Source organism: Equus przewalskii, chromosome 21, assembly GCF_037783145.1.
Source record: "Equus przewalskii isolate Varuska chromosome 21, EquPr2, whole genome shotgun sequence".
Taxonomy (NCBI): domain Eukaryota; kingdom Metazoa; phylum Chordata; class Mammalia; order Perissodactyla; family Equidae; genus Equus; species Equus przewalskii.
In genome coordinates, this window is record NC_091851.1 from 26,734,379 (window position 1) to 27,258,773 (window position 524,395).

The 524,395-nt window shown below is 49.0% G+C and overlaps 7 protein-coding genes, 5 long non-coding RNA genes and 1 pseudogene across 89 annotated transcripts; 6 read left to right on the forward strand and 7 right to left on the reverse strand.

Moving 5' to 3' along the window:
- The first annotated feature begins 36,087 nt into the window (after positions 1-36,087).
- On the forward strand, positions 36,088-238,713 carry DLGAP4 (DLG associated protein 4). Of its 38 annotated transcripts, XM_070588274.1 has the most exons (15): positions 36,103-36,634; positions 37,822-37,962; positions 95,689-95,916; positions 122,559-122,735; positions 149,510-150,581; positions 153,430-153,671; positions 156,062-156,176; positions 158,762-158,812; positions 162,184-162,424; positions 202,021-202,382; positions 204,981-205,069; positions 205,598-206,010; positions 234,835-234,926; positions 235,871-236,026; positions 236,889-238,713. In XM_070588274.1, exons 5-15 carry the CDS (start codon positions 149,583-149,585, stop codon positions 237,105-237,107), a joined length of 2,979 nt encoding a protein of 992 aa, XP_070444375.1. In that variant the 5' UTR covers positions 36,103-36,634; positions 37,822-37,962; positions 95,689-95,916; positions 122,559-122,735; positions 149,510-149,582; the 3' UTR covers positions 237,108-238,713. The 38 variants fall into 38 exon arrangements, with proteins under 38 accessions (XP_008528456.1, XP_070444375.1, XP_070444373.1 ...); XM_008530234.2 differs by lacking the exon at positions 122,559-122,735 and having other exon boundaries at positions 36,088-36,634; XM_070588272.1 differs by lacking the exon at positions 122,559-122,735 and having other exon boundaries at positions 36,107-36,217.
- LOC139078070 (uncharacterized) lies at positions 161,217-168,028 on the reverse strand. The gene is made up of 3 exons (XR_011530812.1): positions 167,901-168,028; positions 167,122-167,209; positions 161,217-161,349 (listed from the first exon to the last, which is right to left on the reverse strand). It is a non-coding gene; the product is annotated as an uncharacterized lncRNA (long non-coding RNA).
- On the reverse strand, positions 172,712-180,661 carry LOC139078069 (uncharacterized). The gene is made up of 2 exons (XR_011530811.1): positions 179,907-180,661; positions 172,712-173,060 (listed from the first exon to the last, which is right to left on the reverse strand). It is a non-coding gene; the product is annotated as an uncharacterized lncRNA (long non-coding RNA).
- LOC103557621 (uncharacterized) lies at positions 234,585-287,644 on the reverse strand. Of its 4 annotated transcripts, XR_546527.2 has the most exons (6): positions 287,347-287,572; positions 286,942-287,044; positions 285,205-285,312; positions 284,971-285,043; positions 235,485-235,550; positions 234,585-235,054 (listed from the first exon to the last, which is right to left on the reverse strand). It is a non-coding gene; the product is annotated as an uncharacterized lncRNA (long non-coding RNA). The 4 variants fall into 4 exon arrangements; XR_546524.2 differs by lacking the exons at positions 234,585-235,054; positions 235,485-235,550 and adding an exon at positions 259,916-264,717 and having other exon boundaries at positions 287,347-287,644; XR_011530804.1 differs by lacking the exons at positions 234,585-235,054; positions 235,485-235,550 and adding an exon at positions 264,002-264,717 and having other exon boundaries at positions 286,942-287,208; positions 287,347-287,618.
- MYL9 (myosin light chain 9) lies at positions 250,042-257,753 on the forward strand. The gene is made up of 4 exons (XM_070588315.1): positions 250,042-250,474; positions 253,726-253,935; positions 255,977-256,138; positions 257,005-257,753. The coding sequence occupies exons 2-4, from the start codon at positions 253,752-253,754 to the stop codon at positions 257,175-257,177; spliced, it is 519 nt and encodes a 172-aa protein (XP_070444416.1). The 5' UTR covers positions 250,042-250,474; positions 253,726-253,751; the 3' UTR covers positions 257,178-257,753.
- TGIF2 (TGFB induced factor homeobox 2) lies at positions 287,606-304,331 on the forward strand. The gene is made up of 3 exons (XM_070588314.1): positions 287,606-287,880; positions 292,021-292,245; positions 301,600-304,331. Exons 2-3 carry the CDS (start codon positions 292,054-292,056, stop codon positions 302,119-302,121), a joined length of 714 nt encoding a protein of 237 aa, XP_070444415.1. The 5' UTR covers positions 287,606-287,880; positions 292,021-292,053; the 3' UTR covers positions 302,122-304,331.
- LOC139078068 (uncharacterized) lies at positions 290,120-320,868 on the reverse strand. Of its 6 annotated transcripts, XR_011530808.1 has the most exons (6): positions 320,730-320,847; positions 319,567-319,658; positions 316,950-317,204; positions 307,036-307,422; positions 292,898-292,984; positions 290,659-292,445 (listed from the first exon to the last, which is right to left on the reverse strand). It is a non-coding gene; the product is annotated as an uncharacterized lncRNA (long non-coding RNA). The 6 variants fall into 6 exon arrangements; XR_011530806.1 differs by lacking the exons at positions 290,659-292,445; positions 292,898-292,984; positions 307,036-307,422 and adding exons at positions 294,322-296,578; positions 296,685-296,752; XR_011530805.1 differs by lacking the exons at positions 290,659-292,445; positions 292,898-292,984; positions 307,036-307,422 and adding an exon at positions 290,120-290,403.
- RAB5IF (RAB5 interacting factor) lies at positions 320,834-330,667 on the forward strand. Its single transcript, XM_008530251.2, has 4 exons — positions 320,834-321,289; positions 323,113-323,216; positions 328,529-328,658; positions 330,126-330,667. The coding sequence occupies exons 1-4, from the start codon at positions 321,176-321,178 to the stop codon at positions 330,165-330,167; spliced, it is 390 nt and encodes a 129-aa protein (XP_008528473.2). The 5' UTR covers positions 320,834-321,175; the 3' UTR covers positions 330,168-330,667.
- Positions 328,940-352,992, reverse strand: SLA2 (Src like adaptor 2). 3 transcript variants are annotated; one of them, XM_070588312.1, is made up of 8 exons: positions 352,606-352,992; positions 349,267-349,400; positions 344,607-344,706; positions 344,137-344,223; positions 342,006-342,109; positions 333,183-333,332; positions 332,254-332,386; positions 328,940-331,806 (listed from the first exon to the last, which is right to left on the reverse strand). In XM_070588312.1, the coding sequence occupies exons 2-8, from the start codon at positions 349,355-349,357 to the stop codon at positions 331,641-331,643; spliced, it is 831 nt and encodes a 276-aa protein (XP_070444413.1). In that variant the 5' UTR covers positions 349,358-349,400; positions 352,606-352,992; the 3' UTR covers positions 328,940-331,640. The 3 variants fall into 3 exon arrangements, with proteins under 3 accessions (XP_070444413.1, XP_070444412.1, XP_070444411.1); XM_070588311.1 differs by lacking the exons at positions 328,940-331,806; positions 332,254-332,386; positions 333,183-333,332 and adding exons at positions 338,364-339,077; positions 351,979-352,083 and having other exon boundaries at positions 352,606-352,743; XM_070588310.1 differs by lacking the exons at positions 328,940-331,806; positions 332,254-332,386; positions 333,183-333,332 and adding an exon at positions 338,364-339,077 and having other exon boundaries at positions 352,606-352,974.
- A 3,423-nt stretch (positions 352,993-356,415) lies between these two features.
- On the reverse strand, positions 356,416-429,434 carry NDRG3 (NDRG family member 3). Of its 19 annotated transcripts, none has more exons than XM_070588328.1 (18): positions 429,057-429,187; positions 426,606-426,707; positions 411,069-411,170; positions 403,142-403,177; positions 393,351-393,456; positions 392,182-392,302; positions 390,343-390,405; positions 388,951-389,011; positions 387,555-387,641; positions 383,824-383,880; positions 370,220-370,323; positions 369,137-369,202; positions 368,967-369,018; positions 364,034-364,081; positions 360,485-360,520; positions 360,349-360,400; positions 359,095-359,133; positions 356,416-358,001 (listed from the first exon to the last, which is right to left on the reverse strand). In XM_070588328.1, the coding sequence occupies exons 3-18, from the start codon at positions 411,123-411,125 to the stop codon at positions 357,820-357,822; spliced, it is 1,167 nt and encodes a 388-aa protein (XP_070444429.1). In that variant the 5' UTR covers positions 411,126-411,170; positions 426,606-426,707; positions 429,057-429,187; the 3' UTR covers positions 356,416-357,819. The 19 variants fall into 19 exon arrangements, with proteins under 19 accessions (XP_070444429.1, XP_070444441.1, XP_070444428.1 ...); XM_070588340.1 differs by lacking the exon at positions 426,606-426,707 and adding an exon at positions 397,354-397,492 and having other exon boundaries at positions 429,057-429,181; XM_070588327.1 differs by lacking the exon at positions 426,606-426,707 and having other exon boundaries at positions 429,057-429,434.
- Positions 361,446-362,029, forward strand: LOC103557626 (large ribosomal subunit protein eL21-like; annotated as a pseudogene).
- A 2,605-nt stretch (positions 429,435-432,039) lies between the features above and the next one.
- Positions 432,040-518,776, reverse strand: MTCL2 (microtubule crosslinking factor 2). Of its 12 annotated transcripts, none has more exons than XM_070588317.1 (24): positions 517,752-518,768; positions 498,818-499,042; positions 492,584-492,742; positions 480,748-480,810; positions 478,886-480,064; positions 477,002-477,166; positions 474,347-474,472; positions 473,100-473,330; positions 467,171-467,275; positions 466,036-466,203; positions 464,208-464,459; positions 462,825-462,896; positions 461,510-461,580; positions 458,761-460,105; positions 443,366-443,414; positions 442,810-443,136; positions 440,717-440,790; positions 440,055-440,127; positions 438,032-438,119; positions 436,496-436,555; positions 436,021-436,095; positions 434,536-434,683; positions 433,534-433,621; positions 432,040-432,954 (listed from the first exon to the last, which is right to left on the reverse strand). In XM_070588317.1, exons 1-24 carry the CDS (start codon positions 518,424-518,426, stop codon positions 432,866-432,868), a joined length of 5,907 nt encoding a protein of 1,968 aa, XP_070444418.1. In that variant the 5' UTR covers positions 518,427-518,768; the 3' UTR covers positions 432,040-432,865. The 12 variants fall into 12 exon arrangements, 11 of the variants coding, with proteins under 11 accessions (XP_070444418.1, XP_070444419.1, XP_008540099.1 ...); XR_011530813.1 differs by having other exon boundaries at positions 432,194-432,954; positions 442,810-443,152; positions 517,752-518,776; XM_070588318.1 differs by lacking the exon at positions 442,810-443,136 and having other exon boundaries at positions 517,752-518,770.
- On the forward strand, positions 516,810-517,882 carry LOC139078071 (uncharacterized). Of its 2 annotated transcripts, none has more exons than XR_011530814.1 (3): positions 516,810-516,949; positions 517,157-517,246; positions 517,743-517,882. It is a non-coding gene; the product is annotated as an uncharacterized lncRNA (long non-coding RNA). The 2 variants fall into 2 exon arrangements; XR_011530815.1 differs by having other exon boundaries at positions 516,888-517,013.
- Positions 518,777-524,395: the final 5,619 nt, after the last annotated feature.

Consider the following 524,395-nt stretch of genomic DNA (forward strand, 5'->3'; position numbering starts at 1 on the left):
TGTGATTCCGTTCATATCAATTATCCAGAATGGGCAAGTCCGAAGAGACAGATTAGTGGTTGCCGGGGGATGGGGGAGAGGGGGATGGGGAGTGAGTGCTAATAGGCATGGGGCTTCTTTTTGGGGTGATGAAAAGGTTCTGGAATTAGTGGTGATGGTTGCACAACCTTATGAACATACTAAAAACCACTGAAAGTGAAAGTGTATACTTTAAAATCGTGGGTTTGACGGCATTAAATTATATCTCAATAATAATTTTTAGAGGTGCAGATTCCCTAGTCCCACCTGGCAGGGATTCAGAGGCAGTGAATCTGCGCAGGGCCTGGGTTTGTGGCACACAGTTTTGAGTGACACTACCTAGAAGTAACAGCATTTCCATTAGCACCTAGAGTGCCATTGGGACCGATTTTATCTCCCACTGGCATTGTCAGGGCAGCACCTGAAAGTTGGATCGTGTGACCCTGTTCTCCAAGCTCGTTGGTCTCGTGTCTGTACAGACCCCACCAACACCACGCTCACAAACTGGTTAAGGAATAGCAGCTACTATTTACTAAATGCTCTGTTCTGTTGCTTCATTTAATCCTCGCAATATGTGATAAGTGCTATTATCCCCATTTTACTGATCTGAAAAAGCTTCACTCATTTTGACAGGGTTGCACAGCTAGTAAGGATTGAGGACAGGAGTCAAACCCATGCCTGCTGGTGTCCATAGGCCACGCTCAGCCCCTGCGGAGCTGCTGAGATTTACTCCTTCCCTGCCCTGTGTGTCCAGGACAGCCTTCTGCTCTCCCTGCTTCCCCACATCTAGCCTTGGCCCAGCTGTGTGACCTTGGGCAAGCCACTTATGTTCTCTGGGCTTCAGTCTGCTGATGTATAAAATAAGAGATTTGTTTGGATTTGGGGTTTCTGATGTAGATTCTCCAGGCTCCCTCAGGTATTTGAAAGTGTACCCTTGTTTCAAAAGGGAAACTACATTTACACAGGATAACATGGCTAGGCTGATAAAAAAACAATAGGTCACTTGTTTGGGGCTGGAGTAACATCAACTCTTTCTCCTCCTGCTTGTCCCAGCTGGCCGTCCTCTATACGTCTTTGATGAATAAAAAATGTGAAAACAAATTAATTATTACTTAATACTTGCAGTATTTTTGGAAGGCAGAAATCTTCTAAACTGACAACCAGTGGAGTTGCTGATCTCTAAGCTCCCTTCCAGTTCTAACACATCTAAAAGTGAAGCTATTGGCAGGACCTGGCCTGGTTTTAAAATCCCCTCAAATGCAGGCCTCCTGGGGTCTGGATCTTATTTGCAAGGCTGCTTTATCCTATTAACAGAATCAGCAGAGGTAGCGACTTCCCAACCCCTTCCGCTGTCCCCGTGGCACACCCTCACTGCTCTGAGCCCCGTTCTGTCTAATTTCTCAGCACTTGATCAGTGGAGGAGTTCCCTGCTGCTGATTGCCTCTTACCATCGCTAATTATTTTCCCAACGTCATCCCCTTGTAAATATTATTTAATATTCCCAGGGCGCTGTGACATGCCAGTCTCTCCAACTAATAAGACTTTGGTTTGACTGAGATGCTGTCCCCTGCTGAAAAGGGGCCTGGAAATCCAGATTGAATGCCCTGGGCAAGGCCATCACTGCCGCCAGATTTAAAGCAGAACCGGGTGGGACGCTCACCTGAACTACCTGCTGAGCCTGGGCGTGGTGTGGGGCTGTGATTCCCAGAACCCATCGCTCGTTCGCCTGTTTCGTCCCCTGCTGCCTGCAGCAGCTCCTCACCTCAGAGTTCACCATGTCTGGCCCAGGCAGCCTGTGTTTTCATTAGAAATCCTTCTGTCTCCAGAGTAGCCAAGCACTCTGGTGCTGGCTCACTCTCCTCCCAGCCCTGGGCTCCTGCTGTGGACTGGCCTCCCTGCTGGGATGGTGGGATGAGAAACAGAAATCTTGTCAGCTGCTCCCTGCTGGGGATGGGGGCGGGGGGGCACGTTGTCTTTAATGTGGTGTCCAGCTACTCCCCAACCCACCAGGCACTCTGTCCTGTGTCCTGGATTTGGTGCTCACCTGAGTAGACTCCCTAGATTTCTCTGGAAAATAGGGATCCTGAGGGTTGTAGGGCTGTCAGTTAAAATGCTTGGTGGGAGGAAGGTAGGAGAAGTAGGGGGCCCCTCAGTGAAGTGGTCCAGAGTCGGGTGGCCTGTATGAAAGAAGCGCCACAGGTCTCTCTCCCTTGGATCTTTGTCTTGCTTCTTCTCTCCCCAAATTTCTCCACTTTCCATCTGTCCACCTGCAAACATTTTTACTTGGCTTGAGTCTGAACTCTACACTTCCAGGGGGATGCCAACAGATGGAGTTACATCTTGAGGAGAGGGAGCTGTCACGGGAGAAGCAGTTGGAGGAAAATGCAGGACTTTCACCAAGAGTAAGAGCATGAGAGGGCTGTCCTGAAGGAGGTCTCCACATGCTTCAGAGCGCAGAGGTAGGACCCAGGGGAGATGCCCTGGGGAGGCAGAGGTCAGCTCGTTCCTTCTTCATCCAACCACTGCTTTCTGAGAGCCTGCCCCTGTGAGCATGCACTCCAGCTGAGGCAGAAAATAAGCATAATAAGTAGATTATAGAGTATGTTAGTTGTGAGAAATGCTCTGGAAAAAAATAGAGCAGGATAAGGGAAATTGAGTGTCCTGGCAGCATGAAGGGAGATGTTGCAATTTAAATGGGGTGACATTTGAGCAAAGATTGGAAGGAGGTGAGCAAGTGAGCCATGTGGGTATCTGGGGGAAGAGCATTCCAGGCAGAACGAACAGTGAGTGCAACAGCCCTGGGGCAGGAGCATGTCTGGTGTGTTGGAGGAACACCATGGGGTCAGTATGGTGAGAGTGGAGTGATCAAGAGAGAGAATGGTAGGAGAGGAAATCTGGGAGGTTACAAAGAGATCAGATTGTCCAGGGCTTAGGGGCTGTCGTAAGAGCATTGCATTTTATTCAGTGAAACAGGGACCTGGTAGAGGCTTTTAAGCATAAGAGTGATGTGATCTGATTTCTGTTTTAACTGGATCACAAGTTGCTGTGTTGGATGAAGGCTGCACGGGGCAGGTGGAAGCAGGGAGACCAGTAAGGAGGTTACTGCCATAATCCAGGTGAGGGATGAGGGTGATTCAGCTCAGAACAGTAGGTATCAGGTGTGCACTGGGGCTGTAGTCACAATTCAGGTGAGGGATGGACTGGATGCCTTTCAAGGGCCCTTCTAGCCTGATAGCCCCTACATCTCTGAAGTCTCAGAATCTGGACATAATACTGATTCGTTGGGTCCTGCCCCCGCAACAGGAGTCCCCTCTCTACTTGTCCCATCACGGGATCTGTCAGCACTTCCTGTTCCCAAATGTTCATGGTACATTTGGGTAGGTGGGGCAATGATGCAGGATTGCGGAGGGCTGTCACAAGAATTCTGGGTGGTGGGATGGAGGTGGGGACTCGAGACAGCTCAGTTGAAAAGTGGTAAGTGAGTTAGAGCCCCTGATAGGCTGTAGTGGCACTGCCAGTGCCCTTGTGGGTGTTCTTGCTGCCAATGGTGATGAGGAGGGTCCCACTTGATGTTCAGGTGTTGGGTGGCAGAGTATTGAGGGCATGCAAAGCCGCTGTTGGTACTGATTTGTCTTGATCAAGAATCATTCATGTTTTTGTGGCTTTGAGGTGATTAATATGAGCTAGCATGTAGAGGAGGCCTCTCTCCTCACTACTGGGTCCTTTCCTGACCTTGTTCAGGTGGAGCACCAGGTCTTCAAGGAAGCTCTTATAATTCCTCATTGTATAGATGGGGATACCAAGGCTCAGAACGGTGAGGGGCAGGCTAATGAGTCTCAGAGCCCGAATTCAAGCGCCTGTCTGAGTCCAGGACTGCCCTGCCACCCCGCAGCATTCCTTAATAAGGACAGTTACATAATCTGTGATAATTACCAGTGAATCTGAGGCTGCCAGCCTGACAACTGGCAGTGTCAGCCACTTACAAGAGTGGTGGGCAGCCCCACTGGCCTTTTGGTTCATGACAGCTTGCTAATGTTTCTGGCCAGATCTTTGTGTCTGTATCTGGCCTGTGGGCGCACTGGACTGACCCAGCTTGGGTGAGGTGGCACCTGGATTTTGGAGGAGGAGGAGCGGCATCTGGTCCAGAAAGAGGCTGCTTCTGTCCTTTATGGGCCACTGGGGCCCCTGAGGGGCTGCTCAGCCTGGGATGCATCTGATTGGAGGACTCTCCCACCCCATCCTACTAGAGTTGCTGTTGAGTTTGCAAAAGGCTTTGGCTTTAGAGAAAGATGCTGCCAGATGTGGGGCCTGTGAGGGGCCAATTTAATGCCCAGACATCCTCCGGGAAGGCCTTGGCCTCGGCTACCCCTTTCTGTGGATCAATAAGCTGTTTTATTCCAAGTCAGCAGCCCAAAGGTAGAGAAGGGGACGTGGGGTATTCGGGGTTCTCCTCGTCACATTTTGAATGAAGAAGGCTACACCATTGTTCATTTCCCTTTCAGAAATTGTCCATTTATGTCCTCTGCTCATTTTTCTGTTAGATCTCCATGGTTTTCAAAAAAATATGCATTTACCTTATCATAGTATATCCTATTATTAGAAATAGTCCTTCCAATTTGCCTTTTCATTTTATGAGGTTTTGAAATGTCTGCTTTACTTTTTTATGTGTTAAATATGTTGAGCTGGCTTGTTTTGGTTTGATTTTTTCCCTTTGCTTCAATGCTTAAAAGTCCATTCCCATATCAAGAAGAAATTTATATTAACCTATGTTTTGTTCATATAAAAACCTATGTTTTTCCCAGTGTTATTCATTTTTATTTTGTGTTTTGCCACAGTCAAAACCGTGTTTCCTCAGTCCCACGTAATCCGTGCCCACTCCTACCTTTCACGTCTCACATGTGGTCTCGGTTTTCCTCTCCAGGTTTTAAGTTCTAATGCACCACATAACGCCTCTGTCCCTGTCCTTTTCTCAGCCACCAAGGGCTTCTCACGAGCCTTCCTGATCCCCTGACCGCATGGACAGCCAGAACCACACTCATGGCTGGCCCTGGGCTCACGGACTGTGGTGCGGAGCGCTTCTCTTATTGCTTCTCCGGGGCCAGCAGCATTTGTTCGTGCTTCTGTACCACCTTGCTCCAAGCATGGACTAAGTGTCTGAATGCTTTCTCGATGGGAAGATTCCCCCTCCCTCTCTGAGAGAGCTCTCTCCCTGCCGTCTTAGAATGGCCAGTGGTCGCTGTTATTGTGGACGGCACAAGCATTTCTGTTCACTCTCTTCTGATGTCAGGCTTCCTTTGCTTTGAGGAAGACTTTTTCTACTCCATCTCATCCTTGGTAGGAGTACCAATGACAGTACCTCACCCCATCCTTCCACACACAGGGATAGACACAGGACTCCAGCTAGGCCAAGTGGCATCTTCCTTGGCATGCTTCCTCTAGAAGGTGCAGAAGGATACCACCTGCTTTTGGACTTATGGTGCTAGAGGACTTTCATTTGGACCTAATAGGGCTTATCATCTCCATCAAAAAAAATCTCACGTGGGGGCTGGCCCCGTGGCCGAGTGGTTAAGTTCGCGCGCTCCGCTGCAGGCGGCCCAGTGTTTCGTTGGTTCGAATCCTGGGCGCGGACATGGCACTGCTCATCAGACCACGCTGAGGCAGCATCCCACATGCCACAACTAGGTGGACCCACAACGAAGAATATACAACTATGTAATGGCGGGGGGCTTTGGGGAGAAAAAGGAAAAAATAAAAATAAAAAAAAATCTTTAAAAAAAAAAAAATCTCACGTGGGGCCAGCCCAATGGCATAGTGGTTAAGTTCATGCACTCTGCTTCAGCAGCCCAGGTTCATGGGTTTGGATCCCAGGTGCAGACCTATGCATCACTCCTCAAGCCATGCTGTGGCAGCATCCCACATACAAAATAGAGGAAGATTGGCACAGATGTTAGTTCAAGGACAATCTTCCTCAAGCAAAAAGAGGAAGATTGGCAACAGATGTTAGCGCAGGGCCGATCTTCCTCACCGAAAAAAAAAACCTCTTGCACCAGAGGTGAGAATGAGGCCAATACAGAAGGAAGCTTAGCTGAGACATGAGAGTGAGGCAGAGCCAACAACATCACTGGGCACCTGGATCCAGCTCTCCCTACAGCCCCAAATCCCCAGACTTCCTCCTATGCGAGCCAATACAAGGCCTTTCTTTTATCTTTTAGATTTTACTTTATTGTAGTAAGAACATTCAACACGAGATCTATCCTCTTAACAAAACTTTGTGTACAATACAGTAGTGTTGACTATCAGTCAGATCTCTAGAACTTATTCATCTGACTTAACTGAAACTTTGTGTCCGTTGATTTGTAACTCCTCATTTGTCCCTCCCCCATTCCCTGGCAACTACCATTCCGTTCTTTGATTCTATTAATTTGACTGTTTTAGATACCTCATACTATTCACAGTAGTCAAGATGTGGAAATAACCTAAATGTCCGTCAACAGACGAATAGATCAGAAAAATGTGGTGTATACATAAAATGGAATATTATTCAGCTTTAAAAAAGAAGGAAATTCTGCCATATGTGACAACATGCATGAACCATGAGCACATTATGCTGAATGAAATAAACCGGTCACAGAAAGACAAACACAATACCTTTTTCTTTAAGCCCCTTTGCAACAGGTATCTGCTCTTGTGGCCCGAAGGATCCTAATTCACTCCACGTTGTGCGGTTGGCCTTCGTTGCCTGCCCATCTGGAAAACTCCTAAGTGTCAGAGTTCAGAGGAGGCTTAGAGACCACAGGCTCATCCTGCAGTTGGTGAAACCGAGGTCCCAGGAGGGAGGAAGAATGCCAAGGTCACATGGTGAGTTGTTTCCTGCCCAAAGGGAAAAAGAGCTTGAACTCACTGGCCAGCAGCCTGGACCGTGCCATGGGCCCCAGTGATGGCACTGGAGCGCTGAGCGGCTGTTGATCTGCTGTCTTTGGATATCACCCAGACAGGATTGCCACCACCCCAGGAGCCTGTGAAGCTGAGGGAGAGCTCCAGGATGGGCCAGAGCTGGGGTGGGGCAGCATCGAGCGCTGCTGTTGCTGCCGCTCCTGACTGCTCGGCCTCTGTCAGGAGAGGATGGTGGTCAAGATCACAGCCGCCATTTGCTGAGCGCTTGCTATGTGCCAGGCAGCAGGTAAACCACAGCGGTAGCTCTACATACATTCCTCCTCTGAACACTTGCTGCATCCATGCGAAGGAGGTACTGTGGGAATCCCCCCTTTACCAGTGGGGAAGCAGGCCCAGAGAAGTTAGGGAACTTTCCAATGGTTCATGGTCTCACTGCTCTCGGGCCACGTGCTTGGACTACCCCAGCTGGCCTGAGTCCAGAGCCTGAGGTCTGACCCCTGGCACCAGGGGAGGCAGATTCGGTGCCAACGGTAGTCAGGCAGGCCACGTGGCTGAGTGGACAGAGAGCAGGCCTCTGCTCCCCAGCTCCAGCCCAAGGTGGCTGGTTCAAGGCAGACTTGTCAGAGCTTCCAGTTTTTCAAGAGAAGCTGGAAATCTGGATTTTTATGTGAAACTTCTCTATTTTTAAATGTTGGCAACAAATTCAGATTTTTTTAAAACAACACTGTGCAAGCCAACCAAAAGCACATTTGAAGCCAGTGGATCGCATCTTTTCTGCTTTACTACACTCTCGTGTGGCTGGAGGATGATGTTCTAATCCATGGGGGTCTCTGACCGCCCCTTGGCAAGAGAACTGACCCGCCGCCAGCTGGGACTAGAGGCAGGATGTTGTTGGACCCTGAGCCAGCCCTGCCCCCACACTCACTGATTCTTCATGTGCCTCAAAGGCCAGGCACCACAGCGGGGTGCAGCGGGTAGCCACGAGGGAGTGCCGCAAGAGCAGAGCAGACGGAGACTCACTCTCCAACTTGAAGTTGAGGAAATCGAGACCAAGGGAGGCCGTGTAAATGGTCAAATCCCACAGTAACTCAGCGGAGGAGCTGCCGGGACTAGAGCTGAGGTCGTTCTGAGCCACAGCGGTGGTCCTCTTGCCATATTACCTGGCTGATGGCCATTTGGCTAGGAAGAGGAAACACCTGGATTCTGGAATGTGACAGAATCCCAGCCTTGCCCATGATAATGACCATATTAGGGAAGTCGCTGAAACTCTGAGACTCAGTTTCGTCATCTGTAAAATAGGGGTAGTAGCGACCTCTCAGGATAGGAGTGAAGGGCAGATGAAGCATGGAATGTGAAGGTGCCCAGCATCCAGCAGGGCGGCGCCCACCTGCTTTCTCTCTCCTCTCTCCAGGCCGTGGCCAAGAACCGGGGAGGGGGAAAGGCCCCGGTCCTGCTCTGCACTAAGTACGGTCCTCCACCCCTTCACTCAGACTCCTCACTCTTACTGGGTCCTCACTGAGCACAAGCCTGGTCATCTGTCAGGACAGATTAGAGGGGAAGGCGACACTGGCGGGCGGCAGGGCTGTGTAACTGAAGGTGGGCTCTAGATTACAAGTCAGCTGGGCTCGGTGGCCTCTGGGGGCAGCGCCGGGTCACAGCGCACGATGCCCTGGCTGCTCCTCAGAAAGAGGCTCGACATGTTTCCTGCCTCCAGTCGCTCACCCGGGAGAGACGTGACAAATTGATCACGACGCCCCTTCCTTCTCAGTGCCGTGCCCAGGCAGCCTTGGCCCACTGTGGGAAGCCGGCACTGAGTAAAACCTGTCTGTCTTTCCTGATCCGGCTCAAGCGCCCTCGTTTTAGGGTAGTGGGGAGACAGGCCCAGAGAGAGCACAGGCTTTACCTAAGCGTGTCATGCCAGGGCCAGTGCCCTGGAGGGCCTGGAAGGTGGGCTCTGTGGGAATGAGGCTGCTGAGGAGGGCAGGTGTCCCTGCGGCCCCATCTACCTTCCCAGAGTCCAGAGCTGCGTACAGGGCCTGAACACCCGTCCTGTGTTCCCCACCAGGAAGCTGCAGCTCTGCAGGCAGATCGGAGTCTTGACTCTGCTGTAAGCCCTTGGACATGTCCTGGAGCTTCCCCAGGGCTCCGTTTTCTCCTCTGTAGAATAGCAGTGTTGACTCTGTGGAACCACAGCACCTGGTCTCTGAAGCCTAGGGGCTGCCTGCTCCCCACCTCCAGGAGCGGAGGCCTGGGCCGAAGATCCTTGCTGCCCTTCTGCATGCTGAATCTGGAGCCAGGACCTGTGTGCTGGGCGTGCACTGAGTTACAGCGACGTGCCAGAACTGAGTCTGTCCCCGCTCCTGCCTGGTCCTGCAGGAGTCGGTTGAGGCGGGGGTGCTGGGCCTGCTTTGTCTCTGGGTCACTGGCCCTCAGCCCTGGGCCTGGCACAGAGCAGGGGAGTGAGTGAATGGATGAGTGGAGGGGTGAATAATATCCCAACAGCAGCGCTCGTCAAGCCCCCTCTGTGTGCCAAGCTCCCCGCACACATCATTGATCATCCTGGCGACAGTCGTGTGCTTAGAGGGAGCCACACCCTCCCCGGCATCTGTTCACTGCACGCACCCCTCTCTCCAGGCCGTGGCTCCCACATCTCCCCAGAGCCCAGAGCCATCCCTGAGACCCTGACCCAGGCCTGGCAAGACAGCCACCCCAAGCTTCCCTCAGGCATTAGCGGCCTCACCCCGTGTCCTTTGCCTAAGAGGACTGGGGACTCTCGTCTACCCAGCTATGAGATCGACCCCCCTAGCAGAATGACCATACCTGGGCCTCCCAGTGTCTGTTCAGCTCGGCATGTCTTCAAGGCCTCTCAACCCTTCACTGGGCCTCAGAAACAGCCTCTCGGCCTGAGGGCCCCCACAAGGCTATGTACCGACTCGACTCCACCTCAGCAGGAATGATTAAGGGTGAGCCTCATGGGTCCCAGAGGGCAGGGCTGAGACCAGTGGGGTGACACTACGGGAGGCAGCTCTAAAACCTCAGTATGAGGTAGAACTTACAGTCCAAGCTGCCCAGAATGGAATGGGCTCTTTGAAAGTAGTGAGTTCTCCATTCTCAGAGGTGTGCAAATTAAAACCTAGGCAGCTTAATGGGTCTAACACAAACATCCACCAGGAGACTAGCTTCACTAGGTCTCTGTGAAGTTCCCTTCCAGTTCTGAGACCACAAATCTACAAATCTTTTTTCTAGGACTTTCTCTCCAGGCCACCCCCTAAGACAGACGCAGGCATTAGCAGACCCAATGCAGGGCAGAGGGAAAGGGAGTCTAGAGAGGCTAAAGGCAAACTGTTCATGAACGCACAGGACCAGGCACCCTGGAATCCAGCTGCGTTTTTGCAGGGGCTTCACTGGTCTTCCATGGATCAAGGCCAAGGCTGATGCAAGACCCTATTTGGCCCAAGAGCTTCCCACATTGGTGCCAGGTGGTGGGTGTAGGAGCCTGGGAAAGCAATGGGTGTGGGACCTGGGGCTCCAGGTTCACCTTGGCAAAATGCAGGACTATCCAGGGGGGCAGGCAGCTTTTTAGGGGCCCAAGGCCATGGAACTCTGAGGGCCTGTCCACCCAACCCGCTCAGGAGGGCAGGAGGGAGCAGGCCTCGCAACTCTCCCCGCCTGCTTCCCTCTCACGGCTTGAGGGAGCTCGCACTCATCGTCTCTCTCGCACTCTCCAGGACAGACACAGTGGCACGCACATCCAAACCACTCACACATATCAGATGCGCACACAGGACGTGCACAGGCACACCCACGCAGAGACACAGAGACACACTCTGCCGGAGCCACACAGACACCCACGTGCACGTGGGCATGAACACAGGCCCCACCCACTTGTGAAGCTCCTGATTGGCTGCCTGGTGGGGAAGGTGGGCAGGATGGGGTGTGTGCTCTGGATCTCTGTTCTGGAAGCCCTGATAGTATGGAGGCCACTTCCTGCTCTCCCCACGGTTGACCCTGCCCATCGGGGGTCAGCAGGGCTGAGGTCAGCAGGGCTCTCAAGTCAGCTAATCTGGGTCCAGGCTTCAGCTCTGCCACCTTCTAGCTCTGTGACCCTGGCAAGTCATCGCACCTCTCTGAGCCTCAGCTTCCTTGTCTGGAAATGGGCATAAACATAATACCTCTTCAATCTGATAACCTCTGTAGCCTCTAGGCCTGGCACATAGTAAGTGTTGAGTAAACGGAGACTGTTTAGCTGGGGGCAGGGGCTCAGGTGACAACTCAGGCCGTGGCTCATTGTGGCCACTCACTTGTTGCAGCCTGGCACACGGTGAGTGCAACATATTTGTGAGCTGTCACTTTCACGTCTACTTCAGGAGGCTGCCTGGGGTCTGAAACCATGTGGCTCACTTGCGGGGGCCCAAGACTGCGAGTATCAAGTATTGGTGCCTAGCCTGGTGAGGACAGCCCCCAATCCGGGCTCAGCCTTGGGGGGCAGGGGTGGGACATCCCTGATACAGTCTTTGATATTGAGCAGTGAGCAGCCCCTCAGCTAGAACCTGGACCAGCATCTTAGCAATTTCGTACCATTGCATTCTAGAACCGTGGACTGCAAAATCCAGAGGCTCTCGCCAGCAAGGATCTCAAAGCACAAATCTCAGAATCTCGGCGCTGTTAAGGGGCCTTGGAGACATCTGGTCCAGCTACCTCTCTCCTGAGATGGAAACACAGAAACATAGAGCCTCAGAGTAGGAACAGAAAGTTGACTCTACTCCAGTCCAATCTGACAGAAGAGGAAATTGAAGCCCAGAGAAGGTGAGCAACTGGTGCAAGGTTGTACAGCAAGTTAGTTGAAGTGTTGAGACCAGAACACTGGTCCTGGCCTCACAGGCTGAGACTTGGCCTCTCTGTGGAGGCCTGGAGGAGATGGGGGAAGACATTGGAGGAAACATTTGGACCAAAGCAAGGATTTTCCAGAGAACTGTTTTTGAAAAATCAAACCAAGAAGAAAAATGAGAACGGGTACTGGCTTCCCTTTATTTTCTGCCTTGTCTTCCTCTGGGCACTCACTCTCTGCAGCTCTCAGCCGGCCTCCAGCTCTGCTCACAAGCTGCTTCCAGCCGCCCACGGGCTTCCTAAAACGGTCTCTGCAAGCTAATTCCAGAGGGTGAATGGCAGAGAGCAGGCCTTGGGGGCGGGGTGCGTTTCCTCAGCCGAGCGCAGGCGCAGGGCGTCTCCCATGCACAGAGCTGCCTGCCCCCAATCCCAGTGCCCTCTCCAGGTGCTTCAGCCCCATCCTGCCCTGGGGGGGTGTGGGGTCCAGCTCCCACCTCTCACTGCCTCCTCCTCAGAATAGGTTATTTATTTTTCCTTCTTAAAAAATTAACTTTTACAATTATGTAATAATACATATTTATCATGAAACAATCAGGAAAGTGTAAAGAAGAAAATTAAGATCACCTGTAATCAACCCTCTAAATGAAACTGCCATTAACATCTAAATGTATATCCTTCCAGAATTTGGACCAAGCGCATATTATAGAAAGGGGCTGATTCAGTACCTCATGCTCTAAAACCTGTTTTTTTCTTCCAATCATATATTCACAAACATCTGTCCTAGTCTACAACATGATTTTTAGTGGCTGCGTAGACCCTGCATATGACTACAACATACTTTATTCCACCAATCCCTATTGCTGAAAAATTGTAGCTTGCGTCTATTTTTCTCCCATGAGAAACAACGCCTCATTGATCCTTGTGGTTAAATCTTTGTGCTCATCGGAATTATTTCCTTAGGACAACTTCCTAGAATTGGAGTTACTGGTCAAAGCTTTACACTTTTTAAAAAATGATAAATGCACAATTAGAACTCTATTCTCTCTTTCTACGGTAAACATGTAATGGAGAAAAAGTGGAAAATACAGATAAGGAAAAGGCTCCATAAGTTCCCCTAATTCTTACCACCGAGACACGGTTACGAATTTTGCTGTAAAACACCCAGGCTATTTCATGTACACGCGTGTGTGTGTGTGTGTGTGTGTGTATGGGAATATGCACGCTTACACATATAATGAGATTTCACTGTATGTGCCATTTTGTAAAATTTTGACCCTTTGTTCTTGTCAGCAAATGTACATTCACAGCATCACTTTTATCCGCCGAGCAGTATTTCACTGTGTGTGTGTCCCTGGCATACGCACTGTCCCGTGGTCGGGGAACGGATCTCTGAGTTTTCTCGAGTTGTATCGTGAACGTGCTTTGAGAACGTCTTTGCTTCTTGCCCACGTCGGTCCGAAGGCTCCACAGCAGTGGGATTGCTGGGCCGGGGGCTTTCTGTCGTTGATACTGTATCGTTTCTGACTAAGTCTAGACTCCAGGCTGGCACAGAGGCTCAGCCAGGCTCCGTGGTCTCCAGGAAAGGCCCCGCAGTCTGCAGAGCGGGCAGGAAGTGTGTGCTGCAGCTCCCGCTCCCCAGTCTGATCACTTCGAGGGACGCTTTGGCCTTGAGGAAGGTTTTTGCCCAGGAAGGCTCATCTGTGCTTCCAGCTCCTCCCGGGAAGCCAAGTTCAAAACTAGGCTCCCAGAAGCACTGCGCCCACAAGCCAGTTCCTGCTGCCTCTCCCCAGCCCTCTTCTGAATATCCTGGACGTGTCCTGAGCCCTCTCTGTGCCTCCAAATCCCCACTCGCCTGAGACCACAGACAGCTAGAGAACAAATGTGACCTGTTGCCAAAGACTTCATGGGTCTAAGAGAGAAAAGATGCAGCCAAGATACTGCCGGGCAGTGGGTGCTGAGAGACTGTCGGGCAGGTGTGAGCCGCCGGCCTTGCGGGGCATGCTGAGCCCTGGCGCAGGCCTGAGAGGGGCGTGAAGGGGGCTGAGCCCCACGGCAGGCGGAAGGTGAGCCTGGGCAGAGGAGAGAGTGGAGGTGGCCAATGTGGAAGGGAGGTGACACCACGTAACCGAGGTGCTGGGAGCAGGTGGGGTCAGGAGATAGCACTGGGCAATGGGGAAGAACGAGCCCCGAGAGGGAGAGGAGGGCCTGCCCAGAGCATCCTGGGGTGCTGGTGGCCAGGCCGACCTGGGACTGTCTCTCCTTGGCCAGGGCCTCTCCATCATCATGGTGCTGCTCGTCTCTGGGGTCGCATTCTGTTCAGACTTGGGAGGGAAAGAGCTATCTGAGGAAAAGGCCAGCTTAGAGCCAACCAGAAACAGAGGGAGAAAGAGGGGACTGTGGGGTAAGAAGGGAGAGGGAGAGGAGATGAAGGAAGGAGGAAGGAGGAGAAGGGAAGGGAGGGGAGGCAGCTGCTCGAGAGAGGAGGCCGTGCCACCCAGGCCTCTTGACTGACCAGCAGAAGGGTCTAAACCAAGACCTTCCCAGGGGTTGGCTCAGAAGCAATTGCGTCAGACCTTCGAGCTGGGAGAGCCAGTTTTGAGGCAGCTCCAGATCATCCCTGGGGATTACACAGCCTGTTGCAGGCTGCCAAGGGCCCTCACATTCCTGATCTCAAAGGTTGGGCCTCTGAGCAGGCAGAGGTCAGGGGCCACCCAACTCTGACAGCCGGGCAGGTGCACTCCCAGTGAGGAAGCCAAGCGGGGCGGACGCCGGCTGGAGATGAGGACCCTGCGTCAGGCTCAGGCATTTCTGTTTCTTTCAACTCTTGCTCCTATTGAATTCTTTGTTTATTGATGCCCTCTGGAGCAGGATGGAGCCCATCCGCGTGGCGCAATGAGTGAGCGCTGCCCGGAGAGAAAGCTCGTGCTCCGTGCTCAACACTCTGGGCAGGGGCTTCTCTGAGCTTGCGGTGGCGTGGGGAGAGCAGTGCTCTCGCCCGAATGGTCTAATAATAAAATATCAATAGCTAACATTTAAGAGCACTCAACATATGCCTGGCACCATCTTAAGTATTTAAATGTAGAACTTCACTAGTCGCAAGAGGTAGGCGCCATTGTCATCCCCATTTTATAGACGGAAAAAGTGAGGTACGGAGAGGCGAAGTAACTGGCCCAAGATCTCATAGCCAGCAGGTGGCAGAGCTGGATTTAGAGCCCATGCTTGTCACACAGAGCCACACTCTAATCAAGCTTTATATCATCCGAGCTCTGGGAAGCCTTCGAGTCCGTCCTCGGCTTTCCAAAACCTTTTTTTCTCTGGCCTGGACCCTGAAACCCACTTCCTGTCTGGGCCGGAGAGAGGAAGTTTATAAGCCGCCTATCTCCATCCAGTAGGGATACGCTCCCTGAAGGCAGCAACTCGTCTGTCTTGCTCCCCGCTGCACCCCCAGTGCCTAGAATAAGTGCTTGTGACATAGCATCTGCTCAATAAGTCTTAGCTGGTGAATGGACAAGATTTGTCCGGTGGAGAAGGTGCTGTCACTATGGAGTGACGCCATAGCAGGCATGTAGTGCAGTTAAGAGAGACTTCGAGCCGGGCTGCTGGTCCGGTCCCACCTGTGTGATGCTGGAGAAGTCACTCCACACCTCTGAGCTTCACTTTCCCCACCTGTAAAGGAGAGATGTCATAGTGCTTTCCTTCCAGGTGAGGCACTGCACAAATGCCTCGTGGGTATTTAGCTGCTGTTAGTATTAAATTATTACCCTAGGATACCACCAGTATTTGACACTGGGTCTGGCCCTGGGTTCTCTCCCCACACCCCCTCTCTGGATGCTGCCAGGGGCCTGAGGGGGCGCCAGGCTGGTCCAGGCCCTCCCCTTCACCCCATGTCAAGAAAGAGACCCTGTGGACACCTGTCCCCAGCCCCAGCTGCTATTCTTAGTTTCTGAGTCCCTCCCCATATCACTCATCACCAGGCGTTTTCCCTCCTAAACTCGCTCTGCGTTTCCATAGGAACTGGGCGGGTGGAGATGGGGGGAGGGTCCTCCCCCACGGAAGGGAACTTCATTTGGGGCTGTTTGGGAGCGGCTGGCAGCGCCTGGCAGAGCTTCTCCCACTGCTCCCTCCCCCCTCCCCAGACCCTTCCCTGAACAGCATGTTCCTCCGACCGTAATTTTTAATGCATTTATCCTGCCGCCTAATTTATCCCGCATTGTGACCAGATTTAGCCAGGAGCGCTCAGCGCTCGGGGCTGCCTGCATATTCATAAGCTGGTTCATTCATGCCACCTGAGAAGCTGCCAGGTGCCGTGGGCAGCAGCCCGGGGCCACAGATCCCACAGTGGCAAGGGTGACCCAGGGTGGGGGTCAAGGGCCCTGGCTGGAGTCAGGCAAGTGGTGGGGTACAGCCTGTGTGGGGTGTCACTGGGCACAGGCTCTGGAGCCAAACCGGGTTTCAATCCTTCTCTGCCCTTGCTAACGAAGTCCCTTCACTCTCGGTTTACTTATCTGCAAAAGGGATCAGTGACAGCCCTGCACTCAACGACCAAGTGCGAGAACACAGGCAAATGGTCACAGCAGGGTTGCAAGCGAGCAGCACGTATCAGCGTCACTGGCAGAGTCACTGCTGAGCAGGGGTTCGTCTGGGGCTGGCTCACGGGAGGGAAATAAGGCCCAGGGGTGGTGTAGGTCTGTCCTGACAGGTGAAGGATGTGGCCCATGCCTGCCTGCGGATAGGAGCTCCCCCTGAGCATGAGCGTCAGGAGGCCAGTCCCCAGGAAGGCAGGAGAGGCCCAAGGAGGCCATCCCACCTCGGAGGCACAGCCACAGGGATCACCTGGGCGTGTGAGCCCTACCAGGGCCAGCAGGCTTGCAGGAGGCTGGGGCTCTGAAAGGAGGCTGGGCTCTTGACTCCGGTTTCTTCTAGCCAGTGGGAATTTCTGTGTAGTTTCACTCCATTCACCTGTTCATTCAGTCAGTTTACTGATGCCAGTCCCATGCTGGGCACTGGGGACGCATTTGTCCTCAAGGAGATCTCACTCCATGGGGGAGGTGAGCTCAGGGAAAGGAGTGGTCAGGGCCTTCAGATAAGGCCAGATCAACTTCTGTGGAATTTCAGAAGGGGAGGAAGTCATCCCAGCTGGGGCATCAAGGAAGACTTCCTGCAGGAGGTGGCATTTAAGCTGACCCTTGAAAACGTGGCTATTAAGAGATAGGTTGGAATCAGAAAGACATTTGGTGTCTAAGGGACAGCAAGGCAAAGGCATGGCATTGGAAACTCGGTTTGGGAGGAGTTGGCCAGACAGAGGCTGGGAAAACCAGGCAGAGGGGGCCTGACTTACTTCAGCCATCCCCTGAGGGAGCCGGAGGGAGCTGACCTGTGTCCCTCACACACATGCGTGCGCGCACGGGTCACATTCCAGCTCACCGGATCAAGGGGGAGACCTCCCACCCTGGCTCTCCCGATTAATCTACAATGAAATCAGCACAGATGCCATGGAGCCCTGTTGTCATTAGAGAGCTGGTGAGGGCAAACAGTGATTTCTCTGCAAACCAAGAGACCTGCCACGTGGCTGCAGCCAGGCCACGCACAGGCGGCCATCAGGGCGAGGAGCAGGCACAGAAGGCCTGAGCTTCAGCCAGGAATAAGAAAACCAGCAGCACCCACTTGGCCATTTACAGAGTGTTCCCATCACTATCTTGGTTAATCATGACAACGCCACAAGAGGAGTACTATTATTTGCTTCCATTTTACAGAGAGAGAAACTGAGGTGCAGAGAGCAAAGGGATGAGATAGCTTGGCTAAGTACATGGGTTCGGAATCAGAAAATTGGGTTTGGAATTCTCAGCTGTGCCTCTTGCCAGCTGTGTGGCCTCAGGTAGATTGCTTACCCTCTCTGTTCCCCAGTTTCTTCATTTTCTTCATCTGTATATTAAGAACAAAACACTATCCCTCCCAAGTGTTGTTGTAAGGACTGAATGAGGCAATCCAGGCAAAGAATCTCACATGGTGTTTGGCGCTTGGCTAGTGCTCATTGAATGCTACTACTTCTCATCACGATTTGTTGTCGTTGCTTATTGCTTGTCCATCTTTCTCAGTAGAATGTGGGTTCCATGAGGACAGGGACTTTGTCCATTTTATTCATTGCTGTGACCCCATCAATTGGCAGTTGGTGGTGTTCAGTAAATTATTAGTATCTGAGACAGCATTTGGTAATCTACAAAACGGCTAAATAAATATTAAATAACATTTTCTCTATCTTCTGCCTTGTTCTAAAGAGGATTCAAGGAGACAAGTATTATTGTTACTGTTGTTGTTGTTGTCTTTGTTATTATCACTGTCATGTCCCGAGTCTGCTGCTCAGAGCTGGTCCTTCCCGAAATGGGTTCGGGAAAAGTGTAGAAATACGCAGGGAGCCTCAATTCCCAGGTGGCTGCTAAGGGGCAAGGGAGCAGATTGGAGGATATCTGGCCTCTGGAGGGGACATCTGGGGACAGCTATAGAAACCTTTGGGCTACCCAGTGAGCCCCAGCCTGGGGGGCCTGGAAGAGCACCTGCCTCTTGTCTCTGGGGGCTTTGGACCTGGGAGAGAGCAGAGGGGCTGGCGCCTGCAGCCCACGCAAAGCACATGAGAGCTAAGGGAATCCACCTTTGGTGACGCAGAGGGCGTTTGGTGATGATTATCTCTGTCCTGTGGGGCAGTGGTTTCCACCCTCTCTGTTGGGATCTGAGGTTTGTCACACGAATAACTGTTAGAGTCCTAGATTCTCCAAATGATTTACTTTACATGTGGTCAATTTGAGTGTATTCAAAGCCACCCGCGTAATGGTGTCGCCCCCACTCACTTCATTCTCGAGTGGAAGATAAAGGAACAGATTAACTGGAGCTCCCAGAATCTGTAGCCCTACACCCGTTTCTCAAGCCATGTCTGTTAACAGTCACTCACCTGTGACACGAATGCTCGCGTGAATACCGTGCTGTGGCAGGGGCGGCCATGCCCTGCCCGTGTTCCAGAGGGGCCTGCTGGTGGCTTCTCTGACTCTCTGCCCGAAGGTGTTCTCTCCTGTGGGAACACACTCACCCAGAAGTGCCAGGGGCCTCACACCCCAGAAGCCACCCTCAACCATGGGGGCTGGGGGACGGAGGAAGGCTTCCCCACCCCTCAGCGGTAACCACCCACAGTGGTCACTCGAGTGTCAGCACCGTTCTTGGCTTCCCCCCCTTTCATGGCTCATTCCTCTCATCCCAGCTCAACTCTTGCACCCCAATCCTCATCCAGGGTCTGCACTTGGGGGAACCCAGCCTAAGACACCTTGCCAAATTGTGTTTTGTTTCCTACAAGAAACAATTTTGAGAGGTGTCAAAGCCCTGTGGATACCCTTGGGAGTGCATCCATCATGTGGGCTGTGATGACCAAAATGTGGGGGCCGGCAGCCCTAGGTGGGGAAGCAGGTGGTTCCGGTCAATAGAAGCTGATGGTAAATGGAGAGCCAGGCGGCAGAGCTCTGTGTCAGGGCAGCTTCACCCCGAAGCCTTATCAGGAGCCCAATGCAGATCCTGGACTGAGGACTCGCTGCTGAACCAGGGAGACACTCGATTGGTCTTAGTAGTCACCGACTAAGCATCTACTGTATGCTGAGGATACGAAAGGATAAAAAAAGCGAACAAGAATGAGCCTTCTTGCCCTTGGGGAGGTCAGTGTATTGGGGAAGAGAGATGTATCCTCACGTGGGTAGAGGTTAGAGAGGAGCTGAGAAGACTTGAGAGGAGTTGAAGAAATTCATCCATTCATTTAAGACATTTATTGAGCACTGAGGGTATGTAAGGCAATGTGTTAGGCCCTGTGGATGGAAGAGAGATGGGTCACAGTCATGCCACTCATAAATGAGGAAAGGTAACTGACAATTATGGAGCTTCTTCTGTGTGCCAGGCACTGAGTAGGGTGCTTTCCTTAGTTCATGCCATATCTTCTCACAACAAACCCGTGAGGTGGCAGCTATTCTTATCCCCACTACACAGAAGAGGCCTGGAAAGGTGATGTAACTTACAAGACCACATGGCTGGTAAATGGCAGAGCTGGGATTCAACCTAGATCTGTCGGATTCCCAGCCCCGAATACTATTTTTTCCCCTCGAATCAGACCAGGGTCTGTGGTTTTTTTGTCTTAAATACCCACTGAGTGAACCAGTTTTTAAAAGAACAAAACCTGGAAGCAAACCAGGCCAGTCTCAGATGGAGCCAGAACAAGCGTTTGCTGGGGTCAAGCTCCTGCTCCGAGGCCCCGCCTCATCGACAGGGGCCCCAGCCTGGTCTTGACCCCTGTCTTTAGGGAATCCGGGACACCTGGAAGCTGACCTCATTCCACCCTGAAAAGTCAGGGAAGGAGAGGTTGGTAGAGGCCCGCTCAACTGTGCCCGCTGGGTCTCAGAGCGACAGACACAGGATTCAGTGCAGCCCAGGGCTCAGACCCTCCCACTCACCTCCCCAAGCATAGCCGAGGCGGGGTCTGGCTGGTGGGGGGAAGATGTTCCAGTTGCTATTACTGCAAAAGAAACCACCCTGAAACTTAGTGGCACAAACTAACCATTTTATTCTGTTCACAGACTCTGTGGGTCAAGAATTTAGATAGGGCCCATTAGGGACGTGTGCTTCATGATGTCTGGGGCCTCCTCTGGGAAGACTCAATAGCTAAGGGTGATTCAGCAGCTGGTGGCTGGAATCGTCTAGAGTATCTTCACTCACACATCTGGCAGTGGATGCTGACTGTCAGCTGGGACCTCAGTGGGATGTCAGCCAGAACAACTATGTGTGGCCTTTCTGTGCCGTCTCTCACTGGACTAGACTGGGCTTCCTCACAGCATGGCAGCTGGATTCTAAGAGCAAGCATCCCAACAGGGCCAAATGGAAGTTGTATCACCTTTTATGACCTAACCTTGGGAATCACATAGCCTTGCACCACTTCACAATAGTCACAAGCCCACCCAAATTCTGGGGGAGGGAACGTAGACATCACCTCTCACTGGGACAACGTGTGGCGTTGGAGATATTGTTGTGGCCATCTTTGCCACATAATTTGCTACAAACATACTTTGTTACTTGAGGCAGTAGGTGAGTGTTGGCTGTCAAAACTATTAGACCAGTTGGATGAGTAGCTGCCCTGAGTGGAGGAAGAGCTAGCATTGTGGATGCTAGAATGGGGGATAGTCTGAGTGGGCCAGAGAGCAAACAGCTTATATTAATAGGTTGACTTCTGAGGTCCAGTCGACAAGGCTGAAGGTAACAAGGCAGAGATTGAGCTGGCACAGAGAAACAGACATTATTTTATTTGTTTATTTATCACCCTCTCATCCATCCATTTATCCATCCACCCATCCATCCATTTATCACCCACCTACTCTATGCTTAGGGTGGGTAGACAGGAGTGGAAGGAGATGAGTCTGGAGAAGTCATTGCAGGCAGGATCCCAAGATCCTTGAGTACCAGCTAAGGGAGCTTGGACTTTATTCTGCAGGTGGGGTGGGGGGCCCGGAAGAGGATCCAGAGGAGTTTAGGGGTCAGGGTTGTGTTTTGAATAGATCACTCCAACTCCTGCATGAAGAATGGACAGGAGAGGAAGAATCTGGAAGCAGGGAGACCAGTAGGGGAGGTTGAGCCCCACCCAGTTTCCAATGAGTTCCAGAAGGTGTGGCTGCCACAGAAAAGGTCTTGTAATACACAGCCGTGGAGAGAATGAACTGAGTGAATCCCTCTCCCTGGCAGGTGAGGGCCCAGTTATTGAGCGTATTTGCCCCTTTGGGTTTGAGAGCCTTACAGGTGTTCTAAGTCAAAGTGACAAATGACTCCCCCCAGGGGCTTAGGTTCTGGGTTCTATGAAGCCTGCCTATGGCTGGAAAGGGCTCCTCATCAGCCATGTTGTTGGTAAGATCTTCTCTTTGTCTTCGGTGGTCTGCAGTTTGACTAGCAAACATCTAGGCTGGTTTTTTTGTTTGCTCACATTTATCCTGGGTTTATTGTGACTCCTGAACCTGAGGACTCACGTCTTTCATCAGGTCTGGAAAATTCTTCAAATACTCCCTCTCCCTCCTTCTCTCTACTTTCTCTTCCTGGAACTCCAGGTGGATATTTGCTGTGCCTTCGCAAGCTTGTATTTCCTTCTCCCTCTTCTCCCTCTGCTATGTTCTGGATAATTTCCAGGTCACATTTTTTTTCTTCATCTGAAGCTAATCTGCTGTTTAACTTTTCCAAGAGTTTTAAAATTCCAATGACATTTTTCATTTCTAGAAGTTTGACTTGGTTCTCATTCAAATCTGCCGCTTCTTTTTGGAGGGTCTCTTGCTCCTTATTCATGTTTTCAGCTTCCTCTGTCCTTTCTCTAAACACATTAAGTGCAATCATTTTATATTTTTGACCCTATAATACAATTATCTGAAGTCTTTGGGAATCTGATTTTGTTGTTTGCTGTTTCTTCTGTCTTGCTCATGGTGGCATGTTTCTTTCTTTTTTTTTTTTTCTTTTTCTCCCCACATCCCCCCAGTACATAGCTGTGTGTTTTTAGTTGTGGGTCCTTCTAGTTGTGGCATGTGGGACGCTGCCTCAGCGTGGATTGATGAGCAGTGCCATGTCCACGCCCAGGATCTGAAACAGCGAAAGCCTGGGCTGGCGAAGTAGAGCACGCGAACTTAACCACTCGGCCACAGGGCTGGCCCTGGCATGTTTCTTGAATGCCATTAATTTTTTAAATTGTCAATTGGACCCGTGTCTGTTGGAATTCACTGAAGGCTGGGTTGAGGGTGTTTTCTTCTGGGGAGGATTTGATTTTGCTTCCTTTGACCACTTGGGAGTACCACAGAATTTATTATTGTATTTTTTATACTTTCAAAAATTGAGCTATTTCCTACAAAACGTAAAGTCCAGGAAACTTTAGAGGGAACCACTATTCTAACTTCTATCATCAGTGATTAGTTGTAAAACTTTATACAAATGGAATAATGCAGGATTCCTTATCTTGATGTAATATTTATGTGATTCATTCATGTTATTGTATGTGGTGATTATTTGTGTAGTATTCCATTGTATGAGTATACCACAATTTATTTATCCATTCTCCTGTTTATGGACATTTGGTTTCTTTCCAGTTTGGTGCTATTATGAATGAAGCTTTTATAAACATTCTTATATATTACTTTTGGTAAACATAAGCACTTTTTTTTTTTTTTGGTGAGGAAGATTGGCTCTGAGCTAACATCCACTGCCAATCTGCCTCTTTTTGCTTGAGGAAAATTGTCACTGAACTAACAACTGTGCCATTCTTCCTCTGTTTTGTATGTGGGACACCATGCCACAGCATGGCTTGATGAGCAATGCGTAGGTCCATGCCCAGGATCCGAACCCACAAACCCCAGGCCGCCAAAGTGGAGCACGAAAGCTTAACCACTATACCACTGGGCTGGCCCCATAAGCGCTTATCTTTATGGGATGGATACCCAGGAGTGAAATTATTCGGTGACAGAATATATGGTTTGGCTTCAGTTGATACTGCCAAACAGTTTTCCAAAATGGTTGTGCCAATTTGAACTCCCACGAGCCACGTATGAGAGTTCCAAGTGCTCTGTATCCTCACCAGCACTTGGCATTGTGTGTGTTTAATTTTTGCCATTCTGCTGGGGAGGTAGTGGTATGTCATTGTGGATTTAATTTATACTTTCCTGATGATTAATAATGTAGAACACGTTTTACGTTTATTGGCTATTTTGATACCCTATTTGATGCATGTTGAAATCTGTTGCCCCCTCTTTTTTGAACTGAGAATTAATTGGAATTCACTGGGAAAGTAAAATGGTACATATTCCACGGTACATAACACCTCCAGCAGAGTACAGGACAGTGGTGCGCTGGTAAACTGGCTCTCAGAAATTTTAAAAAAGACTGATTTGTAGCATTGTCTGATTTCTGTGGTGTAAATACTCCATCCATGGCCAATTTCAAGCTACCAAGTGAATGGCTCACAAAATTCCTGAATATTTAACAAACAGCTCCCGTGAGCCAGCATGGATCAGCTCCGGGACACCACCGAGCCTGGGGTAGCACCTCTAATGAAACTAATTGATATTTCTGCAGCAAAATATGTAAATATTCACACTAATTGGTTTGAAAAAGCCTCACATCAGTTGAGGTCAGAATTTTGCCTGCAAATGAGTCAACCACCAATTAACTGTAAAAGAAGAACTTTCAGTTTACAGAGCTCTTTGGATTTTCACATTGCCTATAAAAGATTGTAGATCTGTGTCTGCTTCTAGTCCACTGTGTGCGGGTCTGCTGATGCTACTGGGGTGCTCCAGCAAATCCTCTTGAGCTTGTGTGCACAGCAGCAAACAATGATTTTGAGCTGACCTCCAAGGTCCCTTCTAGCTCTGAAAGTCTACAGCTAAACAGTGAAGGAATATTCCACTAATGGTCCACTTCGCTTTATTTCTACTTTAGCATTATTCTGGAATAGTCTTTCAAAACACAACTTCTGGAGCTAGTGAACCCAGAGATCACGTAGTTCTTCCCACAGAAGGTTCTGGAGTCAGGCTGCTTAGATTAGAATCTTGGCTCCACCACTTAATTTCTCTTTGATTTGGGGCAAGTCATGTTAAATTCCTGTGTCTCAGTTTCCTCATCTGATCATGAAAATTGAGGTCACCAAAAATGGAATTCCTGGGGACTGTCTCCAAGCTGCCTGCTGGGGGCTTCCTCATACCTGGGACCCCAGATTGCACGAAATCTCTCGAATCAGTGAGCGTTGGTGCGTGCTGGGAGGACAGTTTCTAGGGGCAACAAGAGGACTTAACATTGCCCAAACTTGGTGCCCGGGGTGTCTCCCCATCTTTTCACCTTGATAGTCTGTGCCTGCAGTGACCATTAGGACAGCCACTTGGTCAATGGTGCTGAGGCTCAAGGCCAAGCCCCTCCTTCAGTAAGTCCTGTGCCTACCTGACAAAAGTTTGAAATCCACCACTGTGTGTTCTCTCAGACCTGGTTTCTTCAGTCTTTTTCTTCCTGTAGAGCCTGTCTGGAGCACCGTGGTTTAGATCCATCTCTCCTCTGAGAGGTGGTGGAAGCTGTGATGGAGCTCATGTTCTATGCGGCCCAGTCCTAGGAGAGTGCCTGTCCAGGGGGTGGGGGTGGTGGCTGAGCCTTTGAGGGTGAGCAGGCCAGTGGCCCCTCTTATCAGGCCCTCATCATTAAACTGCTCTGATGTGTATTTTTTAAATTGAGTTGTCTGTCTTTTTCATATAGATTTGTAGGAGCTCTTTGTATGCTCTGGATATGAGCCCCTAGTTGGGTACATGTATTGAAAACACCCCTTCTCCTAAATGAAGAGTTCAATTTTAATTGTCTAACTTATCATCCTTTTATCATTAGTGTTTCTTATATATTTTAAGAAATCTTTAAGAAATGAAGATATTTATCCATATTTTCTTCTAGAAATTTATTGTTTTAGTTTCCATATATAGATGTATGACCCTCCATCTTGAATTAACTTTTGTGTATGGTGTCAGGTAAGGGGCAAAATTCTTTTTTATTTTTTATATGGATATCCAGTTTTGACAGAGCTGTTTATTTAAAGTAGAGAAATACAAAATAAATGTCCTTTTTTGTAAATTTTTTTTGTTGAAAATACAAATATATGTATCTTTTCCTCCACTGAATTGCAGGGGCACCTCATGAGCCAGGTGATCATACATGTGTGGTCTGTTTTTGGACTCTCTATTCTGTATTCCTAACCTATTTGTCTATCTGTGCACTGATGCCATACTATCTTATTACAGCTTATTTTTTAATTAAAGTTTTTTTATTCACTTTTTATCGAGATATAATTGACATATAACATTATATTAACTTCAGGTGTACAACAGTGATTCGATATTTGTATATATTGCAAAAGATAAGATAATTGTAGATTTCCATACAGTTGTAAGAAATATATATGTAGCGAGACCCTGTTTCCCAGGCTCTTCACTCAGTTTCTCCCAATGGTAACATCTTGCAAAACTATAATACAATATCACTATGAGGCTATTGATATGGATACGATCTACAGATCTTATTCAGAGTCCCCAAGTTTTACTTGTACTCATTTGTGTGTGTGTGTACTTGGTTCTATACAACTTTATCACATGGGTAGGTTCATGTGTCCACCACCATAGTCAAGATACAGAATCACAAGGATCCCCTGTGTTTCCCTTTTTTAGCTGTACCCACCTCCCTCCTACATTCTCTCCCCAGGACACCGCTCATCGCTAACCCCCAGCAATCACTAGTCTGTTCTCCATTTCTGTTATCCTGTCATTTCAAAAATCTTCTATAAATAAAATCCCATTCACCCAAGATGTTACGGCATCAATAGTTTGTTCCTTTTTATTACCGAGTGGTATTCCATGGTATGGATCACCAGTCTGTTTAACTGTTCACCCAGTAAAGGCTATCTGAGTTGTTTCCGGTTTTCGGAGATTATTAATAAAGTTGCTATGAACAATTCACGCACAGCTTTTTATGTGAACATAAGTTTCTATTTCTCTTGGATCAATGCCCAAGAGTGCAATTTCTGGGTGGCATGGTAATAGCATGTTTAGTTTTTTTATATATATAGACTTTATATTTTAGAGCAGTTTTAGATTCACAGCAAAACTGAGTTGAAAGTACAGAGAGTTCTCATACAGCCTCTGCCCCTACATTTGCACAGCCTCCCCCACCATCAAAACCCCCCAGCAGAGTGGTACATCTGTTATAATCTATGAATCTACGCTGACACATCATCATCACCTCAAGTCCACGGTTTGCGTTAGGGTTTACTCCTGGTGTTACACATTCTACAGGTCTAGACAAGTGTATGACATATATCCACCATTATAGCATCATACAGAGTAGTTTCACTGCTGTAAAAATCCTCTGTGCTTCGCTATTCATCCCTCCCTCCCCCTTAACCTCTGGCAACCACTGTGTGTTACTGTCTCCGTAGTTCTGCCTTTTCCAGAATGTCACATAGTTGGAATTATACAGTATGAAGCCCTTTCAGGTTGCCCTCTTTAACTTAGTAATATTCAAGTTTCCTCCATATCTTTTCATGGCTTGATAACTTGTTTCTTTTTTGCGCAGAATAATATTCCAAGGTCCGGATGTACCACAGTTTATTTATCCATTTACCTAATGAAGGAAATTGGGGTTGCTTCCAAGTTTTGGCAATTATGAATAAAGCTGCTATAAACATTAGTGTGCACGTTTTTGTGTGGACCTACATTTTCAACTCATTTAAATAATTACCAAGAAGTGCAATTGCTGGATTCTATGGTAAGAGTACGTTTAGTAAGAAACTGTCTTCCAAAGTGTCTGTACCATTTTGCATCCCCACTAGCAATGTGGGAGTTCCTCTTGCTCCACATCCTCACCAGCATTTGGTGTTTTCAATGTTTTGGATTTTGGGCACTCTAGTAAGTGTGTAGTGGTATCTCATTGTTGTTTTAATTAGCAACTTCTAAATGACATATGATGTTGGACATCTTTTCATATGCTTTCTTCCCATCTGTTTATCTTCTTTGGTGAGGTGTCTGTTCAGGTCTTTTGCCCAATTTTTAGTTAGGTTGTTCATTTTCTTGTTGTTGAATTTTAAGAGTTCTTTCTATATTTTGGATGAAAGTCCTTTATTAGATACGTCTTTTGTAAATATTTTCTCCCAGTCAGTGGCCTGTCTTCTCATTCTCTTGACATTGTCTTTCACAGAACAAAAGTTTTTTATTTTAAAGAAATCTAGCTTATCAATTATTTCTTTCATAGATCATGCCTTTGGTATTATATTTAAAAAGTCCTCAGGCTGGCCCGGTGGTGCAGCGGTTGAGTGCACACAGTCTGCTTCAGCAGCCCAGGGTTCGCTGGTTCAGATCCCGGTTGCGGACATGGCACCACTTGGCAAGCCATGCTGTGGTAGATTCCCACATATAACATAGAGGAAGATGGGCACGGATATTAGCTCAGGGCCAGTCTTCCTCAGCAAAAAGAGGAGGATTGGCAGCAGTTAGCTCAGGGCTAATCTTCCTCAAAAAAAAAAAAAGTCCTCACCATACCCAAGGTCATCTAGGTTTTCTCCTATGTTGTCTTCTAGGAGTTTTATAGTTTTTCATTTTACATTTAGGTCTATGATCCACTTGGAGTTAATTTTTGTGAGGGGTGTAAAGTCTGTGTCTAGATTCATTCTCTTTTTTTTTGTATGTGGACGTCCAGTTGTTCCAGCACCATTTGTTGAAAAGACTGTTTTTGCTCCATTGTATTGCCTTTGCTCCACTGTCAAAGATCAGTTGACTATATTTATGTGAGTCTATTTCTGGACTCTCAGTTCTGTTCCATGAATCTATTTGTCTATTCTTTTGCCAATACCACACTGTCTTGATCACTGTAGCTTTATAGTAAGTCTTGAAGTTGGGTAGTGTCAGTCCTCTGGCTCTGTTCTTCTCCTTCAATATTGAGCTGGCTATTCTGGGTCTTTTGCCTTTCCATGTAAACTTCAGAATTAGTTTGTCAATACCTACAAAATAACTTGCTGGGATTTTTATTTGGATTGCATTAAGCGTATAGATCAGGTTGGGAAGAACTGACATCTTGACAATATTGAGTTTTCCTATCCATGAACATGGAATATCACTCCATTTATTTAGTTCTTTGAGTCCATTCCATCAGAGTTTTATAGTTTCCCTCATAGATCTTGTACATATTTTTTGGTTTGTACGTAAATATTTCATTTTGGGGGATGCTAATGTAAATTATATTGTGTTTTTTAATTTCAAATTCAAATTCAAACTTGTTAATTGCTGATGTATGGGAAAGTGATTGACTTTTGTATATTAACCTTGTATCCTGCAATTTTGCTATAATCTCTTATTAGTTCCAGGAGTTCGTGTTTAGTTTTATAAACAGCTCTCAAACTGTTTTCCAGAGGAGTCATACTATTTACATTTCCATCAGCAATGTATGAGTCCTCCAGTTTCTCTGCATCCTTGCCAGCATTTGGTGTTGTCACTATAGCCATTCTGATAAGTGTCTAGTCATATCTCATTGTGGTTTTAATTTGCATTTCCCTAATGGCAAATGATGTTGACCATCTTTGCATGTGCTTATTTGTGATCTGCATGGCTTCTTTGGTAAAATGTCTATTCATGTCTTCTGTCCATTTTCCAGTGGGATTTTTTTTTTTTTTACTGTTGAGTTTTGAGAGTTCTTTATGTGTTCTAGATACTAGTCCTCCAAACTATAGTTTTCAATGTATCCTGGAATCTAGAAACGTTGGTCTACAGCTTTAGTCTTCTTCTTCAATATAGTCTCTACAATTGACAGGCTTTTGAATTTTTATATAAATTTTAGAATGAGCTTATCAAAACCTTGAGAGGATTTTGACTGGGATTCGGCTCTACAGATCCATGTGGGGAGAACTGACATCTCTCAAATAGTGATTCTTCCAATCCATGAATGTAGTATACCTCTCCATTTGTTAAGGTCTTAATTTCTCTCTGCAAAGCTTTGTAATTTTCAGTGTAGAAATCTTGCACACGTCTTTCCTTAGAGTTATTCCTTGGTATTTGATGGGTTTTGGTGCTATTGTAAATGGTATTGTTTATTTAAATTTTATTTTTAATTGTTTGTTGTTCATATATGTAAATACAATTAATTTTTGAATATTGACTTTGTATACAGATACCTTGCTAAATTCACTTATCAGTTCTAACAGTTTGTAGATTCTTTTGGATTTTCCACATGCACAATATATCATCTGTGAACAATGACATTTTTACTTCTTCTGTTCCAATTTTTTCCCTGCTTTATTACACTGGCTAGCCAGGGATGTTGAATAACAATAGTGATAATGGACAGTCAATCTAAAATGAGAAGCATTCACATTTTCACCAGTAAGTATGATTTTTAGCTGTAGAGTGTTGTAGATGCCCTTTATAAGATTAATCAAGATGCCTCTATTCTCAGTTTGCCAAGAGTTTTTATTGTGAATGGGTGTTGAATTTTATCACATATATTTTCCACATCTTTTTTTTTTTTTTTTTTTGAGGAAGATTAGCCCTGAGCTAACTGCTACCAATCCTCCTCTTTTCGCTGAGGAAGACTGGCCCTCAGCTAACATCCATGCCCACCTTCCTCTACTTTATATGTGGGACACCTACCACAGCATGTCATGCCAAGCGGTGCCATGTCCTCACCCGGGATCCGAACCGGCCAACTGTGGGCCGCTGAAGCAGAACATGCACACTTAACTGCCGCGCCACCGAGCCAGAGCCTTTTCCACATCTTTTTTTGTAAGATTTTATTTTTTTTCCCCAAAGCCCCCCGGTACATAGTTGTATATTCTTCGTTGTGGGTCCTTCTAGTTGTGGCATGTGGGATGGAGCCTCAGCGTGGTTTGACCAGCAGTGCCACGTCCACGCCCAGGATTCGAACCAACAAAACACTGGGCCGCCTGCAGCGGAGTACGGGAACTTAACCACTCGGCCACCGGGCCAGCCCCCCACATCTTTTGAGATGATCATTAAGAAAAATCTGTTAAAGCAATGAATTATACTGATACGTTTTTGAATGTCAAACCAACTTTGCATTCATGGAATAAATCACATTTGATCATGATGTTTAATGCTCTTTATATATCACTAGATTTGTTATGTCAATATTTTGTTTAGTACTTTTGCATCTACATTCACAGATTTATTGGCTTATAATTTTCCTTTCTTGCAATGTTCTTCTCAGAATTTGGTAAGAAGTTTAGTCTGAAATCATAAAGCAAGTCAAGAAATATTCCCTCCTTTTCTATTCTCTAGAAGAATTTGTAGGATCATCGGATTTATGTTTTTTATTCTCTGAATGTTTGGAAGAATTCGCCAGGGAGATCATCTGGGCTTAGAGTTTTCTTTAAGGGAAGGTTTTAAGTTACATGTTCAATTTCTTTAAGAGATATAGGACTATTCAAAACTTATATTTCTTCTTGTGTCTGTTTTGATAAGTAATGTTTGCAAGGAATTTGTCAATTTTAATGAAATTATCCAATTTTTGGCATAAAAGTGTTTAAAATATTCTCTTACTAACTTTGAAATGTCTGTGCCATCTGTAGTGATGTCCCTTCCTCATTCCTGATATTGAATACTTGTGTTCTCTAATTTGTGCTTCTCTCTCTTTCTCATCTTGATCTTTTTTCAAAGAACCAACTTTTGCCTTTGTTAATTTTGGGGTCCACTTCAAACTGAAATTCTCAGCTTGAATTTTTCTGGCACCTCATCAATACTTAAAATTCAGACCTAAAACCCATATGAGGGCCAGTCAATGCCCACATCTTCTCAGGGGAGATTTTTCTTTCATCTCACTCAGACCCTAGGCAAAGACAGACAATTTTCTCTGCTGCCTGCCTCTGTGAGGCAGGATTTTTTTTAAAAAATTCACCCTTTCTTCGGTGGTGTTGCCCTTCCTGAGCCCATAATTTATGCAGGATGATCCCTGACTCATTTGGCTCTCTGCCCTACACGGGCCACAGGCTTTGTGTCACCTGAGCGGCATGGCATCTCACAGTTTCGGTGTGGGTTTATCTCCTTGTTCTCATGTTCCTGCTTTGTTTCTGGCATGAGAGGATTTCTCTGCTTTCTTTAAGACTTATCCATTTCCATATAATTTTTTTAAAATCTAGCATTTTTAGTTGTTCTGTAGTGGGAAGACTTTAGTATCTCTCACCTTAGGGCCTTTGCCTTGGTTGTTCCCTCCATCTGGAATGCTGTCACCCCGATATCTGCAGAGATGTCGTGTCTCCACTCTTTTCCTCAAATATTACCTTCTCAGCGAGTGCTACCTGACCACCCTGTTTAAAATTAATAATCCGCACCAACTCTTACACTCTCTGCTCCTCTTACCCTGATCTACCTTTTTCTTCTTTTTTTCGTAGAACTTATATCCACCTAATAAACTGTATCATTTGCTTTTTAATTATGTTTTCTTGCTTATTGATCAGTTTCCTTTGCTAGATGTAAGCTCTAGGAAGGCCAGATCTTTATCTGTTTTGTTTACTGAAGGCTTCCAAATTTTAGGACAGTGTCTGGCACACAGCAGGTTCTCAGTAAATATTTCTCGAATTAATTGAATGAATAAAGGAATGCTTCCAGAAGCTGGAGTCCTCTTATTGGACAGAGGGAGAAACAGGGGGCTAGAGAGGGAAAGAGATTTGTCCAAGGTCACTTGGAGAGGTAGTGGCAGAGCCAGGACCAGAAGAATTACCCTTGGCCTGTGCCCAACACTCTACAGTTTTGAAGCACACTCATTGTCTCCAGAGCCTTGCCCTAGGCCCCAGGTGTGGGCAGGGAAGGAAAAACAGTCTTCATGTTATAACACTTTTGGCCACTTTCTCCTCGAAGCGTGGTCTTCCTGAGCTGTGTCCCACAGCACTCTCTTGGTTTTCCTTCCGCTTCTCTGCTCCCATCCTTTTAGGCTCTTCTGATCAATTCTTGAAGGTTGCTGATTCTAGAGGTTCTGCCCAGGTGATTTTCTTGTCTCTCTCGATGCCCTCTCTATGAATGACCTTGTCCACTCTGTGCCTGTCTCCAGCCCCAGGCTCTCCCCAATTGCCCATTTTCCTGGAAATCCTTTTACAAGCATCGGGATGGCTGGGAGGCTCCTTGGGTACAGGAGAAAAGCCTTGGTCTTGAAGGCAGAATACCTGGCTCCATCACCCATTCAGGGAACCTTTGGATCAATCATTGCCACTCTCCGAGCCTTGAGTTTTCTCTCTGAGAAAAATGGTGTTGACCACACAGGGTTGTCGAGAGGTTCCAGGGAGTCTGTGGATTGAGAATTCTTTGTAGACTCTGAAACAGGGAGCCCACAGAAGGAGCAGCCCCATGTGTCCCATAGATAGCTCAGATGACTCAAGTCCCCAGGTGGGCCTTCCTCCCCTTTGCCGTTTGCCCAGACCTCCCATCTCAAGGGCAGCCCTACCAGAAACCTGAGCCTCATTTGCCTCTTCCCCTTCCCTCACTTCACATCAGGATCCATCAGCAACAACGCTTGATTCTGCCTCTTTGACTTCTCTCCCAACTATCCTCTTCCTTTCCATTTCTGCAGCTCCAGCCTGGTCCAGGTTCTCAGTAAATATTTCTCTCTCCTGGACAGGTGCAGCAGCCTCCTCATTGGCCTCCCTGCCTCCCGTCTCACACTCTCTCAACATTGGCCACCATTAAACAACGTTGGATCACATCTTGCCTGTGCTCTAAACCCATGATAGCACCCCTTTGCCTCCCAAATGGAGGCTGAGCTGTTTACCTAGCACTCAAGGCTTTTCTTGATCAAACCCCTGCTCTGGCCTCAGCTCTCCCCACACACCTACACTCGGCTGTGTGCTTCTACCTGAATCTCATGTCTCCTTCCTTTTGTTCACGCCAATCCCTCTACGTGGAGCTCCTCCCTTCTTTCCCTGCCTGCTGCGAGGTTGCCACAGCCCCTGTGTTAAAACCCACACTGGCGAGTGGGAGAATGAAAGGCAGGGTGTAACCTAGTGTGCACAGCACACTGGCATTTTGATATGATGGCGATCCCACTTCTGCCAGAAATCTTTGGAGATAGCCTCTCGTCTCCTAAGCTTAGCCATCAGAGGTGAGAGTTGCCTCTAAACCCAAGATTTGGACTCGTGCGGTCAGCCAGATGGGCTGCTTTGATGGGGTCAGCCAGAGGACACGAAGCTTAGAGTTGACTAGGTGTCCACTGGATGAGGCATGTCTATGAGATGCCCTGAGTGGGATTCACTGGACACTGAGGCAGCTGGCATCTGACTGGCTGTCTGCTTGGGCCGGTGGTGTCAGATACCCTGGTGATGTCTGCCTCAGAGCTGGCTTGAGAGGGCTGAGACCAGAAAGGGGATGGGCCCGTCTGTGCACATCCTTTCATTTCTCTCCCTCCACTCGAGGGTCCTTGGACTCCCAGCCACCTCCCCCTCCCACCCCACAGCAGCACTTGGTGCAGGTCTCTGGGGCAATTTCAGCAAGTTGTTTTCTGTGATTTGAGCACAATCTGGGACTTTATCCTGGTTCCACCACTTGCTCCCTGTGTGTCCTTGGGTAAGTGAATTTACTTCTTTGGGCCTAAGTTTTCTCTCTGAAAAATAGGGCACATAAATTCTACCAGCTGGGGTATTGGGAGGATCAGCTGAACTGGCCGCTCTGAAGCCTTTGGTGTATGCACAGGAAGAAATGGGGGAGTGGTTGCTTTTTATCTGTCCTGCCCCTCCCACTCCCCCCACACTCTACTTCAAGGGAGAAGACTTTGTCCTATTCCTACATGAGACACTCCCCCTACCCTGTGCCTGGCCCAGGGCTGACATACAACAGGTGCCAAGTGTTTTCTGAATTGATCAAGTAAGGGAGGGCAGCTTGGGGGGATGGGCAGTGCCCCAAATGCACATCCCCCACATGTCACTCAGGCTTTAGCTTTTGAGTCCTACAGACCAAGGTTCAAATCCTGACTCTGCTCCAACTTTCTCTGAGATCTGGGGCACTCGATCGCAGGTCTCCAAGTCTCAGTTCCTCATCTGCAAAGGGGTTGGGGGGGATCCTCAGGTCAAAGTGGTGTGATGAGGGTTAAGTGTGACACATAGTAGGTACTCAGGAAATGAGACCCAACCTGTCCTCCTCCCTCCCTCTCTTCCTCCCTTCCTTTCTCCCATGTGAGAGATGTCTCCAAGGAAACAGGAGGAACTATTCTAAGAAAAGAGCTGAGGGCTCCAGTAGGAGCAGATGGTGACTCGGGCATCTGGGAGGCAGAGGCAGGCAGCTCTGGCCCTTCAAGGAGGCAATGGAACCCCAGTGCCTCCCCATCCCGGAAAGCACCAGGGCAGGGCCTGGAGGCAAATCCATATTGAGGGACAGAGAAAAAACATTTCTGGCCTCACAGAGCAGGGACAAGCACTGGAGCTATCTGTGCATTTGACCCACTTGACCCTACAAAAGTCCAGTCCTCCAGCCCGTTGGCCTGTGGGCGAGTAGGAGGCCCTACTGCAAGGGGCGGGGCAGAGAGAAGGTAGGATTAGGGGGAGGGGGCTGAGTTCCAGGCTTAGAAGAGTGTGAGCCAAGGTACCAGGGTGCTCCTGAGCCTGGCAGAAGGTCGTTCATCCACTGACTCACTCACTCATTCATTCAGTTCACGTCCATGGAGCCCCCTCCTCCACCAGGCAATGAACATATCTCCTTTCAAGTCCTCCTCAGAACATCCTGTCTTGACACTTTGCCACCATTATACAGATGAGGAAACCAAGGTTCTAAGAGGAAAAATGAGTGGCCCTGGTTCACAGAGAAAGTCAAAGCTTCTTTCCCAGGCTTGTCCTCATTTTCCACAGATTTCCATCACCTTCGGTTCAAAATCCTGAGTCCTCGGAGGACCTCAAGGTCATCATGGTCCAGCTCCTGCTGACCTTTCTGGCCTCACCTGTGAACTCTTGAGGCTTCAGCTCCAACGAGCCATCCATAGTGGCTTGCACGGGCCCATTCTGGCCTCCAGGTCTTTGTGCACGCTGATCTTCATGCTGGCATGTCCTCTTTGTCCTCCCTTGCTCATCAGGCTAAGTCCTGCACAGCTCGTGAATCACCTCTTCCTGGAAGCCTTCCTCTACTCCCCCGAAACCCTGTCAGGGCCTCTGGGGAATGGCGGGTTTTCTTGGGCCTCCCTCAAAGATGGCAAGCCTCTTGAGGCCACAGATGTTCATCCCGTAACTCTGAACCCCTAGTGCCCAGCACAGGGCTTGGCCCAAGTGGGTGTCAGCGAACAATGAGTGAATGAATGAACGAATGAATGAATGAGACAAACCCTGGCGTTTCCACTACTAGCTTCACTCATTTTGTTCTCCAAACATTTCCCAGGCACCTCCTCCATGCCAGGCCTGATGCCAGCCCCAGGGATGACAACAACTCAAGCTTACAATTCACTTCATGGTTTACAAAGAGCTTCCACCAGAGAATTCACAACCACCCTGCAAAGTAGGCGTTCAAGCTTGTGTCCATTTCCCACACATGGACACTGAGGCCCAGTGAGGTTGGGTGACTTTCCCAGTCACAGCCAGTATGTGACAGAGCTAATATTTAAATCTAGGCCTGCTCGCTCCAGAGCCCACGCTCCTTCCATGCTGTGAAAACAAAGCAAAGGAATACATGAACACTCGGAAATTTTGAAAAATGCAGGAAAGGAGAAGGAAGGGGAGAAATCCTACACAGCTCCCTCCTTTGCCCCGGGATATATTTCATTAACAGTGTGGGAACCGCCTACTTGTTTTGGCTGAGTCTCTGGGAACAAGGAAGTGACCTGGCCAACGTCACACAGATGCAAGCAGCACAGTCAGGATGTGGACCCAGACTGTCGGACACCACAATTCAAGGTGAATGAAAGTGGCCCTGAGCCTCAAGGAGCTATTTCCAGTCTTCTGAGGGAGGTGAGAGCAAATGGACGTGGCTTAGTTTGGGTTCTCCTAAAAGCAGTCGCTGAGAGAGGCCTTGAGTGCAGCTAGTTTACCTGGGATGTGATCCTAGGAAGCAGCGGGGAGAGAGGGTGGAGATTGAGACAGGGGAGGAAAGTCCATAAAACGCGCACTAGCGAGCGACCACCGGAACTCCATCCTGCTGGGGACCTTCTGAAGAGCACAGAACACACCTCAGAACTGTCTCCCCGAAGGAAGAAGGTTGCTCCCGAGGGCGTTAACTCCCCTGCACTCCCGAGCTGTCCTGTGCTTGGCGGAGCAAGCTCTTGTCACTTCTGAAAACACCGCCTCGGCCGGAAAAGTGGAGAGCCCCGATGGGCGCCTGCGCGGACAGCGTCTGGGAGCTGTCCAACAGCTGCGGCGGGAACCAAGGTGGGCGCGGGAGCGTTCGCTACGGTGTTTCAGGCATAGAGTGTCTCTGTCATCATAAAGCATTTGGCGAGTCTATAGTTCACAACACCATATTGCATACTTGAAATTTGCCCAGAGAGTAAATCTTAAATGTTCTCACCACAAGAAAAAAAGGTGACTATGTGAGGTGATGGATATGTTAATAAGCTTGATTGTCGTGATCATTTCACAATGTCTGTGCATATCAAAACATCAGGTTGCACATCTTAAATGTATACAATTTTTATTTGTGGATTACACCTTAGTGAAGCTGAAGAATAGATAAATAAATAAGTTCTTGGTAATACCAAGGGGAAAAAATTAAGTATTTGGAGGTAACAAACTGGGCTTGGAGAGTGGGGCGTAGAAGTCAGGGAAAGTTTCCCCAGAGTAGGTGACGTTTGAGTTGAAAGGTGGATATTTAATGGGAGAAGAGGCGTTCCGGGTAGAAGGACCCGCACAGGCTGAGGCGTGAGATGGCTGGTCCCCAGGAGAGACTGCACCTGAGTCCCGCGATTCGACCAGAGGTGACCCAGGAGAGGGCGCAAAGGCCAAATGGTGAAGGGCTTTCAATACCAGGCTAAGGAGTTCAAACTTTCTCCACTGACGCTAGGGAGCCAATACAGGGCTGTAAGCAGGGGAGGGACACACATCCGTGCCACAGACAGACCTCTCTGGGGTTGGTATGGAGGATGGATTAGAAAAGGGGAGACTGGAGCAGGAGCCCTGAGAGGAGGCTGGAGTAGTGGTCCAGTCAGGAGAGGCTGAGGCCGAGCGATGGGAAAGAGGGGTCAGACCCACGGGCTGTTTAGGAGAGAGAAAGTTCAGAAGAGTGGGGTGGGGAGAGGAGAGGGAGGCCAACCCTTCCTGGCTGCTGGCCCTGGGTGGCTCCTCCCTCTCCCTCTCCCCCAGGGGCTGCCCCAGCCTGACCAGATGCCTGATCCACTGGAGAGTGGTGCTGGGCCAGGCATCCCCAGACCCTGTCTTGGCAGATCTGGACATTGTCTGGTTTGGACACAAGCCCAATTTCATTATTAGCTAGATGTGGTCATTCCCCAGACCTAGTCATTACCAGGGCTGGTCACTCCCCAGGGCTGGAGGTTACCTGCTGCCAAGTGGACTCTCTCCACTAGGAAATTTTCTGATTTCAGTCATTCTTCCTCTTCCAGGGCTCTTCCCAAGGCCCAGCTGTGGCCCCACGGTGTGAGCCGGTGGGCTGACAGCAGCTGTTGGGAGAGAATCTGACGCCCAGGGTGCCACAGCCTTTTCCCCACCACATCGGCTCCCTCCTGGCTCCTGGGCTGGGTCAGGTAAACATCCCATAGTCCAACTTCTGCTCCCCTAGAGCCCTGATCACCCCAGGCTGTGCTTGAGTTTGACCACCCTTTCCCAAAGGGACCCTACCTGTCCTCAACTCTCGCTGTCTCTCTCGGTCTCTCCATGTCTCTTTGAGTCTCTGTGAGTTTCTCTCTCTCTCTCTTTTAAAATACTGACTTCAGGGACACACAATTGAGTGAAGAGCATCCTTGCTTCATGACGTGATCTCAGCATTGGTCCATGCATAGCCCTATGTATATGATACAATACAGTCTAAAACACAACATAATATGATATAATGTATGTGCCTGTAAACCACACCCTGAGAACTAGAACAGAACAAAAATCTGACATCCACCTCTGCGCTCCACTCCCTCCCGTCACCGAGGTCTCTGCTCGTGATCACTGATATTCTGAAGTTTGTTTGTCCTTCCCTAAACATGTACGAATGCCTAAACGTTCACACATGTAACACATTTAAATGTATGAACGCCTAAACAACTTCTTATTTGCTTTTACTTATTTGTTACTTTTATTTTCAAAGGGATGCTGTACACAGTTTTGCCTTTTTTAGCTTAATGCCGTATGGGTGAGAACTCATCCGCGTTGCTGTGTGTAGCTGTGATTCTTTGGTTTTGAGGGCTGCACGTGACTATACCGCAATTTATTTATTTGTTCATTCTCCTGTCAACTGATAATTGGACTGTTTTCAGTTTTTCTGCTGTTACAAACAGTGCTGCTGTGGATATTCTTGTGCGTTTCTCCTAATGCTTTGCAAAATGTGGCCCGGGGATCAATGGTCTTGGCATCACCTGGAAATTTGTTGGAAGTGCAGAATCTCAGGGCCTGCCCTGGACTTGCAGAATCAGAATCTGCCTTTTAATAAGATCCCTGGTGGAGCCTCCTTGAGAGGCACTGGCCGAGCCTACATCTGCATGGGATTCTCTTGGGCACACGTATCCAGGAGCGGATTTGCTGGGTCACAGGGGTGTGCCAGTGCACCCCCGCCCCCCCACAGTGGAATGGAAGAGATGCATTCATTACATCTTTACTGACACTTAGTATTGTCAGACTTTCTTGTTTTTGACAGTCACATGGGTGTGGCGTGGCATCTCTTCATAGTTTTGATTTACATTTCCCTGACGACTAAAGAGGTCAGGCACCTCCTCGTGTGTTTACTGGCCGTATATTCCCCTTCAGTGAAACACTCTGTTGGTATTTTTTGCTTATTTTTCTTTGGGGCTCACTCAACACCGCCCCTGCTTTTACATTTGCTGTTCTCTCAGGCTGAAACACCTCCTCCCTTCACTGTCCAGTGTCCTTTCTTCCAGGAAGCCCTCTCTGACTGTTGCCTGGGTTGTGAGCCTCTTCAGCCTCACAGGCAGGAAAACTTGGTGCCACTGTCCCTTATTTCATCTCCTGGAGCCTCTTCCTCATTGAAGAGACTGAAAACCAGTACAGCTTGGCCCCTACAGAGTTTTTTTTTTTTTTTTTAACTTAATTGCCATAATTTAAAATTCAGGAGATTCTGCATTTAAAAAATTCTGACTTGCTGATTTCTCTTGGAAAAAAAAAAGAGAAGATGTCACCCCGCTGGGCCTCCTTTCCTGCATGGCAACAGTCAGCTGGCACAGAGTAGGGGCTGCCCCTGCCAGGATGCGTGTCACAGTCCCCACGACTTCGTGCTTATGCCCTGCTTAATGACCTGCCCAGGCCCTGTGGGCAATTAGGTCTGTGACCATTGCCTAAGCGTGCCAGTTGTTATTTGTCTAAATCTCTCCAATTCTTCCCCTCCTTCCCATAACTCTGTCCCTGTCCCCAGCTCAGGCCTTTGCACGTCTCCCCTGGACTGTCACACCAGCTTCCCTCGACCTTCCTTTCCTAGTCTTGCTCCTTCCAGTTCACTGACCATGTCACAACTCTACTCAAGAACCATCAATGGCTCCCCATTGCCTTCTCAGGCCCCATCAACTTTCTAAAAAAGAAAAGTCTAGTTACATTATGAATATTTCATATTCACAATAGAAGTTTAGAGAACAGCATAACAAACACCTATGTACACACCACCCAGCTTAAGAAATAAACCATTCCAAGTGTATTTGAAGCCCTTGTTAATTCCCTTCCCGCTCTCCCTCAGGGTCACTACTGGCTTGCATTTGCTCCTTATCACTGCCATGCGTGTTTTTACACTTATGTTACATAAGTAGGTGTCCTTAAACACTATATAGAATTGTGTTTCAGGTTTTCAAAACTTAGATACCCAGCATCAAACTGTTTTCCATCTGCAACTTCCTTTTTTTAATCCAACAGCATATATTTTTTATTTTAAAAAATTGTATTGAATTATAAAATTCATACAAAGAGTACACCAATCATAAGTGTACGATTCTGAATTTTCACAAACAGAACCCCAAGTTTGTGTTTGAGATTTATCCTCATGGATGAGTGTCGCTTGCATTCACCTCTTTTGAGTGTGGCATGGAGAGTTTCCCAGTGTCTGAGTTCATCACTATTTATCCAATCCCTGGATGATGGACAGTGAGGCTGTGTCCAGCTTTTCACTATTGCATACGATGCTGCTATGAATATCCTTGGGCAAGTCTCCAGGGACCCCTGTGTGAGGTGTTCTCGAGGGCAAGGCCCGCTCATCTTCCACCTGACCACATATCGCCAGGCTGCTGTCCAGCCCCTGGCTCTCACCGACTCCCAGCTGAGACGGTACATAAGGTCCAGGGCGGCCCATTCTCTGTGGCCCTCCTGACACCCTGCCCAAACATACATCCACCTCTTTGCCTGCCACATATTCTCATTCCTCCTCCCGGAGCTGCAAAGCCACCTCTCCTTCCAGGCCCCGTTGAAGCCGCACCTCCTCCAGGGAGCTCTCTTGGGCAGCATTGGTCCTCATGGTGTCATCTCCTCTGAGATGTCATCTCCTCTCACCAGTTGTCAGGGCCCAGGAAGACAGAGGCCAACTTAGACCAGACACTGGGAATGGCAAAGGAAGGCATGGATGGACTGGCAGGGAGTGTGAGCAGCTGGGGTATGCAGCTGATTGCTCTGGGCCTTGGTGGATGAATAGGAGTTTGTCGGGTAGGGATGCTGGCAAGGCATTGCAGGCACAGGGAAAGGCAGAGAAGCACTGGAATAGAAGTTTCTGGGACCGAGATGTGGGCAGGGTGGGCAGGTGGCAGATGAGGCCGGAAAAAGGGCTGTGAGGAGTCTTGAACGCCACCCTTTAACCCTGTTCTGACTCTCTTTGCACTCAACTGGCATTTTAGGGAGATGAGGGAGCCAGGGAGGGCCAGTGCATTCATTTGACACCTACTGAATGCCAGGCATCAGCAAGGTGCTTACATCCATATCTCTTTGGCTCCTCAACCCAAGCTGGGGATGCTATACTAGTGTTGTGCCCATTTTACAGGTGGAGAAACGGGGGCTCCGAAGGGGCAGTGTCTTGTCTACGATCACAGAGCCCCAGGATGAGTAGGATGGGTACTCAGCCCATGTCCATTGACTCCAGGGACTGTTTTTAACCCTTGTGCTGCCACAGGCAAGAAGGCATCTGGGAGAGGGTTCAGCAGGAAACGGGTCACCAGGAGGGGGCACACGTTCTCAGAGGCAGGAGCCCGAAGTTCGAATCCCAGGGGCCTCCTGACTCGCACAGTGTGACCCGGGCCAGTCTCGCCCTGTGTGGGCCTCAGTTTCCCTCCTCCGCAGGGTCGGCGCTGGTCAACGTAGGTTCCTGCAGACCCGCTCTGTAGCCTCAGGTTCCAGGTTCCCGCGCTACCGCAGCCCGCGCTGTGTGACCTTGTGCCAGTACCTGCTCTCTCTGGGCGGCCGAGCGCGGATCTCTAAGCGCCCTTCCGGCTCGCGACCGAGCGTCGCTGGCCGCTGAGACCCTCCCCCACCCCGCGGGTTGCGGGGGCGTGGGTGGGGGTGGGCGCTGCAAGCGGCGCGCCCCCGACTCCCCCAGCCCCAGGCCGGCTGCCGGATCCGCGCCTGGTTTTGGGCGCAGCCGAGCGGCCCCCTCCCCCGCGCCTCTCCCCGCCCCCCGCCCCCTCCCCGCCGCTCTCGGGGAGCGGGGCCGCGCGGCTCCTCCTCCCGCAGCCGCATCTGGGGCGCCGCGCCGGCCGGAGGAGAGGCATGGGGCGCCCGCGGGCCGGGGCCGGGGCCGGGGCCTAGGCGGGCGGACCTGCGTGCGGACCCGAGCGGCGGCGGCGGCGCAGCGCGGCGGCCGAGCGGGCCGGGGCGGCCGAGGCGCCGGGCGCAGGTGAGGGCGCGGGGGTGGCGCGCGGTGGCCCCGAACCCCTTTCCGAGGCCGGTGCGCCCGGTCCCTCGGCAAGACGCCCCCCCAATCCAGGCCCTCTCCGGGACAGACCTCCGTGAAACGAGAGGAGGCGCTGGCGCAGAAAAGCCCCCTCCCCCTGCCGGTTCTGTCTTCTGAGCCCCTAGTCCGAGGGGGCGGCTCTGGGGCTGGCAAGCCCCCTTCTCTGGGTAGGATCCTCCAGTCGAGGTCTTCCCGGACCCTCAAACTGGGAGACGGCGGCGCTGGGGCCCGGAACCCTCTATCAGGGGCCGGACCCCCATTCCAGCTCTTTTCCCGCGGGCTCCCCCTTGTCAAGGGGCTGCCAAAGCTGGGAAGCCCCTCCTCAGGCCCTCGGTCCGCAGCGGGGCCCGGGGTCAGGCAGACCCTTCCCCTGCCCGCCAGCGTGGGAGCTGAGGAGAGAGAGGGCTCTGCCAGCCGGCCGGGCATTCCTCCTTTCAACCCGCTGCCTCCTCCCGCCTCAGTAGCCCCGGGAGCCTGCCCAGCCGGCTCCCCGGTTCCGAGCTCTTTCCCCGGATCTGGCATCTGGGGAGGGGGCGGGGGCAACCCCAACCCCCCCGGCGCTGCACAGCGCCCCCCTCCCGGTTTGCGCGCCGGGAGGGGCTGGACTGACCCGGGCACCTGGGCTGGGGGGGAGCTCACATGGCTACGGGAGGCCCCCACGTGCGGCGCCCCGCGGTGAAAGGGGTTCGCGTTCTGAGCGGGTGGCAGGTGGACCAGGTGGCTGGAGAGGCCAGCTGGGTCCAGATGTGCTGGGCCTGCTGGGAGGGGACATGTGCTACCTGGACATGTGATGGCCCCTGGCCTCTTTCGATCAAACGTACCGCCTCTGATCCCCTCCGTCCTTCCGTTCCTCTATCCCTTCCTCCCTCTCCCTTCTCCCCTTCTTCCTCCGTGCTGCCTGTGTTGCAGAGGGGCTGCCAAAGACTGTTGATGTTGTGGGGGGGGGGGGGGTGGAATGAAACGGGGGAAGGGGTTATGGGTTGGCGAAGGCCAGTTGTGAGGGCGGGGGTAAGGGGATGGAGGAGATGCCCTCAGGATGGGGAGCCTCAAGCTTGGAGGGCTTGCTAATGGGGGGAAGATTCCTGCACCCCCACCTGCCTGGAAGTGGAAATGACTGAAGGGGAGGGGGCTGCAGTCCAAGGGAGGCTGGACTGGCCTGCCTCTACCCTCATTGCACCTCCCCTCCCAGCCCACTTTCCCCCTGGGGGTCCTGGCTCTCTCTGCCTCTGTGCCTTCACTGGTGGGAGGGGGCTGTGTTTTCTGCCAGGCTGGAGGTGATGGAACAAGGTTGTACAGGACCATCTCAGAGAGTGGCTGTTGGAGGAGCCCAGTTTCTGTCTCGCAGGGGGGACTGTGGGCTGCCTGGTCCCAGGGTGGCCTGAGAGGCCTGAGCCAGACTCCTGTGGGCAGCAGGGCTGGGTGGGGCCGCAGAGCTGGGTGGCCGATTGGTGGCTGGAGCGTTGGGAGCCACTGCCAGGCCCAGGAGCTGGCTGTTGGCGGCCAGTCAGTGACAGATGCTGAGTGTGTTCCAAGCAGCTCCTGGAGACATTGGCTGTGCACGTGGGACATGCGTGTGTGCCTGTGCCTACGCTGTGGCTGGGGTGCACCAGGGCTCCTGGGTTCTCCTGGAGCCGAGAGACAGCCGCTCAACTTCTGCAAGTGTGTCTGTGTATGGTGTCCGTGGCACCTCCCCTTGTTCATCCATGAGAGGCCGGACTAGGCCTGTGCTGGGTGCTGGGGACATGTGATGGCCTGATGTGGTCCCCACCCTAGAGAAGCCCCTGTTTTGTGGAGGGGGACAGTCTGTGCTGGGCACTGGGGATGAAGTGCAGGGCCAGACTGGAGAGAAAGTGTAGGGCAGAGCAGGCCTGATGGCTGAGTTACGTGGGCCCCAGGGCAGCATCTGGCTGGTGCCAGCCTTGAGATGGAGCTGCAGGTTTGAGGGCTGTGCCCTGGGCTCGAGGCTGCCTGGCAGCTGAGTTGGTGTTTTGAAGAGAGGCTGTGCAGGCTTGGGAACTGAGGATGGATTGTGTACTGTGGAGCTTTCAGAAGACTCAGTGACGTATTGGACGTACCAGGGGCACCCACTGGCGTCTCGTTAGGTTCTAGTGCAGTTTGTGGGCCACTGGCTTCATAAATGCTGGTGTTTCTACATGACAGGGGCGGGGGGAGGCTGAGGAATTGCGTTGGGCATTTTGTGTGACAGGGAGCAGGTGGTCTCTACCCTCCCATACGTCTGTAATTGACTGATAGATTTATTCGTTCAAAAAAGCATTAAGAAATAGCATTATCTGACTACAGTGTGTTTAAACACTTCCGTTTAAACATTCTGAAATGTGAATTAATAAAATCTTGAATGCATGTTTTTTTTAAGCACACAGTAGGTACTCAGTGAATGCCCAGTGGTTCCCAGGATGAAGCCCAGCCTCCTCCTCCAACTAGCTACCTCTCTAGCCACGTCTTGTACTCCCGCCCCTCCCTCTTTGGCTCCGGTCCCCCTGGCCTGCTTTCAGTTTCTGGAACAGGCCACATTCCCTCCAGCCTCAGGGTCTTTGCACCTGCCAGTTCCTCTGCCTGAACATTCTGCCTGCCTCTCCCTGCATTTGCCTATTTAACTACTAGTCATTGTCCAAGTCTTGACTTAGGCATCACTTCCAGAAAAAAGCCTTCCTGATGCCCAGGCCAGGTTGTGTCCCTGTCACCACCTTCATAGCTCTGTGGGCCTCGACCTTCACTACCTCAGTCCCCTTCCTTATTAGCAGATGCCTCTGGGTGTGGGAAAGGGTGGGGTCATGCCTGCCCTCTTCATGCCATTCCTCTGGTGCTGAAGACAGGTCTTGGCTTGTTCTGGGCCCTCGGTCCATTCTTTTGGCTGAATTAATGGACAAGCATGGTCTGGGCCACTTTGAGTCAAAGGCTGGGTCGTAGGGCATGGCGGCCCCTTGGCCAGGCCCCATTGCCGACTGTCCCTGTGGGTTCCTGGCCTCCAGCTGGGTCTGCAAACCCAGAGGCATTGGGCTAGGCTTGGTGGGCATTACAGGCCCGTGGCCTCTGAAATCCCAGTGTGTCTGTGGGACCTGAGGCTCTGCAGGAGGGTGAAGGGCAGCTCCGGTTGCCTGTCTGGTTGGGCGTTTATTCCTGCATCAGTTCATTTGCTCACATCATCACCTGTTTACTTGGTCATCCTTCCTCTCATTCACTAGGTCACCAACTTGTTTGCCTCTCCGTTTTCTGGTCCCCCAATCCTTCTTTGGGCCACCAGTGCTTCCTGAGACCCGCTTAGTGCCCAGCCTTGTGCTGGGCGTGGCGACACAGCCAAACCCTCCGGGCCCTGCTCTGTAGACTGTAGTGGTCCTGCCAGGGATGGGGCTGGTCTGTGTGAGTGCTGGGAAGGGGCTGCTAGTTTGGACCTGTGGGAAGAGCTTCCGGGAGGACATGCACTAGATCTGGAGTGGATTTGGGAGGATTAGAGGGGATTGGGTAGATGGAGGAAGGCAGGGAAGGGCTCTGCTGGCTGACAGACCTGCATCGATAAAGGCAGGGAGGCAGCCAAGTACTGGGGGGCTTGGGGATGGTGGGGGCAGGTGTCCTTATAGGAAGAGGTGGCCCTCCTGAGGGGCTACAGGGAGGCTGGTCATGGAGGGTGGGCAGGGTGCCGTCATGGTGGGTGTCCAGTCTGTGCCAGGAGCCCTGTTGCTGCCTTGCTGTGTGCCCTTGGATGAAGTATGTCGCCTCTCTGGGCTCCCTTGATAAAGTGAAAACTTAGACCTGGTGACTTCAAAGGGACCGTCCACCACCCCACAGTCTGGAGTCTGTGATCCTGATCCCCAGGAAGGCAGTCCTCGAGGTCCCTGCCTCTTCTTTGGGCGTGTGGTGGCTGTCACAGGCTGGGGCTTGGTTTACTCTAGTCAGAGGGCAGCGTGTGTTAGCGCTGGGGTCGGGGTCAACAGGGGGCTCAACAGGGGGCTCACGAGGGCAACTTTGTCTAGCAGTCGGTTGAGGGAGCGCAGGGGCTGGCTTGCTGGGGAGGGAGCGCTCGGTTCTGCAGACGCGCTGCACCCTCTTTGGGAAAGGCTGGCCCGGAGGAGAGGCTGGAGGAGAGGCTTCCTGTGTTGGACCAAAGACAAGCCCCCTCCCAACTTGGTCAGACTCTTGTGGGGGCCGTTTACGACCCACATGACTAGACTTCCTTTCGTTGTGACCTACTGTGGGGGGACCTATTCTGCTCCTACCCTCCCCCCACAGAGTCTCCTGGTGGTCGCCCCAGGCCAGGACAGAGGTCTCTAGGGTGTGTGCAACACTCTACATTTGCAGAACACATTTAATCCCCACATATTCCAACCACCCACGGGTAGGAATGAAAAGGGATTGTGTCTCCATTTGACAGATGAGGCAATTGAGGCTCCTAGTAGCTGGATGGCTGCCCAAGGTCACTCAGAGGGTAGGGGTGAACCCACAGCCCAGCAGCCTCCTGCTCCTGGGACCTGAGGGTGCCAGTGCATCGGCCCCTCTTGCTCACTGATGGCACATCATTTCCTGAGCCGAGGAGTGGGGCCCTGGATCCCTCTGTGCTGGGTTTCGCAACGCCGCCTCCTCCCCACCGAGCTGTCTGACGTGGCCTTTTCAAAAACCCAAAATGAATGGAAGCAAATTTTGTTTGGAGAATTTTGCTACACCCTTCACTAGGGCTGGTTGCAAAACCAGGCTTGGGGATCCCTGCTGATGTTGATGGTAATAATAACAACAACAGTGTCATCGGCTAACATCCATTCATTCCACAGAGCATCACTGGCCATCTCCCAGGAGCCAAGCACAGTGCTGGCTTCTCTGTCTGGTGAGCACCAGCTCTAAGCACCTTAAATCCAGCCTCTCCTTCAGTCCCATCACAGGCTATTATTATTATCCCCATTTTACAGATGAGGAAACTGAGGCACAGGGAGCCATAGTAAGTTGTTCAAGGCCCCAGAGCTGGTGAGGTGGTAGTGCCAGGATATGAATCCAAGTCATTAGAGTTTGGAGTCTGGTCTTAGCCCTGTGTTCTGGAGATTCTGAAGTTCTCATTTGTTCAACAGAAGTGATGAGTGGGGATGGAGCCTGGGTGTTAGGCCCTGGGAATCAAATGTGGCCTAGTTCCTGGCCCCCGGAACCTGGATGCACACTGGAGGCGGCGGTCAGCCTGGTCTGAGAGAGCGACTCAGGAGTGCCCTGGGTGTCAGTGGTCACCGGGCAGTGCCTTACCTCCCAGGCCCCTCCCACATGGACCACGTGGACTTTAGTAGGTGGAGAGCTGTGGCCTCTGCCAGCTCCTTCCCTCTTCACTAATGCACGGTTCTGGTAGGTGGCCCATCTCTCAGGCTTCCTGGGGGACTAGGAGGTGACCTGGGTGCTGAGAAGTGACCATGACTGTAGAACAGAGGAAGCACAAAATGCTTGGTTCCTGGGACACTTCGATGAAGGGGCAGGACACCCCCCAGCCCCACCGCATGCAGCAGCTGCCAGGGCCCAGTTGCAGGGTGCAGACGTTCCCAAGAAGGCAGCAGAGCAAACATGGCATTTGTGTTCCTTTCTTGGGGGTGAGAGGCCTGTGCTGGTCGTCCTTCTCCAGGAGTTTGCTTCAAAAACAGCTAAAGCGATATCTGACAGGCGAGGGGGTCATCTCTGGAGAACAGGTGCTGTGGGTGGGTTCCGTCTTTGATAATATAGAAATGGGGCAGGCATCCTGGCGTATCAATGGAGCACAGCACTGCTTATTGAGCGCCTGCTGTGTACCTAGCACTGTGCCCAGAACAGGGCTCAGAACCACACCCGAGGAGGTGCTGTGAGTGTGGCGGGGGGGGGTCTCTGTGCCTCAGGTGCCAGGGCTGGGGGAACCTCTGGGTTCAGATATTTTTCTTTCTGCAGTAACAGATGAGCCTGAGGTGACAGAGGTGGGACCAGGATGCTATGGCTTTGCAGCTGCCAGGAAATGAGGGTTGGGGTAAGAGTGGTGAGCTGGTTTGCTGCTGTGTGTGCCTGACTGAGTCCCAGCACCTCTCTGGGCCTCATGGTCTCTGTCTGTTTGTTGGGGTGCTGGGGTTAGGTCTCTGACGCTCTCCCAGCTCAGCTCTCTGTGACTCCAGGCTCAACTGAGCTGGGCTTCCCTCTGGGCGGTCTCAGGGAGCCCTCGCTGTCCTCAGCCCTGCCCCTCTGCCTGGCTGCCCACCTCTGCCTGTCCCCCAGCCCCTGCCAGAAGGAGGGAGCCTTTCCTTCCGCCCACTATGGGCTGACTGCGTGCGGTGACGCAGCAACCGAGGGCTCTGGAGCGCAGCTTGGAAACGGGGATCCAGGTTTGCTAAAGACAGGGGAAAAAAAGGTTCTTCCCACCACCCCCAGCTGCCTGCCTGCCTCCCTTCCTCCCCCGGCTGCCGCCAAGCCCTGGCACCACCTCAGCTCTGCCAGATCCACTTGGGGGGTGGGAGGCTCAAGGCTGGAGGCTCAGCTGAACAGGGCCCAAGTTTGAGTCTCAGCATGCCAGGGCCTTGCTGTGTGTCCCTGGCATGGTTGCCTGCCTTTTCTGGGCAGTGTGTACTGTGAGGGGGATTCTGAGGCTGACTGAGCAGCTTTGCAGTGACAGCTCTGAGGGGGTCACCTGTGACTCAGGAGGCGCTCCTGGCTAGATTTGAGGACGGGGCTGTACTCCAAAGACACTGGATTAGGGATTGCTCCAGGGTCCTCTGCCACCTGTGTTCTCTGTGTGCCCCACCATGGGGAACGTCCTCCGTGCGTGTGCCCCACCGTAGAGGGGGCAAGGTGCTGTGATCACCCCATCTTACCTCTGAGGAAGCTGAGGCCGTACAGCTGGTGGGTGGTAGAGCGAGGATTTGAACCCAGGTCCATGTTACTCCCGCATCCAGACGAGAAGGCAGGCCCCAGGCAAGAGGCCAGCTGCGTGACTGTGAGCCTCCCCATGTCCTCTCTGGGTCTCAGTTTCCCTGTCTGTGCAATAGGTGTGGGGTGAGGGAGTTGGGGCTGCCCATCTCTGGGCCTCCACCTGGCACTGCTGGAATTTTCTGAGCCTCTCACTCTCCCATCCTTGAAGCCGAGGTGTGACAGCAGGCAAGGAGGTGGCAGCATCTCGTGCCTCTCCTCCAGGGACCTGCCACCTCTGGGGTGTGAGAGATTCCTGGAGGACTGGGCGTGTGCGAGGCCTTCCAGGAACAGTGGGGCGGGGCCGAGGCTGGGTGGCTCTGGGCAGCCTGGGGGTCATGGCTAGCCATGAGGCTTGGCCCTCTGCCTGTCCAGGCTTCTGACCCTCGTGTTTCTGCTTCACCAGGGGCTCTGGGGGAGTGCAGGCATGGACAGGGAGGGCGGGCCGCCCTTGGGCCCTTTCCCACCCCTGTCCTGCGTGTGGGTGGGGGTGTGTGTGTGTTTTATGTGGTGTATGTGGTTTGTGTGTCTATGTGTGTGTATGTGGTTTGTGTGTGTGTTGTGTGTGTATGTGGTTTGTGTATGTGGTATGTGTAGATGTGTGTGTGTGTGGTTTGTGTATGTGGTGTGTGTGGTATGTGTGTGTATGTGTGTGACATTGCCTCCACTCAGGCCAGGCCTTTTGTATATTGTCAGATCTTCTCAACTCTGAAAGAGAGATGTTAGCATCCCTCTGGACTGACTTTCCCTACCTCTTTCTTCTTCCAAGTATGCATTCAACAAACACGTGGTAAGTACCCGCTCTATACACAGAGCAGGTGCTGAGCATGTATCAGTGAAGCGAGCTCCTGGTCCCTGCCCCAGGGAGCCCATAGTCCTTGTGGGGGGGCTAGCAGCCATAACATGACCTCCCAGATGAATGTAGATTACGTCAGTGACGGGTGCTACTCCACAGAGAAGTCCAGGGAGACCTGACCCAAGCCAGGGGGTTGAGTGAGACCTGAGAGCGAGAAGGAGGTAACTGGGTGGAACAGCTGGTGCAAAGGCCCTGTGGCGGGGCAGCATGGGGAGCCTGAGGGTCTAAAGCCTGGAGAGAGCAAAGAGGAGTTTGGTGTGAGGAGGAATCAGGGCCTAGTGGGCCCCAGGGTGGACTGCTGACATATGAGGAAACTAAGGCTTAGAGAGGTGAAGCAGCCTGCTCAAGTGGGGCTGGAAACTTGGCTGGGTGTGGATCGGTTCCCTGAGGGGTTCCTGGAGGGTTTCCCCTGGCTTTTGTCAGCAGAGCCCTGGGCCATCACTGAGTCTGACTCAGGACAGTTTAGCAACTTGCCTGTGGTCCTCCAGCAGGTCAGCGTGGAGCTGGGCCGCCTGTTCCCTGATTCTCAGCCTCCCCCTGCATGGGTGCTTCCCACTGAAAGAAACTGGGGAGCCACAGAAGGTTCTAGTGCAGGACAGACGGACAGGCTCTCCTGGCCGGCCACACCCCAGGTCTTCCCGGCACTGGCACTGAGTATTGGCCGCCTGCCCGCCTGCTGAGGTCGAGGCAGAGCCGACTGACCTCTGCTGACCTGGTGTGTCACCACCCTCTGCTGACGCTGGACAGGGCAGGGGCAAAGGTGGTGGGCAGCCTGGAAGGGGGCGGTGGTGGGCAGGAGGCCCAATGGCCAGCAGCCCTGAGGCTTCCAGGAGCCCTTTCCCAGGCTGGGTCTGATAAATGATGAGGCCGTTCCTGGAGGCTGGCAGGGAGGTGGCCTTATGCCAGGAGTCCTTGGGGTGGGTCTGGGGGGTTCAGCTGCAGAACAGAAGTTGGGCTCCTTCCCCACCCCGTGTCCCCTTCTCAAGCGTCTTTTGGCTCCAGCCTTCATGGCCTGTGGCCAAGATGACTGTCCCAGGTCCCTCCTGGGTCTCCTGCCCACATACCGTCCGTATGCAGGCAAAGTGATTGACCCAGAAACCACACCCAGCCCTCACACCCCATAATGGCCCAGAGCCCTGAGTGGTCACTGCCTCTGTCACCTGCCTCTGGGCACTCCTGCAGTCCCCTCCTGCCCTGTCGCGCTGTCACCTGCAGCTCCGTGGAATAACTTGGGACTCCCGGAGTACACCACGTCTTCTGGCCCCCAGCCTCTGCATTTACTGTTCCCTCTGCCCAGAAAACTCTTCCCCAAAGTCTTCACTTAGTAACTCTTATTTGTTATTTACCACTCAGCTCAGGCCTCGCCCTTCTGGGAGACCTGCCCTTTTGTCCCATGGGGGTCACTCTTACGCAGACTCTAGAGGCCTGTGCACTGTGAGGTCACTTATGGGTCTGAATCCCCTACCAGGTGGAGGTCCCTCCAGGCAGGGACCAGGCTGGTGCCTCTGGGCGCCCCCAGCAGTGCCCAGCCTTGGGCCTGGCATATAGTAGGTATGCAGCTCATGAATGTTGGCTGAGCATTGCTGAGCCGGCTGGCTGGAGGATCACCTGTGCCTCCAGCCTCCTCCCCCACAGAGGAGCCTGGTCCTGGGGCAGGTGCCTCAGACAAGAGCCCAGCCAGTGGGTCCCTTTGCAGCCCCTCGCTCCTCTCCTCCCCTGACCCTGGGAGCGGGAGAGATGGGTGCATGGGCCCAGCTGGGCTGCCGTGGGGGTGCTCAGGAGCTGAGCAAGTGGGCAGTTGGCTAGTTGGTTGCCCTCTTTTAGCTTGTGGACCCACCTGGGCTGTTATTGCCAACCTGGGGAGAAGCCCAACTGTTTGAAAGGAATGCGTTTCTTGTCCTTTAACCCCTGAAATTTGGGATCTGTATCTTACTGCAGCCTAATCCACAGCAGCTAATACAAATATCTACTGTGTGCAGACGTTATTCTCGGCACTGGGGATGATAGACCCTCCAAGGGCCATTGTGAGAATTTAACGACAGGTGATGTGCAAAGGACCTTAGCTGTGTGCTGGCGCATAGTAGGCTCTGTGGGTTAGATGAGTTCTTTCAGATCCGTTCTTGCATCTATAAACAGTCATAGGAAGCAGCCCACAGGGAGGCTGAGGTCGGAAGGGAGGCAGCTCTGGACAGATCGGGGGCCACGCGAGGAAGGAGTCCCCGCCCCCCTGCCCGGGAGCTCAGGAAAGTGCCCCCTCGGGAACCAGCCCTTGGCTGCCCTCTCGCCTCTTCTGCCCCACCTCAAGGCTCACCCTCTGCGTTAGTTATCTGTCGCCGTGTAACAAATTATCTTGAGACTTAGCAGCTTAACACAGTAATGAACATTTACCGTCTCTCGCTCACACGCATGTAGTCTCTCTCCAGGAGCCGCTTTGAGGGAATCCACTTTAGACTCATCATCAGTGGGGTCAGCAGGAGTGATGCCGGCTCTTCCCGGTGGGGTGGGGGCCAGAACTCAACGTCAGCTGTCTCCCCAGGACTCCCAGTGACTCTGGGTAGGAGGGATCGCTGGCCCCTCACAGGTGGGAAAATAAGGCACAGAGAGGGAGAGGGAGACTCAGAAGGTCACCCAGCTGGCAGCTGGTGGAGCCGGGACTTGACCCCACACTGGCCATCCTCAGGGCCCTGGCTCTTAGCCACTGTGCTGTCCTGCCAAGGGTGGGAGTGGGCGAGTGTAGGGGGTGGCTCTGGCTGCGTGGGCCTTGGTGCCTGTTTAAAAATGAGGTGTTAACAGGTTTCTTTCTGGTTTTGTTTTTCATTGAAAGAGCAAAACCGAGTGGAAAGGTGTCAACCGCCTCAGTCCCAAGGACCCTGGGAAGGCTTTTTGGAGCCATAGGCTGGACCTCCCTGGGGTGGCTACCAGCAAGCTTGTCCTCCCACAAGAGGAAAGGAGAGTTGACTTGAGTTTGTGTCCCAGCTCTGCTCACCAGCGTGTGACCTTGAGCAGGTCACAGAAACCTCTCTGAGCCTCACTTTCCCCATCTGTCCCCCATAGGATAACAGTGTCACTGTCTACCTTGGAGGCTTGGTGTGAGGATGAAGTGAGGTCTGTGTATTCAAGTACCCCTAGGGTAGGGCACGGCACGTACATAGTAGGTGCTCAAGAAAAAGCAGCCGTTGACATCGTGCTTTCAGATGACCCCCCCACAGACACACTGAGCCCTCTGGCACTCCCCGCTACACCCAGTCCACATCAGCTGACAAGTCGGCCTCGGCCTTCCAGTGAGACCGGCCCAGGAGAAGGGCCAGGGCGTGAGGACTCCTGTCTGCAGAGCATTTGCACACAGAGGGAGCCGCGCTTAGCTCCATCTTACAGATGGGGAAACGGAGGCCCGGAGATGACTTGCCTGAGGACCTCCATGATAGAGATGAGACTGAGTCACAGGCCTCTTGACTCTGAATCTAGTGCTCTTTCTGCTATCCCACTTTGAAGGATCCTTGAAAGAACCTCAAGAAGCTGAAGAAAATTCTAGGAACCCTCAGGGTACCCAGGAGGCCTGGGAGCCAGGATGCTTGGGTCCTCCACCTCTCGCTGCCCCCAGGCCCCTGTGTGACCCTGTTAGAGTTGCCTCCCTCTCTCTGCCTTTGTTGCAAAGTAGTGGGGAGAGCCTGGACTCCCCCAGGAGGAGCCCCCCAAGGCCCACTCTGTGTCCCCCTCCCCCAGGCCTCACCTCTGGGTCCCCCTCCCCCAGGCCTCACCTCTGGGTCCCCCTCCCCCAGGCCTCACCTCTGGGTCCCCCTCCCCCAGGCCTCACCTCTGGGTCCCCCTCCCCCAGGCCTCACCTCTGTGTCTCCCTCCCCCAGGCCTCACCTCTGTGTCTCCCTCCCCCAGGCCTCACCTCTGTGTCTCCCTCCCCCAGGCCTGCCTCTGTGTCCCCCTCCCCCAGGCCTCACCTCTGGGTCCCCCTCCCCCAGGCCTCACCTCTGGGTCCCCCTCCCCCAGGCCTCACCTCTGGGTCCCCCTCCCCCAGGCCTGCCTCTGTGTCCCCCTCCCCCAGGCCTCACCTCTGTGTCCCCCTCCCCCAGGCCTCACCTCTGGGTCCCCCTCCCCCAGGCCTCACCTCTGGGTCCCCCTCCCCCAGGCCTCACCTCTGTGTCTCCCTCCCCCAGGCCTCACCTCTGTGTCCGCCTCCCCCAGGCCTGCCTCTGTGTCTCCCTCCCCCAGGCCTCACCTCTGGGTCCCCCTCCCCCAGGCCTGCCTCTGGGTCCCTCCCTCCTCTGCTGGCCTGGTTTGTGGGTGGCCCAAATTCAAGGCGGCAGCTTTTCAGTTGGGAGGTCAGGCAGTGGGAACCCTGCTTGGAGGGGCCCACCAGGCAGTAGCCCCCACCTGGGCCCCAGGGTGGACTCCCTCTGCCAGGGCAGGCGGCCGTGGGCCTGTCGGGGAGTACTCCTGGAAAACTTCCCCCCACAGTCCTGCCTCATGCCCCCTACTCCCTCCCTGCGTGTCCTGCTTTGGGGAACAGATATATTTAGAGAAAATGCTCTGTTCTGTACAGATTCCACATGCACTTGCACTCTGGGGGCCGGGGGAGGCAGGGCTGCGAACAGCCACACCTGAAACCTGGAGTCTGGTTTGCCTTGGGGCTCCGTGGGCTACTGTCTGGATAAGGGCACGCTGACCTGACAGGGGGCCCGTCCTCTGCTCACTGTGGACAGGTCTTCCTCTCCACCTCCCGGTCCCCTGTGGCCACATCTCTCTAACCCTTGAGCCTCCAAGTCACAGCCAAACTCAATCATTTGCTCCCCTCCTCCTCCCCTGCCCTCCACTTCCTCTGAGTCTCTCAGTCCTCCTCCACCCCTCTCAGCACTCGGAGCACTTTTTCCCTTGTGTAGTCAGTCGGCAAATATGGACGCATGTCTGCTGTGGGCCAGGACCTTGCTGGATGCTGGGCACTCAGAGATGACCAGTCAGAGCCCTCAAGGTGGCCACATCACAGTCCAGGAAGGAATCACAGGCTACTAAGACAACCTCAAGATACCTGCTGTGATGGCAGGAAGCCCTAGGACAAGGGACATGGAGCTGGGGCCATGATCAGGGAGGATCTTGGAGGAGAGAGTGGCCTGAGCCGGACCTGCAGGTTAAACGGGAGTGAGCCAACAGCTCGAGGCAGAGCAGGCATTCCTGGCAGAGAGAACAGCATGTGCAAAGGCCAGGAGCTGAGTGAGGACCTGGCTGCCCTTGGGAGAGTGCAGAGCAGGAAGGTGGGCAGAGACTGGATCCCACTGAGCCCGGAGCGCCAGGCTGAGGGTCTTGCTCACCCACATCCCCCCGACTCCTGCCCTGGCACTGCAGACAGCAGGGCAGTGGCCAGGTCTGGTGTGAGCATGGCAGTGCAGCCGGTTGGTGGTTCCATGCGCTGCCTCCCAGGCTGGCTCGGCTCGCAGGGCAGACGCGCTGTGCCTGGCCAGGTGGGAATCAGAAATAGCTCACACGTGCTCCGTGCTTGGTAAAGCGGCTCCCCCCGCCTCAGCGCATTTCATCTGCACCCGAGTCAAGGACGGCTCAGTGCTCGTGAGCTGGGTGACCTTCTCCCTCCGTTTATTAATACACCGCCCACTGGGGCTGCAGGCAGAGCTGCGAGAATGTGTGCGGGGGTGGGGGGGTGGGGCAGGGACGGGGGCAGACAGGGGTCTCCCAGGAAAGAGAAATGCTGAGCGCTTGGAAAGTGATCCCTCCCCACCAGAACACTACCCAGCCAGATAAATCCCTTAATACAAAAATGAGTGACTCCACCTTCCTTGGGACCATGGTTAACATTCTGATGTCCACCTTCCAGAGGTCTCTCCAAGTCTGTCTGCCCCGGTGGATGGATTCATGCCTTCATCCATCCCTCCGTTAATTCTTCAAATATTTGTTGTGTGCTCCCTCCTTGCCAGGCCCTATGGGGGCCTGGGGGGCTCTGAGTGAAGCAGGCACTTCCTCGCTCTTAGGGACTCAAAAAGCAAGTAAAAACAGTGATGAGGCTCACAGAGGAGGATCAGGGGAACCATGGGCGCAAAGGAGAGGTCTCAACCCAGGCTGAGGGTCCAGAAGGCTGCCTGGAGGAGGTGACACTTGGGCTGAGACCTAAAGGCTGAGGAGAAGTCGCCCTAGCAAAGAGGAGATGGGGAAAATCATTCCTGGTGGAGGGAACAGCAAATGTGCAAACCCTGTGGTGTGAGGGCGGTGATGTTTTCGGGGAGGAGAAGGGAAGATGGGGAGTGTCGGTGTGAGGAGGGAGGATGAGGTGGAGCATCAGGGGGGCAGGGACTAGACCGTGCGGGGCCTCATGGGCTGTGGGCAGGGTTTGGGGATTTACATAACAGTACAGGTTCTGGTGCCACAAGGCCCAGGTTCAAAGCTAACTATGCCACTTAGCTGGTTGACTTCAAACAAGTTACCTAACCTCTCTGTGGCTCAGGCTTCTCATCTGTAATGTGGGGCCAGTAGTGGTCCCTACCTCATAAGACTGTTATGAGGATGAAATGATGTAGTAAAGTGGTTAGGGCAGCACCTGGCATACAGAAAGTGCTCAGAAATGGTAGCTCATATGATTTGGAAGTCATCTGTAGATACAGTGCGTGTGTGTAGATGGTTTTGCGTAAATATGGTCATATGATTCCTGTTCATCTATAGCTACTTTTCCCCTTGATACTTGCCATCTTTCTGAGTCATGACTATGGAGTATTATATTTAAAATGTTTGTATTGAGGTGTAACATATGTGTTGTAGAGTGCACTAATCTTGTGTGTAGTATAGCTTGATTCTTGTGTATATAAGGATAAATATAGACCATATGTCATATATATATCACACCTGTAACCGCCACTCAGAGCAAGATATAGGGTATTTCCAGCACCCTAGAAGGCTCTGCCGTGCCTTTTCCCAGTTGATCCCCCAGCCCCCACTCCTGCAGGTAACCACTATTCTGACTTGTAAAACCATAGCTTCGTTTTGCCTGTTCTGGACCTTCATGTAAATGGGATCACGCAGGATGTCTCTTTTGTATCTGACTTCTTTTGCTCCTCATTTCCTCTGTGAGATTCCTCCATGTCGTTGTGTGGATTGGTACTTCATTCTTTTACATCGCTGCCTAGTATTCCGCTGAGAGAATATTTCATACTTTACTCATCCTAGTGTTGATAGACGTTTGGGTTATTTTCCGTTTTTGACTGTGTGGATAGTGCTGCTCTGGGCTTTCTTATGCATATCTTTCGGGGAACTTACTAAGTTGTTTCTGTTGTGTGTATAGCCAGGAGTGGAGTCTCTGGGCCGTAGAGGATGGATATGTTCAGCTTTAGTAGATACTGCCAAACATCGTCCAGAGTGCTTCTGCCCCTTTCCATTCCCACCGGCAGAGTCTGAGCCTTCCGGGTGCTCTACCTCCTCCCCAACACCCTGGCTGGAGATTATTTCTCATAGCTGCGGGGAACTCCACTATGCGGTCGACCACCTCAAACCGGCTCCCCAGTGATGGACATTTAGGTTGTTGCCAATATTTGCATGATTTTTTAAAAATCAAAAAAGAGATAAAGCAATACAAGAAACACTTAAAAATAAAATAATGGAAGCAACCAAGATGTCCTTCAATAGACGAATGGATAAATAAATTGTGGTACATCCATTTAATGGAATATTATTAATGGAATATTACTCAGCAATAAAAGGAAATGAGCTATCAAGCCGTGAAAAGATATGGAGGAGATTTAAATACAATTACTAAGTGAAAGAAGCCACTCTGAAAAGATTATATACTGTCTGATTCCAACTATATGATGTTCTGGAAAAGGTAAAACTATAGAGACAGTAAAAAGATCAGTGGTTACCAGGGACTCGGGGGAGGGAGGATGAGTAGGTGGCGCCCAGAGGATTTTAGGGCAGTGAAATTTCTGTGTGATCCTGAAATGGTGGCTCCGTAACCTTATGCACTTGTCAAAACCCATAGAACTGTATCACACAAAGAGTGAACCCTAACGTAAACTATGGATTTGACTTAATAATAATGTATCAATATTGGTTCATCAATTATAACAAATGTACCACACTTCTGCAAGAGGTTAATAATGGGGGAACCATGAGGGGGCAGGAGAAGGGATATATGGGAACTCTCTTTTCTGCTCAGTTTTTCTGTAAACCAAAAATTGCTCTGAAAATAAAGTCTATGAACTTGAAAATAAATTGAAAAAATTAAAATGTAAAAATACTAAGAAGGAAAAAGACAAAAATGGAAATCGCTGGAGGTGTCTGCTGCAATGTTGGAGAGCTTTCCCACTGGTCTTCTCTCTGGGGATGTTTTTCTTTTTCGTAGTGGGGATGACACTCAGGAACACTTTTGTGTTTCAGTCCTATTCCCCCCCTCCCTGCTCATTCTTATGGTGGAAGCACCTCCCCGTATTACTTAAAACTCCTCCTAAACATCGTGTTTAGTGGCTCCCTAAAGCGGAAGGTGATTTAAATTCTAATGATGGAATAGGAGCCATTGTGTTTGAAGAAAAAAAAGGAAATTGATGAAGTGATGGAATCATGGGATCTTAGATTATGAGCATTACATTACAGGAGAAATGATTTAGAGTTATAGCATCTTGGTACCGATGCATCTCAGAATCTCAGTACAGTTATCTTTAAGTGACAGAATGAGGTGTGTTTACATTCTGGAAATGAATGATTATGGATCTTTGGACAGATGAGACAACATTTCAAGACTCAAAGAATTTCTAGAACCTCTAAGTTGAAAGAACCAGTCAAGGTATTCTGGTTTAATCTTTTTTTCTTTTCCAGTATAACTTTGGTTTATTTTCCTTTTTGAAAAAACAGCTTTTATTGAGGTATAATTGAAATACAGTAAATCACACATATTTAAAGTGTTCAAATTGATGTTTTGACAAATGTATGTACCCGTGAAACCATCACCACAATCAAGATAATGAACATATCCATCACTCCCCAAAGTTTCCTCGTGGTCCTTGGTAATACCCCCTTGTTCTTGCTCCTGCTCCGCCCTTCCCACCCTCCCACTGTGCTCTTGCCCCTCCCCATCCCCGGCATTCATTTATATTTGTGTTTGTATTGAATACAAGCTTTATTAGTATTTCCTAGAATTCCGTATAAATGGAGTCATACATACTCATTTTGTTTGGCTCCTTTCATTCAGCATAATCATCTGGAGATTCATCTGTGTTGTAGCATGTAATCAGTAGTTCATTCTTATTTATTGCTGAGGAGTATTTCATTGTATGGATAGGCTGCAATTTATTCATTTACTTCTTGATGGACATTTGGGTTTGTTTCCAGTCTGGGGCTATTACAAATAATGCTTCTATGAATGTTGTGTGTATAAGTATTTGTATGAACATATGCTTTCACTTCTCTGGGGCAAATACCTAGGAGGGGAATGACTGGACAATTTGATAGGTGTATGTTTAACTTTTTAGGAAGCTGCCAGTGTTTTCCAAAGTGGATGTACCATTTTAAATTCCTGTCGGCAGTGTATGAAAGTTCCAGTCCCTCCACATCCTCACCAACACTTGGCATAGTCAGTCTTTCTAATTTTAACCATTCTAATAGGTGTGATATCTCATCGTGGTGTTAATTTGCGATTCCTTAATGACCGGTGATGTTGAGCATCTTTTCATGTGTTTATTTGCCATCTGTATATCTCCTCGGGTGAAGTATCTGTTCACATCTTTTGCCCATTTTAAAATTGGGTCATTTGTACTCTTATTATTGAGTTTTGAGGGCTCTTTTTTGTATTCTGTCTTTGTTGTTAGTGTTGTCAAGTCCATCCCAACTTCTGGTCACTCTGTGTACAGCAGAGTGGAGCCCTGCCTGGTATTTTTGCTCCCTCCTCTCACCTTCCAGCGCTGTATCAGACAATGCTTCACTGCTCTTCATAGGGTTTTCATGGCCAATTTTTTCAGAAGTGGTTGTCCTTCTTCCTAGTCTGTCTTGGTCTGGAAGCTCCGCTGAAACCTGTCCACCATGGGTGACCCTGCTGGTATTTGAAATACCGGTAGTGTAGCTTTCAGCATCATGGCAACACACAGCTGCCACAGCATGACAGCCTACAGATGGGTGGTGTGGTTTCCTGACCTTGTATTCTGGATACAAGTCCTATAAAGTATATATGAAGAAAATATTTTCCTTCAGTCTGTGGATTGTCTTTTCATTTCCTTAAGAGTGTCTTTCAAAACATAGGCATTTTTAATTTTGATGAAGTCCAATTTGTCGGTTTGTTCTTTTATGGATTGTGGTTGGTGTGGTCATATCCAAGAAATCTTGATCTAACCCAAGATCATAAAGGTTTAATCTGTGTTCACGTCTTGAAATTTTATAGTTTTAGGTTTCATGTTCAGAACTATGATCCATTTGAGTTAATTTTTGTATACAATATGGGATATGGATTAAATTTCACTTTTTGCGTATAAATATATGTTCATTCCAGCACCATTTGTTGAAAAACCTCTCCTGGCTCGATTGCTTTGTCTGTTCCTTTGTCAAAAATCAGTGGTTCCTATATGTGTGTGGGTCTATTTCTGGACTCTCTTCTGTTCCATTAATCTATTGGTCTATCTTTATATCAGTATAAAGATATTTTGAGACCCTCCAGCTTTGCTCTTCTTTTTCCAAGTTATTTTGGTTCTTGTAGGTCCTTTGCATTTCCATATGAATTTCAGAATCAGTTTATCAATTTCTAAAAAATGCCTGTTGTGATTTTGATTGAGATTGATTCGAATATATAGATAATTTGAGGAGAATGAACATCTTAACAACATTGAGTCCTTTAACCCATGACAATGTATCTCAATTTACTTAGGTACTTTTTAAAAACTTATCTCAGCAATAATGTAATTTCCCATATCTGGGCGTTTCACATCTTTTGTATTTATTCCTAAGTATTTCACATTTGTGATGCTATTATAAATGATATTTTAAAATTTTAATTTCTGATTGTTTGTAGTTAGTGTATAGAAATAAAATTGATTTTTGTGTATTGCTCTTGTATCCTACACCTTGGTAAACTTACTTATTAGTTATAATAGCTTTTTGTTTGTGTGTGGAGTCTATTAGATTTTCTGTATAGGTGAGCACGTCATCTGCAAATAAAGTAGTTTTATTTCTTTCTTTCCAGCCTGGATGCCTCTTGATTCATTTTCTTGTCTAATTCCCCTGACTGGAGCCTCCAACGTAATGTTGAATAGAAGTGGCACAAGTGGGCATCCTTGTCTTGTTCCTGACCTTAGAGGAAAAGCTTTCAGTCTCCCACACTGGGTGTGATGTTAGCTGTGGGGTCTTTGTGGATGCCATTATCTAGTTGAGGAAGTTTCCTTCTATTCTTAGTTTGCTGAGAATTTTAAAAATTGGAATGGATGTTGGATTTTCTCAAATGCTTTTTCTGTGTCTTTTGAAAGGATCACATGGTTTTTCTCTTTCAGTCTGTTCACGTGGTTAATTACATTGATTGATTTTCAAATGTTAAACTAACCCTGCACTCCTACGGTGAGCCCCATTTGGCCTTTTAATATATTGTCGAATTAGATTTGCTAAAATTTTGTTTAGGACTTTGGCATCTCTGTTCATGTGGGGCCTGTAGTTTTCATCTATTGCTTTGAATTTGTCTGGTTTTGATATCAAGGCCGCATAAAACGAAGTGGGAAGTATTTCCTTCTCTTCTGTCTTGTGCGAAAGTTTGTGTAGAATTAATATTTTCTTCCAAATGTTTGGTAGAATCACCAGTGAAGCCATCTGAGCCGTGAGTTTTCTTTGTGGGAAGATTTTATCTATAAATTCAATTTCTTTAATGAATATAAAACTATTCAGGTTATTTTTATCTTCTTGCATGAGTTTTGGTAATTTGAATCGTCAAGGAATTTGCCAGTTTCATCTAAGCTGTCAATTTTATTGGCATAAAGTTGTTCATAATGCTGTTTTGTTATCCCTTTTTTAAAAAAAAGCTTTATTGAGATATAGTTTACATACCATGCAATTCACCTATTTAAAGTGTGCAAATCAGTGGTTTTTAGCACCATTGTACACAGTCATACAAACATCGCCACGTCAATTTTAGAACATTTTCATCACCTCAAAAGGAACTCCATACTTATTGGCAACCACTCCCTCTTTCCCCCCACCCACTCCCCTACCCTCAGCTGTGGCAACCACTCATCTACTTTCTATCTCCACAGATTTGCTTATTCTGGACGTTTCATATAAATGGAAGCATATATGGCCTCTTGTCACTTTTCACTTAGCATAATGTTTTCAAGGTTCATACAAGTTGTAGCGTGTAACAGCACTTTATTCCTTTTTATTGCCAAATGGTATTCCATTGTATGGACATACCACATTTTGTCTGTTCACTTATCAATTTATGGACATTTGTGTTGTATCCACTTTTTTTTACTATTATAAATAATGCTGCTAAGAACATTGCTGCCTACAGGAAATGCACTTCAAATATAAAACACAAGTGGGTTAAAAGTAAAAGGATGGAAAAATATGGACCATTTTAACACTAATCAAAAGAAAACTTGAGGGCTATATTAACGTCAGAAAAACTATGTTTTGGGGGTAAAGAAAGACAGTTCATAATGATAAAGAGGTCAACTCATCAAGAGGAATCATAATCCTAAATACTTTTGCTTTTAATAACAAAGCTTCAAAATCCATGAAGCAAAAAGTGATAGAAATGCAAGGAGTAATAGATAAATCTCCAATTATAGTTAGAGGTTTCTATACCCCTCTCTTAATAATTGATAGAACAAGTCAGTAGAAAATAAATAAAGACACAGAAGATGTGAATAGCAAATACATTGTATTTCTCTGTCTTTTAGTTGAGGTATTTAGATCGTTTACATTTAATGTGATTATTAATATGGTTAGGTTTAAATCTTTCATCTTGCTATTTGTTTTCTATTTGTCCTGTATGTTTTTTCTTTCCTTTTTCATCTTTTTCTGCCTTCTTTAGGATTAATTAAATGTTTTTATGATTCTATTTCTCCTTGTTGATTATTGGCTATAACTTTTTTGTTATTTTAATGATTGCTATTTGGTTTATAGTATACATCTTTAACTTATCACGGTCTACTTTCAAGTGATATTGTATCATTTCATGTAGAGTATAAAAATATTACATTTTTGTGTTATTATTATTATGCATTTTACTTTTACATATGTTATAAACACAACACTACATTGTTATTATTTTTGTCAAAATAGTCAGTCATCTTTTAAAGAGATTTAAATGATGAAAAAAATAATCCTATATATTTACCCATGTAGTTACCATTTCAAGTGCTCCTCATTCTGTTTTATAGATCCATGTTTCTCTCTGGTATCATTTTCCTTTAGCCTAAAGGGCTTTAACCTTTCTTGTAGTGTGGATCTGCTGGTGATGAATTCTTTTAATTTTTCTATGTCTGAAGAAATATTTTAACCTTCATTTTTGAAAGTTATTTTCGCTGGATATAGAACTCAAAGTTGACAGATTTTTCTTCTTTCATTACTTTAAAGATATTGTTTTCTTCTCACTGGCATTGTTTTTGACAAGAAATCTGCTGTCATTCTCATCTTTGTTCTCAGTATAGAACATCTTTTTTTCTTTTATAGCTGACTACCTTTAAGATTTTCTCTTTGTCAGTGGTTTTGAATAATATGATTATGATTTACCTTGTTGTAGTTTTCTTTATATTTCTTGTCCTTGGATTTATTGAATTTCTTGAATCTGAAAGTTTTTAATTTATAATTTTTCACATAGCAGCATGAGACTCAGGGACAGAGAGGAGGTATCAGGACCAAAAGCTCGGTGGAGGCCACTCCTGACTCAGTTTCCCTATCTGTCAGGTAGGCCGAGGGATACCTGCATTCCAGGACTTTCTGTTTCCAGGGAAGACTTGCGTCTAAAGTCACACTATGCAGTGACAGGGCTCCAAGGTGTCAGGTGGCTGAGTATGACCCTTAACTTGATGATTCAGCTCCTGGGTACCTCCTGTGCTGAGACGTGGGGCAGCAGGCCCTGGCCAGTCAGGCCCCAGATCCATACAGAGGCTAAAAACAGACAGTGAAATTAAAGAAATCACAAACAGTAATGGTATGTCTAGTTTGTGTATCAAATTGGCAAGTTTAAAAAAAATATATAGTTCACCGTGGACAAGAGTATGAGGAAATAGGCCTTCCTAGACTCTGTTGGCAAGGGTGTAGATTGGGACCCCTCTTCTTTAAGGCAAGGTGGTACAGAATTATCATAAAGCTTAGAGTTTTGCATATGCTTGACCTGGCAAGTCCAGCTCCAGGAAGTTATCATAAGAAAACTGTTCAGATTATTAAAGCCAAAAGATGAGAGTTTGAACCTGGCTGTACCAGTGACCATCTGTGTGACCTTGAATAAGTTACTTTACCTCTCTGAACCTCTGTTTGCTTATCTGTACAATAGGAATTTTGATTTATATATTGTTATCTGGTTGTAGTGAGGGTGAAATGAGATAATGTGTGCAAGATCCTCAGCACAGGGCCAAACACAGAGAAATCTTGTGCTTTTGGGGGATGTCTTGATAATGATTATATAGAGAAAATAAAGACTAGAAGGATATGCACCAGAATATCAGAAATGGTCATCTCTGGGAGAGGAATCATTTTATTTTCCAAATGCCTTTTTATTTTGTCCAGTTTTCTACAGTGAATATGTATTGCTTTTCAATAAGAAAAGACCGATGACAATTAAAACACAATGTGTGTCGTTTTTCCAGAGCCTGCCTTTGAAAGCTGTGAGGAGCCCGATGGTCAGGGCCAGAGGTGGGGGCAACAGGGTTTGAGAAGGGCCAGGTGACCAGTCCCCCACCCTCGAGGCCAGAGCCTGGATTGGAATCCGAATGGAGGCCATAAAGGGAGGTGGTGGAGAATATAGATTCTAGGCCCAGACCTACTTACCGTGCGACCTCAGCCAAGCCCCTTCACTGCTCTCTGCCTCAGTTTCTTCATCTGTAAAATGGATGTATAATAGGATCTACATCCTATTATATATAATAGGGTTGTTGAGCCTTCAGTGACATTTTAGTTTTTAGCACAGTGCCCAGTGGACAGTCAATGTTAGCTGTTGTGACTGTTATTATTATTACTATTATTATTATAGTCATCCATCATTGCCTCCCATGCAGGTGGTGAGGAGAGGGGACTGACCAGTCCAAAGCAGGACTCCATCTCCCTCACAAGATGGGGCATGATGTGAGAGAGGCAGCTCAACTCAGCTGGGGGCCCTTGGGCAGACCACTTCATCTCTCTGGGCCTCAGATATCCCCTCTCGCCAGTGGGGGCAGTAATTTCCACCTTGCGAGGAATAAATGGATTCCCCTGTCCAATGCCCACACACCAAAGGCCCTTAGTATTTGTTCCCTTCCTTTTGTGGATGACCCATGGTGTCAGGGAGCGAGGAGAGTGGGAGAGGCCACGTGGCCAGGCTGGGTTGGGATCAGATGCCCCACCACCCAAAGGCTGGTCCCCTGAAGCCCCAGCTGCCCCTCCTCCAGCTCCCTGATGGCTGCTGAGGGACCAGGAACAACATGGGAACATTAATCCGCCTCATTAACTCACTTTGCTCCAGCGTTGTAGCAATTAGACCTGCAGTCTGGGCAGCATTAGGAGCGGGGCAGAGGTCACCCAGGCTGCTGGCCCCCTGCCTGCCCAGCCTCTGCCCGGCACTCGCTTGGTCCCTGGGCAGAGGGGCTGGAGAAGGGAGTTGCTCTGGTAGCAGAGTCCCTTGGCTTCTGCTGGCTTATTCTCTCCCGGTTCTTCGTGGATGTTTCTCGAGCACCTACTGTGTGCCATGGAGACTGTGCCTGCCGTGTTTAGGTGTGGCTGGAAAAGAGTGGGGGCCAAGTAGCAGGAGATGAGGGCATAGAAATAAGGGGGGCACGTAGCTGAGGAAGGACCTGGGCTTCTCCTGGAGTCAAGCCAGAGTTGTCGGAGAACGTGGAGGGAGGAGGTGACGTGATCGGATTTGCATTTCATGAGACTTTTCATCTGGAGAAGGAGCCCTGTGAGGGGGCCGGCTGGTCAGCCCAGTGGAGGCGGTGGAGGCCGAGGCTGGCCTGAGAGGCATGGCGGAGTATGGCTGGCTTGGGCATGAGGTACGGGTCAGCAGCTGGGCAGGGCAGAGGCCTTGTGTCCTTCCCAGCCTTCCAGCCTCATCTTCTTCACTGAGAAATGGGCTGATCTTCAAGGCCCGTCTCCTGACAGCCTGCAACCCTTCCCCTGCTCTGGCCATGCCTCCCCCGCCACCTCCCGTCCACCCACCCAGGCCTCGGCTACAGAGAGGGGCTGAAGCTGACTCGATCATGAACCTCAAGGGCTAAAACTTGCTTTGTATATTAGTTCTGATGAGAGGTTTGCATGTTCCCTAGCTCGTTTCATCCTCACATCACCAAGATAAGGAAACAGAAGTCTTCCCATTTTACTGATGAGGAAACTGAGGCACAAAGAGGTATGTTTCTTGCCCAAGGGCATGGAGCTAGTGGCAGCAGGGCAAGGATTGGAACTGAGGTCCGATGGTTTGCCAAACAGATCTTTCTCCACTACAGTCCCTCCCAGCCCTGAGGTTCTGTGAAATAAGCCCCAGCAAGTAGTGGGCACCTACTGTGTACCAACTCTCGTGGTGGGTGAGTCACTTTGCATCATCTTCTGTCTCTGGCGGCCCCAGGAGGGAGTGTCCCCATTTCACAGGTGAGAAAATGGAGGCTCAGAGGGGGAAGTAATTGCCTGAGTTCAGAGCTGGGCCTCCCGCCCAGCACCTCCTCTCCCACCCCAAGTCCCCTCCAGTCAAGGCCCCCCCAAGGCCGATGACCTCAATTTCCCGAGGTAAGTCAGCTTGTTAGCATCTCAAAGCACCCTCTCTGCCAGCCGCCATGTATATTCATGGAGCTTCAAAGAGGAAGCTCCAGACAGGAGACTCTTTCTTTCCTTCCAAGAGCAAATTCTCACCCTCTCAGATGCAGGAAATGTCGTCTGGCTGGAAAAAGACTTGATTTCTTTTTCTTTTTTTTACTAGTTAGTCAAAGAAAGCGGCTACCTCCAGCTCTGATGACTCGACATGGTTGGCTCAGACGCTGCCCACTCGCAGGAGGAGGTCGGGGAGCTCCAGAGCTGCTGGGCTCTCCACATCCTCCTGGGCTGTCTGGTCTCAGGTTGGAGTCAGAGAGCAGTGGACGGAGTTCAGAGAGGGCGTGGGCGTCAGGGCGGCCACTGACCCTGCTTCAGATGCGCCGCGTAAAGGCAGCTCTTCTCCCTGCCTTTGTGTGTGTTTGAAATTTTTCATAATTAGGAGTTAATAAAGGGGTTTAAATAAAGCACTCTGCAGGCTGGAGTCTTTCGAGGTGAGGCCCTCCTGGGCCTGGCATCCCAGACCTTCACAGTCAGGCTCCTCTAGTGCTGTGGCCACAGGGAATGTCTGCTCTCTGCTCCCCCAGCTCCTCCTCCACCCTTTGCACGTGCTTTCCCCTCATGCCTCCTGGACTCTGTTCCATATTTAAGACTTAGTTCCAGTGTCACCTCCTCTTGGAAGCCTTCCCTGATTCCTCCAGGCAGTCACACCTGCCCCTCTCTCAGAGCCCCTTGTCTATCTTCCCTCACCAAAAGCCCCCCACCAGGACACAAACAATGCTCTGGGCCCTCTGCTCTGTTCTGTCCAAAGGGTGTGGCTGTGATTCCTCGTGGTCCCGTGAGGCAGGATTATCCCACACGTTCATGAGGAAACTGAGGCTCAGAGAAGTGAGGTCACTCGTCCAGGGTGAGCGATGGGGTGAGGATTCAGATGAGCACGTGGCCCTGAGGTTCATCGCTCACATGGCTCCTCGCCTCTTCCCTGCCCATCACATGGCATTTTGTAGCACAGGTCTGCGTGGCTGGGTCTCCCCTGCTGGCCTGGAAGCCACCCAAGGGTGGGTCCAGGCTCTGGATCCTGTGTACCCAGCTGGGGCTGGCACCGAGGAGGCACCAACAGGCGTTTGCCAAATCGGTGAAAACCTAGATCTGAAATCTTGGAGACCATTTTCCCTGGCCCCTGCTTTATGGAGTGAGGGAAAGGCTTGGAGGTCTCGTGGAACCTGCCGTAGAGGCCTTGGGAGCGGGAAACCCAGGGAGGCTGGAAGCCACTGCCACCTTTCCCCAGGGATGACCAGGTATTTGGGGAACAGTGGCTCCTCGGACTGCAGGGAGCTTGTGTTTGCTGGATCGTTCAGTAAGCACTAATTGAGCACTTACTATATGCCAGGCACAGTGCTAGGAGCACAGCCGCGAACAAGCCAGACCCAGTCCCTGCCCTCACAGTGCTCTCATTTGAGGGACAGAGTGGACAGACAAGAAATTGATGAAAATGCTACAACGTGGAGAAGAGTGATGAGAGGGGTCTGGGGGGTGAGTATTGGAGGCTGTTTGGAAGGTATTATTGAGGCTGAGCTCTGCTGGGTGAGAGAAAGCTAACTAGGGAGGTGTGGGCTGCAGGGTCTCCCAGGCAGACTGTGCAAAGGCCCTGAGGTGGAGAAGATCTGGGCTCCCTCAGGGAACAAATGAGAGGGAATTGTCCCCTGAGGGCCAGGGGGAGGGGAGTGTGCCTGACGAGGTGGGGAGCCATTGGCAGGGTCTGAGGAGGGTGGCAGTGGAGGCAGGATTTGGTTTGAAAGCAGTTTGCAGGGGTCTAGATGAACATGGAGACCCCCATGTAGGAGGCTGGTGTGGTTTTCAGGGTAGATGAAAGTGGACTGAATCAGGATGGGCTGGGGACGTGGAGGTGAGGGGCCAATTAGATTTTAGTGGCAAGGCCCACTGGCCTTTGTGCTGGGCTGGAGTGAGGGGAGAGAAGGGAGGTCTGGCTGCGCCCTGGGCGGGGGGACACTGGCTCCCTGAGACGGGGGCAGGGACATGCAGTCAAAGCTTTCCTTGTAAGGATCCCCAAAGTGGCCTGGGGTTGGCTGGGTCCCTGACCCGGGTGGTCCCTTTCCCCGAAGCCTGCCCCCTCTAGCCAGTATCTGGGGCTGATGTGTCTATTGGAGGGGAAAATCGTGCCTCCTGCCTAAGCCCCAAATTGCCCCCTGGGGGTGGCAGAATGCCAGGTGCCCATTTTAATTCTCCGAAAGTCGTACTGTTTTATTTTCCTATTTGGGGTTTTATTATTATTGCTCCTAATGGTTTGAAAAGGCCTTTTAATTAAAGCTGCAGGTTGGAGCTGGCATCTGCACCCCTGGGGAGGGTGGGAGGAGGCCTGCTGAGTACTCACTCTGCCCCTTACAGAGCTGGGGGCTTCTGCTCTGGGGTCTGTGGCCCTTCCACCAGGAGACCAAGGCAGGAGGCGCTGCCATTGAGACCGTGGCAGCAGCCACTGTCAGGCCTCAGCCCTCCTGTGATGCAACCAGATTTTCCCAGAACAGGTCACGTGACATTAGTTTCGTGTTCAAAACCTTCTGTGGCTCCCCAGTACCCTCTCCTGCAGGAGGCTGCAGGCCTGGTGGTGGAGAGCTTGTGGGACACATCTGGGTTTGAGTCTTGGCTTTGCACTGGCTGCAGGGTCTTGGGCGAGTTGCTTGATGGCCCACAGCCTCAGTTCAAGCCTCTGTCCCATCCTGAGCTCTGTAAATGGGGTTTATGTTGCCGTGGCTGTCCAGGTTGTGAGGCTCGGGGGAGGATCACGCAGCAGATGCTCTGTGAACATAAGCTGCCCTTATCACTGACCTTGTCTCTGCCTTCTCCTTCCTGACCCCCTCCTCCTCTTGTCCCAGAACATACCGGAGACTTGACCCACTCTTTACCTTTGCAGATGCTCTGTGGTGCCTCCCTTCACCTTTGCCCCCTGGACGTCCTTCCAGGCCCCAGGTGTGGAGGTGCCTCCCCTGGGAGCCTTCCCCACTTCCTCCCTGGGACCTGGGATCTCAGAGCTGCCTGAGCGCTCCCTCCCAGGGGCCTGTCTCCTGCTTTAGTTGCTAATTTACTCCCAGGGCTTGCAATCTCCTGTGCCTGCAGGACCCAGAAGATCAAGTCAAAGAGGAATGTTGTGGAGGGCGGACTGTGGCCATTTTGTAAGACTCTTGTTCTAAGAGCTGCTCCCATCCTGTAGCCAGGCTCCCCACCTCAACCAGTTCTCTCTGGAAGGTTTGCCAAACCAGCCCACGTTTATTGAACTTCTGTGGTGTGTTGCCCTGAGCTACAGGGCATTTCCTCCACTCACTTCATCCTCATGTTCATAACCACCTATGACATCTTTCTGTGTGCATTTGACTGATGAAGAGACAAAGGCTACAGAGATGAAATTTCTCATCCCCAAGGTCACCCAGTTGACAAGTGTTGACGCTTCATACTGTGCTCACTCCCTTGACTAACGTTGGCAGCTCCATCAGTATCATGTTTCTGCCCCAGGGCCTTTGCATTTGCTGTTCCTTCTGCCTGGAACTTTCTGCCCCAGATACCTGCAGAGCTTCTTGCTCACTTTATTCAGGCCTAAGTTCAAATGTCACCTCTTCAAAGAGCCCCCGTCCCACCTCTTATCCTGCTTTGTTTTGCCTCATGGCAGTGGTCACACCTGACATATTGTACATTTGTTTGTTGAATTTCTGTGTCTCTCACTGGACTTCACAGTCAGCAACTACGTTTGTTTTACTCACCTCTTCTCTGTAGTACCTAGAATGGTGGCTGGCACACAATGCCAATAGTTGTTGTGGCTGAGTGACTCTCCTGGTTTGCAGAATCTCCTGACATGTGGCATGTGGGTGGGACTGAGGGAAGGGGGTATTGGGGTCCAGCTGTCCCAGGGACAGGGTAATCAGAGGACCTTGCTCTGCCCCGAAGGAGGCCCTGCCGTGAGCCTCTCCCAGCTCCTCTGATTTCTTTCCCTCCCTCGTTGTGCCCTGACGTGACTGTGGCCCTGAGTCCACCCAGAGCATCAGTCTCACTTGGCTCCTGCCTGCTGCAGAGACACCCGCTTCCCCTTCCTGGAGCTGCTGGAGCCCAGCAGTCCCCACGTGGGCCCCCCACCAGCACCCAGTTTCTGGCTGTCTCTGCCCTCTCCCTGGTGTTCCCACACCCCCTGCCTCCTCCTAGTGGCTAATCCATTGGAAGCTTTTGGATATGGGGGAGAAAAAGGAAGAGAGCTGGGGAGCTGGGAAGAGAAGGTGGATGAGGCTCACAGAGGCAGCATTTCCCCATTCTGGACAGGGGTAGGGACGACTAAACCCATTTTGCAAATTAGAAACTGAAGCTCAAAAAGCCCGAGGGACAAAGAGCCCAGATTCAGCCCCAGCATTATGCTCATACCCCTGGGAAGTCAGACCTGTTCCAGCCCTCAGGGCAAAGCTAGAACCCACAGAGTGTTTCAGGGGTTACTGCCCACTCACCCAATAATTCATTCCAGTGACATTACTGTGTCCAGTGCCATGGTGTGTGTGGGGTTGGGAGGGCAGTTGCATGGGTGGTGGAGGGGGCTGGGACTGCTGGGGGTGGGCTCCCCGAAGGCAGGCCAGATCCGGGGCTTGGAGGGAGAGCGGGCATCCCCCTGCAGTTGAGGAAGCAGGGAAGGGAAGTCCAAGGACAAGGAAGCCTTAAGCCACACAGCCCTGAACAGATGTCCATGGGGTGGATCAGTAGCCACAGCAGGCTAGAGGGTGGCGTTTGGGCCTAGATGAGAGGTGGGGACATGGGCTCCTCTGGCACTTCTTGGCTATAGGATCCTAAGGGTTGATTGCTGCATCAGTGAAAGCAGTTGTAATGCTGACACCTCCCCTCTGAAGGAGGGACTTCTGCGCCCAGGGTGTTTTGAGCTCAGACTTACCTTCTGCCCTGTGTTGCTGTGAGGCCCCCAGGTCGGGCCAACTTGTCTACCCACTGTGCCTTTTCGGCCTCTCCCCATGGAACAAGGCCCAGGGTAGTTGTTGCCTGACACCTGGGCTAGGGAGTGAGGGGGAGCCGTGACCACAGCTGTAGGGCACCAGAGGCTGCTCACCAACGCAGTCTCCCCTCATCCTCATCACTAGGCCAGCAGGGAATGCGGTTGGCCTGTTCCAGGATGAGGAAGTAGAGGCCCCGAGAGAGATGACTCTGGAGTCTGGCAGGCCGGAGTTCCTGCCCTGGCTTGGTGGCCCGCATGGTGTGGGCCAGCAGCTTATGCCCCTGAGTCTCATGGTCCTCAGTTGTCCAGGCAGCAGGAAGGTCAGAAGAGCAAGGGGGAAGCTTCTTGAACTGTGTGACATGCTGGGCACAAGTGGGAAGCACTGTCTGCTCAGAGCTGTGTGCTGGCAGAGAATCAGCCACGAGTGCGAGGGGAGGCAGGGAGGTGCATCTGGGGTCTGCTGAAACAATAGGAAAAACCACCCATAGTTCATTTAGTAAACATTGAGCACCACCTGGATGCAAGGCCCTGTGCAGACTGTCCTCTGCGTGCAGAGCCAGTCCAGTCATCAAATGACCACAAAAATAAATAAATGCAACCGTGCGATAAAGTAGAGGGTCCCAACCTAGTCAGGGGGGTGGGAGGTCACTTGAGCTAAGCTCTGAAGAATGAGTGACAGCTACCCGGGTGAAGAGGGAGGGCATTCTGAGCAGGGGAACGAACAGTATGGCAAAGGCGCTGAGGCTGGAGGGAACAGGGCAAGTCTGAAGGCCTGGGAAGAGGCTGGGAGGCTGGCCCGTGGTGAGCCAGGGGAGTGAGAGTGGGAGGGATGAGGCTGAGTCGGGGGGCCTGTGGCAGGCAGCAGCAGAGCTGGAGGCTAGAGCAGAGAAGGCAGAGCAACCTGGGGTAGAGTGGTGTCTTATTAGCATATTCATGATCACGACAGCCCTCGTGAATATGCTAATCAATCAAGGGAGGGGTGGATGGGGGTGGTGGGGACATGGTAGAAGGAGGCCTAAGTTCCCAACACCCTCTCCTTCTGGAAATGGAGCCCGAAGTCGCAGTAGGGTGGGGGTCCCCCACGTCCTCAGTGTCAGCTCCTCCCTTCTCCTGGCTGCCTGCCTGACCCTCCCTCTCTTGGGAAGTTCCACCGGTTCCGGAAGTGGGGATGGTACAGAAAGGGGATGTCCCTGGGACACTTACACACAGACTGAGGGCTGTGCCCCTTCTTATGATTCACCTGCACGTGGCTGGCTTCACAGGAGCAGGGGCATCGTGAGCAGGACTCCAGTGACTCACCCTCCCAGGGCACGTGGTGGGGGGCTCAGAGAGGAATCCCCATGCCCAGTGCCCCTGGACACGTGTCCCCAGTTTAGGTCACGGGTCTCTAATGGTCTCAGGGCACTTCAGTCCCTTTAGCCAAAAAAGTGGCCACACCATATCGGTGGTGTTTGTTGTGCCCCCACCCCATCCCGCCCCCTGGCTGTGAAATGTGAGAAGAGCAGGGAGAAGCTGCTTTGCAGACAGGGCCTCCCTCCAGCCTCCCATGGGACCCCAGGTGGTCCTCCAGCTAGGCCTGACCCCTCAGGAGCTGTCAGGAGCTGGATTGGTAGGGAGGGTCAGGACACAAGTGCTCAGATGCAGGTGCTGAGACCCAGCGGGCGGAGGGGGTGGCATAATTAGCTGTCACCAAAGTAGTGAGTCAGGCGCCACTGGTAGCTTTGAGTCAGCCCCAGGGTGTGAAGGGGAAGGGGACATGGCCAAGGTCACATGTGAGCAGTTTGGGCCAGGCCCCCCTGAGTGCCTCCCACTGCTCCCCCAGGCTCTTGGAGCGAACAGCCTGCTCCAGTGGTAGCTCTGAGGAGAGCCTGGAGGCACTTCCATCACTTCCTCCTCTCCTGGCGTAGAGAGGGAAACTGAGGCTCAGAGAGGGCACACACTCCCCCTTGCTCAGTCCTCTCTGCCTCCACAGCTGTCTTTTCAGGCCCTTGAACTCTGTCCCAAGCTGCTTCAGGGTTCTTCTCTACTGGCCCCTCTGCACGGGACACTTCCCCAGTTCTTATCCATCGAGGTTCCCAGCTTGCTGTCCTTTTCAGAGGGGCCTGCTGTGACCCTGCCTTGGCCCCCTGGTTTTCTCTTCCAGGCTTTCGGGACACTTATCTCGATTTATAATTGTTTTACCAATTTCATCTCTCGCTCTTGCTGGGAGGTAAGCTCGGTGAGCTCAGAGTGCACATCCATACTGTTCAGTGAGTGCTCTAACCCAGCGCCTCGCATAGAACAACAGTGAAAGTACCCGGCACTCAGCGAGCACGTCCTGTGTGCCAGGCACAGTGCAGTCACCTTCACAGGCCTTCCATCCGCGGTAACCCGTTGAGAGGCTCCGTTTCTGTCATTCCCATTTTAGAGAAGAGGAAATGGAGGCTCCTGCAGGGAGGAGGCGGGATTTGATCAGGGCAGTCTGCCAGGCGAACGCTCTGTAGGCCACTGGGCTCCCCCCCTTACCCCCTCTACTCTAGCACACACGGTGGGTGCACACAGTAGGTGCTTGGTAAATATTGGTTGGGTGAACAGATGGGAGGCCAGGCTTCTCCCATAGTCACCCAGACATTGAGGGAAGAGCTGGCCTGCCACTCCTGCTTCCGTCTCCCAGAGTTTTCAGATGCTGCTGGGGCATTGTCCTCAGCACCCAGGGGGCACCACAACAGCCTCCCACCTTCCTGCCGGCTGGCAGTACAGGCTTAGCTCCCCGGGGACGCCTCATTCGATTTTCTCCTCCTTTCTTTGAGCAGATTGAAGACTGGGAACAGAGACAGCCTGTTGGACCTGGGGCGTCGGGGATGAGAAGTTTAATTTCCCAGGAGCTGCTGGTGGCTGGAGCAGACCCTGGAGGCCGGGAGAGGGCTGTGAACACAGGCATGGCAGCCAGCTGGGGTCTTCCTGCGGTTAGATGGAGCTGGATGGTGGCTCCACTCCCACACATGCTCTCCCTGGGTTGGGGCCTCCCCAGTGAGAGGGGCAAAGACCAGAAGTTTTAGAGCCAGGGACCTCTACACACTTGCTTTGTGACCTTGGGCAAGTCACTCCCCTGCTCTGTGCCTTAGACTCCTCTTTGATAAAGTAGGGTGCCAAATGGCTCCTGTTTCTTTGTGCACTGTGAGGACATGGAAACTGAGGGGGTGCCTCCAGAGGGAGGAGTGGGAGCATTTGTTGACTGAATGGGGAGGGGGAGAGGCAGAGTAGGTGGGGGCGGCTGGATCGGGACCTGTCACAGCAAGGCGAGTCTGTTAGGGGGCTGAGGTCCTTAGTCTGGCAGGTTCCTCAGCCTTGAAGGCCAGGCCCAGCTCCTGCCAGAGCTGCCTTGCACAGCCTTGGTACCGCCAATGTTGATTAATGGCCACAAAATGCCTGGGCGCCAGCAGCCGCCCCACTCGGTGGAATCAGCTGTGATTTATGGGATTGGGGCCCTCAGGGAGCAACTGTCTGAGCTCGGAGAAGCCTCAGAAAATGGGTCAATGCAGGGCGGGGCCTACAAGGAGGCAACCATGGCCAGAGACTGGCTCCTCTGCCCCGTGGTCCTGGTGGGGAAACTGAGGTCCACAGAGGGCAGGTGACATGCCCAGGGCCACTCAGCAGAGGATTCTTCAGTGTCAGGACTTGTTAGGCTGCCACTTGCAGCCCGAGAGCACACGCCCGGCTGCCTGGCACACACATTTTGTGCCCTGACATTTGCTGGCAGACAGGCTTCTTCCTCTAACTGGCAGCTGCAACCAAAACCCAGAGCCAGTGGAGGTACTAGGAGGTACTTTAGACTTCAGGGTGGCTAGGAAAGCCCTCTCAGAGGAGGTGACATTTGTGCTAAACCCTGAAGGATGAGAGGGAACCAGTCATGTGAATGCTGGGGGAGAGCAAGCCAGGTTGGGGGACCAGCGGAGGTGGGACACAGGCTGGTGCATTCAGGGAAGAGTGAGGAGGGCAGGTGGCTGCTGGGGCTGAGTGCGGGGGAGGAGATGGGGTGGTGATGCCGGTGAAGGGAGCAGGGGCTGATGAGACCCTGAGGGGTCTTGTCGGCCCTAGCCAGGGTTTTGGCCCTTCCCAGTGCATTAGCAGCTCTGCTTTACATTTTCCAAAGACCCCTCCTGCTTCTATGTGAAAGAGAATTAGAGGGGCACATGGAAGAATGGGGAGCCTGGGAAGGTGGCTGCTGCAGACTTTGGGGCAAAGGTGGCCAAGAAGACCCAACCCTGGAGCTGGGATTTGTCTCTGGGATTCTCCTTTAAGCCTCTCACCCCACTGTAGGCAATGACCAAGTCCAATGTCTCAAAACCCGTTCCAGCCAGTGATCCCCTCCATGCCCCACACCAGAGCCCGGGAACCCCGTTCTGAGAGGCAAGACCAGATCAGACCAACTTTACGACTCGCTCATGGTCACCCAGCTTGGAAGGAGCAGAGCTTGGATAGGAAGCCAGGTTTCTGGGTTCCACCACTCTTTAGAGCCTCACTTGCCCATTATTCCATGCCAGAGATCAAGGCTGCATCTCCTCTAGGGGAAAAACTGGGGGTTTGAGGCCGCCCGGAACCCCCCATCGGGTGGATTTGAACTCTATCTGTGTGTGCATGCGTGCGTGCTCACACTCCACTCAGCAGGAAATTTGGGACAGGAGCAGCTTGGGTGCATGTCTGGGCCTCCTCTGCTGGGAAACCAGGCCAGAGCTGGAGGGGCCCCAGTGGCACTGCTAGAGCCCCGCCCCCTCCCTGGCACTAAGATGCCTGCTGGCAAGGGCACTGGAGGGCACTGAGTGGCCGCTGTCCCCTGGCTGCAGCTGACACATATTGTCTCTGGGCCACTTCCACGTTTCTGCCTTTAGCAGAGGACCCTCCAGCAGGACAGAGGGATCACCGTGGGGGGAGCTGCCTGCCTGCAGTTTTGGCTGCCGCGGGTGCAGGGGAGTCCTGTTCACCTTGCAGGGAGGGTGGGGAGCCTGGAGCAGTGAGAAGAGGTCTGCCCTGGCAGGTGTTCCAGGAGACATGTAGTAAGTCAGGTCCCTCTCTGGTCCTGATCTGTAGTTTCCCCATCCGGACAGTGGGAGTAGAGTGGAATAGATTCAGTGATTTCAGAGGTTCACTGGTCTGAATTTCTGCTCTCCACTTCACTGTGTGATCTTGTGCAACTAACTTCATCTCTCTGAACCTCACAATATTTGTCTGTATTCTTATTCCCATTTTAGTACTTATTTTACAGGGAGCAGGTAAAATTCTTAGAAGACCAGGCACCTAGCAGGCACCCAACCAAAGTTAGCCTACCAAAATAATAACAAGCACACAATTTAACAGTGATAATTAGAATTCGTCGGGCCCCTCCACACTCCATGTACTGCATCCGCAAGCACCTTTACTGCTTGCAGACCCACGAGGTCAGTATGGTTATTGTCTTCATTTTACATTGAGGGAACTAAGGCACAGAAAGGAAAAGGATCACACTGCTGGAAAGTGTGGAGCCCGTCTGGCCATGGCTCCCTGCCTGTCCCCAGGTACTAATCTTCCTGAATTCCCAACCCCGCCCCTCTACCCCAGGGCCGGCTCGGCTCGGCTCGGCTCGGCTCGTTGAGGTGTTTGCCAGCGGGGACCCGGTCTTGGGAGCTCAGCTGGGGTTTCAGCACCGCGGACAGCGCTCAGTGGCATTCCCGGGTCGGGGGAGGGAGGGAACTGGGCCTCAGCTGTGCCTGGGGTTCTGGATGGTGGGACCCTTCACCTCATTCTTGCCATGTGGAGATAGCAGGGCTCTGAATGAGCCAGCTAAGCCAAGGGTCCACGCCTTCCCCTGGCTCAGTGAGTCCACGGCTCAGTGAATCCACTGGACTCAGAGGCCCTTCTTCCTGGGAGGGGAGGTGCCATGGCGCCACTTCCAGGTCCCAGCACCACTACACCCCCATCCTAGGCTCTGGTGTCACCATGGCAATGGGTGGCGAATGCGCTCCTGAAGACCTGGCTTGAAGCACCCCAGGCTGACTTGGCCTGGGGAACCCCAGGGGCTGAGTTTGAAGGGTCCTGGGGTCACCAATGGCTCTTCTACCTCCAGCCCACTGTACAGATGGGGAGACCAAGGCCCAAAGAAGGGAAGGCTGTATTCCTGTGATGTGCCAGCTGGAAAATTCCCAGGGATCAGCTCGCCCCAGTGCTCCATTATACGTATAGATGAGAAAGCTGAGGCAAAGGGACCATCCTGAGGGAGATCTGCCGCTGTCTTCTGGAGGAGTCGTTTCTTTCCTCCCTCACGTGGGCCATAATTTGAAAGTCAGTATGTGTTGTTTGTGTGTTTGGTGTCTCTTCCCTGCTGGCACACAAACTGGGACCAGGGCCATTTGTTTGTGGCCATATCCCAGGGCTGGTGCACACTGCAGTGGTTGGAGTGTGGACTCTGGGGCCAGCTGGCCTGGGTTCAAATCCCAGCTCTGCCGGTTACCGGCTGGGCGACCTCAAGCCAGTCACTTCTCTCTGAGCCTCAGCTTCTTCATTTGTGAGATGGGGAGAATCATGGCTCTTGCTTCATAGGGTTGTTTTGAAGATTTACTCAGATGGTATGAGCACTGAGCCTTGCACGTGATGAGTGGCAACCAGTGTCAGCTGTTGTCTTTATTACTGGTTAGTGGGTACTTGATAAATGGTGAATGAATGAGTAGAATCCACCTGCCAGCCCACCATAAGGGTTTTCCTTCGGGACATCAGGGGAGCCACCTCCCAATTCTATTACATTCTTTTCATCCCAGTGGATATTTACTCTTCAGTTGCTTTGTCTAAGGGCCTTAAATTTAGTGTGCATTGGAATCCCTTGGAGAGATTTGACAGTGCAGATTCCTGGCCCCATCAAGACCCCTGGGGTCTGAACCTCCATGGGCAGAGTCCAGGGTGTGCATCATTATGGGCACCCCATGCTTGTCGTAGGAGGCTGTCATGGCTGCCTCGAGGGGTTCAGTGAACTGTCTTGAAGCCATGGGGCTGGCGGGCTGATGAGGCAGCCCTGTTCACCCTCAGCAGGACCTCAGGCCTCACTCCTCGGGCACTGGAAGCCTGAGCAGAGTGCTGGGCCCAGGGGAGGGAAGGGTAAACCCCAGAGAAGAACCATCAGAGAAGGCCTCCTGGAGGCGGCAGTGTTTCAACCAGGCCTTGAAGAGTGGGGAGGATGTTGCCCAGCTGAGATTGGCAGATGGCATCGTGGATGGCGAGCTGCACGCACGAAGTGGTGGAGGCAGGAAAAACAGGTTGTGCCTGGTGTGCGGTGTGGGAATGAGCTAGTCGATGATGTATTCAGAGAAGGAGGTGGGGTTTATCTGGATTGTCAAGGGCCTTGAATGCTACATCTCATACAAACCCCTTTGCTTCCTTCCTCTGTTTTCCTTGCATCACTCAAAGGTCTTAGGATCCATCTGTTCCAGCCCCCAACCCCAATTACCCAGCCCCCAGCCCCAGTTCTTTCCCACCCACCTCTCTTCTCTTAAGACTCATTCATACCCTGACCTTAAAATCTGTTCCCATGAAATGAGTCCATGCCAAAGTCACAGTGGCCAAAAATGGGTTGATTATGGTGGGGATGGGGTCGTGGGGGTGAGGGTGTGTGTCTGTAACAAGAGTTTTCAATACCTTAGCCCAAGGCAGAGACTCCAGGGGTGGAAACTCAGGCCTGACAGAGGCACAGGGAGGAGGCCAGGGTGGCCGCAGCACCTTTCCCTGTGCCATTGTGAGGATAAAAAGTGATGATGATGAGGGGCTGGCCCCGTGGCCGAGTGGTTAAGTTCGCGCGCTCTGCTACAGGCGGCCCAGTGTTTCGTTGGTTCGAATCCTGGGTGCGGACATGGCACTGCTCATCGGGCCACGCTGAGGCGGCGTCCCACATGCCACAACTAGAAGAACCCACAACGAAGAATACACAACTATGTACCGGGGGGCTTTGGGGAGAAAAAGGAAAAAATAAAATCTTTAAAAAAAAAAAAAAAAGTGATGATGATGTAAAGTGTTCAGCGTTCATCCTGGCACACAGTAGGTGTTCGATAAATGTGCCCATGTCATGATTTCCCCAAGTCAATTCTTGAGTAATTTTTAACAGCTTTTCTTTCAATCTTATAAGTATCCTGGTTTGGATGATGAAGTATATGGTTATTGCATCCATAAATAATAGCCATTTCTTGGGAAGCTAAATTCCCCAAGGTAATTCTGGGAAAGCAGCATCCCCAGCATCCCCAGGAGATGAGCTGCCTTCCCCACACCAATGTCTTTCTCTCCGCAACCCCACTTTCCTGCCTGTGGAGGAGCAGCCCCATTGAGCACAGCAGTGCTCACATCAGCCCCTCGTCCCAGTGGGCTCCCAAGCGAGCGTGTGCACCAGCATCTTACAGTTGCCACATTTTCCGCCTCTGGGTCCTGGGTGGCTGCTTGATTTCCCCAGACGTGTCTCTGGAGGAGGTGCCTGGGGACAGGAAAGTGAGGTGCACAGGGAGGCAGGAGGCTGGCCTGTGCCGAGCCTGGTTCGTCCCCCTCGCTCAGCTTGACCTTGGGCCTGGCTGGCCCCATCCCACTCTTGGCAGCAGTTTCTCCTGTGCTGGAAAGACAGTCCCCTCATGGGTGTGGGGGCACAAACGAGGTAGTATGTGTACCTCAGGGGGCTCTGGGAGGTGGGAGCAAGTGCCTGGGTCGTGATGAGGGCAGTCCCCCCGGCAGGGCAACAGGGGTGACCTCCTGCAGTCTCATCCATCCTCCTGGCCCTGGGGACATTCTCTCCCCATGCCCAACCCCTGCCCCATCCTGACCCTCCCGAGACTCAGATTCAGCTTCTGCAGATACCTGGATTTGCAGGTGTTCGATAGAAACATGTGCCTCACTTTCCTGGTCTGTAAAATGGGCCTGATATCACTCACCTGTTATTTCAGTGGGGAGAATCAGATGACACGATGGCTGACAAGGGGCTTGCCCACTCTACCAGCGGGTGGGGAGGGGGTGGTGACGTCAGCACAGGCCTGTGCACACAGTAGGTGATCACTAAATGCTTCCCAGCAGCAGCTGGCAGTGTGTGCTGGGGGCCCTGTCTCCCCTTTGCAGAGGCCAGAGGGGGCCACAGTAACTCATTGCCTGACTCTTCCCTCTTTGGTGTGAGGCCTGTGCTGCCCCCACAGGCTAGTTTTGAATGAGGGGGCACTGCCCCTGCCACCAGGGTGACCCCACCCTGCCTGTCACCTGGCAGCACCATGAGCCCCTAACTCGGGATCCCCGAAGCCCTCAGGGGTCAGATGCCAGGCCAGGGCAGCTAGATTTGGGGAGGGGGTCTGTGGGCCCAACAGATCTAAATTTTAACCCCAACTCTAACGCGCGCTGGCCGTGTGGCCTCAGGCTAGTCGTTTCACCTCTCGGAGCCTCTGGTTCCCCCTCTGTGAAATGGGGATAATAGAAGAGAGTTCACAGAGTCAAGGGGCCCCGATTGCCTGGCACGGAGGAGCATGTAACACCTGCTGCTGGGATTACTCTTATCTTCATGCCGACTCTGCGGGTCACAGGGCTTGGCGTGTTGTAATGCTGCTATGAACGGTGGATGCCCCACGAGACAGTAGGGCAGCTGCTGGGGCTCACTCTTTCATTCTGGCAACAGATATTTACTGAGCACCTACGACGTCCCAGGCACTGGGCTGGGGGCCGCAGACACGTCAGTAGGGAAAAGAGACTGCGTCTTCCTTCCCCGGGCTTACTTTAGGAGTGGGGTCATCTCAGCCAGCTGGTAGGGATGAGGTACTGCAAGGTCAGGTGGCAAAACCGGGCTATAAAGCAGGACAAAGGGATAGAGAGTGAGGGAGGGTTAGACAGGGGGCCCGGGTCCAGGTCCAGGATGGCCTCCCTGAGGAGGCGACGTTTGACAGAGACCACAAGCAGAAGAGGATGGTGGGAGCCGTGTGGCTATCCAGGGAAGAGCACTCCTGGTGGCTGAAACAGCAAGTGCAGAGGGCCTGGAGTGGGAGGGGCTGTGGCAGAGAACAGCTGGGAGGCCTCTGTGGTGGGAACAGAGGGCGTGTCAGGACCGTGGTGGGAGGCGAGGTCAGAGGGCGCCGGGAGGCCAGGCGTGCAGGGCCCTGCAAGCCGAGGCACAGCCTTTGGGCTTCACTCTGAGTGAGATGAGAGCCAGCCACGGTTTGAGCTGAGACTTGGATCTTACAGGACCCTCTGGCTGCTGTGTGGAGACCAGGCCGAGGGGTCCAGCATGGAGCAGGGAGGCATGAGGGGACTGCTGCTCAAGTCCAGGAGAGATGGTGGTGGCCGGGACCAGGCAGCAGAGGTGGAGGTGGCGAGGGCTGATTGGATTCTGGAGATGTTTTGAAGGTAGGGACAAGATTTCCTGATGGTTGGCTATGGGGAGAGAGAGAATGGGAAAGAGGGAAAGAGGAGGGAGGGGAGGAGGGAGAGAGAGGGAGAGACAAGTTGGTGTTAAAAGCCACTGCGACGACGCTGGAAGAGGTCACCTGTGTTGGCAGAAAGGGGACTGAGCCAGTCCCTCATGGTCACTTTAGGGAACGATGTTTGGTGACTGGAAGTGTGTCTGGTGAACTGAAAATAAGGACATGGGTTTTAGTTCTAAACGTTAACATAAAGACATGAAAAAGAAGAAAACCCTTTCTGTCTTAAAGATTATTGGAAGGGGCCACAGAAATGAGCTGGGTAGTGAGAAAGCCCAGGTTCCATGCTCGCCCCCCGTGTCTGCTGTGTAGCTTTGCTCCGGCACCTACCCTCTCTGGGCCTCCAATTCCTTTTGGAAGATCTTGACTCTAGCTCTGATGGGTCATCATTCAGGCATCTCCCATGGAGGTGCTGGGGCAACCGTGAGGCTCCAGGGGCCTGCAGTTGTGGAAGACGGCGAGGAGGTTGGGCAGGGTCGTGGTGAGCTCAGAGCTGGGGGTGGGGAGAAAGCTGGCCCCAGAGCTGCTGGCCTGGAGGGGTTTGCAGACAGGGCAGCCATGGCTGAGAAGGAGGGGGGACTTGTGCAGAGCACCCCCTCCCCCCATGGCAGGTCCTGCTGGGGTGACTGAGAAGGGGCAGCTCCTGCAGGAGGCACAGTGACCTCAGGCTGGGCCATTGTCCCAGCAAAGTGGTTGAGCCAGTGTCTGGGCTGGCTGGGCTGTATTTCCCGGTGTAGCTCCTTCAGGGCCCGGCGTGATAGAGGGGGTCCCTCTGCCTTCTCCCGGACACCATGGCCTTTCTCTGCTGCTGACATTTCCAGGGACATTTTTTGTTTCCACCAGAGAGGGCAGAAGCGTCTCCAGGAAGCACCTGGTCATGGAATTCAGCGTGTGGCAGCCACCAGGGGCCTGAGAGCTCATCGTACAGCTGGGGAGACTGAGGCCTTTTGTGGGAGAGTGACTTGCCCTGGTCACAGGAGCTGGGGCTCAAACGTGAGTCCACCGCTTTGCCATTCAGAACTCTGTCCTCCCCACCCCACCCCTCCTGCCTTCCTCTTTTGTTTCCCCGCCCTTTGTCAAGGGCTAGTGGAGGAAAAGGAGCAAGCTCTTAAGGCAAGCTGACCTGGGTGCCAAATCCACTTCTGCCACTCACTTGCTGTGTGACCTTGGGTGAGCTGCTCAACCTCTCTGAGTCTCAGTCTGTCAGCCGAATGGATGCAATGATGACAACCTGTCAGGGCTATGGGGAGGAGCAAACTAGACACTGTTTGTAGAAGTGGACCAATAGGAGGCCCTTGACGGGTGCCAGTCTCATGCCCTGGGCTGATGGACATCTGGGTTATACAATGGGAGGAGGAGATGCCCAGAGCTTAAGTGATGATAATACTGAGAGCATTCCCACGTGATATTTTGCACAAAGAAATCACACAAAGCACACACGGAATTTCTCAGAGGGTCTGGAGAAAAGGCCAGAATACCAACGCCTGGGAGCCTCTGCCCCATTCACTGCCACCTCCTCCGTGCCCAGCCTGGCCCTGGGTGCTGGGACCTTGAGGTGCAGCCACCACTGTCCTGGTGAGTGGACGCTGGCCCCAGGCAGGGGGGGAGCCAGCCTCCGCAGGTGACATCTCTCCCCAGTGTGAGTGGCGGCTCCCTGGGCTGTGGTGGCCCTGGTGTCGGGCAGGCTGCCGGGGTCCAGGAGTGTGTGGTGGAGCTTGGAGTGGCTGCTCTGCCCCGCACCGCTGTATCCCCATCTTCCCAGCTACGCCTGTCGAGAGTGTAGACCATGCCCACTGCCTCCATCTACTCCTTAACCTATTGCCCTGCTTTTTGTTCCCATGCTGCCCCCAGCTCCCCGGCTCCCTCCTCCCCCTCCCCACTGAGCTTCTCCCACGTGTTGGTTACGCCCCTCGGCTCCATTGGTTCCTCACCCGCCCTCCAGGGTCATCGTTCTCACCAAGGCCACCAGGACACCCTGCGATTCACCTGGTGACCACCTCTCCGTCCTCACCTCCCCCCCCCGGCTCTGGGCAGCGGCACAGGCCCCTGACCACCCCCTGCACGGTCGGGGCGGTGGGCCTCTGACAGCCCGGTGTCTCCCCGGCTGCTCCCTCTCACACCTTTGCCGGCTTCTCATCCTCCACCTGTCTCCTGAGTGTTTCTGTTTCTCAGGACTCTGTCCCTGCCGCCTTCTGTTCTCAGGCCACACCCTCTCCAGGGGACTCATTAACTGCCCCCACTTCAGTGACCTCTGGACACCCACAATCCCCAGACCCCCAGCTCCACCCGGGCCTTTCCCCGGAGCTCCCCTGGACGGCACCCCCATGTCCCGAAGCACCTCCTGCCCAGCATGTCCCCAGTGACCTCCACACGTGCCCTCAGGGCTGCTCCCGCCCCTCTGTCCCTGACTAGGGAGTGGCACCATTGTCCTCTGCGTGAACCCTGGTGGCTATGCCCAGCATTCCCTTTGCCCCTCATCAGCCTTTTAAAAAAACAGCTTTATTGAGGTATGGTTTACCAGACCATAAATTTCACTTATTTTAAGTATTCGTTTTGATGAGTTTTAATAAATTTATACCGTGTGCAGCCATCACGACAATCCACAAGTTTGCTTGTGCACATTTGCAGTCAATCCCCGCTCCCATCCCCAATTCCAGGCAACCACTTATCTGCTTTCTGTCTCTATTGTGTTGCCTTTTCTAGAAAGTTCGTATAAAGGGGAACATATAATATGTAGTTTTTGTATCTGGCTTCTTCCACTCAGCATATTGTTTTTGATGTTCATCTATGTGTTACACTTATCAGTTTTTCCATTCCTTTTTAGTGCTGAGTAGTATTCCATTTTATGAATATAAGACATTTTGTTTATCAGTTCGCTAGTTCATGGGCATTTGGATTTTTGGCTCTTATGAATAATGCTGCTGTGAACATTCACATACAAGTCTTTATGGGGACATATGCTTTTGTTTTTGTTGCATTCCTCCCTTTTTCCCACCAGACCCTGATTTTCACTGGGGAGCCATGTGGTTACAGGGAAACTGACTGTACCTCCCCCACTCAGGGATAAAGCATGTGACCCACACTAAGCCAATCAGTGTGTTCCATCCGCCAGGCACAATGATTGGTTCCTAGATGAGCATGTGACATAAGCCAGTCCAATCACAGTGACTTTTATGACTTGAACTGGAAGAGTAGTCTTTCCTCATGCCCTTGATGGTGTGACTTGTCTGGAACAGCTGCAGCCATTTTGTGTGCATGAGGGAAGCCAGCCTTGGGATGGAGCTGCCCCATGGAGAAGGACTGGGTTGAGAAAACATCAGTGAAACAGAGTTGAAACCCTGATTGAATGGTGCCTGAAGTCCACAAAATTTTGGATTTTTTCAATTATGTGGGGTTAATCAATTCACTTTATTGTTAAAGCCAGCGTGAGATGGCTTTTGTTATCGTTGTTATTGTTGTTTATGGCTGAGGGGTCAGCAAACTATGGCCATAGCCAGCCTGTTTTTGTAAAAAATATTTTCTTGGAACACAGCCAGACCCTTTTATTTATGTATTGTCTGTGGCTGCTTTGGAGCACTGAATGGCCCACAGGCCTAAAATACTTACCATTGGCCCTTTAAGAAAAAGTTTGCCAACCCCTCTTATAGCCAAAAGATTAGTATTCAATGTGTCCCTCAGTCACTCAGGACAGAAACCTGGAAGTCATCCCAGACTCCTCCCTCTGCCTCATCCTCCTCGTCTGATCAGCCTCAAGTCTGACTGACTTTTACAGTCTAAATTTCTCCTGAATCTGCCTGCTGTCCCCCAGCCCCAGTGCCCCTGCCCCGGGTAGACCACTGTCAGCTCTCGCCTGGATCACGCCGCCAGCTCTGGGCTGCCCCACAGAGCTGCTGGGTGATCCTTCTCACCCCCAAACCTGACTAAGCCCTTTGGCTCCCGACTGCTCCCAGGGAAAAGGCCACACTCCCTGGACTGGCATTTCGGGAGCCCCCTGATCGAGCCCCCACCTGTGTTTCCAGCCCTGTCTCCCCTCCTCTCCTTCACTTCTTCCCCAGAGCACACAGACCAGCTCTCCACCCGTGCAGAATTCCTCCAAGTTCCCCAGACGTGGCATGCTTTGTCCCTCCTCCTTCTGCCTCCGACACCTTTCCCAACTTTGTGCTTCTAGGGATCTCCTGTGCATCCTCCAAGGCCTGGCCAGAGGCTCACCTCCTTTTTGATATTTCTCTAATTCCCCCCCGGGGTGGGCGGGGCCTGTATCTGTATACGTGTTTGCCACCCCCACTGACTCATTCACCTCCTTGCCTTCTGCTGGGGGCCGTGCGCAGAGTAGGGGTTCAAGACATGTTTGTGGGGCACAGTGTCCCCTGCCTTCTCGAAAGCCACCGTGAGGAATCGGAGGGGCTCCAGACCAGACAGAGTTTGAAGGAGGGACCCTCTGGGCTCAGAGTTAGCGGGGAGGCTAGAGGACTGCAGCTGCCTGGGTGCCCGGGAGGACGCCTGCAGGAAGTGCAGGGCAACGCCTCCCAAGAAGGAGGGAAGGACTCAGAGGAAGGAAACGTGGGCAGGTGAGAGCAGGCCACTGCGGCCCTGAGAGCACGGAACGGAAACGAAGGGATTATGGGGAAATGTCATTAAATGAAGATCTTCCACGGCCTCCGATGAGAGGAGGCCAGATGGCCAGTGAGGGGGCCGTTGGGTCCCGTCGGAGCTACTGGAAAGTTTAGGAATTTACAAGACTGGCCCTTTGGAGTACTTTAGAAACATCTGATTTCCAAGTACTCGACTGAAAACAATCTGGGCACCAGCCGGCTGGGTCCTGGGTGAACCTTCCCGAGAAGCAGCTGTGGAGGATCAGGGGAGCGCTGGCCTGGGGGTCGGAGCCAGCTCTGCCCTCACCCACCATGGGGGTCTTGGCTTCCACAGTCAAGGGCTTAGAGCTGTGGCCACACTCCGTGCTCGTTCCAGAAATGGGTGCTGATGTGAATCCAGAGCACAGAAAATGAGAAACCAGGCCAAGCCCCAACTCCCTCACAGGCCTACAGTGAGGCACAAATGAGAGGATGGATGTCAACGTGGCTTGCAAACTGTGAAGTGCAGTCACACCATGTCAATGTCCCCTCCTCCATGCACCCCTCCCAGGCTCCCCTGGCTGAGTCAGTCCTCAGGCTTCCCCAGACCCTGTACAAACGTTGTTCTTGCACCCATCCGCTCTGTCACGGACTCTAATGTAGGACATGTCCTCCCACCAGACTGAGCTCCTTGGGTGCGGGGACAAGCGTCAGTCTTCTACATCTGGCTCGGTGCCAGGCCCAGAGCATGAGTTTGTCAACTAGGTTCTTGACTGACCTTGAGTTGTAAAGAAGCGATTAACTTGAGGGTGCTGGGTGGCCTCAGTTTATAGAAGCAGGGACCAGGTGGTACCTGGTAGAAATCTTTCTAACGAAATGACAAAATGTTCGTGAGTTGTGGCCCAAGGAGTGTGAGCATCTGGAAAAGCAGTCTCGGGGTTGAGAATGCCAAAAGCTGTCTGGTCTTGTGCTAACAGGGCAGCCACGAGGCACGTGTGGCTATTTAAATTTAACTAAGTTAAAAATGCACTTCTCTAGTTGCACTCATCATATTTCGCGTGCTCATTAGCCGTGGCTCGTGGCTACTATGGGACAGTGCAGATCAGAGCATGTCCATCACTGCAGCAAGTTCTATTGGACAGAGCTTGAAAATTCATGTCCGTGTATCATCTTGGGCCCTGACAACTTGGCGGGGGCTTCTGAAATTTAGGAGAGAGAGCAGGGCCCTGGAGTCTGACCAGCCAGAGTTCAGATCTCTGCTCAGCCGTTTACTTGCTGTGCAGCCTGAGGCACAGGGATGTCCATCCCCTCCCTGAGGCTCAGTGTCCTTGTCCGCAGAGTAGGCAACCGTGCACCTGTGCAGAGCAGTGAGGGTCAGAGGAGAAGGCTGGGTAAAGGGCTTCTCAGTGTTCTATGCACAAGCTGCTGTTATTAACAGGGCAGTGTCCTAGAGCCGTGAGAGAGTGAACGGGCTGCACGTTTCAGAAAGCTCATGGAGCTGGGAGCTCAGCTGGCTGTGCTCCTCAGAACTAGGGGAAAGGCATGCCGGAGCTCATCCGGGCACTGGGGGCTGCTCTGGGGCAGTGGCGGGTGGGCATGACTGGTTGGGGGCAGATGGCAGGTGAGGGCGAGGCTGGAGCTGGTGGGGCCGGGCCTGGGAGGTCCTGGGCAGGGGCACTGAAGCTCCCTCCAGAGCCCCTAGTGTGGAGGAGGGGGAGGCTTTGCAGCCGGGTTAGCAGGCACTTCCTCTCTGTAAAACTCTGCTGTCCGCTAGCTGACCACAGGGTGTTCATTAATGATAATATGAGCAATAGTAGCTGCTCTGTTTACTATAAACCAGGCACTGTGCTAAGAAACATGATATGTGTATGCATTAGCTCATTTAGTCCTCACACAGCCCTTTGTAATAGAGATATTATTATTCCCATTTTACAGACAGGGAACACTGAGGTTGTCTGTTCAAGGTCACGCAGCCATGAAGTGGTGGAGCTGGGGTCTGACCCCAGCTGGATAGCTCCAGAGTCCATTCTTTGGATCAAGTCCAAACTCCTTACTGGTCCTGGTGACCCCTGTGGAGCCGGCCTTGTCGCCCTTCCACCTTCTCTTCTGTTGCTCCCTACCTGTCTGGTCAAGTTCCTCAGACACCCCAGGTGTCTCCTTCCTATGTCTATGCCCTTATTTATCCCTTGACCTGGATGCCCTTGCCATTACCCTCCACCCGTCACAGGTTCCTCTTCATCCTTCAAGACCCAGTTCTGGCATGAGCATCTTGAGGCCAAGGACTGGGTCTAAGTCATTTTGGTGCCATAATGTCCAGCCCGTGGCTTGGAGCATTGGAGGCCTCGGTAAATTATGGTGATAGATTGGTGGGTGGATGAGTGAGTAGATGGAGGGATGGTGAGTCAAGGGGCAAGTAGATAGTTGGTGGATGATTGGGAAACTATATAGGTAGATGGTGGTGTGGGTCATCTGGATGGGTATATGGATGGATGGGGGGCTTGTGCCCAAATGTCCTGAAGAGGGTGGGGCCTGAACTGAGCACAGGGCAGTGGGCATGAAGAGAAGCCATGGTCTGAGAGACATTTGGGGGCAGAATCAGCAGGCCTTGGGGAGGGCTGAGGGGCTGGGAGGGGTCCAGAGTGATGCCCGTTTCTAGCTTGGGGACGTGGAAGGATCACGGTGTTATGAGGGAAGGACAGGTTTGGGGGGAAAGGTGATGGGGTCCATTTTGGACATGGAGGCCGAGGGACCTATGGAGGGGAAGTCTGGGAGGCAGCTGGGGAGCTGAGCCTCGGTTGGGTTCATGGGCGAGGCCGGGCTGCACCCAGGAACTTGGGAAGCCAGTGTGGACTCGGGACAGAGGGCTGGAGGATGAGCCACCAAAGGAGGCAGAGCTGTCACGTCCCTGAGGCAGAAGAGCCAGGAGGGCCACAGCCCCAGGGGGGAGGGCACTGCCACGTCGGGGACATCTGTAAATCATTGCTGGTTGTGTGTTTGGGGCAGCCAATGCTGCGGGGGTGTAGGCGGGCTGGAAGCGGGCTGTGAAGGATGGCAAGGTTTTGACCAGCCTTGGGAGCGGTTCCTCTGAGCAGGGAAACCACACAGGCAAAGGCAGGGAGTAGGAAATGAGCGAGTAATGTCCGCGTGCTCTGTGGGCCCCGGAGCCTGCAGCAGTCAGCTGGAGAACAGGAGGGGCGACATCTTTTCCCTGTCCCAGCCAGCACCCTGTGGCCACAGCTATCAGCGGCTGGGGCGACTCTGGAAGAATCTGGGAGCTGTGTTACTTTGGACAAGTCACCTCCCCTCTCTGGGCCTCCATTGCCTCATCTGAAAACTGGAGGCAGTGCCACCTGCCTGGCTTGCTGAGAGGAGTAGACAAGATGTGGGGGTATGAAAAGCCCCCAGTGTAGGAGGGAGTTCCAGAAATGCTATTTTCTAAAACGATTTTTCCATTTCAACTCCACAAATATTTATTGAACTAAAAGGTTCTGTGTAAATCCATTTTGTAAATTGAATTTTTTTACAACAAATACCATTTTACCCGGGCCTGGGGTGATGAGGTTGGGGAGGCCTTTCATTCTTGGAGGAGCCTTGACTCGAATTCTTTTGAAAAGCCGCGATTGGTTTGTCTTTTGAGTCAACGAGCATTTTGACTCTTCAGGCTCGCAGAGCTAGGCTCTCATTTGTTCTGTGTGTGTTTTGAAAAGATCCTCCTGGCTGTTACACAAAAGATGGATCCGGGGAGGCCACAGGGCACCCAGGGATGAGGCTGGGGTAGTGGTCTAAATGGGAAATCGAGAAATTGCCTGGACAGGGGGGTGACTCTGGGAATAAAGAGAAGGGGATTTGAGAGGTGTTTAGGAGGTTTACAAAAAATAGGACATGGTCTTGGGTTTTACGCGTGATGGCAAGGGAGAGGAGGAAGGGGCATGGGAGCTTCCTGGCTTCTTGGTTACCAGAGGGTGAGCTGGTTCCGGGTACCAGGTTAGATAACGCTGTCAGAGGCCAGGGTCCCTGGGGAGGGTCACAAACTGTGCCCTGGATGCGTGGAGTGTGAGGCGTCCACAAGGCAGAGCTGCCAGCAAGGATTTGGTGATGGGGACCCAGAGCTCCAAGGGGCGGGCTGGTCTGGAGAGAGAAACGTCCGTGACAGGGAAGGAGGGGAAAGCCAGAGCTTGTGACAAGTAGTCAGTACTCTTTGGCACTGAAAATATTTGTTGAGGAGAGTATTCTCTGAGCACCTCCATGTGCCAGGTGCGGTGCTGGGCACTGGGGATCTGGCAATAAACCGAATGGACAAAACTCTCTGCCTCGTGGGGCCGTGGGAGGGACAGGCAATAATTGGGGTAAGTTACTCATTTACATATGCTGTTGTGACACGTGCCAGGGACAACAGTGCAGCAGGGAGGGAGAGGCACTGGGAGCGCACGGTGCAGTGCAGGGCTGTGATGCTAGCAGCAGACCTGGAGCTTGTGCTCACTGAATTCATTTAAGCCTCACAAAAACCTGCTCAGGAAGGTGCAGTAGTTACTCCCATTTTAGCAATGAGCAACTAAGTCACAGAGAAGTTAAGAAACTTGCCCAAAAAATTGCAAATCAAAACTACACTAAGATATCACCTTACACCCGTTAGAATGACAAAAATATCTAAAACTAATAGCAACAAATGTTGGAGAGGTTGCAGAGAAAAAGGAACCCTCATACACTGCTGGTGGGAATGCAAACTGGTGCAGCCACTATGGAAAACAGTATGGAGATTCCTCAAAAAACTAAAAATAGAACTACCATACGATCCAGCCATCCCACTACTGGGTGTTTATCCAAAGAGCCTGAAGTCAGCAATCCCAAAAGTCCTGTGCACCCCAATGTTTATTGCAGCACTGTTTACAATAGCCAAGATGTGGAAGCAACCTAAGTGCCCATCAACAGACGAATGGATAAAGAAGATGTGGTACATATATACAATGGAATACTACTCAGCTGCAAAACAGAACAAAATCATTCCATTTGCAATAACATGGATGGACCTTGAGAGAATTATGTTAAGTGAAATAAGCCAGCAAGAGAAAGGTAGTCTGTGTATGACTCCACTCATATGAGGAATTTAAAACTATGGACCAAGAACAGTTTAGTGGATACCAGGGGAAAGGTGGGGTGGGGGGTGGGCACAAAGGGTGAAGTGGTGCACCTACACATGACTGACAAACATTAATGTACAATTGAAATTTCACAAGATTGTAACCTATCAATAACTCAATAAAAAAAAAAAAGTGAAAAAAAAAAAAAAAGAAACTTGCCCAAAGTCACTTAGCTGTGTAACTGGCAGAGCCTGGATTTTTAACTTGAGCCCATGCTCTTCAGTTAAGAGTCTGAATTAACCACGATGCTGAACTGCCTCTCATTGCCAAGGTCGGGTCTCAGCAAAGATCTGTAGGAGGTGAGGCTGAAGGAGGTGAGGGGCTAAGGCTCATGGACATCTGGGCAACCAGTGTAACAGGCAGAGGAAGAGCAAGTACAAAGGCCCTGAGGCAGGAGCATGCCTGGTATATTTAGAGAATAGCATGGAGGCCAGTGTAGCTGGGGCAGAGGGAATGAGAGGAGAGTAGAGGGGAGAACTAGAAGTGGTAGAGGGGCCCCTGTACAGAGTGGTACAGAGTGGCATCTGTAGGGCTGCCAGCTTTCACCTGAGGTAAAGTGAGGCCAAGGAGGGTTTAGAGCACAGGAGGGGCAGGGTCTGACTTGTGTTTTGTCCTGATTCCTCTGGCTTCTGTGTCCAGAGCAAGGGCAGAAGCAGGAGACAAGAGAGGACACAAATAATCCAGACAAGAGGTGATGATGGCTCAGTCCAGTGGTGGAGGTAGTGCAGGGGGAGCATCAGCTTCTTGCTCTCTGTGAAGGCGGATCCTGTAGGAGCTGCTGTTGGCTTGGATGTGGAGGGTGAGGGAGAGAGGTCTCAGGGACGACTCCAGGGCTCGGGCCCGAGTGGCTGCAAGGTGGGGTTTCCATCCACTGAGATGGGGCTGCTGTGGGAGGAGCCACTTCATAAGGTACTTTCCACGTCCGTTGTCTCTTTTAACTTCCTGGCTGCTCTTTGAGCTAGGCACTCAGACTTTTGGAGGTTATGTGACTTGCCCAGGATCCTTCTGCCGCAATGCTGGAGCCAGGACCAGTAGCCAAGTTTGCATCAGAGGATTTGGAATTTTGATTCATTCATTCAATCAGCAAACACTTCTGGAGCACCTGCTATGCGCCAGGCACTGTGCTAAGTATTGAAAATAATGACCAGTGACAATGGCCCTGCCCTCATGGAGCTCCCAGTCTGATGGAGGAGGCAGTGTCAACTGATGATCAATGAAATGATTTCCTCACATCAGCCTAAGTGGTAGAGGGAAAAACAAAAGGACTCCTAGGAGCCAGTGACCAGGACCTGACCTAGCTGGGAGGTCAGGGAGGGCTTCCTGGAGGAGATGAATGTGAAGTGCAAAAGCCCCTGGGATACACTGTCTGTGGGAGCATGGGGGGCTTCTTGGGAAAATACTCCCTGGTTTCCCGGCCATCGCGGAAGAACCCTGAGGGGACTGCTGGCTCCCAGAAGATAGCTGCCTATTTGGAAGTGCAGAATCTTTTTTTTCAGTGTGGGACCGTTGTAACAGTTTTATTGAGACAGAATTCACATCCCATACAATTCACTTATTTAAAGTACAATTCAGTAATTTTTGGTATATTCGCAAATTTGTGCATCCATCACTACGGTCCATTTTAGAACGTTTTTATCATCCCAAAAAGAAACCATGAACCCCTTAGCTGTCATCCCGTCCCCATCCCCCTAATTGCAACCACTTATCTACTTTCTGTTCTCCAGAGTTACCTCTTCTGGACATTTCATCTAAGTGAAGTCATACACGCTGTGGTCTTTTGTGACTGGCTTCTTTCACTTAACATGATGTTCTCAGGGTTCATCCAGGTTGGAAATCCCAGAGTCTTAAACACCATCGGAGCTGGCAGGGCCCTGAGAGAGTGTCTTTGTGCTTCTCCCACCTGTTGTAAAGGGGGAACTTGGGGAGGAGATTTGCTCTGCCCCTTGACAAGGAAGTAGGGGGCTCCAAGGCAGGTCCCGGGGCCCCCACGTCAGGGCCCCTGCCCCACCACCCTGCACAAGACACCTCCTTCTGCTGTCACCTCTTTTCCTTCGGCTTTGGGCTCCAGCTGATTTTGGCTCAGAGTGACCATGCGGTCGGGAACGCACCCTCCCAGGCGCTGGGTTTTCACGCACGGGCAGTTTTTACACACCATGGTGCATCTTGAAATCTTCTATGCATTTTTAAAAATTTGTGTCCACTAATTCAGAATATTTTGGAGTTTAGTATTTTCTTTTCTTGCTACTTAAACACATTTTGTCCAGACGGTTGTGCCTGTTTTGCTCAGTTGGTGACCTTCCCGCTGGGGGACATAGGGTGGCATCAGGGCTAAGTGCCGGGTCTCAGAATCCAATGCCCTGCCTCTTCGGGTTCGAGGCCCTGCCTCCTCCCCCGTGTGTGCCCGTGGGTAGTTACTGAGGCTCTCTGAGCCTCAGTTTCTCCCTTTGAAAAACAGCAATTTATCTTAGGGCTGTGGCGAGGGGGAAATGAGGTCACGCCTGTTAGCGGCTTGGCGCAGGGTAGGTGTGGATCCCGGGAGGTCAGAGGTTGTGAGGGCTTTCCAGGGCCCTGGGGTGAACAGGAGAGAAAGGAGATCCTCCCACCTTTGGCTGCCCCCGTCTCCTTATTCCTACTGTGAATTGACACCTGTTCCTCCCCTCCCAGGGCTGAGAGGTGGAAACGCTGAGTTCAGATCCCAGCCCAGTGACTTTGATTCTGGGCCCCCACGTCAGCTTGGTTTCCTCTGTGTCTTAGTTTCTCCACCTGTAGAATGAGAAGGCGGAGGGCGGGGTTTCCACTGAGGCCTCCAAGGCGGCCAAGAGGCTCCTGGGAGGGGGTTTGGGAAGGAGGGGCTTTTTCTTCTCCCAGGAGGGCCTGGTTCCTGCTGATGTAAAGATCCAAGCAGGAGCGGTGGCTCCTGTTGAGGAGAGGTGGGTGGAGAGGGACACCTGGCTTCCTAGCCTCTCACACAGGACGCGTTAGGCGGGAGGTGAGGGGAGTGGTGATGCAGTGGAGGGCATCACCCTGCGTGCCCGGCCAGGCAGAGCCTCTTTGTCAGGCACACCTCTGTGCCGGGCATTCTGCCTGCACCATCTTCTTAACTCACAGGAGCCCTCAGAGAAGGCACTCTTATTCTCATTTGACAAGTGGGGAAACTGAGGCTCAGAATGGGGCAGCTGCCTGCCCAGTGTTGCTTAGTGAGTGACGGGCTGAGCTGGGATTCAAACTAGGACTCGGTGGTTGCAGCCCCTTTCCCGACTGCCCCCGTGCAGGGAAAAGGAGGGAGAAGCAAGACAGGGAGGATCGGAGCCTTTGGAACTCCAGCTTCCCGCTGCTGTGGGGATTCTGTGGGTGGTGGGAAAGGCATTGTAAATATGCATGACATGCAAATACGCCTCTGAAAAACAACGTGGGGCCCGCCTGAGCTGGGATGCCCGAGTGCTTTGGAAGATGTAGTGTTGTACAAACGCTTGGGTTTCTACGACGATTGTCACACGAGGTCCCCCTCCCCAGCATCCCCAGGGCCAGTCCAGGGTCTCAGGGTGGAGGGATTATCCTGGGCGCCTCCTAATTGATGTTCTTCCCCATTCCTGCAGGCACCAGTGCCTCCCCTCTGCCAGGTGCCTGGTAACTCGTGTGTGACCAGAACCGTGTCCCTCTGGGCGCTGGAAGGCCCCTGTCCGACTCTGCTTCCCACCAGCACCCCTGATCGAGTGCCCGGAGGGATGTGTGTGCCAGCCCTCGGTCCAGCGCCCGCTCCTGAGGTGACACCTGCCGGTTCCCGACTGGTTCCTGTTTTCCCTCTGCGCGTGGCTCCCTGGTTGGTAAGTCACTGCGTCCGCAGGCCTGGGCACATGGAATCGGGGCCACTCACCAGCCCACCCATGCTTGGCACAGTTGGGAAATGCCCAGCTTTCCCATCCAGTGGCGCCCACATGCTGGCAAAGGGACCTCAATGAGAGCTTTTATATGTCTGGGCTCAATTTATAGTTTAACTGCTTGTCTTATCCAGTCCTCCCAACAACTCAGGAGGTGGGCACAGTGATTACACCCGTTTTCCAGAGAAAAGTAGCCTCAGAGAGGGAAAACCGCTTGCCTGAGGATGCACAGCAAGCCCAGCTCTGTCCAACTCAAAGGCCAGCTCTTGCCATACCCAAGGGGCTGGGCAGTTGGTGACATGGGCTCAGGAAGGGAAGGGGAGCAGTGAGCTGTGCTGGAAGCCGTGGAACTTCCAGGGCCCCTGGAGGCTGAAATGAGACCATCAGCGTTCCTGAATCTTCAGGAGCCCCATCATTTCTGCCCCTCCAGTCTGTTCCACCCACGCTCCTCCAGTCCCCATCTTAACCCCAATGCGGGAGGAGGTGCAGGGCCCAGCCAGCATCCCTGACTGCCCATCTGAGGATACCGCAACCTGCAGCCACCCACGCCACCCACTCCTGGTTCCATCATCCTTCCCACAACAGTGGTCCCAAAAGCGTCCCCCTATGGGTTCCAGCCACAGTGCCCAACACTCATCACATTCCTGCATCTCCTCCTCCCGCCATCTCCCACAGCTGTGCAGGCATGACTAGTCTAGTTCACAGATGAGGAAACTGAGGCCCAAAAGAGCTCAAGGGGCTTGCCTAGGGTCACTCAGCACTAACGGGACTGTTGGTTTACCTTCTGCCTCCTCATCTGGCCTCGGCTCCCCAAGGCTGAGAAATAGCTGCGTAATTCCCCACTGGACAGCAGGCAGCTGGCACTGTGCCTGGCGTGTAGTGGGTACACAGTTAATGGTTGTGGAGGAAAGGAAAGAGAGAGAGAAGGGAAGGCTCTCTCACCTCCCTCCGCCAGCAGGACCCAAAAGCCCCTGGCCTTTTGGCCAGCTGCTGGTCCCTGCTGACCTCAGAGAGCATGAGGTCAGCTCAGGCCTTCAGCAAGGCAGCCAGCCGCTCTCATCTTGATTCTCTCATCTGCCGACAGCTGCCCAGCCTCCCTAATGGGATGGTTATGAGAAGAGAAAAGACTCGTAAATATGTATAATATGCAAATATCATAGGATAATAAAAAACCCGTGACGTTCGCTGTAGATAATGTATATAAAAGTGCTTCTTCAAGAACAAGGAGCTGCGCGCTCGTGTGGTGCCAGCCTTATTATCAATAACCATGAAAAGGCCCCTATTAATTAGCTGCCCCCCAACCCAGCTCCCTGGTCTGGCCCCGGCCTGTTGTAGCGACTGCAGACAGCTGTTACATTTGGCTGAGGAGCTGTCACAGGAAAAGAAGTGATAAGGACATCTTGTCTGAGAGCGTCTGTGGGGTTTAATCATTCACTGACACTCCTGGTCATGCCCCGTGCCCCACACATCCTCCCCAGGGACTAACTATGTAACAGGAGCAACCTGACTGGCGGCAAGCGTTTCCTGAGCAATTGCTATGTGCCTGGCGTTGCGCTCAGTGCTTCATTTTCTTCATCATCTCAGTTAAACCGCTGACCACCCTGTGGGAGGTTGATGGCGAAACTGAGGCCTGGACCGCATGGACCTGGGGCAGAGGGCTCATCTGTCAGCATTCTAGTTCTTGCTGAAAGTTATTGCCATTCAGCGCCCACCTTGACCCCCAGGCCAGGTGTGGCCAGAGGGGCAGGATTGTGGTCGCTGAGAACACAGTGTAGCTGGCAGCGCCTGGCATGTGTGGCCCAGTGACGGGGAACGGGATTCCTTGGCACGAGCTGGGAGAGCAGCCGTCAGCACTGTGTGGAAAGATGGAGGCCCGGGCGGCAGCGAGGGAGGTGTTACTGCTGCTATTTTGCTAACAAGCTGGTTATTTAAAGAACAGCCGAAGCCAGAGTCGGGGAGTCGGATGGGAAGTCTGCACGCCCGGGGCAGAGGCAGCCGGGGTCCAGGAGCCTGACTGGGGGAGCGGGGCAGAGCAGCCACACGTTCTTTTTTTAAATTTGCTTGTTATTATTAATAATAGTAACAGCACCATAAACGTCTGGAAAAGGATTCCCTTTGTGAAGAAAAGAGAGTGTAAGGATTGGGAGGGGCGGGAGGGGCTTCTGAGGGGTAAGTAATCTATTCGTTGACTCTGGTGGTTGTGACTTAACTTTTTGTCTTGTGATAATTTATTGCAGTAAACATTTTTGTTTTTTCGTTTTTTCCTATGAGTTATATTTCACAGTAAAAAGGCTAAAAAGCAGTTATAACAGTAATAGTTAACATTTATTGAGCACTTACTAAATGCCAGGCTCTTTGCTAAGCATTTTACTGTGTCTCATTGAGTCTGCACAGATTCTGTCGTTCTGCCCATTTTACAGAGGAGGAAGGTGAGGCTCGGAGAGGTAGAGTTACTTGCCATGCAGTCAAAGAGCGCGCAGGTGCGGGAGATGGGATGAGAAACCCGACAGGCTGACGCAGGCCGGCACCACTGCCCCATGTTTCAGGATCGGGGGCCAGGAAGTTCCCCCAAAAGGGCAGAGGTTTCCTCCATTTGTTCCTCAGACACGTGTCAGTGCCTCTTGCGTTTTCAAGGCTTGGGACGCCGGGTGGGTGTCTGTGGCCATGGGCGGCAGATGAGGTGTCTGGGACTCTGACGAGGGGTCTGGGCAGAGCATTTAGCCAACAAGTATTGAATAATAGGAGTGGGACATCCCTAAGGACAGGCAGGAGAGGAGGCCAGGGCACAACAGGAATCATTCATGGTATGAAGAGCCCATCCAGGTGCGACAGGGTCCAACCCAACAAATATGGGGCCCGACTGCCATTTCCTGGGGACCTACTATGTGCTATGCTCCTCCGTTGTCTTCCTTAATCTTCAGAACAACCCCTTGGGATCAGTGGTATTGGCCCCATTTTACAGATGAGGGGACTAAGCCCTTGAGAGTAGAAATGACTGGCCCGAGCCCACACAGCCGGCAAGTGGTAGAGCTGCTCTGCCAATCTCCAGGGCCCTGTATCCTGTGTGTGCAACAAGCGCTGCTCAGTTCTGGGGTCCTGGCGGGGGGGGGCACTGGCACGGAAGCTCCAAGTTCTAAGGCAGATCTCTGGGCCCCTGAACTGGCACTGGGGACATGGCCTGGAGGCTGGCATGGCACAGGGCCTCTCTGGGCCCTGAAGCAGCTACACCTGCTCCATGGGCAGGGCACCAGCCCCAGAGGCCTTCCTGCGTTCCTAGGACATCTATTGAGTGCTGGTCCCTGCTAGTCCATGTCCCTTGCAGAGCACGCAGCCTCGGGGAAGGACGGATATTAGACAATCACCCAAACAAACAAACTGAATAAACAGAGACTCTATCAGTGCAGAGAAGGAAATTAGCACAGCGACATTACAAATATTAACAAGGGAGGGGCCTACGTGGTGTGGAGTGGTCCAAGACGGCCTCTCGAAGGAGGTGGCATTTGAGCTGGGACCTGAAGGATGACAGGGATCCAGCCATGCTGGAGAGAGTTTCTTGTAGCATTGTTGACAGTAGGACCACTGGGAACAACCCACCGTCCATCACCAGGGGACCAGCTACATCCATTCACTGCTGCCATACAGCGGCACCTGCTGCAGCTGTTAGAAATGGGGCCATGGATCTAAATTTCCTGTTGCAGAAAGAACTTCACAGTGTGTTGTAGGGTTGGGAAAAAAAGAGGTGATAAAACAGCATGGGTAACATGAGAGCATTTTGGTACCCATGGTACAAAATGATACCCATGGTAGCATGGGTATCATTTGTGTAAGAATTATGTGAGTTTCTGAAAACTGTTCACAGTGGTTCCGTCCAGGGCCTGGGGGCATGGGAGGTCTTTGTTGTCGACTTTATACTTTTCTGGATTTGGAATCTTCCCTGAGTGTTAGGACTTGGGAGGAGGAACAGGGGGTTTTAGAACTTCCACAGTCCTGCCTGGGGCCGTTCTCCTCTCCTGCTACCCACCCCAATAAAATGGGATAAGGCATGGGTTGGAGAATCAGCAGATCTGGGCCATACCTCAGCTCCACCACTTCTTGGCTGTGTGACTTTGAACAAATCACTTGGCCTCTCTGAGTCTGTTTTCCCTTCTGTGAAAGAGAGACAAGAATAGTGTCAGAAGGTGGTTATGGGGCTTTCGTGAGCTAAAACAAGTACAAGGCTAGAACAATCCCAGTGTTGCATCTCTGGTGGCTGCTGGTGTTTTCACCGTGACTGCCAGAGGTGACACCTGCTGTGTGCTCGTCATGCCCTGCCAGGGCCCTCAGTGCTGACTGGGCCCCCAAGCTCACCTCTGCCCTCGGTTACTGAGAGTCAGACCCAGTTAGGGAATGAGGACTGGAGAGGCGGACAGCTTAGCCAGGACAGCTTAGCCAGGCACGCATGGGCGCTGCCCCCCCCCCCCATCCCCAAGCCCCAGCTCCCTCCCCGCCAGCTCACTCGCATATCTGCCAATGAGTGCTCTCGCCCTGAGAAGCTGTTCCGGGACTCCCTGGCCCTGGATTTGCTTTTTAAATAACCACTCAACCTGCCCGGAAAGACAGATACTACCTATAGACACTCAGAGCATCTTAAATCTCAGGCAGAGAAACTTGTATTTGTGAAGTCAAACTCCTGGAATCGTGGAGTCTTCATCATAAATAATCCAGCAAGAGCAAACATATGCATTTTACAAGTAAGTTCACTGCACCTTTTTTGATGACAGTGATAAATTAGAAACTACCCAGTTATCTAGCAGCGAGAGATGGTTAAATATATTACGGTCCAGCCAGACAATGGCGTTCTCAGTGGCTGTAGAGACAATGCCGGAGATCTATACTTGTTGACATGGAAACATGTCCGTGGTGCGTTGTTGAGGGAAAAATAGGAGGTTACAAAATGGTGTATTGTGTATGATCTCATTTTTGTTAGGAAAATATACATAAATATATGCGTACTCCTGCCCAGAGAGACACCCAGAAGGAGAACCATCAAACTATCCAATGTGGCTTCCTCTGGATGTTGAGATATCGACAAGCTCTATTTTTATTTTTGCTTGTGTCATTCAGGTACTTTTCAGGCACAAGTGACAGGAAACCCAGACCAAACTGATTTAAATAAAAATGGAATTTGCTGACCTCTAACTGTAAAAGTCCAGAAGTAATCTGGCCTGTGGCTCAGCTGGATCCAGGAGCTCAGACAGTCACCAGGACCCGGTTTTTCTGTTTTTCTCACCATTTGTCAACTCTGCTTCCTCTGGTTTGTTCCCATGTTCTTTCTTTTCTTTTTTTTTTTTTCTTTTTAAGATTGGCACCTGAGCTAACATCTGCTGCCAATCTTTTTCTTTCTTCTTTCCCCCCAAAGCCCCCCAGTACATAGTTGTATATTCTAGTTGTAGGTCCTTCTGGACCTTGCTTGTTCCCGTGTTCTTACAGGGCTCTCTTATACAGGAGATAAGATGCCTGTCCAGAGAAACATGCAAGACTTCTTCCCAGATAGCTCAGACACAAGTCCCGAAACTGAGTCTTGGCTTTGGTGGGTCACGTTTGCGGGTATGCCCACACCTCAGTCAATTGCTCTGATTGGCAGCCTGGGCCTATGCACCGGCCCCCAGAACTTCACCAGGGGAGAGTGGGAAACGGTAGTTCCCCCAGATAACGATGTCAGGCTGAGGCCTAAAGTAGGCCAGTGTCCAGACACAGCACAGTCCTCCTCCTGGACTTACCTGAATTTCCCAAGATGATGACTTTCATAATCAAAAAACCATGCAACTGTTGAACGGAGTCCTGAGCCCAGAGCTTACGGCCGGAAGTTCGTTGAGGTAGCCTTAGACTCGAGGTAGCCTTAGACTCTCTTGGAATCAGAACGTCAGAATCGCTGAAGTGCCAGTTCAGCTCAGGAGACATTGGCCTCTCTGTGTCAGAGTGCTAGCTGAGCCTGAGAGGGCGCCGTCCTGGCCCTCAAGGGTCTTGAGGGAGAGATGACTCATCTGGAATGTGAGTGTACAAACAGGCTTCTGTGAACACAAAGCTCAGCGTGAGAGCAAGGAAGCCCTCCTGGAGGCGGTGACACGTGAGCTGAGTAGCTAAGAAGATTACAGGAAGAACATTGTAGGCAGGAGAAACAATGTGTCAAAGGCCCCAAGGCATGTGGTGGGGGAACGACCAGTGGATGAGCAGTGGCAGGCCCAGACCACAGGGGCCTTGAGTTCCAGGATAAGAGCTTACACTTGATCCTGAAGGCAGTGGGGAGCCTTTGAGGGATGTTGTGGGAGGAGGGAAGTGGCAGCAAGCTCCATCTGGCGGGCACTGAGAGCACGACCTTGGTGGAGTCAGGTCAAGGCCCCAGGTAGGGAAGGAGAGAAGAACGCCAGTGGCCCCTCAGGGGGCCTAAGATATCTACTGGTCTAAATTCCTTCCCACCCATGTCAGAATTCCTGTCTTGAGGTGTCCAGCCACTGCTTGCATACCCCCAAGAGATGGGGAGCTCACTCTCTGTTCCCTCCACCTCTTGTTAGAAAGCTCCTTTAAAGGATCAAGGATCAAGCCCACAATCCTGCCACTACCTAAGGCACGCCTGGAACACTTCCCACCCACCTGTCACTGAGGTCGGTCTCCTGAATGACCTACTGGGAGGGCTGGCAGGGGCCTGCATTTTCAGACTGGGGAGTTCCAAGACCAGGGAGCCTTGGGTGTCTCCATCCCCTGCGGGGAACTTGAATGAGAGGGGCGGGCAAAGAGAGTTATATCAGCCTGACAGCAGAGACAGTGTTTAGGCCTTCTGTCTCAATCAGTTCTCCAAATGCCCTTTTCATTTAACAAACAAGAAACTGATGCTCAAAGGGGCCCAGCCACCTATGCAACAACACACAGCAAGTTAGAGGCAGGTCTGGGACGTGGACTCAGTCTCTTCTGCCCCTGCCCCCTCCACGGCCCTCCTGCTCACCTCCTTCCACCCTTCAGGTGAGTCCCGGTCACCTCATAGACTTGGGCTTGGACAGCTTTTTTTCTGGAAGCTCCAGCCATTCCGGATCGTCCCCTGATCTCCTTCTAAACTCAGAGGCGGCCAGAAAAGTCCTCGTTAATCAGATGTTTTGTGACGGTTTATTTTGACAGCAGCATTTTTTGTTTCTGATACATCAGAGCTGCAACACGCACGAGCCGTGTTTTGTGGGTCGTCTCTAATACTTCACTGTGCCCCCAGTTCCCACGTAGTCGTTCATCCTCACACTCCACAGACATTTATTAGTGCCTACCCTGTGCCAGGCGCCGTGCTAGACACCAGGCTATGAACATGCATGACAGCAGCCCCTGCCGGGGGAGTTCACATTGCAGCCAAGGAGAGCGGTGTCTCCATCAAGCATGGCAGGTGATCCTGGCAGATCAGAGGGTGGTGCCGCTCGCTCAGGGGTCTCTGGGGCCAGAGCTGTTGATTCTGTCCCTCTGAGCAGAGTCTTGAAGGATGAACAGGGGTTCTTCAGGAGAAACAGCTGGGAAGGGTGAACCAGGCAGAGAGACTAGGCTCTGCAAAGATCCTGCCTGCCTCCCGCTCAGCTCTGAGGCCACAGCACAAGGGATGGTGGGGAGAGAAGGCTGCAGAGGCCAGCCCAGGCCAGAGCTTGGAAGGCCTCAACTATTGGGCAGGGGAGTTTGCATTTGACCCTTAGGGTCAAAGGGAGCCAAGGGCAGGACAGGTCTGGGTATTAGAAGGGTCCTCGAGTCAGGCTGGTGACAGCTGGGGAGACAGTGGGCAGGACAGGACCATGGGGATGGCTTACAGGGGCGTTTAGCAGGAAGATTTAACAGAACTTGGGGACTTGGTGGCTGCTGCAGAAGGGGAGAAGGAAGGTTAAATTTTCTCCTGGGGGGGGTGGCTTGGGGATCCTGTGGACCAGTGTCGAGGTGACTCCTAGCAAAGGCTGGGTCAGTGTCAGTGAGCAGTGGGGCAGCAGGGACTGCTTCAGCCTTCATGAGACTTAGAGCAACCGCCCGTGAGGACTTCAGGGTCCCCATGTTCCCACTGAGTGACTGGGGCCAGGCTCTTCCCCTCGTGGGGCCTCAGTTTGCCCCTCTGTAAAGTGGGGTGATGACAGTACCTCCCCAGGGATTTGGGGGAAGGTTGGAAGGCAGGGGGCAGGCTCTGCATGGTGCCTGGCATCCAGTAAGTGCTGGTGACTGGGGGCTGCTCTGGCTACCACGGTCAAGGGTGCAGAAGTGGGTAAGGGAACTGGATTGTGTCACCTGCAGAGGAGAAACCAGAGACCTTGGGGGCCGTGCCCCCTGCCTTTCTGTCTCTGTCGGGGAAGGCAGGATGTGGGTCTGGCACTGATGGGAAAAGCTCCAGGGAAGGAGATTCCAGCTCAGGCGAGGAAAACCTTTTGGATACAACAGAGCTCCCTGCAGATGGGCTAACTTGGGTGATAGCGAGCTCCCCATCACTGGGAGGATTCAAGCAGCAGCTGCACCACAACTTGATGGGGAAGTCTGTAGAGTATTTGTGATTTGGCTGAGGATCCGAAAGGTCCTTTCTAGTCCAGAATGTCTTTGATTTCATGTTTTTCCTTCTCTGGGCCTCAGTTTCCTCTTCTGTAATTTGGGGAAAATAGCAGCCCCATCTCAGAGTTGGTTGCAAAGTTTAAGTGACATTGTCCAATAAAGTGCTTAGCCCCAGATTTGACAACATAGCAAGTGCTCCGTGAGTGGCGGCTGTTATTCCCATCATTGATGTCACATTCAGTTCTTGGGTGTGTCACTTCCATCTGAGGACCTCATGTTGCTCATCTGTCAATCACGTGCTCCTGCCTGCCTGCCCTTCAGGACCCACTCTATCCCCTTCTTATGGCCACTCTCTCTGGCTCCAGCTCCCCCGACTCCACCCCTCCGGGAGGTGGTAGGAATTCCAGACCCTTCTGGGCCCCTTTTAGCTCCCGCTTGAGCGAGAGTTGGCAGGTTGGGGCGGCCGGCGCCATCCGCCTCCCATATGCTTCCTGCTATTTAGAGGAAAACTCTCCCCGCGTTCCTCCAACCACACGGGCTGACATTTCCAGACAGACGCTGGAATCGGCTCTTCGGGGGATTGGCAGATAAATTTGGCCCTGGCTGTTGGGAAAATCTTCAGCCTTACTGGGGAAGCGGAGCCCAGGCTCACCGACTTCCGTCCACCCCGCGACTGCCCGGGCGTGGTCCTCCGAGGGGCTAGAGCGCTGTTCTACAGCCTTGCAGATTAGGGTAAGTCTTACTAGCCCAGCCTTCCCGCAGGAGAGCCCCTGGTCAGGAAGTCGTGGCTTCCAGCCTTTCAGTCAGAGGCGGCGGGAGTTTGCAAGAGGAAGCGATGCCTCCTCCCCAACAAGACACCTGGGTGTTACTGGGCTCAACCTGGCAGAAGAGCAGGTTTTGGATTAGAGAGACCTGAGCTCAAGACTACTTATGTTTCTGTGACGTTGAGCAATGGCTCCACCTCTCTGAGCCTCTTTTTCTTCATCTGAAAAATGGGGATAATAATAGGATCTGTCTGATTCAAAGTCCTTAGGATGGTGTCAGGCTTGTGCTAAGTGCTCAGCAAATACTAGCCGCTATCGTCATTGTCATCGTCCTCCTCATCATTATTATTTGGCCTGGAACAAAGCATGGCATATGTAGGGGTTCAGTTAATCTCAGTGTTTTTCTCTTCTTCTTCCAGCTGTAGCGACTTAGGGAAAACTGGGGCATTTCAGAATTAGCTCAGATAGGGGTAACCAGAGGCAGAAATGCAAGAATAAGAACATACAGACGCTGCCACATGCAGGGTGGAGTGTGGGTGGCCAGTCCCCCCAGTGTGCACGCACACACGTACACACACACGCACACGTGCTCTCTGTGTCCCAAAGTTTCCCTCACCCTCGCTGGAGCCTGGAGTGCCCATATGTTGAATCGTGAGGATGTGAGACACAGAACAGCTTGGCTCTGATGGCTGGAAGGAGAGGGAGGCCTGGCTGGAGGCAGAGTTCGGGGAGGCTCTGGGCGTCAACTGCAGTAGGAGGGTTCGGGGAAGCTCGAGTAGTTCTGTTTGGCTGGAGTAGAAAGTGGGTGGTGGGAAGGTGTGGGAAGCGAGTTTGAGCTTCATTCAGCACCTCCTGACTGAGCCTGAGTACCAGGCCTCATGCCAGGCCCTAGGGAAACTGGTGGAAAAGACGGGCATGCTTCCTGCCCTCAAGAAGCTCTGATTCTGGTGTGTGTGTCGGGGGCAGTGAAGATGACAGACCTGCAGACAGTGAATTACCAAGACCCTAGGTTGTGCTCAAGGAGACCCAGGGGCTAAGAGAGGGGGTGGCAGCGGGTGGAGGTGGTGGGTACCTACTCAAGGCACCGTGGTCAGAGAGGGCCTCTCTGTGGCCTGAAGGATGAGTTGGAGCTGATCCTGCAAATGTTGGTCAGGTTAAAGGGGTGGAGGGCAGAGGGAGCAGCAAGAGCAAAGGTTGGGAAGGTGGCAGGAGCCAGATCCTGGAGGCCTTGAATTCCGGGTGCAGTCAGAACTGCTCTTGAGGAAGGTCATTCTAGTGGTGGATGCTGGATGCTCATGGGGAAGAGATGGGTAGCAGAAGACCTGTCTGCAAAGATTGGTTGAGAGCGAGGTATGTACCTGTTGGAGGCAGTCGGTGGGAGAATTCTGGACCAGGTAGAGGTGATGAGCAGAGAGGAGGAAGAGAGCACTTCACTGGGGTCAGGGTCGTAGCAGAATCCTGGGACTGGAGACAGGTGTGTTTTGAAGGGGGGATCTAGATCAGCGCGTAGCTGGGGGTGGAGTTAGGTAAGAGAGGAGACATCAGGGGAGCTTAGACCAGATTCCAGAGTGGTCAGGAGGAGTCTCAGAGGAGAGCCAAGTGCTGGGTTTGGGGAGGGGCTTCCTCAGCCTGGGACTGCGGGTGGGAATGGCAGCACACCGGTGGCAGAGTGAGCGCAAGCTGATGCACTTCCCTGCACTAGACCTAGAGGCCCATTCCAGGTCTGTTTACCTGCTCTGTGACTTCGGGAAAATCACTTGACCTCTCTGAGCCTCACCTGTTCTAACAATACTGAATCAGTTAGAATTGCATTTGGCTGCATGTAACAGAAGAAAGTAGCAGAGATATAAACACCCAGGAGTTTATTCTCCTTATGTAACAAGGATCCCAGAGGCAGGCAGACCAGAGCCAGTGCAGCACTTCCGGCAAGCGATCAAGGGCCCAGGTGTCTGCCACCCTTAGCATGTATCTTTCATTCTCATGGCTACGAAATGGCTGCTCCACTTCCAGATGTTGTGTCTGAATTCCAGGCAGGACAGAGGAAATAAAGACTGCTTGCTTTCTGAATCTACCCTTCTTATCAGGAAAACAATAGACTTCCAATAGAGCCCACTCAGTGGGCTTTTGCCTACATGTCATTTCAGGTGTGGTCACATGGCCACCCTAGCTGCTGGTGAAGTGAGTATTTATAACTGGGTACTTCTGTTAATTAGGCAAAAGGAAAGAATAGCTAGCAGGATAGCTAGCCAGATCCGCTTTAAAGTACCCACCTCACAGGCACTGTTGGGAAGATTCTATGAGATAATTAATGTACAGAAAACACTTAGCCCTGGAATAGAGCGACCTTGCAAGAAATGGGGGCTCCCTGTGTTATACTGCTCCACCCGCATCACTCATTCATTCCTTCAGCACTGCATACAGTCCCAGAGACATGACAGGGACAGTCCCTGCCCTTTGGGCACTCACAGTCAATAGGAAAAATGGACAAGGAAACAGGCAGGTTGACCCCACTCCAATCAGTGTCACAGGAGGAGTGGAGCGTCCACTTATTTGTGTCTGTTTTTTCTTGCTGCTCTGGTCCCACCACCTATAACAGTACCTGGCACATTAAGCACTCAGTGAGTGAAATAGTGTAAGAAATACTCATTAGGGGCCTACTGTGTACAAGGCTCTTTAGATGGGATAGGGAAAGTGGGGGACACATTCCCTCTCCCCAAAGAAGAAGTGGGGAAAGAAAATTGCTACAGGCCAGCCCTGGGGTGGGTGCTGGAGACCTAGCAGTGAACAAGAATGTTATGGCTTCTGCCCTCATGGAGCCCACAGTCTCCGGGCAGGAGCACTGGAGGAGTCTGCAGTCCTGAGATCACATCTGTTCATGTATCCTGGGGTAAGTCTCATCCCCTGCCTGGGTCACAGCATCCTCACCTGTCTAACAGTTGTGAGGGACCCTTTGTGGGATGTCAGTGATGCCCAGGATGATGGTAGGTGCCTTATAAGCCCTGCTCATCTGTGTGTGTAGACGGTACAGAGGCAGGTGTTCTAGATGCCAGCTTGCCATGTTAGGAGAGGAGGCAACTGTTGCAGGGATAGGAAGGGAGTGCTCTGAGCCCCTTGAAATCTCCTGGGGGCCCAGGAATGTGAGGATTCTGGGCTCTACTTTATCCTCAGCCACTCCGGTATCTGGGCCTGGAAGCTTGTCAGCAGCCAACTAGTGGACATGCAGCTTACAGCATTGGATGTGGGCAAGCAGAGATGGGCTGTGTTGGGTCCCCTAGGTGAGAAGTAAGGATGCTTGTAGTTACCAGAGGTCTCCTGGAGGTGGGGAAGCAGCTAGAATTTGAGGGTGGAGATCTGGTTCTGTCACTTGCTTGGCTGTGTGGTCTTTGGCAGATTTCTTGACCCTCTGAGCCTTGATTTCCTTATCAACAAAATGGGTCTAATAATCTTTGCCTTCCCTACCTGTGAAGATCTAGACTCGGCACCTGGAACGTAGTAGGCATGCAACATTGGTAGTGACAATCATTGCCATTGTTGTATTTTCCTTGTTAGGAAGGGGGAGCAGACACTACTGGGACCCTGTTGTGTGTCAGGCTTGGTGCTAGACACACCATCTCATTTTATCACAACTCTGAAGAGGTGGCCTTCTTCCCATTTATCAGAGGACACTGGTATTCTTTTGTGGCTCATATTCCCCTTTTGCTGTCTTAGAAGGACTGAGTTGCTGGCTTTTCTGGGGTCCCTGCTGACCTGAAGCCCTGGGGGTCCTTGAAGAATGGCCCAAGGCTGCTCAAGATGTTTGCTATGAGATCATGCCAGTGGCCTGTGAGGTCACCGATAGAGGTGGTCTGGGCTGGAATGTAGCCCTCCTCAAATGGGCGAAGTGCCAATAAGAGATGGCCTCAGGGATGAGTGATGGAGTGGGACAGGCTGAAGGATCAGAAATGCTTTTCCTCTTTATTCAGTGTCTTGAGACCAGGGCAGCGAGCCCAGCCCTTGAGAGGAGGTGGCAGTGGGCCCGGCCCTTGCTGCTGCTCTTGGCTGCAACGCTCTGCCCAGTGGCCATCACTACTTGTGTCTGAAATGAGGCCAGGGGTAAAAGAGGGGAGCCTTGGGAGGTTCTCCTGGCCTAGCGAGGTGGGTTTTCCCAGTTGAGTGCCTCCAGAAAGCCTCCCTGAGGAGTCCCAACCACTGGGTGAGAAACAGGAAAACAGGTCTTTTTGGAATAAAAGGCTGCAAATGGAAATAGAAATGGAAGTAACCCTTCTGAGCCTTACAAATAGCGGAGCAGGTGACTAGCTGGAAAATGGAGGCTTTCAGTGCCACCCCAGCATGTGGGGTGTGGGTTTTGACCCTGACCTCGCCTCTGGGCTGTCTAGGGTGCACAGGGCACAGTTGCCCATCCCTGGTGTTGATGGCAGGGGCGCTGTCCGTGGTGCTGAAGAGAGGATTTGGCCCCGTACCAGCTCCGGGGATGCTGTCCATGGTTCTGTCTTCAGAGAGTTATGAATCATTTCCAGGACTCTGGTTTGTAGGGGACCCAGCTGGGAGGTCAGAGGCTTTGGGTCTGGCATTGGGCAAGTGAGAGCAATTTCTGAGGTAGGATAGGTAGGATTCAGGCTCGTGTTATTGTCTGCCAGGCGCTGTTTTAAGAACTTTGTATGTATTATGATGTTTATTTCTAAACATCAGCTACAGGGGAGGTACTAATTTGTTTCCCCATTTTAGATGTGAGCAAACAGAAGCTTAGAGAATTTAGTGACCTGAGGACTCTGTCTCTCTCTAGCCTCGGTTTCCTCAGTTGTAATAGGAAAGTTTGTTGGTAGCATTTCACAAACTAATGGTTGGGCTCAGGCTTTCTAAACTGATGCCTGGATGGAGTGACATTAGTCTTACACACAGAATAAGGCATGAGGGGATTATTAAACACGTATGCTCTTAGAGTCTCATGGGGTTTCCTGGAAGGTGTGAGATTTGAGTGAGGTCTGAAAGCGGGTGTGAGGCTCGGGGATTGTATGGAAAAGAAGGGAATGCCCATTTCCTGAGCACCTGCTATCTGCAAGGCCCTGTGCTGGGCACTTGACAAATCTGATCAGCCCACCCCCACAACCACAGTGGGAAGGAGTGACTGGTTCCATTTTACAGATGTAGAAGCAGAGAGGAGAGACTTCCCAAGCTTACATAGCTAGAAAGTGATGGAGTTGAGAAAGGCCTTGAGGACCGGAAACCACAGACTTGAACAGCAAGGCTGGAAAGGATCCAGAGGAGGGATGTGACCTGCTGGGAGCATAGAGTCAGCGGCAGGGCTCAGACTGGATTTGGCTTCCTTTAGCATCTTTCCCCTCCCAGGACTGTGGCACCACCACTGTCCCGTCACCACTGGCCTAGGCTCCAGGGAGATGAGAAATTGGCATTGTGTCACAAACTGGAGTTAGGTGTCAAAGAGACCTGAAATTCAAGTCCTGGATCTGCCATCTGTGAGCTGTGTGACTTCAGATAAATCACTTATCCTCTCTGGGCCTGTTTCCCCATGTCTAGCAGAGGAGAAGGGCACTATAATCACTTCCCTGCAGGATGGTACTGAGGATCAGAAGAGACAGTGGGTGGGAAAGGGCTGACAGGTTAATTGTTGTTAGCAGAAATAAGACCCAAATAAGAGAGGGGAGCCCCCCAAGGTGGCACAGTAAGTATCAGAGGATACTTGCAGAGAAGGGCGTAGAACTGCTGCCTTGAACACCAGTACCACTTCCCAATGAGACTGGCAGCCAGGCTGGGGCAGCACCTGGCAGCCCCGGCTGACAGACATTCCTTCAGGCAGGCAGACTCGGGCCCCAGAGCCAAGTGTCCCTGTGGGGGTCGGTGGCCCGGGCCAGCTCTGGCTGTTCCTCCACCAGCCACCCTAACAGCTCCAAGCTTAATATGCCTCACAGGGCTGCCGTCATGCCCAATTAGGCTGTCCTCGGCCACCCTCTCTCCTGGGCCCTGTTGTGACCATCTGAGGCCCTGGACGTGATCATGGCTGCTGCCCTTGGCAGCTGTTTGGCTTTTGGGAGGAGGCAGCCGCCTGCTCTTATGGTCACCTATGGCCTTGGAGATCTGACTCCCCACCCAGCCCAGGAGGCTTTAGTTCCTGGGCTTAGAGATCTGGCTGCACCCTCCCCCTACACCATCCCCTGGCTCCAAGGCCTGGCAGTAAAGCAAAGTGAAGAAGGAAAGGAGGGAAAGATGGCAGGAATGACAGAGGATGGGGGGAAAGGAATTCAGGGAACTAAGCACCAGCAGCCAACCTCCTCAGCAGAGGCTCGTGTCAGCCATCGCACCCACCCCTCCCACATGCACTTTACGAGACGCAGCCTCCTCATCCCCACTCTCCTGTGAAGCTCTCAACAGCCTGTGCAGTCAGCAGAATGCAGGATCATGCCCATGTCACAGACTCCAAGAGATGATGTGACATGGGGTCTGGGGTGAGGGCTTAGTCTGTGGCCAGGGTCAGGGGTCATTCTGGAGCTGGAATCGTGGTGGAGTACTTTTCACGGCAAGGATGCAGCTTGAGGCCTTGGCCGCGTCTCCAGCACCCATCAGCACAGAGCAAGCACATTTGAGCAAGGAAGGAAGGAAAGAAGGAAAAGAGGGAGGGAGGGAAGAAGGAAAAGAAATGCTGAAAGGCATTCCAAATAGAGGGAAGTTTCACAAATCCAAGCTCAGGGGGATTTGAGTGGTTTTCTTACATAAATTTTATCATAATAAATGAAACCTCTGTATTTTGCTTTTTTCTCTTGTGTTTTTGACATGTATCCAAGTACAAGTGGACCTGTAGTTCACTCGTTTCTTCTGCTGAGCAGTATCTGTTGTGTGTTGATACCACATCTGGTCCACCTCCTGCTGGTGGACGTTTCGGCATCTCCAGTTCTTCAGTGTTAGCAGTGTTGCTGTGAACTTCCTTGTGGACGTGCGTTAGTGTTTCTCTGGAAGCAGGATTTTCTGTTTTAATAAATTGCCCTCCAAGGTAGTGACACCACTTTGCACTCCTGTTAGTGACATGTCTGAGTTCCCGTTTCCTCAGCACCTCGCCATCCGTTGATTTATCACTCTTTAATTTTGCCAGTCTGCTGAGAGAACGCATGTCATTTTCGTCAGTGTCACCCGACTACTAGAGAGGTGGAGCTTCGTTATACATTAATGGTCATCTGAATCTCCTCTTCTGCAAAATGCCTCTTCCTGTGCTTTTCCCAGTTTTTTATGGGCCACTTATCTTTCTCTTATTAATTTCTTAAAAAGGTTTATATATGTGGGTATCAATCCTTGTTATGTTGGTTGTTTTCTCTCAGTGTGTTGCTTGTCTTTTAATTTCGTGTCTTTTTCATTCAGAAGTTTAAAATTTTAGTGTAGTAAAGCATCATTTTCCCCTTTATTTGCTTCTACTTCTTTGCAGCTTATTTAAGAAGGCCTTCTATACCCACGGTCATAAAGATGTGCTGCACTTCCTTCTAGTCATTTTCAAGTTTTGTCTTTTATGTTTCCTATTTAGGTCTTTAATCCATCTAGAATTTTATCTCTGCATGTGTATGAAGTAGGGATCTAATTTTACTTTTATTTGGGTAGCCTGTTGTCCCGGCAGCATTAATGGAGTACTCCATCCTTTTCTCACTGACTTGAAATACCATCTCCGTTTTATGTTTGTGCCCTTGTCTTTATGGATCTATTTCTGGGAACTCTGTTCTGTCTCATTGATCCCTTTGTCTATTTCAATTCTACACTAGTTACTGTATCTCCTTGTTTTTTCAACAAGGACTGATTGGCATTTGAGGTAGGACAGTTCTTTCTTGGGCTCAACTGTCCTGCTCATCATCTGTTCTTTAGTAGCGCTGATCCAGTCCTTGGCGCTCACTGCCGCTAGAACTGCCCCCCGACACCCACACTCCCCAGTCACTGTTACAGCCAGAAATGCCCCGACCATTTCCGAAGATGCCCTAGGAGGGCAACCCCAGTGCTGTTGAGAACCACCACAATCGCTGTGTCACGTGGTTTGATACCTGATGGGACAAGCCCCTCCCCACATTCTTGATTCTTCTTTTTCATGATCTCTTTCCAGTCCATTGCCAGAAACGAAATCCATAGTACGATGCTCTGTCAGGTGCCTCTGGAGCCTGGACTCCCTTCAGCCAAAGCAGCCCACTCCTTCTGGGACTCGGGGTCTCTGATTGTTAGAAATTAGTGTCTCACCCTGAGCTGAAGTTGACCCCTTTGTGATCCACTTTCTCCCCAGATCCTGGAGCCCACAGAACACAAGTCCCTCCTCTTGACCCATCCTTCATTGACTTCGGAGAACAGACATTTCCCTTCCACCTCAACTCTTTTCTCAAGACTCCCAAATCCCATAACTCCAGTTTCCTCCAGTGTTCCTCAAGGACTTGGCTTCAGTGGCATGCTTGAGTTTGAATTGGACACACTGGGTTAGAATTCCTGCTCTCCTACCTATTAGCTGTGTGACTCTGGGAAAACCAGCTAACCTCTCTGTGCCTTATTCGTTAAATGGAGATAATAGGCCCTCTACCTCACAGGGTCAATGAGAGATGTAAATGATTCAGAGCGTCGACAAGTCCTGGGCCTGGCAGGGCTGCTCAAGAAGCGATAGCTGTTCACGTTGTTCCTGTGATTATTACTTCTCCGTGAGTCCTGTAGTGGTCGCTGTCCCATGCTCACCCATCAGGAGAGGTGCCCAGAGCTGAAAGGAGCACCCGGCTGGGCTCTGGCCAAGGCAAAGGCCACCATCACCTCCTCTGTCTGAGAAACTGAGGTGGCAGGATTTAGCAGCTGCTGGACTGGTTGTGGGGATGACAAAGAGGAGTGAAGGCTGAATCCAGGGGTTTGGTCTGGTCAATTAGGAGGGTGGAGCTACCATCAGCTGGGATGGGGAGACTCTGGGGAGAGCAGGTTTTCCGGGCCAGGAGTGCTGGTTTGGACATGTCAGGTTAGAGATGCCTGTGAGATGTCCAAGTGGAGATGTTGAGTTGACAGTTGGATACAAGAGTCTGGAGTTCAGGGGAGGGATCTAGGTTAGAGACGTAAATGTGGGAGTCACCAGACCTTCCCAGATCTTTTTCTCTACAATTGCATAGATGTTTTATTTTGTGTGCTTTTCTCATAAATGGAACCATACTCTAGTTGATCTGCAGCCTGCTTTTTTCATGTATCTTATGGTTTGAAGATTTTTTTTTTCAGGTCAGTATGTAGAGATGGACCTCATTCTTTTTCATGGCTGCATAATATTCCACAGTGTGGCTGGAGAGAAGTCATGTCCTCAGTTTCCCACTGTTGGATTCTGGTTGTTTCTTGCCTTCCCCTCTCACTTCCTGTACCATGAGCAACCTTGCAGAGATGTGCAGGTGGGTAGAGTTGCTCTGGCTGGCCTCAGGGCTGAGGAGTTGCTGGTGGCAGCTCCAGACTTACCCATTTTTAATACTTGGCCTCTACCTGAAGGTTTGTTTAAAAAGTTTCTTTGGAAAGTTTGAAAACAAATAATTATTGAGTTGGTCCTTAAACTGGACCTGAGTTCACAGCTGCAGACGGCCTGAGGACCCCCTCCAACCTGGAGATCCCAGCGTTCTGAGGCTGGGGAGATAAGAAGACAGTGGTTAAGGAGGCTGGTTCAGGAATCAGACAGTTCAGGTTCCAGCTCTTTCTTACCTTACGTCCTGGGGCAAGTTACTTCCTTGATTTATGCCTCTGCTCTTCCACCCACAGTGCAGAGGCAACAAGAATGTCCACTGTCCCTTCTAGGAGTGCTGGGGATCCCAGGAGGTAATGAATGCCAAGGCATGGCTTAACTATGTTAGGGCTGAGCACTCTTTCTCTGTGAACCCTAGTATTTCTCATTTCCGGCTATAAGTCTGAACTGTGAAGATTTCCCAATTCATTCATTTTTTCCTTTTCTTCCTCTTTTCTTTTTTTGTATTCTATTATATAAGTAAGAAAAAGAAATAAGAGATCAGGAGAAGAGAAAATACAGAAATGAGATAATTCTAAATTATATTTTGCTAAAAGTAGGCTATAAATTTGCCTCTGAGCTTCTTAGTAGACAAAGAAAAAAGGGAAATACAAGAAGTAGCATGATTAACAGTGCCCTTGAAAGGAACAGAAGGCAGTTAATTCCTCAGGTGTGTGCAGAGTGACAATGTCTTCAGTGCCATTCATGTGGTAAGTACAGTAACGGTGGGGCCACTACAACTCTAGTCTCCAAAGGATCTGAGGTTGGAGGGCCTGCGATTATGGGACCCTGGAGGCTGGCATACCAAGGGGTGGGTAGTGGAGCCTGAGCTCTTGGTGGGGGAGACAGCCAGGCTCACACTTACCCCTCTGCATGGCACAGGGGGCTTCAGGCTGACATGGGGGCTCAGAAGTATGCAAAGTGGACCAAGCGGCAGTGAATTTCAGCACAGGAACGTTTCATGGAGGAGGTGGTATTTACCCTGGGCCTCGAAGGCCGAGTAAGACTTTGACCACTGGAGATGAAGGTGGAGGTCATGAGATCCCCACCAGGTCCTGCCTGGGGAAAGAACATCAGTTCATGGGCTCTCATAGATAAAGGGAACTTAGAGACTTGAGTTCAACTGCCCTCCCCATGACAGGAAAACTGAGCCCCAGAGAAGGCAGGGATGAACCTGAAGTCACAGAGAGGCAGGGACACAGCAGGCCTCTGACCCAAGCCTCCTGACCAAGGCTAGTTCTCCCCACCCCACCCCCACCCACCAGCACTCCTGCTCTGGGTTCTGAGTCGCCTCCTGCAGGGTTATTAACCACCTACTGCCTGCCACGTGGTGTCCTCTTGTATTAACTCCCACACTGTGACTTACACAGGCCCAGAATAGCAGCCCCATAAGGGGGGCCATGTGTGCCTCTGCTGCGCTCCCCTCTAGTCTGACTGAACTTCTCACGGTCACAGCCCCTTCTCCAAGACAGAGCCGAGTCCTGGATCTGGGCCTCTGTGTCCTTGCAAGAGAACTGGCTTGTCCCTGAGTAAGACTTGGCTATAAGAGGTGAAGTACCTACCTGGGGAGTCCTGGATGCACACTGAGCCCTGTCTTTGATCCCAGTCTAAATCTGGACTCTAGCCCCAGACTGGGCCCTGACCTTGACCCAAGACTGAACCCTCACCCTTTCTCCAGACTGAGCCCTGACCCTCGCCTCAGACTGAGTTCTGACGTTGGCCCAGATGCTTGGCAGCTGGCGACATGAATAGTTGGGGTCAGCTCTTCCCCTCTTAACTGCTAGAAACTCAGTTGAGGACCCCTCAGTAAAGACCAGTGGTTCCTGACTCAGATTGTGCCCTGAGAGTTCCGTCTCAAAGACCTGCCCCCAACATGCTGGCCTTGGCCTCAGTGGCCTGGGGACCAGCATCTGTGGGTGATAGACATCCATTCAGTCCCTTCCGCTCTGACCATGACCTCTGCATCCCAAAATGGGGTGCCAGCACAGCTGAAACCCTCCCTCCCCGTCCTCCTAATTTGCCTCCTATCTAATTCCCCATTCCACGTGATCCATGGTGAGGGCTGAGATATTTATAAAATCTGTGTCCTTCATGATAAAGCCAGCCCCAGGGACCAGGGCCAGAGCAGCTCTCTTCATCCTCTAAAGCTCCAGAAACTTCAAACTGCAGCCACTGCAGAGGGCCCTCATCATGGTCCACCTGAAGTCACCGCTCCTGCATTTCGGGGCTGTCCCCTCTCTTGCATCCTGCCACACCTGGAACACTGTTCCCAGCAGCCGCCAACCCTGGCCGAGCGGAAGGGGCCGGGCACTGGAGGCAGGCAGCAACTCTACCTCCCGCCTGTGAGTCGCTCCCCATCTCTAAGCACCAGTCTCTCTGTCTTGCAAGTGGGAACAGTGGCCCCTGAGTCCATGGTTGGGGAGTGGGGTTCAATGAGGTGCAAAGTGCTCAGCACAGGGCCTGGCAGAGAGGAGCTGCTTAACCCCATCCCCACCACGGCCAGCGCCGTGTGAGCAAGTGGGCAGGACCCACTATGCTTTCCCACAGCTGTCACAGTAACTGAAGGTGCACCATTGGGTCGTCTAGAAATCTCGGGGAAAACACAGATCACCCTGGAAGGGAGGCAGCTTGAGGCTGCCCTTTCAAGGAGTTGCAAAGGCTCTTGGGAACATCCTCACTTCATGAGGTCATGGAGTGATAGATAGGGGGAGTGACTTGGGGTTTGTGCCTCTGAACAGTCCTTTATGCCAATACCACCTTCGCCAATAGGTCAGAGGCCTCAGAGGTCTTCCAGGCCACCCCTCCCCAGGGCAGACCCCCTCCTCCAATTCTGCCAGCATTCCTCTAGCCTCTGCTTGCATTCCAGTTCACCCTCTGCCAGGCAGCTCCTTGCACTGTTGGGATTTTTCTTAGATTTGTGCCAAAATCTTTCTCCCTGTAATTTCTACCCTCTTGTCGAGATGCTTCCACTTGGAACATTTGTTGTGGAGGCTAGCCCTGTCCACTGGGCTCTGAAGACTCACAGGAAGAAAGCTCGACATGCTCCCTGCTGTCAAGGAGTTCACAATCCACTTTTAGTCAGATGGACCTGGGTTCTAATCCTGACTCCACTGTCATTTGCTGTGTGACCTTCGGCAGGTCATTTAACCTCTATGTCCTCATCTGTAAAATGGTGGGCATGCAAATGACATAAGGTGATGCCTATGAGGCTCCCAGGATGGGGCGTGACGTGTGATTGGAACTCGATAAGTGGTTGGCTGCGAGGATTTAGGTTGAGGGCAGCATGGCCTAGGCTACAGTGGACACCTGCCCAAAGATGGGGAAGTGGCCCACGCTTGGGCAGGGGCACAGCTCTGAGAAGGTGGTGCAAAGCCAGGACGTGATCAGCCAGGCAGATAGAGGTGGAAGGCTCTCCCGGCAGTGTGAGCTGCCTGCTGAGTAGAGGTCTGGAGGCCTGACAGGCGCAGGCTGGCCTGGTGACGGAAAAATGGGTGAGTAGTGGCGGTTGAGGCTGGAGAAACCGCTTGAGTCATGGCACAAAGGACCCTTGTTATTGGGCTGTGGAGTTTGGGCTCCAGCCTCTGGTCACTGTGGAGGCAGGGAGAGGTTAGGAGGCGTGGTGAGGTGGTGTAGACTCAAGGCGCTGGACTGGAATAACCCTCCTGACGGGTGATGGTGGCCAGGCCAGGGTCTGAGGCAGCAGGGATGGAAAGAGACAGGCAGATTTGAGAGTTGTCTCAGAGATGGAACCTCCAGACCTGGCCAGTGGGCTGGTGTTGGGTGGGGGGGGTGGGGGGGTGCGGCTGATGGAGCAAGACAAGGGGGTCAAGGGGACCTCAGCATCCAGCTCAGGTGCTGGGGCTGCCACTAAGATGGGACACGGAAGGAGCAGGTCTGCCAGAGGAGATCTGGAATTCACTTCAGATGTGTTGAGTCTCAAATGCCTGGTTGACACGCAAGGGGAGGCGGCCAGGAGGTGATGGATCCTCGGGGTTACTGGGCGTTCATTCACTCATTCATTTATGCATTCTTCTACCTAACGCACACTCATTGAGCACCTCCTACGTTTCAGGCACTGTATCAGGCCCCAGGATATTGCAATGGACAAGATGCAGCCCCAGCTACCGTGAGGTTCTCAACCTAGTGGAAGAGACAGACGATAAGCAAAATAAATGAACAAATGCTCTGAAGATAAACCTGGATGACATGAGAATGCAGGAGGACCACCACTCTAGATGGGGAGGGAGCTCAGGCAGGCCTCTCTGAGGAAGTGATGTGTGGGCCAAGCCCTGGATAAAGGGAAGCAGCAGCCACGTGAGAGTCTGGGCAGAGCACTCCTGGTGGAGGGAACGGTCAGTGCAAAGGCCCTGAGGTGGGAAAGTATCCCATGTCCCAGGGAGAAAAAGGAGGCCAGGCTGAGGGCTGTAAATGGGGGACAGGGATGATCAGGACGGAGTGTGTGGCCTCCGTGAGGAGTTTGGTTTTGGTCTGGAACCCAGGGGTAGGGTTGGAGTGGGACTGGAGAGGCTAGGAGTCTTCTGGACAGAATGGGTGGTGATTAAAATCCTAAGGGGGACAAGGTGCACCAGGGAGAGGGGCTTGAATGGGAACAGTGGCCTGGCCAAGTGCCCGAGGAGGGCTGCACATGCCCCCCTGGGCCTTGGCGTCAGAGAGACCTGAGTGAGAACTCAGATCCCTCACTCACTCGCCGTGTGGTCTGGGCGGGTCCCCTCACTGAGCTCCCTCAGCTGTTCAGTGACAGCATTGATACCTGTCCCCCAGGGTGTGATGGTGACCGAGAAAAGGGCTGCTGACCCATGAAGTGCTGTGCATTTGGGAGGCGCAGTGGTGAGCTGGAAGTCCAGCCCTCTTGGTGAGCTGGGGAGGGGGCTGGCCTGGATTTCTGGACTTGTTTCCCCACCTCCGAGATCTCCAAAGGTGGAGCCCTAGAGAGCACTGTGGGGAGAGCCCTGTGTGGTGTGACTGGTGCCACAGGTCTGGGTGGGCCAGCAGCCATGAGCACTGACTGGGCTAGAGCTTGTTCCAGCCCCAGCCTGGAGATGGGACCCCAGGCCCCTTAAAGGAGCTGATGAGCAAAGTGAGAAACTGAGGCAGAAGCCAGCACGTGAGAGAGAAGGAAAGGGAAGGAGACTCCGTTTATCCAATACCTACTACGTGTCTGCACCTCTTGTGGCACTTTACACATGTTCTCTTGAAATTAGGAGTCTCCGTTGTTCAGATGAGGAATGAGCCTCAGAGAGTGAGGTGACCTGCCCAATGTCACACAGTGAATGAGCATATTCCAAACCTAGCCTGTCTCTCAGCCAGCCCTGAGGCGGCTGGGGAGGGGGCTCAGGGACTCGTCCTCTCGCCAGGCCCCAGTCTCGGCCCCGGACCCTACTGTACACACAGGGAAGGTGGACTTCCATGGCATACCTCCATCCCCATGCCACACTGGCCTTCTCTCTCTTTCCCTGAACCTGTGACTCTTTTGCTGGCCTCGGGACCTTTACACACACTGTCCCCTGCCTGGAACTCTCTCACACACACGCACAAACACACATCTCATCTTGTCAATTTCTACTCATCCTTCAGACCTCAGATCAAACCTCACTTTCTCCAGAAGCCTTGTCTGACTTTCTCTCCTTAAAGGCTCTCCTTGACCCACTTAGCCCGTCTCTGAGCTCTGGTCACTGCTGTCACTTCCATCCATCTGTGAGGGTTTCTCTTTGTGATCTCTCTCCTCTGACAGACTGGCTGGTTGCCCCTAAGGGTGGGGACCATGTTTCTCATGGTTTCTACAGGGCCTAATGCAGAATAGGACCACAGGAACTCTGGTTGGGGGTGCTGCTCTGTCCCTCTGCCTGTGGGGTGTGGGGGCAGAGGGACAGAGGAGCCCTGGCCCTTCTGGTCCTCCTGGGTACCTGTCCCTACTCTGCTCCTGACACTGATTCCATAGCCCCATCTCCTCTGGGGTGTGACATCAGTCATCAAGTGGCTTCTGAGACGAGCTGGGATTGCGTGGTCTCTGTGGTGCGTGTGTGTGCACGTGGCCCTGGATGCACGCACGTGTGCACACGGGCCTCCGTGAGTAACTCCAGTCGTGCTTCCAAATGCTGTCTCCATGGAGAGGCCGCCCCCACCAGTCGCAGCCCCAGGTGGCTTGCCTCTGCCACCCCTTCCGGCTCCCCTCACAGCTTCTCCATGACCCAGATTCGACCTACCTCACCTCCCACATCTGCAAGGCTTTGGCTTCTGAGAGCTCGGGGCTCAGGGGCCTCTCCCCAGACACACCTCTCAGTCAGGATCGGCTCCAGGTTCCAGCAATGCTTGTTGAGGCCACATGGAAAGAGAGTGGGCACTGGCATGTGACTGCCTGGGCAGGAGTCTGGTTGCTCTACCCTGGTTGTGGGGCCTGAGGATAATGACAGCTTGTTCTGGCGATCCAGTCCTTAATGTGGCCCATGGGACCCTACATGATCTGCCCCACCTCTTACAACTCCCCCTTGCTCCCGCTGCTCCAGCCACGCTGGCCCCCTTGCACTAAGCCCCTCACCCAACACACACTCACAGACTGACACACTCTCATGCTCACGTGCTCTGACATACACTCTCACACTCACTCTGACGCATTCCCACACACTCACACTTGCTCACACACACGCACAGCAGCTGCACTCCCACTTTTGCACCTGCTGTTCCCCCACCTGGAAAGTTCTTTCCCCAAGTACCTGCAGGGCTCACCCCTCACTTCTGCCCAATTATTGCTTTTCCAGAAGCCTTTCCTGACTTCCCATCACACCTGTTCTCTTCACCTGCTCTAATTTGCTTCCAAGAAGGTATTTTCCCAACATTGTAAGGTATAATGTATTATATACATTATTTACATGTATACATTATAATACATGTATTATAAACATTATTATATAATTATTATATTATACACATTACGCACGTTTGTCTATTGTCTGTCTCCCCGTAGTGTGGAAGCTCACTGGGGGCAGGAACTTGGTCTTTGCTCGGTACCCTAGAGCCCTGATTGCCTGGTACACAGTAGGTGCTCAGGAAATATCTGTCCAGTGAATGAGTGAGTGAACCTGAAACACATGGGATTGTAGCTCTCATGGTTATCGCCGCCATTTTTCACCCTGGAGTGTGGTCGGAGCTCGGCGAATGGTGGTCGGCTCGCCACTGGGTACTTCCACACATCTTCTCACTCGGGACCCTCACAATCATTTCCGTGAGGTAGGCACAAATATTATTATTCCCACTTTCCAGAGGAGGGTACAAGGCTTTGAGAGGTGCCGGACTCCCTGAGGCTGGCCAGGCTGAAGCGCTTGGAGCCCAGGCCTGCCTGGGCCCAGCCTCCAAGCCCAGCCCTTGCTGCCAGCTCCAAGGTCGCCACCTGCAAATGCAGCAATCTTGGGAACCCGGTTTAAATAGTCTTATGGCAGCGGGCACTCCAGTCCACTGAGGAAGGAAGCAGCTCCATGCAGAGGGGAGAGGCTGGGCCCCCGGGGCTGGAGCCCTGAGTTCCAGTCCCAGGTTGGGACTTCTCTTTGCTGGGTGACCTCAGGCCAGCATCTGCTCCATAGCCCCCTGGGAGTGCGGTGAGTGAGGTCACTCAGCCAACTCAAGACCTCCTCCAGGTCTAACATTTGTGGGTCACACACACACACACGCTCCAGGACCCCATGAGGGATAGGATTGAGGAGGTTTGACCTCCTTCTGGGGTAATTCCAGGGGCCCAGTGAAGACCTTGCACCCCAAATGCAATCTTAATCAGCCTCGGTTTCTTCATCTATAAACAGGGCCCCTCCCAAGCTCAGCCCACTGTCCCAGTCAAAGGATTCAGAGGACGGAGGATGGCCTTTGTGAGCTGTGCCCTTTTGAGGAACGACAACCCACCAGCAGTGACCCCTGTCTTAGAAAGTTGACCTGTGCCCCAGGGAGGAGTTGCCAGAGAGAAAAATCCTGAGGCTCTGGAGGTGAGGGGACTATCCGTCTTTATTACCATATTAGAAGTAACTGAACTGAGGCTTGAATTTGGGACATGATTTCTCTAAACTGGTACGAAGCAGATTATGAAAATATCAGCAGGGAGGAGGGTGTGTTCCCTTGACAGGCACACCTGACCTCACACTTTTCCCTGAGGCTGCCCTGCTCTCCCTCACCTTGGGGCTCGAGGTCAGTGCACATGAGGTTGCCCAAGAGCTTGTTAGAAGATGTAGGTTCTGGGGTTTCACTCTATTTAGACTCAGATGGCCTAAGCGATCTGATATAGTGGTCTGGAAACCCAACTTGAGAAAGACTGACACTGAAAACGGAAGAATGGGAAACCAAAACTGTTGTACCCACAACATGCATTCAACTGATGCTTACTACAACCCACCAGCACTGAGCCCTGTGCCAGCCTGTGCTGGGACCCAAAGATGCCCCCAGTGTGATGGAGGACACAGATGTGGAACTTGACAAGCAATCCCTCCCTTCTACCTTCTTTGGATTTATTCTGGTGGTGTTTTCCTAATTTCTTAATTTAGATACTTGTATTATTTTCAGTCTGCTTTTCTAATATAAACACTTAAGGCTATATATGTCTCTCTAGGTACTGCTTTAGCTGCATCCCACAAATTCTGATATATTGTATTTTCATTATCATTCAGTTCTAAATGTTTTCTTATTTCCCTTTTGGTTTCTTCTTCAATCCATGAGTTATTTAGAAGTAAAATTTTCAAACATATGGGCAATGGCAATTTTAAGTTATCTTTTGTTATTGCTTTGTGGTTTTAAAAAATTGTATGCATGATACTGTTTCTTTGGTGTTTGTTGAGACTTATGGCCAGTTTTTGTAAATGTTTCATACATGTTTGAAAAGAGCATGGATTTTCTAATTATTGGGGTCAGGATTTTCTACATGTTCTTAATGTTCAGTGTCAATTCTGTTGTGTTAGAGAGAACCAAGGGCTGTGGGAGCCAAGAGGAGACTCCCGACCCAGCCTGTCTGTCTCTGGGAAGGCCTCTTGGAGGAGGTACTATTTAAAGAAATAAGTGTTAGCCAGGTAGGCAAGACAGAAAGAGTATTCCACCCACCGGGAACAGCATGGGCACAGGTGTGGAGGTAGAGAGTAACTTGGAAAATGGAGACGCTGATAGAACTTGCTAGGAATCCAGGGAAGGGCAGATGAGTCTTGGTGAGGTGGTAGAGTCAGAGAGTAAGGTTTGTTGGAAGACATATTGATCCTAGGTTGCTGGGATGAGTCCAGTTTCAACTAACATAGTTTGTACAGAAGGGCATGTCAGGTGGTAGGAACTGGGTGAGCAATAACACGAAGTCCAGCTAACATCTATTGAGCTCTTACTACCTGCCTGGCACTGTGCTAAGCCTTCTACATGGATTAACTCATTTAATCCCTTCAATGGCTCCATGAAGTAGATACCATTATCATCTCCTTTTTACAGATGAGAAAACAGAAGCCAGAGAGGTTAAGTAAGTTGCCCCAGGTCACACAGCTCCAAAGTGGTGGAGCCAGGATTTGAAGCGAGCCAGATACAGTCTGACTTTAGCTCTTACACTCTTAGCCACTACACTGCCATCTCCTAGGTATCATAGGAGGTTGTTTGGGGATGACATGTGGCCCACTGTGACTGGGCTTGGATTACCTGAGACAGGACTGGGCTGAAATGCACAGGCTAGATAAGATGAGGGTTTTATACTCAAGAGAACTGGTTTCCATTGCTGACTATTCCCAGCAAGTCACTTCTGCTCAAAAAGCTTTGATTTTCTTATCAATAAAATGGGTCTGATACCCCCTGCCCTGCCTGCCTCAAGGATCAGATAAGATCGTGTGTGCTTTGCAATCTCTGAAGGGCTCTGTACACGTGTGTTATTGTTGGGCCAACTCAAGGAGGGCCAACGTCGGGCCAAGGGAGGGGGTTTGCCTTCTGTCAGCGGTGAGGAGCCACGGGTGGGCTCTGAGCTGGGGAGGGGCGTGGAAACCTGAGCCTGAAACTAAAAGAATCTTGCACATCCTTCATTCAGCTCTGTTAAATTCAAGAAATATTTGTAAGAGTTGAATGAGTTTCAACACCGAGCCAAGTTTCAACTCATGATCCAATTCCAGTGGGCTGCAGAGAGAACCAGCTTGAGGATTCTAGGCCTTGTCCGCTCACTGAGAAAGTGACTTTTCAATTAGCCATGTCTGCCGCGGGCCCAGGAAACAGCAGTGGTGGCAAGCTCTATATCTGCCCCTCAGGCTCTGGTCCAGAGGCTCCCAAGGGGACAGCACTGCCCCGCAGGGACCATTTTTGTTACCGCAGTAATTAGGCAGGCACTGCCAGCATTCAGAGGGCAGAGGACTGGGAATGCTCTGGCCAGCCCCTCACAATCAAGACTTGTCCCAGTGGCATCCCACATGACTTTGAAATGTCCTGCCAGCCATTCCAGCAGGCAAAAAAGATATGTTTCTAATTCCCTTAGCTTGTCGGCTGACTATGTTTCATATACATGCGTGAAGTGTTTTCTGTATATTTAATATACCCGGAATTATCCGGGAATGTCACCATTATGGATACAAGGAAAGGATGTGCTTCGCCTGTATGTTCAGAACTTTACCAAGAGTGGATCAGTGTTTTAGACAAATCACAGCCCCTCTGGCTGTGGTGCTCGTGGTGTTTGAGGAGCTGATTCAACAGCATATCTTTCTCTGTCTGCATTCGTAGCTCCCACTGAAGCTGCATGTAGGTGCCAGCATCTGAGTCCTTCATTATACCTTCCAGTGGAGTTGTGCCCCAGCATTTATGCTTTATAATATGGTACATTGTAAATTACTTTCCTTCCACTTCTCTATTTCAGTTAAGATGTATTTTTTTTAATTATGTGTGTAGGTAGGTAATATTATCTATGAATTTCATTCCAGGATAATAAAGGGGGACATTATCGAATATTTGCTATAAAAATGGGACTTGGAGTCTGATGGGTTTGGATGGGGTTGAGAATTACTGCTGTAGCTTAACCCCTTCCTTTCATGGGGAAACCGACGTCCAGGGAGGGAAGAGGCTTGCCTAAATTCCTGTGGAAAGTGGGAGGCAGGACTTGAAGCTTATACTCTAGGAAGATTTGTCTGACTTTGGAGTGGGGAGACGTGGAGGCAGGAGACCAACGAAGCACCTGGGGCAGGAGAAGGGGGACGAGAGGAGGGGGGGCGGCTGTGGCAATGGGGACGAAAAAGATGGCACAGAGTTCAGAGATGATTTGGAGGCCAGGCAGGCGTGTGTCACAGGGCACTGGAGGATGCTGGAGGTGGTGGGAGGGGGTGTACCTTTAGTTCTTGAGGAATTCCTCCCTTTGCCAGAAGAACTGGCCATCTCTGCTGGGAACCTCAAAGGAAATCAGGCCACCCCACAGAGAAGTGACACAGATCTCCTCCTGCCACCTGCCGCAGAGCAACCAGAGGCCCAAACTGGGCCCAGCCAGTCAGGCAGCCTGAGGCCACACCAGCTCCCACCCAGTCCTGGGTGGCAGAGGCTTCTGCTCCCTGGGAAAATGATGTGTCTGTTCTGAGAAACCGCATATCCTACAATGAATCCAATTAGGTTTCATAGGCACATGAAAACGCGATCCTTCTCAAATGTCCTCTGCAAACCTCCTGCCACAGATAAATATTTTATTCCATTCCAAGCAGTCCTAGGCAGAATATCAAGCAGCCTCCAGCCGTCTCCCTGGCGGGTCCAGACAGTCCTGGCCAGAGAGGGGGTTCTGAGCAGAGAGATGGAGCCCTGAGTCTGTGCCGTGCGCTGCTGCTTTAGCCCTCGCATGACCTCGGGCAGGTCACTTTTCCCTCCTGAGAATTGCGTGGCCTCCCTTGCAGGATCGGTTTGCAACAACCCCGTCCTGCTTCTCTCCTCCCCCCACAGTTCTGAGCAAGGAGCTGGGCACGCCAGAAGCTCGTGTTCATTCGTCTGACAAATAGTCATTGAGTAGCTGCTGTGCCCAGCTCGTGGCTGGTGTAGGGACACAGCCGTGAACAAGACAGGCCAACCCCCGCCCTTGCAGAGCTCCTGACTGAGAGGAAGGGGCAGAAATCAACACGTAAACAAAGACTGCATTCGACAGAGATGAGTTTTGTGAAGGACGCAGTCAGGCTGCTGTGTTGGAGAAAAACAGGGAGCACCTACTGTGGACTGAAGGGTCGGCCCTCCCGGAGGCCAAGAGCTGAATTGGGAAAAGTATTCCTGACAGAGGGCTCAGCAAGTGCAAAGACTCAGATGTGAGAAAGTGCTTGGTGGGTCTGAGGATCAGGAAAACCAATGTGGTGAGAGCTGAGTGAGCGATGGGGAGGGAGGTAGGAGAGAAAGCTGGAGACCACGGCAGGCCCGAGTATGATGTCGAGTTCATGCTACATCTCTGATCAGCAGGTGAATTGTGAAATCGTTCACAACTGCAGATGAGCCGGGCTGGGAAGATACACATCACCCTGGTGGGAAGAGCACTGAGTCAGTGCATTTGGGGTCCAGGTTCCCTGCTGGAGCTCTGCTGATGAGAACACGCTGGCAGAAAGGGACTGCCCCTTACCCAGGATATCTCTCGACATGGGCAGAGTCGTTTGGGGTTCAGATCTCAGCTCCACCACTTACCATCTGCGCAAGTCACTTCACTTCTCTGGGATCAGTTTCCTCCTCTGTAAAATGAGGCATAATCTCACCTCCCCTGCAGGACTGTTAAATGGGCGAATGTATGTCAAGTGTCTGGTGGATCATATGGCCCAATGAATGAAATAGTTGCTGTTATTATGCTGTCTCATCTTCATTACGTTAACTCATTTACTCCTCCTAATGACCCTCTGTTACTGCACGTGTCTTACAGTGGCTCAGAGAGGGGAAGCAACTTACTCAAGGTCACATAGATAGAGGATAGAGGACAGAGGAACTGGGATTCAAACCTAGATCTTCCAGATTCTGTAGGTGGTATTACTTCCTTTTGGCCACTCAGGTCTGTGATAAACTGGACCACGGCTTGAAGAGAAAGCACAGAGTGCTTGGGGACCTGGAGCCTCATCCTCTGAGAAAGGAAGCCAGAAAGTGGGGTGGCTGTGTCCAGGGCGGTGCAGCTGGCAGAGGAGGAGGCCAGAGGGGATGCAATCCCTGCGTGGCCAGCCCAGGGTAGAGGGAGCTTGTGTCTTCTCTAATCCTATAGGGCAAAGCTGGGGCCAAGGAGGAAACCCCTGGGAGACAAATAGTCTGAGCTGCCCAGTGGTAGAGGAGATGGCTTTGTGAGGTAGTCAGCTGCCCATCCCTAGACATATGCAAGCAAAAGTCAACACGTTTCCAGAGGAGATTTGTATTGGTTATCTATTGCTGCATAACAAAGTACCCCAAACTGTAGCAGCCTGAAACGACAATAAACATTTATTATCACATGGTTTCTGTGGGTCAGGAATTTGGGAGCAGCTTAGCTGGGTGGTTCTGGCTCAGGGATTTCTCAAGATGTCAGCCAGGGCTGCAGTCATCTGATGGCTTGACTGGGACTGGAGGATTTGCAGCTCATTACAGGACTGTTGGCAGGAGGCTTCCATTCCTTGCCATGCAGACCACTCCATAGGGCTGCTTGAGTGCTTTAATAACTTGGTGGCTGGCTTCCCCCAGAGCAGGAGATCCAAGAGAGCAAGACGGATATGGCAATGTCTTTTATAACCTAGCTCTGGAAGTCACATATGGTCATTTCCACAATATCCTATTGATTACATAGGTCAACCCTAGTCAGTGTGGGAGGGGACTGACTATCCAAGGATGTCAGTACCAGGAGATGAGACTCACTGGGGACCATCTTGGAAGCTGGCTATCACAAGATTGGACTATGAAACCTTAACTGTACTTTCCAGCATCAGGTGTCCCCTCCAAACCTCAGTTTCCCCATCTGTACAGTGGGGGTTAGATTTGGTGGTTTGCAAGAGTTCCTGCAGGTCTGTGGTAGGGTGAACCCTGGCTCAGTATGTCAGGTCAGCTGCAGAGCCCCCGGTGGTGGAACCCAGGAGCTGGGCACACAAGAGGGGATAGTGGAGGCCTGTGGTCACCCCAATCACCGAGGGACACTGAGGTAGGCTGTAGGATGTTCCCCCAGAGGATGCCATCCCCAGGCCCTAGGCCACCTCTGATGTGATAAAGGGGGCGTCTCAGGGGCAGGTAGGCTGCAACTGGTGTATCCCTCTGCTCCCAAGAAGTCCCACATAAAATTTAGATAACTTATTTAGAAAATACTAAAATGCTCAACATCATTATAAGATCCTTAGGTTGATCTAGAGAGAAATTCTTCCAAGGTTCAAGCATTTTTTAAAACCAAATTATGATTGATTAAAAAAGATAAGGAGTTTTTAAAATTCAGCATGTTTTCTTCACAGAATATGTGGAGGTCCGTTGCTTTAACTGTGTGTATAGGAAAATATTTGTATATTTGGACAGTCACAGCTTCTGTTCCTATTGGTAGAATACTGCAGCTTGTTTGGCTGCAGTTAGATTTGTGTGTACCGCACAACCAGTTCCAAGCACATTTCTGCCCTGTAGATTTCTTAATTTAATAAAAGTACCATTTTTACTATGGCATTATGCTCCATCAAAATTGTATTCCATATTATCGCTATAAAAAAATAAATCACACGCACTATAAAAAAAAAAGAAGAAGGATCCACGTAGGTCAGATCCTATTTCATCCGTCTCCCTTCCCAAAGAGCTTTTCTGAAAGCTTCTCTAGAGAGACAGTGTGTGAGGGGTGGGGTGGAGTGAGGGGAGCAGAGGTGGGCATGCAGACATGGTGGTTCTGTGTGGGATGTTGGTCTCTCCCACGAGACAGCTCTGCTAGTGAGCACTGGCCTAGCTCACAGGAGGTGTTTACAAATATTCGTTGAATGAATGAATGAATGAAGCAGATATGAAAATGAGTAAGCTACCCACCCCGCCTGTGGGGAGCCCCCAGTCTGGTGAGTACCCTGACAGCTCACTCCAGCACACTGGATAGGATGCTCTACTGGCCTGGGAAGGTGTGGGAGCCCCTGGAGGGAGAGACAGCCTTCTGGGCTGCAGGCAAGAGGGGCAGCGGGTGAGCAGGTCAGGGAGCACCTCTGGACGAGGGGGCATGTGAGCCTGGCCCTCTCCAGACTCGGGGAAGGAGAAGGGCATTCGAGGCAGGGGTAACAGCACAGCCTGGAGGGAGCATGAATGGCATGGCGTGGAGATGCTGCTGCAGAAGTGGGCAGGGGCAGAATTGCAAAGGGCCTTGAATGTCGAGGGGAGCAGGGCAGCCAGGGAAAGGTCTTTAGTAAAGGAGGACGTGATTGGAGTCAGGAAGACACGTAGAGTGGTTAAGAGCTTGGACTCTGGACTTACACAGCCTGGGTTCAATCCCGGCTCTGCTGCCAACTGTCTCTGTGACCTTGGGCAAGTTGCTCATCCTGGGTGCCTCAGTTTCCTCATCTGTGAAATGGAGGTGTTGTCAGGGGTTAAAATGAGTTAATATATGTGCTTAAAGCTCTTGGAACAGAGTTGACACGTAGTGAGGCTGTGTAAGTGGTAGTTATTGTAAGCATTGTATACACATGCGAGGGAGGCATGGACCATTTCTGGAAGACCATATGAGAAATTCCCTGGGAGGCCTAGGTGGGAGGGAGACTTGCTATTTTTTAACACATCCTGGGCACGTGCTGTCTTAATAATGATGGTGGACGGGCCAGGGAGGCTGCAGGGGACTGGTTGGACCAGATCTGATGAGGGTCCAGTGTGAAGAGGATGTGGGGCAGGAGGCAAGGGCTGGATTAGGGTGTTGGATGCTGCCACCCTACAATGGCCTGGTGACCTGTTAAATGTGGGAGAGAGGGAGAGGGTGGAGTGGGGGCACCCCAAAGTTGGCACACCCCTAATGGAACATCCAGACCCAAGTGGACACCAGCCCAGGAGCTTCCATGGAGGGGGAACCAAGAAACTTGGTTGGACTCAGGTTGGTCCCTGAGAGAAGAGCCCAAGGTAAGAACAGCTCATGGGGCCCAGGGATGCTCCCTGAAAGGTGCTGAGACAACAATCAAAGCAAATCATTGGTGTCCGTGGGGAGGCTGGGGCTGCTGGCTCAGACTGTGAAGGTCGCTGTTGGGAGCTGGGCCCCCCAAACACAACAGGGAGCTCTGCCCCTCCTCCCACCCATTCAGCCCCTCACCCTGGCGAGGGGGTAGGTGGGGGTGAAGTCTTCACCCTTGAAGTCACATCGGATGAGTCACCCTCACTCTGCAAGGCACAGAATCCCTGCTTTGCTTGGCCTCACAGGTGGGAAGGGGTGACAGGGCACCTGTGAGGGGACCTGGGGGCTGGCCCACGTCAATGACTCTCCTCTTAAAGGGGGAGTGGGGCTCATAGTAGGATGTTTGGATGCCGCAGATGATTCTTGAACCACAGATGGTTCTTGACCTTGAACACAGCTTTTTTAATTACCAGGTACTGTGCCTGACCCCCCTTCCCATCCCTGAGAGAGGAGGGGACACAGCTGAGCCCCCGGCACCTTCACCTGGCAGACCCTGGGATCCCAGACTGTGTGAGCTGTAAGACACCTTGAAGTCCCCCTATTCTAGGCAACCCACATTGTGTAGCTGGGGAAACTGAGGCCCAGAGGCCAGCAGGAGCCAGGCTGAGCTCTCATTGCAGGTAAGGGGCCCAGCCAGGACCAGTCGGCAGGCTTGGCGCTCCAGCTTTCGAGTAGGGGGTGGGGGACAGTGGAAAGCCCGAAGGAATCTGACAGACCTGGGTTCAGATCCTAGCTTTGTTACTTACCAGACAACTCCCCTCACCTGTGAGCCTCAGTTTCCTCATCTTTCAATCAGAATTAATGACACCTCAGTCTGAGAGTTGTGGGGAGGTCAAATGATACCATGTCTTAAAGGGGTGGATGCACAATAGGCCTTCAGTGAGTGATGTTCCCCTTTAAAATGTCGTCCTGAAAGGTTGTTCACTTCTTCCTGCATTGTTTCATTCATTCGTTCACTAGGCTTTTATCAAGCACCTGTTGTATACCAGGCTCTGTGAGGTATGTCAGACTCAGGAGCGTCTTTGTTCTCAAGGAGCTCACAGAGTGTGGGAGAGAGGATTCCAAGTTTGCTGGAGGGGAGACTGAAGCACCACGTGCCCCCGAGGGTCAGAGAAATACAGAGGAGACGGCATTCAGGCTGGGCCCCTGGGATGAGCAGGAGTTCCCTGGGCAACCAAGGCAGGGGGGTTGGGAGGGCCGTTCCAGGCAGAGGAAGCGGCATGTGCAAAGCCATGGACATCTGAAACTAGCGTGTTTGGGGAGCCCCAAAGGGCCCATGTGTGTGGCTTCCAGGTGGGAAGCTGCTAGGGGCAAGGGGCAGGGATCCGGCAAGGACAGCCTAGAGGTCAGGCTGACGGGCTTGGGTTTTATCTCAGTGGGGGTTTTCCTGGAGACCCAGAAACAAGGATTACAGGGAGATCTATTGTGGGGTGATCCCAGGAAAACCGTGTTGGGGAGTGAGGAAGGGAAGAAAGGGGAGTCAGTAAAGGCCTGTTATCTAGGCAGGTACTGCTGTGGACAGCCGGGGCCCCTGGGAGACACCACTCAGAGTCACCAGCACCCAAGGGGTGAGGAGGCTGCATGTTTATCCACCTGCTCCCCAGCCGGCATGGGCTGAGGACTATTCCTGGGAGCATCAGCTCCCTCATATTTGCTGCTCGCCTTATGCGTAGGCTGAGCTTGCTCCCATAGACAGAGCCACAGTGTCTGCGGGAGGCAGCCTTTGGTAGGTAGAGGTCAGTGCCCAGGAGATGTGGGTGGGGTTCCAACAGCATCTGCTACAGTTTCCGTCCTTCTTTTGGGGGAAAAGGGACAAGCAAATGTCATGCCGGGGACCTGAGCCCCTGTATGCTGCTTGCCTGGCCCAGGCTCACCTGTCCGCAGGTGTCCGGTGCTGAGGCTCCGTCCAGGAGCCCAGGTCAGGTCAAGCCTGCTCAGAAGCCCTCGCTGACTCCCAGGAGCCTACAGTTTATTATTTTTTAATAAATTTTTGGAGTAGATAATATATTCACATGCATCAAAGTTCTAAAGACTAAGTGTGATGTCGTATCCTGGATCGGATCCTGAAACAGAGAAAGGACGTTAGTGGAATTGATGAACTCCAAATAAAGTCCGGAGTTGAGTTAATAGTAATGCGCCAAGCTTAGTTTCTTAGTTGGAACAAATGTACCATTGTTATCTAAAACGTTAACCTGAGGGGAAACTGGGTAAAGCTTATACCAGAACTCTGTGCTCTCTTTGCAACCTGGAATAATCTACAGTTATTCTAAAATAAAAAGCTTGTTTTTATTTAATTCTAAAAAAAAGAAATTAGTAAAGAGTCCTCCTCCTACCCTTTCTTCCATCCAGCCTGTTCCTAGTTTTTGGGGTCCCCTTCCACAGAGAAGCCAAGATGAATAATCCTGTCTTCCCCTTTTTAGATGATGGCGACCATTCTGTAGCAGACGCCGTGGGGGCCCGCCTCACCTCACTGTCTGGTTCCCACTGCTTCCTTCTGGAAACTCCTGCAACTCCCAGCTGAGGGCTTGCTTTCAGCCTCAGAGGAGGGCAGTGCTGGCGAGTTTGTGCCCTGGGGGCAGCCCTCAGCCAGTGCAGAAGGAGGTGGAGCATAAACCTCCCAGCGCCCTCGCCCTCGTGGGGAAGCTCTGAGATGCGTGTTCTCCCTGTCGCACAGAGTTCCCCAGCGGGACTGAACATAGTCGCCCACTGCTCAGGAACGCGTCCTTCACTGCCTTTCCTTTCTTCCCACTCTCTCACTTTGCTTCCCAGAATCGCCTCCCAAAGACTCCAGTCCTTGGCTAGGGGTCTGCTTCTGAGAGGTCCCAAACTAAGACAGATACTATAACCCTGTTCTGCCCCTTTGTCGTTTTCACTTAACAGTATATTTTGGAGAGCTTTTCATGTCAGTACTTAGAGTTGCTTTATTCTTCTTTACAGCTGCATAGTATTCCATAGTGTGCTGGATCGTAAATTGCTTATCTAGTCTCCTAGTGGACATTTGGGTTGTTTTCAGGCTTTTGCTAGTAGACACAATGTTTCAAGAAGAACCCTGTGCACCCCGATTTCCCACGTGCTTAAGGCGAGGCTGCTGCATAATTCCTAAAGAGGAATTGTTGGTGCCAATGGCCTTTGGGGCCCTGCTCTATTTTGATGGTGGATAGCCTACAGTTTAAATGTAGAACCCCTGGGGTTCACCAAGGCCCTCCATTATCTGATCCCAGGCAGCTGCCTCTCCCTTCCCCTCAAAGCCTAACCCCCTACACAGACAACTCACTGTTCCCAGCACTGCCTCCGCCTCTCACCTCTGACCATGATTTGTCTATGCATTCCCCTTTTTTAAAATGCTCTTCCCTACACCCTTATCTGTTGAAATCTTACTTGTTCTCAGAGATCTGACTGAAATGCCATCTCCTCCAGGGAGCCTTCCTGGTGCCCCAGTGAGTATTAACCCCTCCTTTCGCTGGGCTGCACACCCTGGCTTTGATGCTTCCTGGAATTTATTTCTGTGTGTTGTCTAATTGCCATTTGTATTTCTGCCTCCTGCACTTGGCCACATGCTCTTCAAGAGCTGGAACTCTCTGAGTCACAGAGCAGGCCCCATAAATGTTGGAGGAATTGAATTAAATGTGCTGGCAATCGCTGCATTCTGACCATTTTGCTCTGCTCTTTGCCAACATGAGCTTCCAGGATGGTCCCTCAGCGGGGGCCGGAATGAAACAGGCCAGGGCAGGTCACCTCCGGGGCCCGCCTGCCCCACAGTCAGAGCTCTGAGGCCACAGACCGGGGCAGTGTGTCCCCTGGACAACCTTCCCTAATAGTTCTCTCCCAGGAAGGTCGTGGTGAGCAGGCGGTGAGAGGTTGTGTCCCCTGACCTGAGCTTGGAGCTCTGTGAGCTGGTGGCAGATGAGACATCATTGCCCAGAAGCTGAGAGGTGGCTCAGGGAGGTGACTGAAGATGGGCTCTGGAGCCAAACTGCCTGGGTTCAAATCCCAGCTCCACCACATCCTGCTGTGTGACCTTGGGCAAGTCACTTCCCTCTGTGCCTCAATTGTCCCTCTGTAAAATGGGACCAACGATAGGAGGCACTTCATAGGGCTGATTTGAGGATTCAGCGAGACAATGGATATAAAGTGCGTGTGTATATGTAGGAAGCCCTTGACAAATAAGCTTCAGAAAGGTCTTAAAAAGTGGCCTTTTGGGGCTCCTGTAACCACCACAGCTTCTCCTTTTCGCTTGTACGGAGGCTCACAAATAGCCTACAAATGAAGTATTCTAATTTTTAAAATTGTGGTAGGAGACACATAAAAGTTACCATTTTGACCAGTTAAAAAGGTACAACTCAGTGGCATTAAGTCCATCCACAATGTCTTGCAGCCATCACCACTATTTCTAGAACTCATTCATCACCTCTAACAAAAATCTTGTACCCAGTGGACAGTCACTCCACACACGCCCCTCCTCCCAGCCCCTGGCAACCACTAATCTGCTTTCTGTCCCATTGATTTATCTATTCTGGACGTTTCATATAAATGGATCGTACGACATGTGGGCTTTTGTGTCTGGCTTCTTTCACGTGGTGCAATGTTTTCAAGGCTCCTCATGCTGTCACATGTATCAGCACTCCATTCTTTGTTATGGCTGAATAATATTCCATTGTCAAGCAAGTGAAGTATCTTATCCATACTTCCTGGGTGAAGAAACCAAGGCTTGGAGAGGCCAGCTGACTTGCATGAGGCCAGGTCACACTGCTGGGAAGAGCTGGAGCCTGTCCAACTCAAGTCAGACGGGATCCAAACCTGTTTTCTCCCTCCCTTCGTGCCGCCTGGTTGACAAATGCTCTTCCATCCAGTTAGTCCCATTTGGCCCCTCACAAGGGCCCCAGTTGGGATAATTATCTCCATTTTCCAAATGGGAAAACCAAGGTGGGGGAGGTGACTTGCCTGCGGCCGCACAGTGAGTCAGCCAGAACTCAGAGTCCCAGCGCCCGTGAGCACAACAAATACTGCTTTGAAATGGCAGCCGAGGGAGTTATTGAGGTCCCTTCAGATCCTGTAGGAATGGAGAGGGGAGAAGAGGAATCCTGCCTCTGCCCTCGTCCCAGCTCTACAGTCGTCCCAGTGTGGCCTGGGGAGCCATCCATGGGGTTGACGGGTACCTTCTCTGCAGCTGTGGCCAGCTGTCCCCTGCCTTCCATTCTAGAGTGGGTTTTTGGCTTTTGTTCATCAGCAAAAAATCATTTCTGTTGACCAGCACCTCCCCCCAGCGTGGCCTGACTGCTGACTGTCCAGCCTGAGCGGCAGGGTGCTGGGGCACAGCAAGCATGGAGTCAGGAGACCTAGCTCCTCGCAGCCTCCACCTGCTGTGTGACCTTGGGCGAGTCCCAGCCCCTGCCTGAGTCTAGTCAACAAAGCGTAGCATGAGAAGGTTAGACAAGATTCACCGAGTTCAGTGCTGACCATTCCTACAACCGTAGGCTCTAGCGAGGTTTCTGTGGGGACTGCAGAGGGCAAGACCGCATTGCTGTCCCCCTCCAGTGCCATGGAAGTATCATGGGCAACAGCCACGATGCAGTGATCAAGTTCAAGGCCACCACCGTCCCAGAGAGCTGTCTGTGCTGATGGAAATGGTCTGCGTTGAGCCACGTGTGTGGGAGCCACTAGCCAAATGTGGCCATTGAGCAGTGGAGATGTGGCTACTGCGACTGAGAAACTGAATTTTAATTTTCGTTTAATTCTTTTAAAATTTAAAAGTCTAGAGCTGGTCTAGACAGTTAGGCTCTGGGGACACGAGGAGAGGTGAGGACCACTCAGAAAGTGCCCATAACCCAGAACACATCCAGCCCATGGTTTGAGACCTCCAGAGAGCACTGGCCTAGGAGTCCAGAGGCCTGGGTTCAAATCCCAGCTGCCACAACATGCTGTGTGATCCAGGCTAAATCCCATTGCCTCTCTGAACTTCCAAGTGGCTAAACAGGGACGGTGCCCAGCCCTGTCTGCCTAGGGTGGTTCCTGTTGATAAGGACAGCAACAGCGAATACTTGTAGAACACTCACCGTGTGCCAGAGCTGTGCCCAGCCATCAGTCTGTATTAACTCCTTTATCTCTCCCAACAACCTTTTGAGGACACTGGACTCAGGGAGGTTCAGTAACCAGCTCAAGGTCACACAGCCCCAGGATTCAAACTTGAGGAGGCTGGTTCCAGAACCCACATTCTCAGCCTCCCTACTGCTGTACTCACCCCTCCCTGGGGCCACCACAGGGAGCAGCTGGAGCAGGGCAGCAAGGCCTGGCGTGTCAAGTGGTGGCCCCAGGTGAGGCCTGGAGGTGGAGGGGAGGGGGACGGTTGTGGTCATCACCCTCTGATCCCCCCCAACTCAGGCTTCTCCTAGGTGAGGGTCGGGGGACCCTGACTGCCCTGAGATTGAGGGGGTCCTGGCTTGGGAATCCGGGGAAGAAGCTCAGATCAGACCTCATTTACACCATCTCAGCCACAGACCCCTCTTCCTTGTCTGTGTCCCCATGTTCCTTCCTGCATGAGGGGAGCATATAATTCATCATCTAAACCATGACACCTGTGAGAATGAAACAGGGCGCTCGCCATCAGGGACTCAGGACAATAGGTGGAGCCCAGGCAAACTAGGACGTCTGTCACCCTCCTCATGCAGGAGCACTCACAAGTGCCACTCTGTGCAGCCTCCTGCTCCCGGTGCAGAGGGACACGCAGGACTGTCTGTGATTCCTTAGGTGGTGGCTCCCATCACGGGGGAACCCAGACGAGGCCTGCCCCCACCTGCAAGGCCAGGGAAGACTTCTTGGAGGAGGGGGTGTCTCTTTTGAGCTTCAAGGATATTAGGCAGGGAAAGAGGCCAGGAACAGCATGTCCTCAGGAAGGTTCTGGGGAACAGAAACACCAGCCCAGCCCATCGGGGACCCAGACATGGAGAAGCAGCAAGAAAGGGAGATGGGGCAGCCTGGCAATCAACTCCCTTCTCTCCCATGGGGCAGCTCCAGCTCTCTCCAGCTCCTGTCCCTCTGAGGCTCTGTCTGTCTGACCATCCGTGCACCTAGCAGCTGCTTATTGTGCACCTCCCTACGTGATGACTCCGTCCTTAGTCCCAGGGATACAGTGGGAAATGAAACAGGCGTGGCCCCCCCACTCTCAGAGCCCACAGAGCATGGAGATGGATATTAATCAAGTACACAAGGAACCAAGCAGGATAACTAGAGACCCTGACAAGTGCTTTGAAGGAAATCAAGAAGGAGGTCAAGAGAGAGAGCAGAATGGGACAGAGGAACCATCTCAGGGGTCAGGGAAGGCCTCTGAGGAGGTGATGTTTGAGCAGAGACTTGAATCAACAGAAGCAGCTGGATATGTGAAGAATTGAAAGGAAAAATGTTCAGGCAGAGGGAACAGGATGTGTAAAGGCCCTGTGGCAGGGAAGAGCTGGAGACGCTGGAGATAATAAATGAGGAGGCCACTGTAGCTGAGTCAGGATGAAGAGGCTGGCGTTCTGCCTGAGGGTGGGGGGAGAACTTTAAGGGGTTTAAGGGAATTGGATGAAGCAGTTCTATTTGGGTTTCTAAAAAAGTGACTCTGGTTCTGCCTCTGTAGTCCCTTTGTTCTGAAGGTCTGGGTCTATTTCTCTCTATCTTTTCCGTGTCTACCACACAAAGATGAGTGCTGAGTGTGGGGCTCCTGTGACGTCTGAAGCCTTGGCTGAGGCTAGGTGGTTTAAATGGGGTCTCAGAGAGGCCGGGTAGGCAGCCCTGTCCCCACAGAGCGCTCAGCCCCAAATCTACGCCCCTCACCCCAGAGGAGCTGCAGCACCCACGTCCCAGGCCCTGTGTTCACTGTCAGGATGGGCAGCACAGGAATTCGGCTTCAAGCAGTGGAGGAGCCCTGAGGTGGGGACAGTGTTGGCCACGTGTCCCGAGCTGCCAGATCCAGGGGTATATGCTCCAGCCATTGCCTGCTATCTTATTGACCAAACAACCAATTGATTGAATGTCATGCTTTTCAAACAGTTGCTATGGACACAGACTTAGGCTGGAAACAGTTTGGACCTTGAATCCACCAGGATGACAGAGCTGTCATAGATGAAAAGGTTCCTGGAACCTCAGCCTGGTGGGCAAGGCCACAGGATGCAGGCTCAGGCATCAGATGGAAGCACCCCAGGCTCCACCCCTCCCGGCTGGAGGACCTAGAGTGGGTGACGTTAGTCATCTGAGCTGCTTTTTCTCCTCTAACATGGGTGTATTAGTTACCCATTTCTGCATAAAAAATTATACCAAAACTTGGCAATGGCCTAAAACAATAAACATATATTGTCTCACAGAGTTTCTGGGAGCAGGGACCCAGGAGCAGCCTCAGTGGGTGGTCCTGGCCCAGGATCTCTCATGAGGTGGCAGTCACATTGTCAGCCAGGGCTGCAGCCAACCGAAGTCCTAACTGGGGCGGGAGGATCTGCTCCCAAGGTGGCTCACTCACGCGGCTGGCAAGTGGGTGCTGGCTGTTGGCAGGAAGCCTCTGTTCCTCCCAACATGGACCTCTCCTTAGGCTGCTTGAGTGTCCTCACAACATGGCGGCTGGCTTCCCCCTGGCCAGTGGTCCAAGAGAGGAAGGCAGAAGCTGCAATGTCTGTTCTGACCTGTCTCAGAGATCATACTGGTCATTTCCACAATATCCTATTAGTTATATAGTCAACCCAGCTCCTGTTTGAGGGGAGGGGGCATACACAAGAGCATGAACAGCAGGAGATGGGTCTCACTGGGGTGCATGTTGGAGGCTGACTGCCACAGAGGACTCATCATCCTCACCAGGAAGGGCCGCACTGAGGCTTCAGCGAGTTCACGTATGGGAAGCACCTGGGATACAGTAAGCACTCAATAAAGGATTGCACTGGTTAGCTTGAGCTAAAAACTCACCACCCTGTGGCTGCCTCACCTTCTTCAGCATTTCCAGGCATCCCCCAAGGCCTTCCACCACTCTTCAACTGAGCAAAAGCTTGATGAACCTCTGGGGCGTCCAAGCCCTGTGCTGGGCGCTAGTGTCACAGCAGTGACAAACACAGACCCTGTCCCTGCTGTTCCAGGCTCCGTCGGACATAAATCCGGATGATACAGCAAAGAGGGCTGCCAGGGGAGGGGCTGCTCTGGACGGTGGTCAGCCTGGCCTATCTGTGGAAGTAGCCTGTGCGCCGAGACCTGAATGAAGGAAGGCGTGGTCATGTGGTCAGAGAGGACAGAGCATTTCAGACACGCGCAGGGCAGAAGCCCCGAGACGGGTGTTAACGATCCGTGTTCAGGGAACAGAATGGAAGCCCAGGGGAGCAGGGGCAGGAAATGAGGTTGGGAAGCAAGAAGAAGGAAGAAGAAGAAGATTGGCTTTTAGTCTAAAGGCCATGGGAGTCTTGTCATCTGGGTGAGAGACGACGGGGCCCTGGTCCCAGGCAGGGCTGTGGAGGTGGTGAGAAGTAGTGGGATCCTGGAATATCTTGAAGGTGGAGTTGTTCTTGAAGGATTTGCTGTTGAATGGGATGTGGGGTGGGGGGGGGGTGAAAGAAAGAGGAGTCAAGGATGATCCCAAGGTTTCTGACCCGAGTGAGCAGGAGGATGACAGTGCTGAATTGGGGCAGACTGTGGGAGGAATAGGTCGGGCTGGGTGGGAGATCAGGCATTTGATTTTGGACCTGTCAGACATCCGGGGCGAGATGTCAGGAGGCAGTTAGAGATATGAGTCTGGTGTTTGAGAGAGAGATTGGACGGAAGATGTCAATTGAGGAGTTGTCAGATGTAAGTGGTGTTTAAAGCCATGAGTCTGGATGAGATCAGCGGGAAAGAGAAGCAAAGAGCACCCAGTTCCTCTAGCGTTGAGAGGTCAGTGGAGGAGAAGCTATCAAGAGATGGAGCAGGTGTGGCCAGAGATGTCGGAGGAGAATGGGAGGAGTACCCAGAGGTGAAGTCGCAGTATAACACAGCCTGCCTCTCTATACCTCATCCCTACCCCAGGCAGCACCAAGGTCCTGGAGGCCACATAGACCCCACCTTCCCTTTCCACACATCATCCCTTCAGAGGCCTACGGCAGTGGCTGTGTCCTCCATGGACTGCTGTGAACATCCCCGGAATGTTTGGCCATTCCACCTACATCATTTCCAGCCTTTCATCACTCAACTCACGCTCCCACACCCCACTTTAGTTGTCTGTCTCTCTCTTAACAAAAGGGCTCAGCTTTGAATAGGACTATCCCTTCTTTTCATTTAGACTCTCTATCTCTGTTAATGTAACCTTAGACAAAGCCAGCCTTTCTGGCAGCACCAAATACAGAAGATATAAGTAGGAAACAGTAAGGGATCTGGGCTGGTTAAAGGGAAGGGCTGTGAAGAAGGGAAATGGGCTTGGTAATGTCTGAAACAGGGTTTGGGGTTAGATCAGTGAGGGTCTTGGAAGGAGTTTGAGACGGGGATCCACAGAAAGTTCTAGATTAGGGAAATGAAGTGATCAGATGAGTTGTGCTTCGAGAAGCGGCATGCTGAGTTCTGTTCCTGGCCTTGTCCCTAATTAGCTCTCCCATGCTCACAGGCCAACTCTGGCTCCAGGATGAGCTGGGACAGGGCAAGGAGTCCCCACTCTGTGCAGATGGTGGCAGCGGCTGCAGACACAGAGGCACCACGGAGCAGGGAGGGCTCCTGGGGAGGCAGCAGCTCTGCTGGTTCCTCCATGTTTCCGTGAGGGCAATGAGGCTTATATTAATGAGAGGTAATTATGGGCACCCGGATGGGCCTAAGTATAGCTCAGAGACAAAGCAGCTCGAGGCAGCCAGCTGCTCCCCCGCGAGGCCAAGGCCTGCCTATTTTAAGACCTCCCCAAGGTGAGGCTCCTGCTACCCCTGGCTGCTGGGTGGTTGAGGGGCTGGCATTTAGTGTCCCAGGAACCATGATAAGAGAGCTCAGAGGGAATCAATGTGACCAGATGCCCAGAGCACCCTGCCTCAAATCTCCTACTACCTAGAGACGAAAACTGGGACCCAGAGAGAGGGACCAGTCCGAGGTCACAGCAAGAAAAGGGCAGAGCCAGGCTTTGAACCTAGGTCCAGCTGTGTGCACTTTCTACCATCCTTTGCAGCATCCCTACACTTAGGAGCCTTGGCCTGTCCCCGAGAATCACGGTGAGGTGAGGAGGGGAGTATAATCGATATTTATAGAGCACCTAAGTGCCAGAGGCTTTCTATATGACATCGCAATTCATCCTCGTCATAATGTTCAAAAGTAAGGATCCTCATCTTTGTGTTATAGAAGAGGAAACTGAGGCTGAAGAGGAGTAATTAAATCGCCAAATGACCTGTGGTAAGGAGGGAAAGAAGTAGAACCCAGTTCTGTCCTGTCTCAGGGTCAGGTTCCCCAGGAAACGGACTTTGAGGTTTGCTTGGGAACATCTGTGACAGGTGAGGGGCGCAGGGCTGGGGAGAGGGAGGAGGTGACCAGAGATGCAGTTACAACAAAGGCCTCAGCTAATCCCATGGGGAGCTCTGAGGCTGGGATGGCCCTTTAGGGTTGTTCTGAATTGGACAAGAGGGCCAGGCCTTAGTGCCCCCACATCAACCAGTTACTGGACGGAGCCTGCCGCTGGGGAGGGAGTGTAACCGTGGATGCGTCATCTCCCTTTGGCTGAGAGCAAGTCCTAGCAGGTGCCCAGCTGTGAACTCTCAGCAGCCAGTGCTCTTGGCAACTGGAGATGTGAGTTCCTCAGTCTTGAAAGGGGGACCTACGTGGCCACCACTGCTTGTCCTACAGCATCCTCTACATGTCCATCTCCAGATCCTTTCTCATTCCTCTGCCCCCAAGATGAGAAGAACCAGCCCTTGCTCACAAGGAGGTTATGGGAACATAGACTTGTGTTCTTTGTGGAACTGACAGGCCAGGGGATTCTGAGGGGAAGGGAGGCCCTCAGTGCAAATGAAGAGGGAAAGAGTGAGTAGCCAGACCAGGAACAGTTGAAAGACATTCCATATTAAAAACCTATAGGCTCAGAATGGGAGAAAATATTTGCAAATCATATATCTGATAAGTGTTTAATATCTGGAATATATAAAGAACTCCTAAAACTCAGCAACAAAAATGACAAATCACTCAATTAAAAAAATGAACAAAGAACCAAAATAGACATTTCTCCAAAGAAGATATACAAATGGCCAATAAGCACATGAAAAGATGCTCAACATCATTAGTCATCAGGGAAATGCAAGTCAAAACCACAATGAGATGCCAGTTCATGACTACTAGGATGGCTGTAATTTTTTAAGAAGGAAAATAAGTGTTGATGAAAACGTGGAGAAATTGGAACCATACATTGCTGGTGGGAATGGAAAATGGTATGGCCCCTGTGGAAAACAGTTTGGTAGTTCTTCAAAAAGTTAAAGAGAATTACCATGACCTAGAAATTTCACTCTTTGGTATATATTCAAAAGAATTGAAAGCAGGGACTCAAACAGATACTTGTACTCAGTGTTCACTGCAGCATTATTCATTATAGCCAAAAGGTGGAAACAGCCCAAATGCCCATCAACAGATGAATGGACAAAATGCGGTATATATGTACAATGGAATATTATTCGGCCATAAAAAAGAATGAAGTTCTGACACAGGCTACAACATGGATGAACCTTGAAAACATTATGCTAAGTGAAATAAACCAGATACAAAAGGACAAATGTTGTACAATTCCACTTATATGAAATATCTAGACGAGGCAAATTCATAGAAACAGAAAGTAGATTCAAAATTACCAGGGGCTGGGGAAAGGAGGAAAATAAGGAGTTATTGCTTAATTTTGTTTGGGTTGATGAAAAAGTTTTGGTGATAATCGTGGTGGTTGCAGAACATTGTGAATGTAAGTAATGCCACTGAACTCTACACTTAAAAATGGTTAGAATGGCAAATTTTATGTTATGTATATTTTACCACAATAAAAATAAAACCCATGGGAATAGGTCAATTCATAAAGACAGAAAGCAGACCGGTGGTTGCCAGGGGCTGGGAGGAGGAAGGAACGGGGAGTGACTGATTGGGTACAGGGTTTTCTGTTGGGGTTAAGAAAATATTTTGGAACCAGCAGGTACACAACACTGTGAATGTACTAAATGTCACTGAATTGTACACTTTAAAATAATTAATATTATGTTACGTTAATTTCACCTCAGTTTTTTTTAAAGGGAGGAAAAATACCTATGGGAAAAGAAAATCTATGAGGTACAGCCAAATAGGTACTCAAGGGGAAATGTATAGCCTTTCCAATGACGTATTTATTAGAATATAAGAAAGTCAGAAATGAGTTAAGCTTCCAACTCAAAAAGGTGGACAAGGTGTTAGAGGAAAGAGAATCTCCTGGACCCTAGAAGGGGGTGAGAGCAGGAGGTTTGAAGTTCTAAAACTGTGCTGTCCAATATGGTATCCACTTGCCACATGTGACTATTTAAAGTTAAGATAATTACAACTAATTAAAATTAAAAATTCAGTCCCTCAGTTGCACTATGTGCATTTCAAGTGCTCTGTAGCCACATGTGGCTAGTGGCTACCACATTGGACAGCAAAGACCCAGGGAACAATGGACAATAAACTAGCAAGCAAGTAACATGTGAGAGTTTCCAAAAGCAATGAGAACGATGAAGAAAATCCAGCAGGGCAATGAGTTTGATTGTCAGGGGGGGAGATGGGGGATGGGAATGAGGCTGGAGAAGCTGGCAGAAACTAGACCACGCTGAGCCTTCTGGACTCCACTCTTTGTTGAGGCACCTCATGTGTTCCACCCTCCTCATCCTCTGCTCCTCGGCTGGCAGTGCAGACCCAACACTGTCTTCTTCCTTCGCAGACCCTCCATTTCAGGAGGGCCAGTGGACAGAGGCCTGGGTTAAGCATCAAGAGACTGGCTTCCAGGCCTGGAGTGGCCTTGCCGTGAGACCTTATGCCATCCCTTCCCCGGGCTGACACTCTTTGTCTCAGAGTTTCTTTGGATACAGCAGGCCATGTGGCTGGAGCCAAGGGTTAGAGGCTTGCAGATTCTAGCTCTCCAGTGGCCTTGAATGCCAGGCTAAGGAGTTGAGTATTTGTCCTAAGAGCCACTGAAGGGGAAGAACACTGTTGCTTTGTCATTTTAGAGGTATCACTCCAGCCACAGTTTGGAATCTGAATTGTAAGGGTCTTAGAGTGGACACAGAGGGACCAGGGAGGAGGCTGATACAGTTGTCCAGGTGTGGGGTGGGAGTGACACAGGTAGAGAACACTGAGAGGGGATGGCACCAGGAAACATAACTGAGGTAGCATCTCTGTGACTCAGTGACTGTCACAGTTGGGGTTCCCCAAAAGCATGCCCAAGACAAAGATTCAAGTGCAAGTATTTCATCTGGGAACAGGCAGTTCACTGTATGGGGGGAGGGGAGGCAGCCAATGAAGGGAGCATTATTATCAAGCAAGTGACTACTGCAGGCAACTGGAGCTCAGCCCCCTCAGGCAGCTCCAGGAGTCAGTGTAGAACCCATTCCTCAGTTGTCCCACCAGCTCCCCAACAGTTACTGGTTGAGAGCTGCAGCCGGATCAGGGGGTCGTTAACTCTCTGGCAGTTCTTGCCAGCCACGTGTGAGCAGAGCAGGCTCCCCCAACCCCCCTGCAGGGAGGCAGATGCTGACAGTTGGAAGTCAGCCTGTTGGATACCACAGTGATGAGGCCACAGGAGATGGGCGGGGCACCCACAACCACTGCTGTAGTGACCTACCACATGTGGGGCCAGCATCAGTCAGGTTGTTGTTGAAAGACACAGAAACTCAACTCAGATTTAAGCAAAAAGTCTCTTGACTCTTGTATCTGAAATGTCGGGCAAGGTCTTGCTGAAAGACTCCAGGCTGACACTCTGCCAAGCACAGCAGCCCTAACAGAAGGAGGATGCCTCTTTCCCTAGAGTTCAGCCATAATCCCAGGGCCAACTCTCATTGGCTAAAGATGATTCTGTTTCCATCTCTCAGCCAATCAGTACTCAGGGATGCAAGGCTCTGATTGGCTAGGCCTGGGTCATGTGTCCACCCCTGGGGTTCTGGGATAGAGCTGGCTCCCCGTAGGCCACAGGAACTGAGACTCAGGCAGAATCATTTTCCAGGCACAGTGGGGTTACAGGAGGGGAAGGACAGGGAAGGTCAAGAGAGGAAAGAATTCAAGGAGATGCCCAGGTGTCTGGCTTGACTCCCCACTGGGTGACATTGAAGCATTTTACTGATATGGGGACACTATGGGCCTGTCTAGAGCCCTGGAATGCACCAGCAATTAAGGTGGGGTAGAAGGACAGACATGCAGGTCCCCAGAAGTCAGAAGAAGAGATGTTTTAACAATGAGGGCCCAATCACAGAAAGGAAGGTAGTTGGGAGCTCACTTGTGGTTATTGAAGTGTCTAGCTGGTCTCTGGAGGTCTCCCTGAGGCTGGTAGCCCCCACTCTCCCTCTTATAATCCCAAAAGCACCTTCAAGACCTGTCTAACTCCTCCTCCCACATTCTAGGCAAGGGGCCTCATCAGTCAAAACCACCAGGACTCAGGGGAAGGAGCATATGCCAGCACTTCACAATTCACCCAACCCTTCCCACATCTTCCTTCACCTGCTCCTCCTGGCCCCATTTGGCAGATGCACAGTCTGAGGCTCAGGGAGGCGGCCATGGACCCAGGCTCACACCTTCCCCTGGGGCACCTCTGGATTCCTGAGCTCAGGAGTGCCTGTGATATGAAATTGAAGCCAGCTTCTCTCTGGGAGGGCTGGAGAAGGTGCCCTGGGCTGGGAGAACTGAGTGTAGCGTGCACTTCTGGGGCAGGGCTCTGCAGCTATCTTCTACTCCCTGTGACCAGCCCTCTCCATCTCCCCCATTTCTAGGGAGTCAGGCCCCTCCTGAGCCAGCAAGCCAGCGAGCCCGCGGGGCTGTTTGCAAACAGCATTTTCAGTTTTCAGTATCATCAGCCTAACTTGAGTGGGCATCAAGAACATATTGCCGCACACTCAGTTCTCCAGCTGGAGAGCTGAGGAGGCTGGCCCCTGAGCCCAGGGATCACTCTGGCCCTAAGGGGATGTGAGGAGGCCAAGAAAGGCCTGGGAGCAGGAGGGATATGGGGGTGGTTTTGCCTGGAATTGCCTTCAAGAAGAGGTTTGCCCAGAGACAGCTGCTGCTGGCTGGAGAGGAGGGGGACCCTTGACTGTCTGGGACGCTGATGGGGTGGCTGAAGTCTGAGTTACCGTTTCACTTTAGCTAGAACTGGCTTTCCCAGCCTCAGTTTCCCCATCTGTAAAATGGAGACAATGGTCCCCCACCTCATGTGACTGTTGTGAGGATATGGTGTAATGCAGATGAAGATGTCAGTCAGCCTACTTCCTCTCCAGGCTGGGGATAAATGCTCTGCCAAGCTGCCCGGTGGAAGCAGAGATCCTTCCATCACTAAAGTGCTCTGGTCTCCAGGAGTGGGGCCCTCAGAGGCAAGGAGAGTCTCTGGCAGAGAAGGGGGAGTTGAGCCAGGTGGGCTCTGCAGAAGTCTCAGGGCTTGGGAAGGCTTAGAGCACTACTCGTCATGAAAATGCCTAGGTCCAAGGAATCGTTCTCAGATTCCGGAGGGTCTCGGGGCCAGCCAGCTTGGGGTGACCGTTGCAAGGCAGCTATGCAGAGGAGTAAGGAGAGTTGTGGGTCCCAGTCCTGCCTCAGCCACTGGACCCACGCTGTGACCTTGGGGAAGTTCCCCTCTGAGGGCCTCAGTTTCCCCGTCTCTAAGATGGGAGTTTCACTTAGGCCAGCTTTATCACGCAGGGTTCGGTGGGGTCTGGGATTTGCCTTAAGAGCTGCTCTGAGGGGTGGGAGGGAGTCTCCGCCACCCAAACCCATGTTAGGTGTGTTAGTTTTACTATCGCCACTGTAACAAATTACCACAAACTTAGTGGCTTAAAACAACACAGATTTATTATCTTGCAGTTCTGGAGGTCAGAGTCTACAGTGGGCGCAGGGCTGCGTTCCTCCTGGAGGCTTTAGCTCCTCGCCTCTTCCAGCTTCTAACGGCTGCCCACATTCCTTGGCTCATGACCCTGCATCACTCTGACCTCTGCTTCCGTTGGCGCATCTCCTTCTCTGACTCTTCCCTCTTATAAGGACCCATGTAATCAGGTTGTACCCCTCCAGATAATCCAGGATTATCTCCCCATCTCAAGACCCTTAATTAAATCTGCAAAATCTCTATTAATATGTAAAGTAACTTAATCACAGGTTCTGAGGATTAGGACATGGGCATCTTTGGAGCCATCATTCTGCGTACTGCATTGGGCTTCAGCTGGAGCCTGTCCACTCTGACCTGCCCCAGCCCCTCTGAGAGCCCTCCCCTCATTGCACTCACTCTCACTTGCTCTGTTTCAGCCACACTGACTCCTCACAGATCCTCATCACGCCAGGCACACAGGCCAGACCAAGCCTTGGGACCCCTCCAAGCAGGGCTGGTGGGGTCCAGGGCTTAGAAACCTTGCTGACCTCTCTTCTGCTCTATGGTACAGATGGGAAGACTGAGGCCTGGAAAGGGAAAAGACTTGCCCAAGTTTGAGACTGGTATTTCCAGGACGGTTCTGGCTGGAAGACCCAACTAGTCTTAACTGTCCAATTTGCAGGGAGAGAAATGGAGGCCCAGTGGTTCCACCTAGATGCCATCCTCCCCTGAGGCCTTGCCCCGTCCACCCAGTCCTGAGGATGTGCTCCTGTTATTGAATTGCCAAGAACTCTGTTCCAGGCTGGCCATCACTGATTCATCCCAGTTGGAAATGATGAGCTAAGGGGCTCGTTGGCATCTCTCATGTCTGCAGTCCCCAGCGCCTAGCCCAGAGGTCACACTCGGTAGACTTCTGTTGAGGACAGAGCAGGTTTTTACAGAGGGTTTATATTTGATGTATGGATTCTTCTGCTAAGATAAAGAGTTGGACAGTACTGCCCTCGGACCTGGGTAGGAGGGGCCCTCCCCGGGCCCTACCCCTCAGAAGGCCTCTCTGTCCTTCTTTTGACCAGGTCCTTCCCCATGAGGAGTGTTCAGGGGCCAAGAGGACACATCACCAGAGCTTACATCCCTGCTTTAGACCACACTCTGGATACTGCGGCCCCTGGAATCCCCTACCCAAATGACCCCAGGCCTGCTTCCTGAGCCAGGGTGGGTCTTCCCTTGGGTGGCCTACACTGCCAGTGGGACCATCCCCAGGCCCAAAGAGTGGCTATTTTGGAGGCATGGGGCATGAGCTTGGACGTGTAGGCTGGAGTGCATGTGTGTGTGCGGCTCCTTATGGTGAGGGACAGAGTCAGAGATGAGAGGAAAGTGGAGGGCAGGCGGCTCCCCCAAAAACATTCCACCAGAGAATTCGGAGGAGACCAGGAAGTCTGAGTCTGCACCTGGCATTGCAGGTTATCATGAAGATAATGCTCATCAAGGTAGGAGAGTAGAACATGCTTTGTTTAACAGTTTGCTAGCCTGAGTTGTAACTTTTATTTATCTGTATAGGATGTGGGCCTCCATTTGTACTCTCATCTTCGGCCTCACAATGTTAAGGGCAGGCCAAGAGTCTTGAGAAATCCTCCCAACCCCGAGACCTATGGGGGTCTGGCTGACCTTCCCGGCATCCTGTCCCCTCCAAATCCAGCTGACCCCTCTCTGTCTTCTCTCCCCAGGATAGTTGCTGCCCGGGAGAAGCGACCCGGGCGCCCCACTAGGGCGACGGCCCCCGCCCCCAGGGCCGGGATCATGAAAGGCCTCGGTGACAGCCGCCCCCGCCACCTCTCCGACAGCCTGGACCCACCACACGAGCCCCTGTTCGCAGGACCTGACCGCAACCCCTACCTGCTATCGCCCACGGAGGCCTTTGCCCGCGAGGCTCGCTTCCCTGGGCAGAACGCTCTGCCGGGGGATGGTCTCTTCCCACTCAACAACCAGCTGCCGCCGCCAAGCAGCACCTTCCCCCGAATCCACTATAACTCCCACTTCGAGGTGCCAGAGGAGAGCCCCTTCCCCAGCCATGCCCAGGCCACCAAGATCAACCGGCTGCCTGCCAACCTCTTGGACCAGTTTGAGAAGCAGCTGCCCATCCACCGCGATGGCTTCAGCACACTCCAGTTCCCCCGCGGTGAGGCCAAGGCCCGCGGCGAGAGTCCTGGGCGCATCCGCCACCTGGTCCATTCAGTCCAGCGGCTCTTCTTCACCAAGGCACCCTCACTGGAGGGCACGGCAGGCAAGGTCGGTGGCAATGGCAGCAAGAAAGGTGGCATGGAGGACGGCAAGGGCCGGAGGGCCAAGAGCAAGGAGCGGGCCAAGGCTGGGGAGCCCAAACGGCGCAGCCGCTCTAACATCTCGGGCTGGTGGAGCTCCGATGACAACTTGGACGGTGAGAGTGGTGCCTTTCGCAGCAGTGGCCCAGCCTCCGGGCTGATGACACTAGGCCGACAGGCGGAGCGCAGCCAGCCGCGGTACTGCATGCACGCCTACAACACCATCAGCGGGCACATGCTCAAAGCCGCCAAAAACAACACCGCCGAGCTGACTACCCCGCCAGCCCCGCCCGCACCCCCGGCCGCCTGCCCCAGCATTGGGGTGGGCACTGACACCAATTATGTCAAGCGGGGCTCCTGGTCCACTCTGACCCTCAGCCACGCCCATGAGGTCTGCCAGAAGACCTCAGCCACCTTGGATAAGAGCCTGCTAAAGTCCAAATCCTGCCACCAGGGTCTAGCCTACCATTACCTGCAGGTGGGTCCCTGCCAGGGTCAGGGGTGGGGTGAGGACTGTGGGGAAGGCCCCGGTTTTGAAGCCCACCTGTACCACAGATTCACTTGGAAGCTCACCTGTGTAATGGGTATCTGGTGGTACCTGCCAATAGGGGTATTTCTTCTACTGGTCATGCTCTCACAGACATTGATTAGTTCCCTTCTGAACCTAGGCCTGAGTCAGAACTAAAACATGTCCCTGCCCTTTAGAAATCTGGAAGCTGTACCATCCCCTCCCCACCCCAGGACCAATTGCATGGCATTCTAACTGCTGGCCTCTGGAGCCCACCACACCAGGGGCTTCTTGAGGACAAGGATCACATCTGATGCAGCTGTGTGTCCCCAAGGTCTGGGACAGGGTCTGGCACAGAGGAAGTGCTCAGGAAATATGAGAGAGGAGGGGCCAGATGAACAGATGGACACTTAAGTGAACAGAGCTAGAAATAAATAAGACATAGCCCCAATTATCAAGATGCTAGGAGAGAAAGACGCATGAACAGACAGTCATGTCAGTGTGAGCAGAGTGGGATGGAGACCAGCAGGGAGGGCTGCGGGAGCCCAGAGGCCCTAACTCAGCTTGAGGGACTAGCTTTCTTCTTTCAGATGCTAACGTTTATTGAGGCACTTATTATGCACCAAGGCCACACTCCTGGAAAGTGGCAGAAAGCTCAGAGACATCTCTGCTGCTACACAGCCCTTGGGGCTCTCAAGGGCAGGGTGAGTGGCTGTGAACTGGGTGTAGTTCCTGGGGGCAGAGCCCAAGCTGTGGGTGGCAGTTACAGGAAACAGATTTCAGTTCATGTCAAGATGGAAGGGGCTGCTTCTGTAGGTAGTGAGCACCTTGTCATGGGGGTTATGCCAGCATAGGCCTGGCCAGCCTTTGGGACCACATTCGATGCATTTTGAAACAGATGAACATCAAAGTCTGACAAAGCCCTAGGTTCTTGTCATTCTATATACAATTCCAAAGAGAGTGAGACTAGGGGTGGGAGGGGGCTTTTTTTTTTCTTCAATAGGAGGAAAATGAAATCTAGGCAGTATTTTATATATTTAAAGCTTTTGTGGCTGTCTATCCAATTGCTTAGTTTAGAAACATCAGAGAGGGTGGTGTATGACCTGGCTCCCTCTCCAAATGGTGTGGTTTGGCCTGATCATGTGAAAATGCTTCAGAAACACCATGAAAGGGTGCCCTGCAGGCCCTGGGGTTTGTGCTGCCTGCCTGGGTCATGGGAGGTAGGTGGGTGGGGTCTGGGGGAGCAACAGGTTTTGAGCAGGGATATACAAGACCACCTTCTCAAGGACAGGGAGAGGTAAGGAGACTAGCAAATTGTTTGAAAGGTAGAATGTGCTGGCCCTCGTGACTGGCTGGGCAGTTAGCTAGGCGGGAGGGTTATGGGAACACTGAGGGGAGCTCCTGGGGTGGGAGTCCCAGACAGACACCCTCCCTTAGCCAGGAATCAGCTTCTGGCAGTGTGGGCACCTGGAAGGATGTGGTGTCTGTACAGATGTAGTGACACCAGGAGTGTGCATCTGTACACATGGTGAAGAATGAGTATGCTATGTACACTGAGACCTGTGTGTACCGGGCATCTGTGGTGAAGTGTGTAGACATGGTGAGGGTGTGCAATCTGTATGTGTTAACGCAAGGACACAGTGAACTGGGGACATGTTGAGATGTGTCTGCAGTGTGGTGGTTGCTGGTATGTACGTGGGGAGGGGTGTGAGTGTGCTCTGCGTTCATGCTGTGTACACGTCGAGGGTCATGCATGCGATAGAGTGTTTGCTGCCGTGCATCCTTGGTGGGATGGGCGTATGGGAAGGTATGCTTACTCTCTGAGATAGGGGACCACGGCAAGGCGGGTTCCCTCTGTGCTCGGGCTGAGGTGCTTGTGAGTTCTGAGATGTGCATACTCATTCATCATGAGGTGAACATCCATTGTGTGTATCAGGTGAATGAGGGGTGTAGAAGACTGTGCAGCTGCCATGGGGCAGCTGGCAGAACCTGGCCTTGGAAGGGCAGGAGAGGTCCCCTTGGTTGGTTTTTGCCACTGTAACCTCTGGGGACCAGGGCTGCCTTCACAGCTGTGACCTCACTTGCCCTTATCACAGCCACTTCCACCGGTGTGGTCCCTGAGGTTCGGATGGGAAAACTGAGCCTTTTTTCCAGGTCACCTTCTCAAGCCTCTGTACCCTGTACTTCAGTTTACCCACCTGTAAGATATGCAGTGTTGACTGGTCCCAAGGACCCTGCCCCGTACTGATGTGTTAGGGTCCATTGACGGTCCTTCTCCCCCACCCCCCAATCCTAGGGCCAGGCTCTTGGTGCCAGGTCTAGGGGCCTCTCTCAGGCCTACGGCTCTCATCTGTGCAGTGGGATCATAAGACATCCTCTGAGATAGCAGGGTGAAGTGAAGGGAGCACAACAGTGTTCAGGAGGGTAGCAACAGTGGAGGCCATTGCGTTCATGTGCCCTGGGCAGTTTTGCTAGGGCACAGCCAGCCTGGCATCCAGGGAGAAATCTGTGGCTGGAGAGGGCAGGGACTTGCTTAAGGCCACACAGTGAAGCAGTGGCAGAGCCGGCTCTGGAACCCAGGTATCCTTCCTAGCCCAGCTCTCCGCCGTACTGCAGGGAGCCTTCAATGGCAGTACCCAGCGCCCAAGACTGAACTCTCCGAGGTGGGGAGCGAGGGGGCTTCAGGGCCTCGAGCTGAGGGTTCTCATCGTCGGCTCACTTCCCAGGTGATGCGCCCGAGGACGGGCTGCCGGCGGCGCGCTGGGCTGTGCGCTGCCCCCCGCGCCATCCTCGCTGAGGCCTGTCTGCCCATCCCCAGGTGCCCGGCGGCGGAGGCGAGTGGAGCACCGCGCTGCTGTCCCCGCGCGAGGCGGACGCCGCGGCCGAGGGCCCCATCCCGTGCCGGCGCATGCGCAGCGGCAGCTACATCAAGGCCATGGGCGACGAGGACAGCGACGAGTCCGGCGGCAGCCCCAAGCCTTCACCCAAAACGGCGGCTCGGCGCCAAAGTTACCTGAGGGCCACGCAGCAGTCGCTGGGAGAGCAGAGCAACCCCCGCAGGTGAACGCGCAGCCCCGCCCCCTAGAGCCCCGCCCCCAGGCCAGCCCCGCCCCTGGGAAAGCCTGTCGGACGTCCGAGTCCTGCCTGGGAGGTCTCTGCTGACAAGTGAGTCCTGCCCCTTGGAAGCCCCGCCAACAAGAAGTCCTGACCACTTGTGAGTTCTGCTCCCTAAGTGGACCACTCCCTTAAAGGGAGTCCCGCCCCATGGGAGCCCCGCCCCTCCGGTGAGCCCCGCCCTCCGTGAGCTTTTCCCTGGGAAAGCCTCTTTCCGCACGCGCAAGCCCCGCCCACAGGCAGGCCTTGCCTCCTAGGTGAGCCCCTCCCGGGTATGAGCCCCTCCCGGGTATGAGCCCCTGGGAACCTCGCAGCCCGCGAGAGTGCGACCCCACAGATGGATCCTGCCTTCTAGCCTCAGAGACAGGTGAACCGGCGCGCGCAATGATCCAGGTTCCCTAGGTGAACCCGGCTTTAGGTTAGCTTCCTCCCTGAGATCCTCGTTCTTAGATTGGCCCCTTCACTTTGAGGAGTTGACTCTAGAGAGCCCCGCCATTTGGTGAGCCACCCCATAATTCCTCCCCCCCCCCCCGTTAAGTCCTGATCACAGATGAGCCCCATCCTTTGGTAAACAGTAAGGAGAGCCTCTCTAGAGAGACTGGCCCGGGGTAAACGCTGCCTGCAGAAGCCACACCCCCAGGTGAGTTCCATGCCCACAGGGGACCTGCCCCAGGGGACCCTCTTCTTCAGGTTCAGAGAATCCTGCCCTTAGTGAGCCCACCACTTGTGCCAGCGCTGCCCAGAGAAGGCCAGAGCCCCCTCTGCCCTTGCCCCTGTAATTGATCCCTGTGGTCAGCTCCAAGACTGGGGAGGGGCGAGGACCCAGAAGTCAAAGGAAACAGACAGTCCCATCCCTGGCTGGAACCCCACCGTTCCCGCCCCGTCCTGTTGCTCTACGACTTGGAAGAGTTAGTGAAAGTATGAACGAATGAAATGCCTGCACACAGAAAGCACCGATTAAACTGTCAGAGAGAGGGGTGAGAAGTCAGCGTGGGGATTAGAACAGAAAGGACTGAGAGGAGAGTTGCAGAAAGTCTAGGGAATGAGGCACCAAACAGGCAAAACTTAGTAGAGGGGATTCCAAGTCCACTGAGGAGAAGAAATAAAGGCAACTCAGAAACAAACAAACGAAGCTTTGGAAGAGTTAAAGGAAAACTTAGTCCTAGGCCTTTAGCTACTCGGGGCATGAGCCATGACTTCAGGCTGGACGTAACCTGGGGGGACTGCGACAGAGGGAAGAGAGCAGGTCTGACAGTAGCCCTGGGGGGCTGCGGGGGCAGTGCCCTTGGAGAAGCCAGACTCGCACTGGCTGGGAAAGAAGGCAGAGTAGTGGCCTCCACCTGGGAATTCAGGCCACTGCTGGCCAGTGCCAGGTCTGTCCCACTCTGAGCCTCAGTTTCCCCATCTTTAAGTGAGGGGGCTGAGTTGGATGATCTCTAAGACCCTTCTGGTCCTGAGATCCTACAATTCTATGAAGGGGGCATTGAGGTGGAAATGTGGGCAGGACCAGGACACAGGGCTTGAATGAGAGGGAGTCAACAATAAGAGTAGTAGTAACAGAATGGGCGCCATCTGTCAGCACTTGCTGCACCGTGGGCTCTGTGCCTGCCCCCCTGCACTTCAGTCTGCGTCACTGAATCCTCATCACACCCCAAGCAGGCAGGCACAGTGTCATCCCCTTTATTGGTGAAGAGACTGAGACTTAAGCAATCGCTGATGACTTGCCCAGGGTAACCCGGTGAGGAAGCTGGGTTCCAGTCCAAGCCTGTCCGTGTCAAGGGCCCGAGCTGTTGACTTCTTGGACCTTATCTTTAGAGCAGTGGTGGGAGGAGACCCAGGGTCAGGTAGATACGAGAAGGATTGAAGAGCCAGGGTGAAGTGGTGACTCTTCTGGGGCCTGGTGGAGGCCACCTGGACATCATGTTGAAACTGATGTCCTTTGGGCAGCCCTAGCCTGAGGTCAGGGCTCTGGGCTTGACCTACCTCCTCTGTCCAGCCCTGGAATTGCCCTAGATCTGCAAGGGAGGGGGCTGTAGAATTGGGCTGGTGTGAGCTGCCTCTGGTTTGAGATAGTCAAAAGCAAGCTTGTGCTGCCACCTGGCGGCAGCAGCGGATGTGACATGAGAGGGCGGCCTGCACCCTCCAGATTCACAAGGGCTTCAAAAGCTGGGAGCTCTCCCCTTGCTCATCACCCCCGACACTACCTGGGCTGGCAGTGACTCCCATTTTTCCCTCTGCCACTGAATGACTTTGGCCAGTCTTTTCCTCTCTGGGCCTCAGTTTCCCAGGCTGAACAATGGATGGTCTGAGCCTTGTCTGCTCCTCCCCACCACCAGGAGTCTGGACCGCCTGGATTCAGTGGACATGCTGCTGCCCTCCAAGTGTCCGAGCTGGGAGGAGGACTACAACCCCGTCAGCGACAGCCTCAACGACTCCAGCTGCATCAGCCAGGTGAGGGGAGAGGCAGCCAAAAGGTCAGTGGGCTTGGGAGAGCCCCGACTCCTACCCAAGAGAAGACAGTCAGACGTCCAGGCCCATCCCCTGTTGAGTGGTCCCCAGATGTCTGCACTGTGCTTCTGTTCAGTCATTGTTCCCAAAGCTGCCTGTGTGTGTATCTCTGCCCCGTTGACTGTCCTGTGGCTGGAGACACAGAGAGGCTGCTCTGCTGCTGTAGATCCAGATGCCCTGAGAAGAGGAGACCTGGGAGACCTGGCTTTGAGTCCCAGTCTTGTCACTGACAATATGAACCCAGGACAAGTCACCCCCTCCCTGAGCCTCAGTTTCCTGATTTACCACAGAAGGGTGACAATTCCTATTTCAAAGGGCTGTGAGGAATCAGGGAGATAATGACCATAATATGCTCAGCTAAGGGTAGCTACCTTTACGGGTATTATCGTCATCTTGCTGTGTGACGTCAGGCAAGTTGCTTGTCCACTCTGGACCTCTCTGTCCCACCTGCTCCATGGAAACTTGGACATCCAGGCCCAGACAACTCTGCCACTAACAGCGATAAGCACACTGTGCTGCACTTTTAATTCTCTCAGCCATCAGGTCCTTGAACCCTCACAGCCACCCCCAGAGGGTGCCTTAGTATCCATATCCCCTTTTCACAGATGAGGAAACTGAGGCTCAGATAGGTGAGGTCACACAGCGAGGAGGAGGCAAAGCTGGGCAGGGACCCCACCCCTGGACCCCAGCCCCTGCTGTGTGCACAGTACTTTAGGATTTGCAAGGGCAGACCAGCAAAAGCTTGAGGGCTTCCCCCTGGTGTGGATGGGGAGACGAGGCCCAGAGAGGGCAGACACCTGCCAGTAGTAGCACAGTGAGGCAGTGGAGACAGGTGCAGTTCAGCCTCCTCTCCAGGTCCCACTGTGCAGCCCTGTGGCCCGCGTTAATGGACTGCTTAGAACTGGAAGGCTCTGGGGTCCCAGCTCCTCACCACTCCATTATTCTTGGCCTGGCCAAGCCCTCTGCAGCCCCTCACCCTCAGCACTGTCATTCCCAGACCCCAAAGAGACTGGCCTTAGATGTGGGGAGGGGTAGAGCGCCCCAGCCATGGGACCCTCTGCCCCTGCCAGCCTTATCCAGGTCTCGCCAAGTCTCACCTGAATGGTTGTCCTGGCCCCTATGCCTGCCGCTTCCAATCTTTTCTCAGCCACCAGAGGGAGCTTGTGAAAGATGGAAGTCAGATCATGCCATGCCCCTGCTCCAGACTCCCCCATGGCTCCCACCTCACCCTTAGTGAAAGCTGGAGTCCTTACTCAGACCTGTGAGGCCCTGCCTCCTTCTCAGATGTGACGTCCGACTTGTTCTGTCGCTCGCCCTGCTCCAGCCACAGTGGCCTCCTTTCTGCTCCTCACACACCTTATTCGTGCCCCAGGCTCACTGCATTTGCTGTTCCCTTTCCCAGGAGCACTCTTCTCTCGACTCTTTGCACAGCTGGCTCTTCTCTGTGTTCAGTCTTGGGTCAAATGTCCCCTCCTCAGAGGAGCCTGCCCTGTCATTGTCTAAAGGAACCTCCCAGGATGCTGTCCCCTTTCTTTGCTTAACTTTCCTGACAGTACTTATCACTATCTGGAATTATTTGTTTGCTTATCTACGTGGCGTCTCTCTCACTCTTAAGACTTGGAGCTCCCTGCAGGCAGGGACCTTACTGTCTTGTTCCCCACAGTGTCCCCAGCATGTGGCACAGGGCATGTAGGTGTTTGCTGAGTGGACAACTTCCCTCCCTCTGTCTCCCACTCTCCCATGTTCTGTCAGCTCTGTCTTCCCGTCTGTTTGTATCCGTCTCCTTCTGTTTTTATCTCCCCTCGTTCACGTTTTTCCCTGACTCTCTATTGTGTCTCATCTCCATGTTTCTCTCTGGGTCTGTCTGTCTCTCTCACACACCCCATCTCTATGCTCTGCCTGCTCCTAGCACATGGGATACTTTTATCCTCTGGGCACACAAAAAGGCACATGGAATCAGCCAGGCTGGGGACCCCAGCAGGTCTCTCCCACTACCCCCTGGCCACCCCCAGCTCTCTCCTCTAACCCCCCAAACCCTCACCCCCACAAGTTTGAATGACCTGAGCTACATCTATGACCCAAAATCAAAGATGTGCCAGCTCTGGCTGTATCTCTGAAACCTCAACTCCTACCAGAAGGAGCCCCCTCCCACCATGCACTGGACTGTGTAGGCCCTGACCAGGGAAGAGAAAGCTCTGGGCTCTGTCCCTCATCTGTAGATCCTGGGGGGCTGCCTGCCCAGGTGAGAGGCAGCAGACAGGGCATCTATGGCCCCAGGGACCAGACCAAGAGGAAGACTTGTAAACAGCAGATTACAAGTCCTCAGCAATGCCCAGTCCCAGAAGGAGTGAACCTCCCATCCCTAGGGGAAGCCAAGTGAGACCTCCTAGCACCTGGGCCCCAGCCAGTCTGGGGAGGAGGTTAGATGAGCCAACCACAACCTCTCTTGCAGCCGAGCCTGAACACCCCTCCCAGGCTCCAGCCCCAGCCTTGGTCTCCCCATAACCCTCCCCCTCTCTTCCCTGCAGATTTTTGGACAGGCCTCCCTGATCCCCCAGTTGTTTGGCCATGAGCAGCAGGTCAGTATGTTTGCCATTCCCTTGTACCCCAACCTCAGAGTCCAGGGCTGGGTCTTAGGCCTGGCATCTGAGCGGTCCTAGCCCCCAGCCCGGGCAGGTACAAGCAGAGCCAGCACCAGGAAAGCCACCTCTGGTGAGGATGGAGCTGTGGCTCACGTTGGTGCCCTTACCGCCCACTCCCTGGTCCTATCACTTCACTTCTCTCTGCCTCCGTTTCCTCTTCTCAAAAATGGGAAAGAATGAGCTAGAATCTATCGATGGGACAAGAAATAACCCCAGGAGAAGGAGAGGTATTCCCTGAGAGTCTTCTGGCTCCCTCGCTCCTCACCTCCCCCAAAGCCTGGGAAAGGTCTGGGGAGACTTTTATGTGGACAGGTCGAGGGCTGGGGGCTGGTGGTATTGACCTCCAGGTCCAAGCCCCCTGATCCCCTGACTTTTCCCCTTTCTTGGGCTCCAACAAGACCTTTAAGGACATTGAGGTGTTGGAATGAGTGCAGAGACTTTTCAATTTTACAAAAGTTGGTATACAAAAGAGGTGGTGCCCGTCCTGGCACTGTTTGGCTGCCTTAAGGGTGTCCCCCTCCCATTCACACCCATCCTGCCGAGGAAGTGGCCCTCTCCTCCCTCCCAGGCCCCAGCACCAAGACAGAAAGTGGGGCAGGAAAGGTGCTCTGAGCTCAACCTCTCATCGTGGCCAGGAGTGGGCCAGGGACTTGTCCAAGGCCACTCATCCTCCAGGGGCAAAACTAGGACTGGCCCCACACTTCCTGATGCCAGCTGTGGATGCCTTATGTGCCTCCACCCATGTCATAGTTGCTCTTGAACACATTATTCCAGAGGGACTTTGGGGAGCCCACAGTGGGCCAGGTGACCTCTTCCTCCCCTAACTTCAGCAGGCTCAAGGTAAGGTGTGATATGTTCATATAGAAAACCTCCAGGGCAATTCTCTGCACACAGTATGTCCTCAATGATACACCTCCCAGCAGCACTGACCAGGTGGCCAACCCTCCCCCCACCCCAAGCTTGGGAGCATCTTAACCAACATTTATAAATCCTTGCACTCACCCCATGGAGCTGCCTGTAATAATAAGTACAGGTTACCAGGTGCTTCCTCTCACAGACACTATTCTAAGCACATGATATGAATTATCACCTTTAATCTTGACAACAGTCCCATGAAATCAGGTCCATAGGGGCTGGCCCGGTGGTTGAGTGGTTAAGTTTGCATGCTCTGCTTAAGTGGCGCAGGGTTTCGCCAGTTCGGATCCTGGGTGCAGACCTAGCACCACATGTCAGGCCATGCTGAGGCGGCGTCCCACATGGCAGAGCCAGAAGGACCTACAGCTAGAATACACAACTACATACTGGGGGGCCTCGGGGAGGAGAAGGGAAAAAAAGGAAGATAGGCAACAGATGTTAACTCGGGTGCCAATCTTTTACCAAAATATCAGGTCTATAATTAGCCCCCATTTTATAGATGGGAAAACTAAGGCGCAGAGCAGTTAAGTGACTTGCCCACGTTCATATTTCGAGGAAATGATTGTCCCGGGATTGAAACTCTGGCAATCTAGTTCCAGACCTGTGCTGTTACTGTGCAGTCCCAACGCAAGACCTCACTGCCCTGGGCAGTCGCAAGGGCCTCCCAATATACTTCAGCTTGCAGCTTGGGAGGACAAACACCCATCTCTTTTATATCCCCTCCAAGTGAAGTTTGGGTATGCAACATGGCCTACATTTTAACTTATTAGCAGTGCCCAGTGGAACTTTCTGCCATGATGGAAACGTTCTGTAACCCACAGTCTCCAATGAGGTAGTGTGAGCAAGTGCAACGTGGCTAGTGTGACTAAGGAACTGAATCTTTTATTTAATTTTAATTAATTTAAACCTAAATAGCCACACGTGTTTAGTTGCTACTGTATTGGACAGTGCAGATCTAGACCTTTCCAAACATACCCTCCAAATCGGGTGACGACCCATCTAATCATTTGACCTGATGCAGTGTCAGACAAGTAACAGGCATTCTATTTCATTTAGAATAGGAAACACTGACCCAGAGGGTAGTGATGGCATGAGGTCACACAGCCGGGTCCAGAGCAAAGCTGGCCCCAAGCCCAGCTCCATCTTTTCCTCCACATGGTGCTCAGTCAGTTTCTGTCCCCTCCCATCTAGCCCAGGCCTTTCCCAGGACGTCCACCCAGTGTCCATCTTTGGCCAGCTGACTCCTCAGCATATACTTTGTGATTCCCAATTACCAACACAGCCTGAGACATGGGTCATATAGAACCTTCTAGAACCCTTGGAGAGTGTATGCATGGTGAGGCCCTTTATGCTCACACCTCCAGCTGCAGATTTGCAGGATCTTGGATGGTCATCTCTGGAGGGACAGTTAGAAGCCATCTTGGGGCCGGCTCCGTGGCCGAGTGGTTAAGTTCGCGCACTCTGCTGTGGTGGCCCAGGGTTCAGATCCTGGGCGCGGACATGGCACCGCTTGTCAGGCCACGTTGAGGCGGCGTCCCACGTCCCACAACTAGAAGGACCTGCAAGTGGGATATACAACTGTGTACAGGGCGGGGTTGGGGAGATAAAGCAGGAAAAAAAAAAAAAGATTAAAAAAAAAAGAAGCCATCTCGATGAGGCTGAACTAGATGTGAGATGGCAAATAGCATACGTGCTGCCATTCTCCATACTGCCGATGGCAGACATTGCTAATCAATCCTCACTGCCACTACCCTCATTCCCGTTTTATCTTCTCTCACCAGACTATTACATAAGCTTCATCTCTGGCCTCTGCCTCCATTCTGGATCCCTCCCCAACATCCATTCACTACACCAGGGCTAGATTAATCTTCCTTAAATATATATTTAGAGTGTTGGTTTTGCCACTTACTCACTGGGTACCCCTGGCAAGTGTCTTCCCCTCAGTTTCTCTGCATGTAAAAATGAAGGAATTGGGCCATAGATGGTAAATATCTAGCACACCTATTGCCACCACCCATTCCAACATTCAGGCCAGACATTACTAATTGATTATACCCTTCTTTCCCACTGAATTCAGATGTGACCTCAAAATCTATCAATCCCTCAGTGTGGATGCACAAGATATAATCTAGTTAGTATCCTAGAAACCATCCTTAATAATCTCTTCTCCGTTGTAGGGATGGGGAAATTGAGGCCCTGAGAGGTTGAGAGGGGCTGTATATTTCTTAAGGGCTCCATCTGCTCATCCTCTACCCTGAGTGAGATGGGAGGGGAAGGTGGGCTGAGTGGAGGCCCCACAGACTCTCCAGCCCTGCAGCTGAGCTGACCACCAAGCTCCCCGTCCCTCCAGGATGGGCAAAGCTGGCCCCTGACACCGGCCTTTGCCTGGACAGGTACGGGAGGCAGATCTGAGTGACCAGTACGAGGCGGCCTGTGAGTCGGCCTGCAGCGAGGCTGAGTCGGCCGCGGCAGAGGCGCTGGACTTGCCCCTGCCCAGCTACTTCCGCTCCCGCAGCCACAGCTACCTGCGTGCCATCCAGGCGGGCTGCTCGCAGGAGGAGGACAGTGTCTCCCTGCAGTCCCTCTCCCCACCGCCCAGCACCGGCAGCCTCAGCAACAGTCGCACACTTCCAAGTGAGTACTGTGATGGGGAGAGGGCTTTATTTTAATTAATTAATTTTATTTATTTATTTATTTAGCGAGGGGACCCCAGAGACAATTCCTGGTGGGCCAGCCGCTGAAAATGCTGCAGAAGAATCCGTGGTGGGTTGGCCAAGACTAAAGAGACGGTTAGGAGCAAAAGCATGAGGTCTTGGGGCTGAACTTCCCACCAACCAGAGAACCGGAGCTCAAATGGGGCTCACAGAGGCAGACGTCACCACTGGTGGTGGGGGTGCGGGGACTGGAGAAGGCTGCAGCTTGCAGATGCTCGGTTGCCCCTGACTGTCCAGGTGCTGGCTCAGAGCAGTCACCCGCTGGTGGGCAGGGCTTTCGGAAGCCCTACCTCCGTGTTTTGATTAGTTCAGGTAAGTGAACCTCTGGGGAGGTGGGATCCTGCAGGGAGAGGATGGGATCTGCATTGAGCCTTCTCAAAAGGATGAGTTTGCAGGTTTCTCTCATATTCACAGTCAGGGACAACCCTCCTGATACTTGTTCTAAACCCTCTGAAGATAACCCATGCATGATCAGAGAATAAAGGGGACCCTGCACAGAGCAAGCCATGAAAATCAAGAAAATCAAGACCAAGGAAAATCATAGGACAATTTCTGGCTTGGTAGAGAGAGCTTTGAGCTTACTCTGGCTGGCTAGTTCTCCTCCATGAATCTCAGTTTCCCCATTGATAAACTGAGGCATAAGCCAGACCCCAGAGGGCTCTTGGGGAGATGAAATAAGAATGAGCATAAGAGTGTGTAAGCAGGACCTTGCACGTGGTAGGAGCTGACAGGTGATGGCTGTTATCACTGGTTCTCACACTTGACTCTGAGCTTCCTGACGATCAAAGGCAATTGGGGTTGGATTGTTGTAGGAAGAGAGACAGCTGTTTCAATTGCTCAATTGGTGTTTGAGGTAAATAAATGAGCCTGAGTCCCATGGATATTCTCTACACAGGAAACCAGCTCATTGATGGAGTGAACCGGTCTTTGCAGGGGGCAGAGCAAGAAACCACTTTGTTTCACTATTGCCTTCCAAACCCTGGTTTGTATCTGAGCAGATCCCCGAGCTTTTCCAGTCACTTTTAGACCCTAAGCAACAGTTTCACTTTCAAGTATTAAGAGTCCAGTCTGGTCTCATTTCAAAACTTTGGTCTCATCCACCTTGAGTCCCCTGCGCCTGCAGCTAGGACATGGCTCGGGCTGGGAAGCCCGCAGTGGGGAATGGGTGTGGTGGTCGGTGTCTTCTCTGTTCCTTGTTCACCAGTGGCTGTTCTGGTCCCTCCAGGTGGGAGGGGGAGGCAGCTAGTGCAGGTGTTGTCTGACATCAGGACTTTGCGGATGACAGATACCACATGCTGGCTCCTTCTTCTAGGTGGTGCTTTTGGAGTTTCTCCTGTCCTGCAGGGCCCTCCTGGTGCCTTCTTTCCTGGCATGGGCAATTCCCCTCCAGGCCACTGCTTCTTATTCCCTCCTCCATCCCATGGTCTCCCTCCTCCTCCCCATTCAGCCTCCTTTTGCTAGGGGACCTGGCCTTGCCAGGCAGGCATCTTGGGCAGAATCCTCTGAAGACAACTCCAGCCCTACCTTTTTCTCGGCTCCCACTTAACCCGTGTGAAAATGAGGCCTTTGCCTTGTGAAACTGTGAAAGTATGGGCTGGTCTGCTACAGCCTTCCGCCTAGACCTGCTGTGACAGGTAGCCCTGCCAGCCCCTCCATTTCAGAGGTGTCCAAGCAGGTGTTGAGGCCCAAGTTCTATGGCCCCCAAATCCAGGGGATCCCTGCCAGGCTCTCGCAGGCAGTCTGCTACAGTCTCATAGGAACCTCAAGTAAAAGATCAGCTTCTCCACATCATCAGGCTCATGAGAAGTTCTCTAAGCATGAGCTAGGCCTGGGGGGACATATAGCACCTCAGCAATTTGCTTCAAATAAACCCTCATTCACCAACCTCCCCCAACCCCAACCACTCATGAATGGGCTGAGAATGGGTCAGCTATTGCTACAATAGTGCTGCCTAACAAACAACCACAAAATTATTGTAACACAACAACTGACGTTTATTTCTTGCTCCCAAGTTTGTGGGTCAGCTGGAACTGCTCTGCTCCACATGTCTCTCATCCTCCTCCTACGACCAAAGAGTCCTGGGTCAGTGGCCTAGCCAGGGCATATTCTTCTCATGGTGATGGCATAAACACAAGAGAGCAAGCCTAACTACCCAAGCACATTTCAAGGCCCCTGCTTGCATAATATCTGCTAAAATCCTGTTGGCTAAAGCAAGTCCTATGATTGAGCTCAAAGACAAAGGATGGAGAAATACCCTCCCACCTTTGTGTAAAAAAACTGTATTTCTATGGCAAGGAGTATGGAGGGAGGAGTGAAGAATCAGGGTCAATAATTCACTCTATTACAGTCCACTCTCTTGGCCACATTTATTCACACCCCTCTCACATAGAAAATACGCCTATACTTAAGACCTCCCAAAGTCTCTTCTAGTCATAACAGCAAGATCTCCTGATCTATATCAGGTCTGGATGTGGCTCCTCTTGGTTGAATGACCTAAAATCTAAAAAAAAAAGTTATCTACCTGCCCTGCCAACTCCCCACACATCCAGCATACATTGGCAAAATATGTACAGGATAACTGCAATTCATACTCCCGTTCAGAAAGAGAGAGAAAGGGAATTCAGAAACTTACTGATCCATGACACTTCTGGAGTCCTTCTGGGCGAATGTTGGGTGAATACTCTGGGAATGTTCCTTGATTAGGCCCGAGCTTTCCTCCCTGGGGTTGACTTGCTAATCCATTGGTTTCCACAGCTCTTGGCTCTGCTCTCTGAAAACCCTTCCTTTTCCATTAGTCTTTTTGGCCACTTCTAAAGAGACCATTGAAGAATATGTCCTTTGGGCAGCTGAACAGCTTTCTTAGCCTGCCTCCTGCCTGAAGAAAGTTAGGGACCCAGATGTCTTTTTATACCTTGAATGGTCTCAGTCCCTTTAGCCTAAGCTGATCATAGTTTTGGCCATGTACCTACCTCAAACACTTTGTGGGTTTTCTATGTATTTGATTCCACTTAACTCCATGTAACGAAAGCCACACCCACAATTATTTTTGAGTCATGCCAGTGTCTCTAGACTCAATTATAACTACTTTGAGTACATCAAGCTTCTGTGGGGCCAACCTCTTAAGCTTTCTGGAAGCCTTTTTGAGTAGCTGAGAGCATCTACTAGATGGTACCTTACTATTTTAGAGTCTTAACTGGCCATGACCTTAGTTTGATCTTTGTCTTTTGTCCAGGCTCTATCTTAATTTGAGAATGATTTACTGGCAGGAGAGGCTAGAGTTGACAGATTAATTTTCCAACTCAGCAAGTTCTAGGCTCTCTATATTCCCTCTAAACACTCTGTGCCCTGCAACACTCCTATATCTTTTATGAGTTGCTCTCTTTCTCGTAAGTCCTTATCAAATGTAGCCCAAAGGCGCCAGCTTTTGCTTTCAACATTTTGCCTGGAAACTATCTCGCTTAAATCCATTTGCTCTCTTCAAGTTACTGTAGATTGACAGTTTTACCAAGCGTTTTGTCTCTATATAATATGGGCCACCTTTTTTCAAGCCTGCTGTAACAGTTCACTTACTGCTCACCAGTTGGTCCCAGAGCCAGTGCTACATATTTTCATTTTTGTTGCTAACACACCCCACTCTTGGTACCAATTTTTGTATCAGTCAACTATTACCACAATAATGCTGTGTAACAAGCAAGCACATAATTTCAGTGGCACACACAATAATATGCATTTGTTCTCATTCATGAGTTTGCAGGTTGGCTGGTTCTGCTCTGCATATCCTCCATCCCCCTCCTGGAACCAAAAGGTGCTCCTGGAATCAGCGCCCTAGCCAGGTGCTCTTCTCATGATGATGGCAAGAGTTTAAGAGGGCAGACTCCACTGTATAAGCACATTTCAAGTCTCTGTGTCACATCTGCTAACATCTGGCTGCTCAAAGCAAAAGTCACATGAGTCCAAAGCCAAGGTCCAGGGAAATACATTCCACCTTTTGTGGGAGAAACTGCAGTTACATAGCAAAGGGCATGAATACAGGGAATGATTGAGAATTGACGCCAAAAATTCAATCAAACCTAGCTCCCCCAGCACATCGCATATGGATGATCCAGCATCGGGCTTTAAATGTAGGGATGTGGGGCTCCAATTATCCTAAGTTTGAAAGCTTTAGCCCAAACGAAGACACTCAAGAAAGTATCATGTAGCAACATCTGACACCTACCCAGACATGTGTGCACATATGCACCTACTTATAGACATACATAAAGTTTTGTTCTCTTATACCTATATATGATATGAAAACACACACACACTGATATTCTTACCTGTACACATATACACCTCATCTCTACATAGACCTGCACATGCATTCACATACATGTGTGTCTCCTTCAAGGCTCGTGCCACCTCCACACCTGTGAGGAAATTGTGCCCTAGCAGATTGGAGCCACCAAAAAAATTCACCCCCCACGTTTCCCAGGGGGAAATATTCAGCCCTCCTTCCAGGGCTCCAGAGTGAGCACTACATACTTGCTCCTCTCTCCTCTACCTCTGATCCCTTCACACTCATCAGGTAAACCCACCTGCCTTGCAGAGAAAACCAAAGCCACCCAATTGTCAAACCTGTGTGTAGAGCTGCAGCTGATGCATGAGAACAGTTCCTTTGTGCTGGGTTTGGAAAAGGCGCTCCCCCAAGACATTTCATTGCCATCTGTTGAAAAATTGTCGTGATGTACAATTTTTATTAGAATAAGGTCCTTTACTGCCATCTGCCAGAAGTTTGTCATAATAAGTATATAATTCAATTATGTCTTTGTTGTGATCAACACCCCCCTAATAGGTAGCATCCTTAATCAATGTAAAACTTGTCCAACCATACATGTCAATCCTGCCCATCATCACCTCCCTCCACGTGGGCACACCCACACTCTGCCACTGTCTCCCCGCAGGGTCACCCCGCTCAAAAGGCTGCCCCCCTCCTCAGCATATGTCTCCAGTGAGTGAGCAGTCCGGGCCCTGTCCTCTGCCTAGGGCTGTTTTGAGCTCCCATGTTGCTGAGGGGCATGAAAGCTCTTTGTCACTCTCACATGGGTACATATGCTCTCGGGCCATCTGTAGGCAGGTAGGTAGATGTGGGGGGCGGTTACTGAGGCAGTGAGAGCCTGGAAGGGGGGGGCTCCTCTGGAGTGGCGGTGGCCAGGGCATGGATCTGCCCACCCACCCACCTACTCAGAGCTGGCCAGCTTCCCAGCTGCCCCCTTTCTCCCTCCCCCCTTTCTGACCCAGATTCCACATTCCAGAAATAGCTCTGGCAGGTGATTGGCAGGCTGGGTCAGCTCCAGCTGGGATGGAAGCAGCAGCTTGGCTGCATATACATGCCCCTCCCCAGCCAAAGGACCTACCTGGGAGGGGACACGGCGGTGCCCACCCTTCAGTCTGCCCCATCCTGCCTCCTCTCTCTCTCTGACTATGAAAAAGACCAGAAAGAACAGAGAAAACCCTCCCTCCCACTCCAGCCGCCTCCTCCTCTGCCCATCTCCCATTGGTGCTCATTCTCTTCTCCCTGCTTCCTTTCTCCATCCCTTTCTTCCAGCTTCCTCTCCCTCTGCCCCTGCCTCTCCACCATCTTAGCCTTCTGTCTTTCTCCCTCAGCCCTGTTTCTCCCCCCACCCTCTCTTCCTTTCTTCCCTCTCAGTTTCTGGCCCTCCTCCCTCCCCAGCCTCCCTTTCTGTGTCTCTCCCACGCCGTCTGAATCACAAGGGAGGCTGTGACATCACCCAGGGGCCTCGGCAAGCGGTGGTGGTGGGCTGCTGAGTGGCACCCCTGCTCCTGCCAACTGCATTCTCTGCACCTGCACGTGTGTACGTGTGTGTACACACACACAGAGGTGCACACACTTGGGGTCACTCCCTGGCAGTGCTTAAGGCTCTAGACTGAGCTGGGATAGGTTCCTGGCCTGGGATGCACCCTTGCTCCTTCAGGGGTCCTGTTCAGGGGTCCTGAGTTCTAGTTTCAGCTCTGCTGTGTCACTCTGGGTACACCCCAGCCCCTCCCTGTGTCTCAAATTTCCTATCAATGTTATGAGGCTTGGGTTTGTGGAACCCCCAAACACCTCCCATCCAAGTCACAGAATGCTCTGCCCTCCCTTCTTTGTCCCCTCTCCCCTCCCCCAGTCCTCTCTAATTCACTCCCCGCTGCATAGACAGAGGAAAGGAGGGTGACAAAATTCCAGTAAGCAGCCAACCCTCCAGTCAGCCTCGTCCCCCAAGCCTAACCTTCCAGTCTCTGGTTATTACACCACAGGGTCCAGTCAGATTGGACACTCCAACCCCAGAGTGTCAGGGCTGAGAGGAACCTCAAAGACCGTCATGCCAGAGATTGCAAATAGAACTCAACTCATATGTCATCTCTGATCCCTGGAGCTCAGGACTGAGATTTAGTTAAGCAGAGAAGTGTGCCACCATCGACGACTGATGTCTGCCGTGGCCAGGATAGTTACACATATCTGACATTCCAATTTAACCCAGTTTAACCTCACACACACATGCACATACACATTTACAGATATTTTACAAAGACACTGCAGCCTAGAGAACGTGACTGTCATGTCAAGGTCACCCAGTTAGTATATCAAGGGGCTTTTCCCACCTAGATCTGCCTGACTCCAAAGCCGTGAGTTCCCCATTATCCCATGTGGGGAGGAGCCATCCAGGGTCCTGGTAAAGAGATGTGATACGGTTATAGGAGATTCGGGGAGAATTATCTAGCAACCAAGGCAGGATGGATTGGAGACTGGTGCAGTGGTCCAGGCAAGGCAAGGGTCGGAGAGTAATGGGAGGACCCAGGAGGCCTCTCAGAGTGAGTGATAAGGAGCCAGAATTCCTTGCTGCTGCACCTCTCCACAGGAGGCACTGGGCGGAAGGCAGGGCTCCTCCCTGGGCTCCACCAAGCCTTGGACCAGGACGTTCCTGGTTAATCAGGTGCCCACCAGGTGCTGAGTGCATAGATTGCCACTCTTCTAAGTCCCGTTTTTCAGCAGATCCATTGAGCCTTCTGGGGGAAAGTAGTGATTGGGCTTAGGGACTGGTGGGCAGGCCGGGAACCCCAGGATTGAGATTCTTGAACAAGACAGATGCATTCCTTACACCCTCAGGGGTAGAAAGGTCAGGCCAAAGGAGGAGAGACTAAGGTGTTTAAAGTGAACCCCAGAGACCCCATGGCATGGTGGTTAAGGACTTAGCCTTCAATCGGGCAGCTCTGTCATTGAATAGATGTTTATTATTCACCTAAAATAGGCCAGGCCACGCTCCAGGAACCAGGGACACATCAGTGAACAAAATGGAAACCCCTGCCTTCATGGAGAGTACTTTACTGGGGGGTGGGGGGAGCCAGCAGACAAAATGATAAGCATAAATAACACAAGTATAGGATTTATTGGAAAGCAGCACCGAGCAAGGGGCATGGGGAGTGCTAGCAGCGGAAGGGAGGGGTACTGCAGCAGGAACAGGGTAGCTAGGGTAGAACTCATTGAGAAGGATGTTTGAGCAACGACTTGAAGAAAGTGAGGGAATGAGTTGTGTAGGGGAAGTACTCCAGACAGGGGCAAGAGTGGTGCAAAGGTCCTGAGGCAAGAGGGTGCCTGGTATGTTGGAGGAACAGGGGCCAGTGTGGCTGGGTCAGAGCAAGACAGGCTCATGCTTAGGGCCTTCCTGAATTTTTCTAAATTAATCAATTTAAAGATAAACACGAAATGAATAGTACAGTTGTAGCATAGTGACTGTGAGTAGGACAAAGTAAGCTATTTTCAAAATGGCTCAATCACCTTCAGTTGCTTTTGTTGCCTTTATGCAAAACTTGTGACAGTGGTACTGGAAACACTGTATCATCTTCTTCAGTGAGATTCTTTTCTCCATTTTACATTTGGAAAACAGATGCACAGAGAAGGGGAGGGACTTGCCTAGGTCACCAGCAAGGCAGGTCTGGGAACAGGAGCTGGGTCTGTGGATGGCAGATCTACTGTAGGTGTGACCCGGAGGGATGAGGCTACCAAAGAAACGACTCAGGACCGGGACTGTGAGGAGAGGGGACTCGCAGGGGGAAGCGGGGGACTGGGAGGGCCATGAGGTGTGAAGAGAGTGATTTATGGATTTAGGCGGCGCCTACTGCGCTTTGCCCTCCAGGGCACCGTGGGTGTGCTGGTTTTATTTTGCCGAGGAGGAAACGAAGGCTCAGGGAGGTTGAATGAGCTTCTGGTCCAAGATCACACAGCCCTCGAGAAGCTGAGCCGGGATTTGAACCCAATTAGAAGGACTCCCGATGAAGACAGCAAAGCGAGGATGAAGCGCAGGGGACAACTAGAATCGTTTAGGACGTAGAGTCGATAGTACTTGAGGACAAATTTGACCATACAGGGGTGAAAAGACCACCGCAGGCGGGTACCTCTGACCCTCAGTTTCCCCGGCTAGGGGTGTTAACTCTCCCGGCCCGCCTCCCGGACGGAGCATGCGTCCCGTTCCAGCTGGAACCGGTTTGGCGGAGCGGCCCGAGGGGCGGAGCCCCCCGTGCTCAGGCGTGCGCGTGCCGACGTGTGCGCGCGCTCCCTCTCACAGTCAGCCGGCCTGGGCGTGGGCTGGACCGCGCGCCCCGCGCGCTTGCGCACGGGCCACGTGCCGAGCGGGCTGTGCGCGCTCCCGCCCGCCCCGGGAGTCCCGGGGGACGCGCGCGCGCGGCTGACGCGGGGGGCGGGGCGGGGCGGGGCCGGCGCGGGGCTTTAACCCGGAGGCCCCGCCCCTCGGGCGTACAAAACCGGAGCCTCGGGCCGGGCCGCGTGAGGGAGGAGGGTGAGTGCCCGCCGCTGGCCGCAGCTGCCGCCAGCCCGTCCGTCACTCCGTCCGTCTGTCCGGTCCACGTCGTCGCCGCCGCCGCCTCCTCAGCCCGGACGCCCGGGGCCCGCCCAGCGTCGCCCGGAGCCGCGGCGGCCCCGCGAGGAAACGGGCGCCGCCCCCGCCCGGCCCTGCCCCCGCCCTCCTCCCCGTCTGTCCGTCCGTCCGTCCGCCCGCCCGCTTGCGCTTCCGTGCCCTGTGCGGCCGCAGGCCCTCGGCCGGTCTCCCCGCCCCGCCCGCTTTGTCTCTCCCCGGCTCGCTGTCTCTTTGTCTCTGCCCTCGCGGTGCCGCGGCCCCTCCCTCGCCCCGTCTCGGGGCCCCCTCGGCGCTCCTCGTCCCTCACAGCAGCCCTGTCTCAGCGCCCCGTTCTTTGGACTGCCCCTCGGAGCGCCCCACGTCTTTGGGGTCTCTCCTTCAGAACACCCTCCGCACTCTCCCGGGGCTCTTCTCGGAGCTCCCGCACATCCCTTGGGGGTCCTCCCTGCCGTCTGTACCCCCCAAATCCCCGGGGTCTTGCCTCCTCTTCGCCCTTATTTCCTCGAGATTTCCCCCTCTTTTGGTGTTCCCCGTGTACGCTGGGACCTCCGAGATCCCTTGGGGTCTCTCCTTAGGACCCCCAAAAGCTCCCCCGCTCCCTGACTTGAGCGCCCCTCCCTGCCTTCCCTCGGTTTGTCCCCTGTCGCTGTCTCTCCTTGTTCTCTCTCAGGCTTCTGCACCCCCCCTTTCTCTGGGTCGGGGTCCCCTGCTTTGCTCTCCTTGCCTCGCTCTGCCCCCACATCTGTCTCGGTGGTCTCGCCACTGGATGTCTCTTGCACGGAAAGCCCCCGTTTGAGCCTGCTCCTTGGCCCAGTGCTCCTGGCCCCCCTGGCTTTGTCTGCCCCGGCCCCCTGTCTCCCCCGCTCTCTGCTCCCCTGTCTCTCCCTCTCCCCTTTTCTGTCTTTGCCGGTCTCTGGGGCTCTGACCCCCGTCCGGCCCTCATGGCTTTGTGTCTGGAGCTCTTGAAGCAATGTGAGTGGTGGGGTGTCCAGGTCGGGCCGGAGTCTGCCCGCAGGCTGGCCGCGGCCGAGGCTCCATGGGGTTGGCGCTGGGGCAGGGCTGGCGCTGGGGCAGGAGGCTCTGGGGCCTCCCAACAAAGGGGGTGAGGAGGGAGGGGCCAGGCCACCTGGCAGAGGTTGGGGGGCGGGCCTTCCTGCTCTGAGGCTTCTGCTTTAGTTGCTTGAGTGTGTGGAGGGTGCCGCGGGCTGGACATCTCTGCCGGCTTGGCCCTGCATGGCCTGGCACTTTGTGATCGCTTGTGGGCAGGCCTGGGCTATTTTGGAGCCGGCAGGATGTGATATCACTTGGGCGTTTATTTAGATCAGGCTGGGGGTGGGGGCTGCGTTCTTGCCAACTTGAGTAATGAAATTTTGCAGGGGGGTGCGGCTCCTAGGCAGCTGGGCCGTCGGGTGTGTGGCCAGAACTTTGCAGGCCACCAGACTGGGCAGGTGAACCAGGGCCTGTGCTGCCTTGGTCTTGCTGAGACTCTCAGTCAGGATGAGGGGAGAGAGAAGTTGTTCTTAACCTGACCATCCTTGCGTATTGAGTTTGGCTGTCTAAGACCTCTGGGGCCTTGTTCTGCCAGCTTCAAGCTCTGTGACCTTGAGTGAGACCCTTGGCCTCTCCAAGCCTCAGTTTCCCCATCTGTAAAAAGAGAATAATTGTGCGGGCGTCACAGGGTTGTCATAAAGATCTAATGAAACATCTGTAGACATGTTTTGTGAATTGTCAGCCTGTCTTTACACGGAGCCCCACAGAGGGAAAGCAGCTTGCCCGGGGTACACAGCCAGTTCATGGCAGAGCTGGGACAGGGATGCCAGCCTGGGAATCCCCAGTCCAGGGTTCCTTACCCCCCACTCCAGTGCCACCTGGCTATTCAGGAATTACACCTGCCCTTCTGACAGGCCTGAGAGCAGGCTATCCCTTATTTATGCCTTGATTCCTGGTTGCCCTTTGTCAGTCTGTAAAGATAGGAGGATGTGTTCAGCTGGATGTCTGTAGTGGGAGACAGTTGGATTTTCCATGTTCCATCCCATTGTTGTTTAAGGGTGGGCCCTGCTTGGCCAGTGGCACTTGGGAATAAAGTCAGTCAGTTTGTAGTTAGGCCCTGGCTGCTTTCCCTGCTTCCCGGTGGAGTTGGGGAACAAAGGCCCCAGCTGACAGAGGCTCCACAGATAGCTGAGGTCTGCTGTCAAGGAGCCTAGGATCTCCTAGAACTTTGGAGCAGATGAGATCAGCTGTTGTAGCCCACTTGTCTTAGAGATGAGGCCCAGAGAAGCCAGGAACTCACAGAGGGTCAAGCCAGGACTCCTGGGTCCTGTTCCATGGCACTGCCTCTGAAGAGGTCACTGTCAGGCTGGGATCATCTGCCCACTGGTTTATAATGACAATTTCTAACATCATTGACCTTTTTGGGTGGCTTGTGCTTGGCACACTATGCAGACTACTTTACACTGGGGAGGGGTGGGGGGCTTGGTCCCTGGCCTGGAAGTGAGGGATCAAGGTTCTGGTCCCCACATCTGACCCACTCTCAGGCCACTTTTGCCTGGGCTTCAGCTTCCTTATCTGTAAAATGAGAATGATAATCCTTGTCCTAAGACTGATTCTGAAATCATGGAGTCCCTAAAGAATTTCTGTGAGGCAGAATGCCAAGGTTCTATTCCTGGCCCTGATGCTAAGATGCTGTGTGACTTCAGACAAGTGTTTTCCTCTCTGCATTTTTCCTTCTGAAAAATGAGGGAGTTGGATGGCATAGTCTCTTAGGTGCTTCCAGCTCTGACATTTAAGGATTCTAACATAACTCAAAGGTCACCTGTTTGTACCTGCATCTCATTTTCCCTGTTAAAAGTGTGCTTGATCACAGGATGAGAAGGAGAATGTGCTGATTGTTGCCAGACGTGTGCTGGTTATGTGCTGTGGGGTTTCATAGGAGAGAGGTCCTGCCAGGGCAGAGGGATCAGAAGGGCTTCCAGGAGAAGGCAGTCCTTGAGTTAGGCCTCTGTACCAAGCATGTTCTGCCTTTTAAACAAACTTTTCCAGAGAGTAGAAATAGTGTGGATTTTAGAGCCACAAACCCCTGGTTTTAATCAGTCTCCATCACCTGCTGCTGGTGTAATCTTGGTCAAGTTACTTTCTTTGGGTTTCAGTTTCCTCATTTGGAACGAAGAGAATCATATTTACACTGCAGGATTGAAGTGATGCTTAAGTGAGATTATATATAAAAAACACCTGGCACAGAGTAGGCACTTAATAAATGTGAACTTTCACCTCCCAGTGATATCTAGACCACTTTTCTTTTTGTGGGAACAAAACAGAGGCCCAGCCTCTCCCCCTACCCTCTGTGACTGGGGTTCAAGTAACAAGGAAAGCACCTTCTGGCTGTTCTAAAAAATAATAGGAGTAATCCTCTAATGTCTCACTTGCTGTGTGAGGCTTTGTGTAATCTGCCCGGCTCCTTCCTGATCATTGTTCCTCACAACAGTCTTGGGAGGAAGTCAGAAGCCAGTGGGGTTCTACCTGTTTCACAGGTGAATGAAGAATAGGGGGCCCAGAGAGGGACAGGGACAGGCACATGCTTAGGGTCCCACAGCTTGGTGGTGTTGGGGCAGGCTTGAGCCCAGGCCTCTTGGCTTTTCTTCCCTGACAACCCACAGCGTTGCTCCAAATTTATTGCTTCTGTCTGGTAGGCTACCCCTCAGGCTGCCTTCTCTGGGTCTGGCATCTGTTCTGCAAGGAGGGGGTTTTGACGTTTCTCCAGCCTCTGAGCTCATCTCAGATTTAAATGAGACTAGCTTGAGTCTGGGTGGGGACTGAGTCACCATCTTCCTTGGTTTTCTCATCCTGAGCAGCAACCAGACACACCCAGAGGGCCACTGCCAGAGATCTGCTGGTTGCAGACACCACACGTGACAGGCTTTCCTCCTGGAAGCGCAGATGGGCTCAGGACTGTCTCTCCCAGGGGGGAGGCTGCAGCGGTGGCTCCATAGGTATATCTTCACTCCCCAGGGGTCGGGAGGGCACACTAAGCAGTAGTGGCCTGGCCTTTTCTGCTCCAAGCCTTTATTTGTGCTCTACCTTCCCCCTCTGGTGCCCTCTCTTCCCTTCAAGGTCCACATCGTCAAATGCCACCACCTCTAGGAAGTCTCTGATTGCTGCCTCTGGAGTCAGACTGTGAATTCAGTTCCAGGTTCATAGTTACTGAAGATGTGTCCTTGGCAGGCCCCTTCACCTCTCTGTACCTCAGTTTTCTCATATGTAAAATTTAGATTCCTCATCACTATGAAGTTGAGGTTATTGAGCTCCATCTCCAGAGATTCTCGTTTGGCAGTTCTGGAGGCAGGAATCAACGTTTTAAAGCAGCCCTCTGGAGGAGTCTGATGCTGACGGCCTGTGGGCTGCGCTCTGGGAGAAGCTGAGCTGAGAGTTTCCTGGCTTTGTATCACAGCTTGGCTCGTCCCTGCTGTGTGACCTTGGATTGATCAACTTTCTGCGCCTCAGTTTTCCTCTCCGTCAAATTGGGATGGAAATATTTACCTCATAGGTTGCTGTGTGGATGAGAACTCATGTAGTAAAGGCCCCTCAAGAAATGAGAACCTTACGCTACACTGCTGTTCCTGGGCGTCAGGGACTGTGCTAAGTGGTTCATGGCATCTTCTCACTGCATTACTGCAACAATCCTATGATAGGTGTCAGTCTTATCCCCATTTTACAGGTGAGGGACTGGCCCTTCATCATCGTCTTTGTTTTGGGCAGGATAGGTTGTTTCCAAAAGCAAGTTACCCTTCTGCTTAGCCCTGGCAGCAGACACTGTCAGACCTGGCCAGCGTGATGGCAGTGCAACTGAACACTTGGGCAGGAATGCCATCCCGTCGTCAACAAGAATTCAGTGAGGTTGATGAGGTTTGAGCGCCTCTCGGGTTCCCGGGTTTCCCAGTCCTGGCTAGGGCTCCTTCCCATCCCTCAGCCTGTGTTAGAATCAGCCAGTTCCCCCGCACCCCCCACTCCTGGGAACCAAGACCGCCTTAAAGACGAGTAAAATCCATATTGTGGAGCTAAAAGATTATTGTTTCTTGTTTCACAGTAAGGAAGCAGGTCCGGGGAAGGGGAGGGACAAGGACATGCCTGGGATCACAGAGCAAGACCATGCCAGGCCAGGCGAGAGCCATAGCCCTGCCTCCCCACGCAGCTCTCCCTCGTTTCTGTACGTTGCTGGCCTGGTGGAGAGCTGGAGTGGCAAGGTCTGGTTTGGCCAGTGAACAGTTTACTCACAGGACAAGAGCAAGAGAAGTGGTCCCAAGTGATCAGAGCTAGACTTGGCGCAGTCTGGAGCTGAATTGGGCTTGGAAAACACTTTCTGACCAGGGGCCTGCCCTCCCAGCCCTGGGCCAGGCTCTGAGAGGATGGGAAAGAACAGACAGACAGGGCCTTTGCCCCTGGGAACTTACGCTGTGATGAGGGAGACAAGGCCTACAATTATAAGAGACTGTGTGACAGTCTGTAATTAAGCGTCTGCTGAGGAAAAGCATTGTCTGAGAAGGAAGAACTGAGTGTGAGCCAGAGAAAACAAGAGCCCTCTTGAGGGGGCTGGATTTGCAGAGACAGAGGGTGGGGCTGACATTCGGGGAATGGTTTGTGCAGAGGCAGAGGTGCAGGGGTAGAAAGTAAGCACGTATTTAGGGAAACAGAGTAGACTAGTTTTGCTGGTGCATCAGGGAAAATCTTGGAGGAGCCAGCAGGTTGTAGTCATGTTGAATATCAGCTGAAAGCAGAGACTTTGGGGAGCCATAGATGGTTTTAGAGCAGGGGTAGCACAACTGGAGGATTTTTTCAAGATGAATCAGGCTGAATGAATGAAAATGAGGACAGGGAGGAAGCTTTGCAAGCATCCAGATGAAAGAAGAGGGCGAGGTTCTGGTGGAGCCTGTGGGAGTGGGAATGGCCAGTTGTCCCTGAGAAGAGCCCGCTGGGGGCCTGATGGGCCAGAGGAAAAGATGTTGGGTGTTGCTGCTTTGGGGCAGGAAGTAACAGTCTGAGCACATTGCTTGTACACCTGCGCCATGCCAGGCTCTGTGCCAGGGCCCCCACAGGCACTCTGATGAAATCCTTACAACAAGCTTGAGGCAGGTGGACTTACCATCCCCGTTTTACAGATAAGGAACATGTGGCTCAGACCCAAGGCTGGCTGACTGTAAACTCTGGCTTTTCCCACAGTTCGGCTCTGCTTCTTGGAAAGGAAACTTGTACTGTTCAGGTCCCAGGAATCTGAGCCTTCTTGCACCTTGAATTGGGGGCATGGAAATGCATCCCCTACAGCCCACAAACCTCTGCTTTCTGAAGATCTGGAAGGCTGGAGCTGGGTGCCAGCTTAGAATTTATTCAGGGTAGGAGAGTCAGAGAAATAAGGGGCCCTTTACATCAGCAATTTTACTCGCCAGGCTGTGAGCAACCTCCAGCATTGGGTCTCATATGTGTCTAGTCCAACAACGGGCACATCCACGACTGGGCCCATTGGGATTCTCAGCCGGCCCCACCAGAAGGGGTGTGCCCTGGCCCAGCCAGAGGAATCAGTCACCCACAAAGGCAGGAAGGGACTTGTCCGGAGGTACTCTTAGCACGGGAGAGCCAGGTGATGAAGCCCACCCAGTTCCCATTTTCCAGGCTGCAGCCAGGGATACCCATTGGGCAGAGGGAAGCGACAGGTGCCTGGGACTTACTGTAGGAGGCAGCAGTGGTTGATCCCAGTGTGCAGCTAGGGAACTGATGGCTTGACCAGCCCTTCTGCTCTGTGTGGCAAATGCTCTCTGAGCCTAGCTGTACGCAGGGTACAATTGTAACTGCACCTGTGTTTTTCATACCAATATCTAGACAAAGGTTTTGATGGATTTTTGTACTCCTTTGGAACAGACACAGCCTGAGAACTATCATTTGGACATTGGAACAGTGGACTAGAATGACCTGTGCTGTCCCTTTCAGCTGTAGTAATTTATTTGATTAATGCTTTACCATTTGCCAGGTGCTTTCTCGTAAATTTGATCATTCTCATGTATATTCATTCTTTTTATTTTGTTTTCACATTGGTTCTGGATCCTTAATATTTGTTTAGCCTATTTTTGATTTGCAAAGCATTTTCATCCACATTATCTCAGTAGATCCTTATACAACCCTAGGAGGTCATTAGTGTTCTTGTCATTCTCATTTTCCAGAAAGTGACTTGACCCAGGTCACTCCGGGATTCACTGGCTGAGCTGCTCATTTATTCAACAAGTATTTATTAAATGCCCGCTGTGTGACAGGTGGTGAGCTAGCCCTGGGGACACAGTGGCAAGCAGAGCAGTCTTAGAGACTTAGTTTCTGACCTCCCAGAGTCCACAGTATCATTGAGGTCTGGCCAGGATCCCCCCCAGCGCTCCTGACCCCCACCCTGGGCTCTTTCCACTGCAGATCCCTGTAGTCTGGCTTAGATCTAGACTAGTGTAGCCTGTGAGCCCTCAGCCTAGAGTATCATAGTAAAGAAAGCCAAGGCAGCAAGTCTCTGCAAACTGAACTTCAAAGTGACACAAGAAGTCTTCAGGAATGACTTAATTATTAACAAGAAGTTGAGGAAGGGCATCTCAACAGAAGGCCGCCGGTTCCTTCTTCCCTGGGGGAAGTCACTCAAGGGCTGCTGCACCTAAGATCCTGGCCTGAATTTTTTGCAACCTCCAAATATTTGATTACAGTCTGCACAGGTGTGGAGCTTTGTGGCTATCTGCTGGGCTGGGGACCCTCCCTGCCTCCTTTAATACTAAGTGAATTGAAATAAAGGCAGATCCTAGGATATCTGGTCTGCAAAGGACTCTGGCCCAACCCACTCACTTCCTGTGAGTGGGAACCAAGCAGAGGAGGGGAAAGGATTTGCCAGGATCACTATCGAGAGACACGTTCCTTCCCCTTCCTCTGTCTTACCAGCCTGACTTAATTTCCCTTGTCCTTCAGGTAGGAACCCTCCCCTCCCAGCTGTACCTGTTTGACATTCAAAGCCCTCTTCAAATCCTTCCTATGTCTCAAGGCCAAGTTTTTCCTGAGTCTTCCTCGATGCTTTCTCCCCACCCAGAGCTCTGTGGGGTCCAGGCCATCTCTGTCTACTCTCAGCTGCTGACCACACGTGCTATAAGGCTAGACAGGCAGTCCTTGAGGAGACTTCAAAATCCAGGTGCCTGGGCCCTTCCCCCAGGGAGTCTGATGCCTGAGGCTTCTCTGGGTTTATTTTGCTGGAGTTATTTTTTGTGTGTAAAAATTATATTTTCATTGAAAAAGTAATACATGTATGTGGTTAAACATTTCAAACTTCGTAGAAAAGTGCCCAGTGAAAAATTAGTCTCTCTCCCACCTAGGCTCCTAGGTGGCCACCGTGAACAGTCTTGCCGTTTCCTTCCAGAAATGCTCTGCATATCTAGGCAGCTGTGTCAATAACATCCCTTTTTGTTACGCAAACGGTGACCTGTTCCCTACCTGCTGTTCTGTGCCTTGTCGTCTTCACACAAGTCTGTTTGTTGTAGGCTCTTCCCTGTGGACACACACAGGTCCACAGCCTGCTTTTCCATGACCATGTGGCAGTCCGTCATCAATGGACCCCTGGTTGTGTGTCCAGTCCTCTACGCAGGGGTGTCCAGGGTGTTCCCAGTCTTGCTGCTGTGGGCAGTACTGCAGCAGGTGCTCTTCCCCGCGTGTCCATGTGCGTGTGTGTGCACAGCTCTGGGAGCCAGTCCTGCAAGTGGAACTGCTATCTTGAAGAATCTGTACAGCTAAAATTTTGTTAGATATTTTCAAATTGCCTTCTTTTGCATTCTGAAAATGTATATATTTTTTTAAAGTATCCTGCCCCCACCCCTGGATTCAAATTCATTTCCTTGTTAAGAACCGACTATTCTAATCCAGCCCGGAGAGGGAAGGAGGCTGGATTAGAAATGGGCTGGAGGGATAGCAAGAATGGAGCCAGGATTGGGGGGGAGGGGACCTGTTATAGGTACCACGGACCTGTATGTGACTTGGTCTCCAGGGAGAGGTATGTCACACATGCACACCCAGGTGAGTGTCTCACACACACATACACACCCACCCACCCATGTCGTGTCCCTCCTGCGCTTCTCTGGCACATGCTGCACCTGCTTGGCAACGGCTGGGCCAGTGAGCTCATTTTGTCCAGTAAATATTTACTGAGCTCCTGAATCCAGTGCTGGATTGGCCACTCTGTCCCTGTCCTCCTCTGATCCTCAGTTTTCCTAGTCTGAAAGGTGGGAAGGCTCATCCCTGCTTTTCTCGGGTCGTCAGGCTAGTGGGAAGATTTGGTAAACCAGCTAGTGGGAAAATACTGTAAAACAGATTACAGTGGGCTTAGCTAGACACTGCTAGGTACCCTAGGGTCAGCAGAGTCTGAAGTTTGGACCGGTCCTGGGTGGGTTGCTATCTGTCATAGCAGATGGCCAGGTCAGCCCTCAGGCTGGGAGTTTTCAGTCAGCTGATGGTGGGTGTCTCCTCTGCTATGGCAAGACAGGGTCAGGCTGGTGCCTGGGGGATTCCTGAATTTCCTCTGCCCTGGGCTGCTGGGACTCCAGGGCCACTCAAGATAAAGGGATTCAGTTGACAGGCAGGGGAGAGACAGGGAGACCAGGAGTCTTCGCACTGCAGCCAGGGTTTTGCCTCCTCCTTCAAGTCAACAGGAAGGCCCTTCCAGCCCCCGCAGGTCATTTCCGCAGCTCCTTTTCGGTCTTTGGTGGTGGCAGGGATGCGGAAGGGGAAGTTCTATCATTTTTCTAGTTTAAAATGATGTTTAAAATCACTTGCCTAGTTCCTCGCTCCCATTTTATCTGTGGAGAAACTGAGGCCTGGAGTTGAAGGCCTCCTTCCAAGTTTCCCAGTGAGTCAGCAGCTTTACGGCATTAGAAGCCATGCGTTCAGTCCTCCCAAGCCTTACCTGTCACTGTCTTTCCCACATTGGCCGTTCTTTAGTTTCACTTTGGGGTTAAAAACCAAAGTGAAAGAAAAAGACAAAGCAGGAAGCAGCTGCTTCAGACCCAGCCCAGGCTGGGGTGGGCCCTGAGGGACCTAGGCCGAGCTGGCCTTACTAGAAGGGGAGCTGGCCTCTTCCCACCGGCTCCTACCGTTCTGGAGGCCTGGCTGGGTGGGGTCCGGGTGGGGCCCCACAGGGAGAGGCGCCACGCTGCAGCCCTGCTGGTCTGTCTGGGAGCCGGGTAGTCAGACGGGTTCCCTGGTGAAGTCAGCCTTCCCCGGGTGTGGCCCCAGGTGAGGAGCTACTGCCTTTTAAACTCCTGTCCTTCCGGGGCAGGGCTGAGCTGGAGCTGGGCCTGTGTTGGCGTGGGAAAGACGTCCTGGCCTCCCGAGTCTAGCTTTCACAGAGCAGTTCCACAGTCCCTGAGGTAAGAGCTAGCGCCCTGTCTTCCCCGTGAAGACGTTTAAACTTTCGGTTGCTATAGGCGCTTACCTCAACCCCCAGTGGTGTCTTAAGGACCCAGATGGCCTGAAAGCCTTTTTGCCCTGGGTCCAGTCCCAGGGACTTGGAGAGGACAGGGGTTGGGGAAGCAGGACCCTTGGCTTCTTGTTCAGTTGGTGGGTGGCCTCAGGCAAGATCCTTTCCGGCTTTGGACCTCAGATTCCCTTTTTGTTTCTCAGGCTGGAAGGAGTTCCTTCTAGCTCTGCTGCTCAGTTGAATCGATTTGGGTCCCTTGGAAGCTACTGAGAGGGTATCATAACACCCAGTTTGGTTGGCCTGTGTATTTCGAAGATTAGCTATTATCTAACTAGCTGGGGTCGTAAGTTCCTGCTTCTCTGTGCTTTGTCTAAGGAAATTTTCAGACTTGACAAAGCAGATATGATATCAGTTTTGTGGCTTCAACAAATATGATTTTTGTGTACCTTTCTTCTCCTCTGCACAATCACAAAGGTCCCCAAGTACAGAGCCCTTGTGGTTCAAATCCACTCCCCGAGGGCACAGGCTGAGCACACAGTGGATGATCTGGAAGTTGTTGTTGAATGACTGCATTGGTGACCACACCTGGCCGCCCTGCTCCTACGGAATGCAGAAAGCTGGCATTTATAATGCCCAACTGTGTACACCTGAGCTGGGCACAGTGGGGAGAAGCCCACACCCCAAAAGTCCTGCATACCTCTGGTTAAGAGTATAGCTCTAGAGTCAGACTGCTGGAGTTCAGATCCTGGCTGCCCTCTAGAGCTGTGAGACCTTGGGCAAGTTGCTTAACCTCTCTGGGCCTCAGTTTCTTCACTTGCAGAATAGAGATGATAATATTACCTGACATTAGTGTCAGCATGGGGACAAGAGAGAGAATGTGTACAAAGCACTGAGCACAGTGTCTGGTACAGAGGAAGCATTTAAGCACTGTTAGCTGCTGCTCTTATTGATACCCAAGGGAAGAGAGAAGACTTACGGTATTTAGTACAATATGTAGACTGTCGATGTCCCATGCCTGGAAAGATGTAGGTGGACGAGGTGGGGTGTTTGCAGGTGTGTCAGTCATTTGATGGCTGTTTGTTGACTGCAGGGCTCTAATGGGGAATATGGAGTGAACCAAGGCAGGCTTTAGAGAGGAGGGGACCTTCAGGACCTCAAAAGCTGGGTGGGCTCCAGGTGGATGGAGATATTGAAGGGAGGATACCTTGGATGGGGGAGGGGAGGATGCCAGGGTGGTGGGGGGTGCCCTGGGTTGAGGAGAGAAGGCAGCGGCCGGCTGTCCAGGGCCAGGAGAGCTGAGATCAGGCTAGAGAGGGCTGCCCAGGGCCATCAGAGTCCAGCGCACTCAGAGCCAGGGTTTTTCTCTGCAGGGTCATCACTCCATGGGGGCACTTTCCTTCTGGGGCCATGATGAGCCCGTTATTGAGTGTGCTGTGAATAGATTTAATAGTTCCAGCCGCTCCTGGAACTCTCTTGCCTTCCCAAGCTTCCCATGCTTCCTGACGTGGCTGTTGCCCTGCACAGAGGTGTAGTAGCAGTCAGGAGGTGTCTGCTTGCGGCCTGCACTGCCGGTGGGGGTCGGAGGAGCGGGGCTTGTCTGACAGCACCTATAAAGGCACGGCTGCCACTGCTACTGCCCCAGCAGTTTCCTCAAAGGGGCATGTGCAGCAGTGCGTGGGGACAATGCAGGGGAAGAGGATTTGGGTTCACCCCAGGCAGCCCCTCCCTCCTCCCACCCCACCTCCGCTTCTCTCTCCAAACAATCAGCCATTCTTGTGCTCAGAGTGCCAGGTGCTGAGCCCAGGGAGGGGAGGGAACAAGACGGACTTGGTCTCTTTCTTCGTGGGGCTGCCCTCTAGCTTGGAGTCCCCATGCAAGCAGGTAACAGAGACAAAAGATACTGTCTAATTGAGATAAGCCCTCACGGAGACAAACAGGTGCTGAGAGGGACCGATTCAGAGAGGATGGGGACGCATTTCAGGGAGGGTGAGGTGGAGGACAGCAAGGAGGTAGTCAGGGGCAGCCTAGGAGCAGTGGGGGTCAAAAGGTGGAAGGTATTGAGGGAAGATACAGGCAGGACGTCACTGGTCTCTGTGAGCCTGGTTAGATCTCAGGCAAGCAGCTTTGCTCACCCTGTAGGAGCCAGAGGTGTCACTGAATTAAGAGGTGTGATAATGAAAGTACTACAAGTGATTTTGTCTTAAAACTAGCATCAGAACTTCTGAATACTTACCTTGTTATTGGCTTTCATATTGATCATAAGTCCTCAAGAAATGGCTTCTTCAGCCCTCCCTATTTATTGCTAACTTCCGTTCTCATACTACTTCACAGTCCACAAAGCCGTGTTGCCTCTGTTGCTGAGGGAGGCAGGTTGCAGTTTTTAGAGGTGATGAAACAGAGAAGTGAAGTGACTTGCCCAAAGTCACACCGCTTAATCAAGATTTGAAGTCCTGGTTCACTGTTCTTTCTATTCTACCACATTCCCTCTGTTTAATAAGGCCAGGGCAGAAGTTTCTATTTCTTTTTAGCAAGGTTGCCATTCCAAAGTGATTACAGTTAAAAAGTTTTGGTGTAGAATGATATAATAGTAATTGTGTTAGGGCAATACGATTAGAACAACTTTTTCTATTTTCTATAGTTACACGAGATAATTATAGTTAATTCTTTTTTTTTAAGTTTTAAATTGTTTTTCTTCACACAGTCTCCCTTCATCCCCTTTCCAAGGTTTTGTGATGCTGAAAAATTGATCACTGTCCTTGTAGGCCTCCAATCTTTTTTATTTTCTATTTGAGTTCTTTCTTTTTCTTTTATTTCTATTTCCTGAATCTTAGGAAAGAGATTGTAGGCAGATTATAGATCAGCCCCTGCTCATATATACATTCAACTCAAATCAGAAATCAAAAACTTCATGCTTAGAGTAGTTTTAAATATTTCATTCTGTGACTCTTGGATTTGGGGTGAAAAAATTCAAAGCAATTTGATAACTGGGGCTCATTTGTAGAGAATTCCCCAGTGGACTCCTCACTAGCCCTTTTTTTTTCATTGTAAAATACACATAAAAATTTACCATTTCAGCTATTTTTAAGTGTACAGTTTAGTGGCATTAGACACACTCACATTATTTTACAACCATCACCTCCATCTATCTCCAGAACTTTCTCATCTTGCGAAACTGCAACTCTTACCCATTAAACAACAACTTCCAGTTCCCCCCTCCCCCAGCCCCTACTTTCTGTCTCTGTGAGTTTGACTGCTCCAGGTACCTCATTCTCCAGCCCATTTTAAGGAGGTATATTTGAAAGGAGCAGTAGATGATGTCTCTGAATAATTAACTGTTTTTATGGTGATGAATTCTCCAAGTTAATGCACTCTGCAACTCTGAGCTTTCCGTGGCTGTGTTCCAGCAGAGTCTTTAAAAGACTCATCATCTCCTGGGAGGGCTTCTTCCACAGAGGCAGCCTTGGTTCCAAAGCCACGGTGGCTGCATGGAGCCTGGCCACATCTCCCCTGTGGAGGTGGGCTAACAGGATGGGGAGGACTGTGAATTTAATCATAATTTAGCATAAGTTCTCAATTAGCTACTTACTGTGGGATTTGGCCCAAGTCCCTCCATCTCTCTCAGCCTCAGCTTCCTCTTCTGAGAAATGGACAATACTTCCTGTCATGTGTGCATCCCAAAATCTCTGAGTCAGATAATGGACTTCCCTTTGAGCCTTGAGAATCCTAGCACAGTGTTCAGATAGGGTTAAATGCAAGGAAAACAGGGCTTCTGATCCCCATTTTACAGAAAAAGCAGCAGAGACTTAGAAGTAAAGTGACTGGCCCAAGGTCATTCAGCACTTAAGTGATAAAACTGGGCTGAAACCCAGCCACCCTCACTCTCTAAGTTGCAGCTATTGGGGTTCCTTGTTGGTCAGTCTTTTGAAGGACAGTAGTCTGTAAAACGGATGGTCGTTTTCCCGTCTTACTGGATTTAAAACATTGTCCAAGAAGCTCTGATGTTGATGGGCCTGCAAGGAAGGACGAGGAGTAAAGGCTTTAGTGGGGAATCAAGGAAGTGATTCTGCATCATGGGAATAGAGTCCTAAAGCATTTCATGGTGACCGTCTTGCCCAGGGACAACAAACACCTTGTGCTTGGCAGTTAGTTCCCGTACTAGGCCCATGGCAGACAGCACCGATCAATCATGACGCTCGCACTCAGCCTAGACACAGCTTGAGGATCCTTCTTAACACAGGCAGGTACTACCCATCAACTAGAAGTAGCACACCCATTGGAACCTATGCCGTCCCCAACCTAGTGCAGTCCCCAGCTTTTACAGAGGGGTGGCAGTCCTGGGAGGGGAAGGGACTGTTTGAGGGGCAAGTGATGTCACAGGTCTGTTTGTGAGAGCAGAAAAGAGTCTGGCAGGACAGCCCAAAGCCTGGGGAGGTGATTAGCATGCTTGCAAAAACATCGAGGCGGAGCAGCTCAGAGGGGTAGAAGTTGTCAAGGTAAAGTCTGCTTGCTGCAGGTGCTCTTTGGGATGCTGGTTTGGGCTTGAGGTCTTTGTGAAAGTGCACTTCAGTCAGGTTCCGCCAGCAGGAGGAGGAGACCAAGCTGTCTTTTATGGCAGCTTCTAAGCTTTGTAGGAATGTATATGTCAGTCATGCTTGTCAGCAAGCTTGTATTTTTATTACTTGTGAGACTGGATGCCCTGAAGGTTGGGTTCTATCGATTAAAACCTGTAGGGTTTGTACTCAGCAGATAGAACGTGACTTGCTGTGTGATGATGAGCAAATCCCTCAACCTCTCTGAGCCTGCATTTCCTCAGCAGCACAAGGGGAGATGGTGAAAACATCTCCTTGTGGGGATCAAATATAAGATGCAGTTGTAAGGACCTCGGACAGTGACTGGGCCACGGCAGTAGCCACCGATTCCTGAGCAGAGGATATACACCGGTAACTATGCCTATTAGCCACTAATATTCAGCCAGTTCTTACAGTTTGCCTTATACTGTGCCATTGCGGGGGCAGGGCTCTGTGGACAGGGTGGGGAGGCTGGTGACCTTTCCTTGGGTAGGTGTTCTGTCAAAGAGACCTTCCCAAATGTCACCATGTTGTGCTTTCAGAGGTGGCTGGGAGAAGAATCGAGTAGGGAAGGATACGGGGGCGTGAGGGGGAAGCTTGTATTCACAACTTGTCCCAGCGCCTCTGTCTGCTGCTTGCCAAGTCTCCTCTTACAGACTCTTCTCTACTTGCTGCATCCTCAACGTCTTCCTGAGGGAGGGCCCTGCAGGCCTATGCCACTTTTGGGGTGAGGTTAGAGATGGGGTTCTACCTCAAAAGTGTCAGCAAGCATTTGCTTAGGCATCTCTTCTTGGGCCGGGGTTGGGGCCACAGGGATGGGAACCACTGGTCCTGCCTCCAGGGCCCCAGGGTCCAAAGGGAGAAGTATGCCACAACTAGAAGGACCCACAACGAAGAATATACAACTATGTACTGGGGGGTTTGGGGGAGAAAAAGGAAAAATAAATAAATAAAATCAAAGGGAGAAGTAGAAAAGTGAACAGGCCTGTTATAATGTGATGGCAAGGGCCCACGGGACATCTGAACACAGGGTAGTGACACAGTGAGGGGAGCCAGAGTAGGGGCCAGGGGACAGTCAGGGAAGGCTTTTTGGAGGGAGTAATGCTGGAACTGAGACCTGAAGGAGGAGGCAGAATTAGGAAAGAGAAAGGATGTTGCAGGCCAGCAGCAGCTGGTGCAAAGGCCTGGAAGCTGAGAGCCTGGCATGAGGAGGGTGGTGGAGAGAAGTTAGAGGGGTACTTGACAAGGCGGGGATGCCCATGGGTCACTACTCTAAAATGTTAGAACAGTGATGCACGCGTGGCATGGGGAGGGTGGATGGTTGTGGGCCCTCAGGCAGGGCACTGGAAGGATATGTCCCAGGCCAGAAATCCCCAGCCTCTGGCCTTCAGAGTCCCTGGAAGGCCTGGGATTGTGGGCTCCTTGCTCAGGAGATATGTGGGCCCCTCAAGCACTTGTAATGACAGTTTCTCACCTGCCAAGCCCTTTCCACCTGTCTTCTCATGAGACTCTCACAGCAGTCCTGGCGCAGCGGACAGGGCAAGCCAGTATTGTTCTCATTCTATACATGGGAGAAAGGCCCAGGGAGCCTAGGTTGTACAGTGAGTGAATGCGGGAACCAGTGCTCACACTCGGACTCCTCACCTGCAGGCTGCTTCTGTAGCTCAGTAGCAAGTATGGGGGGGTGGGGGGGACAAGTGTCAGCTGATCTCATATTCTAAGGATGGGTTTACTATCTCAGACAGGGGTTCTGTGCTGCCAGATTTCCCAGATGAAGACGTCTTAAACCCTGATGGTACTGAGGCCCTGGTGTTAGTCCTCACATTTCCCACGTAGCTAGGCTATATGAACATTCTTCTTTCTTTTTTCTGCTTGTTGATCACAATTCTCTGGAGACAAAAAAAAAAATTTGAACTATGAATGTCATACACACAAAAATGATGTCTGATGTCACATCCAGAACTGGGTGTGAAGTAGGAAGACAAAGAAAGAATAAACATCTCAGGCCTGGAAGGAATCTTAAAGGTCACCTCCATGGGATCTTGAGTCCCTCCCTGGCATCCATTGTGCCTGTGTCTAGCCTAGCTGGCTACCTTCTAGGTAGTTCCGCCCATGAGAAACCACTTCCTTATAATGAGGCAAAATCTGTTTCCCCTTAACAGCCCGCACCTTCCCATCCCCCCTCTTATTGTGGGGTGACGACCTGAACCATGTGTATATGTGACCATCTTCTAGGTATTTGGGGACAGCAGCCATGCCTTTTTGAGTTGCCTCTCTTTTCCAGTCTTTCCAAGCGCTCCCTCATGTTAGACCAGGCACAGCTCATGGGGTACATGTGTCACACCCCGTCTGTGGCAAATCTGCAACAGCCATCACTGATTAGTCAAAGCACTCTTGTTCAGTCCGTCCCAGGCTTTCTCATGCACTACTCCATGTGGCTATGCTCAGTCAGTGGAGGGAGCATTTCATTGCCACTTCATCACTTTATTGTGACTTTCTTGAGGACAAGGACTACTCATCCTGGGTCCCTAGTGCCCCCAGGGCCCAATGCATGGCTTCCCCTCTGTAAATAAGCACATGTTGTAATGGGATGGATTTGAGACTTCTCCACTTGCAAATTGCCCTCTTCTCATCAGGTTCCAGTTTGGCAATGTCCCTTGTCCAGAATTGGCAACAGTACCCACAACATTATCCAGAGTTTGGGGGGGGCTGACCCCCTCCCTGATCCTTCATTTCTCTGTTAGTGCAGCCTCAGACCATGTCTGTGGTCAGCTGGAGCCTTTTCCGACATGTGCTGCTCTCTCGTGTAATTGTCTAACTTGGGATCCCAAACTTGAGATCTTAATATAGGCTCTGAGGACTGGGCCTTCTCCCTTCTTGTGTCTCTGTCCCCAGGCCTGGCACTGAAACAGGCGGCATTGCCTTGCTGACCTGAACTGAACTCACCATTTTCCCCATTCAGTTCTGCACTGTTCATTTCATCCCATCTCTTGGCTGCCCAGGGTTCTTGGCTCCTGATTCTGTCACCTGATATACCACCTGTCACTCCAGGCACAGTGAATGAACCTGTTAACACCGCCTTTCTATTCTGGGATCCGCTTGGTCATTCAGAATGATGAAAGAGGCCAGCAATCGAGCTGCGTGGGGCCTGGTAGTGTCTGGCTTTGCACAGTGGATGCAGGGGCCCATGACAGCTTGTAAAAAGCCAAGCTTTTGTGACCCATCACCAGGGTTTGACGTCAGCCCTCCAGAAGTGAGGGTAGTTTTTTGAGGCGCTTTCTGAGTAGTGCTTTCCAGGCTGGGCTCCTGGGATCTTATGGCTTTCAGAAGGCAGCAACGAGGTCCACATGCTAGAGCCAGCACTTGAAAAGCCAAATCTTAGATTCTCCATCCCCCACTCCCCCACCAGGCCAGAGAAGGGCTGTACACATCAAAGTTTTGCATCGGGCTGGAGCCATAGCAGCCCTGTAACCCTGGCCATCATCAGCACCCCCTACTAGTGGTTATAGCTTTAATGTAGAATGAGAAAATCATGATTCCGTAACTGCAGCTTGGAAGCTGGCATCTCTTTAAAGCTTGGACTCCCAGAGGTGGTGGTAATAAGGTGTCCTGGGCAGGGGCCTCGGCCTCTGAGCAGAGGTGCTGGCTGAGCTGACTCTGCAGGCGGGTCTCAAAGGATAAATAAGACAACATTTGTGGCAGATTCCAGCACAGAATGAGTGAGGGGTGAATGTTGTCTCACAGGTTGCTTCCTGGATACCATTGAAGTAATGGTGGAAATGGTTTTTGAGAAACAGCATGCTGTTTGGGGTCCCCTGGTCAGGTGCTGGGGGAGGTGGGGCTCAGCCACAGGTGGGTGCCTCCCTGAATGCCCAGAGCTGGTGGTCTCCAAGCTGGGGAACCTGATGGCATCTGCCTTTCTTAGTCTAGGGGGAACAGGGAACACACCCACCTTCAGAGCCCTGGGCAAGGGTGCCTGCTCTGCCACCTCATCCTCAGGGAGTGCATTGCCATTCTGATCCTCAGTTTCTCTGTTTTTACCATGAGGAGGTTGAATAAGTCTAGTGGGTTTCAAAATACCATGTGGGGATTCCATATGGGGAAAAAAAGGAAAATGGAGCTGCTCTGAGGGACCTTGAGTGGGGTAGAAGTCAATAAGCCTTCCCCAGGGCCCCCATGGGGCCCCTCAGAACCTGGTTTGAAAATCACTGGAATTACTATCTCCTAAGACCCTGGAATTTGGAGGCTCCACATCCTCATTCCAACCCCAGTGCCCCATCAACTAGCTGTGTGAGCTCAGACAAGTGGTCTCACCTCTCTGAGCTTTACTTTGAGGCTGTAGTGAGACTTAGTCAAGCTGGGGAAGTCCTGGGTGACTGGGAAATCCATGTCAGGAGTTCTAGTGTTTCTGTTTCTGGGCAGGAGGTTGGAGTGTCCAGACCACTGGAAGAGAAGGGCTTGAGGAAGGGCAGTGGGCAGCAGTGGTCGTAGGCAGGACTGGGCACCTTTTTCTTCCATATGCTGGGGTTCTGGTGCAGGGGGCGCTAGGCCTCTGCCCCCATGGCCAACAGAGCCAAAGGCTGCCACCATCTAACCCAATGAAAGGAAATTGTCAAACGCTGCATGAGGACCCCAGGAATAGGGGCTTGTCTATGTCCTGACAGGGCAGATGCCATGGAGCTTGTGAAGTCTCCCGACCAGCAGCTTCCCATTCTCTGAGAACCAGCTGACCTGAACTGTAGGTCCATCTGGAAGGCATCGCTTAACCCCATCCTCCAGCCCCTCTGGCCAAACATGTCAAGACAGAACCCCCTCACACCCTTGACCCCAACTGGGATGTGAACAGTGCTTCCAAGGAGCAGCTGTCTCTGGCGGAGGCAGAGGGTGTTGCTCTGGCAACCGAGCAGGTCCCTCTCCGGCAGCTGCCCCAGGCCCATGAAAGGGAGTAGCGATCTGTACTCCAGATCAGGCTCTCCTGCCACCTGTGCCCTGGTGCCGAGAGCCTGAAACCAGACCTGGCCTGCCAACCAGAGGGGGCTTTCTCTGCTTTCGCTCAGCTGGACCTAAGACACCACCAGAAGTGCCTCCTGGCTGCCTCAGTTTCAAGGTTCCCAAGGATCTCCTCCCTTTGCAGAGGGGAGTCTCTTATAAACAGGCTTCTGTGGTGCAGCGGGAGAGGGGATGGGGCTCCAGAAGGAGCAAGGAGGCCTGAGGGCAACTGCTCCAGCAGTCACAAACTAGTGTGCCACAGGCCTTGTTAGCTGGCAGGCAGGTACCTCCACAGTGTTTTTTTAGAACTCTGAATTTAAAATTTTAGAGGTTTTATTTATTTACTTTTTTAAGTCCAGACTTCTGGCTTCTCTCACCCAGGTCTCCACATGGCAGCTGTGGGACAGAGGGGTTAGATGCCTGGTCTCCTGTAAACATTTGAATTTGTGACCCCCGTTCAAGGTCAACTCGCTTAGTTTACATCTGGGGAAACTAAGGTCCAGAAAGGATCAGGCCCCATGCAAGGTATACAGGCCAGGGTGGCCAGTGTTGAGTTTCGCACCTGGCTTCCTGGCCTCACAGAGCAGAGCTTTTCTGCGCTGCCACTCTTGAAAGTAAAAGCTTGTTTTCTCATCTGTAAAACATCAGTGATAATTGTCTCTCCTCCCAGGCCAGCACTGCTTACTTTCTTCCTCTGCCACCTTTCAGAAATGGTTATTTTTCAAATAATTTCTGATATCCAGTGTTTAGGGTTTCTTGGGCTCATTCCCATGGCCTCATTGCCCATCTTCAGGCAGAGTTGCTCAAGGCTTTACCTCCCACCAAATTGTGTTCCTATAGAGAGTGTGTGTGCGTGTGTGTTGGGGGCTGACCTGAAGGGAGCTCAAAGCCACAGTACTGGGCGTTAGATTCCAGCTCTGAGTCAGGAGTAAATCATTCTGTTTCTCTGAGCCTTACTTTACCCAACTGCCAAATAGGGATTTGTTCACTCATTCAACAAATATTTATGGAACACAGCCGTGTGTTTGCCCTGGTATTGTATGAGATATTCAGGGTCCCCACCCTCAGGAACTTATCTTAGATACTCAGGGTCCCTATCTGGTAGGTGAAAAAGACAAAAGACAAGTGAACCAACAAGTTGATTAATGCTTAAATGAAGTAAACAGGTCCCCAAAGAAAGAATAACAGCTTTAGACATGGTGGTCAGGGAGGCCCTCCTTGAGCACATGACACCCCAGCAGAGACCCAAATGGGAAGCCAAGACGAAATCAGGATGGGAAGAAGTAGGCATGCAAAGGTGGGAGTGGGGATCATTTCAGACAAGGAACAGCGGGTTCAAAGGCCCTGAGGTGGGCACATGCTTGGAATGTTTGAGGAATAGCAAACAGGCTGGTGTGGCTGGAATAGAATAAGCAATGGGAAAGTGAAAGAACTGAGGCTGGAGAAGGAGGGCAGGGGCCCGTTCCTATTGTAGGCCAAGGTGAGCAATATGCATTTTATTCTTCATGGAAGTGCAGGGGGGAGCCTTGGAAAAGCTTTAGAAAGAGGAGGAAATAATCCAATTTGTACTTTTAAAAAATTCCTCAGGCTGCTGTTTGGAGAGTGATTATGGGTGAGTTGGGCCACTGACAAAGTAGGGAGGCCAGCGGGTAGAAAGTGGAAGCTTAAACCAGGCTGGTGGGGATAAAAGGAAGCTGGTCTCTGTAACATTTGCTTTTATGGGGGTGAGGCAAGGCCTTGCAGACAGGGGAGTGGTGGGAAGAGGCGGGTGGGAATTCCCAGGCTTCTGGAGTGTGTAACTGAGTGCATAGGGTCCTCTCTCTAGGAGATCAAGGCCGAAGTGGGGGAGGAGAGGACTCAGACTCATTCTGGACATGCTCAATTCAAGATGGCCTTGGCACTTCATACAGAGCTACCTAGTGCATTGGGCTGTTGAGATAGGAGGTGATACACCCTCCCAGCGACTGTCAGGTCTGAATGCTGTAAAATCCTCTGACTGCAGGCCAGTTTGCAAGGATTTTATGAGGGATGCTGTGGGCAGGAAGAAAATGCCTCTGTTCCCATTGTCCAAGTGGCCTCAGGAAGCCAAGAGTACTGTCTGAAAGGAGGCAGCAGCCCCTACTCAGCCCTCCTTGCCTTGATCCCTATCTTCCCTTCACCAGCTAAGTTACCTAAACTCCACTCTGCCGAGCTGTGCCCTGCTCACATCTGTCTTCCCACGCCTTGGGCTGTCCTGCCCTGTTTCTTTGCTCATAGAGGATCCCTTCGCTTAAAACTTGAAGGGATAGAAGATCCTGCATTTCCTTGCCACTCAGTGACTCTGGTTTACCCTTCCGGATCCAGTCAACCTTAGTGTCTGCCAGAAAGACCCCCAGACTGTCCCCCAGGAGGGGTCATTCTCTCCATCCAGAAACCAGGGTAAGAGGAATTGCAGGGGGCCACCCCACAATTACAAAGCATCTTCATGTCTGTCGTCTCCGTGGCTCTTACTCAGAGCACATTGGGTATCATACCCCATTTTCTGGGTGACACGATTGACGTGCCCAGGGCTGCTGCTTCCACATGACCCTCAGCGAGTTAGTGCAGTGGATGGGGCATAGGCTGGGGGTCTGCCTTCGGACAGCCTGGTTCAAGCCCTGGCCCCGACTCTGCCTAGCTGGGAGGGTGAGCTAGGGTGAGTCGCTTCACCTCTCTGAGCCTCGTCTGTAAAAGGGGACAATGACAGACCTGCCTCACACGTACCCATTTTGAGGATTCAGTTGGCAAAAGTACAGTGCATGCTCATTACTTGCAGTAGTCATGTTCGTAAAGTCTCACAAATGCTGAAATAGCAAATACGGAACCATTGCCCCTATGGGAAATGCAGAGTCCCTGCAGGCCTCGGGCCACAGCATTCCACTAACTAACCTGTTTTATGTGTGTTTCTGTTTAAAGGCGCCTTATTTAATATGTTGTTGATTTATTAACACTGAACTCAACCAACCGCACTGTAACTTGTGCCTGAACAAAGCTTTTCTAATACATGTATTTTCTCTGTAAGGCACATCACGGCCTTCTTGCACTTGGGGACACTAGGCAGCACTTCAGCACTGTGCTTGGAGGCCATTTTAAACAGACAAATCACCAAGAAAAAGCACAAAACTGAAAAGCATAGCACTAAATAGACCCAGAAAAGGACACTTGTGCACAGTGTGAGAGCCGAAACAAGAAGGCAGAGTGCCACCTTGTTCAGCCTCAGCTGGGAACCTGTGTGTCGGTGACTCAAATTTTCAGGCTCTGCACATGTCTGTGAGTGACCATGAAAGCCCCATGAGGATTGATTTGGGGATTATTAATAAATTTTAATGAGTAGGCAAATTCACAGATCACAATCGTGAATATTGAGGATCAAGTGTATATGAAGTGCTTGTTCAGGCCTGGCCCAGTCAGCGCTCAGTCAGGTCGGTTAGCGTTGGAACCATTACCAGCAGGGGTGCATCCTGGCTTCCGGATAAGGCTCTGAGGACAGGCCAGGGCTCCCTGAGCTTTGCAGCTTTGTCTTCCCCAGCATGCTGCCTTTGTGACCTCTTGGCTTTCATGGACTTTGTGGTCCGAGGCAGGTACAGATTCTAGAGGGCCCTAATGCCCCACTGAAGGGTTTGTTTCAGGTGCACTGGGTGGGTTGTGGCATCATTGAAGGGTTTCAAACAAAGCAGCGACATGGTTGGATTCCTTGAACAGCCAGCAGGAGTGGAGGAGGGACAGGAAGGGCAGGACAGGAGGTTGGGGGGCGAGGGAGCAGCGGTATGGGTGATCTAGGGGAGGCTGGCTCTAGGTCAGGGGAGAAGGGGAAGGATGCGAGACGCAGTTAGGAAGCGCTGAATTGCGGGGAGCAGTGGAGGAACCCCAGGAGGATGTTGGGGCAAGAGGTGCTGCCAGTCCCTCTTGCTGGAGTTTGAGATTAAAGTTTGATAACTTTAAGCTGACTCTTAAGGCATGGCAAGGGAGGTGGCTTCCACACTGACACAGTGGGAGAGTGGGGATCACATGGCTGCCAACAGGGAAGTGGCTCTGAGAGGGCAGTCTGCCCCTGATCCTTACCTAGCTGCTTGGAATTTTCTCCTAGCTTCCGAGGAAGAAATAGGGAAGGAGGGAGGAATTTGAGGCTGGGTGGGTGGGAGCCTTGAGTTCTGTTTTTACCATCGCACACAAATGAGTTGCCCGATTTAGCTGCATGGTTTGACAGGTCACTCAGTGAGAGAAGGAATGGGATCTTACAGGCCCTCAGCCCTTCCTCTGACAAGCCCTTTCCTAAGCCTGGCAGAGTCAGCAAAGGGAATTTAGGGGTTTCTGGCTCTGAGGCCGGCTCTGTTTCTTCATGTGGGGCCTTGAGTGGGCCCCACTGCCTCTTCTGTAAAGCCTGCTGCCATGGCTCCCACACTGTCTGTGGCCCCCTGCATCCATCCTCTTCAGGAGTCCAGGCCTCTTCTTCAGCCCCCTGCCAAGCTTGGGCCCCTGGTAGCTAGCAGACATGAGGGCCACACTGGTCCTTAGGACCAAGTCCTTATTGGCCTCCAAGGCACTTGCAGGAGGCTGGCTTCCTGGAGTAGCTGTGTCCTCCGTATCTCTTCAGAGATAGACTCCCAGGCACTCCTCTGAGCATCTGAAGCTCTGTTTGACCATCTTATACACCGTGACATAAAAAACAAAATACGGAAACAAATTCATTCTGACCTGATAAAGTTTGCTGAATAAAATCTTGGAGTAGAAGGCATAAATGAGACAAAGGGAGCTTCTACTTAGAAGAAGCAAGGACTTGTGTCCAGTGGGGTAGGGAGGCTGGGCTGGATGTCTGGGGCTGGGGGCAGGCTGCACGGAGGAGGCATTGCATTGCACAACTGGCTGCTATCTGAACCTTGGCATGAGGGAACAGCATAACCAAGACGGGGGTAGGGAAGCATGCCACCCCTGGGGGCAGTGGTTCAATGTGCACATGCTGCTGTGGCTCAGTGGATGCTTCACTCAGGATATTTGAAAATATACACAAGGACCAGCTGGAGGAGATGGTCACACTGGAAGGATGCTCACCCCCAAGCTTCCCGGGCAAATCTGAAAGTTTTCCAGAGTGAATGGACAAAGAGTTGAATGCACATGCCATGTTGTGTAAACTGTGGCACACAGAACGTCTCCCCAAGGCAGGAAGGGCCGCAGTCACATTCTGGAGGATGCAGGACTGAGCAGGTCCAACATCTTGGGTCTCTGGGGCACTTGCCTCCCTCTAAAGTTTAATCAGCAAATGATGGTTGTGCACCCTCTGGGCTGACCACTGAGTACCGACATACATGGGACACACTCTCAGTTGGGTGCATGGTCACAACTCCGAGTGCTCCAGCTAATCCACAGAGGAAGGCACAGGAGGCAGACCTGCCTGGCCCAGAAAGAGCTAGGGATGGAGGGACTGGCAGGAGGACGAGAAGCACAGAGGACACGAGAAGGGATTCTGGCAGAAACAAGTGCTTGCAAAGGCCTGGGTGCATGAAGTGCATGGACTGTTTGGGAAAGGGTGTATTGGGTTCTCCGGAGCTGGAATGGGCATGCTGAGGGGGTGGGAGGGCAGGAGATGAAGCTGCAGAGATGTGTGGAGGGGTACCAAGCAGAAAGGGCTCCAAATTCAGGAAGGGACTAGAACCTTGGACACTGAAGTATTGGGAGCCTTTGCTATAGCTAAATAATCTTGATTTTTGGCAACTGGGGTTTTTGGAGCAATGATGAGGTTCATTTTCTCATTCAACAAATATTTATAGAGAGCTTTCTATGCTTGAGGTATTAGCCTGGGCTTGGGATATGACCTGCTGTGCCAAGACAGACAGAGTTCCCCCGTGGCCCCAGGCCTATAACCATCAACAAGTAAATCTCTCAACAAGCTGATGACAAATGTGATAGGTGCTCTCATGGAGATCCTGGGTGATATGTGAGTGGAGGCCAGTCAGGGGAGGCCTTTCTGATGAAGTGACATTTGAAGCCTGAGGAGCTGAAAGAAGCTTTCCAGGCAGAAGGAATGGCACGTGTAAAGGCCCTGAGGTGGGAAGCAGTGTGATGGATGTGAGGAACACAGAGTGGCCAGAGTGTGATGTTGGAAGGGGTAGGAGGAGGTGTTGGCCTGTATTTCCTGGCATTTCACACATGTGAAACGAGAGCTGTCCTGTGCAGTCAGGTCCCACTACCCTGCCCTGGGGGGGACAGTCCTCAGAGCTGAGGGATACCTGCCGCCCAGGGAGCCCCTGAGGCCCTGAAATCCTCTCTGTTAGTCACACCCCTCATCTGGCTGTGACCTGTGCCCTGGGAGACATAGAGAATCCAAGATAAGTTCACTTTTCCTCTTATCGCATCTGGCCATCTGGTCTGGCCTCCCGCTAGTCAGTTTCCCTCTAATGAGTGGCTGCCTCAGCCAGGGCTCAGGGCCTCTGAGTGTGCTTCAGCAGGACTTGGCCCAGACGGCCCTGAGAGAGAGGCTGGAGGGTCAGTCCTCTGTCCAGACCCCTAGCTGTGGGCAGCCCCATCGTCTCCTGGGAGGGGGTGCTCTTCCATGCAGATCTCTACACAGATTGACTCCTCCAGGCCAGTGTCAGCCCCACAGGTGGGGACAAGGACCTTGACAGGGGTCACAGCCTCAGCCAGGCTTAGAGCCCAGTTCTAGCTCCTCACACTCACTGTTATCCCCTTGGATATTCCCTCCCGGAACATTCTGAGCAGGTTGGGATTTCACTCTTCTGATCTAGAGCAGGAAACTCCACTGAAGCCCTGCTTCCTTGGGGATATCTAGGTGAAACAAATCAATTCCTGAAATCCCCAATGAGTCTGGTCTCTGCTGGGCACGGGTGGCCATTGGCTTCACTGGGCTGCTCTAAATGTCAAGCTCTTGCGGGAACCTACCCCTGGGCTGGTCAGAGAACTAGCCCAGCCTCCCCACCAGTGTTTGAGGAGTGGTAAAATTTTGGCTCACTCTCCTCAAGGCCTGGTTCCCTCTGTATCAGAGACCAACAGGAGCCATTCCCTGGGCTTGTCTGAACCTTAACCTCTGTGATGTAACCTATGAGATCACTCCCTGTGGCAACACAACGATCTACAGCAGAGCTGGGCTTGCCTCGTTCCATGCTGCCCTGTGGCTTCTGGATCATTACCACCAAAGGAATGGCTCTCAAATGGTAGAATTTCAGGCAGTGGAGAGAAGGGATTCAGAACAGGGATCTTTCCTTCAGTCACTGTGATGGGAGGTTCCACATCTACCCTTGAATGAGAGAACGAATGGTAGAATGCTTTGTTTGTCAAGGGCTGTGTGAATATGGTATGCTGTTACCCAGTTAGAAACTACCCTCCAATCAGATGAGGGTAGTGGAAAGTCTAGAGTCGGGGCAGGGACTTGCATGAGGCATTGCTAGGACCTGGAAGCCAGGCCTCTGCCTTTAGCTTAGGCCTTTCACTCCTTCTCCAGCAGTCCGATCTTGGCTTGGGTGTGCCCCTACGGCCTAGCTCCAGGGTCCAGCAAGATGCTGGGGGCAGGGGTGCACAGTGGTCAGCGAAGGCCCCAGACCCTTGCAACCCCAGCCCAGCAGGAAGGGGCCCAAGGCCTGGGGAGCAGAGTGAGGTGGGCTGTACTGTTGAACAGATGTGGTTGCCACATACTGTTGGCAGTCTGGGTATCTCACCTTGCTGAGCCTCATGTGCCCCATCTGTGAGGTGGGCATAATCATATCCCCACCTCACAGAGTGACTGTGAGGTTTAAATTACAAAGCCACAAAGCTGCTGAGGATAGCTCAGTAAATGACCCAGCTTTTGGCTGTCAGCCTATGCCTTATGGCCAGCTGAATACAGGAGCTCATCTTCCCTGAGCAGGCCTGTCCCTCCTCCCACAGGGCAGTGCATTGGAGGGTCATTTTCCTGTAGACGAAAGCCCTGTCTCCTGCCTGCCCGGCTGCCTTCATTCTCCCTCTGCCCAGGCACTGCCCTTCTCAGATTGAGGAGTCAGAGATTGCGAGTGTGTCTGTCTAAGGGGATCCCTGAATTTCTCTCAAGGCCTGAGCAGGACTGGAAATTTTCAAACAGAGTAGAAATTGAGTGCTCCTAGCTCTGAGCTCCAAGAGCACTCTGTCACCTCCACACTAAAAGGTCACACACAGAACACAGCTCCCAGCTTCTAGCCTGTTTCCTTGTGGTATCTGTTACTGTTGCAGTACTCATTTCACAGTTGTTTCTCTGCTGACGAGGGTTCCTAACTTTCCTGGAATCCAGTTCAGGGCCTGGCTTAATAGATGTCTATTAGATTGAATGGACAGATGGATGGGCTTTTTTTTTTTTTTTTGAGGAAGGTTGGCCCTGAGCTAACATCTGCTGCCAATTGTCCTCTTTTTTTGTGAGGAAGATCGGCCCTGAGCTAACATCTGTGCTCATCTTCATCTATTTTATGTGTGGGACACCTGCCTCAGCATGGCTTCATAAGCGGTGCTAGGTCTGCGCCCAGGATCCGAATTGGCAAACCCTGGGCTGCCGAAGTGGAGCATGTGAACTTAACTGGTACACCACTGGGCCGGCCCCTGGGTGGGCCTTTTAAATTGAATTTTTCATTTTTAGGTCATTGTAATTTATAAGCAGTTGTAAGAAATGATACAGAGGGATCCTATATACCCTTTGCCCAGTTTCCCTCCATGGTAAATCTTGCAAAACTGTAGTATTATATCATAACTAAAATATCAACATAGATATAACCCACCAATCTAATTCAGATTTCACCATTTCCACATGTACTCACTTGTGTGCAAGTCCCATGCAGTTTCATCACACGTGTAGGTTCATGTATCCACCACCACCGTCAAGATGCAGAACTGTTCCATCAGCCAGCACACATGAGGATCCTTCTTGTTGCTCTTTTATAACCACAGCCACACCCATCCCAACCTCCCCCTTAGTCTTAGTCTCCCTCAGCAACCACTAATCTGTTCTCCATCTTTATAATTGTGTCATTTAAAGAACGGTTTATAAATAGAATCATACAGTATGTAATTTGGGGGGATGGGCTTTTTTTCACTTGGCTTAATTTGCTTGAGATTCATCCAGGTTGTTTAGATCAATAGTTCATTTCTTGTTACTGCTGAGTAATATTCCACAGTCTGGATGTACCACAGTTTAATTGTTCACCCACTGAAGGATATCTAGGTTGTTTCCACCTTTTGGCTATTACAAATAAAGCTGCCATGAGCATTCAGTATGAATTTTTTGTGAACGTGTCAACATTCCAAGGGATAAATGCCCCAAGAGTGCAATTGCTAGGTTATATGGTAATAGCATGTTTAGTTTTAAAAGAAACTACCAAACTGTTTTCCAGTGCGGTTGTATCATTTTACATTCCCACCAGCAGTGTATGAGTGATTCAGTTTCGCCACATTCTTGCCAGCATTTGGTGTTGTCACCGGTTTTTTTAGCCATTCTGATAGGTTCGTGTAGTGATATCTCATAGTGGCAGCTGAGTGGATTCTGCTGTGCCTTGCCCACAGCCCCTGTGGCACTAGGCCTCCTTTTGTGGGTTTCCATTGGGCCATCACCATCACCATGGTTGGTAGCCCTTTGAAGGAAGGGCTTAAAGTCGCTTGTTTGGCTCCTGCTCCCAGCCCAGGCCCAGAAAGGGCACTGGAGAAAGGGCATTTGGAGTTAAGATGCTGAGAAAGGCCTTTGAATCTGACCCAGTCCCTTGTTGTCAAACAGACAGCAAGTAGCTACTGCTGTTTGAAAGCATCTTCTGTTTCAAACAAAAAGTTCAGCATTTGAGAAGCCATCTGTGGGCCTTTGGTGTTCTGTGCACCTGCTGTGGGCCAGCCCCAGGCCAGGTTGGGAATGGGATTCACAGATGACCCCAGGTCCCACGCATGGCAGGTCCTGGTTCCCTGAGTCTCCATGGAGAACAGGGAGTCAGACCAGGCATGATGGAGTCTTGGGGGAGGCAGACTAGTATATGGGGTTTTCATGTAACAGGGAGGTGAGGTGGGAATGGCAAGATAGGGGAAGGGTTAGCTGGGCCCTGAAGGATGTGTTGGTCTTTGACCAGACAAGGAGGGGGCATCCAAGCAGAGGGAACAGGGGTATAGGGAAGATTAGAGTAGAAGGGAAAGACCAGGGGGAGCAGTAGGTCTCTTAGTGAGCTTAAGGAAAGCAAGGTTAGCCACTCCTTAGCTGTTTGACTTCCACTCTGCTGTCACTGCCTCCCTTGGCACAGTTAAGGCTCTGTCACAGCCTGTAACATGAACCTCACCGTCTAGCCCATGCTCCAGCTGGATAATACCTTTGTGTGTGACTATGAGGTGGAGGATGTCTTTGGTCAATGTTGGCATCCCCCACTAGACTTGGCTTTGGCCTAGCATGAGGGTGGGCAGGGCCTGTGTCTGTTTTGGTCATTGCTGTGTCTGACCTCCATTCTCCTGCTCCGGAAATCCTCGTTGAGGGAATGGCTGAGGCCAGAGCTAGGACCAGGTCAGGGAGGGCCTCAGACTTGAAAAGGGCTCAGTAGGGTTGGGGACTCATCTTTTCCCCTACCCTCCTCTCACCCATCTGCAGGTTCATCATGCCTAGTGGCGTATAAGAAGACCCCGCCACCGGTCCCACCACGCACCACGTCAAAGCCGTTCATCTCAGTCACAGTCCAGAGCAGTACCGAGTCTGCCCAGGACACCTACCTGGACAGCCAAGACCACAAGAGCGAGGTGACAAGCCAGTCGGGCCTTAGCAACTCGTCGGACAGCCTGGACAGCAGTACCCGACCGCCCAGCGTGACACGGGGAGGAATCACCCCAGCCCCTGAGGCCCCCGAGCCACCCCCAAAACATGCAGCTCTGAAGAGTGAACAAGGGACACTGACCAGCAACGAATCCCACCCTGAGGCCATCCCCAAAAGGAAACTGTCATCTATAGGAATACAAGTAGGGGCCCCTTTCACACTCTGTCCTTGGCCCGTTCCGTGCACCTGCCTGCGTGTAATTACATCTGGTGGAGGCCCACTAGGTCTCCTGGGCAAAGGTGGTTTGTCTGTCTATTTTGGGGGGTTGGCCCCAAGTGGCCAAACCAAATTCCACCCACAGCCACGCCTTCCTCGCGTTCATCTACATGTGCTCCAACGTCTATAGCCATGGGCACGTGTTCCTGCTCCTCAGATGGGTTGTCCCAGTGAATGTAGTTACACTCAGCCAGCCATCTCCTGTCCACTGTTTGCCTGTCCACCATCTGTCTGTCCATTCCACCCTTTGCCCTGCCAGCCAACATGTGGGAGGCGGGACTGGCCTAACAGTTCTCTAATCCAAGGTCAGCGCGGGTGCGGAGACCACAGCCCCGCTTGGCAGCGGGAGCAGCATGGAGCGTAGATGCTGATGGGCCAGGGGCTCAGCACTCAGGGCCCTTGAGCCATGGGTGTTGCTCGAGGGGAACTTTGCCGAGAGCCCTCTCAGGCCTTGGGGACAGGTAGGTGGCTTGAGGCGCCAGGCCCATGTCAAATTGAGAAATGTGATACTGGTCCTGATGCCTCCCTCTATGGGAAAGGATCCAGGCAGGTAGTTCCCCAGGACCAAGTGGCCAAAGCCACCAGACCCTCCTGGAAGCCAGACTCACTGTGCACCCATGGCCATGGCACACAGCAGGGCAGGGTGTTCTAGCTTCCCCTCCACTGCTTCATTGCACCCCTGCATGCACCTGACATCAGAAATCTGTCTTCTGTTAGCTGAGCTGAGGAAACTTGGGTCCTGCCTTGCAGTTTTCAAGAGTTGCTCTAAATCCAGAGTGAGAGGACTCTCCGTGCCCTGGCTGGACCTCCAGACTAAAGTAGAGCACACTCAGGGCAGGGAGGGAGGGCAGCTACAGTGGGCCGGGAGCTTGGGGGAGCCAGAGCCCTACCAAACCCGGGGGGCAGTCAAAGAGGTCATTAGGGCTTGGAGTTGGAAGGAATCTCCATTTCCCCAGCCACCCCTGAGCAACTGGACATGGCCAAGTGGGTGACAAAGCAGTGGAATGCAGAAGGAACACAAGACACAGAGGGGGACTGAATGGACCAGAGAAGGCTCAGTGACCAATTTCTTGCACTTGCCTGAAGTTCTTTCCACCCAAGAGGCAGCTCTAGGGTCAATGTCCCCACAGATAAGAGAGTTGGCCAGGAGACTCTCTTGTCTGTTTTCTAGGCTCCTTCATAAGGGATCCAGCCCCTGCCTGGTACAGCCACTCCAGGAAGGATTCTTAGGAACAAGGAAAGTAGCCTAGTCTCTGACTCTTGGTCTTGACCACCCAGGGTCTTTGTTTAGGCAGCTGTACCCCCTCCTTGGCCAAACCAGATGCTCCTGTCTTTCCAGAAGGCCTGAGAGAGAGTTAGGCTCAACCTTGATTCCTTTCACACAAAAGTTCCCAGGAGGATAAGAACTCTAGCTCTGGGGCCTGTTCTGGGCTTCTTCCCCGGATTCACCCCCACCCCCATTCCGTACCCTCATCGCAGCTCCTTGAGATCTGATGCTGCTGCATTCTCTGAGCTGGTTCTTGCTGAAGGAGAAATGCGGCTGCATGCCCATGGCAAGGAGGAGCCTGGTGCTTAGCCCTCTGCCCCAGAAAGCCTCCATGGCCCCTGCTGCTTCCATGAAGCCAAGAGACTGGAGAATCCCCAATTTCCAAGGATACCTTGACAGCCCTCATCCCAGCCCTTGGTGCTTCAAGCCCTAGGTCAGGTGTGGGTTCTTCCTCATTTATGAGTGATGATGGAAGGGCTGGCTTGGCTGCTCCATGGCACACACCTTTATCCCAGAAGAGAAAGGGAGGCCCAGGGCATCATTGTTGCCATATTTCTTTCCAGTTAACAGGAGTGTAGAGAAAGTGTGCTAGCTTTGCATTTGACCCTGTCCTGGTCCTTCCTACTACTACCCCAGTGCTGAAGGTAACCTCAGCCAAGTGTGATCAAGGCCCAGGGATGGCATCCCATAGTGTTCAGGGACTTCACTGGCTATTGCCTTGATGGCAGTTTTCAAATCCAGAACTGCGGTCCAAGGTTTGCCCCAGTACAGGCGCCTCCAGCCTACCCTTCAGCTGCAGGGTTGGGGGAATGATCTGAGCCTCAAGACAGCCCCCAGCTTCAACTACACCAGATAACGGCTGTGGCCTTGTGTGTGTGTGTGTTTTCTTTCTCTTTCGTCGTCCTTTTTTTTTCTTTTCTCTGATGCGTGTAAAGGAGAGGACTAGAAGGAACGGTTCCCACCTCTCGGAGGACAACGGACCCAAAGCGATCGATGTGATGGCACCCTCCTCAGAGTAGGGAAAGCCAGTCATCTCCACCCCATCCCACCTCCCGCCCGCCTCCGCGCGAATGAGCAGTGCCCGGCTTAACCTGGTCCGACCTCGGGCCCACGTGCAGTGTCTGCATGCCTCGTATTCGTCTGTCCACACGTCCGTTTGCGTCGTTCCACTAATGTGAATTTCAGCAGCAAGTGTGGTGTTTGTTTTTTATTTTTGTCTTTGTCTCTGTGCCGTTGCTGTCGTTGTCCTTCAATAAGGTTGACTGCATTCAGCCAGTGCCAAAAGAGGAGCCCAGTCCCGCTACCAAATTCCAGTCCATCGGGGTTCAGGTAGAGGACGACTGGCGGTAAGTCACACAGAGGTGGTGGCTGCTTCTCCCCTCTCCTCTCCCTCCCTCTGCTCTCCACTCTCCTGCGCCTTCTCCTGCTCCCCCTAACCCACTTCTCCTTGCTGGATTTCTAATAACCAAGCTGGGTTTGGGTGCGGGTGGTGACCCAGGCATGGGAAGCTGGGCAGGCAGGTGGGCGGGCAAATGAGCACTTGCTCTGTGAGATTAATCAGCCCGCGGCGGGCCGAGGCCGGGCTGAGACATGGCCCGGCACCCTGATGTTGGTGGTCTTCCTGGCCCCACTGCAGTAAACAGGCAACCTTATGACCTTGTCCATGTGTGTGTGTGCGTGTGGGCGTGGCCGGGTGGGGCAAGGGCTGAGCAGAGAATGAGACTGGGGCTGTGGGACCCGCTTCAGGCGCATGGTGAGCAGATGATGCATCCGTTTCTCTGTCTCCCGTGTGTCCGGGTCGGGGTGGCCTCTGGTCTCTGGCCCTCTTGGTGACTCTCACCCCTTCTTGTCCCCACCCCACGCCCCTCTCACAGAAGCAGCGCCCCCTCTCACAGCATGTCCTCCAGACGGGACACCGACTCAGATACCCAGGATGCCAATGACTCGAGCTGCAAATCATCCGAGAGGAGCCTCCCAGACTGTACCCCCCACCCCAACTCCATCAGCATTGATGCCGGCCCTCGGCAGGCCCCCAAGATTGCCCAGATCAAGCGCAACCTCTCCTATGGAGACAACAGCGACCCTGCCCTAGAGGCATCCTCGCTGCCCCCACCTGACCCCTGGCTCGAGACCTCCTCCAGCTCCCCAGCAGAGCCAGCACAGCCAGGGGCCTGCCGCCGAGATGGCTACTGGTTCTTGAAGCTACTTCAGGCAGAAACGGAGCGGCTGGAAGGCTGGTGCTGCCAGATGGACAAGGAGACCAAAGAGAACAACCTCTCTGAAGAAGGTGGGTGCTGCAAGGATGGCCCCCTGGGGTGAGGGGAGAAGAGGGGTACATAGTTCTCCAGCTTCCAGCCAGGTAGTCTCGGAGCCTCCGAGTGGGGAGGGTCTCTTAGGTTCTCTTCTTGGGTCAGTTGTGAGTTCACTTCTTATTTTCAATCTTTCTTCCATCCATCCATCTACCTAACCAAACCTTTTCCCAGAAAGGATTTATGGCAACAGCTGCTAGGTGTACAGGCTGTGGGGTCAGCCACACCTGACTGAATCCCACTCAACTCTTCCCTTCCTAGTGAAGTGGCCTTGGTCAAGTTACCCTGAGCTTCAGTTTCCTTATCTGTAATGGGAAGATGATCCTACCTCTAACTGTATAAGTATGTTGTGAGAACTGAATGTAGCAATGTGTGTAAAGGGCCCAATGAAGTGCAGGACCCAGAGAAAGTTGGTACCATAATTATGCCTTCAGCTCTTTATGGAGCACCTACTGTGTGCTAGGCACCAGGGATCTAACTGTGGACCTCCAAAGGGGTGAGGAGCTATGAATGGGTGAGACAGAAGTCATCTACTTTTACACTTATGTTTCTGTCTATACCATGCCTATTTCCAAAAATTCTCCCGAAAAATTAGTTCAGGAAAGAGCTAGAAATATGTAGGGAGCCTGGATTCACAGGTGGTTGATAGGGGAGGGGTGGTTGGGAGGCAGGCCTCCGGGAAGCTCCAGGCCATGGCCCCAGGAGCCATACCCTGCACTGACTTGGTTCAGTCAGAGCTCCAGTCCCCAGTTAGCTCCCCCTTCACATAACATGCAGGAAGGAAGGTCTCCAGCGTATCCAGAAGGGACGGAGCCAGCATCTCACTGACACTTGATGGGTGGGGCCTGAGGAAAGCACCCTTTTATGATTCAGAGAGCCCTTAGGAGTTACTGTTTTTACTGTCCTTTAGGCCAGTTCCCAGCTTCGATGTCACACCCAGTGGTGTGCAGAGAACTGTTGTGAGGTATATACCTAATAACTCTTTACAATAATAGTATTTAAAAAATGAGAATGGAGGCAAGAATCAGAACACTAAAAGACTTCTAACAGAAACCATGCAGCCCATGGCCCTAGCTTGGCCTTCTCCACTGTCAGCTCTCGTTAGCTGTATGTTCTGGTATTTGCTTTCTTATTTCTTTTTTTAAATGTGATTACCTTTTATTTCCTCTCTAAAATTAATCATCATCATGGATTGATTTCCCGCCATACTAGATGAGTATTTAGCTCTGTCCCCTCCACCTCCTGTGCCCCACCCTCCCTATATTACATCACAGTTTTGTATTAAATGACAACCAGTATTTCTGTTTACTACGAGCCTGCAAATATTGTTCACTGCAGAGTCTAAAAGCATGCTGTGATTTCATTTTCTTTTTTATACATTTTGTTTTACTAGAATGAATGGTTGCCTCATTTTTTAAATACACTTTGTTTTCTAAGCTCTTATTTGTAATTTTTTTCATGTGCTCCACCAGATCTCCCAGCCCTCATCAGTAATATCTTCCAGATGCGCAAACATGTCAGGTCATCTCCTGGGTCCACGTTTTTCCTGGTGCTCCCTGTCCCCGCCCTGATCTGACCAGGCTGCTTTCTGGGCCTGCTGCCTAGCTGCTGTCCGGAGATGTCCCTTTTCATCACCTCACTGCCCTCAGCCTCTTGCCCATGATGGGCACCCTACTTTTTGGACCACATGGTCTTCTGCTTTCTTGGTTTTCGTCCCTCATTTTACTGGAGCACATCTCCATTTGGAGATAAATTTCTGGGAACTTTGCACATCTTTATTCAGACCTCATACAGTTTGGCTGAGTGTAAAGCTGAAAATAATAAATACAAATTATATATATATATAAATGTATATGTTTATATATAGTTTATATATGTTATATGTTTATATATAAGTAAATATAAAAGTAAATAAAGTTGAAAATAATTTTCCCTTGGAATCTTAAAGACTGTATTGTGTTTAGCTTCCATTGCTTGTGCTGAAAAGCTCGATGCCATTCCAGTTCTCAGTGCTGTGTACTTTTTTATCTCTGGAAGCTATTGGGACCTTCGCTTTCCCTGTCTTGTGAAATGTCTCAGTGATGTGCCGTGGAATGGGTCTTTGTTCATTTATTGTGCCACCAGTTAAAAGGCCATTTCTAAGTGGAGACTCGGTCTTTTGTTTCTGAAAAATATTCTTGCATTAATTTTAAAAAGTAATTTCCTCACTTTCATTTGTTCTGTTTTCTTTCTCTGAAATTTCTGTCATTCAGATGTTGGACCTGCTGAATTGATCCTCAGTCTCTGATCTTTTCTTTCTCAAATCCATCTTTTTGTTGTCTATCTTTCTGGAAGCCTTTCTTCTTCTTATCTTTTTTTCCAAAGCTATAAAAACTTTATTGAGGTATAATTCACATTCCATAAAATTCACCTTTTTATTTATTTTTTTTTTTTCTTTTTTTTTTTTCTTTTTTTTTTTTTAAAGATTTTTATTATTTCCTTTTTCTCCCCAAAGCCCCCCGGTACATAGTTGTATATTCTTCGTTGTGGGTTCTTCTAGTTATGGCATGTGGGACGCTGCCTCAGCGTGGTCTGATGAGCAGTGCCATGTCCGCGCCCAGGATTCGAACCAACGAAACACTGGGCTGCCTGCAGCGGAGCGCGCGAACTTAACCACTCGGCCACGGGGCCAGCCCCAAATTCACCTTTTTAAAGTGTACGATTCAGTGGCAGTTAGTACACTCACAGTGTTGTGCAACCATCACTGCTATCTAATTTCAGAACATTTTCATCACTCCAGAAAGAAACCCCACAACGATAAGCATTCACGTCTCAGTCCCTCCTCCCCCTTGCTCTTAGCAACTGCAAATTCTCTCTCTGTGGATTTGCCTATTCTGATCATTTACATAAATGGAATCATGCAGTATGTGGTCTTTTGTGACTGCCTTCTTTTGCTTAGCACAGTGTTTTCGAGGTTCATCTGTGTTGTAGCATGTATCAGTACATGACTCCTTACTGCTGAATAATATTCCACTTTATGAATATACTACATTGTATTTATGCATTCATCTATTGATGGACATTTGAGTTGTTTCCACTTTTGGGTTAGTATAAATAATGCTGTTGTGAACATTTGTGTACAAGTTTTTGTGTGGCTGTATGTCCGTTTCTTTTGGGTGCGTACCTAGGAGTGGAATTGCTGGGTCATGTGGTAAACTCTAAGTTTAACTTCTTGAGGAACTGCCAGACCGTTTTCCACAGCGGCTGCACCGCTTAACCTTCTCACCAGCAGTAGTACGTGAGGGTTCTAATTTCTCCACATCCTCACCAACATTGTAATTACTGCTGCTTTTGATTTTAGCCATCCTAGTGGGTGTGAAGTAGTATCTCACTGTGAGGCTTTTTTTTTAAGTTTATTTTTTTATGGAGGTAACATTAAATAAGTTTCAGGTGTACATCATTATATTTCAATTTCTGTGTACACTACGTCATGTTCACCACCCAAAGACTAATTAACATCTGTCACAATACACATGTGCCCTTTAAATCCTTCCGCCCTACCCCCTCCCCCTTCCCCTCTGGTAACCATCCAGTCTCTATGTCTCTGTGTTCTATTGTTGTTGTTTTGTCTTCCACGTATGAGTGAAATCATATTGTATTTGGCTTTCTCAGGCTGACTTATTTCGCTTAGCATAATACCCTCAGGGTCCATCCATGTTGTCACAAACGGCAAGATTTCTTCTTTTTTATGGCTGAGTAGTATTCCATTGTGTATACTTATCACATCTTCTTTATTGACTCATCCATTGATTGGCACTTAGGTTCTTTCCACATCTTGGCTATTGTGAATAACACTTCAATGAACATAGGGGTGCAAATATCTTTTCTAATTAGTTTTCTCATGGTTTTGGATAAATACCCAGAAGTGGAATAGCTGGATCATATGGTAGTTCTATTCTTAATGTTTTGAGGAATCTCCAAACTGTTTTCCATAGCACCTGCACCAGTTTGTGTTCCCACCAGCAGTGTTACAAGGGTTCCCTTTTCTCCAAATGCTCTCCAACACTTGTTATTTCTTGCCCTTTTAATTATAGCCATTCTGACGGGTATGAGGTAATACCTCATTGTAGTTTTGATTTGCATTTCCCTAATAATTAGTGATGTTGAACATCTTTTCTTGTGCTGCTTGGCCATCTGTATCTCTTCTTTGGAAAAATATCTGTTTGGATCCTTGGCCCCTTTTTTTCTTGGATTGTTTGTTGTCTTTGTTTTAGGGGGGTCTTTTTGGTGAAGAAGATTGGCCCTGAGCTAACATCTGTGCCTGTCTTCCTCTATTTTGTATGTGGGTCGCTGCCACCCAAAGCATGGCCGCCCTCAGTGGTGTAGGTCCGTACCCAGGAACCAAACCCGGGCAGTCGAAGCACAGCATGCCAAACTTAACCACTATGCCACGGAGCTGGCCCACATTGTTTGTTTTTTTGTTGTTGAGATGTATGCGGTCTTCATATATTTTGAATATTAACCCCTTATCAGATACGTGATTTGCAAATATCTTATCCCAGTTGTTAGGTTGTCTTTTTGTTTTGTTGATGGCTTCCTTTGCTGTGCAGAGCTTTTTAGTTTGATGTAGTCCCATTTGTTTATTTTTTCTTTTGTTTCCCTTGCCTGGAGAGACATGGTATTCAAAAAGATACTGCTACAACTGATGTCAAACAGCATACTGCCTATGTTTTCTTTTAGGAGTTTTATGGTTTCTGGTCTTACATTCAGGTCTTTAATCCATTTTGAGTTAAGTTTTGTGTATGGTGTAAGATAAGAGTCTACTTTCGTTCTTTTGCATGTGGCTGTCCAATCTCATTTTGGTTTTGGTTTGCATTTCCATGGTGGCTAATAATGTTCTAGCATCTTTGCATGTGCTTATTGGCTATTTATATATTTTTGTTGGAGAAATCTATTGAGATTGGGAGGTCTTCTTGACTTTATCTCCAAACTCTGTCCATCATATATTTACTGTGGCCACCATATAGGAGCTCTTTCTTATTCTGTTCCTTTTTCCAAATATTTTTGTCCTTGTTTTATGCATATAGTGTCTTCTCTTACCTCTCTGAGCCTTAGCATATGTGCATTTAGGTTTTCATGTTGTGTCCGTTTCCTTTAGGTTCCTTTTTTCTGTTTGTCTTTTGGGTTGGAGGCTCTTCTGGAATGTCAGTAATCTTTGATTGTTCTTTTTTTTTTAAGATTTTATTTTTCTTTTTTCTCCCCAAAGCCCCCTAGTACATAGTGGTATAGTTTTACTTGCGGGTCCTTCTAGTTGTGGTATGTGGGACGCACCTCAGTGTGGCCTGATGAGCAGTGCCATGTCCGCACCCAGGATCCAAACTGGCGAAACCCTGGACTGCCAAAGCAGAGCGTGAGGAACTTAACCACTCGGTCACGGGGCCGGCCCCTGTTTATTCATGTTTAAAAGTGAGGAACTGACTCAGGAGTAAGAAGGAATAGAGCAGGCGATCACTATTTTTGTTGTAAGCCTAGTTCCACTTGTTTTTTAATTTTAGGATTTAATTTAAAATAAAACTTAATTTTAGAGTTTCCAAAAGGTAACTATATAAAACAATAAAAATAGCAAAAGTGGTGGTAATATACTGGTATGTTAGTAATATATGGTAATATTAAAGATGAAGAAATAATTATTTAAGCATGAGGATAAAAACTCTAATAGCAGAATAGAAGCTGTTATGAATAATACTGTGTTCAGGCCTTTTAAGATAGACATAGGAGTAGAATTGCTGGATCATATGGGAATTCTATGTTTAACTTTTTCATTTTTTTATTGTGGTAAAAATATGTGTAACAAAAAATTTGACATTTTAACCACTTTTAAGTGTACAATTCAGTGGCTTTACTCATATTCACAACGTTGCATGTCACCAGTGTCTATTTCCGAAACTTTTTCATCACCCCAAACAGAAATTCTGTACCCATTAAGCAGTAACTCCCTATTCCTCCCTCCACCAACCCCTGGTAACCTCTAATCTACTTTCTGTCTCTATGAATTTGCCTGTTCTAAGATATTTCCCATGAGTGGGATGTTAGTGTGTTTGTCCTTTTGTGTTTGGCGTGTCTTCAAGGTTCATCCCCGTTGTAGCATATATCAGAACTTCATTCGTTTTTTTTTTTTTTTTTAATGTTATGATAGATTACAACCTTGTGAGATTTCAGTTGTACATTTTTGTTAGAACTTCATTCGTTTTTATGGCTGAATAATATTTCCATTGTATCACATTTTGTTTGTTCATCTGTTGATGGACACTTGGGTTATTTCCACCTTTCGGCTGCTGTGAATAATTCTGCAATGAACACTGGCATACAAGTATCTGTTACAGTCCCTGTTTTCAGTTCTTTTGGGAGTGGAATTGCTGGGTCATATGGTAATCTATGTCTAGCTTTTTGAAGAACTGCCAGACTGTTTTCCACAGTGGCTGCACCATTTTACATTCCCATCAGCCATGTGCTGAGGGTTTCAGTTTCTCCACATCCTGGCTAACCCTTGTCATTTTCCATCTTTCTTTAAAATTATGGCCATCCTAGTAGGTATGAAGTGGTATCACATTGTCCTTTTGATTTGGATTTCCCTAATGACTGATGTTGAGCATCTTTTCATGTTCTTCTTGGCAATTCGGATATCTTCTTTGAAAAATACTGGGGCCGGCCCAGTGGCGCAGCGGTTAAGTGCGCACGTTCCACTTCTCAGCAGCCCAGGGTTCGCCAGTCTGGATCCCAGGTGCAGACATGGCACCACTTGGCCATGCTGTGGTAGGCATCCCACATATAAAGTAGAGGAAGATGGGCATGGATGTTAGCTCAGGGCCAGACTTCCTCAGCAAAAAAGAGGAGGACTGGCAGTAGTTAGCTCAGGGCTAATCATCCTCAAAAAAATAAATAAAAATCTATTCAGTTTCTTTCCCCTTTTTTTAATTGGGTTATCTTTTTGTTGTTGAGTTGTAAGAGTTCTTTATATATTCTGGATAATAGGCTCTTATCAGATATATGATTTGCAAATATTTTCTCTCATTCAGTAGGTTGTCTTTTTACTTTCCTGATAGTATCTTTTGATGTCCAAAACCTTTTAATTATGATGAAGTCCAGTTTATCTATATTTCTTTTATTGCTGTGCTTCCACTTACTTTTTAAGTTATGAATATACATTAATTTAATGAAAATTAAGATAAAAAGATTGAGACACTGAGAAGCTAACTGGCAGCTCTGTGTGGGCAGGGCTTGTGGAAAGGTAGGCTTCTATGGACACCTCAGAAAACTGGTTTTCTTGGGGGCCAGCCCAGTGGCGTAGTGGTTAAGTTCACGCACTCTGCTTCGGTGGCCTGGAGTTCATGGGTTCAGATCCCAGGTGCAGACCTACACACCACTCATCAAGCCATGCTGTGGTGGTACCCCCACATACAAAGAATACAGGAAGACTGGCAACAGATGTTAGCTCAGGGCCAATCATCCTCAACACACAAAAAAAAAAGAAGAGGAGGAAAGAAAGAAAAGAAAATTGGTTTTAGATAACACTAAGTCAAAATTATGTCATGATAACAAAGGAAACCAATTACATTAATATACAGTTACAAAAATATTAAATAAATTTGTGATATAATAATTTGTGGACTTGTCAAGGCATTAAATAATAAGATCTAACAGTCTTATTTCAGGATAACTTTATTTCATAAGGTAAGTCTATTTCAAGATAACGTTATTTCAAGATAACTGTGACAACTGTAATGTGTATGAAATTATCTGTAATTTTTATCAATGACAAAGTGCCAGTTTAACATTAAACTTAAGTTGTTGCCCAGCTAAGTTTAAGAACATCCTGCTCTAGGGTGATTGGGTGACAAACTGGCCCTTTCCTTAGGAGAAGACTTTGAAATGCCAGTATCTTTTCTCTGGAATCCTTCAGAATCTTCTTCAGAAAAGAATCCTCCGGTTTCTCTAGGGGGCAATATTTTCTCTCATACTGTTGCCTGTCTTTTAAAATTAATGATGTTTTTATCACTATAATTTTAAATTTTGATAGGTTCAAACTATTAATCTTTTGTTTTGCACTTTTAATTCTTTTTAAAAAAATTTTTATTGTGGTAAAATACACAGAAGATTAACATCTTAACCATTTTTAAGTGTACAGTTCACTGTTATTAAATACATTCACATTGTTGTGCAGCCATCACCACCATCCATCCCCATAACTCTTTTCATCTTGTAAACTGAAACTCTATGCCCATCAAGTAGTAACTCCCCATTTTCCCCTCCCCCTCAGCCCCTGAAGACCTCCATTGAACTTTGTCTTTATGATTTTGACTAGTCTAAGTACTTCATGTAAGTGGAATCATACACTATTTGTCTTTTTATGATTGGTTTATTTCACTTAGCGTAATGCCTTCAAGTTTCCTCCATGTCATAGCATATTGCAGAATTTCCTTCCTGTTTAAGGCTGAATAACATTCTATTGTATGTATGTACCACAGTTTGCTTATCCGTTCATCCATCAATGGACAGTTTGCTTGCTTCCACATCTTAGCTACTATGAATAATGCTTCTACGCACGTGAGTGTACAAATATCTGTTTGGGTCCCTGCTTTCAGTTCTTTGGGGTATATACCCAGAAATGGAATCGCTAGATCATTATTTTTAATTTTTTGAGAAACCACCACACTGTTTTCCACAGTGGCTGTACCGTTTTGCATTCCCATCAACAGTGCACAAGGGTTCCAATTTCTCCACATCCTCGCCAACACTTTTTGATACTACCATAAATGGAATTTATTTCCTGCTACTCTGCCAAATTCATTTATTAGTTCTAACAGTTTTTTGCGGCATTTTTAGGGTTTTCTCACGATCATGTCGTCTACAAACAGGGACAGTTTTACTTCTTCCTTTCCAATTTGGATTCCTTTTATTTCTTTTTCTTGCCTAACTGCTCTGGTTAGAACTTCCAATATGTTGAATAGAAGTGGAGAAAGTGGGCATCTTTGCCTTGTTCCTGATTTTAGAGAAAACACTTTCAGTCTTTCACCATCAAGTATGATGTTTGCTGTGAGTTTTTCTTATGTGTCTGTTATTATGTTGAGGTAGTTTCCTTCTATTCTTAGTTTGTTGTGTTGGGTATTTTTTGGGAATTGGCCCTAAGCTAACATTCGTGCCAGTCTTCCTCTATTTTGTATGTGAGATGCTGCCACAGGAGGGCTTGATGAGCAGTGTAGGTCCACGCCTGGGATCTGAACCCACAAACCCTGGGCCACTGAAGTAGAGCACACAAACTCAACCACTCTGCTAATGGGCTGACCCTAGTTTGTTGTGTTTTTATCATGAAAAAGGTGTTGGGGGCCGGCCCCATGGCTGAGTGGTTAAGTTCAGGCACTCTGCTTCGGTGGCCCAGGATTTCACTGGTTCAGATCCTGGGCACGGACATGGCACTGCTTATTAGGCCACACTGAGGTGGCGTCCCACATGCCACAACTAGAAGGCCCCACAACTGAAATATACAACTATGTACTGGGGGGATTTGGGGAGAAAAAGCAGGAAAAAAAAAGGTGTTGAATTTTGTCAAATGCTTCTTCTGCATCAGTTGAGATATGATGTGGTTTTCTTCCTTCATTCTGTTGATGTGGTGTATTACATTGATCAATTTTTGTATGTTGAACCATCCCTGCATTCCAGGAATAAATCCCACTTTGTTGTGGGATTTACTGTGCTGCTGAATTCTGTTGCTAGTATTTTGTTGAGGACTTTTGCATCAATATTCATAAGGGATGTTGGTCTATAGTTTTCTTTTCTCATAGTGTCTTTGTCGGGCTTTGGTATCAGGGTAATGCTGGCCTCATAAGAGTGAGTTAAGAAGTGTTCCTTCTTCTTCAAGTTTTTGGAAAAGTTCGAGAAAGACTGGTATCAGTTATTCTTTAAATGTTTAGTAGGATTCACCAGTGAAGCCACCAGGTACAGGGCTTTTCTTTGTTGGGAGATTTTTGATTACTGATTCAATCTCCTTACTAGTTATAGGTCTATTCAGATTTTGTATTTCTTCATAATTTAGTCTTGGTAGCTTTTGTGTTTCTAGGAGTTTGTCTATTTCATCTAAGTTATCCAATTTGTTGGCATACAGATGTTCATAGTACTCTCTTATAGTTGTTTTTATTTCTGTAGAATCAGTAGTAATGTCCTCATTTTCATTTTTTATTTTAGTAATCTGAGTCTTCTTTTTTCCTTAGTCTCTCTAGCTAAAGGTTTGTTGATTCTGTAGACCTTTTTGAAGAGACAACTTTTGGTTTCATTGATTTTCTCTATCGTTTTTCTATTTTCTATTTTGTTTATTTCTGCTGTAATCTGTATTATTTCCTTCCTTCTGCTAGCTTTGGGTTTAGTTTCTTATTCTTTTTCTAGTTCCTTAAGTTGTAAAGTTAGGTTGCTGATTTGGGATCCTTCTTGTTTTTTAAAGATTTTATTTTTTTTCCTTTTTCTCCCCAAAGCCCCCCGGCAGATAGTTGTATGTTCTTAGTTGTGGGTCCTTCTAGTTGTGGCATGTGGGATGCCACCTCAGCATGGCCTGATGAGTGGTGCCATGTCCGCACCCAGGATCCAAACAGGCAAAACCCTGGGCTGCCACAGCGGAGCGCATGAACTTAACCACTCAGCCACGGGGCCAGCCCTTTTTTTTCTTTTTTCTTTTCAAAGACCTTGTTTTTTCATGTAAGCATTTATAACTATAAATTACCTCCTTAGCACTCGTTTTGCTGTGTCCCATAAGTTTGGTATGTTGTGTTTTCATTTTCATTCATCCCTAAGTATTTTCTAATTTCCCTTGTGATTTCTTCTTTGATACATTGGTTGTTTAAAAGTATATTGTTTAATTTCCAAAATTTTGTGAATGTTCCAGTTTTCTTTTGTTATTGATTTCTAACGTCATCCCATTGTGGTCAGAGAAGATATCTATCTTCTAAAAAGTCTATCGAGGGGCTGGCCCGGTGGCATAGCGGTTAAGTTCGTGTGCTCTGCTTCGGTGGCCCAGGGTTTGCTGGTTCAGATCCTGGGCGTGGACCTATGCACCACTTATCAAGCCATGCCGTGGCAGGCATCCCACATATAAAATAGAGGAAGATGGGCACAAATGTTAGCGCAGGGCCCATCTTCCTCAAAAAAAACCCCCAAACTATTGAGTCTTAATTTGTGGCCTAACATGCGATCTGTCCTGGAAAATGTCCCACGTACGCTTGAGAAGAATGTGTATTCCGGTTGTTGGGTCAGTTGTTCTGTATGTGTCTGTTAGATCTAGTTGGTTTATTGTGTTGCGTAAGTCCTCTCTTCTGTCTGATTGTTCTAGCCATTTTGAGTGAGCTATTGAAGTCTCCAACTATTATTGTAGAATTGTCTGTTTCTGTCTTCAATTCTGTCAGATTTTGCTTCATCTATTTGGATGATCTGTTATTAGGTGTGTAAATATTTATAATTGTTGTATCTTCTTGCTGTATTGCAGGCACCTTTGATTCTTAAGAACACCAATGACAGAGTTTTTTCATGGTTTCAAAGTTTTGTGTTTTTTTTGGATTTTTTCATATTTAGGTGTTTAATTCATCTGCAGTTTATATTTGTGCATTCTAGAATCTCATTTTTTTCATATGGAAAGCCAGCTGTCACAACACTAGTTACTGAAGTGTCTCTACCTTCCTCAGTGATTAGCAATACCCATCAGTCGTAACCCCTGCCAAATTTCCACATACTCAGAGGTGTGTTTCTGAGCTCCATTCTGTTCTGCTGCTCTTTTGCCTATTTCTGTGTTAATACAGCTTTTAATTACCATAGCTTTGTAACATGCCTTGGTATCTAGTAGGGTGAATCCTTGTTCCTTATTCTTTTTGTCCAAAGAGGGAAACTCTACTTACATCTTCATTCTTCCAATACTAATTTTAGAGTTAGTATATCAAGTTCCTCAGAAAAATTTTTCTGTTATGTTGACTGAAAATAGAGTTTATAGATTAATTTAGGAAGAATTGATACCTATAAAATATTGAGTTCTCTTACCTAAGAATAAAGTTTCTCTCTCCATTTATTCAGATCTCCTTTTATGTCCTTCTATTCAAGCTTGATTAATTTCTCTATGAAGGTCTTAAATATTTTTATTAGGTTTATTCCTTGATATTTTCTAGTTTTTGTTTTGATGGTAAAATGAATCATTTTTTTAATGTCTGCATATTCTAATCAGTTATTGCTAGTGGATAGAAATGGTGTTTGATCCTTGTACGTTGATCTTGTGTCCAGCAATGTTGTATAATTCTCAGGTCTCTTCAATTTGCATCATAAATGATCATATTGTTTGCTAGAGTGGCAACTTTGTGTCTCTCTTTCTAATCTTACTGTGTCTCATGCATAACTTGTCTGACTGCAGGAGCTCCAGGACATTGTGGAATAGTAGGAAGAAAGCAGTGTCTCTCCCCTGGTCCTGACCTTCATTCATTCAGTGAATAGTTACTGAGTACCTGTCATATGCCAGGCACGGTTCTAGCTTCTAGGGACATAGCAGTGAACAAAACAAAGTCCCTGCCCTCACGGAGCTTACAGCTCATGGAGACAGACAGAAAATAACCAAACGAACAAGTAAGCCTATAATATCTAAGATGATTATATGTGTAACCGAGAAAATAAAGCATAGTAAGGGCAGGATAATGAGTGCTGCATGGGTGGGGGGAGGATGGGGGCCAGTGTCACTGTCACATAGGGAGTCAGGAAAGGCGTCCCTGAGAAGGTGACCTTGGAGCAGAAACCTGAAGGAAGAGAGAGAGAGAGGTGTTAGCGATCAGGAGATCAGAGGTGACAGCAAGGGCAGAGAACTCCTGTGGTGGGCAAGTGCTTCTGTGCCTAGGGAACGAGGCCAGCGTGGCTGCAGCAGTGAGCAGGAGGAGAGAGGGGGAGAGGAAGTCAGAGTGGTGGCACCCCAAATCACAGAGGGCCTCAGAGGTGTTTTTTCACTCCCAGAAGAGAACTCATTGCAGAGTTTTGAGTGCTGCAACTTGACGTTCTTTTTTAAAGGATTAATCTGGTTTCTTTTCTCAAAAGAGAGTTGGAGGAGAGACACAGTGGAAGTTGCAAGATGAGGTAGGGGGGTGTAACCATAATCTGGGTAAAAGAAGATGGTGGCGGCCATCGAGTCTTTAAGAGAGGGAGTCAGATTCTGGTGGGTTGGATATGGAATAAGAGTGAAAGGGTTCAAAATAGTTTGGAGTCTGAGTGATGAGAAGGATGGAGTTGCCACTGAGATAGAAAAGACTACTGTAAATATCAAGAGGAAAGTCAGGAGTTCAGTTTTACACGTGATAAATTTGATACACATTATTAGGTGTCAGAGTGGAGAAGTCAAGCAGCCAGTTGGATGTATGAGTCTGGAGAGAGGTCTAGGTTGAAGATTATATTTGGGAGTCATCAGAGTACAGATTAAGGCCAAAAATGAGATGAGAATGCCTAAGGAGCAGAGAAGAGACTGGATGCAAGGACTGAGCCCTGAGACACCACTACTTCACAGTGGGAAAGGAGGAGCAACCAGTGAGATGGGAGAAAAGGCAAGTGGAGCCCAAGTGAATAAGGTTTTCAAGAAGAGAGAATTCAGTGTGTCACATGCTGCTCATGGGCACAGCAGGTCAGATCTAGAAATGTGAGGTCCTTAAAGACCTTGAAGAGCTGGTCTGTTGTGGTGGAACGGTGATGGTGGGGGCAGGCGGAGGGGCAGCCTGATCGGAGCATTAACAGAAAATTCAGGAGAGTAATTGGAGACGCCAGGTATAGACAACTGTATTGATAAATTTTTTTTTAGAGTCAAAGGAGGAGAGGGTTGGGTTTTTTTGTTCTTTTTGTTTTTAAATGGAGTGATATAAGCATGTTTATGTGTGGTTGAGAGTGACCTTGTAGGGAAGGGGACATTCATGATGTGGGAGAGAAAGGGGACATCTGCTGGGATGATATTCTCATGCAGGGGAGACGGAACTGAATTAGCGCCCAAGTGAAGAACAGATAGTGACGGAAGGGAGAGGGGTGTTGCGGTGAGTGAGCAAGTGAGGGGCGCAGGAGGTTTGAGGAGAGGTCTGAAATGGTCGTCCAGAGAGTGCAGGGCCGCGGGATGAGGCTGTGGAGGGAGAACTAGAAGCGGGCAGGAGTTAGTCCAAAAGGTTAGTTTGTTTTTAATTTTCAGTGTAATTGTGTTGTGTCTAGGGAATGTGTCTGTATCATACACTTTGCGTAAGATGGTGAGTTTGTCCATTTCTCCTTAAAATTCCATCAAATTTTGCTTTATATTATTTTGACGATATCTTAGGTGCACCAAGTTTGGAGTGGTAATATTCCCGGCTGACTCACTCTCTGTTTTTCTGGATGTGTGTTTGTGTTTTGCCTTAAGGTCCTGTTTGATGTGTTATGAGTATTGCTGTACCAGCTTTCCTTTGCAATGGGATTTCTATATTTTATTCCTACCATGGTGTTTGTTCTACTTTTTTGAGGTTTCTTTTTTCCTCTCTCTTTTCTTGCCTTCTTTTGGATTAACACACTCCTTTCCCCATTCCCTTTACTAGTTTTGAGTTTGTATTAATTGGAATTAAGTTTGCCTACAATTAAAATTTAAAAAAAAAGAAAAAGTGGTTTGAACAAGACTGTTTATTTCTCTCAAGTTCAAGAATGTCCGAGATAGTAATGCTAGAGGCCCCCGGCTTCTTTGTTCTTGAGGTTTGATGTCATGATTGGCTTCCATTCGCAAGATCTTCTCATCCTCCAGAGGGGCTGCTGCATTCCACAATCCCAAGTGCATTTCAGCCAGCAAAGAAACCAGTAGCAAAAAAGAGCAAGCTGTCCCCACACACCACTTCTGCTTCCACCCCTTTGACCGAACTACTCATAGTTTGTTGCCGGGTAGCTACGAGATGGTTGAGTCCAGGCTGTATGTGCTCAGTTAAAACTGAAGGTTCCCCACAGATGACTTGTTTTCAGAAGCCTGTGCTGTGCTCCCCAGACAGTGTGCACATTATAGAGATGTGACAGAACACTAACAACAAGTCCTTATTCTAATATTGCCTCTACTGGAACTTGTTAAAGGATTCTAATATTTTGCATCCCATGCCTCATCTTTTCCATTTGACAATACTTTTTCCCAGAAAATTAACACCATCTATGCCTAAGAAATTTCTGTGTTTTTACTTCATCTGAATAAAGTTGCTATTTGACATGAAGAAAAAAGAAAATCCCAGGCTCTATTTCTGAGGCAGAAGGAGAAACAGACATTGGGAACAACTAGTCCTATCTGCCACAGAAGTTCTGCACTGTATTTCTGTTCGTTTACCCTTAAAATTTTAACATTGTTACTCAACATCTTTTCCTTTCTCTCAAACAACACAAGGACTTGAAATATGATTTATATAGTTGTTTTCTTAGGGGTAAAACCCTACAAATAATAATCATTATTATATAATTTTCAATTTATTATAAATTATAATTATTTTATCCATATATTTATTTAGATTTATCTATATGTTTATAATTTTCTTTGCTCACCCTTCCTTCTTATATCTCAGATCTTCCTTCTTGGATCATCATCTTCTTGGCTGAGTACGTCCTTTAGAACTTCCTTTAGTGAGAACCGGAGAACTAGCATTAACTCTGTTTTTATTTATCTGGAAATATTTATTTTTGCTCTCATTCTTTTTTTTTTTTTTTTTTTTTGAGGAAGATTACCCGTGAGCTAACTGCTGCCAATCCTCCTCTTTTTGCTGAGGAAGACTGGCCCTGAGCTGACATCCATGCCCATCTTCCTCTACTTTATATGAAGGTGCCACGTTCGCACCCGGGATCCGACCAGCAAACCCCGGGCTGCTGAAGCGGAATGTGCACACTTAACCGCTGCGCCACCAAGCAGGCCCCCTCATTCTTCTTCTTAACCTGTATTTTTATTGTGAAATAAACATGCAAAGAGTAGACAAAGAAAAATAATAAAAAGAACACACATACTCACCACCTAGTTTACAAAATAGAGTGTGACCAATATCTTTGCAGTCCAGTGATCACCTCCTTTCTCCCGTAGCAGTAAGCACTGTCATGAATTTTGTGTTAATTATACCCTTGCTTTTCCTTATACTTATACCACATATATGTGTGACCCTAAGGAATATATTGTTTAGTTTTGCCTGTTTTTGAAATTTATATTCATAGAAGCACAGTGTGTGTATTTTCCTGAAGCTTGCCTTTTTTATTCAGCCTGGTTTTTGAGATTCATCCATGTTAGTGCCTGTACCTGCAATTCAGTCTTTTCATTGGTATGTAGCAGTCCACTCTGAATATACTACTGCTTATCGACTCCACTGATGAGCATATGAATTGTTTCTAGTTTTCCGGTTGTGAACAATTTTTTATAACAGTGTTGAGATATAATTTACATAGCATAAAATTCACCTCTTTCTAGAACTCACTGGTTTTAGTATATTCACAGAGTTGTGCAGCCATCACTGCTATTTATTTTAGAACATTTTCATCATCCCCAAAAGAAACCTTGTATCTATTTAGCCATCACTCCCTATCCCTCTCTCCCCCTCCCCCAGCCCTAGCTCATCTGTTTTATTCTCTATAGATTTGCGTATTCTGGACATTTCGTATAAATGGAGTCATTCATTATGTGGTCTTTTGTGTCTGGCTTCTTTCACTTTGCATAATGTTTTTGAGATTTATCCACGTTGTAGCATGTGTCAGTACTTCCTTTTTATTGCTGAGTAATATTCCATTGTATGGATGTATTGCATTTTGCTTATCCATTCAAAAGCTGTTTCTACTTTTTTGGCTATTAGGTACTCTTTGAAACACAAAAGTTTAATTTTAGTGAAGTCCAGTTGGTTTTTTCTTTTGTCACTCTTGATTTGGTGTCAAGTCTTTAAGAAACCACTGCCTAATCCAAGGTTATGAAGATTTATTCCTGTTTGCTTCTAAGAGTTTTATAGTTTTAGCTGTAAGTTTGTGATTCATTTTGAGTTAATTTCTGTATATGTTGTGAGGTATGAGTCCACCTTCATTCTTTTACATTGGGATATCCAGTTGTCCCAGCACCATTTGTTAGAGAGACTGTTCTTTCCCCATTGAATGCTCTTGGCACCCTTGTCAAAAATCAATTGACCATAGGGGGCCGGCCCAGTGGCACAGTGGTTAAGTGTGTTATGTTCCGCTTCGGTGGCCCGGGGTTTGCCAGTTCGGATCCCGGGTGCAGACATGGCACCACTTGGCACGCCATACTGTGGTAGGCATCCCACATATAAAATAGAGGAAGATGGGCATGGATGTCAGCTGAGGGCCAGTCTTCCTCAGCAAAGAGAGGAGGATTAGCAGCAGTTAGCTCAGGGCTAATCTTCCTCAAAAAAAAATTAAAAAATCGGTTGACCATAAATGTAAGGGTTTATTTCTGGACTCTCAATTCTATTCCATTGCACTGATGTACATGTGTATGCTTCTGCCAGCACCACACTGTCACGATTACTATAGCTTTGTAGTAAGTTTTGAAATTGGGAAGTATGAGTCCTCCAACTTTGTTCTTCAAATAGAAATACAACAAAAAGGGGCCAGCCCTGTGGCCAAGTGGTTAAATTTGCACGCTCCACTTCAGTGGCCCAGGGTTTCGCCAGTTCAGATCCTGGGCATGAACATGGCACCGCTCATCAAGCCATGCTGAGGCGGTGTCGCACATAGCACCACCAGAAGGACCTACCGCTAGAATATACAGCTATGTACTGGGGGGCTTTGGGGAAAAGCAGAAGAAGAAGAAGAAGATTCGCAGCAGATGTTAGCTCAGGTGCCAGTCTTTTAAAAACAAAACGAAAGAAAGAAGTTTATGGCCAGTTCTCACTAAAGGAAGTTCTAAAATATGTACTTCATTCTTGCATTTCCATCTGAATTTTAGGATCAGCTTATCAATTTCTGCAGAAAACGCAGCTGGGATTTTATTTTGCTAGGAATTGTCTTACATCTGTCGTTCAGTTTGAGGAGTAGTGCCATCTTACTGTTAGGTCTTCCAACCTGAACATGGGATGTCTTTCCATTTATTTAGGTTTCAAAAAATTTCCTTCCATAATGTTTTGTAGTTTTAATGGACAATTCTTACATTTCTTTTGTTAAATTTATTCCTAAGTATTTTATTCTTTTTGACACTATTGTAAATGGAATTTTCTTTTTCATTTTCAGATTGTTCATTATTAGTGTACAGAAATACAACTGATTTTTGTATATTGATCTTATATGCTGCAGCCTTGCAGAACTTGTTTATTAATTCTAAGTTTTGGGGTGATTCTTTAGGATTTTTTATATATAAGATAATTTCATCTGAGAATAGAGATAGTTTTTTGTTGTTGTTTTGGGTTTTTTTAAAGATTTTATTTTTACTTTTTCTCCCAAAGCCCCCTGGTACATAGTTGTGTATTTTTAGTTGTGGGTCGTTCTAGTTGTGGCACATGGGATGCCACCTCAGCATGGCTTGATGAGCAGTGCCATGTCTGTGCCCAGGATTTGAACTGGCGAAATCCTGGGCTGCCAAAGCAGAGTGCACGAACTTAACTGCTCGGCCATGGGGCCGGCCCCAAGATAGTTTTACTTTTTCTTTCCGATATAGATTCCTTTTATTCTGTTTTCTACCTAATGGCCGTGGCTCCATATAATGTTGAAAGAAGTGGCAAGAATGAGGTCATCCTTGTTTTTGTCTCATTCCTGATCTTAGTGAGAAATGATTCAGTCTTACACCATCAAGTATGATGTAAACTGTGCGTTATTATGAACATATTTGATCATGTCTCCTGGTGTACATATACAAGAGTTCTGTAAGGTATTTACTGGGAGTGGAAATGCTTGGGTCATAGGGTATGCATATGTTTAGATTTACAAGAAATGCCAAATTGTTTTCCAAAGTGATTATACCAATTTATTATTCCCTTAGCACTGTGTGAAAGTACCCAGTGCTCTATGTCTTTACTTATACTTGGTGTGTAAGAGATTTTCTCCTTCCCCCAAATCTACAGATATGAAGTAGTGGTTATAATTTGCATTTCATTGCTTACTAATAACATTGAACATCTTTTCACATTTTAACCGTTTATGTTTCCTCCTCTGTGAAATATCTGTTCATGTTTGTGCTCATTTTTCTATTAAGTTGTCTGTTGTTTTCTTTTTGCCTCATAGGTGATCTTTATAAATCTGGATTCTGGAACCTTTGTCAGTTATAGTTATAGGTATTGTAAATATCTTTTCCCAGTTTGTGACTTGCCTTTTCATTTTCTTCATGGCATCTTTTAAATGAACAGATATTCTTAATTTTAATTTAAATTTATCAGTCTTTTCCTGTAAAGTTTGTACTTTTTCTATCTTAAGAAATCCATCCTTCTCCCAAAGTCAAAAGATATTAAAATAATAATAAGCTGTTTTCTTGTTAACAGTTTTCAAGTTTTGTCTTCCATATTTAAGTCCTTGATCCTTTGTAATTGATTTGTCTGCACAGAGTGAGATAAGGCTCTGTGTTAATTTTTTCTTATTGGATAATAATGTATTAAAATGTTCGTCTTTCTTCTATCGATATGCAATACAGCTCTGGCAAATATCAAGTTTCCTATGTGTATTGATCTGCTTCTGAGCTTTCTATTCTGTTCGTTAGTCCATCCCTAAGCCCAGATCATACTTTCTTCATTATTATAACTGTATAATGAATCTTGATAATTGGAAGGACAACGTCCCCCAACCTTATTCTTCTTCAAGAGTGTCTTAGCTAATCTTGGCTCTTTGCTCTTCCATATAAATTTTAGCATCAGCTTTTCAAGTTCTATGTTGAGATTTTGATTAGAATTATATTAAATCTGTAGATCAATTTGGGGAAAAACTGACATCTTTATGAACTGAGTCTTTTCTATCCAAGAACATGATTATGTCTCTCCATTTATTTAGGTCTTCTTTAGTGTCTTTCAATTAGATTTTACATTTTCTACATAAAAGTTTTGCATATTTTTTAAAGATTTGTTAGACTAGTATTTTAATTTTTGAGGGATGTAAATGTTTTTTGTTATTATGTTTCCTATTTATTGTTGATGAAATGCTCTTGACCTTTATATTTATCTTATATCTAGAAACCTTGCTATGTTCTTATTAATTTTATTTGTCAATAAGGAATTGCTTTTAAAATTATACCTCTGAGTATGAAGTTTATTGTAGGTTTGTTGTAGATATTCTTACTCTGGTTAAGAAAATTGTTGAATTTAATGAAATTTCTTACTATATCTATTTAGTTAATCATATAGTTTCTCTTTTTTTACTCTAATAATGGGGTAAATTTTATTAATAGATTTTTCTCCTTTCTTGCCTTGTTTTTGGACTAATCAAGCCTTTATTTCCAGTTTTCTCATTAGCTTATTATTCTTTTAGTAGTTACTCTAAAGATTACAGACTGCATCCTTGGCTTTGTAAAGAATAATGTAAATTAGTACCTTTCCCACTTCCCAGATGATGCAAGGATCTTAGAACACTTTTATTCTCCTCCTAACTTGTGTACTGTTGCTGTGAAGTGTTTTTACCATCAGTATTGACTTGGCTTTGCCCACATATTTACCCTTTCTGTTACTCTTCGCTCCTTTACAGTCACGGGCCACACTTTGACATTTCAGCCAAAAGCAGACCACAAACATGGTGTCCCATAACATTAGTACAGTATAGCCTAGTGTGCAATAGGCTATACCATCTAGGTTTGTGCAGGTACTGTAGGGGAGGAAGAAAGTTTCCTCTACCCTTCTGTGTTCTTCTGAAGGATTAAATTGACATGAGACAGATTAACAGGAGGAAAACAAACAGAAGTTTAATAACATGTATACATGAGAGAAACCCAGGGAAACCAAGTAACTTGCCACAATGGTGGAGGCCCTCACCTTTAACACTGTCCTCAGCCAAAGACAAAAGAAAATGCTGGGAGTGAGGAGAGTCAGGAACTTCAAAGGGAAGGAAGGCAATTCACAGGTAGGTGAAATGGAGCCAAATATTTGGGAAACAAGTGTTTGGCCACTCAGAAACAGAAGAACACAGAGGGAAGCCCAACAAAGGGGCTTTTCTAGGTTCCTCCCTGTCTCCCACCTAGTTCATGTTACGCTAGGATGATAGTGCACTTCTTCTTTTTTGTCTGAATTCTTTTAGGCAGTTAAGGGGAAGGTGACAAGAGAAACTTTCTGAGTCTTTTGTTTCTTAAAAATAATCAGCCTAAAATAATCCTCACGTTAAAGAAACACATTTTTGGGTGGCAAATTTTGCTCCTCTTCAGTACACTCTATGATGTTCATACAACACAACTGCCTAATGACACATTCCTCAGAATGGAGCCCATTGTTAAGTGACACATGGCTATTTCTGTGCTTCTACTTCAGATCACTTTCCTTCTGCCTAAGGAACTCCCTTTATTATTTATTTGAATGTATTTGTCTTAAGATGTCTGTGTTTTCCCCTTTTTTTCCCCTTAAGTTTACCCTATTTATTTATTTTTGTGAGGAAGATAGGCCCTGAGCTAACATCTGTTGCCAGTCTTCCTCTGTTTTATGTGACATGCTGCCACAGCGTGGCTTGATGAGCAGTGCTGGGTCCACATCCGGGATCCGAACCTGTGAACCCTGGGCCACCAAAGTAGAGCGCGCAAACTTAACCACCAGCCCCCCTTCTTTTTTTCGAATGGTATTTTTGCTAAGTATAGAATTCTAGGTTGGTACTGATCTTTCAATACTTTATAAATGTCTTTGACTATGTTCTGATTTCCAGCCTTTTTATTGAAAAGTCAGCTGTCAGTCTTCCTGCTGCTCCTTTGAAGAATAATTTGTTTTCTCCCCTCTGTCTGCTTTTCAGATTTTCTCCTTGTCTTTGAGTTTTATTGTGAACCTAGGTGTGGTTTTCTTGGTATTTTTCCAGTATGATGTTCACAGTTTCTTGAATCTTTGGCTTTAATAACTTCCATCAGTTTCAGAAAAGTCTTGACCATTATTTCCTCAAATTTCTGCTGCATTTTATTTCTTCTCTCCTTGTGAACTCCAGTTACACATATGTTAGACTGTCATGTGTTGTGTTTCTTCATTCTCTTTTCTGTGTTTTCCCTTTTTTTTTTTTTTTTTCGCTCCCTCTGAGCCTCAGTCTGGATATTTCCTGCTGGATTATTTTATAGCTCAGTTGTAATTAATCTATTAAGCACAGCTATTGCAGTCTTAATTTCAGTTACTATATTATTTAGTTCTAGAATTTCCATTTGATTCTCTTTGATAGATTCTGGTTCTCTGCTGAAGTTCTCCATCTTGTCATATATTTTCTTGGACATATACACAGCTATTTTAAAGACCTTGTCCAGTAGCTCTAGTATCTAAATCCCTTATAAATCTTTTTCTTTTTTCTATTTTTTCTCTTGGTGTGCAGTCATTTGGTTCTGTCTCCTGGTATGCTTGGTAGTTCAAAGCCAGAAACTGTCTTTTTTGAAAACTACAGAGATAACTTGAGGCTCAGGAAGATCTTCTGTTCTTTAAGAAAGGATTTACTTTTGCTTCTTGCAGGCTGTTAAGAGTAGAGCCAGACCAAGTTGATCCAGTGTGGGATTGAACTGATTCAGAGCTAGGTTTTTGTGATGGTTAGTCTGTTTCTGGTCTGCCCTTATCCTGGTGTGTACCCTTTAGGGAATCCCAGTGATAGCCTGTGGTATTTCCCAAGCCCCTCCTCTTGGCAGACCTTGAGCTCCAGTTTTTCTCTCTCCCACACCTAAGACTCCTGGAAGCTTTGCTCAGTTTAATGCACTTTCCTTGATACTTCAGGTCCCGTCTGCCTTGGTAGCTCTGTATTCCACTTTTGGCCTCCCAGTCTCCATGAAACTGCCGCAAGCTCTGCTCTGCTTCAAAAAGCCTCTTCACCACCACCTTCTGCTTGGCTTCCTAGCCTCTTAGCCTTGTGCTGCTTATAAATGGGAGATGCCTTGGGGTAAAAGCAGTACAGGATATCAGATTCAGCTGAGTGTCGTTCCCTTCTCAGTGGAATATTCCCTCTGAAACTCTGCTTGGCTTTGATAATTTTTTAATGCCTTGAAAGAGATTTTGTTGTTGTTTTAGATATTTTATTTAGTTTTTTTAACTTGTTCTTGGTGGGCGGGTTCAATTTGTCTGATACTGACTGGTTTTTCAGGGCCAGAATCAGAAAATCATTAGAATTTTCTAATGTTGAATCAGTCTTGTATTACCAGAATAAACCCAGGTGAATTATGATATATTATCATGTTAGTACATTGTTGGACTTGATTTATTAATATCTGATTGATTTAATAATTTTGCCTTTGTTTATGAGAAATTGGCTGGTAACTTTCCTTTCTCATCCTTGTCCTGTTTTAGTATGAAGGTTATCTAGTTTCATAAAATGAGTTGGGATGTTTCCTCTGCTCATATTCTATTTTGTTTAAAAACAAAATTATCTTTTACTTCATTGTTTTGTAGAACTCTCTTTTTTAAAATATCTTTTCCTGTATGGTTATGTCATAGGGTCCTTTTCCATTCCTAATCTTTATCTGTACCTGTCTCCTTTGTATCTTGATCAGTTTGGCAGGGTTTATTAATTTTATTAATTATTATGTTGGTTTATTATTTTATTAATTTCTCCTCTCTTTGGGTTAATTGTACTGTTCCTTCACTAATGTCTTAAATTGGATCCTTAGCTCATTTGTTTTTCAGCCTGTCCTTTTTAAAAATAGAAGTTTTGAAGCCTATGGATTTCCCTTTAAGTCCTACTTGAGCCATATCTAACAAGGTGGGATATGTAATATTTCCAGTTTCCAGTGTGATTTCTTTGACCAGTGGGTCATTTAAAAGTGTATGTTTTTATGTTTTAGAAGTATTGTTTTTAAACACATGGGTTTATTAGTTATATTTTCATTACTGGTTTCTAACTGAATTATATTAATGTCAAAAAACATGATCTATATGATGCCCATTTCTTTGAAATTTGTGGAGATTTATTTTATGGCCTAGAAGTGGTCAGTATAGCAAATGTTCCATATGTGTGTGAGAAGAAAGTATATTTTACAGTGAGTGGGCATAGGGTTCTCTATTATGTCTTTTAGAACAAGTTTGTTAATGAAATGTTCTCTGACCTTAGTGATTTTTTTGGTCTGCTTTATCTGTTCACTACTCAGAGAGGTTATGTTAAGGTCTTCCACTCTCATGGTAGATGTGTCAGTGTCTCCTTACAGTCTGTCACTTTTTGCATTTACACAATTGAAACTATGTTATTACATGCCTATGAGTTAAGAATCATTTGAATTTCCTGGTGAATTGAACCTCTTATCAATATTTAGTGATCCTTTTTCTCTTTCTACTTTTTGGCTCAGAGTCCATTCTTATAGTATAGTATAACTTAGTCTAACTATACCAGCATTCTTTTTTCAGTATTTACATAGTATACCTTTTTCCATTTTCTTATTCATAACCTTTCTGTGTTCTTAGCTTTTAGGTTGTGTCTCTTATCAACAGCATATATCATATATCTGGATGTTGGTTTTGTATCCAACCTGAAATTGGTATATTTTAATTGGAAATTTAGTCCATTTGTAAAGATTATAATTACTAGTATATTTGGATTAATTTCTACCATTTTGTTTTGCACTTTCTGTCTCTTTTCTGCCTTTTCTAAAATCATTTTTTGATTGTGGCAAAATACATATAACATAAAATTTGCCATTTTAGCCACTCGTAAGCATACAGTTCAGTGGCATTAATTACATTAACAATGTTCTGCAACCATCACCACTATATAATTCTAAAACTCTTTCATTACCCCAAACAGAAACTGTACCTATTCAGCAATAACTCCTCCTTCCAAGCCCCTGCCCCCTAGTAACTTCTAATGTACTTTTCTGTCTCTGTGAATTTGCCTATTCTAGATATTTCATGTAAGTGGAATCATACAATATTTGTCCTTTTGTGTCTGGTTTATTTCACTTAGCATAATGTTTCAGGGCTCATCTATGTTATAGCACATATCAGAACTTCATTCCTTTTTATGGGTGAGTAACATTCCAGTGTGTGTATCCACATCTTGTTTATCCATTCATCTATTGATGGGCACTTGAGTTGTTTCCACCTTTGACCATTGTGAATAATACTGCTTTGAATATTGGCATACAAGTACCTGTTTAAATCTCTGTTTTCTCTTCTTTTGGGTATATACTTAGGGGTAGAATTGCTGGGTCATGTGGTAATTCTGTGTTTAACTTTTTGAGGAACCACCAAACTGTTTTCTACAGCAGCTGCACCATTTTACATTCCCACCAGCAATGCACAAGGTTCCAGTTTCCCCCCATCTTTGCCAACACTTGTTTTCTGGCGGGTTTTTTGGGTTGTTTTGTTTTTATCCTAATGGGTGTGAAGTGGTTTTGATTTGTAGTTCCCTAATGACTAATGATGTTGAGGATGCTTACTATTATCTTTGGAGAAATGTCTGTTCAAGTCTTTGCCCATTTTTTAATTGGACTGTTTGTCTTTTTGTTGTTAAGTTGTAGGAGTTCTTTATATAGTCTGGATATTAAACCTTTAGATAGATGATTTGCAGATAATTTTTCCATTCTCTAGGTTGTCTCTACACTTTCTTCATAGTATCCTTTGATGAATAAAAGTTTTCTGTTTTAATGAAGTCAGATTTATTTTTTCTTTTGCTGCCTGTGCTTTTGATGTCGTAAGAAACTACTGCCAAATTCAAGGTCATGAAGGTTTTCCCCTATGTTTTATTTTAAGAGTTTTATTTATTTTTGCTGAGGAAGATTCACCCTGAGCTAACATCCACTGCCAATCTTCCTCTTTTTGTATGTGAGCTGTTGCCACAGCATGGCCACTGACAGACAAGTGGTGTGTGTCCACGCCTGGGAACCAAACCCAGGCCTCCAAAGCAGAGTGTGCCAAACTTAACCACTAGGCCCCCGGGGCTGGCCCTATTCTAAGAGTTTTATAGTTTTAGCTCTTATGTTTAGGTCTTTGATCCATTCTGAGTTAATTATTTTATGTGGTACAAGGTGAGGGTCAACTTCATTCTTTGGCGTGTGGCTATCTAGCTTCCCCAGCAGCCTCTGTGGAAGAGACTGTGCTGTCCCCCATTCATCCTCGCTCCTGAGGGATAGTTCCTCTGGGCGTAGGATTTTCAGTTAGTACTTTAAGTCAATACAGTCTCTATCTGTTGCTGTAGTTTAGAAATTTGCTGTTTAATTCATTCCCTTGGCAGTAATCTGTCCTTTTCCTTTGGCTAGTTTTTAAGAGCTTCTCTGTCTTTGGTTTTACTGTAAATAAGAGTCAATTTGCTGGGGATCCATTTGGCTTCCTGACTCTTGAGGACCAGTGTCATTAGCCATTTCTGCAAAGTTCCTAATCAGGATCTCTTTGAATATTTCTTTCTTCCATTCTCTGTTTTCTTCTGTTAGAACTCTGATAGATATGCTGAGTCTCCCTCTCTCTTCCATGTCTCTCAATCACTTTCTTTTTCATGGTCTCTTTTTTTTTTTCCTTAAAGATTTTATTTTTCCTTTTTCTCCCAAAGCCCCCCAGTAAGTTGTGGGCCCTTCTAGCTCTGGCACGTGGAACGCCGCCTCAGCATGGCCTGATGAGCGGTGCCATGTCCACACCCAGGATTCGAACTGGCGAAACCCAGGGCCTCTGAAGCGGAGCACACAAACTTAACCACTCGGCCACGGGGCCGGCCCTCACAGTCTCTTCTTTTTAATACATTTAGTTGCTTCTTTTATTTCTTAAGAAACAAGGTGCCCAGGTAGAGCCTTATGGTTAGGAATTCTCAGGAGAAACTTTTCCTTTTATTCTCACTCTACCTTAGAACAAGCCAGGCACACATCCCACTACCTACTTGAGGCGGGGCCGGGGGGGGGGGGGGGGGGGGGGGGGGGGGCTCGTTTCATTTCCAGCAGCTTAGCTATTCATTTTAAAAGATGTCTTGTTTTGTTAATCAAGCAGTTTGTGTTCTGTACCAGGAGCTTTTCACTCCTGTTCTCCTTGTGCTTTATTCTTTGTCCTGCTTCCCGCGTGGCCCTTGTCTCCGGGCTGGCCTGATTTTTCTCTTGCACTGCTTCCAGAGCTCGTGTTTTATCTCCTTCCATTGGCTCACATCTCTTTTTCCCAGCACCTCTATCTCTGCTTGGAACCACTGTTTGACATATTCATGACGAAATGTCACACTTTTCCTCTATTCTCTGGTAACAACTTTTGTGGTGAATGTTCTCTGCCATTTGCTGTTCCTGTAATATCTGCTGAGCTCTTGTATTACCTCCTTTTTAATTACTAATTTCTTAATGAGGTGAAACTCTTCCATGATGAGCTCTTGTCAGTAGATCATTGAGGGAGAGGGGCCAGGACTGTGTCTCAGGCTGGCAGGAAGACCTAAGGGACGGGTGCAGGTGTGCATTCTTCAGCCTTGTCTTCTACTTTGGAGAACTCAAAACTGCCACCTTTATCTGAGACCTTTGACCCCAAGAATCCTCCTTGTGTGACCATCACTGCATCTGGCAGCTTTCCTCATACACTGTGCTCTGGGGTTCTGTCAGAGACAATTTCTATTTCATTTCCATTTCTTGTTTACTCTGTTTTGCTCTTTAGTGACTTCTAAGGGAGTTAGAGGTAGCATTGTCTTTATGCCACCACTTTAAAACTGGAAGTCACACAAAAAGCCCTGGGCAAAAAAGCATGCCAAAGGATAAGAGACACTGGGACCCCCAGTTGAGAAAAGAGGGAAAAATGGTGTTATAGGCAGAAAAGTGACCCCCACCCACCCAAGATCCATAGATCCACAGATCTAATACCCAGAACTGTGAGTATATTAGGTTGCAAAGGGGAATTAAGGTCACTAATCAGCTGACCTTAAGCCAGGGAGATTGTGCAGAAGGGCCCCATGCCAAGGGTCCTTGAAAGTGGAAGAGGGAAGCCAGGCTGATACAACATGAGGACTCGACCCACCCTTGCTGGCTTTGAAGATGGAGGGAGGGGTTGTTTGAAATGTGAGTGGCTCTAGAACCTGGAAAAGGCAGAAACCGATTCTGCCCTCGAGCCTCTGGGAGACACCTTGATTTTAGCCTAGTGAGACCCCTGTGGGACTTCTAACCTACAGAACTGTAAGATAACAAATTGGTGTTGTTTAAGCTGCCCAAAAACCCCCCAAAAACTAGAAGTCACACTAAAAGACCAGCCTTGTATTCCTGGGCTAAACACTTCATGGTCAGCTCTTCTGTTGCATTCTATTTGCTTCTATTTTATTTAAGACTTTACATTTATGTTCATAATGAATGTGGTCTATTATTGGCATGTCCTGTCTGCTCTCAAGTCTCCTGAAATGAGTTGTGTCATTTTCTGTGTTTATTTACTGTCTGCAGCAGTTTGAATATTCTACGGCAGGGATTTTTTAAAGAGTTACTGGTCTAATCAGAGTTTCTATTTCTTTTTGAGTCCGTGATACTAATTTATGTTTTCCTGGAAAATTGTTCCATTTAAACTCAGTTTTCAAATTTATTGCCATAAAATGTCCTTAAGAACTAAATGATGAGGTTCACTTTATATGTATTGTTTGCATTTTTCACAGTGAGAGTGGATTAGTATATAAATAAAATGAAGACCAACTGCCATCACCAAATAATGACTGGTTTCCTCAGGTGGGATGGGCAGGTGAGAGCTGCGACCCCGATCCTGCCTTCCACCCCAAGAGACGCCGCTCTGCTCAGTCTTTCTCCACCTTCTCTTTCTCAGTCTTAGGAAAAGTCCTCAGTGCTGTGGGCAGTGCCCAGCTCCTGATGTCCCAGAAGTTCCAGCAGTTCCGGGGCCTCTGTGAGCAGAACTTGGTGAGTGATTCTTCCTCCACAGCGGGGCTGCCGGCCTTTGGCCGCCTGCCAGCCCCCGTCAGGATTAGCCCCTGGAAGCCTCCGTGAGCACCTCCGTAACATGGAGAAGGTGCTGCTTCCTCGTGGCACTGGAAAGAGGATGGTGACACATGTCAGTGCCTAGCATGAGAAAGGGGCCAGGAATGGTCCTGTCAGATCTCTAATACCTTTTGAAATAGCAAAGTGGACTCTGTGTAAAAACAGCCACATGAAAGTTAAAAATCAATTAGCACTGATTTGTTTATATAAAACTCTATATCTAAGATGACAGTCAAGGTAAGAACTAAAGACATACGACCACTAGGCTTCGTGGGTCTCCCCTACCCTTACCTGTCTGGAGGGCAGCTTTTCTTGTGGAAGCCTCTCCAGCTGCTCAGGGCCGGTGTACTCCATGGGGTAGAGGACAATGGCGAGTGTTTGTCCCCGGGACCTGTAGGGTTTGTGGGTTGGCTGGGGCAGTCGTGATGAGAAATGTGTTGTCAAAGAACAGAATGATGGGGGGGAACCACCTGGACTCACCTTGGCGTGATGCTGGCTCCTCCCCACCTCACTGTGAGATCATGGCCAAGAACTTCTGTTTCCGTCCTGTAAAATAAGAACATTTGTCTGCCTGGCATGCATTAGGGACATGAGAGGCTTCCTCACTGTAGCCCTACAGGGGTGGCAACGGCCTCAGTCCCCACGTATGTGCAGGGCCTGCTCTCATGATGGAACCATCTCCTTCTCCCAGAGATCTCCACCATCAGGGCTCGCAGTGCCCAGGAACTAGTGTCACTTACCCATACAAATACTGACCCTGGGAACGGGAGCAAGACTAGGCCTCAGGAGACCCCAACCATACTTGGGATGGGGTGCAGGATAAGCTTCTGCCTTGCTTGCCCCACTGATCGCCATCTGCCCCACAGAACCCTGATGCCAACCCACGTCCAACAGCCCAGGACCTGGCAGGGTTCTGGGACCTGCTACAGCTGTCCATTGAGGACATCAGCATGAAGTTTGATGAACTCTACCACCTCAAGGCCAACAGCTGGCAGCTGGTGGAGACCCCCGAGAAGAGGAAGGTGAGCATGGAGCAGTGCGGAGGGGAAGTCCAGGGACAAATTCCTGGTCGGCAATAACGCTGCCCACATCGGTCAGTGCTGCTTGGCTCCCTTCTCCGTGTGTTGTCTTTGAGCTGGGGGCTCACATCCATCAGTGTGCGGGGTCCATGCTCGGCACTTGTCCAGCATGCCGCTCGCTCTGTGTAGTTGAGGCTGCCCCCCTAAGCATGCCACCCTGCCCTGCATGTTCAGAAAATGGGGCTCCTGGGAGACACATGCCCATAGCCTCGAGCACTAGAGTATACATGGCTGTTGGAACTTTGGAGGCAGAAAAATGGTCCTTCTCCTGGGGCCACATTGCCAGGAGTAGGGGTGTCTTGACCCAATTCTGCCTCCTGGGGCAGGCTTTTCCCTGAGGCTCAGGCATCCTTCTGTACAACAGTGGCACCCAATGCCCCGTACAGTTGTTAGTTCCTAGACTGTGGCCCTTGTGGGCTCTGATCCCCTAGAACAGCATGTGAGATGGGGCCTGGGAGCTGGAGGCCCTGGATTTAAATCCCACCTCTGGCTGTGTGACTCAGGCTTGTTCTTGCCTGAGTCTTAGGTTCCCAATGGTTCAAAGCAGGGGTGGGAGCAGGTGATCTGCCCATCCCTTCCTGCTAGAACATTCTAGGATCCTAAGCTTGCTTTTTGCTCCTATGCCTTGTGCTATTCCCATTATCATTGCTTCTTGTGGCTTCCTGATTCCAAATGTGTGTTGCTTGTGCCCAATGCGGGAGGCTGGGGTGGAGACTCCAGCTGCCAGCATATGGTGGGTGGTAGCACCACACAAAAGGTGGTACCTTTATTTTATTTTTCTTCCCTCCTCACTGTCTCACTAAAGGAAGAGAAGAAACCACCCCCTCCAGTCCCAAAGAAGCCAGCCAAATCCAAGCCGGCAGTGAGCCGCGACAAGGCCTCTGACGCTGGGGACAAGCAGCGTCAGGAAGCCCGCAAGAGACTCCTGGCGGCCAAGCGGGCAGCTTCTGTGCGGCAGAACTCAGCCACAGAGAGCGCAGACAGCATCGAGATTTATGTCCCCGAGGCCCAGACCCGGCTCTGAGACCAGGAAGCAAACAATCTTAAGTCATTAAGAAAAAAACCACACAAACTAAATGCAAATGGAACAAAATTTTCTCAACCTTTAGTATGATTATTCTGTCTAGAGACCCTGAGCCAACTTTCAAATTGACGCATACAAGGGCTCACAATTTGGCTTTTTTGGGTCCCTCTCAGCTTTAGGTTATGAAGACTTCACACAAAAAAGTCAACAAAAACACAAAAGTATAAAACTTTTTTTTTCCTCTTGCTGGCCGTGGTGGACGAGATAGATGGACTTCGGCAACTCCCGGCCCAGCCTCCAGACTGCGGTCTTTTTACTTGTTCTATCTAATGAGAACTTAAACTAGCTTGTTTACAAGATGACGACAGTCCAAGGGCAGCCTTGGGCACCTGCCATGTCCTTCCTTCTTTTCCCAGCCACCCCCGCTCTGACCTTGGAGTTTTCATTCTTACATTTTTCTCTCTCCCCTTCAGAGCTCACACGGGGGTCACCATCCTGGCTGTCGGCTTTCTGGTTCTCAGCCCTTTTCGTGGTTGAGAGCCCAGAGGACAGAGATGGACACGCATCCCCTCCCCCACCAAGTGCTCACACACAGTCACACACGCGCACACACGCAGATGTAGGTTCCTCTCAGCAGAAGCAGCCCTCCCACCGCGATCCGCCAGCATCAGGGTCAGGCGGGTGACTCGCCTCTCTGAGAAGATGAGGAAGGTTTAAGTCGGGGGGGGGGGGTGGGGGGGGGGGTGACTGAGATAAAAGCCACAGTTATCACACTCCAGACTCCCGCCTTTTTCTTCTCTCCAGCCCCTTCTTCCTTCAGCGAACGTATGACTCTGACTCGCAGGGGGCACTTGAGAGAGGGACCCCATTTTCCAGGGGTTGTCTGTTCCTGGCGGAGCCTGTGTACAGTACCCGAGGGGCGGGCGGGCGGCTGTCTGTACGTATGTGTACATATGCACATAGACCTTAGAGTGTATATTTAACAAATGCCCATCTGCTCACCCATGCCCACCAGCGCCACCGCTGGCTCTCGGGGCACCTGGCAGGAGGCGGGTGTGTGAATAGCATATATTTTTACATGTACTATATCTAGGTGTGTGTACACGTGTGTGTAAAAATATATACCTTGTGTGTAAGCAGCCCTTTTTTTGGTCTTCCACCTACCCCCCCCAACCATGGGACTATCTGCCCAGCCTCTGAGTTTTCTGTTCTGTTCTATTTTTTCACCCCAGTCATCCTCTCTCCCCTGCCCCCCCAGCCCCACTCCCAGGGTGTCATGAGCCCTGAGCTGCAGTGGCCCGGGCCTGCAGGGCGGGGAGGGGGAAGGTGAGGCCCAGCCCGCAGTGCGCTCAGGGCTCGAGGGCTGCTCTCTCCTGTGTATACGAATAGGCACTGGAGACGTCCTTGTGTCCGGCACTTGCTGCAGGGGACCCCGGGTGAACCGAGGGCCTGCTCTGGGGCCCCATTCCAGCTTGGCCGCCGTCTGTGACCTTGGGCAAGTCACTTGACCTCTGTGTGCCTCAACTTCCTCCTCTGTAAAACAGGGACAGTCCCTGCCCCTCCCTACCTCACAGGCATGTTGTGAGAATAAATGAGGTAACGTGTACCAAGGGCTCATGGTGTTATTGCAGCGGGATGGGCCAGGCTGGGGTGAGGCGAGTGGAGCAGATGCCCCAGGAGACTGAGCCGGACACCCCTTCCAAATGGCAGCTCTTTGGAAACAGGCTGACTTGAGCGCAAACCATAATTCCAGCTGTCATGTACCAGCTCTGTGATCCTGGGCAAGAAAACTAAGCTCTTGGTTCCCTCACCTGGAAAATGAGTGTGCAACATCTACCTTACCAGCTTCCTCTGAGAAATAAATGCTTAATTAGTCGTCGCTACATGGGAGCCAAGATGGGCTGCCCTTGCTGACAACTCACACCTCTTCCACAGCCCCCGACTCTGCTTGAGCATCTCCCGGGACAGGGTACTGGGGCCCGGGCAGCTTCCGCCACTCGACAGCCACGTGCACCAAGTGCACTTCCTGAGCACCTGCTGTCCCAGGCCAGGGCCTGGCAGTCATTCACAGAGCTCACGCTCTCAGGGGGGACACAGACACTGAACATGTCACAGACGAGTTCAAGTCTCCAACAGGTGACAGAAAAGAAAATGCAACGCAGTGAGGGTGTGGGAACCCATGACAGCATCACCAAACCCAGTCTGGGCAGGAGCATTGTGGTCAAGCCTGGAAGGACAGTGGGTATTAACCAGGTTTGGGGATGGGGGTGGTGTGCAGCGGAGAGCCTGGAGAAAGTGCATTCAAGGCAGAAGGAACTGTAGGTGCCAACACCCGCTGGGAAGAACGTGCGAAAGTTTTTGGGCCAGGCTGAGCTGCAGACCCCTGGTCTCCCTCGGTCCATCTCAGGCCCAGGGGATGCACAGAACTGCCTCCTCAGGAACGTTGTTCACCTGCCCGGCCCTTCCCCAGTTGGGCCCCTTGTGAGCTCATCCCAACCCTGTGGGCAAAACCTCCCTGCACTGGGAGCAGTGGGCTCTCATCTGTGAATCCTGTTGTTAGTGGCACCTGAGCATCTAGTGACCATGGTGGCTCTGATTAACTCCTGGGGCTGGCACCTTCCTCGACCTACCCCTGCCCTGAGACCCGGCGGGGGGTGACTTGAAGGGTTAAGTGAAGAGGTTTTAGGTTGCCTTGGGCACTGAGCTAGGCACCCAGAGGTGAGTGAATGCAAGAGGCGGCCACGCTGGACTTGAGGGCCCCCATCCAGCTGGCAGCCCAGCTCTACCGACGGGCCCTGGGGGACCGGGGTGGATCCTGACCCCTTCAGAGCTTGAGTGTTTGTGTGGCAGCAGAGGAGGGGCCTTGAGGGTTGATCAGGGCCTCAGGGAGGGATCCTGCACTCCCTGAGTCAGAGCATAGTGGGGAGGGAAGCATCTGATGTGCAGAATCTGGGCGCCACTCCCAGTCCTACTGGGGTGGCAGTGGAGGGACCCCCTCTCCCCCGAGTTGAAAGAATAGTCCTTTACCCAGAATTACCAACTGTCAACATTTTGCCACATTTGCATTATTCCTCTCAGGTACATACACAAACATGTTTCCCCTGGAGCCATTTGGAAAGTAAGTTACATACATCATGATACTTCACCCCCTTACAGACCATGCAGCTCCTAAGAATAAGGACATTTCTGCACAACCACAATACCATTATCACCCTCTAATCTAACAAACGAGTGGTCTGCAAGCACCTCCCTTAACCAGGAAGGCACTCGGTGTGCAGACATTAGCTAAAGCACAGCATGGTCCACATGTCCCAGTGATGTCCTCTATGGCTTTTCCTTTGTACCTCTCCAGGACCCAGTTAAGGATCATTCATTCCTTTCAGTTATCATGTCTCGCTTTTTTTTTCCCCCCTGCTTTTTCTTTCCTAAATTCCCCCAGTACACAGTTGAATACTTTTAGTTGTGGGTCGGTCTCTAGTTGTGGCATGTGGGACGCCACCTCAACGTGGCCTGACGAGCGGTGCCATGTCCGCACCCAGGATCCAAACCAGCGAAACCCTGGGCCGCCAGGGAGCACACGTCCGAAGCAGAGCACACGAACTTAACCACTCAGCCACGGTGCCGGCCCCATGTCTCTTTAGTTTTGTTGAATCAAAAACAGTTTTTGTTTTGTTTTTCATGACATTGACAGTTTTTAAGTGTCCAAGCATCTTAGAGAATGCTGCATAATTTGGATTTTTCTTCCCATGACTAGATTCAGATTAAACAGTTTTAACAAGAATATGGCTTAGATGATGTCCCATCTCCTGTACTCTGTTCTATCAGGGAGGCATTTGTCACTTCAGGGAAAGGCTGAAAGCAGCTTCCCAGAGAAGCTGGCAATGAGTCCTCAGCCTCTGCGTTTCCAAAGCTCAGTCCTGGAGGGAACAGAAAGGACAAAGACTGAGGGAGACGGGAAGCACCCTCCTGAAAGCTGCAGGGTGCTGCGCAAGAGGCAGAGGGAGAAACCGACTGTGCGTCGTCCCTGGGTCCCTGGGGACCACCCACAGGGCTGCAGATCGGAAAGCAGGGAGGCCCAGCTTCCCCTTTTAGACCCCCTGCTCCCTCAGGGTCGCAGGCCCCCAAGCCTCAAGGAGAGAGAGAAGGCTCGGCCACAGCCAGGAGCAGCATTGGGCCTAGGGGCCATTTGGCCAGGACAGAAGGACAAAGCCATTGCCACCAGTGGCCTGAGAGCCAGGGACCAAGCGGATGCCAGCATGGGTAAGTGCTGACCGACTGAAATGAAGTTCCTACCACCAGCACTGGAGTGGAGTTTATAAGAGAAATTCAAAATGAAGTTGTGCCTCCTGCCCGCCTGAATCTGGCTGACCTGAAAAATCAGCGTGGTCCCCACTGGCCCTCCCGCCTCTGCTATGGCAGTCTCCCTCTTCTCCCTCCAAAAGTCCGTGTCTGCTCAGAACCCTTTGCAGCTGCCCAGCGCAGGCAGGAGGAAATCCAGCCTCTCCACCTTGGCCTTGGAGGCCCCTGCTCACCTTTCAGGCTGCACCTCCCTTGGGAGCCCATCCCCTGCTCTCTGCCCTCCAGCCTCACCCCAGGCCTCACACAGAGAGCCATGGCTCCCCCACCGATAGAGTTAACACCCACACCTTCCTCAGCTCTCAGGCCAGCTGGCATTTCCTCAGGGAAACCCTCCCAAAGCCCCTCACCAGGCCAGGTGGGTGCAAACCCCCTGCTCTACACTTGGAGCTCGAGAGGTACTTCGCCTGGCTTTCTTTGTTGCTGTCACTGATATAACGATAATTACATCTGTGTGATTTTAAGTGAGTATCTGTCTCCATCAAGAGATGGTGGGCTCCCTGAGGACAGGAATTAAGTTTTGTCACCAGTCTCAGTGCCTAGCACAGAGGAGACCCTCAAGAACTATTTCCAAAATTAAAGAACTCGTCGGGGGGAGGAGGAGCAGGACTTCACAGAGAAGGCAATATTTGAGCTGGGCTTTGAGGGATGAGTAGGAGTTCCCCAAGTGACGGGCACAGTGAGCACACAGGCAGAAGGGGGAGACTGTACTGCTGCTCAGAGAGAGGGCAATGCTTGACAGGCCTTGAATGCCAGGTTAAGATGTAAAGGCTTTCACCAGCTTTGAACAGAGCAGGGACATTTCCTTCCATGGAACCCAACTTCTCACGAGACAGGGGCCCCCAGTCCTAGCTTCCATGGAGCCATGGTACCCTGGTAACCCAGCCAGCACCAGGGTTTGTCTCCAAAACATGTAAGCAGAGCCCAGCCTGGTGAAGCGCTATGACCAACGAGGAACATGGGCTCTTGGGGACCCTCAGCTGCTAATGGCTTTAACCTTCTATAGGCCGACAACTCTTACATCGAAATCTGCAACCTGGGGGCCGGCCCCGTGGCCGAGTGGTTAAGTTCACATGCTCTGCTTCGGTGGCCCAGGGTTTTGCAGGTTCAAATCCTGGGCGCAGACATGGTACTGCTCATCAGGCCATGCTGAGGCGGCGTCCCACATGCCACAACTAGAAGGACCCACAACTAAAAATACACAACTATGTACCAGGGGGCTTTGGGAGAAAAAGGAAAAATAAAATCTTTAAATCTGCAACCTGTACCTTTCCTTGAACTCCACACTTCACACTTGCCATCTCCACTTGGATGTCTAACAGGCAATCTCAAAATTAACATGCCTACCAGCTAGTAAGAGGAAGTGAGGAGGTTAGAAAATCACCATTTGGCAACTATCATAGTAACAAACGAATCATCCGTGGGTGTTAAAAAACATGGGTGAAAGTTTGATGAGGAACAGAATATTCAGTCTCAAAGGAACACCCCACAAATTACTTATTCATTAACTATAAAATGGAAAAATAGGGGCCAGCCCTGTGGCCGAGTGGTTAAGTTTGCATGCTCCACTGTGGCAGCCCAGGGTTTCCCCAATTCGAATCCTGGGTGCAGACACGGCACCGCTCATCAAGCCATGCTGAGGCGGCATCCCACATGCCACAACTAGAAGGACCCACAACTAAAATATACAACTATGTACCAGGGGGCTTTGGGGAGAAAAAGGAAAAAAAAATAAAATCTTTAAAAGGGAAAAATACTAACTTTCCTTTTTTTTTTCCCTTTGGTGAGGAAGATTTGCCCTGAGCTGTTGCCAATCTTCCTGTTTTATACGCGAGCCACCATCTCATCATGGCACCGACAGACGAGTGGTGTAGGTCCGCACCCAGGAACCGAAGTGGAGTGCACTGAACTTAACCACTAGGCCCCGGGGCTGGCCCAGTAGTAACTTTCTTACGGATAAATCTGGCAGACACTACCTTAACTAGATGGCCAAAGTCATTACTACCAGTGATGGGGAAACTTAATACCACACTTCCCCTGATAAGATGCACTGAGAAGGGCACAACGTCATTTCCGTGCTATTCCTGTCAAAAACCCATGACCTGAAGCTAATCCTGAGGGGGCACCAAGTAACTGGCCTGGACTCTCCAAAAACGTCAGGGTCATGAAAGACCAAGAAAAGCTAAGGAACTGTTCCAGATTAAGACGTCTCAACAGATGCAGAAAGAGCATTTGACAAAAGCCAATACCCTTTCATGAAAAAAACATTCAACACGCTAGGACTAGAAGAGGACTTCCTCAAGCTCATACAGGGCATCCAAGGAAAATCCACAGCTAACACCATATTGAATGGGGAAAGACCGAAAGCTTTCTCCCTAACATCAGGAACAAGACAAGGCTGTCTGCTCTTGCCACATCTGTCATTCGACCTTGTACTGGAGGTTCCAGCCAAGGCAATTAGGCAAAAAGATGAATGAAGGGCATCCAGATTGGAAAGAAAGAAGTTAAACTATCTCAATTTGCGGATAACATGATCTTTCATATAGAAAATCCTAAGGTATCCACAAAAGAGCTCTTAGAGTTAATGAGCTCGGCAATGTTCCTGGAAGCAGGATCAATATACAAAAATCAACAGTATTTCTACTGTGATATAATAAAAAATAATATTTGGTCTTTGTCCCTGGCACACAGCTCCTAAAAACCCTTGAAATCTCTGAAGGAATGAGTGTCTTTTGTGTGCTAATGAGAAGACTGGGGCTGGGGGCCCTAGGCAGCTTTAGGATGAGGGCTGGTTGCCAAAAAGAGAGGCATGATTAGAGGGTTGGAACGTTCAGCCTCAGTCGCCAGCCTCCAGGGAGGGAAGAGGGGCTGGAGTCAATCATCAATGGCCAGCGATTTAATCAATTATGTCTGTGTAATGAAACCTCCATAAAAACCCCTCAACAACAGGGTTGGAGAGTTTCCAGGCTGGCGAACACTTAAAGGTGCTGGGAGGATGGCACGCCTGGAAAGGGCGTGGAAGCTCCCCACCCGGCCCCCATCTCACCCTACGCATCTCTTCCGTTTGGCTGCTCCCGAGTTCTATCATTTATAGTTAACTGGTAATAGTAAGTAAATTGTTTTCCTGGGTTCTGTGAGCAGTTCTAGCTAATATTTTTAGGGCGGGGAGGAACCCCCAATTTGTAGCCAAGTTGGACAGAAGTGGGGGTAACCTAGAAACCCAATACTTGCAACTGGCGTCTGATGTGAGGGCAGTCTTGTGGGACTGAGGCCTTAACCCTGTGGAGTCTGACATTAACGCCAGGTGGTTAGGGTCAGAATTGAACTGTGCTGCAGGACACCCAGGTGGTGTCCAGAGAGTTGGAGAATTGGTTGACTTGAGGAAAAAAACCCACATATTTGGTGTCAGAAGTGTTGTGAGTAAAATCAGTTTAACTACTAGTGGACACTGAAAATGGATTTAAGAAAACAATTCCATTTACAATGGCATCAAAAAGAATAAAGTAGTTAGGAAGAAAGTTAACAAAAGAAGTATATGGGCTGGCCTGGTAGCATAGTGGTTAAGTTCTTGTGCTCCACTTTGGTGGCCTGGGGTTTGCAGGTTCCTATCCCAGGTCCAGACCTAGTACCACTTGTCAAGCCATGCTCTGGCCACATCCCACATACAAAAAATAGAGGAAGACTGGCACAGATGTTAGCTCAGGGACAATCTTCCGCAAGCAAAAAGAGGAAGATTGACAACAGATGTTAGCTCAGGGCCCATCTTCCTCACAAAGGGGAAAAAAAAAAAAGAAGAAGTGTAAGACTTGTACACTGAAAACTACAAAACATCATTGAGAGAAATTTTTAAAGACCTAAGTAAAGGAAAAAGCATTTCATGTTCATGGATCAGAAGACTTAGTATTGTTAAGATGGTAAGACTCCTGCAAATTAAATATACAGATTCAACATAATCTACCAAAATCCCAACTGCCTTTTCTGCAGAAATTGACTAGCTCATCTTAAATTTCATGTGGAAATGCAAGAGACCCTGAACAGCCAAAGCAATCTTGAAAAAAACAGAAGGTGGATGACACACTTCCTGGTTTCAAAACTTACTACAAAACTAAAGTGATCAGGATTCTTTGGTACTGGCATAAGGGAAGACATACATATCAATGAAATAGAATTGAGAGTCCAGAAATAAACCCATACATTTATGGACAGCTGATTTTCAACAAGGATGCCAAGAAAATTCACTGGGGAAAGAGCAGTTGTCTTAACAAACGGTTTTGGGACAACCGGATATCCACATGCAGAAGAAGGGAGTTGGACCCTTACCTCACACCATATACAAAATTAACTCCAAGTGGATTAGAGACCTACATTTAAGAGCTAAAACCATAAAACTCTTAGAATAAAACATAGGTGTAAATCTTTATGACCTTGGATTAGGCAATGGTTTCTTGGATATGATATCAAAAGTACAAGAAACTAAAGAAAAAAATAGATAAACCTCACCAAAGTTAAAAACATTTGTGCTTCTTGAAACTATCAAGAAAATGAAAAGACAATCCACGAAACTGGAGAAAAATATTTGCAAATCATATTATCTGGTAAGGGTGTAATAAATAGAATATATAAAGTACCTTTGCAATCCAACAAGAAAAAAACAAATTATAAAATGGGCAAAACAGGGCTGGCCCAGTGGTGCAGCGGTTAAGTGCACATGTTCCATTTTGGTGGCCCAGGGTTCGCCAGTTCGGATCCCGGGTGTGGACATGGCACCACTTGGCAAGCCATGCTGTGGCAGGCGTCCCACATATAAAGTAGAGGAAGATGGGCATGGATGTTAACTCAGGGCCAGTCTTCCTCAGCAAAAAGAGGAGGATTGGCAGTAGATGTTAGCTCAGGGCTAATCTTCCTCCAAAAAAAAAAGGGCAAAACATCTGAATAATCATTTCTCCACAGGAAGACAGACAAATTTTCAATAAGCACACGAAAAGATGTTCAACAAAACTAATCATTAGGGACATGCTAATCAAAACCACAATGTGATACCACTTCATACCCAACAGGATGGCTAGAAGACAAGTGTTGGTGAGGATGTGGAGAAACTAGAACCCTCATACATTACTGGTGGGATTGTAAAATGGTACAGCAGTGTGGAAAAGTTTGGAAGTCCCTCAAAAACTTAAGCATAGAGTTAAAAATGACCCAGCAATTCCACTCTTAGACATATACCCAAAAAAGTGAAAACATACATCCACACATAAACTTATACACCAATGTTCACAGCAGCATTATTCATAATGGCCAAAAAGTGGAAACAACTCAAATGTCCATCAACTGATCAATACATAAACAACATGTAGTACATCCATGGAATGGAATACTACTCAGCAATAAAAAGAACGAAGTACTAAAAAGAAAATCTAAAAGAAAAAAAAATTATTTAAAACGGGGCCGGCCCTGTGGCCAAGTGGTTAAGTTTGTGTGCTCTGCTCCGGCGGCCCAGGGTTTTGCCGGTTTGGATCCTGGGCGTGGACCTAGCACCACTCATCAAGCCATGCTGAGGCAGCATCCCACAGGCCACAAGAAGGACCCACAACTAAAAATATACAACTATGTACCGGGGAGCTTTGGGGAGAAGAAGGAAAAATTTTAAAAATCTAAAAAAAAGAAAAAGAATGATGTACTGATACATGTTATAAAATGGGTGAACTTTGAAAACATTATGCAATATATTATTATTCAGCCTTAAAAATGAAGAAAATTCTGGCACGCTACAAGATGGATGACCCTTGAGGATATTATGCTAAACAAAATAAGCCAGTCACGAAAGGACAAATACTGTATATGATTATACTCATATGAGGTACCTAGAGAAGTCAAATTGAGAGACAGAAAGTAGAATGGTGGTTGCCCAGCTGTTCAGGGAAGAGAATAGGAAGTTACTGTTTAATGGATACAAAGTCTCAGTTGGGGAAGATGAAAAAGTTCCAGAGAAGGATGGTTGTCATGGCTGTACAACAACATGAATACACTTAATGCCACTGAACCATATCCTCAAAAATGGTTAAAATGGTAAATTTTAGGGGCTGGGCCCCGTGGCCGAGTGCTTAGGTTCGTGCGCTCCACTTCGGCAGCCCAGGGTTTTACCAGTTCAGATCCTGGGCACGGACATGGCACCACCCATCAAGCCATGCTAAGGCAGTGTCCCACATGCCACAACTAGAAGGACCCACAACTAAAAATATACAACTGTGTACTGGGGGGTTTGGGGAGAAGGAAAAAAAGAGGAAGAAAACTGGCAACGGATGTTAGCTCAGGTGCCAATCTTTAAAAAAAAAAGGTAAATTTTGTTATTTCACCATAGATACACACACACACACACACATACACAAGAAAAGCAGAGATTAAAGAAACATAATAACCTTGGTTCGGGGGCAGAGGGGAAACACACATACACACACACATATGTGGAAAGAGAGAAAAGAGAATACAATAAAGCAAATGTTAACAATTGGGTAATCTGGATGAATACATACAGGAGCTCTTTGTACAGTTCTTACAAACTTTACTGTAAGTTTTAAATTATTTCAAAATAAAAAGTTTAAAAAAAATTTATGTTACAGACCCAGGTTTGTTTTTGCCCACCGCCCAGAAAGCCAAACACCGAGACGACGAGATTGCAGCAGAGAGAGAGTTTACTCACGAGGCAGCCACGTGAGGAAGCGAGAGCATGAGCCTCAAATTCACTTCCCCAAAAACAGGGACTCAGGGATATTTATAGGATGGGGGCAAGGTGGTCTGAAATGTGGAGAGAGGTGACTGGAGGTGCGGAGAGGTCAGGTAATTGATGACCTGCGCAAGCGTAGTCAGACCCCGTGCCTCTTCTAGGACCCGTGTTCACAAAATGGAGGCTTTAGCATGATCTGAGGGTGGAGTTTTTAGCCTCTTGACGTCAAAAGGTCGCCTGTCTGACATCTGCGCGGGCCCAGTTGTTGAATTGGTCGTCTCAACCCGCCTGAAGTGGACAAGGAGTTCTGACTGAAAAACAGCTCACGCACCCATTCCCATGGTGACCCAGGCTCCAGGGAGACGTTATCTATAGGAGCCTAGTGGGAGTGAGAGAGCATATTGCCGAAACAGCACCGTGAACAATGGGTGGGTTAAACAGCTAAAAGTTATAATCAGTAATTGCAGAAAGGAAAAACTTTAGTACCTAGATACTTAATCATCAATGGCTGTTTGCCGGTTTCATTCCTATGTCCAAAACAGAACTTCTCATCTCTCCCCAAACCTGCTCCTCCCATAGCCGACCCATCTTAGAAAATGGCAGCTCTGTCTCTCCAGTTGCTCAGACCAAACCCCTTGGAGTAATCCTTGATCTTCTCTTTTACACACATTCCAGTCCATGCACAAATCCTATTGGATGCAACTTCAAAATATTTCCGGAGTCCCACCCCTCCTCCCCACCTCCACTGCTACCGCACGAGTCTGAACACAACACCTGGTTGAACATCTCATGGGTCTCCCTGCCTCCACCCTTGGCCCATTCAGTCCATTTCACACAACACCCAGAGGGATTCAGTGAAAACCCAAGCCAGATCATGTCACCCTACTGCTCAGAACTCTCTGATGTCTTACTGTGACCTACAAGGAGGCACTGGCTACTGCTTCTCAGATCTCATCTCCCCCATCTCCCCTCACTCCCTTCCCCACAGTCACACTGGCCTCCTGCTGCTCCTTGAGCAGGAGCTGGACAAGCTCCCCCTACAGGGCTTCTGCCTTATGGCTCCCTGCGCTTGGCTCACTCCCTCACCTCCTTCAGGTCAGCCCAAATGTCACTTCGTGCCAGGCACCCCCCTCCTATTACTCTCTCTCCCCTCACCCTACTTTACTGTCCTTCGAGGCACTTATTTCTACCCTTCAAGCTATGTAGATACTTGCTCACTGTATCTCCCTCCACAGGAACAAATGCTTCCGGGGCGTGGTGACTAGTTCACCGCTGTTTCCCCAGCACCCAGCACGGGGTCTGGCAGGTAGAAGGTGTCAGTTAATATTTACAGAATAAATAATTGGGAGTTAGAAAATTCCCTTGGGAACATCTGCGTTGGATCAAAGAGGGCCGGGAGAGAAAAGTGGGCTAGAGTCCAGTGGGGACTGATGGGTAAGGTGTTCCTTCAGGGGTCAAAATGATGGACAGGCCCTAATGCCTAATTGGGGAGGAGATGGGTTTATCCTCCCAGACTCCATCCTCTGACTCAGACCAACAGGGGGATGCTGCTGCCGTCAAGATCCACCTGTGGTTCCCAGCCCCTGCCCTTCTGGCTGGCTCTGGGGGTGCTGTGGCTCTTTCTGGCCACTCTTTCACTGTGGCCGCAGTGGCCTCACCACTACCCTCCCATTTTACAGGTGAGGAAACTGAGGGCGGGTGGAGGAGCACGACTTGGCCTAGGTGGGCTGTCCCCAGCGAGGCTCGACCCAAACTCCCATGTGCGCCCCACACCCACAGGGGCCTGACTGGCGGCCCTTTGCCTGAGGATAGCAGGTCCTCTCTGACACGCCTCTCCCCTCAGACTGGAAAAAAGCCATACTTGGCCTGATGGAAGCAAGCCCTCCCACGGGAAGCCAGGCAGCGGGGCCTTTGGGGAAAAGATGGGGAAGGGTCTGAGACCCGGAGGCCCGTGGATGTTCTGCCCGCCTCGCTGGAGAGGAAGGGACGGCCCAGGATGTCCAGGCCCAGTCACCGCCATCACCTGCCCGGGCCTACAACGGGCAAGGCCCTCATCGCAGCCTGGGGGTTCACCCAGGAGCGCCCCCTCCTCCCAGCCCGTGGGTCTCGGCCAAATAAGGCCGGGCGGGCCGCCGCGGCCCCGCCCCGCCCCGCGCACATTCTTCTGCCTTGTAAGGCCCGGCGCCGCGCCCCGCCCCGCCCCGCCCGCCAACCCACCCGAGCGACCCTCGGCCGCGGGCTCCGCACCCGGCTCCGCGCACCGAGCGAGCGAGCGCCTTCTCCGCACCAGGTGGGAGCCCGGCCGGCCGCCCAGGTGGTCTAGAGTAGGCGCCGCGACGGCCGGGGCTGAGCGGGGGCAGGCCCCGCGGACTGGGGCGTCGGAGGGTCTCTGGGCCTGGACAGCCACGGCGGGGCTGGGGCTGCGAGGTTGCCCGGGTGCGACAGGGATTCGGGCTGGGGCTGGGCAGCAGGGAGACTGCTCAGGGCTCTGGGAACCCGTGGCCCTTTGGTGAGGGAAGACTGTCCAAGGCCCTGCCCTTAGCTGTGGAGTTAGGGACTCCAAACCCAGAGCTCCAGGGTGCCCGGGAGGAGGAAGGGGGTCGTGATCGCAGGGCATTCCCTGCCCCAGTAGACCCAAGTGTCACAAATAGGAAACTGAGCCCTGTCAGGCTCCATGAGACCCCTGCGGAGCATCCAGTCCCCTCCCCCATCTCCTGGAGCAGGAGAGGGATGGAGAGGCTGGGGTCACTTCGCCCCATACACCCCAAAGCTGTGTGCCATGCACGGGGCTTCCGTGCTCCGGGCCATCTACCCACCTGGGCCTGGTGGTGGGGAAGGTCTGCCAGGGCCCTGCAGGCTCAGCCCTTACAAGGCGGGCAAGGACCTGGGCGGGGGACTCAGCCCTGCTCCTCCCAGCCCTCCAGCTGCTCTGGCTGCTCTCAGGAAAGTCAGATGAGGTGAGTTTACGAGCGAGGCAACTGGCACTGCCAGCCACAGGCACCACGAGGTAATGGGGGACACAGGCCTTGTCTTTGCTGTTATGGTGGGATTTCAGGCACCAGAAGGGGGGAGGTGGCACCTTTTTGCAGCCAGGTTAAGTACCAGCTATATCTGATCCCTGGTGTCTAGGACCCCTAGGAAGGGGAGGTAATGGCTCCAAGGCTAAGGGCCCAGCTGTCTCTGACCCCAGTCCCTCAACCAAGCCTAGAAACTGCCTCTGGCCACACACAGCCCTGAGCCCCTCACAGCTGCCTCTTCGGACAGAGGTTTCCTTCTGTGTTCAGGCCTCGAGGGCACCAAGGGCCATGTGCCACCTACTGACCCAGGACCAGCCCAGGGGTCCTAGCTTCCAACTGGACTTGTCCCCTCTCATGGGCATGCCATTTCCCTTCCTGGGCCTCAGTTCTAATAACTGCACAGTAGGGGCCACCCCACCCTCTCCACCTGCTTTCCAAGATTGCCGGGATGGACAAACCATAAAGTTAAGTGTTCTCAGCCGTGTCATGGCCCCTTGATAGAAGAGGGTGGGCCTAGGGCGGCTGTGGAGGCAGAGGGGCCCAGCCAGTATCAGAGCAGTGGCTGAGCTCTTGGCCATTCCTGCCTCTGGCTGTGGCTTCCTCTCTCCTCCTGGCCATGTCTACCCTAGAGCTTTGCAGACAGGAGGGTGGTGGTGACAGTGATGATGACCATCATAGCCTCTGTGGACTTCTCCTCGGCTGCCTTCAGTGGGTGCCAGAGTCAAAGCTCCCAAAGAGCACAGGGCTCATGGAGGGATGGGCCCCAGGAAGCACTAAGCCACAGGAGAGGATGGCACTCCCTGCTGACGCACCATCCCACTCTTGCCCAGGTCCCAGGCGAGAAGGGCTTTTGTGGACCCATCCTGAGCCGTGTGAGAAACACCGAGGGCCAGGTGTGTCCATCCAGTGGGACACAGCAGCCAGTGTCTCATGACTACAGGCAGCTGTGGCCCTGGGGACAGCTGGGGCTGGCCAGGATCCCAGCTCAGGGTTTCAGATCTCAAAGCCCAAAAACCAGGACGGACTGGAGCAGGGTCTTGGGATAAAGGCCTGCAGAGAGCTTGGAGAGCACTCACAACCACACAGTGTGGGGTGAAAAACAGGCTGAGAAGGCTTCCTGGAGGCCCTCGAGCAAGGGGTTCAGGGGCAGAGGAAGGAAGCGGGCAGCAGTCCTGAGGCCTCGGCCAGGCTCACAACTGCCCTAGCCGAGGGGCACATGGCACTAGGCCCTCACAAGTCATGACAAAGGTTCAGGGAAAGAGCCCCTTGCTGGGCCTCAGTTTCCCCATCTGTACAGTGGGGGCAGCAGACTGGCCATGGGTGCCCTCAGAGTCATTCATTAAACAAGCATCTGTTAGCCCGACTGTGGGCTTTGGTGTAAATCAGGGGATTTATACCAGCCCTGAGTGACTGAGGGAGAGAAACCTTTAAGTTCTTATTGTCAAAGCAGGGGTGTGGGAACTGCTCCCCAAGGGTGTGTCTCAAGAACTGGGCTGGAGAAGGAAGGATGATCCAGCGGGAGGGAGCAAGAAAGAAAGTCTGAGGGTGTCTCGAGAACAGACAGAGACCCAGCCTGGCAGGATCACAGATGGCAGGAGGGACACAGCGAGGAGTACCACAGTCGGTCAGGGCAAAGGGCAAGATGGGTTCACATTCACACAGGGCCTTGAACGCCAGGCTGAGGGGCCCAGACTTGCTCCAGTGGGTGGCAGGAACCTTCAAGGTGAAGTGAGAGCTGCAGGTCTGGATCCGTATGGGAGAGACTGGCTGGAGGCTAGGACGCCGGGTCTAAATAAGGGGAACAAGAAGCTGGGGTTCTCAGCCCGGGGGAGTCTCGCACCCCCATCAGTACTGAGGGGTGAGGACAGGAGTAGGGCCTACACCAGATCTATCACCCACCTAAGGGGCTGGGCACCTGTGGGCAGGTGGGGGAGGGGAGGCTCCCCAGAGCAGGGAGTGCAGAGGGATGGGGAGGAGGAGAGAGGATGAGGAATGTCAGGAATGCAGGGCGGCTGATCCAGCTCCCTCCTGCTGGGTGGGGGGAGGAGGCCTCGGCCTGCAGGGAGCCTCACAACCTCCCATATGTCCACCCACCTTGTCACTTGGAGAGAGAGATGGACAGCGTAAATGCTATTGAGGATTAAAGGAGATAAAGCATGGAAATGGTTGGCACCGAACCCAATCCTAAGTGCCTTACCAAAACAGTCACAGCAAAAATAGCTTACTCTGCGCCCGGCACCAGTCCAGGCCTTCTCAGGCACTAAGTTAATTAATCTCTACTGCTGGGCATTCCTCATGTCCCCATTCCCAAATGAAGAAACTTGCTCACAGAGGTAGAGGAAGTTGTTTACGATCACACACAGCCCACGCTTGTCTGCTTTTGTGCTGATCTGGGTGGGAGCAGCCCCAAGCCTTTGGGAGGCCTTGAATGCCAGGCCCAAGCACTGACAGCCAGTCTGGGGACAGCAGGAGGATTCCCTGGCCCAGGATCATAGGCTCTCCCCCTGACACTCACTTCCTACAGGGAACTCCCACCTACCTGAAGCCAAGATGTCCAGCAAACGGGCCAAGGCCAAGACCACTAAGAAGCGGCCACAGCGGGCCACATCCAATGTCTTCGCAATGTTTGACCAGTCCCAGATCCAGGAGTTTAAGGAGGCCTTCAACATGATCGACCAGAACCGAGATGGCTTCATTGACAAGGAGGACTTGCATGACATGCTGGCCTCGATGGGTGAGCAGGGACCGAGATGGGTGGGGTCTAAGTGGGCCCCACAAGGGCTGCATCTGGAGCAAGCAGTGGGGCTGCTCATCACTCATGGAGCGCTTTCTGTCTAGTGACACATGGTCCCCATCCTGGAGAGTAGGTGCCATTACTGTCTCCACTTAACAGACAGGAAACTGAGGCCCAGGGCAATCTAGTGCTGGATTTGAACCTAGACAGGCTCGCTCCGGAGCAGAACTGCCTCAGGCAGATTTGTGGGCTGGGCTGCACAGTACCATTTCATTTAAAGAAAGGGATCAGCAACTAAAAGAAAGTTTGGACTGCACAGGCTTTCCATTGTACAGATGGGGAAACTGAGGCCTAGAGGGGAGGCCAGACTACCTCCCCTCCTTCAGAGGTCAGCCATGCCAGGTTCTCAGAGCCTCTGACACCAGTGACTTCCCTAAAACCAGTCTTAGAGCTGAAAGGGCTCAGGAATCTAGTACAATTCACCACTGCTCAGATGGGGAAACTGAGGCCCAGAGGCCAGGCCTCCAGACATCAGCCCCCCAACCTGTGGCCCTGCCCCCACATCCCTCCCCATGTGCTGGCCACAGACAATCACACTCAGCCCCAGTTCCTGGCACCCCTTTCATCCAGGTGAGAGTGTGGACCAGACACTGGCCAGGGGAGAGGGACAGCCTCTGGCAGCAGAGGAGGCGCCTGTGGTGGTCAAGCCCCAAGCTCTGGGGCCAGATAGGCCTGAGTCAGTCCCTGGTGCTGCCCCTCACAGCTGGGTGGCCCTGCTTTGTGTCTGTTTCCCTTCCTGTGCAATAATGACTGTGGCCCTTGTGAGCATCCCCAAGGTGACCATTGGGAGGGCTGACAGTGGACATGGCCCCCACCCTGGGTGCCAAACCTCTCCCAGCTTCAGGCCAACCTTGCTTGAAGATTCTCCCCCAGGAGGTCACCCAGCAGGAAGGAGAACTGAGGCTGGTGAGGGGAGGGGCTGGTGGGTCCTGACATCATAGATCCTCTGGGGCCGTGGCCATCCCGTAGGGACACAGCAGGGTGTGCGAGGCTCAGAGGAGACAAGGACAAGGAGACTTCTTCCCATTTATGAGGCAGCACCCTGCACCCAGGGCAGAGACCCCAGAGACCTGATGACAGCCCTGGGCATCTACCCAGAAGAACCCCACACTCCTGTTTGTAGCTCATGTCAGTGGATCCACAGATCAGTCATGGCCTCTGGTTAAGAATATCATCCTGAGGTTAAAAAACAACAGCAGTAAATAATAAAATAATAATAACAAGAAGCAGCTCTGCAAGCATTAACCTTAAATCTCAAAGCAATCCTATTGGGTGGATGTGATTATCATTCCCACTTTACAAATGAGGAAACAGGCTCAGAGAGATTAAGTAATTTGTCCAAGGTCACACAGCTACCACAGGTAGCCACAGGTAGAGCTGGGATTTGAACCCAGCCGTTGATTCCAGGGTCCACAGGGCCTTTCCAATCATTATCATGTGGTTTACAACCATTGTCTTCTTCATCTTCACAATTCTCCTAAGAGGCAGGGGAAACTGAGGCACAGGGCTGGGATTCAGACCCCAGCCTGTGTGACACTAAAGCTCACTGGTTTAAGCAATTTCTCTACTGTGCCTGGAATCTAGGGCCTGGCTGCCTGGCTCCACTCCTTCCTCACTGTATGACCTGGGACGGGTCTCTTCACCTCAGGTCCACACCTGCAAAGTGGGGGAAGAATCACAGGGTGGTGACAGTTATGCGAAAAGGCACGGGGAGCACCAGCCGGAGTGAGGCGTCAGCAGACGGGGCTCTTCTACTTTAGGAAGCACGCCTGGGCGTGGATATGAGCCCAGAGCAGGAAGCCGGTCGAGGCGGCCGGAGAGCCTGCAGGAGGGAGCGGTCAAGCTGGCCGCCCCGCAAGATGCTTCAGTCTACAAGTCACTATCTCCCGTCTGTGGGACTCGCAGTGGGCCCTGAAGGGAGGGGACAGGGAGGCGGGAAGGGACAGGCAGTGACAGCAGCATGCGTGCCCCCCCACCACAGGGAAGAACCCCACAGACGAGTACCTGGAGGGCATGATGAGCGAGGCCCCGGGGCCCATCAACTTCACCATGTTCCTCACGATGTTTGGGGAGAAGCTGAATGGCACAGACCCCGAGGACGTGATCCGCAATGCCTTCGCCTGCTTCGACGAGGAGGCCTCAGGTTGGCAGCCTGGGGGTGGGGGGTGCCCCCGGTATGCGAGGGAGGCTGGGCTGCACAGGGGCTTCAGGGCCTCTGCCCCCAAAGGCCAGAACAGAAATCACCTGTCCGCTGGTTTCTGTCACTGGAACTACAATGTCATGCAGCTTCCTTGTTCTCCCGCAAATGCTAGACCAAACCAGCCCACACCCACCAAGGCTTCCCACTTCTTGAGTTCACCTATTGGCCCGACACACTCTGCCTCTGCTTTAGACCTTTCCAGAAACCAGACCATTCCAGGTCCTTCTGGCTAACAAAGTACAGAAACCAGTCCCCATCCTCAAATCTTCCAAAGGACTTCCTGTCCCACAGCTAGTTTTTCCCAGGGACAAGCCAGAGTGATGCTGGCAGTAGTAGTTTCAGTCGTTTCTCAGGGGCCACAGGCCCACCCAGGCCTATGTATATTCAGAACATTTTCCTGACTACCTTCACAGTCCCTACCAGGTTGACATATTTACATCCCATTTTACAGATCAAACAGGCACAGAGAGGTTAAGTACCTTGACCCGGACACACAGCTAGGAAGAAGGGGATTCAAACTCAGGCAGTGGAACTCTGGGGCTCCTGCTCTTAAAGCAGGACACACCCAGCACCCCTCTCACTCCCAGCCCCACGTTCCCCACAGAATCACCTCACAGATAGTCCCACTGCAGAACTCTTCCCTCTGGGGCCCTGGCAAGCTCAAACTGACCAGAGACTAGAGCTGTATTTTCCTGGCCCCTACCCCACTACAGGGTCTGCAAGGGCTGATGGGGGCCAAGGGGAGGGGGTGTGAAGTGTGTCCCAGCCTAAGTCCCCGTCTCAAGCCTCGACCCTGGCCCTGCCCCCAGGCTTCATCCATGAGGACCACCTTCGGGAGTTGCTCACCACCATGGGCGACCGCTTCACAGACGAGGAGGTGGATGAGATGTACCGAGAGGCGCCCATTGATAAGAAAGGCAACTTCAACTATGTGGAGTTCACCCGCATCCTCAAACATGGCGCCAAGGACAAAGACGACTAGGCCACCCCAGCCCCCGCACGCCCAGCCCCTATCCCAGTCACCTGCTCCCCCCACACACTGTCTGCACCAACTCCAGCCCACAACCCCACAGGACCCTCTCAGGGGATCCTCCCTCTGAGGGGTTAGGGGCCCAGCTCCCAGTGCAGGAAATGGGCCGAGAGGGCACAGTGGCAGGCAAGGGGCACACAGCCAATGTAACACAGGTGACCTTGCAAGAAAGGACATCTTCTAGGGAGTTGGGCCAGAGGGCTGGACCTGGCGGCACCGAGGGAAGGCCCCCTAAGAGAGCCCAGGCCTCAGCTGGTGCCTGCCCATTCCCGGGCTGCTCCCCACAGGAAGGGCCCTGTGTCCAGGTCTGAGACACCACTGCCCCTGCACCCCCATGCAGGGCATGAAAGCCCTTTCCCAGCCACTGCCAAAAACACATGAACCTCACCAAAGTCCCTTCTCAGGGGACAGGATGCCAAGTCCCCTCCCCTACACCCTGCCCAGCCACCAGAACACACCCCCCCCACGCGGAGTGTGCTCGAGAAGACGCATGCAGGCAGGCAGGATCTAATAGAAGGCTGAGCACTGCTTGGGTCTGCGTGTCTGTGGTTGCGGTGAACAAGGGAGCCCTGGGCCCTAAACACCCTCCCACCTCTCCTCCCATGCCCAGTGGCTGCCCTGATCCTCCCCACTTCCCGCCCCAGGGAAAGGCTCAGCTGAGCCCAGGCCAGCATGCGGAGGGACAGAGGTGCTGAGGGAACCGGCCCTCCTGGGAGGGGGGGGCAGAGCAGGGAGGATTCATGGGAATCACCCCAGCAAGTCCCAGTGGGGGGTTCTGGGCCTCGGAGGGGGCAGGGGTCAAGGTCATGCCCCCTTCAGGACTAGAGCCTGGATCTCCAGGGTCACCTCAATGCTCCTGGAAAGCCAGGTGGTCCTGGAAAGGAAGGTTTTGGGAACAGTGAGGAAGGTGCATCCCAGTCGCTCAGAGGTGGAGGTGGGAATGGACGGGTTTAATGGATTCCCGGAGGTCAGCTCCAGGCAGCTACCAAGTGTGCTCTGGGCTGTGCCCTCGCAGCTAGAGGGTCAGTTCGGCCACATGATGGCAGCACAGCATGCCACAGCTTTTTACATCCCACGTGTACACGAGGCGGGCAGGGTTGTGATCCCTGTTACATTTGAATGATGGGGACACTGACAACAATGCCTGGGCCATAAGAGAAACGAAAATATTGGTTGAATGCACAGACAGCCAAGAGGGGGAGGGACTGCCTGAGGTCACCCAGTGGGTCTAGGGCAGAGGGAGGGCTGGACCCTGGCCTCTGGACCCTCTACAGGGCTCAGGCCAGGACTAGACACATCCCACCTGACCCCAAGCAAAGGTCAGGGAGCAGGTGCTAGGCCCAGCTTGGCCCTGCTGCCTTCCCTAAAGGCCACCGAGAGCCAGCCGGCCACAGCACACGGCACATGTGCAAGATTGGAGCCAAGGGAGTGCTGAGTACCAAGGGGACCCAGCCGGCCACAGCACACGGCACATGTGCAAGATTGGAGCCAAGGGAGTGCTGAGTACCAAGGGGACCCTGCACTGGCCCAGGAGGCCCTGACCCCCCATGGGCCTCTGCCTCTACCTCAGCACCAGGCCCCTCCAGCCAGGCCCTGGGCACAGCCCCATGAAATCCCTCCTCTTACTTCCAAACTGAGCCCCATGAGTCCCTGATCTCAACTCCAGATGGAGCCAGGCCCAAATATTGCCCCAGACTCAGTCCTGACCACACCCTCAACTGTGGGTCCTGAGCTACCATCAGCCCAACCCGACACAGCCTGGCCACCCACACACTGCGGCCAGCCCCAAGGGAGGGCCCAGGGAGTAAGGCGGGCCCTGGGTGTCTTCCTGGGACTCCCAGAACACTGGCCACACATGCCCGACAGCAGGGTCACAGGTCACTGCAGAGCCACTGTCGCAGCAAAGGCCTCCCTGGAAGAAGGCAGGGATGTAGGGTTAGGAACAAACCTCCTGGGGTTCCAGCCCTAGTTCACAATCCTGCACAAGCCGACTCCCCTCCACCTCAGAGATGGAAAGATTCACACCCTGCGGGGGGACGACAGCACCAGTCCAGCCTCACTGGTTTCAGAGCTGGCCTGGGGCTGGCAGGACTCAGAGGAGGGGAAAAGGGAAGTGTTGTGTGTATGGAACGGCAGGACCAGCAGGCCAGGAGGAACCTGCAGGAGCGAAGCTAAGTGGGAAAGGGTGCTGCAGGGCATGGAAACAGCCAAACAAGCAGGACCGCATGTGGCACGCTCAGGAGCCAGGGAGAGGGCAGTTTGTCCCTCGTGAACTAATTTATTAAGACCGTAGCAGGTTTTTAGAAAAGCAGCAGCAGCTGTTTTATTTCTCAGAGGCGACACTTAGAGATAACAGTGGAGCAGCCCCAGGACTTTCACAGTCGGCAGGAGCCTCAGAAGCCACAAAGGAAAAGACTGGAGAACGTAAATGCATGAAGGCTAAACGCATCCGTGGGGCTAAGGAGACCATGAGCAAAGTTCAAACCGAATGCACATCGGGAGAACAGATTTGTAGCACATTTAACAAAAAAAAGAGTTAACAACACTAACCTTTAAAGAGCTTCAGTAATTCAACAAGAAAAAGACGACTCAGTAGAAAAAAACGGGCAAATAATGTGAAGACACTCAGAAGAAATACAAACAATAAGCATATTTTAAGTGCTCAGTATCATCATAATATTGTAAATATATTCTATACTTTTCTAGTTTTAATTTTTATACTTAGATCTTTGATGAAAGTGCCTAGGTTTTTGAGAATTATATGCCCGGGAACAATAGTTCTATCTAGAAAAAGTTGTGTGACCTCAGACAACTCACATGATAGTGTTACATTTTTTTTTTATTAGTTTTTCTTAATTTTTAAAATTTTTAACTGTGGTAAAATACTAATAAATAAATGAAAAGCAACAGGATATACTGGAGTGATATGAGGAAGTCACTAGGTTTAAAACTAATTTGGCCTGAGCTTGTTTTTCCAAAGCAGCCTGATGTGGCCTGTTGAGCACGCATTGTACATCTGCTTTAAACATTTACAATGTCCCAAAGACAAGAATGATGCCCTTAAAGATAGGGATGTAACCTCCCCCCATACCGGCATTTCTTTAAGGATAAGGATCTCTTCCTGGAAACTAAGGATTAATTAGTGACCTGCCATGCTCACCTTGTGACCACTGACCTGCTGACCCCTGACCTGCTGTGCCAGTGAAGCATCTCGTGACAGTAGGAAAGGAGCTATTCCTGTCATATGTGATGGATGCTCTATGTTCCAAGATGGTATATGACCACTCTGTACACCCACTTCTGGGGTGCCCATCCTTCCACAGGGAAGGCAGGCCCCGGGCTAGTCCTCAGATCTGGCTCATAATCAACTCACCTCAATTTTGATTTATAGATTGATTATGAATTATCTGCATCGACACACACATAACATAAAAATTACCACCTGCACGATTTTTCAGTGTGCAGTTAGCTCAGTGGCATTAAGTGCCACCACCACCATCCATCCCCAGAACGCTTTCATCTTCCCGAACTGAAACGCTGTTCCATAAACAATAAATCCCCACCCCCGCTCCCTTCAGGCCCTGGCAACCACCACTCTACTTTCTGTCTCTATGAATTTGACTACACTAGGTACCCCTTTAAGTGGAATCATGAAGTATTTGTCCTTTTGCACCTGGCTTATTTCACTTAGCATAACATCCTCAAGGATCACCCAGTGTTGACGCATGTGTCAGAATGTCCTTCCTTTTTAAGGCTGAATAATATTCCACTGTATGTATTTACCACATTTTGCTTATCCATTCATCCGTCTATGGATGCTTGAGTTGTTTCCACCTTTTGGCTACTGTGAATGATGCTGCTATGAACATAGGTGTTGATTAGGGTTTTTTTTACATATGTAGAGCGTAGAGCACCTACTATGTGCCAGGCACATAATAAGCACTGGAGCTTTCAAAATGGGCAAATCACAGTTTTCATGCTAAAGGAGCTCACAGCATCATGGGAGACTGTCCAGAAACCAGATGGCAATGAGTAGGTGAGTGTGACAGGGTCACACAGGTACTCAGGGGTGCCCTGAGGAGGGGGATGAGGCATGGATCCAGGAGATCTGAAGTGAGGCATAAATCAGGCCAAGTTTCCTCAGGCAGAGGAAACCACTGGTGCAGAAGCCTGAGGTCACAGCTAAAGGGCCTCCAGCTACTAACAAGAGGAAGAAAGCCTGAGCTGTGGCTCCCTCCCCCATCAATCCAGAGACTCTGCGGAAGCCAGAAGGAGGTGAAGGGAACTCTCCACACCATCCGAAAAAGAAGAATCCCCGAGTGCCATGGTTGCCCCAACGGATAAGGTGGGGACGTATAAAGAGAAGGAGAGAGAAACAGCAGCCCAAAGCAGAAGTGGGGTTCTAGAAGGGTCGGAAGTCTATGCCTGTTTGCCCCCACCACTTATCCAGAGCTCAAGGGTTGGAGACCACCCAAGCTCCTAAGTATTCCTCTTGTAACCGTGAAGGATACAGCACTTGCAAAAGAACTGGGCCAGCGTGGAGAAGAATTAATGAACTAAGATCAAGAGTTTATCCATATTATTAACAACTATATGCCAACACTTTTGAAAACTTAAACAAAATGAACAAATTCCTAGAATAACAGAGCCTTAGAAGTGGATCAAGAGGCCAGCCCCATGGCCGAGTGGTTAAGTTTGCACTCTATGCTTCAGCAGCCCAGGGTTTCACTGGTGCAGATCCTGGACGCAGACCTAGCATTGCTCATCAGGCCATGCTGCGGCAGCGTTCCACATAGCAGAGCCAGAAAGATCTACAACTAGAAAATACAACTATGAACCGGGGGGCTTTGGGGAGATGAAGAAAAAAAAGAAGTGGATCAGAAAGACATGAAAGGGATAATAAAACATTTAAAGATAGGAAAGGAAAGCCTGAGTTTTCTTCTAAGTGTTGATGAAATTAAGGCAGTGGTCAAAAATCTTCCCACAAAGACAACACTTGGCCCAGATAATTTTACAGGTATGTTCCATCAAACTTTCAAGGAACAGATCATCCTGATTTTATATAGACTATTCTAGCATAACTATGATACCAAAAGCAGAGAAAAATATTATCAGACAAGAAAATAATAGGTCAGTCTCATTCATTACTATAGATGCAAAACTCTTATACAAAATATTAACAAACCAAATCTAACTGTATTAAAAAACAATAATAAATAATGACCTAGCTGGATTTATCCCAGGTATTCAAGGATGGTTTAATGTTAGAAAAGTTATGAATGTAATTTATCGCATTAACAGATTAGAAGACAATAAAAACACACATGCTTATATCAGAAGATGCAAAAAAATCAACTTCTTAAAAAATCAACTACTATTCATGATAAAAATTCTTAGTAAATTGGAACAGAGGGGAACATCCTTAACCAGATTAGGAATATCTAAGGAAAAAATGTCTGCATCAAATAGCATCCTAAAGAGGCAAAAAGTAAAGGCATACGCTTTATAATGAGACAAAGGTGCCCACTATCACCACTTTCATTCTACATTGTATTGGAGGTCCCAGATACTTCAAAGAGACAAGAAAAAAAATTAGAAGCCTAAGGATTGGAAAGGAAGAAACAAAACTGTCATTATTCGCAGATATGACTGTTTACAAGGAATCTACAAATAATTAGAAATAATAGGAAAATTCTGTCAAGTGGATGGATATAAGATTAATATATAAAAGTCAACTGCATTCCTATGTGCCAGCAGCAAACAACTAGGAAACCTAATTTAAAAGGAAAAGGTAAAACACTGAAAATAGTATAAGAAAATATTAAGCATCTAGGAATAAATTGAACAAAAGATGTATATGATCTGTGAAAGACCTGTACAAGACCGAAAGTAAAATTATAAAGTTTTATTATGTGAAATTAAAGACCTAAATGGTGAAAATAAGTATCTACAGATATCAAAGATGTCAATTTCCTCTGAAGTGATTTACAGATTCAGTGAAATTCTGTTCAAAGTTCCAAGAATGTTTTTCCCGAAACTTTGTTAAGATGATTCTAAAATTTATATGGAAGAGTAAAGGGTCATGGTTGCCAGATAATTATGAAAAAGCAGCAGAGGAAAGGAAGATGCGCCTTCTAGATTTCAAGGCCTAATGTGAAGCCATAGTAAACACGATGGTGATACTGATGGAAAGACAGACAAATTGATCAGTGGAATGAAATGCAGTCCGGAACAGACCTACGCATTGATGGAACTTGTTATATGACAAAGGTGGTACATCAGATTAGTGGGGAAGGGAGAGACTCAATAAATGGAGCTGACACCCACCAATGAACTTACTATGAAAAACATCTCATACCAAGCATTGTGAGGGTGAGAATGGGGGGCACCTAGAACCCTCACACACTACAGGGGGAGTGTAGACAGGTACAACCACTTTGGAAAACTGTTTGGCAGTATCTACTAAAGCTGAATGTAGTAACATACATCTACCCCACGACTCAGCATTTCCACTCCTGGGTCTGTATACACCCAACAGAAATGTGGACACGTTCACAGATGCAAGACTGCTCAGAGCAGCACCTCCGTCATAGCCTCAAACTGGAAACAATCCAATCCGCCCACCACAAGAATGGACAAAGAAATGACAGTGAACTACAGCTACACACATCAACGTGGATAAATCTCACAAACACGATGTCAAGCAAAAAACCCAGATGCAAAACAGGACACACTTGTATCAGCCAGGATTCAATCAGGGGACAGAACCACACTGGTTATTTCAACAGAGATTATTTAATATAAATAATTGTCAGCTAGATATAAAGCTTAATTAAGTAAATGAAAGGGTAAAAAGAGAAATCAAGAAATCTGAAAACATGGGTGGAATTTTTTTCTGGGGAAGTACAACAAACAACAGAAAATCTGAATAGAGTGACTCACATCAAGTAAGTGAAAACCGAGAAAATATTTGCAAATCATATATCTGATAAGAGACTTGTATACAACTAAGTCTCACAACTCAATAATAAAAAGATAAATAATCTAATTTAGAAATGGGCAAAGGATACGAACAGGCATTTCTCCAAAGAAGATATGCAAACAGCCAATAAGCAGTGCAAAGGTGCTCAATATCATTAGGCATCAGGGAAACGGACGGCCACATAGTCGGCCCTCAGTATCCGAGGGATCCACATCCACAGATTCAGCCAACCACGGATCAAAAGGCCTGGATGCCTGCCTCTACTGAACATGTACAGACTTTTTTTTTCTTGTCATATTCCTTAAACAATACACTATAACAACCATTTACATAGCATTTACATTGTATTAGGTGTTATAAGTAATCCAGAGAAGATTTAAAGCATAGAGGAGGATGTGGGTAGGTTACATACAAATATTACACCGTTTTATAAAAGGGACTTGAGCATCTGCGGGTTTTGATATCCACGGGGGTCCTGGAACCAAGCCCCCTGAAGACAGCAAGGGATGACTGTAATGAAAAAAAAAAGAGAAAATAACAAGTGTTAGGGAGGACGTGGAGAAATTAGAACCCTCACCCACTGCTGGGGAAAGGTAAACTGGTGCAGCTGCTTTGGAAACAGGCTGGCAGTTCCTCAAAAGATTAAACAGAGAGTTAGCATATGAGCCAGCAAACCTACTCCTAGGTATATACCCAAGAAAATGAAAACATACAACCACACAAAAACGTTTACACCAATGTTCATAGCAGCATTATTCAAAATCGCCAAAAAATAGGAACAATCCAGATGTCCATCAACTGATGAATGGCTAAGTAAATGTGGTATATCCACGCACTGGAATATTATTCAGCAACAAAAAGAATGAAATACTGATTCATGCTGCAAGATGGACACACCTTAAAAATATTATGCTAAGTGAAAGAAGTCCGTAACAAAAGACCACATACTGTATGATTCCAATTATATGAAATGTCCAAAATAGGCAAATCTATAGAGAATAAGGTGGATTAGCGTTGGCCTATGGCTGGGGTATGTAGGGTGCAGATGGGGAGTAAAATTAGATTATGCTGATGGATGCATAACTCTTTAAATATACTTAAATTAATTGAATTGCACACTTCAAATGGGTGAATTTTATGGTATGTAAGTTATATATTAACAAATTTGTTAAATAGTAATTAGTCAAAAATAAAAACCCTCCTAAGCTAACATTTTTGTAAGGTTTGGGTTTTTTCTCTTCAAAGGTTAGCACATTTAAACTATTAGAACTTCCATTTCTTTATTTTTTGGAACATTTTATATTTCCTTATATTTATTACGTAAGCCCCATTAGCTCCAGTAAACCAATCAAAAGAAACCTCTTTCATTTAAGAGATGTTACAATTTAACTTATGAATTAACACACTATGGAGGTAGGAAAATATTTCAGACTCTTATCCACACACTGAAACCTTCCAGCTCCAGTTCTATAGCCTCAGCCATGCGCCAAGTAAACCAAGGAACAGAAAACCCACTGGCCAGTACCGCAAAGGGCTGTTCTCCTTTCAATGCCGTCTTAATTCTACTTCTCTCAATATTTTCTTAATTGATTTGAGCTCACAAATAGCTAAGCAAACTATCAAAAGGAGCCTAACAAAACAGATTCTCCCTCATCTCCTGGAACTGGATCGAGAACAGACTCCCACTGTCCTGATAGAGATCAGCAAATAGACCATAAAACCAACTGTCAATCACTGCTGCCAGCAATGGGAAAGAGCTTGGCCAAGAACTAAAACCAAACACAGAGTAAGAAAACAAGCAACAAAGAAAAGAAAGACAGAGAGATGGTATGGGGGAAGAAACAGAGAGTCAGTGAAGGTGAAGTTTTACTGATGCTTAAAATGCACTCCAGGGGCCAGAAAAAGGTGAGCCAGAAACAAGCTATGAGACCCTCTTCAGAGACAACAGCTTAACTGGCTCTGGCAGGTAGGTCCACTGAGCATCCACAGTCGGACGCCCTCCAAAACTCAAAGCGTAATATTCAAGAAGTTAGATGGTACCCTCGGGCATTCTACAAAATACCTGACCAATACTCCTCAAAACTGTAAGGTCATCAAAAACAAATTGACAAATTTGGAAACAATCCAAATATCCTTCCAATGGTAAATGGATAAACAAAATATTGTACATTCATCCAATGAAATGCTATTCATCCATAAAAAGGAACCAACTGCCTACTGCTATGTACACGATATGGCTGAATCTCAAATGCATTATGCTAAAAGAAAGACGCAGGTTCAAAAGGCTATATGCTATATGATTCCATTTATATGACCGTCTGGATATGGCAAAACTGTAGGACAGAAAACAGGTTAGTAATTGCCAGGGGCTAGGGATGGGAAGAGAGCCTGACTGTAAAAGGGACCTGAGGAGTTCTGGGGGGCGATGGGACTGTTCTGTATCTTGATTATGGTGGTGATTATATATTTGTTAAAACTCATTTTTTAAAAAGGGTGAATTTTTGCTATATTAAGATGAAACAAAGAATCAATATCTAAAATATTATAATAAAAAGCTGGAGAATCTAATGGGCAAAGCACATAAACAGGAGATTCACAAAAGGGAAATTTCAACTAACAAGTATATCAACCTCTCTGCTGTTCAGAAAACAAATTAGAAACAAGAGACCACTTTATACTCATCAGATTGCCAAACATTAAAGAGATGGATAATACCAAACACTGGCAAAGATGGAGAGAGAGGGGATCCTCATACACTGGGTGATGGGGGACAGACCAGTGCACCCATGCAGGAGAGCACCTGACAGTACCTGTGAACAGGTAAACCCCTTATGGCCCAGCAACTCTACGGGAAACATCTCCCAGAGAAACTGTGCATAGGCCCAGAAGGGACCGGACAACATGTTCCCTGGGGCAGCACTGATGATAGCAGGGCACTGGGGGGAACCTACGTGTCTGTCACACATAGGATGGGTAAGTGAAATGTGATGGCTGCATGCTGTGGGTACCACGCGACACTCCGAAGCAGTGAACTAAACGTCCACGCAGCCACATGGATAGATGTTAAAAACAAAGTGTGTGTGCAGTGGGGAGAAACAGAACGAGAGCTATTGCTCAATAACTTAAATGTAATTTTAAAACATGCATAGGATTTTAAAGTCAGCAAAAGATTGTTCAAGATATTGTTCATATATTATCCAAGGATCCAAAGAAAACATTGTAGAGTGAATTTACAGGGTGGCGGAGGGGCAGTGGAGTGGGGACTGGAAAGACACAGATGATAGCAGTGTGTCAGGATGACTGGTGTCATGACGAAGACAGGGAAAACAAGGAGGTGGTAGGGGCCACCTGGATTGGGAAGAGAGTGCCCAAAATTAACAGGTGCTGCCTGATGGATAAATCTCCACAAGGACAGGCACACGGTGAGTGTGTGCATTGCCAAAACAAAGTGGGTTCGCTTCTTGGCGAGCTGAAATCGAAGCCTTCACAGAAGTAGTTGTCACACAAAGTAAAATTTCTTTGCAGCAAATACAGGAAATCACGGGGATCACTTCCAAAGCCACGGCTCCCAAGCAAGGGGAAACAGGTGCCTTTTATTTCAGATGGGGATGGATATTCAAAAGGGAAGTTCTGTCGTTACATGTAGATGTGGGCATAAGCTCCTGCAGGCATAGTTTGAAAATATGGTTTCATATATATCATGTTATGCTAATAAGGCTTAAGCTCCTCCTTGGGCAGAGATCTGAACACTAAAGTGAAGCAGGGGCCGGCCCCGTGGTCGACTGGTTAAGTTCCTGAGCTCCACTTCGGCGGCCCAGGGTTTCACCAGTTCGAATCCTGGGCACGGACATGGCACCAATCATCAAGCCACGCTGAGGTGGCATCCCACACGCCACAAGTAGAAGGACCCACAACTAAAAATACACAACTACGTAACCATGTACAAGGAAAAATAAAATCTTTAAAAAAAAAAGTGAAGCAAAGCTGACTCTTGGACACTTGTCTGCGAGTGTCGCTCTTGCAGTGGGGTCTGGACTGGTTCAGGGCAGCTGGTAACTGCATCTCCTAACCTAACTGAAGAAACAGTTTAGTGCTTCCGAAACCTCCTTTGAGTTACCCGGGGCAGTCCGTCGGTGACAGGGGCATAATAAATGATTCAGGTTTATCTGACGCTCGGAAGGAACCCTGGTCACCTCAACTGATAAGAAAAGAAAGCCAAACAGGTGAGGGGCTTTTGCCCACAGTCTCACTGCTGGAGGGCAGGGCAGGGCAGGGAGGGGAGAAGGATGCAGAGCCAGATCTGAAGAGCCTTGAACGCCAGGTGAAAGCGTTTGGTTTTTCCTCCTCCTGGACCCCAGAGCACCAAGGAGTCTTTGAAGAGTTTGAAGCAGGACAGAGCCTGATCAGATTTTCCCAAGAGAGAGCAATGTGGATGTAGGTGAGGGGACTTGACTGGACACTGCGTACCACCGGCTACCGATGAGCATGTGTTCCGAGCCTGTTATTCAGAGGTAGGGGATTCCACAGTGAATCAAACAGTTTACCAGAGGAGAGAGAGACAATAAACAACAAAACCAACCATTGCAAACTAGGTTAAGTATGACGGAGAAAACAGTTTAATACTGTGGGGAGGGGATGGGAAACTCGTCCTCAGTGGTCAGGGACAGCCTTCCTGAGGAGGTGATATTTGAGCTAAAATCAAGGGAAACAAGAAGGGTTAAAAACAAAAAAACCACTGAGTGGACACGAACTTGGCATGAAGTAGAGTGAGTGAGGCTGAGACTGGTGTGAAATAAGAAGTAGGCAGGGATCAAGTGACGAGTTCAGAGCCTTCTCAGACACCGTGGGAGTTTGGATAGAACTATAAATGCCAGGGGAACCACTGGAAGGTTTCAAGCAGGGACAGACTTTCATTTTTATTGGGCATTTACTATGGGCCATGTGCCAAGCTCTACATTTTACATGGAGAATCACATTTTATTCTGTACAATTCCACCATAAAGAGCTGTTATTAACCCAAATCACACCTGAGGAAACTGAGGCGGGAAAAGGTTAAATGACCTACTCAAGTCAAGGTCACACAACTAGTAAGAGTAAGACCCACAGTCAGTCACTGCATAGGACGTTGCTTAATAAAATAATGGCCCACACTTAATGAGCAATTACTATATGCTAGGCAGTCTGATTCCAGGGACCCTGTACTTTCCATGTCACTGACCAGGAAAGGGATCTTTTTAAGAATTCCTCTGGCTGTAAAATTATATGGGCAAATCCCCGTCCCTTTCTGGGTCTCAGTGTCCTCACACATAAAATGGAAAGGTTGGACTTGTATCACGGAACACAACAGCTAAAAGGGCCTTCAGTATCCCAGCTGTGGCCCAGAGGGGCAGCAACAAGCACAAGGTTGCCCAACCAATTTTGGACAAAGAACTTGGAATTCCCAGCCTAGTTTGCTTTCCTGATGCCAGATGCCTCTTGAGGACCTCCAAGGTTCCTCCAGTTCTAAGATGTTAGGATCCCCCCTCAAGGGGCCAGTTGCCCAGGCCCCTGGAGGCTTCAAGAGCTCTGACTGGCTCTTGGGCACCCAGGCTGAATAGTCCCTTTCTTCAAAGCTAGGACTCAGGGTAGGTAGCACTGACCACAGGCAATGACTACACAGCAACCAGGAAAGACATCACAGGGACTACTGCACTGCTCATTCATACCCCTGTCTGATCCCCTCAAGCATCCACTGAGTCACCCTGGGCAAACCACTGACCTCCATCTCCCCCACCTCTGCCAAATAAAGGAAAATAAGAAAACCAGCTTCATCTGTCATTGTGAAGTTGGGAGTTATTTTACATAATCACTTAACGTGGTATTTAACTCTAGTAAACCCACAGAAATTACCAGCACCTCTCCCCGGGCTAGAAATTAACTTCCCAGAAGAGGCTGGGTGGCCGTTCCCTAGGGCTGGTCTCCTCCTAACCCCCAGGACATTTACGGAAGGCCCACTGAGTGTAAAAGCCTGTGCTAGGCTTGGGGGGCTCTATGCCAGGACCTTCCTTGTGCGTTAAAATAAATCCAAAGAAAGAAATGTAAATAAATCAAACCTTCCAACAACTCACGTAATTCTTCGCAAGCCCCCATTTTACAGATGAGGCTTGAGGGCTCGCGGTCGCCCTGAAGAGGAACTAGGGCTCCAGATCGAGGTTAAGTTGGGTTAAGTTCAGCTATTAGGACCATATTTATTGGCCTGTAAGATACACAAGTACATAAGATGCATTCCAATTTTATATGGAAAGTTTTGGGAAAATAATTTTGAGGTCAAAGGTAATATAATGGAGTTAAAAAAAAAAAAAAGAACAGGGGCCAGCCCCATGGCTGAGTGGTTAAGTTCGTGCGCTCCGCTGCAGCGGCCCAGGGTTTCGTCGGTTCAAATCCTGGATGCGGACATGGCACTGCTCATCAGGCCATGCTGAGGCGGTGTCCCACATGCCACAACTAGAAGGACCCACAACTAAGAATATATAGCTATGTACTGGGGGGCTTTGGGGAGAAAAAGGAAAAAAATAAAATCAAAAAAAAAAATTAGGTTGCAATCCTGGTGCACGAACTTGAGTATGTTATTTAACCTCTCTGAGGCTCAGTTTCTCATCTATAAAATGGGGATAATAACATCCACCTCACAGAGTTGTTATGTGGATTAAATAAGTTTATAGTTATAAAATACACAGAACAGCACTTGGTACATAGAAAGTGCTTTTTTTTTTGAGGAGGAGGATTGGCCCTGAGCTAACATCTGTTGCCAATCTTCCTCTTTTTGCTTGAGGAAGATTGTTGCTGAGCTAACATCTATGCCAATCTTCCTCTTATTTTGTATGTGGGATGCTGCACAGAATGGCTTGATGAGCACTGTGTAGATCCACACCTGGCATCCGAACCTACAAACCCCAGGCTGCTAAAGTGGAGCACGTGAACTTAAGCACTATGGAACCAGGCCAGCCACAGTACTATTTTTTTTAAAAGCTATTACACAAAATGAATTTTAAAATACATGTATTGAAAATTATCTTAAAGTGGTTTTATAGGAGAAAACACTTGGTTATGTAAATACGGTTCGGAGGATTCTAGTAGGAATTCACAAGCTCTGGAAAACACAAAAATCCCAAAACCTAAGAAAAAATGACATCAGTGAATAATGATACATCGTAAGTAACAAGCTATTCTGGATTTGCTGGTAAATGAAGACCCACTCCATACACACAGTGGTGTGAAAGAAAATAGCAGCGCTGCATCAAACGAAATAAAAAGCAAGCCACAGTGCAAAACTGCAAGGCAAATACCTGAAGGAATGTCTACCTGGTCCCTGCAGCAAAAGTAAATATATCAGCAAAATCTGGTACAAAACCCATCCAGGGATGCTGTGTGTTGTCACACTTCCCCACTAGGGGTCGCCCAAGGTCACTCAGAGAATTTGGGACAGAGCTTTCAACTCCCAGTCTGGTCTGCTTTTCCGGATGCCAGCTGCCTTTAGGACCTGCAAGGTGCCTGCCATTCTAAGATGCTCAGTGGACCAGTGGCCCAGGCTCATGGAGCCCTCAAGAGCTTAAATAAAGGGATTCTTCAGCCCGGGGTGCCCAAGAGCCACACCTAGCTCCCTCCCCTTTCACCCACAATATGCACACATGACAAGACGGCAGGGAAATCACAGAATGCATTTTTTAGGAAGAGGGAAAAGGGGTAAAAGTCATATGCCAGCAAATAGGTTATTATCCTCATTCTACAGGTGAGGGACTTGAGGCTCAAAAAGGTTAACAACCTGTCCAGGGTCACACTGCTGGGGAACTTCAGAACCAGAATTCACATGCAGGTGGGTCAGATCCTTGTCACCTGGTTACTAATGGCCCGGCCTCAGACAGGTTGGGAGAAGAGACAAATAGGTAAGGAAAGTGTATGCAGGAGGGACATGAAGGGATGGCTACTTCCTCCCCCAAAGTCCCTCCACGCCTTCCCCAACTTGCTCAGGAAGGCTGTCCTCTGTCCCCAGTGAGACATGACCCCTGAAGATGGGGTCCAGGCCTTTTCTTGGCTCCTAGCCAAGCAGAATGCCCGAGCTACAAAGCAAATTTATCCACTCAGCCAGGGCCCCTGAGCCCCACTCAGAAATGTGCCTCTTCAGTGCTCAAGTACGACCTGGTCTTCTCCCTGTCCTGGCCTCCATCCCTGCCCCAGTGCCTCCCCTCTCAGTTTCCCGGTCTTTCCGCAGACCCTGTCAGTTCTACAACCAGAATCCCACTCAAGTCCCTAGACTCGTCCCACTGCTCCCAACCTGGCCTGGAGCTTCTTTCTCTGGCCTCTGGACTTCATGCGGACTACTGTGATAGTCTTTTGTTCTCATTTTTAAAAGCTGAAGTAAACTTATATATAGAAAAATGCATACATTTTAAGCGTGCAGCTCCACAAACTACACCAGCCCCTTAACTGGCCTTCCTGACTCTCCCCCAAGCGGCCTCTCATGCCTCCTCCACAGGCCAGTTCCAGGTTGCTCTTTCCAAGTATCTCTGGCCGTGTCACCGTCCTGCCCAAAACCAGGCCAAAACCTCACGCGGCTGCTCCTGCTCTAAGGATAGAAACCTACAGAAACAGAATGGAAGCACTCCTCACCTTTGAGAAAGGAAAATATGAAGTCAGATGTAAATCCGCCTTTAAGAAAGGAATTCAGTTCAGTTACAGGAAAACTGTTAGGCACGAGGTACTTGGACCTTAAAGAATTTTGTTTATCCAGATGCTGCGTTGTAAAACGCCTCCATCTGGGATGATGAGAAAGTAAATTTGCAACCCAGTGAACAAAAAGCATGGTTTGTGTACGTGAGTCAACTCAAATTTAACCATTTGCTGTTGCTGCATTTGTTTCTCTTTATTACTGCTTTGTCTGTGTCCCATAGTTGTTGTTGTTGTTTTTTAATAAAATTTACCTACTTGAAGTGCAAAATGAAATTAATTTTGGCAAATGTTCACTTATTCCTCTTTTTCGTCGAGTCCTTCTCCACACTTCTCAGTCCAGGCAACCACCAATCTACTTTTTATAGATTTCTTTCTCTTTTTCTAGAATTGTATATGAATACGTCATACAACGTTTACTCTTTTGTGTCTGGCTTCTTTAACCTGGCATATTTTGAGACTCATATGCTACTGCACGTACCTGCAGTTCCATTTCACTGCTCAGTAGTACTCCACTGTAAGGATACAACACTATTTTTCCTTTCACCAGCTGATGAATATTTGGCTTGCTTACAGTTTTGGGCTGTTATGAATAATGCTGCTATGAACATTCATGCACAAGTTTTCGTGTGGATATATACTTTGTTCTCTACCAAAAATGACGTATTCCTCTGGGGTGCTTCCTGCTATTCCATGCAAAAGCAAGTACTCTCTTGCTATCGATTAGACTTACTACAGAAGCCTGTCTCGTATGTAACACACACACACACACACACACACACACACACAATGATTTGTGAAACACAGATTAGAAAATCATTAAGAAGTCATAAAATGTAACTAGTGAAGATTTTTTCGTGCAACTTTCCCTTACTATTTGTCAAGCATTAGGCAAAGCATAGCATAAGCATTTTGTCACTTCTCTTTCATAACAGCCTTGGGAGGAGATAGTGCTGTTTTCCCATTTCCCATATGGAAAGTTGGGCTCAGGAGCGGAAGGGAATGACCCAAGGTACATCCAGCATCAGGGTCCACCAGGGTCAAAGTTCATCCCAGGGCCAGGGCTTGAGGACTGGTTCTACCACTAACTTGCTGCAGGCTCTCAGTGGGCTTCAGTTTTGTTTTGTTTCTGTTTTTTTTTAGAAAGATTAGCCCTGAGCTAACATCTGCCACCAATCCTCCTCTTTCTGCTGAGGAAGACTGGCCCTGAGCTAACATCTGTGCCCATCTTCCTCTACTTTATATGTGGGATGCCTGCCACAGCATGGCTTGATGAGCGCTGTGTAGGTCCACACCTAGGATCCAAACCGGTGAACCCCAGGCTGCCAAAGCAGAGGGGGTAAACTTAACCCCTGCGCCACCAGGCCAGCCCCTGGGCCTCAGTCTGATGATTCACTCAGCATCAGAGATTTCTGAGACTCTTCTGGAAAGTCCTGACTTCAAATATTCTGCTCCCACAAATAACTGAAATGTCCAGGAAATGCCAACATTTCACCTAACCACAGCAGAAAGGCAGGACAATAAACCCGGCATGCAGAGCTAGGTGGGAAGTTTTCTCATCTAACTGCTGGCCCCACACCACTCTTCAGTCAGTCTGGGTTTAGGGAAATACCGTGAGGCGCTTGACCAAAATAGTTAGAGCCTGACCCTTGAGAAGCCAAAGAAACAAAGACAACAAAAGCAGACATTAAATGGCTCTGCAGAAAGCAGAGGGGGAGACTGGTTTTTGCTCCAGAGAGGATGGGGGTGAGGGGAGAGGGAAGGGGGGCCTCAAAATGCAGGAGAGAGGAGACCAGAGCCAGGAGCAAGTGACAGAAGGCTGAGTACTGTTGGGCCATGACAAATCCTCCAGCAGCTGGGGCACCAGAGATTGCCCATGGATACAGAATGTGGAATTGAAGCCCTCTGCGCTTCTGTCAAGTATGCCCCTCCTCTCACCATCCTGTGGTAAATGGCTTACCTCACTTGTGTTAGCAAGGTTTGGTGAGGGATGGGGAGACTCTGGGAGAGGTAAAGGGGAAAGAGATTGAAACACCAAGACCATACAGAAACAGGGCATGCTCGTGGGCAAGCAGGCTCCAGGGCCCAAGATGATGGAGAGTGAGAATGTCTAGCAATCTGCAGGCATCTCGCAAAGGGCCTGGGACTTGCTCAGAGTACAGAATGGAATTTCAGCTGGTCTTGCTAAGACCCAAGGAAGGAAGATCCAGCTGACACAGGACACCTGGGTGAGTCTGTAATGTCTGAGAACACAGGCACTGAAGGAATACCTGAAGACACACCTTCAGAGGAAGGGCAGTTGGTGGGGGGTCAGGAACATGGGCTTGGGAGTCAGACTGTCTGGGTTTAAAATACTATCCCCTACTAGAGATAAAGAGGAACATTTTATAATGATAAAAAGGTCAATCTGGGGCCAGCCCCATGGCTGAGTGGTTGAGTTCACACACTCCGCTTCAGCAGCCCAGTTTCGCCGGTTTGAGTCCTGGGCACAGACATGACACTGCTCACCAGGCCATGCTGGGGCAGCGTCCCACATGCCACAACTGGAAGGACCCACAACTAAAAAATACACAACTATGTACTGGGGGGCTTTGGGGAGAAAAAGGAAAAAAAATAGAATCTAAAAAAAAAAAAGGGTCAATCTATCAGGAAGGTATAAAAATTTTAAACATATATGTACCTGACCGCAGCACACCAAAATATATGAAGCAAAAACTGAAGAAATGAAAGGAGAAGTAGACAATTCCACAATAATAGTTGGACACTCAATACGCCACTTTCAATAACGGATAGCTTAACTAGGCAGAAGATCAACAAGGAAACAGAAGACTTGAACAACACTATAAACCAGCTCGACCCAACAGACATCTATAGAATGCACCACGCAGCAATCCCAACACACAGGCTTCTCAAGTGCACGTGGAACATTCACCAGGCTAGACCACGCATAAGACAAACCCCAAGAGATTTAAAAGGAATGAAATAATACAAAGTATGTTCTCTGAGCATAATGGAATGAAATTAGAAAACAATAACAGAAAGAAATTTGGGAAACTCACAAATACGTGGAAATTAAACAACATAGTCCTAAATAACCAATGACGGATGCAAAGAAGAAACCACAAAGGAAACGAGAAAATACCAAACCATATGGGATATAGCTACAGCAGTGCTTGAAGGGAAATTCATAACTGTAAATGCTTATTGTTTAAAAAAGGAGAAAGATTTCAAATCAAAAACCTAAGCTTCCACCTTAAGACACTGGAAAAGACAAAAAGAGGAGCAAACTAACCCTAAATCAAGAAGGAGGAAAAAAATAACAAAGGTTAGAGCAGAAATTAATGAAATAGAGAATAAAAAAACAATAGAGAAAATTAACAAAACCAAAAGTTGGTTCTCTGAAAAGATTAAAAAAAAACCTGACAAACCTTTAGCTAGATGGACCAAGACTAAAATGGAGAAGACCCAAAATTACTAGAATCAGAAACAGAAGAGGGGACATTAGTACTGACTTCACAGAAACAAAGTCCTACCACCCCCAGTGACCAGTGTGTAATCACAGCCAGGTTACTTAACCTCTCTGTGCCTCCATTTCCTCTACTGTTCAAAAAGATCTCCTTTTTCTCAAAGGGTTAGGAACAATAAACAAAAGGATTTATTCAAGTACCTCATCAAGCTCAATTAATCATTGCTGCTCCCTCATTTGCTTAACTTCACTCTTCTCCTCTCCCCCCACATCCAATCCTTCAGCCCATCTATTTTGTTGGCTCTACCTTCAAAATATACTCCAGAACCAACTGCTTCTTGCCTCATCCATCTGGCCCCTAGTTAGCTCGTGTTACCATCCTCTCCCCCTGGGGTAGGGCCGCAGCCTCCTAATTGCCGCTGCTCCTGCCTCCTTCCGTAGTCTCTCCTCTACACAACCACAGCCGTGCTTTTAAAACCTAACTATGCTTGTCTCCATTCTCCTGCCCTCAACTCTCCAATGACTTCCCACAACGTGTGGAATAAAATACACACTCTTTTCCACGGCCTACCAGGCCCTGCACAATCTGTCCCCATGTCCCACTCTCCCCTTTGCCTGCGGGGCTCCAGCCAACCTGTTCTTGCTATTCTTCAAACTCGCAGACCTCATTTCTGTCCCAGGGTCTTTGCTCTTGGTATTTCCTCTGCCCGAAACACCCCCCTCTAAAGATCCATGCATGGCTGGAGTTTCCAATTCATTAAAGATTCTACTCAGTGGCCCTCCTCCGACCAACTTACCTATAGTGGCTCAACCTCTCACTCTCTATGCCGCTACTCTGCTTTATTTTTCTTCCTAGAATTTATCACTACCTGACATTATCTGCTTATGGCCTGTCTCTCTTCACTAGATTATAAGCTCCATGAAGTGGGGCCTTTTTTTATTTTTTAATTTTTTTTTAAGATTGGCACCTAAGCTAACACCTAACCTAAGCTAACTGTTGCCAATCTTGTTTTTTTCCTGCTTTTTCTCCCCAAATCCCCCCAGTACATAGTTGTATATTTTAGCTGTGGGTCCTTCTAGTTGTGGCATGTGGGACATCGCCTCAGCATAGCCTGATGAGCAGTGCCATGTCTGCGCCCAGGATCCGAACCAGCGAAACCCTGGGCCACTGAAGCGGAGCATGTGAATTTAACCACTCGGCCATGGGGCGGGCCCCGGGGTGGGGGCTTTGTTTATATACTGCTTTTAACTCCAGTGCCTCGATAGGGCCTGCTGCATAGAACGTGCTCAATAAATACCTGTAGAAACAGAAGAGAGAGTTCAGTAATAGGACTTACAGACAAACGGAGCTTTGTATTTGGTGTAGCATATAGGTGGCATCTCAAACCAGAGGGAGAAAGGTGGACTAGCGAACACAGGGTGTTGTGACCACTGGGAAGCAATGTGGAAAAGAAATTAAGTTGAAGACAATAGATTTATCACAGGTATGTAACTCTTCTCCCTCTTAAAACTCCGTATTCAAAATGCATAAACCTACAAGAAAGAGGAGAATAGGACAAGACCACAACAAAATGTTTGAGGGTAGAAAGTAAATCAACAAGTACTATCAGACAGCAAAATCAAGCAGGCAAAAAGAAAAAGTGAAAAGTTAACCTGATTTACACACAAAATCCTTAAAAGGCTCAAAAATTAGTGGTACTTTGGGCCAGCCCCAGTGGCCTAGTGGTTAAGTTTGGTGCACTCTGCTTTGGCAGCCTGGATTCAGTTCCCAGGCACAGACCTACACCACTCATCGGTGGCCATGCTGTTGTGGCTGCTCATAAACAAAAGGAAAAAGATTGGGGGCCAGCCCAGTGGCGCAGCAGTTAAGTTCGCACATTCCACTTCTCAGCGGCCCGGGGTTTGCCAGTTCGGATCCTAGGTGTGGACATGGCACCGCTTGGCAAAAGCCATGCTGTGGTAGGCGTCCCACGTATAAAGTAGAGGAAGATGGGCATGGATGTTAGCTCAGGGCCAGTCTTCCTCAGCAAAAAATGGAGGATCAGCAATAGTTAGCTCAGGGCTAATCTTCCTCAAAAAAGAAAAGAAAAGAAAAGAAAAAGATTGGCAACAGATGTTAGCTCAGGGGGAATCTTCCTCAGCAAAAATAATTTCTTCTGGGCCAGCCCGGTGACGCAGTGGTCAGGTTCGCACGTTCTGCTTCTCGGCAGCCCGGGGTTCGCTGGTTTGGATCCCGGGTGCGGACATGGCACTGCTTGGCAAGGCATGCTGTGGTAGGCGTCCCACGTATAAAGTAGAAGAAGATGGGCATGGATGTTAGCTCAGGGCCAGTCTTCCTCAGCAAAAAGAGGAGGCTTGGCAGTAGTTAGCTCAGGGCTAATCTTCCTCAAAAATAAAAAATAACAATAATAATAATTTCTTCCTTGCAAGAAATAAGTGGTATATCTAGAAGGGGGCATGGAGGTGAGGCTGGATCAGGGGCTGCCATAGGAAGGAAGGCTGCTATATTGGGGGAAGAGGGTTTAAAAAAGTAGCTTAAAAAATAAAAAGAGTAGACTACTAGATCTCTTCCCTATGCTATCTCCCGCCCCCCATGGCTACAACTCAGACCCTGGCAGATCAGAAGTTTATTTTTACGAGTGGACAGAAGAGGGTCCCTGGACAGGTGGACACTAGGCACAGGAGTCACAGAAGATACCAACCACAGAGGGATTACATGAAAGTTCATGTAGTAACTGTTGAAGATGTCCAGACCTGCAGCCCTCTTCCTCCACTCAACGCTGGGAACACTGCCAGTGAGGCAGACAGCTCATAATACTAAATGGTGAGGACTCCTTCCAGACTTTCATGTCCGACTCAACTCCCAGAACTCCCATCACAATGGGAAAAATAGACTCCTATCAGAGAATATCATCAAGAAATTCCAGAGGCCAGCCCTGTGGCTCAGTGGTTAAGTTCGTGCGCTCTGCTTCGGCAGCCCAGGGGTTCGGCGATTTGGATCCTGGGTGCAGACCTAGCACCACTCATCAGGCCATGCTGAGGCAGCGTCCCACATAGCAGAACTAGAAGGACCTACAACTAGAATATACAACTATGTGTACTGGGGAGCTTTCAGGAGAAGAAGAAAAGAAAAAGACTGGCAAGAGATTTTAGCTCAGGGCCAATCTTAAAAAAAAAAAAAAGAAAGAAAAGAAAAGAAGTTCCCGTTAGCTAAGGATGAGAAGAGATTCTAGAAATTTCTAGAGAAGAAAAAGTAGGTCATATACAAAGTACCAGTATTCAGAGTGACTTGGGACTTCCCAGCTGCAATACTGAAAGCAATAAGACAACAGAGTAATGTGTTCAAAATCTAGTGGAACTTCTGGGTATAATATACCCAAAAGAATTGAAAACAGGGACTCGAATGGATATTTGCAGACTCATGTTCATAGCAGCATTATTCACAATAGCAAAAAGGTAGAAGCAACCCAAGAGTCTATTGATGGGTGAATAGATAAACAAACTGTAGTATATACATGCGACAGAAATATTACTCAGCCTTAAAAAGGAAGGACATTCTGACACATGCTACGACATGGGTGAACCTCGAAGACATTATGTTAAGTGAAATAAGCCAGACTCAAAAGACAGATATTGTATGATTCCACTCATATGAGCTATCTATAGAGTAGTCAAATTTATAGATACAAAAAGTAAAATGGTGGTGGCCAAGGGCTGAGGAGAGAGGGGAACGGGGAGTTACTGTCTAAGGGGTACAGGGTTTCAGTCTGAGAAGATGAAGTTCTGGAGATGGGTGGTGGTGATGGTTGTACAACAATGTGAATGTACTTAATACCACTGAACTATACACCTAAAAATGGTGAAAATGGTAAATTCTACATTATTTATATTTTTCCAAAATAAAAAAAGTATGAAGAAAAATTATTTCCAAACTAAGCTTTTCTTATATGCTCACTAGAGTGCAAATCTGGAGAATTTATCCCACGACTGTGCTCGTGTGAAACGACACATGTATAGGGTAAGTCACTGCAGCCCTGTTTGTGACAGCAATACTGGAATCAAGCCAAGTACAATCCACAGGACAGCAGTCTGATAAACGCGGGACACATCCCTACGAGGGAATAAGAGGTAACTGCTGAAAAGAACAAGGAGGCTCTTCACGCGTGAAGAGAGAAGGGTCTCTAAGATACACTGGTAAGTGAAAAAGGCAAAGTGAAGAACTCGAGCTTTAGCCAGATCCAAAAAAATGTCTGGGGCCAACACAAGGCCACTTGACAGGAGGGGAACAGTGAGGAGGACGTCACAGTGGAATAAGACAGGGGTCTTAACTGACTACAATGAAAATTTCTTAATTTTGTAAATTTTATAAAACACATGACCCCTCCCAGGGCCTTGGAAGAGCGAGGAGCAAGTAAGGGTGCTTACAGCGCCAGTGTCAAGAGCTTCCAGGAGGAGAATGTCTCCACTACAGAAATTCAAAGGCTTTCCCTCCCTGGCCAAAAATCTGTCTTTTCATCCCCTACAGTAGTAGTCTCAAGAGACCCTCGCCTTGGGAGTACGACAGGCAAGACAGCATAAGGACTCACTGCCTTGGAAGAGGTGCCATCACACATCCATGAAGAATGGAAAGATGGTAAGAAATGGTATGCAATTCAGAAAAAAAGTTTATTGAGATTCTTACGTCACACTGTAAATCAAAATAAATTCCAGACGCAGTAAAGGGTTAAACGTTAAAAATTCAGCCATTAAGAAACAAAATCAGGGCCAGCCTCGTGGCCGAATTGTTAAGTTCGTGCACTCTGCTTCGGTGGCCCAGGGTTTCACCGGTTTGAATCCTGTGCGCGGACACGGCACTGCTCATCAAGCCATGCTGAGGCGGCATCCCACACGCCACAACTAGAAGGACCCACAACTAAAAATACACAACTTTTTTCCAGGGGGCTTTGGGATAAAAAGGAAAAATAAAATCTTTAAAAAAAAAAAAGAAACGAACAAAATCAAATTGAAAGTTGCTAGGAGAGTAGATTTCAAAGGTTGTCATCACAAGAAAGAAAAAGAAAAGCTGTAACTACGTGTGGTGATGGATGTTAACGAGACTTATTGTGCTGATCATTTTGCAATACATACAAATATCAAGTCATGTCATACACATATACATATACAATGTTATATGGCGATTACATCCCAATAAAAATAAATTAATTTATTTTAAAAAAGGAAACTAAGTAGTGGTGGAACTTATTAAATGAAAGCTTTTTTGAAAAAAGAAAAAAGAAAGAAACAAAATTAAAAAGAAAACATAGGTGACTACTTTAATCACTGGTTAGCGTATTCTTTCTCAGCCTAAAAGCAATGAACAACATCACAAAGGCTGACATTTGACCAAGTGAAAAGTTTAAACATAAAAAAAGCAAACAAACAGCTCTGAAAAATGTAAGGCCAACAATAAACTTGGGGAAAAACAACCTGCAACAAAAAGGACAAATAAGGGCAGAGCATCCTCACTACAAAAAAGAACCTGCAGGTCGGAAAGAAACTCATGAAGACCTCAGAAGACGTGGAGATAGTTCACAGGTGACAAATGTATTTTGAAATTTTAAGATAGTCAATCTCACTAATAAAAAATACAGATTAAAAGAACCAAAGGCTATTCTTCAGCCATCAAAAGAGCAAAATTCAACACAAAATTGCTCACATTGATGAGGCTAAGGCATGGGTGCGATAAACACCCAAACACTGTACGTGCTGACACAGAGAGCACTTCAGTAACACGCCGTAAAAATATTCATTCTTGCACTTTGTCCCAGTAATTCCACTTCATAGAATCTATTTCAGGAAATTCTCAGAACTACAAAGATAATTATGTAGAAAACGTTAATTGCAGCCCTGTTGAAAACTGGGGAAAAAAATGTAAATAAGAGGGAGGAAAGAAACACCTCTCAGGATGTGTATATATATTTGCATGTGTTTATGTGCACTGGAGAAAGGTGAGGAAGAAGAGACACCTGTTATCACAGCTAATGTGGGAAGGCAGGAATGAGGGGGAGGTTATTCACCTTTTCCTTATATGCTTCTGTACTGTTTCACTTGCCATAATTAACCCAGAGTGTTTGCTTTTGTAATTAAAAAGCAGTCCAGGAGGTAAGAAAATTCCCACGTATAAAAAAGATGAAAATTTGCCAAATGGAGTCTCATCCCCATCTATCCTATCACCCAAACCCTCATAAAAAGAATAAAGACCAGCCAGCCCTGATGACAGAATGGTTAAGGTTCGGGGCCCTCAGCTTCAGCAGCCTGGGCCCAGTTCCCGGGTGTGAAACTACACCATTTGTCTGCCAGTAGCCATGCTGTGGTGGTGGCTCACATAGCAGAAGCAGAAGAACTCACAACTATGCACAACTATGTACTGGGGCTTTGGGGTTGGGGGAAAGGAAGAAAAAAGGAGAAGATTGGCAACAGATGTTACCTTAGGGCAAATCTTTCCCTGCAAAAAAATTTTAAAAAATAAAAATAACGAAATTTAAAAAAGAATAAAGAAAAATACAGTCATTAAGTCTCCGAGGCCCCACATTAGCCAACTCTGACCGGCTGATTTCTATAGCTGGGACTGGAGGTATATGTAGGAGAGAAGACTACCAGAAAATCAACAGGGATTTTTTAAATCCCCAAATTAAAAGCATGACTCTCACTACTTAAGCTATGTCTAGAAGCCGAGGGCATGAAGAGAAGAGACTCTGGCATTCCCTACCTGCAGGTTACTACCATCCCTGTTTCACTGATACCCCGCCAGAGGCAAAATGCTGTAACTCGGGCCCATCTGAAATATCCCTTTGATGCAAACTGTTTGCACAGGAAGAAAATCAGATAATCAAGCATAACTAGAACAAAGCTTAGCCTGGCTATTTAAGAAAGTCATGCAGACATATACCAACTTTTAGCTAATACTCCTCACCACTTAAACCAGCAAAGACAAAATAAAAAAGATAAATCCCAGTGTTGCCTAAGCTGTGGGCAAACAGGCATTTATATATATATGTTGCTTTCAAAAACATTTAAGCCAGGCCAGCCAGGCAGCAGTTAAGTTCACATGTTCCGCTTTGGCAGCCTGGAGTTGGCTGGTTCAGATCCCGGGTGCAGGCCTAGGCACCAGCTGGCAAGCCATGCTGTGGCAGGCGTCGCACACAAAACAGAGGAAGATGGGCATGGACGTTAGCTCAGGAACAGTCTTCCTCAGCTAAAAGAGAAGGACTGGCAGCCGATGTTAGCTCAGGGCTAATCTACCTCAAAACAAAACAAAACAAAACGTTAAGCCTTAGACAACAAAATGCCAAGAAGGAAGAGATCTTTAGGATTATCATGTCCAACTCTCTCATTTCCTAAAGAAAAAGAAACTGGGACTCAGATGAGTTCACTTGTCAAATGGCAAACAACTATTAGCGGCAGAGCTAAGACACCCTGATAATGCTATCTGCTCTCCTATAAGCACTTACATCATTCACAAAGTGCTTTCACAGCCATCATTTTCTTTGACCTTCACCAAAGCCGGATGTTTCCACAGATAAGAAAACTGAGGCTCGAAGAGTTTGGATGATTTGCCTACATCACCTGGGTAGTAGTTCCAAATCCCAAATCCCATACCCTTCCCACCGCCAAGCACTGCTACCCAAACCCTTCATGACAACCTAGGCGGCGGGTTCCCCAGCTTCAGGCACACTGCCTGACATGTGCTAGGCACTCAAACACTAGCTGAATGAGCGAATACCCAACAACTAGGGGAAGGCCGAGCAAATGGTGCTTGAGCAACAAGATACTACAAAGCTTTTAAGAAGAAAGATGCTGATAAGCTGAAATCCACATTAGATGAAAACGCAGAACCTCACATAAGACAGCCACAAATCTTCCACACTCCAGAGACAGGTCTCTATCTGTTTGGCCTGAACTTTACCCAGACCTGCCTCACCTGATCACCCTGCCTCCAATCTCTTCCCACCTCTCCTCAGCCACTGTCTCAGGAACCTGCAGGCACTCCCTAGTGCTGACACTGGCAAATCCCAATTCTTCACCTTGGCCTTCAAGGCCCTACCAGCAGATTCCACCTATTTCCTGCATTACTCACTGCCCTTGGCCTTTGCTGGACTCTTCCCCTCCACTCCACAGACTCTCATCGCTTTTATACTGCCAGATCTAGCCTTGGCTCATGTTGGTTCCCAGGGAACATGGTCCCCTACCTCACTTCCATGAACCCTAGGTAAAAATGGCAGTGACTAGCTTTTTTTCTTTTTAAATGAAAGCGGTTTATATGACATTTGTTTGAACCTATGTGATCACCAAGTTCACTAGAAACAGGCACAGTCAGCAAGGAGCCCACCAGCAGGAACCTCTAATTGGGGTTTTCCACGATGGAGGCGGGGAATCACCTTAGCCGCCTATCCAGTCCATTTTCTGGCCTGAGGGGCCTTGAGTTCCTGGGACTCTTCCCAAAATGGCCCCCAAGGGGCAACCAGGTTGGGCTGGGCTCTGATGCCATGCCCATCTCTCCTTCCCCTCCTAGGCCCACCCCAGATCTGTCCCAGGAGTCAGGAACCCAGGTTTACCATCAGGCAAGTCCCTTCTTCTCTCAGGGACCCAGTTTTTTCATATGTGAAAAAGCGGGAGCGGGTGACAGAACTGGAGAAGAGAAAAATAATAACAAAAATAACTTCCCAGTTAGAAAAGGTTTTCCCATGAGAGTTCTCATCAAATATATCGAAAGACCCTTCTAGCTGGGACACTGCAAACTAAAATAAATATACCCTGGCCAACCCCCAGGCAGGTGCACACAGACTTACCCCATTACAACACCCCGCTGTGCCGAGGTCCCAGAGCTGCTCAGGTCCCAGTCAGCTCCCAGTGAGGGGCATGTCGTTGTTTGCAAGTTTCCACCAGAATGAACAGTGCTGCGAAGGACAATCTTGTATAAGCATTTATCTTTGTTCTGTGATTCTTTCTCATGATAGATTCCTAGCAGTGGAGTCACTGGCTTAGAGGATGCACACATTTTAAATTCTGATACTTACTAATGGAGAAACTTTACATGGTAATTCTCAAACTACTTGTATCTAGGCTTTACCTGGGAAATTTGTTGACAATGCACAATCCTGACACCACCAGTCTCCCTCGACCCCTCTCCCAACCCTCCTCCTCCTGCTTTGTTACCCAGCTCCCAGGTGGCTCTGCGGCAGGCTAAGGGGAAGAAGCAGCGGCTCCCTTTCATTTGCCCCAGTGCACCTCATCTAGCACAAGACTTGGGAAGCACTGGCCTTGGGGCTGCTGCTGGCTGAATCTGTGGGGAGGTCTCTGGGCTCCAGGCCACATCCCTAGTGGCTTCCCCAAAATGGGTAGAGTCTGGGGCCTGCCTGGTCGCGCAGCGGTTAAGTGCGCACGTTCCACTTTGGTGGCCTGGGGTTCACCGGTTCGGATCCCGGGTGTGGACACGGCACTGCTTGGGAAGCCATGCTATGGCAGGCGTCCCACATATAAAAAAAAATTAGAGGAAGATGGGCATGGATGTTAGCTCAGGGCCAGTCTTCCTCAGCAAAAAGAGGAGGATTGGCAGCAGATGTTAGCTCAGGGATAAGCTACCTCAAAAAAAAAAAAAATGGGCAGAGTCTGGCTATCATGCACTTGAGCACAATGCCTGGTGCCTGGCACTGAGTGCTGGGGACAGTCACATCTCCAGGCTCACCTGGCTGCACCCATTTTCTCCTCCAGGCCCCCCTTTTGAAGGTGCCTGCCCCACACATGCTCTATGAGCCTAGTGGCCAGGGCCCAGTGGTTTTACCTTTCTTATCTAAGACTCCCAAGCCTCCCTTTTTCTCTCAGAAGGCTGTGGACAGAGCACCACTTCCCCAAGAAATTGTTTGGGGCCTCCACTCTGGACCTCGGTTTCCCTATCTGTGAAACGAGAGCGTTGGGCAAGTGGCACTGACACTTGGGGTGTTGCTGTGAGGAACGCAGTGAGGCCAACTAGGTTCTAAGCGCGTTTGCAGGGAAGCCTGGCTTCGATGGGTAGTCCAGCTGCCTCTTAACAGCCATTTAATCAGGATTCTGATTGGCTTAGAGCCTGTTTGGAAAAAATTCGATTTTTGTTAACCAGAGTTCTCTACTGCTAAAGTACAATTAAGACCAAAAGCCATTTTAAGGTCGCTGATTTCCAAGCTCAAGGGTCCTAGACATGTGGAACCAGATGGGAAACCAGAGGCCCAGAAAAGGCCTTGCCCAGTTTTAGTTGGGCTGCCTCTGTGCTGGGCTCCGAGGGGCACGAAGCCTCCCCCGAAGGCCCTGCGGGGTCGGTCAGCAGGTACTTCACAGGATGTGGTAGAGAGCCAAGGGCAGGGAGGAGAGCGCCGGCAGGGTCGGGGAAGACCAAGGGACACGTCCTGGAGCGCAGCTGGGCGTGGTGGGCAGAGGAAAAGGAACCATCCAGGAGCGCCGGGGCCCGGCCGGGTGCTCTGCCTCCTTCAGGCACCTGTCTCAGTGGGCGCCAGTGGGCACCGTAAGGGCTCAGGCTCTCCTGTGGGACCCACCTGGCTGAAGGACGCTGGTCGTCCGTGTGACAAAAAGCAAGCGAAGAGCCTCTGCAGCTCACGGGTAACCAGGGACTGAGATACAACAGCACCACTCCACAACCTAAGGACGGGGCGGACGACACACAAGTGTGCTCAGCGCCCTCGTGTTAAAGACACTCCCGAACGCCGGCCGTTTGCACCTCTGGCCGCCACTCGTGTGCTAGACCCTGGAGCCTGGTGCTTCGGGGTTCTGTCCCAGGCAGCTCGCCACCGGACTCGAAAGGCCTGGAGGGCAGAACAGGAGTCCCCTTCAGAGCCCGGTCCCGACCAGCGGGGCGTGAACCCCGGGGCCTCAGTTTCCTCTCGGGGCAATGGGAACAATCACAGCGCGGGCGGGAGACCCGGCACAGGGAGGGGACTTACGGACGTCAGGATTTGCATTACTTCTCCTCAGGGTCACGGCCCCCACCCCCAGCGTGGAGCACACAGTAGGCGCTCCGGAAGCGCTCTCCGAAAGGACGCGCGGACCACTTCCTGCCCCCGAGCCGACTCTCCCGAGCCGGGGTCCCCACCGCTCCTCTCCGAGGCCATGTGGCATTCCTGAGGGTGGGGGTGGGCGCAGGAAGAAGGTGCCCTCCCGACCCCGCCCCCTCCGGGCGCGGTGGGCGGGGCGAAGCCCCTCGCCGCCGTCGGCCCGCCCCGCGGGGGGTGGGCGTAGCTCGTCGCGCTCCGCACAAAGTTTGTTTTCTCCCTCCGGGCGGGTGGGGGAGGGCGAGGAGCGCGGGGGGAGGAGAGGGGATCTGACGTCAGGCCGCGAGGTGCTTTCCAGCCGCGAGCTGTCAGGCCGAGTGTCAGGCCCGGCAGGTACGCGGCGCGCTCCCCCGGCGCCCCCCGCCCCCTGCCAGGACGCCCCGGACCGAGCCCGAGGCCGCGAGGACGGAAAAGTCGCTCGGAAAAGTCAGTGCGGGGCACAGGCGGGGGACAGATGGGGGCGGGGGGCGCGCGGACAACTTGGAAAGTTTCTTTTTCTTGGCCGGGCGGGGGAGGGGGCGTCGTCCTGGCGCGTGCGATTGTGGGTGTAGTGAGCTCGATTGTGTTTGTGAGTCCCGACTCCCGTGTGCTGGGGAGGGGCTGAGGGGGCTGTCCCACCCCCCGAGAGGAAGCTCGCTCGGGGCCCTCTTGGGGGGCTCAGCTCTCCAGGATCCCACCCCGGGAGAGGGCCGCCCCTGCCCCCGGCTGGGTTGAGCGCGCGAGGGGTGGGTTTGTTTGGTTTCAAAAGTGCACGTTGCTAACCGCCGGCAGCCCCCCCGCCCCCGCCGCGGCCGAGCCGGGGAGGGGGACCGCTGAGAGTGACAGCTGCGGGTGGGGGCCGCGGGAAGAGCCCAGGGCTGGGGAGCCCGCGCGAGTTCCCCTTTCCTTTGGAACAAAGGAAAGTCTGTCTCTGAGGCATCTGTCACTCCCAGGCGGGCCAAGGAAGCGGGGCGCGTGGGGCCGGCGACCCGAAGAAAGTTTGTGCGCGCCGGGACCCTCGGGCGGGCCGAGCTGAGCCGGGCCTCCGGCGGAGGCAGCGCGCAGTCTCTGGGGCAGGGGGCGGCCAACATGGAGTCTGGGCGCTGGGCTGGGGGTGGGGGGGCGGTGCGGAGGTGGGAGCCCAGCCCCCTCCCCTCCCCCTCCGGGCCGAGTTCGGAGCACAAAGCCGAGCGCGCAGGCTCGGCCGGCCCCGCGCCCCGAAGAGTCAGCCAGCGCCGAGCGGCGGGGGAAGGGGGTGGGAACTAAACTTTTTCCTGCCCCGGGACAGACACGTGAGTCTTCTTTCTTCCAGAGCCCCCGCCTCCCCGGGATTGCGGGCCCGCGGGGGAGCTGGAGCGCCGAGTCTAACGTGGGGTGAGGGGCTGAGGGGTGCAGGCGCCCCGAGCGCAGGCCGACTCCCTGCCGCCCCGGGAGCCATGTGCTCCGACTCGGTCTGGGCCGCGGGGGAGGCTGCGCGCTTTGTGTGAACTGTTGGGAATGCAGCGCGAGTGCGCCGCCCGGGGGAGTGTCGGGCCGAGCTGGGGGAGTTGTCAGAAAGTTCGTGCTGGAGTGGCTGCAGGTCGGCGTCGTGGAGTGTGTAGGAGGGTACACCGGGTGTTGTGTCGAGAGGGTGCTGCCACAGGCCAGTTAGGGTGAGAACTCATCGCTGGGGTGATGACGTCTGGAGTTTTCCCAGTGTGAGAGGTCGCGGGTGGGCGGGTCGGTTGGAGTTCGTGGGTGGGCATATATCCAGGAATTGGGCCGGTTGCGTGGGTACCAGTTGTTGGTGCTAGACGTGGGCTTTGTAAACTGTGTGCGCTGTATCTGTCGGTGAAAATCTTGGGAGTTCCAAGGGCGGAGCGATGGGTTAGTACCAGTTATCTGAGTGCTGTTAGAAAGTTGCCAGGTGTGAGTGTGGGGTGTGTATGTGGGAAACCTCCGGGGTTTGTAGCGGACTGCGGTAGGACACCATGGTGGAGAGAGAAGCCTGTATAGACTGAGGAGTCATCTCCACGGGCCACCCCTGTAACTCTGCAGACTAGGCCTTGGCTGGTGGCCAGGGTGGAATTTGTACAGATAACCTTGAGTAAACTCACAGCCTGCCAGGGCTGCATCCCTGAGCCCAGCTCCCCACTGTCCCGGCCAGCGAAACCTCAGAAGCCTGACCTCAGAAAGCAGCTCTTGGTGCTGAGTGGCACCTCTAACCAATGCCTCTCTCACCTCCAGGTGGCCTGGCTGGGAGGGTAGACCCTTCCCTCGAAAGCCTGGCCTAGCCAGCCAGATATCTGGGCTCTGGCCCAAGTCGAGGAAACAAAACCTGGGAGATGCCAGAGTCTGTTGGCCCAGCCTGCTGGGGAGCTGTTAAAAGGCTGAGGAGGGAGGAGCCTTGAGATCCTGGCATCAGCTTGGCCTAGAACTTTTGGTTTTAAAATGTAAATCTCTTAGGCATGTGTGAACAAGAAGTTTGTCAGGGGGATGAGCAACTGAGTTGGGTTGTCTAGGGACAACCTTCCTTCATTTGACAGGTGAAGAGGGGGCTCAAATCCAGAGAGGGAAGGACACTTGTCCATGGTCACACAGCCAAATTGGAGGGCCCAGAGCCCAGGCTTGTTCACTTATCTGGGTTTTTGTTTTTGTTTTTAAACAAGGCTTTTCTGCCTTGCCATCAAATACAATCTTCTTCCACTTTCTTTCTTTTGTTTTTTTTTTAAAGATTTTATTTTTTCCTTTTTCTCCCCAAAGCCCCCCGGTACATAGTTGTATATTCTTCGTTGTGAGTCCTTCTAGTTGTGGCATGTGAGACGCTGCCTCAGCGTGGTTTAGATGAGCAGTGCCATGTCCGCGCCCAGGATTCGAACCAACGAAACACTGGGCCGCCTGCAGCAGAGCGCACAAACTTAACCACTCGGCCACGGGGCCAGCCCCGTTATCTGGGTTTTTGAGGAGTTGATTCTGGGACCAGGCCAGGGGCTAGATGACAAAGAAGAATGTCTGAGATACAACCAGTAGGGATGACTCAACACTCTCTCTGTAGGGCACACACTAGGTACACAGTAAATATTACGTGGATTACTGTAGGACCATGGTGATTGACAGATTTTCCAGACTTCTCACTGGGTCTTGGGAGACCTGGGAGAAAGATGGTATCAAATCGGGGGCAGGGGTTGGGGGGAGCACATTACCTTGGTCCAAAGGCTTCGTCTATACCATATCCCGGAGGTGAGGTTTTTTTTTTTTTCCATAACAGCTTTATTGAGATATAAATCACATACCATACATCTTACCCATTTAAAGCAAACAAATCAGTGGTTTTTAGTTTATTCACAGCTATGCTATTGACTATCACAATTGACTATCAGCACAGTCAATTATAGGACTTTTTTTTTTTTGCTAAAGAAGATTCACCCTGAGCCAACATCCACACTAATCTTACTCTATTTTTAGGATATGAGCCACCAGCACAGCATGGCCACTAATAGAGTGGTATAGGTCCACGCTGCGGAACTAAACCTGGGCCGCCAAAGCGGAGCATACAGAACTTAACCACTAGGCAATCGGGCCTGGCCCTACAGGACATTTTTATCACCTCAAAAAGAAACTCCATACCCTTTAGGTATCACCCTTCTATCCCCCTCTAGCCCATTCTGGACATTTCATAAAAAATGGAATCATATGTGATTTTTGTGACGTGCTTCTTTCACTTAGTGTAATATTTTCAAGGTTCATACACATTGTAGCATACAGGACTTCAGTCCTTTTTTTTTCTTTCTTTCTTTTGGTGAGGAAGATTGGCCCTGAGCTTACATCTGTGCCAACTTCCTCTATTTTGTATGTAGGATGCCGCCTGAGCATGGCTTGATGAGGTCCACGCCCGGGATCCAAACCCACAAATCCCGGGCCACTGAAGTGGAGTGTGTGAACTTAACCACTGTGCCACTGGGCCAGCCCAGGACTTCATTCCTTTTTGTGGCCAAATAATACTGCACATTTTGTTTATCCATACATCTGTTGATAGAGGCTTGGGTTATTTCCACCTTTTGGCTGCTATGAATGATGTTCCTATAAACATTTGTGTACAAGGTTTTGTGTGGACATAGGTTTTCATTTGTCTTGGGTAGATATACCTAGGAGTGAAATTACTGGGTCACATGGTAACTCTGTTTAACAGTCACAGTATCTTGGGCGGCTTTCCTGATCTCCCTGGGCCTTGGTTTTCTCATCTATAAAACGATGATAATAGTAGTGTCTCTCTTAAAGGGATTTGTGAGGATTGAATGAGATATTAAATGTAAAGTGCTCAATACAGAGCAGGGAAAAGAGACATCAGTGGTAGCTGTAATTATTTCTAGTCTGGTACAGCTTATTAATGAGCTGCCATTTCAGTAGTCATCTACCGGCCCCATGAAATGGAGGCATTTTGGACTCATCCCTTCTTGCTTGCTTAGGCTGTGTGGCCTGAGACTCTGAATTGCGATTCCCCCATTTCTGGCATCCCAGGCTCTAGTGATGGTGTGTTTGGAGACTAGGAAAAGGGTGAGAGGCAGTGCATGGTAATAATGTCCCCATCCCCTCTGCCACTTGTTCCAGGCTTGCCAAGATCCAGCCTAGCCCCTAGACACCATGTCAGACAGCGATCTGGGCGAGGATGAAGGCCTCCTCTCTCTGGCAGGCAAGAGGAAGCGAAGAGGGAACCTGCCCAAGGAGTCAGTGAAGATCCTCCGGGACTGGCTCTACTTGCACCGCTACAACGCCTACCCCTCAGAGCAGGAGAAGCTGAGCCTTTCTGGACAGACCAACCTGTCAGTGCTGCAGGTAAGGAGCGGGTAGCAGGAGGCCTGGGTTCCAGTCCTATCCCAGCCCTGGCACTGACTCACTGTGTGGCCTTGGGCAGTCACTTCTCCTCTCTGCGTCTCAGTTTCTTCTTGGGTCAGATGAGAACATCTACTCTCCCTGCCTCCAGGGAAGACAGTGGTGTGAAATCATTGCAGCTAGATTTCAGATTTTGGAGCATTCTGAAGAGGGAAAGAATTGTTAGTAATGTCCAGGTGCCATCATTAACATTGGAGGCAGTGGGAAGGTGAGAAGGCATTGGGTGTCTGGGAATTGGCCCCCAGACCCAGAGCAGTGCTTGGATAGTGACTTGGTTGCAGGGGGCAGCTGGTGATCTGCAGCATGGTTAAAAAATGAGTCAGAGTCACAGTCAAGCAAAAGGCAAAAGTCACAGTTCTGGGTTCAAAACCCAGTTCTGCCACATAGCAGCTGGGGACCACATCTTGATTTCCCCATCTGTAAAGTGGGGGTTAGAATCCCCCCTGTGTGACTGAACCGTTGTGAGGAACAGATTCAGAACTGGGTATGAAGGTGCTTTGTAAACCATGCACATGAGCACACTCAGAAGATTGTGTGAGCCACTTTGTGTCAGAGTGCAAGGTTATTATCTCCTCTGAATTGCCCGACTGCCCACCTGCAGCTGTTCTGGTTCTGCTTTCATGGTGCTGAGGCAGGACACCCTGGACTTCCACTGCCTTGCCTCCAGTTTGGCTGCACCTACCTGGGAGACACAGAGCAGGCCCTCAGCCTAGCAAAGACCCACCTCCCACCCCAATGGCCCCCACTGCTCCCTTTCCACCTCTGTAGTTTTCTAGCCCGTTACTTGAATCCGTGGTACTGTCCTTCCCTCCTTCCCTGACCTCACTTGGAGCCTCCCACATCTTCCCAGCTCTCGTCCCTCCTGTGAAGCCTCATGGTGAGTATTCAGCCCTCAGAACTCCTGTCACCTGACTTTATACTCACTGGGCAGTGGTTAATCGGAGTCTGTCTACGACAAAGGCTCTAGAGTTACAGACCCTGACTCAGATCCCATCTTCTCCACAAGAGGAAGCCTGGACCTTGGCCAGTCACTGCCTCCTCTCTGAGCCTCATGTGTCTTCATCTGGAAAACTGAGATGGTTGTACCACTTTCATAGCTTGTAAGGAGGAGGAACTGAGAAGAAGAATTCAAGGCTCACTGTGAGGTGTTTGGCACAGAGTTTGTGCTTCTCCTCTCCTTTTCACCCTCATGTCTTCTACATCATAGGTCTTGGACTGAGCCCAAGTGTCTAGCAGTGCCTGTCATCTCACAGTGTACTGCCAAATACCCAACTATGCCCAGCTCTATGCTGGACAGAGTTGGGATCTCAGAGAGGAACTAGACACATTCCTACCCTCAAGGAGTATATAGTCTGGGATGGGGAGCAAGGGAAGACCTGGCCACTGATGTTTGCAAAAAATGATCACAGCTGGGACAGAAGTCAGCAGAAAACCAGGGCAGGGCTTCTGAGCCAGCCTGGAGCCTCAAAAGGCCTCCCAGAAGAGGTGGACTTGAACTCACAGGATGTAGAACACAGGCCAGAGGCTGGAGCCTGAAAGTCAGGATTACTTAGCTGCTTTGCTGATCTTCCTGCCTCCAGCCTTGTTCCTTCAGTACATTCTCTTGGACACAAAAGTGCAAATCTGATTGTGTCACACACTCCACAGACCCCACTGTCCTCAGGATAGAGTCCACACTCTTAGGAGCTTACTCATCTCTCAGTTGTTCCTGTCCCTGGAGCCCTTGAACTCTTAGGCCTCTAGGCCTTCTCCTTTGGCTTATTCTGACCTTTCTGAACCTGGCTCAGTCTGTTTAAGCATTTTCTCATGAAAGCATTCTCTGGCTCTTCCCGCCTAGGTTTGAGGCCACTGCTATGTATTCCCAGTATGCCTCATACCTGTGCTCATACAAGTGTGTCAAATCACTTGTCACACTGTATTGAAATTGCTTTATTGTCAGGGACACAGTTTCTCAAATCTGAGTAATGTACCAACTCCTTTTAAAGAAAACATTTTTCATGGACCCCCCCCCAACATGTTGACTTGAGTCATTTTTATTATCACATCACTTAAGCACGTACAACCAGAAAACTGGGTTTAAAACTTCTTGCTTTTGCTCTTATACACAACTATAAAATAACCAAGCAGCTTTCCAAAGTTAAATAAATGTAAAACCAATGAGATTCCATATAACCACATTAATATAAAGTGGTGGATGGTGTCTGCTGACAGAGCTGTGGCAAGTAAGCTGACAGAGGCACTGACTCCAGAGTTGAGCAGGTCTGGGTTTCCAAAGGCCACGGTACTCCTACTCCCCATCAAAATAGAAACACAAAGCCAAAACATTCTTGTGGAGAACTAATGGACCCCTAGGACGACATATCCCCAGCTCCCACTTAGAGAAATATAGGTCTGGGGTGAGGATTAGCTGCTGGATCCCAGCATCTCCTGGTGAGTGGGATTCCAGCGGTGGCTACCCTGCTCTAGAGTCATGCTGAGAGTTAAGGAGCAGTGGGGACCATCTGGCACTCCTTGATGGAAACTGTACCACGAACCTCAAACGGTCCCAGCCATACACCTCTGTTTGGAGGTCTCACAGGCACCTCAGATTTCCTTATTGATAAGTGATAACTTTGCCAAGCTGGCTCCTTCCCTTTCTGGGAGTTTCCCCTAGATAAGCCCTTCTCAGCTCGTTTGGTCAGTCAGCAATTCCTATACATTTACTCCTTAAGTATTTCTGGAATATGGCTTCTTTCCTACCACAGTCCAACCTATCATTGATCACTTGTCACTGCCCTACTGAAAACCCTTTGATGGCTCCTGCCAACCCAACAACATCACCTGTCCCTATCTGCATAGTGGGCCTCATCCCTGGCCCCCCCATTGCTGCCACACTGATGTTTACCCCAGACTACTTTGCCCCCACCCCTGACCAGGGAGACTCCCAACCCTTAGAGGAGCTGTGTGCTCCACAGCACCTGGACTGGGCCAGCCTTTGGACACTTGCCTAGAATTGCTTTTTAGGACACACTAAGCTCCAGAGGCCTGGTCTTATTTATCACTATATCCTACATGTTTAGCTCAGTGCCTTGTATCTGGTAGGTGCTCAGAAAATAATTGTCGTCAAAGTGACAGGATATGAAGATAAACTTGGAAATGTCAACAGTCAGGAATTCAGAAGTAAGGAAATGTAGTGGCTCCTCAATCTGGAAAAGTTGGCTTAAGTCCCTTGAGGCACTTCTTTTTCCCATATCTAATTTTTAAAATTTCACTGTTTATTAAGAAATTTGCAAATATCCACAAAAGAGCATATTATAATGCACCCCTGTACCAATCACCTGGCTTGACAAGCATCAACTTTTGCCAAGCTTGTTTTTTCTCTCCTTGGAGACATCTCTCTTTTTGTCTCCTTTAACCCACCCCGGAGCGATCTCATTAGCAAGTCAATGAGTCATTTAACTAACTGGTTTGCTGGTACTTGCCCAGGGCTAGGCAGTTGGGAGGGTCAGACCAAAAAAAAAAGTCCTTTGTGAAGGATTTTCACAGGTTCCTGTGACACCCTTTAAGCCCAGTTATTGCTGTGGTTTCTGACTGTCCTAAGGGGCTGCCTCTTGGGGAGGGAAGGTGAGCGTGGCAGGGAGGTTCAGGCCTCATTCCTGACTCTGTATTAGTGATTGGGGGTACACTTATGCCAGGCCCACTGCTGTGTGCTGGAAACACAGCTGTCAAACAGGCACTGTCCCTGCTTTCGGGTAGCCCCCAGGGGGAGGGGAGACATTATTTAAAAGTCTAAGAATTCAACGTAATTCATTACCAGTGTGGTGTCAGCTGAGCTGCCCTGGTGGTTAGGAAAGGCTTCTCTGGGGAAGCTGTATTTGAATGGAGTCCTGACGGACTCGAAGGAGTGTGGAGGTGAGGGGCAGCAGTCCCTCTGGTGTGGAGCATAAGGCAGGAAAGGAGCCTGGTGCAGAAGTTGTGGCCTGCTGTGTGGCGTGGGCTGGCCTAGTCCTCAGTGACGCTTTATCGATGGAAGCTGCTCTCCTTACTCTGGCTTCAAAGCTAGCTGCCTCCCACTTCTTCGCACTGGCATCCTCTGTCTCCCCACCTTCATCTGTGTGTATATATTTTTTGAGCTTCTGTGTAAGTTTTTTTGCTTAAATAAAGGTTCGACCTACCAGGACAAGTCAAACCAGCAGGTTAAAACATTGGTTCCTAAGCCTGGGCAGCAGAACTCTGGGGAGCTTGTTCAAAAACACATTCCTGACTCTGTCCCCCGTCCTCATCGGATCTAGAAAAGCTGAAGAAAAAGATATGTTTTAAAATTACCCTCAAGGTGATTCTAATACAGCCAGCTGCCTTTAAGAGCACCTGGATATGGGTGGTCACAACACAAATGGAGGTACCATGATGTTTGGGAAAGGTCTCTCCACATCTTCACTTCTCTCCCCTCTTTTGCTTCTGTCTCTCACAGCTGAAAAGACATGAAAATTAAAGCACTTGTCGCCTTCTTCAGATGCTCCATCCTCGTGGCCTTCCTCAGCTTCCTGGTGCCCCTCCCACTCACATTTGATTCCTCCCTTGTCCTTCATCTCAGCTACTGATAAAAAAATACTGGCAGGACAGCAGCCTTTCAGATAGGGCCCAGTTTTATAGTAGAGACAGGCTTTCAGGCATCCAGCCTGTGTTTTGCCATATCAATCACAGAATTCACCTTGGCATTTTCCCTACCACCTCCCCAAGGACCTTCAGTGGGGGCACGTCACGTGCTCTTTTTCTGACTTAGGCATGGGTCGGACAGCTGGAAGGAGCTACAGAAAATCCCGATAGCCCGTTGTCACAGCTGGCACTGGCGGTGCATTCAGGCCTCCTGCCTTTGCCTGACCCCCCTCAGCTGTGCATTTCTATCGGATGAGAAGACAAAATAGACAGGCTGCCAAGTTTTCTGTGGACCAGGGTGAGCATGTGGGGGAGTATGCTTGTGTGTGGGGGGTGTTTTTCTCCTGTTCTCTTCTCTGAATTATAAGCCAAAATGGGAGGTGCAGTGAGGGGCTGAATGCCCACACAGCTGCTAGAAAATGCCCAGGCTCAGTCCCAGAGACTGCTTTCTCAACAAAAACACTTGTCCCTACTTCGCTTGCCCCAGGTTACTGTGACCCGACCATTTCCTCTGCATGCAGGGGTGAGGTAGAGAGGTGCAGTGCTCTCCTGCAGCACAGGTGGCTGAGGAGGCAACTGTGGAGATGGAAGCATCTGACCAAGGAGAAAAGGCCTCAGGCTGACTCTTCAGTCTTTTCACCTGGCAGTGGTGGTTGCCTAGAACCAGGCTATCTGGATCAGAGCCCAGCCTTGGCACTTGTGACCTTGAGCAAGCTACTGAACCCCTCTGATCAGGGCCTCTGTTTCTTCAGCAGTTCAACGGATAAAATGGAGATCATCACAGAACCCGTCTGATAGGCTGTTGAAGACTAAATGAGTAATTAGATGGGAAATGTTTAGAACAGCACCTGCTATGTTTTGTGTTTAACAAGTGTTTGCTTTTAGGATTATGATGATGATGATTCAGCTCCCCGTTCTGTTCCTCTGTTTGGTAAGACAGAGCAAAGCACAGTAAGAACAGCAGTAGGGGCTCTGGAGCCAGGAGACATGGGTTTGAGTCCCAGCTCTGCACTTGGTAGCTGTGTTACTCTGGGGAGGTTCTTTTATCTCTTCGAGTTCCTGTCCCCTCTTTAGTACTTTGGGGACACTGCTCACTACCTTCTAGGCTTGTATGCAGATTAAACATAATGCAGGTGAGATAGCCGACATGATACCTGGTATCAGAGATGCTAAATTAGCTCCCTTCATTCGTTTCACCCAAGCTGTTCAGCCTTACCTCTCCTTGGGGCCTCCCTGCAGCTCTAGCCAGGGTTCAGCTCAGCCAGTGTCTGTTGATGCGGGCTTTTGTGTGTGCGCTCAGTTGCACTAGGAGGACCATATAGGTAAAGAGGGGCAAATGAGAACCCAGGGGCAGGGTCCTTTCAGGCTGGAATAGAGAGGGAGAGGATCACACAAAAGCTGTGGCTCTGCCCTGCCCAGGAGTTTTCCCAGCCTGACAGGGCCAAGGGTCTAGTGTTGTCCTCAGGTCACCTATGGAGTGAGTACATTTGCAGCCTGCTGGGTCAGGAGCCAGGCCAGCTCCTGTCATAGGTGGCTATCCCTTTGGCTGGGTAGAGGCAGACAGACAAAGTCCACGGGAAGATGGTACCCAAGGGCTTGCCTGCATATGAGTCAAGAAAGATAATGGGTAGGGGAAGAAACTGGTACGGGGAGCCCTAAGGAGAGCCAGGCCTTTGATCCATCCAGCAAACATTAGAGGAATGTTAGGCATTGCTGCAGCCCACTCAGTTCCTAACATCCCAGCACACGAGAGGGGATAGGGAGGGAGTTCCTGTTTTTTCTTCCAGCTACAGCAGCTGACACATGCTCCGTAAGTACCTGTTGATAAACTAAGGAGAGAAGAGATAGGACTAGCAGGACCTAGAGTGTGAAATTTAGGTCAAAGGGCCTATTTAGGCCCTTTAGTGGTTTACCCTGGTGTTCTAGCCTAGTGGGATCAGTCCTGCCTGCTTCTGTCACTTCCTTAAACCAAACCCTGTCCTGCCTCAGGACCTTGGTATTCACTGTTGCCTCTGTCTAGAACATTCTTCCCTCAGCTTTCTGTATCACTGGCTCTTTCTTATCCTTTAGGTTTCACCCTTCCCAGACCCCTTATCTACGGAAGACTATCTTACCTTTATTTGCTACCCTTTTATTCCTGTCTGTTTCCTTCCTGGCATGTACTGGTGGCTAGGCACCGTATTTCTTCATTGCCAGTCTCCACAACTAGATGGACTGTAAGCTCCACAGGGCAGAGTGTATGTCTGTTTACTTCACAGAGGCATCCCCAACACCAAGAACTGGGCCTGGCACATAGTAAGCGCTCAATAAATATTATTTGAGTGAGCTCCTGAATCTTTGAAAGGGAGATCAACAGGAAAGTGAGAAGTTCTAACTTGACTGTTCTAGTGAATAAAATAAGCTGGGCTCTGGGGCCCTGTGACAGCCTGAGAGAAAGATTCAGAGAGAAGGGACTCTCCTCCAGATCCAAAGGCCCAGGCTTGGGCATCCCTGGCTGGAGGTGGAATCCTGCCTGACTTCTCCAGACTGAGCTTTAAGTACGTTCTTTAGTAAAATGGGAATTGATCAAACTCTTAAGGCTGAGGTAACTATTAGAAGAAAATTGTGTAGATGTACGTTGCTCAGTAAATAGCAGCTATTGGTAAGCTCTTCTCAGTGAAAGCTCCCAAAAAGATGCCTAGATGTGTGGCTATCTACTAGGCCACACCCCCCACACACCCACAGTTTCTAATGTATCTTTTCTGCTTCTTCTGAGTTGGCAAGAAAGTGATTAGGCAGCTTTTCCCTTATGGTGGCCCCTCCAGTGGAGGGCAAGAGGGAGAAGGACTTGGAAAAAATGCTAGGGGGTTATATTTGCCTGTTTAAGACAATTTTTAAAACACGTTTTGTATTTATGAGTTTACACCAGCCATGCAGCTAACAAACTGTTTTCTAGTCTAATCCATAACTATATTTAAGTAATGCCCAGGTGAGCTACTATAGGCTCCATCTTGCCACATCTCCTGGTCTACTCCACATCTTAGGAGTAAATGAGAGGAAAGAGGGTATAACTGGTTGATCTTTTAGATAGTCAAGAATGATGCCACGATTAGGTGCCTGCTGCTCTCAGGTGTGCAGAAACTATTCACACTCTTCCTGAACAGTTATCGACCCTGATGGTGTCATTCATGCACGTATGAAAAGAAACTGCTAGGCCCTACGCCAGCCGTAGTTGAATAGAGATACGTTTTGAATCCATTCCTCTGCTCTGGCCCTCTCTCTAATATCTTTGGTCAGCCAAGACTTAGAGGAGTAGGCATTCTCCAGATGGAGAAGAGAGCATTCCAGAAAGAAGGAATGTGATGTATAAAAGGCATGGAGCTATTGGGGGGGAAAAAAAGAATAGGGCCTGAATGAGGGCTACTGAGCAATTTCACATGCTGAAGAATAAAAGGGCTGGAAAGATACGCGAGGGTTTTAGCACCCAGGCTCAGGAATCTGGACTGGATCCTGAAGGCAGTAGGAGTCAAATGGCAGGTTCCTAGAACAGGAGTAACAGTCACTGCATTTTAGAAAGAGAAGTGACAACCAGTGAAGAGGCTGGATTGGAGGGCCATGAAACTGGAGACTGTTAAAGAGAGTCCAGACAGATACGGGACAGGGTGCTAGATATGTCTTGGCTTTGCAGCATACCACTTAACAGTGAGAAATTTTGTGCCTCACGCATAGGTCTAAAAAAATTGATTTAAACAATCAGCTAGACAAGAATGGGGTTAAGGTTAATGGTAGCTTTCTCAGCAGCATGTGGCGGGGGGGAGACTTAAGGATGTTGATTGAATGCACATTCAGCTGGAGCCACTGGTTGTGGTTTTGCTTGGAAAGAATTTTTTCTTCTGACAGTAACTTGGTGTCTTTGTGGCTCTTTCTCTGGTCCACAGCAAGACTCTGCTTTAGACACTTAGGAGTGAATCATCCTTGGCAGTATCCCCTCCTCTTTCATTCACCCATATCCAGTTGGACACCAGGTCCTGTCATTTCCAGTTTCCCAAACAGATCGAACATTCGTCATCATCTCATCACTTCCCTTAACGTAATTTGAACTACTAACCTTTCTCCCTGCTTCTACTCTGTTCTCCACATAGCAAGTCCCTCTTTTGCTTAAAACCCTCCTATGGCTCCCTGTTGCCCTTAGAATAAAGAACCAAATCCCCACCATAAGAGGTAACCTCTAGTTACCACTCTGAGCACCAGCCATACAGGCCTGTCTTCTCTGAGTTCCTCATAGGCACTCTGCTGCCACCCGACACAGGGTCTTTTCAGAAGTTGATCCCTCTAAATCCAGTTCTCCCTTCCCGCCTCCCACCTGTACTACCGCTTATCCTTCAGATCACAACTTACCAGCCATTTCCTCAGAGACTACTACTCTCAGTCCACAGAGGCTAGATTAGCTCTTCCCATTATGGTCTCCAACAGCACCACCGTACCTTCCCTTCACTGGCTGAATCACAGTTGCAATTTTATATTCATTTGTATGATTTCTTCTTTAACCCTCTCTTCCCAACATGAACCTGAGGGCGGGGATTGTCTGTGGCATTTGCTGCTGTGTTCCTGGAGCCTGAAACATAGGCACTTCATAGCTGGTTTTGATTGCGTGAACTGACCAGTCTCTCATATTCATTCCAGATATGTAACTGGTTCATCAACGCCCGGCGGCGGCTTCTCCCAGACATGCTTCGGAAGGATGGCAAAGACCCCAACCAATTCACCATTTCCCGCCGCGGGGGTAAGGCCTCAGATGTGGCCCTCCCCCGTGGCAGCAGCCCCTCGGTGCTGGCTGTGTCTGTACCAGCCCCCACCAATGTGCTCTCCTTGTCTGTGTGCTCCGTGCCACTCCACTCAGGCCAAGGGGAAAAGCCAGCAGCCCCCTTCCCACAAGGGGAGCTGGAGCCCTCCAAGCCCCTGGTTACCCCTGGCAGCACACTCACCCTGCTGACCAGGGCTGAAGCTGGAAGCCCCACAGGTGGACTCTTCAACACGCCACCGCCCACACCCCCAGAGCAGGACAAGGAGGACTTCAGCAGCTTCCAGCTGCTGGTGGAGGTGGCGCTACAAAGGGCTGCTGAGATGGAGCTTCAGAAGCAGCAGGACCCGTCGCCCCCGTTACTGCACACTCCCATCCCCTTAGTCTCTGAAAACCCCAAGTAGGCATCTGCCAACAGGGGTGCTCGAGGCTCGAGCCAGCTGTCCTGGGTTTCCGTTTTGGTTCCCCTTCATACAGAGGGTTTTCTTTGGATCACTGCCAAACATCAGGATCATCTCCTCTGTTCAGAGGTCTTCAGCAGGAAGACGCCAGCTGGTGTCACTGCACTGTGATGGGGACCTCTCCTCTGCTGACTCTGCCGTTTCTCCAGGCGTCCTCAGTGATGAGACCAAGAGATTTCGGAGACAGGCATGGTGCTGCTGCTGCTGCTTCTCCAGAGAATCCCCAGGACCCCTTCGTTCCAGCCCGTTTTCCTGGGCTGGGCACAGGAAACCTGCCAAGTTCAGACCTATGCTGGGTCCAAGTTGCCCCTGAGCTGGGCCTCTTTTTGTTAAGCCAGGTGTGGACATTCCAAGTTCATAAGTGTGAACAAAAGAAAAGAATCCAGCAGATGTAACAGAACCGACTCCAGTTGAATGTTTAGGTTTTCACTAAACTTTGTGTTTATTTTTCCCTTTTTGCTGTGGTCTACATTAATGGGAGTAGTTAGCCGAGGTGTGGGGAATCAGAGTGTGCTGCGTGCTGGAGTATCATGAACTGGGAATGATCCGCCACTGCAGTTGGTGACTGTTTGACAAGGAAGGAATATTTTTATTTTGGGGACCAGCAAAATCTGCAAAATTCCAAATGGTTGTTTTATTCTTGGTTTGGTTTACAAAAAAAAAGCAGAAAAAAACTTTTATGGGCTTTGACTTTTCTGCATCAGGCACAGAAGGGGATAAAGCCACAACCAGAGTGAGGGTCCAACAGAGAATCTGACCAAACCTTCTAGGCGCAGAGCAGAGAAGGATGATAAAACCAGAGAGGTGTTTGTTTTTATTTTTGTTTTTACTGTATTTTGGGGGGGTGGGGGAAGTAAGCTAGACTGAGGCAGTGGGGTTTTTTATTTCTCTTTAATATTTCCCCCCTCTTTATCCTTGAAAGATTTGCCCTGCAGCCTGAGTTTTGAATTCCTTTAGGAACTTGGATCAGTGGGGCCAGAATGTCAGAAGCTCCCAGAAACTCCTACTTGGAGAGAAGTGAGCCATCTACTGGTCAGGAAGCCCTTTTAGCTGACTCAGACAGGCAGCTTTTCCCACGATGGTGGCAGGAAACTATTCCTGGAGGAAGCAGGGAATAGAAGCCCCAGCTGCCTGAGGAACTGCCTTCAGAGGAGGCTGGGGTCGCAGTGAGCGCCTTTGTGTTGCACCTTTCTTTAAATGAGTTGCAAAGGCTCCTGCCCTGAACTTCACAGTGAAAAGATCACAGTTGATCTTATTCTCCTCCCTCCTCCCCATTTTTTATTTTGCTGTTTCATTGCTGACAGCATTCAACAGCAATATACCCCATCTTTATATATCCTAAGAAACACTAATCCTAGGTTATTATTAGCTGAAATATTTTTGTTCTGAATAAGATTGTTACTGGGCCAAAAGACAGGTCAGGAGCCCCAGCCTGTAGTTTCCTGAAGTTGCCAAGTCAGGCACATGGGGGAGAGTTCCTGGGTGTTGGCTGACTTGGGTGGGCCTGGCCAGGAGAAAGGCAGCAACATATGCTCTGTCCTTTCTGGAATGATCCCTGCAGCCTTCAGGGAGGCTCCCCCACTTCTGAGTGGCTTGGCCCATCCATTGCTGTGGGAGCAGGGATTGGTTATTTAAGGAGAGGGAGCTTTGTTTTCTGTGAGTAAGCAAGTTTCCTAGGCTCCCTCTTCTGCCTCCCCTGCCTGCTCCTTGCATGCCCCAGGGGGATCAGGGATCCTCACCCTCCTGAGGCCCAGCTGGGGAAGAATAAACATGGCAGCTTCAAGGTTAGTTGAAGCTGCTATTTGCCCAGCTTCTTCCACCCAACCCATGTCTGAGCCCAGGTCTGGTGTGACTGTTGCAAGATGCTTGTAGCAGGGGATTCTGGAAGTGTATTGGGCTGGGGTGGGACTTTTCCTTCCCACAGTGCACTAAGCAGTGGAGGTGGTGAGGGGTGAGAGAGCCATGCTGCTGAATTCTGGTTGGCATTCCCCCCTTGTGCAAGATGGGGAGGCTGGGGGTGGGGCAGCCTCTACTTGGTTTAGTTGTGAGGCGAACCTGGAGGAGAAGCACAGTTACCCCGTTGAATTCTTTGAGCAAAAAACTACTGTAAATAACTTGTTTTTGTCTTTTGTCAAATAAAGTTGTTTTTGGTTTTTGTTTTGTTTTGTTTTAAAGCAGAACCAGACTGATCCACTGTGACCCTGGGCCCAATCTGGAGACAGGGCAATTGCTGAGTTCTTACTCTGCCTTACCTTTTTCACTTTCCCTCTAGTAGCCACCTGTAAGAGCTGTGTACCCTGCATCCTTATTTCCTTGGCCTCAACCCGGTTCCATAACCCATTCATCACTGTGCAGGGGACATATGCATCCCAAGCTGGACCAATCTCCCCTGGGAGCAACAGTCAAGTTTTGGGGTTGCTAAGTGGTGAGGGAACTTAAGGGAGCTGGCCACTTTGTCCTCCCCATCTCCTAATGAAGAAAGAACATGACTGCAATATGAAGCCAGCACAGAAAGAAGCAGAGATGAGATGGATGCTCTAGTCATGTGTGAAACCAGTATCACTTCTGGACTTCCTATTATGTAAGCTAGTAAATTCCCCTTTTTGCTAGCTGTGGGTTGCATTTCTGTCATAATGAAATGAGTATACCTTGTAATTGCAGGCCAAACAGTGCAAAATCAAGGTCTGCAACAGTAAACAGGGAGTCTTGCTATGTGCCTGGGCCGACGCAATGTTCATTATCCTTTAATTTTCGTACATACACATGCACACGCTCACGCTCATAAAACAAGTGAGATGCCCTTCTCATAGGTAAAGAAGCTGGAGATTTAAGTTACTTGCCTGAACTTACACAGCCACTGGAGCTAGGAAATGAATTCAAGTCCGTCTTGCTTGAAGGTCACCCTGAGGTCTACCCAGCCCTTATTCGAACTAGTGATGGGCAGTTCACCACCTATTGGCATCCAGCTGTCTCACATGGCTTAGGCTAAGCATGAGAAGTTTCGTCTACTAAACCAAACTGGCTTCCTCCTGATTTCTCCCCAATATACCTGGATGGCGGATACAGAATCTCTCCCACGGGACACCCTCCTTTAGGAATTGGAGACGGAGTCTCCCCAATCGAGCTATCCAGATTAAAGAGCCCCAAATCCAAGCTCCTGGTTTCCCCACTTCCCTCTGTCAGTATCCCTCAAACTGGACACTTGGTCCTGGGACTTGACAGAACAAGAACATGCTGGAAGGGCTCTTCAAAATAATACTTTACATCGGGAAAATGAATATGAATATTCCCCTAAAAGGGGAAGTGATTTGGATGGTTTGACTGCCTCAGGAGAGATGGCTTCTTACAAATACTTTTCAAAGAACTGAAACTAAAAGTGTCTTCATCAAGCTTCAAACTAATGATCCCTGGAGTGAGCAAGCACTCTAACTAATAAAAGCTGACAGGGATAGTGTGGCTAGGGCCCTTCTCTAAGCTAGGAATGTTATCTAAGGACATCTACCTTTCCTGGAAGGGTCTCATTTAGGAAATAGCTTTTAACTGCATTTCTGCTCCCTGGTCTTGAGTACCTGCTGTTGGGTTGGCTACGTATTACCTGACCCCCTCTTTACACCTCTATTCTTAACAAGGGGATCATGATGATGCTTCAAGTCCTTGGGATCGATGTAAACTTAGACCCTGTATCAAGTAGTAAAAAAGGAAAAAAAAAAAAGTTCTGATGGGGGTGGGTATGCCTTTAGACTGGTGATCAAAGGATCCTTTCTACTGTGTTTCAAAGTGTGGTAATTTCTCCATGGACCCCAAGCCTCACAGACCCCACTGGGAAACTTTTCCCCAACTTGACCCCATTAATAAAAATCTCTAGGGGGGTTACTCAGAACTCTGGATTTAAAAAGTACACTCTAGATTGGAAGCTGCTCATGTGAAAGCTCCCAGAGGGCAGGAGCCAAGTCTGCCTCAGTGTGGCTATGACCTCACTATGGCTGTGACCTTGCTATATTAGCCACTAGAGCTGTAGTGATTAAGTTCTAGAACTCAGGGGGTGTGGAAATAATCATCATCACTGCTCCCAATGTCACTAGTTTCCAAAGCACTTCTCTAGGAGCTAAGCCTGGGTTCATATTCTGGCTGTCACTTAATTAGCTGTCAATTACCATTGACAAGTCAATTCACCACTCAGTTTCCTCATCAGTAAAATGGGAATAGTAATATTCACCTTTTTTTTAGAATGTTTTCATTTATTTTATTTTATTTTTGTTGTTGTTGAGGAAGATTCGCCCTGAGCTAACATCTGTGCCAATCTTCCTCTGTTTTGTATGTGGGATGCTGCCACAGCATGGCTGATGAGTGGTGTAGGTCCATGCCAGGGATCCAAACCTGTGAACCTAGGCCACCAAAACAGAGCATGTGGAACTTAACCACTACGCCATGGGGCCAGCCCCAATATTCACCTCTTACAAGAATGAAAAAGGATAATCCATGGGGTTAGCCCTGTGGCCTAGTGGTTAAGTTTGGTGCACTTCACTTCAGCTGCCCGGGGTTCATGGCGGTGGCCATGCTGTGGCAACAACCCATAAACAAAACAGGAAGACTGGCATAGATGTTAGGGTGAATCTTCCTCAGCAAAAATAAATAAATAAGGGATAATCCATATGTTACTGTTATTATCTATTGTTGTTATCTGGCCTCTCACCCAGGGCTGAGATTAAAACAGAACTGTTGAAATAACTTGCCCCATACCACACAGCTTTTAAGTGGCAGAACTGGGACTAACTACCCAGAGAAATAGTTCTCAAGACTTAATATGCATCAAGATCATTATGAGAGCTTACAAATATGCAAATTCACAGACCTCACCTCAAGACAGTCCACAAATCTGCACTCTTTACTGTTGCCACAGGAGATTCTCATGCTATTGCTCCAGGGACCTGATCATTTATATTCAGGACACTGACTTATCTCCAGGAAACTGCTGAGTGGTGAAGACAGCACATCATCTTTCAAAGTTACAAGATGAGGGGCCAGCCCGGTTAACAGTGGTTAAGTTCGCACGTTCCACTTCTCAGCGGCCCGCGGTTCGCTGGTTTGGATCCCGGGTGCGGACGTGGCACTGCTTGGCACGCCACGCTGTGGCAGGTGTCCCACATATAAAGTAGAGGAAGATGGGCATGGATGTTAGCTCAGGGCCAGACTTCCTCAGCAAAAAGAGGAGGACTGGCAGTAGTTAGCTCAGGGCTAATCTTCCTCAAAAAAAAAAAAAAAAAGGTTACAAGATGAGAGGAAGAAGGGTACCACCAAGTAGTCTGCCCTGAACCATTTGACTTCCCACTGCCTCCCAGGAGTCTATGGTGGCCTGAAAGTCAAGTGTAGCCTTTCTGAGATTGTCATTTAAATACATAAGTAATCCACATTCACTGTAGAAAACTTTAAAATAAAGATAAAAAAAGAGGAGTTCCGTATAGTGGTTAAGAGCCCCGTCAGCTTTTGGAGGAAAACAAATGTGTGTAAAACAGTCAGCAAAGTTGGCAGCTAGTAAGGTCTCAATAAGTGCTAGTAAAACAGTTACTGTAGGCAAAAAGAAAAGACGACCTAGGAGACAAACCCAGACCTCCACTTCACAGCAGGTGCTCCTTCCACAGTTCACGGCTTTTCTCCCCAGGCCTCCTGATTTCTGTGAGTCCATCTATGTCTGGGGCCGCAATCTTACCCCTCAGTGCACACCTTCCTCTCCAAACCCTACTACAAGCAACCGGCAGTGGCAGACAGGACTCCGCTGGGAGGGCACACCCAGCCCCAAGGCTGAGATCATGTGTTTAACTGGTGCTAAAAAGCCCCAGCCTCACAAAGGCAAACTGTGTCCTACTTCCAAATCTGTTTCTCACTTCCAAATCTGACTCTTCATCAAGTTCTTTTCCATCTTAGACCACCCGGGATGTTTATTTTAACCAGATGGATGCACTGGGATTCAGCCAGATTCCCCACTTCCTAAGATAAGGAAAGCCTTGGGTGAAAGCAGAAAGGGAACCAGTCGCAGTCCCATAAATAGCTTCTAGGCAAAGGCTCTCCACCCTGGCTCCCAGCTTGGCTTTGTCTGCTCAAAGAAGCTAAGAGGAGGAACACAGATCAGGTTTCAAACGCCTATTGAACCTCTAACTTGCTGTGTGAGCTTGTGCCGGACTGCAGAATCTGAGGACCCTTCAATTATAACTTTCTGTGACACCCTCCTCTCCTCCCATGTAAACACAAACTTAATGAATCTCAGAGTTAAGATCAGAGCTTTACAATACAATATGACACAATATAGTACAAAAAAAGAATTAACCTTTTTTTGGAAGAAATAAAGTTATCTCTGTTTGCGGATGATATGATTGTATATATAGAAAGCCCTAAAGATTCCACAAAAGAAATGCTGAACTAACAAAAGGATTCAGCAAAGTTTCAGGATACAAAATCAGTACATAAAAATCAGTTGTGTTTCTATGCACTAACAATGAACAATCCGAAAAGGAAATTGAGAAAACAATTCCATTTACAATAGCATCAAAAAGGATAAAATACTTACGAATTAACAACCAAGGAGGTGAAAGACTTATACATTGAAAACCACAAAATATCGCTGAATGAAATTAAAGATACAAATAAACCGAAAGACATCTCATGTTCAGGGCCTGGAAGACTTTATATTATTAAGATATCAGTACTACCGAAGCAATCTGCTCTATCAAAATCCCAATGACTTTTTTTTTCAGAATAGAAAAATTCCACCTAAAATTCTCATTGAGACAAGAACCAGCCTAACAAGACAGGGCCATCTACAAGGCCCCTGGCCTAACAAGGTAAGGCCCCTAACCAATCCGCAAGCTAGGAGAATCAGATAGAGACCACTAAGTTCCACATTCCACAGCCTCTGGACTCTCCTTGGCTTACACAGCCACCCTAGCACCCAGGAGTCCACTGAAGGTGACCCTAGCCCCACTACTGTACTAAAAATCACACCCAGGGGCCAGCCCGGTGGCGCGGCGATTAAGTTCGCACGTTCAACTTCTTGGCGGCCCAGGGTTCGCCGGTTCAGATCCCAGGTGTGGACATGGCACCGCTTGGCACGCCATGCTGTGGTAGGCGTCCCACATATAAAGTAGAGGAAGATGGGCACAATGTTAGCTCAGGGCCAGGCTTCCTCAGCAAAGAGGACTAACAGTAGTTAGCTCAGGGCTAATCTTCCTCAAAAAAAAAAAAAAATCACAACCAGGGGTGGAGAGCTAGCATACTACCGATACATGCAATGCATGTGGTGGCATGTTGAACAACAGCACAAGCGCAAGCACAACCTCACCTCTACATGCTCTGACAAGGCACTCCTCCCCAGCCTTTGCCTAACAAAAGCTCCACAATCCTGCTCCCCAACGAGCCATTCACCTGCCCCCTTCCTTTCCACACAGGCTCCCTTGTGCCTCTCCTGTGCACAAGCTAATAAACTTTTACTTTCCTATTCCCATTTGTTGTCTCTTGATTTCCATCCTAGGGGACAATAAGAACCCAAAGTCCCAGTAACATTCTGGCAACCCCAAAGGGACAGGATGGGACTTTCTTGAGTCTTGGTTAAAGATTGGACAGGCCAGCGCCAGACGGGCCTAGCTGCCGGGATGTGGATATAAGTGGCCGCAGTCGAACCACTTTGGACTCCAGCGTTCGGTAAGTCAGGTCAAGGCCTGGGAGCCAACACCCTCCAGTCCAACCAACTTTCTTAAAGTCTCCCTCTTTTCCTAATCTCTCTCTCTCTCATCCTCTTCAGGAGAATCTTCTCTCTTCTGGTTTCAGGGGCACCATGAGCCCCTGGGTCAGTCACTAGCCTGACAATCTGTTTTTTTGGCCTCAGAGAGTGCGTGTTCCATCCCAGGGAGCTCTCCTTTGGCTGGTTTCAGAGACCACATTCCACCCCTGGGAGCTCTCGTCTAGTTCCGGGCCTGATCACCCTGGCAACCCCAAGTGAGTTGAGCTGCCCTCTCTTGGCGGTCCTGGTTTCTGGTTTCTGTTAATCTCTTTGGGCACCTGAGTGATTCCAGGTTGCCCTCTGGGTCAGCCATTTGACTGACAAGGCTACAGCCTCTGGCCTCAGAGAGTCCGAGTTCCAGGGAGCTCTCCTCTGGCTGGTTTCAGAGAGTCTGTGTCCCACCCCTGGGAGCTCTTTGGAACCCTGTTTTGTCTCCTGTCAAAAACCTGTTGAGTATTTTAGGCACCTACTGAGTCAGCTATGGGGACAGGAGATCCGTAAGTTATTCCCTAAACTGTCCTGCACGGGAACTGTTGTTTGTGTGACCCTTTTCTTAATAACCCTTGGGAAGAGGCCATGAGGGCGAGGCCTGACCACCTCTTTCCCTTCTTTGTCTGTTTTGTTCATCACCTCCTCTGCTGTCACCAAGTCGAGGTTAAGTTCAAGCTGGACCTGAGCAGAACCTGGACCTTCTGTAAAATCAAAAACTTGAAAAAACTTTCTGCCAGGGACTTAACTCTCAACTCTGGGGTTAAGAGCCCTGGCCCCTGGCCCACTCCAGGGCTTTGCCTCTTGCCTCCCTGGCTTGCCTTGTGCTGGCTCAGGGACTAAGTGCCTGGGCTGAGTGGGACTTGACTAAATCTTATAACTATGTTGACACCCGCAGTCAGGTTCTGCACTCTTCTCTGGCCCACTGTCAGTTGGACACTGACGGTGCTTTACCACCATGGGGAATGCCCCAGGCATCCCCTGAGACTCACCCCTCAGGTACATTTTAACTAACTGGAAACACTTTCAATTGGAGAGGTTATGCCCCAGAAACTCCATCTTGGAGAAAACTTGAGTGGTTTCTCTGCCGTCTTTATGATGTGGTTGGACAGGTAGATCAACCTATAATGTCATTTGAGTTACAACCCAATTTCTGAGAAATCAAAAGTAACTGTCCTTAAAAAATTCCTCGTGAGACTGGAAAAGCAGCTCTAGAGGCAGTTCAGATTCCACCTAGTTCCTTTATCTCAAAAAGGATTATCATCTCCCCTCTCCAGGAACTGTTATCTAGACCATCACTAATTCCTAAGACTGAAAGAAAAAAAAAGCAAAAAGGAAAAAAAATAAGAGTCCCTCGCCAAACACCATCTTGAGTGTCTTCTCCACAAATATTAGTAAAAAGGCTCAAAACAAAATTTGGATTCATAACTAATGTCATTACTGTACCTGATTCACGGCAGTAATTTTAAAACAAAAGATGTGGGGACTTTATGTTTATCTACATGTATGTTACATATGTGTGATATTTTACCTCTGGATGGTATAATTTCTAAAGAGCTCTATTCAATTGGCTAAAAGTAAGTGCTAACATAAATTCTAAATGTAATAGAAATTTACCCAAATAGCTTTTAAGTTAACATGATATAAATTAATCCTTGGTAACTGAAAGCTTATTTAAGTTTGCTGTTTAATTAAAATGGACATGTTTTCAGAGTTATCAGCACCGCATATGATGCAGACATACAGCCTAGGTTTACTAGTCAAATAAGCCCTTGTTATCCCTATTACAAACTTGTCAGCAAAATAATAGCTCAGAATGATAACTGATTTTGTCTAATGTCTCATGAGGTTTTGTAGGCAATCTAAATAATTATTGGGAATGAGTAAACTAAATAGATGTAAAAAGATAAAAGTGTTGGGTGAACTTTTGAAAATAATTACATGTTATGGCATATATATTTAAGATAACTTCCAAAATCTTTCTGGTAACTTGAAACTTTGAAATTTTGTTAGGAGAAATTAAATTATAAAAATTCACTAAGTAGCTAGGTCACTGAAAGATTATTGTTAAACAAGTCCAAGTTTATCTACTTTTGGCTTATTACAGAGAAACTAAAAGATGTTTGGGTCTTTAAGTAAACATGTCTTGTATTTTTATTAAGATTGTACTATGAAATAGCATGTTTCTAGAAATTGTAAAAAGTATAAATTTGCTAAGCCACAGAATGCTAATGTAAAAGACAGTTCATAATTGCTTAGTTTTCAGTTTTCACCAAAGTCTGTAAAGATTAAAAATTCTATTTAATATAAGTAAATAAATTTTAACATAAAAAGTAAGCTGTTGTAAAAATTAAAATTTGGTTTTCTTTCTCTTAAAAGCGATAATTTTCTTAAACTCTTAGTCTGCTCTTGATAAAAAGGTTATGGAAGGTTTTTATTTATTCTGAGTAAGTCTACCTAAAAGACAGAGACCTGTTTTGTTAAGATAATTTCGTATGTTCCAAAAGACGGAGGTCTCTCTATTAAGGTTTTTTGACTGTTTTCAGTGCTCTGTTTGCCCTTGACTATTTCTGTTGTCACTTTGATTGAAGGGGTAACTAAACATTGTTTCACAGTGAGCACTGTTTCCTATTTGACCAAGTGTTTTAAAATCTTTGGATATTTTTGACAAGCTTCTCTCTCAAAAAAAATATTCAAATCCTGAATAAAGTCTTTCTTTTGACCTGGAAAAAGGAAGAGAATTTCTCTGAGGATTTTCAAAGGGTGCCTGAGACTTCTCAAAGAAATTTGCTGTCTCTTTCTACAAGGGGGAAGATACTAAAATTATTAGGTTTATTGGGTATGTTAAATTATATGGGAAGCATTGTCAAATAAGTGATGATAAACCTTCTTAGGTGGTATCATATGGATAAATTTCATTGATATAAATGTTTGCAAATTATATAACATTCCTAAAATTCTGATCTGTCCTGGTGGTCAGCCATAATTCTAGTGATTATCGTGAAGTGTTGTATGTCACAGAAGTAGCCAAGTTTCTTTGTCAATTGCCCTTTTGAGTCTTTTGTCATTTGCAGATAGTTGCTGTTTTACTTTGATGCTTTTTCCTTTTACAAACATGTTTCATCTTCAGAGAGATTCATAGAAAGGACTCTGATACTGTAGAATACAGATTTATGATAAACTTTCAGATCATAAAACTGAACTGGGTAAGAAATTACAGAACTCTAACAGAGAAAGTGATGACTTCATGAAACTGCTAACAAAAGACTAAGGTCAAGAATCGATTACACAGGACTGAATGAACTGATGAGGATGATGTTAATTTATATGACTTTTTTTTTCTTTTCTTTTTTTTTTTTTGAGGAAGATTAGCCCTGAGCCAAGTGCTGCCAATCCTCCTCTTTTTGCTGAGGAAGGCTGGCCCTGAGCCAACATCCGTGCCCATCTTCCTCTACTTTATATGTGGGATGCCTACCACAGCACGGCTTGCCAAGTGGTGCCATGTCCGCACCTGGGATCCGAACCAGCGAACCCTGGGTCACTGAAGTGGAACATGCACACTTACTGCTGTGCCACCAGGCTGGCCCTCATAGGACTTCTTGTTTGCAATATTGCTGATTTTTTTTTAAAGATTGGCACCTGAGCTAACAACTGTTACCAATCTTCTTTTTTTTTTTTTCTGCTTTTTTTCTCCCCAAATCCCCCCAGTACATAGTTATATATTTTTTTAGTTGTGGGTCCTTCTAGTTGTGGCATGTGGGATGCTGCCTCAGCATGGCTTGAGAAGTGGTGCCATGTCCAGACCCAGGATCCGAAGCAGCAAAACCCTGGGCTGCCGAAGCGGAGTGCACGAACTTAACCAGTCGGCCACGGGGCCGGCCCCTGCTGATATTTTTTTTGATTTTTTGTTTTGTTTCCAGATTTAAGGAAATCTTTTTCTCTTTTCTCTCATGCTAACTATGACTTACAGCAATTTGTTCAATTATACTTTTGCAAGCAGAATTGAAACATTTATCTTTTTCTCCCTACCTGATGCCTCCAGAATTTTGAAATTCTTAGTGAGTGAGTATTATTTTCATGGCAATATTGTTATTTACATAAGTTCAATAAGAATCTGTTCTCCTTATAACGAACACAATTGGAAACACTGGTTATATTACCAAGGCTTTGACTGGAACATTATATTTGAGAGAAACATGCAGACTCAGCTATGACAAGACAGCTTTTGAGAAATAAAGGTTGACTTTCTGGAATAAAGCCTCTTCAAAATATTGGCCTGGTACCATGTTTAAAGAGTTCCCAGGGGCTGGCCCCGTGGCTGAGTGGTTAAAGTTCACGTGTTCCGCTGCAGGTAGCCCAGTGTTTCATTGGTTCGAATCCTGGGCACAGACACGGCACCACTCATCAAACCACGCTGAGGCAGCATCCCACATGGCACAACTAGAAGGACCCACAACGAAGAATATACAACTATGTACCGGGGGGCTTTGGGGAGAAAAAGGAAAAAAAATAATAAATAAAAAATTAAAAAATCTTAAAACAAAAAAATAAACAAATAAAGAGTTCCCAGCAACCTTACTGGGTAAGTAATGAAGGTCACTTATCTGGCAGGTGCCTGGAACCTCGAAATATTTTGGGGGACCTCAAGAAGAGAGGAATCCACCCAAATCTGTAGGTATTAGAGGTGAAATCTGATGACAAGTCCTTGGCTTGGCTTTCCTGGCCTCAAGAGGTCTTTAAAGTTCAATGTGAGGGGCCAGCCTGGTGGCACAGCGATTAAGTGCACACATTCCGCTTCAGTGGCCCGGGGTTCACCGGTTCGGATCGCGGGTGCAGACATGGCGCCACTTGGCAAGCCATGCTGTGGTAGTCGTCCCACATATAAAGTGGAGGAAGATGGGCATGGATGTGAGCTCAGGGCCAGTCTTCCAAGCAAAAAGAGGGGGATTGGCAGCAGATGTTAGCTCAGGGCTAATCTTCCTCAAAAAAAAAAATAAATAAAATAAAAAATAAAGTTCAATCTGAGATTTCTTATAAAAAGTTCCAGCAAAGCAGATTTGAAACCACCTGTATAATCAACTTCTGTTCTTGTTGTATTTATGCAGATAATTGGGCCAAGTTTATTGAAACTAGACATTTTACAAACCACTGAGTCTTTTTTTTTTTTTTGAGGAAGATTAGCCCTGAGCTAACTACTGCCAGTCCTCCTCTTTTTGCTGAGGAAGCCTGGCCCTGAGCTAACATCCATGCCCATCTTCCTCCACTTTATATGTGGGACACCTACCCCGGCATGGCGTGCCAAGCAATGCCATGTCTGCACCCAGGATCTGAACCAGTGAACCCCAGGCCACCGAGAAGTGGAACGTGCGAACTTAACCATTGCACCACTGGGCTAGCCCCTCCACTGAGTCTTAATTGGCTATCTTTGGTAAAAATGAGGGTGACTTTAGAGAGAAAAATTATGCTTCAATAGAAACTATAGTACATATTCATGAATATTAAGTTCTAGTTCTGATAATTATCTTTGAGGTTTTCGTTTTCTGTCTGTAAACTGGACCAGATCCTGAATTCTTCTAGTCTCCTGAAATATCTGGCTACAAATCTTCAAACTAATGTTTTCCACTTTTTTCCCCATCATTTTCATTTGGAATCAGTGAGAACTGAACCTGCTCTTTTCCTGAAGTCCTGCAGACTAAAGTTTGACAACTTGATATAAACTTAAGGGAGATTCATGTCTGTTGCTGTGTAAGCCACTCAGAAAGATAGATGAACACCCAATGACATCACCAGAGGCATTTCAAACTGCAAAAGAAGCTTCGACTCTGACACCTAAAAATCTTTTTGGCTGGCTGCTCCCTGGGCTCAGAAACTGGTTTATAATTTTCTCCCACCATTAACCTTGTTTTTCTTTTTGTCTCTCTAAAAATGACTTATGTTAATAACTCATGAAAGGTCGAGACCAACATCCAGGAAATCTATGAACAAGGCATCCTGGCTTCACCGATATAACCAAGGAACAGACCCCAATTGGGCATGGTCACTGATCAAAGGTGCCATCTCATCCCTCACCAGGTTCCCTCCCTTTTTGGGACCCCTGGGTAATCACCCTACGCCTATTAATTTTTGGCCCCTGTCTTTTTAACCTTCTTGTCTAGTGTGTGTCCTCTAGGCTCCAACAATTCCACATTAAAATGATGGTCACGTAAGGATTCCAGCCATTTCCAATGGCTGACCCACTTGGTCCTCATTCTCATTCCTACTGAACCCTACAACAAGCTGAAAAAGACTTTTACTCCTCCTGGATGTAGGGCCTCCTTCTCAACACCCTCTTTCAGCAGGAAGTAGCTTCAGAAGAAGACACCTTTATCTGTGATCCTTAAGGTAAAGGAGGATAAAATCTCTCAGGAGGGAATGAGACAGGAACCAGCCTAATGAGACAGGGCCATCTGCAAGGCCCCTGGCCTAACAAGGTAAGGCCCCTAACCAATCCGCAAGCTAGGAGAATCAGATAGAGACCACCAAGTTCCACATTCCACAGCCTCTGGACTCTCCTTCGCTTACGCATGCACCCTAGCACCCAGGAGTCCACTGAAGGTGACCTTAGCCCCATTATCATACTAAAAATCACACCCAGGGGTGGAGAGCTAGCATGCTAATGATACATGCAATGCATGTGGTGGCATGTTGAACAACAGCGCAAGCGCAAGCACAACCCCACCTCTACATGCCCTGACAAGGCCCTCCTCCCCAGCCTTTGCCTAACAAAAGCTCCACAATCCTGCTCCCTGAAGAGCCAGTCACCTGCACTATTCCTTTCCACACAGGCTTCCTTGTGCCTCTCCTGTGCACAAGCTAATAAACTTTTACTTTTCTACTCCTGTTTATTGTCTCTTTTGATTTCCATCTTGGGGGACAATAAAAACTTAACGTGCCAGCAACAATATGGAATCTTAAGGGACCCCCCAATAAACAAAACAATCTTGTAAAAGAAGAACAAAGCTGAAAGACTCACTTTTCCTGATTCCAAAACTTACTACAGGGGCCGGCCCAGTGGCGCAGCAGTTAAGTGCGCACGTTCTGCTTTGGTGGCCTGGGGTCCACCAGTTTGGATCCCGGGTGCTGACACGGCACCGCTCATCAGGCCATGCTGCGGCAGGCGTCCCACATATAAAGTAGAGGAAGATGGGCACGGATGTTAGCTCAGGGCCAGTCTTCCTCAGCAAAAAGAGGAGGATTGGCAGCAGATGTTAGCTCAGGACTGATCTTCCTAAAAAAAAAAAAACAACTTACTAGAAAGCTAATAATCAAAACACTGTGGTATTGGCATAAAGACAGACAAATAGACCAATGGAATAGAATAGACAGCCCTGAAATAAACCCTTGCATACATGGCCAAATGATTTTCAAGAAGGGTGCCAAGACTATTCAATGGCAAAAGGACAGTTGTCTTAACAAATGGTGCTGGGAAAACTGGATATCCACATGTAAAAGAATGAAGTTGCACCCTTACCCAACACCATATAAAAAAATTAACTCAAAATGGATCAAAGACCTAAACATAAGAGTTAAAACTATAAAACTCTTTTTTTTTTTTTAATTTTTTTTTTTAAGATTTTATTTTTTCCTTTTTCTCCCCAAAGCCCCCCCGGTACACAGTTGTGTGTTCTTCGTTGTGGGTTCTTCTAGTTGTGGCATGTGGGACGCTGCCTCAGCGTGGTCTGACAAGCAGTGCCATGTCCGCGCCCAGGATTCAAACTAACGAAACACTGGGCCGCCTGCAGCGGAGTGCGCGAACTTAACCACTCGGCCACGGGGCCAGCCCCTAAAACTATAAAACTCTTAAAAGAAAACAGGGGAAAAGCTTGATGACATTAGATTTGGCAATGATTTCTTGGATATGACACCAAAGGCACATGCAACAACAACAAAAAATTAAACAAACTGGACTTCATCAAAATTTTAAAACTTTTGTGTATTACAGGACACTATCAACAGAATAAAAAGACAACTCACAGAATGGGAGAAAATATGTGCAAATTACATATATGACAAGGGGTTAATATCCAGAATACATACAGAGCTCCTAAAACTCAACAACAAAAACTAAATGACCAAGGGATGGCCCCATGGCCGAGTGGTTAAATTTGCACGCTCAGCTTTGGTGGCCCAGAGTTTCACTGGTTTGGATCCTGGGCACAGACCTAGCACCGCTCACCAAGCCAGGCTGAGGCGGTGTCCCACATGGCAGAACTAGAAGGACCCACAACTAGAATATACAACTATGTACTGGGGGGCTTTCGGGAGAAGAAGAAAAAGAAAACTAAATGACCAGACTCAAAAATGGGTAAAGGTCTGAAATAGACATTTCTCCAAAGAAGATATACAAATGGCCAACAAGCACATGAGAAGAAGCTAAACACTACTAATCACTAGGGAAATGCAAATCAAAACCACAGTAAGATACCATTTTACACCCATTAGGTTGGCTTTTATCAAAAAAACAGAAAACAACTGTTGAGAAGGATGTGGAGAATCTGAAACTCTTGTGTACTGTTAGTAGGGATGCAAAACGGCGCAGCTGCTATGGCTGCTCCTCAAAAAATTAAAACTAGAATTAGCATACGATTCAGCAATTCCACTCTGAGTATATACCCAAACGAACTGAAAGCAGGGACACGAACAGATAATCGTAGACCCATGTTCATAGTAGCATTATTCACAATAGCAAAATGGTGGAAGCAGCCCAAGTGTCCCTCAATAGACGAATGGGTAAACAAAATGCAGTTTATACATACAATGGACATTTAATGAACTTATTATTCAGCCTTAAAAAGGAAGGAAATTCTGACACGTGCTACAACATGAATGAAATCTTGAAGACGGTATGCTAAGTGAAATAAGCCAATCAGAAAACAAAAAATACTGTGTGATTCCATTTTCATGAGGTACTTGGTCAAATTCAGAGACTGAAAGTAGAATGGCAGTTGCCAGCAGCTGGGGGGAGCGGAGAATGGGGAATTAATAGTTTAATGGGTAGAGCGTTTCAGTTTTGCAAGATGAAAGGTTCTGAAAATGGATGGTGGTGACAGCTACACAACGAAGCTAATGCACATCACTGTGCCACTGAACTACACACTTAAAAATGGTAAATTTTGTTACGTATATTTACAGCAACTTAAACATTTCTTTAAGTTTTAAAAAATAATCAACTCAATTTTATTCCAATTTTCTCCATCTTCAGTACCCCCATCAAATCTCACTTGATTAACTTTAACAGTCTTTAAACTAGTCTCCCACTCTGACCTAGTCCTCCAAATAGCACCAAATGGAGTGATGTTGCTAAGATGCAACCCTGAAAAGTGTCCCCTGCTCAAATCCTTTCTGTGGCTTCCTCCATCCTTGGGGCAAAAACAAGTTCTTCAGCATGACCCCCTCCCTCCTTCCCCAACTTGTGGCTTTATTCCTTACCGTTAGCTGGCGTGGTTTCATCTCCTGGAATGTTCTCTCCCCTTCCCCCCCCCTTCCCTTTAATTCCTACCCTTCCTTCAGAGCTCGGTCTTCCCTAACTCCTCAGATCATATTCCCCGTTATAAACCTTGACTGCCAGACCCAGCAGACCGAAAACTTACCTTTTTCATCTTTGACTGTGGGCCAGGTATTCTTCCAACATTCTATGCTAGAGTGATCAGCTTCTCTCCAGAGCCGCAAGTCACCAGGGAGTCTGCAAAAGAGGGTGCATACCAACGGTACACTTCCCGACTGGAGGGAGCTGGTCAGGCTTTCCCAGAGTTTGCAAGAGGGAGGGAAATTGGTTGAGAAAAGTGGCAGGGTTGAAAAGAACAAGATCCATAAGAACCGTGTGAAAGTTAGGACTAAAAGTGTGCCCTCCCACCAGACCCAGACAGAGGAATGTCTGTTGCAGTGCATATCCCCACTCAACCTACTGAAACAGGATCTCGAGACTGACTTGTGGAAAACAGCTCTGGTATTTTGAAAAAGCTCCCTAGGAGATTCCGTTGCTCAGCTAAGGCAGAGAACTACAGGTGAATGTTGACAGGTATGCAAAGGATGTTCTGACCTTAATGATATTCTTTAAGCCTTAAAGCTTAAGGTTAACAGTACAGATCTTGGAGTCATACAGACTCAAGCACTAGCTGAGCGATTCTGAGGAAGTTTCTTTCCCTCTACAATCCCAAAGAAGTGATGTGCCTCGGTCTCAACTTACTGCGCATGGCATCGCCTGGAGGGATTATTAAAAGGCCGATTATGGGCCCCACCCCCAGAATTTCTGATTCAGTAGGTCTCCGATGGGGCCCTAACATTTGCATCTCTACTCAAGGTCTCAGATGATGCGGCTGCGGCTAGTCTAGAAACGCACCCTGTAAACTACAGCCCTAGCACAGAGGGAAGACACAAGAGACGAATACTCCGATATTCTGATCCCTAATGAAGTGCCTTCTCCACTTTCCCCCCTAAGGAGTCCTCAGCTGGTCCCAACCCGCTATATAGCCCTAGAAAATCATTCCCAGTCTTTGGGTCTCAGGGTTTCACATTTGCTAAAAGAAGGTGCTGGGCAAGACGAGACACTAAGTTATTAGAGAAAAAGAGTTAATATCCTGGACAAGATCCTACGGAATTTGTAGGGTTAGGGGAGAAAGAGCAGGAGCTAAACCCTGAGGAGCAGTCTGGGGCTCCCGGGGAGCAAGGTTTGGAAAAGGAAAGGGTCACGTTCTGCCCCACCGCTCAAGGGGACAAGCTGTGGCGGACGGGGCGACGCTCAAGTCCAACCTACGCTTTCGCCTCAGACGCCGTTCTTCAGCCTCCACAGCGCCTCCTCGCGCTGGCGTCGCCGTCCTCACCAAGATTGTCCCTTCCCTCTCACCCTACCGCGCGCCTGGCGGAAGTTGCCGTCACTTCCGTCACGCGTGGAGCGCTTGCGCCGAGGCGGCGGCCGCTCTTTCCCTCGAGCGGCTGCGCGGCCGCCGATTGGCTACGAAGGCCCGTCGGCGGGGGACGCGCGGCACTGCCTTGCTCCTCCCTCCTGGGCGCCTGGTCTCGGCCGAGCAAACAGACCGGGGCGGGTGGGTCAAGTGACGGCAGTTGCAGCGCGCCGCCGAGCCCGACCGCTGAGCCTGTCGCTGCCGCCGCCCTCCGCGCCGTGACCCGCGACCCCAGACCCCGACTCCCTTTGGCTCGGCCCGCGCGCCCCAGGCCCGGCCCGGGCGGCGCGACGGGAGGATGAGCGGCGGGCGGCGGAAAGAGGAGCCGCCTCAGCCGCAGCTGGCCAACGGGGCCCTCAAAGTCTCTGTCTGGAGCAAGGTGCTGCGGAGCGACGCGGCCTGGGAGGACAAGGTGCGGTGGGACCTGGCGAGGGCGCAGGTTCGAGGAGCCGGCTGGGACTCGGGGACGGATGGGCAGGCCCCAGCCTGCTTCTGCCCCCGTCCGGGCGCGGCCCAGTGTTTGGGGTGGTGGGGCGGGTGGCCCTAGGGGCTAGGGCGAACGTGGCGGGCCCGGCTCCCGGGCTGGGGGCTCACCGCGGAGTGGCCCAAGGGGGAAGCCGCCTGGGTCACGCGGGAAGCAGCGAGGAGGGCGCGGAGGAGTTGTCACCTGCGGGCAGGGCGTGTGCCCGAACGGCGAGAGTGAGCTGAATTCGATTCGACTCCGCCTTTTACTCCTGATAGGATCTCGAGTAAGTGGTTTATTTTTCCCGAGTTAACTACTTAACGCAGTTGGGAGCGCGATCTGTAACGGTAAGGGACAGCTACTGAATACTTCCTAGATGTCAGGTGCTCTCCACGCATTGTCTCGCCTAATGCTCAGAACACCTCTGAAGTGGGGTGCCGTGGTGCCTTAAAGCATTTCGCTCGCTGCTGGTCTACAAATGCACTAAAGGCGAGCTGCCAGTGCTTTATTGTTGGATGAGAAAGACAATACTTTAAATGACAGGGGAGACTGAGACCACCTTGCAGGGGTGAGTGTGTGTGAGGGAGAGAGGAAGAAACCACCAAACGTGTGACGTGTGGTTGGGGCTTCAGGATTTCCTTACCGGTCACACGCATTCAGATCTGAGTGCAGGCACTGTCTAACTGCTGCATCGTCTGGAAGGGACCATCACAAACAGCTTGATTCTGATTAGCCTGAAAAGAATGTTATATTTGCTATCTTTCCGTTGTTTTTGGGGCCTGGTGAAGTAGGTTTTCCTTCCTGGAGTTCCAGTAAGGGGAGGAATGGGTGGCACTTCCTGAAAGTGCCTTTGTCCTGCCCCCAGCCCTGCCCTGGCCCTGCCCAGCTCTTGTAAAACCTTTCTGATCTGCTGTGTCATTTCTTTCCTTCTGCTATAAGGACTGGTTTCTGCAATCTAGGGCAGGTGAGAAACCTGAGTCTTCCTATCCTCATATGAAATTTAGATAAGCTGGTACCTTCCTCTAGCAGTTTTGTTTCTAATTCTTTCTCTCCTTTGTGGCTTACTCAAAATCCAGTGTGCTGGAAGATGGTGCTGAGTAAGTTAGCAGTCAGCCCTTTTGCCTGTAGATAGTCTGTCTAGATCTCTCCAGGTCAGATAAGAGTTATCATTGGCCAGTAGCACAATTACTGTCACAGCCATTTCATCACAAGCCATTTCATTTTTGCAACTTCTAAAAAAGGGTAAATGATTTTTCTAAAATTTTAGAGCACAGGCCCTGAAAGACATCACTTAAGATAACTAAATATATTGTCTTTTACCACATTTTAGTGTAAGAAGAGGTGGAGATGCAAGAACCACATACCATTGCTTTTGGGGGAAAATTTGCTGGAAGATGTGTTTAGCAGAAAGTTTTTCTGTTCCTCACCTATTAGAAAAGGCTCTTCTGGGGCCGGCCCGTGGCCAAGTGGTTAAGTTCGTGAGCTCCACTTCGGCGGCCCAGGGTTTTGCTGGTTCAGATCCTGGGTGCGGACATGGCACTGCTCATCAGGCCATGCTGAAGCGTCATCCCACATGCCACAACCAGAGGCACTCACAACTAGAATATACAACTGTGTACCAGGGGGCTTTGGGGAGAAGAAGAAGAAAACAAAAAAGAGTGTTGGCAACAGATGTCAGCTCAGGTGCCAGTCTTTAAAATAAATAAATAAATAAAAGGCTCTCCTGTGGCACCCACTCTGGATAATGCATGCATGCTCTCTCCTTTCTACAGGATGAATTTTTAGATGTGATCTACTGGTTCCGACAGATCATTGCTGTGGTCCTAGGTGTCATTTGGGGAGTGTTACCATTACGAGGTTTCTTGGGAATAGCAGGGTAAGTCTTAGGTAGCTGCATTTTCATGGTATCATTTCTTTTCAAATAGAGATTTTGTTTTCCTTTTATGGAACGGCATTGCTATTTTGGAGGGGTTTTTTTTTTTAATAACTGTGTGTGTGTATGTGTAATGACTAAAGCAAAAAGCGGCCCCGTGATGGCACTCCTGGGTCTGGTGCAGCACTCCTCAGTTCAACAAGCCCAGGAGCATCTTAGGTCAAGATGTTACCTTCCTGAAGGCTGAGCCAGTCCATTTATTCATGGGTCCAAAGTCACCTCATACAACAGGGTACCACATTGCCTGTTGGTGGCAGGCACTCTAGTTCTCGCGTGACCTTTGTTTGTACCTATGGAAGTTTGTAAAGTAGAGGAGCTTTCCTGTACTTGATACCTACTCCCCTGTGCCTAGCATCATGCTGGAGATGCTAAATCTTGGCTTCAGCAGAAGTTGTTTCGGGCCTCTATGTTTTAAAGTCAGTGAAGGGGCCAGCCCCGTGACCAAGTGGTTAAGTTCGAGTGCTCTGCTTCCGGGGCCCAGGGTTTTGCTGGTTCGGATCCTGGGTGCGGACCTACCACTGCTCATCAAGCCATGCTGAGGCAGCGTCCCATGTGGTAGGACTAAAAGGACCTACAACTACAAAACAACTATGTACTGGGGGCTTTGGGGAAAAGAAGGAAAAAAAGAAAGATTGGCAACAGACGTCAGCTCAGAGCCAATCTTTAAAAACAAACAGAAAAAAGAAGTTGCTCAATAAATGCTTGCTTCTGTTCTTTAATAAATAAATAAATAGATATATAAAATAAAGGTAGTGAAAAAGTAGGACTTTGGGCCCTCCATCTTTTACGGTGCTCCTGTGGCCAGTGGCAGCACAGTTGACACCAGCCCCTGGTTGTGGCTCAGGTTAAAGAGCCACTGAGGGTTTGACCCGGTGGCCGAATGGTTAAGTTCGCGCGCTCTGCTTTGGTGGCCTGGGATTTCACCGGTTCAGATCCTGGGCACAGACATGGCACCGCTCATCAGGCCATGCTGAGGTGGTGTCCCACATATCACAACCAGAAGGACCACAACTACAATATACAACTATGTATTGGGGCTTTGGGGAGGAGAAGAAGAAAAGGAAAAAAAAAAAAAGATTGGCAACAGATGTTAGCTCAGATGCCAATCTTTAAAAAAAAGCTACATGGGGCCAGCCCAGTGGCATAGCAGTTAAGTGCGCACATTCCGCTTCGGTGGCCTGGGGTTCACTGGTGCAGATCCTGGGTGCGGGCATGGCACCGCTTGGCAAGCCATGCTGTGGCAGGTGTCCCACATATAAAATAGAGGAGGATGGGCACGGATGTGAGCCCAGGGCCAGTCTTCCTCAGCAAAAAGAAGAGGATTGGCAGCAGATGTTAGCTCAGGGCTAATCTTCCTAAAAAAAAAAAACACCACTGAAAGTGAGTCCACACGCCCACCAGATTGAATTAAAAGGATGTTTGGCAGTTGTCTTCAGACAGGAATTATGGGCAAGCTGTGGTGGAAATGGATAGGCAGGCCCTTGACCTTTTCTCTTTTCCCACACGAATACAAACTGTCGCCCTTACGCATGGAAAATCACATTGATTGATCACTTCTCTTATTATTCCTTTACTCTAGGGTAGAAAGGGTAAAATAGCAAACTCATTTGAGTTGCCTGTTTTCTCAGAAGATAACCCAAAAGGGGTGTACCCCTCCTAAGTAAAAAGGTTTTTGATTTGTGATACTGAGCAAAGCATTTGTACAAGGAAACCAGTAAGAGTTGATGCATTGCCTGACTTTGACAGGGTGGACACTTGATGAGGACTGATTGAGATTGAGACACAGGACCTGGGATTCATAGAGGTCTTCCCAGGTTGCAGGTGGTAGATAGATACATTTTTAGAATGTTGGTCACCCCGCATGAGCTTTCCATGAGAGAAAAGGCAGACAAGAAGAAACTGCCAGAGAAAGGGGGAAGGCAATCTAAAGGCAAGAAGGAGTTTCTCACCTTCCCAAGGCCACTTATGTAGAAGAGGACAGCACTAGTTCAGAGCTCCTGCGCCTCTGTTGTCTTGCAGGATTCCTCGGGGATCTGTGTGAAGTCGTCCAATCTGGGAATAGTAGAGCAAGGACTAGAGAGCTAGTCTAGTGCCCTTCCCACTGTGGCAGAGAGTGAGGCTGCCCAAGCGGAACTTCCTTTTTAAAGAAAGCTTTATAGAAAGGTCTGGATTCAAGTTTCAGCTCTGCTGCTTTCTTTTTTTTTTTTTAAAGATTTTATTTTTTCCTTTTTCTCCCCAATCCCCCCAGTACATAGTTGTATACTTTAGTTGTGGGTCCTTCTAGTTGTGGCATGTGGGACACCACCTCACTGTGGCCTGATGAGTGGTGCCATGTCCGCGCCCAGGATCTGAACCAGCAAAACCCTGGGCCGCCGAAGCTGAGCGTGTGAACATAACCACTCAGCCACAGGGCCAGCCCGTCTCCCACTTTCAAGCTATATAATTTTGGCTCACCCCTCTGAGACTCAGTTTCCTCATCATTAAAATGGGGACAATCAAAATGCCTTCCTCATAAGATTGATGTATGAATTAAATGAGATAATGCAAGTGAATTGCTAAATGTAGTGCTTTAATACATCATAGGCACTCCATAAATGGTTCACTGCAATGATTATGTGATTAGCTTTATGAAGAGTGCTAAACATGGCTGTTGAGAAAATGGGAAATGAGGTGTTTGGGAGTGAACTCACCTTGGAGTGGCTCTCCCACAGGCCATAGTGCCACTTTCCCAGGACTGCCTGTTTCCTGGGGTTCAGACCCTCACTGTCCTCTCTCACTCCAGACGAATCCCTTCTCTCCTTGGTTGGCACCTTCTCCTCTGCTCTTAGAAAGGGCCCAAGGACTGATTTTTTTCACATATATCTCCTGTCCTCCGTCTGTCTGACCCAGCTGCCTGGGCTGAGGCAGGACCCTCCTGGTGCTCAGTTCTGGTGACCCTCCTCTTCCCCACTTCTCTTAACTGCCCTCTGTCTCGACCACACTAGGCTTCTTTTCATTTCTGGTGTGGCCACCAGTTGGGGCCTATTAAGGTAAAACCATTTCCTCAGGTCTTATTATTTACAGTTTGCCTGAGAACTGAGTGATGGTTCTGCGCTGTCTGCTGAGGTTTTGCATTATTAGAGAGGGGCACTGTCTGTCCTTCCAGCCTCTCTCTCTCTCATAGAGCTTGGCACATGATTAATAGGTACTCAGTAAGTGCTTGTTAAAATTTTTTTTACACTGAAATGAATTCCCATTGACCCTTGAAACAGGGCCATAGATCACTGTAGTCAGGCAGCCTTCCAGCCCTGAAGTCAGAGTTATTTGTTAGACATTCATTATTTTGTTAAAATTCTGACTGGAGTTTTTAGGATAGAATTTTTAAAAACCCAGTCAGTTTTTTTAATATTGTTTTCTAACCCCCAACCCAGCATGTTCCTTTCCTTGGCTACACATTTGCTGTGTAGTTCTCTCCCTTGTTTGTAATATAGAAATTAGGCCCACCCTTAAAGCTCAGTTTGAGCCCTTCCAGTCCTTTCCTGACCCCTTTCCCTGACCACCAAACATTTAAATGCCTTTGTTTCTGTGACTTCACTTTCTGCTTACTGTGTAACCCTTGGAAAGCAGGGCCTGTGCCAGCCCTTTCCTCTTCCTGTCGTCCCTTATCTCCTCTTTCCCTTATTTTTCATCTCTCATCTTACTAAGTATCCACTTTTACAGCTGGAGACTCCCGGTGAATCTCATCATTCTCCAGCAGAGCCCCGAGTGACATTTCTAAGGCCCATTAGTAGTCTCTGTCTAGAGCCACTAACTCAGCCTGTCCAAAATCAACTCCTGTCAGGGAGGTGGCCAGACTGGCTGGGTCCCAAGATTTCTGGCAGAAGATAAGGATGTGGCCACAACATGGCCAAGCCAAGGACTGTATTTTGTGTGAAAGCCAAGAAAAACCTTCTGTTCTTCCTGACTGCCTGCTTCTGTTACTGGAACCATTGTACTCCCTGGCCCTTAGGCTTGAAACCTTTGGGACCTCTTGACTCCCCATTCTGCCATTTTCCCAGTCCCTGTCCTCAAACTTTATTAGCATGCATGTCCTGAAACATGGTACAGATCTAAACCAGTCTGCCAGTTCCTGTTCCTTCCACCCATGAGAAAGCGGGTACTCTCACTGCTTACAAACTGGAATTCCTGAAACATGCACACCCTGCCTCATCCCCACCTTGCTCAGACAGCCTCATGGTCTACTCCGGACCCTTTGTATACTGATTTACACTCCTCAGAATCATCGTGCTGCCCTGCCCTACACCAGCCCACACTTTATCCATTAGGAGGAAACCATTCTCTTTGCATTTTTTCACCTTAGCCTTCAGAAGAGACGTGGCCACGACATACAGTCCCCCATTAGATGAGTTGCTGTACCTGGAAAGATCATAAAGTCTTGATCGCATTATGAAAATGATTTTTACATGATGATTGTACAGTAGAGCATGGTGATGTTACCGCTCACTACATTCAAATTCCTGCATCCATTAAATAATACATTATGGGGGTCAGAGACCTTCCTGGAGGTGCTCACAAACCTCTGGTTTCAATTCCACCTTCACTGCTGATGTTAGCCCCCAGTAGAGTCATGGGCCACATAACGACGGACCGCATGTACAATGGTGGTCCCATAAGATTAGTACCATATGGCTTAGGTGTGCAGTAGCCTGAACCATCTAGGTTTGTGTAAGTACACTCTGATGTTTGCACAACAATGAAATCACCTAACAACGCATTTCTCAGAATGCATCCCCTTTGTTAAATGACACACGACTAGATGGTGAGCTGAGGGCAGGAAGTGTCTTGTTCGCCTCTGCATCAAGTGCGGTAGCAAGTAGTGGACATCTGGAAATTGTCTCCCATTGGGAATTATGCAGGGGCTGTTTTGGCATGCCCTTGCTTGCTCAACTAGGCCATGAAGCAGCAGCTTAATATGTGTTTGTCCTGTGGCCAGCCCCCAACCCAGCTGGAGCTACCTGGAGGCCCATGTTGGTACTGGTCCTTTTTTATTTAATTTTGTTGCTTTGGCTAAAGAGTTTCTTCTTTAAGTCTCTAGCTCAGCCAAGTGGGCAGCGCCATTGAGGGCCTAGGTGTTTTCATGTATTACTTCACTTGCCCCCATAATACAAACAGTTAACTGCAACATTGAATGTCCTGACAGGTGGACTGTGGTGGAGGGCGTTCTGAGTCTCCTGAGCTTACGGTTTGTATTTGGTGCTTGTCCTTTCTCACTCCAGATTCTGCCTGATCAATGCAGGAGTCCTGTACCTGTACTTCAGCAACTACCTACAGATAGATGAGGAAGAGTATGGTGGCACGTGGGAGCTCACAAAAGAAGGGTTTATGACATCTTTTGCCTTGTTCATGGTATGTGTAGCTGATAACTTTACAGCAAGTACTATCATTTCATGAGGTGTCACTCAGGGGGAGCCTAGTGATTGAGTTACACTGTGTGATTGGGGGACCATTTTTCAAAAGGCTGCTAAGGCTGGAGGGCATGTCCTCTCAAGTCATGTTGTCCCAAAAGACGTGGTGTGGTACACGGTATAGTCCCCCTATGGTATACCGATTTAGGGCCCGTCTTCAGCTTCTACATCTGATTCTCAACTCTGGCTGCATATTAGAAACAACTGGGAAACATTTAAAAATATATTCATAGCACTTTATTCATAATAGCCAAAAAGTGCAAACAACCATCACCTGATGGATGTATAAATAAAAAATTGTATATCCATGCTGTAGAATTTTTTTTTTTTTTTTTTTGAGGAAGATTAGCCCTGAGCTAACTGCTGCCAATCCTCTTCTTTTTTCTGAGGAAGACTGGCCCTGAGCTAACATCCATGCCCATCTTCCTTTACTTTATATGTGGGATGCCTACCACAGCATGGCGTGCCAAGCGGGGCCATGTCCACACCTGGGATCCGAACTGGTGAACCCTGGCCCGCTGAAGCGGAACATGTGCACTTAACCCCTGCACCACCAGGCCGGCCCCCATGCAGTAGAATATTGTTTGGCCAAAAATATTATTTGGTTACTGATAGGTGCTACAGCATGGGTGAACCTTGAAAACATGCTAAGTGAAAGAATCCAGACACAAAAGATCACATATTGTATGAGTCGATTTATGTAAAGTGTCCAGAATGGGCAAATTCATACTGACAAAAGATTAGAGGTTGCCAGTGGCTGGAAGGGGAGAGGAAATGGGAAAAAACTGATAATGGGAACAGATTTTGAGGGTGATTTAAATGTCCAGAATCAGTTAGTGGTAATGTTTGCACAACTCTGTGAATATACTAAAAACCTGTGAATTGTATACTCTAAAAGGTTGAACTTTATAGAATATTAATTATATTTCAGTGTGTGGTTTGTTTTTTTAAATAAATCAAACTCTCTGGAAGGTGATGCCTGGGCATCTCTATATATTTTTAAAGGTCCCAGGAGATTGCAGTGGACAGCCAGTTTTGAGAACCTCTGCTTTATTTGCTATGGAGCTGACAGGGTGTGATGGTGGTTTTGTTTTCACCTTGGTGGTTAATCCTAAAACCTCCCAGCAGTACAGTCTGCTTTAGCTGTGTTGGTCATGGCTATAACTCCACTCCTGGTGCTTGGCCAGGGGAGAGGATTGTCACAGGTCCCTTTGAGAGCACAGGTGAATGTCCTGGGCTCTGTTAGCGATAGCTTCAGTGAAATTTAGGACCCCCACCCCCCAATTATGCATTGGGTAGCCCCTAGGAAGCCCAGTGTACACAGATTCTTATCTGACATTTTTGTTTTGTGGAATAGAGGCCTATGTCGACCCTGGTGGCCTATGAACATTGCTTGTCTCCTCTCTAGGTCATCTGGATCATCTTTTACACTGCCATCCACTATGACTGATGGTGTACAGGCCCCACCTGCTCCCTGTCCAGTCCAAAGGACCCTCTTACTTACAGCACAGAAACATGATTGTAGGGGCACGCCAGCTGCATGGAACCTGGAAGACCCATGTTTCCTGGACTGAGAATCAGTGTGTTGGGTGTCAGTGTTTTCTGCAAGGATTGTGACCTGAAACTTTTTAAAAAACCATCATCTTTTGGGGAAACATTTCTGATTATTCATCACCAACCATTTCTTCTTGGATACCATCATGAAACACCTGTTTGCTGATTGGAGCTGTCGTTTAATTTGATGCACCTCTGGATCCGGATGAAACATTAAATTGTCTTCCTCACTTCCGTCAGGTGTACAGTTTTTAAACTATCAGTGGCATTTCAAGTCTTCTGAAAACAGTATGGCAATATGTGTGTGGTCCAAAGCACAGTACAAGCAGCATCTAATAACAGTTTCCTTTGTAGAATGTTTTCAGATACTTGAATAAATCAAATCTTTAATTGACAGCCTGCTGATGATACCTGCTAAAGCCTCTCCCACCTCACCTCGAGCCTCAGGACCCCGTAGAGGCGGTGCCTTCCCATCCCTCTTCTTCCCCTCCTTGCTCCCTTAGCAGCTCCAGCCAGGCCGCTTCCCCTTTATGGGCCGCAGGGAAATCAAGGGCTGGAGTTGGTTTAGGCTGTGGCCTTGCTTTGTGAGAGAGGGCTTACCACCTTCTCATGCCCTGATGCCCCTGCCCCGCACCAAGAGCTGTGACTGACCTCGCTGCAATGTGCTGGGGTCAGGAGGTGTCATTTTGCATTTGGCCACAAGATGGCAAGGCCATTGTAGGCAGAAAAACTTGGCCAGGTTCAGATGGTAAGCCACAAAATGAAATAGAGATCTGAGAGCAAGGACTGTCCAGAGAAGGGGCTTGACAGGGACATTTGAGGACCTGGACTATCAGAGGTCCTTCTCTTTGGGAGTCAGGTGGCGACTGGAGAACCCAGGTTCTGCCGCTGTGGTAAGCCGTCCATCCCCTCTGCTTTCCTGTCCTTTCCAGGCCAGTCCCACATTCTGAGGTAGGGTAGTATTCTGAATGAGATTTGTACATTTTCTGTAAATGATTTTTTTTCTCCTTGATGCTAGTGGTTGTTTCTGCCTTGTGGGTGGAGCTGGTTAGCAGTGGGGGTGTAGACTGGGACTCAACAGGTAGGGGAGGAAGATGGTTCTGGAAATCCGAAACTTGGGAACTGACTGCCTCAGACCCCAGAGGGAGCTTCAGTCTCTTTGGAGTCCTGGCCCTGTTCTCAACTAGTGTAGATTTGAACTGGAGTTTGCAGGCAGGGTCATGGCACTGGGAGGAAGTTAAGTGACTTAGGGCTGAGAGAGGAAGGAGCAGAGGATGCAGGTGGGACCCTGGATGTGCCTCTGTGTCCCAGCCCTCCCTTCAGTGTACAGACTTGCCTCTGGGTTGCTCAGGCTGAGTTAGTTAGGGTTCTAGGTGCTACAGCCTTGGGTCCCCTTTTGGCCTCTGCTTTGGGCCTTGGCATCGTCCAAGGAGATGTCATCGGTCAGGCTGATGTAGGAGCTGAGGGCCTCCCGGAGCCCCTCACTGAGGACAGATGCCTCCCCTGTGGCAGATGCTTCAGAGAACAGGAGGGAGCTGTGGAGAGGGGAAAAGAGCTGGATCAAGGAGCCTCTTCCTTCCTCACTCACCACACAGTTCACTTTTCTCAAAACCTTTCTTCAAGTCACTCCTGCTGAAAGACGGTGGCTTCGTGTTCCCTATCAGATCAAATCCCAGCTTGACTTCTCCACTCACTGGTGCTCTCTCTTTGCTACCCCATCTTCTCTGACCTTCCTTCCCTCCTGGCCATCTTGGCATACAGGCATGCTCTATGTCCATGCCCACTTTTTCCTCCCTGCCAGTCCTCCCTACAGACCTGCTGAGCCTGGGCTGGCCTCTGCAAGCTCAGTCAGTCAGTGCTCACTTCCCCCATTGTGTCTCTGAAGGTGACAAGCTCATTCTGGGTTGTGGGTTCCCAGGGGCAAGTCGTTCTATAACTCTTTTTTTCTTCCACCTGTGTGTTCCAGGGGTCCCCTCACTCACCTGTCCAGTTCTTTCCAGTTGAGTGGCGTTGTCTGTACAGTCACAGGTAGGGGTATGGCCTTGCCAGGGAGTGGGCCAGCCCTCCGCAGGGCACAGGGCTCCTTGAGGAGGCAGCAGATGTCATCCGCCAGCTCTGAGGAAGAGACCTAGACCCTTGACATGGCTGACTCCAGCCCTGCTTTCCTCCCCAACAACCCCCACCCTCACCCTGACAGCTTCCCACACTTGGCAGGTGGGGGCATGGTCAAAAAAGTGTGACAGGGCACGATCCCCAAGCTGTTGGTCTCCTAGAAGCCGAGATGCAGTCAAATGTCATTCTGGGCTAGGTTTTGGGAGACTTAATTTACTGTTTGATTTGGGGTAAGTTGATGGACTGCTTCAAGCCCCGGGTTCTGGCTAAGAAAGTGCCGTAGGAAGAAGAAAGCTAAGGGACACTTAATCTCCATGTGTACCATCAGTATCCATTGCATGGAACACCTCTCCAGAAAACCCCTCATCAGTTTTCCCAGGGGTAGCCTTTCCTCTTCTGCCCCTTTGACACTGTGCCCTAGTGACTACATCCTCTAGTGCCTGTTACAGGACAGGCATTAGAAAATGCTAACAATCAAGTGAATTCCACAACAGCAACAGCTGTGGGCCCAGTTCCTATGGAGAGAACTGTGCCTGCCACTGGGGACTCTGACTCAGAACCACAGTGGTGGGCAAGGTACTGGCGTGCACTCACACGGGAGGTCTGTGGCTCTGTCAGAGCATAGGATGAAGACAGGGCCGCCAGCCTGTGTTTCTTGGCACCGGGACAGGCATGAAGATAGGGGAGGCCCCTTTTCTGTCTGGATATTCTTCAGCAGGGAAAGTGCCTAAAGGCATACTGTCTGCCCCCTAGACCCCACATCCCAGTCTACTCTCACGGAGGCAGGGAAAGGCCATACCAGAGTAATGGTCCACCAGGGCCTGGAGTGAGGGGAAGGTGAGGCGTGGTGAGATGTACAGCCAGCCGTTGTCAAGACGGTGGATCCTGTAGTGTCTGATCCGGTCCCAGGATGAAGGGCGGCTGAGGCGGACTGACAGGGTGTAACAGCCTGAGGAAAGGGTCCAAGGTGAGACTTGAGGCCCCGCTGGGACCCAGCCCCACCCAGGTTGGGAAAAGGAAGAGATGAGGTGACCTCAGAGAATGGCCACAGGGCCCAGACAGAAGGGAAGTGGACAGAGGAAGGACAAAGACTTGCTCGCTTTGTCATAAATGACAATATATTCATAATAGGGCTCTTGTGAGGATGAAATGAGATCAGACACAGAGCCCTCAGTGCAGGGCCTGGCACAGTTTAAGTGAACATTAAGTGTTGGCTGTTGTTATAAAGACTCAAGTAGGCAGAAGTGTTAGAATGTGAAAATGTGTCAGTAGATGTCAGCAAGGACGTGGAGAAAGGAACTTTCTTACCCCGCTGGCGGAAAGATAAATTAGTACAAGCCACTTTGGAAACAGTTGGCATTAACTAGTCGAGTTGAACATGCACATACCTCACAACCCAGCAGAGTTCCATCCCAGCATGTTACCTTAGAAAGGCACGAACAAGAATATTCACAGCTGCATTGTTTGGAAAAGCCCAAAATTGCAAGCAGCCCATATACACTCGCTAAGATGGAGGATTATAGAATGTAACACCATATAGCAGCAAAAGTTAATAACCACTACACATCTAAGCATAGATAAACCTTAAAGATAATGAGCAGAAGCAGTAAGTCACGGAAGCACACAGTCAGTATGATTCTATTTAAATAAAAGTCACTGGCAGTGAAGACTATCTTGCATAGGGACACCTGTATGGCAAAGCTATGAAGAAAATAACAATGATTAACAGGGAGGCATGCAAGGGGCTTCAAAGGGATTGTCATTGTACAATTTCTTCAGCTGGTAGGTGGGCACATGGATGTTGGTTTTATTATTAGTCCTTAACCCTTACATATGTATTATATACACTGATGTATGCGACAGAATTTTTCCAGTTTTGCTTTTTCAGTTTTTAAAATCAGTTCTATGGAGGTATAATTTACATATAATAAAATGCACATGTTTAAAGTATACAGTTTGATGGGTTCAACAAAAATTTTAATTTTTTTAAAAAAAGAATTGGCTAGAAGAGGAAAACACATGATTGAAAAATGAAGAGAGGAAAAAAAGACTAAAATCATTATAATCCACAGGCCTCCAGTAGTGCTCAGCAGATGAGGATGCATATGAAAGCACTTTATAACTGTAAAGTGGGATTCATTGCTTAAGTCAACACTTCATCAAAGCCAAGTGGGAAGAGGGCACTTAGTGAAATAATACTAATAATGTATTATTACTATCATCTAGTGATCTAAAGCTATCTGTAGCTTCCATTTATTGAGTACTCACTACGTGCTTTGTATGGATTATCTCATCTAATTCTCACAACCGCTCTGTGAGGTAGCTACCATTTCCCTACCACCGATGAGAGAACTATAGCACAGAACCTGGAAGAAGAGGCAGTGACCCCCACCAAACTCACCCTGTAGAATGCCAACAAAAGGCAGGAGTGAATTTCCCAAAGTTTGGTGACAGGGTCACTGCCTCTTCCAGGTTCTCTGTGCCATACTTTTCTCGTCTGTGGTAGGGAAATTGTACTTATCTCATACAGTAGTTATGAGAATTAGATGAGATAATCCATATAAAGCACATAGTAGAGTGAATTTCCCAAACCACAGGCACTGCTCAGTTTTAGGAAGCATTTACTTTGAAGAAGTGGTCTAAACCCTCCAATTCAAAAGCAGTTTTTCAAACTGGATTTAAAGAAGATAAACACACTCAGACTATTAAAACACAGGCTAAACCTAAAAAGAAACAGATGTATCATGCAAACATCAATCATGGGAAAGCTGGAGTGGTCATATTAATATCAGACAAAGTGGAATTTAAGAGATAAGAGGGACATATCAAGAAGACATCAACATCCTGAATTTGTATGCACCCAATTACAGAGCTTCAAAATACGTAAAGCAAAACTGACAGAATTAACAGAAGAGATGGACATCTATAATTATAATTGGAGATTTCAACACTCCTCCCTCGGTATTTGAGAGAAAATCAATATGGATATAGAAGATTCAAACAATACAATCAATCAATTTGACTTAATTAACAAGGAACACCGTGCTCAGCAACAAGACACGTTTTCCGTCAAGTGCACATAGAATATTCAAGACAGAGCACAGACTGGTCCATAAAAACTAACTTAAAAGGATTGAGATTATTAAAGGTATGTTCTCTGACCACACAGAATTAAATGATAAATTAATAACAAAAAAAAATCTGGAAAATCCCCCAATACCTGGCAATAACCCAGCGACTGAAGGAGAAATCACAAGCAAAATTAGAAAATATATTTAACTAAATAATAAAAACACAAATATTTGTAAGCTCAGCTAAATCAGTACTTAAAGGTACATGTTGTAGCTTCAAATGCTTACAGTCGAAGAAAAGATAAAATAATCTACCTCGAAGTAGAAAAAGAATAAATTTAGGTAGAAGGAAGGAAATAAAGCAAAAATAAATGAAATAGAAAACAGAGTAAAATCAATTAAACCAAATGCTGATTCTTTGAAAAGACTGATAAAATTGATAAACTCCAAACTAGAATGATGAAGAAAGAAAAGAACGCACAAACTACAAATATCAGGAGCGAAGAGGAAACATCACTATAGCTCCTACCACATTAAAAGGACAAGAAGGGCATATTATGAACTTCATTATTTTTTTTTAAAGATTTTATTTTTCCTTTTTCTCCCAAAGCCCCCTGGCACATAGTTGTGTATTTTTAGTTGTGGGTCCTTCTAGTTGTGGCATGTGGGATGCCGCCTCAGCACGGCTTGATGAGCACCGCCATGTCCACGCCCAGGATCCGAACCAGCGAAACCCTGGGCCGCCGAAGCAGAGCACGCGAACTTAACCGCTTGGCCACAGGGCCGGCCCCTGAATTTTAATTTCTAAAATTGGGAACAAAGCAAGAATGTTCTCACCAATTCACTCAGTGTACTAGAGGTCCCAGCCAGGGCAGTAAGTCAAGAAAAACAGACAAAAGCTATATGGATTGAAATGTAAGTACTTAAACTGTGTTTATAGACAATGTGATCACATACGTAGAAATCCTAAGGAAGCTACAGAAAAGCTACTACAACTAATAAGTGAATTTAATAAATGTGGAGCAGGGTCCCTGCTGCTTTTTCCTTGTTCTCTACCTGACTCTGGAGGCCCCTTGACCTCTGCACCTTTAAGAAGAGTCTCTTCTGGAGCTGTGCTGTGACCCTGAAAAGGCTCTGTGGTTGGGAAAGGGCTAAATATCTGAAAATAGGCCCCAGAGCCCAACCAAACCAGCTGACCAAGTCCCCACATCCTCTGCATGGTTCTCCAGCCACCCTACCCTGGCCACTGTCACCACAGTTACCAGAACCAGGAAGGGTAGCTACACTGAGGACTGGGCTCATAGGCGCAGGGATAAGCAAGCTCTATCAACCCCACGGTGGGGACAGGTCACCTACCAAGGCCTGTGACTGGCCTATGTGCCTGGTATCCTGCTTTTCCTTCTCACTGCATGCTCCAGCCAGTCCCAAACACCTACCGCTCCCTCCCAGTTCCAGGACATCTCCCTTTAAACTCAGACTCTCTGAGCTCAAATCCCACATAGAGTCCTGTACTGTAACACCCCTGCTGCCCCCTGCTCACTAGCTGTGTCTCTAAGGCACATTATTTGACCTCTCAGATCTGCTTCTTCACCTGCAAAGGGGGAAAGTAATTGTCCCAGTCTCTACAGATCACCACGAGGATTCAGATGGTGAAGCAGGTAAAGCATTTAGCAGTGTGTGGAGTGTAACAAGCACCCAATAACCTTTATCAGGCCTCTGGCCCTTTGCTCACGCTGTTCCTTTTATATGGAACACTCTTCCATCTGATAACCCCCAGCCTTCCTTTTAAACTCAGTTCTGCTCAAACAACAAGTCCCTGGAACACCTTCCCTGTCTGGGAGCACCCCCGCCCTAGGTTTGCCCAGGCATGAGTGCTTTTGCGGCACCAAGCATCCTACTCTGCCACCGTCTGTCCCTCAACCCGACCTCTCACCCCTTCTGCCATACACACAGCCAACCACGAGCCTCCCAAGGGATGGTTCCGACTTATCCTCCCACCATCTTCCCATCTCCGAAAACAGCAGTGCTATTCATCCATTACTAAGCTCCTAACTCCGGAGTCATCCCTGACTCTTCCCTTCTCTCACACCTCACGTCCCACCCGACAGAAAGCTCTACTGGCTACGTTCAGAACATACCCGAATCCGACCACTTCTCACCCTGACGGAGCCTGCAACAACTTCCCATGTGGCTTCCCACGTGGCTTCCCACTTCCGCCTTACTGTACCCTGCCAAGTCCTCTCTTCACAGCAGTCACAGGATCAGGCCAGGCCACGCTCCCACTCAGAACCCTCCCTGTCACACCTGAAATAAATCCTCACCCTGGAAAGGCCCCACATGGCCCACAAGGACCTTGGGTCTGCTCCGGGCACATCTGCCTCCTGCTGAGGACACATCTACCGGGAGGCCTTTGCACACGCACACGCGTCCCATGACTCTGTTCCTCTTAGGCTCATGTGCTGCTTCTTTGCAGCGCTTACCACCACCGGACACTTTATTAGTCATTTGTTCACTGTCCACCTTGGCAACTAGATTGTGGGCAGGGATTTTACTTTTTACACTGTTGAGTCTCTGGCACTTAAAACAGTGGCTGGCACAGAGTCGCCACGCAATAGCTATTTGTTGAATGAATGAATGAATCTCTGTGATAAACGCTGGACAGAGCTGTGATTACAGGCAGTTCTGAGGAGTCCCTGTCACCCTTTGCACTCCTACCGCTGTCTGTGGACACAGATGGTGTTGGGTGGCAGTCTACCCCACCTCGGCACTTCATCCTCTCCCCGCCCCTCAGTGTACACACAGGCACTCATTCCCTCACTCATTCATTCGGTAAACATCTGAGCACTTCGTACGTGCTGCCACTGCACCAGGCCCAGGCACAGGTAATCTGATCTTCATACCCTGGGGACAGAAGTGCTGTCCCTCTGGCACATCGCACAGCCGGAATTTTCCTTTATGGTCTTCATTTCAAGTATTTAGTTCCCATGCTCTTAGACCACATACCCTGATTTTAAGAAATAAGTTTATTGCAGCTACAGAAGAGGTCTTTTCAAGATGCTATGGGACTTGAGAGCAAAGAGTGACAAACAGCCTGGGGAAACGATATTGAAAAGGGTCGTGAAGGATGAGTGTGAGCTTGTGCAGTGGAGGAACGGAGGACACGGCCTTCCCGGCTGAGAGAGGATTGTGTGAAAGGATGCCACAGTGGAAAGAACAAGGTGTGTTCATGCACTGAGTGTTCTGGTGGGCAGTGGGCCGGAAGGCAGGACGTGGCAAGGAATGGTGGGAGCCGTGGCTGGGTGCAGGGACTGGAGGGAGACCCACTGGGAAAAAGGCAAAGAGGGTACAAGGTCCTGGGTTCCGGGAAGCTCTACCAGGTTTAGCCAATGTCACATCCTGGCCTGCAGGGACCTCTGGAGTCAGGCCCCATGTTTTCCCAGGTGTTCTGAGGATGATGCCAAGAGGAAGGGTGGGGTCCACAGTAGTGTGAAGGATCAGATTAGGAGCTGTGTGTGGGGGGGGGGGTGGACCTAGCAGGACCCTCCTGAACTTCCTCTGCGGAGCTCTCGGAGAAGCTGCGAGCCTCGGGGATGCTGTGCCTTGGAGCCTCCACTGTCTGAAGCCTGAGGACAGGAAGCAAGACTTAGCAGGCCTGACTTGGAGGAGATGCTCAGGAAGTGTCTCCCCACTGACAGAACGGACATGGGCGAGCCCCTCAGTGGCAGGAAGCATGTCTTGCTCATCAGTCTCCCTTACGGTGCCCAACACAGAACAGACACACAACAGGACAGCAGGAAGGTGAAGAAGAGGCGATGTTGTTGGGGCCTGGCCCTGCCACTGACCTCTGGAGCAGTCCTGCGACCTCCACAAAATCTTCAGTGCCCCTTCACAGACCAAGGTATGTGACCTGACTTGAGCCCTGCCATGGCTGCCCCAAGGCCTAGAACACAACCAGGTATGCCAGAGGGACTCTGGGGAAGATGGGGGAGCCTTCCCGTCCCCACTCTAGCTCTGAGCAGAGTTTCTTGGGAGCTCATAGGCCCCAGACCTTCTTCCTTAGTCCATACACAGGCTCAAAATCTCTGCAGAATTTCCTTCTCAGAGCTGTCTGGACCTTGGGCCAAAGAAAAGCTGATCCTGATAGCACTCCCTCGGTCAACAGTTAATTACCGTTATATATGACAAATTCATCATATAAATGGAAAAAACATCGTCTCTTATGACTGAATTCTGGCTTCCCTAGATTGGAACTGTGTTTTCAAACTTAAAGAACATAACAACCATCTGGAGAACTTGTGAAGGAAGATTTCTGACCTCTACTCCCAACAGCCCGATTCAGTAGGTCTGCAGTGGGGCCCACAGTCTGCACTGTCAGAAGTTCCCCTGACAGTTCCTCTGTACTCAGGTCTCAGAACCACCGTTCTATGACGTCCCTCGGGCCCCTGGAGCTGCGGTGTCAAAGCTTTTTTGACCACAAACCACAGTATGAAATTTTACACTGTGCCCAGGACAAACAAAATTATCTAAAACAAAAGTCTGATGAAGCCATGTTTCCCCAACCCGCAGTGATGTACCCTGATGTCTCCTGCTGTATTTCACTCACTCACTGGTCCAGAGACTCCTGGACCTTAGCTGCACATCAGAATCCCCTGGGGGGCTTTGACAGCTTCCCGGGTCCAGGCCACACCCCTGACCAATTAAATCAGAAACTCCGGGGGTGGGGTGCAGGCATCAGTAATCTGTAAAGCTCTCCTAGATGACTCCAACATGCAGCCAAGGGCTGGATCACCGCTTTGTCAAGTGTGGCCCCCAGGCTAGCAGCAGCAGCACCTGCGAATGCGCTGGAGAGGCACAGCCTCAGGCCCTGCCCCAGACCTGCCAAATCAGCAATGCCAGCGGGGTGTGGGCCCAGCTCTGTTTTAACAAGCCCTCCAGCTGATTCTGATGCCCACCCAGGTTTGAGACCCACAGGTCTATAACTACCAAACTAAACTGATTTCTCAGCTCACAAATGGGTCATGACCGGCAGCTTGACACTGTCCTAAAGGAAGGCCCAGACGAGAGATTAGAAATTAGTACCAAGGAAGTCATTGCCTTTCCTGCAGAATTGGCAAGTCTCTTCCTTTTTTGATAATGAGAGCTGGATTCTGATGGGAAGCTATGGGGAACCTCAGAGTCAAATCTAACCTTGATCCCAGTCTATGTGGGTCCTTATCTGTTTTCTCTTTTATTTCTCAGTCGGTTCCTCTTGTACATGTACCTTCTTGAGAAAGGGGCAGAGTGGCAGTAAGTGCTGGTCACTATGCTCTTGCAGCTGAAACCAGGCCAGAGGGGGTGGGGGTGGGGCAGCTGAGCACGGAGCACTTCCTGTGGCTTCTCAGGCTCCTGAGGCCCGGTCTGCAGCACCCCTACCCCTATCAGCATCACCGCTGCGGTTTCCTGTTCGCAGCTGCGGTGCTCGGGCCAGCCCCCCACCCCAGCCAGCCTATGGGTATGTGTGAGGGTGGATGCTGATGCTGCCTGGAAAACAGCTGGAGGGGCTGGGGGAGACATCAAGCCAGGGAGCTCCGAAAGGAAGGGGAGGAGAGGCAAAGATGCGTTGGAGGGGGTCCAGAGGGAGACTGAGTAGAGTGTAAAGGACCCTGACCACCCATCACAGTCGGTTCCAGTTAGGGCAAGCACAGGAGGCCGGACCTCACTCCTGAGTATCTCCTCCCATTGGGTTCTGAAGTGAGACGAACCTCAGCTGGGTTTGAATCCCAGCTCCGTACTTATTAGCTGTATCTCCCCAGCAAATCGTTTCTCTGCTCTAAGCCTCAGTTTCCTCATCTGTAAAATGGGGACAATGGAAGTGCAATCCCCACAGGGCTCTTTGAAGACACTTAAAGGACCTAACATAAACATAGGCGCTGCCACTCGGTCTACGTCCCTCTCTGCCCCTACAGTGAGGGACTCAGGGCGGCAGCTCAGAGGGAGGCAGGGGCATCAGAGATAGCCTTTATCAACTTCCTGTTTTGTTTGCACCCGGGGTAGGAGAAGTCCCATATGAACCTGCAGTGTGACACCTCCCTCCCCCTCTCCAGGCCTCTGTTTCCCCATCTGTACAGTGGAGAGAGGGAGATCATGAGGTGACTTCTAACAGATTTTCTGGCTCTGACTCACTGGTGACCCAAAGCACAGAGACCTTGTCAACCTGTCAACGTCTTGCCAAGAGATGAGGATTATACTGAGTCTTGGGGAAGGAGAATTAGTACTGGTCAGGGCAGGGAAATCCTGTGACTGTACTCTATTGCAAGTACCAGTTGCCAAAGTGTTGGCTGAGCCTGGATCCCTACTATGGGCCATTCACACCCACTTCTAGAAACGCAGGTTGCTTCGTTGCTGATGGACTCTCATGGCAGCAGCATGGCGCTCAGTCAGACAGGCTGCCCAACTCCAGGCCAGGCATTCCAACCCTTTGCAGTTGGCCTCCTACCTCCACTCCCAAGTCACATCATACTTGGCTCTTAGCATTCAAGGGACGAGCCCAGGACGGGGCTGAGCTTACCCACCTCTCCTGGTCTGGCTCTCCCGGATGAGGAAGGCCCCTCCAGGGTTTCCAGGCAGCAGCAGCAGTTCCTCAGCTTTCTCCCGGCTCAGGCCCTCATACAGCCACCTGGGGGAGAAGCAGAGAGAGGCACAGAGGTCAGCCTGGGGGTGGGTGGGACGAGACTCTACTGGAACCCCTGCTCCTCTCTGGGCCTCAGAGCTGTACCATGAAGAGCTGGCCTCGGGGCCTCCGAGGGCCTCCCAGATTTGTCCTGGTCCTGGCTCCAGGGGCCTCAGACGACAACCTCATGAGGTGACCTCCGGCCTTCTGTGCCTGGTGACTTCATTCCCAAGTGGCCAGGGGCAGGCTGGGTGATCCCAGACTCTCCTATCACTTCCCTGTTGCCCCAGCACCCCTATGCTATCCACTCACCTTTCTAAGCCTTCACCTTTCTAAGAACAGCCCATTTTCCTTTTTTTTAGATTTTAGTAAATATTTTGTTTGAACATAAGTTTAACTTTGTAGCCAAAAGGTATGCAGGTGAGCATTTATTATCACTGAAATCTAACTCCCACTGACGCTTATTTGTGGGTAGAAAGATTGGAACTAGAATGTTCAAGACATTCTAAAATTTTGGAAAAAACCATGCAGCCGATAGCTTACCATCCAGGCCTTCCAAAGCACAGATGGTACACAACCTACTCCTCGGGGCCTCTTTCCATGCTGGGATCGTTGGTTACTCTGATCCCACATTTTCCTTCCTCTTTTCACTTAATCCCTCACCTGTGTGTGTCCACGAAGGACTTAACCACAATGGAAAGTTCCGGCAGTTTTGCAGGAATTTTTTTTTGGAAGATTAGCTCTGAGCTAACATCTGCTGCCAATCCTCCTCTTTGTGCTGAGGAAGACTGGCCCTGAGCTAACATCCATGCCCATCTTCCTCTACTTTATATGTGGGACGCCTACCACAGCATGGCTTGCCAAGTGGTGCCATGTCCACACCCGGGATCCGAACAGCCGAACCCCGGGCCACCAAAGTGGAATGTGCGCACTTAACTGCTGTGCCACCAGGCCGGCCCCTGGAATTTTTTTTATTATTAGTCCATCAGCCTCTGGTGTGCCCAGAGTCATGCCCTGGGGCCCAAGGCAAAGCCTACAGAAGCCAATTCGATGGAAATTGCTGCCTCTGTCATTTTGTGAAATTCCACAAAGTCAGAGTCAAGGTTGAGCTGACTCCAAGTAAATAAATCAGAGAAGCTGCGACTCTCTTGGTGCCAGCAATAAACTTAGCCTAGTTTTGGAGTAAGTACAACAAGTCATTCACAGGACTTACGCAAACTGAGGATGGAAATGAAGGAGTGGCAAGGGAAGGGGACCCTTGGAGGTAGTCAGTGTTTCCTTGGCTTAAACTCACTGCCACCCTGTGGATGGAAAACCTCTGGCCAGCAGGAAACACAGGGCTGCAGACACACTCCATGTGAGCCTGTTCTACGGGGTGCCCCCACATCTCTGGGTCCCAGTGCTACTTTCAGCAGAGCCAGACGTGCCATGAGCCTCAGAAAAGGAAGGCCATCGAGGGCCGGAGCCGTGCTTTCTCTCAGAACTGAGGAGAGGCTGTCACAGCACACACAGTGATGCCCTCCTGACTCCCTGTGACTCAGGTAGATCCCACCAAAAGGCAGGTCACTTCCTTTCTCTCTCCTGACACAGAAGTTGCTCCGGAGTCCGTTTCTTTCGCAGCTCACTCTTGGTGAGAGACCCTGCATCCAGTGTCCAGTCCTCCAGCAGAGGCACCTCTTGGAAGGGCAAGCCCAAGGAGGCTCCCCTCGCTGTGGGCGCTGCCCCTCCATTTTCTTGCCTCAGGACACGCTGCTCCCCTCTCCTGAAAGTCCCTGTCAGCGTTCTCCACCACCAGATTCCGGGGCACCCTCCGAGCCCAGACCACCACTGCTGACTGAGGCCTTCCTGGGCCCACCCCTCCGGGCTCTGAGAGGGTGAACCGTCTGCTCCTCTTGAGCGCAGGGCCTGGGCCTGGGCCTGATTCTTCCTCCATCCCCAGCCTTGCTCAGCACAGCACTGGCCATAAAGCACTACATTTGTGGACAGAGGAAGCAGGAAGCTCCCCTAAGGCAGGGCCTGGGGTGTGAACTCACCCATGGGAGATCTTGGCCACATGGATGCTGGGGATGCTGTACTCTCTGCCTGAGACCTCTGACAGCACCGTCCACCAGTCTCCATTCCTGGAGAGAGAAAGGAGAGGGGACCTCTCTCAGAAGGGCCAAGGTTCTGGGAACTGCTCATTCAGGATTCACAAGGACCCTGTAGGCTGGATCCTGTGGCTACCTGTCCCACCTGAGTTTCCCAGGTTTCCTTGTACCAGCCAGTCCAGGCGCGACCTCCTGATGGCAGATGGCATGATTCAGGGGCCCCTGCAAGGCCCTGCCCACCCACTGCTTCTCCCTGCAGGTGTGTCAAGCAATCCCACCATTAGGGCCCCGTGGGAGCTTGCATCAAAGGCCATGCTCTTTTCTCCTGGAGGGAGGGCCCCCTTATCCCATTGTGCACTTTCAGGTTTCCAGGGGAGGCAGCAGAGAACCCCACCCAGTGCCCGGGAAGGACTTACTCAGAGATGATGGTCAGTGGCTCCCCCAGTCTCAGCGACAGCTCTGCCTGCTCACCTACCGGGAAACTGCCCAGGGCCACAGCTGTGGCCCTACTCCTGTCTGGATAGAGAGACAGAGACGCTCACCCTCTCAGCCAGCCCTCCTTCAGATGGGAGGTTTGGTGGAGCCTGGGCTCCCACCGGCAACTTTCCCATGTCTGCTGAGATCCCAAGAGGGCAGCTCCGCAATCTGAAGCTTTTTCAAAACAGCAGGGCTCTGCATAGCCCTAGGGGGGCCCAGACATCTCTTGGGGTCACCTCAGGGAAAAGGCTGGTGTGGCAAGAGGAGTGGGACTCCTGGCTACAATCCCCTTTTATATACAGACCCTCACAGATTTTGATAAAGGGATTCTGCTTAAAACCTACAGCTCCAAGCAGGTATCAGCACGATCCCTGAGCTCAGCTTCTGGAAGGTGCTGATGAGATGGGCACTGGATGGATCAGCTTTGAGGGCTGGGGCTTAGGGGTGGGCATGGGAGGAGGGTTCCTGGAGGGCCCCGTGAAATCACAGATGTGGATGGGCTCTGTAACTCTAGAGTGCTGTGCACGTGGGCAGAGTGGCTCTCCTGTGGCCTTTGTCCAGAGCGGCGGTGTAAGTCTGTGCTGCCCCAACAAGAGGGGCAGCCCCGGTGCCCACTGTGCCTGGCCTGGCCCAGAGCAGGTGCCCAGCAGGTGCATATGGCTCAGTCCAGTGTCCTGGTCACATACCTGCCATCTCTCACTGAACACCTGCATGCCTCCTCTTGGCCCTCACGAGCCCCTGAGGTAGTCATGTCTAGTCAGCCTCATTGCACAGCGAGGTAACCGAGGTTCGGCAGGGCCCTCCTCTGGGAGCAAAAGCACAGCTCCTATGCCACACCACCCTGGTCCCCCTCCTCCCATAGGGCACTGTTGGGACAGGTGACCATTGTGGCTGATCACAGGCCCAGGGCGAGGGCACTGGGCTAGACAGCAGCAGCACACTCTGCAAGGGCCCAGAGTCCCGGGGAGGCTGAAGTTCAGAAAGGGAGTCACAGTGCCAGAGGACCCGCCGCCATCCCCACTCCCCCACACCACCACACTAAGACTGGTCCTGAGGACACTGTGGCCATGAGGCCCAATTTCGAGGCTGGAGAGCAGCGGCCAGCAGTCCCTCAGCACAGGATGCTCATGCCCTCACCCACCTCAGGGAGCAGCCTGCCCAGTCTAAGTAGACCTCCTGATGCCCGTCTGGGCCTTCCTGTCCTGAAAAACCTGCCCTCCATGGGCTGGTGAGAACCACTTCACCTGCACCCCCGTGTTCCTCCCTTCCTCCCTTTTTATCCTACTTCAGTAGGTGTCTCTGTAACAAAGGGGAAGGAGAGAGACTTGTGAGCATTTCGATGCATCAAGCTATGAAAAGCAGTCAAGGTCAACAAGAAAGGTTTATCTATCTCCTAGATGCTCCTGAAGGGGCCAAGGCCTGAGAGGGCTCTGCGAGGCCCTCTAGACAGGGTTGGGGACCCAGGAGGTGGCGGGGGGGCGGGGGGAAGAGATGGACAGACAAGGACCCAGGGGATGGATGGAACAGAACCAGAGGTGGACACTGTGTCGGCTAAGGGCCTCTGCTCTAGGCAGACACGTGAAGAACAAGACTGATTCTGGAAATGGACTGGTTCCTACATGTCCTCCTAGACACATGCAGAGAACTCTGTGGTGGCCCCAGACTGCAGCCCAGGGGTCTCTCCTTCTCTGAGCCGTTGGCAGCACAGGGCCTGGCCATCCACAGTACAGGGAAATGCCTGATGCCCAAACAAACGAGGCAAGCAAGTCTTGTGGAGGGCGTCCTCCGACAAGGTGGAACCAGGTGACCTGGAGGCGCCCCTTCCCCTCCTGGAAGCCCCGGCCTTGCACCCCAGGAGCCACTGAGCTTCTTGTGCTGTCCCTCCAATTGGCCCTCTCCACCTGGCCGACTCACCTTCCTCCTTCACTCCCTGGGTGCAACGTCCCGCCCAAGGGGAGCCTTCCCCGACAAGCCGCTCTGCACACCCTCCCGGGCAGAATCCCTTAAATCACACTGGCCAAAGTCTAACACGATTGTAATTGATTATTGGTTTAGTGCCTGTCTCTGGTACTTGACTGTGATTATTGGTTTAGTGTCTGTCTCTGGTACTTGACTGTCCCTGAGGGCAGGGACTGTGCCTGTACTGTCCACTGCTGTGTCCCCTGGTCCTGGCACAGGCCTGGCATATGGTAGAGCCTCTGTAGATTTTGGATGGATGCAAGGTTGGTGGACAAACACATGGCTTATGGAAGGAGTTGCCCCGAATCCATGTTCCCACTGGGACCAAGGGTAGACCTACTGAGAGAGGCCCATTTTTTCCCCTGGAGACACGGGCAGAGGGATGAAGGCAGTCCCCCTCACATCCCACAGGGAGGGAGGGCTCCCAGAACACCTGCTGGCAGAACTGGGGGGGGGGATCGTCCCCCTCAGCACCCTGGGCATGACTCAGAGCAGCCTCAGGCTGCTGCCTGTGGCTAGATTTAGAGGAAACAAGGTAGAGGTCTGTGTGGTTTCCAGGTCTCTTCCTGTGGCACCTGCCGGGCCCCAGGCTCTTGGTGGGATTGAGTGGCTAAAAAGAGGCAGCTGCCTCCCCAACAGCAGTCCTGCAGGGCCCAGGGCACCGAGGCCTGGGGACTTGGGGGGAGGCTGGTATTAGGGAGATGAGAATACTGAGGGATGGGAAGGAAGCCCCAGCCACTGTAGGGGAGTTTTCAGATTGGGGACAGCTGTGTCCAAACACAGACATCCAGAAATTTGGCTCTGCGGTCTCCTAGTTCTGTTTAAGTGTGCGTCCACGTCCTTCCTCCTAAACGTGCTGCTCGGTTTAAAGTGCTCTCCTTATCTGTGGTGGTTAATTTCATGTCAGCATGGCTGCCCACAGCACCCAGATATTTGGTCAAACACCAGTCTAGATGTTGCTGTAAAGATATTTTTTAGATGAGATTAACATTTACATCAATAGACTTTGAAGAAATGTTACTCTCCATAATGTGGGTGGGCCTCATCCCGGCAGTCGAAGACCTTAAGAGAAAAAGACGGGTCCTTCGAGAAAGAGGGAATTCTGCCTCCAGACTCAGGACGGACCCATCAGCTGTTCCCCGGGTCTCCAGCCTGCGGGCCTGCCCTGCAGATTTCAGACTTGCCGGCCTACAATTGCGTGAGCCCGTTTCTTAAATCTCTCTCTCTTTCTCTGTCTACACACACACCCCCACACACCCCTATATTGGTTCTGGTTCCCTGGAGAACCCTGACGAATATATTATCAAAACCCCAACTCAGGATGCGCTTTGAGAAAGGATTTGTGGACTGTTTGGGAGAACAAGAAACAAATTGGGAGCTGTAGTTTTGACATCAAAATATTAGAATTTCTATGATGTTTTGATGGTCCAGTTGTCCTAAAAACTGGCATTTTTAGTCAGGATAACCTCAGAGAGTCATGGTTATAGGCTCAGCATATGCATTGTAGGTGCTAATTTTTTCCAATTACCAAAGCCCCAATTTTGCTTCAAGTCTTTCACGGCTCCTCTCAGGGTAAGAGGAGACACCTTGGAGCATCGCTGTCTGGAAGCTGTTTCTGTGATGAAGGAAATGTTCTGTAATTATGCTGTCCAGTAAGGTAGCCACTAGCTTCACATGGCTCCTGAACACTTGAAATGCAGCTAGAGTGACTGAGGAGCTGAAAGTTTTATTTTAATTAATATTAGCTTAAATTTAAATAGCCGCATATGGCCAGTAGCTACTGTAAGGGACAGTGCAGCTTTGGAGAGCTACACAAGCAGGTCTGGCCATCGAGTTGCGAGCTCAGTCTGGGGATAAACTGGCTGAGGAGAAGGGAGGTAGCACCTGCCACTCTCTCACATTTTCTTTTTTTTTTTTTTTGAGGAAGATTAGCCCTGAGCTAACTACTGCCAGTCCTCCTCTTTTTTTTTTTTTGCTGAGGAAGCCTGGCTCTGCGCTAACATCTGTGCCCATCTTCCTCTACTTTATATGTGGGATGCCTACCACAGCATGGCATGCCAAGCAGTGTCATGTCCACACCCGGGATCTGAACCTGCAAACCCCTGGCTGCTGAGAAGCGGACCGTGCAAACTTAACCGCTGCGCCACCGGGCCGGCCCTTTTTTTTTTGAGGAAGATTAGCCCTGAGCTAACTACCATCAACTCTCCTCTTTTTGCTGAGGAAGACTGGCCCTGAGCTAACATCCGTGCCCAACTTCCTCTACTTTATACGTGGGACGCCTGCCATAGCACGGCTTTTGCCAAGTGGTGCCATGTCTGCACCCGGGATCCGGACCAGTGAACTCCGGGCTGCCGAGAAGCGAAACGTGTGAACTTAACCGCTGCGCCACCGGGCTGGCCCCTCACATTTTCCAGTTGATCTGCTTGTTCAATGGCCCAACTGCCGAAATGTGAGCTCCACAAGAGCAGAGCCCCTAGCTGGACGGTTCACTGGGAAGGGCCTGGTATACAGCAGGTGCTCAGTGACACTTGAAGCTGTGCTGGAGTGGCTAGTCAGGCTGACCAGCAGAGGCGGCGATATCGGGCTGCACAGCCTCATGGTACCTGGGAAGGCCTGGCTGCCCCGGGCCCCATGGCCTACCTGGTTGCACAGTCACAGGGCCCTGGCCTTGGACGGAGGGGTTCAAGCTTGGGCTTGGCAGGGCTTTCCCTCTGCTGGGCTGACTTCCCATTGTTCCTCAGTGGAACTCTCAGAAGCACGTCACCGAGAGAAATCTGAAAGAGATGCTGGGATTTGGACAGGGCCGTGGCTCCAGCCTGCTCCCCAGAAGCCCTCCCTCCCCTGCTAGGCCCTGCCACCTCCCTGCTGACACAAGAGGACGATCTCCCTCCCATCAGGCCCAGCCTCCAGCCCCATCCCCCAGACTCTGAAGGCTCTGCAAACTGGACTCTATTTTCTCTGCCTGCCATTTTTTCTTCACTGCAGCCATGCTTGTTTTTTTGTTTTTAAAGATTTTATTTTTCCTTTTTCTCCCCAAAGCACCCCAGTACGTAGTTGTGCATTTTCAGTTGTGGGTCCTTCTAGTTGTGCTATGTGGGACGCCGCCTCAGCATGGCTTGATGAGCAGTGCCATGTCCGTGCCCAGGATTCGAACCGGTGAACCCCTGGGCCGTCGAAGCAGAGCGTGCAAACTTAACCACTTGGCCACAGGGCTAGCCCCTTGATTCTCTATTTCTGGGCCTTTGCGTGTGCGGTGTGCCCTCCCATTGGCTGGAATGTTCTTTTTCTCCTCATGCCTGTCTGGATCCCACCCTTCCCCAGGAAGCTTTCCCTGAACCCCCCAGCCCTCGCTGACCATTCCTATAGCTACTCAGAACTACTTCCTGACTGGGAGTCACATTCTGCCACTGGGTGGCAGGGGACAATGACAGCGCAGAGTTTACTCCAAACATGGGGACCCATGGGTGGGCAAGGGGGATCCTAGGGGGCCCAGGAACTGATGTCACAACAAGCTAAGGTGACAGTGAGCACACTGTTATTGGTGTCGCAGGGCAAAGTAAGATGACTGGGAGACTGAATGATGCAGTGATGACTTGCAAGGCTTTGGAGGATTGGCTGTCGAGCCACTTCCCCTCTCTTTGCCTCTGTTTCCTCATCTGAAAAATGCAGATAACAATACCCACCACAGGGGCAGAGAGAGTGGCATGTGAAAAGCCTGGGAGGGCCCGCTTCTCCTTTACAGGCCCTGAATGGCCCTTCACCGGAGGCCGCTCCTGGGAACCTTCCCTTTCTCTCTCTCAGCCCCCTGTTGTGTTCCTCCCCAAGTCTTACTTGCTCATTTATTAGACTGTTTACCTGTTTAATCTGCCATTATTCTAAAGCTCAGTGAGGACGAGAGCCTCTTTTTGTTTGCCTGTTGCCGCAACATCTCATGAGGCACCTGGCCCACAGAAGGCCCTCGACTCACGTTAACTAGTGGGCAAAATGGTTATTATCTCTTTGGAGAGGTGTCTTATCCTGAGAATAATTTAAATCCCCAGGTTTCCAGGGTAATGCTGATTTCTCCAAACACTCTATGAAAGTGTTTTGGGAAGGTGGCTTCAGCCTTTTCAGTAAAGACAAGGCACGATTAACCAGTGTGGTTCCATTCCTCCGGTACTCATCCAGTCCCTCTCCATGTCAGGCACTCCACCATGGGAGGACGAAGCCACGCTCCTTCCCTGGAGGGGCTCACGGAAAGGCAGGGTGACGTAGCCGGCTCCATCCTTCCCTTTGAACCCTTCACGGTGCCTTGGTGCGGACAGGTGTCTGTCACTATTATGGAGGGACTTCCATGGCTCCTGGGCCAGGAGTCTGAGGAGTAAAGACCCTGCCTTAGGGATGGAACAGCCCTCTCCCTGTGCGCGGTTACCCTCTGTGCTGCAGGCTCGCATCATTGGCACAGGGCTAACAGGCACTGTTTGCGGCTGCCTCCCCTGGCGAGTCCAGTATTCATGGGGACAGGAGCTCTTTAATACCAAACGGGCCCATCTTTAGGAAATGGCTCCTGGCAGCAACTCCCTGCTCAGACTTTGGGATCCTGACGCCTTAGCAGTCAGAGATGGTGCTGCTGCTTGTCTCCCGAGGACCTCTCTGGTTCCCTCACTGCGATGGCACCCCCACATCAGGATTTCAACATTCCCGCTGCTCCCTAGCCCTTCCTTTCCCCTTGGCTATGAGGTTCAGGCTCTGTGCTTAACCGTGCAGACACAGGTCCAGAAGATCCCAGGGAGTGAGCAGCACAAGTGATTAATTCACCAACCAGGCTTGAGCTGTGTGACCTCAGGCAAACCACGTAATCTTTCTGAGTCTCATCTTTGAATCAGGCATAATACCAACGTCACAGGGTTGTGAAGAGAAGTCGAGGCAACAGGCCCAGGGTGGGTGCTCAGTAAAGGTTAGTTTCCTTTCCCCTCGTCAGCAAAACAAAGTCCCCACAATCACCAACTGCACTAAACCCAGAAATTTTTTCCCACAGCAGGTGGAGCTGGGGGATGGGCCTGAGGGAGGTAGAGAGCCACACTCAGGCTGGAAGCCCCTACAATGCTCTGCCAGCTCCCTTCACCTGGTCTGCTCAAATCCAGGAAGCTCCCTGGGGGCGAAATGAAGACCATGGGATGGGTAGGTTCATGAGAAGGAGAGACTTGTAAAACTTTTAAAAGAGAGAATTTAATCATTAGTTACGCAAGTATTTGAGCAACTTAGTATGTGCTAGGCACTTTCTGGGGGACCCGGGCGAGTGGGTGGAAGGAAAGTTAGGAAAAGGCAGCTGAGATCAGCACACTGCCCTCAACTGCTTTTTGACCGTCTCACCTGGTCCTTTGAGAAGTCAGCAGGCTTGAATCCCATTCAGATACGATGAGCAGGGCCCAGAGAGGGTGAGCTGTGCTCACTGTCACGCAGCTGGTTGGTGCAGGGCTGGGTGTACAATCCACATCTTTGTATTTTTGTGCTTCTGAAGATAATTTCTCAGCAGCGGAGGGAGGAGCAATGAATTTGGATTGACCCAAAGACCTCTCCCTCTCTTTCTACTGAGAAATATCACCCTTTCGAGAGGAACTGTAGACTCTAGAGACACTAGAGCTGAAAGTGTCTTCAGAGAATATAACCCAGACTCCTCTCATTCACTGACATTGGGAGGCTGTGGCCCAGAGAGGGCCCCAAAGTCACATAACAAGTTGGTAACCAAGAAGGGACCAGAAGGGGCATGAAGACAAACTGAAGGGCATGATGTAATTCTCCGGGGGCAGTCAAAGGGGGAGGGGGAGGCCTCGGACCCTTAGGGGACCCTCAGAAACCACCCCGCTTACATCCTCAGCAGAACCACTTCCCCTTCTCCCTGACCTTTTGTGTCCCACCTGTAAGCCCCCTCCTAGTCTGCGGGGACCATCCTTCCTCACAGTCCCAAGGCCATCGGAAAATAAAAGCAAGTATACTTACTGGTTTCCTGCCATCAGAGGCTTGGGGCGGGGGCTCAGCTTAGACACATGCTTTGGCCGGAGAGGTTAGGGCTTTGGGGGGCCCTTCTGGAAGTCTGCCAACATACTTAGTCCTAGGACACCCAGAACCCTCCAGGCCTGGGAGAATCTTCAGAGAGAGGCTCTCAGTGTCGCTTTGGGTAGCTCCGTATTTGCCTGTGGTCAGCAGTTTGTACACCCGCTGGGACGGGAGCTCTGTGTTCCTTAGGGACCCCTGACTGGGCGGCCCTCTCAAGCACAGCCTGGTCAGGGAAGAAGGCCCAGAGCTCTCTGAGCTCTGTGATGGGGTCCTTGGGGCTCCTGGCTCACATCTGCAGACTCTGTGGTTCTCACAACCACCCGCTTCCTCTGACGGCATCATAAACCATCGAGGAGCCACCTTCCCCAAGTTCCTGTTTCTGGGGGAGAAGCAGCTGCCTAGTCATGATCCTGGAGGGAGAGGTTTTTCTCTGGCTTTGTGGCTTGGTCTTGCCCAAGGAACACAGAAGCGACGCAAATGAGCAGGAGTTTCCCATGCTTACCTGATCATCATAATCACCTGAGGGACTTAAGATCAGATTCCTGGGATCCTCCCACATCTTCTGAATCCAAGTCACCAGAGCAGCCTAGGAATATGAATTTTAAATACTCCAAGAGATTCCTTTGACTGGAAGTCTGGGAAGCACTGCCTTGAAGTGATGTGTCCCAAACTTTAATGTGTATAGAATCCCCTTGAGATCTTGTTGAACAGTAGATTCTTGTTCCGTGAGTCTGGGGTGGGGTTCAAGGCTCTGCCTTGCTAACAAATCCCAGGAGATACCCATGTTGCTGGCCCGGGCACACTTCGAGTAGCAAGACCCGGACAGTGCTTCTCCAAGTGTGGTACCCAGGCCAGCAGCCTCAGCATCATCTGGGAATTTGTCAGATATGCAAATTCTCGGGCTTCATCTCAGATCTGCTTAATCAGAAACTCTGTGGGTGGGGCCAGCAAGTCTTTTCATAAGTCCTCCAAGTGATTCTGGCGCACACCCCAAGCTTGAGAATCACTCAGCAAGGATAAAGAATCTCTGATGGAATTGCCTTTGATTCGTGTTAACTTCAGTCATTAAAATTTAATAAAATCCCCAACTCATTAAAATCTAAATAGCCACACCCACTTGCTGCCTTTCCTTTAGCGGGTTTAGTACTCCTGGAGACAGATGCGCTTTAACACGAAACGGCGCACCGCACTGAAATAAGCTCCTTCTTCCAGCTCAGACTACGCAGCCTTTTCTGGGGCCTTGCCAGCCAGGGCACACTCCAGCTCAGGTTCTCCCTTTCTCCTGGGGAAGGATGGTTTGAAATTTAACTCTGAGGGCAGTTGGTGTGGAGCTGAAGGAGCCAAAGTGGAGGCGTACGCTCTGTATGAAAGTTCTAACTAGGATGTTAGTATGGGTGACGGCCACTCAAGGATGTAGCTCGTGGCAGGGAGGGAACTGAGCACAGGCTCCTGCTCCTGCCTGCACACCACTCTGATTGATGTCCATCTTCTCATTGGACAGGCAGACTTTCAGACTGGCCTCAAGGTGATGTCCATGAAAGTAGGCAATGACTGTCTCTGGTCTCCTTTTTATTTTTTAAATTTGGAAGCAAGAGTGCCCTGGAACACTGCTTCTTCCTTGGTTTATTTATTTATTTTTACTTTATTGAGGTCACACTGGTTTACAACACTAAATTTCTGGTGTACATCATTACATTTTTGGCCTCTGTATAGACGGAGTCCTGTTCACCACCAAAAGTCTAGTTTCCATCTGTCACAGTACATATGTGCCTCTTTACCCCTTCCACCCTCCCCCCACCTCCTTCCTCTCTGGTAACCACCAGTCTGTTCTTGGTATCTATGTGTTTATCTTCCACTTACGCGTGAAGTCATACAGTAATTGTCTTTCTCTGTCCCAATTATCTCACTTAGCATACCTTCAAGGTCCATCCATCTTGTTGCAAATGGCACGATATCACCTTTTTTCATGGCTGAGTGGTATTGCATTGTGTGTGTATATCTATCTGTCTGTCTGTCTGTCTGTCTCTATCTGTCTCTGGTCTCTCTAAAAAATCCCACCACGTACGCTCCCTTTCCACTCAGGCAGGCCTCTAAGAATTAGGATTTAAAAGCCCAGATCTGGGGTCGGCCCCGTGGCCGAGTGGTTAAGTTTGTGCATTCCAGTTCAGTGGCCTAGGGTTTTGCCAGTTCAAATCCTGGGCGCGGACATGGCACCACTCATCAAGCCATGCTGAAGCGGCACCCCACATGCCACAACTGGAAGGACCCACAACTAAAAATACACAACTATGTACCGGTGGGCTTTAGGGAGAAAAATAAAAATCTTAATAAATAAAAGCCCAGATCTGCTGCTTCTTAGGGGTTTCTTTCTATTTTTGCTGAAGAAGATTTGCCCTGAGCTAACACCTGTGCTAATCCTCCTCTATTTTGTATGTAGGTCGCCGGCACAGCATGGCTGCCGCCGAGTGGTGTAGGTCCGCACCTGGAAACTGAACCAGAGCTGCAGAAGCAAAGTGTGCCAAACTTAACCACTGGGCCAAGGGGCTGGCCCCATGCTGCTTATTAGTTTTGTGACCGTTTGTAAACTAGTTTACCTCGAGCCTGTTTTCTCATCCATCAAATGGGACTAGCACGTATCTCACTGCATCAATAGAAGGAAACATACAGGAAGGTGCTTAGGGCCTGGCCTGTAGTAGATGCTCAATAAAAGACTCAATAAAATATGAAAACACATTGATTTTGGAAGAACTGGGAACTTTCCAAGCTACGTGACTTTAGCCAAATCACTTAATTTTCCTCCGCTGTTCCTTGTCTGTAGTCTGTAAAACACACTGCCTACTTTGTGGAGTCACCACGAGAACTGGGCAAGACGATCTGTATGGAAGAACTTCACACAACCACCTTGTGGAGACTCTGTAGAGCCTACCTGGCCACTTCCTTGCCTCTCAGAAAGCAGGCACCCAAATATTTTTGGACTGAATAGAAAGAAAGGAAATGAAAATGAGAAGAGGACTGAGTGTGAGGACGACCAGTCAGGTGTAGTCAGTTGGGGCCTGACTCCAGGCACAAGGCTCAGGTGGGAAAGCCAGCAACCATCCACGCTGGGTGTGGCCAAGAAGGCTGGAGCAACGTGGGTTTTAAGAGCAACTGTGGCTGTCAGACCCCCTTCAGCTCTGGAACTGTATTGGCCTGTATGCATCGTCAGGAGCTCAGCTTGGGGACCCGTATCTGTCTCGATGTCCTATGGTAGCAGCAGCCCCTGGAGAATTCAAAACTGACCTGAGATGGCGGCCTCCTGAAACTATTCTTGGTGGGTACAAAAACCACCCTTTCTGGAGAAGTACAGCCTGGTCTGTTTGAGGAACTCAGACAAGTGGTTGCAGATTATTACATGAGGGGTGGGACCCAGCAGGTGGCAGGTGGCAGGGCTGAGACTCAGAACACTTTTCCAAGATCCCAGCTTAGCTTCTCCTCCATCAAAGATCGTATGGTCGGGCTTCCATGATTTTTGGTTTGAGGAGAATACAGGTGTGTCAGATGGACTCGGGGTTCAATCCTGGCTGGGCTTCCTGGTACGACCTTGGGCAAATTATTTATCCCGAGTCTTCATTTCCTCACTGTAAATGGACAGCGTCACTGGGTCGGATAATCATCAAGTATGTGAAAATGCCCAGCATGGAGCCCACACCCAGCAACTCAGTCCCTCCCTGAGCCCCGGTGAGCGGCTTGAGAGAAAGAGCACCAGCAATCGGGTAACAATGAGACATATACAGCTTTATTTAATAATCTGTAAAAAGTCGTACTCTGGCAGAGCGACGCATTCCCTATCTCAGCAGAAAGTGAATATTATGTCTGAAAAGCCCCTTCCTAAGATTCAAAACTGTGTAACCCTGAGCTTACGTCTTGATGCCCTCAAGAGTGAGGTCCTTGCTGTGTGGCAGCTGGTTTCACCCTCCTCCCAGCCATACTCTCTGGCTGTGACCCCCTCACAGAGCAGTAGACTGAACACAATTTTACCTGGACAGGCTGCTCCCTTCCCTCCTACAAAAGGGAGTTCACAGGATTAAGTATCTTTTTGAGAAATGGGTGTGATCTTGATTTCATTTAGCTTCCCTTAACTCTGCTGAAATCAAGACTGTACTTATTAAACATATCGTGTTACTGTCTGTTCCTCTCCCCCGATCTACTTCCATTTCTTCACCATCTACCTTTTTCGGGGACTGAGGGATTAAGAAGCACTCTCTGTAACAGTCCTGTGAGGGATTTCCTGCGGACGTCTGGTACGTGTATCAGACACGGCAGGACAGCAGCTCTCCTCCGGTGGACCAGAGGCCTGGCATTTTGTTTTTCACCTTCCCGTGCTGAGAGAGTCCAGTAACTCAGCCACACTCGCTCCCTCTGAAAAAGTTCATGTCACATCAGAACCTCATCTTTCATGGGTTTTTAACAGAATATGTCCCTTTCTTTTATTTACAGAATGCTATATGTGAATCCATTTGGACAGAAGGAGGTGGCTGGCCACCCTGCCTGCTTCTCCACATAACAGGCTCCCTCTTATCAGTCACAGTTAATCAACGGTCCACTCGGCAGTCATGATCTTCTGCATTCCTCATGGCTGCTTTCTCCTGAAGTCATTTCGCAAATCTTGTTGACCAATTGGGAACCAAAAGAGAATGCAGTGGCCTACTCAACTTAGAAATCTGTTCTGCATATTTCCCCTAAAAACACCATTGAAAATGCAAAAAAAAAAAGTCCCTTTTTTGTTTTTTGCATAAGCTCTACAAGAAGGCATGTCTAAAATCACAGAACTATGCACACGCAAACAGACACACGTGCTCACACATACATCAGGATCAAAGAATCTTATCAGACACATAGCTGGGAAAGCATGGGAAAAAGCTGTCAAGAGAAGATATGGAGAATTGATCAGCTAAAGATGTTGGAATGTTACAGTAATGGCATGGAAGTGGTTCTTGGTACATACAAAAGGGGGGTGGGTAGGCAGAGAGAATGATAAATCCAGGACACCAGAGAGAGAGTCAGTGGCCATGCAGGAGTTAAAGATAGCAGATGCCAGTTTGCTGTATGAAATGTTATCTTATGGAGTGGCTGTCTGAAGGAGGAGGGACCTGCATGGTCCAGCAGAGGGGCATCTGCCTAGCAGGACACCTCCATCGTATGGTGTCTGTCCAGAGCATCAGGGGACTCAGAGAATTCTTGAGTTCCATCTGACTGATTGCTGGTGACAGATCGGCTGAAGGCACTTTCTCCAGAGCCGATGCTACTTGAGGTTGAGTGGGTTCGTGATCGGGCCAGCCGGGTCATGCTGGCAGACGGTACTGTAAAAAAGAACCAAGAGGACTAGAAGATGGAGCCTGGTTAAACTCTGCTAATCCAGAAGTTTCATCAAAGGCTTTATGTTTAGCTTTCCCAACCCATTTAAGGTGATACCCAGGACAAGATATAGACACCCCCACTTTGTACTATTTGCTCTAGGTGAGTGGCTATATGCAAGGTTGCTTTAATCCTCTGGATCTGGTTGGAATCTCCGCTGATTCTAGTCCACAGCAGAACAAGGGGAAACCTAAGTCCAGAGTATAGCCTCTCACGCCATTCACACAGTGATTACAAAGGAGGCTTTGGGAACCTAAACAAGTAACCAAAACCTGCAGTGCATGCAAGACTAAACCAAAAGAAACACAAACCACACAAGTATGAAGGTGTTTCACAAACACAGTGCAAGCCCGATACAACGAGACTACCATCCGCGTCCACAGGCTACCCTTGCTACCTGGGGAGGAGACGTGTAGGAAGGTGTGTGTGTAGGTGGGCAGGTGGGCCTGGAGCCGGCCTCTCCACAGGCAGTGAGGTACAGGCGGCCTGTGAGGAAGACCTCTGGGGGTGGGTGTTTAACTCGGACACCTGTTCTGCCACTGCTTAGACTCTGAGGTCCTTCCAGCTTGGCCAGGACAGGGCCTTACCTGGCATAACCTCCCTCTCTACCTTCCTGAGGCGCCAGCCACTCCTCCAGCTGTTATTTCAATGCTGGGGTCAAAAGATGCCATCACCTGCAGAGTTCTCCAGACACAGGCTCTGACACTCCTATTTAGAATCCAGGCTGCCCTTCGCTTCCTGTGTCTGGAGGTTAACTCAAGGACCACTAGGTGGTGGTGGGAGAGGGGCCCTGCCTATAAAGTTACAGGGGCTGCTGTGACCCTGCATTCGGGATGATGAGAGGAAGCCTGGCTATTATAACCTGGCTCCTTTCTTCCTCCTGGGCTGGACCTACAGGCTAACCCTCTTGGGGCACAATGAGCCACGTTCTATCGGGCTCTCACTGCACAGGAAAACCGCGGACATGCTGCAGGCAGCCAATGCAGCCGGGAGAGCGTGGCTGGGAGGCGGGGGTGGGACCAGCACAGAGGAAGGTACCTGGCTCGGTGCTCAAGTGACTGAGCTGCACATACGGGACTGGAAGCAGGATGGACACAGGAAAAGGCAGGTTAGTGACCCGAGAGTGCCAAGTGGCAACTTCGGCTGCCCAGTAGACACTGACAGAATCCTCTAAGCCAGGGATGAAGTTTTATTTTAAGGTCCTGATGATGAGTGAGACTGAGTGATGCTTCAATAGCATCTCGGACGTTACTTCTCTCAACTAGTCAAAGGCAACTGTTTTCCCCTCCACTATAAACAGCCATCCCACTTTGGATCAGAAATGGGCTGGCAGATCAGCCCTTTGCTAGGGAAGAGACGACAATGTGTTAGGAGAGGGACTTCTGCTCCTCCCAGTGAGCCAGAGGGACGAGGGTGTGGGCTCGGTTGGTAGTGGCTCACAGACGGGGATGACACAGCCACTCTAGACGAGACATACACGGTCTGCCTGCCAGGTACAGGGCTGTACCCAGGGGCCCTGCTGCTACCCAGAGCAGGGTGCCCAATGATCATTACCCAAACTGATGCCAGAGACAGGAGAAAAATCACCCTACTGGGTAAAGAGCTCTGTACCTGGGTAGAAGGATTTTTCTTCTTAAAACTCCAAGAAAGGAGCGAGTGTGGCTATTCTGTGACAAATGAGAAAGCTCAGGGGTCTCACAATATAAGAGACCAGGACAGGGGCATACGATATGGACACATCCTTGGACTCACCCTGAAATATTCTGCAAGTTCATCTCCTGTGGCAGATCTAACTGAGGACACTACCCTTTTCTTCTGGAGCTTCCATTTTGTTTCTCTAGCCTAGCCCAGGAGTCATTAGCTGAGTTCAAGTGCAAATCATGATTTCAGATTCACAGCTGAGACAGCCAAAGCTTCAGCAGTTGAAAACATGGGCTCTGGAATCAGACTGCCCATGCTTGAATCATGGCTCTGCAGCTGAACGGTCTGCTGGGAATGGGCCTTAGCCTCTTTGAGCCTCAGCTTCCTCTTCTATAAAATGGGACTAATGACAGAACTTACCTTTTAAGGATAAGAATATAGTATGCCTGGGACAAGGGAGGCGCTTAATAAGTGTCAGCTCATCTTTATATGTACACACACAAATGAACGCTCCATAAACGTTTTGGTTTCTACTTGACTTCAGGCTGCCTAGCATAGAGGTTATGTCCTGAGAATTGCGGGCTCCCCAGGTGTCAAAATGACCCCATCATCAATAAGTCTTTGTGAGACAGAAAGTTGTGTACTACTCACTGTAGCCCATTCCCTGCAAAAAGTACTTGAAGGCCTCGGTGAGCTTCCCGGGCTAGGGGAGCAGAAGAAAAGGCATTACTCTTTGCACACACAGAGAGGCAGAATCAAATGGGTACTTTTAAGACAATCTCCTTACCTGAACTACCTGCGGCAGTCCACCACAGTCTGCCATCTAGAAGAGGAAAAACACGTAAGTCAGCTGGGGCTTACACTGAAGGAAAATGCTCTGAACACCCACGAGTCCTTTCACACAGGACAGGATCGAAGTTTAGGTTACTTAACTTTATGTTTAAGGGCATCCAAGTGTGCATCTCCTCAACGCACTCTTACACAAAGACTCAGATCCTAGCAATCACCTTGACTATACATCTGAAAAGATTATTCAGTACTCACTCATCAGTGATGCAAGACAGGCCTGGCTTTCCGGCCCATGGTGGGAATTTTCCGTTAGGCGTCAGACATGTCAACACTACCTTCGACCATGGTTCTGCCTCCACCTGAAGAACGTTACTTTCAGAGTCCTCAGTGTGACCCTAACTTGTCAGGGTACCACGCTTTCTAAATTCCCTCTCAGATCTGTATTTTCTTCACTCTATGATCAGGGATTTCTCTGATCAGGCACTGATGCGAAATTTGGCCAACTTGCTTGGTCAGCCACTTTCATTTCATACCTGGATTTGGTGAGGCTGTCTCTCACTTCATAAAACCTTACAGTTGTTTATTCTCACCTGTGCATGGATTTCTAGAGTAGGGTTTTGTTACCATGCATTGGAATTACCTGCGAGCACTTGTTAAAACTCAGATTCTAGAGTTCCTACCCTAGAGATTCTGATTTAATTGGCCTGGGGTGGGGCTCAAGAATTCATGTTTCTAACAAGCTCCCAGGTGCTGAAAATTCTGCCAGTCTGCAGAGAACAGACTTCTAGGGCGGTACGGCCAACCATGAGCCCACTCCCTTCCTTCTAGCTGTTATGCATTCCATACTCAGCTAGTATTCTATTCAGACTGACTACCATTTTTTTAAAAAGAGAAGTGAACCTCATGGCTTCCATTCACGAGCATAAAAACTTTCATGGAGCCTTCTGGCTGGCGCCGCCATCTTCCAGTAATTCGCCAGAATGACCAACACAAAAAGAAAGAGGAGAGGCACCTGCTATATGTTCTCTAGGCCATTTAGAAAACATGGAGTTGTTCCTTTGGCCACATACATGTGAATCTACAAGAAAGGTGATATTGTAGACATCAAAGGAATGGGCACTGTTCAAAAAGGAATGCCCCACAAATGTTACCATGGCAAAGCTGAAAGAGTCTACGATGTTACCCAGCATGCTGTTGGCATTGTTGTAAACAAACAAGTTAAGGGGAAGATTCTTGCCAAAAGAATTAATGTATGTGTTGAGCATATTAAGCACTCTAAGAGCCGAGATAGCTTCCTGAACCGTATGAGGGAAAATGATGAGAAAAAGAAGGAAGCCAAAGAGAAAGGTACTTGGGTTCAATTGAAGTGCCAGCCTGCTCCGCCCAGAGAAGCACACTTTGTGAGAACCAATGGAAAGGAGCCTCAGCTGCTGGAACCCACTCCCTACGAATTCATGGCATGATAGGTGAAAAAAAATAAAAGACCTCTGGACTGTGAAAAAAGAACAAAAACAACAAAACTTTCATTGAGGGAGGACTGTGATTTAGAAGATAACAATGCCACAGAAGGCACAGGAATTTGAGGTTAAGAAGGAACAGTCCAGGGCCAGCTGCGTGGCTGAGTGGTTAAGTTCGAGCGCTCTGCTTCAACGGCCCAGGGTTTCACCGGTTCAAATCCTGGGCACGGACACGGCACCACTCATCAAGCCATGCTGAGGCGGCATCCCACATGCCACAACTAGAAGGACACACAACTGAAAATACACAACTTTGTACCGGGGGACTTTGGGAGAAAAAAGGAAAAATAAAATCTTAAAAAAAAAAAAAGGAGGAACAGTCCCCTGAAAATACTAAGCATAAGATCAGGAAAAACATTTAACCTGATTTAAGTATAAAATAGACCTAACTGGCACAGCCTGTATTTTCATCAAGTTTGGGGAACCAAAATCTGATTAGAATCCTAAAACAGTTCTCTTACGCAGAGAGAGACTATTAGGAGAGACTATTTCCAAGCTTGATACCTATCACATAGGTGGAGAATCAGTTCCATCATGCTATTGTGGATGGGCATTTCTGCCCAGAAATAACCACGTCTACAGCTACTGTAGAGTTCAGTTTTGTGCTTTTGGAATATTGATTCAAATCTGCAGTGAAAAACTAATTTGAAACCACATACTTTTAAAAAAACATTCATATTTTAGACTAGTTCATCAATCTCCTGGACCCCAGAACACTGAGTTTTGTCACGTCAGAGCATTAACCTCATGTTCTATTTCCAGGAAGTATGGGCCGCTTCTGGCGACAGCACTTTCCTTTCAAGCACATTTCAAAGAGAAAGGTAAGAAAGAAGCAGCAAGCAACATAAGATCAACACTTAAACCTATAGTATATCGATCCAACCAGGAGGGCAGGTCCCTGAACGTTCTACTAGAGGCTCCAGAAAAAGCAAGCTTGAGACACTTGCCTAGGGTGCAATTAAAAGGGGGAGATACCTGATGCTAACCCTAGAACTTTAGTATAAGAGCTGCTCTCTATTTGCCCTAAAAGAAAGAAAATGCACCCTTCTCATCATTAGAGAGTTACTGGAAGCTTCCTTACCAATATGTGATTTAGCATGTAAAGAATTTCCACTCATTATCTTAATTCTCACAACATTAAATAATGCTTAAGGGCCGGCCCGGTGGCGCAGAGGTTAAGTTTGCACATTCTGCTTTGGCAGCCCGGGGTTCGCCGGTTGGGATCCCAGGTGTGGACATGGCACCGCTTGGCACACCATGCTGTGGCAGGCATCCCACGTATAAAGTGGAGGAAGATGGGCACGGATTTTAGCTCAGGGCCAGTCTTCCTCAGCAAAAAGAGGAGGACTGGCAGCAGATGTTAGCTCAGGGTTAATCTTCCTCACAAAAAAAAAAAAAAAAGCTTAAGTTTTTAATGACATGGGAAGATGCTTATGTCAAAAAGTTGAGGAAAACAGATACAGGGCTATAAATAGCCTATGATCTTAACAACATAAAAATATATAGGAAAAAAACACCAATATTTTTACCAAAGGTTATCTTTGGGTTGTAGGATTATGAGTAATTTTTATTTATTTTATTCTTTCTATATTTATATTCTTTATTTTCCAATTTTATAAACTGAGAACATATTTGGGAAAAAATATTTTTTTTTTAAAGATTTTTTATTTTTTCCTTTTTCTCCCCAAAGCCCCTGGTACATAGTTGTATATTCTTTGTTCTGGGTCCTTCTAGCTGTGGCATGTGGGTCGCCACCTCAGCGTGGTTTGATGAGCAGTGCCATGTCCGCGCCCAGGATTTGAACCAACGAAACACTGGGCTGCCTGCAGCAGAGCGCGCGAACTTAACCACTCGGCCACGGGGCCAGCCCCAGGAAAAAATATTTTTGAAAAAGAATGAGAGAATCAGAGAGAGAGAGAGAGAGGGAGAGAGAACCTTTCCTTCTTTCTGGGTAACTATTCCAGAAACAGAGTAACTTGAACCATGTACAACTTACTCACAAATGGTAATAAGGAAAGAAGACACGTTACCTTGAGCAAAGTTGTATTTATAGGATTCAGGCGAGAATTGCATTCAACCTTCAAAAAAAGAAAAAAGGAGAAAAAAATTTTATGAACTGCTAGAAAAATAAAAAATAGCTTGGCATGAGAATGATCTTCCCAGATCAACAACTCAGTTTGGAGGTGACTGAATCAGCCAAAAAAAGTAGAAAAATACAAAGCAGGAAATATATTTATACGATGCACTTTATATCTGATGTTTCTGAGTAGATCTAAAAATCTGGCTAATTTCATTTTCTGAATCTGTTACAAGTAGAGTCTTTAAAAAACTTACGTGTTGAATCTAATTCTCCCAACTGATGGGGGCAAGTTATCTCCTTCTTTAATAAGTGAACTGGACCAGGCCCTCTCCTGCTGGGGTCCCGAGGGCTTCCTAGCACAAATGGCCCAAATGCCTGACCCTGCGTACTAACCCGGCCCATTTCGCCCCCCTTTCCCGTGCCCCGAGTGTAGTGGGTTTGTGTGACTCTTTCCTGCCTCAAGGTCGTTGACTACCACGTCTACAGTTAGTTCCTCTGTGGTTCTTCTCACACAGCAGTCATCAGAATTCAGAATTTACATCCTTGTGGATTTACATGTTTGGTCTCTTGTACTCTCGTATCCACGAAGGCAGGGACCTTCAAGAAAATATTTGGGGGAGGTAGTCTCTAGGTTCAGCGATGTTTCATGACTAAATTGATCACCTGGATCTCTCCCTTTACACACGCTTGCAAAGCACACACCTACAAAATTCTGTGCTAAGAGTGTGGAAACTAGAGGGGTAAAACATATGGTATAAGGCAGAATGAGATCACCTCAAAATTTCACACTTGAGCCGAGTACAGAAGGATGAGTAGGATTTCTAGAGGTACAGAAAGGGAAGAAGGGTTCCGAGGTGACAGGATTTGAGTTGTTTCAGGAGACTAACCAGCAGTGGCCTGTACGACAGATTGCAGAGGCAGCAAGCCAGCTGGGGAAGTTATTAAAATTACCAAGTCGAGAACCAGTAATCCAGATGAACTTTGCTCTGGGGACTGCTGATGGCGGTTACATGAAACTCTTCTACAATCAGGGGATGATCTAAAAGCCAGGATCACCAAACCACAGCTTTTGCTTTATACAAATAACAATGCAGGCAGTGATAAACAAACGTATCCGTTTTACATTAATATGCAATAAGTCTAAAGGGGAGAATTTAAAAACTGCATTCCTAACTGCCAGGCACAGTGCTCAGAAGACAGTAAATACGCAATAAATATTTTCTGGAAGAATAACTCCCAAGTCTGGGTTTATAATAAATCATGCTTTCCTTGGTTCACTACTTTGCAATTTCTATAACTTTATAAGAAGTTTCAATATCTGGTAGGCCAAGCACAATGGTTGGGTTTTTGTTTGTTTGTTTGTTTTGGTGAGGAAGACTGGCCCTGAGCTAACATCTCTGCCAGTCTTCCTCTATTTTTTATGTGGGACACTGCCACAGCGTGGCTTGATGAGCAGTGTATGTAGGCCCACGCCTGGGATCTGAACCCATGAAACCCCGACTGCCGAAGTGGACCGCACGAACTTAGCCACTAAGCCATGGGGCCTGCCTCACAATGGTTGGTTTTTGACATGTCTACTCTCTCAGCTCCACAAATGCAGAGACGCCATCTCATTCATTTTTGTATTCTCCATAGCATCGAGCAGACAGGAGATGCTCAAAAAACGATGCTTAACAGATAAGTGAGCAAGAACAGCTAGCCACAGTGACCAGAACTCGTGGGGCTTCTTCCTGCTCTTCCATGCACGACAGCCCCCAATCCCTACCAACTTGAGGATACAATACTCTGGCAGGGGAGCTGGGTTGGAACGTGTCTAGAAGAGCATCTACTTCGTGGTACAGACATGCCTCCTGAAGTTCTTCTCTATAAATGCTGAAGATGTGGAAAACAGAAACAGAAAGAGGCCTTTTCTGTACTGGCTAACTTATTCAGTTGTGAAAAATAACTGGAAATCTTGCTTTAAGTCGATGCAATTTAAAAAAAGACAACTCAGCATTACTACAGAATTCTGATTAAGGGCACTTTCTAAAAACAACACTATCTTCCTGTTTCAAGTACACAAGTTTATGAAAAAAAAAATGTTTTTGACAAATATTTGTGTAGCATGTATCTCTACCTTATTAGCCAGAAAAGACTGACCTTTACAAAACTCCTTGATGAACTGGGATCATCACTATAATTTGATTACCTTTGGAGATTTTTTTTTGGACTTGAAAGTTATTTGCCTTTGTGCTTAAGCCATGCCATGTATTTTACACCAGACACAGCATGTTTTACAGGGCACTTCAGGGAGGTGTGAATATATTCCATCTGTGACATATAGACAGAATATAGATATACTCTATGTATGACACCTATCTCACCCTACAAACAGTCCTCCTGCCCCACAAACCTTCTCACCTATGCCTCGACCTGATTATGTATTAGACTTTGTGATAGTGATTTATAATAAGAAATATAGGGCCAGCCCCGTGGCACGATGGTTAAGTTCGAGTGATCTGCTTTGGTGGCCCAGGGTTTCACTGGTTCAGATCCTGGGTGCAGACCTAGCACCACTCATCAAGCCATGCTGAGGCGGCGTCCCACATAGCAGAATTAGAAGGACCTATATATTACAACTAGAATATATACAACTATGTACTGGGGGGCTTTGGGAAGAAGGGAAAAAAAGAGGAAGATTGGCAACAGATGTTAGCTCAGGGCCAATCTTTAAAAAAAAAAAAAAAAGAAAAATATATATTTGGTCTTCATCACCGTTCCTGGCACAGAGCTCCTAAAATCCTTGGAATTTCCAAAGCAAGCAGTCATAAAGGTGTCTTTTTGTTATGCTAATGGGATGACTTTTGGAAAGCCCCTTGGTCATCTAAGGATGGGAGCTGGATGTCAGAACTAACCAAGTGAGTAGAGGGTTGGACCTTTCAGTCCCACCCCCTGACCTCGGTGGAGGGGGCAGAGGCTGGAGACTGAGTTCAATCAACAATGGTCAATCATTAATCAATCATGCCTACGGAATAAAGCCTCATAAAAACTGAAAAGGTAACTCCAGCAAGGTGGCACTGAGCCTGGCTGGCTCACAAAAGAACACAGTTCAGAGAGCTTCCGGGATGGTGAACACACGGGAATTGAGGGAGAGTGGCGTACCTGGAGAGGGCATGGGAGCCCTGCACTCCTTCCTCAGGCCTTGCCTTACGCATCACTTTCATCTGGCTGTTCCTGAGTTACATTCTTTTATAATAAACCAGTAATCTAGTAAGTAAAATGTTTCCCTGAGTTCTTGGAGCTCCCCTAGCAAATTAACTGAATCCAAGGAGGGGGCTGTCAGATACTCCAATCTGTACTAAGGTTCTGAAAGGCGGGGCAGTCTTGTGGGATAAGCCCTTAACCTGTGGGACCTGAAGGTACCTCAAGGTAAATTAGCGCCAGAAGTGAACTGAATTGAATTAACTGCTTAATGGTGGGGAAAAAACTCCCACATCAGAACTGTAGACTCCTTTTCCAAAAAGCCTTACTCTCTAACATTTTGCTCTAAATAGGTCAGAAGTTAAGGCTGCCAAAGAAAACCAGATAATTTCACAGATACTTAGTTAAGTTACACACGCTCTGGGAAAGACAGACAAAGGCTAAAAGACATACAAAAAATGTCAACTTCATTTGTAATCAAAGAAGTGCAAATTAAAACAGTGGAACACCATTTTTTAACCCAGCAAATTAACTGCTAATAGAATCTAAAATCCAATGCTGGACAGGGTGCCGTCAAACAGGTATTCTCTCTCACTCACCGCTGGTGGTGACACACTCGTATGTCCTTTCTGGAAAGGAATCTGGCAGAATGTATCAAAAATCTTACAAAGGTTTATGATTTTTGACACATTAATTCTACTTCTGGAAATCTATCCCAGGGAAATGACCAAAAATTCAGGCGAAGATTTTATAAGGATGTTTGTTCAACAGCAACATTATTAACGGGGCAAAATTAATCAGGAGAAAGAGGTAAAAATAAACAAAGGTACACTTACGACACTAATACTATACAGACATATTGATTTAAAATATGGGAAAATGCTATCAATAGTGTTGAGTAATCAGGTCCCCAAACCCTGTATATTTAATACAATCCAATCTGTTTAAAAAAAAAAAAAAGATAACAGTTTGGGTCTCTGGATCATGATTTTTCCTCCTGTCCTATTTTCCAATTTTTTCAGTCTTCCTACAATGAGCATATATTCCCTTTTTTTTTTTTTCGAGGAAGATTAGCCCTGAGCTCACTACTGCCAATCTTCCTCTTTTCGCTGAGGAAGACTAGCCCTAAGCTAACATCCATGCCCATCTTCCTCTACTTTATATGTGGGACGCCTACCACAGCATGGTGTTTGCCAAGTGGTGCCATATTCACACCCGGGATCCAAACCAGCGAACCCCGGGCCGCTGAGAAGCAAAACGTGTGAACTTAACCGCTGTGCCACCTGGCCGGCCCCCAGCATATATTCTTGTTATCAACGTGCTACGTGCTTGAGAAGGAGGTAGAGAAAGGCAGGCAGGCTCTCAGCGGCCTTTCCGCCTGCTGATATGTATGGTTCCAGATTTATGGTGGCTGCAGAAGGCTGAGGCTACCAGGAACCTGACAATAAGCCAATGGTGTCTGGCTGCATTACTTGCCACAAAGTGAACTACACCACACAAAGAAATACTGATCCTTTCTGATGAAATCTAGCAATTAATGAGGAATTCATTTTCTAAACTGGATAACCATGAGCAAACCCTTTTATTATTTTGATACGCATAATCAGTGTTTACCAAGTGTTTTCTAAGTGTGTCAGCAGTGTGCCATACACATTTTAGTGACTGTAATCTCGTTCATCTTCGTGACATCAGGGCATACTCACCACAGCTTCCACTGCCGGTGAACTGTCCCCTACCACCAAGAGAGCAGAACACCTGGGGAAGGCAAAGTGAGAGATGACATTCGCAAACAGCACACACGCCACTGAACACTGTGTTCATCCATGAAAGGCAAAGATATTTAGCAACTTAGTGGGGAAACTGAGGGACTTACTTTAATGTCTTTGATTTGTTATCATTTTGGCCCAGCAAGGGTCTTTCAATGTCCAGGTCTCTGCGTCTAGAAACACAAAGGAAGCAATGCTCTTTTCAGGTAAAATCATGGCAACACAGGTTATTTCCAGGTCGTGAAAACCATAACGTATCAAGGAATGTGAAAACTCTCTTATGAGGGAAGGGGCCCTTGTGTGCTTTGTTCCCAAGTAGCCATTTCAGTGGCCTCCTGCGTGGTACCGAGCAGGAACAAGGCTCCAGGCTCAACTCTGAGGGACTCTGTGAATGCCAAAAGGAAGAAACTGCAAAACTCAACAGCCACGCTATCGAAATCCTCAAGTCCTAAGTGTTTAATTTGCCAACTCATTTATAGGAATAAACTCGTTAAGAGAAGGGGAACTTTTTCCTTGTAACTAACATAGTTTAGTGCAGTATGTAATAAACCTTTCTGATTTCAACTAAAAATAAGGAGGCTCTGTTATTTAGAGGAAGGAACTCGAGAGACCAGGTTCAAAACCTGGCTTTGCTCCTTACTGGCTGTGTAACTCTGCCTTAAGTTACAGCTGACTCATTTCCTCAATCTTTTCCCATGACCCAGAAAGCTAGAAGGAGCTAACATTTTTACCTCTCATCCTAAGATAAGAATCAGGCTCTCTCAGAGACTGGGGGAGATGTGACAGTGGGTTTAGGAATACACAAACGAAAGAGAATTTACTAGTGTCCATGTGTTACTCCTGCCTGATGACAAGATATCAGCGAGGAGAAAGTGAATCGAGGCCCGAGCCTTCTACCCTTTGCCTCCCCTCCATGCATTTTTCTGTGCCACCTCAAATTACTTGTGTGTTTTGTGTGTGTACATATTTTAGGTACCCAAATTGGCCTTCAATTCATTCATTCTTCTTGAAAGCTGTTTAATATCTGTGTGAAAGCCTTTCCTCTTCTACTGTGGTGAAATAGCATGAAAGCAATCACATCACACAACACTGGAAGAAGTAGTTTATTTCCCCTTCCCATCTCCCTTAAATGTCCATGATCTTTTTAGACTTGGCCTGCATTTAAGTGAATGAATAGGAAACAACTGTACCCATTATAGGAACCCAGGAAGAGCTGTAGGTTTTCTTGGTTGATATCTTGTGCAATATGCAGCCTGTAGGTTTGAATCAGGTCCAGGTTGGCCTGCAGCTCTTCCTAGAACAATTGAAAGAAGACACTGGTAAACTTCTGAGCTGTAGGACAAGTCTACTTTGATTGGTTTGCATTCTCAACGCCCAAAGCCAAAGCTCCCTGCCCATGATGGGACATGAGGGGACAGCCTGGGGCCTACTGATGGACGGGTAGACTGATGGGACGAAATCTTTTTAATTTGCATCAGACTGGTTCAGTGCCATATTCTGTGTTGGATGAGGGCATCAAAGAATCTATGATGGGGGCTAGCCCTCTGGCTGAGTGGTTAAGTTCACGTGCTCCGCTTCGGCAGCCCAGGGTTTGCCAGTTCGGATCCTGAGCACAGACCTACACACCTTTCATCAAGCTATGCTGTGGTGGCATCCCACATAGAAGAACTAAAATGACCTACAACTAGGATATACAACTATGTGCTGAGGCTTTGGGGAGAAAAAAAAAGGAGGAAGATTGGCAACAGACGTTAGCTCAGGGCCAATCTTCTTCACCAAAACAAAAGGGGGGGCCATAAAAAAATGAATCATGATGGAAAAAGCTAGTAATCAACTCCAGGTCAAGCACAAAAACTCAGGGTACACTCTGAATATGCTTACCTTTGGCACAGTGGAAACTGCACTAGCCTTAGATTCAGGTACTAGCTGTGGGACTTAGGTCACCTAACCATTTGGAACCCTAGTTCCTTATTTGTGTTTTTTTCATGTTCTGCCATTTCTCATAAAAATGGAATAGTGTCTGTAAAATGAAGAGAATAGCTCCCTGACAGAGCTATTTTAAAGATTAGATAAGAAAAGTTATATGAGCTGTAAAGTATAAAATAAATGGAAAGTAACATTTCTCTTAACAGCCACAAATCTGTATAATTAACTTATCTGTATCTTCACCAATGTAATCAGTGTATTACATATTTATATACTATCATTTAATAATATACATTCTGGAATTAATACTCCATTTATGATATCTTATTAAGTCAATTTATCACTTATTTAATCTTATTACCAATACTATTAAAGGTATAAAGGATAAGAGAAACAAAATGGTCTATACAGTGGAAAATGAGTCTCCCTCCCCAGCATCCACAGTCCCATGGTCCCTCTCTTGCTGGCCTTCTCAGAACCAGGTGCCAGGTTCTCCTGTACATAAGCATATACGTACATATGCGCACACTCTCTCCCGCCACCCTAGTAAGCACTTTTAAGCTGAAGGGAAAATGTTTGCCTTGGAAGAAAGAAACGTATCAGGAACAGTGAGAGAGTCAGTTAATCCAGGGAAGTGTGTGAAGATCACCGCAAGCCTTGTAGAGAGACAGAGACAAGGAAAACATTTGTTTGCATTCTCACTACCACGTGGGTGAAGCGAGCCAAGAGTACAGTTGGAAACTAACCAAATGGATCAGAGTCTAGGAAACTAAAGGGCATTGCAATCACTCTGAGGAAACGCGGCAAATGCTAAAGATACTGCAATAAGAAAAGTAAACGATAAACGAAGCACACAGTAATTAGAAATGAAATGATCTAGCCAGCTCCCCCTTGAAGGTCTGGAGAGGAACTTGAGCAGCAAAGTTTGAGATAAAAAAGGGAAGAAATGATATTGGTATAAAAGGGGGTAAAAGTGGCTTAAGTGCCAATGGAACATCTTGGGCAAAGCTGTTATGTATAAATTGCACCCCCCGTCCACCTTTTTTTCCAAACACAAATTGCAGTCTGCTCGACATGGTAGAGGTAGAGATCACTGCTTATCAGGACATATGAGGCCGTCTCGTTCATTTATACCACCTGCTTCTCCACACCCTTACTAGTACAAATGGCCACTTGTTTTGATTTTTGATAATTTCATAGATTAAAAAAGAGGATATCACTGTGTTTTTTCCCTCTAATCAGTGAAGATGAGATGATTCATGTTTAAAAACCTTATTTGTGTCCATTTCAAGGCAATAAAAGCAACACAAGCATTTGCTTGCTTAAATTTTAAATGAACTCCTCAGCCTTGTGACAACCCATTGTCTGTGACCTCACACATTTTTCATTAAACACACACTGTGCGTATATTGAGGATGTCCTTGCTTTACAGAAACCATTAAAATTCTGGTCTTACCTTCCCCCTATTTGAAATAGTGTTTCTAACATATTCAAACGCAAACACCTCAAAGCCTCATTCCTCCACGTCAGGCCCTGGGAAAAGGCTGCAGAAGTAACTGCTTTGGCTAATCACCCTCCTGCAGGCATCCTACACCAAGACCCCCGCAGGTCACTTAAGACCCATGAATATGCCTTATAACTCCTTCCTCTTTGCTTTTGAGCAAACTATTCCCCCTTCCTGGAGTGACCCCCTTCCTCCCCAAATCTACAATGTGGAAGCTGATCTAACCTTCAGGGCCCCGCTGGGATTCCTCCTCTACCTTTAAGCCTTTCCTGAAGGGAACCTTGGAAGACAACCTCTCCTGCCTTTGAATTCCTCCAGGCCCCTCACGGTGCCTCTCCTAAGGCAGAAAGAGGAAAGCTTCAGAGGCCGGCACATCTGGCTTCAAATCTCCTCCCTCCATATGTCACTAGCTGCGGACCTTGTGTAAACCAATTCATTCTTCACCTGTAAAGTGGGAATCATACAATTCCCATTATGAGGTACCATATCAGATTGAATTAAAGCATATAAAATGTCTGTCTGAAATTTGTAGGTGTTCAATGAAAGGTAGCTCTTATTACTTATCCCTGTTTACCTGTGCCATAATAGTATTTCTGTATATCTCATCTCCCCACAGAGCGAGCTCTTGGAGAACAAGGGCCATATGTTACTACCTTTGTCTCTCCCAGAGCACTAAGCATGGAATTTTGTGAACTGGTTTTTAAGGTCAAACCAAGCATGCTGTATCTTCAGGAAAGCATCCACTCTACCCAGCATTATGTAGTGGAAAGATCATGGTCTTTGAGACGTCCAATTGAAAGAGCTGAATCAAAACATAGCTTTATTCCTTCCAGAAAAATCATAAAAATAACAGCAAAAATATTTCTTTATTAAGTCATAAACTCATAAGGACAAAGACAACAGGAAAAGTGACAACAGCAATAACATTTTGAAAGTGGGAATGCAGAAGCAAGACTGTAATCGCTCATTTAGCAGACTCAACAAGGTTGCTAGGCTGGCAGTGGGGAGAGTGAAAGAAGTCAGTGAACATGTACCAAGGAGCCTGAAAGGCTCAAGAATTGTCGGTCAGCACCAGTTCTCTCTACAAGCAGAGAGTAAGGATGGGGCTAACAAATGAGAATCAGTTGAAAGTTGTTTGTAGAACTAAACTAAAATGGAGTCTCTTATGTCAGGGACAAAATGGAAACGGCCAATGCAGGTACATAAAGGAAACTTAACCTAACCTTACAGGAATTTACAGCTCTTCTCAGAAATCTGCAGAGGACACCAGCCAATCCCCAAACGCCAAGTCTGTTCACGCTATCTGTGGACTTCCTTGTCCCCATGACTCTGCAACCCTGATCCAAATAAGAAAGAAAACCCCTAGGCAACTAACCTGCTGAAAAAGCCAAATAACCTCTGCATTTACCCCATAATAATCCCTTAATCTGTGACCAACTCGGAACTCATTGCTCCCATAGCCTTGAGTTTCCTGGTTTGCAGGGTGAAAGCCTTGCAATAAACTCATCTTTCTGCTTTGTTTTATTCAACATGCAGAGTTTGGTTTTTGACATTTCTAATAAAGGTCTAACATCAGGAAGACGTAACAATTAAAATACATAAAGCAAATCAAACAGAATTGAAGGGAGAAGTAGACAGTGCAATAATAATAGTTGGTAACTTTAATACCCTACATTCAATACAATCCTACAATAATGGATAGAATAACCAGGCAGAAGATCACAAGGAAATAAAGAACTGAATATCACTATAAACCACCAGACCTAACAGATATCTACAGAACACTCCATTTAGGAGCAGAATGAATACATATTCTTCTCACGTGTACATGGAACATTCTCTAGGACAGACCATATGTTAGAATATAAAACAAGTCTCAGGGGCTGGCCCCATGGCCGAGTGGTTAAGTTCACGCCCTCTGCTGCAGGCGGACCAGTGTTTCGTTGGTTCGAATCCTGGGCGCAGACATGGCACTGCTCATCAAACCACGCTGAGGCAGCGTCCCACATGCCACACCTAGAAGGACCCACAACGAAGAATATACAACTATGTACCGGGGGGCTTTGGGGAGAAAAAGGAAAAAATAAAATCTTTAAAACAAGTCTCAATAAATTTGAAAAGGAATGAAATATTAAGAATATCCTCTGACCATACTGGAAGGAAATCAGAAATCAATAATAGAAGGAAATTTAGGAAATTAACAACATAATCCTAAAGAACTAATGAGTCAAAGAAAAAATCACAAGGAAATTAGAAAATACTTTGAGATGAATGAAAATACCAAAAGTTATAGGATGTAGCTAAAGCTGTGTTTAGCGGGAAATTTACAGCTATAAATGCCCCTATAAAAAAAGAAGAAAGATCTCAAATCCATACGAACTTTCCACTTTAAGAAACTAGAAAAAGAAGAATAAACTTAAAGCAGGCAGAAGGAAAAAATAATAAAAATTAGAATTGAAATAGACAATAGAAAAAGAATAGAGAAAATCAATGAAACCAAAAATTGATCAGCTAGACTGACGAAAAAAAAAAGAGAGAGAGAGACAAGACTCAAATTGCTAAAGACAGGAATGAAAGATGAGACATTACTATCAGCTTTACAGAAATAAAAAGAATTATAAGGGAATATTAGGAATAATTGTATGTCAACAAATTAGATAACCTAAATGAAATGAACAAATTCCTAGAAAGACACAAACCACTTAAACTGTCTCAAGAAGAAACAGAGAAACCTGAATAGACCTATAACAAGTAAAGAGATTAAATTAGTAATATAAGAACTTCCCACAAAGTAAAGCTTTGGCCCAGATGGCTTCACGGTGAATTCTACCCAACATTTAAAGAAGAATCAATAGTACTTCTTCTTAAACTCTTATGAAAAATAAAAGAGAGAATACGTCTCAACTCATTCCATGAGGCTAAATATTACCTTAATCCCAAAACCAGACAAAAACATCATAAGAAAATTACACACCAATATCCCTTATGACGACAGACACAAAAATCCTTAACAAAATACCAGCAAACCAAATGCTACAACACATAAAAAGGCTTATACACCATGAGTAAGTGAGATTTATCCTAGGAATGCAAGGTTGGTTCAACATACAAAAATCAATAAATATAATATACCACATTAAAAGAATAAAGGACGAAAGTCACACATATCTTTCAAGAGACAGAGAAAAAGCATTTGACAGAATCCAACACGCTTTCATGATAAAAACACTCAACAAACCAGGAATAGGAGAGAACTGCCTCGACCTGATAAAGGGCATCTATGAAAAATCCACAGCTGACATCACACTCAATGGTGAAAGACTGAAGCCTTCCCAGTAAGATCAGAAACAAGACAAGGACATCCACTCTCATCACTTCTATTCAACACTTACTAGAGGTTCTAGCCAGGGCCTAGAAAGTTCTATTTAGGCAGGAAAAAGAAATAAAAGGTATTCAGATTGGAAAGGAAGAAGTAAAACTATGTTTATTTGCAGGTGACATGACATTGTATACAGAAAACCCTAAGGAATCCACACAAAACAATTAGAGCTAATAAATTAGTTCAGTAAGGTTGAAGAATACAAGATCAATATACAAAGATTAATTGTATTTCTACACATTAGCAATAAACAATTTAAAAATGAAATTAACAAAGCAATCCATTTATAATAGTACCCCCAAAATAAAATGCTTAGGAATAAATATAAAAAAAGAAGAGTAAGACTTTACTACAAAACATTGTTGAAAGAAATTTAAAGGGAGAAATAAATGGATAGACACTCCATGTTCATGGATTGAAATAATATTGTTAAGATAGCAATGCTCCCCAAATTGATCTATAGATTCAACATAATTACTATCAAAATCCCAGTTAGCTCTTTGCAGATATGGACAGCTGGATCCAAATTCATATGGAAGTGCAAGGAATCTAGAACAGCCAAAACAATCTTGAAAAAGAAGAACAGAGTTGGAGGACTCATACTTCCCAATTAAGAATCTTACTACAAAGCTATAGTAATCAAGACAGTGTGATACTGGCATAAGGCTAGACAAATAACAATAGGATATAAATAAGTATTCCAGAGGCCAGTCCCGTGGCCAAGCGGTTAAGTTTGTGTGCCCACTTCGGTGGCCCAGGGTTTTGCCGGTTTGGATCCTGGGCACGGACCTAGCACCACTCGTCAGGCCATGCTGAGGCAGCATCCCACATAGCACAACCAGAGGGATCTACAACTATAATATACAACTAAGTACTGGGGAGCTTTGGGGAGAAGGAAAAAAAAAAAGATTGGCAACAGCTGTTAGCTCAGGTGCCAAACAAAAAAGTGTTCCAAAATATACCTTTACATTTATGGTCAACTGATTTTCAACAAGGGAGCCCAGAAAATTCAAAGGGCACAGAAGAGTCTTTTTAACAAATGCTACTGGGACAACTGGATTTCCACATGCAAAAGAATGAAATCAGATTCCAACCTCATACCACATACATACAACAAATTAACTCAAAATGGATCACAGACCTAAATGTAAGAGCCAAAACTATAAAATTCTTAAAAGAAAGGAAAGGATAGGAGCAAATCTTCGTGACATTGGATTAAGCAATAGTTTCTTAGATATGACACTAAAAACACAAGCAACAAAAGAAAAAATAGATAAATTTGACTTCATCAAAATTAAAAACTTTTGTGCTTTTTTTTTAAGATTGGCACCTGAACTAACAACTGTTGCCAATCTTTTATTTTTCTGCTTTTATTTCCCCAAATCCCCCGCTAAAACTTTTGTGCTTTAAAGGACACCACCAAGAAAGTGAAAAGACAACCCACAGAATGGAAGAAAATCTTTGCATATCATATATGTGAGAAGAGAATACATAAAAAACTCTTGATAATATATATAAAATATACTAAAAACTAGATAATAAAAAGATAAATAACTCAACTAAAAAGTGGGCAAAAGATTTTAACAGACATTCCTCCAAAGAAGATACACAAATGGCCAATACGTAACATCGTTAGTCATTAGGGAAATGCAAATCAAAACCATAATGAGATACCACCTCACGCCCACTACTTGTTAGTGCCGTCAAGTTAACTCTGACTCCCTAGCGACCCCATGTACAGTAGAGCTGAACCCCGCCCGGTCTTTGTACGCCATCCTCTCACCTTCTGGTGCTACATCAGCTGGTATTTGAAATACTGATGGCATAGCTTTCAGCATCATAGCAACACACATGTTGACAACAGTATGACAACCGACAGACGGGTGGTGTGGTTCGCTGACCAGAAACAAACCTGGGCCTCAGCAGTGGAATCTTAACCACTAGACCATCATTACACCCACCAGGATGGCTATAATCCAGACAGACAACATCAAATGTTGGCAACAATGCGGAGAAACTGGAACTGTCACGCATTGCTGGTACTATTGTAAATGGTGCGGCCACTTTGGAAAACAGCCCAGCAGTTTCTCAAAATGTTAAACAGTACCATGTGACCCAGCAATTCCAGTCCTACTTGGTATATACTCAAGAAAACTAAAAACACATGTTCATACAAAACCCATATATGAATGTTCATAGCCAAATTTTTCATAATAGTCAAAAAGTGAAAAACACCCAAATGTCCATCAATTTATGAACAGATAGACAAAATGTAGTATATCCGTACAATGAAATATTATTCAGTTATAAAAAGGAATGAAGTATTGATACATGCTACAACACGGATGAACCTCAAGAACATGCTGAGAGAAAGAAATAGACATAAAGGCCACATATTATATGATTCCATTTATATGAAATGTCCAGAATAAGCAAATCCATAGAGACAGAAAGTACATTAGCGGTTGCCAGGTGCGGGGGAGGGAGAGAATAGGGAGTGACCATTAATGGATATGGGGTTTGCTTTTGGGGTGATGAAAATGTTCTGGCATTAGTGTGATGGCTGCATAACTCTGTAAATATACTAAAAACCACTGAATTGTACCCTTTAAAAGCATGAATTTTATGATACATGAACAGTTCAGACCCAGAAGTTGCACTCCTAATTGTAGACCCAAGAGAGACTTTTGTACAACACAGGGCACGTACAAAACTGTTTATGATCATCCAGCAATAATATGGATGAATCTTAGCAATTTTAAGTGAAAAAAGTCCCCCAAATTACTTCAGCATAAAATGCTTTTATAATTATAAATATGTATATAATTTTAAAGACTACATATAGATGCAGTAAGATTGTCATAAAGGAAAACAAAGGACTGACAAAAGATGATGGTTTTCTCAGGGTTCTTGGGTACTTATTATATTACTAAAAATAACTAGCTAACCAACTAAATAAAAGAAGGCTATGGGGCCCGGCCCCGTGGCCGAGTGGTTAAGTTCTCGCGCTCCACTGCGGCGGCCCAGCGTCTCGCTGGTTCGGATCCTGGGCGCGGACATGACACCACTCATCAGGCCACGCTGAGGCGGCGTTCCACGTGCCACATCTAGAAGGAGCCACAACTAAAAATATACAACTATGTATTGGGGGGATTTGGGGAGAAAAAGCAGAAAGAAAAAAAGAGAAGATGGGCAACAGTTGTTAGCTCAGGTGCCAATCTTATTAAAAAAAAAAAAAGAAGGCTATGCATGAACCAATGATGAGGGTGTATCATGAACCAAAGACTTTGGTAATTCGAATTATCTGCACCTATGGTCCAATGAGAAAAAAGCAAAAAGCAGTCAGAGCTCCATATCCCTCCCTTGCATTCTGGGGGACTTCCCTTTTCCCACCCCAGGCGAATTCCAAAGGTTTACACTCTGGAAATGATAAAAATAGAAGGTCTTTGACCTGGGAGACCACAAGCCCAGACGGTAGTAGATACACCATACTGAAAAGAGGAGGGTTAAGTGAGCATTTAAAGTCTGAATGCTGAGGCCCTCCATCCTTTGCTGCACTTGGTTCCAAGAATACTAACATTCATGTCTGGTGTGTAACCTCAAAGCTTATCTGGGGAATCTGACTAGTCTTAGAGAAAAGACCTAAAGTTGTTGACATCAGGGGTTCTCCAAGGAAATGGCCCACAGTGATAAGCGTCACCTGGTGCCCACAGGCCTTTTAGCCATCCACCCTTATTACACATGCACAGACAGCCAGGGATCCCCAGCCATTTGGGCAAAGCACCTGCACTAGGTATCAATTTCTGGTTTCTCAGCCTCAGATCCACCATCCTTTGTAATTCTGGAGCTAGACTGCATACACATTGTCCCTTTGCCAGTCCTTTTAAAAACTGAGCACAGAAGCCAATGGCTCAAGGTGCAGGAATCCTCGAAGACAAGCCGTAGTCGCACCCTCGGCCCACACTTCCCCACCCAACTGCAGCTTCTGCAGCAGCTCACACCTTACTTTAGACAAATCTCTCCCTCTGGTGATTGGCTCTATGGGCCAGTTCCGGCCCTCACCCTCTGGCAAGTTTCTTCACTACCAGCCGGTTCTGTTTCTGTGGAAACTGTGACTTCTTCAGAGAGGCCAACTCTTGGCTTGGTGGTGGGGGCTTAACTTAGTTCCTTGTGTCCACACTCCCTCAGCCTAGAAGTAGTAGCTACTGTTTTCCATCTGCTACTTTAGGACCCCTCAGAGTCCTCTCTTATCCCTTTGAGAAGTAAAGTACCTTTTACTAGTTAACATTTTATTTTAAATTTTTTGTGCTCAAACTGTGTGGTTTCTGTCTCCAGGCTGAACCCTGCAGAAACAGCCCACAGGACAGAGAAAGTGTGACCTGAAGGCTGCTGAGATGAGCGTCACCAAGTCTTCTCTATTCAGATCGACTCCTGTGCTAAATTAAAAAAAGGGGCCGGCCCTGTGGCCGAGGGGTTAAGTTCGTGAGCTCCACTTCGGCAGCCTGGGGTTTCGCTGGTGCGGCCCCAGTGCTGCTCATCAAGCCATGCTCAGGCGGGGCCCCACATGGCAGAACTAGAAGGACCTACAACTAGAATATACAACTATGTACTGGGCGGGGACTTTGGGGAGAAGAAGAAGAAGAAAAAAGACTGGCAACAGATGTTAGCTCAGAGCCAATCTTAAAAAAATAAAACAAAACTTAAGATGTGTGCTATTTAAAAAAAAAAAAAAAGCCAGAACCTCGAAAGAAAGTGCCCTCCTGCCACTGTCACCTTGCAGTGTCCCTCCAGTGTCCTTTATTTACAATTTCTAACACTGTCAGCTGGCAAAGGTGAAATGCTACACAGAAAAAGAAAGTAGTCATGGCTCAGCTGTGAATGGCATTTACATAGCATGATAGTGTAAACTGGAAATTGATCTAATCCAAATTATGCTGTATTGGGAGGATGGAGTGGAGTGGTAGAAAATACAAATGTGTGTCATAGAGTCAGGTATGTGTGTGAGAGACAGTGAGTGAAATCGTCTTCCATAATGAAATGCCAAAAGATAATGCCTACAACCGAAAAATCAACAGGTGGAAACAGATGCATATTTAGAGAGATGGAGGCAAAGAGAATTGACTGCATACATCCAAAAAGACATGTATGAGAATATTCATAGGAGCTTTATTCATACTAGTAAAAAAACAAAAACAAAAAAACCCCAAACTAGAAACAACTCAAATGTTCCTAGGTGAATAAATAATCTGTGGTACATTAACACAATGGACTGCTCACAGTAACAAAAAAGAATGAACTACTGATACACAGAATGACATGGATGAATCTCAAAGACAATATATCGAGCAAAAGAAGCCAGACTCAGAAGAGTGGACACTGTGTGACTGCATTTATACAAAGGCCAAGGACAGGCAAACAAATCTATAGGGCTAACAGAACACTGAATACTTTGTTTGGGGAGGGGGATTAGAAGTAGGAAAGGGCAGGAGGGAACCTTTTGATGGCAATGTTCTCTATCTTGATTTGGTGGTGGTTATATGAGAGTATATGTATATAAGAAGTCACTGAGATGCACTTATGATTGATGTCCTTTACTCTATGTAAGTTATACCCCCAATTAAAGAGAGAGCAATATGGAAACAAAACCCAAAAGAATTGGCTAAAAGAATTAAAGTAGGTTACCTTTAAGAAGCAGGAAATGGGTGGGTGGCAGATTCTTTGTAACAAGCCCTGCAGAACTTCTCTACTCTAAATACATGTGAATTTGTAACCCTGATAAAATATAACCTAAATAAAAGAAAAGAAAGACTATGAACTTTGGAGTTAGCTGACCTGGATTCAAACTGTCACCAGTGCATTCCCTAAGCAGCTTGAAGGAAGTTTAAAGGTGCTTAGCACTCCCTCACGGTTGTTTTCAGAGCCTCAGTGGGAAGAAATACCAGCGTCAACCAGCCTGAACCAGATCAAGTCCCACTGCAAGAGCAGCACTTGCGCAGATGGCCGGGAGATGACCAAAAGATGCCCTTTACTCCACCTTAATACTAATACCACGTGAGGACAGATTTGCAGACTGCACCTGCGCCAGCCAAGACCCGCCTCTACACATGATGACAAAACTTCACTTTTAAATATTCACTCCCCACCCAAAATAAAAGACACCTGCTTCCCTTTGTTCAGGGAGAGCCATGACTTTGTAAATGATTCTGCGTGGTCTCCTATTTGCTACAAATGAACTCTACTTTGCGTGACAACTACTTCTGGTGGAGGCTCTGATTTTAACTTGCCAGGAAGCTAACCCACTTTGGTTCTGTAACAAAGTGTCAGCTCCATCACTTGCTCTCTGGATAACAGTGGCAAGTCTCTGGTCCTCAGTTTCTCCATCCTAAAATAAGTTTAATAAAACCATGTGAAAAATAACTGAGTTTGTCCCTTAAAGCACTTATCAAAGTGCTTTACACATAATGAGTACTCAATAAATGCTAGTTTTCTCATCTACCATTTTCCTTCCAATAATATTTAAAATTAATCACACAGACTGAAGTTGGATGTGCATTACTCCTACTTACATTGTTTTCATCTTCCCACTCCAGACACCTCACAGCCCCACAGCCTCATTGCTCATTTATTCCCTCACCCCTTCATAGGTCATCTGCGATACTGTGATTTACAATAAGAAATACATATTTGGTCTTTGTCCCAGTTCCTGGCACAGAGCTCCTAAAACCCTTAGAATTTCCAAAGATATGAGAGCCATAAAAGTGTCTTGTTATGTTAATGAGGGGACTTTTGGAAAGCACCTAAGTAAGTCAGGACCTAACCCAACCAAGTGATTAGAGGGTTGGAACTTCCAGTCCCACCTGGGGAGAGTGGGGAGGGGTTGGAGATTGAGCTCAGTCACCAATGGTTAACGATTTAATCAACCATGGCTATGTAATGAAGCCTCCATAAAAACCTAAAAGGACAGGGTTTGGAGAGCTTCCGGGTTGGTGAACACGTGGAGGTTCTGGCAAGCTCCAAGAGATCACAGAAGCTCGGGGCCCCTTTCTACATACCTTGCCCTATGCATCTCTATCATCTGGTTGTTTCTGAGTTATATCCTTTTATACATAACAAACTGGTAACCTAGTAAGTAAAATGTTTCTCTGAGCTCTGTGAGCCGCTATAGCAAAATCAATCAAACCTAACGAGAGGGTCGTTGGAACCTCCGATCTACAGCTGGTCAGTCCAGAAGCACGGGTGACAACATGGACTTGTGATTGGCATCTGAAGGCGGAGGGAGGTGGGTGGGTGTCAGTCCTGTAGGACTGAGCCATTAACCTGTGGGAGCTGACACTATCACCAGGTAGACAGTGTCAGAATTGAGGTGAATTGTAGGACACCCAGCTGGTATCTGAGACTTGCTTAGTGGTGTGGGGAAAAACACACATTGTAATTGGCACCAGAAACACATGATCCAACTCACTTTTCCCTCTGAAAAGAGAACTGGGCTCCCCTCTCCCACCCAATAATTATCCATATAACCATCATTTCCTCTGTAGACTTCAGTTTTCTCACCAGTAAATCATGAGGATTGAACAAAATAATGTCTATGGTTCTTTCAGCACTAACATTTCATGGTTTCTTTTTTCTCTGAAATTTCTGTTTCTGTGAAGCCTTTCCCAGACCTCATTATGGCTCTAAAGATGTTTGGTGAGGTTTGTGATGTTGTCAAACATTAACAGATGGCATGCTGCTTACAGGGAACAGGTTGGGGGGGGCTGAGCGCTGCCTCCTCTCATCTCTCCAAATGCTAAGGGCCATGTGGCACTGAGTTAATGCCTCTCCCCTAAGACCGGCCTTTGCTGAGCCACATGCATCTCGCACTGCACTAGAAGTGTTACCACTAGGATCAGGTGAATTCTACGGCACCTCTTCCTTCCTGAGGTAAACAAGGCTTTCAGTGCAAGCCAATAAACACAGCTCTCCTAGGTGTAATAGGCACTTACCTGCCCAAAGTGATGAGCCAAAATAATGTCCACAACATTGGTTGTCAAGCCGGAGAGCTAAAAAGATAAAAACTCTGTGTCAAGGGAGTAAGCATATACAAAAATTTATCAAGCTGTCCACTTAAGATTAATGTACTTTATTGTATATGTTGACCTTCAACAAACAAAAACACAACTCAGTGTCACACATTTTCTTGAGATGGTGGTTTCAAGAGACACGAGAACAAGAAACAAGTCAGAAAAAAAACAAAAAGTCTCCCTTCCAGGTTAATATAGCCTGTTTTGAAAAAGGCAGCTGGAAGAAATGCTGGCCATTCCTTCTTTGAAAACTGGAGACTTAGAACTCACGGCTATTAGCCACTTCATTCCTGGCTGTATTTCTGCATTTACACCGGATTTACGGCTAATAAGGATCAACTTACAACCACTCCCAAGCCACCTGAGAGAAAAAAACCAATTTTTTTTTCCTTTCCTCCAGTTTTTGCTATCTTCAGCTCAGGGAGTGGGAGGAAATAGCTATGTTTACAGAATGTTCTTGTGTTTTGAACATTTTTCTCCTAATTTTTCCTACTTCAAAATGATGCATCTCACAGTCTAATAAATGCAGCAATCTGCACAGATCTGTAGACTGTTCGTCTATTTTCAGAAAAATTTCCAACTCAAATTACACTGCTGATTCTCCTTAAGCCTTCTTCCTTGGTTTTATGCTCAATTCCTCCTGCTGACTCAGAACAGAGTGAAGTGCTGAGTCAGGGGTGGGGATGGAGGAGAGGAGAGAGACAGACATGGATATGGGTGGAAGAGGATCACACAGTCTCAGAAAGATTAAGAAGAAAGAAGTCCAGAAATCTCCACATGGGTTATCAGTGATCCACAAGTTATAAAGATAATCAGAATTTAATAACCAATCTCATTTAGTGTTTAATACTCATAAGGTCATTCTGAAGTTTTATCAGAATTTTAGGTTGTTACATGTTACTGACAGTGTTCAGGTAAGTTTTAATTCCTATCATACTAGATAGGAATTAGAACAAATTTTAAATAAGTCAGGTTGTAAAAAAGAATTTCCACAGCATTTGGCAATAGCATTGTTAACACAGTTCATCCAAAGCTAGGGTATGAAACTGTGGGGGACCAGAATGTCTCCCACCCCAAAATGTGTCTCTTTGCCTTGATTATCTTTAAGAACAAAAGACTCCAAAAGAAACTTTGACCTGCCCCCTGCCTAAATAAAAGAATTCAAGATAGAAGGTCTGTTCCAGGACAGGCCGTCACCATAGATAACTCTGGGTATGGTAGGCTGGGAGGAGCCTTGCTAAGCCCTAAATATTTATCAAAGTTCTCTCTCTGGTCACACTGTCTATAGATGGCCCAGCAAACATTTGTTTACCAAACATTTGCTTTTTCATCTCCATGTAAGTTGCCTTCCTCCCCTTTGAAGTCCCAGACCACGACCCCAAACATCCTCCTTTGTCTTTAGCTGAAGATGGTATTTAAGGTGGTGGCTTTGGTCGTTTTGGTAAGTTTCTCAGTTTTCCTGGGTTTCTCCCATGAATACACGTTATACAAACAAATCAAACCTTGTTTGATTTTCTCCTGTTATTCTGTCTCACATCAATTGATTCTCAGACCAGCCAGAAGGACCTAGAAGGCAGAGGAATAGTTCTTCCTCCCCTGTGCATCGTTTCTCCAGAATTTAAATGTGGGGAGGGATGAATAAATTTTTTAGAATTTGGTCTGCTGGTAGATGGAATATTTTAATATTTTAAAATAATCAGAAAAGCAATACATGCTTATTGTAGAAAATTAGGAAAACACAGAATATGAAAAAGAAAATAAAAATAATTTGTAATGCTACCAGCCAAAGATGTAACTGCTGGTAACAAATTATTTTCTCTCTTTTCTCACGCATATATGTATTTAACAATACTGGGACATACAAAGTTTTATGTCTGTTTTTTAAACATGACAATTTTCTCATTTCCTTAAATAACCAAATAATTTTTTGGGTGCATAGTATTCCATTCTATGGTTGTATCACAATTTTAAACAGTGAATTAGGGGCCAGCCAGTGGCGCAGCAGTTAAGTGCACACATTCTGCTTCAGTGGCCTGGGGTTCGCTGGTTCAGATCCTGGCTGCGGACATGGCACCACTTGGCAAAAGCCATGCTATGGCAGGTGTCCCACGTATAAAGTAGAGGAAGATGAGCATGGATGTTAGCTCAGGACAAGTCTTCCTCAGCAAAAAGAGGAGGATTGGCAGCAGTTAGCTCAGGGCTAATCTTCCTCAAAAAACAAACAAACAAACAAAAAAACCCAGTGAATTACTTTTTAGCATGGGAGAGTTCAATGCAAATAGAATATAATATAATGCTTTTCCCCTTACTCCCTCTTTCACTCTGGTTGTTGCTGGGATTACTTATATTTGTAAAGTCATTAGCACACCCCTGTAGTTTCCTATCTCTTTGAATAGATTTTAGACAGCATTCCATCTGGATAGCAAGTTCCAACTAGATAGCAAATATCTTCATTTTTCAGACAGCAAACATCTATAATCTGTGTGTCTTTGGGAGCAATAGCACAAATAAACTATTTGGGTTCACTGAAGAGAGTGATTAATTCATTCATTTCACTCATGAAAAGAGTACAAATGCAAACCACAGATTGGGAGAAGGTATTTACATGTACTCAGCAAAGGATTCCTAGGCAGACCATGTAAAGAACTCTCACACATCAATTAAAAAAAGAGACCAACACGCAATTTAAAAAAAGGCGGGGGGGGGGGGAGGCAAGAGACATGAACAGTCACTTCCAAAAAGATATTCAAATGGCCAGTTTTAAAGAAAGTGCTGGACATCATGGGCCCTTAAGGAAATGCAAATTAAACCCCAACATTATTTACCCATAAGCATAGATTAAAATTGAAAAGATAGTACAATTAAAAATCATTTTTTAATAACTAAAGCTATTTAAGTGATGGGTTCCATATAAAAAACTAATATTACAAATAAAACTATTCATCTTTTACAAAATTTAAAGGACTAACTATCAAATGTCGGTGAGGATGTGGAACGACTGGAACTTTCATGCAGTGCTGGTGTGCAAACTGGCCAAGCGCTACGGAGGACTGGCGGTCTCTACCAAAGCTAAACACACGACTGCCCTCTGACCCAGCAGTTCCACTCCTAGGTCCGGGCCCAAGAGAAACGAATGTGTGTGTCTACTGAAAGACGTGTAAAAGGACGCGCACAGGAGCTTTATTCATAATAGTCGAAAAACAAACAACTCATTGTGTGTACTCACACAATAGACTACAAAACAGTTAAAAAGAACTACTGCTACACACAATATGAATGAGACTCACAGACGACGAATGAAAAGAAGCTAGACACAAAAGAATATATATTCTATTCTTCCATTTATGTGAAGTTTAAGAATAGATTAAACCAATCTATGGTGACAGAAGTCAGAGTCAGACAGTTATTTCCGGAAGGAGAGGAAGTATTAATTAAGGGAAAGGCACCAGGGAATCCTCAGAGCTGGAAATATTCTGTATACTGAATTCTGTATACTGGGTGGTGATTACATACAGAAACACTCGTCAAGCTGTATACTTAAAACTTCTTGCCCTTAACTGTATACACCTTGATGAAAAAAACAAAAATAAGACAGACAAGCCATTCTGAGAAGGGACCAAGCGATGAGCCAATGGACACGATTTGGTGCTTACTTTGGAAGCTGCCCAGTCAATCCAGCCTTTAGCACACGGGTCAATGTTAATGAGTACAAGGCCTTCCACAAGCTCTGGATGATTGAGCTGAAATACGAGACAAAGACAACAGTATGAAAGTTCCACTCCCGGTATTCTTCTAAAAATGTTGCAGCATGGTTCATCAATTCTTACTATGCCTCAATGCCTCAGATTTGCAAGTAAGATTTCAGAGAGGTGCTAGGGAGGATATCTGGAGAAAGAGCTCTTTAAATCTGACTTAGCATCTGGAAAACCAGTTTCTTAAATTGCTATCAAATGATCTTGCCTTACAAGGATCTACGAGGGAGACATGCTTTTCATTTCTACAGCAGAGGAAGGCACCTGGTGTCTCTGTAGTTGTTAAGCTCATGGCGGGTCTTCCCTGCTGCGGACGTGCCCTTGGAGCTACCCGGCATCAGCAGCTGCTGAGGCTTAGACTGGCTACTTCACACTCATAGACCTTTGTTCCCAATAGGGGCTCCTGAAGGTTCTTTTTTGAAACCATATGAATAGGTGATACCACCCCCAGAAGACTATCCTATCACCTAGAGGCATCTGAAAAACACTTCCTTAAAGAAAAATCAACAGGAACATTTCTATGTAAACTCAAAACTCTCTAACTTACTTTTCCCCCTGTGATTACACTGATTATGCTCACTGTAGAAAACCTAAGAAACGGAGAAGTGATAAAAAACAGCGGGGCTGGCCCCGTGGCCGAGCGGTTAAGTTTGCGCGCTCCGCTGCAGGCGGCCCAGTGTTTCGTTGGTTCGAATCCTGGGCGCGGACATGACACTGCTCATCAAACCACGCTGAGGCAGCGTCCCACATGCCACAACTACAAGGACCCACAACAAAGAATATACAACTATGTACCGGGGGGCTTTGGGGAGAAAAAGGAAAAAATAAAATCTTTAAAAAAAAAAAAAAAAAAAACAGAAGGTAAAATCTCCTATGATCTTACCACACAACATCAATCCCCGGTAATACTTTGGTGTATTTCCTTCCAGTCCTTTCCTATCACTACGACAAACTACATGAATCTGTATTCTAACTCTGTTGTTGACGTTATAGGATATGCGAAATCGCATATCATTACAAGCTCTTCTTACAAAATTTTAACGGCTGTACAAAATTCCATCATAAGTGTCCTCTAACAATTACTCTTTACTGATGATGTACTGCCCTCATTTGTGATTTTTCAGGTACTATAAATTCAAAGCAAGGCTTTTATACAAACCTATATGCAGAGAGCTGACAGAACTCACAGGAAAACTGACATGAGACCCGCAAGAAAACCTGGTCACTTAACACAGCAATAAGAGCTGTGACCCAAGCAGTGCCTCAGGGTGTCGAGACTAATCCTCCAGGTACTTACTGCAAACTTGCTGAGGATGTAAGCTCCAGCTCCAACGCCAATTCCAACGATGCTTTTCAGACTGTGAATGGGACACACCAACACTGACAGGATTAACTCATGTGGAGGTAGCATGGCATAACGGAAAGAATGCAACTGGGTTCAAATCATGGCTCTGATGCTTACTGGATATAGAATTGGGTCAAGTTTCTTTAACTTTCTGAGCCTTGGTTCCCTATCTATAAAACAAGGATATTACCACTTATCATTTTTGACTAAAATAAAAAAGTTGATTTTAAGGGTTAAGTGAAATATGACTAAAACCTCTGAGTTGTCCTTGACAGCTCACTCTCCTATCACCTCCACGTCCAACCCATCAGCAGGTCTGACAGAGTCTACTTCCAAAATACTTCCATCTATCTCCAGCTACTTCATTCCATCCCCCAACAGCACCCAGCACCAAGCTATCATTATCTCTTGCCTGGCCTGTTGTCATAGTTTAACTGGTCTCCCTGCCTTTCCTCTTTTACTCCTCTCTAACCTATTCTCTCCACAGCTAAAGTAATCCTTTTTAAAAAAATTTAAACAGCTTTATTGATGTTCAATTTACATAGCTACAGTGATCATTATTTTTAACTTTTTTTTTTTAGGAAGATTAGCCCTGAGGTAACATCTGCTGCCAATCCTCCTCTTTTTGCTGAGGAAGACCGGCCCTGAGCTAACATCCATGCCCATCTTCCTCTACTTTATACGTGGGACGCCTACCACAGCATGGCTTGCCAAGCAGTGCTATGTCCACACCCAGGATTGAACTGGTGAACCCCGAGCTGCCAAAGCGGAACGTGGGCACTTAATTGCTGCACCACTGGGCTGGCCCCAGTGATCACTTTAAATGACTAAATGAATACTATTCCCCTGCTTAAAACCTTTCAATGTTTGTTCTTTGTCATTTGAATAAAATCTCAAATTCTAACATGATCTGTGAGATCTATGAAACCTAGTTTTTGTCTATTTCTCTAATTTCACCACATGCCCTTCTCCCACTTGCTCATTTGGTCCAGGACTTCTGGACACATTATTCCTTCTGTCTGGAACCCTCTTGCCCTGGCTCTCCGTCTAGGTAGTTCCTTTTAATTATCCAAGTCTCAGCCGACAGCTTCTTAGAGAGGCATTTCCCAACTAACCTTATCTGTGTAGATCCTGGCCTTATTCTCTAACACAACACCCCCGCTGACTTCTTCTATAGCACTTTAGTTGTGATGATTTGTTTGCTTGTCAACTATTTCCCCCAAGAAGATGTAAGCTCCATGAGGGTAGTGCCTATTCTGTTTTGCTCACCATCATACCCCTTAGATCAGACACACAGTAGAAAGTGAATAAAAACTGTGTGAAAGAGCTGCAGAATGAACCTACCTTAAGTGGGTAAGAATAGGAGGCAGCATTTCAGCCAGCTCATCCATTGTGGGATACTGGTACCTGAAATCCAGAAGGATATCTCCTGAATGAGAATGCACCCACATTTCCCAATCACTAGACCAGCTAGAAAAGCACAGGCTTCTTAGACAAACGCATTCCCTTTACCAAAGACTCAAAGGTGTCTGGAAATGATGGTGGCATGTTATGTGACTCTCTACAACCACCATGCTAAGAAGAAAGTAAAAGAACCTATATATTTCTATATCCTAAAGAGCAGTCTCTGGGATCGAGGAAGCCATTTGAAAAGAACAGGTAATATGGCTCTCAGGGTATTTCCCAATTCCTAACAATCACTTCAATTGGGGAACAGGCTCAGTAAACTTCCAGCAGTAAGAGTCAACTCAGGAAGTGGCTCTTGGTCTGCTGCTTCTATTTAGACAGCTAAATGCAAAAGTGAACAAAGCTTTCCAGGGCCTAAGCACAGAGTCACAAATCCCAGGCTCCTCATCATGAATGCTGACTTATTTCACTTGGGCACAGGATAACATGGTTACTTTATTGCTTTTGCATTTGGTTTATGATATGAACCTCTGGCTCCTAAGATGGTCAAGCAAGCTCAGGAATAGACTCAGACTAGGAATCCAAGAAAAGCAGGGAGCATCCACAGAGATTACAGAGTCAAAGATGGAAGGGATCGCTGGACAACCCTCCGATAAATGAGGCAGGATCTGTTCTACATCTGACAGGCAAGTCAGCCTGCCTCTGCTTGAAACACTTTAAGCGATAGAGCGCTCTTAAGCCATCTGTGCACAAAATAGAAAAAAGGAACTGGATCTAAATCTTGTTGAATATAAACTGGTCGCTAGCCAATTTGTGTTTGAGAGACAGACCAGCTCAGACATAGTCAATGACATGGACTCTAGAGCTAGACGGTCTGGGTTAAAATCTCAGCTCTGCTACTTAATCGTTATGTAACCTTGGCCAAGTTACTTAATATCTCTGGACCTCAGTTTCCTCATTTGTAAAATGGGAATAATAGTGAACCTATCTTATAGGGTTGTGAGGGTTACATGAGTTAATAAATGTAGAGTCTGGAATACCGTTTGAGTACTATACAAGGGTGAGCTATTATTCGTCTGCAAAGGTCTATTTCACAGCAGTCACTGGCAAGGGCACCTCTGGAGATGAGTCAAGGTCAGGGGAAGCATTAGCATCCCACAGCTTGTGCTTTCACTCCTCCTCCCACGGTCCCCTCAATCTCCCCTCTGTCCAGGGAGGAGTGAGGGAGACTGTGGACCCGCCACGCGAAGCAGGCTCAGAATGAAGCCAAGAGCTCCAAGTCCGGTCAAAATGCAGCTCTACCTGACAGGGGAGCTTCTCAGAATAAATGGTTACACAGACATTCAAATACCTGCCACCAGACTGGGAGGCAGGGATGGGGCAGTGCTCCCAAGAAGCTCAGGGGGATCTGAGTTTGGACCTAGGTGGTTGGGAGATGCAGGAAGGGGCACAAAAACAACAGATTTAAAACACATGAGGAAGGGGATAGAGAAAAGGCAAGAAGTGTGTGTTCCAGGCACGTGCCTTGTAATTACAGGGAAACAGACTCCCATCTAAGGAGAGCCATTCCTGGAAATGGGAAAACATGCAGTTTTCCTCAACAGACTGTACCTAACAGTCCTCTCATAGCAGGGAGAGAAAATACGAGGATGGTCGGTTGATAAGCATAACCTGTAGGCTGTGCTGAAACCAAGTGGGAAGGGAACCACAGGCTACTTCTCCCACTGGAGCTCTTGGGAGTGCCTATCTTCCAGAAGATCCTGCTTGTGGCCTTACCCTGTGGGGAAAGACGGTGCACCTTCCTGCTGGCCTGGGGCATCCACGTGACAGACAGCAAAGTGCTGGGTGATCTCCTGCATATCCTCAAAGTTAAAGAACGCATTGAAACAGGATTTATCTGCAAGAGTAAAAATACTCCTAAGTTACAGGCTCTCTATTTCTCCCCAATTTTCTTCTACTCAACCAACTGCGTATCCTCGTCCTCTTTCACTCCCTTTTAATCACTGCTCCACTAAAGGGAGGTGTCTGAACAACCTGTCTTATTCAAGCTGCCCTAAAGGCTGAATACCAGACATCTCGATGACTTGCAAATGATAACCGATTGTCAATTCTACGCAATGTCTACAAAGTGGAAACCAATCCTAGTATTGCACAAAATCACCTTACATCCACAAGGCTGTCATTTCTCACGCACTTAGTTAGCATATCTGACACAGACGCTGAGTATATCCCAAGAACCTGGCTAGAGAGAATATCTTGGGCTGCTTACATTCACCACGTGGAAGACTGTCTCTTGGCAAAATTGCTGGGGTGCAGGGAGGGGCTTCTGCTCCCTTTTCTACCCTGCTCGTCTAACCACTTCTGAGTCACTCCTCAGGCTAAGGCGGTGAGAAAAGCTCCAGCGCTAGTCTGTAGCTTCATATGCGGGCCATCTCTGAAAGCCAGGGCAGCACGGGAGAAAACACACGTAGACAGACTCTGTATGCCTGTGGCCAGGGCCAGAGTCTTATCTAGAAAGTCTGTCTAGAAAGGTCCACTTAAAGTCACCGATGACAGACTATAGCAAGAATTCACTGAAGGGCTGACAACAAAATTAAGTGCAAACTCTGGATTTTCTAACCTAAACTATGGAAAAACCAAAGAAGTGTAGACTTAAAAAAAGAAACTGATTTCAGTTCTACTTTCCTAACCAGTTCATCAAATAATCTTCAGTCCTTTAGCAGATATGACACAAAGGCAAGATATGATTCCAGCACCCCCCAAAACGCATTCTCCAGGGAACTTGAACCATGCCATTAACATATGCAGCAATGAGGAGAGAAGGTGAAGGCAAGGAGAAAACCTATGCTCTATTAGATACTAGGATTTCTTGTGTGGGTGTTTTGTTAAATATACAAATATTAAGTATTATAATAAAAAGAGAAGGTATAAAATCAAATACATACGATTGAGGCCAATGTCATGATATGTCAGAATAACTGGTCTGTTTCCCTTTGGTAGGCCTCTTACAGTGACATGGATCAAACCATGAGTTGTTTCTATGTCATGTTCCTGTAACAAGAGAACGTAAGGTCTCAGCAAAGGCACAATGGACCTCCCAGGTTGCAGAAGTTTCATAGTACCTGATTTACCGCTATTTCCCACTATCTGGGGCAGAACACATCACTGAAGTCTAAGCATACCAGAGATGCTCTATTATACAGAATATTCTTACTTTCTAATTCCTTCCAGATAAACAAGCAAACAAATAAATGAAGGAAAAATACACCTTCTTATCCACAAAGCTCACTTTCCTAACTAGGGAAAGTCAGGGATCTGTTGAGAATATATTTGCAACTGGCTATGGAAAGATCAGCAAGTTGAGTAGGGAGCCGGGTAAGACCTGGGGAAAGAAAAGTTAAGGAAGCAGAAGATATAAAGAAGTTACTGGGTAAAAAGCCAGAGGCTTCGGAGCCTCTAAACTCACGTTCAGCAACTGATAAATTCAGTAGACCAAGGGTGTATCTGCCTAAAATCTCTCCCCTCTCCTGGGAGCTGACCTTCTCTGTGAACCATCCATCACAGGGCGGCTCTTGGCTGCCATGTTTGTGGACTGTAACCTTATGGCCAGGGCTTGCGGGAGTCAGGTGGGCATCTGGTCCATGCTGGGTCAGCAGCCCTCCCTGAGAATTTGTAACTGGGACTAAGATTCTATCCTCGGCTTGGTTCCTCTCTTGAAAAGAGAAGTAAACTTGGAAGCTTACAGTAGGCATTTCCACTGCTCTAATTCCTGCTTCTAGCTGTGTGTGCTCTTAAGTTGTGAGATATCCCTGGATTGCCTCTGGTTTAAACCAGTTTGAGCATGTGTGTTCCCTGCACCCCAAAGGATCCTAACCAAGGCAATGAGTAAAGTTTAAATTATAGCCAGAGCCGAGCTCAAGAACTGAATAAAGCTGGAACAGGATGCAACTCGAGCTGCTGGGACCAGCAATAAGAATGGTTGGGTAGAAAAAAAAGAGACTGTAGAAAAGTTAATTCAGATTTATTCCAGTCTTCTTCAATGTCTACATTTCTCAAAAATAAAAAATTATCATGCTTAGCCCAGCGAATTTTTGCAGACGAAGTCCACACCTACCTCAGAAAGCCTCACAGTAGGTAAGACAAGATTAACTCTTAGCAATAAGAACCCTAACAGGGGCCGGTCCCGTGGCTGAGTGGTTAAGTTCGCGCTAGTTCGGATCCTGGGTGCAGACATGGCACTGCTCGTCAGGCCACGCTAAGGCAGCGTCCCATGTGCCACAGTTAGAAGGACCCATAACTAAAATATACAACTATGTACTGGGGGGATTTGGGGAGAAAAAGCAGAAAGAAAAAAAAGAAGATTGGCAACAGTTGTAGCTCAGGTGCCAATCTTTAAAAGAAAAAAAAAGAACCCTAACAAAAGCAAAGGGCTTCCAACTTAATTTCCTATCTAATAATGAACCTCATCAGTGCTTTGGTTTCTTCTCTGATTTGGGACACAGAACAATCTTAGGCTAACTGAACACCAGTGTATCTCAAATCACAGGCCCCAGGCTGGAGCAGACATCTCTATCAAAGCAAACCACAAGTGAATCAGTAACTCTGCTATTCTCTATTACTGCTACCTCCTATTCAAGCCTATTCAAAGGCTTGAAAAAAAGTAAGAAATGAAGGAGAGAATTAAGTACTGGGAACCGGCTATGAAATAAAGCATAGGGTTTGGGTGGGAGGAATACAAGGACACAAATTTCTGTTACTGTGTGAGCATTTCTCTTGTAGTAATGTCTGACTTATTGAGGAACCCCCTCCACCACCACCATGCTCAGTCATTAAACGCCACAGTATTTACCGAACCCCTACTACCAGACCCTCGACTGAACTCTGGGGATAAAACAGTGAACAAGAGAGATGTGACCCCTGCTCTCACACAGACTATGTTCTAGACAGGGAGGCAGACAATAAACACACCAATCGACCAACCTATAATATTAGCTTGTAATAAGTGCTATGAAAGAAATAAATAGGATGCTGTGATAGAAAATTGAGGAAGAATTAACTCTATTAGCAGTCAGGAATGTGAAAATTCAACGAGGTGTGTCTTTACACACACTAGAACGGCAAAAATTTTAAAGTCAGATAACACCAGTGTTGGCCAAGATGTAGAGAAATAAGAACTTTCACGCACTGTTGGTAGACATCCAAACTGGAATTACTACTCTGGAGAACAATCTGGTAACTTCTAGCAAAGTTAAGAGGTGTCTATCCTTCCACAATTTTACTTTTAGGTATAATTGAAAGAAATTCTCAAACATGGTCACACACACAAAAAAGTTATGCACAGAGAGGTACACTGCAGCCTTATTTATAATGTCAAAAAAACTGGATATAGCTTAAATATTCATCAATAAACTGGTAAGTGAATTATGACATTCATATAATGAAATACAGATAAAAATGAACTAGAACTATAAGCATTAATACACAGAGAAAATCTTGAGAACACAACGCTGAGTAGAAATGCAGAAGGATATGTATATAATACATTCATCACTTTAGTAGTAAAAAAGTAACACTACATAGATTGTGTACATTTACACACATATAAAGTGTAACAACATGGAGGAAAAGGAAGGTACACTAACTTGAGGATTTGTTTCCTTCTAGGAAGTGACAGATTCAGAAAGGGAACTTGAGGAGGCTTCGATGTCTCTCATGTTTTATTTCTTGAGAGAAAGAAAGAATAAAGACGGAGAGAGGGAGAAGCCAGCCCCTGCCAGATGGGTGACACTACAAGAGAACCCAAACTGAAGAGAATGTGCAATAATTTGTCATCTTGACAATCTAGTTTCTGGAGCCTTCCTTTTGTCATATCTAAACCTTCAATAGAGTCTTGCTTAAATATTCCAGCTTGGCCTCAGCTGTGCTACTGAGAACTGAGGGAAAAACCAGTTTACACTCTCGCCCTAAGGTTAGCAGGAACCCCAAGGCCTGGTAATTGGTGGGGACAGTGTGTGTGTGGAGGGGTGGAGTTGGGGGGGGACAGTGAGCTGTGAGGGAAGTTCAGGAGAAGGATGATGAAATGAGAGATATAACAGATGGTGCAGAAGAGAATACAGTACAAGTAGATGAAAGAATAGGGCAAAGTAACTACTATGTCATCACTTCATAAGCCGGACGAAATTCAGAGTTAAAATTGGCTCATAAAATTTCAACTTTTTAGGGAGAAATCAGCCCCTACTTTCCCATGACATGCCCCCAAATTGTGTAACAGCCAAAGTATCAAAGGGCCAACAGTCCCAGGCCCTATTCATTAAGCCCTCTGCCCTATTTGGAGCAATTCTTGGTTGTCAGTGTCTCCTCTAGTTTTTCTTCATTTTCAAAGTATGTGAATGAAAATGTTCTTAGCAGAGCACAGCATATGAAAAGAGACACTCACCTTCATGTGGACTTGTAAATATATCCTTGGTGACCCTGTGTGTGAATAGCTTGAACAGGTCTTTATCTGGAGACGAGTGTGCAGAGACCCTGGCTACGGAGCTGACTCACTGGTCAGGCCACTGCAGGGGTGATGCTATGGTCACCCTTCTGCTTCAGTCAACTACCATCTGCTTCACAGCCTGCTTCTCCAGTTACCCACCCTTCATCCCAGCATTCTAGAGGGTGTGATGACACAATGAGGGCACAGCCCAAGGTAGTGTCTAATAGGCTCTGGTCACAGATCCTTCCCACCGCTCTTGGATTATTTACCATCTCCAAGGCCATGTACTTCTTGAACACGATCCCTTTACTCTCCAGGCTTATTAAACAATCTGAAATCATACTGATCCCCGACACACTTCTCCATCCTGGATTGCCTCTCCCTCTTAATCAAAGATGTAGTTTTAAGAGTCTTTTTAAGAATTTAAGAGTGTAGGATATTACCATTAATTGATAATAATCAACTTTCACCTTTTTTTTCTGAGTCTTCTTCCTTCAGCTAAATGTGCTGTCATCAGAATTGCACAATCTGACTTGTCACATGTCTCTGAACTCAGTTAAATTTTGATCACTTCATGCCTGCTAGTACTTCTTCCTTTCCCTGGCCAGTCTGGAATAGATAGGTAAACTTTGTGACAACACACTCTTGGAAATGCCAACATTTGTATTAGTATAAAATTTTATTCTAATTAAGCAGACTACCATATAGGCCTTGGGTATAGTTTTTGTTATTATACAGGAATTTTTTTTTTAAAGATTGTATTTTTCCTTTTTCTCCCCAAAGCCCCCTGGTACGTAGTTGCATATTTTTAGTTGTGGGTCCTTCTAGTTGTGGCATGTGGGCGCCGCCTCAGCATGGCCTGATGAGTGGTGCCATCTCTGCGCCCAGGATCCGAACCGGCGAAATCCCAGGCCACCGAAGCAGAGCGCGCGAACTCAACCACTCAGCCACGGGGCCGGCACCCCAGGAATTTTTGATGTAATGCCCCTGCTACCTTACCTCTGTGTAGTGGTATAAAAGTTCATTTGCATAACCTCATTTAATCCTGTAGTAAAAGAATCTGCCTCCACAATGAGTCAGCCTTCTGCCTATCAGTAGATCAGTTCCCTTTTGAAAGTTCTCTAATACGTTTTCCCTGACTCTAGCCTCAGCTGTCTCCCCTCTTACCTCTTACTTCTGTCAGCCTAGTTCACTAGTTCACACCCCTTCAGACATCTTTTACTTTACAACCACCCACAACTCTCAGCCTTCTCATAAATCATGCTCTTCATTTGAAAGCTTCTTTTGCAATACGTCAACATAAAATCTATCTTTTCTTCCTTCAAAGCCAACTCCAATATCTTCCTCATATAGCCTTAGTTAACAATGAGAAAAAGTGAATGACTAACCCAAAGCAACAGCCCAGAACACCTTCAGAACATGCACTCTCTAGGAAAGTCTAGATAGGAAGGGGTCCAGGTCTGGCCAATTCAAACACCTCACTCTCCAGCCACAGTGAGCGGTCCAGGGATGTGCAAGTGAGCCCCCTCCCCCCGCCCCCACCATACAGGTGACCCAGGCTGAACCAACAAGAGTCCTCTCCTGGCCTTTTCCCTAGAGTTACAGGTAAAGATCTTCTCTTAACAGTAAGGCTGCTAAGCTGGAAGGATGTGTTTCGGGCAGTTGGCAGCCATCATGCCTACGATGTGACAGAGCTTGTCTGAGAAATAAACTCTCTAGTGACAAAGGAAAAGGGAACTGAGATTGGGAGTGGTGATAAAAAGGACTGTAGCTTTTTCCATAAGATTTTTCCCCCTAAATGAGAATGAAGTCACCTGTATCCTTAGAACTTAATATCAACCTCCCCTTCACTCCTCTGCAAAACAACAACAAAGTCAACCCAAAAGGTGGGGGGCATCTCAAGGGGAGGAACTGTGAACAAAAGCCATCAGAAAGGAAGAGCACAAAGCAGAAGTGCTGGTCGGTCAAGCAATAATTCCATCTTCCTGGGGGTGGGTGGGTATACAAAGGGAAGCAGTGGGACAAGAGGCTCAAAGGTGGACTGGAGGCACATTTACATTCCTCAAGGCTAGGGGAGGATTGTGGAACTGATCGAGCTCTCTAACACAGACTGCAGCAGGTGGCTGAACCCCAGCTCTCCCCAAAAACCTCTTTTCTGTGAAAGGGACTTTCAGCATCTTTATTTCACTTAATTCTTATTTTGTAACAATGTCCATTCATCAAGTGATCTGCAAGAGTTTAAAGCTCTTTAAACTCCTTTAGAAAAGGAGTCACATACATACATTCGAATTGTGGTACTAAAAACCAGCCCTCACAGATGGTTCTATAAATTAGTCCTCTAAAGAGCTACTGCATTAAACAGCCAGCAATGAAACCACTCATCCCTCGGCCATGCCTGGATTATCCTAGGAGCAAGAACTCCATTCTAGTGAGTTCACTCCATTATCAACCTCTTCTATAGGAATGATATATCCTGGCAGATAGCAGCTTTTCACTCCATTAATATTTAGTGAGTACTCCGCTGGTGGAAGTGGAACACAATTTGACAAGTATGCCAAGAGCCTTAAATACGCTCATTCCAAGAAACCATCTAAGGAAACAATCCAAAGTGTAGATAAAATTTATTCACAAAAATGTTCAGTGAACTGAACATATAGGCAATTTAATTTCCCCAAATAATGGAATAGTTAAGTTATAGTATAGCTACATGATGAAATAACAGGCAGCCACTAAAAATTATTTTTATGAAAGTTTTAAAACGACATGGAAATGAGATTGTGTTCTAATATTAAATCAGAAAAGGGGATACAGAATTGTATACCGTGTGACCAACCATATAAATCAAAAAATTATTGTATAAAAATCACACAGACACACATCTCAACACTAAACATATTAACATGTTTGTCCCCGGGTTACAGGGTTACGAGTTTTTCTCTAGCTATTTTATAATTCTCTGTGCTTTCCAAATATTCAACTATGAGCATGTACTCTTTTGATAACCAGAATATAAAAGTAAAAACTGCAAAGAAATAGAATAAAATATGCTTATCTCTAAATAGCAGGATTATAGGTAATCTTTATTTTTATACTTTTCTGAATTTTCTAAATCTGCTTCTGATTATACACAAGATAAGTGTTATTTTTTAAAAGCAATATATCATATACACAGAGAAGCTACAGCATCTCTCTCAGCTCTAATTCCAAACTTTTAAACAGTCTCACAAGGAGAGGAGAATTCAGCAGCACTGAAGGAGATAAATGGACAATAAGCTTGCTGATTCACTGTTTCAACCGGCAATAGGCTCCTTTCTCCTCAATTCTAAGGATGTCACCTCTACTCACACCTTCCCCTGTCACTCTTAAATCCAAATATAACTGCTGTTTGCCTCAGAGGAACTAAACAGCAATGAAATCACTCAGGACAATCAAGGAACCAAGAGAAATGGTACCCTTTTAATTACTCTTTCAATTAATGGGGGGAAAAAACCCACATAGTTGATTAGTAAAGAATACAGAGAGGGGAAAGGCTGTTCAGACTAAAGTTGTAAGCTTGGTTGATGATGCTAAGATAACTTCCTGTGATATCACCAAAGATTTCTTGAAGATTTTTCTGAGGCAAGGTAGAGATCAGAAGGAAGTCCTGATTAAATGGCTTCAGTCAATCTCTCACCACAGTTATGCTAACAGAAAACACCAATGCCACAGCTAAATGTCTTTCCATTTAGTGACAGTGTCAGTGTTAGATTTGCTCTGTTTTGTCTCTAATGCCCAATGGTTTCTCGGAAGCTTTCAGGCCAACCAGGCCGTTCTAGACCTCTCACATCATCGCAGTACCTACGTCCCAGGCCTTCTATCAGCCTGTGACTGGCTTCCCCCAGTCTCCAGAGCATCACACAAGCCTTTAACAAAGAGACAGATGAACAGGGTGGTAGAAAAGCATTCATGAGTGCTGGAAGGGGGGAAAAACAGGGCCTATGGTTTTTTCTTCTTTAGAACACAAAGAACTTTTATATTCAAAACCAGTGACATACATAACAAACAGTGACAAACACTTGCCATCATTCTATTTGTATCTGAACTGAACTACAAGTTATATTTCATGAGGGCAGAACATGTTACTATATTAAAGCTTCACCCAAAGTATCAAGAATTTTTGCCAGGCTATGTCTAAGCCTTAATATTAAAAAGTGATTCATAATTATATTTCTAAAACTCAATTTCTTTTATATCTAAGATTATTGATGTGTGAAAAAAATCCTAAATATACCAAAATATTAATACTGGTGAAATAACAGGTGATTTGCGTTCATTTACTTTTTGTTTTTTTCTTATCTATTTCACAATGAACATGTAATTTTTTATATTCCAATTTTCTTTTTTGGGGAGGGGGTACTCAATTTGATGAAAATAAATGTTTCCACACTTTTAGGCAGGAATACACATGTACTATTTCTGGAATTCCTCACTTTGACTTTTACTGTCACCCTCTCTCAAATGATCTCCTTCTAGGTAAATTATATCAAATATTAACAGCAATCAAATTCAACTGGTTCAACCTAGGATCCAAACCATAACTGAAGTTAGATCAAATTAAAAACAACTAAACCCAAACTTGACTGCCACCACTTATCAAAAAATACAACTTCTTGTTTTTGAGTAAAGGACCGATCGCCAATGATTCCCTAACAGCACTAGGCTGATTATGTCATATATATAAAATACCAAATAGTCACACCAAGAGATGTTTGACACTGGGATTCAGAAATGTGTAACGGGGGCCAGCCCCGTGGCCAAGTGGTTAAGTTCAAGCGTTCTGCTTTGGTGGCCTGGGGTCTCACTGGTTCAGATCCTGGGCACAGACATGGCACCACTCATCAGGCCATGCTGAGGTGGCATCCCACATAGCACAGCCAGAAGGACCTACAACTAGAATATACAACTACGTACTGGGGGGCTTTGGGGAGAAGAAGAAGAAAGAAAAGAAAGATTGGCAACAGATGTTAGCTCAGGTGCCAATCTTTAAAAAAAAAAAAGGGAAACCTGTAACAATGCTATGAGCCTGCCCCTTCCAAAGGGAGTCTCATCTGTCCTGTCGAAGAACCTCAGCTTTATGTACAATTCAACTCCTTTCAACATCTCGGCTCTGGACATTTCCAGGTGGGAAAGAAGAGGCAATGGATTCAGGAAGGATGGGGTTTTTCAGCCCTAATTCCACCCAATGGCAAGTTATGAAACCTGATTCTTAATTTCCTCATCTGTAAAACAGGGACAATAAAAACCACCCTTGTGATATTGCTCCAAGGACTTGAAATGATGCACGTTTACGATAAATAGTAGGTATCCAATAAATTATTATGACGTAACTGGTTTGCCTATGAGATAGACATCAGTTCTTCCTTTTCATGCTAATGTTATAGGGAGATTCCATTGCACTTAACATAAAATGCGTATCTGAAAACAACTATTTGCCTGTGGGTATACAGGTTGGCTGAATCCTGGAAGGGAGGAAGTTGGTTTCCCAGCACCTTCCTTTCCTGCTCAGTACCCTCTGAGTCTACTTCATGTTGCTCCTGCCAGCCACTCCTATGATGTCTATCCCCAAGGTGGGAGAGTTGGGCAGCAACAGGCTTACAAGGTTCCCACTTGCATGCACTCGTTCCTTCCTCAGGTTTCTTTCAGGGCCAGTCAATAGATAAAGTAGGTAGATGGAGAGGTCCCAGTTCATTTTATTGACTTTCAAGTTGGCAACAGAGCTACAGGCAAAAGCAGACTAGGAGGAGTATCATTTAAGAAAATATTAATGAGTCAGGCTGAATTTTGCATTTCCAAACATAAAGCCAAGTGAAATATGCATTTTGTATTAAGAACACTTAATTTATCTTTTTCTTTTAAAGATTTTGCTGTTGATAAGTCTCCCCTCCAAACCACCCTTCCCCCACCTTCTCTGCAGTGAGGTGACAACCCTCCACTTGACACCTGTGACTGGGGTTTCCAATATCATGTGAGGAAAGGAGATCTTAATCACAAAGAGACAGCTCCACCCAGTAACTTACAACCATAAAGCAGGCACCTGGCATGCAGTTTTAAGCACGATAGCAAATCATTTTAAATAAACTTGATCCAACGACCATAAGAACACGAAGGAGTCATGATTAGCTGTGAAGAGAGACCCACGTCTACAAGACCACCAGCACAGGGAGGGAAGCACTGCAGAGACCCTTACACAGCCCTCCTCGGGGCCTGTACAGTCCTTACCTGACAGTCAAAGTCCTGGAAGTTTCGTGTACCATTCTGTCAACAGAAGGCAGAAAACACAGTCAGTTTCCCACGTGGCTTCCCCAAGCACGCAGCAAACTCAGCTCACAGTGAAGGCAGTCCATGTGCAGCCTCTCAGTTGCCGTAAAACTAAAGTGGTTCTCCAGCCAGCTCGGTGGTATAGTGGTTAAGTTCGTGTGCTCCACTTCAGCAGCCTGGTGTTCGCTGGTTCAGATCCTGGGCGGGGACCTACACACTGCTCATCAAGCCATGCTGTGGCGGCATCTCACAGAGCAGGACTAGAGGGACTTACAAAGGATATACAACTATGTACTGGAGCTTTGGGGAGAAAAAAAATAAAAGAACAGAGGAAGACTGACAACACGAGTTAGCTCAGAGCCAATCTTCCTCACCAAAAAAAACCCCCCAAAACCCCACAACTAAAATGGTTCTTATTGAAAGGCTTCTGAGGCAGGGTGGGTTCCTAACCATATGTTAGTAAAAGGTGAGTCTTTAGAAGTGAGATTACACTTTGGCGGGCTTCCTGTGAAGACAAAGGAGAGGAGCCTGGTTTCCCAGTAAAGCTTATAACTTCTTGCCTCCCTAAGGAGAGCAGTGAGAACTGTGGGAGAGGGTGAGACACAGATCGGAGTCTAAGGGCACACTCATAACCCACAAGGGAAATATCTTCAGGACAAGAGTTGGAGGCCAACCCTGAGAAGAGCAAAGGAGCCCTGGTGCCCAGAACCAGGAGTTCAAGAAAGGATCAAGAAGAGGACAAAGATACAGATGGATCAGAAACAGAAGACTTGAAATTTAACAAAGAAGAAAGACAGTGTCACTGAAGGAGGGAAAGAAAGACAGGGTTCCTAACACACTGGCAGATCTGTGGCATCCCACGAAATTGCTGATAGGAAAGAAAGACAAATCACTGAATCATTTAAAAAGTAAAACATAGTCAAAAGATCCAAGGAGAATTCACCAAGCTTCTAAAAAGAGATTATATCATAGTAATGTTTGATGGAACAAAAAAAAATCAACGACGATGACTCAGAGGCATTTTTGTAGCATTTCAGATGCCAGAGTCGCAAGAGTATGACATAAGAGTATAAAAAGGGTAATGAGTAATGTACGTGGGAGGGAGAAAAACCTTCTGACTTGATTTTTCATAAAGTAAAAACCCCTCCCCTGAAAAAAACCCTTGTTATTTAGAAACTGTGTGATTATAACATCTCTCTTCTGTCTAAAATGGCTTCCAGAAGATGTGGAGTTGCTCATAAGCACCTTCCCCAAAGCGCTCCTCCAGAGATCTGGATGTCTGACCCTAAGGGAGTACTAAGCAGTCCCATCCCCTTCAGAAGATCCTCTCAGAAACAGTTCTGTATCCCACCACCCGCACTGCTAACAGGACAAAACAGAGAGGTTAAAAGCACAGCCCTGTGTGGTAAAAAAAAACACCCAAACAAACAAACTGTCCTCCCCAAGAGACAAACTGGGAGAACCAGCTGGGATGACCCAGAGTGGTACTATCCAATCTGGCAGCCATAAGCCACATGTGGCAATTTATATTAAAATTAATTAAAACACAGGGCCAGCCTGGTGGCGTAGCAGTTAAGCGTGCATGTTCCGCTTTGGCGGCCCGGGTTAGTTTGGATCCCAGGTGCGGACATGGCACCGCTTGGCAAGCCATGCTGTGGTAGGCGTCCCACATATAAAGTAGAGGAAGATGGGCACAGACGTGAGCTCAGGGCCAGTCTTCCTCAGCAAAAAAGGACAACTGGCAGTAGATATTAGCTCAGGGCTGATCTTCCTCAAAAAAAAAAAAATTAATTAAAATAAAGAATTCCGTTTCTCGGTCTTATGAGCCACATTTCAAGTGCTCAATAGACACACATGGCTAGTAGCTACTGTATTACTGGGCAGCACTGATACTGAATATTTCCAGAATATTTCCATTATTGCAGAAACTTCTGCTGGACAGCACTGATCTAGACACAGAAAGCTTTGCAGGAATAAGGTTATGGATGAGCAGCCCTTGTTTCTCTAAAGGTGACATTAAAGTCAAGATCACCGGGGCCGGCCACGTGGCCGAGTGGTTAAGTTTGCGCGCTCCGCTTCAGCAGCCCAGGGTTTCGCCAGTTCGGATCCTGGGCGCGGACATGGCACTGCTCATTAAGCCACGCTGAGGCGGGGTCCCACATGCCACAACTGGAAGGACCCACAACTAAAAATACAGAACTATGTACCGGGGGGCTTTGGGGAGAAAAAGGACAAATAAAATCTGGAAAAAAAAAGATTAGAGAAAACCACTCTAGTCTGAACTAAAATCTTGGTTACGGAATAGAGAGACACAAATTTTGATGAGCAATTTGGGAGGCAGCTGTCACTGTATGCATGAATTCCCCTTCCTCACAAGCATGTGAGCACAGCCAGGAGGCATCTGGTGAATCCTGAAGCCTCTGAGATGAGCACAAAGTGAAATGCCAAAAGCAGAAAGAAGCGATTCTCTAGAAACTGAAGCCATCTCTTCTTTGCTGTGTATCCAGCAAAAGAATTTATGTTCTTAATCCAATATACACAGCTACACTCCCAGAAAAAGATATTAATAATTGGGAGAAGACTATCTAACACCTGTTTTCTTGTTTCTTTTTTTTTTTTAAAGAGATGCTAGATCCTCTTAGAAAATGGCTTCAGGTTTCATGAGTGATGAGAAAAGGTATGACCAGGTCTGTCTGACACTGTCTGGCACCCACAGTTTCTCAATGGAGATCGTTATCTGGCCCCCCACTTGACTGCGGTCAACCAAAGTCATATTCTCTGAACCATTAAAAATTCACTACTATTCATCGGATGCATTCTGGAGGAGAAAGACTTCCCTGGGGACTTATTTGTCTCCATATTCATGATACATGGTTCCACTCTAACAAAATTTCCAGAAGTTTCGAGCTCTGGGTGGCTTTCTTTTTTTTTTTTTTTTAAAGATTTTATTTTTTTCCTTTTTCTCCCCAAAGCCCCCCAGTACACAGTTGTATATTCTTCTAGTTGTGGCATGTGGGACACTGCCTCAGCGTGGTTTGATGAACAGTGCCATGTCCGGGCGCAGGATTCGAACCAATGAAACACTGGGCCACCTGCAGCGGAACGCGCAAACTTAACCAGTCAACCACAGGGCCAGCCCCTCTTTTTTTTTCTTTTTGTCCATTTTGAAGATCACTAATTCCATGTTCAGAGAGATTCTTGCACTAAGCAGACTTAAGCAGCAGAAGGGGATTCAAGAAAAAAATTAAAATAATAGAACAATTTGGAGGAAAAGAGAAAAAAGAATAAGTCAAGGAAAAAGAGAAATTATTCTGAAAATTGCAGTCAAAGTAGAAGCCAGCTAAGAAGAGTGCTTCCTGGGAGAGCCTCAGTACCAAACGTAGAAGGTAAATGAAGCAGCTCAAGAAAGTAAATTAAAAACAAGTAATTCTCTCAAGTACAAGCAAAAAGCAACTGAGAATACATCAGTGAATGAAGAGAAGTAGGAAAAAAGGGGGAAGAGAGAAGGGAAAGTTAAAAAAACAAATAATTGCTGGACAACAATGCTTACCAAGTAGAAAGAAAAATGGGGAATTGTACAAGCAATGTTGCACTTCATGAATATTCTTTAATGAAAATGTCAATAAATCTCTTTTGTATTTTTTAAAGAGAGCTTGGCACAAACCCTTTGCCTGCCTCTGCTGTCCTGGAGGTTACAAAAAAATGCTCATCTCTGGGTTCTCCATCCTCCAATTCTAATGGCCTCATCTCTCCCCTGCTTACATTTCCAGTCTACTAAGAAAGGGAAACTTAACCTGCAGTGGGGTCTACCCCACTTTTACTGTAACAACCAAAACAAAGTACGTAATTTGTTTCTCTTCTCCCCACTAAATATTTATTCCATTTCCTGATATTTCCTCAATTCTGCAGAAGCCAACTCTGGCCCCTACTTATGTTCTCAAGCCTGGTCTTTGGCTTTCACCAGGCTCAGTAGTGTCGAAATCAACAGTAGGCAAAGGAGGGCAGAGGAAATGAAGCACAAACCAGCCAGCTCTCCTGCTTATTACAGAGTCCGCTGGGTGAATAGGTTGGAACAACCAGCAACAAAAGGCAGCAGATGATAGGAAGAGCCCTGGATGCCCTCATCCAGGCTGAAGTCAACAGATATGGGTTCCAGTCCTGGCTTCAACCACCTTACTGGACACTAACATTGGGCAAGTCATATAATCTCTTTGAGCCTCATCTGTAAAATGGAGTTAAAAATACCTTTAATTACCTACTTCACAAGAGGATGGAAGATACGAATAACACAACATTCATGAAAATGCTCTGAAAATGGTTAAATGCTATTTTAAAAAAAATCATTTCATATGCCTGTGCAATTTCTGCCCCCTAAAACAAAGATAAGTGCTCGCGGGTGCTTCTTTTCATCACTGGAGCCAAAACAAGCATGGCAAAATTACCCACTTCTTCACAATTCTGAGCCAAAGACAAAATTACAGGCATACTAAAATTAAATGGGAAAAGTAGCAACAAATGACAAGAGAAAAGTTAACATAAGCCTCGCTTAAAGCTATTTTGAGAATGCTTCCTTATAGTCACATCAGGACAAATCTCTCTGTAACAGGAAGGTTTTAGACTTCCTTTAGCTCTCTGAAGCCTGGAAGGGTACAGTGATGTCTTTGGCTAAGAGCACATCTATGAGGAGAATGGACAGAATGATGAAGTCAGATAACACACAGCTCTAGGCTCCTCCTTAAAGAGGCAAGGCAAGCCCAGAGGTGATGCCAAAACATCTACAGGGCGAACACAGTGGAAAGGCCTCAGGTTTTGAAGTAGGAAAGACCTGGGTTTCAGTTCTGGTTCTGCCACTTAGCGAGTGGGTGAGCCAGGCTTTTCATCAGATTTTCATCTAAGTGAGGAATACCACCATCTACTTCAAAGGCATACTCTGAAGATTAAAAGACAGAAGCTATGTAAAGCGCCTGGCACATAAGAGGTGCTTGATAAATATAAAGCAGGATAGACCAAATTCACCCTTTCCCTCCAGAAAAATCCCTGAAGACATCTACTCCTATTCAAATGTGGAGGCTTATACCCCAACAGGAGTGGTTCTTAAATGGGGAGACTTTCTCCCCCAGGAGACATTTTTGGTTGTCACCACTGGGGGGTGCTATTGGCATTTAGTGGGTAGAGGCCAAAGATGCTACTAAACACCCCACAATGCACAGGACATCTCCAACAAGTAATTATCTAGCCCAAAACATTAATAATGCCAAGAATGAGAAATCCTGCCTGACCGCAGGCATTCTTAGGTACTCAATCTGAGTAAGCTACTTCAATTTTCTCAGCCTTAGTTTCCTCATCAACAATCTGGGAATAGATTGATCTGTGCACCCTACACCACCAGGCTGTTGGGAGGATCAAATGAAAGAACAGATGAGAGGCATTAACATCATTATAACTTTCACAATGTACGCAAAAGCACCCACTTGCTGGGCAAAGACAGAAGCATATTGGGGGTGGGGGGGAAAGGAGGCTAACAGGAGGTGGAATTCTTTGTTTGGGAATGCTACCATCCAAAGAGGGCCTCTTGCCAACCTACTTCTATAAAGCTTGGCTGGAGCAGGGGAGCTCTCATGAATAATGATGGGACAGGAGCACTTCTTAGGGAAAGAGAAGAACAAAATGGAGCGTGGGAAGTGGGTAGGAACAGCACAGGCATATCAAAGAGGAGCTAACAGATGTTAGGAAGTGAAACAATACTTGGTGTCTTAGACTGCTCTGGCTGCCTGAGTGCCTTAAACAACAGAAATTTATTTTCTCACAGTTCTGGAAGCTAGAAGTCCAAGATCAAGGATCCAGCAGGGTTTGGTTTCTGGTGAGAGTTCCCTTCCTGGCTTGCACACAGCTGCGATCTTCCTGTGTCCTCACATTGGGGGCGTGGGGAGTGGGGGAATCTCTCTCTCCCTACTCTGATAAAGCCACCAATCCTGATGGATTACAGCCCCACCTATATGACCTCATTTAACCTTAATCACCTCCTTACAGGCCATATCTCCAATACAGTCACAAGGGGGTTAGAGCTTCAACATACAAATCTGGGGGGGAGGGGCACAATTCTGTTCATCGCACTTGGGCACACATCAGATACAGCCAAGCCATCACTGTGGCCTCAGAAAGGAGAACCTAGACATGATGCTTTTGTATGGCCACAGGCACTGAATCTTTCCTTTTCCAGCTGCCTTCTCTATGAGATATCCAGTTAATTAATTCCTGCAACTCTCCAAGCAGATGCCTCCTCACGTATCCTGCGGACTTCCAGGGTCAGTGAAGGATCCTCCTATTTGTGCCCTCGTCCTCAAATACCTGTGATCCATCAGGTCACGGGTTTCCAAGGCGGCTAATCAAAAACACTTTAGGCGTGGTTCTCAATCTTGGGAGCTCTTTAAAAAGCCCAGCCCAGACTAATTCAATCAGAATCTCTGGAGGTAAGACCTAGGCATAGGTCATTTTTAAATCTCCTCAAGTAATTTCAATAAGCAGCCGAAGCTGAGGACCACTGATCAAGGAGGGGTGTGTGTGTCCTGTCCCCTTCCCCTCACATTTCAATTTAGTTGTTCTAGACTGAGACCCAGGAATCCATATTTTTAAACAATTCTCCAGCTGATTCTGATGATCAGCGAGGTTTAGGGGGTGACTACCTTTCTGAAGCTAAACTGCCTACTCCCACCAGCCCTGTGACTATACATAAGCTTCAGAGACCCAGGTTTTATTTCCTTCCTCCTCTTTGTGGCACATCATCTTTGGGACAGCCGTTCACATGCGCCAAAGATAGTACTTAAAGAGAGAGTTTTCTGAAAACATGAGGGAAATCAGCAGAAGAAACCAAATGGGGGTTTAAAAAGTGTGCAGCTTGCCAAGGGAGAGCGTAAGAAATATGGTGGAAGATAAAGGAAGGGGTGGGAGAGGGGATGGAGAGATGAGGTCACAAGGATGAAAATGGGGCTGGCAGGATCCAACAGCAAATTGATAAACACATAGTAAGTCAACAGCCTCAGAAGTTGTAGGTGAAGGGCCTTGCTTTGGGCAAAAAAAGAGAGGCAATAGCATTTTCTGGTGTAGCCCCCCTATCCCAACCTCACCCATCTTTACTCTTATTCTCCATCAGTACTCCTCTCAGGAAAGGATACCATGGACTCATTCACATCAAGCTACAAGAGTATTTTAATGGGAGACGATGACAATAAACCAAATGAATAGAGCTGAAAAGAAAGAACCTGAGGCACATTTACTAAACGGAGCGGGACTGGAGAGACAGTAAGTCTCAGCTCTTCGGTAACTCCTATCATCACACCACTCTTTACTGTGGACTCCTGGTGGCTGCTCACTGTGCTGCTCACTGTGTAGCTCTCTAACTAACACAATGAGGTGTATTACTGACATCCAGGCATCCCTGATGAAAGCCTCAGCGTTGACAGAAAGGTCCCATCACAGACCTGACAAACCTTACGGAGAGCATCGCAGCCTATGTGCACCATCAGCCATGGATGTTAAGTCTTCCTTTTAAAAGCTGAAAGGCAAGACACTTGGATTCTAAGTCAACCCCCAATCTCATACTTTCTGCTTAACTCTGCCATATTATTTTTTTCCCTTAACATCTCTATCTGCAAAAGAGGAAAATCTCAAGGATAACTTGATTGAATTTGGCCCATGGAAACAAAAGCAGGAAGAAAGAAACAGGAGGAAAGACATCAAAAAGAAGGTTAGGAAATACATGTTAAAAAGTATTCTCTCCATAGAAAGTCAAGCTAAATAGGTTTTGAATTAGGTACTATTCAGGTAATATAGAAAACAAACTAATCACAGAAGGAAAGACATGTATTAGTGAAAACAGAGTAGTCTTTACCTTGTCATTCAGAAGCGGTTTGATCTCTGTGAGTTGGACATCCTGCAGCTCATCCATGAGGACAGAGCAGAGGAGAGGATTCTCAAGAATAAATCGGGAACTCTGAAACAGAAGGGAAGGAAGCGAAGGAAAAGGATTAAACTAGGAGTTGGAAACATCATAGTCACCAGAGGCATTCATTCAGATGTGAGAGTTTAGTGTGTGTCATGCACTGCCCAGGGTGCTGAAGACAGTAAACCAGATAGAGCAGACAGACTCGAAAGTGGCCTCCAGCATCCCTGCCTCCTGGTGTTCACATCCGTGCACAATCCCACCCAACGCCTGTGGGCCGTACCCATGGCTTGCTTTTAACCAATAGAATATGGTAAAAGTGACGGAATGCACAAGAGTACCGTACAGATTACATTACATAATATTTTGACATCTGTCTTGCTGAGAGACACACTTTCCCCTGCTAGCTTTGAAGAAGAAAGCTGGCATGTTATGAGAGGGCTACGTGGCAAGGAACTGAGTTCAGCCTCCAGCCAAAAGAGCAAGAAACCAGGACCCTCAGTCCAACAACCTGCAAGGAACTGAATGCTGCCAACAACCACATGGGCCTGGAAGCAGATCCTGCCCCAGCTGAGCCTCAGATGAGAAGCTAACCCCGACTGGCATCTTGATTGCAGCCTTGCAGAGGACCCAGTCAACCCATGCTGGACCCCCAACCTCCAGAAACTATGACATAATAAACGTGTGTTGTTTTAACCCAGTAAGTTTGTGGTGATATTTTTATGCAGCAACAGATAATTAATATAATAGTCTTGCCCTCAGGGAGTATACATTTTAATTACTGAAAATGTATGAGGAAGAGAACAACATGCTCAGAGCTAGGCTTCATGAAGCACAGTTCGGAGGCTGGATTAAGGGGAGACAAAAACTGAAGGTTAATGCTGTAGCCTAGGATGAGGCCTTGAATTAGGAATGGCAAGGGAATAAAGAGGGAGATGAATCAAGGCTAAGCTTGCTTGCCTTTACTCGGGGAATCACAGCAGTGGATGAAGAGTATGGTAGCCAGCCTCCAAGATGGCCTCCAATGAGCCCAATGATCCCTGACTCCTGATACTTGCCCTCTTGTATAATCTCCCACCCACATAAATCAGGGGTGGCCTGTGTAACTAATAGAATATGGCAGAAACAACAATATGTGATTTCTGAAGCTATACCATAAAAGGCATTACAGTTTCTGCTTCAAGACATTGTAGTCTTGAATCATTAACTCAGCCACCATATTGTAAGGACACCCAAACAGCCCTCCGGGCAGGCCCATTTTGAGAGGAAGCAACTTCCAAGTACCAACCTGCCAGTCTTGTGAGTAAGCCACCTTGTGAATGGGTCCTCCAGTACCAGTCAAGACTTCAGATGACTGCAGCTGAGACATCTGACTGCAACCACCCAAGACCCTGAGCTGAAACCACCCTACCAAGCCTGCTCCCAGATTCCTGACCCACAGAAACCAGAAGACACAATAAATAATTTCGTTTTGGAGTAATCTGTTATATAGCAATAGATAACTAATACAAAGAGGAAGATAAGGAAATAGAGTTCTAGGAGAAGAAGGCAGTTGGACGGGGGAGGCAGAGTAATGAGCCATAAATCCTTCCTCCACCCCACAGAAGCCACGAGAGGCTACAAATACTGCATATTGCATGCAAGTGAGTCTCACCCAGACTTCTGTGAGGGATTAGAATTGGCCACCCCAACATGTGCTTTTTTTGCTTATTTTTAAGGACAAGAGACTCTGAAAGAAACTTTGACCTGCCTCCTAACCACCCAAAAGAATTTAAGATAGAAGGGCCTGTCCCAGGAAGGAGGTATCACCATAGATAATTCTAGGTGTGATAGACAGGAAGGCATCTAGCAAAGGCTGTTTTGTCAAAGGTCTCTTTCTGGTCCCATTGTCTAGATGGCCCAGCACACATTTGTTTATCCAACATTTGCTTTTCCATCTCCATGTAAATTGCCTTCCTCCCCTTTGAAGTCCCAAATCACTACGCCTAACATTCTCCTTTGTCTTCAGCTGAAGATGGTATTTAAGGTGGTGGCTTCAGCCATTTTGATGGGTTACTCAATTTTCACGGGTTTCTCCCATGTATACGGTATTCAACTTTGTTTGATTTTTCTCCTGTTATTGTGTCTCATGTCAATTTAATTCTTAAACTAGACAGAAAGACCTAGAGGGTAGAGAAATTGTCTTCCTCCCCTACATTTCAAAAGCTCTAGGGTTCATCTCTTTTGCCTTGACCCTGAACTCACCAAAGTCAGGAAGAACACTAATTCAGTGAGTTGGATTGATTACCTACTGTGCAAAGCATTGTGGAAGACACAAAGAAGATCCCTGCCTTCCAGGAGCTTAGTAAACAAGAGAGATGACAGCTATCCATAAAACCAACTACAATACGTGAAATAAAAGAAGGGCCAGAGGAGTTCAAAGGAGGAGCTACTACTTTCCATTGGTGGGAATCAAAAAAGCCTCCACAAGATATTAGTTTAATATATTAATCCATTTTTCTGTTTTTCTCTCCAGAGATAGAACTGCATGGTTTTGACTTAGTTATCTATGGAGAGGGTATGTGTTCCAGGCTATCTTTTAGCTATTACTGATCAAAACTCTAAAATAAATCCTGCTCCCAACCGTGACTACATTAGGGCAGACTAACAAAAGATCTTTTATCATTCCTTCAAAGGACCCAGAGGATGCCAACCCAGAACACTCCTCAAACTATGGACCCCACGTCAACCACAAGCATCCCAAACGTTTGGGCCCCTTAGCTCAAGCGTGATGATATTTTACCTCCCTATTGGACATGGTTCTTTTCTCAGATCCCAGCACCCCATGAACTTGATTGAGCTACTGACGCCCAGAAGCTGAATTTTTGTTTTGTTTTTGTATCAGTCACATTTCAAAAGGAGATGAAGTGGCTTGAATCTTTTATCATAAATTTCAGCTGACACCTACAATTCTCTTTTAGAGTCCCGACTTTGACCCAGTTAACTCTCAAAATATTGGCCCAACTGGGATCTACTTATTGTGTTTATTAATCAAACTATAATCTGCAGCTACTTTTCATTTGGACTTCACTACCACTAGTAATTTAAAATGGCAATTTTAAAGTTCTTTTTCCTGGGGACAGCCCCTTGGCCAAGAGGTTGAGTTCCCACACCCCACTTGGGCGGCCCGGAGTTTTGCCGGTTTGGATCCTGGGCACAGACATGGCACCAGTCATCGGGCCATGCTGAGGCGGCGTCCCACATAGCACAACCAAAGGCACTCACAACTAGAATGTACAACTTTGTACTGGGGGGCTTTGGGGAGAAGAAGAAGAAGAAAAAAAGAAGATTGGCAACACATGTTAGCTCAGGTGCCAATCTGTAAAATTCTTTTTCCTACTGTAAAAGCAGTACGTGCTCACTTTAGAAAACGTGGAAATCATAAAATAATGACAAGATATTTTATTGATAGTTCTTCTATCTAAAGACAACCACTGCCAACTGTTTTCTTCTATTTCCACTTGGTTTTTTTTTTCCCAAGTAAAATGGTGATTTCCGGGAACTGTTTCTCCAACCCACCAGCTTTATTTCCTACTCTAATTCACTCACTTGAAAGCAGGACACGGGAAGATGTTAATTATTCAAATGTGACTCCACACGGGGAGGACTGTCAAGGAGCCTCAGAGCCGGGAAAGCCCGAGGTGACCCCAGGTCCAAAATGACTGGCATTTACCTAATGTTCCCATGCATTTTTTAAAGATGAAGAGAAACACGATGTTTGTGCCAGGACACTGAAACAAGGGCACGAGGTAAATGTGAAGGCTTCCCCTGTCGGCTGGCCCGGGCAGACTCCATGCAGAGCAGTGAGCGGCTCCAGGCTGACTTAGGGATTGGCACCAACACAGCACACGTTTGCCTTCTACACTGCAGGGACCTACGGCATTCTTCCGGACACTCCATTTTTGTTCAGTTCTCACTGTCCCAAGACCTTGCCAGTGAGCAGTTTTATAACACCTATGAGAAAACTAAGACCCCGTGGTGGACAACTCCCTCTCCAGAGCGCTCAGCTCCACAGACCGGCTCCCTCCCGGGGCATCTAAGGCCTGCAGTGCCCTCCCCCGCACAAATGATATAGTTGCCATATCCCATCCTAGTACTAAGGGCTGTGAATATTTTTACAAGGCTAGCAGGGGTTTTCTAAACTGCAGTAAACAACAAAGTGTTCGCCCTCTTTCCAAGTTTTATGAGGTGGAGAGAAGACTGACAGAAAACAGCCACGCTCAAACTGAGGAAGTGAGTCTGGTACCAAACGGCTAGAAAGGGAAAGGGGAAAAGTATAATTCCCTACTCTGTGCCAGAAATTATAACCTAAGCACCTTATGTTTAAGCCTCATAACAACTGTCTCAGGTAGATATCTTCATTTCTTACTTTATAGATGAGAAACTTAGGCTTAGAGAAGTTAAGTGACTTTTCCAGTATCCCACATCTAAGTAAGTAACAGGTCAAAGATTTAAAACCCTTCGCTTTTCCCACTATACCGTAACGTCTACACCACACCCCATCTACTGGCTGTAGGACCTTGCGCAAGTTCAAGAGGCATCTCCTTGAAGTAAAGGTAGTAGAAGTTTAGAGCAATCCTATACCACCAATGACTCAGATGCCTTAGAATGAAGGTTTGAGTCATCACACCAGGACAAGAACCCTCAGTGTCTCAGTAAAGTGGGCCCTTTGCATTGACAAATAGAAATGGCAAGCAATAGGATATATTGGAGTATATAAGGAAGCCATTTGGTATAAACCTAATTTGGCCTGACTTTGTTTTTCCAAAAGGGCCTGACATGGCCGTTGAGCATGCATTGTATATCTGCTTAAGCATTTGCTATGTCCCAAAGACAAGAACAAATGCCCTTAAGATAAAGGTGCAACTCCACCCGCCCCCCCCAACATTGGCATTTCCTTAAGGATAAGCATCTTTCCTTAGGCTGGGAACTGATTGCTGTGCTCACCTGTGACCACCCAGCTCCAGACAACAGAGCTGCCACCCTGCTGTGTCCACCAAGACGGCCAACCTACTACCTGCTATGTCCATCAATCACTGTGCTGACAGAGCAGTCTTGTGACTACTGCAAAAGGGACATTTCAATCATGTGTGAAACATCCTCTTTGAGGGTATATAACCACTCTGTACACCCCACTTCTTTGGTGCCCTTCCTTCCTTGAGGAAGGAAGGCCCCGGGCCATGGTCCTCACATTTTGGCTCAGAATAAACTCACCCAAATTTTCATTTATAGATTGGTTGTGGGCTTTTTGCATTGACAGCATCTGTGGGTTCCACCAACTACAGATAGAAAGTATTTGGGGAAAAAAAAATCCCTAACCCTAAACAATATAGTATAACAACTATTTGAGGCCAGCCCCGTGGCCGAGTGGTTAAGTTTGCATGCTCTGCTTTGGCAGCCCAGGGTTTCACCAGTTTAGATCCTGGGTGCAGATGTGGCACTGCTCATCAGGCCATGCTGAGGCGCTGTCCCACACAGCACAACCAGAGACAGTCACAACTAGAATATACAACTATGTACTGGGGGGCTTTGGGAAGAAGAAGAAGAAGGAAAAAAAAAAAAGAAGATTGGCAACAGATGTTAGCTCAGGTGCCAATCAAAAACAAAAACAAAAACAACTATTTACATAGCATTTACATTGTATTAGGTATTACAAGTAGTCTGGAGATGATTTAAAGTATACGGGAGGATGTGCATAGCTTATATGCAAATATTATGTCATTTTATACAAGGTAGGGGAGCATCCATGGGTTTGGGTATCCTTGGGGCTCCTGGAACCAACCCCCCACGGATACCAATGAGGCAGAACTGCAGTGAGCTGAAGATGAGGAGGACAAGGAATGAGTAGGGGAAAGAGAAATGAAATTCCAGCGATTACTTGGTAACCAGTTTCAGAAACAAGGGCTGTTTCTAGTTTGCTGTTAGAATAGTGAGTCTCAAACTTTAATGTACTGACAACCATCTGGGGATCTTGTTGAGGATGTCAGACATAATCAGTTTTGAGTGATGACAGTCCAACATGTGATCTCATGAGCTGAGGAAGAATGGAGATAACTTGAATTGAAGAGGTGAATAACTAAAAGGCGTGAGTATTAGCAAAAAAACTTAATAGAGATGATGAGGATGGGGTAGAGAAAGACTCTATTAATCTAATTTCATCCTGCCTTCTTCCAAAAAGGATTTCAGTAAACTAGATGCGATTTTAAAAAGATTCAACAGACCAGACCAACTAGAAGGGGAACATGCTGGAGAAAGAGAAAAGTTTAGTAGTTTACTACAGAAATCTGGCTGAAAGGTGACAAGAGACTGCCCACACTACTGGAATCACAGATATAAAGAAAAAGGGAGATATGGGGTATAAATTTGGTAAAAATAGTGTGAGATCAGAGAAGAATCAGAGTTTGCCAAGGTTTCCAGTTACAGGGATAAAAGGATGATGACACAATTAACAGAAAAGGGGGAACTGAGAAGCAATAACAGAGAAATTGGTGAAAAAATCAACTTTGAGTTAGAGCTGAAATTTGGGCATCCAAGAGACCCAAGCACACCTAAGAATTAGTGAGGAAAATCTGTAGGCGCTCAGGGAACCAGAAACAAGGAGGAGCGGCAGGCCCTGAGCTCTTCTGAAGGACAACTCAGCAATGCAAAAGAAACAAAGAAAAAAATGCTCAAGAGATGCAAGAGGTAAAGCAGAAATACAATGTCAAAGAAGTCAAAGGAGAGGAAAAACGGTCAAATGCTGAAGGGGGAAGGAAGAGGATGAGGACTAAGAAAGGGCCATTATCTTTTGACAATGAAAGTCAATGGTATTAAAATCTAGGAAAAATGAGGCTCAGTTCTCCATGCTAAAAAAAAAGCCCATGCTTATGACTTGTTAGAAATATAGAAACTGACATTTCTGAATTTAAATGCAAACGAAAATGTTCCTAGGATGGCCAGGAGAGACACCAGTGTTCTTTGATACTCACTCAGGGAGTCAGCACTGAGAGGGCCTTTAAAGATCGTCAAGACCACTTACTTTTAATTTTTGCACCAAAACTCTGAAATAGAAAACAGGAAAAAGTGTAGGGGCTCTGGCTGAAGGGGTGGTGAGACGCTAGGGCTCTGCAGAACACGTTTAAAGTCCAAGGACATAGTGCAACCTTTGTTCACTCAGGAAAAATGGATGCGTGGATTCTGCCAGTAAGCAAAGAGCCCATAAGCACATCAGACGTGGACTCTAGACCTAGGGGGGCCCCTACTTAGCTGAGTGGCCCTGGGCAAACACTTTCCCTTTTTGGCCTGTTTCCCCATCTGTGAAGAGAAGAGGTTAGGCAGGAAGACTTTTTTTGGGTCCTGATAGGGCTGACATTCTGTGGCCCAGAAGCTCCCTATAAACACAGTATTCTGCATTCTTCCCCAGGGTGAGCTCTCCCCTATTCCCCATCTCATTTGATTCCTACTACAATCCTAAGAGGTCACTCAGTTATCAACCTGATGAGGTTCAATGACTAGCTGACAGTCACTCAGCAAATCAGTGGGAGGGTGTACTTGGCTAAGCGTCTCAGGCTTTTATCTCCCCCTGCACTGTGTCCACTTGGTCAGAGACTTGCAGTACTTAAAAGCATTGCTTTGTTAGTTAAAAAAGACAATAAGGGACTTTACATAGTATCGGCTTTCTAAACTAGAAGCTGTCTTGTTTTGCAGCTTTCCCTCACGACCAAGGTAATTTGTCTGGCCTTAGTCAGGCTTCGCCGGGATGTAGCAACATTAGGCCACTAGTTTGTATTTGAGAGGCGAAGTCAATCACTTTTGGTTTGGGCAAGATTACAGACAGACAACCAAAACAGAATGAAGGCAGCAAAGAAAGGAGGCATCCCGAGGAGAAGGAGCTGGAGCTGGGGCTGAAGCAGTTACAGCTGGAAAGCTGCAGGAAGTGGTCAGGGGACTGGCTGGGAAGGTAGACGGTGGTGCTCCTACAGCAAGCTGACCCACATTCTCTCTTTTTAACTATAAACCACTGGCTGAATGAGTAATTATCATGACACTTTACATCTAACATCTCACTGGATCATCACGATGGCACTGGAGGTAAAACACTGGGGCACTGGCACCATCTCTATTACAGAGAGGAGGAAACTGAGACTGAAAGAGGGGAAATGGACAGGCCAAAGTAACACAACTAATAAATGCAACAGCTGCAACTGAAATCCAACTTTCTTCTGATCCAAAATGCTCCCTCTATGCCCTGTATCACACGAAAAGATCTGAGGGTGAAACGGAGAGAAATCCAACAGACTGCCTCACTGTACCCACCCCACACTAAGGACCTCTTTACCTCTGGTCCTAAACTACGCCAAGCAGTTAGGATCAGGCCACAGGCTCTAGGATTAAACCCTAATATGAAGTTAATCATAAGAAAGCACAGATTTGGGACTGGCGTTTGCCTTCATCCATTAATTCAACTGAGTAGGGAGATTAAGTCTATAAACAAATCATTACAGTTCAAAGCAGTATAAACACGAGCCTAGGAATTGGATGAACTCTAAGGCAGTTTCTCAACCTTGGCACCACTGACATTTGGGGCCAGATAATTCTTTGTTGAGGGGGATGTCCTGTGTACTGGAGAATGGTTAGCAGCATCCCGGGCCTCTGCTCATCTGATGCCAGGAGTATCCTCCTCCAACATTTGTGACAACTGAAAATGTCTCTAGATGTTGCAAAAGGTCCTCCGGGGGGCACAATCGCCCCCGGCTGAGAACCACTGCTCTAAGGTTTTACAGAGGTTTAGGGCACAGGTCAGTTAATCTCAGCAGGCTGTGGGTGCTGAGAAAAAGTTTCATGGAGGAGGCAAAAATTTGAACTGGACCCTGAAGAACAGATAAAATTTCTGTAGGTGAGGATGAGAGAAGAATAAAAGGAATTCCAGAAAAGGAGGATAACTTAAAAGCACGAAGATGAGAAAGCACAGGTCTGCTGGAAAATGTTCCAGTTTGGCAAGAGCAGAAGGTTCCTGTTGGAAATAGGAGATAAGGCTAAAAATGCCCATTGGAGTCAGGTCACAGATAGCCATCCATCAACGAATACTTACAAGAAATACACACATAGAGAGACAGACAACAATACAAGACACCACACAGACGTTTAAGAGTAACAAGTCAAACCATTGGTATTTCCATGTGTCCCACCTCCTTAAGAGGCCAAGTGTTACTTGAGTATCACGTCTCTACATTGCATCTAGAGTTCACTGCATTTAGTCAGAGCTAAATGAAGCTTGGAACCAGTGCAGAAATAGGAGAAATAACTAAGGACTGGGGTGGTCAGGAGTTTCTCAACGGAGGTAAGAATGATGGGCCTTGAATGGATATGTTTGGATAGCTGGCAGGGAAGAGAGGACACACCAGGTGAAGACGTCCAGGCTGGGAAAGAAAGAAATGTACACAATATATCCAGGAGACATCAAGAAGGGCAATGCAGTTGGGAAAGAAGACCAGGCTGGTCAGAAGACAGAGCACATGAATCAGACTTCCCTGTGTAGACAGCCATTCCTGAGGAGCAGAAGGACACAGTTGTTTAAAACTTGGTCCTCTTGTCCAGTAGTTATCTTAGCTACGCATTAGAAAGACCTGGGGAGCTTTGAAGACTGTCAATATCCAGGCCTCAACCCTAAAGACCTAATTTAATCAAGGCTAGGGCAGGGCTGGTATTGTTTTTAAAGCTCCACAGGTGATTCTTACAGGCAGTGAATGCTGACAACCACTGGTCTACAGTCACGCCCTCCTCCTCAGAAGAGAGAAGAGGCTAGAAATTTAAGTGATTTACCTAAATTCACACGGCCAGCTGGGTATGGGGCTGAAACTGGCATCTGGACTTCTTTTCCAGATTCTAAAAGATATCGCAGAGTACTGCGCTAAATTTCATACTTCAGTCTACAACAAGCACAATTATCTGATGACTTGGCTCTTAAGTTTTGCCAGGGTTAAAGCCTGAATTAATCTAATCATAAAACTACTGACTTAAGCATCCCTTCAAGCGCCTAGAGTAATAGATGTTGGTTTCACTGCTGTCTCCTGGGGGCCCTTAGGAAAGAGTCTCTGGAGACTCCCCAGAAAGCCAGATAAACAAGCCCAATCACCCAGCCCCATGGAAGAAACAATGACTCTTTAAAACACAGCCCACGGAGCTTTTGTACTACTTAAGGGAAAGTCTGGGCTCTCTTCAGCAAAAGAAATACTCTCAGAGAGTCTACCCCATAAGCAAAGGTCGGGGAGCAGGGGGAGATCAAAAGAAGCTGCTGAAGATGCTCACTGACCCTCATTTTAACAGGAAACACCCCTGCTAGTCCTCAGCCCTGGATAAGGGCCATCCACACCTGTGTTCTTCTGAAAGGAAAAGAGCAGCATCCTTTACAACAGGCCCCCCTTCCTGTGGTGTCCTTCCTGGATTCTGGCAGGTGGTAAACGGGAGGTTTGCAGAGACTGCCAAGCTGGGAATCGGACTCTGCCCTATTCATTCCAGGATACTGGTAAAGATAACTTCTAGAACAAAGCAACGCTGGGTAGACGCCTTCTTGCTAATCCCAGACACCCCTCAACCAGCTGAAGCTCTAAAAGGGAGGTCATACTAAAGTCACTCGAGAAGCAGAAGCACTAAGTTCTGCCTCCCACTTCTGAAGGACGCAGCTCAGGACACTAGGAAAACCACTGCTGGCAAAACCCTGGTATGTGTTCTTGGGATGAGTTTCGGGTTCCTGCCAGCTATAAGGCAGAATCCCTAAAAACAATTTGTTCTTTAACATAGCCCGAGGGGAGGTAAAGGACAAACCAGAGCCCAAAGACGCAGCAGTTTAATACTCATACTAGCCTAATTTACTGAGTGCTTCCTCTGTGCCAGATACTATGATAAGCCCTTTATCCATTCATTATTTCACTTTATTTTCCAACATACTTGTAAGTACTGTAAGCATCTCCATTTTACAGATGAAGAAACTGACACTCAGAGAGATTCTGTAATATGCCAAAGGTTGCACAGCTAGCAGGTGGCAGAGTAAGGATGTGAACCTGAGCATCCTGCTTCTGGAGCTTGGGCAGACCTCTACAAACAACTTTTCCCAGTTGATGGCAACCGATCATTAATTCTTCTACTTGTTTTCTCAAGTTTGGCTACTGGAGTTTACCAGGATCATTCTTTTTTTTTTTAAGATTTTATTTTTCCTTTTTCTCCCCAAAGCCCCCAGTACATATTTGTGTATTTTTAGTTGTGGGTCCTTCTAGTTGTGTAATGTGGGATGCTGCCTCAGCATGGCTTGATGAGCGGTGCCATGTCTGCGCCCAGGATCCGAACCAGTGAAACCCTGCGCCGCCAAAGTGAAGCGCTGGAACTTAACCACTTGGCCACGGGGCTAGCCCCAGGATCATTCTTAATGATCAAAGAATTTTGAAGACTGAAGAGAACCATACGAATTTTAGGTATTATTAACACACAATTAGGTATTATTAGGTATTATTACTTTAATTAATAGGAAAGACCTGCACTTATCTGGGGGTATCTGAAAAACAATCTACACCCTGGACTACCCAAAGTTACATTTTAGTCAACACCCTGGTTAAAACCATGTTAAACAAAGGTTTAAAAGAAGCAACATCTTCAAAGGTTGAAGAACGTTAAGAGCCAGAGCTTTCTCGGCTGCAGAGATAAAGAGACAGGAGCCGGATTCCTCTCTCTGCCAAGTATTATGGTCTCACGTAAAATGGTTTTAGAGCTAAAAAGCTCACAATTTTAAAACGCATTCAACTTTTATCCGTAAGTTGAAAGTTCAGGCTTAAAAATGTAGAAGCATTATAAGGATAAAACTGTCACTTTTTAACAAACAACGGTGTCTGTTTTGAAAGCAAATAGTATTTCTGTGAAGATTATCATAAGACAATTACCAATTAAAGGAAAAGCTGACAAGACTTCTAATCTTAGGTTATCATCAGAAATGGGAAGTCCAGCCCCACGGCCAAGTGGTTAAGTTCGAACTCTCTGCATCAGCGGCCTCAGGTTTCGCTGGTTTGGACCCTGGGCAGAGACCTAGCATCGCTCACCAGGCCATGCTGAGGTGGCGTCCCACATGCCACAACTAGAAGGACCTACATCTAGAACACACAACTGTGTACTGGGGGGGTTTTGGGCAGAAGAAGAAAAAGAGAAGATTGGTAACAAATGTTAGCTCAGGTGCCAATCTTAAAAAAAAGAAATGGGAAACAACTTCATACTGTTTTTATGAGCTACACACAATTTTCCCTACCCTGATTTATTACATTCAGGAGTTTTTAGACCATCACACTCACAGTTCCCAAAAAATAATAGTTATTGCCCCCAAACCTGAAAAAGCATTATCCTTAAAAAGACACTGCAAAATTTATAACAAAAAAAAATCTTAATAAGTAATAAAATCAAGTATGAAGAGTGGGTGAGGGGCTGGCCAGGTGGCACAGTGGTTAAGTTCACACGTTCCATTTCTCGGCAGCCCAGGGTTCGTGGGTTTGGATCCCCGGGTGCAGACATGGCACCGCTGGGCACGCCATGCTGTGGTAGGCGTCCCATATATAAAGTAGAGGAAGATGGGCAGAGACGTTAGCTCAGGGTCAGTCTTCCTCAGCAAAAAGAGGAGGATCGGCAGTAGTTAGCTCAGGGCTAATCCTCCTCAAAAAAAGTGGGTGAAGTAGAAATTTATACTTGATCAATTGAGAAATCTGTAAACTGTGGGCATTTTTAGGTGGTGATGGGATTATAGCCAGCTCTGGTGGTCTACTGGTTAAGATTCAGCACTCTCACCACCTCGGCCTGGCCATTGCCTGGTCAGGGAACCACACCACCTGTCTATCAGTTGTCACACTGTGGCAGCTGCATGTTGCTGTGATGCTGAAAGCTATGCCACCAGTATTTCAAATACTAGCAGGGTCACCCGTGGTGGACTGGTTTCAGTGGAGCTTCCAGACTAAGAAGAAGGACCTGGCCGCCCACTTGCAAAAAACTTGGCCATGAAAACCCTATGAATAGCAGCAGAGCACTACCTGATACAGCACTGGTAGGTGAGAGGATGTGTAAAAAGACCGGGCAAGGTTCTGCTCTGCTGTACACAGGGTTACTAGGGAGTCAGAATAGGCATAGACTCAATAGCACCAAGAACAATGACGATGAAGGCATTACAGATAAATGATACAGCCACATCCTGGGGGAAGCTACCCCTCTTGGGAAATTAATTTTCATTTCCTATATTAACTCTCTGAGGAAGATAAAAAGTAGCACCTCTGCATAAAAAAAACGGGGAGAACGCCCACTCCATAGCACACATTCTTAACCAACTTTAATAGCATAGCCTGTCTGATAATGTAACTAGTGCTTACACAGAATTCAATTCAGAATGCAATGAGGCCCTATTTCCTCTGAAGGACACTCCATTCAGCCATCAACAATGGGTATTTATTTGGGACTGATGACATGTCAAACTCTGTGAGGCATTATGGAAAACACGACCAAATTTTGAATCGATGGTACCATCCCTCTTACTGAAGAGATAAGATCAAAAGACATAATACCACTTATTTCTGTACAGCATTTAAAATATCCTTTGGGGCCAGCCCAGTGGTGCAGCGGTTAAGTGCACATGTTCCGCTTCTTGGTGGCCAGGGGTTCGCTGGTTCGGATCCCGGGTGTGGACATGGCACCACTTGGCAAAAGCCATGCTCTGGTAGGTGTCCCACGTATAAAATAGAGGAAGATGGGCATGGACGATAGCTCAGGGCCAGTCTTCCTCAGCAAAAAGAGGAGGATTGGCAGTAGTTAGCTCAGGGCTAATCTTCCTCTCAAAAAAAAATAAATAAGTAAATAAAATATCCTCCACATATCTCAGTTAATTTCACATTCATAAATAAGAAAACAATTAGTGGCAAGATTGTAGGTAAATATTATAAACACAATAGAATTAGTACTGTAATTAAAGAAAAAATTTCATTTACCAAAGAAAGCCCTGAAACCTGGCAAATACTCATACTCGATCTTGGTTAAGTTTTGGTGTGCTATTTTCAAGCAATCTCTTAAAAAAAAAAAAAGGAAAGGGTTAAAAGGTCTTTCAGAATAGATGACTTGACACCCAGTTCTGCAGTAAACCCAAAATGTCATCAATCTTTGGATTTGAAAGTCCTTGACACACCCCTTCCTTTTATCGCCCCTATTCACGCTTGTCAATTTTTCTTCCAGAATCTCCCATTTGCCCTTTCCTTTTCTTTCCGACTGTCCTCACCTCTTGCCTGGATTTGCTCATTCATTCATCACTTACCAAGTGCCTATTATCTGCCACGCACATCGCTAGACCCTTGTCCTTGCTCTGAGGAGGCTCACATGATACCCAGGAGAGCTGTTATCTGCCCATCTCAATCACCAGGCTGCAAGCTTTAGCAAAGGCTTTATATTTCCAGAACCTAGCAGCATCTGGCATACAAAAGACAATCTAAAAATATTTGTTGTATGACACTAGATTACTTTAGCAAGTGCTTTTTAAATCATAAATATTTTAGTATATATCTTCAAAAAGGACTCTCTTCTTTCTTTTTAAAATACAAAAGTAGTATGTGCACAATGTGAAAATAATTTAGAAAGGTACAAAATAAAAAGTGAATTCTCCAACCCCCTAAATCCCACTTCCAGAAGTGACTACTATTACAGTTTGGAATGCATCTTTCTAGGACTCTTCTATAATGGTATACAACATGCACACACACAGACTTGTTTTGGAACAAGTTCTTTGACAGTTTCTGACTCTAGCTTCTCAACCTTCTAATCCAGTGATTCTCAAAGTGTTGTCCTGGATCAAAGCATCAGCATCATCTGGGAACCTGTTAGAAACACAAATTCTTGGGCCCCACTCCAGACCTACTGAATCAGAAATGCCCAAGGTGGGACCTCCCACAATCTGTGCTACAGTAAACTCTGCAGGTGATTCAGATGCGCACTGAAGGTTGAGAAGCACTGCTCTAATCCAGTTAAGCCATCCTGGTCAAGCCAGTTTTTTTATTGTCCCTTAAAGACGTGAGGCATTGTTATCTTGCTTCAGTTTTACTACCCTACTTCAAAATGATTTCCTTGTCCTTTCAATTAATTCTGACCCTATCAATCTGTCATAGCCCAGAAAGTCCCAACTCCTCCCCAAAGTCCGCAACTCCTCCTCGCACTACACAGCTCCTTAGGATCCCTCTTGCCCCTCCCCCAACTCCTGGGCCATACCTAGACCCTCTACCACACACTTAACAATTAGGGACACACTGTCTTCAATGTTAAAGAACAGCCTGTACTATTCCCCAACAGATCATAGGCTCCTTGAAGACGTGAATCATATTTTTGTTATCTCTTCCTCACCCCTGTTCTAAGCACACAAATGGAATTTTAATAGAGTTGCTGGTTAATGTCTTTTAAGGACGAACTCACTGAGAGAAATACTGATAAACCTTTAATGGATAAAAAGTCTGGAATTTCAAGTTGTAGCCCCAGTTCTGTGACCTTGGACAAGTTCACTTCTCAGGATGAGATCTGTAAAAGAGAGAAGGTTGGACTCAATGGCTTGATGCTTCCCTTCAGCTGGAACAGCGTATGATTTTATGAAATGTCCCATGTTTGAATACCTTATTCCATTATACTCTCATATCGCTTTGCTTGTAATGCTATTATGGCAATTTTTACACTGGACTTGAGTTACAGTTACAGTGTTTCCCAGTTAGTTAGTAAGCTCTTTCAACAGGAAAGAAACACATTGTGTTCAACTGTGAATCTGCCACCATACCCAGCAGCAAGCTTTACATATAATAACTCAACATATTTGCAGAAAACTATTTGGAAAAACTCTGTAAAAAGCTTCATTTATATAGAGAATCTATGCACAGATCTGCTGCCTGCCAAAGGGCCCTTTTGAATATTTATTATTACAAATATCATAAAATTATGTATGGTAAAAATTGTGATTACTCTGATAGTACTAGCGTCACGTAAGGCAAAGAATGTAAAAATGAATCTCACGTGCATTTAGGAACAGACTAAAAGGCCCTAAGCCTCAGGCTACCCTACTGCAACATGAAAAAAAAACGACTGCCCTGTACACTTCAGTGGCATACACCACTGTTGGGGATAAACAGGCGTCTTGATGCAGGACCCTTATCTGCAAATTTTCAAAAACACGGTGTACTGGAGACTTCTGAGTGGAGGTGATGACCAGAAGTTGAATCTAAAGTGAGGGACAGCAAAGAGACACTGAGGGCAAGAGGGAAGGACAGCAGGAAAACATCACTCTCTGTAATGAAAACGAGCAATGGAAATTCACTGAGTCTTTACCAAGGGCCTACTATGAACCAAGGACTTGGGGCTGCAAAGACGGCCCCTGACGTCAAGGAGCTAACAGTCCTAAGGGTAAGACTGAAGCCTCTACCCTATTGTGTGTGTGATTCTAATCGGGAAAATCAAGCAAGGAAGGCTTCACAGAGAAGGTGGTGAGGTAGTGGTAGGTAGCTTTGAAGTGTGTGGGCGGATTTGCTAAGGAAGAAAAAAAGACAGCTAGTTATTTTGGGGAGGAAACATTCACATATTTTTACAGCTGTTCCTTTGGGACTTTAAATCATGGAGGCTTCTTATATTCAGCACCACTTGGTCAATGCTTCCTTTCTCTTTTTACTATATCTTAAACACTGAGATCTCCAAGTCCAGCGTCGGAAGAGAGCCAAAAAGCCCCAGAATGAGGTGAGTGCTCGCCAAATTTGCTCTGTCACCTCCCAATCCCAGCCAGCCCAGCTAGCCCAGTCCAGCTCTCCTGGCAGCCACAAAAGGAAGGCCGATTTTATCCTCTGGGGGCCAGGCTAGGGGGAAAATCTGCACGCAGGCATACAGGCTTATCTCTGTTCCGTCAATCAGCCACCACGGAGCTTCGCTCCCTAAGCCGGTGAGGCTCACAGCCTACCTGTGACAGAGAGGCCAGCTCTGCAGAAAAAAGTCTGCATGAAAAGGAAGGAAACGCACTGGATTGGGAGCTGCTGAGGTTAAGTGAGATCATCTTAATGAAATGTTTAGCAAGATTCCCGGCACACACAAAGTGCTGGATGAACATTAGCTCTTATTAATAACATTATTACCACTATTATTATTACAGTAACACCTCAATTGTAACACCTCAACACTTCATGACATTGAAGAAGCAACTCCAGAGATGCAAGAGCATTTCACCTTTTTTTTTTTTGAAAGGTACAAGATCAAATTCCAACTGTACTGGCCTGAGAGCCAGAGACCCTGAGTTCAAGAGCCAGCCCTGCCTCTTGTTAGCTGCGTGACCTTGGGCAAGCACTCTGCCTCTCTCCGCCTCAGTTTCCTCATCTGTAAAGTGGGGCTAAGAAGCCCCTCCCTCGCAGGGTCGTCGTGAGGTCCCGCTAGAGGGTACTTTTTGTGGCATCGGGGACGCACGGATGCCAGGAGCGCTCACCGCCCACCTTCCAAGCCCCCCTGGCTCTGCGGCGGGCAGGATACATGGATGCCCGACCCGAGGCCCACGGAACCCCGCCGCCTGCAGAGCAGGAGCGGGAAATGAGGTCGCGCCTTAGAGGGTCCCTGGACCGAGGGTGCCTGGCGCCGGAGGCTTGGCTGTCGCCGGCGGGCTGGCCGCGGGACCCCGTAGCCCGCGCGCGGAGAGCGGCCGAGGGAGGCCGGGCTGACCCGGGTCCAGCGGGCCGGGAGGGCGGAGGGCGCCGGGCGCCGGGGGACCCCGAGGAGGAGGCAGACAGCGCGGACTCCGCGCCCCGCCGCGCCGCGGAGATGAGGCAGGGAAGGAGAAGGCAAGGGAAGCGACGCCCCCGCAGGCAGCGCCGCGCGCCCCGCGCGGGCCGGGCTGAGGCGCTCACTCACCTGGGGCGCGAGCACCCGCCGTCAGCGCAGCAGCGGCCGAAACAGCAACAGCACCAGCAGCAGCGGCCGAAACAGCAACAGCACCAGCAGCAGCAGCAGCGGCGGCAGCTGGATAGGCGAGAGGGGCGGGGGAGGTTCCGCAGGCGCACATGCGCGCTGAGGCTGCCAGGACGGCGCAGGCGCGTTGCGCCCGCCTGCCTCAGGAACTACGGAAAAGATGGTGGCCCAGCCAGGAGGGGCCGGCGGCGCCATCTTGGACGTAGTTTTTCTTGCTGCGGACTCTCCTTGAAGAACTTGAAACTAGAACGGCCCGGAGGGAGGGGCCTTGAGTGCTGCGTCTGGCTGTCCTCCTCCCCTTCCGTCAAGTCGCGTTCTTATGAAGCCCTAACCACCTTTGCGGGGCATGGCATCCTCCATTTACATGGGCCCAGAGACGTACCGAGGTCACGTGGCTCCTAGCACAGCGCTTGGCGCGTGGAAGAGGCTTATTACATTTTCGGTGAATGAACACAGTAACTTAGGAACGAGAATCTAAGACTCAGGGCTCCTCATTGTCAGTCCCCCATTATATCACCTCTATAACAACTGCCAGCCACACCAACTTCTTTCTTTGTGCAACGTGAGAAATGGAATTTTCCTTTTCAGAATGATTACACACATTAAGCTTAATGACCCAATAATTTAAATACCACCAAAATGTACAAGACATAATCCCTTCCCCAAAAAAGTTTACAATTTAATCTATTATTTATTTTTTCATTTATGTTGTGTGTGTGTGAGGAAGATTGGCAGATCCGCAGTCTGCCTTTTTGCTTGAGAAATATTGTCGCTAACACCCATGTCAATCTTCCTCTATTTTATGTGGGATGCTGCCACAGCAGGAGAGGTGCTGCGTCCGCCACCTGGATCCTGGCCTGCAAACCCCTGGTGGCTGAAGCAGAGTGAGCCAATTTAACCACTCTGCCACCGGGCCAGGCCCTATTCTTTCTTTAATATTAAGTATCACTGGCTAAAAGTAAGATATTCTCTTAACTAAATTAGGGCACATGGAACAAATATTACCAAACATCTCCAGGGCAGCAACTGTCTATAATATTGTTATTCACCAAGCACAATTCATGAATCAAATCTGGGTAGAGGGAAAACTAGTATTAACTGAGCACAGCCTTTTATTATAGGACTTATGTTTATTCGTTAATATTTACTGAGTGCCAGAATGGTTCTAGTTCACCCTCCACTACAATCTATACTTTCTTGGTTAGATTATTAAGCCTTTCCATGCTTGAGTTCCTCATCTATAATAAAAAAAAAATGGAAGTTAGCTCATAAGATTATGGTCTTGTAAATACTTAGAACTTATTTTTCTGTTTTCTATCCTATTTAGCTATTGAAGACACAGACAAAAACGCTTATCCTTGAGTTTGAACGGTCTTATAAACGAAAAATGTAATACAATAAGCAAAACAGGGGAAGATACAATCACCTTTGGAGAGAGGTGATCTATCCCCACTTAAAGATGAAGAAATCTGGATAAGAGACACAGATGCATTCCAGACTCTATGCTCTTTCCATTATACTATTCTGCTTCTGAAAGAGTAGGCAATTAACACCACTCCTCTGATTCTTAAAAGCCCGAGCTCTCCTTGGTGTTGTCCAAAGTGTCTCTTCTTGCTCTACTTTGGCCAATATTTTCCATTCTCAATGCTTCAATAACTAGATATTGGTAACTTACAAGTTTTATCTCTAGTCCAGATTTTTCTACCCCGTTTTCCACCTGTATATCCAACAATCTAGTTGACTTCTCCATTTGGTATCCCAAATTGAACTACTAGCTTTCCCATTTAATTAACTGCTCTGTTATCCACCCAGGTGTTCAAGCTTTCACCCTCTCCATCATAATAGCACTGTTCTAAACTTCTATTATTTAATCTAACCCTTACAGCATCACCATGATACAGGTTCTATCATTCTCCCAGTCTTACAGATAAGAGGTTAAATAACTTTTTCTGTCACATTTAATAAGTGGCAGAGTTAGGCTTTTAACACATAGGTTACATGCCTACTATGTTCCAGACACTGAGCAACTCTCCCCACTCATCCGCTGTCAACACCCAGCACAGGCTGTGGTTTCCCACCTAGACTACTGCAATACCCTAACTGCTCTCTCACATCCACATCTTACTTGCTTCGATTTATTCTCCACACAGCAACTAGAGTGATCTTTCAAAAATAAAGTTCTGGGGCTGGCCTGGTGGCACAGTGGTTAAGTTCGCATGTTTCGCTTCTCAGTGGCCCCGGGGTTCGCCAGTTCAGATCCTGGGTGCAGCCATGCTGTGGCAGGCGTCCCACATATAAAGTAGAGGAAGATGGGCGTGGATGTTAGCTCAGGGCCAGTCTTCCTCAGCTAAAAAAGAGGAAGATTGGCAGTAGTTAGCTCAAGGGTAATCTTCCTCAAAAAAAAAAATAAATAATAAAGTTCCAATTCCATGCCTCCCTCTCTTAAACCCTTCTAATGACTTTCGATTATCTTTGTCTCATGTGGCTCTCCTACTGGCACTCAACATTCCTGCTTTACTAGTCTCTTTAGTATCCCAAAATGCTCCATTCTCTCTCCCTCAGGCCTTTGAAAATTCCGCTCCTGTTGCCTCAAATACTTGCCCTATTAAACTCCTTCATCCTTCCCAAATCAACAACCAAGCGGAGTTGTCTCCTCTTGCTCCGTGTCCCCTTACACTGTGAGCGTCAGGAGAGGAGGTCCCATGTCTTTTTGTTCTTTGTTCTCTCCCCAGTTACTAGAACTGTGCCTGGCATACAGCACGGGCTCTATAAATAAGTGAAAGAATAAGAAATGTAGGTCAAAGCAAGGAGATATCACTTCTCACTAACTGGTGCTTAGCCCAAGTTTTAAGATTGAAGATTATGACTGGGTATTGAAATGAAATGGGTTTTATCATTAGGAGGATCAGAGAATAACAGACATTAATAATAAATTAGTTGATGTTTTATTGGTAATTAATGCTGAGCAAATCTCCACACTACTGTTCACTTCTGCATCGTGGCAAAGAATCCTATTTACTGCTAAGCCCTCCCTGCCTTTTAATTTTTTACACACCCAAAATATACACAAAGACAAGGGAAAGCTTTTAATTATGTGCAACTTTATAATGCAGATTACTACAAAATATAGAGAACAATGAAAGGGGGTACTCAGATCCTTCTTGCCATGAATCCAAGATTTAGGACATTGAAAAGCACATGATAGACATCCAGACGTAGAGAATGAGTGGTATTTCTCTCAATTTGGACATCTTGTGAAGTGATATACATGTCCACATGATCACAAGTCCTCGACCTAACATCGCTTTCAGAGCCACACAAGAAAACTGGCCTCATTCCTTTACAACTAGAACTCAACTTGACTCCTAAAATGTCTCATTGGATTTGGTCCAGAATGACTTTAGGTTGTTTCAAAACCTGAAATACATACTCACAAGATGAAGATTTCTGACCACAAAGGATATTTAAAAGAATGGGCTACTAGTTCTGAAGGTCATTCCAAAGCAGAAGTCTCAAACCTTTTGCACATTCTTGGAAAAATGTCTATACAACATTCTTTCGGGTGCATAAATTCCATCACTTTTAGAAAAAAATGGAAGTGCTCTCCAGTTCGCCAGTTATCTTCAAAGGGAACAGGACAGATATCACCAGCTCACACTGCCATGCAGCCATCATGCACTGGGGCATTCTTCCCATCATCCTCCTCTAGAGCACCTTGTGGCAGAAAGCCTTCATAAGGTCACTGACAAGATCTAGAGCAATGCGGTAGGTGGGTTTCGTGGGTGAAGCCTGAGCAGCTTTCGAGCTGGTGAGGGATCTAATTGTTGCGTGCTTCTCTTCCCTGCAGGGGAAAGGAGCCAAAACATAAATTTCAATCAAATTCAAATAACATTTATTGAAAACTTAATGTATAGACACTGTGCCAGACACTGAAGGGCATTACAATGACAAATAAGAGAGCATGTGTCCTCAAGGAGATGGCAGTCTGGTAGTAAAGTCAGCTGTAATTACAACCACAATACAGAGTGATAAATAACAAAATGAAGGTACGCCTAGCAATTAATTTAGGGCTGGAGGAGGTGAGGAAAAGCAATGGAGAAGTAATGTCAGTGTCACTTAGTGGATTCTTGAAGAAGGAAGAGAGAAAAAGGCAATAGGGATCTCTTAAGTCTTGGATTTACCAAAACAACGTAGCTTGTGGAGATTTAATTCTGAGTCTACTGTGCTTCTGTGGAATTCACATCTAGAAATTTCCTACCAACTTTGAGTCCCCACAACATAATAGTTATTGTGAGGGGAAAAAAATCACTTGCTATAGGCCTTACCCTCTGAGATCATATGTTTTGAAGGGCAGTTGGTATCCAAAGGGCTATGAGATATACAACAGTGCAAGCTCTGCCTCCCTCAGAGACGTGCTTACCAAGCTGTACTGACACCTTCTGGAGGCACTGGGAACTTTCGTCCATAAAGGCACGCAGCTGCTTCACTGATCCTTGCAGCTCATCCATCTGCAGACGAAAGACAGCTGTGAGCTGTAAGGGTCCAGGGCTTCTTTGACGTTCCTCAAACACACCAGGCAGGCTCCTGCTCAGGAGCTTTGCTTTTGCTGTTCTCTCAACCCAGAATGCTTACGCCAGACGTTTTCTGTTTGCTCCTCCAGATCCACACTCCACTCTTCTCCATGCTGCTCTATGCCCCAGGAGGCTGACGAATATCACCTCTGACAGGATCCCATGTCCTCTGGCTTCTAGCTAGATTTGGCCAAGAGGGAGCCCAACTGGGAAGGAGCTGGATGAGGTCAGGATATTTTTACCCAGCCTTGCTCACGGAAGGGTCATCTCGAGTTAGCTGTGTCTCTCAACTAAAGGTCATGGCTCTCTCAAGGAAGCCCATTATGTGACTTTCCTCCCAGATGCCACAGTAACTATTCCTCCCTCCCTTCCTTCAGGCCTAGGGCTAGTAAGAGCTCAGCTGCCTCTAAGCTCCAGATCACTAACCCTGATACCCACACCTTTATACATAGCCCCTTTGTAAAAAAAAAAAAAAGCTCTCCTTGAACTACCCTATATCCAGTACCATCTGCTTCCTGTTGACACTTGGATTGGTATAACACTATTCTCCCAAATGTCCTCATGGCTCACTTCCTCATTTCTTTTAAGTCTCTGTTAAAATAACACCTTAGAGGGACCGTCAACAACTGCTCCATACAGCTACCTGCTGCCCCCCCAGGCACCCTCTCCCTTACCCTGCTTTATTAGCATTTATCACCATATATTTATTTTTTCGTTGTCACTCCATGTTTCCCCTAAGTAGAGTTAAATACGCTTATCTTATTACACGTATTTTCCAGGTCTTTTAATTTCCAAGGAGGACAAGGTAGCAAAGCTGGGTAACTCAATCGAATAAACAGGAGCCAACTCACCACCAACCCCATCCAATCGAAGACTCTGTTCTGGTTCTGCACTATTTTCTGGTAGTCAGGCTTTGTATTAAGGATCTCACTCTGGGAAGACCCAAGACATGTAGTAGGTCCCACTCCAACTTCAGTAATTTTGGCTTCAGCTGGTCCTCTAAAAACAAAATAAAATAAACAAACAAAGATCTTTCAAGGTATTTTATAATTATTTTCTGGGGAAGATATGCAACAGCACCTATGGGGGAAAAAACCTCCCATAAGGCTTTATTAACCTGAATCAATATTCTTCCACCCCATTGTAAGTATAGGCTCTCTTATTAACAAGAGGTTCTGAAACAATTATCCAGTATTAATGTTTTTATATCACTGGACTCCAGGAAATGCTAGAAGCTTCAGGTCCATTTACAAAAAGGACTATACCTGGGGTAAAGCCAAATCTTGCCATCCTCAGGTCAATGTCTGGCCCACTACAATTATCTAAAATAACTGAATACTATCTAGAGTTCATGGAAACTGATGACTCTTTAATAACAATACTATAGTTTACCCAGTGCTTACTGGGTGCCAGACACTGCTAAGCACTTTCCATTTAACCTCATTTAACATTCACAATAATCCAGTGAGGTAGGTACTAATCCCCATTTCCAAATGAGGAACTCCAGGCTTAAAGATAAGTGGCTTGCCCAAGGTCACAGAACTAAGTAGTTAGGATTTAAATAGAGATAGTATGCTTCCAGAAGCATTCTTAACCAATAAGCTATACCCCATCAAAAGTTTTTATTCTGAAACTGCCATCTTACACATTATCTATCTTCATAAACAGAACATGTACAGGGTGAATAAAGTAACTGGTAACCATCAATGCCTGGACTGGGAAAGTTTTTCAAACCACGTTCCTCAAAGCATCTCTCTACTAAGGGGCTGCTTTTGCAATTAGGGTTTTGGCTAATTTTTATAGTTGCGTTTCTAGCTAAGATTGTTTGGGAAAAATGCTTAAAATCACTGCTTTAGATGGTCAATAAATCAAAATCTAGCCTTCAAGACCCAGACAAAGATCCTCTCTCTCCTGTACACCCTCTTCCATCACCCTCTTTCATGTCTCTGTATCTCCAGGAAGGCCCTGGCCACCTGCAGCTCAAAGGCCATGTGCTCACTGAAGTCTCTTGACTATTGTTCTTGGCCCAGCCCCAGGTTGCAGGTACAGGGGAGAGATGTGCCTGTCTCCCCCAGGATGTGGAACAGCAGCCAAGGACACAGAACAGAGGCAATTCTGTTCTGACTGAAAATAGGGACACCAACTCTCCCCTCCCTCCCCTCTCACTCTCCATTTACAGTCAGAGAGCGCTGATATACACTTTACAGAGCTTTGATGAGTTGATTGAACTGTGAGAAAGAATTCGTCATTCAGTTTGTGCTAACAGAACTGAAATCAATTCAAATAAAACTTCACAAGGTAAAAGATGGCTTCCCATTTCCAGTCCTAGATCCAACCTGGATATGATCTCTTCAGCCTCCTCCTGGTAGCGCAGCAAGAGCTGATCCCAAGTCTGACGTTCTAAAGAAAATCTATAAAATCAGGAAAAAAATCCAGTTAATTTTTGATCATCTCATTCTGAATCACTCAGAGCAACAATAAGCACATTAGATGTCTACTCTGGTTCTAAGATGTGAATAAAAAGGTCATTAAACGATCAGAGACCATGACTGATTCAGAGGATGTTAATTTAATCAAATCAAACAGGAGTTCTTAAAATCAAATTAACATCCTTATTCCCTAGACTCCATTCTATGAAAATGGCCATCAGTACAGCCCATAAAACCCCAATATGCAGCTTCCTAACATCTAGCATTGATACACTAGTATTAACGCACTGAACGGGATGTTTACTATTCATTTTTCCAAGGTTTGGTTATTTCCCCAGATAATTTAGATTGTTCCAAAAAAGGTCAGCTCATTTTTACTTACTTTGTTATATATTCCTTCATCTCTGCCACTGATGTTTCCAGAGATAAATCTGATGCTTTTCTGGAATACAGATAGGATTATGAGATTAACAAAAATCTTTCAAGAGCACTTGCTTTTAATATGACACCTTACATAATTTTAATGGCAATAAAACAGGTTTAGAATTTATCTTTTGATAAATATTTATTCTGGGACTCTATCCCACTTGTGCACCAGGTAATAGCTTTCTTAGTGGTCTCTCTATCATTTATTTCTCTCATCAACTCCAATTCACACATGGCCAAATTAACCTTTCTTAAAACATTCCTTTAATTTTTTTCCTTGCTTAAAAACTCTGTGACTACTGCATTCAGAAAAGTCAAAAGTTCTTAACCTGGCACTTAAGGTTCTCTGTGTTCTGACTCCAACCAGCTCATTAACTTTGATTGCCACTGTTACCCTTTATCTATTCTGTCCCACATAATCCCAGTCTCAAGAACCTGGGGGTTTCCAATCTCCAAACTTTTGTTCGCATCATCTTTTAGTCTCTTCCTCTCTCACTAATCAAAATCATAACATCTTTTAAGGCCCAACAATACTTTTTCATATGTCCATCTAGTCTTCCCACTTAAACTGAAGCTATCAGTGGGCAAGCACTGTGTTTTACTTACACCGATGGCTCAGCTCAGTTGGGTGATTAATTCCAATGGAAAAGAACCAGGCACTGAAAATGCCATAATTTTGCAGATGTATTTGGTTCTCTACCTGGCAAAGACAAATTAGTTGTGCCACTTTTCATGTTTTTCTACCAAAGCCTACGATACACAGCCTCTATTACCTCTGGCTGATGTAGCAGCCTGTGGCTTAAATGCACTGCATTAAAAGAGAAACTATGTTGAGCTAAAACATTTTTCATTTCCTAAAGACAATGTTAATTCTAAGAATCTGTGAAAAAGTAGACCTTTGTGAAGTCAAAACTTAAAAGTTCATGATGTAAGCCCAAGTGGCACGATTTGTTGCGGGCAGGGGGTGGAGCGTTGGGCATGGCTCCCATAGAGGGCCTACCAGTTTGGGAGTGGGATTTAAAATTTTTTCCTAATATTCTTGCTTGCCAGCAGCTAAAGAACATAACTTTATCTCCAACTTGCATGGCTAGCAAAGATCTGAAAATGCTTTGCCTCTCATCTTTCCATAGCTGGTTCCTTCTCACCATTCAGGCCTATAGATCTCAGTCCAAAGGTCAAATCATTAAAGGTCTTCTCTGAACACTCTAGCTAAAGTTGCCTACCCTCTCAAATCACCATCATATTTATTAATTTCTTAGATTATCACTATCTGAAATCATCATTTTCTATGTATTTGTTTGACTGTCTCTCCTATTACAATATATAAGAAAAGATCTCTTGTTTGACTTAACGTTCCATCTCCAGCATCTAGAAAAGCCTGGTACATAGGAGATGCTGGATAAATGTTTGCTGAGTGAATGAACAACTGTCTAATTAAAATGCTAAGTCTTAATTCAATTATAATTTAGGACAGAAGGGCAACTGCTCTTACTCTCTTGAATCTTCAAAACATTTTTGTAGAGTTCCATCACTTTCCAATTGGTCTGCAAAATGTTTCAATTCTTCAGAAAGAGAAGAAGCTAGAGAGAATAAAATTATGTTATAAAATAAAGAGAATATCAATTTTCACAGTGAGCTGCTCACAAAGATGTAACATACTTAAGGTAGTCTCACCTCTAGGGTGCCTGTTACATTCTGGTCCTCTCACTCATTCAAAAAAGTGATATAAATATGTAGAAAGATTTTATCTTTTTTCCTTTGGGTATGTATAGATAACACGGAAGACAACTCCTCTTTATGGCATTTATGGTAGTGTTTTTTGTACCTGACTGGTGAAAAAGTAATTAAAAATGTATACCTGTACTGACATTTCATTCTCTCCAAGAGATCTGAACTGCTGGCACTAGAAGGAACTACGTATTACAGAAGTCAGGCAACGGGCAAGAGCATAATGAGACATGTTGGAAGCAAATGAAGAATTATGGGCTTAAGCAAAAACAAGTCTCTGCTTACACTTGGAAGAGTCCACAACCACATTCGGGTGAGGGATGCAGAGGGGAAAGGATATGTTAAAGAGCTATCAAGATAACCCTGGCATATCTACTCTAATGATGGTGATGGTGCAGTTCTGAGATAAACAATTTTAACAACAAGTAAGTCTGAGGCCATGTATTTTCCAGGTCTTTTAAGTGGGTATTATTTCTGACCCTGAATGATTGGGTAAATATACAGTAAGGAGAATAGCTATTTCCTAGAAAGCTGAAAATCGCTTCCTGGGAAAGAATATTTGTGACGTGTCACAGATGAACAGCTAATTGCCTTAACATATAAAGAGTTCCTACAAATCAATATAAAAGACCCAACATCCCAATTTTTTAAATGAATAAAGGATACAGATAATACACAGAAAATAAGATACAAATGGCTCTAAAAAATACTAGAAAATGCTTATCCTCTTCAAAAGGATTAAAACTACAAAATACCTTTTATCATCTATTAAATAGTAAAAAAATCTAAAAGTTTGATAAAATTGTGTTGGTGAATGTGAGAAAACAGGTACTTTTATATTTTGTTGGTAAGAGAATAAATTGTTACAACCTTTCTGGAATGTTTATCATTTCACTTGACCTAGTTAATTCCAATTCTAGAAACTTATCTTATTTCTACATGAATGTGTGCCAAAAGGCTTGTGTAAAAAGGCATTCATCACCTCATTCACTGTAATAGCAAAAAACTGGAAACAACCCTAAAAGCCATTGATAAAGAACTGGTTAAATCGAATATACTACATTTATAAAATGGAATACCATGTAGTTACTAAAACATCAAGACAGCTCTACATGTGCAATATGGAAAAATCTGAAAGATAAATTGTTAAGTTAAAAAAAAAAGGCAGGGCCAGCGCCGTGGCTGAGTGGTTAAGTTTGCATGCTCCACTTCTATGGCCCAGGGTTTCGCCAGTTCAGATCCTGGGCGTGGACCTAACACTGCTCATCAAGCCATGCTGAGGCGCCGTCCCACATGGCACAACCAGAAGCACCTACAACTAGAATATACAACTATGTACTGGGGGGCTTTGGGGAGAAGAAGAAGAAAAAGAAAAAAAAAGAAGATTGTCAACAGATGTTAGCTCAGGTGCCAATGTTAAAAAAAAAAAAGGCAAGGTAAAGAACAGTGCAGAGTTTTTCTCATTTGATTTTAAGGTATAAATGTTGTAAATGCAATAAATACCTCTGCAAGGCTACACAAGAAGCTGGGGGCTATGGCTGCCTCTGGGGAGAGGAACTGAGACTGGGGGTCATGGTGGGAGGGAGGCTTTCTTTTCACTTTTCTACCTCTGAACTTCATAAATAGATATTCTTATTTTTTTCTAATGCAATTCCAAAAAAAAAGGATGGGGGCTGGTTTTGTGAGGCAGCAGCTCCTTAAATGGGGATCCTGAGAGTGGGGCTTCGACTGACCTTAGAAGGTACAAGCCAAGGTCAAAGGTCACTCATTTGTTCTTAGCAACTTACCTGTGGCTCTAAAACTTTCAAGACTGAAGCCCTCAGTGCCTCTTAGGAAAGGTTCAAGTTTCTGAACAGAGAACTAAATAAAGAAAAGCATTTTCAGCACAACAACCAAGATTTTCCAGGCCAGTCCTGAGTTCATGTAATTTTATGATGTTTAATAAAGGTGATAGTAAATACAATTTAATTTTTACACCTAAGTCTTTCATATAAACAAATAAATAGATCAGGAAAAAAACTCTGTTGCTCAGACTATACGATTTGATTTTTGGTTCAGGAAAAAAAATGGTCATTTAATTCACACACATGACTTGCTTATCTAAACTGACGTAATCACCAGTTAGCCATATAACACACACTTAATATGTAGTCAGACCTCAAATGTCTAAATTCTCATCATTTGCTGCTAATAGGTAAAAGACACAGGATTGGGGAGATCTCCGTTAGCTGCTCAGTAGCAGCAGCAGCACCAATGGAATCAGTAGTCAGCCGAGTCCAGGAAAAATCCACGTGCTGGGATTAAATCTGGCTTTTAAATTAATCCCAACTAGAGAGAATCTCAATCTTAACTGTTGCATCACACAGTATTGATCTCTCTTTGGGGCTGTTACAGTAACAGTTAAAAAAAGATAGAAAAAAGAAAGTATTTCCCATCCCAAGAATCTCACCTCGAAACTGGAAAGCAGGAGAGCACCAAGCCGTTTGCTTTCTGCTAAATTGACGCTGATGGATCTGCTGAGCTCTAACATAAAATGTCACATTTAAGCAGCTAGATACTCACACAGTTAGCAAAGTAAAAAAAGTGAAAATCTACCTCCTTCTTCATGCAGTTCAACTTAAGGCAAGAATACCCAAGCACCCTTCCCTAATCAAAGGGAGAATTCCTATACAGTCACATCTAATTTTTTCAGGATCACCAAGGAATAAAATTTACCCATTTGTGCATCTTAACTTCAAAAGGATTTAAGAACATTTTATGTATTGCATTAAAATCTTGTCTTGTTAAACAAGGTAGATAAAAAATAATTTAACTGTTTTTGATGTTTTATATTCAACATTTGAAGAGATGAGAACATTTGAACTTTTTTATGACAGGCACTGAGGTATGCTTTAAATACATTGTCTTAAGAGTCTTCTTATAAACTACAAGCTCCATTTCACAGTTGGGGAAACTCTCAGAGGAGAGATGACTTGTTTGAAGCCAGAGATTGATGGAGCCAGAGTTCATCCCCAAGTCTGTCACCAAAACCTGTGTTTTTCCCTCTAACACCATGCTGCCTCTCTATAACAACCTAATAACATAATTACTATTAATAATAACATTAATAGTAATTATGTTGAACACTTGCTATGTAAAAGGCATTTTATTAAATGCTATACACACCACATTAAAACTTGAGGCAAACATCTTATCAATTCTATTTTACAGAAGATGACACTGAGGCACAAAGGCTGGGTAATAGGTAACTTGCCCAAGGTCACACAGTGAGTCAGCCTGAACTGGATGGGCCTTATGCATAATAAGGCCACTGAATCCTCAAACAACTATCAGACATACATACTGTTCTGTCAATTATATCCATTTAAAAACATCAATTATTATACAGCAAAGGAAGTTTGCCTTGAGAATTATGAAAGAGACTTGTCTTTTCACCCTCCAGCTTCAGCTGGCTGTGTTTCTAAAGTTCTTTTGTCTCCTCTCTTGATTACTTCTCATTGCTGTTAGTCATGAAAAACAGAACACCTCTGCCTATAGCCAAAGAAACCCGGCAAGTGGTCAGGAATAACCAAGAGAACCGATCTTATCACATCAGTGATTTTCTGTTATACGGAATTTTAGGTCCACGTGTTCTGGGTGATCTTAGGGAACTGCTGTTTCTTGGCACACCTATGGAGTAAGGTGCATGAGCATAACTGTGGTATAATTTTCTGATACTGTAAATGGCTGTTTTTACCCAGATTTCCTTCTAGACATCAGGTTATCTGGAAGTGAGGTGATATCTTTAAAATAATCACAATAGGTTGACGTTTGAGTGATTTACTTACTATGTGCCACCATAACACTAAGTAGTGTGTTATATATCAACTCATTTAATCCTCACACAGCAAAGCAAAATAGATATTATTTCATCCTGCTTACTAATAAGGACTGTAGGGCAAAGGTGGTTAAGTAACCTGCTCCAGGTCACACAGCTTGCCAGTTCTTCCTAAAACATGCTAGACTTTCCACATTAAATCCTGTACTTCAATGCTTACTGTAAATTCACACAAAACACAAACCACATTCAAATACAGCATGTCTAAAAACTAGATTTTCACTCTAGATATTTTTATGTGCTCTTCCTTCTGACATATTTTCAGTTATAAAGCCTAAAATCAGATACAACACATCCACCTTCTGTTCCACTTTAGGATATGAGGCAGAGAGCCACAGGACATCTTTAATGCCTCTCCTCCTAGCAGAGGGTGAGTCGGACAACTGTAAATCAGACTTTCTGTTCATGGTACAGATGACAATGAGCAGCTAATAACATGATACAAATAGTAATAATACTGAACACTTACTAAGTGTTTGACATCAGTACTTAGAATATTCCTCTTATAGAAGAGGAAACTAAGGCTCAGAGAGGTGAAGTGATTTGCTCAGTCACACAGGTAGGAAGTAGCAAAGTCATGTCTATGGTACTATGCTCCTTCTGCCATACCTCACTGCCTCTTATCTGAGCTGGAACTCCACTGTCTTAAGTACATAGCACCCCACCTGTGATGCCCTGATGAAAGGGAAGCAGTGACTTCCGCCGGTTCATTTCTTTCATACTTGCTCGCCGCCAGGATTGCCTCCTGTCTTGACGAGGGGCAGACTGTTCTTGGGGGGTCAGATGAAGGGACGTGGACTGAAGTCCTTCCTGGTGGCTGAGATCACAACTTCCCCCCTCTTTAGCGCTAGAGCCAAGGTGAACTCTTTCCTGTGAAACGCCTTGAGTCATCTCCAGGGAGGCAGACGATTTACCACACACTTCAACAGGGTTGGGATCTGATTCCAATTGATGATCTTGAGTCTTAGACATCACTGGTTCCTCTTCTAGCACTTATTATAAAAGAGTCAAAATACAGAATCAAACCCACCACAAGTAAGTACCTATGCAAAAAGGTGGAAAAAGAAAATGCAGGCCCCAGATCATGGAAACACGGAGGAAGCATCTCAACACATGCATGAATATGCGACTCCAAAGCCACCAGGAGCCAGGAAGATATCTCAGTACAGCTCAGAACCTGAGCCCAAGGTAAGAGGTACTGAATTTCATTACAATACTCACTTTCTACAGTCTCTGATCTTGTCACTGAAGTCATCCTGGGTGGAGAACCCTGGAAGAGGAAAATGAGGTGATCTGTTCTCCACATTTCAGCCCTCATCTTGCTGGGGCTTTGCTACCTCAGAATAGGCCTGTGCTTTCCACACTCTCTGAACTGCCCATCTCTGCCCCACTCTACCTACCTGACAGGGCTCAGCCCAGTCCCACCTGACCCACCCCCTCCAGAGAATATCAGCAGGGTTCACTGCTTCCTGTTCAGAATTTCCAAGTTATCACTAGGATCCTCATATCTCCCTTAACACCTCCCTCATCTTATTCCCCAAATGCTTTGTGTTTAACTAGTCCCTAAATCCCTAATTCAGTCGATGGCATTATGATCTACATGGTCTTCAAAACAAGAAATTTACATCATCCTTTACTTCCTATTAACACTCCAGATCCAAAGGCCTGTCCACGCTACCTCCAACAGTCTCTAAGCCTTTCCTCCATTTCCGGTTACCAGTTTAGTTCAGGTTTCATAATTTCCACCATCTCTCCCCCACGCTCCCCAAGAATCTAACAGCTTCTCCGCTGGTTTTCCTACATCCAGCATTGCTCCTTTCCAACGCATTTTCTGGACAGCAGCAGAGATCTTTCCAGCGTATTCAACACCTTTCAGAAGCCAGTCCCAACCTGCCCGTTCCTGCTCTCTCCTGCCATTCCCATTCCCTGCACCACTTCTCAATCTCTGCACACAGCGCCTGTAAAACTTATTCATCCTTCCCAACCCAGCTCAAACGTGAGGCTTTCACATCACGTCTCTGGCAGGGCTGCTTGCTCCACCCCTTGGTCTCCCTAGCACTGGCGTAAAGCCTGTTTACACGGCTGTCTCCCCAGCCAGACTGTACTCCTAGGGGCTGTCACAGACAACCGACTGGAAGAGGGCAGGGACAGGACTGAGGCATCTCTGCATCTTCCGAGTTGACCTCCCGTCCCAGCAGAAATCTGTACGTGGGGGATGCTTAGTAAAGAAAAACGAATATACGTCAAAGGGCAACATGGGAAAGATAACAGAACAAGGAGGGGTAGGTCAAGGATCTAAATGCCCACAGATTCAAGCCCGGATAGTAACAGCAACAACTGTCCCTTGCTACGAGTTTCTCATAGGCCCTGTCTACGTAAGTCCGCACTTAATTTGCATCATCGCCTCATCATCCCATTTAATCCTTTCTACAGCTCCCTAAGTACTATTATTAATTCCACGTTGCAGATAGGGGAACTGAGGTTCAGAGGGGCAAAGGCCTGGCCCAAACTTGTCAGAGAGCCAGCCTGGGGCAGAGGCGAAATTCGAACCCAGGCCTCCAGCCACCCCAGCCCTCAACCACTGTTCTGGAATCCAGACCGTCTGCTCTGCACACAGGCCCCGAGCGAGCGCTGCGGCCCGCCCTTGGGTTTCCTCTTTCCCGGAGGAGGCTGCGGAGCCCCCGGTGCCCCCAGTCAGCCTGTCGGGGGGCGGCGACTGGGCTGGGCTGGGCGGAGGCGCCGACGCCAAAGCCTCCTGTGCGGGGCTGAGCGGCGCCGCGTCTGGGCAGAGGCCTGCGACTTCCTGACCTCAGAGCGACGCCCGCCCAGCCCGGAGCCTCCGTCTCTGAAACACAAGGCGACAGACCCCTTTCTCCGCAGCCCCAGGTTAACCCGGGTCCTCCCTGCGCTACGGCGACCGCTCCTTCCTGGTGCCAGGCCGCTGCGCCGCCTGCCGTGCGCGCCACCGCCGCCGCTTCCGAAACTCCCGCCAACCAAGGGCGCATGCGCGGCCGGCGGACTCGAGGCTCGCGCACGCGCACGCACGGAACGCCGGTCTCCTTCAAGGCGCATGCGCAAACCGGCGAGCCCAAGCACTTGCCCGCCTTGGCCCCGCCTGTCTAAGTCCTTCGCGGCACGGAATTGGCCGTGTTACTTGTTCCCCAGATACACAACATCCCGGGACGACGCTCCTGGGACCCAGTACACCATCGTGTCCTTTGCTCTGGACGAGCTCAGAACCATCTAAGATAGGGAAACAGGCCCAGAGAGGTACTTGCCAAAGGAATATAGTGCATCAGTGGCATCTGATGTCCTGCCCCGTCGCTAAGCCTTGGTCCCCCCTACCCTTATCTTCTTAACTCTGAAAATGTGGACCGTGACTCTCCCAGCGCGGACTGGAGCTGTGTGCTCAGTTTCCTTCACCCTCTCCCACTCCTGCTCTAGCACTTTTTCTCCTTTTTTGGCCCCTTGGATACCTGGCAAGTTTGAGAACACTCCTTGGCAGGCTCATGGCAAGTCACCCCCTCCCCAAACTGCTTGCAGCTCTCTGGCCACCCACACTGCTTCTTGCCTCAGCATGTTTGCTCAGCTCTTCCCTCTGCCTGGGACCCCCTTTCCTGCTTGTTCTTGGCAAAATTCTCTTAATTTTAAGCCCCAGCTGAAGACTCATCTCTCTTAGAGCCTTCTCTGAGGCCCCAGGCTGAAAACCAGGTGCCCCTTCTGTGCTCCCAGGAGCCTAACCTGTGCGTTCCACTATCTCTTGCTGGCCTGAGAGCTCCCAGAGAGCAGGCTGCTTCCTCCGTATCCAGCATGATGCCATCAAAATGTCCCCTTGCAATGTACGGTCCTTTCAGATCTGAAACCTCCAAATGTTGAATTAGGAGCAGTCCACAAATTCTGAAAGAGGGGTGGAGGAGCAGCAGCTGGAATGTGACTGTAGGCATCCTTCCATCCTTCTGGTGGTAGGCAGAAATCTGCCTTCCTGAAATTTTCACCCTGTGGTTCCAGCCTGTTGGCTCCAACAGTCATCTGAAAGCAGAGATTTGCTCTTGGTTGTCTGCATATCACTTTCTGGGGCTCAGCAATACCTAGTTCTTTCTATGCCCACCCCTCTCCTTCAACTCCTCACTGGTCAATGTCCCAAGAACGGAACATTGTTCCCAGCCAGGGCTGGCCATCCTACGGTACAGTGAGAATACTGCTTCATGAAACCCAGACCCAATACTTCCTCTATGTCCTTTCCCTGTTTTCAATTCTTCCATGGTTCCCTACCATTCACAGGATGAGGATATTCCTTCCTTTGTAAGGCACTGTGTGATCTGACCCAGCCTCTTCTTTCATCACTCCCCACTCCAATGACATCAAACTTCTTTCAGTTCCTCAGTTCTGCTCTGCTTTCTTTCTACTAGGCTTTCATACATGCTGTTCCCTCTTTCTGGAACCATCTCCCCTCAGTCTCCTGCCAACAACCTACCACCATCCCCTTCATCTTGTCAACATCTCAGCCTTAGGTGCCAGTTCGGTTGTCCCTTCCTCTGTGAAGCCTTGCCTGATTCCTCTTGGCTTCCTGAGCACCCTGAGCTCCCCTCTGCCATTGACATTTGCTCTCCTGTCTTCCAAGCTCATCTATTATATCCTCAATGCCTAGCACAGCCTGGCTGTTGTTAGGCCCTCAAAAAAAAGAGGAGACTGTAGACTTTTCATGTGGTAGCCAGCTTCCAAGATGGCCCCCAATGATCTCTGCTTCCTGGTGTTCCTCTCTTGTGTAGTCTTCTCCCAGAGTGAACAGAGATGGTCTGTATAACCAACAAGATATTGCAGAAATGATGGTGTGTGATTTTCAAGGCTTAGCCATAAAAGACATTGTGACTTCTATCCTGCTTTCTCATAGATCACTTGTTCTGGGGGAAGCCAGCTGCCATGTTGTGAGGATACTCAAGCAGCCCCAGGGCGAGGTCCACATCAGTTTCAACTGATGCCTCCTGCCAACACTGACTTGCCAGGCAGATGAGTGAGTCACCTTGCAAATGGGTCTTCCAGCCCCAGTCAAACCTTCACATGATTGCAGCCTGATTGACACTTAACTGCAACCTCCTGAGACCATGAGTCAGAACTACCCAGCTCCCAAATTCCTGACCCACAGCATCTGTGGTATAACAAATGTTTCGGGATAGTTAATTATACTGTATAAGATAATTAACCCATGTCAAAAATGTCCAGGGGCCGGCCTGGTGGCACAGCACTTAAGTGCACACATTCCGCTTCGGCGGCCCGGGGTTCCCTGGTTTGGATCCTGGGTGCGGACATGGCACTGCTTGGCAAGCCATGCTGTTGTAGGCGTCCCACATATAAAGTAGAGGAAGATGGGCACGGATGTTAGCTCAGGGCCAGGCTTCCTCAGCAAAAAGAGGAGGATTGGTAGCAGATGTTAGCTCAGGGCTAATCTTCCTAATAAAAAAAAAAAAAAAAGTCCTTTTTTTCATGATAAAATTAAGTTTAAAGTCTTTTGTAGAAAGGCTCAGTTCCATTTTTGAGTCCTCTGCATTTCTTTCTCAGTGGTCATCTCACACTTCATGGGAGACTCTGGGGTGTCAGCAGTCAGCAGCCAGGAACACCTGTTGGCTCCTCTCAAGTGGCCCCAAACCAGCAAACTGGCTGTGGCATTCCCAGGGCTCCCTCCTTCCCAGGCAACTGGGGGTGGGTTAGAGTCAGGTGTCAAATCTGTCGGTGCCCCACCCACCCTGCAAGAGAAATCAAAAGGAGGCCAAGTCCATGGAAACTGTTCATATGACATACTTTATTTCCAATCTACAACCATTAAAAACCCTTTGTAAGTTTACACTGTACAGATATTCTCATGTCTGAAATCAGACACGGGGGGAGGGAGAGCTGGCGGATCGGACCACGGTTGTCCTAGCACCCAGTCCATCCTGGGAAGGAGCCTTTTGAAGACAGGAGTGGAGAGGAGAGAACAGTGGACAGGAGAGGCAGACAGTTTGGCCCAAGGATGCCCTTGGTCCCTTCCCCCCACAAGGCCTTTCCCTGGGGGTCCCCTAGGGCCCACAACTGCAGGACCTGGACCAGGAAATCAGGCTGGGCAAGAAGGGGGCTTCACAGTATTGGTGGGGGTTGAGGGGGCCCAGAGGAGGAGGAGGGACAGCTTCCGGCTCTCTCCCCAGCCACTGGGGGTTGGAGCTGTTTTTTGGCACTGTCTACTGGACGTGAAAGAAGGCGGAGCAGGAGCTAGGAATTCAGGAGTCTTTCCTTGAGGAGGAGTTAGGTTTCTTGTCATTTGAAGAGAGGCCATGAGCCTGTGGTGAGGTTCCCAAGAGGTAATGGTCAGGGGCTTTTGTCTCCTGCCCCCCTGGACTCCCCCCTCACTCCCCCTCCCGCCCCCCCACCTGGCTGGTACGACCCTACACAGCTTTTTGTAAAACCCAGACAAGTGGGAGAGGTGAGCAGAGCTGGAACCAAGCCAGGGGCAGGGAAAGGAAAAATGCACGCCTTCTCCCTGCCCTCCAGCTTCCAGGTGAGGAGGACATAGTTTTGTTTTGTTTTTGGGGGGCGAGAGAGTTACCAATCTCTCAGGAGTCCAGATGAGGTTGGTGTTTCCCACCTGTTCCTGGTCTGGGCCAGCCTCTGTCCCTCCCCAGGCCACACTGATCGAGAGTCTAGATCAGCAGCTGGCAAACCACTGTGTCTATCAGAATCACCCGGAGGGCTTGTTAAACCCCAGCTTGTTCCAGATGTTCTAATCTGGTAGGTCTCGGGTGGGGCTGATACTTTGCATTTCTGTCAAGTTCCCAGGTGATGCTCCTGCTGCTTTGAGAACCTCCAGGCATCTCATCCTCAGCAGCCTGGTGCCCCAAGGCAGTGCCAGGGAGCTGGGCCACCGCTGGCAAGGCCCAGCTTTAGAGTCACCAAAATGTCTGAGGAGCTGCCAAGAATAGTCTTGTGGGGAGCCCCCCTGTGCGGAGAAGTAAACTAAGGCACAGAGATCAGTAGCAGAGCTGAGAGAGGAGCCAGCGTACCAGGGCCCAGTGGATAGAGGATGGTGATGGAGGGCCCCGAAACACGAGGGGTACTCTGGGTCCCTAGGGATCATCCCGGTCCTCATCATAAAATCAGAAAACCAGTCAAACTCAGACAAGTTCAGAGATCTACCCAGACCTGGGCCAGGGCTCCAGACTCCCAGCTGAGGTTCCTCCTCATGGGAGCAGCCTGAATGGTGTCAGAACAGAGTGTGACTAGGTGACCAGGCCCCAACTACCTCGGCCTTCAAGGACGCTTAGAAGAAACCAAAGCTCCTTTCCTTGGGGTCTGGGGTCCAGAGGGCTGGGGAAGGGCAGGACGGGAGAGGAGCAGGGCTGATGGGATTGACAAGGGAGGGTCTAAGGAGGATGAGCAAGGAGTGGGGAGGAGCCCCGGGCAGGGGACTCAGGCCCATTATTATGTCCCCAGTCCCCTTTGGTTCTTGGCTCTGTGGACTTTGCAAACTGCAAACCCTGTTGGGAGGGGTAAGCGGTAGAGCCAGGATGAGCTGTTGCAGAGGCCGTGAGGCCCAGGGGAGAGTGGAGAGGATGGTGGGATGTCAGATGGACAGACAGATGGACGGACGACCAAGGAGTGAGAGAAAAGAACCCAAGCCAGGCTGCATCTGCTTTGCAAACAAGACCATGCAGGACTGGGCAGGGTAGAGGAGTCCAAAAAGGGGGATCCAAGCCCCCCCAACATACATACTCCCAGTGGAAGGTGCTGGGGTCCTGCCGGGAGGCTGTGGACAGAGAGGACAATGTGGCTCCCTGGTGGGACTGGGGGATGTCTTTCTGGGCTGGAGGGTTGCTGGGGCAGAGCCCAGTGAGAAAGGCTGGCATAACTGATGCCGCCTGAGGCTTTGGGGAAAGGTGCCCCCTTTGGGGTGAGAAAACACAAAATAAGTAAAACCGAACCTAGGAATACAACCAGATCTGAAAGCAAACATGGGGAGTTGAGAGACCACAGAGACGGGAGGATGGGAATGTGAGCCTGAGGGGACGGGCAAATCCATGGGAGGGGAGCCAAGCTGGGGAGGCCGCTCTGGGAGGGCTGAGGGGTGGGTGCTACGAATAAGCCTGGGGCCCAGAAGAGGAAAACCTGGCCGTGGGCCAGGGCCACTCAGTTTGCTAGTGAGAACTAGCTGGAGCAGAGGAGGGAGGAGGAGTGGAAGCTTGCTGAGGAAGATGATAAAAGAGAGGATGGGGTTCAACCAAGATCACAGAATGGCAGGCTGGTGCCTCATTCACCACTGCGGATACAGAACCTGCTGGGAGTCTGGAAACCTGGGTTCTGGTCCTGCCTCTGCCTCTAGTTTGCTGTGTGACCTTGGGTGAGCCACTCCCTTCTCTGGGCCTGATTCCTCATCTAAAAAAGTGAGGGGGTTCGACACAAAAGGACAAATATTGTATGATTCTACTTGTATGAAATACCTAGAGTAGGCAAATTCATAGAAACAGAAAGTAGAAGAGAGGTTACCAGGGGCTGGGGGGGAGGATGGGGAGGTATTGTTTAGTGGGTACAGAGTTTCAGTTTGGGGTGATGAAAAAGTTCTGGAAATGGACAGTGTTGATGGTCGCACAACATTGTGAATGAACTTAAAGCCACTTAAATGGCTAAAACAGTAAGTTTTATGTTATGTATATTATGCCACAATTAAAAATAAGTGAGAGAGTTGGTCCAGATTATTTTGTGGTTCCCTTTCTATTCTCTAAGACTAGGGCCAGGGTGCTGGGGGGCTGGCCTGGGACCAGTGAGTGTGATCAGACCACTCGACATCTGTGAGGAAGCTTATGCTTTTCCAGCTAGACTCACAGGCACAGTATTGTATTTGGTCCTCACCACAGCCATGTGAGGTGGAAGGACATTCTCCCACTTACAGCTGGGGAAATTGAGGCATACACTAGCCACATGATCTGGGGACAAGGTCATTCAAGTTGGTGGCAGTTTATTATTACTTTATAAATAGTGACCTGGAAACATCCTTGCATTTTAGGTTCACCTCAGGTTTACACTGCAACTGGCCTAGTGGCCTTTGAAGAAAGGATACATGCTGTAAATTAGTAGCAGAGGAGTTTGTCTCCTGGGGTAAATATGCTTGCTTCCCATGACTAGATGACGAAACTTACGAAACCTGATGTGTTTCTCTTTTTACCATGGCTGCCAGGAAACTCAAGAGTAAAATTTAACTGCAGGATTTGGAGAATTACATCAGATAGATGGGGGAACGATACTTCTTCCTGCTTTCTTTCTTTTTTCCATTGTCTTATTAAACCTTATGACTAAGATTCTAAATCGCCTCTGATGCTTTTTGGAAATTCTCAGGGTAATTAAACCAAATCAGAGCTGAATTGAAGACCAAGCCCCCTAATTCCTAGCTCAGTGCTCTTTTAAGATACAGCATCGTTGGGGCTGGCCCCGTGGCCGAGTGGTTAAGTTCGTGCGCTCTGCTGCAGGCAGCCCAGTGTTTTGTTGGTTCAAATCCTGGGCGCGGACATGGCACTGCTCATCAAACCACGCTGAGGCAGCGTCCCACATGCCACAACTAGAAGGACCCACAACAAAGAATATACAACTATGTACTGGGGGGCTTTGGGGAGAAAAAGGAAAGAAAATAAAATCTTAAAAAAAAAAAAAAAGACACAGCATCGTGGTGATTGATTAAAAGAAAGATGGCCTAACGGTCAGGGCTGTGAACCTAAATGGTGTGGTCACTGGTGCCCAGGATCTCCCTGGAAGTTTGTTAGATATGCAGATTCCTGGCCCAGGAGGCTGAGGTGGGGCCCAGGAAGCTGCATTCTGGACATGTCCTCTGAGGATGCTGATACAGGGGGTCCCTAGACCACCTCCGGGACACACAGGTACCAGTGATTTGGAGTGGACTGTTTTCACGTATGGGTTGGGCAGTGGCATATTCTGGGTGTCCTGCACCTGCACAAAGCCCCCAGTGGGGCAGTAGGTTTACACAGCAAGCAGGACAGAGTTGGGCTGGAGGATCCAGTGGACCCAGGTTCTAGTCTAAACTTGATGACTTTCCAGTTAGGTGACTCTGGGATGAGTCCTGCACCCCAGCTTCCTCATCTGCAAAATGGGAGCACTAACCCCTGTCCTGCCATGGTTGCCTCCCAGAGCTGTCCCTTAGAGGTCTGAAGGGGCTGTAGGGTGGGGAAGCAATTTCTAAATAATAAAGTGTTCTGGGCAGGGGGTTGTTATTAATGGAAAGATAGTGGGAGCTTGAGGGGCTGCTGAGACTGGGGCGACATTCTGGATGGGAGGAGAGAAGGAGGAAGGGTCTGGAAGTTGGGTGGGCAAGAGGAGAATAGGCTGGATGATGAAACCATGAAGGGTTCGTGGGGGCGCGCATGATGGAGTCATGTTGGCAATCAGGGTGTAAGAGGGTCAAGTCTCTGGGCCCTCAACTTTGTCACCCGGGAAAGCAGCTGGTAGAGGAGCATCCTTGGGGAGACCAAGAGGTGGGGCCCATTCTAAGCTCATGTTGGAGGGGATTTTAAATTGTCAGCCGTCGGTGGGAAAGAACTGAGAGGAAAGAAGTGCCAGGGAGACAGGGAATTAGATTCTGATGTCTTGCGCGTGCAGGGTCTAGGAGCCTCTACTGCGCCAAAGTGGTTTGAATTTCATTTCAAATATAGACGTCATTGCCCCCAGGAGGGTCTAATTTGGCTCTGGGAAGAGGTCTGATACCAGAAACTTGAGGCTGCTGAGTTTAGGGTCAACTGTGTCAACTGGTCCCCATTTCCCCCCAACCAACTGGTAGCAACACCATGGACCCAAGTCTGGCAGTCTGTAGGGGATTAGGACCCCAGGGTTCCTTGGGACTTTGATTGAAGAGAGTGGAGATGGGGAAAAAGGAGAAGGATAAAGGAGGAGGAAGGTGCTAGGAGTAACAGGGTGCAGTGATAGTAGGAAGGGGAAGAAAGGGAGGAAGGGCAGTGTTTCTGTGGGTCAGGCAGTTTTCTGCTTTGGGAATGTTACCAAGACTTAAAAGGCATTGGAAGAAACAAACCAACTTAGAAATTACATTCCAAAAGAGTAGAGAGTTTTTACAAACGAACCCCCCCACCCCAAAAAAAGAAAATACAACAAGTTACTAATTAAAAAGCTAAAAATCAAACCAAACCAATATTTACATGTAACATTTTCAACCCCATCAAGCCCCATGTCCAGAGGCTTCTGTAGGAACAGTGATGAGTGACCTTGCACAGTGACATGCAGGAAGTGGAAACTGGGACTTTGAAAACCAAGATCTGGAGCCTCTGACACCGGCTGGGGGTCAGGTGCTGAGACAACGCGGATGGCAAGGACAATCTTGAACGAGGACGATGGTAAGGCTGAGCGGTCCGGAGGCCGCGGGGTTCAGGTCTCATGAGGATTTCTCCCCAGGGCTGGGAGCACAGCCTCTCTGGCCCTCTGCAGCTCGGGGAGGTGGCAGAAGGCCTCTGGTGGCTTGTGGCCTGGTGTGAATCCCCTCACCTGGAGATAATCTGGGAGGGGCCCTGACCTCTTGGGTGAGAGCAGTGGCATCTCAGAGACCCCATCGGCCTGCCTGCTCTGCCCCCACAGGTCACTATGGCATGAGGAAGTGGCTGGTGGACTGACATGACGCTGATGGTCTGCCAATAGAGAGTGGAGATGAAAGACTTTGGATAACTGGTCCAGGTGACCCTGAATGGGCAGGACTGGGAGCTGGCATGTGGGAGTGCAGAGGGATCTCCTGAGTCCTGGCGGCAAACTAGCAAAGCTGCTGGCTTTTGGTCTTCCTGATGGGGAATTCCACAGACAAGCTGCTTCATCCTGGTGTTTCCACTATGGGCCCCCAGCCAGTTACAGGAGGCCCACACGTGTGCATGTGCGCGGGCATGTTCACTGGCAACAAGGGGGAGGCCAGAGGAGGCCTCCTTGCCACACTGCAGTGAGCCACGTCACAGTCTGTTGATGGCTGGGGCAGCTCCCATGGGACGTGGGGAAGGGTGGGCAGCAGAGTTGGGGTTGGGAGAAGAGCCGCGAGAGGCCATAAGGCTAAGAAGAGGCTGGTGAAAAGGCTGGCAGGCTGGTGAGAACGGAGGCAGGCTGGCAGACACTCTCAGATCCATGTGCAAAGCTGCAATAAACAACATTCTCGAAGTTCGGTCCTGTTTTCCTGCGAGTTCTCACGTGGGGAACTTGGAGGGATCTCCATGCTCTCGATAGAGCCTTAGTAATCCATGTTTGACTCATTAAAAAAAGGTGTGAGAGGGAGGGAGGAAAATGAGAAGGGAGATGGAGAATGTTGGGGAAGTGGTGACGTCGGTCCAGCCCTCCGCCCTGTCAGCGAGCACTTACAGACTGACCACCGGGGCTGGGCGAGTACCAGGTGCTGACTGAAAAGCAGTGTTGAGGCCAGCTGGTCAGCGGTGTCGGGGGAGCATGCTGCAGGGCTCCAGCTCTGCTGGGGAGCCCTCCAGACCTGACCAGGAGACCAGAGCTTGGCTGCTGAGCTGCCTCATCCACATGGGGGACCCCATGCCTGTCCATCGTGTTAGAAGGCTTGCATTGTCCCAATGGCAAGAATACTTGTCTCAACTTCCAATAAATTACCTTAGGGACTTTGGGGTAAATTAAATTAATAAAATAAAGTAAAACCACCTTAAATAGTTATAGTAAGAAAAATTCAAATAAACAACCTAGGCAAGAAATGTGTTCCCAGGCCCCAGTCTACCACTGTGTCCAGGGCACGGGCCTCTTAGAGTGCTCCTTGGCCTGGCCTGGCCAACTGGGAGTCTCTTCTTGGTAATATCTTTGCCCTCCACCAGCTGCTGGATGTAAACACAGTGGAGATGTGGTGCCCTTCCAGGCTGCCGGGAAAGCAGCCCCAGCGATCAAGTCCGTAAGCATTTAGGCATTTGTGTACCACGTCTTAAGACTGACTACCTATTTCTGTCCTCAAGGAGTCTCCTAGGAAGGCTGGGGCCCCCTGATCACATTGGTAAGGGAGGCAGTTCCAGTGAACCCCCCACCAACCCTGAGCCCCACACATTCCCACTTCGTCTTCCAGTCTTTGCTACATCCAGGCTCTGGGCAGGGAGATCCAGGGCTCCAGGATTCCAAGCAGACACTTGGCCCTGGCTACGGCCCCATCATACTCCCTAGAGTCAGAGTAATCCAGAGCGAGTGGCTGGGAGGAGGAGTAGGCGGAGGGAAGGAAGGGTTGGGGATGGTGCCCAGCCCGGCTCCACCAAGAACCCTAAACGGAGCCTAGAGCAAAGCCTGTTCTTCTCCTCGGTGTTTCCTCCCCATGAAGGGGGATGTGGTGGGCAGGGAACATCTCCGTGAGCCCGTTCCCGGAGGGGTGCCGCCAGAAGTGCATCCTTTCCTTGGCCCTTGGAGAAGTGGGTGCAGGCAGAACCAGGCAAGGCTCCCCCTCAGGACCCAGGGATTGGCTCCCAGTGGATCTCTCTGTAGATGCTTGCAAAGCCCAGTTTTGGTCTTTCTCCCGCTCACAGCCTTCCCCTGGGAAGTCGGAGAGCACCACCCAGCGGTCAGCAGGAGACTCGCTTTACCTGGATGGGAAAGCTGTTCTCTGGCAGTGGTGCAGCTGCTGTCTCCCAGGGCGAGATGATGCTGAGGGCCCGGGCTCCTCGCCTTGTCTGCTCTCCTCTCCACTGGTTCCCTTCGGCTATCCAGGGACTGGGCTGGTTGAGGCGGGGAGCTCGGCTGCTCTGTCACTCGCTGGGGGGGGCTGCCCTCTCCTCCCCACCCCAGCCGGACTCTGAAGGGTGCAGCCTACACTTGGAAGGAGAGTGGCGGATGGCAGAGCGGGATGGCCGGGCAAAACAGGAGGTGAGAGACTGTGTGCTACAGTCACAAACAGCATCCTAGGAGGAGGGAGGGAGGACGTCAGGAGGAGCCAGAGGCACTGACCACCCAGAGGTTGGGTGGCCAGCCAGGCAAGGAATTTGGACTCAGCCATGCCCAGGGACCACTTCCCAGGGGCTGTAGCCCCTCTTTGGACCAATTTTTTAAAATTGTTTTTCTCCCATTAGAGCAGTAATGGATGTTCACAAATAATGCCCCAGAATGTAATAAATTCTGGAATATACAGAGAAGAAAGCAGACATTATGTATGGTCTTACATATCAAAGATAAATTCTCAACACACCACACACACTTATATTTACCAAAATGACCTCATCTCCTATAGCCTATGTTGCAAGTGCAAAACATGAACACTTTTCTGTCACTATGTATGTCTAGATCTTGTTCTTTTTAATAGCTGTATATTATTCCACTGAACAGAAATACCTTATTTCTCCAATTCATTTTTGATGTGTATTTAAGTAGTTTCTAATTTTTTACTATTACCAACACACAGGGATAATGTTTAAAAGTGCTGCTGAAGAACTAGAATGCTTGGTTCAAATCCCAGCCCTGCCTCTTACCAGCTGTGTGACCTTGGATAAGTTACTTAACCTCCCTGAGCCTTGATTTCCTCCTCTCTTAAGATGAGGGATGTGTTACCCTTCTCAAAGTTGTTGTGAGGGTCAAATCAGATATGGTATGTAAAGCATTTAGCATAGCACCTATTAAGTACTCAATAAGTATTAGCAATTTTTATTAATAATGCAATACATTTCTTTACACAAGTATGTTTTCCCACCTCTGTGAATATTTCCATAGGCTACATTCCTAGGAGAACTACTGGTTAATGGGTAGCATGGACATTTTAAATACTGAAAAATATTTGGGTCAACTTAAAAACCAACATTCAAAATACTGCCAGATTTCTACCTTTGTTTCTTGATGTAGGTGTGGTTACATGGGTATAATGATTAATCTTATGTGTCAACTTGACTGGGCCACAGGGTGCCGAGATATTTGATCAAACATCCTAGGTGCTTCTGTGAGGATGCTTCTGGATGAGATTAACATTTGAATTGGTAGCCTGAGCAAAGCAGGTTGTCCTCCCCAGTGTGGGTGGGCCTCCTCCAATCAGTTGAAGGCCTGAATAGACAAAAAGGCTGACTCTTCCTGAAACAAAGAATTCTTCCTGCCTGATGGCCTTCAAGCTGGGACACTGGCTTTTTTCCTGCCTTCAGACTGAAACATTGGCTCTTCCTGAGTCTCAAGCCTGCCAACCTTTGGACTGGAACTACACCATCAGCTGTCCTGGGTCTCCAGCTTGCCAATTACAGATCTCGGGACTTGTCAGCCTCCACAATCACATAAGCCAATCCCATATATATATATATAGGTTCCTATTGGTTCTGTTTCTCTGGAGAATCCTAACACAATGGGTGTGTTCAGTTTGTGAGAATTCAGTGAGCCATATTCACACCCTACGAGGGGCTGCAGAAATTGGACAAACTCTTTTGAAAAAAAATTTGGCAACATTTTTCAAATACCTTTAAAGGTTTATACTCTTTTATCCTATAATCCCATTTCTGCAACTCAAACCTAAGGAAATAATCTGAAATGTGGAAAAATGTTTTTGCACGGAGATGTTCACAACAGCACTGTTTATAATAGGGAAAAACTAGAGACCACCTAAATGTACAATGACATACAACTGGGTCAATCAAAGCCCTGCCACCTCTCTGTGTCCCCACCCACAGCCCTCACTGAGTGCACCACAGACCACGTGATCCTGGCCATAGCTGACTGGACCAAGGGGGTACACTGGACTCAAGCTGGACCAATCAGAGTCACCTTCTTCCAGAAATGTGGAACTGGGGCAGAGGGGTTTGAGTCAGTCTCTCTTAGGTGCTTGAACTGGAAGATGTTAAAAAACCAGAGCTGGGACAGCCCACCTGAACCATAAGCAAATGCAACAGAGAGAGAGGAAGGAAGAGAACATCACAGAAAATGAATCTCAGGAGAGAAGAGCAAGACAGAGAGAGAAGCTGCTGAGGCCTTCGGGTCCCTGCCCTTGGGTTCCATGAGATACTCTGCTATTCCCCTTTCTGCGAAGCTAACTTATAAGCATTCTTTTACTAACGTGCAAGTAATCCCTAACCAAATCAGGAATAGATATCAGGAGTGGGGTGTGCAGCAAAAGATTCTGAGAGAAAATGGGAGCATTTCGGATTGAGTCTTGGTGGCATCGGGGCAGGGGTGTGGTGGTAAATGTTTAATAACCAGTTTTCCAGGAGAAAGGGGAGAAGCCCTGATTTGTAGCATTTGCCCATTTTCGGGATGTAAATCCTCCCACTGTGGCCAATCTCAAGGTCCCAACACGACGTCAGTGAACACAGAGATGCACACGATTGGCGCTCACAAAGCAAACGAGCCGGCTCCAGGACACCCCTGGGTGGCAGGAAAGAAGTGAGAACACCCTGTCACTGGAGGGGATGCTGGCAATCTCTGGTGTGTGGTAGCAAAGCAGCTAGGTAAGCCATGCTTACTAGTCTCTTGGTAATCAGACTATGGTCTGTTGTTCCAGGTCTGGGGCCTTCCAACCCCCATCCCAGACTAGCACAAGAACTTTTTGAAACACACGATCATATTCCCTGAGTGTGAAAACCAAAAGAGCTTGTACTTTATAAGCCAACGCCAGCTCCCAAGGAAAAGGGCAGACCCCACACACCTACCTCGTTGGGAAGGACCGTGGCTCCGTCTCCATCCCGGGGGACACCATCCTTCCCCACCTGGGGGAGCACGGAGAGTCTAGCCTCCTCGCTGCTGCCTGACTTGGCTGCCTTCTTGTTCAGGACCCTGGCCATGCCCTCTGGCTGATGGTAGCTGGCCGGGGACACAGGTTCCGGCTTCTTGGTGCTCTCCTCCCCTGCTGTCGAGGTAGGGCTTGGTGCCCGGCCACACACATTGCGGAAGAACTCCTGCACAATGCCGTACTTTGGAGGCTCGGGCTTGGCCCGGGCCTCGGACATGCCCAGTTTCCAGACGGACTCAGTGCTCCCCGAGTGCTCCACCACACTGAAGAGGCTGGACAGCCCGTCATTGATGTTCCTCAGTACGGGGCTGTCCCGCGTGGTGGTGGAGCGGGCCCAGGCCGAGCCGTTCTGCTTGCCCTGGTGCAGGTTCCACAGGCTGCGGTCCTTGGCGCTGTCCAGCTTGGACACGGACCGCCTCTGGAGCTTTGGCGAGCCATACTTGGGCGAGCAGCACGGGCGCTCGATGCGTGAGTGCACCTTGTCCAGGGAGGAGGAGATCTGCTTGCTGCGCACAGACACAAGCGAGGAGCTGCGGGGCGACCAGCTCTTACTGTGGAGGCTGCTGCGGGGCGGGTCAGTTTGCAGGCCCACGCTGACCGTGCGGATGGTCTGTGTGCCCACACTGGCCAGGCCCACTGTCTGGCTGGACGTGCTCTTCACTTTTCTCTCCAGCGAGCCCGAGCGCATGGCCTGGCGCACACAGTTGGTGATCTCCTTCATGTCGTCGCTCATGTTGCCTGACATCTCAAAGTCATGCAGGGCCGCTGGGAAGCCAGGCCCGGACGCCGAAGGGCTGGCCCCTGAGCCCCCGTCCAGGCGCTGCCGTGAGAAGTTGCAGAGCCACCGGCTGTAGGAGCTCTCGGCCAGCCCATCAGCCTCAGCTGACTCTTTGGGCTTGGCTGTGGTGAAGAGGAAGCCAGGCTCGATGATGATCTTACCCTCCCTGTCATGGACCACGGGCACGCCCAGGCGCCGGGCCACCGGCGGGCTGTAGTAGACACGGATGCCCGTCTTGTCGGGAGCTGTGTAGCTGCGCTGCATCTGCCTCCCCGCGGGGTCCTGGCAGGCCAGGGCACCCAGGTGGCTGCAGTCCCGTGGTGAGAGCTGTTCCTGGGCATCCTTCTCTGGGTCCACTGGCTGGGTGCCCACAAAAGCAAAGGCAGGGTTGTTGGGCAGCTTCTTGCCCCGGGCACCTTCGCTGGCAAGGTAGGGAGAACAGTCAAGCAAACTTTCAAACTCAGACATGGAGGAAACAGATTTGGTCCTAGGAAGAGCGGAGGAGGAAGAGTGGCGTTAATGGAAGATAGCATACACCCAAGCAGGCACTGGGGCCTTCCTCCCGGTCTGTGGGCTGCGGGAAGGCTGGGACCATGACCGTCTTGCTCACCTTGTGGAAGATGCTGTCAGTGCCCTGCCCCACATCCCCTCTGCGCTCACACCTACACACCCAGCATCGCACGCTCTGAGCACCTGCCATTCTCCACCTGAGGGCTTTTTTTCTGACTGCAGGAGCACACCTGGCCTCCACACAGAGGAAGCTAGAAATATCACTGAGTTTATGCCTAGACACGGCCCTTGACAAACAATGGGTGGGATTTGGGGGCTTGGTACCCAGCCTCCCCTTCCTTGGGCAGGAGAAGTCTGCATTGCATGTTGCACTCTGCTCTCAAGAGTTCCTCAGTGAAACTGAGCTCCAGTAGTCCACACATAACTTGGTTGATCTATAGATATAACCTGAACTTTTATTGGCTGCCTGGCCTCCCTTCTTTGCTTTCCCTTTACTGCCAGGTGTTTCCTGAAACCCCCTCCCAGATAAACCACTTGTACTCAGATTCTTGTCTCAGGGTTTGTTTTTGGGGGAACCCAAACTAAGACGCCAGTAATCCCTGACACTGACCTGGCCCACGTGTTGCCTGCTGACCGAAAGTGCACAGCATATGTAAGTGCATCTGACATGGCAGACCATTCGGTCCTCCCATAACTCTAGCAGGAAGCTCCTGTTATCCCACTAGGTGCAGATGGGAAGTATTGCCTGAGGCCGCAGAGCTAGAAACAGCAGAGCCGGAATTCAAACCCACACTCTGACTCCACAGCCCGTTCTCCTTCCCCGGGGTCCGCCTGGCTTCTGGCTGCTCTCATGGCCCCACAGGGTGCTGCTGCCCTCAGTCCTTTCATGGGTTTCCTAATGGTGGGGACGTGGTCCTGACAGCCCTGGAGGTCTCCTTGGCCACAGCATGGGGCTGAGCCCTAAGGATGCTGCTCACTAATCCCAGGAATGGATGTCCAGCTCGAGTTCCTAACTCCAGGGACAGGAAGAAAGAACCCCAAAAGGAGCTAAAGAGTTTCTTTCCCAGCCAGGATATGCAGGAGCCCCATTTCCCATGCCCAGAATCAAACAAACAAAAAATCGCAGGCTGGAATTCCCATTGCCCCAAGCTTCCCGGCTCCTAGGTGGCTTGGGTTCTATGGAAACCATATCTCAGTGATCTCTGAACTCTGCTGGGGTGCTCAGGTGGGCACGTGGGGCACCGGAGAGAAGAGAGGCAGAGGGGCGGGGCGGGCCTGCAGGGCGGAGCAGGGGCTGGAGGGCGGAGCAGGGCAGGGGCTGTGGAGAGGGGCAGGAGAGGGGCTCAGGGCTGAGAAGGCAGGGAGGAGAGGATGCCAGCACCTCTTTAAGCTGGTTCCCCCAAGCTCAGCTTCAGAAACAGCCTCCTTGTCGTGGATCTTCTCACTGCGTGTCTGTCAAGGAAAAGAGACAGGGTTAGTTCTGGCCACCAGCACACTGAGGTAAGGTGAGAGGAGTTAGTGTGGGAGCTGCCCAAATCCCTACCCCTGAGTCTCCTTCTGTAGAGCGGCAACGATGTCAGCGCCCATCTAGAACGCACGTTGGTCAGTGTCTAGCTACAGTGCATCTAACCCCCTCTCCGTGTGATCCAGGCTTGGCCAATGGGAGCTCCGAGAGAGAACCCCAAGGAGAGAGCCCCTTTAGAACTTACTCTGAATGTGGTGGCAGCAACAAAGCACCCGTGGTGGCTGCTGTTCAGCTGACAGTGACTCAGGTCCCTGCTCTGCGCTTGTCTCACCCTGGTTCCAGAGCACGACCCCTGGGACCCACACCAGTCATCTGAACCTGCAGCACCAGCCCCCTTGTGCCCCTAATAAAATCCTCTCCTGGGGCTGGCCCAGTGGCGCAGCAGTTATGTCCCCGGGCTCAGCTTCCACCGCCCACGGTTCCCTGGTTAGGATCCCGGGCGCAGAGCTATGCCCAGCTTGTCAAGCCATGCTGTGGCAGGCGTCCCACATATAAAATAGAGGAAGATGAGCACAGATATTAGCTCAGGGCCAATCTTCCTAAAAAAAAAAAAAAAAGAATCCTCTCCTGCCTCATTTTTCCAGAATCAGCTTTTGTTGATTGCAACCAAATCTCCTAACACACCACTTCCTCAGGCTGTCATGGGGATCACCTGAGACCATGCAAAGGTCCCGCGTGTTCACTGTTTAGTTACTCAGCATGTTGCTATATGGACAATGCACCTGAGGCTTAGGAGCAAACTTCACCTAATTGATCTCCACAACCAGGGCTGGGCTAAGGCAGAGAATGTGACCCTCATTTACCACTGAGGCAACTGCGGCCCAAAGAGGGAGAGTGATTTGCCCAAGGTCACACAGCTATTTAGAGGCCCTCCTTTTCAGAAAGGCTACAACTGGAACCAAGAGAGGGCAAGGGGCCTGGCCAAGAATACACAGAGAGACACCAGCCTTTCTCCCAGGCATGGAAGGATGGCGCTGACAGAGGGCCCTCCACAAGTCCCAAACCACAGGTGGAACCAAGGGGTAGAAACCCTTGGGTTGAGGAGCCCAAGGTGCGAGGGTATGACCTGTGGGTGGGGGTTAGCATGCTCCCTGTCACATCCCCCGCAAGTGAGGGACTTTCAGTGTAGCTGGGAGCCAAGAGCACACGGGCAGCCTGCCACCCCACTCACCTCTTTCCAGCTACTGTCCTGCTTCTCCAGGTCCGAGTGCTTCAGGACCCAGGGGTCAGCAGCCTTCTGCAGCTGGGCAAGGGTAAAGAGGGCGGGTGAGTGGCGGGCAAGGCTGGTGAGCAGGGCCCCGCTCTGTGCAGGGCCACTCCCCCCGCTCCGCTCTGCAGCCAAGGGGACCCAGATCCTTCCCCGCGGGCAGCAGCTCTGAGCCACCACCAAGGTGGATTTGGAAAATGACCATGAAAGCAGCTCCTCCAGACATCCTTACAGACATCATTCTATCACAGTCACAGTTATCGCTGTGTGAACGCACGCTGCAGTTCCTGAAACGGCTAGATCCGCTAAGCAGCACCTGAATCACATCGAGGGGTGTCTCCACACTCAGAAAGCTCACCAGCCGTTCAACTGCATGAGACCCGCCTCTACGCTCTGTCGTGAACAAGCCCTCTACGACAGAGGCACGAACATTACGATTCAATTAATGATGTAAAAAATCTCTGGGAATATAAATTTAAATAGCAAGAAAGGGAGGAAGTGGATTGGAGCATGCTTTTGCAATATTTGGGTCCTATATAAAAAAGAAGTCCTGATCTATATAATTAAAATAAAAAGTAAAACTGGGGCCAGCCCAGTGGCACAGTGGTTAAGTGCACATGTTCCGCTTCGGCGGCCCAGGGTTGGCTGGTTCGGATCCCGGGAGCGGACATGGCACCGCTTGGCACGCCATGCTGTGGTAGATGTCCCACATATAAAGTAAGGAAGATGAGCACGAATGTTAGCTCATGGCCAGTCTTCCTCAGCAAAAGGAGGAGGATTGGCAGCAGATGTTAGCTCAGGGCTAATCTTCCTTAAAAAAAAAAAAGTAAAACAAAGGAAAAAGTCGATATAAAGAGTGGTACATAGTGGCCTGGTAAGTGGCAGCTGGGTGCATGTCGTAAACTGTCGTGAGGTGCAACAGTCAATGATTGTTTTTCCTATCCCCCCTCTTTTGGTCTGAGGACTCCAATTTTCCCATGGGGAACCACCCTTGGTTCTTCTGTTTTGGTTCCCGGGTTTTGGTAGGTGCTAGGGGTAGGCACATGACTCACACCTGGCCAATCAGAGCCTTGTTGGAAGGAAAAGGAAAAATGCCATTGTAATTGCTAAGCTGTAAGGATATGAGCACAAAACTAACAGTGGCCATATTTGAGGACAGCTTGCTTAAGAATAAAGCACAGAGGAAAGCAGCCTGAGAGACTGGCAAAGAGATAGACCCAGTCCCTAATGCATTCTCTGAGCACCTAGATCCAGCTATACCTGAAAGATACCCTACCCCTGAACATTTCCTACAGTGACCCCCCCCCCTTTGTGGCTCAAGCCAATTTAGGCTGGGACAGGCCTCACCTGGCTCAGGCGGTTCTGCAGCTCCTTCACCTGCTGCTCCACCTGCTGCTTCTCACCCTGCAGCCGCTCCACCAGCTGCAGCTTCTCCTGGCTCCAGTTGCGCTCGCTGATCTGCAGCTGCCGCGTCAGCTCCATGACAGCGCTGTAGGACTCAGCCAGGAGGTGCTGCTGCTCCTCACGCTCCCTCTGCAGGGCTGCCTTCCAGTCGGGGCCCGCCCGCTCCCCAGCCCCCTTCCCAGCCTTCAGCTCCACCTGCAGAAGGAAAAGCAAACTGGGTGGCTGGCGCCAGGAGGCCCTTCCTCCATCCTTCCTTCTCAGGCACCAGCAGGGGACAGGGGGAGAGAGCTCTCCTGGGAGGAGCCCTCTCCCAGGAAGACTTCTCTGACCTCCCCAGTCAGAACGAACCCCTCCTCACAAGCAAGGCTCATGTGAAGTTCTTTCTACACACAGAAGGGCTTTTCAGGCATTATCTCAGTATTCTCACGAAAACTCAGCAAGATAACTACCATTTTCACTATCTTACAGGGGAGGAAGAGGTTAAGTTATTTGTCCCAGTTTACATAGCTACGAAACGGCGGAGGTTCCTCATTCTTGCTTCTCAGGAAACTTCTTCAACTCTAAGCAGCGGTACAGTTTACAGTTAGCAGGGGACATGCACACGCGGTCACGGAATGAATGTGTGTAGGAGTCACTCCAGTGTGATGGCTTTCCCGGCCCCAAACGTTGGGGTGGCAGGAGGTAAGCATGCGACCTCAAGAAGGAATGCACCCCACACCCCCAGGCTGCGGTCTGGGATGTTAACCCTCATGGGGCCACTCAGGTTCCCAGTGGGGAGGGGCGCCTGGAACGGCTGGCTGTGGGGGGGCGGCAGGAGCCGTGGACACTGTGAAGTGCGTGGATGGGGCAGGAGCTGTGGGGTCTGCAGGGAGGGTTAGGAAGAAAGAATGGTGGCACTGGGAAGCCGAAGTCTGTGAGCATTGGAAGAAGGTGAGACCACAGTCAGGGAGCTGGGAGGGGCAGAGGTTTGGGGAGCGAAGGTCAGGTCTGTCACTTACCAGCTGGGTGACCTTGGAAAAGAAACTTAACTCCTCTATGCCTGTTCTGTCACCTGTCCAGTAGAGGTCATCAGGGTACCCACGTCCAAGGGGCTGTGATGCCCAGGAAGGAAGCCTGCAGCAGGGGCAGGCTGGAGGAAGCTGGGACCCAGAGTCGTGGCGAGGGGTAGGGGTGGGGTGGTCACAGCATTCTTGTGAGTGGCAGGAAGCCCACCCTCTCACTTTTCAGACCAGAGGGGGGCAGCAACCTGCCTCTAGGCACACAGCAGAGGCCTAATACCCAGGGCTCTTGGTTAAGGCTCCTTTGGTCATGCTGGGTTGCGGGGAGGGGCTCAGATAGCAGGGGGTTAGGGATCCTTAAGAGGAGAGGAGGGAGTGAATGAGGACTGCAGGCAGCGGGAGTCTGCACATGCAGGCAGCGGGAGTCTGCACATGCAGGGGAAGTAGGTCAGCAGGTACAGACAGGAATCTAAGCGTCTGGCCTCACCTGTGGGCCCACGGTGTGGCACAGGTGCCTGTGATGCCCCCGAGCCCCTTTGTCAGGCCCTCACCTTCCTTCCCTGGCCCAGTGACTCCTGGTCCCCACTATTTCTGGTTCCTTGCTGTGTGACTCTAGGCAAGTCTCTTGCTCACTCTGGGCCACAAGTTCAGGTGAATGGGTTCCTATGCTTCCAGAAGCATGGCTTGAGCATCCTGCTCCCAGACCCAACAGCTGATGGCTTGGCTGAGAGGCGAACAAGGGGGGAGATGTCTCTGACAGATGGGAGACTCACCTGGGTGGTATGGCTCTTGAGCTCTGCCCGCTCTGTCTCCCAGGTGGCCTTGGCCTTGGCAAACTGTTGCTGAAGCTCGGTCAGACCACGGCGTTCATCCCGGAGCAGCCAGCATAGCTCCTTCAGCGTCACCTTCATGTCGGCCAGTGTCTTGATGTACTCGTTGGGCTGCAGACGGGGGCAAGGCCTGGGTCAGGAGCTTTAGGAGGCCGGGGAGGGGAGCCCTCACCCAGCATCCTGCCCAGGACTCTGCTAGGCCTCAGGCAAGTCGCACGACCTCTCCGGGGTCATCTCACCCACAAAATGGGCATGACAAGCCCAGGCCTGGCCACCTCCTTTGCTGACATGCGCCCCAGCCTCACATAAACAAAAACCCCCGCGGTGACAGTGATAATTACTCAGCCTCAGTCTGAGCTGGGCCCCGGCTCCTTCAAAGCTCTGCAGGGCCTAGGCCCCGAGTCTGTATCCTTGCCCCAGACCTGCGTCTCTGACCCTCCATGGCAGACGGGAAGTCCAAACTGTGGACCCTCCCTGACCTCCTGAGTCAGTCTCGATTTTCTCTCCGTGGCCCTTGACCTTTCCCACCCATAGCCAAGCTCTCTGTGTGTGACCCTGCGAGCCTGACCCCACTGCTCTCTCTATCCCACGGCTGATTTGAGGGTTCCTGACTCCAGACCACAAGGCTCACGTCCCTCTTCATACGACCCCAGCCTGACGTCCTTACCCTCACTATGCACCTCAAGCTGCAGCCAATCCCAGAATACCTTGCCACACCTCTGCACACATGGTTCCCTTGGGCCAGAATGGCCTTTTTCCTCATTCTCCATTAGCCAAGCTCCTATGCGTCCTTCAAAGCCCATCAGCTATGACCCCTTCTCTGTGATACTGGCCCCTGCATTCTGAACAGAATTAACTGCTGTCTTGCCTGTGACCCCACAGTCCATCACCTGGCCCTCTGTCATTGCCCTGAGATGACTTACGAACCCCACAGCACTGAGCATCTGGGGCCAGTGACCAGGCAATAACCCTCTGCAGCTCCAGTGCCCAGTGCAAGATGGGTCAGAGAAGGCGGCAGCAAGTGATCACTAAACAAAGGAACAAACAGGAGAGGACTGGGAATGGGCTGAGAACGCACCGTGTTTTGGGTCCAGCTGTCCCCCGTGCAGGTCTTATTATCAGAATGCTGGGCATTTAACTCCTCTTCCTCCATTAGCAGGTACAGCTCTTTCATGCTATTCACCTATTTTTAAAAAACCACACTCAATAGGGGGTCGGACGGTGTCCTGCCTGGGGTCTGACCCTCAGAGGGAGGGGACTCAGGCTAGTGGCCCAGATAGAAAGGGGACTGCACAGCCAGGCAGGAAGAAAGACGGGGGTTTATGGCACAGGATGAACCACAGGCACCCCAGCTCAAACTTTCACTTTGACTCCTGGCATCGTTTAGGCCCAAGAGCACAGCTGGAGAGTCAGGCCCTTCTGGCCTCCCACACCATCTCTTCTGCCCCAAGGACCATGAGACATCCCTGAGAGCTACTCAGAAATAACCGTGTTGCCAGGTGGGGTCAAGGTAGGCACTGTAGTTGGAATAAAAGGGCCACGGGCACCCCATAATTACAGATAAGGGCAACCAAAGGTTCGGGTGGACAGACGAGAGACTTCCTGGGAGAGAGAATTAGTTGCTGATGGATTCTAGACAAGAGTCCAGGGCCAGCCAAGGAGACCAGCATACGAACTCAGGATGGGAATGAAGCCACCCCCTGACTGGTGTTCATTTATCATTCATTCATTCATTCAACAAATATTTACTGAACACCTACCGTGCGCCAGGTCCTGTGTTCGGAGCTGGGGATACATCAGTGAGCAAGACAGACAAAACCCTGGCCCCCTTTAGCTTCCATTCCAGTAGCAGGAAAATAAACAAATAATAAGTGAAACGTATGAAATGTCATTAAATATATGGAATGTCACATAGTGATCAGTGCTATGGAGAAAAAGAGAGCAGGGGAAGGAGCTAGGATGTGCTGTGCATAGGTGGTCAAGGAGGGCCTTGGAGAGAAGGTGATATTTGGGCAAAATTCTAAAGGAGGTAAGAGAATAAGCCATGTGACAACTTGCAGGACGAGAATTCCAGGAAAGGGCACAGCAAGTGCAAAGGCCCTGAGGTAGGAACACATCCATTAGAGGAACTGCAAGAGAGCCAGGGAGGAAGTGAGGGAGGCCTGGGGAACAAGGCTGGTTGACCAGGCCATTGTAGGGACTTTGGCTTCTACTCTGGGGGAAATGGGAGCCAGGGCAGATTGTGAGCCGAGGAGTGACACCGACCTGACTTTTGGTTTCAAAAGATCACTCTAGCTGCTGGGCTGAGTTACGTTATAGGATAGCAACAGAGCTCCATATCGCACAACTCTAGGGGGCACCAGCCACCTGAAGAACATGCTGCCTGGCACCTCCCTGTACCCTTTGGAATACAAGATGCTTGGTGGGCGGGTGCAAGGACCGAGGCAGGGAGACCAGTTAGGAGGGGATGGTGAGAATCCAGGCAGGAGGTGAGGATGGCTCAGGTGGGGAGGTGGGCAGTGCGGCTGCGTCAGCTTCTGCAGATTCTGGACAGGTTACCAGTGTGCAAGAAAGGCCATTTAAACCAGGAGCCTGGCTGAGCTCCCCAAGGGAGTAAGTGTAGGTAAAGCAGCAGCATGGTCCGAGGGCTGACTGTGCCGTTAAGAGTTCAGGACAGGGAGAAAAGGAAGGTCCAGCCAAGGAGACCGAGAAGGAGCAACCAGTGAGGTGGACGGAAAACCAAGAGAGTGCGGTGTCCTAGAAACCAAATGACGAAGGGTTTCGGGGGTCAGGGCAGGCGCTGAAGCTGGGAAGCATGTGGGGGGAGCAGGGTCCACATGAATAAGCACCCCGATTTCCATCCCTGGTCATAAGTATCTAAACATACAGACTTTTGATTATCTACATACGCAGGTGCACGATTCTTTCTCTGACATTCTTGGGGTGAGGAGTGCTTGGAATTCAGAACTAATCAGGATTTAGAAAGATAATACGGTACCTACACCGTATATTGCATAACAGCCCCAGCCGAGTCCGGCATAACACCCCATGCTCAAGAACACCAATATTTCCCCTACAAACATATGAACATTAACGTAAAATGGGATAAATAAAGGTTTTGCTGCCAAATGAATGTCAGAACAATTTTTTCCAACTGAGTTAGACACAAAAGAAGCTTTCAGTCAGAGCTTCTGGGTTTCAGAATTGAGGACAAGGAATCAAAGATCTTTATCTGTAGTAGAGTGGGGATAACAACTGTCTCCACATCAGAGGGTATTTGTACAAGCGAAATGCAATAATCCACGTAAAGCATTTAAGACAGTGCCCAGAACACTGTAAATACTCAACAGATGACGGTTATCCTTCAACAGAGTTTTAATTCTGCGTGTGTGGACACGCATATTCTTTAAAAGTATGAATGTACATCGTTTATTATTTATATAGTTATGTATCTTTTATTAGGTATTTATATGTATTTCCATACACATGTACTTTATATCATATTACATACAGTCACACGTTGCTTAATGACAAGGATACAGTCTGAGAAATGTGTCATTAGGCGATTTTGTGATTGTGTGAACAGCACAGAGTGCACTGACACAAACTTAGACGGCATAGCCTACCACACACCCAGGCTGTATGGCACTAACCTTATGGGACCACCGCGGTCTGCAGTCCATCTTTGACTGAACCATCGTTATGTGCCACCTGACTGCACATACATGTATATATCTATTTTTACAATGTATGTGGTTATCTTTATATCTTATTAATTGTGTCTATTTCAGTAAAGATGTATATTTTTACTAATTATAGGTACATATATTATTTAATTTTCTATCCTTACATCTTATTTTTTTTCTAAAGTAAGTTTCTCTTTCTCTGTTACTCCAGTACATGGAAATGGCTAGAAAGATTTTCACCAAATATGGAGAGCTTGCCTGAAACAAACTGACTTAAAATAAAGGCAAGGTGGCCTACAGGCAATTCATTTTGGGGCGTGCGGGGAGCATCTTCCCTAGCTGACAAAACTGGGCTTCGGCTATGGAAAAACAGTATAGTGGTTTCCCAAAAAATTTAAAATAGAACTGCCATGATCCAGCAATCCCGCTTCTGGTTATATATCCAAAGGAAATGAAATCGGAATCTCAAAGCACTATTTGCACTCCCTCGTGTTCACTGCGGCATTATTCACAGTAGCCAAGATATGCAAACAACCTAAGTGTCTGTCTACAAATGAATGGATAAAGAAAATGTGATATACACATGCAATGGAATATTATTCAGTCTTAAAAAAGAAGGAAATCCTGTCATTTGTGACAACATGGATGAACCTGGAGGACACTATGCTCAGTGAAATAAGCCAGACACAGAAAGATAAATACTTCAAGATCTCACTTATATGTAGAATCTAAAAGAGTCAAACTCATAGAAGCAGAGAGTAGAATAGTGGTTGCCAGGGGCAGGGAGGAGGGGAAATGTGGAGATGTTAGACAAAGGGCACAAAGTTTCAGTTATGCAGGACAAGGAAGTTCTGGGGATCAAATGTACAGCCTGGTGACTACGATTAACGATTCTGCATTGCATTCTTGAAATTTGCTAAGAGAGTAAATCTTAAGTGTTCTTCCCACAAAGGAAAGAAGGAAGGAAGAAAGGAGATGGTAACTATGTGAAGTGATGGATATGTTAATTTGCTTGATTGAGGTGATCATTTCACAATGTATATATATATCAAAACATCAAGTTGTACACCTTAAATATATACAACTCTATATGTCAATTACCCATCAATAAAGCTGAAATAAAATGCAGCATATACACACAATGGAATATTATTCAGCCTTAAAAAAGAAGGAAATTCTGCAATATGTTACAACATGGATGAACAACTGAAGACAGTATGCTAAGTGGAATAAGCCAGGCACAAAAGGACAAATACTGTATGATTCCACTTATATTAGGTACTGAGAGTAATCAAATTCACAGAGACAGAAAGTAGATGGGGCCAGCCTGGTAGCACAGTGGTTAAGTTCATGCGCTCCACTTCGGTGGCCTGGGGTTCACCAGTTCGGATCCCGGGCACAGACCTATGCACCACTTATCAAGCCATGCTGTGGCAGGCGTCCCACATATAAAATAGAGAAAGATGGGCACAGATGTTAGCTCAGGGCCAGTCTTCCTAAGCAAAAAGAGGAGGATTGGCAGTGGATGTTAGCTCAGGGCTACCCTTCCTCAAAAAAAAAGAAAGTGGAATGGTGGTTACCAGGGACTTGGGGGAGAAGGGGATGTGGAGTTAGTGTTTAACAGGTACAGAGTTTCAGTTTTACAAAATGAAAAGAGTTCTGGAGATGGATGGTGGACATGGTTGCACAACAATGTGACTATACTTAATGCCACTGAACTATAAACTTAAAAGTCATCCCGAGGCCCGTGTGGGACTGCCAAACAGGAGTGGCAAGTCCCATGTTTTCAAATGCCATGAGAGAGAGCAGGCAGTGGCTTCAAATGGGAGGCCCCAGGTGTCACAAAGGGTGATACTCAAGCGGCAGCCAGGCTGGGCTTCTGAGCTGCTTCTCATGGGGGCACCTCTGTGTCAGATATTCCAGGGCAAGGGCAGAGGGAGTGGGTCCATTTAATGATGGTCAGTGACTCTCCCAAGAGGCCAGGGTGGCCTGGGAGAAGAACTGTGAGCCCCTCTGGGGGTGGGGGGAGGGGACTTTTGCTACAGATTCAGATCTAACCATCACCCCCTGCTCCTGGGCCATTCGGGCTGCTCTGGGGGACCCCTGACAGGGTACCTGGGGACTTAGGAAGTGCCAGTGGGCCCCATCGGCTCTGGAAAGAGTAGCTTCAGCCAGAGGAGGGCCAAGCCTGGGTTAGACCAGAGACACCTGCACCTAAAAGGCCAAGGCCAAGGTGAGTGGTGCCAGCGCAGGTGGGTGTGACTGAGGTGTGACACCCTTACAGGCCCCCTTCTCCTAGCAGTGTTAACGTGCTACTGATGGAGGCAGGGGCTTTGAGGAACGACAAGGGTCCTGCACAGACTGAGGGAAAAAGGGCCACAGGAGTCCTTCCCAAGCTGCACACATTCCCAAAGCCACATCCCCTTCTACCTGTACCATTGTTAGTGTTATAAGTCAACTTACTCTTCATAGTTAAATAAACATATCTAAAAAAGGAAGTTGATATTATTACTAAAAATGGAAAGCCAGTACCCATTGCCATAAATCAAAGGTAACATTAGAAAAAAATAGGTATATTCATAAGTCAAAAATAAACAGCAATAAAAAAGAATGAAGTACTTCCACATGCAAAACATGGATGAATCTCAAAAAATTATACAGAGCAAAAGAAGCAGGCACAGAAGACTACACGCACTTATATGAAGTTCTAGGGTAAACAAAACTAACCCATGGTGTATGGAGTCCGAATAGTGCTGAGTGCTGGGATGGGCATACTGACTGGGGCACAAGGGAAATGTGCTCTACTGTGATCTGGGGGGCTATACGGGTGTACACTGTAAAACTTCATCAGCTGTACACTTGAGATGTGTGCACTTTACTGTATGTAACTTATACCTTAAAAGAATAAAATAAAAAAACATTAATATATACTATATTGCATATAATGCGATGGCAACAAAACTAGGTTATTAAATTCATTTAGATACTGTTGCCCGCTGAAGACTCTGAGCTTTGTTAAAAAGAGAAACCAACAAGTATTAGGTGTTAAAGACCTACCAGCCCCCCAAGAGACTTTCTCCTGGTGAGGCCAGGACCAAGGCTGTCTTCTTCACCACGGTATCCCCAGCACCTGCCACAGAGCCCAGTAAAGAGCTGGTTCTCAACAGACGCTGAATGAGTGAATGGATGCAGGGATGGAAGCCTGCAAGCGGATGGCTCAAATATGAACCTCGGGGTTGTGTCAACGACAGCTGGGTGTCCCTCCAGTTCTCTCTCCCCCACCTCACCCCTACCCCAGACCCAGTCCCAGGGGACCCATACCTCAAGGAAGTCATCTCCCTCGCTGGGCAAAACCTTGCCCTGCCGCCAGCGCTTGAGGAACCACCTGAGCTTCATGAAGAGCAGCAGGAAGTTGTGCTTAAACTGCTGGGACTCCTGCACCAGCATGTTCTTCTCCTGGCTCCAGAATTTCTGCTCCAGCCTCCGCTGGAGGCTCAGACTCTGCAGCTCAAACTCCCGCCTCAGAAGCGCCCTCTGCTGGTCCTCCTTCAGCTGTGAGGGGGACAAGAGCATGAGAAACCCCAGCTGTCTTAGGGGGCGCTACCCCACCCCATTCCAGGCCTCACACCAGGGCAGAGAGGAAAATGTGGGTGGTGCCTGTTGGTGATCCCTGCCAGGGATTCCACTACTAGAAGCTCGTTCTGTTGAGATAAACAGTGCCCTCTGCTACTCCAGGGAAGAGAAACTCAGAAAAGCAGTAGCGATCACAGATACGAATCAGTGGAAGAGCTTGGGTTTGAACCCAGCTCTGATTACAAAAACCATGACATCACATAATAAGCACGTACTGGGTGTCAGTGTTTCACATGAACGCTCACATTTAATGAGGAACCTGAGGGTGAGCAATGATGGCAGGGAGGGGTGACTCACGTGGAGAGCAAAGGGCATGCTCGGAGTGAGGAAGGCTGAGAATATGCACTATCCTAGGAAGCAAGGCTCTGTCACGGCTACGAGGGAGCCAGAGACCTGGGTTAGAACCCCAGCCCCACCTCTCCCTGGATGTGCAACCCTGGGCAAGGCACTTCGGCTCTCTGGGCATCAGTTTCCCCATTTGTAAAATGGGGACACCACATGGAGAAGACATGAGAATTAAAGGACATAATGTGTGGAAAGTGCATTGCACAGCCCTGACATACAGTAAGGGCTTAATAAATGCTTTCTTTAGCAGGAGTATCAACTTGATTACCAGCCAAGCCTATGGCCTTTCTGCTATAAGTTTTCAGCTCTGACGGGGGCAATTTTTCATAGATGGGCAACTGAGGCCCAGAGAGGAGAAAGGATTGGCCTGAGGCCAAACAGCCAGTCAATGACAAGCCCAGAATGCCAGCCCAGTGCAGCTAATACACAATCACAAGCACAGTAACACCCCACGATCACAAGGGACGGGAAGATTTGAGTTTCCCTGACATTCTTGCCTTCTGAAGACCCGTGGACATCTACGGTTTCTGCCTTCAGTTCAGGGAAGAGGGGTGGGAGTAGGTGCAGGGAGGGCACTGGGCACCACCCACCTGGACCATCTTCTGGTTGAAGGTGTCGGCCTCCTCTTTCCGGAGCTGCCGCTCCTGGGAGAGCTGCTCTTGCAACCCCCGAAGGCTGTCGTGGGCCTCGGCCAGCACCAGCTGCAGCTCCTTGATCTGGGGTAGGGATGAGGGACACAGATAATGAGGAGGGAGCGACCAGGAGGAGGACCGGGGCGGCCGGCAAAGAACGAGAGCAGTAGGGTAGCAACGGCAGTAAGTCGGACCCGAGCTGTCCTCCAAGTACAAATGGGGCACCATGGCTGTCCCCACCTCCGTGGGCTGTCACGACAATTAAACAAAACAGTGCACATCCAATCTAGCTATTATCATTTTAACTTGATAACTTCTCTCTTTGCAATTTATTAGAAGAAAATAATATACTGTGAAAACTAAGCTTGATCCACAAAGATATTGTCTCATTGTTTATAATTGCAAAAATTTACAAACAACTTAGATGATAAATGATGGGGATGAATATACGTGTTAATACGTCTATAGATATATAAAAATCTATTCAACTGTACACTTAAGGATAGTTTCCTCTATTGTATGTATATTATTATATTATACTTCAATAAAAAATGAAAACAAAAAGATATACACCTGAATAGAAGAACATAAAGGACATGGACACACACACTAAATGTTAACAGTGGTTACCTATGTGATGATCTTGTGATCTTGACTCTCTTCTTTATATCTTTATACAATACTGCCTAGGGATTTTGTTGTAGTTATTTGTCTATAATGACTATTAATAAAATCTTAAGAAAAAGACCATAAAACTATATTTTCAGGGAAGTTGTGTTTTAAGTATTTGTAGCTAAACTAATCTACTCTGTTAAAAGAGGTGACCAGAAGGGGACACAGGGGGCTCCCAGGAGCAGGTCATGCTGTTTATTGATGTGCTTGCTGATCACACAGGAGTGTTCGGTTTGTGAAATTATTTGAGGTGTGCACTTACAATATGAGCACTTTTCTGTACATATGCTATACTTCAATTAAAAATTTTTTTAACTATTTCTAGTAACAGAGGGAAATTTTTATGCCGTCATGTTAAGCAGGAAAAAAAAAGGAAACGTCAGTTCCAACTCCTACATAAAACCTTCCCGGGCATGGCAAAATGTCCCTCTGCGAAAAAAACGCAAACATTTATTATCTGGCCAATACCATGGAAATTTGGCAATGGAAGGCACTCTGACTTGAGGTTTATCTTATAAGTCTGTTTTGTACTAAAAATTCTTACAGCGTGAGATACTATCTGTTACATCTGATGTTCTCCTTGAATTCAGTGCCCAACACAGTAACTGCTCAGGGCCAGCCTGGTGGTGCAGCGGTTAAGTGTGCACGTTCTGCCTTCCGGCGTCCCGGGGTTCGCCGGTTCGGATCCTGGGTGTGGACATGGCACCGCTCGGCAAAAGCCATGCTGTGGTAGGCATCCCACATATAAAACAGAGGAAGATGGGCATGGATGTTAGCTCAGGGCCAGTCTTCCTCAGCAAAAAGAGGAGGATTGGCAGTAGTTAGCTCAGGGCTAATCTTCCTCAAAAAAAGAAAAAAAATGTAACTGCTCAATAAAGAGTGGTTGAATGAAACTAATTGAACATACAATGGAAATTATTTTCTCCACAGATGAGCTGGCCTATTTCCTTTCCTCAGAAAAGGAGAACTAAGTGTCACATGATTTTTCCCCTTTTTGCCATGGCTGCTAAGAAACTCAGACCACTTAGAGAGTTTGATCCATCAGCTTCAAGGGAGCTTCTCCCCCTGCACAGTTGCAGACTGGCCATCCTGGGACCACAAAGTTGCCTTCCCAGGGATGCTCAGAAGCAAAGGGTGCTCAGGTCGGGGTACACACAGGGGTCTCCATGGTTGAGGAATCTCAGGGAGGCCCCACCCAGTCCATAGGAGCCTTTTCTTGCTTCAGGTTCATTATGAAGAGCTGGGGCGGGGCTCAATAGGCTTGGGAGGAGCTCAGAACCACCCAGAATTCCTGAAGGACCAGAGAATCCTAGCAATTCTTCTCCAGCTACACTGACTCTAATCCTCCCACGTTACAGATGGGCGAGCTGCAGCCAGAAAGTGAGAACATGTCCAAGGCCACAGCCACAGTGGTAGGTCCCTTGAGGCCCAGTGATGTGTCATCATCATCTTCCTCATCCTCATCCAAAATGAAAAAGGTGAGAAGCTAAGGCTTTTCATGCATGTAATCCTTTCAACAATCCTATGAGGGATCACTTTTATTTTAAAGGTGAGAAACTGAGGATCAGAGAGATAAAGTGACTTATCTAAGATCTAACAGCCAGTTTATAGTGGATCCACAATTTGAACCCAGTCAGCCTGACTGTGGAGACTGCTGCCAACTGCTACATAAATTAGTGGTTCCATTAAATGACGTAAATTATTGAATCCCCAGTGGAATTTAGCATAAGAAAAAAATTCAATTTTTTCAAATGAGTGTATAAGCTTCCTTTTATCAGGCCAAGAGAAAGGCCCAAACTTCCTTGTTTCCCTTTTTGCCCTGCCTTCCAGGAAGCTTGGAACCAAATGGAATACTTGAAACCCATATCACCACCACCTAAGATTCCCCACGGATCACTCTGCTTTTGGGAAGCCCCAGCCTCTCTCCTCCTACCCACCCACCTGCCTGCTCAGGCCTAGGCCCACCTCAGAGGCGTAGGAGTCATTGTCTTCAGCTCGGTAAGGCCTGAAGCTCCGGCTGGGGTCAGGCTTGGAGTCCAAGTCACCAGTGCGGAAGGCTTCTCGTATCCTGGGCTCCCATTCCGGCAGGTCCCTGAAGTCAGGCGGCTGCACCCAGAGGCACGGGCAGAAGAGACCAAAGGTAACTATGGGGAGGGACCCCAGGGGTCCCAGGAGCAGCCCCCAACCCAGGCCTCTGGGCTCTGTAAGAGGCTCTGACCACCCCACTGAGGGCTGGGACATAGGTGGATTCACCTCAGGAGCCCAGACCCAGCCCTGGCTAGGGCACTGCAAGCACTCGGTGGACGTCTGTTGAGAGGATGAATGACGAGGTAAGCAGAGAGTGAAAACACCAATTCTGTGCATGTCTGTCTTGTACACAAACCCTCTGAGGCAGCCTCAACTGTCCGACCACATGTGCAGCCCCAGCTCATTCCTACCTGAGAACCAAGAGGGCGACCTAACATGGGGCAGTCTGCTCACTTAGAAAAGCAAGATGAAGCCAGATCAACAGGACACTGGGTAAAGAAATACTGGCACAATTACACTGTGCAGTTGTGAAAAAGAAAGAGCTAAATCTCTCTGGATAGACATGGAAAGACCCTCCCATTGCTCTCACGGTGAAGGTCAAACCTCCCAGTGTTCTCTGCAGTCCAGCCTCGCACCTTCTCTTAGTCCCTGGACACACCGCGCTCCTTCTGGCCGTGATGAATTCACACAGGCTGTTCCCTCTGCTCAGAACACTCTTTCCCATCCTTCAGATCTCAGGTCAGCTCAGAGTTCTTCTCTGACCCAGGGTCAAGTTCTTTGTTCATAGAACCAAGTACCTTTCCTTCAGAGCCCCCATCTCAGTTTATAATTTCACATTCATTGCACGATATTTTGAGGAACATCTCTCTTCCCCACTCTATAGGGTGGGGGGCAGGAATCCTATCTGTTTTTGCTCACCATGGCACCTCCAGCCTGAGCACAAAAAGTATATGAACTATAACCACACCATCATAAGTAAATGAGCAAATAGACACATTACACGAGAAAAATCAGTTGTATGGTGACAGTTATAACATAAGACAATTTGGGTGAAAAAAACAAATATATGAGAGTATATGTAGAGAAAGATTTAGAAGAGCATGCTGTGATGATGAAATATTCTACATCTCCACTACTTGACACACGCAACTACTGAGCACTTGAAATGTGGCTCAATTTTCAATTGTATGTAATTTTTATTGATTTAAATTTAAGTAGCCACATGTGGCTAGCAGCCACCATAGTGGCCAGCGCTGCTCCAGTTATCACCAGCGGTACCTCAGGGAGTGGGAAGCCGCGAGGAGGAGGCTTCATCTTTCTACTTCAGGCACTTCCGAAACTCTTCGAATGGTTACAGACTACTTTGGCAATAAGGCCTTTTTTCAGGACAAGTGCATTTGCTATTTTCATTTTTCTAAGTTATATTTTACTGGCATCAAGGCTGGAAGTTCATTATGTTTAGAAAGCCAAGTTTCTTGCCTTTGCACAGGACCTGAGCGAAACTTTTTTTTTTTAATAATACTCGTTTTAAAAAACAAAATCACAAAAGAAACAAGAAAAGAAGAAAGAACAACTGGACAAAAAGATAGGGCCTCGGAACCAACCCCTGTATCTATGGACAGTAAATAAGTGAACCAGGCATTTTCACATACCAACTAGGGGTAGACTGGCACAGAGGTTAGCTTAGCGACAATCTTCCTCAAGCAAAAAGAGGAAGATTAGCAACAGATGTTAGCTCAGGGCCAATCTTCCTCACTGAAAATAAAAGTAATAGGGCCTGTGACTGGGACATCTTACCTGGAAGTCTGAGCCAAGGTCTTTGGCCAGGAGAATCTCCTTGGAAGGTCCCTGGGAGCCCAAGGAGGGCAGTGATGAAAAGGGCTCTGGCTGCTCCTTGGCAGAACTCCCAAGTACCATGTCCGCCTTCCGTGTGAAGGCATTGAGCTCCTGCTGGAGCATGCTCAGCCGCACCAGGATGGCATGGATGAGCTTGGTGTCCCTGGGACCCTCGCTGTTGTCAGGGGCCTCATGCAGCCGAAAGTCGGCACACTCATTGTCCAGATACAGGCGGAGGCCAGCCGAGAAGCCATTGGCATCAGCCACCAGGACGTCGATGGCCTTGCTGACCAGGGCTGCCTGCTCCCTTAGTCCAGGCAGCGCCTCAGCCTCCCTGGCTCTGCAGAGCCGGGCAGCATGGGGTCCGTGGGCCTCGTCCAGGGCAGTGGGCACGCACTGGGCAGAGTCGCCTGCCTCGGCATCCGTCTCCAGCATCGGCCGCGTGCTCTGGCAGGAGGCAAGATCGCAGCGCTGGAGGTTGGAGAGCAGCACGCGGTTCTCATACTGGAGCTTCTTGACCTTGCCACTGAGCTCGCCGATCTGCAGTTTGGCAGCCGCCAGCTCCTCCTGCGAGGGCTCGCTGAGCACGGAGCAGCTGTCCTCCGACAGCGTCACGTCCAGCTCGTGCTCCGAGCGGTACTTGGCCAGTTCGGTCAGCAGCAGCTTGTTCTGGTCCTCGAGCTCGGCCGAGGAGCGCCGGAGCAGCTCCGCCTCCTCCTCCACGAACTGCAGGTGCCGCCGCAGCTCCGCCAGGCTCTCCCCGCACTCGCTGCCCCCCATGGCGAAGGCCAGGCGTGCCTCCGGGCCCCCACAGCCGCCACCGTGATCCTTCATGTCATCCATCTCGGCCCGCAGGCCCCGGTTCTCCACCTCCAGCTCCACGATGCGGCGGCTCAGCAGGTTGGCTTCCTCCTCCACCAGCTTCAGATGCACCTTCAGCTCGGTCTCCCGCGAGTGGGGCGCATCAGCCAGCTCCTCAGCCGACAGGGCACTGTCCAGATCGCCGTAGAGCGAGCGGTACTTGAGCAGCTCCTCCTTCATGCTGTCGTTCTCCTTGGCTAGCTTGGTAAGCTTCTTGCACATGAGGGCTGACTCCTCCTTTGCAAAGTGCAGCTGGCACTTCAGGTCTGCGCTGTCCTCCTGGAACCAATGGGCACAAGGACAGACACAACCCAAGACACTTAGTGTTGGGGGCCCAATAGCAGCCGTAGCATTCCCGGGAGCACTAACTATGTGCTGGGGACACAGGAGTGAATCAGCCACAGCCCTGACCCTCAAGGAGTTGGGGGTTCAGAGCAGAAGCAGAGAGGGGGACATGAATATTGCACCAAGGATGGAGCACCACACATAGCCTGGGAAGTCCAGGAGGGCTTCCTGGAGCAGGTGACATTCTGCCAGGGTGACTATTGCTGCTACTGCCACCAACTACCATTAATACTGCAGTTTGCTCACCCATAAAATGGGGTAATAACACTCCTTCCTCAACCAGCCATGGGGAGGATTAAATGAGATAATGTATGAAAAGTGCCTGGCACCCTGACAATCCAGTACCACTAGAGGCTAACTGGATTCCAGGCCTGGCCTGTCTACATACAGCACTTTATCTACCCGAGCCTGAGAACCACCGGCTCAGGGCATGGTTTTGGGAAGTGAAGTGGCCAGCAAAGCTAAGAAAATGAACAAGGGGAGCATGGGGTAGAGGCTGGGGAGGGGTGGGCACCTCTGGGGACTCCTCGGGCCACTTGGAGTTAGGCCTCGGGCCTTAAGACTAAAACCTGCCATTGGGGTCTGCACCGGGGGCGGTGGGGGCTGCCGGGCAGTACCTGCACCGAAGCCTTCTTGTCTGTCTTCCCCAGGGAGCGGGTTCCTCTTTTCTTCAAGGAATGCTGGAGGAAGATTAAGAAACTGAACTGGAAGCTCATGACAGTGATGTGCATCTAAAGAGCAGTGAGATGCCTAGGGCTCCGCCGAGGGTCCCCTGCCCAGCCCAGCCCAGCCCAGCCCAGCCCAGCCCTGCCCAGCCCTGCCCAGCCCAGCCCAGCCCAGCCCAGCCCTGCCCAGCCCAGCCCAGCCCAGCCCAGCCCAGCCCAGGCCTTGACCAGCACCAACTGCTGAGCAGGAGGAGCTCTCAAGACCACTTAGAGGGCTGCACATGGGGAACAGGCCAGAAGCACTCGAGATGATTCTGAAAACACCTGCCTGGGGGCCCTCTCCTCCCTCCCACCCCCACATTGTGATCCAGTTGGCCTGAGCCAAGAACCAGAAATCTAGGTTTCTTTTCTTGTTTGTCTTTCACTCATTCACCAAAGATTTCCTGAGCACCTATTATGTGCCAGGCATAGTGAGGTGTAGAGTACACAGCAGGGATAAGGACAGACATGGTACTTGGGGAGGATGCTGTGGTGCTCTGCCCAGACCCCTCTTCAGGACTGGGGCACTCATTCACCCAGCGAAGACCCCAAACTGAGTCCCCCTCCTGAGGATGGCCATTGGCTGAGGGGAGCCACCTCATCCAAGGTCATGTGCCCTCCCTGGGGGAGCTCACATCCAATGACTGGTCCATGCCCCCTCATCTCAACTCGGGACAGTGCTAAAGGGTCATCCAGCTCCAGGGCTCCCCTGGGATGGGCTGAGGACATTGGTGTGAATGCTCCTCACTTCAGCTTCTCCCTCTGCCTCGATTCCTGATGGTGTTATTCCCAAGGAGACTCCTCCATAAGCCTGTGCATGCAGAACTCCATCTCAGAGGGAATCCTGTCCTCATGGAACTAGTTTTCTAGCGGGGACTTTAATTCAGAAGGAATACTAATAAACAAAATAAAAATGGGTGTAACAAACCATACAATTTAAATTGTAAAAGTTTTCATGCAGATTGAAAATAAGGCTATCATAGGGCCAGCCCAGTGGCGCAGCGGTTAAGTGTACACATTCCGCTTTGGCGGCCCGGGGTTCACTGGTTTGGATCCTGAGTGTGCACATAACACCACTTGGCAAAAGCCATGCTGTGGTAGGCATCCCACATACAAAGAAGAGGAAGATGAGCATGGATGTTAGCTCAGGGCCAGTCTTCCTCAGCAAAAAGAGGAGGATTGGCAGCAGATGTTAGCTCAGGGCTAACCTTCCCCCCCCAAAAAAGAAAAGAAGGCTATCATAATAATCATGATTCAAAACTCCAAAAGCGATAGGGGGAAGACATTTGATTAGATAAGCAAATTCTACATGGAAAAAAAAGATACCCTAAGAAAAGTAAAAACATAAAAGACAAACTGGGAAAAAAACATGCAGTTTTTACTCTGACAAAGGGTTGACATCCTAAATATATAAAGAGCTTCAAAAAATAGAGAACAAAAAGGCCAACGAACCTATAGAAAAATGGGCTAGAGACATGAAAAATAGTTTACAGGCAAAGAAAGGTAACTGGCTCTCAACCCCAGGAAGATGCTCCATTCTATTCACAATAGAGAAATGCTGATTAAAGCTACACCGAGATACCATTTCTCACCTATCAGACTGGCAAAAATCCAAACATCTGAGAACATATTCTGCTGGAGAAGCTATGGAGAAACAGTACCCTGACATATCACCGGCAAGAATGCAAAACGACACAAGCCCTGTGGAGGGGAATTTGAGGGACTGTAACAACAATCATTCCTGAAGTTTCTCCATGTTTAAAAAAGTCACTCAGTCCATCGAACACTTCTTCTCATGAGAGGGGTGATTCATGTTAGTGGTGAATAAAACCACACTTAGGTTGCTTTTGACTTTTCAAGTTGGGCGGGTATTTTTTGAGAATGCTCCCAGGTGGTTGAATACAGACACTCCCCACCCCACCTCTCACACCCCATCCCTGAAGGTGAGAACCACCCATCTAATCCAAGCCCCACTTTACTGAGGGCACAAGAGAGGTCTCACAGCAAATCCACCGCTGACCTGGGACCAGTTCTTGACATAGCTCTTGATCTAAGTTCCAAAGACTTGGAAGGAGAAAATGTGCCCTCTTGGATGCGGGCCAGAGTGGAGCCAGCACAGGGGTTCTCCACCTGGGTGGCATCAGAATTACCTGGGGGAACTTAAAAAAAAACTGTGGCCCAAGGTCCCACCCTCAGAAATTCTGATATAATTGGGCCTGGGTCGGTCCCAGGCATCACTATTTTTAAATAGCTTCCCAGGTGATTCTACTGGGCAGCCCAGGTTGGAACCACAAAGCCAGGGAAGGACTCCAGCTGGGCTCTTAAGTATATCTTAAAGCCTGATCAAATCCTAAAGAGAACTTTTGAAATGCAAACGAGGCAGGAAGGCTGAGGCTGATATTTCAGACACTGGGTGCCAAGAGCAGGGAGCCAGTATTTGAGAAGGCTTACCTGGGATCTTTCAAAAGCAAGGAGGAAAGAGTAGGGAATGGGGTGAGAGGCACAAACAAGGCCCCCACAGAGAGCCCCTCCCACAAATGGGGCCTGGGAAGGGGGGCTTAGAGGGAGACCCCCACGTGGGGAGGTGAGGTCAGATGGTCAGCTCTGGGCCTGCTTAGCACAAGCTGAGTGAGAGGGGCTGTGGCCTCAGCTGGGAGCTGAACTCTGGGAACCCCCCAACACTGAGTTTATGATCCTGGGAGAACCCCTTCCTCTCTCTGAAACTCCATTTTATCATCTACAAAACCGAGCTATGGATTAGATGACCACAGCCTCTTCAAGCATTGTGGACTCCCTGGAGGAGGCAAGTTGGATGGCAGGAAGGGGAGCCAGGGGTTTCCAAAGGCACTGAGAGGTCCCAGCCATCACATATAAAGGAATGAGTAATATAAAGCCTAAAGACACTAAAAAGGACAGAGGGATACACTAATAACGAAGTAGCAGAAAGAGAAATTAAGAATACAATCCCATTTACAATTGCAACAAAAAGAATAAAACACTAGGAATAAACTTAACCAAAGAGGTGAAAGATATGTACACTGAAAACTATAAAACACTGTTGAAAGAAACTGAAGAAGACACAAAGAAATGGAAAGATATTCTGTGATCTCGGACTGGAAGAATTAACATAGTTAAAATGTCCATACTTCCTAAAGCAATCTACAGATTCAGTGCAATCCCTGTCAAAGTTCCAACAACATTTTTCACAGAAATAGAACAAAGAATCCTAAAATTTATATGGAACAACAAAAGACCCCAAATAGCCAAAGGAATCCTGAGAAAAAAGAACAAAGCTGGAGGTATCACACTCCCTGATTTCAAAATACAGTGCAAAGTGATAGCAGCCAAAACAGCACTGTGCTTGCACAAAAACAGATACACAGATCAACAGAACAGTATCGAGAGCTTGGAAATAAACCCACACATCTATGGACAGCTAATTTTCAATAAGGGAGCCAAGAACATACAATGGAGAAAGGAAAGTCTCTTCAATACGTGGTGTTGGGAAAACTGGACTGCGACAGGCAAAAGAATGAAAATAGACCATTATCTTACACCATACACAAGACCTGAAACCATGAAACTTGCAGAAGAAAACATAGGCAATATGCTCTTAGACATCGGTCTTAGCAGCATATTGTCAAGTAGCATGTCTGACCCAGCAAGGCAAACAACAGAAAAAATAAACAAATGCGACTACATCAAACTAAAAAGCTACTGCACAGCAAAGGAAACCATCAACAAAATGAAAAGATAACCTAACAATTGGGAGAAGATATTTGCAAACCATCTATACGATAAGGGGTTAATATCCAAAATATACAAAGAACTCATACATCTCAACATCAAAAAAACTAACAACCCAATTTAAAAATGGGCAAAAGATCTGAACAGACATTTCTCCAACAGGCACATGAAAAGATGTTCAACATCATTAACTATCAGGGAAATGCAAATCAAAACTAAAATAAGACATCACCTCACACCCGTCAGAATGGCTATAATTAACGAGACAGGAAACAACAAGCGTTGGAGAGGATGTAGAGAGAAGGGAACTCCCATACACTGCTGGTGGGAGTGCAAACTGCCGCAGCCACTATGGAAAACAGGATGGAGATTCCTCAAAAAATTAAGAATAGAACTACCAAACGATCCAGCTATTCTATTGCTGGGTATTTATCCAAAGAACGTGATAGCACAAATGTGTAAAGACACATGCACCCCTATGTTTATTGCAGCAGTATTCTCAATAGCCAAGATTTGGAAGCAACCAAGATGCCCATCAAGGGACGAATGGATAAAGAAGATGTGGTATATATACACAATGGAATACTACTCAGCCATAAGAAATGATGAAATTCAGCCATTTGTGACAACATGGATGGACCTTGAGGGTATTACACTAAGCGAAATAAGTCAGAGGGAGAAAGTCAAATATCGTATGATCTCACTCATAAGTAGAGGGTAAAAACAACAACAAACAAACACATGGAGACAAAGATCGGATTGGTCTTTACCAGAAGGGAAGAGGGGAGGGTGGAGAGCAAAAGGGGTGATTAGGCACATGTGTGTGGTGATGGACTGTAATTAGTCTTTGGGTGGTGAACATGATGTAATCTACACAGAAATCGAAATATAATGACATACACCTAAAATTTATATAATGTTATAAACCAATGTTACCACAATAAAAAATAAATTTAAAAAATTTAAAAATAATTTTTTAAAAAGGACAGAGGTGGAGTGAGATTCACTGACATGGTAAAGTCTAAGGAAGAAAGAAACCTACAAAACAAAACCTGCAACCCAAATGTCCACCAACCAATGGATGGATAAACAAAATGTAGCATGTCCACCCAAGGGAATACGATTCAGCCAGAGAAAGGAATGAAGTCCTGACACATGCTACAACATGGATGTACCTTGAAAACATCACATTAAGTGAAATAAGCCAGTCACAAAAGGCCACACAGCATATGATTCCATTTATGTGAAATGTCCAGAACAGGCAAATCCACAAAGGCAGAAGGTAGATGAGTGGTTGCCAGGGAGGAGGAGGGATGGGCAGTGACTGCTGCCTGGGGTTTCTTTTTCGGGTGATGAAAATGTTCTGGAATGAGACAGTGGTGACGGTTGTACAACTGGATATTCTAGAAACCACTGAACTGTATACTTTAAAAAGACAAACCTATGGTATGTGAGTTATCTCTCAATGAAGCTGTTATTTAAAAAAAAAAACCTAGAGCATGTTACCATTTCCATAAAAATAAGATGGGTATGTGTGTGCGCACACACACGTGCAGATGGGGGAAGGTCTGAAGAATATACACCAAGCCGTTAACAACAAGAATACAGGGATCTTGTACTTTTCTTCCCCCACATCTCTTTTTTGGATGGGGCACGCGGTCTTCCAGCATTTTTTCTTTAAAAAAAATTTTTTAATTACAGAATAGTAAAAAAATCAATCTACAAAAACACATTCTCACTGTAATCTCTACAATGCTGACAAAGCAGAAGTCCCCCTGTGTACACCCCACCCATTCTCCTCCCCAACCTGAGGGTGACCACAGCTGACAGGCGGTTAGAGCTCCTTCTTGACCTTCGGCTCTGTGTTTAAAATACTGAAATAGATGGTGCTCTTTCTTTTAGACTTTCTTTCCTCCCTATGTTTACTTGACTCTGTAATCTTTGATTTTTATAATAAGCACCTTAGGCAGAAGAAAACCCCAAAACATTCAGCATTTAAAAAAACAGTCTATGTTCATGTGACCTTACTCTGTATGTTACATAAACCATATCTACAATATAATCCCATCTTTATTAAAGCAAAATACATAGAGAAATATACACTGTATGATCATAGAGAAATATACACTGTATGATCACAGAGAAAGGCCTGAAAAGATACAAATCAAACTATAATCACCAGTTAGGCTGAGTCAGGAGTAGAATTGAGGGACGTGGTTAAGAGAGACTTTCTTCTTTTATTCTATGTACGGTTATTATTATTTCTATCATTTTCTGGATTACACATTCACATGGTTCAAACTTCAAAAAGTACTAAAAGGAACACAGCGAACCCAGTCACCAGTTTTCCTGCCCGAGGCAACCAATGCAACTAGAGTCTGCTTTTTCCATCCTTGCAAGTATGCTAGGCATGCTTTTACGTGCTTTTCAATGATATTTTTGCTTCACTGAGCTTAAATTACTTTTTTAGTAAAAAAAAAAAAAATGCATATATACATTTCAATACGTTTGTGTGCATAAATAGAAAAACGTATTGGAAGTATATGCACCTTCCATCCAAATAATTTTTGGTAATTACTCAGAGTAATTCTCTCTGAATATTGGATTCCAGGTGAATTTTTTCCTCCCTCTGGCTTACTTGTATATGCCGGTCTTTCTCTACTAAGCATATATTACCTGTTGGGTGGAGGGGGAAAGTCACAGTACGTTGTTTTTAAAATGTACTTTCCCCAAGAAAAGTCACTGAACACCTTTCTAACCGCAGAGAGCGAGCCCCGGGAGGCTTGAAGCTCCCAGGAATGGAGGGCAGTGGGCAGAGAAAAGGGGCCAAAGCAACAAACCTTGTCAGGAGCAGAGTGGTTCCAGGCTTTTCTGGTTGGAACTGACCCTTCCCCCACCTCATGGAAGCCATTTGGGCTCCCAGACTGCTCTGCAGCCCCAGAGGGAAAACAAGACAGGCACACAGAGCACCAAGACCTTCCGTCCCTCTGCAGGGCAGCAGCTGGCCAGGTGCCTGGGGGGCTGCGGTACCCCTCAAGGGAGCCAAGGCCTGTCTGAGCCCCTCTGTGGAGGCCCCAGGGGCAGAAGTTCTGGCCCGGGGCCTGGGGAGGACAGGGCTAGGCAGAGTAGGACAGGATTCAGGCACCAACAGGAATACAAGTGCCAGACCCCAAGGGCACACTTTGACCTGGCATGCAGCAGGGACTACCCCACCCACCAGCAACTCACAAGGCCGCCTTTGAGCAGCGTGGGTGGTGCCTCAAGCAACCTTGGTCTAACGGCTCCTAGTAGGAGCACGAGCTATGTCCTCCCTTGTCCTTCTCCAGGAGACTAGTAGATTGTGTCCCCACCCCTTCAGCCCACAGAGAGAGGCTGCCTGAGCACAGCTCTGGAGCGGTCCCCTGCCCTCTAACATCTTCCATGCTTTCATGCTGCCAGGAAACAAAGACCAACCTTCAAGGAATAAAATGAACCTTCTGCCAAAACAGCTGGGCAGATTTTCACCAAATTTGGAGGGGATGTTTGGAAAGGTCTCATTGAAAACACACACTGTGCTGTGTGTGCAAAATTTCCTCTAGCGGGGACCTGGGGTGTGGGTGCACCTCAAAGACTGGGGCATTCTTGCTCCAGAGCGGCTGAAGCGACTAGACAGAGAGGCCGTGTGGCTCCTGGCCGGGGGAGACCACCGGGAGGGAGGAAACAAGGAGTGGTTTAGACATGAGCCCCAAATCAAAAGGCAGTGGGACAGATGCTGCCAACTGCAGGCTCTGATTTGCAATGAAACTGCTCTTTCCATGGGCAACTGGCAGCTCGATCTAGAGCTCCTTGCCAGAGGCACATCTATTTAACTAAGGTCAATGTGTCTCCAGACCCACAGCCATCGTAGTGGTGGTGAGGGTAATGATAACCAGTATTTACCAGGCCTTTATTCTCTGCTAAGCACTTCACCTGCTTGTCTCGATTAATTCTCACAAACACTTCTGAGGAATAGGCATTAATATTCCCATTTTAGATACTAACAAACTGAGCACTGGAGCAGTTACACGATTTGCCCAACATTACAGTTATTTGCCAATAAGTGACAAAGCCAGGCTTCAAACTCAGGCCCATATGACTCCAAGTTCCCGTTCACCCTGCACCACATAGACCGCAGCTAGGCTGCACCACATGACGCCAGCAGAACCAAGATTTGAACCCAGGTGATCTGAAGCCATGGTCAGCACCCTTCCTACCCCATCAGAGTGGGAATCAGGACGAGAAGCCTGTGCCAGAGAAGAAGGTACTTGTTGGAATGAGCAGCCTCTTCAGAGGTTCTGCAAACACAGCAGGGTCCTAGGAAGGTCCCATCACTGTAAGAGTCAGTGTGGCTTTGGGAAATAGAGAGTCCTGGATTAGAATCCCTGGATGTCTTTCCCCAGTCCCATCCACACACAGCAAGTCCACTCCTCAATGTATAGCCAAGAGAAGTGAAGACATATGTCCACACAAAAACCTGTACACAGGTGTTCGCAGCAGCATTATTCATGATACCAAAAAGTGGAAACAACCCAAATGTCCATCAGCTGATAAATGGATAAACAAAATGTGGTCCATCCATACAATACCTGGCCTTAAAAAGGAATAAAGTACTGCTACATACTTCAACATAGATAAATTTTGAAAACATTATACTAAGTGAATGAAGCCAGTGAAAAAAGATCGTATGTTACATGATTCCATTTGTATGAAATTTCCAGAACAGGCAAATCCATAGAGACAGAAAGTAGATGAGTGGTTGCCAGGGGCTGGCGGGCAGGGGGAGTGGGGAGTGACTGCAACAGTTATGGGGTTTCTTTTGGGCACGATGGAAATGTTCTGGAATTAGATAATGGTGATGGTTGCACAATGTTATGAATATATTAAGCCACTGAATTGTACACTTTAAATGGTGAATTTTACAGGATATGGATTATATCGAATGAAAACATTGCCAAGAAGAGTCCACCTATAAAACAGGACAACAACACTACATACGTTGGGAGGCCGTTGGTTACACAATGTGAGGACGTACATAAAATGCTTGGTGTGGTGCCTGGTACAGAGCCAGCACTTGGACACAGCAGCTATATTATAATACATCACGTCAACACTGATATTGGCCTTCTGCCTAAAATACAAGAAGAGGGAATGATACTGGATGGGCGGAGGCTGATGTTATGATTCTTGAGTTGCAGCCCAGCTGGGCAACAGTGCCACCACAGAGCACGGCTAGTGCTGGCTATCCGCCCTTCTCTAGCAACAGCAATCTCCATGGCAACCACATCAGCTCAGGCCGGGGGCTCCTGTTCCCAGCCGGGGCAGCAGCATCACCACAGCAACCTGTCAGGATGGCAAAGGCGGATCTCGATGATGGGGCTCAAGCAGCTCTGGCAGAAGAATTGCTAAGGGACCCTCGTCTCCATAGAAACCACATCAGGAAGGAAAGGGAGGAGGGAGAGGGCAATCAGCAAATAAACACAGAGCCACGCCTCCTTGCCCAGATCCTGAGACAGCAAGGGGCTTGTCAGGGAGGGTCAGACCAGCCTTGCTGACATCACCTGCAAAGGGGAAGTGAACTAGTGTTGCTTGAGGACCTACTGTGTGCCAGGCACCACAAAGGGCTCTCCACATGCTTGACTGCATTTAAAATTTCACAAATAATATCCACCCCCTCCCCCCCAAAAAACACCTAACTACAGCATTGAAAGAATCCAAAGCGAAAGTCATTCCCCATCCTAGTCCCACCATTTCTAACTCCGCAGTTCAGCAGATTCTCCTCCAGGCTTTTGTGTGCATTTGCACATATATATATACGGGCTTCAGAACCAGTTTGTTTTGCATGGCTTTTCAAAATAATTAGTGGGACTGCACAATATGTGTAGTTCTAGAACCTTCTTTTCCTGCTTCACTGTGTACCTTAGAGATCTTTCCATGTCAGTACATGTATATCTACCTTATTCTTTTCTTTATAATTGTGGTAAAGTATACTTAACACAAAATTAACCATTTTTATCTATTTTAAAGTGTACAATTCAGTGGTATTAAGTACATTCACATTGTTGTGCAACCATCACCACCATCCATCTCCAGAACTTTTTCGTCTTCCCAAACTGAAACTCTGTACCCATTAAACACCACTTCCCCACTCTCTCCTCCCTCCAGGCCCTGGTAACCTCCGTGCTACTTTCTGTCTCTATGAATTTGACTATTCTGTCTCCTGTAAGTGGAGTCATATAGTACTTGTCCTGTTGTGACTGACTTATCTCACTCAGCATCATGTCTTCAAGGTTCATCCACGTTGTAGCATGTGTTGGAATTGCATTCCTTCTTAAGGCTGACCAATAGTCCGTTGCATGTACGTGCTACAGTTTTTTTTTGTTTGTCCATCCATGGCCATTTGGGTTGCTTTTATCTTTTGGCTACTGTGGGTAATGCTGCTATGAACTCAGGGTACATGATTTCAGTTCTTTTTGGTGTATATCCAGAAGCGGAACTGCTGGCTCGTATAGTAATTCTATGTTTAATCTTTTCAGAAAATTCCACACTACCTTATTCTTTTTAACTTTTTCATAGTGTTCTATGGTTACTCAATCTTATTAATGATCATAAACAACCTCATAAGTGGGGTACTGTTATTATCCTAATGTCACAGATGAAGAAACTGAGACTTAGAGAAGGGAAGTGGCTTCAGGGTCTCAGCCACATCTCTGTCAGGGAAAAGCTGGGAGAGCTCAGACAAGCTGTCCCTCTCTGGGCCTCAGTTTCCCTTCCTTTACGATGGGAACACGCTGACCTCCAAGGCATTTTCTGAAATTGTCTCCCTTTCCACTAACAAGGGAGGCAGCAATGAGATATGTGAAGATGGTGCGCTGCGTTGTAGGCCAGGTCACGGGGGGCAGGAGGCTGCCTGAGGGAGGGGCCTCCCACCCAGCCCCGCAGCGAATGCCCGGTGTCCACACCGAGAAGCTGTTGGCACATCACACCAACACGTCCAGTGGGAAGGGCAGCTGAAGGACTGTTCTGGCCTCGGGGCTGTGGCATCTCAGTCCTGGAACGCTGGGGTGCCTACCCTCGAGGAAGGTGAGGAGGCCTCCAGAACAACATACGATCCTAGGCTACCTCGTGAACAGCCAGATGGCTGAGGCCCAACTGGGCCTCTGTGGCCAGAAGGCACCTCAAGCCATCTGGAACACAGGCCCCTGGATTCTGGAGGATTCCAGCCCTTCAGGGTCTAGGCTGATGGTTTCCAACTGACGTTCTGCAGAGCCCACTGGGCTCTGTGCGACCTTGGGCTATTTTCTCATCCATAAAATGGGTACAATCACAACGTTATTGGCCTTTATGAAAACTACCGAGAGAAAGGTCCAGCATGGTGCCTAATGTACTGTACACCTAACACACAGCAGATGGAAGAGAGGACATGCCAGGTGGAGGGACTCACAGGAGCAAAGACAGAGAGGCTGGTGCCTGGAGGCCACATTCAGGAAGTGTCTAGTGTCCTGAAATCTGTGTCGAGACACAGACCAGAGGCCCAGCCCCAGCACAGATTTGAGGCCGAATGGCAGCCCCTGGAGCATGTCCACACAAGTTACCCTAGCTCGTCCTCACAGTGACTTGGGGCATTATTGGCCCATTTACAGATGAGGAAACTGAGGACAGAGGGCCAGGCCCCATGTTGGGCACTGTTGCATGTTTTCTCAGTTAATCCTCCCACAGCTGTGGTTCCTTGATGGCTGACTGTCTCCTTCATTAGCCTGTGGGCTCCTTGAGAACAGGAACAGGTGTCTTTCATTGACCATCATGTCCGCAGTGTCCAGGACACAGTGTACATAGTAGGTGCTCAGGAAATGTGTGCTGGAGGAATGAATGAAAAAACAGCTCTGCCAGGGAGGCACACCCGTGCAGAGACAGAGGTTCAGAGACACTGGTGGGTGGAGCTGGCACATGCCTGCCTGCCCCTGCCCGGGAGAGAAGAGGTCCTCACCTCTCGTGGCCGCTCCAGCTCCGTTTGCAGCACTTGCTTGGCCAGCTCAGTCTCGATGAGCCGCTGCCGAAGCTCCTCGTTCTCCTCCTCCAGCCGTGCCCGTTTCTTCTCCACCGCCTCCAGCTCCTTATGCAGCCGCACAGAGATGTCCTTAGAGACCTGAGCAAGGGCAGGTGATGAGCAGGGCGTGAGCAGGCTGAGGGACGATCTTACCTCGGATGGTGCTCTCATCACCCCACTTGGTAGATGAGGAAACCAAGGCACAGAGAGGTCAAGTAATTCACCAAGGGTCACACAGCCAGGAAGTAGTAGAATTAAAACCCAAACGCAGGCACCCTGTGCTCCCAGTTCTATACCACAGTTCAGCCTGCAGAAAGCTGTAAAGGCCTGCCTGTTCTTAGGAATGCCTGTTCATTTACCTGGGGCATTTAACGCTTCCAAAAGTCTCTCCCAGCCACCTTCTTGCCCAATTCTCAGAAGAGCCTGTGGCAGGGCCAGAAGCTCATTTTAAAGGGAAGGAAGTGAGCTGCAGCGGGAACCTATAGCAAGATGGGCAGCCCCAGAGCCATTTCCACCCCATCTCTGCCAGCGATCAGCACGTGAGCCTGGGCAAATCATCTCCCCACTCTGTGCCTCCGTCTCCTTAACTACAGAATGGGTGCAAGCACACGACAGGAGGACTGAGCCAGCTACTGCACCAGAAGACTTGGCCCTGCGCCTGCACAGTGGGTGCTGCGTGAGTGGGGCTGCTGCCACGAGAAGCTGAAGCTCAGAGAGGGGCACGACTTGCTGGAGGGCACAACGGGACCCCGAGGCCTGTTTCCAATTGTCTGGGATACAAAATATGCCCCAAATGACAACGGCTGGGCAGGTGCCCAAGTCATCCCTGCAGAAAGGAGCTAACAGAGCTGCCACTCCAACCCCGCTTCCAGGACTCTGCAGCAGTAACACCCCACTTCCTCCGGGACACCGTCTGTCTTGTCCCCTGCTAGCAGGGGGTAAAAGGCCAGGAAAGCGGGCCTCTAGGGACGAGGAAGAATTTACCTTCTGAGCTGGTAAATCACAGCTAGGCTCCATCCCTGAATGGGCTGGGAACTACCGTTTGCTGAATACATACCGTGTGCCAAATTCGTGCATCTTCACCCCAATTCTGTCCCCATTTTGCTGGCAAAGAAACTGAGGCTCAGAGCATAAGTGACTTGCTCAGGGTCATACAAAGCAAGCATGGGCTGAGTCAGGGTGAGCCCCAGGGATCTGGCTGAGGGGCCAGCGTGGCCAGCGCTCTGCCAGCAAGAGGTATGTGTGGGGCAGACTGCCGAGCGCCTCGTGCCTGCCAGTCTCGGAAATGACCGTGGCACCTCCTCCCTGCCGGAAGGGAAGAGGGCCCTCCCTGGCTCTGTCCTCCGCCTGGGCCCAGGCCCAGCTCGGCACGGACCCCTTGGCAGGGAGTGAGGCTGGCCAGGAAAAACAACGGCCAGAAAGGAAATTCAGCCCTGCCTCCCCCTCCCTCCGCTGCCCACTGCTTCTCTCTGCCCCTGAGGATCTCCGAGGACAGCCAGAATCTGCCTCCTGTCTCCCACGGTCTCTCCAGGCCACCAACTTTACCCATCCACAAAGTGGGGTGAGACGTCCCCCATTATCAGAGCAGGGACGTGGGATCCAGGACAAGATATTTCCCCATCTGAAGGCTCAGTGTGGTCATCAGTAAAAGGTGGTCGATACAGCCTCCTCACGAGGGCTGCTGTGAGGAATAAAGGCCACAGGACCTGGGCCGGCAGCTGGACCACAGTAGATGCTCAAAAGAAACACGGAGTTCGAATGCATTGTCCAGATCACTGCTTCACCACTGTGCACTGATTTCATCTGATTTGGCCCAATGTCCCACAACCTCACTCTTGAGTTTGATGTCAGGGTTTTTGCTGGAGGTGTTTAGCCCCAGGCTCCTGGCTATGGTCCCCAGTTTTGGGCTGTTAGATCACCCAGTGAGCCCCTGTCCTGATCACCACTCCATTCATTCATTCACTCATTCATTCATCCTGCTTAGGCCCTGGGGTCGGGAGTGACGGGACACAGAGATGAAGGCCCCAGACCATGCCTGGATTCCTTCACATCTCTGTGTCCCAGCAGCAGTGCGGGGTCAGACACACATTAAGTGCCTAATAAATGCTTGTTGGATGAACAAACAAATCCAAGGCTCCAAGAAGAGAAAAGGGAGGGAGGTAAAAGGGTGAACGACTGAAATATGGAAGCTGCGCCTGCCCTAGCATGGCTGGGGATGCTCCCCGCAACCACCCACCCGACCCACTGTCCAGGGAGGGCCATGTCCCTGACAGGGATGACGGATAAGCTGCTGGGGGCCAGGGCTCCTCTCTCAACTGTGTTCCTACCTGAGCCAGCTCCTCTCCATCTAGGGGGTTGCTCCCTCCCCACCATGGCCTCGATCTGAGACAGCAACCCGCTCTCCAATAAGAAGTCATGATCCATGTGGATTCCTGGATCCTCCTGGGTTCAGGAGTGACTCTATGGATTTCATCCCTTCCATGAGTTCCCAGGAGCCTTCTGCCCCATTCTCCACAGAATCTCCTTCCCCTGTGCTCCCTACCCCTAAGGGGTGCTATGACAAGCAAGCCCAACCCCAGGCAGCTGACAGAATTCCAGTGGGGACAGGAGAGCCCTTCCTCTCAGATCTCAGAGCCCTGTCCCCTGATGGAGGCCCAGGGGGGCAAAGAGCATGCCAGCCTGGAGGGCAGGAGCCTTGGGGCCTGGGCCTGTCCCCTCCCCTCTCTGGGCCCCCTCTGCTCTCCCAGGTGATTTATAGAATCAGCTGTCACTTCCTGAGCACTCGCCATGTGCCCTTCATCCCCTCAGGAAGGGCTCTGTTATCCCCATTCTGAGGTTCAGAAAGGAAGGGACACCTGCCCAAGGTCACACAGCCAGGAAGCTACAGAACCAAGATTTAAAATCAGGTGGGTCAACTCTCGAGTCTTGCTCTCAACCTGACCCTGCTGTTGCTCCGAAGCTTGAAGACATATTATATTGATATTAGTAATAAAAGTATTAATACTGAGCCCAACAGTGGGCTCCCTGTGTCAGGTGCTCATAGGGCCCCCGCCTGTCTCATTTCATCCTCTCATGATGCTCCCAACGACTCCCAAGGTGGGGCGGGTGAGATACCATGGGAGGTGAAGCAGCTGCTGCTTCCGGAACCCAGGGCAAAGCCCCAAAGCACAAACAAATGCGCTCAGCCATGAGGTCACTGTTTACAGCGCTGGGGCCCGGCTCCTGCCAAATGCAGCCAGCAGCCTCCAGGCCACAGCTCCCTGCTCATCGGGGCCTCAGGCTTCAGGGTGTCGCTGTCACTCTGAATCCTCGGGGAGGGGGATGGGAATGCTCACTAAGGGGTGCCCCCCGGCCAGGCAGCCTCTGGGCTCTGGGTGACCGAGTCCTCCTGGGAACCCCTGGAGGGTGGGAATGTCACCCCCATTTTACAGATGAGGAAACTGAGGCTTAAAGAGGGGAAGCAACCTGCCCAGGTCACCCGGGAATTGAACCCAAAGCCAGCACTTTTCCATGTTTCTGAGAAAGGAAACGTTTTACTGGGGTGTCCTTGGGCCTCCCAAAGGCGTCCCTTCAGGTGGAAATTTGCCGCCCACATTCCTGGGACCTGACACCCTCCCCCAGGATCCCAGGCCCTGAAGGTGGCACCTGGGACTCTGCATTGTGAACACGGCCTCCAGGTGACTCTTCTCCACCCTGGGAGGCTGAGATTCCGGCCTCCCCTTTCCTTCCCAGGCCCCAGCCACTTGTCCCACTAGCACCTTATAAGCTCTTCTCCTGAACAACACCATCACAACCAACATTTGCTCATTTGCTGGGTGAGCACGCTGTGCCAGACTCTGTGTTCAGCACTCTCTTTACTTGAGTCCTTTCTTTTTTTTTTTTTAAAGATTGGCCCTGAGCTGCCATCTGTTGCCAATAGTCTTCTTTTTTGCTGCTGCTTCTCCCCTAAGCCCCCTAGTACATAGCTGTATATTCCAGCTGTGAGTGCCTCTGGTTGTGCTATGTGGGACACTGCCTCAGCGTGGCCTGACCAGCGGTTCGGTGTCTGCGCCCAGGATCCGAACCAGCGAAGCCCTGGGCCGCGGAAGCGCAGCGCGCGAGCCTAACCACTCGGCCACGGGCCGGCGCTGAGTTATTTCATTTTATCCTCACAAAAAACTCTACAGGTAGGGACTAGTTTTACCTCCATTTTCCATATGTGGAAACTGAGGCTCAGAGACGTGAAGGAGCTTTCCCAAGGCCACACAGCAAGCAAGTGGCAGAGCAGGTCTCTGCCCTACCCACCCCTGCCTTCCTCATGCTGGGCAACGTTCCCGCTGAGGTTCTGTGGGTCCCGTAGGCTGCAAGGACCAGCAGAGAGTGAGAGGGAAGGGGGGTACCAAGGCCTGAGGTTTCATTCGTGGTCCCCTCACTAATAAACTACCTGCTCGATAAAACCACTGGGACTGCAAAACTCTGAAGATTCGGCTGCTGTAATCCTGACATTTAACAAAAGGGGAAACAGAGGGCCCAGTGGTGGCCCCATGCCAGTAGGGGTATGGGCCAAGGAGCTGGCAGAGCAAGTCAGAGTCCCCAGGGATACCGTCCTAGGCAGCTCCCGGCCCCCTCCCCACCGGGGTCCATCAAGCCTTCCTAGGCGATGCCAGGGAAATCAGCCTTCTGAGGACCTCCAAAAACGCCCCAGAACATCCCCAGCACATGGGACAAAGCACGGCAGCCAGAGGCATCCCGCCCCGGCCCTCGTGGATGAGCTCAGCGCTGGAGCTGCAGAGGAGAGAGGAGGGAGGAGGCGGGGCACGGGGGTCTGATTGGCTAGTTCAAATCCCAACAGAAGGGGCCGCTCCCCTGCTCCCCTGCGCCCAGCTCGTGGAGGCCCCCTCCCACAAACCCTGCCGCTCTCGCCCCTCCCACCCAGGCGCCGGCAGCCCCGCCAGCCTGCTCCCAGCCCAGCCGCCCTCCACCCGCCTCATCTCTCTGGGGCTGACTTCTCTGTGCCCCTGCCCGAAACCCCCGACTCCCTGGGCCCCATCTCAGTTTCGTCTGGGCTTCCCGAGCTCCACATGCCTCCAGTCCAGTCCTGGGATTTGCGTATTTGTGTGAGCATTTATCCCGGGAGCTGTCGTCTCTGATCTAGGGACTTGGAGCCATAACCGTCCTGCGCTCACTTTCCTCGTCTGCACAACAGATCTCTAGTCCTGCTGCGCGCAAAGATCCGAGAGGTGCAGAAGGCCGAGTGGGGCTGCGCTCGCGTTCACCCCCTCTGGCCCTGACGGGGCCTCTTCCCCCAGCATTCCTCCTTCCCCCTCCCGGCTCATGCCCACGTCTCCCTCAGGCCTCAGCTCAGATGTCACTCCTGCGGGAAGGCTCCCTAGGGTCCCCAGGCGGCTCCAGGTGCCCCTACCCCTAGCTCCTACATCCCCCTGATCATGCTGGGCTGAGTTCTGAGAGCAGGGGGCCGTGCCTGGGTCCCCCGAGTTCTCAGTCCCTAGACCAGGGTTCACACGGACAGCGTGGACTTCTCTTCCGGGGACCCCACCTGCCAGCCCCCAGCCCACCCCTCTGCTGCCTGAGGCAGAGAGCAGCGAGCTGGCCGAGTGTCCCTCGACCTCGGACAGGTACCTCCTTTCTCTGAGCCTCACCTTCCTCATCAGGAAAATGGGAATAATAATAACAGCTGACATTTTTGAGTGCTTACCGTGACCTCTACCTAGTGGTCTCCTCTAACCCTCCTAGAGCCCTGCGAGACGGGGGCTGCTGTTACACCCATTTTACAGATGAGGAAACTGAAATGTAGGGGACTTGCTCAAAATCACAAAACTGGGGCATATCGGAGCCAAGATTGAAACCAGCCCCATCCAACTCCAGGCCTTCACTACTCCACAATAAAGGACCCCGCGAACCGTGAGCCCGGCACCAGGTGTGCAGCCGACGCTCCAACAGTAGCTGCTGTCCGTGGGATTCATAATGCAATATCACTCTGGGAAGTCCCTGGCGGATGGCCTGTCGGTCCACCAGAGGTTCCCATTTTACAGATGAGGAAGCTGAGGCCCAGGGAGGTGGTACACCTTGTCCAACAACACACAGGAGTGAGCTGGGCTAACCTGGGCCCCACTCGGGCTTGTGGTTCCACCCTGGACAAGGGTACCTGTGAGGGGCGGGCAGGCGCCGGCTTACCTTGACGTCCTGCTCCAGGCCGCGGATGAGCTCGCCGTCCACCTGGCCCGTCTGGGCAGCACGGAGGCTGCGGCGCTCAGCCTTGCGTAGCCGGTACTGCAGGATGCGGCAGGTCTTGCTCGCCTGGTCCAGCTGCTGCCGCAGCTCCTGCAGCTGGTACACGTCCTCCTCCATGTAGACGTCCCGCATCTCCAGCATCTCTGCCCGCAGCTCCTCGATCTCATCCTGCAGAGGGAAGGAGCGGTCAGGGCACTGGACCCTGTGCAGTGGCCAGGGTGCCTGAGTGCAGGACACACCCAATGCAGTCCTAGGCAAGTCGGGGGCCTGGGTGTGACAGGCAGAATAATGGCCCCCCAAAAATGTCCATGTCCTAGTTCTTAGAATCTGTGAATATGTTACCTTATCCAGCAAAAGGGAATTTGCAAATGTGATTAGGTTAAGGAACTCGCCATGGGGAGATTGTCCTGGATTATCCGGGTGGGCCCAGTGTCATCACAAGGGTCCTTATAAGAGGAAGGCTGGGGAATCAAGGAGGGAGAAGGCCACGTGACAACGGAAGCAGAGGTGGGAGGGAAGTGCTTTGGAGATGGAGGCAGGACCACAAACCAAGGAGTGAAGGCAGCCTCTGGAAGCTGGAAAAGGGTCTGGATTCTCACCCAGAACCATCACAAGGAATGTAGCCCTGACAACACCTTGATTTTCAGACTTCTGACCTCCAGAATTGTAAGATAATAATCTAGGGTTGTTTTAAGCCACTAAATCTGTAGTAATTTGTTACAGCAGCAATAGGAAACTAATACATGGGACGCAGGAGAGGCTCATTTAACAAGCATTGATGAGTGCCAACTGTGCACCAGGCTCTGTGCAAGCACGGGGGTGGGGAGGGACAGTGGCGACCAAGACTAAGGTGGCCCCTTCTATGTCTTCTGCATGAGCCCCAAGTCTCATTGGGGAGACATACAGTAAACCAACAAATTTAAAAATTCAGATACTGTTAAGAGCTATGAAGACCAGACAAACAGAAACCCCTGGGTAATAAGATAGAGCAATGGGAGAAGGTGCCACGTTAGAGGACACGCTCAGGGAGGCCATCTCTAAAGACAGAACATTTGAGTTGAGCCAGGAAGGAACAGCCACGAAGAGAGTGAGCCAGGGGGAGATTACTCTAGGCAGAGGGAGCAGGGTGTGCAAAGGCCCAGAGGCAGGAAAGAGCTCAGTGTGTCAAGATGCAGCAAGGCAGCCAGGATAGCTATGGGGGTAAGTTGAGGCTGGGGAAGCAGACAGGGGTCAGCCATCCAGAGCCTTGAAGGGCCAAGTAAAGAGTCTGAGTTTGGGTTTAAGTGAAGGGAGGTGGGGAGGTGACCTCACTTCCTCAGGGCAGCTCCTGCCCATCTCTGTCACCAGCTTCCAGACGTCCCTCACTTCCCCTTTGTCATCATGAGCACGTCTGCAATTCTTTATTTAATAGTTTGTCTCCCAGAGACACTGTGAGAGTCTGGAGGGCCGCCCCACGTCTACCTCGCTCCCAGTCGCATCCCCCACACCCATTACAGGGCCTCGCACCCTGCAGGCTCCCAACAAATGTTAACTGAAAGAACGAAGGCGCACGTGGCTAGGGAAAAAACCCACAAAGATATCTGTCACTGTGAAACAATCACTGGACACAAAGTGTAAGGGGATGAGTGGGGAGACCCAGCCGAAAAAAATGGATAATGATTATGTCTATCAACACATATGAAAACTGAGTCACAAATGGGAATAATAGTATCTACTCTGAGTGTGACTGAATGGAATAAATAAGACTGTACACTAAAGGAGAAACTGAGTCACGAGGGTGAATGATCTGCCAAAGGCATCCCAGGGGAGCGGGGGAAGGCAGCCAGCATGGTGCCGATGGGACAGGCAGTGGGGCCAGGAATCAAACAGACAACTCCGCAGGCCCTGGAGCGGGGGCCACGGTCCGGATGGCTGGGTTCACCAGACCTCTGAGGCTCCCTTTCCCCAAAGGAATGGCCTGGGGCCGTCCAGCATCCTGAGACTGGGTGGGCCATTTCGCTCAGGGGCAGGGCTAGGAAGCGGTACCCTCCAGTGCTCTTAGGACCAAACCTCAGCGAGGGTTTCACGTCCATCTGTTGGACTCCTGGGACTCTTTCCCAAACGGTTCCGACCTCAGGAGGGGAAGGCAGACCGGACAGGTGTCCGCTTCTCCCAACCAGCAGACACCGGCCCGTTCCCACCATCGACTGAAGGGTGTGATCCCCACTTGCCACCACAGCCTCTCCCCCGGGGGGGGGGGTCAGTGGCACCCCGAAGTGGATGAGTCTGTCTGCACCAGCTGCAGACGAACGGTCGCCTCACCAGGACCCCACCCCATTTCCACCCCAATGCACATAGACTCACAGCCCACCATCATGCCAAGTGGACAGAACTAAAAGTGGAAAAGGAGGAAGTGGGACAGTCAATGATCACATCAGTTAAAGAAATGAGGAAGTGAGGAGTCCACATGCCATTTCAGCTGGCGGATTAAGGAAGCATAAAGGAAACGGCACTCAGGAAGTGTAGGCCGGTCGCTAAATCTAAGCTAAGCCAGCCTCCAGACAGGCCTGTGTTCAAATGCTCTCCACGCCATTTACTAGCATTTCACTTATTCTGTCTGCAGTCACACCGACAGGACCTGGTGAGGAGGAGGAGGTGGGGGTCTGAGTGGACTCAAAGCTTAGGATGAACCAAGAGGAAGTACAGGAGACATACAAGCTCATGGTGCTGGGCAACATCAACAAATGTATGACACTTAGATCATGGGAGGTGACATTCCTTAACACAGGATCACATCCAGAGCACTGGAGTCATTTTGAGGGACCACTTATTTTTTTTAACTTTTAAATAACTGATTTTTTCTATTTATAAAAGTAAATGGTAATCAGATAGGGGCCAGCCCCATGGCATGATGATTAAGTTTGGCATGCTCCGCCTTGGCAGCCCAGGGTTTGCAGGTTTTGTTCCTGGGTGCAGACCTACACTACTCATCAGCCATGCTGTGGCAGCGAGCCACATACAAAATAGAGGAAGACTGGCACAGATGTTAGCTCAGGGCAAATCTTCCTCAGCAAAACAAACAAACAAAAAAACAACCTAGTAAATGGTATACAGTTTTGAAAATACGGAAAACATAAATCACTCATAATTCCTCCACCTGGACCTGAATCACAGTGGCTCTCAAAATGTGGTCCCTGGACCAGCAGCATCAGCATCACTGGGGAACTTGTCAGAAGTTCTCATGCCATAACCCAGACCTACTGAATGAGAAACTCTGGGCATGGGGCTCCTCAAGTGACTCTAATGCAGGGTGCTTCCTTCCAGTCTTTTTCCCTAAAAGGGCAAGAGTCACGTGTCTCAGCACCACAAGTCCCCAGCCCAGGGCCTGACATGACGCAGAGCAGAGTCTCAATAAGCATCTATTGAATAACTGAGTGAATGAATGATCTTTCTCACAGGAGCAGCTGTCTCTGCAGGGCCTGCCCTTCCCCGCAGTCAACTTCCAAAAATGCAGGATGTTGTACTCCTGCCAGCTCCATCTCTCCATGGTAGCCAAGGGGGGCCCAGGCCCCTCAGGGGCTTGTCCCAGCTGCAGGCAGAATGCGGGGCGGCCCCTCCTGGCACGGCCCACGTGAGAGGGCGAGTCCACAAAGGCCGGCTTGTGGCCCACACGGCCGGGTCTGCTGGGCCGTGGGCGGCAGGGCTGGTGAATGTGGGTCTTAAAAGGGGCTGAGCTTTCCAGGCCTGAGGTGGGGGCAGGGAAAGGGGCTACTGGGACGTGAAGAAGGGCCCTAGGAGGGCAGGACCCTGTTTGCTCCGGAGGTTCTTAGACCTCACTGAGCCTCCAAATGTCCTGGCCCCCTACCCCAGAAAGCTCTCTAGGGACTGTCCAATCCAACTGATGGAGCTGGGGGACAGGGGCGGGGAGCTCAGCCTTCCCAGCTCCTTCAAAGACAGCTCAGAGGCCTTGCTGAGTCTCTCCTCCGTCCCAGATCCCCCAACCATGTGGAGGCGGGGAGGGAAGGGCCACTCTCCACTGGACTCAGCGGGCCTAGTAGCTACAGAGCAAGGTTGTTGGAGTCCCCCCAACATCAATGGGGAAACCCCAAACTTCATCCTCTTCTGCAGACAGGAAAAGGCCACGCTGCCCAGCAATGTCCCCCTCAGACTCTGGAGGCCCCCGATTCTCAACCCCACAGTCAAAAAGGCCAGCCTAAAGATGCTGGGGAAAGGTGCCCAGACCAGGCGCAGCCCACCAGCCCCTCTACACCCATCCCCTCTGACCAGTACCTCAAGTCGACCTCTCTCCCCCTTGAGGCTTACCCTGATTATTTAACTCAGCCTGAGAGTGGGGAATGGAGGGGGGCAGGATGGGGGATGGGAACGGGGCACCCACACTGCTGCCAGGGTAGGAAGCCTTTCCCTTTAGAGAAAATGTTTATTTTGCTCTGATTACAGAGATAACACCTGTGTATTAGAGAAAACTTGGAAAAAAGCAGCTAGCTTTCTATCTCCTCCACTAGTTTCCATCGGCTTCTGCATTAGCCACCCCGGTCTCCTCCCCACTCCTGTCTTGCCCCTGCCCTTGCATCCTCTGCCAGGTGCCCCTGCATCCCCATATCCAGATTTGCCACAACCAAGAAGTAACTACCACCTATCTGGAGGCTCATTAATTACCAGGCCCCAGCCCAAGCACAGCAGGAGCACAATAGTTTGATAGTAAGGTACGTACAGAAAATGTTCCCATTTTGCAGAGCAGGAAACTGAGGCTCAGAAGTTTTCTAGAGCTGCTCAAGCAAGGCAGTGGTGGAGCTCAAGTCGAAACAGGCCCTCTGACCCGAGGCCAGTGCATATTAATTGTGGGCCCTCCTCCCAGGTTTGCTCAGGCTATTCCCTCTGCTAGAATGGCCTCTGCTGGGCTAACTCCTAATCTTATCCTTTCAGAGCATTCTTTCCTCCCCAATCTGATTCAAACCCCACATGCTGAACTCCATTCGTCTCTTATGCTAACAAGTATAGGGCGCATTTGCCTGTTTTCAACTCTATCTTCCCCAAGAGCTGGGAGGAGGGCAGGTGAGGGGTCTGACTCGTGTCTGGTCCCCGGCATCCCTCACAACAGGACGTGGTACAGAGCGGGCACCCATCATTGTTTATGGCGGATGAATGAATGAAAGGATGAGTGTGGCTTCTGCCATCCACAGCCCAGGGCGGGCAGGCCCTCCAGATCCCAGCCTCACGCCAGCTGCAAGGAGTCAGAGAGAGCCTGAGCTGCTCCAGGGCTGGCTCAGACCCCCATGCCACGCCAGGAGCATCAGAGGGGTCTCTCTACGCCAGGAACCTCCTGCTCGCCCACCTACTCCCTGCCCACAAAGTGCATCTCGGGCCATCCCCCCACACCCCCTCAGTGACCCATGAGGTCAGCCTGCAGGAAGCAGCCTTTCAGAGGCAGACCCGCTCCCTGAAATGGCCTGGTTCCCAGGAGTCCTGGGGGAATTGGCCAGGAAGAGTCTCTTGGTCGATGCTGGGCTGGAGGGCCAAACATGAGCTCACACGCCTGCTAATAATAGCGAGACCTCGCACGGTGGCACGGGGCTTCACAGTTTACAGAGACATTCCATCTGAATCAACCCAGGGGTCCTCACAGAAACCCCATGGCCAGCGGGACAGGGATCACCACCGCTCTTCCAGAGACAAAGAACCGCAGAGAAGCACAGTGAAGACAGGCTGTGCCCGAGGTCACCCAGAGAGACCCCCAAGGGCACTCAGATTGCAGACTTCAGGCGCTTCCATCTGCACCAGAATTCAGGGAGTCCGTGAACTCAGATGGCAAGGGAAAAAAAAAAAATCACACCTTTATTTTCACTAACCTCTAACTAAAAATTAGCATTTCCTTCTATTCTGGACAAACCCCGGTTCTATTAGTATGACCTGTCACTTTGCCACCAAAAGAAACCACAGATATTTTCATGTCACATAGCAGTTGTTGCAGAAATGTCAAAATATTGTTTACACGCATCAGTACTTTGAAATTACAGTAAAGAGACCTGTCACCAGATCTTACGAGTTCGTAAACACACGTATTACTATACCATAATTTTGAAACATATTTTGAGAACTGTATTTTGATATATTTGGTTTCCTTTGGGTTTTATTTTAAACATTTAGAAAGATTCTGAGAATTATTCTCAGCCGAGAGCTTAAGAGGTCCCTGGCACAGAATAAGACGGAGCCTCGGTTCTCTCTGAAGCCATCTCATCTACCTAGTCCAGGCTGGGACCCCAGACCCTGCCTCTCACCATCAGGGCCGAGAGCTGGAGAAGCAGGGCGCTGTTCTCAAGCCACATTTTAAATGCTCCAGGAAAGAACGCTTTCTGCAGAGACCCTACACAAATGCAAGATGATGAATCTTTGCATGAGGAGGACTGAAGGGGGAAGTTTAGATTTGGGGCCCACTGGAACGCTTGCAACTGCCTCCAGATGCACGGCCCTGGTGGAATTGGTCCGCAGGCGTAGCGGGTGAGCCGGTCTCCCGACCCGCAGGGCTGGAGATGAAAGGGATGCAACACGAGGCCCCTCTGCAGAAACACAGCACGGGGCAATGGGTGGTCTGAAGCCCAGCAACAGCTCCCAGCTGGCCCTGAGGGGGCGGAGAGGGAACCAGGGGGACAGGAGGTTCCTGAAGGCCGGAGGAGGTCACCTCTTACCAGCCACCAAGGAAGAGACTGTTCCAGAGCAGAGATCTCCTGGCTGTCTCCCATCCAAGAGTCAGCCCCGCGGGGCTGGGGTGGGCCCTGAGACGCGCCTGTTCTGATACGGGCCCTGGACACCACCTTCTAGAAACCCTCGTATGCCAAGGCTGGGTCAGGAGCGGGAAGCCTTGTTCCCATGGGGACTCTGACTGCCTGGGCGTCCTTCTACTCTGTACCTGTCTCTCATTTCCTCACCTCTCCACCTCAAATGCCACCTCCACCAGGAAGCCTCCCTGGCTGCCCCAGGGCATAGCCTTTTGGTTTGAACAATCCCTGAGTACCTCTGGTGGGCCAGATTCATCACCAAATCATTGGATTTAATCCTCACGATGGCCAGTTTGCTCCCCACTAATTTGTTCTCCACTCGGTACATGGACTGATTTTTTTTTCTTTTTGCTTTTTTGAGGAAGATCAGCCCTGAGCTAACATCTGCTACCAATTGTCCTCTTTTTGCTGAGGAAGACGGGCCCTGAGCTAACATCCATGCCCATCTCCCTCTACTTTATATGTGGGACGCCTGCCACAGCATGGCATGCCAAGCAGTGCCAAGTCTGCACGTAGGATCCGAACTGGCGAACGCTGGGCTGCCGAAGCGGAACGTGTGCACTTAACCACGGCACCACTGGGGCGGCCCCCAGAGTGATGTTTTTTTAACCTCATTACTACCCCGTTTAAAACCCTCCAATGATCACCAAAATCTGGAAACGACTCAAATGTCCCTCAACTGGTGATGGATAAAGGATGGTACGTCCATAAAATGGAATACTACTCAGCAAGAAAAAGGAACTGCTGATTCCTGCAACACCATGGCTGAAGCTCAAATGCATGATGCTAACTGAAGGAAGTCAGGCTCAGCAGCCTGCATACTATTTGATTCCATTTATATGACATTCTGGAAAAGGTAAGACTACAGGGACAGAAAACATCAGTGGTTGTCAAGGGCTGGGGGAGGTGGGAGGAACTGATTACAAAGGGGCACAGGGGGCATTTTGGGTCACAAAGGAACTGTTCTGTATCTTGATTGTGCTAGTGGTTACAGAACTGTATGCATTTGTCAAAACTCATTTTACTGCATGTAAATTTTGTTGTTAGTGCCGTTGAGTCGATTCTGAGTCCTAGCCGCCCTGTGCAGAGCAGAGTGGAGGCCCGCCTGGTCTTTTTGCACCATCCTCGCCTGCCAGTGCTATATCAGACAATGCTCTGCTGCTATTCATAGGGTTTTCATGGCCAATTTTTTTGGCAGTGTTTGGCCAAGTCCTTCTTCCTAGTCTGTTTTAGTCTGGAAGCGCCACTGAAACCTGTCCACCATGGGTGACCCTGCTGGTATTTGAGACACTGGTGGCACAGCATCAGCATCACAGCAACACGCAGCCACCACCATGGACAACCGACAGACCAGTGGTGTGGTTCCCTGACTAGGAACATACCCGGGCCGTGGTGGTGAGCGCTCCAAATCTTAACTGCTGGAGCATGAGGGCTGGCCACATGCAAATTACCTGACCTAAAAACAAAACAAAAAGGCTGCCTCCTGCCCACCTCCCCGTCTTTACCTCTCCCACTCCTCCTCCCGTAGGCTACACTCCAGCCACTCAGGTCTCCTCTCAGCAGCCTCAAGACACCTCGCCTGTCCCACCTCCAAGCCTCTGCCCCTGCTGTTCCCTCTGCCTGATTTCCCTGCCCTGCATCTGCACACTAGTGGCTCCCCCTCCTGCTTGAAGCCCCCACTTAAATGCCACCTCCTCACAGAAGCCTTCCAGACCCCTCTAGGCCCATTGTGTGCATCTCAAATCTGTGTTTCTTTCATGGAATGTTATCACAGGCCTATTTGTGATACTAATTATCTTACTCTTCGGTCTGCTTGCACGTGGAATGTCGGTCTCCACCACTAGGATGTGAGCTTCAGGAGGGCCGAGCCCACCGCGCTATCTGGCACACAAAGGAACCGCTCAGCAAACAGCTGCCGAATGAGTAAAGCAGTCCTAAGAGGAGAAGACTACCAGCCCGTCCCACTCTCCTACAGAAAACCACTTCCGGTCAGCGCTGCTGTGTCTACATTTAATTCTTGGATTCTGTGAAGCTAATGCCCATGGAGGCTTCGCATCCCAGAGGAGGGCCTCAAATCCAATATGACCAACTCCCAGGGCGCATCCCTGCCAGATTCCAAACCTCACCCCAATACACCACCTCCTCCCCAGGTTCTAGGGACCAGACTGGCTGACGGGCTGACAGACCCAGGAAGAAGGGCAGAGCTGAGCTGAGGGACCCAGAACTTTCACTCTGCAGGGCAGCAACCGCTCCACGGAGGAGCAGGAGCCTCTTCCTGGTCCGCCTTCCCCCACACCGCCCAGGCCACCACAGCCCCACCCTCGGGCCAAGGCCCAGGCTGCCTGCCCATCTGCCACCCTGGCTCTGGCCCGGGCCACTCATCCCAGCCCGGAAGGGCTGACCTGCAGGGTGGGCCAGCAGTGGCCACAGAGGCAGCATGCCAGGCCCCTCGAGAGGCCAGGGCAGCCATCTGCTGTCCCTTCTGCCTGTCCCCCAGGGTCTGTCAAGGCTCCAGATGAGATCATTGCACGTGGACCCCAAGGAGGGCAGAAGGCTCCGTAAAGCTCCACTTCCCTCCCCTGTCAAGAGCAGAGACTCTGGGAATATCAGCAGGGGGAGGGGAACCCAAAGACGCCATCCCTTCACAGACAGGGTCACTGAGGCCTAGAGAGGAACTGGGGACAATCCCATCGTCCCCAGAGGGTCCAGAGTCAAGCAGGGAGGGATTCTGGGCTCCCGTCTCCCAGCCCAGAGCTGAATCCAGTTTAGCCTCCTTGGGTAGAAGCTGGGCTCTAGTTTTAGGGGAGTTGAGGTCAAAGGTCCTGGAGAAGGAAGGACAGGATGCCCAGCCAGCCATCGACGTGCCACACAGAGCCCCTGCTCCAGCTGGCATGGAGACTGCCTGCTCCTGGTGACCCACAGGGTCACACGGGAAGACAAGGATCCTGGACTTACCTCTCCAACACCAATAAATAATAACAGGCAAGCTGTTCCCTGAGTGTCCCCCTGTGCCAGGCACATGTCAGGCAGCACATGTCATCTCATTTTATGCCCAGCAGTCCCCAACTGACTGGTGAGAAACTGGACAGAAAGGTCAACTATGTCGCCCAGGTCACATGCTACGTGGCACAGCCAGGATGTGAGTCCAGTTTGAGCTCTCATAAACTAGACAGTCTCTATAATGGGACAATAGTGACAATAATAACAGCTAATATTTACCAGGGCTTACTGTGTGTCAGCCACTAGGCTGAGCTTGGAAGGAATGTCCATTATCTCATGCTTAACGACAGTCCTTTTGAGGAGCGTGCTATTATTTTATACCCATTTTACAGATAAGCAAACGGAGGCTCAGGAAGATGAAGGCTCCACAGCCAATCAGGAGTGAGCCTCCCAGACCTGGCACGGCTCTGTGCAGGAGACCACAGACACTCCCTCTGGTGGGAGCAGTGCCTGCCTGTGTGTGCTGGGAGTGAGGAGATGCCCAGAGAACACTGCCCCCAGGCCAGGCCTAGCTTGACCCTGCCCCATTCCGGGCCTCACCCCACAGAGCCGGGAGACAGCCGCAGCTCCTGCTGCCTCTGAGGGGGGTGCTCACAGCAGGGGCGCCTGCCGGTGTCCCTCTCATCTTTTCCGTGTGGACAGGAAGGAAGGCAGCATTTGGATCTGGATGTTTAAAACATCCCCAGGATGGCCACTGGGCAGCAGCCAAATCTCTGAGCAGGGAGATGACAGGGCTGAGCAGTCTCCGGGGAGGCAAAGTGAGGCTGGAGTCAGGGAGTGGCTTGGCCACATGGCCTGAAGCTCCAGCACACTCCACACCCTGGCATTTCACATCTCTGAGCCTTTGCTGGTGCCATTCCCCCTGCCTGGCATCCTGGAAAGAGCACCACAAGACCCCAGCCCTTCTGCCTCTTGCCACTTACACGCTGTGTGACCTTTGGTGGGCCCCTTAACCTCTCTGAGCCTCAGTTTACACCTGTGTAAAAGGAAGGGGCTAAATCCCACCCAGTAAGGTCCCTGCCCCCCTGGAGAACACGTGGGGGAAGGGGCTGATGTGAAACCTGTAATCACCCAATTAATAATCCAGTTACTGTTGAGGTAAATGCCCCAAAGGATACTCCAGGAAGCCTCTCTTTGTGGCAGAGGCAATGGGAGATGATTCACGTTGGTCTTAGAATGAGGGACCCCAAAGGCAGCCCTCCATCAGCAAAGGAGCACCCCCAGGTTACAGAGTCTGCAGCTCTGGCCTCAGCCACTCAGGGAGGACTGACACCGTGCAGGAAGGAAAAGGGGACCAGCAGGGAGAGGTGTACTTGGGGACACCCACAGGCAATGCATCCCCAAGCCCGCCCCCCAGGTCCTTACCCCATGCCAAGACCCACACCCAGAGCCAGGCACAACCCTGCCTTCGTGGGCAGTCAGACCCATGCCTGCCGATAACGCGAGCTGAGGGCGCATAGCTGGTGAGCTCTTACTGTGAGCCAGGCCCAGGCTAATCCTCACCTACACACTTTCTCTCATTTAACCTTCACAGCAACCTGGCAGGGCGAGCACCATCCATCCACAGCCCCATTTTACAGAGGAGACTGAGGCTCGTAAAGGGGAAGCTCCTGAGAAAAAGTCTGAGCCAGGATTCAAGCCCGGGCTGGCCTGGCTCGAGAACACAGTGCTCTTAACCCCCTCGGACCCAGAGAAGGGAAGGGCTGGCCTGCGGCTCCCACCTCCTCGGACTCCCCAGCGTCCCTCAGGGAGGCCGGTGCTGTCCACTGAGAATGTGGACGTGGTGCTGACCCTCCAGTGACTGCCGGGGCAGCCTGGCCCAGAACACCGCAGAGCCTCTGGCTCTTCCTCCACCTCAGCTCCAAGTTCCTTCTGGCAGCAGAGGGCAGAGAACATGACTGCGGATGAGGTCACGCCTACAGGGCACGGGGGAATGACCTTGGTAATAACCTTGGCTGCTGGTCAGGCCCCACCTGGAACTCAGCCGAGCCCCTCCCCTGGGGATGTCCTTCCATCCCGGAGGCTACACGGGATGTGGGGCTCCCTCCCTTCCTCTGAGCCCAGGCTGGTGCGGGATGTGCCACAGACCTGAATGCCAATCCTCCCAAGTGGCCTGCAAGAAAGGGATTAAATTCCCATTTTCCAGACAGGAAAACTGAGGCTTGATGAGGGGACTTGCACATAGAGATCATGCACAGGGAGGAGGTAACAAAGCTAGATTTGGCCCCAGACCTGTCCCCAAAGGAGGAATTGGCCATGAGACCACACAGCCTTCCTCCCCTCCCGCCCTGGGCCCCTGGGACAGGCCAGGCCTGGTGCCCGGTGCTGTAGACACATGGTAAGGGACCAGCTGCTAGCCTTCTATAAGTGCATATGGTTCCTTCCCAGCAAGGTGTTCACAGGCCTCAGCTCAGCTCAGCATTCAATGCCCTTCTCAAGCAGGACCAACTCCCCTTCCCAGCCTCTCCCTCATTCAACCACGCAACAAATATTTATTGAGTCCCTGTGAAGTGCCAGCCACTGTTCAGCAGCTAGGCACACAGGCAGCCTCTCAATGCTAACTCCTCATCTCTAATGGCTCCTCCTCTGAGTGCCCACAGCATCTCCAGCCTCCTCTACCCTGGCTCCCTTCTGTTTCCCAGGGAGAACCAGGCACCCTTTAGGGATGGGAGTGGCATGGCCCATCACAGCCCCCAGCAAAGAGAGAAGGGGAGGAGGGGGAGATGAGGGCAAGCAGGAAATTCCTAGGAGATTAGAAGGGAGTTGCCCCCGGGCACTGTTTCTCCGGTGCGCAGGCCTGACAACTGCTCCATTGCACTCAGCCCACTGGGCCCAGGCCCCAGTGCTGGCATCAGGGGCCTTTAGTGCAGACCCAGGAGGTTACAAACTCAAGCTCGGGCCACACTCCTCCCTGCTCCCAGCAGCCCTGTGGAAGGAAGCCTTGTGGAGGGGCTGAAAGCACCAGTTGTACTCATCAGCTCCAGGGAGCCACGGGCCAGGATTTCCTGTGTTTCTGTGGGGGTGAAATGTCACACAGTCTCTGTGTGTCTGTGTCTGGTTACCCTGGTGTGTGAGCCTCTGGGCCCCATTAGCACATGCTACAGGCCTGACATCTGAGTGCTCTGTGCTCGTGTCCCTGCTCACATGTGTGTGAGTGTCTCCTGGGTGTGTGTCTGTGCCCGGTAGGTGTGCAAGGGCCTCTGGTGCTGGCTTTGTGGAAGAGGCAGTGGGGGCATCTGGGTGACACGCTTGTCTCTGTGCCTGCCTGGCAGGGGCGCATCTGTGGATTTCCGTGGATGCTGGCGCCTGTGTGTAATGAGTCTGCGTGGGTTTGTGCGGGCGCCTGCATGTGTATGTGTACTTCCCATATGTCTGAGGGCATCTCCAGGCTGCACGTCCATCTCTGGGACACAGCCAAGAGTGTCTGGGGGTGTAAGATGTGTGTGAGGCTATGTTTCTGAGCCAGGGGTCTCCAAGATGGTGTGAGTCTCTGTTGTGTCTCTTTGGTAACGTGTGGGTGTGATGACACAGGAGGTTGTGTGTCTGCATGGGTTTGTGTACTTCTCTGAGCGTGTATCCTCTCAAATATGTCAGAAGTTGTGCTTCTGGAAGCATACCACACAAGCTGGATGTGGTGTCTGCATGTGTATGTAAGATGTGTGTGAGTGGTTGTGGATCTCTGAGCACGAGCTGTGAATACATGTGTGTGGGTTTGAGTGTGCAAGAGAGAGTATGCCCAGGGACACAGGCCCAGCCCCTCTGCGAGGAATGCTGGGAGCCCTGGGAGCTCCGTGGTCCCCCCAGGCCTCAGCAGCCGCTGCCTCACATTTTCCATTTTCCATCTCGCTGGAGGTGCACGCCTCCCCCCGTGACACACAGACCGCTGAGGATTCTTAAAGACCCAGGACTCAGGGCAGCTTCTTCCAGACCAGCTCTCAGCCACCACGAGGAGGGTTGGGGCTCAGAGCAAGGACCAGCCAGGAGCTTTGCTAATCAGGATGACGACCCCCTCCCCAACCCAGTGACAGATAGACTGGAGCCCCCCTGGCCCTCCCCGCTCCTGGGAGCTGAGAACTTCACAATTTGCCGGCCACTGGGCCAGACATCAGACACAGGGCCTGGCACCCAGGGCGCGCTCAGAAAATAAGTGTTTAACAAATGAATAAACGCTTGGAGAGGCAGGTAAGGGACAAGCGCTGACTGGGACAGGTGCTAACATTTACCATGCACTTGATCTGCGGCATCACACTGCGAAGGGTCCCCCTGACTCTGCTCGTGCTCATCCCCCATTTTACAGAAGAAGAAACAGAGGCTCAGAAAGGCTGAGTATCTCACCCGGCATCACACAGCCTATAACAGGTGAGAACCCTGCTCTGTGAAACTCGGAGGCACAGGCTGCCTCCTGCACAGCAGAGGGTGGAAGAGACGGAGGCAGGGGGCTCCTTAGGGTTGTCTAGTGGGGTTCCCAAGTGTCTCAGCTGTGCAGTCTTGAATGTGTTACATAGCCTCTCAGTTTCTTCATCTGTCAAATGGGTCTGATATCAGAACCCTCCACACAGGTCTGCTGGGAGCAGTAAAGGGCTTATTTAACCCAGGACGCAATCAATAGTTGAGAGCATTCGTGAGACAAGAACCATAGATGTCCAGGGGACAGTGGTCTGGGGGTCCCAGGCCAGCTCTAATATCCCAGCACTCTGGGGTCCAACCTAACCATTATCTAACCCTTAAGCCTGGATCCAAAGCCCCATTACTTCCTCCAGGATCTCAGACGCTCCAGTCCCAATCGCACTGTGCCTTGGTGCAAGGAACACACACAAACACACACACACACACACACACACACGCACACACACACGTCTCCCAGCCCTGCCTGCAGCTCCAGGCCCCCAGCTACAGCATATGTTATTCTCCACTTGCTCCCAACAAGTCTTAGCCTAGAGCCGGGCACACAACAGGATTCCGGAATCTCAGCAACCTGTGTCCCAAACTAGACACACTGTGAGCAGCCAGCAGCTCACGGCTCCGGTCACACTGTGCAAAGAACAGGACCCAGGGTGAGCACAACCAGGTTTGGAGTCCTGGCTGTGTGACCCGGAGCCTCCATTTACCCAACTGTACAATGGGAATGGGGGGTGGATCAGATGTGCCTCTGGGCCCTTTTGGACCCCTAGACTGGCTGCACTTCAAACCCTCACATCTAGAACCTCCCAGCCAGTGGGGAGGCCTTGCCTCATGGAGCCCACACAGCACGGAACATGGTCACACCCTCTTGTCCTCTCCGGAGCAGCTCCTGATTTATTAGCATCCTAAAGTTAAGGGGATCCACCCTCCTGGCTTCTCCCAGCTCCTCCAAGAATGAAGACATAGACATCCTGTCTGCTCATTGGCTAACAATTCCTCAAGAGATGCAGGATTTCACTGCTTGCAAAATGTTTTCTTGTCTATTCCTACCTCCTTGATTCCCGAAAACAATCCTATGAAGTTGTCCAGGCAAGTTCCATCATCTTCATTATATAGATAGAAAACAAGGCAGTCGCTCTGAGAGGCCAAGTGACTTGCCCATGGCCACACAGTAAATGGCAGGGTCAGGTCTCAAAGGCAGGTCTTTGGGCTCCAGCTCTCAGATTCATCCATCCACACCCAGTGGGCTGCCAGCATGTCCTCACCACATGGTACACTGGCGACAGTTAGTGGTGATGGGGAGCTGGAAGACCTCAGACCACCAGGGGCTTGAACGCCAAACACGGTCAATGTGTGTGCTCTGCAGCTAAAAGTGCACCTTAGAATCCTGGAACCTCAAACATTAATAACCTTCAGACTTCCTTGCCTGGAACGGACCCTGAGGTCAGGCAGCTCTGCCGTAGCTACCACACAAATCTCCCCGTGAATCGTCCTCAAGTAATCACCACTGCCAACATTTTGTACTGTTTACAAGCTGCTTTCCACCAACCCTATGTCTTTATCCAAACATGCAAGGCCATGAAGCCTCTCTTTGAATAACTCAAGCGACAGCGAGCTCACTCCCTTCTCTGTAGCAGCTCCTTCCACCGTCTCACTGGGAGACAGCCGCCCTGGTTACACTTGCCGCTCCCGGGCCCCAGAGCGGCCTCATGCAACAGGAGATCTGCCATCACCCGAGAGGCCTTCCCAGTTGACAGTTCCCAGGGCCCCCCACCAGCTGGCAGGTGAACCCAGAGAAGGCCCCATCGGACTCGGTGGGACTCAACCCCGGGCGGCATGAGGCCTGCAGGGGACCCGCTGGGGATCTGGAGTCCTTCCCCTGGTAACTCAGTTTCTGCATCTGAGAAGCAAAGTGGCCCAGAGGGGCAGGACGCTCTCACTCCAAGCCCTGGCTGCCTGCAGAGCCGGCTCGGGACCTGCAGCAAGTCTCTTCCCTGCGGCCACCGTTTACCCATCTGCAGAGTGGACCAAAGACACCTCCCTCCCAGAGAAGCCCCCTCATTGAGGGGCCACGTCCGCGGCCTCTAGGCCTCCAGTCCCTCTGTGAGGTGCAGGTGGGTGAAACAAGGCTCTAGGGAGGTTCGTAGACCGATGCGAGTGTACACAGCAAGGACCGCACAGGCCGGCCGGCTCGCCTCTCCCGCCCCGCCTCCCTCTGCTCTCCAGCCTCGGTGCTGTTCCTTGAAATCAAATTTTCCTACTTCCCTGAGCCTGGAATGTTCCTGCTCCATCTCCTTATGCAGTTGGCTCCATCTCGTCCCTCAGCCCTTGGCCTCCTCAAGCACCCCAGCGCCACCTCCATGTGTTCCTGGCGCGCCGTGTGCTTCTCCACCCTCGTCACGATGCACGTGGTGATGTCTCGCACGGCTATTGTTGAATCCCAGAGTCCCCCACTACGCTCAAAACGCCGTGAAAACAGACACTTCATCCTTGTCCGCGGGGGCAGCCCCAGATCTGTGCTAGGCACTAAACAAATAGTTGGTGAATGAATGAATGAGGGGCCAGGAGGAAGAGCCAGGCCTGCTTCCAGGGGGGAGGAGGAGCTACTCTGCCCCCATGGCATCCACGGAGAACACGGAACAGGTCACGTGCCGCTTGAGAACAGCAGTGATCACAACTGCCCTCATCTGAGGCTCATAACACGCCAGGCGCTCTGGTGGTGTCTGCACACACTATCTCAACCCTTAAGGTTGGAAGATGTAGGGTTGCCTTTTTACAGTGAGGAAACTAAGGTCCAGAGACATTAAGTAACTTGCCCAAATCACACAGCCTGGAAGCTACAGACCCGAGATCCAGCAGTGGCCTGAGGTCTGCGCATGAAGCCTGAAACACTGAGTGGACACTGAGGCCCAGCCCTGGCCCGGGCAGTAGGACGTCCCCAGCCAGGCCCTGGCCCCTGTGAGACCCTGGGTTCGAGCACCAGACTTCTAGGACTATTTTCCACCTTGACAGTCATGAGTGGCTCAGACAGACTCCAGAGCTCTGCCTGCTGACTTCCCGGGAGGACAGGCGCCCACAGGGGTGGGAGCACGAGCAGACCCTGAAGAACCTCCCCTCCACTTGCCAGGGTGAACCAGAGGGCCAGGAGGTGGAGGCGAGGACTCGGGGGCTGGGCTGCGAGCGGCTCAGGCACGGACTACGGAAGCAGCTCCGAGCCCAAGAGGGCAGGGCAGGCCTCTTTCTGGGGCCTCCCTCCCCTTCCCCACCCTCCACTCGGCCTCTCCCCACCACTGGCTTCTGAAGACTAGGAGCTGACTGAACCCCCGACTCTCAACACTGAACAGGGCCTTCAGGAAGACTTACCCTCCCATTTAACAGATAAGGAAACTGAGACCTGGCTTGGGGAAAGGTTAGAGGCTGAAGGGGTGGATTATCTTGATTGGGACAGAGACTGTCCTTGTAGTCCACAAGCATATACTGAAGACGTGGTGGATAGCAGATTCTGGGGGAAACACAGTTGAACAAGACCCCAAAACTCTAATGAGAGAGAAACCTATTTGGCCAGAAGAGCCACAACGCAAAGCTGAGTGTTGCCGGGCAGACATAAATCAGCAGAGTGGTGTTCATTTGGTGGCTCTCGGCCAGGGGGACTCTGGGTGTTGTGCCAGGCCATCAACTGACAAGAAGAGGTAACATTTCAGCCTCTTCCAAAACTACACCCAGCCAGCGGCAGTAGAGCCCATGAAGCTTCCAGTCTCCCGGGTCAAGGTCGACACACAAGGGCTGGGCTGTCCCTAAGGCCGCCACGCGCCAGGGAGTGGGCAGACGGAGCCTGCACCCAGTGGGTGCCCACATCCACTGAAAGGGTGACGACAAAGCTTGCTCTCCGAGAAGCTCTCAGGTCCCCACATGCCCAGAGGGAATGCCCCTTTCGGAAGAGCAGCTCCCCTCCTCTCACTGGGAAGGTGGGAAGGCCATGGGCACTGGCCATGAGGGGCCAATGGGGCTGCTGTGGGTACAGGGCCTGTCCCAGAGAGGGCAGAAGACAACATCCTGGGATTTAGGAAGCTGCCTCTGAACCGGTTCTCCCACGACCTCATCCTTCCAGGCTGTGGGACCGTTAGACTGGGCGGAAGTCGGACTCTGGCCAAGGGGATGTTCCCAGATGTCATGCTTTCAAATGGACCCGCCCTGAAAGGTAGGCGGGGACAGGCCTGTGCTGGGGAAAGCCCTGGGTAAAGCCTCAGGATGGTGTTCTGGCCTCTTCTTGGCAGGGGAGGGCCACAGGTGCCCCGGCAGGAGTGCACACAGTGCCCGTTCCAGAAAGAAGAGCCACCAAAGGGCTGGCCTCTGACCTGGGGTGGGGGTTCCAAGCAGCTGAACGCAGAGGTCCAGCCCCCACCGCCACCCCAAGTGAAGCATCTAGGCACCCTCCAGGGCAGTTTTCTCAAGACCCCCCTCCCCGGATAACGGCCCTTGGCCAGTCTCCTCACCCAGGTTCCTCCCCAGGAAAGGGTTTCCCAAATAAAACGGGAGGTGGAATGTGAGGGGACCCTAAATCGACCTAAGGGTGGTCCCCAAGGGTTCAGGCCCCCTCTTCCAGCTCGTTCAGTGGGACAGCGGGCCGGCCGGGGCCTCAGGCCCGTGCAGTTGTGACAACCAGCGCCTCCCGCGGCCCCCCTCTCGGCCCTCAGCGCGCCCACCTTGAGATAGTCGTTCTCCGAGCGCAGCTCCTCCAGCTCTCGCACGAAGCCGCCGGGCCCGCAGTCCAGCATCTCCTCGGTGAGGTCGGAGAAGGCGAGCGAGGTGCTGAGTGGCAGGCGGCTGCTGCCCACCGACGACGCGGCCACCGACGGCTCATCGGGGGAGGCGGGCGGCCGCGGAGGCTGCTGTGCAGGCGGCGCGGGCTGGGGCGGCTGCCCGGGGCGGGCCCCCGCCGGGCCCCCGGCCGCCGACTCGGCGTCGCTGCTCAGCGCCAGCTCCAGGCCCAGCAGGCGCGCCTCCTCCGACGCGCAGTCCGACACCTCCGAGCTGCTGTCAGTGAGGCTGGGCGGCGGTGGTGGCGGGCGCGGCCCGGCACCCGGGCGCGGGCGGCCCTTGGCGCGGACCCCGGTGCGGACCCCGGCCACCCGCGTCCCTGCGCCCCGCGCCCCGGGCGCCACCGCGCGCCCCTTCTTGTCGGGCCGCGCGGACGACGCGGCGCTGCAGGCGGCTGCGGCACCCGGGCCTGGGCCGCGGCGGCCCTTGGCCAGCGACCAGCCGGCCACGTCCTTGGGCCGGGCCGGCGACGGCGCGCGGTGGCTCTTCTTCCTCTCCGGGACGGGCGCGGGCGGGGGGCCGCAGCCCCGAGCCGGGGGCTCCCCCGCCGGCGCCTCCATCTCGGCCTCCCTCGGCCTCAGAGAGCGGCGCGCATGGCCCGGGCCCGCCCGGCCTCCGCGCCCCTGGGGAGGCTCCCGGCGCCGCTCGGGCCGCTCGGGCCGCAGCTCCTCTCGGCCCCCCTCAGCCCCGGGGCTGCGCTCCGGCCCCGACCCCCGCCGCACGGTCTCTCCGCTGCTCTGAGCTCGGAGAGCGCGGCCTGATCGCCTCCAGGCGCCTCGGCTCCGGCTCCGGCTCCGCCCGGCGCCCGCCCCCTCTGCCTCGCCGCGCCCCCGGAGCGCGCCCGGGCCCCGGCTGCCTGCGCGCCGATCGCTCCCTCGGGCTCCGAGTCCGGCTGCGGCCCGGGCCCCGGCTCCGCCCGGCGCGGCCCGCCCCCCGCGCAGCCCCGCCAGCTCCCCGCCCCGCCGCCTCGGCTCGGGGGCGCGCGGCTCCGCGAACAAAAGGCGGACGCGGCGGGAGCGGTAGGGAGGGACGCAGGCAGCGAGCGAGGGAGGGATCTGCGAGGCAACAGCGACCCCCTCGAGGGTCAGGCGGGCCGGGGCGGCCGCGGCCCGGGCTCCCTCCTCCCCCGCTCCGCCGCCGCCCCCTCCCCTGCGGGTCTGGGCAACGCACCCGGCGGAGGCGCCCCTGCGCCCAGCGTGCGGGCAGGGGCCGCGCGAGCGGCGAGAGCGGGGACTCGCAGGCGGAGGCCGGGCGGACCCCAGAGCGCAGGAGCCAGCATCCATATACACTCCCGGTCCCTCGCCCCTCGCGGCTGTGCGGAGCGTGCGCGAACTCCGCCCCTCTTAACCTAGCAAAGCAAGACCCATTATCCCATTGTGCAGATGCGCAAACTGAAGCCGGGGCAGGGCGCGCGATAAGCCCAAGGTCAGTGGCAGAGCCAGGACGGAGCCCAAACCTCACTCCTGCGGGGCGCGCTCCGCCTCTCCTGCCTCGGCTTCCCTCTGACCGGCGTAGGGACCGTGGCGCCCGGGATGCGCGCCCGGCTCTGCACCCTGACCGGCGGCGGTTGCAGGCGGGCTCCCTCCTCGCCGTCCCGCGTTTGAGGCTCTGCAGGCTAAAATGGAGAAGACCTATTACGAGGTGTCAGAGCAACGATGCTGTGGGAATAGGCTCTGGCCCCGGTGGGCTGGTTGCCCCGATCCCCGCATGTCCCCCACCAAGAGCAACTCCGGCCGACCCCTGAGCCCCGGCTCTGGTGGGCGTCTGTCTTTTCTTCCAGGGCTGTCTCCACGGCTCCTGGCCGGGTTGTTGATTTTCCCATGTGTCTGTCACACCTGCCCCGCCCCCGTCCCCTCCCCCGCTCCGCGCTGCTACTCCCCATCGCCGAGCCACTGCGGGGCAGCCCCAGAGTCAGCCCTTTGGCTGCTGCGCAGGTGGGCGCTCACCGTTAGGGTGGCACTCCCTTGCCGGGGCGGGGGGTGGGGGGTGAGGGGTGGGGGGTGGGGTGGAGGGGTGGGCAGGGCTGTGTTTACCCCTCTGCAGTTTCTTCTTCCCGTCTTCCTCCCTTCCCGCCTTTTCCTCCTCCGTTCCCCCTTTTCCTACTCCTTTTCCTCCTCCTCCTCTCCCAATCCTGTTCCTTCACCTCCTCCTGCCCTTGACACGCGGCTGGTACCAGGTCCACTTCTCTGTTCCTGTCCCACCTCCCCCGCAGCAGTGAATGCACCCCTGCGGTGTGCCCTCTCACCTCTCATCCTGATCTAGGTGTGTCCAGGTGTGTGAGTGCACCCTCCACCCTCAGATCCTTCCTCCAGGTGCCCCCAGGAGCCAGGTAAAGAGCAGGGCCGCGCAGCAGGTTCTCCACAAACACTTCTTCAGGGGCGTTCCCACCCCCTGGGCAAGGCACCAGTTCCCCTGCCCCCATGCACTGTCCGCTCTCCCAGTCCACAGGCACCAGGTAGGACACTAAGGGACACAGCAGTGGACTCATCAGTGGTGCGTTCCTGATCTCATGGAGCACACAGCACAGGAGGAGATGGGCCACAAAAGATTCATCACAAGCAAGGTGGCATGGTGTGGCACAGGGGGCCAAGGCCAGCCCTCCCACTTCCTGGGCCTCCAAGTCCCCACCTGGTCTGGTCTGTTGTAGCAGATGGCAGGGACCTTCAGCTCTGATGTCTCTGTTTCTTGTAGGCTGTTCTGCTCTGGCACAGAGAGCTGCTGTGTAGCTCTTGGAAATTGTTTACCCTCTCTGTGCTTCATTTTCTCCCCCTATGCAGAACGAGGGCTTGGAGATGTCGGAGGGTGTGACTCCAGGCAGGGGACATGCTAGACCAGGCTGGCTCATCCACTCCTGACACACCCCTGGCCACGCCCGTGGTCCTGAGATTAGAGTGGCCTGGATCTCCCCACTTGGACCTGGGCCTGAGTCCTGGCTTTACCACATATCCTGTCTGGGCCCCCACACTCACGGCTGAACAGGGGGCTGAGGGCCCTTCCTGCTCTGAGGGTCTTTGGATTTGGGGAGCCAGGAATCTACATTGAAGCCCCAGCAGAGCCTGGTGGGGAGGGGCCTGGGGGTTGGGTGGGGCCAAGGTAGGGGCTCTGGACTCAGGCTCCATTCAGACCAGGGAAACTGCACGCAGGCAGGGAGCCCATCTGCCGTGTCGTGACCCGTGGGCACTCATTCATGCCAGGCTCTGTGCCCAACACTTCTGTAGAGGGTCTCAGAAAGGTTAGGAACTTCTGTGGCTGATTGTATTTTCCAAAAATAGGCACGGCCATATAGAGCCCATCCCAATTACTCTTTTTACAATGTGGCATTGACACTCTTCCAACTGAGTGACGGGGTCCATGTTCCCTCCCCTTGAACCTGAACAGACCTTTGTGACGGCTCAACCAACAGAGACGGGCAGAAGTGACATGTGACTTCCAAGGCTAGGTCATAAAAGGCAATATGGCTCTGTCAGGCTCAGTCTCTCTCTCTCTCCATCCACTCACCGCGGGAGCCCAGCCACCATGTTGGGAGGAGGCCACGCCTCATGGACGCCGCATGCAGGTGTTCCAACCAGCAGCTCCTGCTCCCAGCCCCACCACCCAGCAGACATGTGAGGGAGCGAACCTTCAGTTGACTCAGCCCCAGCCCTGGGGCTGCCCTGGCTGATGCCAAGTGGAACAGAAATGAGCTGTCCCAAACTGCAAAATAAATATTGTTGTTTTAAGCCACTAAGTTTTGGGGTAGTTTGTTATGTAGCAATGGACAACTGGAATGCTTGTCCAAGGTCATATATCTTGGAAGTGGCAAAACTGGGACTGATCTGAACCCAGGGCCATCTTATCTCAGAGCCTGTTATGCTGCACTATGGGGCTGTGTCCAGCTCGGGTACACAGTGTGTGCTGTAAAAAGTTCTACTCAACAAGGAATGAAGCATTAAATGATTGTAAGAAATGAAGATACTATTACCCAGTGGAAAAACAGTTTATTTTCTCTCATTCAAGCTGCTAAATTGACCAACAGGATGGAAACTGAATGAAAACTAAATCCTGGAAGGCTTCAAAGAAGAGGTGATTTTTTTAAAAGGTTTTCTTCATTAGGAAAACCATGAAAGAAACAAACCACTGGCTGAGGGAGGATTAGAGGAATTAGTAGGGGAACCTGCTTGAAATAGGGCAGTCAGAGAGGCTTCCCTGAGGAGGTGACATTTAAACTGAGTTATTCAAAGCACTGGAGTAAGAGAATTCCAGGCAGAAGGAATAACAAGATCAAAGGCCCTGAAGAACGAACAAGCCTGATAGGTGTTCAAGGAAGTGAGAAGGTCAATGTGACTGGAAGTTGATGGGTGATGGAAGGAGTCGGACAAGATAAAGCTGGAGTGGACAGCCGGAGCCAAGGCCGGCCCTGGGCAGGGGCTTCATTCTTGATGCAATGACAAGCCATTGGAGGCTGTAATCAGGCGCATGATATAATCTAATTTGTGTTTTAAATAGATCACCCTAGCTGCTGGCAAGAAGAGATGCTAGAAGATGGGCTAAGGGCTACTGACCAGTGTCTGCGAGATAATGATGGCTTGGATGGGGGGTGGAGGCAGTGGAGAGGGAAAGAAGAAAGTATTCTTGAGATCTGTTCTGGAGCTTTAAAGAGTCAGACACTCTTGGTTGGAAGTGAGGGATCAGAGAAATGAGGTCAAGTTCAACTCCCAGGCTTCTGGCTTTAGTTCAGGATGAATGATGGTGCCATTTAACAAGACAGGGAAGCCAGCTTGGAGTGGTCGGGGACAGAGAGACCAAGCTTGGAGGGGGGAGTAAAGAGTTCTCGTGGACACGTTCAGCTGAGATGTCCTTGGAGACATCCAAGAGGAGAACTCATAGAGGCAATTAACACAGGCATGTGGGGCCCAGAGCAGCAGGGGGTCTGGAGTCATGAAGAGTCATCAGCATTTGAAAAATATTTAAATCTATGGGAGCAGGTGAGGTCGCGTAGGGAGAGGGTCTAGAGAGAAGAAAAACTGGCCTAGAACCAGGAAGTTAAGAATTCCTGGTTCTAGAAAGTGGATAGAAGTGGAGAAGCCAACCACACAAGACAGAGAAGGAGCGGCCAGGGAAGTAGGAGGGAACCCAGACAGCGTGTTGCTCGGAGGCCAAGGCGCTCGGGTAGATAAATGAAGAGGAAGACATCTCAGGATCAAGTGTCAGAGAAGCTGGAGGAAGATGAGGGCAGAAGAGTGCCCCCTGCATAGGGTGACCTGGAGGCTGCTGGGAACCTCGGTGAGAGCAGGGGTGCTGGGGACAGTGCGGGGGACAATCCAGAGGGAGTGTATTGAGGAGTGAACAGGACGACACAGAGGCGGAGTGTAGGGAGAAGAGAAATGGAGCTGTCGTGGAGGGGACTGCCTCGTAGAGAGGGACGGACAAGTGAGAGAGGGAAGAGGCGGAGAGGGAAGCGAGGCCAGGAGAAGGGGAGAGGGACGCATCCTGGGATGGGCGACTGGCTCTCTAAAGAAAGAGGGACCTTCCTCCATTGTCCTGGAGGGAAGGCAGAAGAGATGGGCGAGATGCAGGTGGGTCTGTGGGCAGGGTGACGGAGTGAGGGCCAATGGCTTCTGTCTTCTCAATGAAGAATGAAGTCTGACCCGCCAGCTAAGAGTGAGGAGACAAAGGAGAGAGAGTCGTTTGAGGAGGGCAGAGACTGTATGTCAAAGTGACCTCAGAGAATGGAAATTAGACTTCCCAGGCTGTGGAGGGGGGATGTCGGGTCATCTTAAGCACCATTTGAGGTTCTCAGTGAAGCCGGTCAGCCCGGTGAATGCAGGGTGTACTCAGGAAGCGATTCTAGTCATTTTCTCTTAATGTTTTGGGTTTATTTTGCATAGCTGAAACCGTACTGCACGTACAATTTTATATCTTGCTTTTTTTTCACTTAGCAGAAGCATTTCCTCTTGCATTTATAAACCTCTGTAAACACCATTTTTAATACTTAGAAATAATCCGTGGAGTGGGTGTTCCATGGGCCGCCGAGCCGTCCTCCTTTTGTTGGACGTTTCACTTGTTTCCTGGTGATGACTATCACAGTTCTGAGAGGCCATGTGTGGTCTGCTGGAGAAGAAAGGCGAAGGCAAGCGGCACACAGAGCTGGGACGTCCGCATTCTGGCGCCTAGAACCCCATCATGGAAGCTTTTTAGGGGCCTGGTATATGGCCATTGGTGTTCCTGACATGTCACATTCTGGGTTTTGCTGGGCTTGAGGACAAAGAATGGGACAGCAAGGCAAATCTCGTTGGCTTCTCAAATGCCCAATGGTTCAGGTACTGAGTGTGGGAGAAATAAGGTTGGGAGAGCGGCCGAGAGAGCTGGGAGGGCCAGGAGTGTGACCCTCAAGTGGTTTACAGTTTAAACACGTATTGCAACAGCCGTGTTTGAGGTGCAACAGGGCCCTTCACGTGCCTGTTTATCCCATAATGCAAGTCCTTGTGTCACCCCACCCCTTCCAGAGGGCCATCGCCCCAGGAGGCTGGGCAAGGGGCAGAGAAGTGAG

What these genes read in the sequence shown, in the direction of transcription:
- RAB5IF (XM_008530251.2), top strand. Translation starts at nt 321,176, where the DNA reads ATGAGCGGCGGGCGGCGGAAAGAGGAGCCGCCTCAGCCGCAGCTGGCC. An exon ending in ACGCGGCCTGGGAGGACAAG is followed by an intron (nt 321,290 to 323,112) that starts GTGCGGTGGGAC and finishes TCCTTTCTACAG; the next exon opens with GATGAATTTTTAGATGTGAT. An exon ending in CATCTTTTGCCTTGTTCATG is followed by an intron (nt 328,659 to 330,125) that starts GTATGTGTAGCT and finishes TCTCCTCTCTAG; the next exon opens with GTCATCTGGATCATCTTTTA.
- DLGAP4 (XM_008530234.2), top strand. Translation starts at nt 149,583, where the DNA reads ATGAAAGGCCTCGGTGACAGCCGCCCCCGCCACCTCTCCGACAGCCTG. An exon ending in TAGCCTACCATTACCTGCAG is followed by an intron (nt 150,582 to 153,429) that starts GTGGGTCCCTGC and finishes GCCCATCCCCAG; the next exon opens with GTGCCCGGCGGCGGAGGCGA. An exon ending in TGTTTGGCCATGAGCAGCAG is followed by an intron (nt 158,813 to 162,183) that starts GTCAGTATGTTT and finishes TTGCCTGGACAG; the next exon opens with GTACGGGAGGCAGATCTGAG.
- SLA2 (XM_070588310.1), bottom strand. Translation starts at nt 349,357, where the DNA reads ATGGGAAGTCAGCCCAGCAGAGGGAAAGCCCTGCCAAGCCCAAGCTTG. An exon ending in CCCTGTGACTGTGCAACCAG is followed by an intron (nt 344,707 to 349,266) that starts GTAGGCCATGGG and finishes CTCTCTATCCAG; the next exon opens with ACAGGAGTAGGGCCACAGCT. An exon ending in GGAGAGCCAGACCAGGAGAG is followed by an intron (nt 339,078 to 342,005) that starts GTGGGTAAGCTC and finishes TCCTGTCCTCAG; the next exon opens with GCTTCAGACAGTGGAGGCTC.
- TGIF2 (XM_070588314.1), top strand. Translation starts at nt 292,054, where the DNA reads ATGTCAGACAGCGATCTGGGCGAGGATGAAGGCCTCCTCTCTCTGGCA. An exon ending in CCAACCTGTCAGTGCTGCAG is followed by an intron (nt 292,246 to 301,599) that starts GTAAGGAGCGGG and finishes TATTCATTCCAG; the next exon opens with ATATGTAACTGGTTCATCAA.
- MTCL2 (XM_070588317.1), bottom strand. Translation starts at nt 518,426, where the DNA reads ATGGAGGCGCCGGCGGGGGAGCCCCCGGCTCGGGGCTGCGGCCCCCCG. An exon ending in TCAACCAGAAGATGGTCCAG is followed by an intron (nt 473,331 to 474,346) that starts GTGGGTGGTGCC and finishes TCCCCCTCACAG; the next exon opens with CTGAAGGAGGACCAGCAGAG. An exon ending in TCAAGAGCCATACCACCCAG is followed by an intron (nt 464,460 to 466,035) that starts GTGAGTCTCCCA and finishes TTCCTTCTGCAG; the next exon opens with GTGGAGCTGAAGGCTGGGAA.
- NDRG3 (XM_070588327.1), bottom strand. Translation starts at nt 411,125, where the DNA reads ATGGATGAGCTGCAGGATGTCCAACTCACAGAGATCAAACCGCTTCTG. An exon ending in CACCGGCAGTGGAAGCTGTG is followed by an intron (nt 364,082 to 368,966) that starts GTGAGTATGCCC and finishes CTTTTTTTGAAG; the next exon opens with GTTGAATGCAATTCTCGCCT. An exon ending in GACTGCCGCAGGTAGTTCAG is followed by an intron (nt 360,401 to 360,484) that starts GTAAGGAGATTG and finishes CTGCTCCCCTAG; the next exon opens with CCCGGGAAGCTCACCGAGGC.
- MYL9 (XM_070588315.1), top strand. Translation starts at nt 253,752, where the DNA reads ATGTCCAGCAAACGGGCCAAGGCCAAGACCACTAAGAAGCGGCCACAG. An exon ending in TGACATGCTGGCCTCGATGG is followed by an intron (nt 253,936 to 255,976) that starts GTGAGCAGGGAC and finishes CCCCCACCACAG; the next exon opens with GGAAGAACCCCACAGACGAG. An exon ending in CTTCGACGAGGAGGCCTCAG is followed by an intron (nt 256,139 to 257,004) that starts GTTGGCAGCCTG and finishes CCCTGCCCCCAG; the next exon opens with GCTTCATCCATGAGGACCAC.